Raw genomic sequence first — 576,716 nt, forward strand, 5'->3', positions numbered from 1 at the left:
CAAAACTAATTGAAATTTCATTCTTCCCATCTATTCTCTTTCTATAAGTTTTCCTGAAAGTGTTAAAGACATCATATTACAATAATACATACATATATGCATAAGTACCCATGTTTATAGCAGCACAGTTTATAATTGCTAAATTTTGAAGTGACCTATCTGTCCATCAACACGTGGAATCCATGCACAATGGAGTTCTACTCTGCCATAAAGAAGAATAAACGAGTTACTTATAGGAAAATGAATGTACCTTGAGATTATAGTTTTAAGTGAAATAATGCACATGAAGAATCTTAAGCTTTGTAGAATCTTCAAACTAAAAATATTAATAAAGAGCAAATAAAAGACAGATCATGAGATTAAAGAGACATGTTTTGCAAATGAGAAGGGGAGCAAGAGATAAGAGTGAAAGAGAGGAGTGGAGAAGAAGGTGAAAAAAGTATTAAGATGTGTCATGCATATATAGCACTTCTCACAAGGAATTATAATCATTATGTACTGCAAATTTGTATTAATAAAAAATAAAAGCTAACCAAAAACCTTGTATCAACCATCTGGAATAGCCAATGTCACTGTATTTCCTATTTTACAGATAATAAAGCTGAGACACTGAGATATGGAATAATTTGTCCAAGATCACACCACAAATAAAAAGCAGAGTCAGCAATGGAGCACATCCTCCTATAGTACTGTGCGCTAAAAAGGATATCTTCAGTTATCTACATACTGACAGAGAACCTCCTTGGGAAGGCTGAGAGAGTCCAAAAAGACCCAAAAATCTAGAAGACTGGTCTGTGCTGTTGTACTCTAAGAAGTAAGAATATTTATCATGAAACAGAACGCCAAATGATAAAATTGGGTATTCTTGGGCATACAATAGACAATAATATGGAAATTCATCTCTGTATTATATATCTAATATTGCATTACTAACTGCCCTTAAACTTAGCAGCTTGAAATAACAAACATTTATTATCAAATAGTATTTTTAAGTCAGGAATTTTCATGTAGCCTAGCTAAAAGCCTCTAGTTCAAGGTCTTTCATGAGTTTGTTGTCAAGATGTTAGCCAGGGTTACTGTCTCATCCATCCTGAGCCACGACTGAAGGAGGATCTGCAGCTGATCTCACTCATGTGGTTGTTCTCAGAATTCACTCCGTTTCAAGCTGTTGATCAGAGAGACTCTGGTCTTCAATGGTAGTCAATCTCAGTTCATTACTGACCCTCTCCATAAACTAATGCAAGCATTGCAGCTGGCTTCCTTAGAGTAAGTAAATGGTGGGGTGATTATGGAGAATAGAAGCACCCAAGTTGAGAAGACATCATCTTCTTGTAAGTTAGCCTAGGAAGTAGCATCCCACTTATTACTGACACACTCCATTTTACAAAATAGATAGCATGTTTGCTTATACTGAAAGGGAGAGGATTAGAGGACTTGAATACTAGGAAATGGGCACTTGAGGAAAAATATCTTTGAAATTGTCTAACACAGACCCTAAAATTATCCCAAGACAGACTGTTCTTCATCTGCTCGCCTAGTCAGTCATTAGTCTGATTTGCTTCCCTCAGGTGCCAGAACACCTGCACATTTGAATGCAGAAGAAACTCTTGTACTGAGAAACAGACACTAAGTCTAGTAATATAAGCCATTTCAAAATTTTACTTCAATTCCTATGGTTTTCATTAGTTTCATTTACTCCCTTATTTCTAGTTTTTACCAAGCAGGCTTTTCAATTTGCTAAAAGCTAGACTCTGTGTTCTATAATCCATCACCATTCTATCCCATCCTTTAGAAGCCACATTTTGACTTAACTGATCTTATCTGACCCAAAGGGATATTCTTGCCTGAGACCCAAGTCATTTCCTTTAACACACATATGGGCAACTCATAGCAGATTATGTGTGGAATTTGAAATAAATAGGGTTGATAGCACTTTTTTCCTGCCTTACAGAGAGTCAGAGTACCTATCACGGGCACTAAGTGTATGCTATATAATTAACACTCGTGAAAACAGAGCTACACTCTCCAGGAGGTGAAAAAAGGTGGACTGATTCTTCTTCAAGGCAAGTGATTATTTCAGTATTTTCTTCTCATTGCTGTCAATATTACTAAATTTATGAACTCTGTCCCTACCAGGATCTTTTTAACTCTTTCCTAGTCTAGCTGAGTTAGCAAGTATTGGCCTCTAAATGCTCAACTAATAGTGGTTTTCTTACACTACTTGCTGTATTTGATTAGCTAAGCTTAGCAATAGGCAAATTCATTTTGATTTTCTTAAACCATTTTGTTCCTCTAACCCATAATTCTTTGCTTCTTCCAGTTTGATTAAGCAAACCAGAAGTCCTCCTTCCTCTTGTCTATCCTCTACCCTGCTGCCATTTATTCCACATAATGAAAATTAACCTCTTTAACCTTAAGCAAATTTACTGCCTGTGTTGTGAAACCACTGCCTTTGGGCATAGATTCTTTGTTATAACTTTACCTAAGCCTATCCTGCTAGGCTTTGTATGAAACTTGAACATTTTCTTTAAAATTGTCTACATCTACCATCGAATTTAACTGTTTCCTATACAGTGCCGTGAGTGTTTTCTTCCTAGTAAACTAACTCACTCATGCTGAGCTGATTGCTTAAAATATCTTGATGTACTTAATAACAACATACTTTAATTTTAGTTACTGAGAACATGCCACAGCATAAATGTCAATAGTAAAAATGAAATTTCTGGTGCTTTGGCAGAATAGTGGAAATTTTACTTGAATATAATAGCCTTGCCCTTTAAATTACACTATCTGGGCCAGGCAAGGTAGTTCACATCTGTAATGCCAACACTTTGGGGGCTGAGGCAGGAGAATTGCTGTGAATTCAAGGGCAACCTGTGCTATAAAGTGAGTTCAAGGCCAGCTAAAACTGCGAGGCTTTGTTTCAAAAAGACAAAAAATAATTACACTATGGGCAAACTCCTGTTCCACTTATTCAAAGGGTGAGATCCTTTATAAAATAAGATGGAAAGAAATTGCTCTAGAAAAGAATCGTATCACATCAACACACTAAAGCTATTCTTACCAACACTCTCTAAATATTTGAGTATATTCTTAAAGGTTTTTACTTTTTCTTTTGAAATAAGTGTAGGACAGCATATTTCATAGAAAAGTGAATAACATTTCTTATTTCTCAGACTTAACATCTTCTGACGGTATTCTTTTGGACTTTTGAAAGTACAAATAATATCAAACGTCAAGTTCCTATGGAATTTACCATTACACAAAATAATCTTAAGTACTCCATAATATCCATGAAAAATAAAGAGAAAAATCAAGTACCACTTTCATATTGCATTTTCCTAGGACATCATGTGTTCTAATCCTAAATGAACTTTTCAAGGCCAACTGATTTGTAAGTTGGAACTATCTATGTTATGTTTGTGGCAGTTTTCCTGCTTTTTAAACATTATACTGGAGAAGATCTTGTAGTTCTTTATTAATAAGAAAAAAAATAAATCTTTTCTATGGTGTTAATTTTCCTCTTAGCAAATCATAAGAGAGATGTAAAGCTCATCACCTCCTAGAGTGTGTCTATGGAAACTTTGGCACATTACAGTAATCTCTTTGGGAGCACAAGCCATTTTGAGCCTTCCACCTTTTGCCTCCCACATGTACACACTTTCCCAAGTGATGCTTAAAGAAAAAATACACTGGAAACCTCAAACAAATTGAAATATAAATGGCATTCCCTTTCTAAGAAAATGGAAGAAATAAAACTGGTGTTTGAACTTAAGTTTTCATTAAAAACTGCTCATAAAGGTAAGATATGAATGCCACATGGATTGACCATCATTTTCTATCTTTAGCACCTGCACCTTAACCTGGCTTACACAGCCATTCACATTTGGCCCCAGGTAGCTTTCCAGGCCTTCCTCCCTTTTTCCTGTAGGTAAATCCTTCATAACAGTCAAATGTTTCCTTCATTCTTGCTTAAATATCAGTGTCCACGCCTGTGTGCCTTTTTTGCCATCATCTTACCTGCCTGATTTCGTCAGACTGCTTGTCTTCACTGATAGATGACAGCCTGATATGAAAGAAGACAGATTCCAGAGTTAGAAACACCCAGGGATCGGATTCTAGTTCTGTTCTTTAACAATCAGATACCTTTAGGCAATGTTCCTTAGTTTCTGTAAATTTCAGTTCCCTTAATTTAAACATAAGGATATTAATTTTGCCTACTATATAGAAATATCATACAGTTCAAATTAGATAATACATATAATAAGCACCTAGCCAACGTTAGGTTTCTAACAATTTGGAATTATTGTTGCTATTATTTTTTTTGTTTTTTTACATCATATACATGCTTTAATCTCCAGCCCAGCCATAGGCATATATCCACCTTCTCTGAATTCTAATAGCTTGTATGTCCTCAATATTTTACTATTAACAGTTTTACATGAATATTAACATTTTTATCTTCACAATTACACTGAAAACTCTTTTAGAGCTTTGTTAAACTTCTTTGTATTTTTCCAGACAATATTTTATTCAGAAAGGGAATATCGCCAAATATGTGTTGACTATGTGAGTTTATAGACACAGAATCAGTAATCACTAATTGAGATGACATAGGACTTGAAGGGAAATGAAATGAAATAATAAACAATGTTGCCTGAAGATGTCATTTTATTCAACATTTCCTATCATTAAAGATATTATATAATGAATGTTTACTATATAGCAGACATTCTGCCAAAGAATTGACATACAACATATCACTTTATTATGCTGACACTGTGCAATAGTTATTATTAGCTCCATTCTAAAGATGAGAAAACTGAGTCTCAGAGAGGTTATATAAAATTTTCAAGGTTACATAGTAAGTGGAAGAGCCAGAATCCAAATGTAAGTAATTTGAGTTATAAAACAATAGCTACATTACTTTACTAAGGGTCAGATACTGTCCTAAGAACTCTGCAAATTTTCAAAGGCCACTTCATGGTTGGTAACCAGACTTCACCTAGCTAAGGTGAAAAATTGCCAAATACTCTGTTACTATATTTAGAAGATATTGGTACCCATCGTTGAGAGACAGAGAGAAAGAGACAGAAACATAGAGACAGAGAGAGAGACAGCGAAAAGAGAGAGAGAGTTTTCCAGACCATCCCCACACTCTTCTACCACATATAATTCCTGATCATTCTTGAACTGAGGATCCAGTCTCTGTGAGAAGAGAAGGGAGGGTAATCCAGCGGAGGCAGATAGATGGACAGATGGTTGGGGGAGTGCATGGCCATGTGGGATAGTACAGAGTGTTGCCTGCTGTGTCCCAGGAAGGCTCAAAGTCCATCAAGGGAAGAATAACTGTCGGAAAACTCTTAGCAGTGCAACACACCAAATGCAGTAAAAGCCTATTCATCCTCTTGGAGTAAGAAAAAAGTAACGGTGCCCACTGCCTGTGTGGGTGTTCTTGGCCTTTTACAGAAAGGTGTACATTTTTAAAAAGATTAGTACAATAGGGCACAAACAGTCCTATTGAAAACAGCCGCCTGCATAGACTTGGCAGATTTGTACTGTGGAACAGTTCCGTCTGACATTTAAAATGTGGCAAAAGTACTTAAATTCAATTTAAAAATAAGTTTTCTATAGCCTCTTATTTTCTTCTTATAAGCATGAGTTCAATGAAGATGGCATCATGAGTTTTGCATGATGCCCTTCACAATGAATGCTTGCCAAAGACAAGATTATGTGGCACCAAGTGATGACAAGCTGATTAGGCCTCACTGATTCCCAGGCTTGTGCCCAAGAAAGCTGCTGCCGCAAGAAATAAATCTGGTGGGAGAAATTTTGGTTCAAGTTTGGAGCTAGGAAGTACATCCAAATACTGCAGCCAGGTTCACAAAAGAAGCATGTGATCCTCTCCCTGGTAAAGAGGAATTCATTGTAATCACCAAATGGAAAGGAGAAAAGGGATTAGGCCAGGACGTTTTCTGAAATGTCACAGGACTAGTGGCTTAAATCTGCATTTTTATTTGTGATTGAATCTGATGAAAATGGGTTGCAAAACTCTGGTTAAATCATAGTTTAACATTACAAATACTTTAATTTTTTTCAACAGTATAAACATTTGAAATAGTTTTGAGAACTTTGATAGACAGGCTTATATATCTTCAGTAGATATTGCCTCAAAAATATCTGGCCATGTCTTCTAAATTACTAACTTGCTTTCTGTCTCATGCTTCCTGCTAGAACCATGGCCAGGAGCTAGAGAACATATTGTCACCATATAATAAAAGCTTCCTCATTTTCAATATTTCAGAGGGAAATTCCACCCTTGTCTCCAAGTTCTGCCTCTGTCGGTCTCCCTGATGGTATATCTACAAGGCCAAAGAATTAGAAAGCTTGTTAATGAAAGCATGGATCTTGTCACATGCAAATAATAGGCATACTTATTGTCCCAGAATCATTCATGTTACTGTCTTGCCTGTACTTTTAGAAAGTCTGTATCAGTGTTTTACAGACTCAGTGATCCTATTCTTCTGTATTTTCTTCTCCTTGTTTCACACTCCAGGGACAATGCTGGCATTCCTTTTGTTTCTTCTGTGTGCCACTTATGTAGCTGTTTGGGTTATTAGATTCACATCTTTTCTTGAGAGGAGGCTTCTCCCTCTCGGTCTCTTACTCACTCTGCTTAATCCCTGACCCAAGCATTCATATCTAAGTACACATAGTTACTTAAAAGCCTTGTTTTATGGATTATTCGGTACTGAATCAGCTACTAATGAAAGAATAATTAGAGTCCTACTACATTATTGCTCTTTGCCATAGCATCTCTGATACAAAACCTTGCATGAAAGAAGTTACAAAGGCATCAGAAACAAAAGATTTTAGTCATGGGCTACACTACTCTTCTAAGACCATCAGACTAGTGGTAGAGCTTCTTTTCTGGAATTGAAAAGATATTTTTCCTAGTTTATTAAAATGATTGATTTATCCGTTTATCCTTAGTATTATTTTCAAGATTCTTATTAATATGGTGCTGGCCAAATCTAGGTGGTTCTCAAAATTTGGGTTAACGAGAATCATTTAGCATATTTTTCTTGCACTCAGATATGGATCGATTAAGTCCAAGGAGACTAGGATCTCCAGTGGAACAAATGTCTTATATTATTCTGACACACACAATGTGAGGACCACTCTTTGAGAAGCATTTCCTTGTGGTAATACAGACTGATTAACCTATGGTCCTATTTTTTTTCTGCTTCAGCTGACAGCCTCTACTCTTGCTAAAATATAATGCTCATAAGCATAAAATCTTGAGTTGGAATCATCTTAAAAATCACCTATGTTCCTCTAACACTATGTAGGCATGCTTTCCATATATTGTTTCAGAGTTAGATCACCAGGCTCCTTCTCTGTCTCCACAATTAAATGGCTCCAAAATACCCAGATTTTAGCTAATAAGAGAAATACTTAGGAAGGCAAAAAAGACACTAGATCTAGTCAAAAAGTAAATCCTAGCTGTGGTGGTTTAAATTTGTGATATTGGGTAAGACACTTGTGTTTGATACTTGGTTTCCTTCTCTACAGAAAGCCACTAACGTGAAAGGCAGTATGATGTGTAATTAAGAGTATGAACAAGGGGCTAGGGATTTAGCTCAGTGGCATAAGCACCTGCCTTGCAAGCAGGCGGTCGTGAGTTCGATCCCCAGTACTGATAAAAATGAAAAAGACAAAAAAAAAAAAAGAGTATGAACAAGACCATAAACTGATGGAAGCAAAACCTCCACATGGCTAGTTACTAGATGTATGATTTAGGGATATTACTTAATGCTTGAATGCTTCAGATTAGTAATCTGTAAGGTATACCTCATAAGAGTCATTAACTAAAGTGGTGACATATAAATACATTAATAGGCCTAGAGCCATAGCAGACACAATATAATTGCTAGCTGTTACTATTCTCTCTCAAACTGAGATAACATACCTGTCACAATCACCTCATACGTTTTGTATAGACATAAAAATCATAAGACATGATATACCATAATGTGTTTGACACACTATACAATTCCCAAATTTCATTGAAACTTGATAGCTCTTAATTTAACCTCAGAGTACAGATTAAATGTAACACTCAGTGGTTAAGATTTGAAAGCTACACATATTAAACATCATAAGATTGTCATTTTATCCCATATTTTTACTTTTTACTTATCTACAATATTGATGGGCATGCTGTTCACATTTTTGTCGGGTTGTCAATTGAAATGATAAATGCAGTACCATTAAAATCTTTCTTTTTGATTCACATCAGTCATCAATTATTGTGACTATATTGGAGTTATTCAACAAGTTATGAAACAGTCTAACAATTACCATCCAGTTTACAATCCAGGCACGCCAATAATAATCTACATTGAACAGTTACTAGATACTGCTTTAAAGTATTTGGTACACCCTTGATGGTTTTTCTGTGTAAATACTTTTTACTTTCACAAAATTATATAAAATAGATATTACTTCTATTTTGATTTTATAGATCAGAAAACTAAAATAGTGAGAGATGAGGTTAACTGCCTGAGATTCTACAACTAGTAAGTAGTAGAGTTATAACTTTGAAACCTACAACAATCATTAGGATATGCTTTTGTTATCAAAAAGCTAAATGGAATTAGTTTTTCACCACCTTTGCTCAAGTTATACTGACTGAGCCTGGTGACCACCACTATCATTTCTTCACGCTTTCCTCCTATTCCTTTATGAACAGTCTAAAAAATTCCACTAAAGATTTATGTCAAGATCACTGTCTCAGAATTTCTAGAATCTGACCCCTTCCTCTTTGAAAACTGAGATTATCAGTACTTTTGTAATTGCGTTCAGCCAGAAACTCCTCTTACTCTATTAATACGGCATTGAATGACCTCTGACTAAGCAAATTGCTTGCATATCATAATTAAAAGTCAACTTCCAGAATTCCCCTAAATATTTAATGAGTGTCCTTGGCAGAGAGGCAAAATACCTAACTAAAATCTCAAAACTGGCTCTTTAAACCCATTTACTGGAAAACAAAATAAAGCAGAAGGCAAGAAAATTTACATTCCAGACACTTGCAGTTATCACATGGGACTACACATTTGTCTAGTCATCTTCTGGACACAATATGAAATTAAAACTACTGGTATACTGATTTGTTATTCCTGTTAGCCGTCGTCCCTGCCCCCATGTCCTATAGGTAGGGATATTCTATCTTGCTGTTTCATTTCATTGACATTTTGAGAAATCCTAGTTCTGTTTTATTTGTTCTTAATAGGGTCTCTTACCAGAGCACCACTGGAGAGGGGAGGAATTTAGTGCCATATCTTTTTATTGAGTTGTTTTTTATCTTTTTGCCAATTCTTCATGGAGAAAGGTTTTGTCAGTCCTTGATTGGGCAAGAAATGAGAGAATGGAAAGAAAGAAAGTAAATAACTGACTTTAATTCTTGAATTTGAACCATGGTAGATTTTTAGTCAAAATATTTCAAGTTTCTATTAATTTTAAAGAAATTATTAACTCCACAAGTTAAGAATGTAAATCCTAGAAATAATTTACATCATCAAGTTCCAAGTTGTATACTACAGATTATAAATTCAGTGCTAAATTTACTAGTATCTGTTAGGGAAGGAAGGTATTCTCAAAGAAGTTTCAGGAATTTTTGTAGTATTTTCTATGTAAGTAAATATTTACAATCTCAATCAATTTAGTAAACATTTACAATCTCAATCAATTTTAGTAATTTCATATTTACTATTTCAATCACTTACAATTTCAATTTAAGTTAATGATTATGGAGTACTCACCGTATTCTGGGACTTACTGCAAAAACCTACAGATAGACTTATGAATAAGGCAGATATAATACCTGTGTTCATAGGCCTAACATACTACTTAGTTAAGGATACAGAAAATATGCAAGTCAATAAATAAGTAAATGTGATAATCCTAGGTAACAGTAAGTTCTTTGAACTAAATAAAACAGGATAGATGAGTTTGAGCATAGCAAGAGAATAACTTAGAAAATGCTTTAGGTAGGATTTTCAGAGAATAGCTTTTTAAAAGGCAAAACTTTAAGTGAAATTATAGGTTACTTCTTGAAGTAGCAAGAAGAGTAAAACATAGAAAACAAAGTGTATTAGAAAAATCTTGAGACAAAAAAAGATATCAGTATGCTCAAGGAATAGCAAGAGAGTCTGCATGGTGAGAGAATAAAAGGGAACAATGATACTAGATGATATTGAAGAGAAAGGCAGAGACCAGGACCGCTCATGTAGGGCCTTAAAACTCAGATAAATACGATGTGGTTTTTAACAGGAAAGTAGATTAATTCCATTTATATCAAGACTTTGAGAAGTCCTCCCTTAATGAAATCTTCTTAACATTTTTAATCCAGTAGTTCTGAGCACATTTGATCACTCAAGACTTTTATCCCTATAGAATACATTTTAACATCTCATATAATTGCTTTCCATAGCACATCCATTTAGGGAATAGTTGTTAAAATAAATTTCTGGGTAAGATACTTGGATTTTGCAGTAACATGAATTTTTTGAGGTTGTCCTGAAAATATTGATGTAAAGAAGCAGATAAACACAAAACTTTTTTGCTCTGGTTTCAAAAAGGACTCTGTGTAGATCATACAGATGGGGTGGGTTTGAATATGAGGGAAATATTATATTCTTATAAAATGACTACATTTTTTGTTCTCAAACACAGTCACTGTTGTCAAGAAAATCTGTGTTTTACCTAGTTGTCTTTCAAAAGTTTGCTTATAGATATATGTGAAGGAAAAACAGTTGGATCAAGACTTATTTGGGGGGTTCACTTTAAGAAATCAGTAATGCATTATTATTTCTTTCAATATATGTTTTTAAAATAGGAAAGGAAATATGAGGAAGTGAATAAGAAGAGATAACTGAGCAAAGGTTAGGGCAAAGAGATGTTTCTGTGGAATCCATGAATATCCCAATATGAAGAATGCCAGGATTTTTCCATAAACAATGTTATTTGTTCCTTATTGGATACCAAAAGGATGGGATTACCACGAACTTGAGAGCATAAATGAGGAGTTGATGAGATACAGTCTACTTAAATAGTTAAAAGCAAGGATTTTGAAATCATAATTACATTCCTGTCAAGCTCTACCAGTTTACTAGCTTTAGTTGGGTAGTATTACTCCAGTGCCTCAGAATCCTGAGACTCCTGGAGAAATAAAATGTTTTAAATGTCTCTGTAATTCAATGTCGGAGGAGAAGAGAGAGAAAATGTAAAGGAGAGACAAATAGAAAGAGTAAATCTTTCTAATAAAAAACTGAGATGAGAGGCTGGAGTATAATTCAGTGTTCATAGGTAGAGAGTTTGCCAAGTACGTGCAACACATTGAAATCAATCCCCAGGACTGAAGAGAAACAATTAGGATAAGAATATGTTAAATGTTGTTCTTGGTTGGTACTATCATTTGGAAAATAAATCCTTATAAGAGGATGAAGTAGTTCGCATCTAGTGAGGACTATATCAGAAATGTGTAAATAAAAGTTACATTGAGAGTCTACCTCATCATAGTCAGAATGGGTAATATCAAAAACATAAAAAATATTTGTGAAAATGTAGGGGAAAAGAAACATGTATACACTGTCAGTGGGATGTAAGCACATCACTATAGAAATCAGTGTAGAAGTTCCTCAGAAAGTAAAAAATAAAATTAACTGCAAGTCAGGTATACCACTCCTTGTATACCTGAAGGAGGCAGTCAGCATATTACAGGAAATACTAATATACTGACACTTATTGCAGAACATTTCATTTTAACCCAAATAAAAGACTCATAAGGACTCTTATCACTAGATTTCTTTAATATGTGATATCTGAAACAAACGACGTGAATGTAGAAGGGATACCATTATTAGACAAGAGGAAAGGAGTAAGGAGGAAGGGGGATTTAAGAGAATGTAACAGTGATGAAGGACATGATTAAAATATGTTATATACATGTATAAAAAGGGCATAAATATTTGTAAAATTAATAAATATTTGTAAAATTAGTATTCACTTATATACATTAAAATATTATTTGTAAAATTAGTATGCATTTATATATATGAAATAACATTTTATGTATGTGTATATATGAAAAATATTTGTAAAATTAATGTGCACTAATATATATATACTTACATTATTTTCATGTATGTATATATATGAAAAATGTGATTTGTCTTAGTGCATCAGCAAGGGCTCACTAGAGTAGCATATTTAATAAAATTATATGAACTTAAAATGAAGCTTACAATGATTGCATGTAGAGACAAATGTGGAAGGAAGCCAAAGTGCTACTTGCACACTGTATAGATGAATGATCCAGTCAAATTGGAAGGCGTGGAGTTCATTGCAGAGTCCTGTCAGAAGCTGAAGGCTAAATTCTGAAATGGAAGACGAAAATGGATATCCAAAGGCAATATTGAAGACTGGAGCTCCTCTGAAAAAACTGAATCACAATTTCTGAATGTTTCCACATTTTATTCCACTCAGACTACAAGCATATAGGTTGTTGCCACTCACATCCAGGTTAAATTGTCTGTCTTCTGTAAAGCTATTCAGATACATGCAGAACTATGCTAATCTGATCAGTTGGGTGTTGTTTACTCAGGTTGACACAACAAGAAACTATGATAGTCACTTTTCTCATTGCTGGGACAAAATGCCAAACACACATGAGTCAAAGAAGGAAAAGTTTATTTGACTCACAGTTTGTAAAGATTTCGGTCCATATTTGGCTGGCTCAAAGGCAGGATGGCATGGTACATGAACATTGCTGAGGAAAAGAAGCTCATGGCATGGAGTTAGGGAAGCAGAGATAAATCAAGGGAGGAGGGAGGAGGACCACTCCAAGCCACACTTCCAGTGACTTTCCCCCTCCAACCAACATCCTATGTAGTTATAAACTCATCCATGGATTAATCTATGGATAAGTATCACACTCCTATGATCCAGCCACCTTCTAAAAGCCACCTTTGAGTTCATGAGGCTTCTAGAGAGCATCTAGAAATACATCATAACATTCTACCCTGGACTGAAAAAGATTCATGTGTATACCCTTATGCAAAATGAATTTAGTCTACCTCTAAGAGTTGCCAAATTCCTAAAATTGCTGAAAAGTCAAATCCAAAGTCTCCTCTGAGATATAAAGCAAAATCTTAACTTCTCTTGTAAAAATAAAGTTAAACATTTCTAACATATAAAGGAGCAAGGTAAATAATCCCATTCCAAAAGACAGAAATATGGAGATACATAAACATGAGACCAAAATAAGACTGAAATAAAACAGGAAAAACATTCAATTCTGTAGTTTGATGTCCAGAATCCAGGGCAAGATTTGGGGAGATGTGGAGCTCCAACGCATTTGGACAGCCTCACCTCTGTAGTGCTCATGGTTGTGGACCTCATGGCTTCTCTTTTGAGCTGGCTTTGTTCACTGCTTACAGCTTTGCTCAGATGTTCCACATCACTAACTTCTCTTCTGGGATCTCCACTGCACTTTTGGCTTCACACCCATGATTTTACACACTGCCATCTCAGGAGCACAATGACAGGCTTCTGAGGCCTTCTGAAGTCTAGGTGGAAGCTTTACTGAACCCTCAACTCTTACATTTTCCACATACATAGAACCACAAGAATGTGAATGATGATGATTCCAAGGTCTACCACCAACTGCAGCAGTACTCAAAGTTCCTTCCACCATGGCTTTGAGGGTCTCTGAGTACCTGTATAGATGAGTGCTATGAACTAAATCCCCAGGAACAAATTTCCTAAGCATCAGTTATTCTGGAGCATGACGCATTAGAGCTGTCTTCTCAAAGCAATGTCTCACTTTTGTGAACTTGATCCTGTGATGGTCGGGCCTTCCTGGTTCCTCATGTACCCTCAAAGTGTCCTTTTTACTGTTGTGTTATAAAGTTCTTGGCTTTTTAAAATGTCAATATTTATAGCAACCAAGATCTCCTCGGTTCCATTTTCATGTTTCCACTTTATTAGAGTTACCTTTCTGGTCATATTCAAAACATTTTAAACCATTCTGCTGGGTCAATTGCTCTACTTACATAATAGAGACCTGGATAAAAGTCCAAACAGTTCCCAAGCCACTGAATGAATGTTTGGCTGCCATGATGCTTCCTCTACCTGATTAACTAGTTTGTTGCTCTTAATCTCGTTCTGCTACAAATTTTCAGGACATGAGCAAAACATAGACAAATTCTCTGCCAAAATGTTATGCATATGCAAATTGTGCATAAGATAACAGGCAGCTAGAGAGGCACTGAGACCAGTATAGAGTCAGAATAACCAGAACTTGGTCAGAAAAGCAGAAAACTGAGGTCAAGAGTTAGTAAGAACTAGATTGACATCAAATCCAGGAATATAACAAGTGAAGTAACATGCAAAATGATGGATGACTACTATGACATCTTTTGCTCCTACCTATCTGGAAAACATGTTTTTCCTTCTTGCTGTCTTTTAACAAATCACTTAGATAAGCTACAGGCCAATTGGCACCTGCAGACTTTCACTTACTATAGAACTCAACTCCTCATGAGTCCATTTCTAGTATAAGTAAGATGTTTTAGTCCTATAGGTTGACCTTAGTTTGACTTGGAGTGTTCTTAATGTAAAAACTTCTAGACAGAATCCCCATGATAACCCCTTTTTGTGCCCCCCAGTCCACTATTGGGACTTATTTCTTTCTTATCAATAAACATTCCTCCTGCTTACTTCTCTTTTTTTCAATTTGTTCTTTGACCTTAAAAGATACCGAGATGAATTATACTAGTACATTTTTGATTCCCAAAGCAAAGTTATGAGGATGTAAGATTCCATTTGACTTCTACTACAACATGTTCTTTTTTTACATATCTACTATCTTTGCTAACTGTGATTGCTTTAGACCAATGATGAATTTATTTTGAGGGCCACTTTTGCTCATTGTTTGTAGCAATTGTCAATATCGGAATGTCCTTTCTGCTGCCTTAGGATGGGGGCGAAATTAGGAAAAACTTGAATCAACCCCCTGCCATATTAGATCTGATAACAGATCTTAATCAAAACCAAACTTCTCTCTCCAACATGTATATAGTAAAGAAACATGATCACTGCATGGGGAAAAATAAAAGAGAGTAGAAAAATAGGATCCAGGGAAACACTACGGGAGAACAGGAAGGAGTGAACAGCCTGGTCTGCCATTTCTCCTGGAATTCTCGATTGTAGCTACTTGTCCTGACATTGTGAAGGCTTGTGGATGCCCTGGTAATCAATAGCTACAGAAGAGAGACTTATGTGGACTTCTTCTCATTCAGTGTTGTATTTCAGAATGTATTCACGCTGTTGGAATGTATTCATAAGATCTATGACTGTTTTAATTCCCAGAATTTAAAGAAGAATTTATTAATCTTTTCCTACACCCATGCATGGCTTGAGTCCTCACCAGAACTGAAGGTAAGTATTAATTAAAACACCATCGTTCAATTATATTTGTTTTGCAACATAGAGTGCATTTCTGTTTGTACAGGCATTCTTTGCATTGAGAATAATCTTGAACTATATTTGAAGTGTGGTTATAGCCCAGAGGAAAAACTGTCCTCTCAGAATATCAGCAAGAATGATACTCCATCAGATCTCATCTTTCCACCTTATTCTGAACTTTCAGCACCCGCTCTACCAACCATCCAAAGGCTTTATAAGTCCTCTGAGAAGTAGGAGGAGAATTTGGCCCTCCTCAAGTTCATGTGTCATTCTCCATAACTTATTTAAAGCACATTAAACAAGAATTAAGAAAGCTTTCTGATCACCCTGGTAAGTAAAAAGAAGTTTTTAGCGGTCTCACATCGCCTTTTGATTTGATGGGAAAGGATGTACCACTTCTCTTAAGTGAGATGCCATCCACCCGTGAGAGAAAAGCTTCGTGCAGTCTGATAAAATTTTTGAAGATGACCAACATCTTACCCACTAATGATCATCCCTCATTACACGTGATCAGGATAGTTTCAGGGAGGATTCACATTGGAATCCTGATAGCCAGGAAGGTGACCGAGCATGAAGATATTTCCAAGAATGCATTCTTAGGAATTCAAGAAGAGTGAGTTCCAAACATATCAATTACTCCAAGCTATCAACTATTAATTAGTATTTTTACTGTATTTTCAGAAAGTTCTAACTAAATATATCTCTCTATCTTGATGGTAGAAGAGCAAGTCATCCTTAAAGATAAATGTATTACTCTGATATTAGGCAAAAATTACAAAAATTACTGTTGCTTCTGACAGGTCATTAGATACTTTGGTAAAAGTAGCCACTTTTGTCATTCACCACAAAGACTGAGCAGAGATTAAGGATAGGAAAAGAAGATCAGGAAAAAGTAGCTCCAGTCAAGTCTGGCTTCTAAAATTCTAAGGACAACACATAATCCACTTCTTCCATTTGCTACTGCTGGAAGTCAGAGCACTCCAAGAGAGATTTTGACAGGGGTCACCATCACAGAAAAGACTTCATATTCTGTCTTTAATGAGAACTGCTGAAAATCAGATTTCCCTCAGAGATGAAGATCTCCAGAATCAAATCCTTCATACAAGCTGGTCCAGCAGTACTGCAGACTCATCTCTTCCCAGGAGTCTGGATAATCATGACTACTGAAGGAAAAAGTTCCTCTTCTGTTAGAAAATGGCACTAGATTTTCAATCCTCTTTTTTTTTATTCTGAACCCCCTCACCATCAAAGAAAAAAAATTAATGGGCATGACTTTAAATGCTGTAGTTAGGTATTTTGATAGCCTCTTATTTGCAGTTGTGATGGCTTTTTACTCCCACATGTCTTTTTTGATTATTTCTGAGAGTCTTATTCTCCTCCTAGGATGAGCTACTCTTTCCTGTTTAAACACAATCATTTACATACATCTTAACTGGGTACTTTGCCTACCCCTGCTGGCAGAGAGATACATCCTAAGGTATAAGCAGTACGGGAAAAAGTAGGAAAAGCAATAGAAGCAGGTGGTTTGCAGATCCACCTCAAGGTCCTCAAGTATCACTCTTATCAAAAGCAATACCTATTAAGAGACAAAAAAGGACCATAAACTATTACTGATAATTTAAAGCACAAGGTCTTCCTCAACTTTGTAATATTCTCTGAAACACTCCAATTCTTGGAGTTCAAAAACCCAGTGGAAAATAGATATTGTGTCAAGATATCTTACTGATCAATGAGGCAGTAATGCCTATACATCCAATGCTACCCAACCTACATACTCTCTTATCTCAGATTTCAGGGGATACAGAATGGTTTACAGTGACAGATTTAAAAGATATCTTTTATCCATATCCCTTTACATCCTGACTTTTAATTTCTTTTTGCCTTTGAAAACCCTCATGACCATAATTCTCAGATGTTGTGGAAAATGTTGCCCGAATTATTTGGAGATATATCTCATCTTTTTGGATAGGCATTTTCATTTGATTTGGCTTGTTTTTAACACTCCTATGTGATGGTCTTACAACAAAGAGGTATTTTGTTATGTGCTTCTTGAGAAGAACTGTCAAGTCATGTCGCTCAGACTTTATTAAACTTTATAGCAGATAGAGGTTACAAGGTCTCTCAGCACAAGGCACATTCTAGCCTTGAAGCAAAGTACTTGAGCCTAATTATATCCAGTATATTTAGAGGTCTCACACAGTCTTTTGGTTTTACAGGAAAGGATGTAATACTTCTCTTAAGAAAGATACTATCTACCAGTGAGAGAAAAGCTTCTGTGCTGTTTGTGAAGAAGACATTGTGGGAAAAACAAAGTACTTGTGGCCTAATTATATCCAGTGGAACTTGCAGTCTGGAAGAGGAAAGAAATAAGCAAATACTTTATTTCCTACTCAAAATAACCTTAATGAAATTAAGTGATTACTAGTTTTTTTCCCTACAAATTTCAGGATATGGTCAAGCAACTGTGAAAAGTAATTCTCCCTACCTTTGGTGCCATACAGAATTTATTAGCCAGTTTCCTCCTGCATTATTATTTGAAATTTTTGTGATTGCAGATCATACATGGAAGATGGAATCTGGCAGGCAGGTATGTTGTAGCAACTGTAGGAGATACTTGAAAGCTGCTCACTTGCCCCTGGAACAAATGGACCTAACAATAACTATATATTTCATTAGAAGGCAGAGAGTTAACATTTATACCTACTTGAAGTGTAATTTTTTTATTGTTATATATCTATATGGTCATATGGAAAGAAACTAACTGCCAGCGAGTCTCCTATATATTACATAGGGAAATAAATGAACCTATGTCATATGTCATTATGATTTCTATCTAGATATCTCCACAAAATCTCATGCACTCATAGGTGTGGCTTTTCAGGGATGGCTGGAGCTAGGGAGTATGAATGTGAATTAAGGTTTTGATCTTGGGATTAAGGATTGCGGCAGTAAATCAGTCCACTAATTGGACCCTAGTTCTGGGTGTGGCTGAGTGCACTTAATGATGACAGAAGCCTCTTCCTGGTTGCAGGTGGCACCACCTCAAACTCTTGTAGCTTGGACTGGATAAAAGGAAAAGGCAGGCATTCTACCTTTCTTCTTATCATGCTGTGAATTATTTCTCCTCTGCCATGATTTTTCTGTAATGTTACCCTGACTTGAAAACCAGAATGTGAATTGAAACCTTTACAAAATGTGAGCTGTATTTTGTCTCATCAATGAGAAAGATAACTGAGATAGATTTTGGTACCAGGAGTGGGGTCATTGCTGTGAATAAATGACAAGAGTATTTGCTCCAGGAGTGTTTGAAACTAGATTAGGGAAAGTGTTTGGAAAAGTTTGGTGATACCAACTAAAGAAGCAACTCTAGAATTTCCTAGACTAAACTTGATAGGAGATTCTTGTTAGATCTCAGAAGACATGAATACCAATAGAAATATAGCCAATAAAGACCAGATTCGGGATGTTTCAGTTAGAAAAATTGCATTATCTAATGGACTCCACACCATGGAGTTTTTGCCTCAGCAGAAAATTTGTCTCCACTTTTGTGTGTGTGTTTCATAAACTTTCTGAGACTGAGACAAATTAATTTTCAGAAAGAATTTTAGGGCATTCTAATGCTAAGGAAATGACATGACTACTGTTGGTAACTTTTAGTGAGGTTTAAATCAAGAATGAAGAGTAAAGGGTCCATCAGAATGATTTTTAGATGTGGCTCGATCTAAGGTGTGTTAATATATATTAGGATAAGATTAAGGGAGTGTGGCACTGGAATTAGTGGTGCATAACATTTAACAAGTACACAAATCAGAATTACCAAGCTGTCCACTGTCCTGTCATCCCATGAATGTTTTTGCTGCTTTGAAGCCCCTCTCCCATGCTGCTCTATTTTGGAACCAGCTAACTGTTGACTGAAATCTCTCCAATCTTTCAGGTGAAATAAACCTTTTTTGTTTTAACTTTGGTTGTTATAAATTTTGTTTCCGGAATAAGAAAAGTAACTAGCCATCTCTGGATTATATAGAGAATTCCTAACAAGACTCACTACCTTTATGGAACTAACTTAGAGCCTTGGCTGCAACCTGGATGGTCAGGAAGATATACTCTGGGATTTGTTTGGTTTATAGGGCAGATGGGTCAAAAACATCACCAATCAACCAATCTATCAACCAACATCAGTGTTCCAAAGTGTAGTTCTCTGGTATGATTATATACGCTCCATTTTTATCCCTGCCCTAGGAATAGAGGATGTCATTTCACATACAGAATCACTAGCTAACTGCATTAGTCAAACTATTAATGACACTCAATTAAGAGTATCTTTTTAAGTCTTGAAGTCAAGATAATGAGACAGGTGGTTCTTAAAATGGAAGGATTTAGATATTTTAACAGCTGCTCAGCATGGAATTTGTGCTATTTTAAAATTGAGTGTTATGTTTGTATTCCTGGTAACTCTGAAAATGTTTCATTGGCCTTTCAAGACTTTCCTCAACAAGCACATGATATGTCTAGTCCAGAGATTCCTTGGTCATTGTGGGAGGTTTTCACCACTTACCCTTTATCACATTCTTTTAGTGCTACCATTTGGATCATCTTATTTAATTGTGGGACATGCTGTGCCTCTTCCAGATTGAAAGCCATTGACCTACATATGATGATGCTTGACATCTATTTGTGCCCCCTTAGTTAGGCCCTCTGGAGAGTACTTCTGAATTCGGAAAACATTATTCCAATCTTCCTCAGCAGGAAGATGTTAGGTAGGTCATCATCAGTCATTCCTAACAGCAATTAGGGATACCTATTTGGCAAGGTAAAGAAGATATATTACAGAGAGCCAAGTTATTCAGAAGATAGCAGGAAGCTAGAGAGGCACTAGGCCCAATATGAAGTCAGGGTCACATTGCCTTGGTCAGATAAGCAGGAGCATGAAGTCAAAGAGCTATTAAATTCAGATGGAAACTATGTCCAGAGATATAGCAAGTGAAGTAACAAGCAAGTAGATAGTTGAGTCCTATAAAACTTTTGCTCCTACCTACCTGGAAAACATTTTCTTCTCATTTTGTTCTTTTAGTAAACCACTGAAACAAGCCACAGGCTAAGAGGTACCTGCAGATATACATTTTCAATGTGTTTTAACTCCTTATAGGGCCATTTCCAGTTTAAGTTTGTTTTTAGTCCTTTAGTTCGACCTTCATGTGACTTGATGTGCTCTAAGCCCTGGTCATTTCTTTGTATAAAAACTCCCAGGCAGGGCTGGGGATTTAACTCAGCGGCATAAGCACCTGCCTTGCAAGCAGGCAGTCATGAGTTCGATCCCCAGTACCGATAAAAAAAAAAAAAAAAAAAAAAAAAAACTCCCAGGTAGTGTGCATGGCACCCAATTTTAGGTCCCCTCACAACTACTGGGAGCTGTTTCATTCTTCTTAATAACCATTTCTTCTATCTACCCACTTTGTCCTCAATTTCATCCTTCAACTTTGTGAGACAGAGTCCTAGAATATGTTATTAGAAAACCGTAACAAACATTGCCTGGAGTCCAAATGTCAATTCAATTTTTGATTCCAACTGAAATCTCCCAAGTCTGATCTTTTTTGGTTGCATTCTATCAGCATTTTGGTCTTCTGAGATCCAAATATAATCTCCCATCAAGCTCAGATTATAGCAACCTGGGACTTCTCCTGCAACTGACATCTCTTAACCATTCCAAACTTCTGCCACAAGCCAGTTTCAAAGATTTATGAACCACATGGTCAGGTAACATCACACATACAACCATATTCTTGGTACCAAAATCTGTCTAAGATATTGATCATTGCTGGGACAAAATGTCCAACATCCACAAGTTAAAGTAATGAAAGATTTTTTTTTTGGTTCACAGTTTGTAGAAGTAGCAGTCTATAGTCAGCTAGCTCCAGGGAAGGATGGCATTGTAAAGGGGAAAGGCAGAGGAGAATTGACACATGATATGGAAGCAGGGAAGCACAGACGGAGACAGGCTTCTAGGCTATGCCTCCAGTGATCCACCTCCTCCACCTGGCTTCTCTACCTAACATTATATTCAGGTATAAATTCATCAGGGGAATAATTCATTGATGACTAACACCATAATCCAATCACCTCCCAGATGTCCCACACAAAGGAACATGTGGCTTTTTGGAGACTTCTAGGTACAAACCATAATACTATTTGAAATATTTCTAAAGGAAGAAAAACTATTGAAAGTTAAACCCATCATTTATGTACTGTTTCCTTTGATCTAGCATCAAAATTTCTCAGTTCTTTTTTACCCTTTTTCTATTTTCAGCCTGCGTGATTTTCTAAACGAATGTGTTCCACGTTTGCCACTTGCTAGATAAAGTGGTACTTTTATTTTATTGCTTTCAAGCTACTACCTCTAGTTCCAAGTTGTGATATTTCTCTTGGATGAGTTCTTTCTTTGATAAGCACTTTAAAGATATCCCCCCCCAGTAAAACCAATAAGTGAGTGCCAGTTTTTCTCTTGAGCATCTTGGATAACATAACTCTGGTCCTGAGAACTCAGCTTCAGATCGGACACTGTACATTCTCAGGTTTTGTTCCTTCAAACCTCTGTTAACACTTAGTGTTCCTTTGATTAAGATTTACTATTAGGTAAAAGGTTTGCTTTTAGAAACTCATGAAAATGCAAGCACATTGGTACCTAAAGCTGAAAACAATGACTTAAAAATGCAATTTAACTTTTTTTTTTCCATGTTAGATTCTGGGTATTTGGAATCACATCATCCTGGATTTGGAAAGAATATGTAGAAAAAGTCCTATTATGGATCATCACATAAGATTGAGTACAGTAATGGAAGTAAGAACAGGAGGAAGGGCACTGAACAACATCTATTTCAACAAAATTTAAATTTACATCCTCCACTACGGGACTAATTTTTATTGTCTCACTATGGCTGCTCTAAGGTACAGGTAAAGAACCACAAAGTGAAGCCATTTAACTTCTTGTGTTTTACTTTTTATTTTAAAGAGATTAAGAGAAAAAAGGACATAACAGAGCAGATCAGAACAGAACAATGTAAGCAATACAGTATTTCACTAGAAGACAACCCATAATTAACAGTAACTACCACAATGTCTCTTTCTTTGAAATAGTTGAGTATAACTTCATATACAATAGTATCAAACATAACAAAATAGTATAAAAGTATTCAAAGGAATGAGAGTATTACAGGGCTTTCAGAACCAAGTAACAGAAAACAAACAATGGCTACTATATTATCTCATTTTCCATAAGAAATTTGTTTATACTTTCACATGTAATACAATCCAATAAGGTACAACATGATAGAGCCAATGGAAACAGAAGAGCAAGAGCATGGTAAAACTTCAGAGTAAGATGATATTATATCAGTACTGGCTAGTATAATGACTTGTTTCCTCAATTTAGCTGTTCATACCATCACAGATAATAAAATCAAAAAATCAGGACAAACACATTACAACTGTGATCATTATAAGTCTTCAAAACAATGTAATGGGGAATCTTGATTATCCTAAACTCTTATGTACTCTTACTGTTTCTTACACTAGGGACACTATACGATATTTATACATGTGAGTTGGCCATTTAACTTCGGTAACAAAATAACTGATTGAAATTATTCACTGATGATATATAATAAAAATGATTGTTGCATTAGACTGATAATCATGAGAACTTTATTTGGCCTTTTGAGTGTTTTCCAGTCAATCTTCTTTATGTAGAGATTTTAATTGACTCCAGGAAACCTTCAATTTGGCCTCGTTGACTTTATTCTCCATGAATCTGTCAGAAAAATAGGAATGCATCATTTTGCCCCAGACCTACATCTTGTTAATGACACTAGTCCAGTACAAACTGAGTTCTAAGATAATCAGTATTCAAGTAATGACACTGTTAATAGGACAGTATGTTTTCCATTAAATTTAACAAACAGTTCTTGAGAATGCACTGTATAGGAATATAGGGAACATGATCATATATTTTAAAAGTCTTCCAGAAAAACATGCTAGGGAATATTGTACCCCTGCCCTATACATCATTCAATATTTATTTACTACCTTATCATTTATTATCTACTGTATCAGAAATTGTGCTAGGAATTGGGTAGATGATGGAGAGCAACCCAATTTTTGGTTTGTTTTTGTGATATTCAGTCCATTTTAGTTTGATAACTTGTCTTATGTCCACCTTAGGAAAGTCATTCATGGTGGAGACACAAGTTAACACAAAAGTTACAAATATTTCTTCACACAATCATGAAAAAATGACATTTGCATCAGAGAAAAATATTACTGATTAATGGATATGTCTGAAATATACAATTCATCAAGTTTGGAAGAATAATGAAACACACAAGGTTAATTAAAAAAGGAAAGCTGGAAAATTCAACAGGTAGTGTACCTGCTTTTGTTTAGATAGAAACTGTCTCTCAAATGTCCTTGTATTAAGCACTAGTCCTCAAGGTGGTGTTATTGGGAAGTAGCAGAACTTTGAAAGGCACAGCCCAGTGGGAAGTCCTTAAATCATTGGTGGAATACCCTTGAAGATGATTTTGGAATCTCAATCTCTTTCTGTTCTTATTTGCCTCATGGATGGGAAATAAGCTTGCTCTGTCATAGGCTTTTGCCGTGATATACTGGCTCACCACAGGCCTAAAGCAATGGAGCCAACCAAATATGTACTGAAATGTCCAAAGTTGTAAATCAAAATAAAATTTTTCTCTTTATTATTTAGCTATCTCAGATATTTTGTTTTAGTGCCAGAAACTAACACAATTAGTGCCAGTGACTAACACAATACCAGTGAAAATTACTAAAGCTAATATAAGAATTGTATATATAATTCAGAAAGGTGTAATCAATTACACAAGGCTATATATCTATATCTATGTCTATATCTGTATGATGTATAATAAAAATGAATGTTTCACTAGACTCATAATGAACCTACAAGAAGAATATTCCAGGCAGAGGTGAAAATCAATACCATGGTCTTCAGAAATTACAACAAACAACAAAAAATATGGCAAGTTCGAGGAACAGAGACAAAGACAGTGTGGATGCAAAAGAATAAGCAACAGAAAGGTAGGAAATAAGTATTGTGTGACATAGGCATGAATCCATGATAAAAAGTTTGCTTTTACCCCAAGCTTATCAAGGATTTAAAAGTAAATGTATAGAAATGTATAGATAGATAGACAGTTAGATAAAGGTATACATATATAGCTTGTGGATTTAGAGATTTTGAGCAAAGAAATGATATGATCAAATACTATCAATCTATATACTGAGCAGCTAGGGGATGAAAGAGAAAAATAAAACACCACAGAACAAGTGTCAGGGAGACACATTATAAGTTTCTGTAATACTCTAGAGAAAAAGCAAATAGAGAGTATCCTAGAAGAATGTCAGTAGGAATAGAAAGGAGTTGGTGGATCTAAAATTACAAACTTTCTGACTTAGGATGTGACTAATTTTAGGTAGGAGGAATCAAAAAGGGGGCCAAAGGTTGAATAAAGAAATAATCATATTTTACACATTAGTTAGAAATAAAATGCTTATAATCTGTTCTAATTTGTAGGAATTTCCTAGAGAGAATATCATTTCATAGATGGTTCAGAAATGAATGTTAAAAATTATGCAGAGGGGAAGAAAGGTTGAAGGGATGGGAAGAGAGTGGGAATAAATAACTGAAATATATTATGTGCAAGTACAAATTCCCTGTGATGAATATAATCATTATGCATGATGAATATGTACTAATAAAACGAAATAATAAAAAATCAAGAGACTGTGTGATCTACTTATTGAGTATGAATATATTTAATTCAACATATATATTGAGTAATTAGTATATCTTAAACAGCCTTCAAGACATTAACAATGAAACAACAAAGAAAAAAGCCATGATTCCTTCCATTAAACAGTTATACTTTTCTGAAGTACATACTTAGAAAATAATCAAATAGTTATTAACTAAATATATGTTTCATGGGAATGCACTCTATGTCAAAATTTTGCAAGTTTCAGAAATAAAATAAGGAGTAAAAGAGTTAAAAATTCCTACTCTCATAAAGGTTATATACTAGTTGAGGAGACTGACACCCCTCAAAAAGTAATGAGTATTTTTCATGTTGATAATTGCTGTGAAGAACAGAATAATTAAACAAGATAAAGAAACAAGTAAAATAGATTTTACTTTAGGTAGTGTGGTCAATGCTCTTGGAAGAGAAAGTCAGTTATACAAAATATCTACAGGAAGGATACTCCATGTAAAGGCAAGAACCAATACCATAGGCTTCAGAAATTAAAACAAACAAAAAGCATGAGAAGTTTGAGGGACAAAGTTAGTGTGGTTGCAAAAGAATAAGCAACAGAAAGAAAGGCATGAAATAAGTATTTTGCGAGACGGGCCTGGATTCATGGTAAAGAGCTTATTTTCACCCCAAGTATAGCAAGGCTTTAAAAAGTAAACAACATGATTTAATGTACATTCTCAAAATGATGCCTCTAGCCAATGTGCTAAGAATAGATTTTGGAAGAAAAAAGAAAACTCTAGGTTCCTCTTAAGAGGCTACAAATACACATGTATATCATTATACCCCTTGTATGACATGGAAAAAATATTTATGCTTTTCAAGGAACAGAGAGAAAAAAGTTTAAAAGGATTGTCCAGTCACTTGTCATTGATACTCCAATACACACCCAAAAATCAAATCATACTTCATAGTAGATAGTATGACATTAATCACATTTTTAACTATTTAGGCAACTCATTCCTTCAGCAAATATTTATCAAGTGACAAATAAAACCTGTTATGTGCATGGTTCAGCCTACAATTGCAGGCAGAAACAGCCCCTTCCACATAAGACTTTTGATCACATGTAGAAGACAGATAACTACGAAAATACACATATATAACCACAAACCATAAAAAATGTTATGAAGGTAAATACAGTGTTCTCACAGCCTTACATACTGTATGAACTTTTCTGAAATGAACCAAAGGAAGCATACATTGCCATTTAACTCTAGAATAATAGTGGACAGTAAAAACTCAGATAGGAAAGACATGTTCAAGCTTACATTCTGCCATTTTATGTTCATTGTTAAATGTTCATTATAACTATACTTCCACTGTCAGGGAAAAAGTGAATGGTAACTCACTGCATATAAATAAGTGAGAAATCACAAAAATTAAATGTAATGGTGTCATAGAAAACCTAGTACTTGGCACAGAGCTGGGTAGGTCCTGGAGTGGAACACAGATTGAGAAATTACTCTGACATAAAAAAATTTCCAGAGCATTTACCTCTAAAACATCTTTTTTTTTTTTGGTCTCACCTATCATTGTAAGTTTGAATAAACTACCCTCTCTGTAGCCCCATACAGAGTTCTAAATGATGTATGTATGCTTCTGTGTAGCAGTTGATATTTAGAACTCTTTGAATCTAGGCACTATGGCCATTGTTTTTTTGTAATCATTGATAAATTGTGTCAATTTTAGAAGTTTGTAAGCATACCTAAATAACTCAGCAGTTCTACAACCTGAGTGATAAAGAACATTTTCTAGGGCATCTATTTACAGTCCAGGATGTTGTAATCATCGTGTTAATTTGAGAAGTAGAAAAGTTTGACTAAGTGACTCAGCATGGGGCCAGGATACACATTATAAAAATCCTGACCCTGTGCTACAAGAGTGCATGGGGATAGCATGAGTGCTACCCTAGACCTAGGGCTAGTAACCTTCTTACAAAATAAGATAAGAGACTTGCTTCCCATCCCCATTTTTTGCTCTTTTTCTTTTGCTGTCATCCACCACCATGAATACTTGACCCTCATCCATGCCACCCTGTCTTCGAGCCAGCTGCTTATGTATTGAAACCACCACAAACTGTGAGCTAAATAAACCTTTATTTCCCTAACTTTGAGCATCAGGTATTTTGTCTCAGCAATTAGAAAAAAAAAGTAACTAAAATAGGATTTGGTACCAGGAGTGGGGTCATTGATCTGACAATACTTGACCACATGATACACAAGTGTTTAGGAATGGTTAGTGGGAAGAGATTGGAAAGTTTCTGAGGTGTTGTCTGAAACAGCAGAGCTGGAATGCATTAGGATGGTCTATATGGGAGACTATGGTCAGAGCACAGAAAACTAGAAGCTTGCTAGAAATCCTGCCAGAGAAGATCTGGTTCAGGAGGTTTCTGCTGGGAAGAAAGATTGCATTAACTGTTGGAGTCCAGATAATTTGTTTTATGAGTTGGCAGAAAGTTTGCCTGCATTTTTCTTGTGTCCAGAGATCTTGCCTGAGCCTGAGATTAAGTGCAACAGACTAACTAAACTGGCAGAAGAAATTTCCAGGCAGTCAAATGAAGGTGTTATTGGGGGCTTATTGCCAGATCTATGTTAAGAAATAAGAATAAAGAACACAGCAGAATGATTTAAAATGTTGTGCTTTTGGCCAGAAAGTAAGCTCCAGTAAAACTATGAACTGCAAAGACAGAACAGAAGAGATATTGATTACTGAGAAAAAACAGGACAAAAAAAGATGGCCTGAGGGCATGCATGAAGCAGCTAGTCTCCACCTTTTGCATCCTCAAAACTGCAAAAGGGAAAGACTGCAGGGGAGAAAGCTATAAGGCATTAAGTTCCAGAATAGGAGCAGTACAGAAAATCTGTCCCTCAGAATTGAATGCAGAGTATTCAGCAATCCAGACACTTGACCCCTACAGTCAAGAGTGAGAAAAGTCAGGCTACTGCTCCAGGTGGCAGCAGAACTTGGCAGTATCCATGTGGAAGTGGATGAATCCATGTGTATGAATGAAAGAGATATGGGATTAAGATGGTTTCTACCCAGATTTTGGAAGGCATGGGAGGCCAGGCAGTGTGCCCCTGAGAGATCAATGTGTGAAATTGTGAGAGTGAAAACTAAGGTGTAATGGAGACCCCAGAAATTTGGAAAATCCAGAAACACAGATCCCTTGTAAAGAGGGAGCAAAGTTAGCTCAACAAAGAAGCCATGAGGTCTATAACCACCAGAATTATCATAAGAATGGAGACACACAAGCTCTTTGGAGTGTACAACTTGTCACAAATTATCTCAGATGCTGCACATGGAACTGCAGGACTTACAGTTTTCTTGTTGGATTTTGGACTCCACTATTAGTAAATGAAATGTCTTGTTAGTAAATGAAATGTTTTGAAATGAAAATGTCATCTGTGCAATTGAACATTGGAAGCCTTTAACTTTGTTTTTATCTGTGCAAGGGCTAAAGGAAAAGGATTTGCCTTAAATCTCAGAAGAGACTTTGGATTTGGAATTTTCAGCAATCTGAAACTGTCAGGAGTTTGACAACTCTTAGAAATAGACTAAATGCCTTTTGCGTGAAGGGGTAGGCATGATTCTTTGGCTAACCAGGGCAGAAATTTATGGTTCTAATGTAGTATAATGTTGATAGACAATACTGGTTCTTAAAACTGTCTTATATTCAAGTTGTCAAATGATAATAATAAGCATGTCTTTGTATCTTGCAATTATCTTGTTGAAAATTTGTTTGGCTGACAAGTTGACAAGTGGTTGATATTGTGTCAACTTGAAAAATTTGAAAGCTTAACCAAGTAACTCATCAGCTCTGTAACCTATGGTATAGAGGATATGTCCTAAGATGACTGTTTACAGTCAGGGATGATTTAATGGTTGATTTATTGTGTCAAATTAAGAAGCTTTAACATTTAAGTAAGGGACTTAGGAGACCAGGGTCCATGCTTTATAAACATCCTGAGCCTGTGCAAGAGGAGTGTATGGAGATCATAAGAATGCTACACATGGGTAGCCTGTTTACAATATGAGGGAGGAAAACAGACTTGCCCTCTGCACTTTTTCTCTTGCTACTTCTGCTGCCTTCTACCACCATGAACAGTCACCCCTGAACCATGCCACCCTACCTTGAAGATAGCTGATTAAGAACTGAAACCTGCACAAACTGTGAGCAAAGTAATCCTTTTCTTCTTTATTTTTGGACATTGGGTATTTTGTCTCAGCAATGAGAAAAAAGCAACTAAGACATTTTTAACTTGTCTTTGTCTCCTAACTAAACAATGAGCCTCGTAAAGCGCTATTTCACTGAGAAATGATCACGTCACAATTAGGAATGGCATGCAATAGACACTCATTAAAAGTTTGATGAATCAACAATACAAAATAGAAAGTGTTACTCTCCTTGAGTAGTGATATAATTTTGTTTTGTTGTTGTTGTTATTTTTTCCTTTTAAATGAAAGTGTTGTTCTAGATAAATCATAGAAAGCTTAGTGATAGTCTACAAAATGCAAAGAAAACATACGGCAAGAGAAAAGACACACTAAATGAGATTAATAGTATGAGAAAAGGCATGACAATGGGAAAATGTGAGGCATGAATGTTAAAGAATCATAATCTGGTCAGATTAATTAAACACAAGAGGAAATTGTAGATGGTAAATTAGAAAGGCAGCGATAACTGAAGTGTTAGGCTTCAATCATCAGGTAGAGGGATTTGATCATCTGACATCTGGATCATTTTTTTTTGTCATTTTCATTTTTATCAGTACTGGGAATTTGAACTCACAACCGCCTGCTTGCAAGGCAGGTGCTTATGCTGCTGAGCTCACCAGATGATGAATGGCCCTCATCTGGACCATTTTAATATAATACACAGGATTTGGAATCAGAAGATCTGAATTCTAGTCCTAGCTCAGTCATTTATCAACTATTAAACTTAACAAGAACTATTAAACATGGATGGCATGCACATGTTAATTATTTATACAATAGATAATAATATGAATTATGTCAAGGGAAAAGGTGAAGATAGTGAGTTCACTTCTATATCTGTCAAATGTGAGGATCTTATTAGTTCATTTGTATGGCATAAATAGAGATATCTCATTGAATATTAGAGCTATTTGAATGATTTAAGAGTATAAGAAGGTTACAAATAGAACTATTGTAATTATTTTTAAAATCTGTTTCATAATAGTAAATATAGCTAGCAGTTGATTACAACGTATGTCAATATCATTGTGAGGGTTAACCTCAAAAATTCTCATACCAAATGATGTCAAATGCTTGAGGTTGATTGGTTTCGTGTAGTCATTCAAAATTGTACGGAAGTCTCAATTTCACAAACATTTGAGTTGTGAATTTTCACAGATAAAAATGGATATCACATTAGGAAAATTTGCAGATGAAAATTAATTGCAGAAATAGCTCCTGTGTTTACCTTACCATTTTATGATACCTGTAAAAGTAAACGTAATCTATTTAGAGTATTTTTGTGTGTGTACTTGGTTTTTTATTTTTTACATTATACATTTGTGTCAAAGGTGAATAAGACTCACTTTGTTGGATTTACAAACAAATTTGAATTATGAAATTTCTCCTGGAACAGAGCTCATTCATAAGTCAGGGATGTATTATATTCAAAAATCCTATTACATTATATCTTATAATATACAGTTATTATTTACCAATGTATAACAAAAAGAAATAGAGTGGGAGGCATAAACACAAGAAAGATAGTTGTACTCATAATTTTAAATAAAAAAACAGAATTTATCATCAATAACAGGAAAATATTTTTGTTCAAGAATACTTTTGATAACTATAGATCAAGTTGAAGAAGCATATTTGAAGAACAATAACCCTACTTTCATTATTAGCCTTCTGCTCCTGAACACTCTTGTAGCAACTCAAAACCAGTCACAGACATATAAAACACTTTGCATATACACCCAAATATATATTGCCTTTCGTCAAGAAGCCAAAAGTCTCTAATGAAATAAGTAATCAATTGGTATATACAATTTTATCATTATCATTATCATTATCATCTGAAATCCATTTATTATTTTCTATTCCATTATAAATTATTTGAATTTCAAAATTACTTCTTAAATATGTACATAAGAGTGTTCTCCAGTAACTCCATTTATATTAAGGAACTCATTTGATCAGATGTAGGTGAACAAAGTTGGACCTTAAAGACCCTCACTCTGCCCTATATGAACTAAACTTTTAGAAAGATTATGGCATATAAGTTTAAAATGTTTCTTTCAAGTCATCTGGTCTATTCTGCTTCTGGTTGTGAAGTACCTACTAGTCATAACTAATACTCTGCAGACATTGTATAAACATCATCCCCATTTGAGTGGGTCTTGATTCCTGCACATTGTTCTTAGGGACTGAATTTTGTATTTGTACTTTGAGCTATAGCCTGTAGATACACTTCAACCCTGAAAGATGTTTCCAATTGTGGCTCTGTCTCTTATATGATTCAGAGTATTACTAACTCTTGTTCTTTGGAAGCACCACCCAAACGATCACCCCTGAAATTTTGATTTTTTGATTAAAAATGAGCCAAATGTAATCAAACCAGATAACTTTGGACTTTTGGTCCCCTCCTACATGGTGGAGTATTTTTGGAGAAGCAGTCATTTTGAACGTTAGCACTGTGCCACTTTTTTCACCACTATTCTAAGCTGCTGCAGGATTGTGAATATCTAGTAGCTAAAACAATAAAAATTGGCAACAAATGTGGGAATGGCTCAGTATAAATTTATTCTTTACTTTGGGAATGACAGTTCAAAGTGTGTGCCACCTGTATTGTCCAAAGTGATGGGTCTAAGGCAAAATGTGACTTCATTGAATATTCAGTGGTAGCTCAATAACATCAAATTTATGTAGGGACATACAATAAAGTCTCCCAGCCTCTGTATACACACACAAGTACGTAGAAATCAGTGCAACCAGGTTGTCTTCAAAACTATTAAAAAATCAACACAGTAATCTTTGAGAAACTGAAATTTTGTAAAGCAGCAGAATTCGACTATAATCTGATTAACTATACCAATTTATTTAAAGAAAGAACTTGTTAATGAGAAGGGGAAGCTGGGAAAATAGACATAAAAAATTATCAACAATGAATGAATATTGAATTTTGGCAGTATCCCTCTAAACACTGACTAGGAACGGAGGCCCTAGGAAAAAATATTTTGCATTCTGATTCAATCGGAAAAAATATCCATGTCTATTATGATAGAGAATATAGGAAATTTGAGACATCAAGTGTATCATTTCCATTGCAGATACTTTACTTGAGATCTATTGATCTATCTTAGTTTTATGTCAGTATTTATTTCATCAGACTCACCTTCACCCAAGTCAAATCTCACCAAATTTCATGGTTGAGTGTCTTGCTTAAAGTTTTACAATGTTTACTTAGCTTCCTATATCTATCTCATTAGAAAGAAAGGATATGTTGTTTATATATTCTAATTCCTATAAAACTTATTTCAAACTTTGATGTAATACACTGGTACTCAGATTATTATTTGGATTCCATATAGTTTATCCTGAAGAGAAAAATTTCTGGTCTTACAAAAACAAGTATTTTGGTCTGTTAGTCAGAAACACTGAGATTCTACTTTTATACATTGCTATTGTGAGTAATTAGCATGCAACTGCCTCTTAGTCATATATCCACTCAGTGCACTGACAATACCCACATCTAAGTAAACAGGTTGAAGACTAAGCCTCAAACCAAAATACAAGATACAGCATACTAAATGTTGCTCTGTGAGGTATTTTGGGAGACAGTCAAATGGCCATTATATAGGTAGAGTACAAGCTACCTCTAGTATCATTTGTGATTACTACTAAATATTTAGTTAAGTCTCTGTAATTTAATTGTGTTATTTGCCACCTTTTAAGTGTGTATACTGAGCATAGTGTTAGAGATTTTACATAAATTATTTCTAATATTTTAGTGCCTGTGTTAAATGTATAAGTCTCCCAATTTACAAATGATGAAACTAAGACTTTTGCTTTGGTTCTCAAAGAAGATAATTTTTAAAATCTGTCTTAATCTTTATTGTTTAACTAAAAAATGCATAGTATTTTAAAACTATTATAATTGTTTCATGTCATCAATGCTTTAAATTTAGTCACATCTGTACTTGAATATTTTCTTTCACAGCTCATGGCTTCTTTCTCAGTTAAATTTCCACCTTCTTGAAGACATACCCTTTAGTAGTTCTGTCTGAGGGGGTATTGTTTATTGGCAAATTCATCTGTGATAGATAATAAGAAATAGGGAAACAGATGTTGTGAAAATGAAAATGAGATTTGGGGGTTGGGAGAAATAAAAGATAAAGGAGAAAAAAACATGAGAAGTAAAAAGGTCAAAATGCCATAAAACAGTTCTTCAAGATGAATGTATTATATATTGCACACATATACTAATACAAAAGAAAACTCCTTTGTTTTACTCATAGTTTTTGTATTATTACTGGTTAAATTTTATGTGACAAACTACTATTTTGTTTATAGTTTATAGCATATATTTTTTATTTTATTCCTCTAACTTCAGCATAGAATATCAAGGGCCACTATAGTGGCTCCATGATCATGGTGAATTCAGATTTCTGATCTATCTTTATGTTGTATAATTTCAAGTTCAGGTTTCAATATATTTACTGTGTTTGCAGCCATCACAAGGGTTTGACAGTTCCCTTTCCCTGATCCCATTGTCTGATATTTGGAGATGACAGACGTTCTCACACGGAACAACTGATAACAAATGCTAGATCTTTTATGATTTTTTTTAGCATTTACACTCTATACTATGAATGATTTAAAACCAAACACTAGAATCCCATGCAGGCAGGCCCGTGATTACAAATTCACAGGAAAAAATTTTCTACCAAAAACACAGGCTCAGACAACAAAATTATTCTTCTGTGACAGCAAAGGTTTTACAATGCATTCTTTTGTAGCATATAAAGCATTCTGAGAAGTCCAAATTTATATGGAGCTCATGATTTCAACTCCCATACTGTGTATGACAGTTAAAATTCAACCTTTGTTTAAAAAGATATGAACCGTTAACATAGCCTGGCAAACTGAAGTGCTAGCAGATGCGTACCACTCTGGATTACAGTATCTCTTTGTATTGAGCCCCAGGAAATGTCATTTCTGCTTTGAAAACTCAAATATGCTTTGAAATACTGAATATTGTACTTAAAGTCCATGTGTTCAGTCATTTTTGAGAATTTGGTTTACTTTCACAGGATCTAAGACACTATCACAGAGTAAAGGTGTTCAATTATATTCAGGGAGGGAATACATTAATTTTATCCAGAAGTTCTGGTTTTTGAACCTGGAAGTAGGGTGAGAGTTTTCAAATTACCCATCTTCAATGTTGCTAGAGTTGGAAATCAAATTCATGTTCATTCCACTATAGTAGCAAATTATTTATTTTACAGTTCAAAATGAGAATCCAGAATATATATATATTTTCAAAATTAGTCCATGGTAACCTTCCCGCAGTGAGGGCAGGGAGGGAAATAAAATTCAGAGAAAATATTCTCTCATTTTAAACAGCACATTCTAAAATTCTATTGAGAAATTGGATTTACCAGCTGCATAGGTGAAGTGAAACCAGATTAAGCATACAGGTAAGTTCTAACCTAATATCAGCTAAAAACTAAGATTGTCAGAAGCTTCCTTACAAAAAATCTCTAGACAATTCTCTTTCGTCAACAGATCTCCATAAATCACCCATGAATAATAGCAGTAACATTTATAGCATATTTTCTAGACATGCCATGTATGCTTGCACATGTTTTACATACACATGTATTTATGCAGAGAGAGACAGAGAAACAGAGAGAGACAGAAAGATTAAATAGTTTTGTTAGTTTTTGTAAGGCTCCAAAAGATAATGGTAGAGGCGGGATTATTTCAGACAGCCTGGCAGAGAAGTGCATAGGTTAAACAACTTTTAAACTATATCATATTTATCTATTTTATTTATTATTTTCCCTGGGTACTATCCTAACAACTTTTTTATGAAAAAAGGAAAAATACAATTTCATAAAAAGATAATAGGAGAATAACAATAGCTAACGCATTGCATATTATTATCTTTAAATAGTTACTCAGAGTACAAGATATGGACCTAAAAATTTCTCAGATAAATACTAGTATAAACCTTCCACTTCTATGAACTGAGACACTAATAGTATAACCATCTTGGATTTTTCTCCCTTTTTTTCTTTCCTTTTCCCTTTGCCCCCTCCTAGAGCCTTTTTCATTTTCAACAATTTATTCCCATCTCACATTATCTAATGTACGTTTTAGACCTTATTTACTTTTTTAATATCTCACACCAGGGAATCAATATGATGTTTACGCATGTGAGTCTGATTTATTTCACTTATGATTATGGTCTCAAGTTGTATCCATTTACCTATAAAAGTCAAGTTTATCCTTCTTGATGGATGAGTAGTACTCTGTTGAATAAAAATGCTACATTTTTAGCATTTTTTAGCATTAGCATTACAGCAGTGTCCATTCCTTGGTTGATGGGCATTTATGTTGTTCCCAGGATTTACCTGTTACAAATTGTATTACTATAAACATGGGTAAATATATATTGTTGTGGTATGTTTTTAATTCATCCAGAAAGATATTCAAATGGGAACTAGCTAAGTAGAATGAGACCTCTAATTCTTGCTTTTCTAGGAGTCTCCATACTGATTTCCAGCATTTGCACCCATCTTCTTTCCCACCCACAGTGAATAAGAGTTCCTTTTTACCCACGACCACTCCAGTATTTATTATTGGTTGATTTCTTGGTAATAGCCATTGTTTCTGGAGTGAGATGGAATTTCAGTGTTGTTTCACTTTGCATCTCTTGAATGCCCAATGATATTGAACATTTTTTCACGTATTTATTTGGCATTTGTATTTCTTCATCTGAGAATTTTGCATTCATCTCAAAAGACCATTTTTTAATTGAGTCTTTAGATTTGGGGTCTGAGACTTTAAAGACTTTTTATGACCAAGATAGAAGTCCTTTGTCTGACTATGATTGACTATAATTTGAGGAAATGACAGACAGATATATTTTAGTGCTGGTACTTGATCTTAATAAGACAGGATATACAGCATGCTTTCACTCAATTCTATGCTTCCTTCTCCTAGTAAAAAGGGTAAATATTACATGATAATTCAACAAATTTCTATTAAATATCTGTCCTGTGTCTACCAACGTAACAAGAAATGAAGGTATATAAAAGAAGTAGAGAGAAAGCCTTATAATTGTTTTCAGATATTTTGGAGAACATAGGCCTCCACAAAGACCTCAATATAATGATATTCTGATAAGATCACAGGAAAATTGGAAAAAGATATCTGCTGCATCAAAGTTAGCCATTCTTTGAATTTGTTTTCATGGCAAGGCTTCATCTTGATGTTTGTTAAGAAAATTTACAATGAATGCAGTCATAAAAAGATTCTGCACATGTTCCAAAATCTTTAAGGGTCACAAGAAAGTTCTCATGTTTAAGAATCATCTCTGACCATTGTATTCAAGAATGGTTATTTACATTTCATTTTCATGAACTCAGACCAACTTGTAATCACACAATAAAAAAAATATATATATATGAAAATATAGCATGTTATCAGGTATTATGGGGATATAATAATCTACAAGACACAATTTGTATCAATACAGAATCTACGATCCATTGAGTAGAAAAGGAACATCCAGAAAACAATTACTAGAAAAGTTAATAATCAAATACTTACATATGCAACACAAATAGTAAATACTTCAAAGAGTGCTATAAAAGAGAGAAACCAAGCTGAATGTTTCAGAGGTTTCAGGGTGATTTGAAATATCAACTAGACCTTAACAGTTGAAGAATTTGAAGTGATGGTTAAAAAGAATCAAAGGCATTCCTAGTAAGAAGGAATCTTATGGAGCAGTGGTGTGATGCAGATCCCTGTGCAAAATTATTTTCTGATCATGGTGTCTCATCAGCCAAAATGATCTAAGAAACAAACATTTTAATCACAGTCATAAATCAAATCAGGAATCCCAATTTTGGGAACTGGAAAGAGCCCAGAGTAACTTAGATCCAGATACAGTGTAAGTTTTTGTTTGTTCGTTGTTGTATCTGCCTTTGCATGTAACAACCTCCTAATTTTTGACAGAATCTTGCTAAATTGCTAGCTTTCCCGGGCTCAGTTTAAACTTTCAGTCTTCCTGTCTCAGCCTCCCAGATCACTGAGATTATAAACATGTTCCACCATGCCTGGCTCAAGGATTGAATTTTGTGCCTGAAATGACCTGGGTTTGAATTGTAATTTGCCACATATGCATTATGTGAACTTTAGCAAGTTATCTAATTTCTCTCATTCATTACCTTGTCAGTGGAATGGGGATAACACTGGCAACATGCCACATTATAGAGCATTAATGTAAACTGTTGCTAATTATGGTACAGGACCAAATTGTAGAAGGTCTTGCAGTCAGAAATTTTTATAATGATTTTCAATGAGATATAGGTAGTTGCCAGCGATAATGAAACTTGAATTTCAGTAAAGTATCTTGTACGATGTAGCTATTTGTTTAAAATGTATCCTTAAGTTATAACAAATTTCTTTCATTCATATATATCTAGATGACACTGATAAGTGGATTAGAATGTGCCGTGTCTCTGTTATTTGTTTGCTGAAGAAATGTAAATATCCCATTGATCTAGGAACTTATCTCAGTATTTGGAAAATGTGATGATGAACAGTATGCATAGAAATGGAGAGAAAGAAATAAATTTGAAAGATATTAAGAGACAGAATAAAATGAGGAAAGGAAACATTTTAAATTTTTACTCATTTAAATTATATTTAGAAGTATTTGACAGCAAAAAATTTATATATTTAAAGTATACAACATTTTCAATTTCACCATTAGCTATATTGTATTATTATTATCACAAGCAAGTTTATCATTACGTCCATCATCAATCCTGGTAAATCTTAGAACTCCAAAACTCATTAACTTTATATCAGAAAGTTTGTATACTTCAATTAATACCTCTGAGTACTAATCACTTGCTATTTTATGCATGAGGAAAAATGAATCAAGAAGGTGGAAATATAAAATCTGAACCTAGTTATGTTTATCACTAGATTTTCTCTCTGATTATTTGTAAAAACAGAGGGAAAGGTAGAGTAATTATAAGTTTTTGAACTAAAAATTTGAACTGAACAGAAATCCAGAAGCTACTCTGGGAATCTTAGCTAAATGAACATTGTAATAAGTTTCTGAATTATGTCATATCAAAAGTTTAGTAATTAAATTTCAGTTTATTTTTAATATTCTGAAACTATTCTCAAAACTATTCTCAAAATTTCTTCCCTAAATCACTCACCTTAATCATTAGTTTTTTCAGAGACTCCACTTAAACCATTTTAATTCTCAACAGTAATGTTTAGGGGAGACTTCTGGGATTATGGTACATAATCCTTACTATACCTTATTATACATTATGGTATAGTTAGCAGCAGAGAAAGAGCCTCTCTGAGATTTGCTGTCCAGATACTGAAATATAGCTATGTGAGGAAGGGAAGAAGGAGAGAAGTAGGTCCCTCAGACCCAGGAAGGATCTGAAATGAGAATTTAACCCCATGGGGACAGTAAAGAGAGAAACTTAAACAGAAAAGAGTATGGAGGATGACACCTTTTTTCTGAGTTACTGCTCACTGCTTGGAAGGAGTGGGTCAAACCAGCAGGCACATGATGACTGCTAGCAACTCCAGAGGCCTCCACAGAGACATGCAGCAATGTAATAGATGGATGGATGTGACAGATGGCCCTGAATGGTGAGTAGAGTGGATTTTACTATCCTGTGGGAGTAGGGGATGGCTTGGAGACAACTTTAATAGATACCAAATGAGCTGAGAACTCACAACTGCTTGTCCTACACAAGTTCAAGCTCATAGACGGTGCACTGACTGCTGCAAGCTGAATGGGTCTGGCCCCATCCTCAGGGCCAGAAACTACCTTGAACTTCAGGGGAAATAAAGGTAAAGGTTCACTGAAATTATCCACTCTCCTGCCATAAAGTTACTACTGGCTAGCTGTGATAAATCAACATGGATCTAAACTCAGTTTCCACATGTCTACCAGTAACAGCATAGACAAACCCTGAAGTGAATCTTTTGTTTTTCCTCTCTCTCTCTCTTTCCCTTTTCTTTTCTATTTTTTTTTTGCTTTTCTTTTTTTTCCTTAATTGTTGAATCTTGTTTTTATATAATTGTGGATATGGTTCCTAGGTTTTTGTGTTTGTTGTTTTGTTCTTTTCTTCCTTTTATTTTTTCCTTCTCTCTTTTCCTTCTGTCTTCTACACCACTTTCTCAAACTTTGTGTGACCTTTCTTTATCCTCCAGCCTCACTTCTAATCTCTTATTTTTCATCTATGTCTTTATTTTTCCCCTAATCTCTGTTAAATTTTCTCCCCTAAGGGTAAAATCAACATACCAAGGGCTTATTTGCAACATACAATTTTCTGATTCTTTTTGTTATATAACCACAAATCTAGTTCGTATGGTTAAAGGTAGCAAATGAATTGTTACCACAGTTTGTTATTACCTAGACTGTGTTTGATGCTATTCTTCTTGATGTTTGTACCACTTTAACCAAAGTGACGTGATTGTTCTCACCAGCTGCTCTTCCTAGTATACCAAGACTGAGATTGCCTAAGAGCCATAGAAAATAGTGTGAGCTAGTGCCAAAGAACCAGAATCTGGGCCAAATAAGTATCAACTTCTAATCCCTAATAAATGGAAGAGATAGTATATTGCAGCAGATTCAAACTTAATAACTAGCTACATCTGAAAGACACTGCTAAATCATTTCCTAAGAGTTCTAAACACTAGCAACAATGTTACTCACCATAGACAATTTAAAAATGTCAAACCAGGAATTAAACTTAAAAAAAGAAAATGAAAAGATATTTAAGATGCAACCCAACACATCCTGTTCACCAAAGTTGAGCCCAAAAAGCCACCAACCTGACCTCTCTGAAAAGGTTACAGCAAAGCAAATGAACAGGCTCCAGAAAAAAAATCAAATCATAAATAATTTCTCCTATAATGCAAAGATGATGATCATAATGAAAAACACGTTTAGTGGCTCTAGAGCTGATACAGACTTGCAAAAAAAAAAAAGTGGGGTTTAGTTAAATAATGAAACTATGAATGTCCAATGTAAGAAACAAATGTAATTTACAAAACAGATTCAAACAGATATCCAGGAAACTAAAAATTCTATTGAAATATCCACTGCATAATAAACCAATGTGAGAATACCATCTCAGATGCAGAAAACGGGTTTGACCATGGAAAGAAATACATCTTAAAAATACCATAGGACCACAAAAGAACAAAATCCATCAGCTCCTAAATCATTCAAAGAAGAATAACATAAGTTTAATGGAAGTCCATGAAAAAGCAAGACATAGCATATATATATATATATATATATATATATATATATATATATTTAAAGCCTGTTTGCAGATGTCATGGCGGAAAACTTCCATGCCAAGGAAAAAAGAATTTGGCATATGGATTGTGATGCATATTGAATTCCAAATAGCCATTATTCAAAAAAATCTACATCAAGACAAATAATAGGATTCCAGAAATTCACCAGAATATTGAAGCAAAATATTAAAAGCTTCTAGAGAAAATAAATAAATCACCTATAAAGAAAAGTGCATCAGAAACCCAAATGACTTTTAAACGCAAATGCTCACATCCAGGAGAGCTTGGAATTAATTATTTCAAACCCTAAAAGAAAACAGATTGATATAATTTACAAAACTGTCTTTCAACTATCTTTCAAAATTGTTGGAGAAATATGATACTTCCAGGACAAAGAAAACCTGAGGAGATGCATGAATACCAAACCAGCACACCAAAACATTCTGAAAGATATTCCAGAAAGAGATAAGAAAGTCAACAACTCCGTGAACCCCAACAGAATGAATTGACTAGCCAAGACAAACATGTAAACACAGGAAAAACAGGGAGCAAATAACAGAAAAATAACATGACAATAAGTCAATATGTATTAATTATAACCACTGGTGTTAATGGTCTCAACCAATCAAAAGAAACACATTGGCAGGATGGATAAAGAAGCAAGAGCTAACAATATGCTGCATACAAGAAACACATATAATTCAAAAATAAATTCATAGGTTGAAAGTCAAAGGATGGAAAATAATTGTCCATTCAATAGGAACCCAGAAAATATCAAGCGTAGCTATTATATTTGCAGGCAAAGTGAATTTCATGGTAAAACTTCATCTGTGATTAACACAGATGAAGAAAGTCACTGCATCCTTGCAAAGAGAACAATCCAAGAGGAAGAGATAACTGTCATAAATACATATGCAAGAAATATCACTGCACCCAACCAAAAAAATGAAATATTATTGGACATGAAAAATCAAATAAACACTATTACAATTGTATTGGGGGATCTCAATACCCCACTGTCACAAAACAACAGATCAACTAGATAAAAAAAACAATTAAACATCAGAACATAACCAAACTTTTGAACAAATGGTTTTAGTAGAAGTCTAGAGAATGCTCCACACCACAACATTAGAATACACATTCTTCTCATCAGCAAATGAGATATTCTCGCAAATAGACCAGACAATCTCATAGAAAATGCTTCATATTATCATACCATAGTGCAATGAAATTGGAAATCAATGGAAAAAGAAACCTCAAGAACTTTATAAGCACTTGGAAACTTAATAACATCATCCTGAGCAACCAATGGGTCCCAGATGAAATTAAAGAAGAAATTGGACAGTTTCTGCATTTGAATGATAATGCCAATACATTGTACTGGAACTTATGAGCTGAATGTAAGCAGTCCTACAAGAGAAATATACAGCACTGAATACTCATATCAGGAAAATAAACACAAATAAATAACTACTAGAAAGAGAGTAGGCCAATCCCAACGCTCATATGAGGGAAAAAATTATAAAGACCAGAGAAGAAATTAGTGCACTTGAGACTAAAAAAATACAAAGACTATGAATAAAAGAATTCTTTGAAAGACTAAATAAAGCCTACAAACACTTAGCTAATCTTATAAGAAAAAAAGAAAGAAAGAATCACAAATCCACATAATTAGAAATAAAAAGTATGAAATCACACTGGATCCTGAAGAAATCCATATCATTTACACCTTCTTCAAGCACTTGTATTCCAATAAAATGGAAAATACAGAAGAAATGGACAGTTATGAATTAACAAATGTGACTAAAGAAGATAAAAATCCTAAATAAGCCAATATTGATAATTGACATTAAAGAAGCAAATAAAAACCTCCCAGAAAAGAAAAGCCCAGACCCTAATGAATCCTACAAGAAATTTAGAGAAGACCTAATACCAATACTTGTCAAACTCATTAATGAAATTGAAAGGGAAGCAATATGCCCAAATTCATTCTTGGAAGCAATCATTACTCTGATACCAAAACCCGAGAACAATCCAAATAAGAAAGAGAACTACAGGCCAATCTTTATAGATATTATAAAAATTCTCAATAAGACACTGGCAAGCTGAACATAGCAAATTATTCCAGGTAAGTGGGGATGGTTCATCATATGTAAATCAATAAATGTAACACACCATACTAACAGAACCAAGGACAAAACCGTATGATTATTTCAGTAGATGCAGAAAAAGCCTTTGAAAAAGTGAAATATCCAATCACGATAAAAAACACTGCAGAAAATTATAATACATTGCTTTAACTCAATCTGATAAAAGGTGTCTGTAACAAACCAATAGTCAACATCATACAAAATTGACAAAATCCAAAAGTTTTCACTTTAATCCAAGCACAAGACAACAAATTCCACTGTTGGCATTGTTATTTGATATAGCTCTGGAAAATTTTTCCAGAACAATTAGACAAGAGAGAAAAATAAAAAGAATAGGGATATGAAAGAAGGTTGTTAAATTATCAGTATACATAAACGACATGATACTCTACATAAAAAACCCTAAACATTTCAACAAAAGACTTCCAGATTTAATAACCAAAGTAAGTTGTGTAGCTGGATACAAAATCAACTAAAAAATTAATAGCTTTTCTGTGTGCAAGTAACAAACTCACTGAGAGTGAAATTAGGACAACAACACTTTTTATAATAGTATACCAATATATTAAATGCATAGGAATCAATCTAATAAAAAGTAGCGAAAAAACTCTACATTGAGAACTACATTATTCTGAGAAAGATTGAAGAGGATATCAAAAATGGAATATGTCCCTTTATCTTTGGTAGGAAGAATGAATATAGTGAAAGTGGTGATACTTCTAAAATTTTATACAGTTTTAATGCAATCCCAATCAAAATTTCAACAGTATACCTCAAAATTAGAGCGAACAATCCTAAAATTAATTTGGAACCCGTAGAAACCTAGAATAGCAAAGCCAATTCTGGGCAAGAAAGATAGGGAACATCACAATCCCAGACTTAAAATTATACTATAAATCTTCTGTGATAAAAACAGCATTGTACTGACAAAAAATGACCAAAGATCAATCAAACAGATTAAAAGATGCTGAAACAACTCCAGACATATTTAGTCACCTTATCTTTTACAAAAGTGAAACACATTCACTGGGGTAGATGTAGCCTCTTTAATAAATGGTGCTGGAAAAACTGACTTTCCACATGCCAAAGATTAAAATTAGACCCATATCTTTCATCGTGTACTAAACTAAAGTCAAATTGGATCAAAAATGTAAATTTTAATACAGAAATATTAAATGTCCTGTAAGATAGAATGGGAGGACTCTTGAAGACATCAGTGAACAAATGGTATCTCATCTTATTGAAAAACTTTTTCACATCAAAACAAATCACCAATAGAGTGAAAAGACCACTGCCAGAGTGGGAAAAATTATAGCCAACTGTCCTTCAGACAAATGACTTCTATTTAAAACACAGAAAGGACTGAAAAAAGTAAGAACCACAAATTCAAAGACCCAATTAAGAAAAAGGATATCTGAGGTAAATATACAATTCTTAGATAAAGAAATTAAAATGTCAAATAAATATATTTAAAAATCTTCAAAATCACTTGTCATTTGAGAGATACAAATTAAATCAACACTGAGATTTCATCTCACTCCAGAAAGAATGGCTATTATAGAAATAAACCAAAAAGAAATGCTGGCTGAACTATGAGGATAAAAGACCCTTCTCTACTGTTTGTGGGTGCAGAAACTGGTGAAAACACTATGAAAATCAGTGTCGACATTCTTCAAAATCTAGGACTACAGGTTCCATCTGAGCCTTTCCTCTTCTTGGTATTTTTCTGAAAGTATTAATATCATTATAGCCAGTGATATTTACACATTCATGTTTATAGCAGCATAGTTCTTATAGTAGCCAAATCTTGGAAACAGCCCAAATGTTCATCAACTGATGAACAGATAAAGAATATGTGATTCTTTTATGCAATGAAGTACTCCTTTTCCATAAACAAGGATAAGTAGAGACTTATCTGGTTAAATGGATACACCTTGAGACCATACTGTGTAGTGAAATAAACTGGACGCACATGGTTAAATGCTGCATTGCTTCTCTGCTGTGAGAAATTAAAAGTACAAAGAGTGACCAAATTGTATAAGTATTGTGACATAGAAATAAAATTTCCAGGGGCTGGGGATTTAGCTCAGCGGCATAAGCGCCTGCCTTGCAAGCAGGCAGTCGTGAGTTCAATCCCTGGTACCGATAAAAAGGAAAAAGACAAAAAAATAAAAAATAAAAAATAAAAGAAATAAAATTTCCAAATGAGGAGGGGGAAATAAAAAGTTGAAAAGTAAAGAAATGAGAAACAAAAGAAAAATGCAAACAAAGTTTTTGTAAATGAGGAGGGGAGGAAAAGTTGAAGGGAGGGGAAACAAATAGGAAAAAAAAAAACAAGTTATACCACGTACAAGTACGAGTTCTCTACAATGAATGTGATTATTATGTATATTTAAAATTTACTAATAATATCTGATTGGAAGAAAAAATAGTGTTCTGGGTTGATTGTTTAAGGAGCAGGTTGCCTATGCTGAGTCAGACATGACATTTTTAACTGAGAGTAAACATTTAAGGGGACAGTTATAGGGAAAGAGTAGTATTAGTCACTTTGTCAACACTGGAACACAGCACCCAGAACCAAATGCTTAAAGGATACATTACTGTTAGTCATGATTTTAGTCCACAGTTGGCCAGGTCTTGCAACCAGCAGCCCACCTCTTTTGACCAGACTGCACCTCTTAACATCAATTCAGCTATAGCATCCATATAATCCAATCATCTTCAAAACATGAGTTTTGATACCATTGTAAATCTAAACTGTAATATTCCACCACTGGCTCCAGTAGACTCATCCATAGCTCTTTATGAAAAATGCATATAGTTCTTCTCTAAGACTCACCAAAGTCTCAACAGTTCCAGCATTCATGGTTTCTCTCTTGTGGGTTACAGATTTCAGAAGAAAGTTTGGAACACCAGGGAGTATGCTCCTGACAAGAAAATGTGTAAAGCTATGAGAATGAATGCGAAAACTGAAAAGCCAGGAAAATGGAACTTCTGATGAGCAACATCACAGTCAGTGAACAAAGCCACCCAAGTACATCCTGAAGTTTAGTATCCAAGCACTCAGAGGATGTTGATTTCACAGCTCAAGAGGGGCCAGACACTGTTCAAGCTGGCAACTGACCTTTGCATCATCCACTGGGGCTTGTTTTCCAGGTGTGCAGAATTCAAGTGTTAAGAAGCCATGGACACTTCCACCCAGATTTTCAAAGAAGGCCAAGTAGATCAGAAAAAAATGTGTGAAAGGGTCACAATCCCAGCCAGAGCCCATGAAAGTTATTGGAGCAAATCTGAAGGTTCATTGGAGACCCCCAAAAGTTAGAAATGCTAGTACTGTGGAATGTCTGCTGAGGAAAGCCTCAGGTAGTGAGCAAAGCCAGTCCAAATGGGAGGCCACACAGGCTACAACGTGCAGGGACTTAGAGCTAAGGCTACTCAAGTCCTTTGGAGTTCACTTTTAATCACAGCCTGCCCTGTGTGTTAACATGAAGTCACAGGTTTTAGTATTTTCCCTTCTGGGTTTTACTCTTGCTTTGGTCCAATTTCTATTTCCCTATTCTTTTTGGAATGGAATCTTTACCATGTGGTATCATACTATTAAAATGTTTAACATTCTTTGTAACTTTTACTAGGGTCCACAACTAAAAGTTTGCCTTTTGTTTCAGAGGGAAATTTGGACTTAAATTTTCAAAAGTGTAGGACTGTTACAACTTTGGTGACTTAGGTATGGACTAAATCCATTGTTCATAATAAGATGGGCATTTACCTTTTATGAGACCAGTAGTAGAATGTTAATGCTTAAATCTAAAATGCCTCCCAAGTCTTATGTTCAGAGGTGGCATGTATTGAGAAAGTGTGGCTTATTTGTGGCATGTCCTGGCACCTGCATTCTTCCCCCTGACGCTTCCCTTTTCTTTTTCCTGGCTGCCAACTAGTGAGAGGATTTTCTCTGCTATTCTACTCTGTCATGTTACTTATGGGTTGGAATTAGCTGACAATGGGCGAAGTTCATCGAAGCTATGAGCCAAAAAAAGGCTCTTCTTTTAGGTTTGTGGTGTCAAGCATTTTGTCCCAGACATAGGAAAGTGGCACTATGTAAATTAATGGGTTACTGAAATAATCTAGTTAAACATTTTGTTAGCCCTATAGCAATGAAGAGGAATGAGGAAGAGTCAGATTATGGATACAGTTTCATTATATAACTTAATGAATTTCTGTAAAATGAAAAAGTGATAAAATATAACTCCAAATATTCTACCATGTATAATTGGAATGATTGAACTAACTGATACATGGAAAATTGAGAGCAAATTTTGAGTGAAAGGACAATAGGATTAAGTTTGGGGTTTTTTTTCTAAAACACATTAACCACATCACTTTCCAGCTAAAATATTTCTTTGGCTCTATGAAAATAGTCAAATTCCTTACAATAGCAAAAAAACTATCATTACTGTGGGAAATACACTGAAATATATTCTACTCTAGAGACTGAAGAAAAAAGGTTTCTGCAAAATTCATTTCCCAATTCACTGATGTATTATGATCCACAGTTTGAAAATTGTTTCACTATAATATCGCACTAGTCAGGGTTTCCGTTTCTGGACAAAATACATGAACATCCCTAAGGTAAATGAAAGGTTTATTTGACTTGTGTCTTCAGAGGATTCAGTCCATGTTTGGCTTTTGAGGTAGAAACATCACAGCAGAAGGATATAATGAGGCAGAACTGCTTAGTTCACAAAGTCTGGGAAACAGAGCAGGGAAATGGTGCCAGAGGTGTTGAATCCAAGGTCCATGTCTTAGTTACTTGTTGCTGATACAAAATACTCAACTCCCAAAGTTAAAGTAGGGAATATTTATTCAGATCACAATTTGTAGAGATTTTAGTCCATAATCGGCTCTGAGGCACAATGTCATGGCAGACAGGCATCACGGAGGAGAAACAGTTCATGAAAGGCAGAGGTACCAAAGCAAGCAAGAAACAACAAAAGCCTCTTTCTGTCCCTTATACTCCATCCAATCAACTCAGATTAGGGTGATGCCAAATCAATAAACGGGCTGATTTAATAATCACCAACACTTAACCCTAGCGTTGCACCATGAATCACTCACACACTCTAGATTCAGTCACCTCTGAAAAAGTCCTACTCTATGACTACATGAGGCTCTTGGGGCACATCTAGACATAAGTCATAACAATTCAGATATATTGCACAAAGTTATACCTACATGACCCACCTAGACACATGCAGAAGTATACATTACTAATCCCTTGGGTCATTCAAGTCAGTGAACACAGTAATACAATTTATTGGTTACATATGTAGTATAGTATTCTCTTTTTCACACGGACCCAGTTGTAGGACAGAATACAGGATGATGGAGAGATGTTTGTCTGGATTTAAGCATTAACATGTGAATTCTAAAATTAGAAAACCACAGAATTGCCTTTACTTGAATTATGTTTCCCCAGTTATGCTACAAATAACTCCTTTTGCCCTTTCCAAAACCCTTGAAAAAAGTTTGTTTTTACTTTGATTTAATTTGCCCTGTTTTGTTTTGCAACTTACTAACAGTATTCAAGTAGTATTTTGACACCATTCTGGACTGAAGTGACACAGTTAGTTTTTGAAGGAGCAGTAAAAATCTTAATTTGCTTTTCTTTGAGGGAAAAAGTCTTTGAAATTTATTCAGAGCAGGAGCCAGGCAATGGGGAAAGAATTTATACTGTAATCCTCAAAAGACTAGAATATGAATTGAATTAATGTTTCTTCAGGATATGTGACTCTCTTCTTATGAATAAACTCTTTTGAGATCATTTGGAAGTTAGAATCATTTTTCTCTTTTATTAGTTTTTCTGATGCATTGCTTTGAATATTTGGTTTTGTACTGGCAGTGAGTGATAATCAACAAAGAGCCTGGCTATGTAATACCAACTTTCTTGGTAGACTACATTCAACAGACTTTTTCCAGTATGGATAGCTGCAGGAACCAGATGACACATGTCATGTCATTTAGTTCAGTAATCTAAACATCATTTAATTCAGTCATGAAATAATTTCTTTTGAACAAAATACTGGTTCATAGAATACTTTATGTATGTATTACCTGTCTCTAGATCCCTTGTGAAATGGAAGTTGAAAAATGCAACCCATTCTAAGTGTGTCCCTGCATAAAGCCCTGACATTAATTGACTAATCCACTAAAATAATAAGTAAAATAATTCAAAATTAATCAAAATGAAAGGTAGACTGCACTTATCCAGGGTTTGATAAAGTTTGAAGAGATTGAAAAAATACTTTAATTTGTTTGAATTAGTCAGTCATGCAGGTCAGAGTTTGTCCTTTGTTCTCCTTAATCAAGCTTTATTATGTATCTTCACTTAAATAGTCTATATATCTCCTTCCTAGCATAGATAATTCAAACCATTTCTTTGGCTGGTTTTGATTGTTTTGACCAGCTGGGGAACATTTTAGCTATTTAAAAATGACTAAGATGAATAGTTGTTTGATTAAAATGACTAGCTTTCCTGAACTCCTCTTGTTGCTACACCACTTCACCAATTTAAATGAGTCAATTAAATTGATCATCACTTCTAGCTAAGTTAAAATGAATATGGTAGTTTAAAAACTTAAAAAATATTTTATTGAATTCTTCCAGCCATAGAGTCATATCATTCAAAGCCAAAAGTGTGAACTGTGTGTATTAGCCACAGTTTCCAGAAAACAAAAACAGCATAAGTTTAGATCTAGCTGCATGTGTGTATATATCTGTATTTATCTCTGTTCTTTAATAATGTATACATAAGACAAAATGAGAAGGGGGAGAGAAACAGAAAGAAAGAAAGAGAATTAAGATTTTCAGACAGAAAGCTGAAGACTCAGGAAACCCAATATGGTGCTCCCGTTAGAATCTGAACCCCTGAGAATTAAAAGAACCAACGGTGCAAATTTCAATTTAAAAACTGGCAGGCTCAAAACTAAACAATAACCAATTTTTGAACCTGAGTCCAAAGGCTAGAAGAGATGAACATTTTAGTTCACAATATCAGGAATCAGATATTTCCTTTCACTGAACATTTTTTGTTTTATTCAGGTTTTTAATTCATTGCCTAAGAGTAATCCACATTAGAGTGTACAATATACTTTATACAGGGTACCCAGAGAAATGATAATCTTAGCCAGAAATACACTCACAGATATACCCAGATTAGTTCAGTACCTAAAGTCTGGCCAGTCCATGGCCCAGTCAGGTTGAAGCATAATATTAACCATCATATTCTTCCTAACTGATTTTTTTCTAACAAATTATGACAGCCTCATGATATTGTCTTCTTAAAAGTACTGTGTATATGATATAGGCTTGCTTCATTTATAAGTAGAATCTATAGAAACCTCAGTGCTGTGGTGTAATTGAATACCAGAATATCCTCTCAAACTAAGGAAAAAGATATTTCTCAAATCAAAGTCACAAGAGTGGTCAGGGATTTGGCTCAGTGGTGTAAGTGCCTGCCTGGCAAGCACAAGGTCGTGACTTTGATCCCTGGTACAAAGAACAAAAATCAAAGTCACAAGAGTTCCTAACATTGCTCTTTGAGAATTACTCTTCTGAGGTAAATTACTTTGGGTGACATGCAGTAAAAGGCAACTATCCATGTAATAGAAATACACTAAGTGCTCATCAGCAGTGGCACAAATTAGTTTGTGTAAGTTTTTCAGATAATTTAAACGTCCCTTTGTAAATATGAAACGAGAAAGGAAAGCTTCAGGTTGGGAGTACATCCACAAGGTGTGTGTGTGCGTGTGTGGGTGTGTGTGTGTGTGTGTGTGTGTGTGTGTGTACCAGCACTTGTGCTTGGGGGCTATATTAGAGGCAAGTATGGACACTTAGCAACAGGAAAGTACTATATGTATACTTGGAATACAGAATTGCACCCAAAGGACAAGTAGGGGGAAATTAAGGGCATGTATTATTTTATCCTGTTTTCCTCTCTTCTTTATTATACTATGAAGTAGATTTAAAAAACAACCAAGGAATTGAGTGAATAACAATTTTTGTAATTTGTTGAAAGATAAAGGTTGAAAAATACTACTTTCCTATTCAAGAGCTACAGTGAAATGTATCTGGCTGCTCACATGCAAATAAACTTCATTCTTAAAGAGTCTCTATCTTTCAGCAGTTCTGTCACCTCATTCATCTTCTGTCCACTGCTAAAGAACTACCTGAGACTCAATGAGAATTTTATATTTGTAAACATTTCAGCATTTGTGCACAAAATCCAGAAGAATTCTATGGTGAATACAGACTGAATCCTGGTTTTGAAAATCTCGTTCATAATGAGAGGGACACACAGAGATATTGCCCAATGCTTTCCAATCCACGAAACACCAAGAAAGCGAGAGGAGGTTGTTTCACTGGATATATTTTCTGTTCTCTTAATTAATCATTGTCTGAACAACCAACATTGTACAAGACCCTGCAAGTCTTGCCAAGAAGACCTACCACAAGTATAAATTAATTCTTCCTTCTGCCTCTTTACTGACCAACTGAGAAAGTTTGTGGGTGGTCAAGTGATATTAATTATCTACAACAAAGGTGAGGATGCTCCTAAATGAAGCAGACAGGTAGAATTTGGCCTAATATGTTACGCGGAATGAATTCCCCGTTAGTACTAATAGTCTTTGTAACTGCAGCAGAAGAGGCTGGATGGGTAAATATAGCAATTAGTTTATGCCCAATGAGGGGGATACCAGTGAACAGAATGGAGAATATTTATATGTTTTTATTCAGAATTGATTAAGAAGATCAGCAAAAATTAGAACTGAGAGTGCCACATTCTGTGAACTGACTTCAAAATCATTTCAGATGGGCTGAAGAATTAGCTCAGTGGTGGAAATGCCTGCCTCACAAGTGCCAAGCCATGAGTTCGCTCTCCAGTACAAAAAAAATCATTTCAGACCCCACAAATGGATTGACAAAATACATTGGTAGCAGCTGTTTCTATCCATTGCTCCCACGAAGAGAAAAATTTTAAAAATAAGATCAATGTCATATGTTGGCAAAATCATTTGCAGCACATTCTCTTTTCATTGAGTTGAGAGTCAGTGCCTGGTATGTGATTACTTTGTAGAAAAAATATTTCCATTAAAGTAGTCACCACCTGCGTCCATTCTTTTGCTACTAAAAAAGGAAAACACAGCCTTAATACCCAGGAATATATATGAGACTAAGCTTTGGTGTTAGAATTAACCTAGCACTCAGATCCAAGTTATATTATTTTCTCATTGTTTGTAAACAATCTCACAAAACTCCAATGGCAGACAAAGTCACTCTGAGCCTACTGTAAAGTGAGAAAATTCAGATGTTATGGCTTGGATCTAGAATGACCCCAAAATTCATATGTTGAAGGCTCGATTGCCAATATAACAATTTTGAGATGTGGGTTTCTTGTAAATGACTGGATCATGAGTGCTCTGACCTCTGACCTTATCAATAAATTAATCAGTTAGTGGGTTCATAATTTGATGGGCTATTGGAAGGTGATGAAAACTTATGAGATGGGATCTAGTTGATAAGACTGAATGTTTGTGGGTTTGGCTTTCAAGATTATATCTTGTTCCTAAGCCCATCCTCTCTTTTCTCTCCTCTGTCTGTCACTCCTCTTTGTATCATTGCCTCTCTCTCTCTCTCTCTGTCTCTCTCTCTCAATATCTCTGTCTCTGTCTCTCTCTCTCTCTCTCTCTCTCTCTCTCTCTCTCTCTCACACACACACACACACACACACACACACACATTTTCTGCTTCCTTCCTGTCATGAGCTGAGCATCTCAGGTCCCCATGGACTCCTGCTAAGATGTTCTGTCTCCTCACAGATTCAAAAACAACACAACCAAGTGACTATGAATTGAAATCTCTGAAGTCCTGAACCAAAATTAATTTTCCTCTTTTAAATGCTTTTTCTTCAGCATTTTATCACTGCAATGGAAAGTTGACCAAAACCTAAGTCCACTACTGAAAGCAAACAAAAACATGAATATTTCCCAATATCTCCTCCCCTACTCTGTTGGCCAATATGGTGATCAATAGGATCACTGCTTATTTGTCAATTATAGCTTTAGTCTCACCTTAGTATGCCCTGTATCTAGGCAATGCTTACTGAAGCACCCTACCATAGAATTGTCCTGACTTCCTGACAGCACCAAATGCAGAGCAAATCAATGCTTCCTTGGAACCAATACTTAAATCCTCTAATGAGTCTTTTGTACAGACATCCAACCATTCCCTGTGATTTGTGTTCCCATTTTATTGCAATGAATATTAAACCCAACTTATTCAACAATCAATGTATTCCCAGTGATCTTTGGCTAAAGTGTATAACACTGCTTTGAAAGAAGAAAGGAAATTTGAGAAACAAAGGTTGGTAATGGCTAATGGAACAAACTCTTATCCCACTGTCATTTGTTCTTCTTCCTATGAAATTCTTGATCAGTAAGAATCTATACAAAATTGAAATGAGCACCCGAAGTATAATAAATTATTTTGTTATTTTTCTTAGCCATTCTTAACGGGTAAGACTTTTAAGCAAATTTCATCATTGTAAGCATACAGACTATATATATCAGTGTCTACTTTCTGGAGGATTTTGTCTGTTTCAGCTCTTCTATTAATGCCCGTTGCTGAACTATATACAGCAAGTCTATTCTACTAAGTATCTTCTCAGTGAGCAGTTTTAAATTTATGATATATTAAAGAAAGAGAATTTATCATTTTATTTTTTTCTTTTTGTGGTACTGGGGATTGAACTCAGAGTCTTTGCATTAATTATATCCCAAGTCTTTTTCATTTTTATTTTTTTATTTAAGAGAAGGTCCTGCTGAGTTGCTAAGTTGCCCAGACTTGGTTTGAACTACTCACAGTCCTCCTGCCTCAGATACTCAGAATGCTGGTGTTCAACCATGTGCCATCACACCTGGTGGCTATTTTCTTTTAATGATTCTATTTGTGTTGACCCCCACTGTTTATTCAGCACAAATTTAAATTGTGATAACACAATTAAAAAACAAACAAAATGTGTTCTTTTTTGCTTTACATTCTACTGGGAGAAAAGAACCATATTGGTAAGCAAATTAACTGTTCAAGTACCACATCTCTATTTTTCTTGACAACCCATTCCAATTCATCATTTTTTCTTTCAATTTCTGTATTAGTCTCTATTTGTGCCATAAATATTTTATACTTAATTAAGTATTGCTTTGTAGGATAATTCTGGAAGGAACAAAATTCACATTTTTGAAAAATGAGAATAGCAAAAATATTATAAAAAGTTGCTATTTTCAGTATCATATAGAAGGAGGGAATACAATAAACAAACAAGTTCCATTTTAAGAGAACGTTCCTATATCAATTTGTAAGTTTGACAAACTGAGTCTTATTTGACACAAATATACAATGTATATTGCTTTGCGCTTCCCAATGGTCCCCTCCACATCTCTAGTGCTTTTCTCTTGCTACCAAATATTCTGGGCTTGGACTAAGCACTGTACACTGTCTCACTGTCTCACTGTCTCCCTGCCAAGTAAACACACACAGCAACAGCTCAAACTTTAACAGTGGTTAGCAGACACCTGGACTACCTCTGTGATTTGTTTGCCATCAATTAATGTTTGTAGTGCAAGGTCTCTTTGTATCTGTGAAAGTCCACAATTTGAGTGTTTGCAAGTTGAGGACTTACAGTTGCTTACATGTGATATAGGGCTAAAGGAAAACTTGTTGGTTGCTCCAGGAAAGCAGATTTCAGCCCTACATAATCAAATACATTCTTAAATCAGATGTCTAAATTCCTAATGCCTAACTTTGAGAATTAATAAGATTTATATTGCTATGTGTATTCAAATAAATACTCGGCAACCTCTTAACTAGTATAGACTGGAGATATTTTGCACCAGAATGCAGGTTTAAATATACTTTGATCTTTCAGGTTCTAAAAGTCAATGATACTTCTACACTGTTTTCTATTGTATTTACGTTTATGAGGCTCTCTCCCAACCCATTACAGCAGAAGCTCACTGTATGAAGAATCCTGTCTTTCTTAGTATTGTAGCTCTAAGATTCCTATTTTGTATAGCATAGTACTGGAACTACATTAAGAGCACAATAATTATTTCCTCACTTTAATATTTTCACTAGAAGAAATCCACTGGTAACTGGGCCACCACACTCTAGGATTTCCAGCAGTAGTGAGCAAGACCTGAGTTGAAAATACAGTGCTGAAGTCATTTTACCACATGCATTTTTCTCTTAAGATCATATTTTTAGGAACCTAATGTTCCATGATAGTAGGCCACGTGTGTTTTCTCCTTCATTCATTACCATATTCATACAAGTAGCCAACTCTCCAAGTATCCTGATTTTATCTACCAACTATAACCATGACCCCGGCAGTAATCAGCCTCATGCTTTTCTATACCTCCTTTCTCTCCAACTCACAGTCATACATTGTCATGTTCCCTCTTTATTCCATTGCAACAAATGCAGAAGCCTATGTGCATGATAGTTATACTGCTATTAACCCCAAATTCTATAAAGCTGCAGAGAAACTAAGCTAGATCTTTCTGTGGGCTTAGAAAACAAGCATCTACCTTCCTAGTTGATTGATGAAGTGCCCATTAATTAGCATCTTTAGGCTAACTCCAGAGAAAAACCACAGCCTGTGAACAAAGCTTGTGATTCATGATTCCCTTCTTTTAACTTTATTGCTATTATCTCAAAGGAGACCACTGTAGTGAGCCCATTAAACACTGAAATTCCATTTGAGGAGGCAGATTGAAGAGTCAGTTATGAAGTGAAACCTAAAGCTTGCCTGAGAAACAAATTATGATTAACTGAATGCAAACTTGAAGCCAAACACAACAGGAGCAACACAATTAAACACAGTCATGTTCCTTTACTTCCACCTCAGAACACAGGCTACGATAGCTTTCCTTCTCTTTAATTTATTGACCTGTAATAAAATGTTGTTGGATGGCCATAATGGAAATATTCTGAGTTGAAGGACTATATTGTATCTGGGTGTGCAGGTAATAATCATCTTTATTTATCTATGACCCTAAAGTCACACTAACCTCAAGATAACAACCAGACTATTAGCTTCTGTTCCATCTTGAAATATCAGTAGCAATAAAGAGAGCATTCTGACACTTGATCAGTCCTCAAAATGATCCTTTTGCACTGTGTTTTATTTAGTCTCATATTTTATTAGGGTTGATACTGTCTGAGAGTTCAGCTCTTGAGTTGAATGAACTAAAGAGAGATTTTTCATGTTTTTTATTGGCTTGTTGAGAGTGACTCAAGCAATTCAGTTGAAGTTGAGTAGCTTCAAATATTTTGTAAAAGATTATTTTTTTCAAAAACCAGAGGCTATGTTTACATGCACAAATCAGACTGACCAAAATCAGAACAATTACAGGTAGAATTCAATTAACAGAAGACAATGAGTGGAAAGGAATAGAAATAGTTTTAATATATGACAAAATTCCAATTAGATTGAATTTTTTTATTCCAATGAATACCTTTCTTGTTACTACAGAGGTAAAGCTAATATCTGCTTATCTGTTTTTCATAGGAAAAAAGTAGAGGGAAATAAATGGGAAGGATCCAATGTAGAATCATTCACAATAATAGACATATAAGGTGGACTCACAAATAATTTCTGGCTGATTGAATCTTACAGATCACTTCTCTTCTAAACAGTATCCTAATCCCTTTTATCCCAACCAACTCCCACCCTACCACTTTTTGGGGTAAGACTTGGTAATATTTCCAGGAATAGAGCTGAAGTAAAATGACCTTTGGATATTCTGCTTTGTTTTTCTAGAAACATTTCCCTATTACTACCTGATTTCTATCACAGTGCATATAAAATATGGCAGTAGTTTTTTGTTAGTGTGTCTATTAGACATCATGGAGAAGCAAATAAAAGGAAGAAGAATTTTCCTTGAAGGAAAAAAAGCACTACAGAACATAATACCAATATTTCATGTCTGCACAGCCATAATTTATTGGGTCTTTAATAATGTAACTTTTGCAGAATAAAGAAAGGTCAGACTTCTATCCCTAAATCACCTTTATGATAATGGCAATTTTTGTTCTTCCGCACTACTGCAAAATCAATACTAGCCATCCAGAGGTCAATGTTTTCATTATTTAGTACGTGGGTATGATTTAGATGCCTTTTTCCCCATTATCCAGTGCTTCCTCCCAAATATTTCTCAAAACTTCAAACAATATGATGGTGGAATAAAAGACATTTGGAGTGAACTTCTTCAGTCTTTCTTCCTTGTTTTTTATATGAAAAACAAGTATAGGGGGCTGGGGATTTAGCTCAGCGGCATAAGCACCTGCCTTGTAAGCAGGCGGTCATGAGTTCGATCCCTGGTACCGGTAAAAATGAAAAAGACAAAGAAAAAAGAAAAACAAGTATAGTCAGTATGCTATATATGCTCACAAGAGATATGATGAATGAAGTTTAAATGCACCAAAAGAAGAAAATTGAAAATAAAATGACTGCATTGACCTCATAACTAATTTGTACTCATAACTAATTTAAAGAAAAGTAAAAATGGGACTCAAAGATATGCCAATACTGTTAAGAGGCATCTACAACTTAAGTTGTCATATAATAGTTGCCAGCTTACACTCACTGTCTTTGGACTAAATAAATAAATCTGTAGTTAGAATGTCATATATGTTTAACATATTCTTCATTTATTATACCTTCAAACTAAACTAAATGGAAAAGTTAACTCATGACTTCATTAATTTATCAGTACTTCTCAAACCTGTGGATAAGTATCACCAGGTAGGTATGTTTAAAATTATTTTTTCCGAGTCTTGTTCTCAGACATTGTGAATTTGGTAATCTGAGAGAAAACCTGTAAACTCACATGTTTAAGGCAGTCTTTTGAGCTCAGTATAGCTCATCAATAGGCTACTCCTTGAGAAACACCAGCAAGCATAGTAGGTATATGTTTACAGAGGTTTCTGGCCTATCAATGATGCAAGAAATTTCTCATTTGACCATTAAAATGTAGGATTCTCTTAGAATACTAGAGCAGTCATTATGCCAAAATACAGAAAATGCTTTCCATTTCACAGAAGATTTGAGGGGGAAAGTAGCACTGGGGGAACTAGAAGTCAAACTACAAGTCTTCTAATGTGTTACTTCAAACTTCTGTTCTTTCCTATGGATCACATGCTTTCTGAAATCATGACCATATCTAAGAAATTTTCAAAGACAATGCTTCATATTGTGTTCACTAGGCAAACAATAGCATGTTAGAACTACAGAAGTCCTGCATTAATCATTTTTCCCGTGATTCTTACAAAATACTCATAATTTAAAGAGGTTTATTTTGGCTTATTTCAGAGGAATGAGTCCATGGTTGATAGGCTCCAAGGCAGAAACAACATAGCAGACAGGCATGGTAGAAGAAAAGTGGTCAAATCATGACCATCAGGAAACAGAGAGAAGAGAGGAGGTGGGGGCCAGAATATCCCCTGCTAAATCACACTCCCAGGGACTCACCTCCAACCAGGCTCAACTCCTAACAGAACATTCAGCCGGAAACTCAGCAATGGATTAATCCACTGATAAGTATAGAGAGCCCAGGATACAATCAACTTCTAAAAGTCTCACAATGAATACAGTGAGGGTTTGGGGAGACATTCAAGATTAAACTACAAGTATTCAGAGATCATGAAGTGTAATTTATTTTACCTTTATCCGCAACCTCCATTGAGGTGCTCACTGACCTTCATTTTTTTTCAAAGAATCTGTCTCTTTTTTTACCTTTTTATGCTCTCAATTTTTCATCATTGTCTTGATAACTTCCCTAGTCCTATACACTTTCCACTGTGGCTTGCAATACCATGATTCAACAAAAGTTGAGAAAATTTGATTCCTGATAACATATTTTAAAATCACTGGTATCTCACCCTTTTGCTTATTCTAATTCTGGAATGACATTTTTTCTAAATTAATGCCTTTTAGAATGTCCATTATGTTTAATTTCCCTTTCCAGATAAATTATAGAGAGCCAAGTTTCTCAATTCTTACAAAGAATAGAGTGTCATGGAGAAGGAAACCTACTCTTCCATCTTCAATTGCTTGATCTTATCTATGGCTTTTACAGATAGTTTCATGATATCTCATTAAGGAAACACATGGAATATCATGAGACTGTCTATAGAAGTACTCCAAAAACCATAGAATATCTATAGAATGCTCTGAACACTATTGGTCTTGGCTATAAAATTACTACTACCTTGAGTATGTATCCTCTGCAAAGACTAATAAATTTTTGAAGTTCCACAGATTTGCTCTTAGAATTTGAAATGGGTGATTACTCCTTCTTTCTTGAAACACTTTCTTTTCTTGACTTCTAACATAAAAATCTTATGCTTTTCTGGTGAAAATGAATTTCTCTAGTTGAAAAGGAAGTAGAGGTCCCTGGATCATGACTCCTGAATGTCCCACTTACCTTCCCTTACCCTTACTGAACTTATAATAGTTCAATATAATCTTCAAGGCCTCTAAAACTCTGAAGAGGGAATTATAAAAAATCATGTTCTAGGAAAAATTCTGAGTGGTACATGGGCTCTTTAAATAGTTTATGACTAAATTAAATTCCATTAAAATAATCAAACTTTAATCACTAATCAAAGTATTTAGGATGTTTTGTACAAAAACACATACATACAAATTTGTGCAGCAATGTATTAGGAACTGTGTATTTCCATTAGGAGAAGAGAATAATAACCACTAATATTTATTGAGTAAATACTATGCACCAGGCATCAATAACAGGTACTTTATTTTCATTTCATGAGTCTTTCATTGTTCATGGCAACAATGTGAGACAACTATGATTATTTTCATTTTACAGATGATAAAACTGCAGTCAAAGACATTCCATGGATTAGTTTGCCTATTTAAGTGACAAATTTGCACGTATTTCACTGACTCTAAACGCTTGCTTCTTTTCCCCATACAAATTCAGCACTGAAATATTGTCCTAAAACAATGCCTGAAAAGCCTTTCCTTGAAATTCTGTGTTTATCGCCAGTAGAGACAATATAGCAGTAAAGCACAGAAATTTGAAAATAAAAGCTGAGCCAAGGAGCAGCAGGAAAAAAATATGACAAGTTGAGTGTTTTGAAGCAAAAGAGTCCAGTATGCCACAAATCTTTTCAATATTGAACCACACAAATGTTCCTTAATCAGCAGTAGTGCAGACATTTTTGGTCTTACTTTTGATATGAATGTGAAAACTCTGTCTCTCGTATCTCAACACAGCTGTTTCAAGCCTCCTGGGGAAGGACATTAAGAGAGAAGATGGTGTGAGTGTACTGGAGGTTTTGTCAAATGGATCCTCTCCACATTAGATGCTTCTCATTTACTTAACCCTATCCTTTCTGGTGTCTTACAAGAAATTTTTATTCCAAAGACAATTTTTTCTTTAGAACCTGGTAGAACTTGACATTTCAAAAGGCACTATTATGTTTTCTGATTTCATAAACTATAGGTCAACTTTTCTATATTTTCACAGTCATTCAACAGTTTTTCCAGAAGCACTGTTCCTGTATTCTCTCCTTGATTTATTTATAAAAATACTCAGACTAAAGTCAGCACATTATCCTCTCTCTTCTAGGTTCTCTTTTCTCTTATTCTCCCTACTTTTTTCTATCTCAGGTTTAGTTGTCAGGGAATCTTCTGCCTTCTGAACTCATCTTTCTTTCCTTTCCACATGTCTATCCTCTCAGATTGTGTCTTAATCACTTTCCTCATCATTTGGACTCAAAACTCAAAACCCAGAAATTAAGGGACATATTGAGTTTGGCTCACATTTTTAGTCACTATTCTGTTAGCTCCAAAGCAAAACACTACAGCAGAGGTGCATGGCTGCTCGGGTCAGCCAAAAAGCAAAATGAGAGAAGGAGAACCAGGAAAGGACACATGCACATTCAAACCATGCCCCCAGGATTATCTCTTGTGGCCAGACCCCACCTCCTCATAGCAACTCAGATATAACATCTTCATAATCAAATCACCTTTTCAAAAGCTCTGCCTATGAATTCATGAGGCTCTTGGGGGATATACGTACATAAACAATAACGGTTTACCTGGTCCCTAATTATTGAAAGTACAACCTTCCTTAACACCTACTTCTGAGAAGATATGAATGAATTGTTGGCATGAGTGTGATTTCTAACCATGGCACTCACTTTCCCTCAATATTTGAGGAGTCTCAGAGTATTCTACTGCCATTATTTCTTCCCTAGCTCCATCCTTGACCATACATTTTGGAGCTCTACTTTAAGTACTCTGTGCTCTCATACTAATCTTACACTCCTGTGTTTTTCAAATGACTAGAGGTCTCAGAAGATCCAAAGAGTTGCTCAAAAATCAGTATGGAGTAAAACAGGTTCAGCTGTCATAGCTCAGGAAGCCTTACTAATTTAAGCTTCAACTAGAGGAAATTCCATTTTAAATTTTTGTTTTATGTTTCATTTGACACAGTATATCAGAAATACTTTGAAATCTATGGATCTACCTATTGCCAGTATCTTAGATTTAGTAATTATTCCTGTAACTTACAACTCAATTAATTCACAATCCTGTTGCTGACAGGCAATAAACTGCAAATTACTGTACTGAAAAAGGATATCAGCCAAAGCAAAAACCAAAAAACTGATTTGACTTCCATGCTATCTGCATTTGATAGTGTTGGATTTGGTTTCAGTTCAAAGGGAAAATGTGAGAAAAAATTTGAGAATTCAAATAAATTCCAATAATTTTTGAACAAAGGGTAAGCTTGGAGTAGTTCTACATGAACTAATATGAATGCAATAATGATATTAAATTTATACATGGAACAAGCTAAACCAGTATTGAACTTTGAAATATTACACAAAAGGAACTGTGAATGCCAAAAGTATCCTATGTATACCATAATTTTAATCTTCTTTGATAAGGATTTTCTGAAGTCTGGGAAATGGGAAATGGTGACATGGATACCAAACAAGTCACTCTGATTAAATAATTTGCTTCAGACTCAAATGAACTAAAGTAAAGTAAAGGAATACAGGAAAGAAAACTGTTGTAGTCTTTGCCAAAAACAATCTGAGAGGAGTGAATGTGACTACTTATAAATGTCTAATGCCTCCCTATGAGTATCTAACAGTGACCTTATACCATTGTGTCTAAAGTGAATTTCTTCTTAAGACTTCACTGAATACAGTAGTGCTATTGTGGTGTTGCTATAGGAGTTAGTTAATACTGATTCTTCTTTAAGAGAAACATATGAAAATTCAGGAATTTATCTAGTTCCAAAAGCACACATTCTTTCCATTTAGTTTGTAGTAAATGTTTTATGTACCCTCACATTTAGTTTTGATTAGTTTATCTATGTAGCATGGATGCTCATAGATTTGTCTGAACCTTCTCAAACTCCTTCTCAGAATTTGTTCTCACAGGCCTTAATAAGGCTGGACCTTCTCCCAAGCACACAATAATTAATTGTACCTAAGATACAATATTAAACACAAGCTGGGTTCAGGATCCAGGTTTACCTTTCACTTACTGTATGACATTCGGCAAGTTGCTAAAGCTCTCTGAACTTCACTTATCCCATCAATAAAATGATTACAATAATAATATTTACAATTAATGAACGGTGGTCTTGCCCTTTACAGAATTATGTAACACTGGGAAGAGAAGTTTTGTGTGACCTAGTACAGTAAAAAACATCAAACATTTTGAGTTTTGTATGTTACATTTGAGGCATTTTTAGGTTTTCAAATATAGGAGTTTTTTTTATCAGTACTGGGGATCAAATTCATGACTACCTGTTTGCAAGGCAGGTGCTTATGCTGCTGAGCTAAATCCCCAGCCCCTAAATAGGGGAGTTGTAGGTTGTAGTATAAATATGGGTGTCATATAAGACAGGATAAAGTTCCCTAAGTATATGTGTATGTATATAGAGAGAAGAAAATGGAAAGTGTAGCCCTAGAATATTCTAACTATTAGAGTCCAGAGAAAGAAACAGGATTTAACAATAAGTACTAAGAAGATGGAAAATAAACAGTGTGATATACAGGAAACTAAGAAAATTGTTCAAAAGAAAGAATAAATGAGGCTATAAAAATGTTTCAATGAGATTTCCCTTTGGGAGCATATAATTAACCAGAAACTCCAGCTTCTCTTTCTGGATACACTTCTGCATCCACCATTCTGTTTGTGTTGAAGCTACTCTTGGGTTCTACTGTTGGATGAGAGATTCCTCAAATGATGCTGTGGGTCACTGACTTCTCTGAGTATCTTCTTCCTTCATTCTCCTTCCTTCTTTTCATTCTCCTTCCTTCTTTCGCCCATCATCAGATTCTGATCTGTTTTGCAAATGGAGATTCTCCCTACCTTCTATTTCTTTCTCCTTTTCATCAAGCACTGTACTCAACAATCCTCTTATGCATCTAAGTTCATCTAGACATCTTTTCATTGGAAGGCACAAATTGACACAAAAGGATTAATTGTATCAATGGTATTAAGAGGGAAATGTGAATGAGGAGAGGAAGATACATGACCAAAGGATTGAACAAGATGATGGTTATTTATGGTCAACAGAAAGTATTTTAAATGACGAATTGACATCATTGTGAAGGGGAAATATTTGAATATATACCTAGAAAATAGAGCTCTGATGGAGTGATAGAAAAATAATAAGATATAGGTAAATGGATACAAAGCAGTAAATTAGTAGAATGAATGAATTGCATTATCTAATATGTGACATTGCCACTATTGTTATAATACATAGTACTCATGATTTGTACAAAATGAGTAGATTATAGCTGATTTTGCCACTGGAGGAAAAGTGAGTAGCCATGTGAAGTGATGGATATGTTTATTAGCTCCTTTATTGTAGCTGTTTTTGCTTTATATATATCTTGTAAAATCATGTCATACAACATATACATATGCACAATTCAATTTATTTTAAAAAATCAATTATTAACAATGGCAAAAATATGAGTCTGAATGGAATTTGGTCAAAAACAAAAGGATATATTGGAATTGAATGCAAATACATATTTTATGAGCGTTGCTGTTAAAGGATGCAGGGAAATGGGATGAAGGCTGGAGGAGGTCGGAGGATCAATGGTAGAATTTTTAAGATGAAACAAAGTGCAGTATGATAATAGGGTGGTAGTAATGATCCCTGAGATGGACAAATTTGATTTTCCAGGAGACTAAGGAGATAATTATCAGATCAAAATAGCTGTGAATGTTAAGAGTGTGAGAGACGATGAGATCCACGACATATGATGGCCTTAGAGGAAAACAGGGGCAGCTCATTTTTTGTAAGCCATCAGAAGTACGTTGTTAGATTTGATAGTGGGAGGATAAAGTATCTTCACTCTGATTGCTTCTATTTTCTCAGTGAAATAAGGTAATCAGTTCAGGGTAAGGAGTAAAGGGGATGCTGGAGGTTTCTGTGGCGAGCAGATGAAAGTAATTGTCTAGCAAATGGGAGTGCAACTTGACTTGAAAAGTAAGTTAAGACAGTACAAGCAGATTCTTTGAGATTTAAATTTGAAGCTATTCAAATCCATAAAACTGTATTTTTCTAGACAGTTTTGATCACTTACATGCAGACTCTGAGTTACTGGAGTGTTAGATTAAGACAGAATTGATGATTTCCGGGTAGGTATGATAGACGGGGAAAAGATGGTAGTAGTCCAGTACTTTGCAAAATGTGACAATAGACCATTCAGTATAAGCTTGATAAGGATGAACTGAGACTATAAATTGAGTCGTGAGTAATTAAGCACATTGAGGAGTCAAGGGATTGAAGGCCAAAATGACTCAAGAATTCCTGCAACAGAAAAGTTAGAGAGATAGAAGGATACCGCATACAGATAATCGAGGCACAAAGAATGATGAAGGGAGAAGAGATGGAGAGAAAGGAGCAATTCAAAAGCCAAACTTTTTAGCAACTTATGAGGAATTATCAAAAATTCAGAAGACTACTCTAACAAAGTGAATGGCTGGCCCAATTACTAGACTTTCAACCGAGATTAGATTTAGAAAACAGAAGGGATGACAAATCTGAGGAATGTGGAATGTATAAGAAAAGACTGTTACTACTTATAAGAATTACAGAACAAACCTTATAATCAAAGAAAATCAGGCTTCAGTTAGGATTAAAATGTAAAAGGTGTTCATAGAACCAGCTGAAGCCACTAGGGATTTTGTTGATGACAGATCATGAGTTGCACATTGCATTAAAATGGTTTGGGTTAGGAAAAAAGTGGGGTATTGACTCACTTTAAGAAAATCTATACATTGAGGTATTAGCTTGGATTTAAATATTTGGGAATTACTGAACTAAATATACAAAATAAATGTTTGAATCTCAAATTGGGTTTCTTAACGGAACATAGGTAACTACATCTAATTTATTTTATTTTGGAGGATGGTTTTCAGGGAAGTTTGTAGTGGTAAGAATGAGACTGACAGTGTTTGCATCAGTTGCCTTGTTTTGGGTTTTCTCTTTTCTTTTAGATTTTTCAGTTATTTGATACTGAGGATCAAACCGAGATCTCCCACTTTTTAGACAAGCATTCTACCACTGAGCTAAACCCCTAACCCCAAGACTGACAGTACTAAGGGATCTCATTATGTTAAACTCAGAAACAATATACAGTACACTATTCTTAATTCTGCAGTTCTTAGTATCGCATCTTGGGATCAGTGTGCTTCTCTTCTATACATGGAACTGGAGTCTCCCTTAAATCCAGTTCTGTGATTAAGAGGGAATGGTATTCTCAAGTGGATGTGGATTTCTGAAAGTCTAGTTTGAATCTGAATTATAGGACCTTTAAAAAGAAATTTTATTAACTTCAAAAAGACCTTCTTTATAGACCTTTGCTGAGAGCTCATCAGATCAGCATCTCTTGAATTCTTGTGGGGGTTCCTACTTATACTGGAAAAGAAAAGATATCCTGTGGTCAAACAAGTTAGGAATGTTAGATTTAAAAAACCTATAAAGGTTACTTTTCTACAGAATATAGAAGAATCTTTAACATGGAAATGTGAGATGTCTGAAAGAGTATATGCAGGCAAACAAGGATGTAAGGAATAGAGGGATTAGTCATACAGTATCTCTCAGTAGACACAGGTTTCAAGAAGAGAAAGGAAGAGCATTGGATTCAAAGCTTGTGCTCAAAAGAAAAGATAAAGATCTATGCATACAATGGCAATGTGCCATCACAAAAGCATAAATAAATGGGACATTTGTCAATTCTATCCTTGCTATACTCTGGGTCTTGAATTCCCTTAAGTGCTTATGTGTTAAAGGCTTTGTCTCCAAGGTAGTGATAACAGGAGGTGATGGGACCTTTAGGAGTTAGAGCCTAGTGAGTGGCCTTTAGGCACTGGGAACATACATTTAAAGAACACTGTGGAACCTTGGTACCCTTCTCATCCTCTTGCTCCCTGGCTATGAGTTTTGCAGTTTTTCTCTGCCATGTGCTCTCACCATGATAAATGACCTCACTACAGGCTCAGAGCAAGGGCCAACCAATCATGGACTGTAGGTTCCAAAACTTTGAGCCAAAACGAAACTTTTCTACTTATAAGGTGATTGATCTGGGTATTTTGTTATAGGAAAGCTGGTACGGAAACTTGACCTACACTACCCTGTTTCCTATGGGTCTGCACAATTATGTAGTCATTTTCACTTTAATGGAGAACTTTCAAAGGGTGGTAGTTCTTGAAAATTTAAGTTTTAGTTTTACTTCTATGGTGAATCACTGAATAAACAAATAAATCTGGAAAAATAAGGACATAGGAAATTTTTTGATGAATCATTTTGCAAAATGTATTTTTCAACTTGCAAATAACTTCCTCTAATTATGTACTCTGTTTGTAAAACCTTGTAACAGAAATTACTGGAATGGCAATTAGCTCTGATACAAAATTACAGTGAAGAAAAAGTACTGACTACCTATCATTGTCAACTTTATTCATTTATACATCCTACTAAGTTGACCTGTTCCATAAATTGAAGTCATCAAGAAAGGTTGATGGTTCCTGGTTATATAACATAACACAATGAGCCCATTATAATAAAAAATACCTAAAATCACAATCACCGCCAGATGGTCAGTTTCTTTAAGCCTCATTTTATGTTGTACTAAGAATCATGTTTGGAAAATATATTAAACATCACTTTAAGGTACCATTTTATATCTACCTTTTCTATAAAACAATGGAATAAAACACAGATTGCATGTTTTAATATACATTTCATAAAGACCGATGAAGTTCAGCCTCTTTAAAATGGCCTTTAATGTCCCTTAACTGGTGGGAAGAAATAAAAATTCAAAATATATGATGCTATTTGCTGGTTACTGCCCTATCTCCACTCCATCAGATGTTGACAGCCTTACAGTCACTGGAAGAGTGTAAAGCAGTGAAGAACACAGCATTGGCATAACTGAAGTTTTTGCTGTTCCTAGAAAAAGAAAAAAAATACCTTGGAAATCAACAGTTAGCGTAGATAATAATGACAAAACAAGACTATTTTAGATAAAATTCTGAGGAAATATCAATTCTTGTTTACTAGAATTTTTATGTTTTCAGAAAAGTAATCAACGAAAGCCTAGTTTGGATCTGTATCACTGATAAACATCTTTTAAAAATGCACAACCCATTTTCCTTCTTGAAGAAGTCCAACATACCTGTGAGTGATGACAGATTATTCTATAGAGACACAGGATCGCCAGTCTGCCAAAATAGAAACAAAGACTAAGAGAGTGAAAGGAATCATTGACATTTTGTTTATCAGGTTAGGCACTTTACACAATTTATCTCTTTGGATTTGCAAAGAAACCCTACAATTAGGAAAAAATTAAGGAACTTGTTAGTATAGATAAATCCAAGACACTACCCCCAGGTCTATTTCACACCAGTTATACTCGTTTCATAATATTTCCTATAAAGTTTTGTTTCTCTTTTACAAAAACCTAAGTACAGCTTTATCATCTAATTATTTATCTCCTTCTCTAAAAATGCAGAATATAGTACAGAAAAGGAAGAAAGAAAAAGATAGTTTGAGGTTCCTTGCTACCTGAATTTTGTTTAAACCAGATTCTATTGAAATTTAATTTTATAAATAAAATACAAATGAGAAAACAAAATACCTTGTCTTTAATGACAAATATTTATGTGGCTTCTACTATGCTAAGAACTGTGTTAAGCATTGTATTTGTAGTACCTGTCAGGATCCAAATAGCAAACAGATGGCACACTCAAGTGGGATAACTCAGAGTTTAATGAAGGAATGAGTCACAAAAGGTGCGCATGATTAAAGGATGGTGCAGAATGCCAGAGCTAGCACTAGCCAAAACCTCTTAACCTCTTTGGCTGAAGAAAGAAGGGTATGGGGCATTTAGTGATCTCCAAAATATATAGTAGCTGAAGCTGTCTCTATAGAGATGGCCATATAATAGGCGCTGTGACTTAGAGAGATAAATGAAGTCACTGTCAATTCATGACAGACTAGCAGAGAGGGGACTGAAGAATAAATACTCCCACTCTGCCCCTGACTCCTGACCTGATGGCTGAACCCAATCATAAGCTGGAAGGCAAGGGAGCTCCTTGATGTAAGTTATACATGGCAGTCTTCCTAACACACAGACCAGGCATAGTCAGGATCTGTTCTGAAAAATGGAGGCTGTCCTGCGTACTTTTGAAGCTCCACAACATCAGCACAAGTTATGGCTACTGTACTATGCCCCTGAGTTAAGCTGAGGTTTAGAGACTGTAATTTGTCCATGTTCACAATGCTAGTATCTGGAACCAAGACCCATGTCACAGTCTATCTGAGTCCACAGTTGGTGCTCTTAACCACCATCTTAACTGTACAGTAGAACCTCTCATAAAGTGTTTTAAAATTGTATCACACAGGGCCACACCAAAAACTGGACAAAAATCTCCTGGAAAACTCAGAAAATGTATATTTTAAAAGTTCTCCAGATAATAAGGATGTATAACAGAGTTGAGATACACTGTTTTTTGTTATATATTTTCCCAAAGGTGACGTTTTGTAACTTAATTTACTTCTTCAAGCCTCAGTTATATTGTCTAAAAACTATAAGGAAAATAATATCACTTTGGATCTTTTGCTACAGTTCAGTGGGGAGCTGTGCAATCACCTAGCATAGTTTCTGACATAGAAGCTGTTCCACAACGTTTGTTACCTTTTCTTTTCTGTCTCTATACTTTGCCATAAAAGTCTAACTTAGAGTAATTAGCACAAACATTCAGCATAGTGATATGGTTTTCCATTTTCTTACTGTTAAATCAGAATTCTGATTCTACCAAAACATAGTTTAGCTCTCATCCATCAAGGTATAGCGTAACTCTCCCAATACCAATGAATCATGAATCTTAATATTTAAACCAAAGTAATGAACATCTGAATAAATAGAAAAAAGTAACATTGAAAATATTAGTAATTGTATTTCATGCATGGTTTCCAAAATAATTTATTTATTTACCTATGGAAGTAATATATTTTCAGTGTTAGACAATTGTTCAATCCCTCCTCTGTCTCTGAATGTCAAAAAATTTGTGACTTTACTACTATTTGTCAGTGCATATCTTAATAAGTTTAGTCTTGAGCTTTCTTCTGTGATTCAGTCTCAAATACCTACTAGACATATCTACTAGCTACATGGTCTACTGCCACCTATACTTGTCCAAAACTGAACTTACAAGTGGCTACAACTTTTCTACCCCCTTTGTCAACTAATGGCTCTAGCACTCACCACTCAATCTAGAAATCTGGTACTCATACATTTCATTCAGATGGTAATCAAATCCCATCAATTCTTTAGTTCTCATTTAATGAAATTATCTTTTGGAATACTTCCAAAGTAAAAATCCTTTTATGTGTTTTTCTTTTTTAAAAAAGTCATGAACTGTGTGGTAGCACATGCCTGCAATCCTAGAATTCTGGGAGGCTGAATTAGAAGAATGGCCAGTTAGGTGCAAGCTTGGACAACTCAGCAAATTCACGAGATCTTTCCTTAAAATAAAAAATAAAAGAGTCTGGGAATGTAGCTCAGTGCAAAGGCCCTGGGATTGATCCCTAGTACCAAAAATCAAATCATAAAATCGTGATTTCAATTTTTAATTTAGTTTTTAAAAATAAGTAACATAATTTTGTAGCTCAAAAGTCCCTCTCACTCCATTTGTAATCCACCCATCTCCCCAGGTAATCATTCTTTAGTAATCACTTTACAGTAATCACTTTTTAGTAATCACTTTATAGTCATCACTTATGTATTCTTCCGGAGTGATTTATGCATTTAAAAAGAAGACAGATATACATTATTACATCTTCCTGTAGAAAAGGTTGTACACTTTCTGATGATAAAATTAATTTTTAAATTAAATAATATTTTCAAAATTTTGCATGACTCAACAGTGAGATCCTGGTGCCAGGAAATGGAAAACTTAGAAATGAGTTTTTAAATGTGATTGAAAAATAAATGACTGAACCAATTTCACTGACATTTTTTTGAGACAGGGTTCACTAAGTAGCCCAGACTTGTCTCAAACTCATGATGATCCTCCTGCCTCAGCCTCTCGAGTGCTGGGATTATAGGCTTGTGTCACCGTGCTCAGCATTTTGTTAGGTGATTTTTAATATCTTTCACCATACACATGTGAAAAGCCTTGCAGATCTTTTATGTGCAAATGAATTAATTGCCTTTGCATTTGGTAGAAATAAATACAAATTTTTATTCCATTAGCTCTTAAAGTTTATGACTGTAAAAGAAACACGAGTGATGCAGTTTCAGCCAAATAATTCCAGATTAAAGTATACACTACATACTGGCATGTGTTTATTGGCAGTATTTCTTAACTATTACAGTTTTTGGGGGAATGATAACCTAGAGAGACGAAAAACCAAAGACAACCTTCAGTTAATGTATGAGTCATTTTTTCTCAAAAACAGTGAAATATATTACAAGATAAAAGCAAATTGTAAAAACTTTTGAAGTAATTCATTTGGTAAGTACATCGAAAGTTTTTCAAATTATGTTCATATATTTTAACGTAATAACTTATTTCTCAAGGTACAAGTCAAAATTCAGAAAAAGTAACATAACTTATTTTATACAGTCACAATTTGAAACATCTAAGAATGGGGAAACTAATGCATTTTGATAGATCTCAAAAAGGAATATTATTGCCATTGAAAGTAGTGTCAACAAAAATAAATGTGGAACACCCATTAAAAACCATTTACTGAAAAAAACTAGGACTTCAAAAGAATTGTTTCTCATTGCTAATTTATGGAAAATTTTAGAATGTATATACTTAGGTTCCAACTTTTATGACAACATGAGAAAATTATTGGAAGGGACTACAATGAATGAGTTACTCGCTGAAGTTAGTATTACCAGGAATTTTAGTTTTCATTATTTATACTGTGAAAATGTTTCTGATGTTTTTAGTAACATGTATTGTTCCACAATCACATCAAATTAAGTACAAATGCAACAACTTGGCAATAGTTAAATCAAAATCAAAAGCTCTTCTGATATTATGAACTATTTTATAGCACATAAATACCTCATTTTTGAACAGTAGAAATCTACACATGTACATATGTACAAAAATGCACAAGAATGCTTAGCACATTACTATTAATAATAGACAAAAATTGCAAATAACTCAAAACACCATTGATAGTGCAGTGGATAAATATTGATGTTCTCACACTCTGTAATCAATGCAATAGCAAATTGAATGGACTGCTAATTACACGAAACAAGTATGCATTAATCTCACAAATTGAATGTTAAATGAAAACAGACACAAAAGGATATACAGCAGCTATATAAATTTCTAAAACAGGCAAAACTATTCAACTGTGATAAATGTGAAGGTAGCAGTTAGCTTTGAGGAGGCGTAGGGGAATGACTGAGGGGGAAATCCATAAAAGGCTTTGGAGAGCTGGAAATCTTGTTATTTGGGTAGTGGCTATGCAGATGGGCATAAACTTTTTGCAGAACTTCATTAAGCTATACATTTATGATTTTTGTAATTTTTAGTTTGCATGGTATGCTTCCATTAAGAACTTTATTTAAAACATCTAAAGTGGAATGACCTGTTACTAGAGAAGCATCAATGGTAAGCCTGTCTGTCATTCACAAGCAAGCAATTACTGCTACCTATCAAGCCCTGCCCAGCATTGCTTGGAGGGGTGGAAAAGTCACTGGAGTACAGTACAATAAAACTTTCTCTTTCCTTCCCACACCATTACCAGTGTCTAGTAGCTTTTAATTGCATTTTAAATCATGAGTTTGTATAAATGTTGCAAATCACTTTGCAATACATAAATTTACTTTTAAAACTTGGAGACAGAAACTCTGTCTTCAGAAATATGTATCCCAAGAGAAAACGCTTCTAAACAACTGTCCCACAAACTTAAGTTATGTCTAAGTTTTCAAATGAGTTGCTTTCTGCACATATTTCCCTAAGTATGACAGATGTCTCAGGAACAGAGTGGCTTTCTTTATTAACAAGTTAGCATAGAGACTGCTTGCTCTGTGAATCTGGCTAGAAATAACTGACAGTCATTAAATTATTTTATCAACATTCTTGCTTCTCTATCATCAAATGAACGAAAAATAATAAATGTGAATGAGGATCAAAGAAAGAGGAACTCCTATACACTGTTGGTGGAAACATAAAGTGATATAACCATTAGTGAAAACAGTTTAGAAATTCTATACCAAAAATACTAAAAATAGCATGACATTGTTGTGCAGCAACTCCACTCCTGCGTCTAGCTCCAAAGAAAATGAAATCATTGTATCAGAGAGATACCTGAGCTCTCATATTTACTGTCACTATTCATAGTAAGCAAGATACAGAATCAACCAACTTGTGCATTAGTGGTAGAACAGATAAAGAAAATGTGATATATATCTGTAAATATAAATATATATTTCAACCTTAAATGAAAACAAATCCTGCTATTTGTAGCAACGTGAATGCACATTTTATTGTGTGAATAAAGCCAGGCACAGAAAGACAACACATATAAAAGCTAAGAGAAGTTCATCTCTAGAAGTAGAATAAAAGACTAATTAGTATAGGCTGGAAAGAGTCAGAGAGTGGAGATACAGAAGGACTGGTTAACTGTACAAAAACATAGTCAGGAGGACTAAATTCTAGTATTTTCTATAGCATAGAAGGGTACCTATTGTTAAGTATAATTTGTAGTTTTAAAAATTAACTAGAAAAGAGAATTTTGGATGTTTCTAACACAAAGAAGTCATAAATGTTTGAGGTGATTATATGCTAATTACTCTGATTTGGTCACCACATATTGTATACATACATTAAAATATCATACTATACTCCATAAATATGTATACATAGTATATGCTGATAAAAAATGCTTGCTTCCAGAGACACAAACCATCACTGGAGAGAATCATCTATGTGTGTTAATTCATACTGCCTTTCCTCTTCTGGGTGATAATTCTGTTGCTTGACAAGGCTTTTAGTTATCTCTGTGAATTCCTTAGCTGACTCTGTACAACCTTTGTTCCAAATGTTGCTTTTCAATTCTTTAGTTCTGTATTTACTCAGCCTACGTTTCAGAAATTGAATTGGCCTGAGAAATTTGAAGCTATTAGGTTTGAGGTCTGTACTTTTCTCCCATACATCAACACTCCTGTGATCATCCCACATATCCTTTCTTCCTTTCCTCTTGTCTCAGGGAAACAGAAGTCCTTCCTAATCTACAAGGTTAAGCTTACCTACAATGAACTCATGCTTTCCTACTGATGTGAAATAATGCTATTTCTCCAGGGTAACTAGTCTGTTGGATATAATTTGAAGTCAATACAAATAAAAGCAAGGACTAATGTGTTGGCCACAGCTTAGTGTTCAGGCAGCCTCCTTTTCAAACTGCCCGTCAAAGAGCAAATCATATCTTTTGTGGAACTTTTCAGTCTCACGGTTCTCTAGGCCATGTTACAGTGTTGTTCCTTAGTTCAATCTCTATGACTCCAAATCTTTGACCTGTTACAATCAATGGCTTAAGGAAGATTGTAGCAACAAAGCCTCTATTATTTTTCCGTTCAAATTACTTAATCTCTTATTTCGTGAAATCTTGAGGTTCATAGGTCCATTCCTTTCTCTAAACTTTCCTGTTTTTCAGACTTTAGAAGTATTCAAGAATTTGACTATCTTATCCAGAAGAGTTCCTCTTCGCTTGAGCCAAAGTAAAATGGTTTAGCACTCTTCTGTAAATCAAGCTGCTATTAAATCTACTGAAAAAATCAGGTTTCCATAACCATGTCTTTATAATTACCTCTTTTTTCTATAGCTTCAATATCTTCTCTCCTACAACCACCTTTTCCTCACTCCCCATCTCAACTTCTCTTTCTCTTCTTCCCCCTCCTCCCTTCCTCCTCCTCTCTTGCTCCTCCTCTTTTCCTCCTCCTTCTTTTTCTGCATCTTCCTTTTTCTTTTTTCCTTCCCTTCCCTTTGTTATCCCCTTCCGTCTCTTTCATATCCCTCCTCCTCCTTTTCTTCTTCTGCCTCTTCTTTTTCCTCTTCTTCTCCTCCTTATTTTTCCTCTCTCTATCCCTCATTCTCTTCTTCCCTTTCTCTCCCTTTTTCTCTCCCTTAGTTAATCAGACTATCTCTAGACCGCCCTCCCCAAACCATTAGCAAGTGCCTACTTGTTTAATCTTACTAATAGCTGGATTCAAGTTATGCACCTCGATAACAAGTACAAATTAAAACCTACTTTACTTGACATTCAAGTTCCCAGAGATAATCTTGACCTACCTTTCCAGAATCATTTTCCCTTAGTCACCCACATTAATCACAAACGCCAACCAAAACTGCCTACTCACTGCTTACCCTAAGGCCTTGCCTGGATGATTGTAATCATGCTATTCTCTCAGCCTAGGTTTTTTTTTTCCTTTCCTAATTGCTGCCAGTTTCAACTCAAGTAGAAGATTTTATCTGATCATACCGTGCCAAAGTACTCAGGAATTTTTCCCTGATACATCATTTATATTTTTCATACACCATTTATGTTATATGAGCATTGCTTTGTATTTATGTAAGCATCAATGCTAAGCTATAATCTCCTTGATCTTATTATGAACTAGTAAAGAACCTGCGATTTCAAGACATATTTTTAAATAAGTGAAGCAATTTACTAAAAACCAGTAATATTTTTCCTCATGGAAAACAATATATTTTTATGTTAAGAATTTTCTAACCAAGAAAGCTATCAATCTAAGCCTTTTTAAAACATTAATATCATATAATCTTGATCCTCTAAGGTTTGGGCTGGCTCTCTCTCTCTCTCTCTCTCTCTCTCTCTCTCTCTCAATATTTTTCTCTCTGATGATTTTGGGTATGTCAAAGAAATAGTTACAACATTATTGAAATCTGCAACTTCTATGGATATTCTCTATGCATATTCAAATAACAATCTCATAAATTACATCAGAACTACAAACTTGAGTACTTCTTCATGCCTATCTTGTTCTTATAAACAATAATAACGTTGACTGTTGCTCAAAAATATTCCTATATTCTTGTGTGTATTCTATCCCTCTTTCATCCTGATAGACCTTCTTGAGAGCTTTCCTCCTAGAACTGAACACTCCTAGTGCTAAGTAACACATGTGGATTACTATCAGACTAAAGCTTTCATGACTTTCTGGAAAATCAGTGCCAATTAATATTTGATAATGTTATAAGCTCAAACTCATAAACAAACTTGCAAAGTATGTAAGACAAAATAACTTAGATAATTCTCAAAATGATGATTACAATAGTAATTCATGGAATATTTGATATGTAAATGTCATCTCCTTAGCCCACTACTATCCTTTCCTGTCTCCCAATGTGAAAGTCAAGGAGTCCCCCTCTAACTAGGAAGAAATAAAGATGGAAAGTATTTCACAACCAATAGTACCCCTTGGTGAGAAAAACTTGGAAATTAGAAAGCTAGCAAATGAGATTATTGTCAATTTTTTTAAAAATTGAGCAGTGAAAAAAGGTTGACTCACCACACTAAGCAGAATTTATTATTTGGTTGATTTGTTTGAAAGCCTCATGAGGAAATGATGCTGAATTTAATATTAACTATTAATACTGGAAAAAATTCAGATAAAGCATAAAGTGACACAAATGAAGAAATTTCTATATTTAAAAGTTCATAGAGGTGAAGTTATTTCCAGAATAGAAATGATTGATTACATATTGATATCATCACAAAACCCACCTACAATTCTAGTAAAACCTTTTTGAAAAAACCCAGAAACACACTCAGACAGAAAATAAAAAAGATAGTGCACTACAAAACTCAGTAAAATTTTAGAAGATTGAAAATAGAAACACAGGAACTATTTGAGCAGAGTGAAAGAAGTATACTCTACAGATGGAGATAATATTACTTAGACAAAAACGGGTTTCCCTGCAGTACAAAAAGCATACCAGGTCTTTGAGGAACAAGGCCTTAAAGATGACAGGGATGATGCAGAGTGCAGAAAACAGTGAGATTGGTTCCAAAACTTTTTTGTGTGCAATTGTACATCAATGTTCTCCACTACTCAGAAGCTGAGGTTCTACATTCTCACCAAAAGTAGACAAGAAGTTTTCTCTTTAATGCTACTAATCCTGAGAGGCTTTGGAACATGTTAACTCAAGGCATCATAGAGGATATGGTGAGACATAAGGCTGAAAGGGAAGAGATTAAAGTGCAAGTCCACCTGTCTGTTGAGTAGTAAAACCCAAGTACAGCAAAACGGAGGCTGACATTAATTCCCCAAGAGCGAGACAATTCCCTAAGGAATAAAGCAGGAGGAGGAGAAGGAGGAGAAGGAGGAGGAGGAGGAGGGGAGGGGGGGAGGAAGAGGAGGGAGGAGGAAGAGAAAAAGGAAGAGAAAAGAAAGGAAAGGAAAGGAAAGGTAAGGCAAGAGAAGAAAAGAAGCAAAAGACAATCTTATGATATCCAGCCAACGTTGTTTCCTATTCAGTGTCAGAATTATACATTAAGTAACCACTACTTGCCCAACTAGCACCTGGTAAGCCTTGCCATTAAGTTACCAATTTACAACTTTACTTCCATATCATTCTATAAATGGTATACGCAATCACTGAAACAGAATAAAGAAGTCATGAAGAAATTAATGGACTCTGCATTCAGCTAAAGTTTCTATTGCTGGTTGTACTTTAGTTTTTCTAATTATATGACAGAAGGCAACTTGTTAAACCTCAGCTTCCACCTGTAAAATAGGAATGATGATAGAAGTCCCAAGTTGATAACTTTGTCATGGAGAATAAAGAAGATAAAACACCACAATATCTAGGGTGGTCGTCAAGACTCACTAGTGATAACTGGATATTATCAGTGTATTTAAAGGTGTGATTGATTACTTAAGCATTTTATTTCAAGTTGTCCTATTGATCAACAAACGAAACTTGCAGTGTATTTTGCTATTCCTTCAATTTCCCCTCCAATTAGAAATATAAATCACCAGGGTTTTCTGGCTACAGTCCTGTAATACTTCCCTGAAACTCCACAAATTATGTGATATTATACTCTTTTCACCAGGAGGAGGAGGAGGATGGAAAAGAAAGGAAAGGAAGAAAGAAAGAAAGAAACAAAGAAACAAACAAACAAACAAAAGAGGAGAGAAGAGAAGAAGAGAAGAGAAGAGAAGAGAAGAGAAGAGAAGAGAAGAGAAAAAGACTTCTGATTCTCAGCTAGGTATCGTAAGCATAGATATTCAGACCAAGTACACACTGAACCTAAATCAGACCAATTCACTGTTTTTCCATAGAATAATCACAGTTTTTTTTCTAGGTCAAGAATTTGAACCAAAGATGTAAAAGCTTCACAGTAGTTGCCTATACTCTCAGACTTGATACTATCAAACAACAGATTCAGATAAAATCAGTCAAGACAAAACAGTGATCTAACCAAATTCAAATAAGATCAGTCATATTAATACAGTGTAAGTAATACAGGGCTTCAGATTAAGTTAACAAGAAATTAAGGATTGCTACCATAGTGTATCCTGCTATCTTTGGAATAGCTGTCTGTGCCCTCAAATCTAGTAGAAGTAGACAGACTGGAACAGAATATAAGCAAACTAAACAAAGTGATCAGAACAATGTCATGATACACGATTAACAATGTCCTCTGCCTTCCTTTTTTAGACAATTCCTCCCCTTTCACTTTCACAGAGTGCATTGATTGTACATTTTGGGTCCAACTAACTCATTTAGTTTTTAGATTAGATGTATGCAATTCTATTGAAGATAACAAGAGACATCATAGTAACCATTGTAGATCATCTTGTATTGTGATTTTAAACTTGTGCTATTCCCATTTTCTTTTTGTTTTGAATGACTGCGTTTTCTTTTATCATTTGGTTTTATTCTTTTCAAAATAATTTTTTTTTAAAAATTTAAAGCTGTAAAAGCTTTACTCAGTGATGTATACTGAGCCAGGAATAGTAGGTAAAGAAAGGACCAGTCATACATAATCTAGGGAGAAAAGAGAGGGAGAAACTAGAAAAAAGCAGAAGTGAGATGTAAAATTTTATCTTTCCATTATCTGTTTGCCACAATATTGTCACAATTAAAACTAACAAGAAAGCATTAATATTATACAATACTAAGCATCTGTTTCTGCTCTTGGGGCTATGTTGGTCTCACAGTTCTATTGAGGCACATGAACTGTGCTTCATGGGCTTGCTCATGTATCTGTGGCCAGTTATGCACTGGCTAGGCCAATTTGCTATCAGCTGAAATTCCTCAGCTCCAGCTCCAGCTGAGGAATCTGATCTGACTTGATTCTTCTCCATGAGTATTATTCACCCACCAGGTAATCCAGGCCTTTCCTCATAGCACTGTTCGAAGACTGAGAAAGGAACTGTACACATATTTTACAGGTTTCCGTTTACAATGTGTGTGATAATAGCCCATAGGTTAAAGGAAGTCAAATGGTCTAAGCTGATCAGAGAGGGGAAGGGCTTCAAAATGACAAGATTCAGGATGAAGATTCAAGAAGACCATTACTTAGAACTATAATGCCGTCAATCTCCTACAGTCCTTGACAAAGAGAAAATGGCATTAGTTTCCCAGTTCATTTCTGAAGAGTCGAGACTGTGCAGCAGTTTCTAGATTTGTTTCTTGGTTATAGTTTTCTTATATCAGATAGTTCCTCATCTCAGCTTTTTTGGATAGATTTCTCTTCTTTGTGATCATGAAATCCTTTATTAAGAATCTTAAATTTAGTAGAAATAATTTAGTGACAAATATACAGAGCAGTACAAAATGGAAAGCAGTCGGACTAAAACAGAAATTGCTATTTTTGTTTTTGTTCCTTTCTGGTTTTGTTTTTACCATGGTAAGCCTCAAACACAAGGCTCTGTGCTTGCTAAGTGAGTGTTCAATCACTAAACTACATCTCCAGCCCTAAAATGTCTTTTCGGTTGATCAACTTTACCAAATGTCTGCATGATCAAATTCAGTTACTTAAATATGTTGCTTTTTCATTTTACTCTTGTTTTCCTTGTTCTTTCTCTTTACCTGCTGACATTCAGAAGAATTCATTAATTTTATAGTAAATCAGGCAGACATGGCACATTTGACAATCCCTGTATGATTTTTTTAAAAAATATTATGGTGCCCCTACACAGACAAAGCCAGTACTGCTGGTTATCTATTTCCAAGCTCCCTGTTTCAGCTTTAAGAGATATCTCGGAATATTTCACTAGCTTCAGAACTTCTATAAATATTCATGAGACTGAGTGACCAGAATAGATCCGCGCATTTCTTCCCTTTGCAGAACATGTAAAGAGCAGAGAGATGTTGTGCTGATTTCCAGCTTTGATTCAGAAAAATCTTGGCTCTCAGAGCCCTGAGCATCTGTAGCTCCACACCCACCTGAGCTAATCTTGAATCAGCTGCTAAGACACCTACAAGGCTTTGAACGCTCGCATAGACTCAACTAAAACAACTCCATTGCTGTAAGATACTTAATCATGATGAAGCGAACCTTCCAAAGAGTATGGATCCAGGAAGTTTTACATTTATTACCTTTAATGATACAATCCTAAGTAATGAGTTTGGGTTGTGCCCCATCCCAAATTTTAGTAGCAGTGGCCATAATAAGCCAAAGTGAAATTAGCCTGGCTATCATACAATATTTTTCGTTTAGCCTGGATTTTCTCACAGCAGGGTTTCAGATTTGCTAATGGTTGTTTTGTTGCTGTTGTTGTTGCTGCTGCTGTTGTTGTCATTTTGAGACAGGGTCTCACTGTGTAGTTCAAGCTAGCTTTGAACTCATTATGTATCCCAAGCTGGCCTTGAACTCATGGCAATCCTCCTGCCTCAGCCTCCTAAGTGCTGGGATTACGGGTGTGTAACACCAAACCAGCCTCCATATTTGCTAAGAGCTTTGACTCTGATATCTGAAACTACAACATCATTCAATGCTATGATTAGGATTCCTGCATTTTCTACTTGGCAGACATCTCACTGATTTAGAGCTGGTTTACCCAAAGACTCAGAGACATATTTCTTAAGAGGAGGCAGTTCAAACCACACAGAACAGAGCAGAATAAATATTTTCATAAATGATTCACTGACACTTGTTTAAAGCATGTATGCAAACACAACCCTATCTTTTAATTCATAGACCATCGATTTCAGTTACTTCGATCAAAATGATAAGAAATGAAACAACTCCATTTACAATCATAAGACATTGGATGTATTCCTAATAGTATTAATCAAGTCCCTTTATCATATATAAAATCCTCTCTTGTTAAGATTAAAGGTTGCAAAGGAGAAGCGAAGCAAATCAAGGGAACAATGGAAATTTTTAATAGAATATTTGCTTTTTTATGGAGAGAGATGAGAATTTAAAAGCCAGGCTCTAAGGTTTTAACAATTCTAGGAAAACATTTCTGAACAGCCTTTTCCTTCTGCAACAATTGTGGAAGTGAGTGCCATGTAGCAAACATCTATGTCACATGCAACTACTAAAACTGTAACAAATCCTTTTACTTATGAAGAAATAGACAAAAACAGGTGCGGTGATGCATTCCAGTAATCCAAGTTCTAAGGAGGCTGAGGCAGAAGGATTACTGTGAGCTCGAGGCCAGCCTGGGATATATAGAGACACCCTGCATCAAAAACAAAAGTTTTATTTTAAAATGTACATGCCTGTTATGTCAGTAAATGGTACTAGTAACTTCATTATAACTTCTTTCAGAGAAAAATAGGTCCTCTGAGTAGTGGACACAGCTTAGTGCAGGAGTATGTATTTAGCATGCATGAGGCTTTGTGTTCAATTGCTAGCACCAAAAAAACCTAGTGTTTTTAGTGAGCGACTCCTAAAAGTCTTCCCAATACTGCCCTTCTTACCTGTGCAGACTCTAGTGCTGTCATTCTCCCTAACCCCATTGCAGATACATTACTCATATGTCCGAAACGCTTTCCAAACTTCAACATGCAAGGCATATTCAGGGGTCTCTGCCTTCACACCTGCTCTTCCCTCTATTTTTCCTTTCCTCTCTATTCATCATTTAAAGATCTATATTTTGGAAACTATCCCAGCAACACCAAATATAGTCAATCCCTTAATCCTGTCTACAAGCCTATTAAAGAAATTCCAACAGAGTAAAATACTCTGTTTATACACCACATACACTAATAAGCACACTGTGAGCTCAACTATGTATATATGTATTGAGACACAATATGTATATATGTATTGAGACTGAAACCTGTTTCATCTATACTACATATTTTAAGTGTCAATCAAAATACCTGTCAAGAGGTAAATATGCAAAAACATGGCAGTATTTGTGATATTTTTGAGTGGGTATGTAGGTGGCTCTTTGTATGTCCTTGTGAGTGAGAAATAACATATTTACTAGTTGTTATATTCATCTTAGAATCAGATTGTAGATAGAACAAGAAGAAATGCAAACTAGAGAAAAAAGAAGAGGAAGAAGAAGAGAGGAGGAGAAAGAGAAGGAAAGAGGGAAGGAACAAGGTAAGGAAAAGAAGGCTGTGGTGGAGGTGAAGTACCAGAAAGTGGAGGAGGAGAGGAGGAGAAAAAAGAGAAACAAGAAGGAAAGAGGTAGAGCTGACCAGCCCATTTAAGAAAGAAATCCATAGCCATATATTTAGTCTTATATATAATCAAGTAAGCGTATGCCAGGGACAAACTTTTTCAAATATGACAACCCACTCAAATGCAAGCAAACTCTCATTATTTCCTCTCCTCAGGCCTCCTTGTCCTTGGAATAAAAAGGAATGATTTTTTGTCCTTTTATAAACTCCTTAATTCATCTCTCCTTTGTACAGTTATATATGTCAATTTGGCAGATTCAAAGTTCTTTGCCATGACTCAATTGGCATTTTAAATAATTTTAATTTCAAGAAGTGGCACAGCTATTCTTAACCACTAGCTACTTAGAAACGTCCCTATTTGGGAAAATCTGCTCTGGCAGTACAATGGATTTCATGATATACTGAATCACAAAAGGCACATGTGAAACAGAAGAAACTTTATTTTCCATTCAATGGCACTGGTGTTTGGTAAAATTTAAGCATGTTTTTTTTTAAACCCGTCTACTCTTGAAGGAAAAACTATATTAAGTCAGTATTCAACCTGAAGGTGTTATAATGAGCTATAGTAGTGATGGCTTCTCCTCACTCAAAATTTCCCTTTCCTTAGAATCACTGAACATGGAGAACAGAAAGCAGCCTTGGGTTTGGTGAGACCTTATTTAACTTCAGCTTCAGACAAGTCTGAAGACAGCAAGAACTAACCATAAAATCTTAAAAACTGTAAGACAATTAAATATTGTAACCAAAGCTGAAGTGGAAACAACCTCCCCTCCCTACACTCACTTGCTGCAGACAACTTCACCAATGGACATATGTTTGGAAGATGTGGATAAAGCTGTCTTCTAAATTTTTATTAATCACGCATCCATCCAAAATGTGCCAGTGCACATGTAACACACACACACACACACACACACACACACACACACGCCTGACAAAAGGAAAAAACGTCAATCCAAAGCTACCTACAGAAACTAAAATCAAAATATAATCTGACAAATAAAAAAGACAGAACTCCTTCTCATTCCGTACTTGGAAATTTACTTAAATTACCATAGGAAATGAAAGCATCAGTTGGCAGCATTTAGTTTATAAATAGGGATGAGATTAGGAGAGGGGCTGACAGTGGACTTTTGCCTATCACTACATATATTTTTAGAATTTGATTAATTTTTACAGTATACATTAATATTATTTATATAATAAAAACAACAAAAATAGAGAGTCAGAGAGAGGGAGAGACAGACTAACAGACAGAGAGAGGAAGAAAGAGAGTAGGAGGGAGGATGGGGGAGAGAGAGACAGAGACAGAGAGAGAAAGAAGAGTGTGGGCTAAAGTATGGACACCTATGACACATATCAGGGATTATTTGACTCAATCCCTTTGATCAAAATGAATTACGCTTGTAACTGTGCTAGGACTCTTTATTTGGTAGAATATATTCCCTTTATCTGGTCCTGAGATATCCAGTAACATGGAGAAATGGGCAACAGCACTATATAGCATAGAGGTATATGTGCATTCATATCCCTACATACTCTTCCCCATTCAACATCACCTTCAAGCCACTTATCCAAAACTTTCCAGAAGAGCATGCCAGAACATTATAGAAAAATTACAGTCTCGTGAAATTCCAAGGTGATCACTATAATCAAACATCTTAAACAGACTGAGTTATTTCGAATGACTGAGTCTACATTTCAAAACCTAAGCCTCAGTGTGTTGTATATTTCTCTGTTTTAATACATTTTTCAAATTGAGGTCTTCCTACTTTCTTTGTAGATAAAATTTCTTTCTGTAACACATTGACAGGTACACAGGTAGATAGAGAATGCTAAAAAGTCTGAACTTTAACATTTTAGAATTTATCATAGATCAAAAGCACAATTTCCATCCACAAAGACTGGTCACAAAGTGGACACATCTAAAAGGTTATTTTTATCCCATCACTTGGGAGGCTGAGTCAGGAGGATCATTGCTAGTTTGAGACCAGTCTAAGCTACAAAGTAAGCCAGCCTGCAATGCATAGTGAGACTGTGTCTCAAAAAGACATAAAAAATTATTTTTATATTGAGAATTATTAAATAGCTGCATCTGATGTTACACATGCCTACCATACACAGCAGGATTCATATTTCAATTTTGCTTGTTCTCAATTTGAAAAAATTCACACTGGGAAAACTCTCCTGGGTTATAACAACATAATTCCTTCACAGAATACTGTTTCTTTCTTCAAACTGCATTAAAAAGAAACACCCACCACAAGAGCATTTCACCATGCACTTTGGATGGATAGTTAGGTAACGAGATCGCAATATTGCTAGAAATGATACAAAATAAACAAGGTCTAAGGAAGTACGTACAGTCTCATATATTCTAGCAGTCGTGAGAATTCTTTTATATGAATTTGATTGACTCTAATTCTAAATACAACATACGCAATGCATGCACCCACATACAGGTGTGTGTGTGCATACAAATGTGTTGGCATATTTACAGTCCACTGTATTCTTTTATTTGGAAATTAAAAGAGATAGGTATTACAACAAGTACCAAGAGACAACTAAATAATTAATGTTATGAGGGAATCAAGTCAAGAAGTAATTACTTTAGAGTCTTAGAAGGATTAGTAGTGGAAAAATAAATACAAAGGAATTTAATGATGATCCCTGCTATCAAGGATTTTCAATCTAGATTTAGAGGGAAGATTGATCCTCGTGGCAGCAGCTAGTTTCTCAAAATAATTTGGAAAAATTGAGATTCTGGGTCCACCACAACTTACAAATTGTTCTGTGCTAAGGAAGGGAAACCTATATTTTAACAAATTTTCTTTTAATTCTGATAATCTGGTTGGAGGACCACTGAAGGAAGAACACCAAAATATACATAAAGAAGCGCTAGATAATTTGGATGCTGAGAAAAGTCAAAATGTTCTGAGTAATTAGACAACAATAGGATCAATAAATCAGGAGTAATCTGGAAAGAGAAGGTGAGATCAGTACCTTACCATGAAAGATAAGATTTGGATTGATAAAAAAGAAAAGGGGTGGCTTTTCCAAAGGGACAATACAACAATGATGCCTGGAGTTCTTCCGAGTACCATTAACTTTGATAGTCCTTATAATCTAATATTCGTTTAATTGCAGAAAATACAAAGACACATGGAATGGAATGAGTAAAACATACAAAATGAGAAATGCAGTATCTTCTTTAGGGACATAAAGTAGATATAGCCTCCAAAATGGCTCTCCAATATTATCAAATGATAACTCTAAAGTAAATGTTGAAAATTCAGTGGTTGCTCATTTTCCATAGCTTAAGTCCAGACTTTAATATCCAGCTTACAAGTGCTTTTCAATCTGCCCTACTCACATCTTTTATCATGCCTCTTGCCTCTCCCTTCACTGCACTCTATGTCCCAGTCTTACTGACTAAGCATCTCTAAGACACTCTCCCCAAAGCCTAGGCATCTCTCCCTCCTTGCCTTTCTCCTGCCTGAAACACTACTCCCTCCTCTTTCAACTGGCTGAGCTAATCAATTTTTATACACACACATATTTATATCAGTCCAGTTTGTACTAGCTAAATCTTGGAAGCAACCCAACTATCCATTAACCAATGAATGGATGAAAAATATTTTTAATACAATGGAGTGTTAATTAATTTGTATTTATCTTCAAATTTCCCTTTAAATTTGTTCTTTTCCAGGGAGCTTTTTTCAAAACTGTATTCTGCATCCCTCTTTTTTAACAGAACACATTGCACTTCGTGATCACAGCTGCCACTATATTCTAATGCAGGTACCAGCTACTTCTATGTCTCTCAGGTTATATAGAGTCCTGATATCAATTAGAACACCATGTATGTTATTTACTAGTGTATATTCAGCACTTAATAGAGTGTGTAGCACATGTTATATGTCCACTAATAATTTATAAAGTGAACTGTATTTTAAATTATTTTTTTAATAATAAATGAACAAGTACCAGTAGAACAAATCAAAGCTCCCACCCGTGGCTCTCATGTTGGACCATACTGACAAAATCAACCTTTTAGTCACCCCAAAAGTAACAAAAGAAACCAAAGCAAACCAAAGCAAAAACTGGGTGCAATTACTCTTTTTCCCAGTGCTCCAAAACTTTCATTTTTCCCTTTTCAGTATCAGTAGTTCATGAAGTCATAGATAAAAAATAGAAAAATTCTTTCAGGAGCATACAGGCAATAAACGACGCCCAGTGCATGATTACCTGCTCTCCACGACACTGATTTGCCCCCTCAAATCATATTGATCAGTCACCACTGTTGTCACACCTTTTACACAGAAGGCTATGGCACATGTCTTTTTTGTGTAAAAGAAGCTGACAGTTTTGCAAGACTTAATAATTTTATACTCAGATGTTGTAACATTCTTCTGGGTATGGAATACAGCTTCAGTATTTGGCTGAATCAACCTCAGTTGCCTCTCACTTGATATATAATGGGATTGAGACAAACTGGAAGTAATACTGTTTCAAGTTTTAATTTCCTATTAAAAATTTAGTGTCCTCTAACATCAAATGAGGAACCATCTGATACCACAAATGTATCCTGATTAAATAAGACAATACAGAAAAAATCTCAATTCATTCCAAAGACCAATTTGAAAGTGAGTGTGTATTGATTCTCAAAAAATGTAAAAAAGGAAATGGAAGTATATTTTCAAAAACGTTCAAAATGTAATGCTGAGAATAAATATCCCTAGTGAACTACAAACAGCATTTTATTTACAACAGGCCCACTTAAATGTATGCTTTTGGGAATATTGTTAAGTATAGTAGAAAGAGCACAGTTTTTAAAATTTTTTATTTTATTAGTACATGTTTGCAATACATGAAGTTTATATTCATCTTGGGGAGTAGGTACATGTACATAACACAGTGCGTTTCTTTCAAGAGAATGGATTTAAATCTCCACTCATTCACTTTCCAGTCTGCCACTTCTTAGCTATATGCAAGCAAGTCTGTAGTTCAAAAGGCTCAGGGGCTGGGGATTTAGCTCAGCGGCATAAGCAACTGCCTTGCAAGCAGGCAGTCGTGAGTTCGATCCCTGGTACCGATAAAAACGAAAAAGACAAAAAAAAAAAAAGGTTCAGTAATTTGCCCAGTTTCTTCATATCTAAAAAGACAAAAATCACAACATCTATTGCATGGGCTACTGTGATGACTGAATAATAGCAGTAAAGTGCTTGGTAAGTGTGAGACTCTGTCACTTGTTACTGGGACCTTATATTAATTTTAATTTTATTCTTTTTTTCAGTGCCAAGAATGGAATATAGCACCTCACAAATGCAAATCAAGTGTTCTGACACTGAACTACATTCCCAGTCCCATCATTTTTTAAATTTCTTAATTATCTTCACTTCAGCATGGTATTGGAGTGTAAGTGGGCCTTGGCATCAGAAATATTTGGAATCAAATCCCAGTTCCATGTCTACATGAATCTATAACATTTAAACTAGTTATTCAATATCAATGAGCTTTCATTTCCTTATCTACAAAATGTATTTAATAAAACCTACCTCCTGGAGGCTGTTGGGAAGAATGAAGATAACGTTTAAAATACCTGTTTTGTCACAGTGCCTGACACATTGTAAATCTTCAACAAATGGTAGCTAGTATTATTTTTATAATTACTGTCATCAATTATTCCATAATGAGGTATACGTGTGTTGAGTTAATAAAGGAAATCTTAGCCAGGCCAAAACAACAACAAAAAATCTAAGGCTATTTAAACAGCTTAATTCAGTGATGTGGATATTTTTAAAGCTGATTTAGTAAAACAAGTATGAAACAAGACAGAATAAACACTAGTGATATTTGCTTATATTTAAGCTAATTGACCAAAACAGTTTTTCCAAAAAATTACTTCTGTATAGTGAAATGTCTTACCACATTGGTTATCCCACCTATTATTCCTCTATTATTGATGCAAACCAATTATTGATGTTCTTTGACTGAACTCTAAGTAAGAATCTACACATTCAATTTTATAGTTGTGTATGCCAATGAAACATAAGATCAGAAACATCTATAAGAAAGTGTACAGATTGACATGGAAGGAGTGTCTATATTAGGCTTGGATCATCTCCAAATTCTGACAATCTTAAATCTCTAGAACTTTTTCTGATGTGTGACCACGACCAAGCAACTTCACCTTTCTGAATCTGGGACTGTCCATCTAAAAAATGTAAGAGTTAACTCTTAACATATTATACCTCTCCTGTAATTATAATCCTTCCACTATAGCCATAGTCAGAGAAGCTTACACTTTGGCAATTATTGTTGTTAGCAAAATCAACTCCAAATAAAGTCATGGAAAAATACCACCATTCTTTACATTTTTTAATGGTCTTCTCATTTGTCCAGAAGCTAGGTGATTTGTTAAAAGAAATCACAATGAAGTTATTGTTAATTTTCTCAGCACATGCAGTGATGAACAGAATCAAATCAGAAGCTTCAAGAAATGTCCTTTTACATAGGAGTAGGTAGACAATTCCTGAACAGGAAGCAAACTGCATGGGAAATACTTTCCAGAATCAATAACTGGGATCACATCTTATTAAAAAGTTTCTGCACGTCAAAATAAATATCCAGCATAGTGAAAAGAAAACCCATAAACTGGGGAAAAAATCTTAATGAACTGTCCCTCAGACAAAGGACTTCTTTCTAGAACACATAAAGAATTTTTTAAAAATATCAGACCTCCAAAATTCAAAGATCCATTTCAAAAATGGACATCTGAGATGAATACACAATTCTCAGATAAAGAAATACAAATGACAAATAAATACATGAAGAAATGTTCATCATCATTAGTCATTAGAGAAATGCAAATTAAAACCTCACTGAGATTTCATCTCACTCCTGAAAGAATGGCCAACATCAAGAAAACCTCAAACAACAAATGCTGCAGAGGTTGTGGGGAAAAAGGAACTCTCCTACACTGTTGGTGGGAGTGCAGACGGGTGCAACCATTGTGGAGGTCAGTCTTTACATTTCTTAAAACGCTGGAATTGGAAGTCCCATTTGTTCCAGCTATTCCACTTCTAGGCATATTCCCAGAAGAACTGAAAGCATCATACCACAGTGATATATGTGCAACCATGTTTATAGCAGCACAATTTGTAATAGCCAGATCTTGGAAACAACCTAAGTGTCCATCAATTAAAGAATGCATAAAAAAAGTTGTGGTATTTTTATACAATGGAGTACTATTCAGCTATAAAGAATAATCACATTGAGATATTTATAAATAAATAGGCACAGCTTGAAACATTACTCATAAGTGAAATAAATCAAACTCACATTTAAATACTGAATAGTTTCCCTAGTGCAAGAAATGGTAAGAATATATAAAAATATGCAATAATCGTGATTCCCCATTATATTGCTTTGAAGCCTTGTAATATTCTCACTCGTTAATTGGAATGGTTTTATTTTGGGTTGTTTGATTTTATTATCTGTGATAGTATGAATAGCTATTTTGAAGAAAAAAAGACAGCATAGTAGCTAGTGCTGATTTAATATCATCTTGTTTTGAAGTCCCATCAAGCTGTTGTTCTTCTGTCTCCATTGGTTTTATCATGTTGTATCTTATTGGATTTTAATATGTGATAGTATAAACAAAAATTTTTATAGGCAAAGAGATAATATAGAAACCGTTGTTTGTTTTCTGTTATCTGGCTCTAAATACCCTATAATACTTTCATTCTCTTGAATGGTTTCACACTGTCTTGATATGTATGGTGCTATAGGACACAAAGTTATACTCAAATATTTCAAGGAAAGAGACAATATGGTAACTACTATTATGTCAGGTTATCTGGTGGTGAAACACTATGTTGCTTAAATTGTTCTGTTCTGACCTGTGTTGTTTTGTTGTTATGTCCTCTTTTATCTCAATCTCCCCTTTTTTCCCTTTTTTAAAATTAATTTATTTTATTATTATTTAATTAAACAAAAAATAAATTTAAAACTAACAGGATATATTATAGTAACTTTTTTGTTTTCCTATTAACTTGATTTGAACCCCTGTATTGCTCTCACCATCCTGTTTTGACTGATTTTACCCTATTCTGTTTTATTTGATAGTATCAAGTTTGAGGGTATAGGCAACTACTTTCAAGGCAATAAGATTCACTATGATGCCCATTTTTGTTTGATTATTATCTTCTTTGGAAGTCTTGTAAGGTCTCCAATGTATAGGTGTTATTGGTTTTGTTCTGTACTGTTTTGTTCAATTTTATTATACCTGAATATATACGCAACTCTTTTTAAGATAGCAAGAGGCATTATGGTAACCATTGTTGATCACCTGGTACTCTGTTTTTAAATCATGTACTATGTCCATCCTTTTGTTTTGACTGACTCTGTTTTGTTTTGTGACATTTGGCTTTACTCTCTTCAAAAAAATAATAAGAACTGGGGGTGTAATAAAACTCAAAATGTGTAATTGTTATTATAAAAAAAGAGGAAAATAAAGTGCTGTAAAGGATATAACTGCATGTATATTTAAGTGTGTAAGATAGAAAACCATATTACTAAGTTTTTGTTGGATCATTGAACAGAGCTGTTTGCAATCTCACTGTTTGAATGTCCACTTTGTATGCTTTAATTTTGTAATTTGAACTATTTCTAAGATGACAATATGTAATATATTAACTAGTGATTTCTTACTGTTTATTTTTTTGAAATTCTGTATTACTTGTACCCTTTTACTGTTTTGTTTTTTTCTCTTTAAATAAAAAAAGAAATGTCCTTTACTCCAATAATGGAGTTTAATTTAGTAAGAAACTATTTTCAAGTAACTTGCACCAAAATTATAGGTGAAAACAGTTACCTTTGGAAACATCGTCAAATATAATAGGATTCAAATTCTTCAATCAGGCCAGAAAAACACAAAGCCTACTTCACAGGTATGGTTTAGGATAGGAAAATATCTCTTGAAATTTTGATATTAAATGCGAACTGACTCTTTTGCACTACAGAAATATAAGATTCAAGTTGTTTTGGTGCTTTCAGTAATGCCCAGTAAAACCTAGATTAATCGTGAATCTATAAATGCAAAATTCCTCATATATTTTTGTTCTAATGATGGTTTTGTCTGAACTTTAGCCAAAGAAACTATATAAAAATACATACATAAGATTTATACCAGTTAGATGATATGTGCATTATATTTATATTGATATTTTATAAACATTTGTCGAGCACTAACTTTATTTCAGGTCCTGTGCTATGTATCTATTAAGCATGGTCTTAGACACTGGTAATGCAACCAGTTATAATCCAGGAAGGGTTCTTTAAATCCACCAAAGCTATCTTTGGGATAGTGGTGAAGCTGTGAGGTCTAGATGATCTGGCATAAAGTATTACAGAGTCCTTCAGACAGCTATCAGGACAACTATGGCCTTAGACCTGTCCTGGTTGCAAACATAACTATATAAGATGTTACAACAGCAACCCTTGAAGATCGCCTCCTACAAGTCTCTTATGGAGTTCCTGGACCTTCACTCAGCCATGAGGGCTCTTTCACAAAGTTTTCCAGGTTCATAGTATCCAGTACCAGCCTGCTTGTGCCTTCCATAGAGCATTCAACCTACTGTAACCAGGAATGGAGAACGGGTTGTGGAACAAGAAAAGAAACTGGGAGGCCAGAGGGGAGGCTACTACAATAGTCAACATAGATAGTTGTGGGGTGAGACAGAAATGAATAGACTGAACTGTGTGATGAGAGGAATATAGCACAATAAATTGATGTGTATTTCTGTGAGGTTTTATGTTCATGATGAATGCTTAATTGTTTTGTCCCATTTTTGTGCTTTCTTTGTCAAGCTAATATATTTGTTTCAACATGCCAACCAAAAATTTCTGCTTTGGGAACTGAAGTTCTCACTTTTGGTTATAATCTAAAGTTTAAAAATTCCAAAAATGACAAAGAAGGGAACATATAAGTGATAATTCAATCTAAAGGAATAAAAAGGCTACAGTGTGTATCTATCCAAAACCCGCTTTTCTAACGTATTAATATCCCCAAATGAAAAGATTACCTATTATGCATACTGAGTGCTGCTCAAATGGCAACTTGCCAAGAAAATAAATTTTTAGTATCAATATATTAAGCTCTCTGTAGAAATTTATTTACTGCTGAAACTTGTACATAAAAAATTAGAAACAGAATCGATGAAGCATATGCCTCAGCGTATCCTTCTAATCAGTCTCTTGCATATATTAATGTAACTTCTGTTATTGTAATTTCAAGTCTGCTAGAATGGTGTTTACTTTGCCTTGTTTCATCCCCAAAGTCAGATATCTAGAAATAATGTATCATGGCCTGGCCACAGCAGCCCACCATCTATTTTAATACCTAAAGTGTTACTCAAAGCCAAGGGCTATCAAGAAGAAAATTACAAAAAACAAGCAATTGTTTAGCTACTCAAAAAGTGGTAGTGCTTAAAACATTTGAATGCTTCATGACTTTCATTTTTATGTTTTAATCCATGTGTTTGCTGCTTCTACCACTGCTCTTAGATACTTGTTGTTTGAGCCCAACTTTGCTTCAAATTGCCTATTGCCCATCTAGAAATTTTATGGACACCTGACAGACCTTGAGGCGAATTCTGGCAAATGAATAAAAAAAACCAGTTCAGTAGCTTCCCACCAGATTTCCTATTATTCACTTTGATTATTTTTATCAGACATTTATTGGGCAGTCAATAATTTGGAAGGTAAAACATTTTTAGACTGAACTCTAAACTTGTTAGTTTAATCATACTGCTGTTTTGACACATGAGTTCTAACAAATTTCTCAGTCATTTTGTTGCCTGTCACAAAAAAGACCCCATAGTCATAGTCTGGTACAGTTATTATAACTAGGTGACATGATTATGCCTAAAGTTCTAGCTTTCAGGGAGACTTTATCAGCAGATTTTATTAAACTAGTGGAAAGAATCGCATCTTTTTATGTTCTAGTGTTCGCCTACAAACCCGTAGTTATAGTAACCAAGAGCAAATTCTCAGCCTCAAAGGATTATCATACTTGAAGTAATGAACTAGATTTTGGCAGCTTTTCTCTTATCCAAGATGCTTAAGGGACTCTGAGGCAAAATAGACTCTTAGCCTTTCTATTCCCTACTTTGAAATGATACTTAAAATGGCCACTTCCTTTCATGTATGTCCCCTCCTCAACATGCACACACCAGTAGGCAGCAGACAGAAAACTCATAATAGTTAAGTTTTGGACTTGGCCTGTGTGACCATCAAAGAATAAATGGGTAAAGAAAATGTGGTATTTAGACACCATGGAGAACTACTATGCCATAAAGATAAATTTGAGTCATCTGTGGGAAAATGGATGTATCTTCAGATCGTATGTTAAATGAAATAAATCAGACTCACAAGCTTAAATATCACATGGTTTCTTATATGAGAAATCCAAATCATAAATAAGGAGCAAAATAAAGGATGGATAATGGGAAACAAGGAGATAGGTCTTTCTCAAACGTAAGGAGACTGATCAAGAGATGGAGGGAGGAAAGAGAGAAAGGTGGGGAAGGGGATGATAAAAGGAATTGAACTGTGTTACATAAATGTACCAATTTTACAACATTATTATGTACTGCAAACATACAACAAAAGGAAGGGAATCAAGGATGGGTGGAGTGGGGAAAGAGGGAAGGAAAAATGCTTGAAAAAATGAATTAAGATGCATTATACACATGTACCAATTGCTCATGAAGAATGCAAATATAATGTATTACAAACACATACTGATAAATAAAACATTAAAATGGTATATTTAAATTATAAACAAATGAATTAAAGTTAGAAAAGAGAGATTAAAAAGAAAATTAAATATCAGATATGAAATACAGTGTTGATAGTAATAATATAGTGAATATTAAGGGAAGACTTCACATAGAGACTGGAGCTAGAACCAAAGCATAAAGGATAAATAAAATCTGAATGGGAGAAAGAAACATAGAGTGAATTCTAGGATAAAGCAAAGGCTTACAAGAGAGAATGAATACTGCGTGAATACAGTACCACACTAGGCAACACAAGTGATTCCCTGCTGTTTCATAGCTACAAATGATGGTAGTTATGATTTCTGAAGGACAAAAGCCACAATTTCAAACTGTTTTAGAGCTGGACCTGGATTTCCATTTCCATCTGATTTAGTCACTGAATTTGGGCTTTGACTGAATCAGTGTAGTAAAAAGAATAACTGCCACTAAAATTGCCAGGTCCTAAAACCCAGGTCCTGTGCATATGTTGTCTCACATGATGAAAGAGATTAAGTTGAGGAAATTATACTGGAGTATCTAATCAAAAAAGTCTTTATAAGTTAAAGAGGGGGCAGGAGAGTCAGAATCAAAGGAGACAGGATAATAGAAACAGAGATTGCAAAACTATGATTTCTGGCTTTGAAGAGAGAAGGTGGTCACAAGGCAAGAAGTGGAGGCAGCTTCTAGAAACTGGAAAAATCAGGGAAATGAATTCTGCTCTACAGCATCCAGAAGAAATACATCCCTGCTCACGCTTTTATTTTAGCACAGCAAGATTCATTTTTAAATTTCTGACCTCCAGAAGTGTGAGACAATAAACATTCTTGTTTCAAGCCTTGAAATTTGTAGTATTTGTTTTATCAGCAATAGGAAACTAATACAAGCAATCTAATGCTTAATATCCAAAGGGATATGGCCAATTCAGGTTTCATTTGGTCCAATACCCATCTCCTATACAGCCATGAGTGAAAAAATACAAAAATGGGCACAGAAAGTGACATTTTGAGACCAAATGATCAGTCTATTAGGAAACAAGTCTTCATTAAGTGACTGAAAAATAAAAGAACAAGTTTAAGTACTATTAACAATTGCAATACCAATGAAAGCAAGTATGATTTTTCAATAGGTACTTCACTGCTGGCATCATACAAATAATGATATCATTATCCCCATTTTACATAATCCTACTCTGCTCGATAAGAATACTAAGCACAAGGAAAGAGTCATAAGAACCAGAGAAAGAGGCAGGGGCTCAGGAAAGTAGGGTGAAATTCAGGGCAAGGCTTTAGTCCCATCAGCCTGCTATAGCACTAAGTGTAAAGCTAGAAAAAAGTCCAGTTGGAGCAGAGAAGGGCTGCCGTTCAGAGGACTCATGCCAAGAACGCTGCAGATATGTGGGGCCAAGTAAGTCCTGCCAGGCTTTGCTCCTTGGCAAATTGAAAATTCAAGGTAGGAGTAAATGCAGTTAGCTCAAGACAAGCCACTTCTAGCACTTACCTGTCTGGTAACCTTCAGACTATCTAGTCTTTTGGGCATATACAGAACATCAGTAAACTCAAAACAAATTTAGCAGTAAGTTCAGGATGTTCCAGCGGGTATCTCAGCTCCCTTCTTGTCAAAGTACCCCAAACAAAATAGAGTCTCCACTCCAGACAAACCACCTTTCTTTGTCGTCTTTAGGATTTTAGTCTAAACACAAGCAAAATATTCTGTAGTGAAAACAGTAATTTTGGAAGAAAATATCCACAAGATAATGATTAATTGTTCTTGTTGACCATTTCTACTGAGTTTTTGCTTCTCCCTCAAGTTTTTTCCTCTTTTAGTTTGTTCGTAGAATCAGACCGTGTCCCCAGGAGGCGCATGTCACCTCGTTTAAGAATTTATACTCAAAAAGAAAAACAAAAAAAAATCCAAATTAAGCCTTCTCCAAACCTGCCCCATGCACACGTGATTCTTCTCATAGTTTCTGTCTGCTCTAAATCCAAAATAACAAGGAAGTCTGCAGAGATTGGCAACCCTGAACCCAAAGGTTCTAGACTTTCTTCAAACGGTAAAGCACTACCATTCACCTCAGGGCTATTCTGCAATGGCCCATGCAATTGCTTCCTCCCTTGTGATACCACATGATCTTGTAAAAATTTGCCTTTTCTAGTTTGACAGTAGAACAATGCCATAGCCATAAAATTACCAAACATGCATAGAAAGAGAATTAGCATTAATTTCTATGAAACTCACAAAGGGGATCAAACGTCTTTCTTCAGTGCTCACGTATGCCTCATACAACTTGGACAACATGCAATCTCATATATATACAGCAGGACTAGAGAAGATAAAAGTTTAAGTAGGATCCTATCACCAGACTGCACTGCCTGTAGTATTCTATGAAATAATAAATTCTGTTATCAATTATATTTCATTAAATTCTTTATGTATATTAAAGGGATTCATTTATTAAATATGAATCAAAATTTTTATTCCTGTTCTGATATTTCTTCTTTTTTATAAAAGTACCTCAAAATGTGCAAGATGCTTAAGTCTCTCCCAGCCTCTCTCAGGCCATCGTACCATTTACTTCTCTGAATTGTAACTGTATGTATTTGTCTAACTGAATAAGCAGAATTTATCGATCCTGATTTCACATTAGAGTCACTTGGGAAACTTTATAAAGCACTGATACCTAGTCTTTATGTTCATCTACTGAAAGAAAAATGTGGTATCCTAATGTATGAAATGTCCTCCAGGAGATCTTGATGCACCTTGAGAACCAAGAATCACTAGTACAGAGCTCCTTTTAAGGACAGGACCTAGTCTGTCCCCTTCCCACCCCACTCAGTAAGCATTCAGGAATGCCTTCCTGGGTGAATGAATGGTGCATTTCCTTACGCCCATGGTTTTCTACAGCCTTCAGTGATCCACCCTGTCAGGAACTTTCTCCCCTTTCCCAAGTCAGTATTCTCCAACCTGACTGGTCTTCCAAATTACTTTGGGATTTTGTTTAAAAATATACACTCCCAGATTTTCCTCCAGACTACTGAATCATATACCCTTTGTAGTGGAACCAAGGAGTCTGTATCCTTTGCAAGTGTTCCTGATAATTCTGACTACAGCTTCCCTTGAAGCCACTGCTCTGCTGTGTCAACAGCACCAATAAAGGATACCTCTTTAGGGGAAGCCTTATGAATTGATCCTACTCTGCTCCAATTCATTGTGTAACCATTTTGTTGGGTTTTATAAACGGGTTTGGGAAGGAAAAAGGACAGAAAAATGTTTCTGTATAAATCATAGTATAATTGTCGGCAATAAACAGGTTTTTCCATAACTATTTTATGAACCATCCATATCCTTCAAAACCATCTAGTCCAATATGAGGCCCTCAAAACTGTGGACAAGTAATCAGAACTAACAATTCATCAGTAGTCCTCTTAAATGTCATTACTATCCTTCTGCATTATCAACTTCCATCAAAGCTTGGAAATGCATGCCTTTCTACTTGAGATTAAACTGAACTCTCCAGGCCTTTTTTCCCCTAAATCTCTGGCTTATTTTTAAACTAATTTTTCATCTCTTCTGTGCTAAAATTAAACACCTCTGATAAATTTGACTACCTTTCAAAAAGGAAGCAACAGACTGGGTGTAATTTTCCTTTAACTCCCGAACAAAATGCCTTTGGTCCTTTGCATTATGTTCACAGGTTTGTTTTATCTCCTAATCCATCTTTCTGTAAGGAAAAGGACTCCTATTTCAGAGACCGTTCTTCAGTTAGGCCCCCTCTGGGAGACTGTCAGATCATCAAGGCTAACGGGTACCCAATTTTTACACTTTTATATTTTCCAAGTTTTCACAACAAACATTTTTAGAAAAACAAGAACAGACTCAGGCCTTTGATACGTTGTGTGCCCAAAAGAATGGGATTTAGAATCCTACTGACTCAGAGTGGATGCCAGGCTAAGTCTTTTCCTTCAGAAACTTACTTTTCTGTACCTAACTGCTACTGAAATATCTTCTAGATGAGTTCCTTTGACTTATAGGTATTCTCAGTCTTTTATTATCTAAAGGAGTAATTATATAAGCAGGCACTTGTAATTTAGTAAGAATAAATTTATCATAAATTCTACTTTATACTTAAATAAATAAAATGAGAACTGCAGAATATGGGGGTTTCTGGTATCGGAGAGAGGAGAAACAGGATTAATGTTGGAGAAAAAGTACTTAAATAGAAAGATAAGTGTCCAAGAGACAAGTGCACTACCTTTCTCCTATTAAGCAATCTGGATTCCAAATAAAGTAAGATGCTTAGTCTAATTTTAACTGTATACATGGTAAGGTCTTATAAATAAGTGTATCTGATGCTGGAAAAATGAGATAGGGAGAAGGGAGAAAAAGGAATTCAAATGTGTTCTGTACAGAGACAGAGAGGGACAGAGACAGAGAGACAGAGACAGAGAAAGACAGAGACAGAGAGACAGAGACACAGAGAACCCTTTAATGAAATCAAATGTAAAATCCCGGTAAGAGAACCTTTTGTTTAAAGGAAGATACCTGTTCTAACTTGAATAAGAAAATCTAGGCTTCAGCCACTCAGCCATCCCTTCTCCTCCTTTGGCTTGTCCTAAGACAGAATGCTTCTGACAGAATCCTACGACTTCTCAGAACATTGCTGTAAAACTACTGATCCATTCCAAGTCTCTGATAAGAAATCGAAGGCAACAGTAGGGAGCATGAATTGTCCAAATTCATACAACAATTCAGGGATAGAAGTAAGAATGAAACATAGGTCACCTGGTGGCTAAGAAAATGAGTTATCCAAATTCCAACAAACATTTTTGATAATAGCACTTACTAAACTTTTTCAAATGATAATATATAACACTTGCTTATGCAAAATATTTGGACATTAAACAAGAGAAATAAAAGTATCGAAATATCTCATCATTCCACCAGACACAGGAAATCACTAGGATCTTTTTGTCATCATTTCATAAGTACAAAGCATATTTTATAAAATTATAGTCAATGTGTCTTTGTCCTTTATCATTTCACAATTATCAATAACATCATTAGTCTTCTTCAAATGCCTTTAAGGACTAAGTCATATCTTTTTATAATGGCATGTGAGTTGCTAATCGAGTTTATATTTTTAGTAAAGATTGGAAACAGAAGTGTCATACTTGCTTTAATGATTCATATGCTTAAATAAGGAGCTCATTATAATACATTTTAAGTGTGGTAATAAAAACCCATCAGATTTACCCATTAATAAGTATATTTCCCAATGAGATAACAATGCAAGTAGAAAAGAAGCTGAAATTGCCATATTTTTCAGTTTTAAGAACTGACTATCTATCAAGCACATTATTCAATCACTCTTTCCCCATGAATTTATCCTGACCTTTTGGAGAAGCCCAACTTCTTCAATAGTGGCTGTATAATCCTTATATTGATCACAGTCTTAGACAAGAATCTATTTTTGGTAGATTACTGACTCATTTTTATCTTCATTCTTTAACTTCAAAATGTTACATAGATACTTGAATGCGGACACAGGGAGAGTGTTAACTTGAGCATGACTGCAATTTTCACTCATTCCCAAAGTATCTGCCCAGATTTGGCCCAGGAAAAGTGTCACCTTAGCCTGTTTTGCAAATCAGAGCTAATAACTCCTAGTCCTTTTTTCCTTAATTCTCCCAGTTACACCCACTTGAAGGCTAATAGACTCAAGTTCTGAGTCTCATGAGTATCTGTGAGCAGAAGATATACAATTGGTTTAACCTAGCACTACCACACATGCCTTCTAGCTAGACTTAGAACCTTAACTTTGCATGGTCAGACTTTTGCTTAGGTCCTGCATACCTGATTCACTATTGCCCAGATCCTTTATCTAATACCTCTTCTACTGTTCATTATTTCCAGTATTCAGCTCAGCACTTAGGATCTGCTTAAATTTCCCAGAGTAGATGCTACTTTTGATAACTTCTTTGGTTGAATCTTAAATCTACCCATTTCTTTTTGCCTTTTATGATTTTTCCAGTTCTGCTTAGTTTGAGCTATCCTTCTTGTAAAACTGATCATTAACATCACTCAAGGTCCATATGATGTCTGTATATTTCCTTGTCCATCAGAAATCTCACTCTAGCCAGTCACATATGAATTTCACTCAAAGAGGCTCACTTTTAGAATTACCCCTAGCTTCTGGCTGGCTGGTGTCCTTCAGAAACTGTTTCCATATTTATATCTGTTCTTCTTGGACAAGAGTTTCTGCTACCACTCGCAACATGTTTGGAATTTCTCTTTGGGAATTTTCAATAGGATTGTAATAAATTTGCCTGAGAATCCTCATCAAAAGTCTGCCTTATAGAGTATGAATTTTATTGAGAAAGCAGCAAAAACAAAACTGAAGACAAGCCTGATGAATAAGCTAGAAAATTCATTTTCTTGACTGTTGGGAGCCGCGTCTGTGATAGCTCGCCTTGCGCGGCGGACGTGCGGCCTGTGGTAAAGAGCAAAGCCTGGGGTAGATTACCCCTCCCATCGAATATGTTAGTTTCCTGCTTACCGCGTAAACAACCCGCTCAACAATATAGTCTGCCTGGCAACTGATGATGTTAGCCAATCAGCTTGCCTTGCTTACTTTAACATGATTGGACACTGTACCCGTATATATACCGGTGCCACCCCTGGGCGGAAGAAAAAGCCAGGTAGAAGCCCGGAAGTAAAAGCCCAAAAGGAGCCGCGGAGAGCGGACCGGTAGAGGCTTTGGGGCAGACTGAAGCACAAAAGGAGCCGCGGGGAGCAGACCAGAGGAGGCTTCAGCGGGGAGAACCCAGGGCAGGCTGTACGGAGAAGGAAAATAAAAAGAAAAGGTTGTCCACTACCAGACTTTGTCGTGTGTCCTTCCTGCCGGCCGGGAGCGGACATCGACATTTGGAGGCCCGCCCGGGGACTGATCACCCCCGAGACGTGGAAGTGGACAACGCTCCAGTACAGAGCTGCGAGACAGGTGAGTTGGGGATAAGCCTGGGCTCTGGGTGGCGCGCACCTACAGGGCTTTTAGACTCCCCTCAGGCTCACGCGTAAGTGGCGGATTCCTTGGGCCTCACGCGGTGAGTAACATATTAAAAAATGGGAAACATGCTAGGTAGCAACACTAAGAGCGAGGGTGGTTGTGGAGAAAGCTCTCAAGAGCTTACAAAAGTACGCAGGGTATCTGAGCAGGCCCAGTCAGGGAGCTCCCGAGAGGGGTCCGTCAAGGGGAACAAGGATGCTAAGGAGGAGGACGGGGCTCTAGCCTCGGAGTCGTCTGACTCCGAGGACGAGGGAAAGTTGAATGGCAGGGAGGCCAAAGAGACCAGCTGTCAGGAGCCTAAGTCGCTCAATAAGGAGTCGCAGGGTTCTTTTCCAGCGTCACGCCGCGAATTGCGCTCTGCTCAACCTGGTCTGCGGAGGAGTAGAGAGCTCCTGAGTGCGCCCCGGCGCGAGAGGGAGGCGGTCCCTCGCCACGAGGCGGCCGCCTGGGAGCTCCCTCCCCTTTCGCCAGAACAGGAAGTGATGCATGGGCCCCCATTTTCCGCCCAATCACGGCCGCTGTCTTATGCTCCGCCGCCGGCGGGTCGGTATTTTTACAGGCGGCTTTGGCAGGGGGGACGCTTGTCTCATGAGGTACATCCACCTGGGATAGATAGTGGCCCCTACGAGATATTTCCTGTACAAGTAGCTATGGGCCAGGGACGCAATGTATGGGAGCCTTTTGAGATAAAGCAGATTAGAGAACTTAAAAATACAGTTACAACCTTTGGGCCGACTGCGCCTTACACCATTGCCATGCTGGAGAATCTGTCTTCTGGGCCCCTCACCCCCGCGGACTGGATTCAGCTGGCAAAGGCCTGTCTGCCCTCGGGCAGTTACCTGGATTGGCGAGCCTGGTATGCAGAGTTCTCTGCCGAGCAGGCTGAGAAAAACGCCAATCGAGGAAACCGGGGGTGGAACAAGGAAATGCTTATGGGAGAAGGTCGGCACGCTGATGACCAGACCCAGTTCCCCGGCGCTGTCTATGAGCAAATCAATGCCATAGGACTCCGCGCCTGGAAGCAAGTAAGTGGTGCTGGAACAGCCTCCTTGTGTCTTTCAAAAATAATTCAGGGTACCACAGAGCCATTTGTTGACTTTGTGGCCCGAATGCAAGATGCTGCCGATAAGATATTTTCTGATCCGGGAGTGGCTCGACCGCTGGTAAGGCAGCTGATTTTCAAACAGTGTACAAAGGAGTGCAAGGCAGCGATAGCTCCTCATAAGAACAAGGACCTCAATGCCTGGATTAGGATATGCAGAGAGATAGGGGGGCCGCTCTCCAACTCGGGAGTGGCTGCTCTCCTGGCCGCGGCTATACAGCAGAGGGGACCTCGCGGGTTAAAAGGGGAATGTAAGGCTAAAGGGTGTTTTGCCTGCGGGGAGCCAGGACACATTAAACGTCACTGCCCAAACAATGCAGATGCTAGGCCTCGCCCTAGGAATAAAAAACCATATGTTTGTGGGCGATGCAAGAAGAGATCACACAAAGCTGAGGAGTGTAGGTCGGTCTTTGATGCTCAGGGCAACCGTATTTGTGGACGAGATGCTAGAGGGCCAAAAAACGGCCAGAGGGGGCCCCCTTCACAGGCAGGCCCCCGCCCCAGAGACAGGACAGCTCAGGATGGCAGCCTTCAACAAGGGCCACCCCTGGGTCAGCAGGTGTGGACCTCAGTGTCGCCTCCAGACTTATACAGAAGATCACCATTAGGACGGATGGCGTTAGGACCCTAAATGACATGCAAAAGCTATTGGGAGACATTAATTAGATTAGGCCATATTTACATATACCAAATTCAGATCTCAAACCCCTGTTCGACCTTCTAAAGGGAGACCCAGATATAGCCTCCCACAGGAGGCTCACTCCTGAGGCAAGAGCTGCCTTACAGAGAGTGGAGGAAGCCTTAGGTGGGGCTACCTTACACAGAATTGAACCGGGGCGACCCTTTGATGTCTGTTTGCTACAGACTAGTCTACAGCCTACAGCGGTGATTTGGCAAAAAGGACCATTACTGTGGATACACCCTAAGGTCTCACCTGCAAAAGTCATAGAACATTACCCAGAGACAGTCGCTTCATTGGCCCTTAAAGCGCATGATAGAGCTGTCCAACATTTTGGCTCAGGACCACAAGCCATCCAAATACCCTATACCGCCAGCCAGATCAAGACCCTGGCTGCCTGCATAGATACCTGGGCCATTCTGAGATGTGTTTTCCATGGGGATATAAACAATCAATACCCTAAAGACCCTATCTTGTCATTTGTCACTCAGCACCCTATAATTTTTCCAAAGGTTACTGCCTCTGAGCCATTAGTCCTAGCAACTACAATATACACAGATGGCTCCAAGACGGGGATAGGCGCCTATGTGATCCTAGGCAAGCCCCCGGTTACCATACAATTTGAACCAGATCAGCCTCAGGTGGTGGAACTGCAGATCGTTAAAATGATTCTTGAACGGTTCTCAGAGGCCATTAACATTGTCTCCGATTCTAGGTATGTGGTCAATGCTATGCAAGTGCTTGAGACTGCCGGTTTAATTAGATCCACTTCCACAGTGGCTGGGCTGTTCCTGTCTATCCAGACATTGCTTCAGAACAGACACCATAAGGTCTTCACCACCCACATAAGAGCACATACATCCCTGCCAGGGCCTATGGCACAGGGGAATGCGGCTGCTGACACTGCCACTCGCCCGTTATGGATTTTTACCTTACTAACACCAATCGAGCGAGCCCGTGCCTTCCATGATAAGTTTCATGTCAATGCCAGGACACTAGCAAACCATTTCCATGTTTCTAGAGCAGATGCACGAGATATCGTGCGACTATGTGACTCCTGTGCCACATACAAACCTGCCATACCAATGGGAGTAAACCCTCGAGGTTTGATCCCTGGTGATGTTTGGCAGATGGACATCACACATATACAGGAGTTTGGGACTCTTAAATATGTTCATGTTTCCACAGACACCTGTTCTCGCGTCATATTTGCAACAGCAGAAACAGGTGAAAAAGTGTCTAATGTGATCAATCATTGCCTGGCAGCTTGGGCCGCATGGGGCAAACCAAAAATATTAAAAACTGATAATGGACCAGCCTATATAGGCAAAGCTTTCAATGAGTTCTGCAAAATGATGGAGGTTCAATTAAAACATGGTATCCCATACAATCCCCAAGGTCAAGGAATCATTGAGAGGGCTCATAGAAGCCTCAAAGAAATTTTACAAAAACAAAAAGGGGGAGTAGGCCAAGGCCTGGCCCCAAAGGCACGATTATCCATGGCACTATTCACACACAATTTTTTAAATTTAAATAATGATAATCGCTCCCCAGCTGTGGAGCACTGCAACCCTTCCCCCAACCATAAAGGGTGGGTGAAGTGGAAAGATGTCCTGACAGGACAATGGATGGGCCCGGATCCAGTGGTCAGCTGGAACCGAGGCGCGGTTTGTGTTTTCCCACAGGAACCGGGACGAGAACCACTGTGGATACCGGAGAGACTGACACGGGCAACAAAGCCCTCGACTGAAGATCAGACCTGCCCTACTGGAGATCCATCACAGACCAACCAATAAGATGAATAGAAATAGCGGTAGCCCGAAATGGACAAGAAGATCCTCAGGCATATGCATGGCTTGCTCAATTGGCCCACGACCGAGTCTAGATATGGCGGGCATCCCTCATTCTCCTCCATAAGGTGACAATACACAGCAGGGTAGGTGAGTCAATGACGGGTAAGAGCGTGCCTCCCCAGCACGACTCGACCTAAGCCAGGCCCTACCCCATCCTGCACGTAAGCCGCTGGACTGTTAGATGCTGCCCAGGTCTAAATTTCTCTCCGAGGGGATTTCTTTACGGAGAGGAAATGAGTGCAAGCTTGTGTGCATCCAGGTTCCGTCCAGTTTGTGCCTGGCCCTAGAAAAAGGACGAGGGCCTCAGGGCCTTGGCAGACCATGGCATGGCCAACCAGGGTCTAAGCCAAGGACCTACGGTGGGCCTACACATAGGGCATAAGCCTCTGCACCCAGTCCAGGAAGGGCTACGATGCGCACATTCATAAAAAATAAAATAGGGGGAGATGTTGGGAGCCGCGTCTGTGATAGCTCGCCTTGCGCGGCGGACGTGCGGCCTGTGGTAAAGAGCAAAGCCTGGGGTAGATTACCCCTCCCATCGAATATGTTAGTTTCCTGCTTACCGCGTAAACAACCCGCTCAACAATATAGTCTGCCTGGCAACTGATGATGTTAGCCAATCAGCTTGCCTTGCTTACTTTAACATGATTGGACACTGTACCCGTATATATACCGGTGCCACCCCTGGGCGGAAGAAAAAGCCAGGTAGAAGCCCGGAAGTAAAAGCCCAAAAGGAGCCGCGGAGAGCGGACCGGTAGAGGCTTTGGGGCAGACTGAAGCACAAAAGGAGCCGCGGGGAGCGGACCAGAGGAGGCTTCAGCGGGGAGAACCCAGGGCAGGCTGTACGGAGAAGGAAAATAAAAAGAAAAGGTTGTCCACTACCAGACTTTGTCGTGTGTCCTTCCTGCCGGCCGGGAGCGGACATCGACACTTGACAATACCTGCTAACAAGAAAAGATTATGTGCTAGATCATTACAGGGTTAAAAAAAAAAACCTACTCACACTGTGTAATCTTCCTTCCAAAATAACATATAGATATATATTGTCTTGATATAAAATAATGTATACTGATCTAACTGCTTTAAATAGTGTGTATGGATATATAAATGCGTAAAATATAGTGAAAATTCTTATTCATAACCTCACAACCCCAATAATAACTGTTTTCAACAACACCCTCCAAAAGAATATAATGAAAATTATGTGATTTTAAATTGTCTAATAAATGCACTGAAATGGTAAAAAAGAGAAAGGAGTAAATTAATGATAAATTTCATTTAGTCCAGTTCTAAAATGATGTCGTTTTGACATGTAATCAACATAAAGTTATTAATGAAATATCTTACATATTCTTTGTACCTAGTCTTCAAAGTCCAGCATATACTTTACACTTACAAAACAGCTTAATCCTAACAAGTCTTCAAATTGTTCAATATCCAAATGTAGTACTGGTTACCATATTAGATAGTTCAAGAATATATTCTTTCAAACTGTTGAATGTTTATGTAAATATTTCAAATATACTATTATCAAAGATTGCAGCAATATTTATACCTTAATAACCTGCTTTTCTCTCTTAACAATGTATCATGGGCACATTAAATCTATAACACTCTCTAATCCTAATCACTGTATTGTTAGTTATTGATGACACTAAACATCTTTCTTATTATCACTTGCTTGAATTTCTTGTTAGCTTGGTTGAGTGTTGTTCCATTATAATGCTCATTTTTATTCTTGTTAATTTCTATCACTTTTAAATGAAAATGTTCTACCTAATGCAATTTTCAGCAGTTCTTTAATGTACAAAGAATATTACCTTTACTCTATCACAAATGTTGCACATAGTTTTCCCAAATTGTTTCTCTCTTAAAAAATTTGTGTAGCACTTTGGTTCATGAAAGGTATGCAGAGGTGTGTGTGTGTGTGTGTGTGTGTGTGTGTGTGTGTGTGTGTATTTGTTTGCCTGTGTGTTAATAAATGATCAAAATAATTTCTTTCATAGTTTTCCCTGGCTTTTATGACATGTATAAAAAATCCTTAACTACCCCATACATCATGTAATTGCTCACTTATTTTTTCATCTAATACCTTTAAGTATTTATTTCTTCTGGAATATTCTTTGTGTAAGGTATAATCAGATGTGCAATTTTTTTCACATATTTCAATCTAATTTTTCCTAAATCCTTTGTAGAATAATGTAGTCTTTTAAGATCCATTAATGTAAAGCAAATTGATATGTTGTTAGCCAGACAGATAAATAAATATTTCAACTTCTGGATAGATATTCAATTGTGTTGATCTGTCTATTTCTTTCTATCCAGCTGTATCTATTAACTTATTCATTTTTACAGAATATTTTGACATCTGCCAGGACAATTCCCCTTTCACAATTATTGTTTTATGCCTTTCAGTTGCCTTAGCTACAATATCTATTTCATATATACATCAAAATATACGAGGATATAAATCTGTCAAATTTTCTCCCCAAAAATCTTTGAAATGTTTCACATGAAATTTATTTATAATTATAAGGATAATTTGCATTTTAAATATAGAGGATTTCCCTCCATTTATTCTTTGTGACCCAGTATACGATAAATCATTTTAAATTATCCATCCATGGCTATTCTAAAACACTGCAGATGGTACAAATTTATCTGAATGTTTAGCAAGATAAAACTGACCTTATTAATAATGCTACTCAGACTTTTATGTTATTCTTAATTTTTGCCTCCTTGACCTATCTCTACTTCACGTGATATATATTATAATATCCTAATGTTTATTTTTATGTAATCCTGACTTCACTGACTTAATCAATTATACATTGTGTATTTCTTTACTTATTTGGAAATGCCATAGTATAAGCACGCTCTACTAATAAATTATTTTACTGTGAATGTTACAGATTTTTTGACTGCAGAGAAATAAAAAGAAGAAAGCAAAATAAAATGAAAATATTATGAGACTCTTTCCCAGTTTAAAAACCCTTATTATAACTCATACAATGCCACATATGTTTTTATTAGTGCACATTAATTTGACAAAATATTGAGTTTCATTATAGCATCAGCATACACGCATATAACAGATTTTGACCACATCCATCTCTGTTTTCATATTATTTCTGAAACAAATGTAATACCCAGTAATGTTTTAAAATTCAAATAGTATTTAAGGCCACAAAATGTAAATTTAAAGGCTCCCTTACCCAATTCTGCCACTAGTAACTATGATTTCTTATTTCTTCAGAAAAAATTCTGTATGCTTAATATATTATATGAGAAGTAATACAAATCTTTCTTGTCTTTTTCAATTGGCAATTCATCTGAGAGCCCTTCCATATGTCACATCCAAAGCTACTCCATTCAGTAATACATGGCTGTCATTACAGAAATGCATCAATATTTATTTAACCAATTGCATAATGAGGTACATTTTGGCTATTTTGTTTTTGTTATTCTTTTAACACATGTGCATGCGTATAATACAATGAACATCTAAGCAAACATTTGTGAAATATTTCTTAGAGTAAGTTGATAAAAATAAATGTGTTGAATCAACATATAAATAGTTTATAGTCATTGATATTATAAATTGTTTTCCAGAGAGTTTGCATAAATTTACACTCCAATTAACAGCGCATGAATTGCTCATTTCCCAACAGCTTCAGCAACACTGGGTTTCATTCAAATTTGTTACTTTTATGATCTGATGAATGGTGAAATCTCAACTTTTTTCCTTCACTATTTATTAGATTATGAGTGTAACTGAGAATTGTTATTTATGCATTTATGAACATTGCATTGTTCATAAGTTATTTACCAATTCGTAAGAACATTTGTATGATTTTATCACATACAGAAGCTTTGATTTTTACATACTCATAATATCAATCTTTCTATTTATATTTCAAGGAATTCATTTTAACTTACATTTATTTTACAATATCAAAATTTATGTATAATCTGCTATAGGTATCACTCCACAAACATATAAACTGTTTAAAATTCATAATTTCCAACGATTCATTTTCTGTTCTGCTTTACCTACATACCATCTAAAGGAATATTGTTGAGTAGTTGTCTTCAGTAATATCCTTTCTTCTATTTTCCACCTCTGCTCAGGCATTGGGGATTGGGATAGGGGACTCATATTGAAACAGAAATTAAAATTTAAATAAAACATGCCAAGAATGTCTTCTAAAACCAGGCAGACAGGTCTGGACAGGCCTGATAACAAAATATTTCTTCCTTCGTGTAACCCTTGCTTCTACTGCCTTTGTATATCTGATGGCCTTGAAATGTAACTTAAAATATAGCAGGATAGCTCTTGCTTTGTACAACCTACAGTTTGTATAACTTATGGCCTTGCAATGTAACCTGCAATGTTTAAACTCCGTTAGCAAGCCCAGATGTCACCCAATCCTCCAATCATAATGCACCAAAACTACTTTTATATCTTTCTGCTTACTCTCCCCATGAGAGTCCTGAAACTTCATTGGACAGGGCTGACTCTGAGAGAGATCCCAATCAGGCCCACTGGTGTGATCAATTGCCTTCTAAACTCCCTCAGTACTGTTTCTTCTCAAATTTGATCTGTTTTCCCTAACAATATCAGTTATTAGGCTTTTAAATTCCAATTCTTTCAGCAAATATTTGTAGATTGCTTATACTGTATAAAGTACAGCACAATGTAACATTGAGGTCGGGATTAAAAACTTGAATAAAACTAATCTTACCAGAGTTTTCATGCAAGTGTATTTTTATATAATATGAATAAGAGGTGAAGAAATGGTAAGTCAAATAAATAAATAACATGCTTGTAAAATAAATGCTAAGAAGAATTCAAATAAGGTACTAAAACAAATTACAGTAAAGGACATGTAGAGGGCCAAGAAAAGGTAATTTTATTCTTCAGTTCCTTTTATCATGGCAGCTTGCTCTTATTTTATTGTTGCAATAATTTTTCAAATGTCACTACAAAGCTGAATTATAATTTTCTCAAAGCTATTTCTTGTTTCTTACATTAACTCTGTTTAATGTTGATTATTCAGCTTAATTACCCTACATAAAAATGCAGATTCTGTTCATATGTCTGGTGAATTTCTCACTTTCTGTTCATATTTAGGTAGCAAATCACAAAAGCTATAGATCAATGTGGATTCCGCATTGTTGTTCATATGGGTCACTAACTATCCTTGGTAAATCTCCCTATCTTGGAGCAGATCTTCCAGAAGGCTATGGTTTGCAGTGAATGCTCTAATTATGTGTTATAAGGAAGGCCTTTGGATAGAATTTTTGAAAGAAAAGAACATTTATTTATCTCCCTTATACTCTCTAACAAGTGTTCTTCTACTACTTCTAGTGTCTGCTGGTAAGAATTTTAGAGTTACCTCTGCTCTGCCAGCGTAGCAGCTGTCAACAGGGAAGGAAAAAGAAGTTACTGGGAAAACAAAACATGTTAAGGAATAGAGGAAGAACTTGCTCACATGCACTAATTTGGGGACATCAGAATATGGAGGAAAATATGATGGATATGTCTGCTACTTTAGGGATTCCCATCCTTATTGCCCTGAGCTCTGTTCACACCAATGGAAGCCTAGATAGCAATGTGTTCAGATGCAAAGAGTCAGACAGCTTAGGTCCAAGACTTTGTTCTGCCATTTACTGGTTGTGTTACTTGATCTACTTGAGTTTGTTTTCTCATTTTAAGGCAGCAACAATAGTAGCACTTTCTTCATTAGCTTGCTGTGTTCAAGTAGCTGAAATGAAAAAAAATACATATATTCATGGTATATTGCTATCTTTTGAACTCCTCCATTGTTCCATGTCTAACATGGAATTATCCAAACTGAATAATCAATGTTATAGGATTACTCTTTGTAGCAAAAGCACAGCAGCCCAGTTGTCATGCATTGTTTAGTGTTACTGGCCTTCATGGGACTTACAAACACTGGTTTGTGTTGACAGTCTTTCTAGGTCAGACTAAAAAGAATGAGTGTCATCCTGAGTTACTATGCTCAAAAGGATTTTATTTGGTTCAGTTTCCCTTGAATATATAAAAATGTCAAGTGTTTTGTGGTTTCTATTTATCAAATCAGAATGTATGACATAGTCTTCACAGAATCTTCTTTTATGTTCATATATTTTTCTGTGATAAATGTAATTGTTTTTATGTTTAAAGTGATCTTACTAAGCAATGTTCTCAAAGTTCATATTTGAAAGAAATAACATATTTGATCTCTTCAACACTGTGCCCCAATTTAAATATTGTAACACATTAACATTTTTTTTTTTTGGCTGCGGTTTTCCATGCTGGAAAATCTAGCACTTAGAAAGCCTGAGGCAAAAAAATCACAAGTTTGAGTCCTACCTGGGCAACATAGAAAGATCTTCTCTCAGAAAAAAAAAAAAAAAACACCTAAGGATATATCTCAGTAGTGTAGTGCCCCTGATTTTGATCTTCAATATTGAAAAAAAAAAAAGGTTTTGCAGGAAATATAAAATATATACACAAAAAAATTTAAAGCACAAATATATAAGCCTAATGATTGAGAAAGGAAATAATTTTCCATTCTTAGTGTCTCTTTCCATATGACTGTATCCACAAATCATAATATCCCCCAAATACAGCTGGTTTCCAATAAAATGTGACTTATGACATTTTTATATAAGACTGACATTTAAATATAATTTCACGAAAATAGGACAAGTTTCTAAGGAGTTAAAACTTCCTTTCTGAGAACACTGGTAAATTTTATTACACATATCAAATTTGTTATTACATACATCAGAACAGTAGATAAGTCACAGCTGGGTATGGTAACACAAACCTTTGATCCCAGCACTCTTGTTGCAAATAACTGAAAACTACATAAAATGCTCTGCCACACTTTTTGAAATTATCATAACAGCAGCACTAATTGATGTTTGGCTTTGACTTAACACATGTGAGAGAACTTTGCCTTAAAAGATAATTTTAAAATAATACCCTAAGCCTAGCATCATGCCTAATACATGAAAGACACTCATAAATCATTTTCAAATGAAAGCACCAGAAAACTGACACATCAAACTCAATAATAATGAATGCAAAAACTCTAAGTACTAAAGCATTTCAAAATATAGTAGAAATAGTGATAATACAAACTTTGCCTTTTCCCAAAAATTCATATGTAACTTAAAATTATATACTTTATATCAATAATCTATAATTTTAATTACATATAATAAATGTAGTAAGCTATCAGTAAATCAAAAAAGAAAAACATTTTATAAAAATTCAACATCTGTTACTAAATAAAATCAACTTTTATAAACTACTTTTATAAATTACTTTTATAGCAGACCTTAAAACTCTTGAAGTATTACCATAGCAGTAAAAACTGAAGGTAGATGGAAAACATCATCAATATCATTAATTTCTTCCAGAAATTCTAGGTTTTACAATGAGATAGGGAATAATATGTAAAAAGAATACACACAAGTTTTATTCATGACAAGCATTTCTGCTTACTTGGGAAGATAACTAAATTTTAGATAATTAATATTCACTAAGATAGATGGCTATGAAACAATTAGTCAAAAATCTTCCTTATATATAAACATTGGTCAGCTAAAAACTATTAAAATATATAATAACACTAGGAATAAACAGTGCAATGTTCAGGGGGAATGCTTTTAAAATCTTTAAAATATTAAGGAACTTTGAAAAGATTTTATTAAACTGAGAAACATATCATGCTCCTGAATGGAAAGACTCAACAATAGATATAGGTCAACTCCTCTTAAAATTAAGTCTACAAGTTTAAAGAAATCCCATTCAAATTTTCAAGATTCTTTTTGGAACTTGCAACAGAGTGATTATAATGTTTATGTGGACAACACATGTGTAGAAATGGCCAATTTATTTTAAAAAGAGAATGAATGCAATGCTCTCCTAGATAGAAACATGTTTTCATTCATTAATTTGGTCATTCAGTCACTCACTTAATCATTAATATAGTATCATTCAGAACAAAGCAAACAGAAATCCAGAACTCAGATTAAAAATAAATTCATCTCTAGAATGTATTCTTAGTTGACGAGACATTAATCCTACCTCTTAAAGCATTTTCCTTCTCTTCCTCCATGACCATCCCTATACAAGGATGCAAACCATTAATATATCCCCCATTTATAGATGAAAAAATCTAAAGAAGACTGAAGTAATTTGCCTAAGTGATGCATACTCAATAAAGGAAAACTCCAGGTTTGAACTCAAAATACTTGAACATCTATAATTTTTATCACTACAATATACTGTCTCTAGAAAAGTTCTCTAGAAGTAGAAACACAAATACCAGACTCCTTCAACACTCAACTTTGAACATACTCGTGAATCAGGATTTTGTCATATTAAGTTACATAATTCTGCAAATACATTAAGGTTTTATTATACACCAAACACTATATCTCGAATTGTCAAAAAAAGATTAATAAACAACTACATCTCTTTGAACTTAGAATTCAAGAGAGGTATTGAACATATAAACATATTGAACCAGTCTTGATGGTGTGTATCTCTAGAATTCCAGCACTCTGGGAAGCTGAGGCAGGAGGATCAAAAGTTCAAGTCCAGACTGAGAAATTTGGTGACTTTGGGAGACCTTGTCTAAAAATAAAAATAAAAATAAAAATAAAAATAAAAATAAAAATAAAGATAAAAAAGAACTGAGGATGTAGCTCAGTACAAAGATCCCTGGGTTCAATTTCTAGCAACTCAAAAAAAAAGTGTGTGTGTGTGTGTGTGTGTGTGTGTGTGTGTGTGTGTGTGTGTGTAACTATTTATTGAGATGACTCCCTGGAAGGGGAAAACAACAGGATGTTATTATGAGAAAGAAACATGGAGGTAGACAGATAATTCAAATCGGAACATTAAAGACAACCCTGCTGAAGGAAGGCTAAATAAGCTAAACCAAAGAATGAATATAATCAAGGCAGTAACTACATGATCTGAATGTTTAAATCCTCCCAGAACTTGTGTGTTGGAATCCTAACCCCCAAGGCAATAGTATAAGGGGATGGGGGCTTTATGACGCTGTTAGGTCATAAAGACTATGCTCTCACGAATGGCTTAGTGCAATAGTAAAAGAAACCCAGAGAGAACTTTGTCCATTCTGGTATGTGAGGACATGGCAAAAAGCCACCACTGATGAATCGGAAAGTAGACCCTCACCCAATATTCTGTCTGTCAGTGCCTAGGTCTTGGACAGCTCAGGCTTCAGAAATGTGAGGAATAAATTTCTGTTGTCTGTAACACTCAGCTTATGGCATTTTATTATAGCAGTTTAAACAAAGAAAGGAGTTGCATAAGGGAAATACATTTTCTGTATGCTGGTATAGAATAATCTGTCTCTTGTCAAGTGTGCCTTTGCTATGTATAATCCCTTGAGAGTCTTTCCTCATCTCAGGACACATAGAGATTTGCCTATATTTTCTTCCAGTAATAATAACAGGGCACGACATTTATATAGTGCTTACGTGCCAGATTCTCTTTTCATTGCTTTATATGCACTGATTCACTTACTCCTCATAATAGTCCTACAAGGACTGATATTATTATAATTTTACAGATAAAGAATCTAAATCATGGAAAGAGGTGACGTGATCAAAGTCACACAACCAACAGCTGAGAGATTCAGAGTTTGAATTCAGGTATTTTTTTTTTAATCTCAAGCATACTGTCTTTCAAAAGCTTCTCAGTTTTTACACTTAGATCTTTTTAAACATTTTATGGTTTTTAGTACATGTTTACAATACATAATGATTACATTCATCGTGGGGAGTTGGTGCATGTAGATAACATTTTTAATACTTTTTACTTAGATTGTAAATCCATCTGAAATTCCTTGGTGATACTATGTAAGGGTAGTTTCGGTTTGGTATTCTTTCTAAGTGGTTATTCAATTGTCCCAATATAACTTGCTAACAATTCACAAATTATGCTATATTGTATGTTAAATTCTTATAATTTTAAACTAATTTTCTCTTATTCTGTGTGATTAATCTAATTATTACTATATGGATATCACTATCTTTAAATTATTATATTGTTTTTCAAACAAAGCAAGATATCAACTGACATTCTTTAGCATCATTTAAAATATTTTACGTTTCTTTTCTTACTATAATGTACTTTCATTTTTAAATTAACATTGTGCTTCTATTTATGAATGTTTCGAGCCAATAGTTAGAGTTTTACTATGTAGTTACTGATACTTAAATTAAACATGAACTGAATATCTATTATGTTCCTGGTACCAGGTGTTAGGTGATATAAATACAAATAAATAAGATATGGTCTTTTCTTAAAAGGAGTTCATGTTCTAAAGAATGGGACAAAAAAGTATATGTCAAGCATAGTGATGCTATAGGCGGCGAGTAAATAATCCAGGATATGTCTACATCAGATGCAAGGAGGAATGCATTATTAAGATTTTCACAGAGAATGTCCAGCTAAAGCTGAATTTTATATGCCAATTGAGAGTTAACAGGATTTAAAAGGTGACAAAAGATCATTCCATGACACAGAAACAGTTATGTGAAAGCCAGAGAAGTTCAAGCAATTGTTAGTAGTTTTCCCTGGCTAAGGCATTGAGTTTGTTTGTTTTGGAAAATGACAATCTGTAAAGCTTCAAAAGTAAACAGATGCTTGTCTATGAAGACTTTACATGCAAAAGTAAGATGTTTGGATTCTGAAGGTAATGGTAGGGAATATTAAGTAGAAAAGTGGTATGACTTACTCCCACAAGTTACACTAATAAAATTTACTTATGAGCAAGTGCCCAAAATTGATAGTTAAATGCAAAACTATAAGAAATTAAAAGTGAAGAATGAAAAAGATTTACCCATGTATTTGACTGCAGAAGTCTACTAGAAATGATTGGAATCTGAGCTACACTTCTACCAAATTTTCATGTATATAAGCCATTCACCATCTCATCAACACCCAGGACTTGAAGTGAACTTTTGTTTAAACCTCTCTGTATGCGGGAAGACAGGTAGAGGGCCACTTTAGAGCTGGCACTGGTGAAGATTCATTGAAATGGCCATGACTTATGTGCCAAGATCAAGGAAAGAATGTGGTGGAGCTCAACTGTTGATCACTGCTGACAGACGCTCATCTTGTACAAAGCTCTGTTAAGCTACAAAGAAACAACAAATGATGTCATTACATAATATTGGATCTTAGATGTATTATCAATGGAAGGAAAATGATAATCTTAATAGGCTCTGATAGGATAGGTTGTCTGCCAGCCATTTTTCAAAACAATATTTTTTAACCCTTATAAATATTATAAGACCATGTACCAATTAACATTACTTTAATTTAAATGAATAAAAGAATCTAAAATTTACTTTTAAAAAGGGGAATTTTTAAGAGAGGGTGGGAGACTTGTTGCACGATACAAATGAAAACATCAAGGTTAGATATTACTAACTGAAAGCAGAGCTTAATGTGAAAACTCAGATGGTATCACAAAAGATACTCACTGTCTTGGTGTAGATCCATTTTATTCTAAGATATTCACCTTGTGATCATAAAATAGCCATATCAGCTCCAGATTTGTTCCATCTAAGGTTCTCATCCTAAGGAAAAATAGTTTCTCTTCCTTCAGATTCTTAAGGATGGTTCTGGTTAAGCTGATTATGTATCAATCACAGAACCTTTTGTGTAATTATGAATATGAATGGCTGAAACTCTCCTGACTATAAGTGGCAGGGAAGAAATTACATCTAGGGAAACTTGATGTTCTGTTTGGTTTTGGAATGTTTTAGCAGAGCACTGTTACAGAAGATGTACCTTCTTATTACAGAGAGTTCTTGGAGATTATAGCAAATGAACAAGAGAAAGAATCTTGGGCCATTTACTGAACAAAATTGGACTCCAAACTAAATGTATCCACATATTTACCCCTTACTCTAGTATATGTGCTGCTGAAGCAAGCACTGTCCCTTAACTCTATATATGTTAATTCTGAGTCTGAGAAATGCACACAAACAGGTATTTCCTAAATTAGAACTATCTGGATCATCGCGAAGAGTATGTGCCTTGAAGACAGAAATAAATTTTAATCCATGTCACCACTTACTTGTTGCCCAAGTCTGAGCAAGATCTGGTCTTTTCATCTCTGAAGATAGCTTATAATTAATAGAGGTGATGGAAGAATGGGATGACATAGTGTGTATAATGGGCCTGAAACATAGTAAGTGCTCAAGATATGGAAATTTAGTGACCTTCTGTTTTCCTTGTTGACATATATTCTAATTTCAGGTGAAAAAGATGACTCACACTAAAATATTTTTCCTACACTTTAACTTTCTGTTACTTTGTGGCCCCTGATGGTAAATTGACTAGTAATCTATCAATAAAGATGTCCATACCATAAGGAGTGCTTCCCATTTTGAGAATTTTGCAGTGTGTCCCTTTGTAAAATGAAAATTTCTCTTGTGACACAGTAAATCCACCACTATTTGCAAGCTTTCTATCTTCATATACTCCTATATTCAGATATGTTGTGCTTCCTCTGATTCCTGTGAAAAGTGTTCTTCTGAATAACAACTTACAGACTCCTCTTTCAGAGACCTTTTGAGCAAATTGGCTTCATTTTCTCAACCCTGTGACTTAAGGGAAATGTTCTAAATGCATTCTTACCACTACTTTAAACAAAAACACAGTCTGTGCTCAGGAAAGGCTGTACGTCAGAGATTGGGTCAGCCACTAATGTACTGAAGTCACAGAGACAACCCAGAAAAGCAAATAACTCAAGAAGCAAAAAATATTAGTAATTAGAGCATCCTAGCTTTATGATGTTCATAATAGTTAAGGGACACTTAGAATTACACACACAATTCAGTAGTCTAGTTAAGGAAGAGTACAGCATTTAATCATGAGAGGGAAGAGGACAAGGTCCTTTGATACATTACAGTTATGATTGCATAGCACAGGGCCAAAATACGTCTGAAAGTCATTTCTCTGCATTTCATTACAATTTACAAATTCCAAACCTAATTTTAAACATTAGCACTCCAGGGTAGATGTATAATAGCCTTTATCTAATCGTATGAGCCATTGCAGCATAGTTTACGGTACCATACACAAGAGCTTGGTGGAGCCACATTCTGGTTATGAAATAGAAGGCCATAAAACAGATAGGGGTCCAGGGAAGGCTGCTGAGAAGCTAAACTGAGAAAGCAGCCCCAAACATCAGTTTAGTTGAAAGTCCACATCAGTGAAGGCATTAATTTATATAATTGGGGCATTACCATGACCTTGGAGGAGGAAAGAACTAGAGGTGAATTTAAGAGTTTAGTAACCAAAGGAGAGATGGTGAAATGATATTTTTGTAATAGAACACAAGAAAACAGATCTTATTGTAAAAAAAACTGGATATTCATAACACTGAAGCTTCTAGGAGCCCTCAGCAGTTTCATTTTCTGATAGATATGTACTTTTAAAAATTTATACCATTGTGTCCTTTCAAAACCCCTTTGGAATATCAGAATAGTCCCTCTAAATAACTGAAACATTAACAATAGTAGTAAACTGGACAGGAAAAAAAATCAATTTGATGACCAATAAAAGAAAACAATGCACAGAGTACTGAAACAAATCTCCTTATTAAAAAAAAAACTTGCTAATGCTGAAAAATCATCATTGACTTGGAACACACTGTGTTGGAATTCTTGAAAATATGAGTAGAAATAAAATATGGATTGCTATTATACTAAAATTTTGAAACACCAGTGATCTAACAAAGGATGAAATATGACAAAATTGCATGTTTAAACTAACTATAAAAATTATATACCATAGCAGTGCTAACTGTAATCAAGTAATTGGCACTCTAATTGCAGGTAATTCTTATATTTATTAAACCAAGCTTAGCACGACCTCTCCTTGATGACATTGTAAAGTTGATGTTTGTTCTTGAAAGTAACACAATTTGTATTTTAAAGCAATTTTTCTTTCTCTTGAATGGCTTGCATAATAGTTTCTGATGTATCAAAGAGCAGAACAGAAGACATACAATACCACACAGAGAGAGAAACGTGTATCTGACTGCAACAGACACATTAAAATGTAAATAATGTATAAGGTGAGTGAAACTGCAAGTGATTTTTTTCTTTGTATTTCTCTTTATTATCTGGTGTTTCCATAATGAACTTGCATTACTAGTGCAGTTGGGGGAAAAGGTTTTATTAGCTATATTACACTGACTTTCCTTTTTAGTTCAACCTACACAAACTGTTAGATTATGGACCCTGCAAAATACATTTGATCATGTCACTCTCTGTTAAATAAATAAATGTTTTTAAAAGTTTTGACACCATCCCTACACTACCTACAGAATGAGCTACAAATTTTTCAGTTTGGCACTCAAAGCCTCCCCCCACATGATTCCAAATTCTCTCTCCAGCCTTATCTCCCACAATTTCATACAAGAACTCTGCATTGCAGACAAACATTCCCTGTATGTTTCCATCCCAGGTTTTTGCTTTTGCTCCTTGTGATTAGACAAGCCTTTTGTGTATCGCTGCTTACTAAATCATACCCATTCTCCAAAGCCCATCTCAAATATTCCCCTAAAAAAAAAACCTCTCTAGATGTAGCCTGTTACATATGATCGTATGATCTCTTTCTTCTTCAAATTTGCCATAGGACTTTGTTCATTTCTATTGTGGCACTTCTTAAATTCCAGTTTATTTTAATTACTTGCATAACTATTTCTCCCTAGCCAAAACTGAGAGAACTTGGAGAAAAGGACTGGGTCTGACCCATTGTTATATTGCCCACAGGGCCTAGCGAAGTGATTCTTTAAAATAATAATATTGGATGAATTAAATTAATTCTAAAGCTATTGCAACAAACATGTTGTGAGGTCAAAATATGATGAACCTGAGCCAAATATTTTGGGCCAATAAGGTAAACTGGAGCTGGAAAAAATAAGTAGAAGCTAATCTAATATAAGCTCAGAAAGATAAATGATTTGTCACGCTTCTGACTTTTAATGATTCATAGTGCTAGGATAAGAACATGCCTCATATTTATCGGTTTTCAAGACAAGCCGGTATCAAGATATTTTTAAAGTCAACAATCCTCCAAACTAACATTCTAAAATGAAAGTTTTCACAGATTTTGCTGATTTCAGGAAGAAACAAAACAAAAGAAAACAAAACAAAATGAAATTTAAAAAAAAAAAACAATGCAAAGATGAGAAGGGAGGGAAAGAGAAAGAAATAAAAATGGTTTCTGTGACCAATAAAATTGAATTTACAAGAAAGAAGAAAGAAGAGACAGCTAGTCCCTCATTCTATTTTCTCTAAATCCCCAGTACTGGACACAAAGCCTATCACATAAGTAATTAATTTATTGAACTAAACTGAACTCTTGCACTAACACCAGCATAAAGAGAAACAATTTCTTACATACTCCTGTTGGAATGAGTATTTGTCATTGTTTTTATTTAGCATTTACTAAATATTTAGTATCTGCTATTATTATTCCATAACAAATCCCCATCATTTCATAGATGGTTACCTGTTTATCTGTGTGAAACTAAAGAACAACTTTAAAACCCAGGAATGAGTCAGGTCCAAGACTCCATGTTTCAATTATATTTGCTCTGGGAAGGCTCTTCTGAAATCTACCAGTCTCAGAGCATGATTTCCCTTGTGCATTTCTTTGGTAAGTAACAGGATTTCAAAATCTAGTCCAGAGCCAAGACAAAAACCTGCAACCAAAGCCAGCAGGAGGATATTTATGCGGTTTGGAGGTTTGTGAGTATGTGGGGTGTGTGTGTGTGCGTGTGTGTGTGTGTGTGCGTGTGTGTGTGTGCGTGTGTGTGTGTGTGTGTGTGTGTGTGTGTGTGTGTGAGGCGGGAGGGAGAATAGTGGGATAAGGGTTTTAATAAATTCTTTGGATAAAGAAAACGTAACTTTTTAATGAAGAAAAAATATTATTTTCTATAGAAAGATGTGAAATGACTCACTCAAAATTATAATGTAGAGCATGAGAGAGTTGCATATCTCAGAATACGAATTCAGTTCTTTGAATGTAGAAAACTGAATATTGTAATCCAAAGTTTTCTCACATCTTTCTTCAGAAGCTAATATTTGCACTTCATCTTAAAAAAGAGGACTTAGTGGGCAACTGACTTAATTAGGGCAAGAATAGAGATGGTAATGGCGAAGTGGAGAATATCGAGTAAAAGCCAAGAACTTTGGAAATTAGAATTAAAATGATACACTTTCGCAAATGTGAAGGAAACCAAGAGGTGGAGGATGTGGGAAGGGAGGGGAAAGAAAGGGTAAATAAAGAGAATTAAGATGTGTTATGTACATGTACCAGCTCCCCACAAGGAATGTAATCATCATATACAGCAAGCATGTTCTAATACAAATAAAATTTTAAAAAAAGAAAAACTGTACTCTCATGTCATAAGTTAATGTGTTTTAAATCAGATAAGCAGCATTTTGGTTTATATGCCATACATATAGAACAAATTAGCTCGCTTGATTTCCGTGGGTGAAAAAAGTGATAGTTTTTGAAAACCAGACTCTGCTGAAAAATTGACCTTTCAGTCTACAAACATACCATTTAATTTATGAGAAGTAAACCCTTTTGAATTGTATTTACCCAGTTACTTTAATAAAGGTTAGGCCTTTCAAAAACAATTGTAAATGTGGCATTTAATTTCTCATATTTTCTGAAGCATTACTTGAATATTGGGATTTAAAAGAATCAACCAAGAAAATAACAACAAAGCAATGTTGGGGTTCTCCCCAGAGTGAAAAAAAATGCACAGCCCAAAGATGAAAATTGCAGATTTAAAATTTTACATTTAGAAGACTTACTAGCCTCAGTGAGTAACAGAAAATGTCATTAACATCTCCTTGGGGAAAAGATGGGCAATATATTCATTAATTCATCCATAAAGCAAAGCTTTATTACTGATACACACTGGTATTAGTTACTGAAAGCTGATGATTATTAAACACCATTGAATAATGAAAAGTACAGTAATTAACATCCAAGAGGTGAAATCTTACACTAAAATGCAAAAAGCTTTTATTTTGCTCATCTTTCTATACAAAAGAAATCATATGTGAGAGTAACAGTTAAGCCACTATATTTTAAAATATTCAGCTTGCTACTAATTTGACAAATATTTATTGGATTCTACAGTTTGCATGATGTCACTTTATAAAATGAGTTACACTTCCATTGTCATTGTATGGAATTAAAAATATTTGAATGCAAAATAAATCTATTAAAATGTACAGCCTATGACAGAAAGAATGTAGAATTTGGAGAGAGATACAGCCAATTTCCAATCCTGGCTCTCATTTTTTTCTAACTATGTGACTGTAAGCAAGCTAGTCAGCCCCTCTGAACCACCATTGCTTTATTTTTAAAATGAAGACAAAAATTCCTATCCAGCTAGATTATTGAGGCAGTAAAGTATGTAAAAGAGTACAATGCTGAGCCCTTTGTAAATACTGCTTTTGTAAACATTAGAGTTCCTTTTTCTAACGTGCAAAAGGCTTTAATAAACATTTTCCCAAAGAAGATATCCAATAGCCAATAAGCACATAAGAGGATGCTCAAAATCATTGCTTATTAGAGAGATGAAAATTATAACACAACGAGCTACCACTTCAAATAATACTACCTACAAACATTAATAGAAAAATGTTATGAGCATGTGTGGAAAGTGGAATCCATGTATACAACTAGTGGGAATATAAAATGTGCAATGTTTATGGATAACAGTGTGTTACTTTGGCAAAAAAATAAAAATAGAATTACCACATGATCCAGTCATTCCAATTTCTGGTATAAGTTTATTTTACTCCATTCTCTTTTACTATTACAACGTAACTGAGGTTGGTTAACTTATAAAGAAAGAAGGTTCGTTTTGGCTCTGGCTTCTAGAAGTCACCCTCTTCGCATCTAGGGATAGCTTCATTTTATGAGGAGAAATGTCCAGATGCAGAAGTATCCAAGGGCTGAAAGAGCTGCTGACCTGCTTTATAACAATCTCCTCTGGGAGAATGGTCTTAACCATTCTTCTTCAAAAAAGGTCTTAACCTATTCTTAAAGGCTTTGCCCCAAGACCTTAAATGCCTCTTAAAGGCCCCACCAGCTAGCTCTTGATGCCAAGTGTCAATATAAGTTATGCCTGGACAGTGGCATACACAAATGAAATCAGAGTTTCAAGGAGTTATTGATAAATCCATGTTCACAGTAGCATTTTTCACCATAGTCAGCAAGTGTCCAAGGATAGATGAATGATTAAATGACATGGCAAAGTCATACAATAGAATGTATTTGGCTTTCTAAAGGAAGACAATTCTAATATATATTCCAAAACATTTGGGCCTCTAGCGTCCTAGGTTAAGTGGAATAAACTAGTCCTTTACCGTCTTTTTTCAATACTGGAGGATTGAACTGAGGGCCTTCACACTGAGTAGCCCTGTTTTTATTTTTTTATGAGACAGGTTCTCACTGAGTCACTACGTTTCCCAGGATGGACCAGAAGTTGCAATCCTCTTGTCTAAACCTCTCAAAGTGTTAGGACTACAGGAATGTACTACAACTCCATACTTTCATGGAGTAATTAAAAAGTTGAATTTTGTGTGATTTAACTAAATGAAAAGTATTAAAATAGTTGAAATCCATAGACAAATAAAGCTTTAGTATTCATCTTAGTTATTTAATGTGTCCATTTATTTTTATCCCTCTGGAAATTTGTTTAAAATTATAAGAGTTTTCTATACCTGACATCCCTGCAGTACACAATGGCAGGAAGCCATGCATGCTGGATAGTTCTCAGGATTTATATTCTGGAATGCCTGGAAGAGGCTCACTCAAGGTCACTGCCTAAATTTTGTAAACTTCCTTCATTTCTGGGAAGACATTAGAATTATTCAATTTACATCTGCATATAAAACTGTCCTAGGCCCATTTGGGGATAATTTTCTTACAGTACAAATAGGCTATTTGAGGTTCAAACTTTCAGACTGGGTTTTCCAAGGTATTGCCTACGTCATGTATGGTAGAAAACTACACATGAGGATTACCTTATGACCCCAGTATCTCTATTTTCAGTCTATAGGTCTTTGACCACTGGAATAGCCCTGTGTATTAACAAATATCTTGAGATAGTAGAGTATCATAAGGCTTTTTTCTCAGGATTAGTGATATCAAAACCTCCGGGCCACATCCAGCCATTGGTACTGTTAAGACTCCCTTAGACTGCCTGTTTCCCCAAGGCATAAGTTGATCTTTCTGGACTTTATCCCATTTCTGCCTAGATTTATGGTGTCTGCCAGCCTCATCTATTTGGCTGTACTTAGCATTTATGTGTCTCCTGGCCAGGATCACTTCCAAGTTCTGACAATCCTATCTTAGTTTCTTCTATATTCATATTTTTTAAACTACTGCACTTCTAAAACACTTCCAAAGGTTTTCAGAATAGAAATGATTTAAGAAATGTATTGTGGAGGTGGTAGTGGGTTGGAAAGCCTACTTTCGGTTTTCAAAAAAAAGTATATTAAAGAAAGAGCTGGAGAATTTGTCCTACTAGAATTAACCAGAGAATTCACTGTCTCAGTATATTGCCATTAGATTAATGTTAATCTTATGATTTACTAATATAAAAGCAAGTAAGAAGAATAAATATTGTAGTAGGTTTTAAAGCAATGCAAATATCTAACTCACATATTTTATTCTCTAAAAATTTATATGAATTTTTAAAACATCAGTCATGAAAAATGATTTAAGTTATGTCCTGCTGTTTAGGCCTGATTCTACTCCTGTCTTTCCTATATGAGGGACAGTGAGAAAAGAATATATAGCTCATTAGGAAATTGTTCCCAGAAAAACTAACAGTAACCAAGATTCTACAGATGGCCTTAAGGCAGCATCAGAATCTCCTGATAATCTTCGTATGTGAAGATATTTCCCATAGTCTTTCCTTACAATAATAAGAACTCCTCTCCACCTATCCACAGTACAGTCATCTCTCCAGATTTTACCCATTCCTGACCTTAACCTCTATTCTCACAGTGATATGTCAAACAGAATTCAGTCATTACAAGATATGGACCTCAAAGTCAAACGCTTCTCTCAAACATGCTTTATTCGGCCTGCACTGCATTGGTCATAGATTCAATATTAAGTTTGGGCAAAGATTTTAGCAGTTATTTTATTGTCATGGTGATAGGAAGGAATCCAATCTGGCAGGAAGACCAGAAGATCGAGAGGATGAACAACAGGTAATGAGTAGTCCAGACAATATTGGTTTCATGGGTCCCATACAAAAGTGACTGCTGTCTCATGTTTCATACTTCATCTATTAACTCACTTATTCACTGATTTTTTTGTTCAGTTTCTCACCTATTGTGCACAGAAAAATCCTGGAGGTAGGTATTTGGGATATGGAGATAAATGAGATGTAGTTTCTGCCTTTAGATTATTTAGCAGTAAAATGGAAATCAAATATCCAAGAATTGGTATATTTAGATAATCTCTAAAGCTGACTATTGATATACTAGTAACTAGCAGAATGAAGACACAGGACTGGAATTCAGAGAGTATTCGTAGTATGGTGGAGAAGCAAGCAGTGTTGACAAAACCAAGATAGGGGCCAGTCCTAGGGGAATGAAGATATTGGGCAGGCTACCAAGATAAGGTCTCAAGCACAGGGAATAAGAGCCAAGACACAGAACGAGGACTGGCTTTCCGAATAAGACAATTGGACAATTATCAGAATGGAATGAAAAAGGTCAGGACCAGTCTGGCAACAAAGGGAATTGAGGATGAATAGGAGAATATTGGTCTAGAACTGCTGAAAACCGCTGGCTGGAATACATCCTAGACTCAAAATGAACTGCCACTACAGCTGATAGAAGAGTTAGAGGAGAGGGCCCTGGCAGATTAGAAAAAAGGGGATGCAAATGCTTACCAATTATTACAGGTCCCTTGGGGATGACTGCCTAGCTGGTAGCCCACCACTCAGAGTGAAGTAATAGATGAAATAAGTACAAAGTCTCTTGAAACACAGAACTTTGTAAGATCATAGATGTGTCATCAACTGAACAAACACAATTGAATATTCATACTCAACTAATCAGAGCATTTACAGAGTTAACACAATTTTTTAAATGTTCTTAGAAACTGTAAATTTTTCTTTTGAAAATCAAATCATTTTAAATCCACTGTGAAGACTTGATATTTAACTAAATCACAAAGTTAAACCTTTTGTAAAGTTGAGAAATCTCATGTTATGTGAATAATTTCCCTCTTGATTATGCTTATATATGTGTGCATTACATCCCCTTTCTATAAGAATCTTTCTGGATAAGGATTAATATTGGACTGAAGCATCACTCATGAGAGCTCAATATGTCCCACACCACCAGACTTAGGATTTGACATTTAAAGGATAGCAAATCAGGATTGCTTCCACTGCTTCTCAGTCCAAACAAGAATGGCACAACTTTGTAGGCAAATTTACAGAATTTCCAGAGCAAAGCAAAGTCTTCCAAACCCAGAACTATTCTGGAAAGCAGCATGACTGAGATCAAGGAGTGTGATGAGTGGGTGAGATATCACCAGAACATAAACAACAATATCCATTAAGCATGAGGCAAATAAAAGTGACATAGAGAGGTCAGGGCTAGCATTAGAAGGATGAACCAAACTCATTTGTGTCAAGCTGAATTGGTGCCTGAATTGGAAACTGGAAAACGAGTAATGAATTAGGAACACCAACAATAGATTTTAAAAAAGAATAACACTTATTTCTCTATAAAAGCAAAAGAGGTCTTTGGAGACAGATACCCCATAACCAAAACATAAAATGGGGAAATTTGATACATCTAGGATAAGCTGTTTCGATTTAATGAGACTGAGCAGTTTTATGGAAAGAAGGTATTTCATCGCCAAGAAAAGGTAAATTACTGTGGCTAGTGACCCCACATGCTCCTAGTCCTAATAGCTGACATGCCAGGTGGCATTAACAATATGGACGGCATTTACAAAAGTCATGCATAGAATCTATAAATACATTTTAATCACAACTTCTGCCATATTAACTTCTTATTGCTGCTGTAACAAAACACCACAGGTTTAGTGGCTTATGACAACAAAATATGTATTTAGATAGGATTCCAGAGGACAAAATTCAGAAATAGGTACCATCACCAGGCTAAAACCAAGATGTAGGCAAGGCTATAACTCCCTTGAGAAGCTCTACAGGGCAATCTGCCCCCTGGCCTTCTTGCAGCCTCTAGAATGGCATTCCTCAATTTTTGGTCTCTTCAATCCAACTTCCAAACCTGGTCTATAGCATTATCAAGTTTCCCTACTTTCATTTTTACATTGCCCTCTGTCTTGCTCTAGTTCCTTTTGTGCCTAGAGCACAAAACCTTTGTGGTTACATTCGATTTAGTTATATAATCCAAGATAACCTCCCCATCTAACTACCCTTAATTTGATCACATTTGCAAATCTCTTCTTTTCATAGGAGGTGGCATTTACAGTTTCTGGGAATCAAGACATGAACATAGTTGGGAAGGCCAGTTTCAAGGGTGGGAAAGGCGAATATGCCAGAGACATGGGAAGTTAGAGTAAATCAGTTCTATTTCATCCCCATCCAATCCTGTTGTTTTTTATATCAAAAATATTTATTTGTCTATTTTCATTCCCTCTATAGAAATCAATTAGGCTCCACTAGTTTTCATAAAAATAACCTCTAAAAATATTTTTTCTTCCTAGTAAAGGAAGAGGAATTTGGAATGAGACATTTAATTTGGAGAAATAGGTAGTTTTAAACAATTCAAAAGAGAAAAATGTTGAACTTAAGCAATAGAAATTCAAAAGCAGTTGTCTCACTGAATTCTTGTGTCACGTAAAAAACACTTTCTGTGAATAAATGAAAGCAAAGTTAAGCAGTGGGTCAGAAATAAAATGGATTAGTGAGATGTAAAGGTCCCCTGCTACTTCTGTGTTATTGCTTATTTGACTTTTCATGTCTGTTAATATTTGTCTTCTATAGTTGGGTGCGCCTCTGTTTGATGCATATATATTTATGATTATTTCTTCCTCATGAATTTCCTCCACTAACAAGTATGAAGTGACCTTCTTTATCTCTTAATAATTTTTGGTTTGAAGTTCACAGTGTCTGCGAGCAGGACAGCTACCCCTGCTTTATTCTGTGTTCCCATTGCATGGAGTATTGTATTCCATCTTTTGACTTTCAGTCTATGAGTTTCTTTTTGAGTTAAATGTGTTTCTTGTATACACTATATTTGGTAATCTAAGCAACAGTTTTGAAGATAGCAATGTGCAATATAAAAACCATTGTTAAATTCCTATCATCTTGTTTTGAAAGCCCATGTTGTTATTGGTTTGGGTTTTTTGTTGTTGTAGTTGTTGTTTGTCTCTTTTATTTTTTGTTTTTTTTTTCTGGGTTGTTTTCCTTAAAATAAAATAAAAATAAATAAGTCAAATGAACTATTTTAGTGAAATGAAAATGACCCCAAATATCAGCCAAGAATAGAATGTGGTACAGGTACCCTCTGGGGTTTTTCTCCAGGGCAAGGTCAGCCCTAGACACTCCCTTTCATTTTTAGTCAATCTTCTCCTAGTACTCCCTTCCCTAGGTCCTCAGTGCCTAGCTCCTCCACTACTACTCCTAGGGCAGTAGCATTTGGTAAGATTCAAACTGCCTGAAAGGCCAATCCTTTGTCCCCGACACACTGTTCAATGACAATGACTTAGTAGTAATCATTACTCAGCTAATATACTACTTAGTAGATTCTCGTTTAGCCTGAAGGGGTGTCACTAATGGAAAAATGTCAGAGACTGACTGTTTCAGAGTTAGTTTTCTACAATTCAGTTTGAATAGTGAGAGCCAATGACTAGCTAATTGAGAATTTCCACATTTGAATGGTTATACTACTGACAAGATTACTGCCTTTCAAAGCTTTACAAAAAAGCAGCACTTATGCTGAAAAAAGTGATGAGGCTTCTAACACTAGCTTCTTTGTTGCAAGAGGTTTCAAGGTCTTTAGATATTGAACTAGAGGGAAAGAAACTTTTACACCATCCTGAAAGTCCTAAGGCAGAGCAAGAAAGAGGAATTTGAAAAAATGAAAGCAAACAAATAAGACAAATTTTCTCTAGGCCTTCCAAGTCACTGGTAGGCTCATTCCCTTTCCTCTCTGAACTGAAGACCGCTATCAAATGAAAAATGCTTGAGAAAAGAATGGGACTAAGATATTTGATGGAATTTTTAAAAAAGGATTTCAGATCTCAAGTTAAATCGTGCTGCAGAGTCTTCTCTGAGGCCCAATGACTGATTATCACCATGAACAAATAGAAATCCTTATTTACTTCCTGAATAGAGACCTTTTAGGTCCCTAAGGTTGTGACAAGAAATTATGTAGGTGTAGGAGCTGTGAAAAAGCTGGTAAACAAGGTGGAGAGGAGGAAATAAAGAAGCATTGAAAGTGGAAGGAGTGTCCGAGAAAAGGGCATTGTATCTCCACCATCTTGGGTCTACTGCAGCCGTTCCAGCGGTAGAAACGAAAGATAACAAGCTCCCCAAGCACCACCACCACCCCCCTTAGGTTTGAGGGCTCTCTCTATTAGGGTATTACTAAAAATGGTATTTCAGTTGAGTTGTCTGCTTCCTGTTTATAGAAGACAACAATAAATCTCCAAACCAACTGAAAGAGGATTTGTGCTATATTTTAAAGCTAATTTCTTCTACATCATGTGTCAGCTGGAAAGAACGACAGCCTCTAATGTGAGACTAGCTGAATCCAGCTGAGCCAGGTATTGTAGCAACATATCAGTAAATCACTGTACCCCAACTCTCAGCTCCAAATAAAGCATCTTCTAATTACAAATAGAAAGCAAGCAAGGTGGCACTTGATATTCTGTGAATTTAGGAAAAAAAGACTGAACAAATTGAGCCAATCTGAATCACATTCCCAGAATAAAGGCTTAGGTGCCTTTCTTTTCATTTGCTCTGTACCAATAGAAAGTTCTTTTAAACAAAAGCTATCATTTATGCAAGGCAGTGTCTATTTACAAAATTGTCTCAATTCCATGAGAAAAAAATGAGACCATTTAATAAACAGAGAAAATTTACATGACGTTTTACCCTGTGACTATAATTTCCCATATTCTGAAATGAGTCCCAAAAAGCTTAACAAACAATGTCTTAACTCATTAAACCGTTTTCTCTCTTCCTTTCTTTCTTCCTTATGTCTTCTCTCCCTTTATGCTGTTGCCTTTTCTTTTATTGTCATCATTTTTTGTTTTCTTTTCTCCTCGCCTAATTTTGTCACTAACTTGAATGAAGGTCAGATCTAGACTGACAGTTTGACCTTGGGCACTTTCATCTTCTCAGAGATGCAGGTCTCGAAATTGTCCACTATAAAGCATTTAAGTAAAAGTATAACTGGGAAACATGGAAAGGAAAGACTTTCCAAAAGGTAGAATGGAATGACACTGAAAAATTAAGAAACCTACATACTTACATGTTCCCACTGAGCTATCAAAGGACTATCTATGTGATGAAAGACCCATTGAGACACCACTGTACAACATCAGTGCCTAGCTGGAAGATAATAGAACAAATTTTTCTTGATGTGTTTGCTACTAAGGTAGGGATGGGAATTACTAAGAAACTAGGAGGATGATTTAATTGATCAAATATTTAAAGATATTCTCTTCCTATAAATATTTTCAGAGAGAGAGGGAGAGAGAGAGAGAAAGAGAGAGAGAGAGAGAGAGCTTCAACCAAGAAAAAAAGCATAGTTTTTGGAGTTTTGAGTTCACCTGCCAGCCACATGATTTTGAGTAAATTCTTGGTTTATCTGTCAGGGCCCAGCCAGGAAACCAAACACCAGTTTCAATACAGGACTTCAAACAGACGATATCTAAAAGTAAAATACAGTATGACACAGTGGGGGGAAGAGCTAAGAAGCCAAATAGAGGAGAAGAAGAGAACCTAAACATTAGTGATAGCAGGAAGTCACTTAGACACCTAGAACTAGAGAAGCAGAGAGGAAGTGGTGCCGGAACTCTTGGGCAGAGTCACCCAGAAGTTAGACAGTGGTGCTGCCTGACAGAACTACATCTCCAAGAGAAAAGACAGCCACTATTGAATATACTGCTCCAGGCTTTGGGGGAGGGCAGCAGTAAGAAACACACCGCAGGCTTCCTTCCTCCGCCCACCCTCCAGTCCCCTAACAGATTCTCACAGTGGATGAGCAAAGCCCAAATCTAGTTATCTCTGGAGAGCCATAGAAATACAGCCTACAGAAATTATCACCCTTGAGCTACAAAGAAAGGTGAATGCAAACCAAGAAATGTATCTGAGGTCAAATAAGCCTACAATTGGCACATTCATTCTCCTTTTCTATAAGAGTAGGACAATACTACTTACTGCCCCAAGCCTACTTAACCAAAGATTATAGGTGAAGTGCCTATCACAGTGCCTGGTCTAAAGCAGCTTTCAATATATATCACTTCCTTTCACAGTTCCAAAGGCTCAAGAAATTCATATTTTTCAGAATGTCTGCATCTACTTAGAAGTAAATAGTATTTCTGTATTAAGAATTCTTAAGATGTAATTGCTTATGCTTTCATCTGTTCTAATTTTTAAACCCTCCCCTTCTTGAAAGGATTAAAATCATTGCTTTCTCAATGGTCATTTCAGACTTTTCACTTTCAGGACAGATTTGGTTCCTGTTTTGTCAAATAAGTTATATTACTGCCTTATTCTAATGTTCGATATGCCCCTATTAATTGATTTTTTAAGATAAAAGTTTATAATAAGCAATGGTCTCAATCCAAATGAGTTAATGAATTCTACTAGTGAATACTAAAAGGGGGCTTTTGTGAAGGAAGAAAGTCACTCAACAAAAGGCTAACTGAAGATAAATATCCCCACTGTCAAACACCAGCTGGGCCCAAAGCCTTCTGTTTATGTTAGAGAGACCTCTGTCTTATAAATGTGTCCTTCAGCCCCATAGACCAAGCATGAATATTTCAGCAAAGAAATTTCAGAAAACCTTTGCTAACCCTTTCAGAAGGTAAAAATGCAAAGATTGAGACAGAGAGAATATTTAAGCTTCATGTATTATTTGTAATTTGAAATGTTGATCATGAAAGGCAATTTGTGTTTCAATCACCTATACTGCCACTTAGGAAATTTAGACCTAAGGAAATCAAAAAACTGTGAGACTTTGATCTGCCATTGTCACTTAAGCTCAACATAGAGAAATGATGACTGCAGAAATGCTTTGTAAGGCAAATGTGATTTGTAGCAATAGAGGGCCTATTAAAACTATTTGCTTTTCCTTTCCGTCCACCCCAAGCCCCAGCTTCTGATTCTCCAGATTTAGAATGAATTCCTAGTGTTAGGAAAGTTATACTAAAAATCAAAGGTCACACACAATTAAAACCAGGTAATATTTCAAACCTAGTAGATAGTGAGTTATACATTAACATTTTTCTCTGATACATACCCCTACAGGAGTCCATTGGTGAAACTGTCTCCTGACACCCGAGTATTATATCCTTTAGATCAATCAGCTTGAGATTCTCTTTGTAGACTAGGCTTCCTTTCTTTTAACCATCCTTGCCCTGTGTTTCATTAACTTGGACCCATACAATATTAATGCTGGCTAATCTGATCAGCCAATCCAGTGAGCATGTAAAGCATAACACTAATATGAAAATGCAGTAAGCATTTTCTTTGTGGTCAAGAAGGTTAGCTCTAGATTACAAGTGCAATTTCTGATACCTTGCACAAATTATTTAACCCTAAGGAGATTTTGCTAGCTTCTGGTGCCTTCAATAAATGCAGAGTAAGTGGCTATTTAATGTTTTCTGACTTTTGGGAGAGTTTTCCAGAAATCTGTTATGAAACTAATCAGCATCTAAGAAACAGTAATAATAAGGAGCCATAAAGGGAGGGTCCAGAGTTTAGGTAAAGCCATTCGAGGACAAATTCATTCTTATTTTAGTGCTCAAGAAATATCTAGGTTGTTTTTCTGAGAATGATAATAACACATCTCCTATTTTTTCCTTCTTTTTCCTTGTATAAAGACCCTTACTCTTTCATAATAGCTGCTCCAAATATTTTCAATAAAACTCACCTAAACACATTTAAAGGACAGGAAATGAGAGAGTCAGATGTCAGCTCAAAAATATGCCTGTTCATCAGATCATTATTAGAACAGCTAAGTAAGTTGCTTTGGGAATTCATTCAAAAAACTAAAAATTATAATCTTTTGATGAAAGCTGAGAACTAGGCTATAGCTACAATTCTATTTTTTTAAACAGCCAGGAACTTACAACTGTCACTGTGCCATCATGGCATCACAAGAGGGGTCCATCTCAATAGGAAACATGAGAAAAATGGACAACATTTTTATGGCTCCTTATTAAAGACACAACAGATACATCCCAAAGTATAATGTTGAGCTTTTGTCCTTTAGAACATGATTTTGCAGATAAATTTGGTGCCCTGACAATTTCATGTGGCATCATGCCTGTTGTCAGTGTCACAGCTATTAAGACATAGAGATTGGATGCCAAATAAAACCTTATCAAAACTTATTTTAATAATAAATAAGACTGGGCCAGGGATTTAGCTCAGTGGTGTAAACACCTTCCTGGCAAGCATGAGTTTGTACGTTTGATCCCTGGTACCACCAAAAAAGATAAACAAATAAATATTAATAATAATAATAAACAAGAACCAGATGTGAGATTGTAGTGACATAATTTTACATTATTAATTTGAATGAAAGGAAGACTGCTTTTTATTAGTTTAAGTCCAAATTCCATACATGTAAATCTACAAAGCTTTAGGACACTGAAGCATGTTCAGGTTCCTAAGCAAGCAGTCTTTTAGTGCACCAATAAGTATTTTAAATTAGTTTTAAAGGCCCAGATACATTCCAGAGACAGGAAGTACTGTAGGAATTTTCTAATCCTGAAGAAGTAAAAAAGGAGATAGCAAGACAATTTATGGCAATAGTAAGACTTGGGCTGCATGGGATGAAAAGAATTCAGAAAAGCAAAGGGAAGGGGTATGACTTCCCACATTATGTTAGCTAGCCTCTTTAAATTCAAGGACCAAAAACAATCATATTTCTTGCGAAGAAAAGTAACCTTCCAGCGTAAGCTACTAGAAGTAAGAAACATAGAAAGTAGTCTCAGTAATTCCATAGTCAGATATTGCGTAGACTTTGAATATCTTTCAAGATGTAATGCTTTAGTATTTGAATATTAACTATAAGAATCCAACAAGTAATCAGACTAGTAGATATCTATTGCTTTCAATTCTATTACTTTACACCTTGAATTATTTTTTACGTTGTTTGTTATTCTCTCTTTTTATATGTTGTTATTCACCTAAAAATCATTGACAGACATTTTCCTTCCCAATAGACTCTCCTTCTATTCTGTTGTTTCTGCTTTTTTGTGGCTTCTGATTATTATAATAATCCTTTTTGTCTCTGAGTTCTTCCCCATTCTGTCACCTACTGATATTCTCAGTGTATTTTTTAAATATACACCACAAAAGACAGGATCTAAATGGAACTGCCAGCCACTATCAAATTTATAGTATTCATTTTAGCAGAGGTCTGCTACCATGTTACCCATAGATACTGACTTGCCTGAAGGCCCAGTCAACTATGGCTTGGGTGGTAGTGTCATTTGGCACAAACTGTAGTTCCCAGAAGAAGCAGTGCGAAATACTTTTCAACATACAATGATGTATCAACTTCACATTTTATGGTTTGTCCATTAAGAAGGATAAAAGGTGAACAGAAGAAAAAATCATCAATTCACACATTTATGAGAAATAATGTGAATTAGTCGGATTCTCCAGAAAGAAACAATAGAATAGAGAAAGAGATGAGACAGGAAGTTGTCTCACACAATTACGTATTCTGAGGAGTTCCAGATTTTCATGATAGGCCATCTGAAAGCTGAAGAACCAAAACATTTGATAGTGTTTGTCTTAGTCACTTTCCCATTGCCAAGACACAATACCTGACACAATTTAAAGGAGAAAACATTTGTTTGCGCTTGGACTCTAAGACAGAAGCAAGTGGCATGATAAAAGGGCCTGATTGGAGGAAAGCTGTTCATACCATGGTAGTCAAGAAGCCAGGTCATGCCTCCAGCAAACCACCAAACATTTGAGGTTTTTAGGAGTGACACAAGAGAACTAAACCTTAACAGTGATTCAATCTAACTGCAAAAGCCTTGGGACCAGAGAAGTCAATGATGTAATATTCAATCTGAGGTCAGAGGTCGAAGAGGATGAGGGGCTATTTGTAGAAGACCTAGAATCCCAAAAGCCAGAGACTTTACAGTTCTGACATTTCAGGAGAGAAGAAGGGCCTCTGAGCTCCAGAAACAAAGCAGACAGTGATTTCTCCTTCCTTCTGACTTTTTTCCATACTGAGGACTGATCTTCACTTCATTTACTAACTCATATGACATCTCCTTCAGAAACATGCCTGAAATGTCCATAAAATATGGACAAGATCACTTTATTAGTTTTCTGGTCCTGCCAGAACAAAATACTACAGTCTGGGATGTGAGGGGGCTTAAACAAAAAATTGCATTTTCTTACAGTTTTAGATGTTAAGGGCCCAAGACCAAGGCTTTGACAGCTTTGATTTCTCTTGAAATAGTTCTCCTTGGCGTAGACAACCAAATATTTAGTCTTTTGCTCTGCGCATGTAGATCCCTGATGTCTCCCTCTGTGTCCTCATTTTACAAGAACTACAGTCATGCTGGACTACAGTCTTCCTTAACAGCCTATTTTAACATAACTATCTTCTTAAAAGGCCCTTTCTCCAAAGAAAAATCACATTCTGAGGTACTGGGGACTGGAGGTTCAACACAGGAATGGGATGGGCATGATTCATACCATAGCAATCAGCCTGTCTGAAGAGCTGGTAAGGGAATGGGAGAAGAAAATGTGCACTGAACATATGTTGTAGAAGGTACTATGCTAAGTGCTTTTATAAAGATTTTCTTATTTAATTTTCAAAATAACACTCATGAGAATGGCACTTATTATCTCTATTCTGTAGACGAGTAAATTGAAGACTGAATGTACTATACAGTAACAGAGTGGAAATTCAATGCAAGACATATTCTTCCCAAGCCAATATTCTTAACATTACATACTTTCTCCTCTCCAGACCACATTGCTAGAGGAATTTGAAAATGTATGAATGGGCTACATATTGCTTTGAAAGTTCTAAATGGTTTGGTTAAGAATTGCTGCGAAATTTGAAGGGGAAGAGAGAATACTGATATGGGAAGTGAGGTTTTGAATAAATTAGGAAGAGCTAATTTCTATTGAGAGCTTATTATGTATCAGACACTGTAATATATACTTTACATAGGCTGAAATTTATTCAACACAATGCCCCTATGAGATAGATGTTACCCACTAAATCCGAGAACTAGGTTGAGTAACTTGCTCAATAGCCACACAGTTTGTAGGTGGCAGAGCTAGGATTGCAACACAAGCATTCTGGCTTAGAAATTAGTCTGACATGGCGTGAAAGACAAGCCCAGGAAAAAGTGTTTAGTCCAAACACTTGGAAGTAATTGCAAAAGTCTTGATTCAAAACGAAGGCTGGATCAAGGTGATAAAGACGGAAAAATGATGAAGAGATCAGTTTGAGAGATACCAGTGAAAGATCTCTGTCTCTCACTGTTAGCAGTAGATCTTCTGCAGGGAAACAGAAAGATAAATGGCTTCCAATTCTTTTTCTAAATGCGGCTATATTTCCTGCCTATTCATCCATGGTTAAAATAGAGGAAAAAAATGACAGTTCTGCAGGTGTTTCTCAAGTCTCATGTGATTTATTCTTTCCAATCAAAAGGTAGTAATTTTCTAATCTCAAAGTATACAGGCATTTGCTCCCACCAAATAAGAATCTAACTACCATCTATTGTATTTACTGGTAATTTATACACAGTAGTTTCCTTGGCAACGAGGAACTAACAACTTGGTTGTTTGGAGTTAAAGTGAAATCTCAAATTTCAGAAATTATATTCTGAAAGGATGCAGTATCTTGTGCAGATCACACATTTTGTCTAGTATTAAAAGAACAAAATGTGATGTACCTGAAAACATATTTAGAATGATCTTGTGCATATCAACAACCTTTGGCCTAACAAAAAATACATATTTCACAGAATTATAGACAAGATTCAGTGCTTAATAGTTCAGAAACTAAGTTGTTTGACTGAAAATCTACATTCACAGCAGAAAAAAAATATCTCTATGTTTTCCAAATCATCCTTTTTCACTAAAACATGAAAAAAATAAATGTTTAGTAAGTTGTTATTATGTAGGTGCTTCCATTTATATGATTTCTCGTTAATCTGAAAGAGACCTTATACATTCAAACTGTTCTTCTCCAGCCTCTAGTCTAGATGATTCCGAATGAATGTATTTTATTTTGGTGGGAAAAACTGGGACTCCAGTATATTGGGTACCAGTATATTGAATGACTATGTATGTATGTATATATATATATATATATATATATATATATATATATATATATTTGAATATATATATTCAAAGGTAGATGCAGATGTGACAGCAGCTTGAGCAGTAAATCTCCAGAGATCGAATGGCCAAAGTAGTTAGCATTGCAAGGTAAATTCATTTTGACCTCCATCACAGGCTGGAAAAATGTCACAGTGATAATGAATCAACCCACCATGCCAAAGCTTGGTGCTGTAATGATGATACCTTGATATAGAATGAATGAGAAGCAAAGAGCCTTTTACTGTATAAGGCTTCTGATGAAGGTTGATAGTAATCATTTTAAAACATCATGACAATTATAATACCCCATTTCTAAATTTTTTCAAATCTTTTGAATGATTTCATGAAATATGTGCCCTTTGGTTAGTCTATGAAGTTATAAAAAAAGAATCCTCTTTTTCTGCATATATTTTTTGGAATGAGTGACTATAACCAGTAAACTATGATTGACACGTACTTTATCTAGTATGCCATTACTAAATGCTGGAAATATATAGATATAGATATAGATAGATGTTAGGAGACATACATATATATATATATATATATACATATACATATACATATATATATATGGATATTAGGAGAGGTCTCTATACTAGTTGTGCTTTCTCTGATTATATATCTCCTTTATTTTCTTTACAAGAAAGTTATTTTCAGGAAAGCTCATTGCAAAACACTATTACTTTAAAGAGAAACCTTAGACATTACTACCCCAGGCCAAATTCAATAGGAATCAGTGCCATCATCTTTATTCTCTGTGAAGCCCTTGAAAGAGCATCCATCCAAAAGCAGCAAGGTGGCTCCTCTCTTAACTTTTTTCTGCCCAGTGTCCTGGGTACTCCCATGAAGTTTAACTGGTCCTTCAACACTTCCTTATATTCTCTCAGTCCTTATCAATGCTTTTTTTCTCTTACAAGCAAAATCATTGCTAGCAATGAATTTTAAAATGCTACCGTGCACTTAAGAAGCAATGTTTTGCCAAAATGAAATCAAATTCTTTGTCAGATTTTCTGGCTTTCAGCCATTTTATTCATTGTATGAACTTAAGCAACCTCAGTTTTTTTCCAACTGTAAAATAATATTTTTTCTTATTTGTTATTGTGAAGATTAAATTAAACAATTCATATAAAGACTTTTCCATGGCAATGAGTAAATATTCAATCTAATTTTAGTTACTAAAATACCACTAATATTAAATTTGTCCCATGGAAAATCTTTGTCATTTTTCTTTCTATTATGCCCTTCATAGTAGAGATCTAAAGTAAAAATGAGAACAATTGGCAAGTATCTACATTTCTTTTGTTCCACAAACAGCAAGGCAGACCTTTCCCTACCCCTTGAGACACTACAGATAACTGATTTTAACTTAGGTCCTGATATTTAAACATAAATACAAAAGATGGTCCTAGGTTTAATTACTCAGATATTTCAGGTGTACCCTAGGACATTCACAGGAAAAATACCACTATAGCAAGCAAGGGTTTCCTTGGTCAAGGTCCAGACATACTATTTTAAAGAGTGAAAGTAAAGGATCTTCCTCTGAGCCAGTATTCTAATATATAGTGAAGACAATTTAAGCAAGTTATGTCCAGATAAGTTTGGAAAATTCTCTGTCTATGTTGAATCCTTAGTCATAATCATGGCATTCTCCACTTTATTGTACTCCTTCCTTCCCCAGGATCAATGATCAGTTCTGAGTATTTTGGAGAACAAGGGATACAATGAAAAGGAATGGCACTGTGTTGGTCTTACTTTCTTACGTCTGATCTTAGGAATGCATATGATACAGTGTTCCTTTGAATAGTGCATCAGTTAAAATGTATTACTTAACAAATCATATCAAATACATAACATCCACTCACTTAGGACACAACTCTGTGAACAAGCAATTTTGACTGAGCTCAGTTTGAATTTTATTCAGGTATCCACAACCAGCTGGCCCTCAAGGACCTCAAAGATATGTCTGGAGTTTGGCTGGTTTTCAGATGGAAAACAGTAAATGGGCCATATGATTTTTATAATCCAGCAGGCTAATCACAAAATGTTCAACAGTCGCAACAGAAGCAAGGAAAGGCAAACCACAATGTGTCAACACTCTGAGTTTCTACTTGCCATCATATTTTTTTTATTTCCTGTTGGCCAAGTTAAGATACATGGCCAAGACTGTAGTCAAGGTGAAGAGTACCACCAGAATGTAGAAACAGGAAGACAGAAATAGATGATTAGAAACCAGTGACTTCATTGGAACAACCTGAAAAAAATGGAAGTTGGTTATTTTACAGGTATTTAGTTCTAGCCCAGTTCTTTTGTGTTAGTAGCTACAGAGAGATGTCACAGGCTTCAAACCATGTCAGAGAATACCGAAATCATATGTAAAATCCTCTTGCCCAAACCAAAGACATTTTAGAAACACATTGGCTTGCTTTCTCATTCTCTCAGGTAATTTTTGCCTACTCAGTTCAGAGGACCAAGCAGCATTTTCTTATGACCTTTTAGGTGCTTGGATGGTTCGTTAAATCAGGAGCACAGGGTTGACATTTGTATGACTAGGAGAGTCTTATCTATGTAACTTGCTTTATCTAGGCCTGACACACAGATCAACTCTACCCTAAGGTGGCTGCATTGGATGATAGAAAGTGAATTGTTCAACCAAAATTCTCAGCTCACTGGTCTTCACTTGGGATTTAAAATTTAATTCCTTCTTCCTTTGAGTTTCTTGACCTATGAATGAGTATTTTAATCATAATTCTTGATTTTTGGCCAATGGAGAGGGGACAGAATAAAGGGACTGCCAAGATCATGGACTACCTTTCAAAAATCCTGTACTCTTACTATTTTATTCACGTGTGTGTGCACACGCGTGGGTATATGTGCGTGTGCGTGTGTGTGTGTGTGTGTGCTTCTGGGTACTTTGCACATGTGATTGGGTGAGGACAATAGGAAAAGGCAGAAGAAAAATTGCTCAGACTAATTTTGTATTCTTTGTTTCTTAATTATACGTAAACTAGTTGCTTCTTTTTAAGCTCAGGTGCTAAAAATTTCCCACCTCCATTCTTGGAGCTCATGGTAATAAGTAATCCTATGAATTCTGAACTTTTGGAGATAGGAGTTATTATTCCAGATGCACAGATTCTGGTCAGATGTAGTTCCCCTCTGAATCATGCTATCAACCAAAGACAAAGGTCTTAGGTGAACCTTGTAATGGCCTTGTATAATTTATAGGGCGAGTGATGCCAGAACAATTGCACTGAAAAATCCAAATATAATGATCTACTAGGAAGATAAATATAGAAACATAATATTTTGAAGTATTAATAGATGGATTTTCATTCTCTTTTTACCCCACATTATCCCCTCAACATTTCCCATTAAAATTAGACCTTGAAGCTGAGACTTACTACCTTGGGCAAGGGCCCAGTACATAAAACAGAGTCACATTCTGAGGGTTTACTTTGGAATTATAGCTCTGAAACTGTTAGCAGAGCCACTGTTTCAAGAGATAAAGTTTGGGATTATAAAAAGCCAAGACTCTTGAGAGAGAAAAACGTTTTGAGATTTAAAACTTAAAGACTTGGGTCAAAGCCTGAAAATTATTCCATAAACAAGAAATTTATAAAGAACATACCATGAAAGTACCTACATTCCACATCCTTAGATGAGATAAAGTGAGACTGGCGAGAAGAAGAATTGACACTAACTGAGAGCAGAGTCCTGTCCTTCACCTCTGTACTGATGCTCAATAAGGCAGAAAGCGTTGTAAAACTGATGGCCAGAAGCATGTACAAAGAGAGGGTCAGAAAATGTTCCAAATTTCCCAAGACTCTAGAATGGGGATTGACATGCCAAAGTTGCATGTGCTTTTAAGGAGACTATGTTCAAATAACTAAGAAACGTAGTAATTTCAGTGAAGAAACACTGACAGTGAATTTCATGTTAACCACACAATACCCAAGTCTGGTGGGTCTATGGACATTAGGATTAATAGTCAGACAAAATACAGCTAGCTAAAATGCAACAAATGCTAGGTTCTCTTCATCAGATACCACCAAAGGACGATTACAGGCGTAGTATCTTTGCTCTCCTTTTGGTACTTAGATGTAATCCTGCAGAATGAGGCACAAGAGCAAAACAGTGATTCTATACCATGTTTTTACCTTAAAAGAATGCTTAGTCATCAATTTAACTAAGAGTACCTTGATTTAATATTAACGTTTCTAAAACTAAACAGAATATGTACTTTAAACAGTGAAGGGCAAGAAGTGTCACATTTACATACTCGAATTAGACTATATCAGGTTGTGTTGGTTTCCTGTTACTGCTGTAGAAAATAGGCACCAATTTAATGGCTTACCACAACAAAAAATATATTATACCTCTGGTAGTGAAGAGTTCCAAGGGTCAGCAGAGCTGTGGTACTGCAAAGGATCTAAAGGAGCATGTGTTTCCTTGTCTTCTCAGGTTCTAGAGACAAATTGCATTCCTTAGGTTATAGTCTCTTCCTCTGTCTTCCAGCAACACATCTTCACCTCACCTTCTCTCCTCCTGCTCATTGTTTTTTCCTTCCCTCAGTCTGTCTCAGCCTCTATTTCTTTCTCTCACTTCACAAATATACTTCCTCTGTTTCCAGTTCTTTATAAGAACATCCCACTTCCTCCTTGATGCAGATGCTCCTGCCTCCCTCTTTTGGGTAAGAATTCCCATGCTTGCTTACATTGGACCTACCCAGGGCGATTTCACAATTCAAGATCTCTAACCCAATCACAAATGTGAAGTTGCTACTGTCATTCAAAGTAAGATTCACAGGTTTCTGGGACTGGAATGTGAACATCTTTTTGGGCCCATTATTCTGCCTACCATACAGGGTAAGGCGGAATGTAACTAAGAAAAAATCACTGTTATACAGATCATTTCTTATACGAACCCAGTGAACCAAATGCCCTGAACAGAGTTCTATATGAGACTAATGATACCAACTGCTCTGTAGACATTAGGCACTAGGACAGTCCTACCAGTTGTTCACAGTCAGGGTTAATATGAAGTGGGTGGTGCTGTGCTTCATTCATTGTTAGATATTTTGAAAATACCCCTGGTGACAGTGACAAGTTGAGAAATACCACCCTGATGATGTAAACAGAGTAAATCCCTTGAGGAGAGCATCTCCAGAGCTAAGTGAGCTACCCAAGGCAAAGATTTATATGATTAGGTGTATGACTGAGGTGAATAAAAAACAATTATATCTTCTACACAGATGCCCTGGATAACATCCAAAACTGGATAGTGTTTCCAGTAACCAACCCTATGTAGTATATATGTCAATGTCCTCTTTCCTATAATTTCTCAAGAAGGTATAAATGACATTCTCACACCTTAAGGGACATTTTGATTCATTCATTCAACCTTCCTTATTGTCTGCTTGGTGTGAAAAGCTGTTCTAGATATCGAAAATGTGTTGGTAAACTGTAGAAGATAGTATGATGAAGAAGCTCTCAAACACTGTTGCTCATTTGTGAATATATTTATTGTCCAATGAAATGTAGAACACAAAGATGTGCTAAAACTATAGGTTCTTGAGCCTCTCAGACAGACTGATTTGGAGGATTTGAGAAAGCCTATAAATTGTAGGTAGCTAGAAGTGAGTGTTTATATAAATGTTAATATGTCTACTGTCCATGATTTCTATGTGGATACTTATTAATTGTATTGAACATCATAATTCTTGTATTACTATCTGCTTATTTATTTAAATAACTCTTAGAGGAGTCTAGATTAATAAGCGACTTGTCTCTAGGTTAGAAGATACCTCTCATGGTGTTGTTTGCAAGATGAGCTAATAATTTTCACTTTCAACTATTAAATTAAAGAAAACCTTGTACTTTGTTGTGCTAGAACTATCTTTTGTGTTGATAGGTAGCACACTTAGGAGTTTGCTATTTGTGATTAAAATGTGCTCCACTGGCACTTTCCAAGGGAAATTGGCCTCCACACAGCTGCTGTTTAGTTGACTGTAAACACACAATTCCACTTTCCTGACAGCCAAACTACGGTTGTCTATACCTGACTTTATAACTTCCCTGTGGCACTGCCGAGCAAAAATGAATTAACTCAGTCAGATTTCCTTTCTTGGTAGCTTAAACAAAGGATCACAGAGAGAAAACATAAGTTAGGTCTAGGAACTAAACTGAAGGCTCATTACTAAGACAGACTCAGGTTTTATACAACATAAAGCTTATATTGCTGGGGAAGGATGAACGAAATTTGAGAAAAAGAACATAAAATTTTAAATTAAGAACAAAGCCTTAGAAAAGGTCCAAGCAAGAACCATGAAACTTAAACTCATTAACTTGTACTATGATATAATCAGCCTGTATCAATTTATGAAAGCAAATGTTAAACTTTCAGAAAATTTTCAAGCTCCTCAATGCTATGTTTAGTGGCTTAATTCATCCATGTTGGGAATTCTGAAACCACAAGCAAATAAGTATGATGAATCTTGGCACTTTCCTTTCTCAAGAGCTTGTTACTAATCATTCACCAACACATGACTGCATTCACTTCTTGATAAGAAATTTACCTGTGATCATGGATAGATTTACTTGGTAGGACATTCATTAGGAGCCATGTGCAAGATAAATAAGCAGAAGATGACAGAAAAGAGAAAAAGGAGAAGATTCCTGGAAAGAAGATGAGAAATAATGAGAACATACCCCTGAGGAAGAATCCTCCATTTCAGATAGTATTTTAGTTTAGTTCTTGGTTCCAATAAAACCTGGTTGAATCACATTTTCTATATTTGTATTTGAATGGCACATTCTTTTATCCTTCAAGTTTCCTTCTCTTTACTTGAGTTAGCTTGAGTAGTTCTCTCTTCTTTGTAACCAAAAAAGCTTTATTTTGCAATATTCATGAGATTCTATGAAATAAATTCTTTGGTTACAGATTGAAGGACTTACTTAGGCCAAAAGTCTAAGTAAGTATCATTGGATGGAAAAGTGAGAATGACTCATAGCAAATCTACCACTTTCTTGAAAAATAACTATTTTGAACACTGTATGTAAAATTTGAGATCTCTATTGAATATTCAAGTAGATATTTCAAGTTAACATTAGCAAATCTTAAATTTAGAGAAATCAGGGTTGGTGGCACAAATTTGGGGGTAATAAGCACACAGGTATTATTCAAAGTTATGGAACTATATAAAATCACCTACATAAGGAGAGTATAGAGAAAGAAGAAAAGGTGGTCCAGAACTGAATTCTGAAATATTTCTTTTTTATTATTTAAAGAAAAATATAATTAAAAAATAAACAGTGAGAAATCACTAGTTGATAATTACATATTGTCCTACTACAATTAGTTATTCAAGTTACAAAAGTAAAGCATACAAAGTGGATATTCAAACAGTGAGACTGCAAACAGTTTTGTTCAACTATCCAACAAAAAATAATATGGTTATCAATCTTATACACTTAAACATACATGAAGTTATATCCTTTAGTACACTTTCTTTTCCTCCCTTTTTTATAATAGCAATTATACATCTTATTACTCCTACATTTGTTATTATTTTACACTGGAGACACAAAGTGATATTCATCAATATGATTCTTATTTATTTCACTAATGATGACAGCCTCAAGTTGCCTCCATTTACCTATGAAGGCCTCAACATCATCCTTACATCCTTACAAAGGAATATAGTTGAATAATATTCCTTTGTACAAAAATACCACATATTTTTCATCCACTGTGCGGTTGATGGGCATCTTAGTTGATTCCAAGAGTTAGTTATTACAAATTGTGGTGCTATGAACATGGATGCACATATATCACTGTGATATGACCTTTTCAGTTTTCCTGGGAAAATACCCAGGAGGGGAATAGCTGGATTGAATGGAACTTCCAATCCTAGTCTTCTGAGAATTCTCCATACTGATTTCCATAGTGGTTGCACCAGTCTATACTCCCACCAACAGTGGAGCAGTGTTCCTTTTTCCCCCGCAGCCTCGCCAACATTTATTATCAGTTGATTTCTTGATGTTAGATCTTACTTTCTGGAGTGAGATGAAATATCAGCGCTATTTTAATTTGCATTTTTCAAATGACCAGTGATGGTGAATATTTCTTCATGTATTTATTTTCCATTTGTATATCTTCATCTGAGAAATGTATGTTCATCTCAGATGCCCATTTTTTGAGAGGGTCTTTAAATTTGGGGGGCTTGATGTTTTTCAATTCTTTATATATTCTGGATATAAGTCCTTTGAGGGGTTGCTGGCGAACATTCTTTCCCATTCTGTGGGTTTTCCTTTCACTCTGTTGGTGATTTCTTTTGAAGTGCAGAAACTTTTCAATAATATGAGATCCCAGTTGTTGATTCTTTGAAGTCTTTCCCGTGCAGTTTGTGTTTTGTTCATGAATTCTCTGCCTATCTTATGTCTCCAAGATTTCTGCCTACCTTGTCTTCCAGTTGATTTAGTGTTTCTATTTTAATATTTAGATCTTTGATCCGTGTTGACTTTAGCTTAGTGCATGGTCATTTGCATGGGTCTGGTTTCATTCTCTGGCATGTTGAGAGCCAATTTTTCCAACACCATTTATTAAAGAGGCTATCCTCCTTCCAGTGAACATGTTTAGCCCCTTTGTCAAATATTAAGTGGTTGAGTGTCTTTGTAGTTGTGCTTGTATCTTCTAATCTGTTCCATTGATCCTCAGGTCTGTTTCTTTGCCAGCATCATGCTGATTTTATCACTGTGGCTTTGTAGTATAGTTTCAAGACAGGAATTGAGATGCCTCCTGTCTTTCCTTTGTTGGTCAGAAATGCTTTTGCTATTCTATGTTTCTTCTGTTTTCAAATGAATTTTAGGAGCGTTTTCTCTAGATCTGTGAGGTATATTAGTAGTATTTTGATTGGGATTGCATTAAATATGTATAACAATTTTGGGGGTATGGCCATTTTCACAATGTTGGTCCTTCCTAGCCAAGAGCAAGGAATATACTTCCATTTTCCAATATCCTCTTCAATCTCCTTTTTTAGTGTAGCATAATTTTCAGCATATAGGTCTTTTACATTCTTAATTAGGTTGATTCCTAAGTATTTCATTTTTTTCTGAAGCATTTCTACACTCAAAAATAGGATTGAGGCAATGAGCCAAAAAGCAGAATGAGCAGACACTAGTTATGCATAAAATATGGTGTCCCAGAAACCAACAGAAAATGTAGTTTCAATAGTAAGGTATAGGTTAGTTATATCATACGTTTATCAAAGCCCTATTAAAATTAAGATTAAAAACTAGTCCCTGGATTTTGAAAAGTTGTTGGAGTGGTATAAAGACAAGCCAGATTGTGGTAGGTTAAGACAAAAAAAAATGGGTCTTGAGAATATGAAGACCTTGACTACAAACAAGTCAGCTAAAGACTTTCTATAATGTTGGAGAACAGAAAAATGAGGTAGCATTTAAAAGAGAATGTGAGATAAAGGGAATTACAAAAATATCTTTACATAGTGAACTATTCCAAGATAAAAGGAGAAATAAATGATGGGGCAGACAGAGACAACAATGACAGGTGAAAGTCCTTGAGAAGTCAAGAGCAGAGCATAAATGGTGGAACCGAGCTTTGCTAGAGGCAAAGAATATACAGAAGTAGGTTTGACATATTTAATAGTAGAAAGATAAGGTATTGCTCCTGTGAAAATATGTTTTGTTTTGCTTTAGAATTTAGTGGAGTGGGAAGATTTTGGAAGTTTCATGAAGAGTAAAGTGACCAAAATGGCTATTCAAAGAGTAAAGAAGCAACTGTGCAGAAATAAGATAATCTATTCCCAGTCAGGATTTGGTGTGTCAGGGTGGGGGGAGGTTGTTCTGCTCTGCTTTGCTTTGTACCAAAGTCTTGATATATTGTCCAGCCTCACTATGTTGGAATTATAAGTGTATAGGACTTCTCCTGACTCTTCTGGGAAGTTTTATGTTGAAATGTAAGGATAGCATTTAAAGTTAGACCAGTCAATATATGGTTTATCTTTGATGTTATAACAAAGAAAACTTCTATCTTAGAGTTCTGAACATCAGAAATCCAACATGGGTCTCACTGGGCTAAAGCAAAGACATCAGCAAGCTACATTTCTTTCTGAAGGCTTTAGGAAATGATCAATTTGTTTGCCTTTTCCAGCACTCTTTGGACCTCCTGTATTCCTTGATATATGGCTTCTTCCTCCTCTTCAAATCCAGGAATGGTGGCAGTTCTTCTCATCTCACATCCCTGTATGCTCTTCCATTGTTGAATCTCTTGAACAACTAAAAAACATTTCCCTCTTTCATTAAAAATCCATGGAATTAAATTGGGCTCACTTGGATAATCCAAGATAACCTCTTCATTTCAAATTCTATAAACTTAATCACAACTACAAAGTCCATCGTGCTGTAAAGTTTTCATATTCAAGGTTCCTGAGATTAAAACATGGACATGGGGGGCTCTGATTAACACAATATTATCATATATTTTTCCCAGGAGTGCTCAGCTGCATATGTGCCAGCCTGGAAAAGTAGGGAATAGTACAGGGTTCAGCTTCCAAAAACAGGTACATCTGAGAGACAGACTACGAAATAGGCAAAAGCTGAAGAAGTATGCAAGAGAGTAGCTAAACTGATGACTAAAATCAACATTTTGGACATGGTTGATTCACTTTTTTATAATGATATATTAAGGATATGACCTTAAGAATGAATGAATCTTCGGAGATTTAAGATGAAAAAAGTCAGAGTACTATATTTATGTGAATGTTTAAGACCACAAGAATATTATTGGCATTAAGGAGAAAGAATGAAAAAGCGGGCCAAGTACTCTAAGTCTTCAATTACATGAAGCAACTGGTTTAGATGAGAATAAAGACAAGTAGTAAGCTGTAGGTTAGCATACTCTAGGTACAAATGTCTAGGGTAAATAAAGAAAAAGGAAAGAAATGGAAACCTACTCCACTGTCCTCTAAACTCCTGCCTTATAAAGGTCAGAAGCATGAAATAAGCTCACCATTTGAAACCTAGCATTTATTATACTTGCGATGAACTTGAGAATCAATATATTTGACATGTAAAAAAGGCAAGCTTCAACCTCAACATTCACACAAATCATATTTGGCTTGTGTTTGAGTCCCAGCCTTTATAAAGTCAAATGGCCAACTATATATACTTCAGCATGATATTTGGTATCTTAGACCTTGAATATGACCATTAACCAAGAGTCTCAAGTTGCTAGCACATCTGGTCAATACATCAGTGTTGGTATCAGTTATATAAATATATATAAACAAAACACCATTTAGATTTTCTAATATCTGAATACTCACTAGCAAAATAGGAAACAATACTTTGTGATGAAATCTGAAGTAAAAACATTGGGGTTAATATATTGAAAATTTCATTAATACATTAAAGTATAAACACATGTATTAAAGCAATGATAAAGCATTTTACTAATAGTGTTTGTTAAAACTATACAAATCTAAAACAATTATTATTAAAGTCTTCCAAATAGTTACATAATTAGGCAATCAATTTGACAATATAAATATTAATAGGGTGCATTAACCTGATAATTTTTGGAAGAATATTATAAAATTGTGAGCCACCAAATAAGGCAGATAATTATATAATTATAAAATCAAAATAATAAATTTTATTACAATTTTAATCTTTTTAAAATTAATCATCATCAAATATTTCAATTGGTGAGTAAATGTATGAAGTAAAATTACAATCATTTTATAAACTAGCTAAATCCCCTCTAATTTAAAATCATGTAACTCTATTCCAGAGAATGTCATAATTTGTGCATTATGTATATCTGATGAGAAAGAATTAAAAGACAAATGTCCATTTTACCATCTCAAAATTTTTGACGAGGAAAAAAATCTCTAAAATTACATGTAAAAGCCTCTATGGTATCTCATCTTTGATCCAAAAAGAGTAAAGAATACAGAGAATGAATAAGAAGAAAGCATTAGAAAAAGATGGGTCACCTTGTAACTATTTCTCCCAAACACCTCAGTTTGAACTTATCATCTGTTTAGAAGTCTCAACAAACAGTAGAATGGCTCCCAAACTAACTTAGCACCAGACGGTACTAAGAAATTATTCCTGCACCCTAATTTCAAACTGTTACTTGATGACTAAATGTATAAAGTAACATTGTAATAACTAATCCAGAGAAAAATTTCACATTTATGTCTTGTATGTCACAAATTATTCTCTTGTGAAGATATTTAATTTTTGTGAGCTGCTTTTTTAGTATGTTTTACCATTGCTTATTTTTAATGAGATATACCTATCATAGCATAACATTCATCATATTAAAGTCTACAAGGTATAACAACATATATGTTGAAAATTTACTTTTTAAAAATATTACAGGAAAAAAACACACTGCCATTAATCCTCCTCAAAACATTCCCCTCGTTTTCCACATTTATCTCATCAGACTTGCCACTTTTGGAAGCAATTCTGGAAGTCTCTTTCTTGAGTGTTTTTGTTTGAACTGTTGTGGCTACCTCGATGTCCTGAATCAAATTGAGCATTTATTTTCATGGTCATTTTGACTTTGTGTAAAAGCCAGAAGTTGTGTGGTGCCAGATCCTGTGAATAAGGTGTATGAAAACACACTGGGATGCTTTTGCAAGTCTGCCTTGCCGTGCAGTGGTACTTGGCAGCATCATTCATCTTATTGTTTCATCTTATTGTTTATCACATCTTGTAAAGCCACTCACAAAAGCAACTTCTGGAACGTTTTCAGAAAATGGCAAAATGATGGGATAAGTGTGTTTGAAGTGGGGGAGGGACTTTGAGAGGCACTAATGGCAATATACTTATTGCAGTAATATGTTTTTTAAATTTAAACATTAACTGTATATTTTGATTACCCCTTGTACACATCAGTGATTTATAGCACATTCACAATGTTGTGAAACCATTTCTGCAACCTAGTTCCACAACTTTATATCACCCCTGAAAGGACATCCCATTGCCATTAGCACTTACTCTCTAGTTCTTGTTACCCCACACCTTTGGCAACCACTAATCTACTTCCTGTATTATGAATTTGTCTATTCTGGCCATTTGTTTAAATGGAGCCATTCAAATGTAGCCTTATGTGCCTGGCTTCTTTCAACAAACATAACATCTCCAGAGTTGACATGGATTACAGGACACACCAGAACTTCATTGCTTTTTCTTGTCAAATAATATTTCACTGCATCTATACACTGTGCATTATTCATTCATCATTTGATGAACATTTGAGTTGTTTCCACTTTAAATCTATTAGGAACAATGCTGCTATATATTTTCCGTAAGTTTTTTAGTAGAGAAATGTTTTCATTTCTCTAAAATATATGCTTAGGAATAGAACTACTAAGTCATATGTTAACTCTGTTTAACCTCTTGAGGAACTGCTAAACTCTTCCAAAGAAGCTGCACAATTGTGTTTTTACAAGGCATTTATGAGGGCTCTAAATTCTCACACTGACCTCTTTGATACAGATGCCTACTGAGACTAAATAGGATTTCATTTTACCCTGAAATATCTGGACCAAAAGATTCTTTTCTTTGTTTAGGCCTATAAAGTTAAGCACTCACCATCCTACATGTAAGTCCTTACTGCTATCTTCCCCTGAAGACCTTCTACTGAGATTCTTCTATGTACTTCATGTCCAGACCCACATATTTAAGAAATGTTTTGGACAGTTTCATTATTCAGGTTCTGGAGACATTTATTACTTAATAGAAGCTCACATCAAGACCATTTACTCTTGAGCAGCTAAGTAATGTTAATGAGATATATTACATCATTTATTTCTTAAAATATGATGATATGATAGGTACCATTACTCTCATTTTAATGATAAGGAAACTACACTTCAAAGAAGTTAAGAAACTTGTTCATTATTACAGAGAACAGATTTCTGGGAAAATCAAGTCCCATGCTTTTATTCCTTTGAGTGTTATCCCAGTGCAGGTAAGCAGATGATTACCTAATATTGGCTCTCAATCATGAAATGATTTACATAGATTGTATTAAGACATAGTCCCAAAATATTTTGGCAGGTACCAAATTCTCCAAAAGCTTTAAAAGAATTATTCTAGCTTTTCTATGATTAGACATTATCTGGATCCACTGCTCATCATCAAATTCATTCAATTAATTGTTCTGAAATAATTAATTTTGTCTATACGTGGCAGAAAGCAATGGGGCAAAAGCCTGAAATGTGGCTAATGTCTAACTAATAATTGCATAGATTCTTCTAAAATACTTCAGTTCTTAATCATTTTATTCAGTGTTTCAATACATATGTTTATATCCCAATTGTTTTGAATCCAGGTGCTCATCTAGTATTAAAAATTTTCATGAAATACTTCACTGTACTCTTCAAATGAAACTTATTTTCCTGTATGAAATCTGCCCTCATTTCAACAAATCTCATTTGTATCCTCCTTCTGTGTTGTATTCATTATCACTTCAGCAAATTCGCTCATGTTTTTCCCTTCTCTGATAACATCCTTTCCATTTCCCTCACCAATAGAATATCTACATCTCCTTAAAGCCTAACTCAAATCTTACCTGGTTCAATAGGTTTTCCTCCTACAATTGAAGTACTCAACAGACTCTTTTCTTTGAATTCCAATTGTATCACTATAGACAAAAAAGGCAAGAAAAATAAGCACACCAGTGAGATCACAATCCTTGGTTAGAAAATAATGTATTTCTTAGGAGTCCAAGTTTTAGTACTTTCAATAAAGCTAGTATTTTTTGTTTGTTTGTCTTTTTGAGACTGGATCTCACTATACAGTTCAGGTTGGCCTGGAGCTCACTTTGTAGCCCAGGCTGCTCTTGAATTCACATCAATCCTCCTGCCTCATCCTCCAGTCTCTAGTATTCCTGATAACTTTAAAACATCAAGGTCATCTTGCTTTACCTTATGATAAACTTGAGCAACATATTCATTTTCAGTGAAGTCAGCCTAACAAAAATCATTAAGTAGAATTGTTTCTGTATACAACTTTTGAGATAATGAGACAAAACATAATTTGCTGATTTACTTTCATTTTCTCTGCTTTTACAGAGCTGGAGACTGAACTGAGGGCCTCATACATGTGAAGCATGCACTCTACTCTTGAACTACAATACTAATCTGCTTAGTTTATTTTTAATCCACTTTCCAGGGGCTGTCTTCAACTTGGTAGGCCTCTGTCTTATTTCCAGTATCTGTACTATCCATTCTTGAAAGAGCAAGCACTGAGTCTTAAAATAGTGAATCTATGAATCTGCAAAAGTAAAAATGTCCAATAAATTCTATTCATTGAGAAAAGAAAAGAGACTCAGAATGACAACCTTCTAAGAATGTGAGGTTAAAATAGGACTTCAACTGACCAAGATGATCAAGACTATTTAGAACAAAGTACAAGCTTCTCAAAGACAGGAACCGAGTATATATTATTTTGGCCTCTACTGACATCAATGAATAGAATTTTAGTGAAGAAAACCCCTATCCAATAGATTCACTTGGATGTTTAAAGTCACACTAGAGCCTGAAAATATCTGCCTTAAGTCTTCAATTTTAACACCATTACTAAAATCTATCACTTAACTCTCTTTGGAAATTTCTTTTTCCTCTTCTGCTCTTTTCTCATTGGCAGTCTTTTATTTTCTTTTTCAGAAGCCGATTGAGCACAGCACACTTTCATTAATTTTCTATTTTTTCTTCTTGTTTTTAAATCAACCTTGTGTGTTCCCTATTAAAAAGTGAGGCTCTGATCATTCTGGCTTCTGCCTTTAATGAAAGAGTTCTGTTATAAAGATAGAATAGAAATCTCACTCACAAATCCAGGTCTCGCCTGAGAATGGAGAATCTCTATGTTGGGATTTATTAGATGCAATATTTTTAAATGGAACATGTGAGCACTCTCTCCAAAATTTCACCATGCAAAAGCTCCAGTTTGGAATGTCTTTACATTAATCAGCTTTCCCAGCAGCATAATGATGCTGGAAATTAGGAAAGCAATGGAGGATTCTTAGTCAGATTTAATACGCTCAGGCACTTTGCTAACACACTGCAGTGGATCAATTGAAGTTAATTATTATACAAGATTAAACCCCAAGTAACTACAGTACATCAAACCAATGCAAAAAGCTCTGGTTCAGAAAGAAAAAAAAAACAAACATGAATTCTGGAGGCAAGACTTTTCTATCCAATCCTTAAATCACATTACATATAAACATAATGGACTAATACAATATGAAACTCAGTTTATTAAACTCTGAAAGTAAGATATAAACTTCACTTACTGTCTCTGTGGGATATTTAACCTGGAAACCTAAAGGAATCATTGTGAATTTTCTTAACATTTTTATTTACTTTTGCTTACTTTGTCTTCTATTGTTTGTCCAGATTTACATTTCCACCCACTAGGGGATTAACTTTTTATGATCATTGACCATGCTAAAAAAAAATAAGTGTCTGAGGAAACCACAGAAGTAAATAAATGGGGTCTCATATTTATTTCCTGCCTGAGTCAATTCAAGAGAACATGGGTAAGTCTAGAATAGGTGCTTAATAAATAACTGTTAACAAATTAAAAGAGTATTTAAAATTCTTTAGAGGCCTAACTATAAAAGAAAAAAGAACATACTAAAAGAGAGATAACAAAGACAGGGCGTATGTACACTAACTTTTTATTAAGTGATAGGGATGTACATTTTTGGCAAAATAATGTTTTTTTAAATACAACCATTTCTTTCTGAGAGTTCGTTTTCCTCCTTGCCCTTCCCTTTATTGAACAGCTAAACCATTCTGGGCTCATTTTGCTTTGGCAGACAGCAGACAGCAGAAACAGCATAAAGCAGTGGGGAACAAAAGACTTCTCATCTTGGTATTTAGGTTTCAAATGCTTAGCAAAGGGCCCACAACTTAGACAATATTTGTGAAAAAACAAACATTACCTCAACATTTGCCACACAAACTGAAAAGATTTCCCAGGCTGAGAAAACTAAAGAGAGTTAAAAGAGAAGCAATGAAAATATAAATGTCAAATGATCCCAGAGAGGAGACCAGAAATAAAAATCACACACGTTTTTTTAGTTCCAAGACATATGAAACTTAGGCTTCATTTTCAGGTATAGCCCTTGGGAGACAAAACTCTCTTGAATGTGTTTTAAGCAGACGTGGCTATAGACAGCACAGAAATTTACTATACCCATGATTCCCCAAAGTGGCATGGCAATAGAAGGGAGAAAAAATTAACCTTAAGGAGCCATAAGCATGACAGCAAGAAGCATCTCTCCTAATGATGTCTGTGTACACTTGATATAGGTTCCGATGGGAGCAGCACAGTAGATACCTATACGGACAGATACTTTTGAGGACATAGTAGATTATCTCCCAGTCTCTCAAACTTATATAACTTTTCTGCTTATCCCTCAGTAACTTATACACAAGATACCAGAAAGTGTAATATCCTCAAACTGAGCACAATTACTTTCTAGATCCTATTAGAATAAAGATCATAAATTTAAATTTATCATAGAATTGAAGTTTCATTTATTATACATGAGAATTTGTGGACTGGAATTCATGCCTGTCTACTCATATACATAAATGAAGCAAAATGCAAGGTAAAAATGTATAAAGTAAGGATAGGCGAGTCACTTAATCTAAAAAAATTATTCACTGGTCATTATGGTTTTGGTCAGGCTGGAGAGGGGAATACAGCGTCACATAGGGATGTCTGGTAGAAATTCTGAATCAACAGTTCAGATGTTTAAAGGAAGATCAACAAAACAGACAAGGAAACAGAAAGGAGACTCTGACATAGGGGAAAAAATGACATTCACTGAAATATTTAACTCTGTGTTAAGGTATTAGTTCTCCAACTGTATTGCAAATTAGGAACAGCTTTGATGTTGTTGCCATTGTTGACAATACATATACCCAGGCCCCACTACCAGAGATTTTGATTTCATGAGTACAGAACAAAGTCAGAAATCTTTTTCTGCAAAACTCAAAATAATGAGTGTTTGGATTTTTCCAGCCATGTGCACTCTTTTATTACTCAACTCTGTGATTTCAGAAAAAATAGTCACAGGCAACATATGAATGAAAGAATATGTCTGTGTTCGTGTTAAACCTTATTTACTACAAAAAGAGTCATCTTGGATTTAACCCACAGGCCACACAGTTCATTAACCCTTGGTTTCATGCAAGAGATGGACACCTGTAATGTTTTACAGTTCCATAAGCAATTCAAATTCACAGCAAAAACTGTTATAAACACACAAAATTAGAACATTACTTACCAGAGAGCTATAATTTGAATACAAATGTGTTACCTATGAGACAATAATACCTTAATCCTTTTTAAATTCTTATCAGTGCTTCAATTTTAAAAATAGGAAATTGTGGCAAGATACACGTGGATCTCATTTATGTGTAACAATGCAAAAATCTCAAATTAAAGATTAACTGTAGTACTACAACACATTAAAAGAATAAACTAAGAAAAAGAAAAAAAAACTATCATGACTTAGTGGAGCTAATTTCAGGAATGTAATGAGATGCCATACTATATGTCCCAACAATTTAATTATTAACAGGAGACTAATCACAGATATATGCTTTAATGTGGATAGAATGTCTCTGGAAGAATATACAAGAAACTGATACCAAATGATTGCCTCCAGGGAAAAGAACTGATTGACTGAGCAACAGAGTTATAAATGGGATTGCCATATATTGTATATTTTGAGGCTTTAGCATTTTATATCAATTGTAAATACTGTATATTCATATACTTAATTATTGTAATTTTATATTAAATTATCCCATACTGATTGATTTAGCAAAGCTTTTTTCGCTTATGCCTGAAACCACAACAGTGCACAGGATATCTGGTAGAGGAAACCATGGAGAAACAGTTCAGAAAGCACGGGCTGAGTGTACCTGCTCCCAGACAAAGAATTTTGATCCAGTTGGCCTGAAAGAAGGAAGGAGAGAGGCACATAGTCTAATGATTTTAAAAAGTCCCCGAGATGATTTTTATAACTGAATAGGTTTGAGAACTCCTTGACTTTAAATAAGTACGGTTCACTGGTGAAAAAGTCTAGAAAGAATCTTAATTGTATCTGACACATTCACTTCTTCAGAGTACATAACAGGTGCCTGGTGCTGTACTTTTTAACAATGAGACAGGAGGTCAAGAAGGCAGTGAATGTCACACACCTAATAGAAAGTCTGGTGACATATTTTAGATACAAAAAAATCTTACTGACATCCAGACAGAAAAAAAATAGATTATTTGTAAAGAAAAAAACAATTAGACTAGCTTTAAGGTCTTCTTCTTCAACGCTAAAAATTGGAGAACATTGGAACTATACATGCAAATTTTAATGAAAAAGTATTTAATCCAAGATTCATATGTGAGAGTAAAACAAAAATATTTATGGACATACCTTCAGAAATCATACCACTTGTGTATTCTTTGTAAGTAAATTATTCCAAGGCTTTTTCCAAATGAAATTTATAGCATAGCATAGCAAATAACTCAAGATAAAGGAAGCAAAATGTGCACAATTGAATGATACAGAAGGTTTCTTACAAAACGTGCTGAAATCTAAATGGATAATAATAATATTAAAATAACCTAAAATAAAAACTATACTGAGCTATAATTTAGATCAAGTAAAGTAAAATGTATTGGAAATAAACTTGTATATATGTCTCAAGCACAATGTAATGTGTGTGTATATATGTATATATATATATATATATATATATATATATATATATATATACATTGCAGAATGATTAAAAACAAACTAATATATCCATTACCTTACTTACTAATTTTTCATGGTGAAAACATGTAAAATTGTTTCTCTTAGCTATTTCAAAATACACAATATGTTTTTATTAACTATAGTCATCATTCTGTGCAGATCATCAGCATTTATTCCATTTATCTCACTGAAATTTTCACCATTTGGACACATCTCCCCATTCTTTATTCACTTCACTATTCTCTGGTACCCACTATTTTATTCTCTATTTCTGAGTTTGATACTTTCAGATTTTATAATGAGATGGTAAGTGTCATGGTTTTGATATAAAATGTTCCCCCAAACCCTTGTGTGTTCAGAGATGGGGCTTTTGGAAAGTGATTGGATCATAGGGCACTATGCTTACGCAGTGGATAAATCTTGTCCCTGGTTCCTCTGTTTCTGTCTCTCTATCTCTGTCTGTCTGTCTCTCTCTCCCCCGCTCTTCCTGGCCATCATGGGCCCAAAAACATTTCTGTCCATGGACACTTAGGTGTTTTCCATACTTTGGCTACTGTGAATGTGCTGCAATAAACATGGACATGCAGATGTCCCTTTGACATACTGCTTTCATTTTCTTTGAATATATATCTAATAATGGGATTACTGAATCACATGGTAATTGTACTTCTAAACTTTTGAGGAACCATCATACTATTTTCCATAATAACCATGCCAATTTATAGTCCTACCAACAATGTATAAGTATAAACTTTTGTCTTTCGGCCAGAACCAGCTATTTTAGGTCATTTTTTTTTACTTTTTTATCATTTCATTATTTATTTTAGTTTATTAATCAATGTATGTAATGTATAATATTTATATTTCTTGTGAGAAATTGATACATTTACATAACACATCTTAGTTCTTTTTTCATTCTCTTTCCCTTCTCTCCTCCCTCCTCTCTCCTCCATCCACCTATTTTTTTTTTATCAGTGCCAGGGATCAAACTCAGGACTGTGTGCTTGCAAGGCAGGCACTTATGCCGCTGAGGTAAATCCCCAGCCCCCCTCCACCTATTTTTTGATCCGCATCCTTTTTGGTGTTTTTTTTTTTTCTTTTCCTTTTGGTGCGTATTTGTAGTACATACTGTTTATATTCATTGTGTGGAATTGATATATGTACATGATACATTACAATTCCTTTTTTTATCCCTCGTCCCTTCCCTCTTTCCTTTCTCTCTTCATCTCTTGATCCCCTTTCTGCTAAGAATGATCTGTTTCCCAACTTCCATGCATGCTCATATTTATATCGTTGCAATTCAGAATTCAGCAAAATCTTGCAAATGGTCCATATGTACATCAATACATGAATGGATAAAGAAGATGTAGTATTTACACACTATAGAGTATTACTCTGCCTAAAGAATAGGCTTCAGTCATTTGTAGTAAAATTCATGTACCTTGAGACTATAACATTGAGTAAAATAAATCAGATATACAAGGTTAAATATCACATTGTTTTTCTATGAGAAACTCAGAGTAAAAATCAAGAACAAAATAAAATATCTTACTCTTCTTGATAAAAAGCATTCCAACAGGGGTGAGTGAAAACATATCACAATGTGCTTTTAATTTGCAATTTTCTGGTTACTAGTAAGAAGCATTTTTCATAGATCTGTTGGCTAGTCATACATTGTCTTCTTTTTTTCTTTATGCACAGCACTGGAAACTGAATCCAGAGCCTTTGCGGTGAGCCATATACCTAATCCTTTTTTTATTTTTATTTTGAAACATAGTATCTATAAGTTGCCCAGCCTGGTCTTTAAATTGCATTTATCCTGTCTTATCCACTCAGAGTGCTAGAATTATAAATGTATGCCACGTACAACTACATCTTCTTTTGATATGTCTGTTCGGTTCCTTTTGTCATTTTTAACTTGGTAACATGTGTTTTTGAATTTTGTATGTATTTTGGATGCTAGCTGCTTATCAGATGTAGTGTTCACAAATACTTTCTTTCGTTATATGAGCTGTCCCTTCACTTTCGTTGTTTCCTTTGCTGCAAAGAAACAAGTTAGCTTAATATGAAACCCCAGTTGTAAACTTTTGCTATAAATTTATACCTTATGCTTTTGGGCTCATATCTAAGAAATCGTTGCTCAGGCCAAGCTGATGAAGATTTTCTCCTATGTTTTCATCTAGTTCCTACACTTTCGCATTTTACATTTAAGTCTGTGATCTATTGAGTTGGTTTTATAAATGGTGTGAGGTAAGGTTCCAATTTTATTCATCTGCACATGGATACCCAGTTTTCTCAACACTATTTATACAAGAGACTGTCTTTATCATATTATTTGTTCTTAACATCTTTGTTAAAAGTCAGTTGACCATAATTAAGTGTGCTCAATTCTGGGTTCTCTATCTTTTTCAATAAGTATATGTTTCTGTTTTTATACCAGTACAATACTGTTTTGATTAATATAAGTTTGCAATATATCTTCAAATCAGGCAGTGTGATGCACTTAACTTCGTTCTCTTTGTTCAAGGTTGTTTTGTCTTTTATGGTTCAAAGAGAATTCCAAGATACAATGACTTTATAGAGAAATTCTACAAAACATTTAAGTAATAACTATTGCAAATCCTTCTCAAACTTTTTCAAATAGTTGAAGAAGACGAAACACTTCATAGCTTATTTTATAAGACAAGAAATAACCTACTACCAAGTCAGATAATATCACTAATGAAAACAGATGCAAAACCTCAATAAAATGTAGTGAACCAAATTCCATAGCACATTAAAAGGGTCAATCATCATGATCAAGTGGGATTAATCCCTCAAATGAAAGGATTGTTCAACATATTCAAGTTAATAAACATGATATATCATATTTTTTTAAATGAAGGGCAAAAACACATTATCATCTCAAGAGATGCATAAAAATTGACAATCCTATTTTTTCGTGATAAAAAGTCACAACACATTAAGCAAAGAAAGTATCCATCTCACCATAAGAAAGACCATATATAACAAGGCTATAGCTATGCCACATACAACTACAACTTCTTTGGTGATGAAAAGGTGAAAAGTTGAAAGTTTTTTCCTAAAATTAAGAAAAAAACAAAGACAATTTGTTTTCATTACTCTCACTTTTAACATAATACTGGAGGTCCTCACCAGGGTAATCATGCGAGAAAAAAGAAATAAAAAGCATTCAACTCACAAAAGGAAAAAATATAAAAAATTATCGCTGCTTGCAAATAATGAGTTTATGTGTAGAAAAAAAACTTTAATCCACAAAAATACTTTTAAAACTAATGAGTGAATTTAACAAAGCAGCAGGATACAAAATCAACATATAAAACTCAGCTGCATTTCTATGTACTAACAATGAATAGTCTGAAAAGGAAATGAGGAAAATAAATCATTTACAATAATATCAAAAGTAATAAAATATTTGCAAATATACTTAACCAAAGAAGTGAAAGACTTGTACCCATGAAAAATACAAAGTATTTCTGAATATTAAATACACAAAAAATAATCATGAAAGAAATATTTTTTTAAACTGCCTATCTTCTCGCAGTACTCAGATTCAATGTGGGAGTTTTTACTCTCACACCAAATCTCCAACTCTCTGCAGACAGCAATTGCATATCTATTGATCTCATTAAATTCTGACACTAGCTTCTGAGAGCTAATGTCAGACCCATGTTAGTCAAGGTTTCAGTCCTACTAGATTGTCCCTCACTTCCAAATCTAATTGTAAGTATTGTTTCCCCAGATTAATCACACTTTTCTGTCGGTATGCTATAATTCAGGAGTTTGCAGGACCTCTTCATCAGTTAGGTGTTTTGTTGTAACAGCTCACTGAACTTAGGGAAAAACTATACTATTTCCAGTTTATGAAAATCCTGTAAAGAATAAAATGAGTAGCCAAGGAAAGGGTCACATAGGATGAGGTAAAAAAGGAATCTCAAGTGTAGACAGGTGTCATTTTTTCACTGTGAAATTTGGAATACAGTAACTTCCTGATATTAATTAACCTAGTAGTTCTTCAAATTCTGTTTAAAGGTTTTATAATTTTAATCAACATTCTATTTTGTACGTATGAGAGTATGGTGGATTAAATCAATGCTGGTTGGTGGCTTACTGATTCTAACTGCTTTTCCCTTCCTTGGAGGTCTGGAGTGGGGCTAAAACTTAGAACCTTCACATGGTTGGTTCCACTATTCCCCTCCAGAAAGTACTTAAGGCCTTGCTATCAGTCATCTTATTAGCATACAAACAGGCAATTTCATCACTCTGAAGATTTCCATAAATTTTAGAAGCTTTCGTGTCAAGAGCCAGAAATTTAAAAAAAAACAAATATAATAAATGTTGTTCTTATCACCTTATTACTGATAAAATTACAAGAATTTTAGGATCTCTATTTTGGGAACACAAAGCAGAAAACAACGCATATTACATGAAACTGAAAGGATATTCCACACATTGAAATACAATATTGTTAAGATTTCAGTACTATCTAAAGTAACATACAAATTTGAAGCAATGCCAAACAAAATGTCAATAATATTTTTTGCAGAAGTAGAATGATCCATCTTAAAATTTATGTGGAATATCAAGCTACCCAAAATAATCAAAGCAATCTTTAAGAAACCAGAGAAAACAATTAGTAACTTCATTATTTTCAAACTGATTACAAATTTCCAATAATTAAAGCAGTATGCTACACACGTAAAGCCTGACATACAGAACAATGGAATAAAATTGAGAACCCAGAAGTAAATCCTAATTATGTAATCAATTGATAGCCAACAAGGATTCTAAAACCATCCAAAAGGGGAAAGACAAAACATGCTGAGAAACCTGTGTATCTACATGAAAAACAAATAAAGTCAGCCCGTTACCTAACACTATATGCAAAGCAATTTAAAACAGATCAAATGCTTACATACAGGGATTAAACCAATGAAACACAAAATAGATTAGTCAAAAGCTCCCAAACATTGGATGTGGCAATAATTTTCTTAGATATGATTTCAAAAGCACAGATTATAAAATTAAAGATTGACAAATTGGATTACATAGAAATTAAGGGCTATTGTATATCAAAGGCACTATCAACAGCTTGAAAAGGAAACCTATAGAATGGGAGAAAATACTTATGTATCATATATCTGCTAAGAAATTAATAATGAATCTATCAAGAACTCTTAAAATTGAACAACTATAAGAATCAAGTATAAAATTGAACTAATATTTATAAAAATTGGACAGAGGACCCATGTAGACATTTCTCCAAAGATGTATGAATAGCTGATAAGCATATAAAAATATACTCAACATCATTAATTACAAGGAAAACACTTGCAACCATAATGAGATACCATATCACACCCATCAGTATGGCTACTATTTAAAAACTAGTTTGGTGAGGATATGAAGAAACTGGAATCCTTGTGCACCATTGGTAGGAATGTAAAATGGCATGATCACTGTAGAAACTAGCATGATGTTCCTCAAAACCTTTAAAATAAAATTGTCGTATGGTCCACCATTTCTACTTCTAGGCTATATAACCCAAAAAATTGAAAGCAGAATCTCAAAAACTGCACTCATTCACTCAAATTTACAGTAGTATTATTCACACTAGACAAAACGAGGAACATAAAATGTCTGTTGGATAAACAAATGAATGGACAAACAAAATACAATATATCCACACAATGGAATACCATAGAGCCACAAAAGAGGCTGAAGTGGTTATACATGCTAAAATGTGGATGACCCTGAAAACCCATGCCACATGGAAAACTCCATGCAAGAAATCGTGGATGAAATGAATAATTTTCTCTTTTTAAAATTATTTGGGAATATAGAAGATAGAATATTTTTCAACTTGTCTGACAAGGTTTTCATAATACAAATATATTATAAAAATACACCAAGAAAAGTTCTGGGTGTGTTGATACATACTTATAATCCCAGCTCTCTGGGAGGCTGAGGCAGGAAGACTGCAAATTTGAGATCAACCTGGACCACATAGCAAGATCCTTTCTCAAAATATAAAAGGGCTAGAGATGTAGCATTTTATAAAGGCCCTGGGTTCCATCCCTAGGAGGGAGAGAGGGAAAGAGAGAGACAAAGTGAGACAGAAACAGAGAGAGAGAGAAAGAGAGAGAGAGAGAGAGAGAGAGAGAAAGAGAGAGAATAATTATCATACAAATGTAAAAAATGCCAAATAGAGCATCTTCTTAAAATCCCATAGCTTATGGTAGACATTAAGAAATCTAAGAACATAGATTACATTTTAAAAGTAAACTGAGAAAATTCACATAATTATATCAACAAGTAAAAACTAAAAGATTAAATTCTATAGCCACTCCACACAAAACTTCAAAGAATAAAATAGAAATGATATAGCATTTAAAAGAAAAACATACTACAAACCGGTACAAAGTACCAGGGTTTGAATCTCTGCTCCACTAATTGCTATCTGGTTGTAAAATAACCTTTTCATTCCTCAAGTTCCTCAAATTTAAAGTATGAACTACATTATTCTATGAGTAATATATTTAAGAGACTTAAATTAGTACCTAATTGCTGGAGGCTGAAGCAGGAGGACTACCACAAATTCGAGGCCAGCCTGGGCTTATATAGTGAGTTCAATGCCAGCCTGACTTATACAGCAAGACCCAGTTTCAAAAATAAATGAATAAAATCAATTAGCTTCCTTCCAGAAAGACACTGTGGTATATTAATCACCCGACTTAAAATCCAAGTTTACCACTGAAAACTGTGATTTGGGGAAAGTTACTTAGTCTCTGTGTTCCTTCATTTTCCCTCCTATTTACAAGAAGGGAATAATAATAAAACTATATCTGTAAAATAATAAAATAATAAAGCTACCTCTTATGATTATTGTAGGAGTTGAATTAGACTCAAAAGCACTTAGATCATTGTCCATTATATGATAAGAGGTAATATGACAACACATAGGCTTCCTTGTACTTCCGGTCTCTATACAACACGCTCACAACCTTCAGTATTCGCAAAGCTATGATCTCTGCCTGTTCTTTCCAGTAAGGCCACCATTCTCTGATTAACATCTGCCACTGAAGGTACTGTACCCAGGGAGGATATTTTTATAAATACTAGACTTTAAGTATATACCTCCTCTACGTCAAAATTGACAATCCAGATCTGAATGCTGGTCCCAAGCCTTAAATCATTGCATATATTGTGTCAAAGTTGTATAGTTACTCAAGGTAGGAAAATAAATCCGATTCTACCTACATTTTTGTTATAGAATTGAACATCATGGCAATATTTTCTTTAAAAATAATACACTCTTTATTGAGTTTGTGAGGAAATGGGTATTCTGCAACACTGTTGGTGGAACCATAAATATTGGATGTTTAAAATAATAAAAACAAACAATGCTTATAGTTTATCTCAGAATTTCTAAGTCCTTTATATAATGCATTGTCTCATTTAATATTCACAGCACACAAATGAAGTATTTCCTAATTAGAGAAGAGGAAACTGTGTAGCACAAAAGAGGTTAAATAACTTATCCTTGTTTACACAAGCTAGAAGTGGTGAAGTCAACATTTAAAACCTGACATTTATTCTGGAGCCCAAGTTCGCAACTACTGTACTGTGCTGATAATCTGGAAGTGTTTATTAAAATTAAAATGTGTGAAACTTTGGAACCAGTATTCTCACTTCTGAAAGTTTATCCATCAGACACAAAAGTACCAGTATATCGATATAAATGTAACTTGTTTATTGTAGCATTCGTGACAGTTTTTTAAAATGACCCAGAAACAACCTGAATGTTCATTGATAAGGGAATGGTTAAATAAATTGTAGTACGTTTTACACACCATTGAATGCTATTTCTGCACTAAATGAGAATACTCGATATGTATTATTGTTATGGATTAAAAACTGGTGGTCAACTTAACACCAGCTGAGTTAAATCAGTATGGTGCTAAGCACAGATGGCCCACCTGAGGACTGTTACCAGCATAAAAGGAGATGTGGCAAGGAAGAGTGAAGCATTGAGAGTTCTCCTAACTGTTGTTGGGAGCCATTGGTTCTTCCAGAGGAGCTTGTCATGATATGAACTCAGCCATTACTATCAGAGGAGCTCAGGACCTTGTCACTGACAGTGGTTGTGGTTCACTTTGGGCATCGCTTCCTGACTCCAGAGGGGAACATGTGTTCCAGGAGAAGCTTGTTACACTGGCTTCCTGACATGTACTCAACTCTTCTCATTGCTGAAGGAGCTCAGGACCTCACTGTTGCTGAGGTTGACTGTGGTACTTTTAAGGGGAGCCCTGGTCCTTATTTTGAGTGCCGCTTTTTGCTCCTCAACCTACTGGCGCAGATCCTTCACTCCACTGGCATAGACTTTCTGGCTTTTACCGCTGACCATGGGCCTTTCCAGGGCAGAACTGTACAACAGATTGCATGAATCAGTGTCATGTGCTCTAGGCCTCCAGTTGGACTTGTGGGAGGCATTGTTATGGGCTCTAGGTCTTCAACTGCACTCATGAAGGGCATTGCTGTGGAATCCAGGTCTGGATTGTCTAGGTCTTTAGTGTTGTGGACAGCTTTCTTGTACTTTATTGTATTTAACTTTGTGTGACCACCATAAAATAATATTATAAACTCTGTGTCCAACTACAACAATTGGATTGAGATTACATACAAAATTCTAAGGATAAAAGAAAATTATACAATGTTATATATAGTGAGTCATAAATGACTCACCTCATTTATGTATCTCCAGTATACATCTCTATCCTGCAATTCTGACTTCCTTCTCAACATTTCCTCTTGAAGTCTCAAAAGCACTACAAATCCAGTACAATCAAAACTGAACTTGAGATTTTCTATATCAAAACTCACTTGGTTCCAATGGCCCATTTCCTAGCTAATGGCACCATCAGATATCCATATGTGTAAGCCATAAGCACAGGACTCATCTTTGACATCTCCCTTTCCACGTCATTTACCACCAGTGATCATTCCCCACATTACATACATGTCCTACATTTCACAATTTAATAACCTTAAATATATCTCCAGTATACCTATTTCCATTATCTAGACCAAAGTACCAGTACCTCCCACTTGAATTGCTAAGATATCTAACCCAACTAGTTTCTTTATATCCACTCCAGCTCAACTTAAATCATCCCGCATAGTGAAAGTAAATGAAGTTGTCAGGACATGGACAGCTTTAGCAAATGAAAGTAAATGAAGTTGTCAGGACATGGACACTAATCACTCTTGATCAGAAAGAAAACAATGTAGTATTATCACAGTCACAGCCTAAAGGATTGAATTGTTTTTCTGTTTTATAAAGTAACAGCTTCCTATCTGGGAAACATCTTGCATGACTGTGGTGGACTAATGAATGGTCAACACAAGTGAAAATGCCCAGATGAACTGAGTCAGTGTGGTTCTAGGTACGGAAGATCCACCTGAGGATTGTTGCCAAATGGCGTAAAAAGAGAGCAGGAAGGGAAGATTGCATACTGTTGATTTTCCTGGAGAAGCTTGCCAGAGCTGGTTTTCCTGATGCAAAGTCACCTGTTTTCCTTCCCAGAGGAACCTGGATCCTTACTGTCACCAGAGATGACTGCTTTTCTTTTCTGGGGAACACTAGTCTTCACCTTGAGTGTTGTTTCCTGGCTCCAGTGTACATTACTCAACCTCTGGCACAGATCCTTCATCCAACCAGTGCAGAGCCTCTAGCTTCCACTACTGACCTTTGGGCATTTTTGGTGCAGATCTTGTATGAGACATTGCCATTGGCTCTAGGCCTCTGACTGGACTCCTACAGGACCCTGCTTTGGGATTCAGGCCCTCATCTGGATTCTTTAGGTCACTAGTGAAGACAAATATCTTGCACTCTTCTACATTTGACTTTTTGGATGAATATGAAAAAATAATCCTATAAATTATGCACCCTTTGTTAAATCTATTCCCTTGCAAACCATAACTACTATAGTCATAAATCCCCCTTCTCTAATATACTGTGTCTTGTTCCATACCATATGAGAAAAACAACAGTCAAATACATGATAAATCTTTCACCAAAATTTATTTTTGTGAGTAGATAAAGAGTTTCTTTCTAGGGACTTCTTCTAGCAGCCATGCTCCATTTATTCTGTTCCCCACTGGGCAACTGCTTCATACGCATTGCAAAATTTCTGCTTGCTTTCTACTCATCCTGTGTGATTAATCTTATAATCTGAAAGACTCTGAGACTCCAAAATTCTCCTGCTATTAGCTTAAGCCTTTGCATGCCATTTTCATTCTTATTCTTCTAATATTACTAGGTTCAAATCCTTGCTCTCAATCTTTACTTGTTGGTTAGAATCCTGTTACCAATAGACAGAGCTTTCAAATTAACTTCTGTTTGCTGATCCCTGAAGATCCACTGTCTTGCGGAGCCCTGGAAACCTCTAACATTACATTAACATACACTCTGGTGTTGAGTATTACTTGAATTTTACTGAGATATTTGTACCTTCGAGGCAAGCCTAGTCTCAAAATTCTGGACAAGTTTTTCATTAACTGCCCTTCCTCAAGAAGTGGGCTTTATGTCAGGTCTGGAAACTTGATCGTGGTTTTCAGATGTGAGGCACTCCCCAAGACTCTACAAAAGACAGGCAAGCTCTGAGAAAGAGGGCAGGAGACATAATGTCAACACCACTTCTCAAGCGTGCAGATCAATCTCTATAAAGCAGCCTCATTCAACTTTTAAGCAACCTCTGACTTTTTGACACACCAAATAAATTAAGGATAGTTCAATATGTGCAGTACTAATTTGCATCTTTGTGCTATTTTACTTCTCCCAAGTATCTTCACGCTGTCATTTTTATTTACACCTGCTATTTTATTATATCTCATAGGCTTCTATGAGGTATTAAAGGAATTAAAAATCTCTATTATTTGAATTCTCCCTAGCATCTGGCACAGTAAATTTGTACAAAGAAGGAGTTCAACATATAGCTGAGTTTTATGTTTATTGCACTTTGTAGACTCAGAAAATAAGGCTTAGTGGTATTAAGCAATACATGCCAGGATATGGTACCACAGAGAGCTAGGTATACTTCTCATTCCAGGCCCAGTGCCCATTTCATTAAAGCAATGCCTCTCAAATTGTAATACACTGAAATCTTTTTTTTGTTTGTTTTTGTTTTGTTTTTTATACTGGCCTCATTACATAATTCAAACTGACCTTGAACTCACTATAGAGCCCAGGCTGGCCTCAAACTCCTTATGATTCTCTAGCTTCAGTCTCTGGAATGCTGCGGTTACAGGGGTGCACCACCATTTTGGCCTGAAACCTCAAAGCTCTATAGAATGACACAGAGAATATGAGGGAAGGCAGAGTGAAGAACACACAACTGTTCCAATCACAGTATCTTTACATCCAACCATTTTATATCCAGTATTGGTGTTTTGTTTTATTTCAGATTTTGCTAGAATAACTGTTTGTTACTCATTATTTTTTTTCTGAATAACAAGCAGACATTTATTCATGCCAAGTTATAATATTCTTTGTGGTGAAGAAATATTGTTTACTTAATCTTTAGGATTGATGTGGGTGGGGGAAATGGAAAACAACAATACTAGAATCAGTTAGAGCTAGTAGCCATGATCTAGAGTCAGGTCCCTAGAAGTCTAGACTGTGGAAAGGGCAAACACAATGTGCAACTCCAGGTGGCACCACTTCCATAGACTGTAGCAGCCTTACCTTAAGGACAGTGACTCCACGTACCTAGAAATGCACTCATGAAAATAATCACCATATCCTGTAGACCAGAGATCGCAAACAGCCTGGTGAAGCATGTGTGCCATGGGTTCACTACCACTGGTATGGACATTCAGAATGTGCATTGCTGTATTTTTTAAACCATACTCAGTTGATAAAAGCTATTGTTGAGGGTTTCGTGATGACTACTGCTGCTATTTTGGAGTTCAACCACCTACAATGTTTTGTTGCCTTAGTTACGATTAGGCTTTTCAAGCTCAGAAGGAGAAGAAAGAAGAGAAGTATGACTGTGAGTGGGGGCTGAAAAGGAGTGAAGCTTTGAAATTAGTGTATCACTACAAAAACAAGTACAGAGGACACAAATCGGCAATTCACAAAATAAGAATGTCCACAAAGCATATAAAAATGTTCAATCTCACCATTAAACAATGACAAATACAAGAAAAATCAGCTTGACTATTACTGAGGAAATTAGCAAATGTTAAAAATAACTACAGTGGGCTGAGTTGGTGAGATACAGGGAAATGTGCACTCTCATAGATTGCTTGTAGGAACATAAATTGATTAAAAAGTGGAGGAAGATTTAATAATCAGCAGTAAGAGTCTAATATTTTGTATATATTTGGACTGTGCAATACTATTAACTAACAATTTAACCTGTAGAAATAATTACAAGAGAGAACAAAGATGTACACTAGTAGGTCTTCATTGCCACAATGAAATAGTGGAACCAGCTTAAGAATCAATACAAAGACAGTGATTAAATAAATTATTGTAGGACAAAGGCTGTCAGTTACTAGTAGAGCATTTTCCCCGTGTGTGGCATGCCCTGTGTTTATTCCCAAGCACCATAAAAAACATTTAATAAATAAATAAAAACCACATAGAAGTTTTAATGACATGGATAAGCTTTGAATACTCTGTTTTACACTGTTTTAGCAAGTTTAAAAGCAAGCTGCACAACAGTTTGTAGGGTGTGACATTACTTTTTAACAAGCATGTTTCTTGTAATCATTCAAACTATTCATGAATAGTGTCCTGCATTCCTTGAAGAGACAGGGTACATCTGCGAGTCTCCTTTGAAGGCAGATTCAGTCATGTACCATAACTGGGCAAATGAAGTGTGAATGGAACATTTAAGGGTCAGTGCTCCGCATGCCACATTCCCTTTTTCCCCTCTTTGACATCATGGAAGTATGTGTTAAGAAGGATCACTGCCACTATGGGCCCTTAAGTGACTATGATGAGCAGAGGCTCCCTGGCACATATGTTGCCTATGTAGCATGAGCAGAAAAAATAGCCTTTACAGTATGAAACCACTGAAATGCTCATACCATGTGTCTTTTTCTCTTGTTGCTCAGACAAAATACCAGGGGTCCAAAGTAAAAGGGAGAAAAGATGTATTTAGCTCACAGTTTGTAGAGGTTTCATTCCATAATTTGCTGGTTTTAAACCAGGGTGGCACCTGGCAGAGGAGCAACCGTTCATTGTGGCAGCAGAAAGCAAAAGCAACAAGGGAGTACAAAAGGGGGAAACAAGCTTATTACCACGACTTTTATTTTATCCAAACTGTTGGGATTAGAGCAGTGCCAATCCAATCAGTGGACAGATTCAGCGAACACAAGCCTCAATCTCAGCACCCTTAATTGTACTATGAATCCATTACAAGCTCTATACTCAGCTACCTCTGAAAGAGCTTGTTTCCCTTGACTGCATGAGCCTTTGATAGCACATCTAGACACAAACCATAATACCATGTGGTGTGTGTGTGTGTGTGTGTGTGTGTGTGTGTGTGTGTGTAAGAGAGAGAAAAAGAAGAGGAAGGGTTGTGTTACAGTTTGTGTCTAGGTCCAACCCCACCTGCCCAAAGCCTCATGCAGTTATGGAGGCATGCTTTTTGGAGACCAGCTTCTAGGCATTGTGATTGACTTATACCCCAGTGCTGGGAATGGCACTGTGAGTACTGCACCTGCTCTGGGTCAGGTAGCCTGCATACAATATAAGGGGAAAAAGAGACTTGCTCTTCCTTTTTGCCCCTTTTGCTCTTGTTGCTTTGGTATCAGTCACCACCATGAACTGTTGTCCCTCTGCCAGGCCACCTTGCCTGGAACCAGCTGATTATAGACTTAAACCTCTACAAACTGTGAGCTAAATAAAACTATCCTTCCTTTATTTTGAGTGTCAGGTATTTTGTCCCACAATAAGAGAAAAGTAACCAGCACAAGGTGGAAGAACAAGAAAACTTTTTTAAAAGATAACTGGTTAATTATTCTTAAGGATAATAACAAAGGGACTTTTGAGTAATGTTCATTTCCTTATTTTTAGATCTGTATGCAAATTTAATAATAAGCATGTAAAATTTTTAATAAGTAATATTTATTTTATAGAGAAGTTTTAGATTCTCAGCAAAATTAGCCAGAAAATTTGAAAGGTTACTCTATACTTCCTGCTTCACCACACTAAACCTGATTACCAACTGCCTGCACTGGAGAACAGTGCAGTGAACCAACAGTAATATTTATCCATCACTGTAGTAGCATACAATATTTCATTGCCCTGGAAATCATCTGTGCTCACACTCAAACCATTATAAACCACTGATATTTTTACTATCTCCACAGTTTTGCTTTTCCAGAATATATAATTTGTATTGTACAGTTGGTAGCCTTTTCAGATTAGCAGATTCTTTTTCCATTCAAATATTTACTTTTTATTAGTGTATGTGTGTTATATATACGATGCACATTCCTGGTGTGGAGTTGACACACTTACATAACACATCTTAATTTCTTTTTCATCCCCTTTCCCTTCCCTTCTTTTCCCTTCACTCATCTCTTGATCCCCTTCTTTTTTATTTTTATACATGTTTTCAGTATCTGATTGGCAAGTTCTATCAGTAATATGTATTTAAATTCTCTCCATTTGTTTTCACCATTTAACAGATTTTTTTTCTTTCTAGAGACTAAAACCAAGGGAAGTTTACTACTAAACTATATTCTCAGGTCTTTTTTATTTTTTTTTTAATTTGAAACAGAGCCTCACTATGTCGCTCAAGCTGGCTTTGAACTTGTGATCCTCTTGCCATGGCCTCTTAGGTAGCTGGGATTATGGGCATTGGTCACTACGCTAAGTAATAGCTTATCCTTCTTTAGTAATAAATGATACTCCATTGTCTGGATGTACCCACCTTATTTTTTCACCAACTGAAAGACATCTTGACTGTGTCCAAATCTGGATGAGTATTAATAAAATTGTTTTAAAACATCAGTAAGAACATTTTCTGATTTTTTGGCATAAATTGTCAATTCATTTGGACAGAGTACAATTGATACACCATATCATGTTTATGATTAGTTTAACAAGAAACTACCACACTATCTTCCAAAGTAACTGAACTATTTTGCATTCCCATCAGCAATGAATGAGCATTCTTTTACTCTATATCCTCATTAAAATTTGTTACTCTCAATGTTTTGGATTTTGGCTCCTCTATAAAGTGTATAGTGTTTGCTCATTTCTGTTTTAATTTGCATTTCCTCAAAGACATATGAAATTGAAAATATTTTTATATGCTCATTTGTCATCTAGATATCTTCTTGAATGGATGTCCAGTCAGCTTTTTGCCCATCTTTCTTGTGTGTTTGTTTTCTTATTGAGTTTCCAAGAGTTCTTTGTATACTTTTGAAAATGGCCCTTTATCAGATGTATCTGTTGCAAATATTTCCCCCAATTTATGGCATATATATTCAATTTCTTAAAATTAAAGAATTTTTCATCTTAATGAATTAAAGCTTATTAAATTATTTCTTTCACAAGTCATAGCTTTGATGTTATACCTAAAAGATAGTACAATACCCAATATCATCTAGGTTTCTTCTGTTATCTCTTAGGTTTTTTATACTTTGGCATATACATTAAAATCTACTATGCATTTTGAGTTAATTTTTATGAAGAATGTATCATCTGAGTTGAGGTTCATCTTTAGGTGTGTGAATGTCCTATTTTTTTCAGCATGATTAATTAAAAATACTATCATTGCCTTCATTGTATTGGGTTTGCGCTTTTGTCAATGATCAGTTTGCTGTATTGATGTGGGTCAATTTCTGGACTCTATTCAGGTATATTTATCTGTCCATTTTTTCACCAATAACACACTGTCTTGGTTACTGTGACTTTATAGTAAGTCTAGAATTCAGATAAAATCTCCTTGCTTTGGTTTCAGTTTTGCTTCTTGTGCTATCTTGTTAGGTTTTGGAATTAGGAGAATTCTGCCTCATAAAACAAAGCAAGATGTCTTTCTTCTGCTTCTATAATACTGTAGAGAACTGATATAATTGCTTCCTTAAACATTTGTTAGGACTCACCAGTGAACTCATTGGGACCATGTGCTTTCTGTTTGAGCAGGTTTTTCATGTTGATTCAATTTCTTCAGTTACATATAAGGTTATTCAGATTATCTTTTTCTTCTTGTGTGAATGTTGGCAGATTGAACCTTTCAAGTAGCTAGTCTGTTTCAGCAAGATTATCCAACTTATGTATTATTCATAACATTCTTTTATCATTTTGATGTGCATCTTCTGTAGCAATGCCTTTCTTATTTTTGATGTTTGTAATCTTTCTCTCTTTCTTTCTCTCTTTCTCTCTCTTCTGTCATTAATTTCCTTGGTTAGAGATGTACTGAGTTAATTGGTAGTTTAAAAAAAAACAGCTTTTGGTTCTACTACTTTTCTTTATCGGTCTCCAGCTTTCAATTTCAACAATTTCTGCTCTAATTTTTAGCGTTTCTTTTATTTATTTTTGATTTAAGTAATCATTTTTCTTCTTCTAGTTTCCTAAAGCAGAATCTTAAATTATTGGTTTCAGATCTTCTTTTCTAAAAATAAATGCATGCAGTGCTTTCTGAGCACTGCTTTCGCTATATCACACAAATTTTGATGTTATATTTTCTGTGCCTTTTAGTATGCTTAGTAACTTTTGATTGAAAGGTTAACACAATGTATTACATTAATATACCTGCCTAGATAGGCATTTAGTCATTTTGTGGTAAAAGAAGGGGAGCATTCCACAGTTCCATGATTAAATGTCACTCTTTTGGTTAGCCTGTAACTCTGGACTGTGTTTCTTATATTTTCCCTTGAGGTAGCATAAGACGGTTACAGGGGGAGAGAATTATGTGTTTCCTTCCCCTAAAACTTACAAAATCATAGGAGCACCCTATGCCTAAGTCTTCCTGAGGTTTTAAACTGCCATACTTATCTACACTAAGCCTCAAATGTTTTGCCAATTATTGTTGAGCTTTTCCTATCTCAGGCACTGTTTCCTACACAGCTTTTAGTACATGAGTATTGGCCCTTATATCTACCTGTCATTCCAATTATTGCAGCACTAATTTTCACAGAGACCTCATTTCTCTGATGTGTCTAGAAAGATTTGTTGACTTTTACATTTGATCAGCTTTTTGCTTGCTGTCACAATGTAACAATAGTGGTGATTTCTAAGTTGTTATATGCCAATCTAGAAAGTACTTTATTTAGATAGTGTTTACAGGGTATGAGATATATACTAAGAAATAAAATAGTTCATCCTTTGAATGTAACTTTTCAAAGAATCTTAGTGACTGGTGTTTTATTAATTATAAAGGGATGTAAGTGGGAGGCACTCTAAAATAGAGGGCTGAAAATTTTAAATCTAAGAGATCTTGTCCATCCTCCAAGCAATCAATGCTTCATTACCCCAAGGGGCCAAAAGGCAATTCTATTTCCACAGGAAGGCAATTGTTTCCAAGATTTTACCACTTTAAAATGAGTTCATTTTTCTGCCTGAACAGATCAGTCATAAATTTGTGTTATTTTAATTATTTTTTGCTCTTTTGTTAACTGCAATTGTTAAAAAACAGAATTTCTATTGCCTTATCACAAATTCAGGTAAATCTAAATTGACGGCATAATCTCAAAGAGCATGTCATCTAGAAGACAGCAGCAGTCATGGCTAAAGACATTATAGGTTATCCACCTTTAAACACAGAACCAATGTGGGATGAGGCTGGTTATACCGTCAGGCCATATATTGCTTCTAAAAGTACACCTCTAGTTTGTCAAGGTACTTGAATTCCCATCATGATCACTGCTTCCTTATACTAACACAGTTGTGTCTTCAGAAGTCCCTTCCCTAGATGTGAATATATGGCCTAGAAAAGCTAGTATGTTCGCTTGTCAGCATTCATTGTTTAACAGCAGGTAAGTTCCTAAAGGAAAAAATGCTGTAATAGGCAGGAAAGCTCTAATGGATGTGAGAAAAGTGGAAACTTTCTAGATATGGGAAGGAACATGAGCACAGAAAAGCTAGAAAAAGAGTTGGGAAAGATACCAAAAAGGAAAACTAACAAAGACTCCAAAATCCCCAGTTTGTCCTCTGGGAACCAAATGGCCGTAGTGCTAGCTGACTGCTCACTTCTGATGGACACTTGCACAGTGAAAACATCATTTAGTCTCTTGTTTCTTCATCTGTGAAATGGAAGCTGAAACAAAACAGAGTAACAGTGGTTGATAGTGACTGTATAAATAAAAAGTCAAATAAAGAAAAGGACTAATGGAGCAAAAAGACTAAAAAGGTACACATTTCAAATATCTAGACTCAGTAAGACTAGTTTGAAAACAAACCTGGGTTAAAGCATGACTGATTAGGCCAAAATTTTCTGGATTACAAGATTTGCCTGATGTCCTGGCTTAATGATTGACAATGCTCACTTCCACTCTTAAAAGTGTCCCAGGTTGAAAGATCAATTGTGTGTTCATCTTCAGGAAACATTGGCAGTGGTACCATGTGTGTAGATTAACGACATGCTGAGTTAGTAATTCCTGTCAGGCCTGAAGCCTTCAGAATTTGCAAACTTGTCAATTCTATTTCTGAGGAGCTGCCCGTGTGCTGTGATGCAGAAATATTGGGAAGCATGCATCAAATGTAGGCGGAGCCCCCATTTGAACAGAGGGCTTCGAAAGGAAGAGAGCAAATATGAGAATTTCAAAAGCATAAGGTTAAAGGTGAAGGTGGAAGTAGGTAAAGTGAATGCATTAAAAGCCCCTCAAATCACACTCAAAGGAAGCACTCATTCTGCCTCTGCATAGGGCTGAGTACGATCTGTGTATCTCAGCAGCTGTCATGCCTTCCATTCCCACCTAAAAAGACAACAGTGTTTTCTCTGAACAGGGGCACTCAGTCAAAAGTTTAGCTGACATTCATAGATAAGTATGACCACTTACTTTACCTTCAATTTCTTAGAAACATACCAGTCCTTTTACAATTGGAAACCCAGAGCAGTAACTATAATAACTAAAAAAAATTAATAGCCCATGCACAGAGAAAATGCAATATTAAAAACTGCTATGTTGATGTGTAAAAAAAGATTCATTTTATTATAAACGTTGGATTCCAGTTTTCATCTTATAGCACCAGAGAGGAAATTGTTCTAAAATTGATAACTTGTGTTTTTCCCTCCCAAATTTTGTGTTCTCATTCAAATTGCACTAAATCTTTAGAGACATTGCCTTCTGAGCCTAAAACCTATTTCCCCACCTAATTCTCATCTCTTGGTAAATACTTGTAATGTATCTAGGAAATCAAAGACATAATTTCCTTTCTAATATATGCAAAGACATTTGTCTCCCGTGGTTAAGGGGGTGAGTTAAATGCTACAAACATCAGCAGCAAAGTGGTGGGAGCTTTAGTGCAGTTTCTTGTCCCTCTGGCACTAGGTTTATTTCCCTGAAAACAGTAAGGTGTGTGTGTGTGTGTGTGTGTGTGTGTGTGTGTGTGTGTGTGCGTAAACGGATTCCAAGGTTCTGCCCTCTTGGCTGTTTCCAGAAACACTGTGTTATTTAATTGTACACTAAGGAGTAAATAAGGAGAGAAAAATTAAAAAGATATCATAACTCTCCCACAACCCTCTTGCCTCCAAAGTTTTAACCAAGAGCCCCAGATTCTGCTATTCTGTCCTCTGTTTTGTGCATAGAGAGCAGGTAATCAGCAAAGCTAATCAAAAATGCATTCATTACTGCAGAGCAGCAGTCGGTGAGCGCAATTGCAGCTTTCATTTGGCAGGTGGTTTCTGGACTGGCACAATCCAGTCTCCATAGCTCTTTGGCAAGCCTTTTGCATACCCCTGCCCTCCTTTCTCACTTCCCATTCCAGTAGTCTTCGCCATGCTTAACCCTGCTTCTCCATTAAACGCAATCTAATTCACACAGTTGACAGTGTTTCTCCTCAATCACTACATTCTTGCTCTGTAAAAGCTGTTTTCTGTCTATTAAGCAATCTGAGTATTTTATAAGCCTTTAAAGGTATTTCCTCACTTGAGAAAATGATTTTTCTTTGTTTTCAAAACAGGAAGCCCATTTCTTGCCAGGGCTAAACAAACTTAATTGCTGATAGATTCTGAAGATGCAAAATATCTCTTCTACTTCCTCTTGCTTAGCAAAAATGGACTCTCTCAGAGCTTTCAGAATCCAAATAACTGTGCTAAAAATGCTTATAACAGGCTAACTCAGTGCTAGAGCACTTACCTAGTATGTGAGGCCTTGAGATTCATCCCCAGTACCACAAAAATAATAATGAAGTAAAATATGATTGGCATTGCAGCTGATAATAATAGCTAACATTTCTAAGCATTTCTCAGAAGTCAAACATTATTTTCTGTATTTTATTCCATTCAACCCTTACAGTACCTTCATGAAGTATGTGTTACTATTGTCATCTCCATTGTACTGATGATGATGCTGAGACTTAAGTAGGTAAATGTGTTTAATGCTTGGTGTAATTGAAGGATTTTGAATGCTGACAGGGTGGCTCCTGATCAAAGCCATAATCTCATGGCTCCAACAGAACAAAATAAATGTAACATGTAAACATAGTTTCATTCCCTCTCAGACAGTAAATTTAACCCTTCCGTAGGATAAAATAGATATTTTCTAATATACATAAATAGTACTGTCTCCCTTGAAAATTAAATTGCTTTAGCACAGGTGGAGAAGGAATTTACAAATTAAAACAGAATACTTTTGAATGTCTTTGTCATAGTCTATAATGCTGGTAGGATGGCCAATGAGTTTGTGTGGTGGCATAGAGACAGCTAACTGTTTCCTGACCTTTGAGAACACACAAACTATTTGTAACATCAGAACACAAATACACACACACACACACACACACACACACACACACACACACACTATGCTTTGTATGCAGGGTGACAGACTACCTGAACTTGATTTCACTTCCACCACTTAGAACTATGTGACTTTCAGCAAATTCCTTAGTCTGTGTCTTAGTTTCCCTGGCTATAAAACAAATAATAATAGTACCTACCTCAAAGGGTGGGGAGACTAAGATTAAATGAGAAAATAGATTAAAGTATTTAGCATATGCGTGACACACAGAAAATGTTTGATAAGTAATAACTCATAATTCTTTTCCCTTGACACATAATTTTTTTACTTATGTTGTACAGCTAAGTCTTTAGTGAAGTAGTGAAAGGTGGCAATTTGAAGCAGGGGAAGGCAACATTATGTATGCTTCTTTAACAGTTCAATATTGGCCCAAATAAATCTACAAAAGTCTGAAACTACTGCAGAATATACTACTTAAGAATATCACATTGAAATATTGGGGATTTGGAAAAGTCAAATGATTCAATTAGAATTCACTAGAAGAACAGACTATATATATAATCTATATAGACATATAGTCTATATACCCACATATGTATACATACATTCATATATGTATACATATATACATGCATGTACTCATACATGTATGTATATGTGTGTATATATGCATACATATACAGTCATATATGTGGATGTCTATGGAATCAAGAGTGGGAATGGAAGAATGCAAAATGGTTGTCTGCATACTGGAAATTCTGAGGGTTTATTTGAAGGTCAAAAGTCTACAGCTCACTGCAGCTCTTGTAAGTCTGTGTCAGAAAGCTGAAAGGTCTGCAGTGCAAGGCTGAAGAGTCTGTCTATGCTTCAACCCTCATGGAACTGGTGACAAGTTCCAAAGCAATGGTGAAAATAGTACTCCTCCAAAGAAACAAAAGGGCAACTTCCCTCTTGTTTCCCTTTTTATTTCAACCAGAATGTAGGCCTATTGATTGAAGCCATTAACATTCAGGTTGAATCTTCTTCTCAGTTTAAGGCCTACATGTCAGTTATCCACAGACACACCCAGAACTGTGTCACTGGAACTAATTCACTAGGCATTTCTTAATCCATTCAACTTGGCATGTTACAATTAAACCACACTAGATACTTCCTTATTTAAGTGTTGGCAATAGAGAAGTTTTGAAAAATAAATATTCCAAAACCACATCTTTTTTATTCAAAATAATCCATTCTCTAAATTATACGGGGCTATGTTGTATTTTTAGTACAGCATGTAGAAAAACATTAGAATAGCAAAGTATTCAACTTTTACTTGAAAAAAAATGATTTCATTCAGATTTTCTTTAAATGACAGCACCTGTCCTAAACTGAAAATAAGATCCAGTTTACCTAAATTAACTTTCTACTCAAAATTTTAAATGCATATCCGTTGCATAAGATTTATCCATATTATAAGGTGTACAAGCAAATGGCTGATGTGTATTTCCACATTATCAGCATTTACAACCCAGCCTCTAATCATACTGTGGCCAACTATAGAAATAGTCAATCAATCTCTATATTCTTGGGGAATAGTTTCATTATACCGACTGAGACCTTCAATTCTTCACAGCTACTATCAGTCTTAATGGAAACACAGGGCCATCTTCCAACACATATATTGCAGATAATACCAAACACACATCTAATAGAGCCTAACAAAAAGAGGAGAGGTATGGGTAACTTCAGACAGTAAGGGAGCAAGAAGAGAAAAGTTATTTTCCTTTTCTCCTGTAGGTACACCTTCTATACTTCCCCACGATTCTCTGCATTTCGAGAGACATTTCCTAAGTATAATGTATGGCTACTCCTCTCTAAGAGTTTGCCATATTTAATCACCTAGACAGAAGGGCATTTGGCCTTTTCTTTTTTTTAGTCTTCCACAAAATCAGAAACATTTTGTCCTCTGTATTTTTCATGATGCAATTACCATAATGTTAAAAACATCACCATTGTGTCTTATTTTTAGTTAGTTCAAACACCTAACCTCACCGATTGATTTGAAAATGATTAGCATCTCTTATGCTCCAAGTATTGTCCTAGGTGCTGTGATCATAGCAGCCAACAAAATAGATAAATGAAATAAACACCTTCCATAGTAATCCCACAAACGTACAATTTTGTTCTTTCATCTCAATAGTATTTGAAAAGAACTTTTTGAAACACTAGTATTAACATAACCAACAACTATTTATTGAACTTATCAATTTTTTCTCACCATAACATGTTATAAACTTTATGCCACGTAATAAGTTATAGAAAAAATTGTTGCCCTTTTGGAGTTCATAATCTTACAGGTAAACAAAATCAGTTAATTCTCACAACAAAAATATAGAATTACAGTGAATCTCAATATCAAGAAGTTGGTCCCCTCGAATTTTAGTCTGGTTAGAAGCATTAAGTGTTGACAATGTTTTTAAACGTGGATTCTTTTGGAAATATAGACATCCCATTCATTCATATATTCATTGATAACACTACTCTTCTGTTTCCAAAAAAAAAAAAGATTTTGAAGTAACCCAAAACAAAAGGCACATATTATTGCTTTGGTTTCTTACTGATAAATCTCAAGAAAAAGTCAAATAATGTATTGAAGGAGAAAAGTAATTTTAAGTAGTCAAGAAATCACTGTGGCTTCCTGCTTCGGTAATTTGTCTGCAATTATTAGAAACTTCCACAAGGTGGTGGTCATAATGCCTTAGTTTGTAACTATATCAGTGCAGGCAGGTATCCTTAGTATAATTTACCTGAAACAAAGATGTAGTGTTCTACTCCAAACACAGCACTTCACTCCTCAAAACATTTGTGTCAGAATTCATAATGAAAGATCTTAGGGTGCTTTCATGAAAACTGAGAAAATTTAGAACTTCAGTGAACCCATGAAAACCCTCATTTATTAATTCAATCAGCACACCCTTATTGAGATGCCTCTAAGTACTAACGAACATACAACGCATTTAAAAATAAATTTTGTGTGCCCAAAAATTTAAATAAAGAAAGCATCCTCAATAAAGGGGAAAATCAATTCACATTTTAACTTGTTAATAATGGGGGATATGCAATTAGTTTCCATTTAATATCCTTTGGCAGACTCTTTTCAGGGTCACTCCCTTAAAGTTTGTATGAAACTCTTATAATTTTGATTTACAAAAATATTTTGATTTACATTAGATATGGGGATACTAGTAGTCCTCACTTAAAAGGATTGTAAGGATTAAATGAAACAGTATGTTTAAACCATTTAGAAGAATATCTGGCATGAAGTAAAAGTGAAAATGTCAGCTATCAGTATTGTCATAATCAACTAGATTATTTTCTTCAGTATCATTATTACAGTCATAATCATCATCAGGAAAAAGTAAGTTAATCTATAGATACCATAAATATAAATTAAAAATTCAAAACTGGGAAGAAGTCATTGCTTTTCCTTTGGTAGCAAAATATAACAGTGTTCTAGCTTCTGCATTACATCCTTTTTTTTTTTTTTTTTTGTCTTTTTCGTTTTTATCGGTACCAGGGATCAAACTCACGACTGCCTGCTTACAAGGCAGGCGCTTATGCCGCTGAGCTAAATCCCCAGCCCCTGCATTACATTCTTAAAGGATGAAAAGGCTTGTTCATTTTGTTTCATTGTGTTTTGTCTTTAAAAACACTGCCTCATGTGGACTTTTCCAGTGTAGTACCTCTGATTGTAGAATGATTTTTTCCCTGGGGAACCCAGAGTTTTGATATCAGGGCACATAAGATCAGTAAGGCCACCTTTGACTGGCCTCCTGCCAAGATACAGTGATTTCAAGTGAATTTTCTCTGGCTTTGTAACATGGAACTTCTCTTGGGACTCGATCTACCCAGGAGAATCAGTGAGGAACTCTTAGCAGTCCCCCTTGAGGAAGCTCCTTCGTGCCATTTGAAGTCCACAAGCACCTTGGTGAATAAGCTTCCTCCCTGGGGTCTGGCATCAAGACCCCATGGGACTGAAGAGGGATGTGCTCCATACTAGCAGCTTCTCCTCAAGGGTAAGAATTTGCTCATAAGCAATATCTGTGCAGTTTCCCATGCTAGAAGAGGCCGTGATTTGCTTAGCATTTTGCTATCTGTTTGACAAGGGACTCAGCATTTGTGTTTTGCTCTCAGCCTTACGAATGACCTAGCCAGTCCTTGCTAGCTGGGTGAGTTTCTAAACACTGGATGTGCCTTGCTCTTGTTCTCCATCTTTCTTGCTGCCTACCAGAGGCCATCTCATCTTCTATACTCAGGTCCAACTAAGTGTTGCATTTCAGTGAGAAGCAGTTTTCTGCTGATCTCTGAGCTCTGGTGATAGATATTTTCATAAATGCACCTTCTTGTCCACATTTTCTATAAACTAAAAAAAAATCACAAAAATAAAATTCCTAGAGCACTGATAACTAGTAACAGGCATTGTAAGTACATTAGGGAAGATTAAAGCAAAAGAGGCATCAGAGGGAGTCAGAAAGCTGGGGAGTTTTTGCATGAAATTTTGGAAAAGAGCAGATATCTGCCTTGCCTAAGTTGGTTACCAGAAAACTTGCTATGAAATGGCTAGAAAAGTGAAAGCGGTAAAAATATTCTCAGAAAGTTCACATTTCCTGATGATTCTGTAACTTCAGCTAGTCAACTTTACCAAGTTACAAGCCATGATACTAAATATATCTTTCTGTTTGCCTTTTGGCCTCCCTCCTTTCTCTCTCTCTGTCTCTGTCTCTCTGTCTCTGTCTCTGTCTCTGTCTCTCTCTCTCTCTCTCTCTCTCTCTCTTTCTCTCTGTGTGTGCGTGTCTCTCTGTCTCTCTCTGTCTCTCTCTGTCTCTCTCTCTCTCTCTCTCTCTCTCTCTCTCTCTCTCTCTCTGTCTCTCTCTCTCTCTGTCTCTCCCTGCCTTTTCCTTCTGTCTCTAATGCTTTGTAACTTACAGGGAAAGGTTAATAAGATGTATCCCCAATTCACAGATAAGAACAATGAGGCTCACAAATTTTAAATGATTGCCTGAGGTTACATTCATAATAATTTTGGCAGAATTGTAATTAAAATCTAAGTTTTCAGATTCCTGGCCCAATATTCATGTTTCTGAAGAGGTATGTATAAGCCATTTGTTTCCTTTAAATTCTATTCTGAATACATAAGAATTGATCTTCTCAAAAGAGGCACCACTGACATTCGAATCATTCTTTATTGATGAATGGGGGAGGGCTAATTGTCCTTTATAGGAGGTTTGGCCATATCCCTGACTATAACCCACTAAATACAGCCTCTTCTCCTCAAGTCTTGATGATCAAAAATGTCTCCAAACATTTCTTCTTGCTTTTTGTCAGCTGTGTGTAAAATTACATTTAGCTGATAACCATAGCACAAGAAACTTCTGGCAAATCTTGTAGTAAACTACAAACTCCCTCCAAATTTATATCTTCTCATACTAAATTTTCTTAAACTATGGCATATCTATATTCAAAAAGAGAATAACTACTGATTTTAACTTTGTGGATAACCATCCAGAAAAGTGCAAAGCAGTTAATACACTTTTCTTTTCCCTCAAAATGTTACTATGTTTATAAAATTGATGTCACAGAGATTCCACAGAATATGCCTTCAACACACAGATCACAACAGATTATACTTTTTGAAAAAAGGTCATTCCTTTTTAAGAATTACCCACAGGCAAGCATCTTAAAATTTATCTGTTTTCAGTTACCTTTCCACTTCTTTAAGTACTCTAATTTCTCTTTCCAAGCAAGAAATTGAGAATGAAAAGAATGATAAAAATATTTTATTCCTCAAAATAGCTAAAATCAAACACACACTGACATTGGGGGGCAGAAATTAACAAGTGGAAAGAGTGTACCACCAGATAGCAAGTGTTCACTCAGCCCTTGAAGCAACTGCATAAACCCCACATTGCCTCAGCCAGGTAGACCACATACAAAATCATCCAAGCTGAGCCACTTTTAAGAGAGAAAGAGAGCATTTCTAATAGTTGTTCCATGATAATATACATAAGCAGAATGCTACTGAGCAATCAAAGATGCACCATGGTCCTAGCCTTAGATGACTCTTAGAAACATACCACTGTCAGAGCCTGCTAGATAGCCAAGTGGACACATCCTATCTGCTGGTACATCATTTCTACCTGTTAATTTCTGTTCATCGATGTCAGTTGCATGTTTGACTTCAGCCACTTTGAGGAGCAAGATATTTTTTTTATCTCTTTTCATTCCCTATTTCCTGCTTTGAAAGAGAATTCAGAGTACTTAAGAGAACGAAAAGATAACAAAACAGGTAGGTAGGTATTGCTCTGCACACGACACTACAAACCACAGAGGATTAAAAGCACAGTGGCCTGTCATTTCTCACCCATGTTCAGCCTGGTTGAGGCACAAGTGATCTACACTGGGATTACTGGGCAGGTCTGCCACAATGCTAGCTGGTATGGCCCTACCTTTCACTTCAGGTCTGAATCTACTGGAATAACTCTGCTCCCCATCTCTCTCATTCCTTCTGGGCTACCAAATTAGATGGAAAATGTTCACATAATACTGACTGAAGTGAAGATGACAAGCAGAAATACACGAGATTTCTTAAGACACAACCTTGAATTGGTGCAGTGTCACAACTGCCCACATGCCACTAGCTAAAGGAAACCATGTGATCAAGTTTGAGGGCAGGGGAAAAGACTAAAAGCAGTGAGGCCATAATAAATCTATGGATTCAAGAAGAAGTAAACAATTAGAGTGCTTATTCAGCGCAGCACATGTGCTCCATGCATCCCAACCCCATTACAGCACACCTCTCAAACATGGGAGAGGAAAGTCTATTTGCCTCAGATATGCTATCTGCCACAAAACTAACTCCACTTTTAACACTTAGGCCTGCAAGTTTTAGGATATGGAACCAGTTTCTAATTTTTTTAAGTAGTACAAAAATGGAAAGCTTTCCAGTTAAATACAAAGTATAGTTCCTCAAACAATTGGTAACTGGAATTCATCAACATATCTGAAATACTTGTATCTATTCAAATTGCAACCCCTGTCCAAGTAGACTTGAGAGATGGTGTTAGCTTAAGTTGAGGGGTTAATTTCTCCCTGACTTGCTTATGGTGCTTCACAGTGATGATTTTTAATGTTCCCAGAGGAGCAAAAAGCTGTACATTAATAAAAACGTCAACAATATCATCTCTGGTAGATAACCTGGAATAATTCACAATAAATTAACACTTCCCATCAGAGAGATGCTTCAGCTTATAAGAATGTCACTTTGTGAGAAGTGGAAGTCCCGAAGCCATGTGATTTCTATCTGCAGTTTTCAAGCCCATTCAGAGCCCACAAGGGGATAATTACTCTCTAAAATGTACCCATCTTCGCTGTATATATTTGTTGTGATTCAATTCTCTCATATCCTTAGTCTCACAGCATGAAGGAGATTTGGGTCTGGTGGATAAAATCCTAGAGGGATAAGAAACTTCATTCACCACTTGGTTGAGTGACCTTGGGCTACTCACTTAACCTCTTTGATTATTCAGTTTCAGAGTCTATGGAATGACGCTTCAGACCCCTGAGAAAGGAGTCACTAGATCCTTACCTAAATATCTCTGGAAGCCTACTTGTCTCTAACCCTCAGAAAATGAATTATTTCTCTATTTGTTACTCTGAATAATATGATTTTCTCAAGAATAAAGCTAAATCTCAGGCAGATACACCTTGAAGTGAATTTAAGGAACCAAATTGTTAAAATAGAAGGATTTAACCACTGAGCATTGTAACTATAACAGAATAAAGACAAGACCATTTCCACATATCGTCAGGGTCCTATAGCTTGTTCAGGAAAGAAATTATTGCTTTCCATAATTCTCAAGGAGAAGGTCTACAGGAAAATAAGGGTTTGGGTGGTTATTTGGTTGTTTTCGAACCTTTGAATGTTTCTCCTTAACTATGTTTCAATCACATAATCTGTTGAGGGTGGGGAGGGCTGATCCTATGTTAACTCTATTGATGGAGCATAATATTGTCCCCCATGCCAGGGTGTGAGATTGACTCAGGCAGTTGAGGACTTGGCATGACACTATCTGGCCAATACTGGATGAATCATGGGTGCTCATATGATTTAATTTGATCCAATAAAAATATGATATAGATATGAAACCAAGAAATACTACATTTTACCATTATGAGTGAAATTGAAAGGATTGAGGAAAAATTAAATATTGAATAAAATGTCCAACTACTGAGTAAATTCTTAAGCCAGCCCTACCTCTTGTCCTTCTAAGTATATAAGCCTATGTATCTCTACTATCGTCTAGCTTTAGTGGGTGTATTCTTGCCTGCCACATGAAGCATAGTAACTGATATGAGTTGAAGGGGTTAAATCACAATCACTACTTCGGGTAGTGAAGGTGCTATGAAAGTTCCAAGGAATAAGGTAGTAAAAGAAATAAAAATTTGAAAGTAGACAATTACCTTCCAATAATAGTGCCTCCCGACATCTCCTAGAGGTATCTACAGGATGAAAATTGAGTTTTAAATGCTCTTACAATGTATTGAAAAATAAGCCAATCTAAAAGTAATTTGATAATCTTTTTCTCCCTTAGCTACTGCTCATTTGATGTGACTGTCTCCAAGTGATGTTGGAAGACAAGAAGTTGCTATAGATCCGTTTGTACACATATTAAATAAAAACTCCTAAGGCTTCCCCTCTGACTTATACCCATACTCCTACCAGAAGCATCTCCAACTAGGCCTGTGCTTAGAATTTCAACTTCTTGGGGCTATGGATTTCTTCAGCAATACCAAGCCTGACACCCACAAAGCAGATTTCTGAAGAAGTTTCTGGCGGTGTGGTATAATAAAGAAGATGAAAGGACACAGGCATAAGATGATGGAACCAGGGTTTCTTAGATCTCACACTCAGCTGGATGAATCTGCAGATATGGCTGAACTGTCTGTTCTAAAAGAATATAGGAATGGAAATGCAAGAGACAATCACAAAAATAAATTGCATCTAGCTTACTTTCTTAATTAAAGTATAGGCTAAAGATTGGGAGGTTTTTCTAATACAAAAATAATCCCATCTCATGGAATCTCTGGATGATATAACACAAATGCAGGAAAAAAAAGGTTTAAAAAATCACCATGTTCTGTCACTTCTGGTTAATTTTTTGGGATTAAATTTGGGATAAGCTAAGTACCTTGTTTCAGATATTTAAATATCCTTCTCTACATTCCCATGGAACTTGCTTTCAGATCACTTACCATATTGCTTTGTCATTGCCAGTGAATACATCTGCTCTTCTTCTGAATTTGAAATTCATTGAAAGCAAAAACTGTATCTTCCTTTCTTTGATTCTTGGTTCTTAGCTGAGTCTGTCATATAGCAGGTGGTCAATAAATGTTTGTTGACAAGGCCAAAGTTTCAAAGTCAAGGGATGAAAAAATTATTTTCCCACTAGGCAAATGATATATCTTTGTTTCATTAGCTTTAAAAGGTAAAGAAGTTACCTTCCAATGAATCAGGATAATTTCTGTTGCTATTTTACTTATTTGTAAGATATCAAGCTGGCAAGTATGAGGTTCAATGTATGATGTAAACTTCACTCTAAACCTCCAAACTGCACTGACCAATATTTGTTTCTGCTTATCCAAATATACCTATCATAAGTCTGAAAGAAGCAAAAATGTTATGAAAAGAGGTATTATTTTCAAATTTTAATAAAACGTAGAAGCAATTTTTTTACTGCTTAAACTGTTTCATTTAAAAATATGAACCATAGATTATAAGACTTAAAAAGTAATCTGAATCCAGTTGAGATACCTCTTAACCACAGACGGAAAGCTAGATTTGGGGCTTTGATGGCAAATTCTTGTGGCTATGATGCTACTCACATATTCTCTAGCCTCTCATTGGAAAATCAGAGAGGAAGTTCAAAAAAATATCTCACTGCTCTCTTAGGTAAGAGATCTATTGCTAAAGAATTTGCATGTATTATACAGGCTTTTCAACCTGCAGCAATATGCTTAGTCTACCACTGTGCCCCTGCTGGCTCAGTTGAGACTAGTCCAACTCTGCCAACAGCTGCTACTGACAGCTAAAAGTTGAAAGAGTGGCAGCAGATGAAAGAAAAGGAAAAAGGTAGTGGGCAGGGGAGGATGAAATCAGAAGGGATGGGTGGCATTTACATTGATGACTTCAATGGAGGAATTTTCAAGTGCTGAGGTACTGAAATGTTCTTCTTCCTCACATCTTTTGTTAATGGAAGAAGTAGTTTTCTTCAAGCCAAATGACTGAAGATCTGTCACATATCTCTTCTTCCACCTCTTTTCATGGCTGGCATAAGTAGGGACCTGGCTGACTTCAAGAGTCAAAGGAGGTGTGCTGAAAACCACCTCCCACCTGTACAAACTGTATCATTCACCCACCTGAAATCAAAAGTGAAACCTCCTCAGTACAGTCACTGCTTTGGGTCAATGCATTAAAAGCACCTTTTAAAATGCATCTACATTATCTAAAAGGAGGAACATATAGTACCTGGGACAGAAGACGGATTCTCAAAATGTGGCATATTTAATATGAAATTGTCACTGTCTGCTATCAGAACTTTAGGAAGGATCCATCAATCAGGTTCTCTCTTGTCCCCTGGGCCCTTGAGGAGTTACAATGGGAAGATCTCCAAGTAGAACACTGGCAGAAACTTGGTGGCAGAACCTGAGGACAATGGGGAGAAAGAGAGATGACAGCACAAGGAGCTTTTGGGACAAAGAGGAGAGGGCTTATGAAAGGTGAGACAAAGGGGAAGAAGTTGGGATGAGTTGATTCTTCTGGAGCCAGTCCCTAAATTAGATACCTTTGCAGCCATGATTTTATTTACTCCTCACAATCATGTTATAAACAAAGAATTATTAATATTCCCACTTTGAAGATGAGAAAATTGAGGAGTAGATTTAAAAAATTGTTTAACACACACTGCCTAAATTTGATGAGCTTTAAACCTGAATGCTGACCCATCTCCTAAGCCGGCTCTCCTGCATGATACTATCACTCTCTTCATTGTCAAGGGGTAATCAGCCTTGTCTTTGCCACCCTTTTGCCCCTGTTCCTTCTACAGCAAGAATGATTCTCCTCTGGCTCCTAGGTTTCTCCCTTACTCTTGGCCATGGACTATCAAAATGGAAACAAAAGATTTCTGTAGGTGACAGTGCAGAAAGAAATCATGCACTATCAGAATGGGCAGATAGTTAGAAAAGCCTAGAACCATTTTTCTGATTGCCAAAGGGTTTTGAACCCTTTAGTTTCAGGCTCCACCCTATGGTTTGTCAATCTGAAGGTTCTAGAGTAATCAAGATATTAGCTGGGTCCCTCAACTCTTGTTGCCTATTTCCTATGCCATGTATACCAATCTGCATGAAAGTTCACTAATCACTTAGACCAGGAGGAGCGGGTAGGAAAAGAATATCAGGTGTTGGGAGGATAAAATCTATGCTTTCAGAGTAGCTGTGGGGTAGGAGTTAAAGATTTGCTAGATAAAGAGCATTCTTCTTTTCTCACCACTAGAGAATTGAGCTAGAGAGAGGAATATAGCCCAGGAGGCTTATACACAAGGCAGTGTCTTGGAGAGATCATCATCCATCACTGAGATCCAGGCTGGACTCCATGACTTCATAGGTTCTTCCCTCCCGTAGATAGGAGAGAGAAAGAAACATTGGGCAGGATGCATAACCTCTGGGACCATTACCTGGGGGCTTAAGCTGTTACACACAGATGCAACAAAAGAGAGCACAGCAGCTAAGAACAGTTTCTTCCAACCTTAACTTTGATCCCCACCCCCATTCCAGCACATTAGCACACTCCTTTCCCGGTCGGTGGAACTGAGCGTCCTTTTCATTAACCTTTTAGTTACCATCTCCACGCACACACTTTATTCCTATTCTCCAAAGCAGTTGGCCCCGCACTGCCCCTCTCCACCCTTGCGCCTATCAAATCTACCTAACCGCTGAGGTGAGGGAGAGAGACACACCTCGCAAAGCTGCGGGGATGGGGGTGGGGGTTATTCACTTGCCCTCGGATCTCTGCTGTAAAAATTGAGCGGCAGAGACTGGGCATGCGCAGCATCTTCGGGCGCATTGTGCTGGGAACTGCTTTTGGAGTCTACAAAGACTCCGGAGTAATCACTAAGGGCCCTCCCAAGACCCCCCTTCTTTAAAACAGTCACACAAATGCAGAGGCAATGCAGCCTTTATTTTTAAAGTGGGGAGGTTGCTGGTTGCAGCTTAAAAGCCTGGTCCACGTGAGGACTGGTGTATTGATCCCATCTCTCGTGTTGACAAACGCCAGCGCCTAGGCTTTGCAGTCCGGGGCTGCAGTTTGCAGCCGAGCTAAGCGGTGTGCGGCTTTGATTCCACGTCAGATCAACTTTGATCAATATCCCCCTACTGGTCCAATTGGGAGAGTCCAATTCACGGGCGCTGAGCCTTTTAGCTCTTTTCCTTCTTTTCCCCCTCTTTAGACCCACCATCTTGGGGGGGGGGGCAAATCTCGGGCTTTCTTAAATTAATTTTATTTCTTATTTCTTTATCTCCCTCATTTGCTTGTGTTTGTTCTCTCTCTCTCTCTCTCTCTCTCTCTCTCTCTCTCTCTCTCTCTCTCTCTCTCTCTTTTCTGAGAGAAATCGCTCTGAGACAACCCAGCTCACAGCCAATGAGCCCTCCTTCCAGATTGGTGTGAAGACAGGAGTGAGGTGGGGGGCGGGGAGGGGGTGTGAGAGATCCTGGGAGAGAGAGAGCGCTCAAGAAACGGAAACAGGAGAGAGAGAGAGAGAGAGAGAGAGAGAGAGAGAGGAGAAGAGGAGGAGGCGGCGGCGGGCGGAGGAGGACTAGTGCGGGGTGGAAAGGAAGAGTGAGCCAGAGAGCAAGTTGAGGGGAGGGGGTGTAAGAGCTGGTGAATTCTTTTTCTTTTTCTATTATTATTTTGACGACTCCCGAGTTGCGCCCATGCTCTTGTCAGCTTCGTTTTAGGCGTAACATGGCCAGGCAGAAGAAAATGGGGCAAAGCGTGCTCCGGGCGGTCTTCTTTTTAGTACTGGGGCTTTTGGGTCATTCTCACGGAGGATTCCCCAACACCATCAGCATAGGTAAGCGCCAGAGAGCCAGCCAGTGGAGCAGGCTCCTCTGCATCTGAGACCACTGCCCCAGCGGGGCTACTGCGGTCGCGGGTCCCTGTGCCGGCATGATCTGGGGACGGTGGCTGGGCATGGGGACTGGGCAGAGATCTCGGGGATCTGAGTCCCATGGAGCTGGCTAGACTGGGGAGCATCGGAGACGAGAGAGGAGTCTCTTGGGGCTGACGCGGATGGACTACCGAATTTTCCCCAGCTGAGGAACAGGGGAGATGAGCACAAGATCGGGCTGCTGCAAGGGGGCGAGAGTCGCGGCTTTTAGCTCGCTGCTCTGGACTTTGCCATGGCTTGTGTGCAGCCGCTGGAAGTTGTCCCAGGGTGATGCTGCCTGTCTAGCCGCGCCAGGGCATGTAATCCGGGTCCGGGGCGCCCTGTCCCGAGTCTCTGCTCCTGGAAGACAGGATAGTTTTAGAGGAACCCACTTTGGATCCCCCAGACCTTGGCCGTGGCCAGGGTCGGTGGCGGATGAGGTAGGAGGAGGGGGTGAAACCAGGCTCTAAGCCGGCGAGCGGCTGAAGTCACGCAGACCGCGAATTCATGAATTGCCGCTGTGTCTGTCTGGAGCTGGGCTCCGGGAGCCGGAAGGGGTTCTCTGTTTCTGTCTGTATTTACAAGTCCAGAAGTTAGAATTGTTGCCATCACTGAACTAATATCCTGTATTGAGAGACTTGCGAGTGTGGCGGAATGGGATGGGGCAGCAAACGAAATGATTTTTCCCCCCAGCCTGTCCCTTTACCCCCGGGAAAAAAAGCTACGGCAATGGGGGTGGAGGTAGAACATAGAAGGGAGGGGAGACTACTGCCTAAGAAAGAACCGAGTCCCGCTCTGGGTTCCATCATCCTACCCCAAAGCGATCCCCACTTCCTTTTTTCCATGGTCTCCAACCTCCTCTGTTCAGTTTAGAGAAATCGGATTTCTGTTGACTGAAATCTAAGTTCACAAGTCTTGAGAAATATACAACTTGAAAATTAACCCTCAGTTGTACATCCGCATAACGTTGAGAGGTATCTGAAACCTAGTGTTCCCTGATTTCTAAGTCGTCCTAGGGTGAGGAGACAGAAAACAAATCTCGATTCGTTTTGCTTATAGGTGGACTTTTCATGAGGAACACGGTGCAGGAGCACAGCGCTTTCCGCTTTGCTGTGCAGTTATACAACACCAACCAGAACACCACTGAGAAGCCTTTCCATTTGAATTACCACGTAGATCACTTGGATTCTTCCAATAGTTTTTCTGTGACTAATGCTTGTAAGTAGACCTGCTTTACCTCCCTTTGAGACCTTGGGGACATTATCTGCATTTTGCGTGTAATGCCTGGGGTCTGTGTGTGCTGGGGAGCGATGGTCTCAATAGACATTTTAGGAGCTCTAGTCAATCCTCAATTTGTGTTGCATAAATCAACACGGAAGTATTCACCTGGAAAGTGAAGGAAGTGCGCAAAACTCAAAGCAGTGGGCAAAACTCTGTCATGAATGATGTTGGATATAAAACTTTCATTTCCCTCCAGGCACAATTGGCGTTCCCTCTCCTACACGTTGATTGTTTATTTATTTATTTACCTATTTATTTTTTGCTAGGAGAAAAGAGAGCAAGACAGAAAAAACTGCATGGTTATCCAGGGAAATTTCTTCTGATAGAATTTTAAAAAGCAGCAGCAATAGCTTCTTGATTGAGTTGCATTCAGGATGTACATTCCTTAAATGTTAGAACTAGTGCCTCACTGGTAAGAAAGAGCAGAATTTGACAATCACCTAATAAATAGGAGCCAGATACGAGAAATTCACAAACAAGTGACCTTGAGGGACAGACCAAGCTGGATTCCCTGGCCTCTTTCTGTCCTAGAATATCACCTTTCTTACCCAAATAGCTCTGATAGAAACTCGTAAGAATACAAACATTCCAAGTGATGAAGCCTGGCAAACTCTAAGGAAAGGAGAAGACAGTGCTCAGGTGACTATTTAAAAAAAAAGCTCTGTCTCTTTTAATGTTGCTCACGGCCCTTTCCACAGCATTAAAGACAACATGGTTCCTAATTTACAGCAAAAGCTTGGGCAGCAGAGAGAAGCTTGGAACAAGAAAAACTAAATAGCAATATGAGGAATTTGATATTTTGGGCTCCAACATTATTTATGAAATCCACAGTTGTGCCTGTGATTATTCCTATGGAGAGAGAACATTCAAAGAAGTAATGTTACAGGAACCCAAATGGCTTAAGAACTCCTTGGACACAAGACTTTAGTTGAATGGACTGTTTCATAAGAAAGCCCAAAAATTATTCATTCAATCTGATTTCACTAAAAGTTTCAGAACAGTGAGTCCAATGACAACATAAAGCATCTTTTGTTTCTATAATTGGTGGAGTTTGGGACTTTTGGGGGGGTTTGCTTTTCTTTCAAAGGAGAAATTGTATTCATGCTTGGTTAGGTGAAACTTTGTATATGAATTTTTTCATATCCTCTGTCTAAAAAGATAAGTTCCAAAAACTGTTGAAAGGGTTCCAAGGACACAGGTTCTTTAGATTCGAAGACTTAAATCAAAAGGATGGAAGTGAAAGACTTTGCAAAAAATATAACAGTTATCAGCTCTAAGAAAATGTTAGCTGAAGGTACACATCCTTTTATGAACATTTTCTGAGATACGCTGTATGTGACATTATTTGGCTCTCCAGCATTGACAAAAATAGAGATTTATTAATTCCAGCTAGGTGTGAAAGTTACAAAATGTCTCTCTATACTTTGCATTTTATTTTGGTAATCCTGGGCTGTTTCTATAGCATTTACAACACACATCTGACTATTAATTCTGCAGCACTGTATTCTCATTAAGAGGCTGAATCTCAAATGCAGCTTCTTAAATACCAAGCACAACAGATTTAAAACCAAATGTATAAAATTGCTAGAGATTATGATCATTAACAATGAATAATACTTACTTTGATTATCTTCAATGTCCTTTCTTAAAGGCTGGGGAAAAGCCATTTGGCTTCTCAGGGATGGTTGATTTCCAAGGTTTTTTGGTACAGTTTTATGATCAAACCAGATTGACACCCCCCAGCCTAGAGCCATTGAAACCCTCTCAAAGAAACAATTGAAAAATGATGCTGACTATGTGAAAATCTCAGGTTAAGAAGAAGTAATAAGTCATCTGTATTGATGTTGGGTTGCTTCTGTATCTTACTTCTTAGAGCAATAAAGGAACAACCATAGAAAGGAAAAGCAATTGAGAAAATCCTTCCTTCACCCTAAATCCACAGCATTTCTACTTCAAAGACTAGGCTATGGCTAGAGGCTTGAAAGTGAGGGGCAAAGGGTGTGGCTCACTGAACAATAAGAAAAACAAAATTAAAAAATGACCTTGCCCTTAGGTATGCCAAATACACATATATGTATACACAGATGCACAACATGTAGGAGAAATATCTAGAAACCAATGACATGTACTCAGCTGCCTGTTGCACTCTCAGACTATATAGCAAAGAAGAAAGCAGTCATCTTCTCTAGTCCCTGAAACAGTCATGTCTGAATGTCATAATTGAACGGGGTAGGGGGCAGATCTCAAAGTTGTCTCCTGGCAGATGTTGCCTGGTAGCTTAAAATGAGAAAGATGCAGATGCCATTTATTTCAAGAGGCCAGAGAAGCCGCGAATTTGTCTACTGTCTTCCACTGTGCTTAACTATACTTTCATTTGCAGAAGTAGAGATCAAATATTTCAGATACTGGCATACAATTCTAGTTAAATACTGAAACCTGACAGGTCAGCTCAGATTCCATTCCTCCAAGAGTGAATACCTAATTGTGCAGAGAAAAATGCCTGTATCCTCTAGCCTGCTCTTCCCTGGAAAACTAGGGAGAATCTGAGTAAGCCCCAGAGGAGTCTAAATCTGATCGCCTCTCCTCTCTGATTCAACATGAAATGGACTGGCAAAAATTAAAGAAAGGTTTCCCTGCTGTCAAGCAGAATTCCCAGTTTTAGCTTCTCCTAGCACAAGAATTGATCTCATCTCAAGATCTATTTTCCACACTCAATTTTGAGGCAGGCACATGCTTTCTAGGTATGAAAGTGAACAGATACATAAAGAATAAACAAATGGTAATGTTTTCCTGGTGGTGTTCCCCTGTATTTTCCCACTTAATCCCCACAATATATTCAGAGTCTCCCTTGCAGTGAATCCCAGGCATCAGTTATTTAAAGACTCTTCTTTACTAGCAACTAATCTTTTTGCACAAGCCGCAAGAGGTTTACTTAAGACAGACTCCAACTACATCCTGTGCCTTCAGAGGCCAATAAAAACCTCCCTGGCTTTGAAAGGTAGTTCATTCGGGATCCCAGCTCAGAAGTCAATCGAAGTTTATCAGAGATACTCATCTGATTTCCAATATATGTTCTCATTTCATAGGAATTAATAGAAATTTCTGCCTTGCTTTTCCTTTCAGCTAAACAAACTCAGAAAGGACAGTGTAAATATTCTGGATTCAGGGTACATGCATTTGAAAACACATATAGACATTCACACAGACATAATCACTATATATAAAAAGAATTATATACAATTCATAAGTTACATATTTGTTCCTTAAACAAACAGATTTGATCTTCAAGTTTTGGGAAAGGATGTGAAAACATCGGGACTACTGTGCTCCATTGGTGGCTTGGCTGCTTTGGTTCCCCAGGAAATGTCGTTGATTCCCTTCAAGTTCCCTCCTGTGTCTTGCTGCTGTGCACTTGTAGTGCACTCCACACTACACCGCCCCAGCCTCTGCAGTGTCAGCTCATTAGCACACAGATCTCATATTCCTTCTCCGCACTGTCATTGCAAAAATTGCTGTTGTACACCTTTACAGCCAACAAATGTGCTCACAGATTACGCACTGTTTGCAAAAAGCAGGGAAAAGGCAAATATAACCTTAAAGGTTATTCACCATGGAATTGTGCTCTAAATGCATGTTGTCTTAAATAAAAATCCATTGATGGAGAAGCAACGGCAATGGTAGGACTTAGCATGGGACTTAGAAGCACAAGCACTAATGGAGCCCCAGGCAAAATCCCTTTTGCTGGCTAAACCTCACCCATCAGCTGCAAATCTTTATTCTATCATTTTTTCAAGCCATTTGAAATATACCTGCTCACTGAGAATGCACTGCATTTATAACTGAGCACATTTGCCTACCAAGTGTACTTAGCCAACATAAGTTTCCCTCTCTTGCCTTCAGAGTCACAATCTAATTATCTAATTATTCTAATTGCCAGGATTCATTTAACCATTTAGGTCCATTTGGAAAGTAAATGTCTCCCTTGATGCCATGCTGTGCAGTTTGGTGGGTTTCTTTTGCTTTGGTTTGTTTTGGGTGCTTGTCTTTTCCATTTAAACGTGGAACCTGATGGAAGACCCTCGAGTCAAGGCTGCTGCCCTAGAACACTAACCCAGGTCAGTTCTGGCTCCACTTTCCTCCACCACCCTCCATGTTTGTCCCCTTGCTGCTTTTCCTCTCTCCTCTGTTTCCTGGCCAGTTTTCAGGAAGCTTACTGTCTTAGCTCACTTCTCAGCCCCTCTGGCCAGCTGGCTTAGCCCACTGAAGCATGAAGAGGTCGCATCGGTGGTGCCAGTCAGAGATTTAAGTCACCTCTCATAAGGTTTATTGTGTTTTTTTTTAATCTATTTTTTATAGGAGGAGGAGGGAGGGTGATGTTGCTGTTCATTTGGGCCATAAAAATAGATGGCAATCATCAGGCTATAAAGGTGGGCCTCCTGCAAAATGTATTACCTCCTGTGCAAGGCAGATTCCTATTGATTTACTAAATGGGAGAGGGGGCAAAGATGTGTTTGAAGGGAAAGAGCCAAGAGAATTATTTTGTTTTCGATCTGTGCTTACTGCAAAATAGGCCATGGTTTTTCTTCCTCTACAATTTTAACTTTTTTTCCCTAAGATACAACTGTTTTTTTATATCCCCCTACTTTTTCCTCTATAGAAACTGTTTTCATAATTCTGCATTTTCCTTCATTGTCCCTAAGATTTAGTGAGACTTGGTGGGGGTCCTTGAGGTTTTTTATTATGTTTTGGCTCCCGATATATCTTAAAATTTCATTGTTATGGGTAGTCAGAGGTGATTGGCTGTTTTCATTTTAACAAATTGAAAAATAAATGAAGCTGCCCAGGTGCTATATCTTCCTTTGCAGAAAAGAGATTTATCATTTTTATACAATTGGTTTAAGGATTAAAAGATAATATGGATTTTTAGGAGAGGGCTAGAATTTTAAAAGACAGAATTCATAACTTCAGGTGAGGGGGAATAGACATTCTTAATCAGATGACTCACTCATTTTGAATTTCTTAGATGGGGAATGTAGATGTATTTAAAAGACTTTTCAAAAAACTTTCTTTTATGAAGGTCAAGAAAATCATCCATATACTTTACCTGCTTTGTTTACAAACTCAAGTTTCAACTTTGTTCCTTTAGCTTTGATAGTTTGAGTCTAATTTGATGAAATGTGCACAGGAGGGTACAGTTAATACTCCAGGTGGAATGATGGGTATTCTCTAGGAGGACTGTGGGAGATGTACAAGCACAATAAAGAGCCCTCTTCACCTAAGAGCTGCTCAGGAGATGTCTAAACTGCAGACACAGAGCTGCAAATTCCCTGGGCCTGTGTAGGAGGTCAGCCCTGAATTAGGGCAGCTGTATCCAAATTAGTCAGTCCTTAGCAAAAGGTTAACATGGATGGAATTTGTACCCCTCATTTTTCCACCTCTGTTACAATCCTTACTTCCTCTTGCTCTGGGTGTTCCACTTATGTTCTTTTGCTGGTCCCTAACCACCTGCTTACTGATTTGCCCCTGCTTCTGTTATCCCATTCATACTAAAGGAACTACTTCCTTTTCTGGACATTTCCAAACCTAATTCTTTGCTTTCATTGGAATATCCTGCTCTTACTTCTTCCTTCTCAGAAACTATACTGTACTTTGAGGTTGATAATTTTTGAGCTAACACCAGGGATTATAGGAACCATAATGTTTCAATTTCAAGGAATGATACTTAAATGTGGATTTTTCTGAATATGATGCTCAGAGTGGCTGTTCACTGTACCCAAACCAAAGTCAGCTGACTTTGGCCATGGAAAAACTTTACAGGCCAAAGTAAAAAGCTAACTGCACACAGTAGATTGGATGCAAGTTCACAAAACACATAGACCAGTTCAACTCCTGTACTTCAGATGTGAAGCCATTGGGCTAATCTGGGAGGCAGCAGAAATTCATAGGTATATATTTTGTTACACAGGCCATTGTAGAGTCTGAAATTGCCCGTGTGGGTGCTGGCAAGAGATGCACTGCACAGGAGGAACATCACGGAAGAGGAAAGAGTGGTAGGGAAGCTGGATCTCAGTTGAAAGTTTCCATTCCCTGGGATGGCATATGGAGTGCCGTGTTTCATGAAGCAACATCCCTCTCACTGTCACTAACTCATAGCTCTGGATGTTCTTGGAAGCCTATCCAAGAAATGTCTCCACACTTCTATCCCTCCCTTGTGTTGGCTCAAACATATATTCTGGCCTCCCTCCCAGTGGAAGTAGCCAGCCTACTGTCTTCTGAATTTCCATTTACTCATTGATAAGTGAAGTGTTTTACATCCTTCAGTCAAGCAGTAATGACCTCCCTGCCTCTTAGTTCCCAACTGTTACTGGCTTCTTAAGAAATTGCCCTCAACACAACTGTCTAGGTAAACAGAGATAAGACTAAGAGGAAACACAACTGGCAATGATCCTTTAACCCTATGTGTACAATTGTGTGAAATAGCACTTCTTGACCTTTCGTATACATACCAATCACCTGGATGTCTTGTTAAAATGAAGACTTGTTCAGATTACTTGGGTCTTCTTTAGAACCCAAGGCTTTGAATTTCTAGCAAGCTACTGAATGATGTCAGTGCTGCTGATTCTTAACAACACTTTGAGCAAGAAGAGTCCAGAGCAAGGAAATTGATTACTATGGCAAGAGTCTTTCAGACAAACTTTTACTCATGTTTGTGCCCTCTTACCTTCCAAACATAGGTTCTATAAGAGACACATTTGGCTTCAACCCGCTAGTGTCTCTGCCATATTCCCAACAACCTTGCATCCATATCCACTTTAGCAGGGTAGGTGGCACAATTAAATGTCAGACAAGAACATTTGCTTAAAGTTGAATATTATAAGGATGTGGAGGGACTAGAAGGCAGGCTGAGAGTAGAGGTAACTCATGAGGCAGGATGACAGTGTCTTAGTTTCTTGCCACATCCCCCAAATGTCCCTTTAAAAAGCAACCTGCTCAGGAGATCTGAGGTTAGCTTGCAGTTCCAACTCCTTTCTCCTTTCCTTCTTTGAGTCAAAGCATGGCATATAATGATGTAGCATCCATAGGATTTCTGTTAAACAGAATTAAGACAAAAATACAACACAACTCAAATTCTACCTGGTAGCGTAGGAGCCTAAAAAAGACTCCATTTTCAGAGTTCATGTCAGGCACACAATGTTGGGATAGAAGAGAACTAATAGCACTGTCTAACATATTTGAGCTGAAGACTGCTCTAAGGGTGTCATTAAAAGATTACCCAGTGTAATGAGGACTGCAAAACCATGTCACATTATCCCCAAATGCTGCTCCGTAACAGTCTGTCATCAGTCTGAAATACCAGAAATTCACCTGTTTGAGTTACTTCACTGAAAACCTGTGATAAAATGCAAGCGTGCTGGCTAGAAGAGAATGAGTTAAATCCTTGTCAGCCATAATACTTCAACCAAAATTACTTGCTCAGATTACTACCTTTACCTCACAGAATACTCATAGGGGGCTGCTGAAGACAGGTAAGTGACCCAGAATGGCATATCTACCTAAGAAAGTGAGGCATTAAATGGATGGTGAGCTTTCGGGCCCCACGAGGAGAACCTTAAGGATGAGGAAGGATCCCTAAAATATACTTTATCTCTTTTTCAATATTTGACCTTCTCCATGGTAAATTCTGATACTGTATTCACTAATATTTTAGATGATTTAGGCTATTTTAGTTGCGTTTGACTCATCAAGTGACACTCTTTTGACTGTAGAGGGCCTGTTTCCTTTTCCATGCATGGTTGTTTGCTCCCAATTCATCTCAGCCTCAGGGTTCTCTACAGTTACTGTGGGAAATTTTCAGAAGTGAAATCAATTTGTGATGGAAGGTAGTAAAGATTTCTTCTTAACATTTAAAAATTGTTGCCATCAAAAATAGTATTTTTTTCAATTTTTTTATGATTGGCTTATCTACCTTGCCAATTTCTCACTGCAACTAGAGTTCCCAACTTTGTACCTGCCCAGTAAATGGTTTAGGCTACCAGCGATGGATTAGACAGGACAGTCTGTAGAAAGGTAAGTATATGGGTAGAGATTTTGGTATAGATCTCTGGGTGGGTGAATCGTCTTGTAAATTTATGATAGAAAAGTCACTAACATTCATCATCAACCACAATCTGTTACAGATCTTTAGATATCTAATTGCAATTTCCAAAGTTACTTGTTAATTGATTTGAAACAGTGTTTTTCAAATTGGGCCACTTGCATCAGAACTATAAGAGATGCTTATTAAATATGAATTCCTGGGTCATACCCCCAGATGTAATGAATCAGAAAATATAAGGATAAACCTTTTCAATAAGCTTGAGAGGTGTTACTAAATTGCACTCAATTTGGAAATCGCAAGTTTAATAAGCCCTGGTACTATAAACAGAAATATGCAGATCCAGATTGAATATTGATTACCTACTAAGTACCAAGTATTGTGCTTAAGTTTGTTGCTTTTCTGTGTAAGTATTGTACTGTTGGCAAATGTAAGCATTAGCAAGTTTGGGTTTCAGTTTAGAAATTCAAGACTTACAAAGTACCAACAGGCTAGCCTCAAGTCACAGTCTCTGAGGGAACAAGGCAGAAATGCTCCTTAGATGGTAAGTAGAGACAAGGGAACCATTTTTATTTTAACAGTGGTTCTTCTGTTCTTTGCTTGTAAGCTAATGACTGGCCCTTCTCCACCTTATAAACCAGATATATGGCAAATGTCAACCTATTTCTTAAAAATATATGTACTGCAATCAGTTCATAAAGCATTCTTTGTGCCCTCTTCCCCATCCTTGAAATCAACATATTTAAAACCAGAGTTGAAATATTCATTGAAGCACTAATGAGTGGAAGCTACTGTACTAAACATTTTATATGTCTTATCTCATGGAGTCATCACATTGCCAGTGGGATGGACTCTCATTTTGATTTTATGAAAGATGAACCAGAGATGATCCAAAATATATAAGTAACTTAGTTAAAGACACACCAGTTGGTTAAGTAGTAGAGAATCAAAATTCTAACTGACAATTTATTGTCTCTAGAGCCTGACTCAACTTCAAATAAAGTTGACATATCAAATGATTAGAGGAGCCCAACATATCATATAAATGTGGGAATTGGACCAGGTGTACAGTCAAAGCGGTAGTGGGTCCTATGGCCATCTCAGAGTCCCTACCTGAGGACATTCAAATGCAAATTTTAGACAAACAAGACATCCACAAAAGCACCTGATCTATCTGGGAGTTATGGATGCTACACTACATTACACTACACACCACTCTATACTGTACTACATTACACCACACTACACTACACTAGATTCCCTTTAGCAGTTTAAGTTACTGATTGAGGGGAGTTCTGTCAACTGGCAATTTCAACTACTTACAGTAGCAGAGAAAAAGCTTGAATTTCTCCTTAGAGTATGCCATCAGGGTTTCTCAATATAGTAGAATAATCTCTCTTTGGGCACACACTTGCAGTCCTGCATAAAAACACTCTTTATAGAGTTACCTTTCATGACTGAGTCCCGGCTTAACTCTAACTAACCTTCCTGAAGCAACACTCAGGCCTACAGAAAGATCACAAAGCTGGCTCAGTGTCATTAAAAAGTGCTCACCAGATCCAAAGAAATACTTTTGAAGGTCCTTATGATTTGCAAACCATAAGCCCAAACTTGGAAGCACTGGATCAAATAAAAATCCATCACCAATCACCCATGGTGGGAGCTTCTAATATACTGCAAGAAAGAGACTCATTAACTTTAGACTCATGTGCAAAACAGAAATGTATAGTTAGTTGTCAAGAATAGTAAACTGACCTAAGCCCATCTGGTCATTAACAATCATAAGGTATCCTTAGATTGGGTACTAATAGTGAATGCTATAGGTCTTCTCGCCATAACCTAATTGCCAAGTATAAAAGATACCCTCAGATGAAATTCTGTTTCTTATTAAAAACAAACTGACATAAAACAATTGGACAGCCTATTCTCCAAAACTCAGTCAAGTTCAGCTCCCTTTCTTTTTAGTTCTCCAACATTAAGTCTGCATAAAGGTTCACTTGAAGCAAATAAGGCAATCTTCTAGCAGTAGGCTTCACCTAACCAAGAACCGCATAAGTGGCTGTCCATAGGTGAATTTATAAATAGAGCCTAGAGTACATTTCTAAGTGATGGTACTACAGAGCTTATTAGATTCTTATATCTTCCTTCTACTAATTTGAGAATGCCTCTATCACAGTTCTAACCAATCCACAAATGTTAAGTACTACTAATTTGACCAATGAGAAATTTAATGTTAAATAACAAAACTTCACTGGAGATAAACTCCTAGTGTGCTTGTAAAACCACTTCATGATTAGGATTTTTAAATTACTAGATAAGCACTCCTGAGCTGTATGTTTTGCAGTGAGGTGATCTGACCATGCTGGTGGTATAAATTAAAACTAATACATATAAATTTTGTAATACCACATAATATGGACTTCAGAAGCAGAAAATGCTTTAAGAGAAACAAGGGTGAAGGTGAATGAGCAATGGTCTAGGAATTAAAAGATCTGAGTTCTAGTCTCAGCTCTGACATCAACTACCTGGCTGACCATGAATAATTCTCTCTGTCTCTAGTTCTAGCTTTTATCATTTGTAACGTAGGGAGGTTCTTCTGGATGATCTCTGAGACTCAATTTTGACATCCTTTTAGAATTCTTGTTCAATTCTTGTCATCTCACTGAGGAAAGATCATAAAAATTTCTCTTCTTTATAGGACTTTATAGGAAATATTCTCTTTCTTTATAGGACTATGATGACAGTATCAATTCCATGAAACAATTGGATAGTATTTCCAATGGTTATGGTTTATTGTTACTAATCTTAATTGTTCTACTACTGAACATGGTACCTTGGGCAAGTTACTTAAATTCATTGTGCATTATCCCCACACTGTCATATAACCTTACCTGATTGCATTGGTGAGTGTTTTAAATGAAATGAAGTAAATCCACATAAAACACATACAATAGTGTCTGAAATGTATTGAATATTATTATCCATATCACCACCAGTTTAAGATCTTTTGGGTTTTTTTATCTTAACAACAGAAACCCAATTTCATTTGAAAAATAGAATTCCTTGTTACCTTAGGGATTAGATTTTCTTCCTGAGCAGCTGTTTTCTAAGACTTTCTACAGCTCTCAGTTCTTCACCAAATTCAGGAAACCACTATAACATCGCCAGCCTACTGATCAGCAGCCTACCAGCCTAACCAGTAAAATTGTCTCATCTATGCATCCAGGTTTGCCCACCAGTTTGTCTCTTGGCATTGGTAGCTACTCAGATATTCTATGATTCAGAAATGGAGATACACAGTCTAAGAGCTAATATGTTCAAAAGAAGACCTAAAGTCCTCTTTCCCAATGAAACTATCTTTGTCTCTAATTCTATCTACTTCCAATAGCAAAAATGAGTCATATGTTCTTCTGTGACAGTTCATTATATAAACAGTGCACACTCTGACTTCCAAAAGGCCCAGGAGACATCCACTTGTCCACTGAAAATTGATTATAAAGAAAACACTTGGGCAAAACACCCACGGGACTGGCTTTGTAGAGTTTCTCTCAGAAATGGGCAAGGAAAAAACCCCAAAGGCACAGGAAAAACATCAAGAACTTGCCAGGCCTCCCTGGTGGAAGGCATTTCTTTTCCTTTCCTTGGGCAGTACAGGACTATTAATGTGTAAGTTTTCTTCCTAGACTCTGGAGTTAAAAGCCCTGAGGACTGAAAAGAGCAGTGCTCCATATAATCTATTCTCTGGCACATTGTATACATTGCTTGTCTTTTCCTGATTTGATTCACTTGTTATTAACACGTAATAATTGATGATTCTTTTAATCTCTTACCGTCTAGATAATTAAAGCTCAACCGAGACCCACTTTGGACTTGTCTTTGGGTCTAGTCAGTTTCTCAACTAAATACCATAGCCTCTTAAAAGAGTTTAGTCCACTTCATGCAAAAACAATTAATGGTGTCCTTTGTCCTTCTAGTTTCTACAAGACCCAACTCTTAGTGTCCCTAATTCTTCCTTCTACAACCTATAGTTCAATAAAATGGAAAAAAAAAGGAAAATAATGAGGAAAGTTGTTTCTCTCTGCATATAGAGTCCTTAAAATACTCTATACTCACTCCTGGCCCTTTGGTTTTACATCTCCTAGTCTTATGCAAAGGATTGATGTTTGACCCTTCCCTAGTGGAAATTTGTTTCTCCTTCTCAGTTTGGGAGCTGCTGAATGGCAAAGAATGGCTGTGAACTGGACTGCCTGCATTTCGGTCTTTGCCTTCTCACTGGCCATGTGACACTGGTCAGATTACTTTCTTTCTGAGTCTCACATTCTCATTGCCAAATTAAAATGAATATAATAGGAACTACCTTCTAAAGTTGTTGTGATGATTAAATGAGATCATCCGTGTAAAATATTTATGTTTTGTGGTAGATAGTAAATGTTGAATAAATGGTAGCTATTACAAACAGAGTAGTGAGGTGGCTGGTAAATGATAGAGGAATACAATTAGCCAATACCAAGCTGTAGAAGAAATTCTTCTTATCCTGACCATTCCAAAAGCCCTCTGTGAATCTGTAGCTGAAATACTCTGGAAGAAGTAATCTGAATGCTTACAATTTTTTCAGGATAAAAAATTGATTTGAGGCCAAAAAAATGGAGAAAGAAAAAAATTAATGGGAATAACTTTAAAAGGTATGTACATCACTAAGTCTTCTCATTCCACCACTAAATGGAATTGTCTACAAAGTTAGGATCTCTTCTGATTTTTTTCTCTGAACTAGATATGATTTTATCACTATCCATTCAGTGTGGACAGTAACATGATAACCATGCCACTTGTTAGCGTAAAACAAAACAAAAACAATACAATCTTCCAGTGTAAACAAATGTGTTCGTGTGTTTAAAGTAGGGCAAATGAAAAATTGAACCCTACAGTACTCAACCAGACATGGAAAACTGGATGCCAAGCGAGTTTTCCAGCCATGATTTTTCTGAGTTCTTTAATGGACAGCGATGTGTAGATGGAGTTTAGAGCATATCCATTTGAGTGGGTAGGTACTTGCCAAAGTCCTGCTGAAAATAGCAAAGAAAGGAGACGTGGAAAAGATTAAGAGAAATTTTGCTAATGAGATTTTCTAGCATTTCAGTCTGCATTCTCTGCAGAGCAAACTTTAACTAGCTGTTTCCACAAGCGAAGATTAAATAGAAAATATCCTGCTGGCGACCACCAGGCAATGCAGATATTTTTTCTCCCTTCACTTCTTCTGTATTATGGAGCTGGTCTAATGGCATGCTCTCTCCAGCAAGCCAAAACGTGGGTACCAAAAGCAAGATTCTTTTTTCTTTGGTATCCCAGGATATCCATGCTCTACCAGCATCACCTCCTCTTCTCAATCCTACCCACGCCTGCTGCTGTATTTTCTTATGGCTAATTCATAGATCTTTCTTAGATGAGGAAACTGAGGAACGGAGAGGATACTGTCTACCCAAGACAACAGAGCTAGCTGATAGCTAGCCTGGGATTACAATGTAAGTCTTCTAACATTTGGCACTTCTCTGAAGTGTCTTCCAAACATAATCTTTCTCTTAGCTTTCACTGCTATGCAACCCTGTCAATTTTAAACAGTGACCTTTCCAGTTTCAAACAGTGGAAGCAAGAATAAATCCACAGCAATTGGAAATGCAGGAAAACATGAGTTTTCAGGGGCCATGGTTAATGGTATCTTCCATTTAGTGCTCCAAATATTAGCCTGTCATCAATTTACCATCATCTGATTTGTAATTAGGAGTAAGCAAAAAACAAAGTCTCAAAGTCTAGTATAAGTTACAGATTTTTGGAACCAAATGAAATAGCTGTAGTGCAATTTCCTTTTTTGTAAATGAGCAAAATAAGAGATTTGTCCAAGATGGTGGAGCTACCTAGTGGCAGAAGGAAGATGATTTAGACTCTCACATTAGGGTCTTTTTGACCATACTTTGCAAACTTACCAGCAGAAAACTGTACTAAAGTAACAACAAAAATTTTATTACTTTACTAATTTCTAGAGTCTCTTTTCCTCTAATTGTTTCATATGCACAGATCATATTTACCCAACTTAACTTTAATATATAAAACATTTTGATGAATATAGAAGTCAAAATATAACAGTAACTCCTGCTCATTGTAACAAACACAAAACCAAAAGCTTCACAAATTGATCGAAAAATCACTCAGGCACAGTAAAATCAATGGGTTTTAACATATGTTCACATTTGTATCCCGCCTTTTTAACTTTAAATCATATTGGCAATATTTGCAGAATGTTCTTTAAAAATATTAAATACTTGTAAATTAGTGTATCACATGGTTATTATGACATACACAATAATATTATCCTATATTTGTATATTTTATATATTCATAAAATATACATAAAGCTATTACCAAATTTTATTCATTTTAATGGTTTCCCAGTTCACTGACGTTTAGAGTTAGCCTCAAATTCCTGTAATGTTTACATTGTTGGATAATTCTAAATACAGTAATACATCATAAATACTTTATCACCTTTGGTCACCTTGGTCTTTCTAAAATAATCATTATTCCTGCACCACATAGGGTAACAAAAGGGAAAATCTGATCTTCCATTCTCTATAAGGTACATGTTACATAACTCAAGACAAGGACTATAGAAGTGATGGCTGTACTCAAAAGTTATATTCTCTAGGTTCAATTCTTGGGTCCATCTCTTTCTAGATGAATAAGGGGTTGGGGAGGGTTGTTTGTTCATTTGTTTTTTGGTATCAAGGATCAAAATCAAGACCTCATGCTTGCCAGGCAGATGCTACGCCACCAAGCTAAATCCCCAACCCATGAATAAGGAATTTAACTCCTCCATACCTCAGTTCCTTCCTGATAAGTGGAGAAAATACTAATATCCACTTGGTAAGGCTGTGGTAAGAAAATGATAAAACATATAAAATGTACTCAGCATATAGTAAACTCTCAAGAAATGAGTTGTCAACTGTTTTATTTGCCAGAGGAAAAAGGTACCAGACCTGAAGAAATCCTGCATTCTCATCCCATCTCTGCTACTGTCCAGCCCTATGACCTTGCAGGATTTATTTTACTGGTTAAAGGGTCAAGTTCTTTTTCTATAAATTGGGGTTATAATGCCTGAGCTGTGTACCTTGCAGGGATGTTATGAGAAAATGAATGTGAAAGTGCTTTGAAAATCACAAAATATGACTGCTAAGCATATAGAGTTAGATATTATGTATTATTGTCCTATTGCAGGACTACAGGCAGATAGTATAGGAGATTAGGCTGAATATACTGAGTCTCAGAAGATGTTTTCAAAAGAAAATCTCCAGTGCTAGAAATATAGACTGTTACAGACATAAGGGACCTTAGAGACCATCTGGTCCAACATCTTAATGTGACAGACATATAAGAAAAGAGATTCAGAGAAGAGTCCAAAGTCACAAAGCCAGTCACAGAAGCAGAACTAGAAATCAGACATTACTCAAACACAGTCCTAAAACAATCACTACAGGATTTTATTAAGTAATCTTTGTTGAAAAGGGAGGAGAGAAAAAAATCTAGGTATTTGTGAAGTTCATATAGCGGGTATTGATTAATTTGAGTTTTATTGCAAAGATAAGCAAAATATAGCCATTGCTCTACTATATTTTAAAATGTCAGTTTAATTCCAGGTAAGGAAGAGTAAGAGAACAGAGAGGTGGTAGGGGAGAGGTCAGTCAGGTGCAGAGAATGCCCTCATTCTTGGCCAAACTCCCTAGAGACTGCTGTTGTCCCCAGCAATGGCCACTGCAGCAGATGGCATTTCTTTGATTATTAATATTTATCCTTGAAGCCAGTGCTCAGTTATATGTTTTTTGAAAACTTGGTAAAGCAGATGAAATTGCCAGTTGCTTGATAATACAACTGCCAATTGTTTGAGTGGAGTAAATTGATTACAGCCAGAGGACTATTCATTTTAGCCTGGCATGCATACAGCCTACATCGGGCCAGTGCTGCATCACCAATGGCAGCTGAGATATCACTGCATCTCCTGAATTATATCCCTTCAGGTACTCTGTAAATATATGTGTTAGATGCTTTCATCTTTACATTATTTTAGCTAAGATGAGAGCGCACAAACACTTCCATCTGACAACCTTTTCAAGTTCAGCAGCATAGAAGGTTATTTTAAAAAGAAACAAGAAAGGAGTTTTTTCAACAGCAGGCTCCAAAGGTGACTAAAAATGCCATTCCACACAGCAGCCCTTTAAGAAATATAGTATAAAATGTATTAATGCACTAAGCCCAAATGAGGTCTCACTATTCTTAGCTCCAGAGTTGGCTCCCTTCAGCTACCACTGGGGCTTGGACAGAGACAGTGTGCATCTAGGTTTCCCCCTCCTCCAAATCTGATGTGTCTCTTTCTATGCTTCAGATGAAGGGGACCCTATCCCCAGAGGCAATTCACATTTTCCTGGTTGTCCCCCACAACTCCTGCACAGAGGGACCCCCTGCCTTGGCCACAAAGCACTGGGCAAAACAGAGAGTGCTCTATCACGCCACAGAGATCACAGGCTGCTATGTCTAAAACCTTCACCAGGTGAGGATCAGGCGTGCTGTACTGGGATTAAGTGGTCAAAGTCTGAAATTAGTAAGGTGGAAGGAAAGGGAAAATGACCTTGTTCTCAAGCCCTGTTATGCTACAACAAGTGCCTGCTCCTCCCCTAGGAAGTTTAAAAGGAACAAATTTTAGGCAGCTGAATGTCAGGCCTACTTTACACTGTGAGAAGTAAATATACAGAACCTTTTATACCAGAGTTGGTGCCAACTGAAAATACAAATACTGTCAGAGAAGTTTCAATACATTCATGGATGGTAAAGCAATGATAGCTTATTAAGGGAAACAAGGCTATTTGGGGACACGTTTAATCTCTGAACTCAAAATCAGTGAAGACAACCCAATCCTCTGACAGCCTCAGTTAAATGAGTCCTGAAGACATACATGATCTCAGGATGGTGATTTTGCTTTCCAATTAAGCTAAGGGAGAAAAAGATTCAGCATTTAGGACTGATTCACTCGAACTGAAATGTTAAAATCTGGTTGGCTCAGAGTGAAATTCTTGCATACATAGAATAACAATATGTCATGGGAAAAAAGCCATAAGCCCCCCAACCCTGACCTTTCCTTGCTATTACAAAGTAAATACATGACTTCCCCCTTTCTAGACCTCTCCTTTTTCTATTTGAAAAATGAGGACGTTAGACTAGATGATCTCCAAGGTACTTTATAGCTTCAACTACATTTAATTACAGTGATATCACAGGGTTCCCTGGGAGGTTTGGAGGAAATCTGCTTTCCTTGTCATGCCTTGTTCAGGAACGTGGGGGCTTCAAGATGATTGGGAGATGATCCAGATTCCTCCTAGATGGTTGGCTTAAGTCTAGCTTCCACAGTAAAAGCACAGACTCTGGAATTTATAGCTCATGGCCTCTTCTTCCTTTCCCAAGACCGCAACTTTCTAGAAAGGAGATAGATGAGAGGGTTCCATTTTGTTCAGTGCAGTAGGCAGATTTGAACTCCAAACATTTAAGTTGGCACTGTGTAGATTTTGAAACTAGGGCTGACTCGGTTTAGAATTCTTGTCCTGCCACTTTCAGCTATGTGACATAAGTTACATAAGCACTTTGTGCTTTAATTTCCTCATTAGTATACTAATGGTCATAATACTGCCTCCCTCCTACCATGATTGTCAGGATTATATGAAGAAATTAGCAGCAGATCCCCAGAGTAATGTGTGGCACACAATAAATTCTGTCACCAGTGATCATCCTTCTCCATTCTGCACTTAGTAGATATTGACTTAAAATCAAAACCTGTAAATCAGTATCAAGACCATAACTTTTAAGCAGAGTCAAATTATTTGGCTTCTCAGGGACTTCATGTACTGGTACCAAGGCATGTTTAAGATTTACCAGGGACAGTTTGGAAAACTGCACGTGCCAAAAAGAGAACTGTTTCTGGTAAAGGAGGAATTTGTGTGACGCTTTAAATCACAGGATTTAAATGAATGCCATTTTCCTCTCCTGTAAAGTCAGTGCATTCTATGGGGATCCGGCCAGGTGGTTGCTAGACAGAGAAGTTTGCAAAACTGATTCCTCGATTTGACTTATCCACTCACAGTGCCAGAAAATATCTCACACCTTCTGTTCAAGGTGTAAAATTAAACTGAGATAATAACAAGGCCAGTAAGATTGCCTCCACTCCACCCTTCTTGGGTTCTTAATGAGTAAGCACCTTGTCAGGAAAGTAAACAGAGAAGTTCACGCTGGATGTGCAAATCTGAAAAATTTCAGGGTGAACCCAAACCCATTTTAGAGACAGAGAGAACTTTCATAGAGATAAAAAAGATGAAGCTGAAATAAGACAGAATCAAAATTGATGAAATTGTAAGACATGTGAATAAATGATCACTAACTTAACTCTCAAATCCTGCATTCTGCTATGTGAGTGTCTTTTTTGGGAACTGAGAAAGAGGTGGGAACATATATTATGAAGCATCAATTTCTCTTACTATACATCCACTTGGCTATTATCAAATGTCAAATTTGACCTAGGAACTCCATGCCTCATCTTACAGAGAACTCCTAAAGATAATTTCTCTTTTTTGGTATTTCTTTGTGAGAATTTCTCAGTGTTGGAGAGAAAGATCCCAGTAATTAATTGAGATACATTCATGAGCATGCATATGCTGTAAGAATTTAATGGATCAAGTAAAGGAGGTAAAGAGACAGAGCTCAGGTCCAGGGTCACAGAAGGCAGAGATGGATGATGTCCTGCACTAACTATTGGTATTATGCAAGTTGAGTTCCTGTGTTAAACAATTTTGCATTACTATAACCAAATGCCTGAGATAATCAACTTAGAAAGAAGAAAGATCTATGATGATTCATGGTTTCAGGGGTTTCAGTATATAGTCAACTGGCTCTGTTGCTCTTACGCCTGCACTGAAAAGCAACATCATGGCAGAGAAGATGTGGTAGAGCAAAGCTGCTCACCTCACAGTGGCTGGAACCAAAAGAAAGAAGAGTCCAGAGTCCAAATATTCCCTTCAAGGGGATGTCTCCAGTGGCCTAAATTCCTTCCATTAGGTTCCACCTCTGAAATGTTCCTCCACCTCCCAATAGTGTCACAGACTAGCAACCAAGCCTTCACCACAAATGCATTCGTGGGGAAGCATTTAAGATCCATAAATGAAGACAAGTCTAAAATCTACTACACAATAAGGTATTTGAAACGGATATCATTACTGTTCCCATCTGACAGTTAATGACATAGGCTAAGAGAATTTAGAGTACTACGCCCAGTAAGTGGCAGGAATGGGACCCAAACCTAAATCTAATCTTGTGCTCTTTCTGTTCCCTATGCACTTCAATTTAACTAGGGAATGAATGGCTCCATCTAAGCTAATTTTCCATATAGATAGAGCACATATCTTTCAGCAGTGCATGTGCTATTTTTATTTTTAAAAAGAGTTTAAAGGTATCACACATCTCCATACCTTAATATGCAGAAGATACAGATTAGGGTGCTTTTAATCTATTTTCGTATCCTATCACTTCACTCACTGATTGACAATGCTCAATATTTCCTAGGTTACTAAGATAGTATATTCGAAATGGTGGACTCCAAAAGGCAAATATACTAAAATGTGACAGTTAACAGTTGGGGAATGGCACACCGAATCATCAATTACAAAAAGTCCAGCAGTCCAAGGCTATTTAGTGAAGGGGCAAATAGATCTAAAAGGTCAAATAACTTCACAGACGACAAACTCAGCGGTGTAATTGTAATTCCCAGTAAAGACCCAGAACCATCAATAGAAAACTGAATTGTATTCATTCTACTGCACTGGTATATCACAAGAAAGGGAGATGAGAGAAGTCCATCCCAGCTGGGAGGAGTATTTTCACCTTCATAGTGTTTAGAAATGCCTGTACATAGTGATAATAGAAAATCAGACTTTTAGAGAATGTATTGCTGCCTTTAAATTCTCCACACACAATACACTCTCTTACTGTCTGCACCTGAGTGGACCACTACCTTCCACCCCGACCTTGATATGCAAGTGCTTTGCTGTGTTGACAAAGGTAGAGAAGTGAGTTTCTATTTTAGAAAGATTTCTATTGCATGTGCATGTCTAAAGAGATAAATCTTCACTGATCTGGAAAATGTATCCCATGTGAGACATGGCAAGTTACTGTGTGTTTAGTGTGTCACTTCCCTTCTCTGATCTCTTGTAATTTCACATGGTAAAAAAAGAACCTCTATAGGCAAAGCCTCTGTAGATTGCCAGCCCATTGGCCTGCTGCAAGCACTTGGATCTTTTCAAATTCCAATCAGAATGGGCTCTGCTTTGCCTTTTCCATCTCTGTCTCCTCTGACCCAGCAAAGTTTCCATCTTTCATCCTGTCACTTAGCTAATGGTGTGTGTCCCTCTTGCATACTCTCCATAGTCACCGGCTTCTTTCACTAGTGGAGTCATCAGTGAGATGCTCGGCAGATGGCTCACTGGCTGCCATTCTTGTCCCCTCACTGCAGCAATCTGTTGTTCTAAATCAAAATGTTAATGAAAAATAGAAGAAAGCAGTGCCAATGTCTGTCTGATTTAAATTAATATAGAGTCATACCTTTTAGGCAGGTTTTACTGGCACAAAGTTCGTACATGCTACCCATATTGTATGGTTTTTTTTTTTTCTCTCGCTAATTAAAATTAAGCAGTTTCATTTATCTGAGTCTCTTTGGTACCCCCAACCTGTTCTTTTTAATAATAACAAAGGCCTAACAAACAGTTGATTTCAGTGTTTTGGGGAATAGCATCTCACCTGGTAGCACATAATTTTGAGAGATATTATATGTGATGTCTAATTATAAACATGCTTTGATTAGATGCTGTTTTCAATACTGAAATGACACATTTACTAAATGCTTCAAGTGCAGCTCTAAGTTAGGCATGTACTTATTGAAATCTCTTTCAATCCATTTGTTTTAAAACTGCTGGCAAAATCGTTGCTAATTTGCTACTTTATTTACAAGGGCCCTTCACTTTCTATGTACTCAGCACAGTATTCATTTCTGCGGCAGCACAGGCCTGCTCCTCTCTTTGGGGAAAATGTATGTGTCTGCAAGATCATTTATGCAAGAGAAAATTTTAACTTCAGTTTAGGAAATGAAGGGCCACAGTGCTGTTAACACACCTGATAAGGGAAATCACCTCAATATTATTAATTTACAAAAAACTTGGTGTCTCCAATCAATTGCAGAAGGCCATATCTGTCATTGTTCCTGTGACTCCTTTGAGGATACTTTTAGCAATAGCTTCAGGACTAAGAAGAGCTAGTACAATGCTTCTTATAAACTATACGGCTTTCTAAATGATTTACATTTATTCTTTCAGTAACCACACAAATCCTATGGCTTGGATCTATTTCACAGATGAAGAGAATCTGAAGCATAAAGAAATTTAAGTCACTTGCCCAAGGTCACACAACTAGTGAGTTATAGAACTAGAGAGGAGCACAGCCATTTAAAGCTTTCTCTTTTAGTCACCACATACCAATTTGTACTATGTTCAAGGGACACAGATTCCAATCTATTGGGAACAAGGCTACTGTCCTGTTTCGGAACCACAGGAAGTTTTCTTTGCTCAAGCTGGCAAGTTAGAAGCAGGGGTGTATATCAGTGGAGTTTGTTTAAATGCATGTGGCACTGCCACTAAGACTGTTGTTCAAGCAAATGAAGCAGAAGCAGCAGGCAGGAGAGAAAACTGGCGCTGAGGGGTGGAAATAGGGTGCTAATCATTAGGTCAACCATCTCAGGGCTGCACACTGGTCCACCCAGCAGTACTGACAAGAAAAGGTCAAAAAGAGTAAGGTTTGCAGAGTCCATGTCAGAACCAGCCAACCAGGTAGGGAGCTTGCTAGGACACAGCAACCCAACTCCAGGCTCAGCACTTCTCCCTACTAGCAAACAGGGCTACCACACAAACCAAACACCACTGAAGTCCAGCCTTTCTCCTGCTGCTCAGAAACCAGCTCAATTGAGAAAGCAAACAATAGGAGATGATTCCAATTAAAAACATGTATCCTGGGCCTAGGGATTTACTGAGGTTTCAAATTGTTTAAAAGAAAAAAAAAAAAAACAGTGAGAAGCGATAGGCTGGAGGTGACTGTATTTTTCTAGTTTTACTAGGAACTAAATGAAAATAGGAATTTGGAAAAGCATTTGGACAGCAGGGTATGTAAAACATAACCCTGGGCTGAGAGCCAGGTAAACTGGGTTCCCGCCCCAGTTTGTCTGTATCACACCATGACCTCTCCATGTCATGCTTTCTCTGAAAAATGAAAAAGCCCTACAAAGGCCTTCACAACATTAACTGTATGATTTTAGCATCGTGAACTACTTCCTAGAAAAAGATGATTTTCCCTGTTGGAACAAGGAATCTCAGAGAATGATTTTGACCAAATGAAGCAAAGACTTGTTCTGTTTAGGGCGTTTCTGAGCAACCCACTCAGACTACTAGAGTTAGCATGTAGATTTCTTTTGGTCCTGATGTCTCCCCGTTGATACCACTAGATAATTGCTCACCCCTCTGAGTCATCAAATCATAAGCCTTTTGTATTTTGGAAATAAAAATTGCCTTAAAGGTTATCTTCTTCTCCACCTCTCCTCAGAGTTGGGCTCCCTTTTGTCTAAACATAGCCAGCCTTAATATTGGCACCGGTTCCAACAAGTAAAAAAGGTGCTACTTACTGGGATAGACATCACAGGGCTGGGATGTCCCCTAATGCCTGAAAATTCTCATTAGAGTTCTCCTCTTATTCTTAGTATGCACTGATGCCAGAACACATTTAACCAAGAATCTACACTTCCCTTTCTACATGGAAAACATATAATTGCCTTAAAAGAGATGGTATTAGTAAAGAGAAAAAGGCAGACACACTAAAAGTAATAAACAAATAGGTTGTGTAACAATGTAGTGTGAGACTTGGGTTTATACCTCAACTCTCCCACAATGACTAGACGTACTACCCTGTGCAAGTCTCTTATCATCCTTAAGTGAGTGCAATATGGAGATAATAATATCTATTACACAAGTCTTTTAAGAAATAAATAAGTAATCACTCAAAGACATTTTATATACTTAGTTTAAGTACGTTTTCATCTCCAAATCTACAATGTTTTCATCATTTGAAGGTTTCTGTTTTTCCTGGTACTGGGGATCCAACTCACGACCTCTCACTGACCAGGCAAGTGCTTGAGCCACTGAGCTAAATCCCCAGCCCCCATTTGATGGTTTCTTATGTGTGTACCCTTCCTTGTGCCTCTGCAGCTCTCATGGATATAAATGGTGATGCTGATGGCCAGGTTTGTAGTCACCAATATTACTTTTAACTATCTTAACTACCCATGGAGCTCACTGAATAACTAATTCAAGCACCAGCCGCAATATCAATTGTCAGACATCTGCAATGCCTACCTAGAGCTCAATCAAGATTCTCAATCCATTCTCATCATTTGAGGGAAGCCCATATTTTCAAGCTTGTCCCAATTTAGCTCAGTTAATAAGAGTTCAGGGTGGTTTACCTAATTAATTAACTCCAACAAAATGTGAATGATGACTTCCCTTAAAACCTTTCCAAAGCATATTTCAAACTAAAGAAGAAAGACAGCAAATGAAATGTTAAAGGATGTGTGTGTTTGTGTGTGTGTGCACGTGCACACGTGCATGTGCGTGCGTGCGGGTGTGTGTGTTTGGTTTTGGTTGATTTGTTTGGTTTTGGTTAGTTTATTTGAGACAGAATCTCTCTACGTAGTTCAGGCTGTCCTAGAAATCACTATGTAACTCAAGCTGGCTTTGAACTTGCAGTAATCCTCCTGCCTTAGCCTCTCATGTGCTAGGATTACAGGCATACCCCACCATCCCAAGCATGTTAACGTTTTTGTACGAATTTTAGGTTTAGGGAAAGGTATTGAGTCCATATTTTTGTCAATTACAGGACTGTTAGCTTTTGATCTTGCTGCTGGAGAGCCTTGTCTCTCTTGACTTTCGGCCAGTGCCCTTCCTTCTACACCATCATTAGCTTGGCTGTTGTCAGGTTTGGCACTGAATCTCCCCGAGTTTTATACCTTTGGGAGGGGAGTATTACTTTGGACTGGCTAATCAACTGTACAGTATTTTATTTTCAATGATAGAAACATGAAAATTTGGAGTTCAGGGCTCTTCTTCCTGTTAAAAACATGTTTGAAGCTCCTTTTTTTTTAAACAGTAGTGCTGCTTCTTCCTTTTTACAATTTCCATTTCCATGAGTCTATGAACTTAATTCTTTTGAGTTCACTGGTGATTTCTACCTCACCAAACCCAAGGTCTGTGTTTTTATGATCTTTCCCTTTCAATCTCTTTGAGTATTTTATGCCTGGTTTTATCTGTTCTTGAGGTTTTCTTTGACTCCTTTGCTGCTGGCACTGCATATTCTTGATTCTCCTCTAATTTTCCACCTCCTCTTTTTTTGCCTATGATGTCAAGCAAGTGATTTACTGCTTTTTAGGTTTGAATTTCTTCACGAGTAAAACAAATGGTTTAAAATAGGATAACAACTAAGGTCTTTTCCATATCAAACATTCTATGGTTCTGAGAGTCAATAAGAAGTACCTGAGTTTCATTATTTGACTACAATATATAATACTTTTAATGTTTTGTAGGTATTACTGTCTAATGTCTTAGTGGTTAATAAAAGTGTAGCAACTTTTAAGGCTGGGCTTCTGTTAATTTATACATAAACTGTATTTGTGTTCCTTCTTTACCTACTAGCATGCAAATATGAAATATCTGTGTCGTACATGATGCTTTTCTTTTATAATTAACTTTATTTATACAATTTAGACATGCACAGCAATCACAATCATAGTAAGAAATTTGTTCCTGTACATGATGTATCTTAGTTAATGGTGCCTTTTTTGAAAACAGATATAAGGCTGCTTAGGGTTAACAGGATTTGTTTCCTTTACAAATGTATATGGTAAGAAATAATTCACCTTTTCCCACTATTTTGGATATTTACAAAACAAAATTATACTCTTTTTATCCAAGTGAAAGCATTATGACCAACCACAAAAGCCAGATTTCACCGATGTTATTAGCAAAGAGTCACAAATAATATATTCAGCACCTTAGCACTAAATTCATATGGCTCCAAAATGTTAGTGAGCTCTTTTGTGTGTCCACTAACATCACTTTAACACATTCAAAATTATATATTTCTTTTGATATTTTGGTTCTGATAATATAGTTCTTTCTACTGATAATTTTATTCTTTCACCATCACTTTAGATGCTATACATGATACTTTCAAGGGTTGTTTGGACACTTACACCTTAACAGGTATCCCCAGAAATCCTCTAAAAACTTTTTCTTTTCCTTAATTAAAAGGCAATAATGCTATTCCTGAATCTAGATGGCATAGAAGAAATATATGTTGGTAATGAGATGAGAAAAAAGCAAGCTTTGAGTGCACAAATTCAAAGATGTTTGTTCCTGCTTAGAAAGCCAGTCAAGAGTGGAGCCACGTTCTTAAACTACTCTCAAAATATGTCACACAGAAAAACAACTGAGGGTTTGTTGGGATTTTGTTGTTATTACCAAAAAATTATATAAGAATTTGAAAGACCTCACACACAAATGAACTCTCTTGATCTATGGAACGTAAATATGTCAGTGCCTCAACAAACATAGAAGAAATTCAGTGACACCCAATGTGGTAAGTGTCAGTGGCTGGGTCAACAGGCTTGGCGTCAGGCTCAACAGTCATAGTCAATGGAAACAAATTTCTGTCAAAAATGTAAGAACTATTCAAAGCATGACCACCACTAGCTGCTGCTCTCAATCTTGCTCTCTCACTCCCCTTCTCATTCTCAAGCACACACACTCCCCATGCCACCTAAGTGCATCACAAAATCTGGTTGATAGACTGATTTTTACTGTCATTTAGTTCTTTTTTGAGCATTTTCAGTGACTGGAATATTCAAACTGATAGACTTGGACATTCAAGGAACTAGAGAATCAATAAATATGCCACATAAAGTTTATCAATTGTTAGGCTTAGAATAAACAAAATTTACTCGTGACTAAAAATAAACTGTGCAAAAAGTTATCTTTCATCGGAGATTCAGGAATACCCAAGTAAAAGGCATCATCTCTTTGGAATGACAAGACTATCACTATCTGTTTTAGGTAAAACAATTGACCCTAAGGTCTCTGGGAAAATAATAAGCCTAGATTATTTTTTTTCTTTTTCCTTTTTTATTGGTCCCGGGCGTCAAACTCACGACTGCCTGCTTGCAAGGCAGGTCTTTATGCCGCTGAGCTAAATCCCCAGCCCCCTAAACATAGATTATTATTAAAGCTAGTAAACATTATCAGAATTGTTGTATAAAATATTTTTAAAATCTTACCTTTGTAATGGTAAATTCAAATATTCTTGACACTGTCTTTTATTTTCAAATCAGAAATCTTAACTTTCTGTAGCATTTCATATGAAGATCAGACTTTCCTTCTCTGTAAACATCTTCATGTTTCAGGCTTTAAGAGTATTATTACCCTTACCAGTCAATTTTACTGTACTGCATTCTCAAAACCCCAAGTTTAAGTGAGTTCAACATAATTCCAATTTGCCTCTATAGAACTCCAGGTGTGATGGTGCCAGTAAAGGCTTTTGCTGTTGTTTGTGAAGTTATATTTGGGCTTCTGGCACAAACTAATAATTACTTTTAACATTTGTGAAAACAAGAAATTATCTCACTAGTCTTTCATCCAAAGCAGCACCATTTGTTCTACTAGTTTGGGGAATTTTTGCACTGCCAAGGGGAGAATAATGAGCAATAATAATAGCAGCCACAATGGCTACTAAATGGTGACCTCTTATGTGCCAGACATTTCTCAGATGCTTTTACATGTATTATGTCATTTCAATCCATATAATAAACCTAGGTACAATCATTATGGTTAGCATCATTTTATAAGGAGTGAACCTAGAGAAGTGGGCATTTCTAGTGTGTAGGATCTTTGCTCAGATCAAATGACCTGAGTATAGGTTGCATTGGTTATTTCCCATGAAACAACATTAATAGTTAGCTATTTAGTAAGCATCTACCATGTGCCAGGAATTGAGCCAAGCACTTTATAGAAATTGCTTCATTTAGCACTCTCATCAGCCTTATGAGGTGGTTATTTTTAAACACGGTTCATAGATGAAGGGACTAGGAGTACCTAGAAGTTAGAAGTTAATAAATTTTTTTCAAGGTCATGCTACTAGTGAGGGCAGAGCTGGGATGTTAATATAGATAAATTTGATCCTAAAGTTCTAACTCTTTTTACTATAAAGCAAAATCTAGAAAAAGGAAAGAAACTTACGTTAAAAATGAATTCCATCTTTTTGCTTGGAACTAAAGCCTTAACTACAAAAGCCAATACCAACAGCAAATTTCTGTTCATAAAGCTTCCATTCTAAGAAACACAAGATTACAACATTCTGATCACTTGGAACTTTCATAGTAAAGAATGGGAACAGATTAAAGCCATTCTTCAAAACTTTTCTGGAAAAATTTTAAAAGATGGATATTAACATAAAAATTTTCCAAATTTGTATAAATGCAGAATGACTTTATTTGAGACAGCTAATTAGCCCTCCTCTGCCATTAATCTTTCCCTTATTTTAAGATATGAGTCCCTCTATTCACCATGGCCTGAAAGCTTTCAAAAAGCCTCCACAAACAGAAACATTCCATCAGTACTTTTTTTTTTTTGGAATCTCTTGGAATGGTTGAATTTCCAGCTCAACTCCTGAGAGCAAGATTTATGAATCTTCATCCTGACAAATGCCCCTGACCATTTAAATAGATAGTACAGTTTGAGACTAATGCATACACAATGATAGAACCCTTAAGCCTAGTGCTGTGAATTTGGGACACCCAGACACAGATAAGCTGAATTTATTTTCACCCTACACAAGGAAAGAAACACTCGTTAGGGTTAATTAGCATTAATAAACAACTTAGCATAGGCTTCCAAGGTACTCTAGAAGCACTTGCTGGCAAATAGAAGGTTAATGTTAGTTCACATCTTTTACATCTATTCCTGCCAGCAGAATTTGCATTGTGCACCGCATCCATAAAAAATGTCTTAGCAATCCTCTTTTATCCTTTAAAGATCTCTAATTAAAATCAAATGTTCAGCTTAGAACATTCCATAACTCAGATTTCATCCTAATTTAGACTGATACTATGTCAATCTAGCCCTAAATAATGATGTTGAACCAAATTTCTGTTTTCACAATTGATATCAAATCTAAGGGAATACTAGCCTTCACAATTGCTATCACTTGAGTATTTACTGTGTACAAGCCACAATTACAGCATTAAAAGTTCCCATGAGTTGATTTTGCCTAGTGCCTCCTCCTGTTCAACTGGCACAATTCATATGAACCTATGGTATTAAGGGCACCAAGAATGCATAATTGAAACTCATGGTTACCAAAATCAATTGTATCACATACCCCATCAGTAAGGAAACCCTAATGCACACTTTCAGAATGTGCTTCTCTGCAACAGTGCTTCTCCAAATGTTGTCAGCATCAACATGCAAAGTCAGGGATCTTACCTCAGACATAACAATCCATATTTGTGGCACATTTAGGAATCTTCATTCTTAAGTACATTGCTCTAGGATATACAAAAGCCTCAGTGGTGGCTACAAAGGTGACAGCAGAGGAAAATCTACACTGGCAAGATTGAGAGAAAATTAAATAACTCACTCTATATATGAAATCTATGAAATGACTCTATTTTGATATTTGTGATTTCACCATCCTACTAGTCAAAAAAAAATATTTGTACAACCAGAAATGCTTCCCCTAAGTTACCTAGAAATGATACACAGAACAAGATCAACTAAATGTTCCCCCAAATTCTGCTTGTACCTCAGGATATAGTAGAAAACCACAGGTGCATAGATCTCCCTCACTCGCTGAGCTATAGGACCCTAGCAAAACCATGTCACCTCTCTGACTCTGTTTCCTCATTTGTAAGAGAGTGATTATCCTTACCTCAGAGAGTCACTACAAGAACTAAATGAAGCAGAGCACACAAATATTCTATTGCAAATGTTAAGTTCTAAAACCATTTCTTTCATTTCCCCCTTCTGTCCTTTCCCTCTCCCCTGATATAACACTGTGCTGTCAGCTTCATTAGTGCAGGAGGGGCAGGAAATTTGGTGTTAGGTTGAGAGCGGCTAGTCAGTTCCAAAGGTAGTTTCCTTTAATTAGCCCCCATGTCGGCAATACAAGGCCATGTGCAAGGTACTGCAGTAGCTATTCAATTCCACTAACTAGGCACCCCCATGCACTGGGCTGCACAGTGATGGAAAGACAAGTGCTGCCCTCAAGTTGTTCATGGCACAGTAGTGACAAGACTGAGTTTGCCTAGGGGAACAGAGAGATGCAGCTGGTCACATAACAAAGACAAACTGATGCAAACTGCATTATGGCTCAGTTAAATCAGAGAGTCCAAGGACACTCAATGTCATCTTTACCCAGAAAAACCAAGCATTGACCTAACCCAGGGCTGCAGTTCCAGGGCTCAGTTCCAGCAGCCAGTGCAAAGCCAGTCACAGGCTGCTTTGTGGTTTGTGCCTGGTGTTGTACTACACACAGGACAAAAGTAGGAAAGCAGAGGTGACCCCTGCCCTCTGGAAGGAAAAACACTGATGAAGGCAAACCTCTAGAGCACATGAAAATAATCGAACCGTTAGCACTGAGCAAACAGATAAATACCACGTTCGTTCACATCATTCTTTCTCAGGCTCTTGTTCATTTTTCTCTAAGATGAAAAAGCTTAGATGAGACAAAAATAAGTGAGCCTCAAGTCCCCAGGTACCCCTCCCTCAGCAACTTATGGAGAGAGCTGGAGATTCTTGCCGCTGTTATTTTTTCAAACACTGATTTCATTAGATTTGCATGACAATCAGTGGTGAAGCTAATTGGAATATAGCTTTCCTAACATTTTTTCTTCCTTTTAGCAATTCTTTGTGCTGTCTTTGGGGGTGGGGGAGTAACGCTAACATGGAACATTTCCTTCCTTTCCAGTGCTCCCATCTGGGTCTTAAGCTCCTTAAATCTCCAGGACAGACTCCAGGAAGCTGCAGCAGTTCCCTCTCCACTTATACCTCTTCCCATATGTAGCTGGGCTTTGAGAATTGACAAGGTTGGCACTTCTCAGAGGTGGAGGAGAGAGGACAGTGGCTGAGGGGCAATACTAGAGCACCAGGCATAGACTTAACCAACAATTACTTGTGTCTTCAGTTTAACCCCTTGCCAAGCCTCCACTATCATTATTGAGTAGAAGGCATAACATTTTTAAAGAAGGCTCTGTGGATAGCACAGATGATGTCTCTAAATAGGAAAAAGAGTTACAGTGGAAGGAAAATGTTAAACAAATAGTGTTTCTTCCTCATTTTCTTTTAGAAATGTTTGTAGGGACAAACTATAATGAAGAGCCATTTTGAATAAATACTTACACTATGTAAGCCATCGCAAACCATAAGTGGGGTTTAATGTATTTGTCTGACCCCAGACATTTGGCCTACAATCTGCTGTACAACTGTGCTTCATTCCTATCATCCAGTTTCTCAAATAGTCTTTTAGTACTAACTATGTGATGCTGCTAAAGGGCAAAAGGTGCTGACAGAATCATGTACTTTTGTGCGATGTCTTTTTCCCCCTAGCAGAACAAATAGTGTTCAGATCTTGCAAAACCAACAAAACTGCAGCATAGGTCAGCTGCAAACTCCCCTCATGAGAGACCTCCCTGAGCCAGCAAAGTCAAGGCCACGAGCTCAGGGCCTTCAGAAGGTCACTGGAGAGGACAGTGAGTCTGCAGGATGAGTCAGGAGAATTGAGAAAGCCCAGCCAGTCCCCAGAGCCAGGCCTCTCGTAAGGCAGCCAAAGAAAAAGCTCTGCAAGAACCTGGAACAGACTGATAATGGAGGAGAGGGTGGAGGAAAGAAGCAACAAAAAGACAAACTAACTGTCCTCAACACTGGCGAAAGAAAGAAACATAAGCATTTTATCTTTGGCATATGCTTAGCCCACTTTTAATACCCTCTCCCTCTTCAAATCCCCTAAGATGCCCACAGTGAATACCAACTGACCATGGCATTTGCTAGGTTGCCTCTGACCCCCAGATTTGCCTTTATCAGACATTCCTCAATATCCCACTGTCTTTCAAAGCAGTGTCTTGCTTAGCATTGCCCTGCTTCATCATTTCATAACTGATCTGAACCAACGTACCAATTCATGTCAGTGTAGTCCTCACCAGGGTCACATATTGGCAATTAAACAGCTGTCTCTTAGCAACAGTACATTTACTCCAAAGTGAGAGGATTTCTGATAAAGAGAGGATCTCAGGCAGAGAGATCCTGGAGGACACCATGTCCAATTCTCTATGTAGCCATACTTCCCCTCTCCTTGCTAGTCATAACCTAGCTTAGCCACTTGGCCCGAAGCCCAAAACCAATTTAAGGTCTGCACAGATTCCTTCTTATGTGGGCCTCGAAATACAGGAACATCACATGAACTATTTCCAGCAGATTGCAAACTGCAAATTTATGATATCATCACTTGGAGTTGGGAGAGTAAATATAGGACTTAAGAAAACCAGCCTTATTATGAAAACTTGAGATCAAAATTTTGAAAGTAACCTACATTATGATAAGAATCACATGGTAAAAACATGTTTGAAACCTTAAATGCTCCAAAGGTGCTAAATAAGAGAAGCTATAGCCTAGAAGACCTGTCCATGCCATCATCCTGTGTACCTGGTACCTGTGAGAGAGTTACAGGGGAACCAGGAGGGCTCTTCTGGAAGGAAGCAGGTAATGATTGGCTGCAAAGTCTTTTTAAAGTAACAAAATGAAATAAACAGTTGGCATCTAAGTTATCTATCTTATTAGATGCTATATACTATTGAGGAAGCTATTTGACTTGCAATGGATCTGATTTCTTTATATCCTGTTCTGAGTCACAACTGAGTTTTCAGAAGAGAAGCATCTAGTCTAGATTTCTGAGCTCCAGCTTAGATGCTAAGAAAGCATCCAGCAATGCTGATTCCTTATGGAAAATATTGTCATTTTAACGAGACTTTTCTGGATAAAGAATGCCGTGGCTTCAAGTTGCTTATGCAAGTGGTCTTGCCTGAGTATGCCTGGCAAATGGGCAACACTCGTCTTTCTTTGTTTCTCCTCCTCCTTCCTATTCTGTAGTTCAGTCTCCCTATACCCTTATCATTGGGCCCCCTTTCTTCCTGGAAGCTTAGGGCTCCCCATAACTCTACTCACTCCAGGTTGCTTATGAAGCCAACACTGTCTCCAGACTTTTGTCTCTCTGCTCCCTTCTCCCTGTTGTCCCACAGAAATAGTGGGGACTGATGAGATATTATCTGTTAAAGTGGACCGTGGCTGGTAATGAGTTAAATTGTTGCCACCAATTAGAGCAATTAGTTGGCAAGGAATGGGTTTCTGATAATAGCATTTTAGGCTTGTATTAGACTGATGGAAATGTTACTTTTGGAGAGGAAATTATTGCCACACCTTTCATCATAGAGTAGAAATAGTTGCCTGCTTTTTGCCAAACTACTACTCAGCTACTGTGGCTGGCTTAGGGGATGGAAGCAAACAGCTTACAAAATATGCTTAATTTACACATAACCTGTTATGGTTGCCCAGAATCCATTCACAGGCAGATGTCTCCCTTAAAAGGTTATGACTCTGACCTGTTATTTTTTACATTGACTTTTGCACTTGTGGCTTTCCCTAATGAGTTTACCCAAGGCAAACTGATGTTGCTAAATTAGTATTGCATGTTTCTTGGGTCATTGAAAATTTATGTTTCTTATTAGTGTCTTGAAATAAGCTTACTCCTAACCTCCATCCCTCATACCATTTTACATTTCAAGAAGTAGGCCTCACTTTACACAATAACTACACTACTGAAAAATGTGTATAGGGCAAGGGCAATACTATAGGCACACCTTATTAAGTGGATCTGCAATGTAATGAATTCCAAATCATGTGATCCATTCATTCAGTAAACAAGCACAAGGCTGAACTTCAGCAAAATTGAGCAGTAAGGCATACCTCTCTTCAGAATATTAAGTTCTCCTTTGCCAGTTGGTAAATACTACTGACCCTTATTCTGGCTGCTTTAGACCCAACGCTGAGATTCCCAGGTATCCATAAAATCCAACAACTGATAGGGCAACTCCTGGCACAGCAAATATCTCCAGGTCCTTGTTCTAGGGCTACACCTAGAACTTATTGTTTCCTATCACTGCTCACATGAACATCACCCACAGTATCAAGGCAACTAAGTAGCAGCTACCAATCATGTCCATGAGTGTGGGCCATAATCACTTTGCTTAAAGCTATTGTAGTGACACTGAGGTCTGTCTCAGTTCACTTGCCCCCATGCATTCTCATGGAGCAGAACATCCACGACCTTCAAACGCTGGACAACTTGATCCTGTTTCCAAAATAGCATTTGGCAGGCAGCCTAGATTCAGATAGGGACAGCAGACACAGACTGTGAGCCTAATGGGCCAGCTTCCCTGTCACATCACCTCAGGGGATCCTCAGTCCCCTGGGACTCACTAGTAAATCCTTCACATTCAAAAAGCAGAAATTATCTAGTTCATCTGAGTGCCCTGGGAGTGGGTCTGTACTCTTATCTTCATGCTTCAAGTGCTGAACAAAGCCTCTGCTCAAGGTCATCTAATGAGTCAGCTACTGAGTAAGGAGTGAGAAGAAAAACAGTGCACAGCGGGGTCAGTTTGAGCTGCCTCAAAACTACACTGAAGGCCTAGCCAGATCATTCATATTCTTCATCCATAGTTAGCTTGAGAAATTGCCTTGGAAGACTGTTAATGAACTTAGGTAAGGAGAAATAATGATAGTGGTAGATTGCTCCTTAATCAGCAATCCTAGAGGCCAAAACTTACGGTAGCTTTGTGATATGGGTGAATACACAGAGTTCCTGTCTGCAGTCCTCATTTGTGTTTCAAGAAAGAATTTATTCAATCGGCCTCATGGAGAATCTCATTTTTTTTCTCCCAGTGTACCTTAGTTGCAATTATGGATTTTCCATGTGGCAAAAGGAAGCAGAAAGAAGCTTATATATGAACTTGGAAGGTCTCAGTTCTGCTCTGTTCTTTTGGCAACATAAGGAAAGCACATTGTTTCATTCTGTTTTTTCATTTATAAAACAAGGATGACACTGCTACTTGCCTCATGGATTGGCATAGGAAGAAAATAATACACAGACATAACTACTTGAGCATTTCAGTGCAATCCAAATGTATAAGAAAATATAACTGTCTTCATAAATGCTCTAGGGATACATGGAAAACAATGTATATCATCTACCAAATGTGTACCCAATACTTCTCATATCTATTTAGTTGCATTAATCCTGACAACAATCCTATGAAGTAGAAATTAGTTGTTGCATATGAAATGATGAGACATATGAATGACAATAAAATATCATTCTGTTTAAATTCCAATTTTCTTTATAAAGTAAGTAGATTTAATCCTAAAAGAAAAGCTTGTACACACACAATAAAGTACAATTGATAATCACAAAACAGGTCAGTTTAACATTTATTTGAATTATAATATAAAGTTATAAAGAAAATGTGTTGATTTCTGTAACTCATGTCATAGAAGCATACTGATTATAATCCCAGAAAGAACACAGGTACTTAAAAGGTAGCCAATAAATCCAAAGAACTACCTATGTTGAAATGAATAGAATGAGGAAATAGGGCATATTTATATTTATCTTAAAGTAGCAACATTGTGTGGCCTGCCTGGAGAGAACACAAACTGCTTTGAGGGAGAAACTGGGTAGAAATTCAAGTAGAGATACAAGAGGGAACAAAGACAGGAGGATTGATCTGCATAAATGTAAAAATACAGGCACACATGTGTAATAATATGCAAGGTATTACAGACCTGTGATTTATTCCCTGGTCAATGAAAGGCTACTGTTGTAGCTGAACCATATTCCTGAAACTCCCTCAAGAGGAAAAGTTACAGAAAAGGCAGCTGTCAATATTTTTGCCTGTATTTTAGACAAAAAGAATGGAGCTCTGAAAGTTGTCTCTCCAAACACATAGCTGATAATGAGAAAAATTGGGATTCATACTGAAATATAAATGACCTTCCAATGTCCATGTTTCTTTTTCAAAAGAATGAACCCCTTTCCCAAACCACATTCCCTCTCTCAGAAATGGCAGTAACTCCTTGGGTCATAAGACTCTACTCTTTGTCTTTTCTTATATTGCCCTTATCTAAGAGATATACCTAAATATCCCTTATTATGACCACCCCACTGGTCATACATGACTAACTTCTGCAAGCATTCCTACAAAATATCTATGCTTCATTATTCAACAATAGTACATTTTGTGACCAAGAAATATAACTGTTCTCCATTAACAAAGTTAATTGTTAACTTTGACTATCCTAGAGGATTAAATTTATCCATGACTTTATCTTGTCTTCCTGGCACTGCCTCCCAAGCCCAGAGATCCTCAAAGGCCAAGACCTTGTCCGAAACACTCTAGGCAATAGTCTTATAGCATCCAGCACATAATTTAGTGATTGCAGACACATGAAATATGTGATGAATGAGTGGAGGCCATTCTCTCACCATATGCAATAAAAAAGTGTTTCTTTGATAGCTTAATGTTATTAGAATCCTTGAGAATTTTTTCCAGAGATTATACACACAAAAATGAAAAGAAAGAAATGAAGCTAATGAATAGCTCCCACTAAGAAACTATGCTCTTTCTTAATCACCAACCTAGTAACATTTGTTGTAGTCTCAATTCTAATACTAACAACCAGCGGAATTAAAAGGAGACATCTTCCCTTGTTAAGCTTCAGTTTCCCCATCTAAAATGTAACAGTGGTGTTATATCAGTGGTTTTCATCCTGACTTTACACTGGAATCGTCTAGGGGAGCTTTTTAAAATACTAATGCTAGATCCTGTCCCTAGGGATTCTGATTTAATTGGTGTAGACTGGTAAAGTTTGAGCATCAGTGATTTTTTTTAAAACTCCCTAGTGAGTCTGATATGCTACTGGAGTTGAGAACATTAAGCTAGATATCCTCAAGGTCCCTTCCTGCTCTGAAAATTAATATTCTGACTATAGCCAGATCTCTTATACGATCGGGGCTGCCCCTTTTCTTCTCCATTTTTCTCTCTAATACCACATGCCACAAGATTTATCAATTAAGTTGCTCAATGGCTTAACATCATGTTTTAGCTCATTTACCTATTGACTTAAAGCTCTGTTTACTCTTGGGGTTCATAAACAGTGCTACTTAGATCTACCTTTTAATGATAGGCGAGTCACTTTGCCATTGAAGGAGCTCCCCTGCTACCAGGATATATTCCCAGAGAACTAGCTAGCCTGCTCTATTGCAAGGCTGGGAAAGCCCATAACCAATTGTGAGCACCCTAAAAAGCTCCTACTGATCTGGAAGGAATCTATAAACACAACACACAGCTTTCCATTTCGTTGGACTCTCTCATGGCACTGAGCCTGCCTATTGCATTAGGCCCTTTGTCAAGAATGTCCTTGACACATAAGAAATTGATTTGTCCTTCCTTTGCTTTAAATAATAAGCCAACAGTTGTGCAGAAGTTTTATAAGATATTGATTTAACATACAAACTGCATTATGGCCTTGAATGCTACAGCAAAAGCCAATGCCTCATCAGCTGGGAAAACCAATACAGTGACATCTTAGTGTTTTCTTAACCTGTCAAAACATTCTTGAGCTCTGGTTTTGCTGAACAGACATGCCAAGGATTTAGAAATGTCAGACCAAAATATTCTGGGATATTCTCAAAAAGTGAGTCTTTTTAGCCATTAGCAGTCTATCAACAATGCATTTCAGAGCATAAGACTGCCAAAAGAATACTTTCTCGAAAGAAAAAGCGTGCACATTATACGGGAACAGGAAGTTTCTCAAGGTCAGAAGATACCTGTTTTCTAGAAGTACTCTGCCCCAAATATCACATGATTGCATAGATATGAGAAGGGCTGAAGGATGAGAATGCAAGCGAGCCTAGAGCAGGAACCTGGGTGAAAAATTCCCACACAATCAGGATCCTAAATTTCAGACTGAAAAATTAGAATCTGGCAGTCTTTCAGTTATACAGCATAGATGTCCTTTGAGGATAAGAAAGGGCAAAGGTGTTTTGTGGTAGATCCTTAGTCAAATTTCCAAACACACAGTGAGCTCCATCTTCCCTTCACTGCCAAATATCTTGGAAGAGTAGTCATCTATTCAGCTTGTCCACTCATTTTTTAAATTTCCCTCTTTTAGTTTCCATTCTACTGAAATTGTTCTAAGATATATGTGACACTGATGATCATTTTTTCTTTGCTTTTTTGTGACATGATCCACCTCCAGAATCTTTTCCTATTTCTCTACTTTTATTTTCAGTTGGCTCTAGAGCTAGTCTTCCTCTACCTATGTCTTAAATGATGGGCACTTTCCTTTCCTCAATTTTAAAAATGTCTCCATGCTATAACTCACATTAATACCATGTATTTAGCTCTTATTCCAATCATTCTCAGAAACTCTCAGCCCATATTATCAATTTCCTTTTGAACAACTTCCCCAGGATGTCCAGCAGACACTTAACCCCATTTTCGGGCTGCTTGTTCTCTTGCATTATTTTAGTTACTGCAATAATTTTTGTAGTCTCTTTCTCATTTTAATCTATCTTCCTCATCTTTCAAACTTTTCTCTTGGAAAAATGTCACATATATAATCTGACATACTATTTAAAAACTTTTCTCTTAGAAAAATGTCACATATATATGACATTCCTGCTTTTTAAAAACTTGTACTATGATTTCCTTCTACTTATGGAATAAATCTACTCTTTATCCCATGATATTTAAGTTATGTAACAAACAGACCCTGTTTGAGCTCACTGTTTTTACAATTGGTATATCCCCTATCATTCATACCACTCTTCAACCCTCCTTCCCACCAATCTTAAACTGTAGCACTCCTTATGTATGGCATGCTAGCTCTTGTCTCGGTGCTTTGTTTCATACTACTTTGTATCTCTGGAAGGAGCCTCCCACCCTCTTATTAACAAATCATATTTTAAAATATCACCTTTGCAGTACTATGCAGACAGAAAAATATATTAGTGGTACTTGTAGGAGAATGAGATCATAATGCTAAGTGAAATAAATCAGACATACAAGGTTAAATAATATATGCCTTCTCTTACATCAGAAACACAGAGTGTAGAGAATTTAAAGAGTAAAATAAAAGATTCTAGTATACAGGGAGCAGACTATCTAGATTCAAGGAGAGTGAGGGAAGAAGAGGAAGGGGAATCCAAAAGGATCAAGATGTGCTATGTATATATAACAATTCCCCACAATAAATGTATTTATTAGTAAACAAAGAAATAAAATATCACCTTATCAAGTTAAAATGTTACTCTCTGTGTGAAATTCCAGGCAGTATTATTTATGGTCTCTTATGATTTCTAAACTTTCTATAGATAATAATTCTAATATTAAAATACATTGTTTTGTGATTAGATTGTAAGAACTTTTAATTTAGATGTTAGAATTCAGCTTCAGCTTTAATATTTGAGATCTCAGACACTGAACTCAGATGGACACAGAATTCTGTAACAGTGTTCATGTTACTTGATATATGATCTTGGGCATGTTAACTACAGTCTTCAAGCTGGTGTTCTGCAAAAATGAGGTAACAATACAGGAAGAATAAATGAGATAATATATATGAAACAGTATATGACACATAATAAACATTTAGGAAATGTTAACTATGACTGTTTTTTCTGTGTCTGGCATATCTGATCTTATGCAGAGCAAGTGCTTAAAAATGATTGCTAAGTAGATTAATTACTGCATGGAAGCTCAAAAACACTTGCTAAATTGACAAGTTCTTCCTTTATTGGAACTTGGAATTCCTTCAAGAGGCATGAAAATTGGACTGTATAGTGAATTTCTTTCAGTGTAGTCAAGTCATTGCAGTAGCAATTGGTATAACCAAAACCTTTGTAAGTGTGCTTTGTGACTTGAACATGAACCTATTACATATTTCCTGAACTTGTAATATCTTTGTCCCCAGGAAATACATATTTTGAAGTATATATTTCAAACTATTCCCAGATAAACCCGAAGTCTTTACTTCTACTTTAGCATTTGACAAATGCTGTTATCCAATTCATGTTCTACTTATTTAGTCCAACAAGCAGAAACTTTTAAGATGTAATGGTAACTGAACCCAGAATACTTAAAAACACCAGTCTCCAAGTCAGGTTCAGCAACATGTCTTGAAATTGGGACCTTAGAGGTTTTAATCATTCCCAACTCCTCCACTAATAAAAATTTAAATTAATGGCATTTGTAATTTTGCTCCTTTTCACCTTTAATCCATCTTAATCTCTTGACCTCCATCTTAGTCATGAATTCCTGGAAAATTACCTTTCATATTCAAACTACAGTAATCTATTTAAAATCCCTTGATAGGGAATATTCTTTCAAAAAGCCAAATTCTAACATACTTCAAATACTTTCCTGTCCTTTGAGAAACAACAAGCACTAGTCTTTCCCTTTACTTATTCTATTTGTGAAGAAGTATGGCAATCCGACATTAAAGCATTAAATTGTTACTGTCATCATCATCACCACTGTCATCAAAATCAATATAACACCAGTTCAAGAAGTTGAAAATTAAGAGAGAGGCTTCATCCAAATACAATTAGAATTATTTAGCATATTTTCTCTCTCATTCATTTGCTTATATTTTTCAAAATTGCAAACCAAGCATCCCCAGTCAGGTATAGTAAGGAGATTTTACGAACTTCAGAAGAACTACTATTCAAAATATGTGACTAATTTGAAGGTTTCCCATGATTTCAGTTTTGCAGAGAAAGACACTGTGAGAGAGCACATACTATTTCCCTACTCTGTGGGAAATTTTATCTCTGTGCATACAAACTACTCATTCCAAAATAAAGTGTTAACAATCAGCCTATGAGCTGATCTTTGGTATCTGATAACCAACCATGATCATTACTAACTTGAACAAAGGCTGAGACCAGCATCTTTTACTTCATTTTAAACCCTGAAGAGACTAGGGATAAAGAGATATGGAGATTCCCTAATGGTAATAACTTTAATCTCCAAGATATTAAAAAATAAGAATTAAAAACCAACCAGAGAACATTGAAAATTCCATTGAGATCGTAAAAAGAACAATGCAATATGCAAATAATCATCCTTACAGTAGTTCATCATTGACTATCCATGAGAACAGAAAGGTGATGAAGCTTTGGGATATGTTAAATTATATTTTTCTGTAACTTTTACCTTCTTTCTCCTCCCCTATCTCTCCTTTCCTCCTGACACATGAGTATTTGTTTTAGATCATATTTTGTAGGTCTATGAAAATCTGATGTTGACAATAATGAAATCTTATGTTTATGGTCTTCGTACCTTTGTTTTTGAAATTTATTTTCCTTTATTATCTTGTCGACCACCTTAAATCTACAGATTCTTCATCCTTAGATTTCTATTTCTCACTTAAATATCTAGGCTAAGTGACTTAATGCTGATGTCATGCTATATTATGTTGTTCTTGAATCATTTAATATATTTAAAGATTGTTTTATCAATTATATCGTGAGTTCTTCAATAGTTCATACCTAGTAATTTCTTTCATCTGCTGTGGTGCTTGTTGTGTAGATCGTGAGATACTGCAGGCAAGGAACATGCCTTATTCAACTCTGTCATCTTCTGTGCGGTTCTCTTGACTCGGGCTGAGTTGAATGCTTTAAGTATTATGATGTATAGTCACTTCACTGATATCTTCCTTGCTCTGTCACCATCCCTTTCAACCAATGGGAAAAGGAGTTGAGAGATATTCTTAGGTTCTAATGAGTCGTTGAAGCAAATTAGCCAAAGACTAATAGGTAAAGATGTGAGGAAAGAGTTGTATTCAAAGCTGTTTGTAATTCTCTGTTAAAATTTTTGCTGACATTTTAAACACTGGAGCCTTCCAAATTCCCCTGCTGTCCCTCTGGCACCTTTTAGGAAAAATATGCTTCAATAACAATAACAGAGCACCAAAAAAATAGGAAGAAGAGAAATTATCATAATAGCATGGACTTGCCCCAATGTTGTCAGTCTCTCAGCAGCCAACCCCTTGGACCTGCCCTATGCTTGTCAATGAGAGGATAAAAAGGATATGGAGGAGCCGTTTTATGGTACCATTTCAGCTGCTCATTTTAAATATGCCCTCTATCAAATATAGTGATCTGGGACTTGGAGATCACAGACAGCTGGGCTGCTTGAAAAGGGAAAAGACATTATAGTAAATTGTATTATTGTATATTTGCTGGGTTCCAGGGTATCTAGGAGGACCTTAAAGATCCCAGGACCACTTCCAAATATTGGTTTGAAACACCACCATCCTGGAGGGTAAGCTCAAGGCTAGCTAATGGGTCCGGTGATATGGAATCATGACTTTGGTGGTTGGGAATTTGGTGATTAAGGGCTAGCATGGAGGTTTTTTAAGAGTAGAAGAACTGGGCAGGCAAGCCAAAAATCAATATTTTTATGCAAATGTTTAATAACACCATTGAGTCCACTGCCTGGTCTTGGCAATGCTGGATAGTAGTTAGGGTCCATTTAAAAGCAGATGTCTGATTTTGAGGTTTTATGTCAACAACTCACCACATTCAAAATCATTTACTCTCTTTATCCCTCAGCACTTATGAAAACACATATACATCTACCCCAAACACCTAAACTAAAAATAAAAGTGGTCCTAGTAAGGCTGAGGAAAGTGGATGGCTCCTTTGGATTGCCAGATACCTGAGAAATGACACTTGATCTTAGCCAAAAAGCTAAGAAGCAATATGACGTGAGAAAACCAGTTCAGCACAGAGGTCAGTAAAGTAGTTGATTTAATTATGTAACACTTGTTTACAAAATGGGGCACATGCTTTATTGAAGCCTGATTGCCACGGGTGACATACTTGCTTAATTCAAAAGGAGAAATATGTCACTGGGAATGAAATGCTAGAAACTGTGTTTAACCCACCAGGAATTTGCTGGGTTAGTGAGAATTTGCAGTGGAAAAATTTGTGAGCTTGAAGACTCTTTGGGGATTAGAGACTAACCTCTCCTCCTTGTAGATGGAGAATCTGAGGCCCAGAGGTATACCCAAGGTTACATTGCTAGGACTATAACTAAGGTCCACTGGCACCCCTGATGAATACATTTTCCATTCCGCCATGTATGCAGTATACTGTTTGTAACAGATTTATCATTCTGACCAGGAGCTCTAAAAGCTCCTGAAATACCATATGTAATTATTTAAAAATAATATATTTTGTCCTTCTATGGCCAGTGTGCCATAAGTTTTGTTGCATTTACTTCTCTGTACGTTTAAATTCAGAAGAACTCCCTATTAAACAAAACCTTAAGTTAATCTGAACAGCCTATTCCCTAACCTAGTGAGATAGCATATTGCATTAGGAAATGGAATGTATATTTTTCCCTTGGAATCTACTCCCTTTCCTAAATAGAAGATCTATGTCTCTCTAAGAAGTACAGAAGGGAAATTAAGAGTAAAGGCAGAAGCCAGTTTTCAAAATGAGGCTCTGGTCTAGGACTATATTTTCTCTTTCTGTTTCCTCTATCACACCTGGTACAATGTGGGGCATGTGGTCACTTCTATATCTACTCACTGGTTGATCACAGAGGTCCTCAGTGTATGGTGCTCTACTAGACATGGAAGAGAGGGCTGGGCTTGGTGAGTCATTCAGTGTAGCTTAGCAGGAAGATCGTGCACTTTGCACTTAGCTGGATGTAAGTTGTGGTATTTAGGTACATAGCATGATGTTTAGTAAATATTGAGTGCATATCAAATGACATCTGACATAATAATTATTATGAAGCAAAAATACACATCATAAGGCATATAGCTCCCCAAGGTTCTGGATCATTAGTCAGATGAGAAGAAGGAAGTAGGCATGCTGAAAGCAGGAATCTTTGCTAACTGTATGAATTGGGAGGGTCTGAGGAAACCTAAATGAATTCTCAGTGCTACACTTAAGGATAATTTTTCAACATTTTCATCTGAAGTGTGAAAGACCTTGCTCCTGAGGAGTAGTCCCAGGAGGGTTTCAGTGCCCCCATTGGACATCTGGTGATATCTCCAAGTAGAAGAGGTCAGAGGCCTCATGTTGAACACTAGCTACTTGGGGGAAGGAAGTTTATTGTGACACTCCATAATCTCCTGAACAGCACCTCGTGTTCTACAGTTTTTCTAATTCAGCCCTAAAGGAGTAATCAAAACTAGCACATCCTATATCCTATGCCTTCAGGACTCTGAACTTTAATAATACAAACAGTATTTCGTTCTGAGGCATTAATGATAGCTAATACTTCATTTATCCTAGGGACTCAAGATGTAATGTTTTTACTTTAATGAGCACTCTGTGGCAACCTTAAGCAATTTGTTAGAAATTTCTGGAACCTGAGTAGGCTGACATGGGAGCTATTCATGGCCACTGAGGAACATTTTAGTAGTCCTCAAACTGTACCATGTGGGCAGCTCTGCTTCAGAGCATTCCAGCAAGTTAGCTGACTATAAGTTATAAAAATAACAAAAATATGAGAAAATTGCCTACTCAACCTATGTGTAGGGCCTCCCAGCTGTCACTTTAATTATGTAGACAGTTTGAACACCTACTCTGAACTTGGAACTGTGCTGGCTGCTGTGAATACAAAGATGGCTACAGCACATCCTGGAGCTTCTGATTCCATGGTCCAACTGGACTCAAACAAAACGTAGAACTATTTATTTGATTGACAAAGAAAATAAAATAGGACAAAAAGGCTGACAGCTGTTTGTTTATAGCCATTTTGAATCAGAGACTTCTCTCCCTTTTTTAAATACTTCTTTTTGTTTCAGACACAAAGAAGCTACAGATCTTCATGTGAAAGTATCCGATTTGAGAGGTAAACGCTAAAGACTAAGTAATCAGAGAAGTGAACTTTAAGGAAAGCAAAGTGCTTGTGGGTATCCAAACAACCTATACTGTCTGATCCCAGGCAATACCTTTTCAATAGGAATTCACTAATTAAATCTGCTTTGACCATCACTATTCTAAACATTTTACCCACACTGGCAATCCTTGGGAAAAAAGGAGATAGTAAATCCCAGGTAGTTTAACTGGAATGTTTTCTCCTGCTGGTAAGAATCATAAACCTAATTTCAATGGAATTGTAAAATATTCAAGCTAGATACAACTTTACAGATTATTTTATCCCCATTTTTCAGATGAAATAAACAAACTTGAAGAGGTCAAGTGACTTAGTTTTGGCCACACATCAAGAAAATGAGCTGGGCCAGAATTCAGAGCTCTTAAATGCTACTGCTTTTTTTTAAAGACAGATTCTCACTCTGTAGGCCAGGCTGAGCTTGAACTCACAATGTAACCCAGGTTGGCCTTGACCCCACAGCAATTCTCCTGCCTCAGCCTCCTGAGTGCTGGGATTACAGGTGTGCACCACTGTACCCAGCCTAGATGCTATTTATTAATTCCTTAGTCAATCAACTAAACTTCTTGAGCACCTACTCCCTGCAGGCATTGAACTAAGTTCAAGGAGTAGGGGGTATACAACTGGTCTTTATCCCTTTCTTTATAAAACTGGGGAGACAGACATTAAACAAATAATGCATAGATTGTTTATAAGTATGATCCATGTAAGGAAGACAAATATAAGAAATGATGAGAGAAATGTGACCTTGCTGAGGGACTAAGGGAAGTTACTATTGAAGCTAAGAAATAAAAGATGAGAATGAGTTCCTAGCTTGATCAAAATTGTCCATATCCTCAGTGTGAGAGGTAGAGAACATTATAAATAGCTTAAGAAAAGGTACAGCCAGTCCAGAACTATCCCAGATTTTCCGTGCAGCTCTTTTCAGAATCTAGATGTCCTGCTCTTTTTATATAGCAGGAAGCTATCCAGTACATTTTATTTTTTTCAAAAGCATGGGTGTATACTGAGAAGAAAGACATCATAGTCATCAGAACTTATTATAATTTTATTAAATCATTTTTCCAATGAGTTATTTTTACTTACCAATGTCATACACCAAAGCAAGTAATCCGTGTTTCAAGCTTCTGAAAAGGTTACATCCTCATGCTTTTGCCTGATGTCTGAAAATAAAATAAACCTACACACAAATCAGTTGATTTTAATTGATACTTACTCCAAGTAAGTCCAAGTAAGGCAGAAATAATGATACACTTTTTTACATATATATGTAGAAAGAATATGTATAATCATATGTCAGCAGGCAGGAACCACATTTTAACCCCTTCCAGCTTTCAAAAATGCTCTGACTACAAGAGTAATCAAAACTATGGAGTAGGTGCCAGCTTCACTGAGAATTTGAAATCCTGCATCACCCATACAAAAGGTAATTCTAAAGCCCTCAAAATTTCCCAACTTTTACTACATTGTCCTAAATATTTCTATAATCCTGCTCCCTAGTTTAATCTCAGGTTAAGATTGTTCATAAAAATGTAAAAAGTTAGTTGCTGGAGGTATGGAAAGATGAGTGATTGTTTAATGGTGCATCTCAGTTTTAAAGGTTGAAACAATTATGGAGATAGATGGTGGTAAAGGTTGCAAATTAGGAATATATGCTTAATACCATGGAACTGAACAATTAAAAGTGGTTTAAATGACTGGATATGGTGGCATGTATCTGTCTGTTATTCCAGCACTCTGTGACCCTGATGCAGGAGGATCATAAGTTCAAGTCAAGCTCAGGAAACTTAGTGATTTAGCAAGTCCCTGTCTCATAATAATAAATGAATGAATAAGGGCTAGAGACGTAGCTTGATGTGAAGAAACTAGTTTCACTACCCAGAACCACAAAAAGGTTAAAATGATAAATTTTGTGTTATATGAATCTTATCACAATAAAACATTGTTAATATTAAACCGTATAATCTTCAACATGTAGTATAAACAATAAAAGCAGGTCTGTTAGAGACATTATTTGTTTTATATGAAGTATGTCATTTATTTTTCACAACAGGATCTATCTCCACAGAACATAAGCTCCATGAAGGCAAGGACTTGTGTCTGCTTTGCCCACTGTCATATTCTCCACATAGAGAAGAGTGATTGGTAAAGCAGGCCCGTATTCAGTAGATTTGGAGCCAACCAAAGCAGTCCCTAGGGTTTGCTTAGCTGCTGGACAAAATGCCTCCAAGGTCTTTATCTCTAGACCCCATCTATTTAGGTCCTTATTATCTCCTCCCTGGAAGCCACAGAATGCTTCTAATTGCTCTTCTACACTGCCATCCTGAGGCTTCTCAAGTTTTGTAACTCTTCCTGATATAAACACTCAAGCTTAGGGGCACTCTTTACTGCCGGCTTCCCAAATGTCATAGACTCTGTTTAGATATCATAGTGGCATTTTCAACAATTCCAGGTTCACACAGTAGCTTTAATATTTTATCTATGTGTGGTATTGGTCATTAGGTTACCTCTCTGAGTCCCAATTTTCTTATCTGCGAAATGGGAAATCACTTGAGAAATTGCTAGACTTTCAGTTACTAGGAAATCTGCATATATTTACCAAATATGTAGAATTTAATTATTTCTCAACTCTTTTGAAGAGCCATTCCTACTATCTCTACCTTTATCTCTACTTAAATCTTTTTATGCTTAAGATACAGAAATAAAAGAAGACTAGGATGTTTTCTGCTACAGAGTTTGATGACCAGAGGTTAAAGCCATGAGTAGTAAATATTCAAGAAGTATTAGCTATATAAAGCCATAAGCTGGTTGATACGCTTTAGAAGGTCTCCTATGAATAATTCTTGCATACTTAACCTTTTTTCTCATGTTTTTTTTTCTTCCTGAAAGGAAATACTACACTAAAATCCCTGTTTTACAGCCAAAATTATTCTACTCACCTTTTTTTTATTTCTTTCACTTTCATAATTAACACCTTGGGGTCTTAGAAAAATAGTGCTATCTTTGTAGACAAAACTGATATTGTTATTCCAGGTCTGCCTGCGGGCTATTCCCTTCTGTGGTTCCTCCTTCAATGAGCTATCACTCCCACGTGCTACTTTCTGGATGCCGTGAACGGTCCAGTAGTAGAAATCTGGCCCCCTTACAAATTGGCCTGTGACTTGGGCCTCTGCAGGGCAGAGAATTTCCAGCCACTTCCCTCATTATCTCTGTGTCCATCATTGCTCGCACAACAGAGTTGTCACCGTGACAAACACCCTCCTGGTCCTCATGCCATTCCCCAAGGCTTCTATCTTGAGAGGATTTGTATTTTCTCCCCTGGAATCCAATTCACAAATGTTTCTGACTCTGGAATACTGATGATATTATAAGTAGAGTGGCAAAATGATATGTGGTGACAATAAGAATCCATTGGATGGGAAGTTAAGGGTGAGCTTCTTAGGGGAAATTATATTCCAAGCAGGCAGCAAGCAGTGCCATCCTTGCTTTCAGAAATTGATTGGGTGACAATCCAATTACAACATGTATCTGTTCATTTCATACATTGCGAAAACATATTGAGATCAGGAAATCCTTCATTTCAAAGCAGAATATTCCCCTCAGCAACTGGCCCACTCCTCTTAGGAGCTTAGCACATAAATAAAGCAATAGCACCTGATGCAATAGTAACTGTTCGTTAAAAGCTAAAGTGTCTACTGGTAAAAGCGTTATGTCATAGCAACAGTATGCCAGGGAAAAGGGCAAGTGGGTCCTAATGGCAAAATCTCTTCTAAAGACACATAATTAGATTGTAAGCTCAAATAGCAAATATTCGTAGAGGCCTAAGATAATTGGTCCTTTATCTTCTCCTTATAAAAACAAAGGTTTATTTGCCCTTTAAATGGTCCAATAAAATTAAATTGGCATCCTGTGGTGTGTGCTGAATACATAATCAGAAATAAGAAGCAATAAAAAAGAAAAATCTAAAATTTGGAACAGTATAGAAAAACAATACAGGAATATAACACAATTGCCAATAATACCTCCTCATCATGTAGCAGATCCCAGAGCAGTCATTTCTCCTGATAGCATGTGATTACCAAATGGATTCATGGTACTTCAAAGGCAGAGGCTGTATGACTTTGGAGCACTCCCAGAGGAAGCAAGAAGCAGGACTGGGAGAGCCTGAAAGGAAGTGACTCTCCATCAAGGAGAAATTCATGAGTCTTTCAAATTAAATGCACTACTCATAAAAAAGAAATGCTTTCTGGTACCCAAAATGTCTTTTATAGTATAGTTCCTATAACCCCTCCAAAGCTACTCTTGTGAAGACCTTCGGAGAAAAGACACAACAAAAATCTCATAGTACATAAGTGTAAAGCAATCTAACCTCCAGAAAAGAAAATCAGTGCTTCCTAACTAATGAACATGAAACACAGTAAAGAATAAAAATCCAATTTCCTCCTGATTTCTAACTTTGATGACCAGACAACAAATATTTATCTAATGAGTGATGGCACGTTGGTAACACGTTTCTATATTAACTGGATAGATGAAGGAGAAGGGAAATTGTGTTACCAGTCAATTATTTTGCATCAAATATATTTACATACTCTACTCAGCGATTATTAATCATGTACACAAAGATTTGACTTAGAAATTTCAGATGGCTTTATAAAAATTCCTGGAGTACAATGATTCAGGTGGTCAGGTAAATATGGAACAGGAAGAACACAGAATGAGTCTTAAAGATTATTTCCTCTAAAGCATCTTAGAGGTGCTTAATGAAGGTGAAACTATCTAAAGGTCATCTCCCTCTCCCCAAACAGAAGTTCATGGAAGTTAACTGGAATAAATTAAATGTATCTGCTTCTTGACAGGAGGTTTTCTAACTCTTCTAGAGGCCTCTTCTAGTGTTTCTCAGCCTCAAAGCAGCTTTTATAACTAAAACAATACGTGGTTTTTTGTTTCCTCTATGTCTATCCTTGGTGCATTCACCAAAGGCCTCTGTACTTGCTGCATCCTCAAATGCCATTGCTGCCTGACTGACTCTTCTGTTCAGTATTATTCACATCACTCTGGAACACAGACTACTTCTTAGAGACAAATAAACACCAGCATGGAAAGGAGCACTGGCCATAGCAGAAGTCTCAGGGTGAAAGACGGCAAAACGTAATCATAGAGTCACGGGGTCTGTAGCATCATTTTGCAGAGCCTAAGCTCCATAAAGATTGATAATTAACCAACTTCACAAGGGATTGCATTTGAAAAGCAAAGAGGCAATGCGACCCCAGTTGTGCAAAACAAAAATCATGAGCAATAAAATAAAACTAAATACTCATAATTGACTAATTGCTGGTACAGTTGGCTGCTTTTCCCTCTGGGGAAGGCATGGTCTGTATGATTTCTGGAGCATTTAACAAAGTACAGTTATAATTATTATTCCTGTAATAATAGGGTTCCAATATATCTTCATATTCTACATGTTTTATACTCATTATTGCTAATCTCAAAACAACTCTTTGGGTGTATAAACACTATCCTTGCCAGTGTGCTGGAGAGGAGCTAGAGCTCAGAAAAAGGTAAAATGAAGGTCACAAATTGAATCAGCAGGGACTTAGGCAATAGAACTGGGGAATTTTGCTTCTCAGTATCAATTTGTATCATAGGATCTTACATGCTTATAGTATGAACCAAATTATAGTGAGCCAGTCAAAAAACTAACAACACATACTTCCTGGCTTTCCAACACTGTCTTGGCCGTTGATAGAAGCTTCTCTTTATGTATATAAGGCAAGCAGACCACAACTGAGTCCAGGCATGCTATGATTAAGTACTAGAACAGGGGCTTCAGGCCAACTGCTTCTGGCCTCAGGAAAAGAGTAGGTCTCATAGGAGCTGAAACAGCCACTAAAAGCTGCATGGAAGAGGTAGCTTCAGCCAGGATTTGAAGGGTAGACAAGAATCAGAATGGTCATACAGCATGAGCAAATGCTCAGCAATTGAAATAGGTAGGATGGCATAGAAGTATCACCTAGGCTGAAATAAAAGTCATTATTGAAGAACTGTAAGAGATAATTTGGGATAAGTTATAGGTTTTAATGATGGAAAGCCATAGCATAGAAAATAAATATCAAATATTTATTGAGCACCTACCATGTATAACTCTTTCATTCTTGTTTTTTTTTTTTTTTTAATGTGAATTCCAAGCTGAAAGTTTTGGACTACATCTGACTAACACTATGGATCATAGGCCCAGTCAGTGGGTCCCAATACCTAAAATGAGGCACAGTATGCTGATTGTCTTACTTGTATATCCTTGCACAACTTCTGTGGACTTATTTGAGTGTTTGTATGAGAGAGTACACAGCTTCTCTCAGGCAAAAACATTGTTATCTGAAAAGAGAAAACCTTTAATTTTGCATGTAATTCACAAGAGTATTACCGAGGCCTAATTCCTCTTCATCTTGGAGCAAATGGAAAATTCTTATGTGGTTAGATGTATTCATCAGTAACACATAAAAGTTACAAGTTCATGCATGACTGAGCAGCAAAGCTCTAAAGGGGGTTACTTATTTTGTTTGTAGATGAAACTACATCCTGCAAGTTTCATGCGTTTACTTAATCCTAGCTATTTCTAGCTATTTTTAGTCTGATGCTTTTCAATGAGCAGAGTTAAGAACTTTAGGACACAGTCTTACTTTCAAGGCACAGAAGGAACATGTGCAGTGTCCACAGAACAGAACTCAGCTGAGAGAGGTTAAGGTAGAATTACATTTAAATGATGTTCTGCCCCAGGGCTTCTCTTCTCACCTCTTCTCACCTCATCCTCATCTTCTCACCTAGCATCCTCATATGGCAATTGAGTATAACTACAGCTGGGGGTCAGAGTGAATTCTAAAATACTGGCCAGCATGCAGGTAACTTGAACAGCAGAACTGCTTATTAAAGTGTGTAGGATGTAGGTTGGAACTGAATAGTTGTACAATACTGAACTGAACCTAACCCTATTGCATGCTGATGCTTCTTTGGGAAGGTGCATTCACCTTTCCAATTTAAAAGTTCAGTAATACATGGTCCTTGATCACTCTTATCTGAGTCAGTGGGAGTAGAAACTCCTCCTCCAGCTCGCATCCTCATATGACAATTCAGTATAACTACAGTTGGGGGTCAGAGTGAGTTCAGATGGAGTTCAGAGTGTCTGGGGAGGAAAGATGCATTAGGAGAATAGGAAAAGGAATAAATTGAACCTCAGCAGGAGGCACTAAGTAGTGAGCACACCAATGTTGTAGACCAAATCAGTGCTTGGCTTGGGACAGAGCACAAAGCTGGAATGGTATAAGATGGTAAAGAAATGTGTTTTTTTCATCGCCCATAAAACATCTACAAATATTTGATAACCACAACATTAGTTTCTTAAAACAATATTTACCCTTACTCCATGGATGCATTTTGGCATTCTTCTCTTATCATGCTAAATCATGATTCACTAAATGATTTCATAAGGCACTGTTATGAATTAAAAACTGGGAGTCAACTTAACACAAAATGAATTAAATCAGCATGGTGCTGAGCATAGATGATCCACCTGAGGAAAATTGCCAGTATAAATAGAGATGTGGAGAAGATGAGGGAGGCACTGTGGGTTTCTCTAAGTGTTGCTGTTTTGAGCCATTAGTTCTCCTGGAGGAGCTCATCATGACTAGCTTCCCCAGTGTAAGTTCGACCATTGTCATCAGAGGAGCTCAGAACCTTGTTGGTGAGAACAGTTGTCATTCACTTTGGGGGAGCTCTGGTCTTTACATCAAGCATCACTTCCTGGCTCCAGAGGAGAAGACCTGTACCGTTTACTCTCCAGGAGAAACTTGTCATGCTGGCTTTCTGCCATGTACTTGACTGTTCTTATCATTGAAGAATCTTGGGACCTCCATGTCACTGAGGATGGCTGTGGTATTTTCAGGGCAGCCCTGGTTCTCATTTTGAGCATGACTTCTCGGCTCCAGTGTAGAATGCTCAACCTACCAGCACAGCTCCTTTACCCTGCTGGCATAGACTTTCTAGTTTCTACCACTGACCTTTGAGCCTTCCCAGCATGGATCTGTAAAACACACTGGTGTGAGTCCTTCTCATGTGCTCTAGACTTCCAGTTGGACTCATGAGAGGCACTGTCATGGGCTCTAGGTTTTCATTTGGACTCATGCAGGACATAGCTGTGGAATCCAAGCCTTTGGCTGAATATTCTGTGTCTTTAGTGTCATAGACAGATTTCTTGCACTTTCTCATGTTAAATTCTGGGTGACCATCATAAAACAATACTATAAATTCTGTGTCCTGATTCTAATTGTTCCCCTCACAACTCCTGACTACAATAGCAACCAATACGTTGCATCCTGCAATCTGCAAAACAGTACTATAGGAAAAAGAAGGGGAATCAGTTTTCTTTCATTCTTTGTTATCTCTCTTATTTATCATATACTTTGGTGTGGGACAAATCAGAAATGAGATTGGGAAAACAGAGACTAAGAGAAGGTAGGTTCCAGGTCACACACAGTGAAAAACTTGGAGAGGAAAGGTGAGCTCATGCCATCCCCATGAGTTCCCTCATAAAAGGTCATGTGAAACGGAACTTGGGCAGAAAACCCTGTCTCCAGCATCTGGCACAGTATATGGCATTGTAGACACCGTATTTGAAAAGTCTGTAGAATTGACACACAAAAGTCATACGCTGCTTGAGCATACATATCAGATCAAAACCCACAAAAGATCAAGCCCTACCCTGGGACCCTCATGCAACACCATAAGGCCAGTAACTGCCTGATTAATTGGCAGTGGCCATTAAGCATTAGAGAATGTTTTTTTCTCTGACAAAAAATATGAAAATTGCTGGGACAGTGTTTAGAATACAAGGAGCACCAAGTAAACATTGGTTGAATTAGAATCAGAAGCATTAAATGAGTTGATGAAGGAAACAACTTTAGTAGGACATTCTAGGCTAGCACTGTCTGTGATGAAAATGTTGCATGTTGCATTATCCAGTATGATAGCCACTAGCCACATGTGGCTATGGAGAATTTAAATGTGCCTGGCTAGTGTGTCTTAGAAATCGAATTTTAAATTTATTTTACTTTAATTAATTTAATTTAAAATAGCCACATGTGGCTAATGGCTACCAGATTAAATAAAACATGCCTAGATATTCACTAGATAAAAGAAACACATTTTAGCATATGGCTCTCACTGTTACCTTAAAAAATCAGTGTGTTTTTCTAAACTATATCCAAGACCTGAGATGTCTTTCTTCAAAGGATGTTCTTCCTCTGAAGGACAAGGGAGTGTAGAGGGATTAGTAGAAGCCAGTTTAGAGGGCTTTGTTCTCAGATGCAAGTTAGGATACCTGTTCCAATCAAAGCAACTTTCAAATAGAAAATAGGACCATGAAATGTCCTACAAGAGCCACTGAGGCTTGCTTGAATATAGGCCCTATGGTGACAGACAAATGTGTTTGCCTGAACTTCCATAACACAAAGTTCTACACAGACTCAGACATTCCTCCCAAGTGAAGATTGGGGAATTATTTTCAAAACTCTGACCAGTTGACTCCAAGGTAAAAGAAATCTCTTTAATTCAAATTTGCTGGGCTGCAGAGGTAGCTTAGTAGTAAAGCACTTACCTTGTAAATATGATGTCCTGCCAGTACTGTCTGATATCTAGATAGATTATATCGACCTTTAGTGCAGCAATAAAGCAAACAGTTCTGTATATTCACCAGTCTTGGGTCTTGTGAAGGTGGCTCTCCTGTTAGGGATTTTATAAAGTTGCTTACTGTTTCTTCAGAGTCTCCTAGCAGGAATGAAAGTTGAGAATCACAGAACATAGGAGGTGATCAGACAGCAATTACTCAACATGTAAAATAGGTAGACAATTGCTTACGGAAAACAAAGATCAACTTTTGATCTTAGGTAATGACACATTGTGTAGACAGGTAGAAAGGAAGAGTTTCATTTATTCTTCAATAAAGGATACTTTCCTGTCTCATTAACCTTTCCTATCAGCATCCTCTTCTTTCTCACTTCCTCCTCTGAAAACTCAATGATAAAGATACAGAAGTGTGATGATAAAACAGAGAAAAAAACATCCCAGCTATTTTTTTCTGAGATTCATGCTGGTAAATATGTCTAAAAACCAAAGTCATCATATTTCCATTAATCATTCATATTGTCTAAACTACAAATGTAGTAAAGATACATCTGGAGCAAAGTAAGTAACTCTAACCAAAATATGTATATTACCTAATTATTCTGGAAAGTGTAAGGGTAAAGGAAAAAGTAGTCTGCCAAGCAGTTCTGTCTTTGATCCTGTCCTCTTTGTCATTTTTGTCAATAATTTACATAATACTACTCAAAGGTACATGATCAAATTTGCATAACTGGGAGCACTAGCTAATAAAATTGTTAACCAAATGAAGACTTAAAATGAACCCAAAAGACTGGTCAAAATCATGAGAATATTTTAAAAGAGTAAAAATATTTATTTAGATAAAGAATTCAAAAAGAATGTGAAAGGAAAATATATATTCCTTACTGATGATAGATCTAGACATTTTATCGTGTCTATATATTTTTAATTATAAAATATTTCAGCCTACAGAAAATAACATGAAGCAAGTATTAGTCAGCTTGAAAACAATTTTCTATTTGGGGGCCTAGGTGACCCTCTCCCTACATCATGGGCTACAAAATGAAACAAAAATTTACAGATACTGTATGGCATGATATCAAACTTAAAACTCGTATCTGTGCATAACAAACCTTAGGCCTGATTCAGTGGCATTTATAAGAGTATCACCCACCTGCACAGCTTTAGAAATTGTTTCATTGTGATTGGATTACTGGATCAATTCGTTTTTCAATTAAGGTTCCTGCTAAATCTCATGCAAAATGAGTTGCAAATCAAGAAAGGCCCCTGACTATTAGATGATTAATGAAGATATACGGGTGACTGAGACTGAGAAGAATGACAACACTTTTGAGTTTTTATTCTGTGGATGGTGATTACTGAGAGCCAAGTACCAGTGCTTCTTACTCACTGACACCTAGATAGTAGGTTTTTTGGTTTTTTTTTTTTTTTTTCATTTTTCATAGGGAATGCTCAGTTTTTGCTTCCATTATTTCTCTGCATATTCCTGTGAGGTGAAGTGAGCTGCTTATTTCAGCAGCCTTTGAAGTGTCCAAAATGTCAACGCTTCCAAAGTTTCCACCATTAAAATGATTCACTTTCTTAGTATACTGGTTAGAGTCCAGAAGCCCATGAAGGTAACTCGCTGACAGCATCAGCATCACACTAAGAACTCAAGATTTATTTAATGAATGAACAAGAAAACAATTTAAAATCACCTCTGACTACTGGGCTGCAATGTTTAACCACTGTATCTTGGTACAAAAAGTCTCAAATGCACCCATTTATCCTGACCCTTTCTAGCACCTCTTCTACTATTTCTAACACTGTTATGGAAAGGTTCTTTATACTTACAGACTTAAAATAAAATTTCATATATATATATATATATATATATATATATATATATGTAATGCCTGCATTTGTAAGCAGTTCTATTCAAGTAGAATCAAATGTTAATAATGAGTGTTTTCTTTGCCGCATTCAGATACATGACATGTAATTGCAAAAATAGCTAGTTAGACTGTCAATAGGCAGTGCACCCTTGGAGCAGAACAAACTGTTCCAGAGAATTAACCCCAAGATGGTAATTAAACCATGGAATCATCAACTAGAGAATGGAACTGACACCCTACTCTGACTTTGGAATCTAAAAACATCCATTGTGGTTACTAGGACCCAAATCAAAGGGAATTCAGGATGAGTCGGGGATAATCTGTTTGAATCCAAGGAAGGTATGAGCTCACCACTACTTCACACTCACCCTACCACATCCACCCTCTGTTTAATTCTCCATTGTCTACCTCCCAATTTAAACATAAATGGCCAATCACAAGGCATGGGCAGAAAATTACAGCAGCTGCTTATTCAGTGGCCTTTGAAGAGTTCAAAATACTAATCCTTCCAAAGTTTCCACCATTAAAAGGTTTTAAGACCACCATTTGAGGTTGTCTAGGTATGTATGAACTTTCTTTGGATTAAGGCTTTGTTCTATTCAAACAGGAAGTCATAAGGTAAACCCATGGTTCTCAATGGACAACTAATGAGGTTTTGAAGAATTTTGATAGTTGATGAGGTTTCTGAGGCATCTGTAGCTGTCACACCTGGAAGTGGGGTAGTGCTCCTGGACTCTAATACATAGAACCCAGAAATGCTGCTAAACATCTTGCAGTGCACAGGACAACTCTCACAATAAATGTACAGGTGAAAATGTTAATAGTACTGAGGCTGATAAAAATCTGAACTGCCTCATTTTTAAAGCTTCATTTGTTAGTCCATTAACAACTCATATACAGAATAGGTCCTTGTATATATAGGGATTAGGGTGGTTATATTATAATCGATAAGCTGAAACAACAAAAAAGGGAAAATTAATCTGATAGAAGTAACAATAGACTAGGAAAATTTAGAAGCAGATGACCAGTTAAGAGTCTATTCTCATATCCTAAGATAGAAGGAATGAGAACCTAAATTGAAAATGAACATGAGATAGATAATCCATATGCTTTAAGCCAGAGTGGATCAAGCATTTCAAAAGAATGGTATAAATTTAAGAACTCAAATTTTTTGAGTTCTTTATATATATATTAGATTTTAGACCTTTGTCTAATAAGTAGCTGGCAAAATTTTTATGGGTTGCCTCTTCACTCTCTTGGTGGTTTCCTTTACTATTCCTTTTTAATTTGATATGATCAAATTTGTTGATTCTTGTTATTTCTTGTGCAACAGGAGTCCTGTTCAGAAAGCCTTTGCCCATGCCCATGTCTTCAAGTATTTTACCACTTTGTCTTTCAACACATTAAGTGTTTGTGTTTTAATATTTAGATCTTTGATCGATTTGTTCTAGTTTAGTGTATGGTGAGAGATACAGATCTAAATCCAATCTTTAGCATGTGAATAGCCAATTTTACCACCACCATTTGTTAAAGAGACTATCTTTTCTCTCGTGAAAGTATTTGTTTTCTTTCGTAAGGCAGTTAGTTGAGTGTGTCTAGAGTTGTTTCTGCATCCTCCATTTCCCTTGATCCACAAGTCTATTTTCTGCCTTTTTGTTTTGTTTTGCTTTTACCTATGCCATGCTGTCTCTATCATTGTAACTTTGTAGTATAACTTGAAGTCTGGCATTGTGATACCTCCTGCCTTTCTCTTATTGCCTGGAATAGTTTTTACTATTATTTCTCATTCTTGTGGCTCTCTGTAAATTTCAGGATAGTTTTCTCTAATTCTATGAACATTACTGGTATTTTGATTGGACTGTATTAAATCTACATAACAGTTTTGAGAGTATGGCAATTTGACTATATTGGTTCTGCCTACCCGGCAACAGAGACTATCTTTGCATTTTCTGATATACTCCTTATTCTCCTTTTTAGAATACTGTAGTTTTCACTGTAGAGGTCTTTCACTTCCTTGGTTAAGTTGACTTATAAGTATTTAATTTTACTGGATGCTATTTTGAATGATGGGCATCTGTAATAAATAGACAATCCTCAGATGAATAAATACAAATGGCCAACAAATACATGAAAAATGTTCAGTATCATTGGCCATTCAAGAAATGCAAATTAAAACAACACTAACATTTCACCTCACCAGAAAGAATGGCTATATTCAAGAAATCAGTTAAAAAAATGCTGGAGAAGCTGCTGAAAAAGAACATGTCTTATTGTTGATGGGATGTAAACATATAACCACTACGGAAATCAGTATGGGAATTCCTCAAAAACCTAAAAATAGAAATTTCATTTGACCCGGATATTCCTCCACTAGATATCTTATCAGAAGAGTTAAAGACATAATATTACAGTGATACATGCATATCCATCTTTATTGCAGCATAATTCATAATGAAATCTTGAGAACAGCCTAAATGTCCATCAACAAGTGACTGGATTAATTAAATGTGGTATTTAACTTAATAGAGTACTACCCTTCCATAAAGAAGTATAAATTTGAGTCATCTGTAGAAAAAATAGGTGCACTTTGGGACCATAATGTCAAACGGAGCAAATCACACACACAAATTGAAATACCCTCATGGTTTCTCCCACATGAGAATCCCAATATATAAATATGTTCAAAATAAAGAACAAATACTAGACAGTATCAAGATGGATAATTGGCTCATATATGAGAAGTAGTCTAAGAGGTACAGTGGTGAGGAAATGGGAGAGGATTAAGAAAGGAATTGAGAAATAACAGGTAACTCTCCCTACTCCCTATGATGAATGTAATCATAGTGTACTACTAGCATGTACAAAAAAATAATGATATTAGTAATAATAAATAAAAGAGTATGTTAGTTAGCTTTCCCATCCCTGAGACACAATACTCAGCACCCACAATTCAAATGCGAAGAAATTTCATTTGGCTCATTTTTTAAGAGGATTCAGTCCATAACTGACCATCTCCATGGCAAGAATGTCATGGTGGACAGGCAAAGTAGAGTAAAACTGCTTGGTTCATGGCAGCTGAGAATCAGAGCAAGAGGAGAACACCGGAGATGAAAGGGGAAAGAGACCCTTTTTACTAACCAAGGCACGCTTCCACGACCCACCAGACACCCCCAAAGGTGTATTTTACTAATCTGCTAAGCATTTCTTAATTTGTTCAAGTTGTCATATCAGGACTAGTAGGTACAAGGAATGAGAGAGAGAGAGAGAGAGAGAGAGAGAGAGAGAGAGAGAGAGAGAGAGAGAAAGTAAAAATGATTCTTAATACTCTAGCTTGGGCAATGCTAAAAGAAAAAGAACAAAAGACAGACCCCAGAGTAGAGGAAGAAAGTAGAGAAACCATGTGCTGAGTCTGTGCTGTCCTGAAGGCCTATAAGTGAGGCTATTCCATAAGTAGTTAGAAATGTGGCTCTAACTGAGAGTGTGGCTGAAGCTATACAAGTGTCTAGCTGAAATTCATCCAAATGGAAAGCGTGAGGTAAGATGCCACTGCCTGGCCGGTGGCAGGACCTATCTGTACAAACAATATGTACTAGTTAAAACTAAAGATATAAAGAAAACAATTAAAAACACTTAGTGTACGAAAAGGGCCAGGGCCAAAATCTGAAAATGTCTTCATTGAAAGCTGAGACTAAGATTAAACTGATAGCAGCAAAGACAGTGAAGTCCACAAAATTTAGTGCTGTGGAAATAAGAAAGGGGAGTTGTCATGACAAATTGGCCAATAATATCAAATACTACTCAGCAGTCAGTTCCAGTGATGTCTGTGAATAGAGTTGGATTTGGTAGTGAGGGCAGTATCATCCAGCTTGAGAAAGCAGTTCCAGTAGAGTGATGGGAGTGGACCCTAGGCTGCAAAAGGTGAGGACTGCAAGGTCGCCATCATCTCATCATTAGAGGCAATGGTAGAAAAGTTAGAATGATATTTTCTGGAGGTAGCAGGGACTTTGGAGGAAATGGAGTTATTTAGCAGATGGTTAGCCTGACAGGAAAAAGGCAGCACAAGAAACTACAGATACAAATTTGAATAGCTAATAGCTATTATGTGTCTCTTGAGTACATTCATTGCATTATTGAGCTTCCTGTAAAACTAAGGTGAGGACATGTGTAATTGGAATTAGATGTATCATATGGTACCCAAGAAGCCCAGTGGGTAAAGTTGAACTCAATTTAAGGAAGAGCTCTCTAGTTGTCAGAGCTCTCCCACAAAGGAAAAAATGAGATCCCTTGATACTGGAAGGATTCAAGGAGAGGCAATATGACCTCAGGAGAAGTGGCTTCTGTATTGAATAGGTTACACTAGATTATTCATTTTTATCTTTTGGGCTTCTCAATACAGTAATAATTTAAGGCATAAAGGTGGATAGAGAGTAAATTGATCCAGATTAATATACCATAATTAGTGTATAAGTTTACTAATATAACTTAGTATATTAGTTTTCTACTTATTGCTACCACAAGTTTAGTAGTTTAGTGGCTTAAAACAATACATGGTTTTATCTTCTTGTTCTGTAAATCAGACTTCTGGTATGGATCTGATCATACTAGAATTAAAGTGTCAGCATAGCTGTATTCCTGTGTGGAGTCCACTATAAAGGAGAGCCTGTTTGCTTGCCTTTCCAACTTCTAGAGGTCCTCATATCCCTTGGCCCGTGGCCCCCCTCCAACTTCAAAATTACCCAACAGCCAGTGAAAACTTCGCATATCTTGTGACTCTGATACTGCCTCTTTCTTTTTCTCTGCCACTTTTAAAGAGCCTTGTGATGACACTGGGCCACACTGCTAATATAGAATAATCTATTTTAGGGTCTATAAATTAGCAGCCTTATTTCCATCTGAGACCTTAACTCCCTTTGACCTTATAACCTAATTCACAGATTTGGAACACTAACAAATGAATGTTTTGGGGGGATGTGATTTTGCCTACTTATTAGAAGCGATAGGTATGGATATAGATATTAATCTAATCTCTTTTTTTGAAGACACTCTTATGGTTTATTATCAACTTCATCATTATACCAGAAGAAAAAAGACTCAGCATGCAACAGTAGAAGTAGAAATGACATAGAAAAAAGAACAGTCCTTCCTAAGAAAGAACAATTGCTGACCTTATTATAATCTAGAACACACACACACATACACTTGTTTCACTAAATTGAAAATCCACCATAGACCAAAACCACAGCTTTAGAAATCACTGGACTATATGATCTCTTAAGGCCTCTCTCGCTGCTAAGGTTGTTTGATTCACTGTACCCTGGTATTATATAGAGAAATTTCTTTTGATATATCACTATCAACTTCTTCATAACTGTATTTTCCTACTTCCTGCTTGCTCTAAATGTGATCATTAAGACAGCAAGAAACTTCACTTTCCTTTATCTCCCCTTTATTCAAAAGGGTGTGAAAGGTGTTCTGTAAATGATATGAAATATTGTTATTCTGAATGTTGAGATAATCAACTTGTTTGACATTTTTGCTGTGAGGCCTTTTGGACTATAGGTAGCATAATTAGCTACCACACTGCAAGTTAACAGTACCTGTCCCAAACCTACAGACTTGGGGACTATAAATAAAAGCGTGAATGCTGGCTCCAGCCTTGCTTGTCACTCACCATTGAAGGGAATGCAGTTGGGGAGCTACACTAGAGTCCCCAGGAATCCAGGATGTAGTAAAAAACAACATCTTCAACAAGAGAATTTTGGTGTTTTGCTAATGCGAAGAGGTGACAACAAGCACTTTTTGGAAACAGACAACCAAGCTATTTTACACTGAGGAGGCACAGAGGTCTCCAGGTGGGAACAACATTTTCTTAGCAAAAAAGCATTGTATAGGGAGCGGAATACAGGACAATGTCACATTCTGGAGCCAAATTAGTGAGGTTTCTTTCTTAACTGAGTATTACTCAGAAATGAGAGCAGGAAATAGCACTGAAGGAAGGACAGAGAAAAGTAAAGAAAAGCTTTGTGACGTGGTGATTCATTGTAAGATTTAAGGCAGTGGTTACTGTGGTGAGCATAATGTGGTGGAACTAACTGAGGGCAAAGAATGCTAAGAAAAAAAAGGAAAAAAGCTGGCCACATGAACCAACATTTGTTATATTTTACTTATTTATCTCACTTACTGTATTTTCCCCTCCCTGATATATAAGTTCCAAAAGAACAAGATTATTTTTTTAACTTCTTCATCTTCCAATGCCTATATCAGTGCCTACTCTACAGCAGGTGTTGAGTAAATGTATGTTGAATGAAAAATACCTAACTTTAACTATTTGTTATATTCTTGGCACTGTTACAGATGTTTACCATGAATGAACTCATTTTAACTTCAGCAGTAATGCCAAGAAAGTCACTATTATTGCCCCAATATTATATAGACACGGAGATAGTAACTTGCCTAACAAGAGATAGATGCATGATGTAACCTATGCAGCCTAACATCAGAATCAGCCTGTATAATAACATCCTATACTGAAGCTCAGACAGGTTCAGAAACATGCTCAAAGTCACACAACTAATGGTTAGGGCCAAAGCCTGCTTGTGTCAGAAGGCATTACCCTTCCCACTACACTTCAAAAACTCATAGGATTGCCAAGGCAAATATTTGTTCCACCAGCATTTTTAAAAGGACAGATTTCTCAGAAAAAAAATCATTAGGTGTGGTTCAGGAAAGACTCAGAAAAAAAAAGAAAAAGAGACATCACTCCAAAGAATAATGAACCCCAAAGGTCACCAGTCTTCCACTAGCTGTCATGATCAGTCCAGGAGCTGCGCGGAACTGGGAAAAGCAGTCAAAAGATAACCCATAGAATAGCCCTGGTGACTTTATACTTACTCCCTTGCCTGAGGGGTAAGCCTTGGGGGTAAGTCACTTTCGTTCCAGGTACATTCTGACTCATGCTGCTCTAGCTAGCTCTGGAGCAGAGATGGTACAGAGGTGCTGGTAAAGCACTTCTAAGAGACTGGTTCATAATTCATTGTGTAACCTTGTACAAGACACTTCCTTTCCTGTGTCATAGTTCCTTCTTGATAGGAAGGCATAAGACCAGAAGAGCTCTACTTTACTTCTTTTAAATATTGAACTTTTTCCCAGAAAATTGCATTTGGAGAAAGGATTCCTCTACTAGTTAATATGCTTTAAAAACAATGATTAAAATATTAAGTAACTTCTAGCACATTGTAAGAGTCGGAAGACATAAAGACTGTCCCAGATATCAGCTCAGTGCTCTCTTTGGCCCTAATTTATGCAGCCAGAAATTGGTCCAAGAATCTGATGTGAAAGAACATGCCCAAGTCTCCTGCATTCCAGTGTCTTTCAGATTTTAACCCTGTCCTCCTAAGGCATTTTTCTTTTCCACAGAGATACTCCTCACAGAGTCTTCATTTATGTTGCCTGTATTTGTTGACATGAGTAACTCCACAAGGGTCAGTATTTGCAGGACAGCTGTACTTCCATTCTTTATAAAAGAGAGTAGACTGTTTATTGATTTTTCTGTTAACATTGTTCTTGTTGTCCACTGTGGTATACCTGCCTTTTGGACTATCGTAGCATACTATTCCCTGAGGATTGCTGCTGATCTACAAAGACCCTTGCCTGAGTCACAACCAATGTTCTGTGCTTCATTTGAAATTCTTTTATTTTCAGTAGGTTCCCTCACACCTGCTCCTCACACAGTTTATAAGATTTTCCTTTATTATGTTTGGCTCATTTTCTACGCAGACCTTAAAATGTCACTGGGAACACCTTTCTGGAGATAATTTATAAAGTTTTACTGAAGTCTGGGATTCACATGTACAATATAATTCCTTTGCTACAAAGCTTTTAAAGAGCAAAACAACAATCTGTCATTAGGTGTATGTGCTTGTACATTTTTAAAATTCCAGCATAATGTAAATATAAAATCTAAGATAAGGGTTAGAAGACTGACAGGGATATGAAACAGAGAAAGAACATATAGGTGAAAACATTATTGGTAACTAAAACTTCTCAGTTTGAGTAATAAGTTCATGGGTGTTCATCACAGCCTACATATGTAGATAAATAAAAGCAATAATAAAGTATGAGAGTTCCACATATGAACTACTAATGATTTCAAACCCTGGGGTTAGAAGAGTAATATGAGTCTGTTCTTGTATTAAGCAAAATCTCACCACTGTAACATACTTACTTTTTTTTGTCTTTTTCCTTTTTATCGGTACCAGGGATCGAACTCACGACTGCCTGCTTGCAAGGCAGGCACTTATGCTGCTGAGCTAAATCCCCAGCCCCAACATACTTTTATGTTCTATTTCCTTCCAGTGTATCAGGGACTTTTTGAAATTTGAAGTAGATTATAGTTATAGGTTTCCTATATTGTTAGTTTTTTCCCCTCAGTTGTCACCCATAAAATGATAAAGTTTAGGTTTTTCTTGTTGAAAATGCATTGTATTTCCCAGAAACCTATTTTTATATAGAGTTTATGGAGCTTTGACATTCTTTTTTGCTAGTTGATATGGACTGCAGAATTAGCAGCTATCCTTTAAGTAATTTGGTTAAAAGGGTCATGATTACCTACTTCAGCGTTCCTATCTCATTACCATTAGTGTCTTACCTACTTTCTCATCATTGAAGCACAATACCCAAAACCTACATGTTAAAGAAGGAAATACTTATTTTGGTTCACAGTCTGTAGTGGTCTCAGTCCATAGCTGAGTGACTCAAAGACATGGCACAGGGCATCACAGAGGAGAAATAGCTCATAGCATGGCATGCAGGAAGCAGAAAAAGGGATCAAGGTAGGAGAAACAGAGATAAACCCTTGCAGGCCACACTTCCAAAAACCCATCTCATCTCACCAGGTTTCACTGCCCAACATCACATTTATCTATCAACTCACCAGTGCACTAATCCACTAATCAGTATCATGCCCCCATGATCCAATTGCCTCCTCAAAGCTTCACCTATGATCACATGAGGCTTTGGGGAACATCTAGGCATTAACTGTAACATGTAGTTAAGACAAGTTTTTTTTTCATTGCTGTTGGTTTTTTTGTAGAGTTACCAAATAAAACCAAGATACTCCATTGAATTTGATTTTTTAGAAAAACAACAAATCATTTTAATATGCATAGGAATTTGAGGATATTCTAATACTAAAAAATTGTTGTATGAAATTCAAATTTAATTGGTTATCTTCCATTATTATTTGCTCAATCTGGAAATGTTATGTTACATGGACCAACAATTACTTTTTAATGACATTGTCAGATTTGGGTTCCTAGCAATAACTGGAATCAGACAGACTCAAGAACAAATCCCAAATCATCTGATTAACAGTGGTATTTTTTGGCCTCAGAATTGTAACCTATTAGTTGTGGAAGCAACATTTCATAAGGTTTGTGGGCATATTAATTGTGATAATAGATGCATAATACTCAACACAGTTCCTGGCTAAGTATTGTTATCAATATAATTGGTTATTAGTAATTATTATTAGTATTAATGGCTGTTATTATTGTCAGCTGTCATTATTATAGTTGTTAACATTATTAGTGACATTTTTACAAAATGTATATACTGGCCAAGATTTGACCTAGTGATATGAAATTTTCCGTTTATGGGATTAATTTGAGAATAGAATTTTTATTTCTTTTACTATCTCCTTTGGTGATGACTACAGCATCCTTTCTGTTTCTGAGTGCATCTTTTGATTCATTCTCTAATTGGCTTTCTCTTTCTAAAATAAGGGACTTTTATGTGCATATGTTTTGAGAATTCCTAAGAATTCGTCAAGTTGAAGGCTATTGTGTCTCACTTGGAGATGTTCAAGTGACTGATAATCTTCAAAATGACTAATGGGTTTGACTAATAAAAGAGAACATCTGCATATATATTTAAGTGGATAAGACAGATAACCGTATTACTGAGTTTTGTTGGATCATTGAACAAAACTGTTTCCAGTCTCACTGTTTGAAAGTTCACTTTATATGCTTTAATTTTGTAACTTGAACAACTATTTCTAAGATAACAATATGTAATCTATTAACTAGTGATTTCCTACTGTTTATGTTATCTGAAATTCTATATAACTTGCACCCTTTTTCTATTTTTTTTTCTTTTTCTCCTTGAATAAAAAAAGAAAAAAAGAGAACTTCCTTAGTCAACATATTTAATTAGATATTTGGAAAGCAAGATATCATAGTGAGAACTCTCCATTTTTTACAACAGGATTAAGAAATTAGTCAAAATTGCTTTTCCACTGGACTTCATTTTACTTTCTTTTTTATTTTTTAATTTTATTTTAAAGAGAATAAAACGAAACAAAGTGAAATGGAATAAAGCCAATCAAAATGAAACAATGAGAGTGATACAGGTCTTCAAAACAAGATAATAGAAAATCAACAATGGTTACCATAATGCTTCGTGTTACCTTCAAAATAGCTACCCATACCATAACACATAATAAAATTAAACCAAACAGAACAGAATAAAATCCATAAAAGCAAAATAATGATAGTAATTCAAAACTTCAAAACAAGATAGGAGGAAATCGGTGTTGGCCACCATAGTATATCTTGTTATTGTCAAAAGCCTTCATCTTACTTTCAATGCTCACTTTACTTTTGTTGTCTAATGCCTTTATTATTTCTCCTTTCATAAAGAACTCCAACACCTAAAATTCTCTTTTTCCATCTACTCATTTCCATCAAAACTATTCCTTCTGCTTTCCTACCCATCCTAGCATCTCATTGTATGCATTAATTCATTTTACAATTATAAGGATAAAAAGGGATTGTATTTAAATCCCCTCCCAAGGCATAAACTTTTTATCAACACTCTATAGCTAAAGAAGCAAGCCTAAAAGTGGCATTTAGAGTTTCTTAGCAGAGAAAGGAGACCATGCAAGACCCCTTAAATTACATGCCATTATGCCTGTTATGTCAGCTTCGCATGAATGGAAAGGAGCAGTGGTGCAGATAATTTAAAGATCATTTCCACTTGGTTTGGGAATGCACCAAATGGTGTTGTTGTAGCTGATTTGCTTTGCTAATTATGTTCCACTGAAGCTAATATTGAAATTGGTTCACATTTTTTAATCTCATCTGGGTCAGAAGAAGGCAGAGATAGTAGCAGGGCCCACTTTGCAATGAAGGAAAATGGACAACTGTGAGGGAAATCCAAAAGTTCCACATGTGGATCAGTGAGTGTGTAAGACAAGCTCAAAAAGGATCAAGACAGAATGATGCCAATTACACATGAGACAGAACAGGCAGGCACCTACCTGTGTGACTCAAAGGACGCAGAAAAACCAATCACTCTTGCAGCCTGCTCAAAATCTTAAATCCTCTGAATCAGTAGCCTATACAATAGCTGATGCCATAATTGTGATCAAAGCATTATATAACATAAGAAGAGTAATATAGTGGACACATTTCACAGTGGACACGTTAACATTAGTCTGACCAAATTTTCAGTCATCACTGTCGCCTAGGAGAAAAAACACTGAGAAGAATGGAATGAGAGTTGTACTTTGTTGGGAACATGGCTACATTAAGAGGCTTCTGTGCCACTCTGGTGGGAGGACAAGAATCCCTTGTGCCTCAGAAGTGAGCTTGTGAGGTTACTAAAAAGGTAAAACAACCTTAATCTCTTTCCTTCCCACATTTTCTTAGTTTCTTTCTCAATGTACACACAGAAAATGTGTAACTATTTCAAATAGGTCCTTCCCTTTCTTATCTCCTGTGTTGAGCAACTAGGCTTTCAAGGGCTCCTAGAGATTTTCTGAGGTCTTGGTTTCTTTTGAGGCATGTAATTCACAGCCTAACTGTACACTGAATTTCCAACCCTACAAGCTGCAACAAGGGACAATGGACCTATTGAAATTGCTTTCTTTTTTTCTCATTGCAGTCTGCTCCCAGTTCTCAAGAGGGGTTTATGCGATCTTTGGATTCTATGACCAGATGTCAATGAACACCCTGACCTCCTTCTGTGGAGCCCTGCACACATCCTTTGTCACGCCCAGCTTCCCCACTGATGCAGATGTGCAGTTTGTCATCCAGATGCGCCCAGCCTTGAAGGGTGCTATTCTGAGTCTCCTTGGTCACTACAAGTGGGAGAAGTTTGTGTACCTCTATGACACAGAACGAGGTAAGAAGATGCATGTGTTCTCTTCTTTAGATAGACATGTAATAGTGGTATTCAATCTTCCTTAATCATGTGCCCTGTTCTTCCAACAAACAAAATCTAATTTTCTTAAATTGTATTTAATATTAGATATAAATCAAGGATTAAGATAAAAATCAAGGCAATGGTAATTTTGGAATCTACTTTTACAAGCTCTATATAAAAACCTATTTGGGATACACTCTTGGATGAGACATTGTTTTGAAAAAGAGAACATGTCCACAAAGAAAACCTTTATATGGGCTAAAATGCACAGAGTAAAGAAGTCCAGTCTGAAGCAGAGAGATGCCTAAACTGAAAGGTTTGAGAAAATTAATTCTGTCAGAGACCTTAATTATCTTCCCTTCACAGATGAGAAAACTGAAGCCCAAAGAGGAAGTGTACTTTTTCACACAACAGTTAAACCACAGATGTGGAACTGGTGGCAATGTCTCATGCCTCGAGGGCTTGTTCCATCAGATCCTCAGCTTACAGGGCTTCCACAACTCCTTGGTAGAAATCATGAGTGGAGACTGACTCAACAGGCTTTTGAGCATGGATGGTTTCTCTAACAGCAAGATAATATACTGAAGACAAAGTTTATTGAAATGGTCTCAGAAATTAAGTTTGACCTAAAACAGTATACAGAACAATATATTAATCAACTAGCTAAAGTACTTATATCATAATTCACCCTACTGGACTCTAAATCTCAGTTAATTTTGAGGTGTTCCTCAGTAAAATCAAGGAATCAGAATGATATTCCAAAATCATTTATCTTTAACTCTGGTTATAGAGTAAGGATAACTTTCTGATTCAGGGTTTTCAGAATCACGGGGAGAAGGAACAAATGAAATGTCTGTCTTCATGAGGGATTCTTGGGGAAGGGGGTCATTCTCAGTAATTTAACTTGAAAGCTCCATTTTGCTTTTGGCAAACCAGAGTAATATTTATTTTACTGTAATTTTACTGCATCATCAAATCTTATCAGGAAATATTTAAGCTGGTTTTTGCTTATGGTGCTTGCCTCCAAAATACTATCAATTTTCATGAACCTGTTCCAGGAGATCGGCATTGTAGTCCAAGATCTATCATTAGCTAGCTCTCTGACATTGATCACCTTACTGGAATCTCTCTTGCTCCGTCTCCTCACCTACAGTGTGTCCCTTTTTAATGTAAGATTATTTGATTCTGTGATTTCTTAGTTATTATGTCAGACTCAAGATGCTTTGTATCTTGCTGCTAACTCTAACTTATATATTATCAGTTAATTAATTAATTGATTCTATAAGCAAATCCTCTCATAGATGCAAACATGTATAATATGGGTCCAACAGAAGTGGATTGAAAAGGATATTTATGAAACTATTCTTGAACAACACAGAAAAATATCAAATTGAATGCTACACCATAGATTCTGCTTGCTCTAAGAATTATGAAAAGATGGCATTTCAGTACAATAAAGTTTTCTGAGAAACCTGGCCAGAGGAGCTATCCCTAAGGGATAAGTATGTAGCAGACTGCAAAAGAGAAGAGGGAGGTGAAGTTGAAGAAGAGGAACAGAGCAGTAATCAGGAAGAGCAGAACCAGGAAGAAGCTCCACATGTTCAAACAAAGACTTGTTTGACTAGGATACCCAAGTGGTCTGGATGTTCTAATTCTTAATTTGCCAAATTTTAATGCATTTCATTTTGTGCAAACACTGAAAATGAATTAGCCTATTTCCATATAATGTATATAATGGAGTCCAATGCACAGCAATCTAGATTTCAGAATCAAAGTTTGAAAATCAGCAGCTTCTCACTTAAAACTTTTTAATAAATTATTATCAGTTCTACTAATACTCTGTTTTAGTTATATTTTCGTTGCTGATGCAAAATACCCGACACCCAAAGTTAAAGGGGAAAGATTTATTTGGCTCACAGTTTGTAGAGGTTTCAGTTCATAATCGACTGGCTCTAAGGAAGGGTGGAATGGCAGACAGGCCTCACAGAGGAGAAGCATTCATGGAAGACAGAAGATAGCAAGGCAACAGGAATTTTAGCAGCTTTTTTTTCTGCCTCTTTTATACTCAACCTAGGCTACAGGGATTAGGGTGGTGCGAAACCAATCAGTGGACTGATTTAGTAATCATACACTCTTAATCCCAGTGCTATTAATCCCAGCATTTCACCATGAATCAGTCTTACACTCTAGATCTAGCTACCTCTGAAAGCTCTAGCCTATGACCATATGAGGCTTTGGGTGGACACAAGCTATCACATCTGTAACTCCTATTTATTTAATTGAAAACTACTCAATTAAAGTACTCTCATTTCTTGTGATCCACCTCTGTTCACTAGCTCTCTCTTAGACAAAATGAAGTCAATGTCATCTATGCCTGTTTCTTATTCATACATCTTTTTCGCATTGTGTCACTAAATAAGTTAGACAATCCTATCATCTTTGAGGCAAAAGAAACCTTTTTGATTGGTGTAAATTTGCATTTCTTTCCTGTGTATCCATCTAGCTGGTAAGATTAATCTCTGCCAGAGCTGGAGGTTTAGCTCAGCAGCATGAGCGCCTGCCTTGCAAGCAGGCAGTCGTGAGTTTGATCCCCAGAACCATAAAAAGGAAAAAGACAAAAAAAGTAATCTCTGCCTTTGATAATAACTTTTCACAAAATTTTGCACTAATTTACCTCTTGAAAAGTCCTCTGAAAACACTATACAAAGAACCTATTCCAAAAATTTGAATGAAGCTTCCATTACCCTCATTGGAAAAAGCAGTCTATTCTTCAAGATTCAATATGATTATTCTTCAACCAACTAACAAACAGTCTCCCTATGCTACCTCATGAGTTCATTCCACTTCAGGCAGCTCCTATTTTCTACTGTTGACCAAATGTCCCAGGACCGTGCTTCCCTTGGCAATTTCACTTCTGTTACTGCTACCAAAAATTATCTCCTTAGTTTGATTCTGAAAAATCATACCCATTGTTCCATTTGTTGAAAACTCACATTAAACTCTGTTTTCCCTATTCTTTATTTACCTAGCAGTTCTTACTATGTTGCACATTCATAATGCACTCCTTGGTAAGAATAAAACCTCAACATGTCTGTCTTTATCTGTCTCTGTATTTTCTTCCCTGACAACTCCTATGCAAAATGATTCATTCAATAGATCATAAGGTTACAATGGCAAGCAAGGTACATGTGCTTCCTACTGAGAAAGATATACACAGATCAAGTAAAGTAACAAACAAAGTGATGTCATATTTAGATAAGGTGGTATGGAAGAAAGAGAAAAATAATCATGGAAAGGACATAGTTTTAAGTCTGCTTAGTGACAGAATCATTAACAATGAATAAGCCAAGAACCAAGAAAATTGTAAGGAGGCAGCCATATGATGAGTAAAGTTTCAAGCAGTGAAACTAACATACACAAAGGCCCAGTGATATATTTAAAGAACTGAAAAATACGAGTGTGGCTAAAGAGTAATGAATAGGCAGGAAAGACCTAAAAAGAGAATACAGAATTAGATAGGAGTTAGATCACATCCTTGGAGTATGAACAGGAGCCCTGAGAAGGAATGTGAATTTCATTCTAACTACTGTGAGAAGTCACTGGAGGCTTCTGAGCAAGGGAGCCACATGACTTCATTTGAGTGTCTGTAGAAAATGGAGTGTGATGAAAGATAAAAATCAATTGAGGCTCTGATGGTCATCCAAGTGAGAATGTTGGCAGCTTAAACTAGGTTGGAAAAGAAGAACGATGTATGAAGTGGAAATACAGCTTGAAAACTAAAGCCACAGAAACAATTGATTATGGACAGACTGATTATGGAAAGTAAAGGAAGAATTTAAGGGCAACTATGAAGCCTTTGGATTAAAAGACTGGGTAAACTGGTGATGCTGTTTACTGAGATGGTTGGGCAGAAAAAGAACAACTTTTGAGGAGCAAAGATCTTGCCAACCTCTAAGCAAATAGATTCCATTCACTCAGCACTTAAGATAACTGTTTTCCATTGTTATTTCACTAGGTCTGCTGTATACCTTCTTTCCTGAGTGATAAAAATTGGCTAACCTTTAGATTCATACTTTGTGCTTCTGCTGATACATAGCACAGGCCTGATTTCAGCCTCCATTATCAATTCATCGAGAATAAGGCCATATCTCCTTTCAAGCACTGAGGTGAAAGAAAAAGGGACAGAAAAAGGAAAAGGAGAAGGAAGATCATGGGAGAAAGAGAGGATCAAAGAAAGAAGATAAGAAATGGTAGAGAAAAAAGGAAGGAGAGAGAATGAAGTAAAGAAAAAGGGGAGGAATGGAGAGAATGAAAAAAACAAGTCCAATTCATAAACCATTTAGTGAAATTCATTTACTATTCAGTAAAATATTGATTCTGTATTATTTTCTACAGTGATTATCTATTGCTTTAATAATAAAAATCATGGTGCAAAGTATAGCATCAAAGTATGATGTCAGACTATTGTAAATTACATGAGAGATGAGAGACACATCTGAGCACCTTTATAGCTACATTTGGATAAACTAAACAGATAAATGATGTGGCTCTACTGTAGCAGAGCCAAAGATGGATGAGGATCTGAGAAATGGGTCCCATTTGAGGTCACTTGGAAGATATGTAGCACAAATAGGATATTTTTTCTCCCTGAAATTATAAAACACTGAGTGTATTTCCAAGAATTCGCTTTAATTTCTATTGGCAGAAAAAGGTCTCACTTAGGATTTTCAGGTCATCATTTCACTGAATTATTAAAGTACCACCTTAGCTAATTAGTACACAGTTGAAAATTACACTCCTGACACTATATACATAAAACGGAAGTTGTTGGAAAAATCATGAGGTTACCATGCTATCTCCCATCTCCATATTCTGTCTGCTTTTTGACCCTCCTATTCTTTATTTACTAAGTACTTCTCACTGTGTCACACATCAACATTGCCCTCCTTGGCAGGAGCAAAACCTTAACATCTCTTCGCCTGCCTCTACTTCCATAAAAATTTCCCTGCCCTGAATTTTGTTCCCACTGATCAACAGTCTTTCTCTGCTAATGACAAACTCAGCTCACCAATTTATTCATGCCAATTTTCTGTAGCTACTAATGACTTGTGCATCCAGAGCAGGAGAAATTTCTATTCAGGCAAGAGATTTCTGTGGAAGTAGAATCTTAATACAAAATGTTGCTTTCTTTTTATTATTATCATTTTTAATTAACACAGTAATTGCATGTATTTATAAGATGCAATGTGAAGTTTTGATATATGCATATATTGTGTAGTGATCAAATCAGGGTAATTGTGATATCCATCACTTTGTACATTTATCATTCCTTTGCTGTGAGAGCAAGCAAAAACCTCTCTTCTAGTTATTTTCAAACATATAATACACTATCATTATCTATAATCACCCTACTATATAATAGAACACCAGCGTTTATTCCTCCTATCTAACTATAATTGTGTACCTGTTGGTCAATTGTTCCCCAAGCTTCTTTGCTATTCTCTGGAAAACACTATTCTACTCCCTGTTCCTATGAGATCAACTTTAATTCTGAGACACCAGCTGCTATGAGTCCAGCTTGGGGAGTTCTTTGCCCATGTGTTTTCCCACAGAAAATCCTCAAATTGTCACAGGAAGATGACCACTTCTTTCAGTTATTAGGCTTTTGAGTACAAATGTTCTAGTTCTGCATAGTATTAACATTTCCTCCACAATAGTCACATGCTTGAGAACTGCAGCCAGACTCACCCGTGCACCTGACAACTCTCCTTGGCTTCAATGGGTACAGCCCACAGAGATGAAAGACGCCAGCCAAGCAGTGACTCTCAGTTTAGATAATGAGATAATAGCTCTGAGTGCCCTTTGAGGCAACTAGTCCCTACCTTCTTGCCAGTGTTCAATAAACTCCTGCTGTCTCCCATTCTCAACCTGAAACTCCCTACTCAGTTCCCAAGTAACTCTCCTGAAATCAACAGCCTTATAAGGGACCTTTCTATTTTCTTTAGAAGGCTGTGGCAGGAACCTGGGCAGCTGTAACAATTATCTCATCAGTCAACAAGCAATTATTGGGCCAGGGATGTAGTCCAGCTGCACAGTGCCTGCCTGGCAAGCGGAAGGCCCTGAGTTTGATTCCTGGTACAAAAAAAAAATAAGCAGTTGTTGAGCTCTCTGTAGTACTAGCTTATCCTATCTGACTGGTGGTGATTTAAAGTAGCCGAATTAGTTCTGGCCACTGAGGAGTCAACCATCCTGTTGCAGAAACAGTGACTTATCTCCATGGCTGCAAAAAAATTAATTTTTAAACCAGCTATTCCCAAAACCAACAATAACATTTTCATTCATTATAGTGGTACCTTGGGAAAAGAGTAAATGCTGTCAAGTAGCTAGGAAGGTGAGAACATTTTGGAAGGTTCAGAAGGATTTCAGTGGTAAAAGGACTCCCCAAGACAAGGAGAAAAGGGTCCTCCCTCAGAACACTATATATGTTCTCAGGGTGAATGGATTTGAACTCTACTGAGAGACAGGCAAAGCTTCAGTTCTGTACACCTTCCTGCGTGTCGTCACGCACAACTACTTATATAACCAACATTACCCCTTCCACTTGGTTCTACTCTGCAAACTAAAACACCAAATCTTTCTTCTCACTCCCTCTTGCTGTTATATGGTACTGTCTTCCTCCTCCCTTTCCCTCTCCCTGTTGTGTTCCTGCTTTTTCCCCCTGTTCTCTTTCTTTCTCCTCACAAACACATGCACAGGTATGCACACTCTAATACCAATTGCTGGAACAAATAAGCAAATCTAGTCATCTTATTGCCTTATTTTAATAAAAAGCAGCTGTGATTTCTTAAACATTTATTGTTGGCTAAGGCCTAAGCTTTTTTCATTATCACATTTAATCCTCATGGCATCCCTGCATCTTTACAACCGATGAAACCAAGGTATAAAACTACACATAATACATGATGGTTCTTTGGGTTACATAGCTCCAATGTAGTGAAACTAGGTTTTAAGAAAGATCTGCCATATTCCATTGGCATATATTTTTCACATATTCACATAGTGCCTCGCACACTCTCATCATTTAGAAACACTTCTTGCCTCTTCCCTTAGTTTTCTCTTTAGCCAGTCCTCAAACGGAGCTGGTACTTAGGCTCTCTCTATCCCGTTTTTCCCCTGGGGATGCAGTCTAGTTATCAGTTTCCTTCTTTAACTATGATGTGCACAAATTAATATAGTTTCTTGTGGCACTGGGAGGTTCAGATAGGAAGGAAGTCAAAAATTCAGGTTAAGGGGCACATGAGTTGCAAAGGTGAAAGCAGAGAAAGAGCAGAGTGCTAAATGCAAGTAGAAGACAGGATTGCTTATGTTCCACACCAGCAGAGTGCTTTGTTAAGGACCTGTTTCTGGTTAGAAGAAAACTCATCTACCCTTCTCTTGGACAGAGATAGTTAGTTGCCAGAACACAGAAGGATATGATCTCACAAGTCCTCACTGTTAAAAAGCTGCTTCTCACTGGAGAAGAAAGCAAGAACAGCAATGATGGGTCACCATCATGAACTTCTTTGCAGTTCCTGCAGAGTAATATGGGTAGCATTTATTTACATTTAAAAAAAAAAACATGTCCATGATTTCTTTCTCCTACAATTTTAAGAGCTAATTAAAGAATGTGCAAAGGTAACCGAAGGCTTCAATTCTAGTCATGTCCATTTGCCTTCTGGGAAATGTGGAGTCAAGAGAGTTTTTATTGAAATTCAAGCTACTTTGTACATCTGAATAAATTAGAAAGACCCAGAGAGTCCATTATCCTGTGAGAGACAGATACTAAATTCCCCTGTTTGAGCAGCAATAATCAGGGTTGACAGTACCTGAGACATTTGGCAGTTTCTGCAGCCTTCCTAATTTATTGTGATGAGTCTTCAACTATGAAAACATCTTGAAAGCCTGCACAATAATAATAGTGAATGACTATTGGGGGGGAGGGGTTGTGAATAAAAGACCATACATATGTCTGTAATGAGAGTTTCATTGAAAATGAAAATACTGGAGCTGTCATATTTTTTAATACTTCGATTTGCACATCCTTGACTGCTTTGGGGCATAAAAAGAGAAAGTGTGGAGCAATTTGTTGTCAGTTCTTGAAATAAATTATCATTTAAACACTTCCTCTTCACAAAGGTTATTAGCTTAGTAGCACATTTCTAGGGTTGGACCATCGGTAGGGGGAAAACCCCACAAGACATTAAACTATCTTTCCAAAAACTGAATATTAGTTACTGTGGAAATTGCTCTCTCAGTAGCTTAACATATTTTGCTGTAGCTCTCCAATACTGCAGATTAGACTGCAGCAACTATTAATAAATACTGTCATATTTTACAGCTGTCATACAAAGCTGAAAAAAGGCTTCACTGTGATTAGATCCTGTTTACAGTAATATTTCCAGCTAAGACTCAGAAAGGCAGTTTTCCTATAAAGGTATTTTCCATAAATAGAATATTTCTCCATCAAATGACATGACTAATTTTAATGTATTGTTAACTCCTTGGTGGCAGTGAATTTGAGGTTGATTTCCCAACCAGAGCTACTTTTCTCTACAAAGACACTTAAGTGAAAATGTCAAATTTTCTCTCCTGGGTTGTCCTTCATATGCAGAGATGGCACTACTGTCAGAAGACGTGCTTTGAGTAGTCCCCCTCCCCCACCAGAAGGACAAATCTGAGCTGCTTTATCCACCTGCTTTTACCCTGTCTCTCTCGTGACTGATTGAATTATTAGCAAGTCAGCTGGTCAGGATTTAGAGTAGGAATGCTCCTTCAGTAGGATAGCTAGAAATTCTGCTTCCTGAGCTAAAATGTTATCATGAGAAAAAAATAGTTCTCTAGCCCCCCTACCATGCAGTAGCTGTTTGGCACAGTAGTCACATCTCTGAGAAAAAGGTGACAGCTGGCAGGGTTGCTTTTGCTTTGACCTTCCATTGCTTTTCATGAAGTTCATTGTGAAATTAACCCTCAGTGAGCTGAAAACCTAGCTTTCAATGAATGGGTAGTCCTTACAAAATTAAGAATCAACAGAAGTACACTCTAAATCTGGGCTTGGGTCTGAGAAGTCTTTCTAAAAGAACTTGAAATGATGTTTTCAAATATTTCTTTGGAAAAGGAAAGATTGCATTGTAATCTGCAACTATGACTTTGAGGTTTTTCCCTTGGAGTTCTTCAGACGACAAAGCTAAAGCAGCATTGTTATGAAAGTAAAACAAAAAAATGCAGATAAAGACTTTAACACCAAACTGAACATAGATATATGCTCAATGAAATTTCACTCTTATTTTATCACAATCATAAGATAGTGCTGCTCATTAGGGAGAGAAAATAATTTTATTCCCTCAGGGAACATTTCACCATGTCTAAGGATATATTAGTGCTAAGTAGAGGCCAGGAATGAGGCTATGTACTGAACAATGCACAAAATAGTATCCTCCTTCCCAACAAAGAATTATTCTCCCTCAAACGTCCATAGTGACAGGGAAGCATCAGGTCAAGAAAATGGTTGCAGGAACTTTTCAAGGGGATGTCATTAACCAATCTAGCAATTTCCAAATGTCTATTACTGTTCCTACATCAATATTAACAGCTATTTTCTATAAGAGGTAGTCCTTGAGTCTGAAGAACTAACATCACTGCCAGAGAGACTGGTTAATATTAAAGCACATGAAGCAAAGATTAGTACAGCAAACAGCAAAGGGAAAAATTAGATTGTGTGCCCCAGATTTCATATGTTGTAAGAGACCAAAGAAGGAGAAGTTCCTGAGTGGCAAAATGGATTAGTTAAGGAGGGTTTCATGGAAGAACTTACGTTTCTGGCCCCATTGCAGAGCTGCCTCCTCTAGCAGTGGCTAAGGCCAAGTTAGTATCTAGAACCAAAACAATATGGCATTCCCATCAGTGCTCTGCAATGTCAGAACTCAGGCCAAGAAACACAATTAAAAGAAATACCAAAAAAAGGAACAATGCTCCGTTTACTAAATGGAAAGCAATTATAGGGCTGTTGAAAATAGGCAGTAAACAAAGAGAGAGAAATACTGGCAAAATTCCATTTTCCCAACTAATCCTGTAGCAAAAGTGCAATCTGCAACCAAATCAACAGTGTGCTGTCCCTCTCACACATGGAGTCAGTTTGGCATTAGCATCGCTACACGCACTGCCTTAGCCAAAAAATGGATGACAGGAAAACAGACCATGCACTGGAGAGGAGGGAGGCTGAGAGGTACAGGTGGAATGCAGCTCACTCTACCCCACCCCCAGGACTCTGTAGAGCGCCTTCACTTAGGGGATGGGGAAAGTCACACAGACTACTTCACTCTCTGACTTCCTGGATCCTTTCCAATCAGTGAGTTGCCAGTGTTGTATGCTGTCCTGCTTTGTGGACTCCACAAACGATCTGATTAATTCTTGGGCGCTAACTGCCTCAGCGGGCTTTCTCAGCAGTAGAACAGAGGCTAATTAAGATCATGTCAGGCAAAAGGCAGACAGGTTATGTTCCTGGGCCACAATGAACTTTTAGAGGGTACTTCAACCTCACTGCAGGCAAGCGGCACTTGACTAGGCACTAATTTCATTGCAGAACCCTATTTATTTCTACAGGTTCCTGCATCAAGGGGCTCTGTTTTGTCAAGGATTTACATGCTTCTCCTTGGGGTAATTAACTGCCTCTGTATTCACTTTCTATTGCATTACTCAAGCTCCCTTTCATTTGAATTTTTAATATGCTTGTAAACAAAGAAAACAATTAATACTGGGGTCATTTTTCCTTACTGAATCGTGTGTGTGTGTGTGTGTGTGTGTGTGTGTGTGTGTGTGTGTGTATCTTATCGACATTCAGCCTACAGAGGTGAGTTTAGGACAAATAAAGGAAGCTCTACTTTTCACAGCAGGTAGAAAATGGAAGAAACATATGGAACTCATTACACCAAGTGGTGGATTAGACTGAAAATATAAATAGATTTTCCCTTCCTCCAAATAAAGGCTTAGATGAATTCATGGAAGACAGACCAATAGTGAGTTATTAAGGGCAATGGAAGTGTTAGATTTCTCTATACTGAAGTTGACAAATTGCACAGTAGATTTTTGAGGCCATATTTATCTTCTCATAGACAAATAGTCATACAGAGGACTGGTACTCTTATCTTCCAAATATTAAAAGCTAGTCTGGAGTCCACCATGCATCTAAGAGGTAGGGAGAACTGCTCAGAAGTAAAGTTTTCCAGAACATTCTGTCTAGTATCATACCATCAATCTCCAACTACTGTCAATAAGAAAAAAATAACGTTGCAATAGGAAAGAGTTTAGCATAAACTGCACTCATTTTCAATTTGTACAGAAGTGACTGGGCATTTTAGAGATAAAATAAACAAACATGGGAGGAATGTATGTGACCTCAGAAGGATCATGGAAGTGAAAAGTTACAAAAACAAGAACAAGGGGCTGGGCCACGTGAAATTCATTTGGTTTTGTTAACTAGTATTTTTTTTTTAGTACATGTGTGCAGTATACAATGTTTACATTCCTTGTGGGGAGATGGTTCAGGTACATAACAGATCTTAATTTCTTTTTCATTCCCTTTTTCTTTCCTCCCTTGCTCCCCTACCAATCTTTTTGATCCCCAAAAACGTCATATTACAGTGCTATAGTGATGTTAACTGGTGTTATTCAAAGTCAGGCTCCTGTGTTTCCATGGAGTCTGAAAGACTGGGCTACTCTTCAGATGTTGTCTGGCACAGACACTAAATTCTTTTGACAACCCTGAGATTTCCTAGACTGGTACTTTAGGATATGCTATGGTTATGCTAGGGACACAGCCTTGAAGTGTTGGAAACTCTAATGCTTTGTTCAAATCTTTATAGGCCAAGGTTGAAACCTAGTCAAGAAGAGGGGTCAGAGGAGGCTGTTAAGAGTTAAGAAAGCAGTTAACAGGAGGCTGTTAAGAAGGCAGAACCTTTTTCGATATGCATCACAAACACCGAGATATGAAAGATGAGTGAGCCAGTTAAGAGAGTTGAAGAAAAGCATCATCGAACTAGAACCTCAGTTCCAGCCTCACTAATCAACTGTGTGATCTTGTCGAGTCACATAGCCTTTCCAGCAAAGTGAGAGAGTGAACTCTATCATTCTGTAATTAACAATTCTTGGGTATAAGAATCATTCATGATGGGTGTTATTGGGTTTACAGAAGTGAATGAAACAGTGCCTCCCCTTAATAAATTTATAGTTTATAAAAGCATCATAGATACATAAATAAATATAATTTTCATCGATTCTTTAGGGTTCTAAAATTCTGTGAGTTTTTATAGTACTTCTCTTTATGACAAAATTGTAGCTCCTTTTCAAATGACTACTCTTAGAAAAGGTTTTGATACATAAATAGCCACCTAAAATGACTATGACAGTTAGCCGTAGACCCTCAGAACATTCATGTTTCCTTATTATCTCTAGTACCAGCCCTTAATCTTTCTAGGATCTTTGAGTGAGGAAAAACAAACAAACAATGACTGGTGCATAGATTAGGATGCCCTAGTAGATCTTAAAGTTCTTCTGTGCAGATTTCCACACCAGCAGCTGCAGCAGCATACTACTAACAAGATTCATTCTAAGGTTTGCTGGGATTTTCTACAATGGCATCTCTTCCACTTAAAAGCTCTACTCCCAGCACCCATTAGGTGATTAAAACATGGCCCCACGTAGTCATATGCCATCTCCAGGCTTCCCAAGAACAAAAGCAATGTCTCCTACCAAGAATTACATGAGTTTCTCCGGTAAAAGGGAAAGTATTATTGCTTCTTAAATATATCCAATTTCTCTAAAAATACAACATTCATCATCACACAAAGTAAATACAGTTTTTCATGGGCTTTCCAGAAGCCCTGATCCCTTTTCCCAGTTCCAAATCTGTAGGTTTATTTTTCCACCTAAAACCTTTACCTTGATACCCTGTCTGGAGCTCAAACTTAGCATTCTAAACTCTGACTTTATTCACTGTCCCAAGGAAAATTTCTCCTTCCCCTGAGTCCCCAAACTGAAGGAATGGCACTATGCTACTACTTGAAACAGAAAACTCATCCTTAAGTATTCCCTCTTCATTATCTCTTATATCCCATCACCATGACCTTCATCTACAGTCCCACTACTTCTGTCTGAAATTTGGGCTCCCCTTATCGTTTGCACCACACTGCTACTTCCCTGATCTTGATTCCTCCACTGCTGCCAAATAAAAATCATTCCATCACTCCCTTGTCTCAAAACTCTTGTAGCATCCCATCAGTCTGAGCATCAACTCCTTACTTTGTAATATGGCTCAGAAGACCCTTCACAATCCAACTAAACTCTAATCCACATGCTTTCAATATATTCTTTAATTTTAATTCTTTTTGACTTTTGTGGCAGAGTGTCATTATATAGTTCAGGCCACACTTAAACTTGCTAAGTTGTGCAGCCTGAGTTCAGACTCATCATCTCTGTCTTATCATCAGTGCTGTGCTAAGTATAACACAGTTGCAAGTCATTATTACCATATATTGGGCAAATAAATGAGTGAATGAGAGTTTAGATAGCCATCTATCTCTTATGCACTGGGCTAAACTTGATTTTGAGTCCTTCTTTGACCCAATTGCGATACTAAGGCTGTCATTTTCCTGGTCCAGCTGACTTGGAAGCAAAACAGGTATTTTAGTGCTAGGAAACTTAGTCATGAATTTCTGGCTAAAGGACAAACCTGCAATGCACTAGATGATTCCTGAATCTCAGCCAATATGTCATTAATATTTCAGGATTCTCAAAAGCTAAGATATAGATGTTGCACTATTTTATCCAAATCACAAGAATTCTCTTAAGTGGTAGGGTAGCATGATACTAATTTACAGAACTCCCAGTGAAAACTAAAGGGGAGAAATTATTTCACAATATCTGTGTGGTCAGTGCAAGAAAATGAAAAGCAATTTGAGAGCAAATTTAGTCAGTTTTCAATTATCTGAACGAGAACAGGCAAGCCAGGCACAGATAATCCAAGGGGCATTTATGTGGTCAAGACATAATGCTCTCTCATACCAGAGTTTTCTTTGTGATTCTAGCCCACTAAATTTGTCTGAGCATGGAAAATAACAGAAGTATTCCCAAGAAAGAGATGTTCTTTCAATTACAAATTCCCCATAGGCAAGAAGAACCCTTTTGAGACACTAGCAATAATACAGGGTAATCAAATAATTGTATAGAGAAAATGAAGTACATCAGGGAGTAGACACAGAAGAGAGGAAAGAACCTTGAATCTGGGTAAAAAGCAGGCATCATCAAGATTCCCAAGACAAATTCTATTAATCTTATAATGACCTAAAATCATAGAGATTATAATACAAAGAAGAAAGAAAAAATTGACAATAAACAATGGCAAGGGTGGGAGTTCTACTAAATTATTGGGTGTGAGGTTTATCTTATCTAAGAAACTCAAAAGAATTGCATCAACTATTAAATTTCTAGGATTCAACAAGCAAACCGAACAATTATTTATCAGAAGCATTTCATACCTCTGAGAGGCTTAGGGAAGGCTTTCAAAGATTAGTCAGGTCACTTTCTCTCTTGACAAAACTGTGCTCTGAAAATCCTGGAAAAGGAATTAGTGATTTCTACATGGCATAGAGTAGAAGGAAGCAGGACAATATTATTTACCAAAACAATACACTGTCTTCCATTTTGTAACAACTTCAGTATTATAAATGTATATAATGACTCATCAGTAAAGTGGAAATTTTCAAAAGCAAGGACTAATGCTTTAATAAGTGATTTTTTTAATCCCACCACTTTTATCCACCTAGTATATTGCTCAATATTAGCTTTAAAAATGATATTAGAAACATCAAGCTGGAAAGATATTTTAAAATTCTTAAGTCTGCATTTTCAGGTTTGAAAAATGAATGGGTCCCACATTTTGTCAAGTTGGTAAGTCTCTTCTTAATCTGTAATTCTACTTTAAAACTGGGATTCCAAAAATCTAAATGCTAGCCCCAGATTTGTTATATTAAGCCTATTCTACCACCTCAATTCTTTTATCTGAATAGTGATGGTAATAGACTTTGCACCGTAACTCAAAGGAGTAAAGAAGAATGACACAGTGATGTAAACTAAAATCGAATGCTGACTATGACTGGGCAATTGCCTAAAGCTAAAGGCTGCTCTGTAGATATGCAGCTAAAATGTGGGAGGAAGAGCTCATGCTTTTGTGCTCACAGAGTCACACTCTTTTATGTAAGACTCTACTCTTCTGAATTGAAAGTCAGTATATGTTCCCATGTTCGTCATGTATTCACCCACCTGGAGGACCCAGCCACTTCTATCATTCCCTTCATTAATTGACAAGTCAAAAGCCACTCCATTAAAAGGCAATAATCTACAAATGCTTATCCAATCAGTAGCTCCTGTGGTATACTCCTGAGACATATTATGATTGGCAAGAATGAGTATTAGGCCCTATGGCACATGTCTGATATGTCACCCTTAAAATGAATATAATAATCATCCCTAACTCATAGGATTGTTGTATAGATTGCACCTGTAAATAGTTCCCCCTGCTCATTGTTCCAAATGTTCTCCTCTATCAGAATTAGAACCTCTTCCCAGGAAAGTATCTGGCTAACTCAATTACATTACATGAAGGCAGAAATGGCAGAGACAGAAAGCCTTGAGCACCCCTCCCCCACCAAAAAAAAAGAAAAAGAGAAAGAAGTTTCACTTTTAGAACTGCAATACTAGTAATCAAGAAATTGTGCTATTTGTTGCTATCATGCTAAATTCACAACCAGCCCCCCAACTATGCACATGTTATAGAATCTAGACCCATTACCAAAGAGAAAAATGTGATTGGAGAAGCTAGACCATTTTTTTGTGGTTTTACTGGGCATACATTTTGGAGAAAAATAGCACAGAAAATGTCATTCTCTTCATTTATAGCAAATGGAGGTGGCTAAAGGAAATTTAACCTGAACATACAACATATTTATAAAGTCTTGATGTCAATGACTCCACCAAGAACATAGCCACATTTTCATCTGTAATAACCTGACGAAAATCAGATCAGATGTCTTTTCTGACACATTTTTAGGATCCCCTAGATTCATAGTACATAATTAGAATTAGGAAGCAAAGCTAAGATTATGATCTTACGTTTGCTTGGCTTAAGCTGGTGAATATTAGGGATTAAAAGGTATGGCCCCATCTCCAGGCCCAAGTTCTCTTCCAATTTCTTTCCCTTCATCACCTGAAGTTTCGCCTACCACCCCATTACCTGAAGCCATTGCCAAACAGCTAAATGGGCCTAGTCATTTTTGTGCATCATTTATGAGAAAAACTATAAAAATAAAGGATAACCATCAGAAAGCATGGGGATGTTGGTCATTTTGTGGGAAATCACGAGACAGGTCCTCCAGTGGCCTTAAAAACGAGCGAATAAAAAGATATGCTATCAACTATCTTGCTGGCAGCAATCAAAAATATAGTCAGTGTCTTCCAGACTCCAGCTTCCCTCATAACTTTATCTTAAGGGCTGTTCTCATCAAGCGAATGTTCAGAACTCTGTGTTACAGTGTCCATATTATCTCAACACAGAGAAAAGACATATGGCCTGAAAAGTGTTTTCTTTGTGGTCTTTCCAAGGCAGGCATGAAGATGTATTCTCTGCTCTGATATAGATCAGCTGTGTGACTCTGAAAAACAGCCTCTCTAAACATCTATAAAATAGCAATGATTATAATATTTATCTCAATAAGATGTTATACAAATTAAATGAGACTATTAAAATGCTTAACACAATATCTAATAAACTGAAATATACTCAATGAATTGTAGGTATTATTACTTAGAATAAAGATGAAAATTTTACAAAACTATAAGATGAAACTATATTTAGTTACAAAATTCTGGAACCATCTTTATAAGAAATAGAAAGGTATATGAAATTTGTACTGTTCTAGAAAATTCTAGTTATCTTATGATTGTATCTATAGAACCTGTTTCCTCTTCCCCTCTTCAGTTTAATAAACCATCTTGAAGAAGAAATGGAAAAAAAATACAAAAAAAGAGGCAAAGCTAACCTCACTCACCCTGTAATTCTTAGTAGCTACTGATAAGCTATTTGAAGCTCTGTGGATCTGATTTCTATTCCTAGCACCCATCCATTTGGCTCTCAGAATGTTCCAGCTCAAAATTAGAGAAATATTTCCATAAACTATTTGCTTTCATGATCTCATTCAATATGTAACTGTGAGCTCAAAATTACTGCTTAACTGGAACTCATTGAAATGGAAGAACATTCAATTATTCTAATTAATATTGTTCAAAAGAAAACCTACCACTTTATACATCCAGGCACTTTTCCCATGTCTTTTATCATCATTCATACCCAATCAGGAGATCAGGTCATATGTATCATTCTTGGTTTACAGCTGAAAGAAATCTGTATCTTCAAAGACAGGAATGATTTGTCCAAAGTCACACAGTTCATAATCAGTAAAAGCAGGACTGAAGTCCAAGTTCTTAACACCTTGTTCGAAACTTGCCCCTCAACCAAACTACAGGACACCTTTAGAACAAGTGCTTATTTCCTCACAGAACAAGAAAGATTAAGCTTTGGGAGAATATTTGGGTGCTAATTAATAACCAGCTCCCCAGTCTATTATTCACTCTTGACTGACCACTTGTTGTGTGCCAGGCTTTGTGCTAAGCCTCTTAAATGCATCATCTTCTTTAATCTTCACAATAGTTTTACCAGGGAGGTATTATCACGATCCTCATTTTACAGATGAGAAAGTGAAGGCATGGAAAGGATTTGCTTAACGTCATATTCCTAGTGCAGCTAATACTAAACACCTAGTTTCCTAGTTTCCAGTTCTGTATTCTTCCTTTTGCCCCAGACTGACAGCCATCCTCAGCTTTTCTATAAACAAGGAAAAGATGGCACTTTTAAAGATGCTTTAGGGAAAATGATAAGCTTCATCAAATTCTCATACTGATAGAGATGAGAAATACAGAAAGAAGGATATTGTGCTTCATCCCAAACCTTTTATGTGCAGCTGTGAAAGGACAGTCAGGGGTGTAGAGTTCTAGAAGAGACAACTCAGGACTAGGAGTGTGTTCTCTTTTACCCACTCGCATCCCAGGCTTCAGTCTCAGCTAGTTCTCAGCCAAATGGAAAGGCAAAGTCACAGTTGTCAATCCATAGCATCTTCCTGCTATGGGAGTATGGAGCCTTTACCACAATCCTGACCTCTCCCCACCACCACCAACAACAACAACATCCTTCATCAAAACTGTCCAGTTTCTTTTTCCCAAAGAACTTTATTAGATGTCTGCATCCAAGTCCAAGTGCTCGTGACTGGATAAAACAGTGGTTGCCCATCTCTTACACTGGCTTTCTTGAAAAGTGCCTTTTAGCCTTTCCTCACCTTTGAGCATCTGGACAAGATACAAAGGACCAGACCTATTCTCACCAAGTTAAGAGCCCCAGGGCACGATTGCCATGGCTAACTTGCTCACTACACACCAAAAGTTGACCATTATCATTTTTTTCTTGCCTCAAGAAATCCTCTCTTGATGATATAAATGTGTGCAAATCACCCTAAAAACAGGAAAGGTGAAGTTCCAAGTGCACATTTAGACTGGGAAAGGAAAAAATTGGTTCATTATTTTAAGACCTCTTGAAATGCTGTAAATACACAGTCAACACAAAACAAAGATCCCTTTTTCCCCCTTACATTATTTATGTGCCATCTAAAAATTACATGCCCGTTCTTTTTCCAGTGCTAAGACAGAGAAACATGCATATTCATGATCTGATAAATATTTAAGTGGGATTTATTTAAATGAGAGAGTCCATTTACAAACATTCCCTGGCTCTGAGATCTTATCCTGGGTACACAGAGGGAGGATAATTTCCTCTGGTATATTCAAAACCTCCGCTGGCCACCTGTCCCCCTAAACTTGGAGCTCTTCCTTGCGAGCTGGTGAATGCCACTCGCAGTATTTCAAGGGAGTCTTCCGTGCCTCCTCCCTCTAGTCCTGCCTTCCTGCGCTGAGATCATGCCATGGGATTAGTCACTGGCAAAGCACTAGAGTTGGCATTTTATTTGGGGGCAGGAGGTCTGGTCATAGCTTTCTTTTCCTGGGCCCTTACTGCTGTCACACTAGTGCCACAACAGAGCAGCACTCACTACTTACATACTTCAGCTTCTTGTGGGTCTATCGCTCTTGCCTCAGCAAGAACAATTATGTGATAGACCAGGTTATCAGAACTAGTTGACTGTGCAACCCTTCATTGGAAGAAATACATTTTGATCTTTTTTCCTACTGTCTTTTACTGTGCTCTTGATTTGTATTTTAGGTTTTAATATAAGAGAAATTATAACATTTAAGCTTATGTGTCTGAATTATCTCATTAAAATTATGGTCTCAAGATGCATCCATGTTTTACAAATCACTCAGGTTTATGCAATTTTATGGCAGGGTACTTTTCCATTGAGCATGAATGCCACACTTTCTTTATCCATTCATCTGTTGATGGGCATATATGCTGATTACTCTGAATTGTGCTACGATAAAGATGCATGTATCACTGGAATATGTTTTCTCTAACTCTTTCTGGATGATACCTAGAAGGGACATACGTGGGTTGAAAAGAATTTCTAGTTTTAGAGAACAGTATAATGATTTTGATAATTATAGTTTTCGCTTTTACAGACAATGAGGAAGGGTACCTTTTATTCTACAGCTTCACCAACATCTGTTGTTATTAGATTTCTTGATGATAACTTTTCTTTCCAGAGTAATATGGAGTCTCAATGTTTTTTAATTGGAATTTTGTGAATGAATGGAGGTGATACATACACATGTTTTCATGTATTTTTTCATGTATTTTTTGACTTGTTATGAGAAGTATCTATTCAATTCAGATGCCCAGTTTTTTTTTAATTTTATTTAAGAGGAAAAAGAGAAAAAACAAAACAAAACAAAGTGGTGTAAGGGTACAAGTAATACAGAACTACAAAAAAAAACACAGTAAGAAATCACCAGTTAATAGATTACACATTAGCGTCTTAGAGATAGTTGCTCAAGTTACAGTATCAAAGCATACAAAGTGGACATTAAAACAGCAAGACTGCAAACAGCTGTGTTCAATGATCCAACCAAAAACATTAAGATCATGGTTGTAACTACTACAGTGTATTGAATCTAGAGTGTATAAAAGAAAAATGTCTTTCAAATAACTCTCATACTATTGGTTACCAAATATTAACTTGGGTAAGAAATCTGTTCTATGAATACAATTGTTTTATTAAAGTAGGACTTACTAGAGAACATACTCATAAGTTATCATTGGTAATTTGTGAAGTGTTCTCTGGTTAGGAACTGTTGGTTAGGTCCAGAAAACCTCCCAGGGTCATATTGACTTTTATACCTATACCTAGAGGACCGATACATCTCTTTTAAAGATTGTGTACAGAAAATAGGCTACTTTTTTTTGGGGGGGGGTATTTAAAAGGAAAAAGAGAAAAAAACAGAACAAAACAAAACAGTGCAAGGGTACAAGTAATACAGAACTACAAAAAGAAAAAAAAAACAGTAAGATATCACCAGTTAATAGATTACACACTATCATCTTTGAAACGGTGATTCAGGTCACAGGATCAAAGCATACAAAGTGAACATTCAAATAGTGAGACTGCAAATAGTTGTGTTCAATGATCCAATCAAAAATATTAATATGGTCATCTATTTAACACACCTAAACACACTTGCTGTTGTATCCTTTTGCAGATGCCCAGTTTTTGATTGGGTCTTTTAATTTGGGAGTCTAACATTTTTAGTTCTTTATACATTCTTGATATTTGTCCTTTGTCTGAGGAATAACTGGCAAATTACTTTTCCCATTCTGTAGGTTGTCTTTTCATTCTGTTGGTTGTTTCCTTTGCTGTGCAGAAGCTTTAATTTGATATGACTCCCATTTGTTTATTCTTGGTATTATTGGTTGGTATTTGTTGGTTCTTGGTTGATTCTTGTGCAACTGGGGTTCTGTTCAGAAAGTTCTTATCTATGCTATGTCTTCAAAAGTTTTGCCTATTTTGTCTTCCAGCAGATTGTTTCTGTTATAATATTTAGATATTTGAACTATTTTGATTTTTAGTTTAGTATATGATGAGAGATACAGTCTAGATTCAGTTTTCAGCATGTGGATAGCCAGTTTTATCACCATTTCTTAAAGGGGGTATCTTTCCTCCAGTGTGTGTTTTAGGCCTGTTTGTTGAAGATATCCGCTATTCTGTTTGGATCCACATGTCTGTTTTTGTGCCAGGACCATGATGTTTTTAATCACTGTAGCTTTTATAACTTCAAATTTGGGATTCTAATTCCTCCTATTTTAGTCTTGCTACCCAGGATTGTTTTTTCTATTCTGGATCACTTCTAGTTCCATATTAATCTCAGGATTATTTTTTCTGGTTCTGTGAGGAAGACTGCTGGTATTTTGATTAGGATTGCATTAAATCGGTATGTCAGTTTTGGAAGTATGGCTATTTTGACCATATTGGTTCTACCTATGCAGGAACAGGGGATATCTTTCCACATTCTGATATCTTTTTCGATCTCCTTTTTCAGAGTACTGAGGTTTACATCGTAGAGGTGTTTTGCTTCCTTGTTGGCTTAATTCCGAAGTAATTTTTCTTGATGCAATTGTGATGATATTATTTGTTTCTTTAATTTTTTTCTTGGTATGTGATTACTGGTGTGCAGGATTGCCACTAATTTTTGTGTGTTGACTTTATAGTCTTCTCTATTACTAAATTTTGTTATTAATCCTAGGAGAGTTTTGTTCAGTTTTTTGGTCTTCCATATAAAGAATTGTGTCATCTGCAAATAACGGTAATTTAACTGCTTTCTTCCCTACACATACCCCTTTTGTTTCTTTCTCTTCTCTGATTGCTCTGGCTATTGTTTCAAGAACTATATTGAGCAGGAGTGGTGACAGTGGACATGCTTGTCTTTCTTATTCCTAATTTTAGAAGAAATGCTTTGAACTGTTCTCCATTTAATATGATGTTGACTACTGGTTGTCATAGATGGATTTTAAAAGATTGTGATAAGGTCCGTCTATGTCTATTTTCTCCATGGTTTTTATCATGAAAAGATGTTGACTTTTGTCAAAGGCTTTTTCTGGGTCTATTAAGGAGGTCATGTCATTTTTGTTGTTGCTTCTGTTTATGTGGTTTATTGGATTTATTGATTTGCATGTGTTGAATTATCCCTACATCCCTGGAATGAATCTCATTTGGTGATGTATGATATTTTTGATGATTTGTTGAGTTCTGTCTACTAACATTTTATTATGGATTTTTGTTTATACGTTTATTAGAGAGATTGGTCCATACTTATGTTTAGTTTCATTTTGTTTGTTTTTTTATTGGATCTTTTTCTGATTTTGAAGTTAGAGTAATGGTATCTTCCTTTCAATTTTATTAAATAGTTTGAACAGTATGGACATAAGATCTTCTATAAAGTACTTGTAGAATTTGGCAGTGAATCTGCCAAGACATGGGCTTTTCTTAGTTGGTAATGTTATAACTACTTTAATTTTATTACCTAATATTAGATTATTCAGAATCTTTATATCTTCTTGATTCAACCTTGGTAGCTCGTATGTATGTAGTAATCTATCCATTTCATTTAAATTTTCCATTTTATTAGAGTACAATTTTTCAACATAGTTACCAATGATCTTAGGTATTTCAACAGAATCACTTGCCATTTCACCTTTTTACATTCCTTTTCAAAATTCTATTTTAGTAGTACATGTTTGTAATTAACGAAGTATGCATTCATCTTGTGGTGCAGGTACATGTGCATAACATACTTATTCTTTTTTATTTCCTTTTCCCCTCCTGACTCACCTCCTTTCCTTTACAATTGCTTGTTTCAGATCTTTCCTTTTTTTGGTAAGACTGGCTGAAGGTTTGTCAAATATTTTTTGTTCTTTCAAAGAGCCAACTCTTTAATTCATTGATCCTCTGTATTGTATTTTATTATCAATTTCATTAATCTTTGCTCTGATCTTTATGAGTTCTTTTCTTATACTAGATTTGAATTTGGATTATTCTTACCTTTGAAGGACATTGAAGTACATCATTAGTTTATTTCACCTCATTGTGTTTTTATGATGTGAACATTCACAGCAATATACTTCCTTCTTAGGACAGTTGTCATTGCATTCCATAGGTTCCAATACATTTTAGTGGCATTATTGCTTGATTCTAGGGATGATTTAATTTTCTCCTCAATTTCTTCTTTGACTCATTGATTATTCAAAAAGATGTTATTTAATTTCCATATGTTTGCATAATTTTTGTTATTTCTTTTGCCATCAATTTCAAGTTTTATTGCACTGTGATCTAACAATACATAAGGGGTAATGCTGATTATTTTGCACTCAAGCATGTTGTATGGGTTAGCATTGGTCTATTTTGGAGAAAGTCTCATGTGCTACTGAGAAAAATGTAAGCTCTATTGTTTGGGATAGAACGCTCGCTCTGTAATATCTATTAAATCCATTTGATCAGAGGTTTGTTTCAGGTCTGCTATTTCTTTGTTGAATTTTTTTTTGTCTAGTCAATCTATTTGTGACATTCAGGTACTAAGGTCCCTCATTATAACTGGGTTGGTGTTTACCTGATTTTTTTATGTCCATTAGTGATTCTTTTATGAAGCTGAGCTAGCCAGGGTTTGATACATAGCTGTTTACAATTGTTATCTGTCCTGTTGAATTATTATCTTAACGAGTATATAATGATCTTCTTTGTCTCTTCTGATTAATTTTGATCTGAAATTAACTTTTTAAAAAATTAAGATAGCTACTTCTGGTTTATTCTGCATTCTGCTGCATGAAGTACTGTTTTATACCCTTAAAATTTCAATCTGTGAATTTTATTTCTATTTAAATGTACTTATTACTGTATATCTGTGGTTTTATTTCTTTATCCATTCTGTCAATGCATGTCTTTTGATTGGTGAATTGAGACCATTTACATTGAGTGTTTTTACTGAAAAGTATGTTTATTCTTGCTGTTGCATTATTTTTACTGATATTTATTTGCTTATTTTTTTCCTTCATCTTCACTGCTCACCCTGCCTGTTATATTGATTGTATTTGACTTATTGGTGTTGTTAGCTTCATTGTCTTTTCTTATTCTTCAGAATTTTTGTAATGCTGGTTTTGTGACCGTAAACTTATTGAGGTGCTCTTTATCATGGAAATACTTTATTTTTGAATAAATTTTTGAAGGAATGCCACCAGTTTTGAAGGAATGTTTTGCAGAAGATGTAAGTCTGAGTTGAAATTTGTCATCTTTTATGTTTTGAAACACTTCACTCTTCTCTCTCTTGTTTCTTAATATTTGTATTGAGAAATCTGTTGTAATTCTAATGAGTACATTTGTATAAGTGATTCAACAGTTTTTAAGATTTTGTCTCTATGCTGGACTTCTGGTATTTTAACTATAATATGACATACAAAGACCCTATTACAAACATGGCTTTTTGGAGCTCTATGTGTCTCAATTATTTGAATATTTCTTTCTTTCTCCATATTAGGGAGGTCTTCTGCTATTTCTGTAAACAGATGTTTGGGCTATTTGTGCTGTCTTCTGAATTTGCACTTATTCCAGTTAATCTTAGATTAGTCTTTGAAACCTCTAGCAGTTGTTGGATACAGTTTTCTTATATTCTTGTTTATTTTAAGGCACTTTTGAGTAGTTATCTTTGAAAGCATCCCTATCTTCTAATTCTGAAATTCTGTCCTCATATTGGTCACTTCTGCTGCCCACATTTTCAATATAATTTTTAATTTTCTGGATTTCTAATTGAGATCCTTTGATAGACTCTAATTCTTTGCTAAATTGATCATTAATGCTTTGTTTAATCCAGTTAGCTTTTATTAACATCTTCTAAAATATTTCAGTTTATTTTTTATTAATTCCATTATCTGTTTCATTATATCCTTTGTGATCCCACTAAGTACCATTTTCATATATTTTTTAATCTTTTCTGTTGTTCTTGTGAATGATTTGGGTGTGTGGTTTTTGTTATTCTCCTCCTTGATGTTTCCTGGATCAGCTTTGGAATACTGAGTGTTTTGGAAGGCATTTTGTTGGCATGTTTTTTCATGTTTCTGTTTCTTTTGTTTTGTTTTGTGCTGAGGTTTTCAGACCTTTATTGTAGAAGATTTTATGGCTAGTATGGAAATATTTTTAGTAAGTCCACTTTTTAGTGATGTACTTTGGGCACAGCTATAGTCCTTTACCTCTGTCCCCAAACTGAGCCACCTCTGTTAATTTGGGAGGAGAAAATAGAATGCAATTGGCCCAACATCCAATTCTCTGGGTATTGTTAATATCACAAAGGTAAACTGGCTGTTAGCATACAGAGAAAACCTACTAATAGCAACAATTTTGTCACTCAGGCAATATCACGAAAATCAGCTATAGAAATACCATCCAAGATAAATTGGGTATTGATATACCATAAAAATCAACAATGTACCACCCTTAACCATAGTACAGAAATCTACAATCATGTTACAAACATGAAGACAACCCAGATATTGACATTCACTTAATATGTACAAAATACAACATCTATAACTCCAGTGTTAGAAAAAAAATCAACATTTATTATATAGAGCTTTCTCTAACTATAAAGATTCATAAAGCTTAAAGGTTCTATTATTAAAGACATAGAGGGATGGTAATGGGGGAATGCTAGAATAATACGTTGTAAACAAACTATAGGAGATAGGAAGGAAGAGAGAAAAAATCATACTAAGGTCTTACTAAGGAATAGAAGTATTTTGTAGAATTAGGTAAGGGTAATAGCAAATATCAATGAGAACTAGAATATAATAAAGGAACAAAAAATTTAATGCACAAATTAAAAGCAATGAAATAAAAGGAAAAAGAGAGAAGAAAATACATCAAGTAAAAAGGACAAAGGAAAATTTTCTAAGCTACAATAAATCAGTGACAAAGAAAAAAGAGAAAACAAGAGTTCAAAAAAGTCTCTGTGTTTTTGAATAGATGACTTTTTTCTGGGGTCCCCAATTTTAGAGTGTTGCAATCCCCAGTTTTCTCTGCCTACCCATAAAGGCTATGATTATTTTGAGTGTCCCAGTTATTCCAGTGGCCCTTCTGTATTACCCAGGCTGTTGTGATATCCAATCCAAGATGTGTACTCGCTCCCACTGGTAGATAAAGAAGGCAGTCAGATCCTAAACCCATGCCAGATATAGTCATAAGCATCAGGACTTGAGCACTCAATCACATTTCAGTGTTTTTAAAGCATTTTGTTAGTACTTCTTTTCTAAGAATTTACACAGACAGCATTTCTATTCATTTCTCACAATAATCCCACAAGAATTCTGCGTCAAACTCTTACATTTTCTCAGCCTTGGAGATAAATAAATAAAAGATATTTGCTTGCCCAATATAAATCATGCAGGTAGTTTTTGGTAGACTAAGACCTAGTATTCCAGTCTGATTCTAAGCTCTAGGCTCTTTTCATCATACAAGCCTGCTTCTAATCTAGGAAAATACTTGAAGAGAATGAAATCATGAGCAGAATGGAAAACTAATGGAGTACTTGCAGTAATATGTCTAGAGAATTGTTAGCATGAACAAGACTTTTTTTAAATTTTATTTAAAAGGAAAAAGAGAAAAAACAAAACAAAATAAAGTGATGTATGGGTACAAGTAATACAGAAGTAAAAAAAAACAGTAAGAAATCACCAGTTAATAGATTACACATTATCATCTTAGAGATAGTTGCTCAGGTCACAGTATCAAAGCATACAAAGTGAACATTCAAACAGAGAGACTGCAAACAGTTGTGTTCAGTGATCCAACCAAAAACATTAATATGGTCATCTATTTAATACCCCTAAACACAGTTGCAGTTGTATCCTTTAGAGCACTTTTTCCCTCTCTTTTTTACAACAAAATTTACACATTTTGGATTTTATTACTCCTTAGTTCTTATTACTTTTTTTGGAAGAGAATAAAGTCAAATATGACAAAACAAAGCTGTCAAGAATTGTCTATCTCATCAGGTATTATAAAGTTGAACAAAACAGTAGAGAACAAGACCAGTAAAATTTAAACATTGTGAACATTACAGGACTTCCAAAGGAGATAATAGTCAAACCAGAATGGGCATCTTAGTGAATCTTATTGCCTTCAAAGTAGTTCCCTATCCCCTCAAACTTGATACTATCATACAGAACGGAACAGAGTCTAATCAGTCAAAACAAGATAGTGGGAGTATTGCAGGACTTCAAAACAAGTTAATAGGAAATCAAAAAAGTTACTATAATATATCCTGCTAATTTTCCCCTTAATTAAAAAAAACCATAAAAAATAACTAAATAATTTTTTAGTGAATAAGGGAGAGATTGAGATAAAAGAGGACATAACAACATAACAATACAGGTCAAAGCATAACTGTTTCAGCAACCTAGTGCTTCACCACCAAATAATCCGACTTAATAGTAGTTACCATAGTGTCTGTCTTTTTCCTTGAAATATTTGAATATAACTTCATACACTATTTTTTAATACTATCTAATAAGTGACTGTATATACAGTTCCCTTCAGGTTCTTCATTCTGGTATCCAACTATAATGTTTGGTACATTGTGTCAACTTGAGCTTGTGGAAAAGGAAAGCACCAAGATGGTGTGGGCAGATAGCTTGCTTGCAGTATAAAGGAGAAAAAGAGGTGTGTTCTCTCACCTTTGCTCTTGTTACTTTTTCTGTCTTCTGCCACCTTGAAGTGTTGCCCCTGTGCTACACCACCCTGCCTTGGAGTCAGCTGATTAAGGACTGAAGTTTCCACAAACTGTGAACTAAATAATCCTTTCTTTCCTTAATTTTGGGTGTCAGGCATTTTGTCTCAGCAATGAGAGAAATGTAATTAAGACAGAATTTGGTACCAGGAAAGTGGGGTCACTGCTGTGACTGTACTTGACCATGTGGTTCAAGAGCCTTTGGGGATAGCTTATGGAAAGAATTTGGAAAGATTTGGAGATGTTGCCTTTAAAGAGTAGAGTTGGAATGCCTTAGGCTGTTCTGCATGGGAGATTCTGGTCAGAGCTCAGAAGACCAGAAGTTTGATAGAAGTCCTGGAAGTAAAGACTAGGCTCAGGATGTTGCTACTGTGAAGGACTATAGGTGGTGCTGGACTCCAGATGATTTGTGTTATGGTTTGGCAGAAAGTTTGTCTGCATTTTGCTTATGCCCAGAGGCTTTGCCTGAGACTGAGATTAATGTTGGTGAACTAATTAAACTGAAAGAAAAAAATTCAAGGCAATAGAATGTTGAGGCTGTGGCATGGCTCCTTTGATGTGCTTTTAGCCAGGTCTGTTTTGATAATCAAGAGCAAAGAGTCCAGCAGGATGTTTTTCAATGTTTGGCCAAAAGGAATCTCCAATAAAGCTGTGGACTGAAAAGATAGAGCAGAAGAGATTTTGATTGCTGAGAAAGAACAGAAAAATATAAAAGATGGCTTGAGAGCATCACAAGAAGCAGCAAGTCTCCACTCTTTATAGCCTCAAATCTATAAAAGTGACAGACTTTGTTTGAGGAGAAAGTCACAGAGCACCATGCTCCAGAATGGTGGTGGCTGTACTGTGTTCCAGAATGACAGAAGCATGGAGAATTTTTTTTCCTCAGAATTGAATTCAGAGTGCTCAGTGATCCAGGAACTCAATCCCTACAGCCAAGGCAGAGGAAAGGTTGGTTACTGCTTCAGCTGGCAACAGACCATGACATCATCCACATGGTGCTGGTTTTAGGTGCATACAGAATGCAAGCACTTTGGAGTTAAGAAGTCTTCCACTCCAATTTCAGAAGGTCTTGGAGGTCAGGCAGTGTGTCCCTGAGAGGGCAATGTGTGAAGCTGTGAGAGTGAAGCCGAAGGTGCAGTGAACACCCCAGAAGTTTGGAGAAGACAGGAATGTGGATCATTTGAGGAAACCTGTAAGGAACAGGCCTAAGACAGAAGCCATGGGAGTTACAATCACTAGACATGCCATAGAGGTGGAAGCACTCAGGCCCTTTGGATGTCACAATTTACCAGATTTGAACATGGAACTACAGAACTTAATGTTTACCCTAGATTTTGGGCTTGCTTTGGTCCCATTCCTTTGTATCTCCATTTGTAGCTTTTGGAATGAAAATGGTTATCTTGTACCACTGAATGTTGGAAGTGTTTAACTTTTCATTTGTACAGGAACTTGCAGCAAAGAGTTTGCCTTACATCTCAGAGAAGACTTGGGATTTGGATTTTTCAGCAATACTGAAACTGTTAGTTCTTTGGCAAATCTTAGAGACAAACTAAATGTCTTTTGCATAAAAAGATGTACATGAGTCTTTGGGGGGACAGGGGCACAATGTTATAGTTCGAATGTAATATAATGTCAATAGAGTTAATACTGAGTGTTAAGGATTACAAATCTGTGTTATAATGTTCAAGTTGTGAAATGACAAGAATAAGCATGCCTTTATATCTGGAGACCAATTTATAGAAATGTGTCTGGTTGCCAAATTGACAAGGAGTGATTTGTAATGGTTGATATGTTGTGTCAACATGAGAAATGAGGAGTTTATAAACTTAACTAAGTGACTCACCAGGGAGCCAGGGTCCTCACTTTGTAAACATCCTGAACCTTTGCAAGAGGAGAGCGCAGATATGGCATGGGCAGGTAGCTTGCTTACAGTATAAGGGAGGAAAAGAGGCCTGATCCCTTGCCTTTGCTCTTTCTGGTTTTGCTGCTTCTGTCACCATGAACTGTTGCCCCTGTGCCATGCCACCCTGCCTTCGAGCCATCTGATTATGGACTCCACACAGACTGTGAGCTAAGTAAACCTTTCCTTCCTTAACTTTTGGTATTGGATATTTTGTCTCAGCAACAAGAGAAAAATAACTAAGACACTATCCTTGAATACCACCTAGATCTAGTCTTAGCCTAGTTTTCTCTTTCCGAAATTAAATTCCACTGTTTTGTGTCTCATTTATTTTGTTCATGAGATAATCAAGAAACTTACCTAAATACTGATTAATGGTTCAACGTACAACTCCTCCCCAATCATATACATGCTTTGATGGAAGGTTTTAATAACTTACTTCAAGAACACTGTATATGGCAAGGATTATAAGCAATGAGCCAGACATTTGAGAGCTATATCATTGAGTAAATTGGTTTCTCAATTTTCTAATTTATGCTACCTGAGTGACCACTTATTCTGTCTGATAAAAAATTACCAGACAAAAAAATAAGGATCCAGTGAATTTTTGTTTTCAGATAAACAGCATAGACCTTGTTAATACTAACATGTCACAAATTACAAGGAACAGATTTACACTAAAAATTATTTGTTGTTTATCAGAAGCTCAAATTTACTTGGTTTTCTTTCTATTTACTAAATCTTGCAACTCAATCCTATTTCTAGGACCCATCCCACTGAGAATAAGCATCTCAAAATGTCTATTTGGCATCTGCTTGTTCATGACATTTGGTTGTTACTGGTCCTGTAGCACTGTGATAGAGGTGTAGAAGTAGTAGAGAGAGAGAAGACATGTTAAAGAGAAAAGTGTCCCATACTGAGACTCATCTGAGCCACTTGTACTCAGATATAAAAGTAGTGCCAAAGAACTTTTCAGAAAGTAGAATTGGTCCTGTTTGCTTCTCATCATTACAACCACCACAAACTGGTACTCTGTTCTCTTCTACTCTTTGACAAATGGAAAAGGAATATATTTTGGCAAATAGATGGCCCTGTGCTTTCCTAGAGTGATCTGGACCTCCAATAGCATGTTTCAAGCAAACAGCAAGGCAGGCTGGAGGGTGCAGCCAAGCCACTGTAAAGCTGGCCAAATGTAATGAAGCAAAAAGAAGACCCCAGTAGTAACAGGGAAAAGAGCTTCAAAACCAAAAAAAAAAAAAAAATGGGAAAGTGAAGTAAAGAATGTTTACAAGCCTAATTAGCAATATTCACAACTTCAGAATCAAAATTTTGCCAGTTTTAGACAACTTTATGGACTGACACTGTGGAAGACAAATTGCACCCAAAGGAACAGGTAGCACTAAACTCATGCAAGTCAGCCAAGTTTAGTGGCTACGGCATGCATATTCAAGTTGAAAAATTGACCAAATTAGGGCACCAACAGTGGGCTGACTGACTTACTAAGGAATAGGAACTCTAGAAATGAAGCAATTGAATAGAAATAACTACGGTGATAATGATACAAATAGAAAACCTTATGGAAAACTGTATTTGTGCTAGGCACTGTTGTATGTACTTTATGTAAATTAACACTTAATCCTATCAACAACCCAATGAGGATTTTTGTCCAGATTTGAGGAGGCACAAAGAGATTTCATGACTTGTCCAGATGCACACAGCTACTGAGTGATAAATCAGAAAATCAAATACAGGCAATTCAATCCAAAGCACATGTGTTTAACATGCAGAGTACATCACTGCTCCAATTTGTTCTTGAAGAGAATTTCCCAACATGAGAATGGATTTACTGAGCCTTTCATTAACACCTTTTCCTAAGTATTGCTGGTATAAGGGATATTCATTTGCCAAACAGGTGGAAAAGTTAAAAGTCTATGACAGGATCCCTAGTGAGCTTCTCAGCATCACTATGTACTAATTAAATGAACTAAATACTTTTTGGCTTCTGAATATCCCGGAATTAAAACTAGAGTTTTTCTTATGTTCTTATAGTTGGGACTAGAGAGATTACACATATCTGATGGATGGTGCTTTGGAACTTAGAAGGGATCTTAGAACTCATTTAAATCTGCTGTAGCAGTTTATGCTTTGAGGCTCACCTTAAATAATATATTCTCTCTGAAGCTCTCCCTTTTTCTCCAGACAGACATTTGTTCCTTTGGGCTCTAATGGCTTTTTTTCTTCATTACGTCAATGGACGTCTGTCTGTCCTGAAAGAACATAAGATTTTTGAGGCCAAAGCCTGTTTTATTCCTACTTATGTCTGTGGCGTACATTTCCCCCAAACACACACACCCAGAGACAATATTTATCACAAAAATAAAGCTAGTCTATCCCAACACTTGACACATAAGACAAACACCTGAAGAGAGCAGTGGGTTATTTAGAATCACACAGCAGGTTAGTGGTTGTCTTCTGACTCCAACACAACACTCCACTCTCTATCCAACGATGAATTTCTGGAGATTCTAAATGGATTCAGCTCTTTCTCTTTATATTCTTGTTCTTCTACTGCATATTGTTTTATTCCCAGAACCTGCTGTTTCAAACTTTCAAACTTCACTTACAAAACAGTTTCTCTGATTTCTTTGCTTGTTTCCTACTTCCTTACATTCAGATTGTTTTTTCCATCCCTTCCATAGACTCCAACATCTAGATAATGATTTTCAGAATATTATATTTTTAATTAAAAACACAGTAGTAACTGAATAACTAAAGACGATTTCCTCTCCTCTCCCATCTGATGGTGCACCTACTCTATGTCAAGCACTGTATTTAAAAAAAAACGATGCATGATTTTTATCTCATCTCATCCTCATAATAACCTATGGTATGGGCAATATTATTGGTCTCATTTTTCAAGTGAGGATACTAAGGTTTAGAGTGCGTCAATGATGCTTCTAAGGTAGTGAGCTAATAAGAGACCCAACTGGCATTTCTACCTCAGTAATATAGCTTTAGTATCTGCGCTCTTAGTCTTTACTTGATGTTTTAAGGAACATCAGACACACTGCTGCCAGAATACTTTTCCTAAAGTAGTCAATATTGTGGCACTTCTTCTATCCTAAGAGCTGTGCTCACAGATACAGTAGTGACTACATGCAGGTGGTCATTTACATATGACATTAATTATAATTAAATTAAATTTTAAATGTAGCCCCCCCCTACCCAGTTTCACTAGCCACATTGCAAATACTCAAATGCTACATGAAAGTAATGGCTAAAATATAGCACAGTGTAAGTGGAGAACACCTCTGTCATTGTAGAGAGTTCTATTATACAACACTACACTAGAGACTAAAAATTTAAACTCTTCTGTCTGGTATTTCCAGTGTTCTGCAAGCTTGTTCCTTCCAACTTTCCATCTGAAAAGCAGAAAACAAGGAGTAAGAAATAAAGCTGGAGAAAGGAACAGTAGTCTGAAAATGGGTTAGGTGTGGTGGTGCATTTCTATAATCTCAGCTCTCAGGAGGATGAGGCAGGAGGATCACAGTGAGTTCAAGGCCGACCTGAGGTATAAAGTTAATTCAAGACAAGCCTAGACTGCTATAGAGAGAGCCTGTCTCAAAAAAACAAGAAAGAAAGAAAGAAAGAAAGAAAGAAAGAAAGAAAGAAAGAAAAACACTGAATCTGAAAATGGAGGAACTGATAAGCTAATCAAGTCAGTGAAGCACCTCATTTCAGAGGATATGATGGATTTCCTCCCTAACAATAGCAACCAGTGCATGTTGAGACTTAAACTCCTCTCCTTTAACAGTGCTAGGAAGGATTCTAATGCTTTTACAAAAGTCTCACATTCAAAATGTAGTCAAAGGACTTGTGCTCAATTCACAGGTCGGCTAATTATTAGCTGTTGTGTTAGCACTGACACTCAGCATCTTGGAGCTTGTTTGCCTATATATAAAATAGGATCACTCTTCAGATTTTGTGATAAAATAATAAAGAAAGTAAAAGAGTTTGGGTTAAGTCCTAGACTTTAACCACTCTCATATGATCCTAGAGCAGCTAGGATTGAAATTCACTGCACTGAGTGATATTTGAAGTGTCATCAAGCTTGAAAATTTGAAGTTTGACCCACAGTAAGAAAGACAGCAGTTTGGACAAAATTCTTACCAAGGTCCCTGTTGCCAGCTTCAGGTTTCACAAGCATTCATTGTTTTAGCCACCATCATAGATCGCCCAGATTTCCAAGTAAAGCTTCTTTGAGAAAGTCCAAAGCCCACGTTGGATTTCTAGCAGAGTCCCTTTCCACACGTGATAGATACACCCAGAATTCTCAGTCCAAGACTACTCAATCATCAGTTTTTAGTGGACTCAAAATGAGTCACTTAAAAGAGACAATGATTTAGAGTTTGGATATTGGATAAAAGACTTTTCTTGTAGAATTAAATTCAAGTCACCCTGATTCAACTTCATATTTTCTACTTCCTTACCTTGGAATTATTTTTTCCAAGGAAATGGAATATTACAAATAGCAGCAGGCAGATGGAAGTACAGAGGTATATAAGGTGAGAAGAACTGAGATAAACTGGAAGAGAGGAGAGAAAGGGAGAGAGAGAGAGAGACAGAGAGACAGAGAGAGATTTTCTAAAATTCAGTTAACATCTTCCAAGCTCCATTAGAATGATACAGCAAACTGCTATTTCCCAGCTCTTTAAACCATCACAGATTTCTCTGTGACTGAGGCTTTCTTCCTTGTAACAATGTGTGGATACTTGGCTTTCCGCCTCATGGCTCAAGACTCCTTCAAAACCTTAAAATTGCCCAAAAAAGATAAACTTATGCTCAAGATGATGCAATATTATTACTTATTTTATTTTAAATTGACTTCATGAAAATCACAAATCCCCACAAGGTGCAGAGAAAAGCTCTTAAATTAAACTGATAAATCAACACACCCTATTCTCAACTATACATAAAACTGAATGTTTGCGAAGTTGCTGGTGTTCATACCTCTATCTTGCATCTGGAGAAAAAGAATCAAATGGAAGTCAGGAACTCTCATTTCACAAATGATTATCATAGCTCTGAAAAAGTCTCCCAGGGCAAATCAGTCATCACTGCCTTGATTCTCATCATAGAACACTCCTGAGTTCCTCTTGAAAAGACAAGCCAGAGTTTTCAACATCATAACCAAACCAGATCAAGTAGGTGTTTCTTCTTTCCACTATATTCTCACTTTATTTCTTATTCTACTGTTGCCTCTAAACTGTATAGAGAATGGTTTAACTTTTTTGTAGTGTTTTTGAGTTTGGCTATTGAACTTGTTCCATAGTACAAGCCAGATTAAACATAATCACGCTTTTATTATTAAAAATAAGGCAGGTGAGGATTATTCAATGAAAATTCTCAGGAAATCAACTGTTCCAGTTAACAGACACTGCTGACTTTTAGCTTAAGCTGAACGACTGTTTAAAAAATTGACATCATTTGGTCTAATTTTGTCAAATGTTTTGAAGTGTCTGGTTTATTATTGAACCTTTGTTTTTCTTTGAGGCTCACAGCAGATCTTTGAGATACCCTTTTGAATATTCTTAATTTCCAGAATTATAAATGACAGTGGATAAGGCTATAACATGAACTGAGTTCAAGATACAGCTTTGGTGAAATCTCCAGTCACAGAGGGTTTTTATTTGTTGCCTCTTTAAATCAGTGATAAGGGATGAGGAAATCTTATTCACTGAATGTTCCAGTTACACAAAACTTAACATTGTACTGCTTTCTACTTAGCCATACATCTTTACACCTGAACTCTTGAACCTCAGGCCTAGCAATACTAAAGGACTTGTGGCAAGTTGATATTAGGTAATCAAATTTATATATATATATATATATATATATATATATATATATATATATACACACATAATATATGTATATATGTATATGTATAAACACTTCCATGTAGACCACATTGGAGTCAGCTTCATCTCGCCACAGTACAAATAATATCTGAATATGTACTCAATTTTGTGGCACTCAGAGGAGATTAGGTAAAATTCATGGTTAGGACAATAGCAGTTGCCATAATAATGTCCTTAAGCACCTCAATTGAGAGCCATTATTTTGCATAATATGATCTTAGCATACTAAATGCCCATTTGCATCTTTGTGTTGAGAATACTTGTCTGTGATATCACTGTCTGTGGGGATAAATTTCCTTTGGAAAGGTTTTGGTGTCTCCAAAAATACACTGTTGAACTTCTGAGTGGCTAAAGAATGCTAATATGTGAAAAGAAGGGGATTTGTGCATTCTGAAATTGTGTCCTTTGAGTAATAAAAAGTAATCATCTCTCCTGATCTTTATAATGGTCTTAAATCATTGATAGAGTCATGACCTCTCTTTACAGAAATAGGTCCTGAAATTCAGCTAGGTTGTCATGGTACCCTAAAACTGGCTACACATTCCTTTTCCCTATGTTGCTTACCAAAGCTTATTTATCATCAGAGTGCTCCTCATACTTTTTATAAATACAGTTTGCCTAGCTTTACATAAGACATGCTGAAAATTGCCTACTTTACCAACTCTATGTGATTATTAGTGACTGATAAAATTTTATTACTAAAATTGAAGGAATTAAGATACTAGAGAAGAGCAGCTTCTTAGAGCTGCTGTTTCACAATCACCTATTCTATATTCAGCACAACATCCCACCTTGGAGGTTGAGTGGGAATAGTGACAAGAAGATGCAGAGGACTAAGACTTGGTCATTGGAGAGTTTATCAGGTAGTTGGGTGCATAGGCTGGTGGCTCTCTAACTCTAATGTGCCTGAAAACCATCAGGAGGATTTATTAAAACTTTGATTACCGAGCCTGAGGCCCAGAGTTTCTCCTTCAATAGGAGAAGCCCCAAGAATCTACATTTTAACAAGATTTCAAGTAGCATCACTGATCCTAGTTCAAGAAACATACTTAGGACCAGTAGCCTAGGCATCCTAAGATTCTATAGCTATCTTAAGGTTAAAAGAGACATTTCAAATATTCATGTGAAAGAAATTTGAAACAAAGGAAGCAACACTCTATAGGGTTCTGTTGCTTCCTCTGCCTCCCTTTCTCTTCACTGCCACCCAGGGTCATGTGTCCATGCACCTCAGTCACAGAAAGAAATCTTCCTGACATCTGAAAAATGACCCCATTTTCTTGCTACAAATGCACTGGCTGGCACCATTTCCAGAGAACACATTTGCTTCCTTCACTTCCTGCTTTTGCTAAAACTAGCAAAACCCCTCTTCTTTCAAGTCCAGAATGAGGCAGCAAAGGGGACATCTCTCTATTCCTGATATAGAAGGCACTGCTTCCCAAAGTCTAATCCCCAGACAAATAGTAGCAAAATTATTCACCATGTTTATTAAGAATGGAAATTATGCGGATCCATTACAGACTAGGTAAAGCCACATTTCCAGGAGTCCTCAGAGTCTGAAGCCTTAAGTGTCATCAGGCATTTCTCAGACTCACTAAAATTAGAGAAGTGCTCATAAAGAGACTTGATGTTAGATTTTTACAAACACTGTAAGAAAGGTCTCATTTATTGTACCTGGTCATCATTCCCCTTTCCTGAGTTTGTGAATTCCATTAAAACCTTGTGGCTCAAGGGGAAACACACACCAGGGTCCTCCTCCTTCACCTTTCCTCATGATACCTCACTCCATCCCACCCCATGTGAATCTATCTGCTTGGGACATATCTTAGGTTACTAAAGTATGCATAGTTTAGTCTTTAACAAATCTCACCCAGCAAGGGAGTGATTCTTTTATTGTTTAAGATACTTTTTATTTTATTTTATATTCTCTTTGTGTTTTAAAAACTTTTATCTCTGCTTCTTCTTTTATGACATGTTCTGGAGATAGTTCAAAGTCGTTTATATTCCATACTGATTTTGGCTTTTCTTAATGTTCTAAGAAATGCCATAGCTCATATTAAAATGATACTTTAAGTTTTGAGAGAAAAGAGACATTAAGAAAGAGGAAGAAAAAGTAGTTGGGAAAATAACTGAGAGTAGCAATGATTAGAAAGATTGTCAGGCTCAGGGATGGAGTTCTCCTGCTGCAGCACTAAAGTGTTGTCAGTTCATTGCTTGATATGCACCTCTTCCTAGCTTTCTAGAGTGGGGAACACTTTGGAAGTTTAAGGATGAAATGCAGTCCTTTCATTTGATTTGGCAGCTCAGTCTGCCAGTGTTTCTCTCTTTTGATTTGTTGTCAAGTTACAGAAAATATATATTTTTTTGTCTCTTGCAATAGTCACTGTATGCCTTGAATTTTCTTGTTATGGTCTTCTCAATATGATTCTACATAAAGTAGATTAACTAAGAAAGATCAGAAAATACTACACATACACTGTTAGAACACAGAACCAAACATGTGGGTCCTTTGAGAGGGGGCATCCACCACATACAATTTATCAATATTTAGCTTTAAATTATTTCTAAATTTCATCTCTCTTATTTCTTCTCCAGGAGTGTGTGTGTGTGTGTGTGTGTGTGTGTGTGTGTGTGTGTGTTCATGTGTGTTTGCACATGCACATGTCACAAATGCATGCATATGTAAGTGTATATACCTAAAATACATTTGCATTAGAAGTCATAATCATGCATTCAACTTATATATCATAATAATTTTTACAGTTCTGCAGAATGTCATATCTAGTGTTATTTTATGCATTACTTTTAGTATCATGCAAATGTTACTGACAATTTGAATAAAATCTGTGAAAATAATAGAAAATCATCCCTCATAGTTCCAAAATGGAACCAGAAATTTTGAAGGCAGCCCACTTCCCAGATGGGATTGATGAGGACCCAAAATCTTTCTCTGACCAAAAATGCATAGTGTGATCTGCCTGCCACAGTTACCAAAACATGACTGTCACAATAAAAGAAGTCTTTCTTTGAGTCTAACATACTAGAGAACTCTGCTGTAAGTTAAAGCTTTAATAGATAGGTATTTGTTCCATTTGTTTCTATCACTTTTCAAATACCCTAAAGAAATTAAACATAAAGTGTTTGCTTTTATTGGTGATAATGAATAGAGGTCTGGAAAGACCTGAAGCTGGGCACACTGGCACACCAAGACAATGTGCACAAAGTACTCTCTAAGAGCATTAAATAGCCAGGAATTAACTGGAAGTTCTGAGAATCCTGGTAGTAGTGAGATTTATATCTGTGAAGGTCATATGAGGCTGCAAGTAACAAAAACTTGACTATCTGTGGTTTAAACAAACAGGAAATATTTTACACATGAAAAGACTCCAAGTTAGCTGGAAGCATTGTTTCTGCTGCTCATAAATACTGCTAAACACTTAAGCTCTTCTGCTTCCCTATCTAAGCACACTGGCTTTTACCTGCAGCTTGTTACCTCATGGTCACAAGATGGCTATGACATCTGTACTCTTTAGGCAGGAAAATGATGAAAAGGCAATACTAATCACATCTGTCTTCTTTTATGAAGCAAAGAATAATGTTTCCAGCTCTCTCAACAAACTTTCATTTACATGTCGTTGGTCAGAACTATATTGGAAAGGACTCTAGGAAAGGGAATATTTAGCTGGACACATTGTCACCTACAAGAAAATCAGGATTGTTCTAGCAAAAAAGAAGGAAACTGACATGAAGTAGGCGAGAAACAATGCCTGCCAAATAACAAGAGAGCGCATTAGCTGTTTTTATTCAACTCAACAAATATTCACTGGGCACCTGCTATGTGCTAAGCAATGTGTCACATGCTTGGACTTCTAGCTTTTGCTTTATACTAACCAGAATGCAAAGAATGAAGCATCTCATGAGAGGTTAATTACAAAAACAAATATCAATGTATGTGTCTAGTTTTATTTTGTTCCTAGCCACTAAGCCACACTGAATTTTGAAAATGTAATTTTTTAGGACACTTTGAGGCAGAGACTCAAACATCAGGTACCATGCTTCATATATGGACCCTCACAAAGGAAGGTTTTAAATTTAACTAATAGAGTCATATTTTTTAAATTGTGCATCAGAGTTACTTTATACATGCAAATCTGTTCTGCATTTTAACTGGACTTTTACCTGGATGTACTGCAAATTGCATTTAAAGATGGACTACAGAATACATTCCTCTTATGGACAGCAATACAATGACACACGGGCTTTAGGTTCCAGTTTATCGCCACACGTATTTCCACAGTTTCCAGACTCATTTTAACTGCTGGCTAATCAATACAAAGGACTTTTTATAACCCCTCAAATCAGGAGTAAAATGATTAAAAACTCTACAATGATTTATGTTAAAGTTTGGCTCCTGGGGACTCTCGCCCTAAGATCAATAAATGGCTCTCAGGAAGAGTGATTGCTGCTTTGATGTCAATGGGACCAACTAGGAAATCCTTACAGTGTGAAACCCAGAATCAGTAACACTTTAAATATGAATGGAAAAAGACTTTGGGAGAGTCAGGAAGTAATCAGTAATATCACACTGTATAGGCTCTTCAAAATCAAACTTTCTGAAGCCTGGCATGAATGGCTTACAGAATGTGATATGAGAAGGAATTTAGTACCCAAAAATTTCACTTTCCATGATCTATTGTGGTAAAAGTCTCATGAACATTGTTTCTTAAGGACTTTCTGGTGATAGATGTATGCCATTCCCAAGAAAGATAATACGTTAACTAAGATTTTTTAAAATCTGGTTGGCGAATTGTTATCCAGAAGACATCAGGATGCAAAGACTATCATAACCTTTGGTACTGTGTTGTTGGTATCGTTGTTGTTGTTGTTGTTGTTAATCATAATGATGATGATGATGATGCTGGTGCTGTTGCTGCCGCTATTGATGAAATTTTGGGTAGTAGGAACAGGGTGTTTTGTAGTTTAGGAAACAGGTAAAATTAAATGAGATGTTCCAAGAGGAAGTAAAGCATAAGCAAAAAAGAACAGATACTCAGTAGACTCTTGAAAAGAAAGTGTATTAAAGATGAGAAAGAAAATTGCAGGGTGCCAGAATGCATCAGACAATCCTGACATTTGTCTTTTTTAAAATTTTATTTAAAGAAAAATAGAAAAAAATGAGAAAAAAGTAGAATACAGAATTTTAAAAACGATTAACATCATAAAATCTCTAGTTGATACATTATATAGTGTCATCTTAACAATAGTTGTTAAAGTTACAAAATCAAAGCGTAAAAAGTGGCCAGATGCTCAAACACTGTCTTTGACAAGCTCCTGTTTGAATCAGTAGAGGATACTTGTACTGGAGTATTTAGACCCCAGTTCTTAAACAAAACAGAGTATCATAAAGTGCCAGTACAGTGTCTTACACACGCTCCTAGATAATATGTAAATGATTTGATTAGTTTCATTCTGTTTTGATTTTGGTTTGATTTTGCTATACCTGATGGAATGCACAACTATTGTGAAGAAAACAAGATATACTGTGGTAGCTGTTGTTTACCTAGCATCCTGCTTTGAAGTTCTGTACCAATTTTTCTGCATTGTTTTGATTAGCTTTGTTCTGTTTTGTTTTGTTGGATTTTACTATTTTTAAAATTTAAAAAAATATAACCATGAAAGATTGTTTAAAGAAGTTTGAGAAGGAGAATAATATTGGTGAAAGAGCAAATCTTCAGTGTAATAAAAATGTTCATTTATACAGTTTTTGCTGTTCATACCTGATATGAAACCCCACCCAGTATAACATTTTCATAGATAAGCGTTATTAGGTTACTTTCTTCTTCCTGGGACCAAATACCTAACACCCACAACTTAAAAGAAGAGAGGTTTATTTTGACTCACAGTTTTAGTCCATAGTTGTCAGGCTCTAAGATAGAATTAGGATATACAAGGGTATACAAAAAGGTCCCCATCCATGACAGTAAGGAAATGAGAGATGGTGTAAGGAGAAAGAGGATAGAGAGACAGAAAGAAGAAAAGAACTGGGAAGAGTGATATACCCTCCCAAGAGCCAGAGGCAGTCACAGGCCAGGAGACAAGAAGAGTGCTAACCACTACTCCCACTCTGCCATGCAACCTGCTGATTCAGAAGAACACAGGTTGAGATTATAGCAACCTGAATTTAAAAACAGCTCTATGTTTGTATTGTTTGATTGACCTTGCAGGTCTAAAGCTGATAGTCTGAGCTTATATTTGAAGGATAATAATATGCAATATAGCAATTATGGCGAATTGCCTTCTGAATTTTTTTTGATCTAATATTGTATCCACTATTTTATTTTGTTCTGTTTCATTTCCTTTAAAAAATAAAATATTTAATAATAACAAAAATAGCAATAATAGTAGCTAACACTTATATAAGAATCTGTGTCAAGCCTTGTTGAAAACATTTTGGGTTTTATTACTTCCACGGTTCTTATTACCTTTTTTGAAGAGAATAAAACCAAATGTGACAAAACAAAATGGAGTCAGTCAAAACAAAAGAATGGACATAGTACATGATGTAAAAACAGAATACAAGGTGATCAACAGTGGTTACCATAATGCCTCTTGTTACCGTAAAAAGAATTGCCTATATCATTAGCTATAATAAATTGAACAAAAGAGTACAGAACAAGACCAATGAAACCTAAACAATGGAAACATTACAGGACTTCAAAAGAAGATAATAGTCAAACCTGACTCAATTTTGTTGTCACATTTGGTTTTATTCTCTTCAAAAAAAGTAATAAGAACTGTGGGAGTAATAAAACCCAAAATGTGTAATTGTTATTGTAAAAAAGAGAGGAAAAGAAAGTGCTCTAAAGGATATAACTGCATGTATATTTAAGTGTGCAAGATAGATAACTATATTACTAAGTTTTTGTTGGATCATTGAACAGAACTGTGCAGTCTCACTGTTTGAATGTCCACTTTTTATGCTTTAATTTTGTAACTTGAACAACTATTTCTAAGAGGACAATGTGTAATCTATTAAGTAGTGATTTCTTACTGCTTATTTTTTTGAAATTCTGTATTACTTGTACCCTTTTACTGTTTTGTTTTTGTTTTTTTTTCTCTTTAAATTAAAAACAAAAGAAAGTAACTCACATGCACTAACATTCAACAATCCTATTTAGAACATTTATTGTTTTGCCTTGGTTTACAGACTAAGACATTGAAGGCACATAGATTTATGTCAAAATTTTATATTAGTAAAGCAGACGGATGAAGAAGGAGACAGCCTTGACACCAAATAGTCTCTAACTTTTCAATTACTTACACCAATATCTTTTCTTTCAATCCAGTTAAGTCAGGTTTCTGTCACCCACAACTGAAAGAGCCCTTACTAATAAATATTACATTGCCTGTTTATCATGAGCAATGACTGGATTAAGTTTTGTGTACACATGAGTTTAATCCTGACAGCTCAATGAGTTAGGCACTATTATTATTAAACCATTTTGAAAATAAAGAAACTGAGGCATAGAGTGTTTATATAACTTATTCTGAGTCATGCAGCTAAAAGTTAGCAGAACTAAGAGGTAAACTTATTCAATCTGATTCAAGACTGTGCTTCTAGCAATCTTGGTGGACAAGTAGACAGAAAAACAGAACGTTACCTTTCAACAATGAATACTGAAATCTAAAGGCAGCTTAATTCCAAGACCTCTCTTTCATCAGTTACTTGGTAAATTCACAGCTACCTTTAGGATTTAAGCAAATCAATTGTTAAACATATGAGCATCTGTCTGGACTTGCCACACTGCTTGGAAATCAGTTTTCTAATGTCATACAGATTTAACTCTCCAGTGAGATGTCACCTAAAACTAATATAAGCTGACTCTAGCATTTCCTGTACCCAAAGAGACTTGTTTCCAAACAGGAAAAGGAAGAAGGGATAATGAAGGCATTTCTGTCACTACTGCTGGGAATACTTCTTAGAACAGGAATCAGTAGCATCACACCCTGGGAAGCACCATACTAAGAAGCATGAAGCTACCATCAATTGAGCAAAACCTACTCCTCAATCTGTTTTGTATGCAGTCTCTTCCTGAAGAGTCTGAGCAGCATCTTGGCGGGGGGGGGGGAGTTGCAGTCGATCCCTATAAGCATGCTTCTTTAATAAGTGTCATATAAGCGATAAATTTCTGTGGCTTTACTGGAGAACAAAGAACTGTGTGTGTTTTTAATTTTTTTTAATTTTATTATTAGTGTGCGCAAAAGCCTATCTGCTGGGGATAACTATCCACTGAGGAAACTAAAATGATACTCTATTTTATCAGAATGCAAACAGTTAAAGGTTACAAATGACCTTCATTGTTTTTAGAAACATTAGGTTCCTCTGACAATTCTCAGTTGATTTATATCTTTCTCTTTGTTTCTGCACAGACACTATGAGAACTTTTATGTTAAATAATTTCATATTAAAAGCAAAAACAGGACTTAATCTTCATTTAACAAATTTTGTATGACTTTGTGAAAGGGCCTTATTTCCCATTCATTAAATGTTTATAAATGTTTGCCAGTTCTTAGAAGCTGAATGATTAAAAGGATGGGACAGATGTAAAATTCAAATAATCAGTCGCTGTTTGTAGCTCCAATCCAAAATTTATCTTGCATGGCATGGTAGGTCTTCTCCATGAGACTAGTTAATAACACACACCCTGCATATTTTGTAATTATGTACATTGTCAGCAGAATGCAGTTGGATGTATTGTACACGTGACCCTCTAGAATCAGAATTGTGCCTCACAGCACCTATTGTAATAAATTGCATGGAGAAGTTCTTTATGTTGCATAATACTGAGCTGGATAAATACCTTATCCTGGAAGTGTTCTGAGTTAATGGTCACCCTGCAAGAAGAGCACCACCGAAAGTACACTGTGACTGAAATGTTTTGGCCAATCGCTAGAGCTAGCAGCTCACTGACTCAGAATTGGAATCTACAAAACTGAGAATAAATAATTGTTTCCATAAAACCCTAGTTGAGTAGAAGCAAATTGAAAAGAAACATTCATTGGTTCTGATTGGGGTTTTGACACAGTCCAATTTTTTGATATAGAAAGCAAATCATGCACACACGGTTCATACGGTTGTTTTTTTAATCAATGACAAAATTGATGGAATTTAGGGAAAAAGATGGATTTCTTGAGTCTCTCTTCTATCTGCAGCCCTTCTAATGTTGACATGTGTCCACTAAGATAAGCAATTTGTGAATAGAATAAAAAAGTATTGTTTCGGGCATAAAAGATATTCTTCACATGGAACGCAATTTCTCCTCACACTCACCTTGGAATGAAGGGAGAATGACATTTGCTTTTCCTCTATATATGCAAAGAGATTGAATGCGTGCCAAATAATTAGTAGTGCTACCTTGACTTTTCATGCCATGTTTGCTTGTCAACATATTATGCCAAATAGTATTTTTGGATCTGATTGCTAAAACTGGTATGATTAAATCTACTTCCGAATGCTTAGAGGGATGTGGCAACTTTCCCAAGGTCTTATAACCAGATCAATAAAGGGCACAGTGTAGATTGCAGGTCTTCTGACTTCTGACCCAGTCTTCTTACTACTAAGCTTCTTTGTCTATAGAACATGCTGCCCCTGATACATTTGCTTTGAGAGAAGTATTTAAACAAGTAGGATGCTGTACTCTTACTTTATGCCCATGAGTCAAATTTGCTCTATTTCCCCTTCATTTAACTAGTACCCTCCCCTGCCACCCAAACTCCCTATACCATTTAGATGCCTGTGTTTCCTGCTACTATTAAGGAGGCAAAACATTGAGACTATCTAAATGAGACTTGAGATAAATTATGCTATGTTCCCTCAGAAATTACTTTGACACAACGATTACTCCAGTAATACAGTGGAAAATACAGTATTAAGTAAATCAGCAAATTTAAATTGCCTTAATTGGCATTACTAATTCTTGCACACAAATAAATTGCACATAAATAAATAATTATACTAGTTTCCTTCCAAATTTCAATTTGGACATGAAACATCCATTTAGTTTACTGGAGCAAAAGCAGAAGCCTTTACTGAAGTTGACAGTCCATTATGTGGTATGTAGCCTGTACCTTAAACTTGTCTTACAGTATTCACAGTAACTGTTAGCACAAGATCTTGTATGCAATAGAGTTTTTAAATCAATAGTACTTAAATGACTCATTGTTCATGACCAGAACTTAATTTCCATCTTATTGTCTCATGAGAATAAAATGCTTGATTTCAGCATATGCTGTGATATATACCTTATTTCTTATCCAGAAAAATATAGAATCTAGTCTAAATTTGTGATTTACATTGCTAGAGTACAATCATAGGAAAGATGAGGTAGGTTGAGTTACTGGAAGTTTTGAGAAATGAAATAAATTGCAAGTTGCTATTTATATTTGGGGAAGTAGAGAGAAATGGCAACAATATCTAATGTTTATCATGTACAGTAGTTACTGCAAAGGCCAGAGATTACACTAGGGCCTCCCACTTACCTTCTTATTAAATCCTTATAGGAATTCAGTGAGGTAGATATAGTGTAAAAGCCACATGTGCCAATTCTAAAGTTTGGTGATCTGAATTTGAACCCCACCTCAACGATTTACTTACTTTCGCATTGTCTTGGGCAAGATGTTTAAACTCCTTGTACCTTAGTTTCGTCATCTATAAAATGGAGTTAACTGTAGTGCTTACCTCATATATATGTGTATGAGGAAAGTTAATATGTATAAAAAGCACAACACAATGCTCAGCACATAGTAATCATCCAGTGTCAGATATTAATATTTTTCATTTTATAACTGAAAAAATATTATACACAGAGAAATTGGACAACTTTCCCAAAGTCAAACAGCTAGTAAAAGTTACAGTTACAACTTGAACATGGCTTTGTTTGATAAAGAACTCAAACTTTTTAAATGCACCTGAAGAAGAAAATAATTCTAAATCTAAACTTTTCAAATTATTGTGCATCAAATCCTACTGTGGATGCTAATCTGATGCAAGAATTAGACAATTAGCTGAAAATATTTTGGTTTTGTGTCTTCATACAAGATTGCAAGCAGATTCACTAACTGAAAACTGAATTTTCTCTAACAGTGGCTATGACTTTGCTCAATGATTCAGGTTTTTCAGCCTAGATAACTTTATGACCAGTGATAGGTCCTTCCTTGTGCTCAAAGTCTACGAGAAAGTTGTCTGAGTCTCATCATTTAATAAATGGGGTTTCTGGGAGAGCCACACCTCTAAAGGACAGATTAAACATTTTTATAACAGCTTACAATCAATTTTAGTCAAGAATGCTGATGTCCTGGACTAAAAAATCTTTGGTTCTTACTCAATGCTAGCTTCTGTTCAAATGAGATGGATGCTCTGTTAAAATGTTTGTTATTTGCTATGTAACCATGAGTTAATAAGTATCATTTTCTATGTGACCATGAGTTAATAAGTATCCTTCTCTGAGCCTCTGTTTCCTCCTAGAGAGTACAATATTCCCAGGTCCCAGGAGTTGTAACTGCTTTGAGCCATTCTTGTATGTGAAGATATGTCAAGGGAAAAATGGTCCCGTGCACTCTCTTAATTCTGAAATCTTTCCTTACAAGCCAGAAGGTTCCATTTAGGGATTTTAATCTCTTGATAAGGTCAAAGAAAGGCCACAAAAGTAGTTATTGCAAAGGTTATGACTTTCCCCTGGGCAATTCCATCTTCTGTCTAAGCCTTAAAGGACAAATGTTCAATATTGCACACCCACAAAAGGATCTCTTTTCTATGAACTGAGCTCCCAAGAACTATTTCAAATCCAAGTTTTGAAGCATAAAATTTCCACTGCCAACATCTTCCTCATTTCCTCAGCCAAGAAGTGTTCCTGATTACTTTCAACAACTGAAACATTTCTTTAAAAATCAAATCAATTTTAATATATTTAGATTTTATTCAGATATGTTCTGTGGCACTTTGAGGAAGAGGTGTACTGCAGAATCTAGCAAGGTTGTGTTCAAGCTACTGATCAATCACATAAAAAATTAGAATTACTTAGTAGCAGAAAAGATCTTGATTTATTATTGAATAAAACAAGTCATAAAGTCATCCGCCTGTTTTCAGAGCAGTGTTGTGGGCCAGGTAATTTATGTAATACCAGTCAAGAACCACACAGAGAAATGAAAGTACATGTCCAAGGAATATTTTCACCTTGGTTTTGATGACAGTGATATGTATGTAGGAAAAGATTCAAGGTAAATTGAAATACAGTCTGCCAAAAAATGTATACATACTTCAAGAAAAGAAAAATTTGCATACATATTTTAATACTAAATTTATTGAGACATTGCAAGATTAATACAAATTACCTTTGACCTCTACAATTACAAGAGGTGCTCAGAATAGTGGTCATTAGCTGTCAGACACTTACTTTTACAGCAAACTCCTGCTTGAGTAATCTTAGTTATTTAGACTGGTGCACATATGTTTTGAAATTTTCCTATAAAGGCCAGCAGTGTGGTGGATTTTCTGCAATATATGACATCCTCTAGAGTCCCCCATATGAGAGTGGCATCATCTGTTGAAAAACATCAAACTATTTTTCTCTTCCTGGAGTGTGTATACATTTTTGGGAGACTCTGAGTATAATATACTCATAAAACATCTACTGCTGGGAATTGTTTGTCATCCACTGATAAGATCCCTTGATTTACCTTTAAACGTTTTAAGGAAAAATGTATCTGGTAAGGGACTGTGTTTAAAAGGTTCATTCTTTTCTCTGACGTCCCCTCAAGTTTATGCTTTGCGTTGTTGCTGATTTCAGGAAGATTCAGTACTATACAGTGTCACTCTGAAAAATGAACTTATTCTTTGGCCCCATAGTCTGAACCACTGTACCCCAACATCTGACTTCCATGCCGTAGGAGCATACTAGATCACTTCAAACATTTCTTGTTTAAGGAGGCTCTGTCATCAGCCCGAAAAGACCCAGTTTTACTGCTAAGCGCAAAAAGAATCCAATGAAGGCATACCACGTGTCTGTCCCAATTTCAAGTTCCAAAATAACATTCAGCTTTCTTTTTATAGTAAAATCTCAATCAACCAGTCTAATGGGTCAGAATCTTCAAATAGCCAGAATTCCAGGCCAAAGACCCTAGGAAGAAATAAGTGGCTACAAAAACATCAGGTGATATTAGGAATTTAGTAAAAGTGATAATTTCCTTGGGCTATTCCAGGATCAGTACACATTTGACCCATTCCCTCAACTTTTGACTTCTACAGTTCTGCACATTGAATACCTATATTCAGAAAGCATTCTCTGCAAGATACTGTGGCACCAAAAAAGGTCCTTCAATATTAATTTGATTATATTAAATTAAGGAAAGGAAGTAGACTTGCATGACTTACAGACACAGTAGATTTTCAGTAGAAACAATGAAAAATGTCTGTTTAAGATTCAAATGCTCATCAAATTCCACATATGTTACTAGAAGACATTTTTCCTCTCCCCTTCTTTCACTGTACTCTGAGCATGTCATATTCTTCTCTGGTCTTTGGTGTGTATACCTGTAAAATAAAAAAAAAAGATCAAATTATCTCTAAGGTCCTGTTTGATTCTTAAGTTCTATGATTATGCCATACATATGATTTATTATATGGTTACTTTGTTTTTAGACATTACATATAATTCTAATAGAGTCTGCTACAAGGGAGTATAGGTTCACCAGGCTCTTTCTCTCATTCAGTGTTTTTAAAGTATCAAAGACCAAGGAAGAGTCTCAGGACTACTAACTCAAGTTAATTAAGGACAAGGGCTTTATTAATCCCATTTGTGATAGGCTACCAGAGCCCCTTTGATGACTACCTTCAAGAAGACTGGTAAGACAATTCACATGTAAGCAAAACTAGAAGCCTATCTGACAAGCACAGGGTGGTTAAAGAATTAAAGGACAGTTTGGCTATTGCTTCCGAAAAGCTGTAGAGGCCTGAAGCTACACTGAAATTAAGTTTGTATTACTAAATGAAAGTCAAAAAGAGAGGTTTAGAATAAATGAGATAAAAAATAAGAGGTGATTTGATTTACTGTCAGTAATACTACAGGCAGTCTAGGAATTGGTGGCAGTCTTAAACACCTTAAGATATTCTTTGTCATGTTTCAACAGATTCTTTCTCCCTCCATCATGTATAAAGCTCAGATGACCAAAGGCAACAAAAAATCTACAAGGTTCTGTAATGTTACATATTTCTGAGAACATAATTAACCCCCCCCCCAATAGCGATAGGATCTTCTTCCTATCGCTATGCTACTTCCACCAGCAATAATTGCTCTAGCTGCTTCCCTGGGCCAAATGCATTAGACATGGGCTTGTAGGAGTCTAAGAAAAACTTACTTTCAAATCAAGCTTGTGCCAGCTGACCTGATTTTGAACTCACAAATACTCAAGCACAGTAAAATTCTGCTGCCAATTCTGACTGCTGGAGAGTAACCTGTTCTACTTAAGGGAAAATGCAATGCCAAGATTTTAGAACTAACAAAGCAAAGCAAAACAAAATAAAACACTAAGAAACTGGGCATGGTAAGTCATGTCTGTATTTCCATAACTCTGGGAGGCAGAGAAAGCATGATCAAAATTGAAGTCCAGTCTGAGCAATTTAACAACTTAAGGAGACCCTATCTCAAAATAAAATGTAAAAAGGGCTGGAGATGTAGCTCAGTGTGAAGGTCCTAGATTCAATCACTAGTACTGAAAAAAAGAGAGAGAGAGAAAACAAGAAATTAGAAAAATGACCTCACAAGCCCTGTATTGCCTGTATAAATTCTATATCCTAATGTATGAATGTTCTCTACGGATCCAAAAGTTATGTCTTATGCCAAAAATGAACATCCAGACCTTGGAAAATTTATATCTTATCCTTGTTCAATTACAAAGGATAAGTATCTACAATGCCACTACCACTTTTGAATTTAACCAGTAGCATCTATTTTTAAATAAATTTTTGATATCCCAGTCTTCTGCTTACTTTCTATTAATCTTTTAAAGCTGGTAGCCACCCTCTTTTTACAAGAGAGGACATGAAGATGGGCAGTTGTACATGGGTGATTACTTTGAATAAGTCTAAGAAATTAAGATGGAGAAAACTGAGAGCTGAGGGTATACAAGACCTAAAACATAAGTGTAAGAAATAGGAATGATTTCCCATTTTCTGTAGCACTGTGGATTTATTCAAGAATATATAAATATGAAATATAAAAAATTAAATATACTTAAGTTCAAGTGTATGCACTACTTGATACTATCCACACTTTAAATTTCCCATTTACACTGTAAGTAATCAAGAGTAAACTTTAAAGAGAAAGTAAACAGGATGGCTGAGGATGGGAGGCAGCAAGAAGTAGTCCGGTTGGTTTGTCTGCATGTCTATTGGAACCTCCACTCTCTCTAGCATTCTATTGGAAGTCATTGATGTTAAAGTTCACAGACTATTTTGCATGAATAAATCAAATTGTAATAGACCCAGAGATTGATCATTCAACAATCTGAGGCCTGTTTTGAAAGGTCACTCTTCAATTCTTTTCTTATTCATCCCTTGTGTATATGGATTATTCAAAAGCAAGTACTAGACATATCTGATGGGCCTGTCTGACTAATTGGCTAGTTTGATCTTTAATATTATACAGTCTCTACTTTATCTATGGGCATATGTTTCCCATATATGCCACCAGATCACAAGTTGATCAGGTGTCATGCATGCAAACACAAAGGAAAGATCAAAACAGGTGATTATTGTGACTGTGTCCCAGATACACTATTCTCTAGTAGAAAGAAAGAGAGTAACAATCGTTTAGAAAGCACCTATCATGTACCACACACTGTGATAAGAACTTCTATATATGTCCTGTAAACCATATTCTATATTGGGAGGTGGGTTGATCTAGTCAGAGAATGGATGACACATGGTAGAGGAAGAGAAAACAGAGCTATTGCTTCTCAGAATCAATAAATCTAACAACATATCGATCCAAGAAATACCAGGATCCTCTGTCCAGAGGAGTTTATCTTTCAAAAAGATATCATCATAGCTTCAGCCAGCTAAAGATAAGAATGTCAGGAGACTCAGAAAAGGATGAATATCTTTTGAAATGATTGCAACAGCAATGTTTCTCCAAGCTACACTGAGCTTTCTTGACATCACAGACACAGAAGGAAAGCCTAAGGCTGGACCAACACACTTACATCCCTCCAGCTGTGCCCCATATCTGCCACTTCCAGATAACCTTCTATCAGCCCTGGGTCTTAGGCTGATTACACATCATTTCCTGAAAAGAATCCTCCTCTGTCTTGCTCTGAGAACTTTGGCAGAGAATTGGAGAGGATGTTTTGTGTATCCTCTGGCATTCAAGAAACTATGTAATGCCCAAAGCTTGGAGTCAGGGGAAGCTTGTCCAAATGCCTGACCTAAAAGGGCCGTGGCTTCACTTCTTTTCTAATTAGGATAATTAACCTCCCCTGCTCGTTCATACTATTCCAATCCAAAAAACTCAAATTAATATAACACAAGGGACTTTCGAGCTCTAGGGACAGGAAACAATTTACAAGCCTTTCACCTTCATGAAGCAATCATCAAGGCAGCAAGAACAAAATTGTCACAGCAACTTCACCCTTGAAACAACCTTATAGTACCTTGAAGGCTACTTTCAGGATTTCCATCAATGTAAATATTGCTGTAGGTAAAAAATGTTGCACAGCTCCATCTCACTTGCTAACTATGCTGGAGCTGGAGTGGGGAGAAAGGAGAATGCTCATAAAAGATATTTCTGTTTGTATTATCACATGAGTTTTTTAGTTGGGTCAAGGAGAATAAAACCTGGATGGCTTTGAGTAAGTATGGTTTGATATGAGATGTACAGATCTCTGAAACCCAAACTTCAGGACTATTTCAAAACCTAGAATTGAACCACATCACTTCCTGTAAGACAGAGAAACAACTGAAGAGTTGATACAGCAGTCTTTCACCAGGTGGCTTTGCCTTGCCATTTCTCACCTCTGGTTTGAGTGTCCCCAGCCTCCATGCTTCCTGGAGAGATAACACTGAGTACTACCTTCTAGAGTTTTTTTCTCTTTTCCGTACCACATCCATAGACTTCTTTCCACGCAGTCCTTTTTCCTGTATGGGGAGCCAATACACATCATAGTCTCTATGCTAGTAATGTTTGGCTACAGACTTTCATTAGCCTTCATGGCTGACAGGGAAAGTGAGACAACACAATATGGATGAGATCGAGATGCCCAAATGCATGGAGTGCTAAAGAGTTACTACAGCACAATAATGCTAGGATTTTTCCTGGTCCACCTTGATTGAATCTTTGGAATAAACCCAGCAGAGACAAGCACACTGGCTTGCTCTCCAAATCACCATAAATTTCTCACCATAAATTTCTCAACCTGCTAATAATAGGTCTGACTAGGGCATAGTTTGAGCAAGTTAGTCATTCTCCAAACATTTCTGATTCATGCTCTGGTCCCCTGCAAACTTTTAACTGTTCATGTTCCATCTACAATCTCTGCGGCATCCTGGGCTTTCTCTTTCTTAGCATCCATTTTTTCACTCAGTCAAAATATGGTACTCAATAGTTATACAATAATGCTAGACCAATTCTTTTCAAGTTCTGATGTGCTAATGAATCACCTGGAGAGCATGTTAAAATTCATATTCTTGTTCATTAAGTTTGAGGTGGGATGCATGAACCTGGATTTCTAGCAGTCAGCCTTGATGGTGTTAAAGTTGCTGGTACATGACTATCTTAGTTACTTTTCTTATTGCTGAGACAAAATATCCAACACTAAAAATTAAAAGAGGAAAGATTTATTTTGGTTCACATTTTGTAGTAGTTTCGGTACATAGTTGGCTGGTTCCAAAGTAGGGTAACATGGCTAAGGGGCATTGTAGAGGAGAAAAATTTGATGGCAGACAGAAGGCAGAAAAGCAAAGAGGTAGTGGTGAAGAAGAAGAAAAAGAAGAAGAAGAAGAAGAGGAGGAGGAGGAGGAGGAGAAGGAGGAAGGGAGGAGTGGGAGGAAGAAGAAGGAGGAGGAAGAGGAGGAGCGGGAGGAAGAAGAAGGAGGAGGAGGGGGAGGAGGAAGAAGAGAAGAAGAAAAAGGAGGAGGAGAAGAACATCACTTTCTGTCCCTTATATTTCATCCAAACTAGCCCTTCTTACGGAAGGTACTACTCACACCCAGGATGGGGCACCCTTAACTCCAGAATCACAGAGTTTAATCCAAAGATTACCCACCATACAAACAGCCACCTCTGAAAAGTGCCATCTATAACTGCATGAGACTTTGGTAGGGGGACATCTAGACACAAGCCATAACAATGACAACACTTTAAGTTACAAAGATATATCATTTTTAGGATCTTCTGTATATTAAGTATACAGGGGCTATACTTTAAGTAGAAAGAATATATGCCCCCTTTCAGAGATACTTAAATCAAGCTGGGAAACTTGTAATAAGACAGAGAGTCACATCAACATCTTGTAGCAGCTAACAACACTCTCTTTTCCTGTTGAGGCTAAAAAAAATTAATGTGTATAGCCAGAGCTATGCAGAGGTGTGGCAAAGTGGGCCTTGGGATAAACTATCTTTCCTGGGACCTAGGCTACTAGAATAAGCCTTTCTGGGTGCCTACCTTGCTTCCTAAAGCCAATCATGCAGGTCAAACTCGTTTTGCATCCAGCCACTCCAAACATTGCATCCACTTTCATAGAGGCTCTGGATGGCTGGTGCTACCGTATCACTCATGCTATGCTCTGCATCAGTTGTTAAGCTAAAGGAAGCACCTCTGTCACCTAAGGCACATGGAACAACCCATTTATTTCATACTGGGAAAAAAATTTTCTACCCAAGTAAAGCCCTTAAGCTAGGCAGGTACCACAGTTTTAGACTTTTCAGGAATATGCCTTGTACACTAATTAGCTCCTCAGTAAGGAGCAATGTATTCCTTGAAGAGGTCCAAGATATCAGGAGTGCATTGGTGCCACATTGGACAGAACAAGCCCATTTATCCTCTGAGTTATGAATTATAAAACCCCTGGAGTTGTTAAAACATAAATTTTCTTCAGAAATCAACTGCTTCTTCAACACTGTTGTTGATTTTATTCTTTGCTCAAAATACCTAATAAATCTTAGAGAACATTTGCATTTAATTTTTAATTTATTTTTCATTGGCATCAGTATATGTGTTTACCATGCTATGATGCTATGAAGCCCTGTGCATTGAGAAATGGTTAAATGCAGCTAACTAATGAACTTGTTACCTGAAATAGTACTCAGTTTCATGGTGATAGCATAAAAATCCACTCTCCACATATATTTGAAGAATTTACCATTAACTGTAGTCATTCTGCTGTACAATAACCTTTTTAAATTTACTCCTATTTAACTGTAACTAGGCATCCTGTGACCAACCTCACCTTCCCCCTCCCTCCCTCTAACCATTCCAGCCTCTAGTAAACACCATTCTCTTCTCTAATTCCATGATATCAATTTTTCTATGATTCTGTATATGAAAGAGATCAGATGATATTTGTCTTTTGGCACCTGGCTCACTGCACTTAAGATAATGTCCTCTTGATTCAATCCAGGCTGTTGCAAATGACAAGATACTCACTTACATTGATATTTGCCAAGTTAAACACTGCAGATGGAAAGGCTCCTCTAAGAAGATTCGAGAGCATTATGATTATGTGGATTCAATCCAAAATATAAACATGTTTTATGGCCTAAGGGAGTTGTCAAATAGTGTTTTAAAACACACAGGAAAATTTAAAACAGCTTTAAAAGTAGGCCAACTTGAAGAGCTGGAATGGCCCCACATCTACCCTTCTCAGTGGCTGCTTGGATCAAGTCTTGCTGGACTGGACCATTGCTGGCTCTGGGAGGAGCTCCAAGACACAGAAATATTTATCATTAACCATTTCCTTCCTACCCTGTAGCCTGTAGGAACTTAGCTCCCTGAGCTCTTGGCCTGAATAAACACAAAAGCTTTTGGAGCATGGCTAACTAGTCCCTACACTAATCCAATCGTTGCAATGACTAGCTATGTGATTCCTAATTATATTCATTTATTCAAATAAATTCCTAAACAGTGCAGTTTCATAGCAATCCATTACCAGATTTAACATTTTAGTGCCAAGTGACTCAGGGACTTCCTTCTGTAAATTCCTCAGATTTTACTTTGATAAAGGTCTCTAAATTCAATAACAGTATGTGGTTGTTTATACTTTGCAAATAGTTGTTCTAGAGATCTTCAGTTAGATGAAGCCAGAGCCACTATACTGATGGCAGCTATATCAGTAAGCTTCCTTTTGGTTCAGGGTCTAGAGCTTTGCCTCCATTCTTCTTAGATCAACTGGTGGCAGAAGAAATTGGGCCACATATGGGTTGAAACACTAACTGGTGACAGTGAGGGTAAGCGAGCAAAAATAGTTTTGAAGTTATTCTATCTTACCCCTTTGGATCATCTTTCCTATTTCTACAAGTTCTAGCTTGCCTTCATTCCTTAAGAAGATTGAACTCTCACAAGCCACCCTGCAAATTCTGTCTAATGGCAATTATTTATACAATTCTTATAAGCAACTACAAATACATCATTTTATATAAGAAGAAAATGAGTTCTACAATGAGAAAGGAACAAACACAAATTTATTCAGTTTAATGAACCCCTAGAACTTTCCTAGAAAGTAAATACTAGATAACAAACAACTTGAAACATATGTAATACCTGCTCTGAACTACATCCTATAGACAAAGAAAAAGTTTGCATGTTTTTAAGAATGAGCATTCTTATTATATAATCAAAAGAATGAGGAAGTTAAAAGTGGCCTTAGTAAGCAGCTTGACTGGAACCAGAAACATTATTGCAGTAGCTCTAGCATGTACCACTGATCACTTTGAAATAACTGATAGAATTTGAAATGTAAAGAAAGAGGCAGAGACATCAAAGATGAATTAATTACTTCACATATGTTTAGAGTAGTGAAAGACCTAGGTTAATGCTCAGATTTCATAACTTGGAAATTTGACAGAAGTAGGAAAGTCAGAAGAAACAGCTGCTTTGGAGGCAGAGAGCATCTGAGACAGTGTGAGAAGCAAATAAGCTCAAGCAATGATAAAACCCACCCAGACTAGTAACTCTACCTCAGTTCTAAAAGTGGTAATAAACTGTGGGAGAGAATGCCATTAGGCAGAGAACCCTCGAGATGTTTCTCTTAAACATTTACTTCCAGTTGATTGCATAGTATGTGTCCTAGTAGGCCCCCCAAACCCTGGGGTGTTTTCAGACAGTTATACCAGTGTGTTTCAGGGCTCTCCCATGGAGAAACACAGAGAAAGATATATGATCCCCTCTTTTCTGGGCAACTGCATGTGTCAGCGTAATGTTCAGTCCGCTCTCCCATGGAGAAACACAGAGAAAGATATATGATCCCCTCTTTTCTGGGCAACTGCATGTGTCAGCGTAATGTTCAGTCACAGATGAAGGGAAAGGAGAAGAACATGACCTAGTTGAAAATTTCATCTCCAAAACTGAGAAGTCATGTGCTTTTATTCTGAACATGTATCTCTCTAATGCTCGATTTGCTAATCTGTTAATTGAGAATATCTACTAAGTAGGGTTGTTGGGAGGATTAAATGTGATAATGTGTATAAATATCACAGATGACCGCGCAAAGTACTTACCTAGTTTCTACTCCTCCTCCAACACTGAAAGTAAAAGGAAAAGCAGTTTAACTCAAAATCTGAAAAGTAAGACTGAAAATTTTAATCATGGTATAAAAAAACAAGTCTCATTCAAAAAAAATATTTTAAACTTGAAATTGACTCCTAATCCCTTATAGGTGGTGGTCACCTATAACTTAAGATTCTCAGTTTAATGGAGGAGAGATGTGAGCTCAGAATCTCATTCCCTATTGTAGCGGTCAGGTAATCTATTTATTGATAGGTATTTTGAGTTGAGTCTTAACAAGTGAGTTTATGGGGTGGAAGTGAGACTTTTCTAAGTGTAGAGGGCAGCCAGAGGAAATAATTAGAGATTACAGATGCTAGAGAAGATTGTGCCCTGCACAAGAAATTGTGCAATAAAAAAACTGAGCCAAACTATGTGTGTAGCCAAGATGTATGTAGAAACCAATGGAATCCAGTATCAAATGAGATTCTCAATGAAATTTGAAAAGAAAACTGTGCTTTCGTGCACAAACTTGCTGTTTGGCTCTCTGGCTCCACCATGCAAAGGAATTAAGAGAAAGAAGAATGGTTCTCTTAAAAGGAAGTACCAAAATCTCGTAAGGAAAGTTGCAAGGGATATATCTGTCATGACGTTTCTGTTGAACTTAGACTTGGATCCTGCATCAAAATGAAATGTTATATATTTATTTGCCATTTATATCTCTTCATCTGACAATTCTGGTCATTCAAGAAATGCAAATTAAAACAACACTGAGATATCACTGCAGAAAAAATGGCTAACATCAAGAAATTAATGAATAACAAATGTTAGAGGGGCTGTGGGGAAAAAGGAACACTTCTCAACTGTTGTTGGGATCGTAGACTGGTACAATCAGTGTAGAAATCAGTGTGGAGATGCCTCGAAAAGCGAGCATTAGAGGTTCCTTTCAACCCAGCTATTCCATTTCTGGATATTTCCCCAGAAGAACTGAAAACATCATACAACAGCAATGTATGTGCACCCATGTTTATAGCAGCACAATTTGTAATAGTCAGATCTTGGAAACAACCCAAATGCCCATCAGCTGAGGAATAGATAAAAAAGATGTGTTATTTTTATACAAAAAGTACTATTCAGCTATAAAAAGGATAAACTAGAAACTTTTATACATGGATGCAGCTAGAGATACACTCACATGTGAAATAAATAAGACTCACGTGTGTAAACACGGTATTGTCTCACTAGTATAAGAAACTGAAAGTAAATAGACCCAAAAGTTACAATATATATAGTGAAATGTAAAGCCACTGCTTAAAGAGAAATCATATTGTTTGAACAATTTTGCATGCCTGTTTCTGGCAATCTGAGCAACTATTTTGAAGATAACACTATGCAATATAACAATCATTGTTAATTTCCTATCATCTTGCTTTAAAATCCTATATTGCTGTTATTTTGTTGTTGTTGTTTGACTTTTGTTGTTGCTGCTTTGTTTGAATGATTGCTTTTTTGATTCTTCTGTGCTTTTTTCTCTTTAAAGTAAAAACTGAAACTTTATTCAAAAAACATAGCAGATTAAATTCCCACCAACGATGTAGGAGAGTTCCTTTTTCACTGCAGCCATGCCAGCATTTGTTATTATTTGATTTCTTGATGATTGCCATTCTTTCTTGTATGAGATGGCATTATTTTAACTTTCATTTCTCTAGTGGCCAGGCACGTTGAAGAATTTTTAATATATTTGTTGGCTATTTGTATTTCTTCCTCTGAGAAATATCTATCCACTTGCCCATTTCTTAATTTGATTCTTTTTTTTAGGTACGTCAGTTTTTGTTTTAGATTTTTATGTATTCTAAATATTAGTCTTCTGCCTGAGGAAGAGGAACCAAGAAATTTCCCCATCCTGTATGTTGCCTTTTCTCTATACTAACTGATTCCTTTGCTGTGCTAAAGGTTTTTAACCTGGTGTGATCCCATTTATTGACTTTTGGTGTTATTTCTTGTGCAATTATGACTCTGTTTAGGAAATTCTTTTCTATATCTATGGTTTCAAGAGTTTTGCCTATTGTATCTTCAAGTAGATTCAATGTTCCTAGTTAAATGGTTGGGTATTTGATGAATTTTTATTTTAATTTGGTACTTGGTGAGACATATGGGTCCAGTTTTAGTCTTCTGCAAATAATTATCCAGATTTTCCAGCACCCTTTGTTGGATAGGGTATCTTTCCTTGAGCATATTCTTTTGGCTCCTTTCTCAAAGATCACATAGCTAAATGCATCTGGGTGTGTTTCTTTTTTCTCTGTTCTGTTCCATTAATTCACATGTCAGTTTTTGTTGTAATACTGTACCATTTTTATTACTGTTGCATTGTATTATAGCTTGAGGTCAGGTAACATAATGCCTTCCACTTTGGTGTTGCTGTCCAAGATTGCTATTCCAGGTCTCTCTATATACATTTCATAATTGTTTTTTCTAAGTCTATAAAGTAGGTTGTTGGTATGGTGATTGGGACTTCATTGACTTTGCATAACAGTTTTGGGAATATGGACATTTTGACAACCTCAATTTTCCTATGCAAATGCAACATTATGGAAATCATTGTGGAATTTCCTCAAAGAAGTAAAATTAAAAATTTCGTATGACGCAGCTATTCTCCTTCTAGTATCTTCATACTATAGTGACACATATATACCAGTGTTTATAGCAGCACAATTCATAATAGCTAAATGCTGGGAGCAGCCTGCATATCAATCAACAAATGATTGGATAACGAAAATGTGATATCTACACATAATGTAATACTACTTGACTATAAGGACAACTTTGAGACATTTGTAGGAAAATGTATGCACCTGGCAAATATAATTTTGAGTGAAATAAATAAGACACACAAGCATAAATATGATATTGTTACGGTTGATACATTGTATCAACTTGAGAACTTTAGAAGTTTTACTAAATGACTCAGCAGGAGTTAGGGTCCTTACTTTGTAAATTGCCTCATCCTGTGAAAGAGCAGGGCAAGGAGAGTTTGTAAGTGCTATACCTGCCCTGGAGGCAGGGTGCCTTGTGTACAATATAAGGGAAAAAATGAGGCTTGCACTTTTCCCCTTTTGCTCTTCTTGTTGTGCTAACTTCTGCCATCTTGAAGTATTGCCCTTGTGCCATGCTACCTTGCCTTGGAGCCAGCTGATTATGGACTGAAACCTCCATGAACTTTGAGCTAAATAAATCTTTCATTCCTTAATTTTGAGTGTTAGGGATTCTGTCTCAGTAACAATAGAAAAGTAACCAATACACATATAGTGTCTCTCACTCAAGGAAGGCAACGTGCAAACAAAGAGCACAATAAAGCATAGATAGAAAGAGACAAGAGGATAGATCTCTTGCAAATGGGAAGTCGTCTAAGAGAACATTGGTGAGAGAAGAGAGGCAGAGGAAAGAGAAATAAGTAGAAGAAATATACATCATGTACAGGAACTTAATAACCTCACTGATTATAAACATTATATGTCATAAACATTACATAAGACTAATAATATCAACAAGAACAAAAATGGGGAAAGGAGATCCAGAGGAGGAGGGAGGGAGGCAGGAGAGAAGGAGAAGATTTAAAAGAAAAGAACTAAGCTGTATTATGCACATGTACCCACTCCCCAAGATGACTGCAATCTACATGAAGTGCAAATATGTATTAACAAAAAAAGAAAACAGCAGAAACATACTTTTATATTAATATCAAAAGTTAAAACAAGACAAGCAATGTGGTTATTGCCAAGTTTAGGATCTGTCCTTAAGTAAACTGCTTTCCTTCTCTTTGCTTCAGTTTCTCAATTGTATAAAGATATGATTGGAATCACCACTAATTCTAGTTCTCATATTTGAGAGTTCTGAGACACTGGAAGTACTATAGCTTTTCAGCCAACCTGACTTCTATGTAGCTCAGGCAAGTTTCAACCATTTTTTTCTGATTCTCAAAATTTGAACAAAATGTGATAGCATTCCTCCATAATGCTAAATATACTATCTTATCGGCAATTGAAAAAAAAAACAACTAACTACATGAGGTGATCTTGGGAATTGTTATCTTGTGGGTTTCCCACATTCCACTTCGGTTATTTTTCCAAGTAAGATTTGGACCACAGTATTAAGCTAACAGGGAATATTTTTTTCTTCAAGGAAAAGGTGTGTTCCTTCTTGTCCTTTGGCCTTTTATCTTTGGCCCTTCTGTATCCTCTAGGCAAAAGCTTGCCCGTAGTATTGCCTTTGACAGCCCTCCAATAATATTAGGATCAAGAAGTCTCAGGATTCTTGGTAGAAACAACAGGCAAAATAAATCACAGTTCTCTGTAATCAGATCCAGACTCTTTTCATCTTTAGTATAAATTCACCCCACTTTTCACTCCTTCTTGTTGATAGCCATTATCCATCCCTCATGCCAAATGCCCAGAAATGTTTCAAGTTTCATCTGGCCTTGTTTTCTAAACAGTATTGAGAATACCGTAGAATATTCCCAAGTAAATGACTTTTCCAATGAGAAGTATTTTACTTAAGGGAAGCGAAGAGCATATTTTCTAAGTTAAAGTCCCACCTCCATCAATTGACTACACTACTACATAGCACAGTCCCTGTCTTAGTTACTTTCTCTCATGCTGAGACAAAATACCTGAAACTCAAAGTTAAAAGAGGAAAAGTTTATTTAACTCACAGTTTGTAGAGATTTCAGTCCATCATTGCTGGCTCAATGACAGAATGGCTTCACAGAGGAGAGCAATTCATAGGCAGAAGACAGCAAAAGCAACAAGGTGGGGACAGACAAGCCTCTCTCTATGCCTTAGATTTTATGCAGGCTACCTGCCCTAGGGTAGGTGTAGCACTCCCCTCTTAATCCTACCCAGAATTATGCCAAACCAATCAGTGGACTGACTTGCTAATCACATATCCTTAATTCTAGCATACACACTCTATATTTAGTCACCTCTCAAAAAGCCCTATGATTTCATGAGGCTTTGTGGGGGACATCCAGACATAAATCGTTGGCTCCATTGTGAACTTACAAAACAGAGGGAGCCCAAGATGTGGATGCTTAATGCAAAATACTTTCATTTCTGGGAACCTCATTAAAGTTCAGCCCATAGTGGATAAGTTGTCACAGAGTAGACAGTCATCTTCTTATTTGTATTCACTAGGTTTCATATGGAATAAATTAGACCTGTAAGGAACATTACTGGGCCTGATTGTTATCACTCCTTCTTATCTGTCTGTGGGTCACTGTTTTAGTGTATGACCTTCCCTCCCCTGTCACTAACTAGAATTGGCTATGGTATTCTCTGGTTGAGGTCTGTCATCAGTTTTTTCCGCCAGTACACATAAAATACCAACTAACACCCAGACCACTGGCCACTTACTTGGCTAGGCAACTCAGTCATGAGATTCATGCTGAAAATTATTGGTCTAAAGAGGATTAAGAATCTAAGTGAGAAAATATTAAATAACTTTACATCTATAAATGCTCAATCCACAGAGCAGCTTTGAGATGACTCCTGCACTTTTTAAGTCTACATTGTAGATAATTTTAGGACAATTGTCTGGATATACAGCAAAACTAGAAAGCAGTAGTCCACAAACATTGAAGGAAACCCACTAATCCAAATCCCGGTTGTTGGGTTTATTTTTTTTATTTTGTTTTGTGTTTTGTTTTTATATCGGATCTTGTATAGTTGAAGATCAGAGGCTTGCCTATTCTGCTTTTCTCAGATGTTAAACACATCCAGATGGTCTTCTAAATTTCCTTTCAGCTGACAATGCAAAGTAAGTTTGCTTTCACTCAGTGAAACTGCCATATCTATTTGGGCATATTTTCTCAGCTTATGGCAAGGAGAATGGAAGTATATAAGTCACCAGCAGGAAGACAACAGTTCCTAATGAAGAACAGGATGAGAAAGAACAATGGAAACGCCAGGATTATATGCACCACCAGCTTCAAAGTCAATCTTAAACTTGACAAGTAGCAGTTGCCTCCTCCACTGAGATACTGGGGTGAAAGGGATACTGCAAATTGCCAAACAATACCCTGTCATTTAACGTTGTCTAAATTTTCCTCATTAGAATTTATTGCTTTAAGATTTTCATTCTAACTATTAATACACCAATCCTTCACAGAGAAGGCCACACTTGAAGCTATCATAAGTGATGGACAGTCAAGCACAAGAAAAGTTTGGTTTGAAGTGAAGGAGGGTTTTTATTAAGGAAAAAGGATACCAACCTGAGAAATAAAGGAGCACCTTCTGTTCACTATTCCACGAATTAGCTAACGATGCATCTTAATACTACTGCAAGGAAGATAACATTTGTAAAGGGTCAGCCTTAATTAAAGAAAAACATAAACAAACACAATTATAAAGAATGAAGCCCTCAGGGAGATCTTAATTTGCCATGGGTAAATTGGGCTGGGTGTGGGTGAGTATTTGTTTTCATTCTGTTCCATAAAATTCACAGATTGACATCCATATGCAAACACAGAGGGGTTTTTGATCTTCCCATTTCAAAATGCTCATATACAGAACTGTTAATGCATTAGCATCTCAAATTTAGGCAATAACTGTATTGATTTTGATGGAAACTAAAAGTGTTTAAATCAAGTTAAAATGAAAACAAGCAACAGCGAAACAACAAATTATGGATTCAAATGTGCTATGGAAATCCTTTCATGAGCTATTTTTAAAGGGAAGTACACGTTGTACTATGAATAAGTATACCCTAAAGTACTTGCTTTGAGTTCATATTTGTATGTACAAGTTTTCTTAGATATGGTAAAACGTAAGAGAGAAGAACTGATCTGGGCTCATCACCTCTCTCGTCTGTCTGCTCCTATTTTTCCACTTTTCACTTCTGTCTCTGAAACAACTATCAATAAAAAGCACAACAAAAGGTAGGTAATAGGAAATAGGGAGGGGGAGAGAAGAGAGGGGAAAGGGACACAAAAGAAATTGAGATGTGTTATATAAATGTACCATAGCCCCATGATAAATGTAATCATGCACTGAAAACATGTACTAATAAACATATTAAACAAAAAATACCTTTACATGCCCTTATTTTGCCACAATATGTCAGAGAAATTTATTTCAAAGTCCAAAGAGACCAAAGAAGTTGCAAGAATTAGACAATAGTTCATGTAATATTTAGGTTTAAATTCCAAGTTGAGCACTAGAGTAAGAACAGCAGTTTTTATTTGAGTTAGGTTTATCAAATGTACTACTAACACTAAAAGTCAAATAAGCTGAATGAAAATATGTATCACATATATTACACATACTTTATATCAATAAATGACTCAAATGAATAGCAAACATATTAACAGCAGAACTGCAAACTACAGAAATAAATAAGCAATACTGAAAGCATAAAATTAAATGAAAATATATTTTAAAAAGGTAATATTTCTTTCAGCTGAATTCATTTGAGTAAGACAAGCAGGATGAACACTGACCCTCTGGGCAACTGCTCCACCAGTGTCTTCTCACTCCACTGACTCATTAAATGCCCACAAGCTACAAGCTGTTCATTTGTTAAATGCTATAAGGTCATAAAATACATGACCACCTTTCACAACCATCATCATAATGACCAGACCCCAAAGTACTGGTCACCATCCCCTTTTTCTTTCCTTCCAAACTCAACCATGTTAAGGTCACTGCTAAAATGCAACTATGTTAGGCGGAGGTTAACACATTAAACTATTTGCCATACTTTTTTTCAATTTTTATATTTTATTGCTATGTGAGTGTAGTACATAATAATTACGTTCCTCATGGGGAATTAGTTCATGTACATAGCACATCATAATTCTTTTTTCATCTCTTTCCTCTCCCTTTTCTCTCTCTCCCTCCATGTCTTAGTCCCCTTCCCATTTGAAGATTTATCTCCCTATTTCCTATTATCTATCTTTAATTTTGTTCCTTATATATTTGGAGTTTTCACATAAGAGAAATAACATAACATTTAAGCATGTATGTCTATTTCATTGAATATTACAGTTTGAAGTTACCTCCTCTGTCCTATGACAGAGTAGTACTCTGTTGTGTATCAGTACCACATTTAATTCATCCATTAATCTTCTGATTGGCAGAGGCCATTTCCAAGACTTCACTATTATGAATTGTGTTGCTATAACCATGGGTAAGTATTTATCACTGTAGTATGATCTCTTTAACTCTTTTGGAAAGATACAAGGGGGAGAGCTGGATGGAATTCAATTTCTACTTTCAACTTTTTGGAGGAATTTCCACACTGATTTCCACAGTGGTTGTACTACTTTACACTCCCACTAACAATGTAAAAAGATTGCGTTTTCCACACAGCCTCACTAGCATTTGTTATTTCATTTCTTGATGATAGCCATATTTACTGGGATAAGATGGAATCTCACTCATTTCAATTTGTATTTCTCTAATGCTCAGAGATGTTGAACATTTTTTCATATATTTATTGGCTATTTGTACCTCTTATTCTGAGAAGTATCTATTCATCTCAGTTATCAGCTTTTATTAGGTTTTTTTATTTTGGAAGCTTAAGTTTTTTAGTTCTTTGTGTCCTCTAGATATTAGTCATTCTTATACTGGCAACTGGAAAAGATAAGGGCACTGAGACGATTGAGCATATAGGACTGGGAAGTTTGGATGTGAGGAGGAGAAAAGGAAAAGCTAGAAATGGTAGTATTGGCCTACGTGGAGTACTTGGTAGACAGGGGATATCATGATCTCATGTGGCATCATGAATAGACAAGGTATACCAAAAGACAAGCTCTGTCTATGCCACAAAGATGCAAAGGGTCATTTTGACACAAGACTTATTACATAGGCTAAACAGCACGATGTCTTGAAAGAACACTAAATTGGAGGTTACAGGACTTGCTTACATGACCATGGCAAGGGTGAGACAAATGAGGCTGCATTTGAGAAAATGCCTTTTTAAATTTTCTAAGTTGTTCACCTGCTCTAGATTTGTTGCTTAGATTCAAGGCTAGTTTTTGACTCTAAATGAACTATCTGACCTTGAGAAAGTCACTTCTTTCCCTCCCTTTATAACTACTACTCTCTAAACCAGAGCTTCCATTGAAATTTCATTTGAAATGGGAGATACGCAGCTTTAACAATTGAATCCTACTTCTTTGTAGTCATCTGTAAGAGCCCTTGTCACCTATAATGGTGTAATGGTAACTACGATAATTGCAGGCCACAAGAGTATTCTGGTTTGAAATTCTCTTTTTTCAACCTGAAAATATTTAAAGGCAGTCATTAGCATAGGTCACTAGACAAATATCAAATTTCTCTCCTGGTAAAGATCAAATTGTCTCTCCACAACTTTTTCAGAGAGTTAGTAACCCTTTCAGTGTTTGTGACAGACCTTCTGCTAATCTGTGCCAGACACAAATTGCTATAAATGTCAGCACTCTGGGAAGCCAATTTATCAATAGCTGAGACCCATAATTTGGGAAACTGCATAGACTATATAAAAAACACAGACAGGAAAACTCTAAAAGATCTGGTACAGATTTATGAGCAATGGGCAGTGATAGCCCATACTGGCAGATGTGAAGTAGAAAGAAGAAAATTACCTTTAGCTATATTTTCTTGGATCTTGTTGCTTTTCTATGTTTTCAGATCAAAGAGTAAATTTGCTCAGCAGGTATTTGGACCTAATTTTATTTGTACATTGAAAAAACTCCTGGCCATTTTCCTCCTGGAAAAATCATTTTGCAACTTGTGGATATGAGAGCTTCTTGTATCTGTTGACCTCCTTTTCATGAGTTCAACCTGGTAGTCATTCATTGAATGCCCTAAGGGCAGACTGAAATAGTGATTAATATGTAGGAAGCTGATTGGGAGTATACTTATTATTGACACTTGTGAAGGGAAAATAAGGATGCAGATTAGAGCAGAAAGAGAAAACGGGTTGTGGCATAGTCATGACAAGGCCTCAGTCTTATCTTTCAAGGATCTCTGCAGCTGGAATGGGTCTTTGCAGTTACCCTGTGGGGGTAAGGGAATTGTGCCTTGATACTCTCTCATTATGAGTCATTGAGTACAAGCTGTCCTGGAAAGAAAGCATGACTTTAAGTCAGGCATGTCTCTTTCACCAGCAAATTTCCAAGCTGTTGAACGAATAAGGTCTGTAGTGCTAAAGGAGGATCTAGCTATACAGTATTCACTAGTCTATCCTTTACCAAGATGGTCGGGTGGTTGCCAAGAGTAGCCCAACAGTAAGCTCAGTAGAATTAAACTGGTCATAGCAGCAGTGCAGTTCTTCATCTGTTGTTGCCTTAATATTCCTTTATTGTCATATATTTTTGTTATCTTGGATGAATGCAGATGAAAATGTAGCTTTTGCTCAGTTACCTAGACGGTAACTCCATTCTAAAAGAAGGAATAAAAAGATGAACAACATCAGTGGTTTAAAACCAGAATGAGAGAATTTGATGCTCAAATAAAAAGAATTTTTAACGTTGCAAATTTGGGTATGTTTAATGTTTACTCACTGTGGATAACTGAACCTATTAAAACAGCAAAGTGGCTTCATTACAAACCTAAGCTACTATTTTCCTTTTATTCTCTTCTTTTCTTTTTTTTTCTTTTCTTTTTTTTTTTTTTTTTTGTCTTTCAAGTCCGAATTTACTTTGTGTTCTGCTGCAACATGGAGAAGTCCAACAACAATAAATTAGTTATGAAAACAAATAAAAGCTCTGCTTAGATTGCTTATTGACAAGCTCTGAACTAAGTGATGATTTCGCCCAGGGCTCCAGATTTCAACAGTCACATGCTCAAGCAGACACAGAGAAACTCTTCATGTTAAAGACACTGCAGTACTAAGCCATAGTTGTGACTTGCAAATAAAAATGTGAGCAAGGCTCATAGCTCAGCAGGCCCTAGACATACACTCACTAAAAATTTCAGTGTATTTTTGTCTACTTAATTTTTGAATGGGTCTTACATTCATATGGCTCCAAAAAATAGAAATACGGAAAATTTACAAAACCACTGATTATTAAAAGAGAGTTCACAGTTGTGGCAAGAGGCAGCGTACAGAAGACTGCTCACCTGTCACACTTGTCTTATGCTCTGCAAGGATAGTATGAGTCGTACTTTTTGATCTTTATTGTTTCTACAGAAAATAATACGTGCATCTTATAAAGTACTTAAACATTACATAAATAAAAGACACTGGAAATAGAAGTTCTTGCTAATCCTATATCTCAGAAAGAATTCCTGTCAACCTCTTTAGATTTTTCTATGCATATATAAATATATAGTTTGTTGACTGAAAAATGAAATTACAACGTAAATACTAATTTGTAGCTTATTTTTTCTACTCTTACGTATTGCATAATAAGTTACATAATTGAGGGAATCTTTCTTTGTTAGTATAAATACATTAAGTTCTCTTTCTAAAAAGCACCACAATATGGTTCCACAATGCATTTATCCAGCTTTATTTTGCATTTTAAAAAGTCGGTGATACAGTTCTTTACCAGATTTCTCCATTTCTTTTAAGTGATTAACCTTGAATTTAAATATAGTCATCTCCAGAGAAATTAACGAGAAGCTAGTAAAAGCATGTTCATAAAGGGGACCCACAAAAGTCTATAAGAAGCAGAATATGCTGGTAAAGGAACAAGCCTATTGTTGACCAGGTAACAGTGAAAACAGTGAATAGGTGGAGACACCATTTTCCAGATTTCAAAGAGCATAAAACAAAGAGGAAGCAGGAAGTAAAATAAAGTGAGGGACTGTAATGAAGAAAAGGAGATAGACGGTTCAAATAAAATGAATCGACACAAGACTCTGGAGTTGCAACAGAGCAAAGAATGAATAAAAATGACACATATTGGGCTGGGGATTTAGCTCAGCAGCATGAGCCCCTGCCTTGCAAGCAGGCGGTCATGAGTTCGATCCCTGGTACCGATAAAAAGGAAGAAGACAAAAAAAAAAAAAAAATGACACATATTCATTGAATCCAAGTTTGATACTAATTAACAATGTAGTTCTGCTATTTATAAATATTAGCAATCCTAGACTGCTAAAATAACAACTTACATCAAAGCAAGTAATAGTTCCATTGCCATCCATACTTGCTGGTCGTATCACTTCTGATTTATGAGGATCAATAAAATATTGACAGATATTCATAGAAGAGAAATAGAACAGTGAGGAATTTTATCATCATGTCATAAAAGTAACTGTTGGAGGGATGGGAGATCTTTAACTTGAGGAGACATGCTGAATACTTTCAAAAAACGTGAAAGGCTGCCACATGGAAAAAGGGATTAAAATGTTTTGTGTCATCCCAAATGGTGAACCACTGAGTAGAGATTATGAGAATGTGGGTTCTCACTCAATATATAAACAGCTGTATTTTGCTAAAGAGCCTTTGGAAAAGTTTGCTTTAAATAAATCGAAAACTCCCTGTGTAATTTCATTTACTATTCAGTCAATACTTCCTTCATAAATAGTTCAGAAGTAAAATTCAGCACAGTCCTTGCTAGATTTTCATAAATTCTTAATTACTAAGATTCAGAATAATGAGGCCTTATTGTACATTGCTTAAGAAAGATTTTCAAATGCTTTAATTTCTTTCTTCCTGGTTTTGCCTCTTAATCCCATGCCTTGGCCCACAGTGAGCCCTCAACTCCCACCGAAGCAGAGAGCACCTCAAAAATCCACATGAAAATGTAAATCTGAGACATAAATATGCGTGGTTGGATTTAAAAGAGTAAGAATTAACATTCAAAGCGATGGTAATTTACACTGATCTGTAATTTTGAGCTTCTGTGCTGAAGTGGTTCATTTGGAAAATACCAAGTGCTTGGGTCTCATTTGTGATCTTCTTCCTGCATATGCCCAGCACACAAAGGAGTTGTAACGACCAGCTGAGTCACTGCTGCCATCTCCCTGAAGCATGCTCTCTAAATGCCAATACCATTTTCTATGGTACAGTGAGGACTATTCCAAACTGTAGCTTGCTTACACTACAGGGTGAGTGCGACACAGCACAGAATGTGGACTGTGTTCAAAGGGCAGCGCCATCTTCCTCCATTCTCTGTTACTCCAACGGTCGAATTATAATAACAGAGATTATTATTTTGACTTTGCAAATTATCCTTATCGACTACTACCGTTAGTCATCACCTGACTTAAAATGAAAAACCATCTAAATTTATTGAAAAAGGGAGGTGCTTTTGACAATGTCCCAATAAAATGATGTCTATCCTTGATGAAATTACACTTAGATTGTGAATTCATACCAGAAGCAAAACTACACATACATACAGTATTAGACATATGACTACTCTAAAAGACCAGTACATACAAAACCCACGTGCTACTCTTTAGGTTCATACTTCAGGCATTCCATTCATTTCAATTTCTCAAACAGTAACTCCAAATAGGTTGCCCCAGACATCATATCTTCTCTGTGTTTTCCCATTCAACATAGATACAGAGTGTTACTTGTTAATAGCTGTTTGATATAAGTTAACTAAAAAATAACAAGAAATTTTTGGCAAATTTAGTGGAGAAAGGGAAAAAATTCACAAAGCCTTAATATGATTGAAATTTTTCATAATGCTGTGATAAAAGGGTAAGAGTTATATCTTTATTATACTGTCTTTGGTAGGTTTCCATACAATTACTTTTTGGGGAGACACAATTTACCTTGCTGAATAATCATATCTATATAAGAATGAGTTGTGTTTTATTTTATTTTTTAAGTTTATTTTTGAGACAAAGTCTTGCAATGTAGTTCAGGCTGGCCTTGAACTCAGTGTAGTTCAGGCCTTGAACTCATGACGATCTTCCTGCTTCAGCTTCTCCAATGCTAGAATGATTGGGCATATGTCACTGCACCTGGCAAATGAGCTATGTTTTACCAGGGTTCTATCTTTACTAACCTTATTTCTAATTCTGAAGAATGCTTATGTGAAAGATGAAATGAACTTCAACTGCAATAGGAAAAATTTCAGCCAGATATAAGGAAAAAGATCTTGACATTCAAGTCTTAGATATTTTGGATAATGCACGTCAATAAAACAATTAGGTACTACAGTTCAGTCATGACTTTTGGATAGAAACTGGATATACACCTAGCCCTATGCTCCCAAGTTGTAGAATCTTCTTTTTTTAAGACAAAATGGAGATGCCAACTGTCTGGAGGGTTAAGACTGAGTTGTGAGTAAGCCTGCTGTCTCCAGCTGATAAAGTTCAAAGGAACCCAAAGGAACCCAAAGGACTGTAAATAGAAAGTCAGTAGAAGTTTTAACACCTACTGAAAGATTTTTAAAAGAAAAAACAAATCATCGTAGCTGTTATTTTTTCCTTTCTCTAGGATTTTCTATCCTACAAGCGATTATGGAAGCAGCAGTGCAAAACAACTGGCAAGTGACAGCAAGGTCTGTGGGAAGCATAAAGGATGTCCAAGAATTCAGGCGCATCATTGAAGAAATGGACAGAAGGCAAGAAAAGCGATACTTGATTGACTGTGAAGTTGAAAGGATTAACACGATTTTGGAACAGGTACGGTTAAGATTTATTCCAGCCTCTAGCCAATATGTTAAACCTGAGGCACTGCCCATATCTGCTAATAAAGTAAGTAGCCAGCAATCTAAACATGACAAACATTTTTGCAGTCCCTCTAATCCTTTTTTCCTCCTCAGTAACTGCTGAAACAGAAACAGAAAGAGAGAGAGAGAGAGAGAGAGAGAGAGAGAGAGAGCATCTAAACTGTTGAAAATTACATACTATGATTAATGTGAAAGTCTCTATAATCTAATGTTATCTACCAGATAAACAAACATCTCTGTTCAATAGATACGATAGGTGACTATTTGAAAGCCAAAGCAATTCCTTACCTTCTCCCCATGAATGAACAAATAAAGGATTACATAGGGCTGAAAGGCAGGCTTTTTTGTTTCTTATTGCTGGAGCATGTAGTATTTCCAGATCCTTCCAGAAATCACCAATCATTCTTCAACCAACCAATATGTGTAAGCAAACTGCCAGGGCAGTATATTAGAGAGAGAGAGAGAGAGAGAGAGAGAGAGAGAGAGAGAGAGAGAGAGAGAGGGAGGGAGAGAGAGAGACAGAGAGAGAGAGAGAGAGAGAGAGAGAGAATATGTTAAGATCTTATATAAAACATAAGATGGCATACGAGAAAAATGTTTATGGTTTACAAGTGCTACCAAAGTACAAAAAAACAGACTCTAGAGAAAAATATGATTTAGTGGGCCAAAAGCTATTCATTATTACCTTACATATTTAAATTTAAGACTACAAAATGTTAGAAGAAATCTTTTACCCTAAACTAGATAGATGCTGGATCTGAGGTAAAGAATCAAGTTGAAACATAGTAGAGTTTATTATTTTCCACAGAAGTTTCAATTTCTCAGTTAATAACAAAGTGTCCATGCTGCCATAAACGAAACTGTAAGAGAAACATTTCCATTTTAACTCAATCCCAGTGTACAAGGGGGCTAAAATTGCTTCAGGTATCACAATTATACTGAAGAGCCATTGCCTGGGAGAACTGCTTTATAGCAAATTCAATATTAATCTTTTCTTAGTTATGCCCCCATAAGAAGAAAATGCAAAAATAACAGGGAATGAGGAAAGGGAAGAGAGGAAGGAGGGAAGAGAGGAACAGAAGAAAATGAGGAAGGAAGGGAGGGAAGGAAAGAGGGGAGACAAATTGCTAAGTCTGCATGGTAGAAATACAAAACTGCCCCTTGTTTATAACAGCACCACCTCTGATGAATCGAACACAGCTCACAGAAAATCTAGAGCACTAGCCTGGTTAAACCAAGTTTCCCAACAAACATTCTCTTGAGCTATCCAAATGATCCAACCTCCGTTGGCCTCTCCCTCCCCGCAAAAAACTGCCTTTGGTTTCCTCAGATCTTGAAAGTGAAGAAATCAGGTCAGTGATGCTGCTGTATGCACTGCATGCCCTCTAAAATTCTACACCAAAATAGCTTTTTAGTGGATGGCCGATTTAATAGCCCAGAGCGGAGGGATTCCTCCTCATGGTCCTTGTTTTCCTTCCTTTGTATTAGACTTGGATTCTTGAATAACTTATATTCTGTTAAGTATTTGTGGTTGTATAGGACATTACACTGGAGCGTTGGATTTTTTTCAATTGTTTGTAAGACAAAAAGTGGTAGGAAGAGTTCTAAGTTCTATAGAGCTGTGAGACCTTGGCCTTAAATATTTATGACTCTTTTCTCATCTACATAACAGAGAAAATAAAATTCACTGTACTTCACATGGTTTGCATAACTCCTGTAAATGATATAAAACTATATAGACAGTATAATGATTATTACTATATACTTTCAAAAAATTAAACAGGCATTATTCAAATATTTTCTCTTCTCATGTCTCATTCCTCAATCTTCCTTCCTTCTATATGAATAATCACAATATCCCTCAAAATACTTTATGCATAATTTTATTCTTTTTAAAAAATATTACAATAAAACTATCAGCTCATTGTTGTTTTCTCTCTCATTTAAGGAACTTTTCCCAGGCAATAAGTTTTTTTTTAATTTAATTTAAAGAGGGTAAAATTAAAACAGAACAAAACAGATCTTAAGAAAACAATATAAGAGACACAGATTTCAAAGCAAGACAACCAGAGATCTTCACTCTCTATCATATTGTCTCTTGTTTTCTTTCAAATAGTTGTCCATATTTTCACATACAGTGAATTCATACAAACCAAACAGTATAAAACTGATCAGAACAGGATGACGAAGGCATTTCAGGTCTTCAAGACCAGACAATAAGGAAGTCAACAATGGCTGCCATAGTGTCTCTCATTCTCTTCAAAATAGCTGTTCATACCTTCACGTATGTTGAAATTAAACAAAATAGACTAAAATCACTCTGAACAAAGAATAGTAGTATTGATGGATTTCACATCATGATGCTATGGAATCAGCACTGGGTACCTTAGTGTCTCTTCTTCAAAGTAGCTGTTCATTTCATTGTGCATTATGGAATCAATTCTTATAAACTGTTTAGAAGTTCTATGCATGCATGAGTCTCTACATGTGTACATATCCTTTCTTAATTAGAGGGTAAAACAAAATAAAACAAATTCCTAGAAAAACACAAAATGAAAAAGACATATAAAACCAGGCAATAAGTTTTATGAGCTAGAGTTCAGTTTAATCTTGTTCATCATTATAACACTATGCATTTGGAGCATAGAGATGGATGGATGGGTGGATGGATGGATGAATACTGAACAAGCACATTTCAGCAAGTTCCAATCAAATTGTTGTTTCCATAAAAAGGCCAAAGGACAGCCTGAAGCCACATGATATGGTTGTTAAAGTGTATTTGCAGTTGCTGAAAATAGTAGCGCTCTGGTTAAACCTAGTACCATGATATCATGAATTTGTCATATTTATATTCTATCTATAGAATTAGCATTTATAATTATGTAAGGTAATAATTTCACCATGTCATCTCATTAGAGGAAACTTTTTAAAATTAATTAAATGCTAAGATTCAAAGACATCACATTTCTCATAGGTTTTTTTGAGAGAGGTACCAGGGATCGAACTCACAACCTCATACTTTCCAGGCTGGCATTTGTGCCACTGAGCTATATCCCCAGACCTTCTCATAGTTTTTTAATCATTATTTGGACAAACTCATAATTCACAATGCAGATTTTGGTTAGAATGGTAACACTAAAAACTCAGTCACTGTCAAAGCTTCCCAAGAGATACCTGCAGTCTCCAAATCTTTTCAACTTCATTTGATGTTATTTTCATGGAAGAAAGCCTGTGAAGTTCCCCCACAAAATGGTGCTTCCTACCACTATCTGAGGAAAAAGAGCCTGTTACACCTTTGTGAAATTATAGTTGACCCTTGGGTTATGACCAGCTTCACAGACTTCGGTTACAACCAGAATTTTAGGTTTCACTTAAGACCAAAGTCTTGAATTACTTGACTTATAAGCCAAATCCTGATCATTTGTTCAGCTGTAAACAAAGACTCAGGTTACCAGAAAAGGATATGTAAGCATATATAAGCATCAGTCTGAGACCAGAAATGCATGTTTGTGGACATGATTTCAGTCATTGCTTTGTGTAATTGCTATGATTACTGCTATCAAAATGGTCCCCCAAAAACTAAGGAAGTAAAGGAAGATGAAGATAAAGAAAGGAATCACAATCAAAAAGAAGAAAAGTGTGGAGAAAAAGAGAGTGGGTTTTGAGTAACCGATTTTGCTAATATGTACAGCCTGTCAAAATCCACCATCTCAACAATCTTACAGAAGAAAGATTTTTATAAGGAAGCTAGTGTTGCCAAAGTTATTACTCAAATTAGTAAGTCCAAAGTAGAAAGGCTATTATTATTGTGGTTAAATGAAAGGCAGGTGGCCTGAGTCTATAATTTATGAAAAAGCTAGGGCTGTAAGTGCAGATCTCATAAAGAATAATCCACCAACAAGTGATAATGGTGAAATCTTTTGTGTCAGTAAGGGGTGGCTTCACAATTTTAAGGCAAGAACTGGGGCTCTTAACATAACTAGGCATGGTGAAGCAGCCAGTGCTGATAAAATTACATACACCACTTTGAAACAATAACACAGACAAATGGCTTTTGCTCTCATCAAGTTTCCAACTGTGATGAAATTGGCTTTTTCCAGAAGAAAATATCCAGGATAATATACATTACTTAGGAATAGAAGAAAATGCTGGGCCACAAGCCTATGAAAAATAGGCTAACCTTATTGCCATGTGCCAATGCAAGTGGTGGCCTCAAGATAAATCCTCTCTTAGCTTATCACTTTGAGAGTTCAGAAAACATATAGTCATGAAGAATAGGCTAAGGTCAGGTGGAACTCTAACACAAAAGCTTGGGTAATGAGAGTACTTTTTCTTGAGTGAATCAGGGTGGCTTTCTGTTCTATTGTTAAGAAATATCTAGGAGACAAAGGTTTATCCCTCAGAGCTCGCCTCATCATGGACAACGCTCCTGCTCATCCATGAGATTTGGAAGAATTGGCTGAGGATTCCCATGGCTATCACAACTGCTCTTCTGCAGCCTCTGGACCACCCTGTTATAGCTAACTTTAAGAAGCTATACACCAACGAACTGTTCCTGAAGTGCTTCCAGATGGTCTCAGATACAGACCTAACCCTTAAACAGTTCTGGAAGGAACATTACAACACCCTTTCCTGTGTGGAGTTAATGAGGGAGTCCTAGACCAATGACCCTCTAAGGACACTAAGACGTCCCTGGAAGAAAGTGTGGCTTAAAATTACACAGGAGATAAATTTTGAAGGCTATGTAGAGGAGCTGAGCCTTCAGTTTACCCCGTGGTTAATGACACTGTCACTATAGCAGAGTCCATAGGCTTGCAGGTAGACAGTGGCAAAGTTGAGGAACTGGTGGCGAAAAATAGAGGAATTGTTTATAGAGGAACTTCAGCAACTTCTGGCTGAGCAACAGAGAATGGAAACTGAGGAGCTTTGAAAAGAGGAAGGAAAGTATCAACAATCAGTGCAGCAAAGTTCTTCTTCGAAAATAAAGGAAACCCTGAAAAATGGGCAAAGCTACAAACATGAGTATAAAAGACCTGCCCGGACAGAGACAATGTCATATCATGCTACAGAATAGGTTAAAGAAAAGACAGAAACAGACAACCTTAGAGCAGATTTTAGTTTGAAAAGGTTGAGACCTAGTGAGCCAGAAGCAGAGTCCAGTGGTCTACAGACTCTCTCAAGGAGAGAAAGGGCACCAGAAATCCAGATTCCTAATGTTTGTGTGGAAGGGGACTCTCCTTCCAAAGAACAGTCACCTTCCATTCCCCCCTCCCTTCCTGAAAGCCAAAGATGTCAGCTTGAATGATGAGTACAGAATGAAATTGTTGTTTCTAATAAACTGGACACATTTTCTAACTTTTTGGAGAATATACTAGGGAAATTATTGGTACTTCTGGTAAATTACACATATTATATAACCCCTTTTCTCAAAGAAAATCCTCCTTTGAGAGATTTGGAATGCATTATGGGTATTTCCATTATTTCTTATGGAAAATATAGTTTTGACTTACAACCAATTTGAGTTATAACCAGCCCTCATGGACAAATTGAGTTCATAAATCAAGGGTCCATCGTGTTCTCAATAGATCAGATTTTGGCATGAAGCTTATATTGTATTTCATATCCAATGAGTGTTAATGAAAATAGCTTAGCTGAGTGCAATTTTTCAAATATAATCTGGTCTCCAATACAGTATAATATAGCATGATCTTCATATTTTGTCACATGTTATTTTCTCCAGTGAATGTTTAAACACTTTTTAAACAAATCAAAGTTCTAACATTTCCTCCAAAGCTTTTTTAACCTGAGCCTTTTATCAAACAGTAGATCAGACTCAGTTAGGTACTGTTATGTCTTTAAAATCTCTCTTTAACAGTTAACCTATAAGGGAGGAATTCCTAACTACAGTGATAAGAATTAACACAGAAAAAGACAGGGCCCGAGATGAAATCATAAGGTGTTGTTGAGGCTCAGAGAATATTTAGAAATTATAGATCCTGAATCTAAAAGTTAAGAGCATGTTGTAAGTTTAAGCATACTGGGGTGAGTGTTGATCTGACTCACCATAGCTTTGCTGTTAATGTATTGTGTTTGTGCCGAGCTCCTCATTGGTGACCAGCTGCCTTAACTCAATGACCAACTTAAACATTACCTTTAGAAAAACTTCTTTATCAGATAGTTACCTACTCATACCTAGATAGATTCTGCCCTCAGTAATAAACACCTGTGGACAATTTTTAAAGATTAGAGTTAATAAAAATGATATAGCTTTGTTGGGCTCTGATGTGTATTTGGCAAGGCAGCATAGAAGAAGATTTCAGAGCAAGGGTTCTGAAGTCAGTTCGCATGGATTGTCATTTACTAGCTGTGTGACCTGGTGCAAGTTACATAGTTTTCTGTGCCTCCATTTCCTTGTAGTAAAATGGGAATGAAAGTACCTAAATAAATTAATTCAGAAAATTTCAGACACATTGTGTTGTATAGTGCTTTGATGCTAAAACAAAGTATTTTCATGTAAACTGTCTCATTTAAACTATGGGAGGCAGGTAGGCCAGATGTTTTTTTATTGAATTTACATGTAATGAATGAATTGAGAATTGAAGACATTTAGATGGCGATCAAATGTGAATATCTTCTCGATCCTACTCAGCAGCATAGCAAAGATGAAACTCATCTTTGAACTCTTAATTCAGTGCTATTGATGCTACCCTGTACCACCCTCCTTCATGTCTAAGTTACTAGTTACATAAATGTTCAACCAATGCTAAACCCTGGATTTGGCATGCTCATGAGGTTATATCTTAAAACAGTTGCAACGCAATTAGAGATGATCCAAAGAAGAACAGCAAAAAATGTTTAAAACATAAGAAAATAGGGTTTGTGAGGAAAGGCTAAATGATTTAGGATTGTTTATCCTAGAGAAAGAGAGCCAAGAGACAGTTTAATCACCGTCCTCAAGTACAAAGAATTATCATAAAGAGGTCACTGACAAACTGTTCTGTATGTCTAAGGACAGTACCAGAGAAAATAAGTTAACTGCACTAGAGAAATAGTCAGCATTACATTGGACTCATTGTAAAGGGGAGAGGAAACTGAAAGAAAGGGAAATCTCAGCAATTCAGGGTCTACGCAAGTGAGGCCGTATTGGACTAGTGAAAAATCAGATCTAGAAGAACTTTCAGATTGTTTCAAGAATATGCAAAAATTCTAGGTTCATTCTGTGTGTTGACAAGTAAAGATCCTTACAGAAGGTTTACTTTAGTGAATAGATAAAGAAGTTATCATTGAGGAATTGGCACTAGGAACTTTCAGAGATATAAAAATCTGTGAATGCTAAAGTCCCTTTCACAAAACTGTAGAATTTGCCTACAACCTATGAACATGATTTCATATAGTTCAAATCATTCCTGGATGAGTTATAATATCGAATGCAATGTAAATGTTACATATATAGTTATTATAATGCATGTTTAGGGAACAATGACAAAACAGTCTGCATGTGTTTCTCAGATGCAACTTCTAAAATGCTTTTAATCTCTAGTTAATTGAACCCATGGATGTAGAACTAGAAGATACAGAGGACCAACTATATTTCCAATTTTGTCTAACCATTACATATCCAAAAGATTGCCTCTTTAAAGAGATTTATGTGTATGTGTGTGTGCATATAATGAAATTTTGTGTTAGACCAAATAAGATATGTGGAATAGAAATATCTCCATTTTAGAGATGGAAAATTAACACTTAGAGTTCAAATAGCTAATGTATGATAAAGCTGGTGTTTGAACTCAGGGACTCTGGCAGGTTAATCATTGCACTAATCAGCCTTGCATTTGACAGTTTTTCAGTTGGGGTTGATTCAACCAGAAATTATAATATATAAACACCCTGATGAGTCCTAGAGGGTCTTTGTTTACGCAACATTTCATAGATATTTCTTCCACTTAACAAGGAGCTATGGCAGAATTGAAATATGCCCTGTAAGCATACCATTTTGTGAAGAGCTCATCTGTGACAAAAGGTTTCTTTTTTCACTTTTGGTGCCAAACAATCTTACTATGGAAATGGACTCCATAAGAATAGGACTAAATTGTGAGGGGGGACTTGCTCTGAGTGATCTGCATGACAATTAGGTTGTTCTTCTGTGTGTTTTTCTCTTCAATTTGGGAAGCACAACCTCCAGTGTTTTATCAAAAACTTCCTTGGGTTTGCTGATTTCCTCTTGCCCTTGCTAGAGAGTAAACTGAATGTAACTGGTAATGTCTGGCAGGTACAGCTCCCATTTACCCCATTAGCCCTCAAAACCAAGTATAAAATAAAAATTGGCTGTGGAGGAGCATAAATGTTGATGGGATAAGTATTTTGGGTGAGGCTTATCTTTTTTCGGTTTTTTCCTCCCATCTAGTACCACTCCAGGGCAAAGAATACATGCATAAGAAGTCTGGCCCAGTGAAACATGGGGCAGGATAAGGCAGTGAAGGAGAAAATAACAATGTCTCCTATACAAAAGGGGTAAATATGATTAATTTTGCTTAAATCTGGCAGCCTCAAAAAAACAAAGGGTTTGGGCAGTTAAGTTCCTCCAAATACCTGCATTTCTTTCTTTGTGCTATTTGAATGATGTAGTTTTGGAAGGCGTGAGGAGTTGCCCAGGAAATGCAAGTCATAAGAGTGAGCATTGGGTAAGAGGAACTTACTGGCTTCTTGGGGAACTTGATAGATTCACTGCATTTCAGCTTTATGTGTATAGAGTCTCGAACAGATCTGAGCCATGGGTCTATCTTCCATTCCTCCCTTACTTGCCCCAACAGATTTATGTACCACACTGATGGAAGGGCTGGCTTTGTAGGGAACCTGCTTTCTATTACTTTCTAAATTTATTTTGGGGGAATGAGCTGAAAGACATAGGCCAGGTCACAGCATACTCTTCAGTAGGGTTTTAAACACTTAGAGATGGTAAGTAGTCCTCCATTTCCACTCTTTCTATAGGCCACAAAAATATTAGGGTGAAGTTACTTCTACTCATTCCTGTCTTTTATGGCCTAAAAACATAAATATCCCTTTAAATGGGTCCAGTTTCTTCCTGAGAAGTAGGATTTCCCAAAGTTTTAGCCACATTCAGTGTACATGTCCCTTCCATTCAACTCTCATAGTATTTGTGATTGAGGTAGAGTTGAAGTAGATGTTTTCACAGTAATAAAATCTTTTCCCAACTCATTTAAATGCTATAGAGAATCAAAGAAGCACCTGTTAAAATTGAGGTACAGAGTGATGTTCCCCATACCCCTTTGGAAGCTTTTATCAGGACTGCTCTAAATCTCAGGAGTAGGTTCAGGCTACTCTAGGGAACCTTTCTGATATCTTCATATCTTTTGCTTTATCTTATAGACATTCCCTTTCAATCCATAAAGAATTTGAAGAAAAAGATAGTTGGGGGCATAATCAGAATAAAGTATAAATCTGGAAGAATGTGAATAAGGAAGCAAGTTACTCACGTGTCTCCTTCCACCACTACCTCAGCCACACCTTCCATTGGAGCATTATGTCTAGTCAGACTCTTTTCAATGCTACAGTTGAGCCAGAAAGATTATTCTTAGAACTCCAATGTGCTGCTAAGGGCCTGCTTTCAGAGACATGGTTATAAGCTGAGAATTTAATATTCTTCTACCTCCACATAGTAATGGTTCTGTGTCTTTCATGACATTCAAATTGTGCAGTGAGATGGAGACTAGAAGACATAGCACAGAAGTGCTCTTGAATCAAAGTAGGATGCCATTTCTTTATTCTTTCACATCTCCTGGTGAACTGGTTGAAAGGTGTTTGCAAATCCAGAAAAAACAAAGACAAGTAGAAGATTTGACAGAGGTTACTTGGATTTCAAGGGCCAATTGCAAGTAACCATCCTGGGAGAGACATAAGAGCAATACAAAATGAGATTTCTTGGAGTGAATGAGTACTTTCTTAGGTATTATAGAAATCTCTGTGTATTTTAAAAAGTAACTAATGAAGAAGAAAGGCAGATGAGATCAGAGCTCTGGAACTGACATTGTAATTTCCATGGAAAACGTCCCAGACAAGGACCAGCCAATTCTTCTGAGGTTAAGTTTTATGCGAGAACTTAAATTCAGAATTCTCTTTTGGGAGAAACAAAAATTAGGGTTTTTTTCTAATTTGTAATAGCCCATATCAACATTAATCACATTGGAAAGCGACTTCTTAACAAACACAAAATAGTGTAATAAAGAGTAGGCACATATGCATAGTAGAATAAAACAAATTAGAAAACCCCACAGCTTATTTTTGCATATGATTAGTCACGTAATGTAAGGTTAAAGTGTTTCTACTCCCTCTAAAGTCTCTTCATCTTCTCGCAGGCCCATATGTAAGAGACCTCATTCCCCATTTTTTCCCTGCTTTCTAATCCCTTGTGGACAAGCTTATAGTCACAGATCAATACATAGTGAAACATACTGATCTTCTTTCATAGTTTAGTATCTTACTAGGTTGTTCCTTTCCTTTCCCCAACTCCAATTATTCCAGGTTTCTCTCTATAAATCGGCTGCCTCATTCATCTTTTTCAAGGACCCTTATTGTTACCTAACCAATCACAATACCCAATGGTATGTATTAAATAACCTAAAGATAATGATGGTTTGTTGCTATTACTTAACATTATTGACTAAAAGGTTGTGATAAAAATTATCAAGTTTAATTTTTTAAAAATTATTAGAATAGAAAATACATTGCCATTAATCAGCATCAAATTACTACCCCTCATTTCAAACACATATATACCATTTTTCTTCCCATTTATTGAAGAAGTTCTGGAAGCTCATTTTTATGACTGTCTTTACATGTTCTTTTGTGGTTACCTTAATATCCTGAATTAATTCAACACATTTACCTTTCATGGTCATTTTGGCTTTGGAGAAAAGCCTGAAATAGCATTGTGCCAGATCCAATGAAGAAGGTGAATGAAAACACACTACAGAGCTTTTATGAGCCTTCCTTTCTGTTGGATGACACTTGATAGCAGCATTCAAGTATTTTTGATCACACTTCTTAAAGACCTGAGAGAGAGCTTCCAAAACTGCTTCATAAAGGGGCCAAAATGATGGAATAAGTATGTTTAAAGCCAGGGAGAGTATTTTGAAGGGGACTAATGGCAGCGGGTATTTTATGGTAATAACAATTTTTCTTTAACATTCACCATATATTTTGATCATCGCTTGTGTCTGCCTAAATATTTTAAGGTAAAAATATATGTCAGACTACAGAACAGTATCACCAATGCAATACCTATGGTTGTATTTGTTAAAGATGCACAGTATAGCATGCCTTCTCTAAAATCCAATCTAATGTCCTCCTGGCACTAAACAAGTGGAACTCTGCATTTGCACTGAAAATATTTAACATCTTAAGAGACCTGAATGTTCATGGGAACCATAAACCCATCTCTAAAATTCAAAGATATTTGTCCTAGGAGTTAGAAGCAGACATCAGTGTTCTATATTTAGGGATTTTATCTTTGATTTATTGAAAATAATGACCTTATTCTATGGACATACTTCACACTAGACTGACTAGACTGACTTTGTGAATATTTAGAAGCAAATCCCCTCTGGTAAAATAAAGAGAAAAAACTCATTCAAAACCATTACTTTGAAACAGCATGACTCTTGTTTATTTCAGATGATAGAAGCTTTAGTCTCCAAAAGGAAATGTTCCTACTCACCCAACAGTTCCCTCTTCTCATTTTTTAAAAATCTAATAGCTCATTATTTGTTTGACTGCTTCCTGTGATATTTGGGGGTTTTGTTATAAAATCAACACAAATTCAAATTAACTTTCATTAGGGAACTTGAGAGTTCCCTAGGAAAACTCTTAAGGACTGAGATTGCTTGAGATGACTGGATGTACCCTGGGGTTTTATAAAGTAGAATACAGAAGACTCAAGGCAGGAGAACTGAATTTTAGCTCCAAGCTATATGATTTCCAGAAGTTAAATTCTCTTCATCATCTCCCTTAATACATCCTGAATAAACGTGTCGAACACAATTGTCCCTTCCAGTTACAACAGACTGATTCCCAAAGCTATGAAAAACAAGGTAGAAAAATACAATCAAGAAATACGATAGAGGGGCTGGGATAGAGCTTTTGCTTAGTGTGCATGAGACAACAGGTTTAATACCCATCATAGGAAGAAAAGGAGAGGGGGAGAAAAAAAGGAAGGGATGGATGAAGGAAAGGAGGGAAGGAGGGGAAAAGAAAAAATACAAAGAAAAAAGAAAGAGAAAGAAAGAAACAAAGAAAACTGATCCATTTTGTCATAACCAGTGTTAGCAGGATATGGCAGGGGGAAAATAAGATGTCTTCCCTACTAAAAAAGCTTACAGTGTAGGAGGAGGATAAAGCTACACAATAATTCTGGAAGGTAGAATATGATAAATATCTTTAAAAGTGTGATTAAGTTTTCTGCTTTCTTAGATTGCCAAACTAGTGACCAACATGAAATGTATTTCTGCTGAATAAGACTCCTAAAAGCTCAACATCAATGAGCTTTGCTGAGATTTGGAGACAAAAATGATGAAGAGGTTGAGATAATGTGCCCAAGGCCAGGATACAGTCAAGAAGTTTATCATTTACTTCTATCCTTAGAGCACAGAACATGAAATGTCCCCATTAATGGGCATTTCTGGTTGTTCAAAGTTTGGAAAATGCCTACAGAAAATTCCTATTAATTAAGAGCTCCTAGTAGTTGGATTCTGATGAACTGAAATTTGTTTATCGCAGGCCTAATCTACATTTCTAATTATATCCCCATCCATTATTACACTCCTGCTTAGATGCTCTTTGCATACAGCAACGTAAAATAGACTAAGTAAAAAAAAAATTAAATCAAAGTCTTCTTCCCCTACCATTAACATGAAAATTTTATGACTAATGGTGATACTTTATTCCAAAATCATAAAGATATGAATTGATTCAAGTAGAATAATAAGACTGATATATATTTTCTTTTGCTTCAAATTAATCATATCACTTAAATCAAGTGGGATCTCAGAGATCATCCCTTTAAAATCAGAAAGAAACACATTAACTAAACATAGCTATTTTAGCCCTCTATGAGCAATGTGTATATTTTCATTTGGCGTGAAAGTAAAACATCCTGATATGCCTTATTTGTATGGCTTACAAATTGTAAGCACCTCTGTTAAGCCTTTGCATGCACTGAGAGACTGGCAAAGTCCTATGGGCTAGAATTACTGGATTTTAAATATTGAAAAGCCTTTAAAAATCTTCACCAGCTTTAGAAGAAAGTTTACCAAGATTAGAAGCAACAAAAATTTAGTAATTAAGTTTGCCATATAGCCGCATGACTGGAAAAGATACTGTAACCAACAGTTTTGTAAGGGTTACAAGAACCACAGTTTAGAACAGCAGCAAAAAAGCTAGTTACTGTTCAAGTTTGCACTTACCCTTAGTATAAAATAAGTTAGAACTCTGAATCCCTTCCAGAAATGCACGATACAAATGCAAAATAAGAGCAGTAACAAAAATGAAATGTGTGGCTCAACTTCTTTACCAGACTAACACTGAAGAATAAAGGCCATTAAAAAATTCAGGTGAAGATCTGGACTTTGCTGAGACTAAATGTGGGGACCAGTCCTGGATCATTCTAATGATGTTATCAACCAACTACTTGTCCCTTACAGTCAAATTAATCCCATTCTTGTTAGGAGAACTTTCTTTCAGTCCAGATTTGGTAGCTCTTTTCTCAAAGATCATGACAAACTGACAAGTGAGGAGCACCATTCCAGGAACTAGGGATTTGAGACTGGTGATAATTAGTGACATGTCACTAGTGGTGGAACTAAATTAGATTAGTAGCAAGGCAACACTATTCTATGTTGAACCTATTTTGCAATATAGAGAGATAGATGAGATAGAGATAGTTTTTAAATATATTATTTTTAAAGATAGATACTCAATAGCCTCCCAAATATCACACAGTTATATCCTGAAAAATAATATCAGTGACCAAGTAGCTTATGAAAGAATCCACTGCCACACCAAAGACAGGGATCTGCATAAATTGTTTTCCAGGTTCACTTGTATAACTTTGTGTAGTTGGATCTTAACAACTTCAGCTACAAAAGACAAAAATCATACCCTGAATGGATGACATTAGGATGAATCAGAAAATTTTTCCAAAGCATTCTAAGTCCCTCAGACAGAGCAAGTCTACAAATACAAGGGGTTATAATTAGAGTCACTGCACCTGATTTGTTTAGGAGGAAAAAATTAATGAGGAAAAGAATATGTGGTTACCGGGACTGAGAATTTGAAAAGCATTTAAACTCCTTCTAGAATCTGAGGCAGGTGTCAAGAAAGGAAGGCAGACTAGGCAGAGTCAGAGAAAGGTTCAGTGAAGCATCTTCACCCAAGCCTGTGGCAATGGCCAGGAATGCTCCTAGCATATTAGATGCCTTCCTGTTTGTCATTGACAGTATGATACTCCTTTACCATGATCATCATAAAGGCTTAGATTTTCTAATGCCACCAAATGAGTGGGAAACACCTTGATTTGATTTGAGTGTGGTTTTGTTTGCAAACAGGTCTTGGCTACCATAGTAAGATCAGCTGGTCTTAAAAGGGGTGAAGGGTGGTGTATTAACTGATTTAACTTCAGTTGTTTCCCTGCCTTTGATTCTCTCCTTAGTAGAAACTCTGAGTGGTATACCTGGCAGACATTGGATTACTCTTGAGAAATGGAGCAGGAAAAAAGAGAAGTCCCTCTCAGAGTTCAGCATTAGCAAAAAATGTGCCAGCCAATTTTAAGAATGGGGACATAGAAAAAGAAAACCAGATGAACTGATGTGCAAATCAGAACTTGGAGATGATGCTAGTGCACACATACTCTTTCAGAGGCAAATAAGAGAAAAGGATCAAAATAGTGTCTGACCTCAGCTGCACCAAGTGTTAGATTAGAAAATGACATCCAAGGACACTGAAGCAATGGAGTAGGCAGTTGAGAAGGGGTACAATAGAAGGATTCTTAATGGCCACTCATAAGTGCCTTGCCATCACTGCTGTCTCTTCAACAACTCTGAGAGTCCTTTGCACTTCTCTTGACCTGTTTCACACTATTGCTTGTATTGAACTTGAAAACCTCCTACTCAATAAATTGCTCCTCCTCCCTCTTCCCTGACCAATATAAAATAAATTGCTGCTTGGCAGACTGCTTTGTTGCAGTTTTCTCAAAGGCACAAAGGGAAGAAACATACATTACTTTTGTACACATTAACTTAATTTCAGTCTCATCCACTCAAGCACATCACAATCTTTGAAACTCTGACCTGAACCCTTCCACTTTGTGTCTATGGCAACCACCACCAAGCCACTCAGAGAGAGCTGCAAAGAGTGGCAGGAAAGCACACTTTCCAATAGAGCCATTATCTCCTCTGTATTAGCCACATCTGTAACAGGTGGCAGCAGGCCCATCCATGGATCCTCAGGCATTCTCTTTCCTCAAAGAGGAGGAATGCTATTGTTTCCCCACAGTGACTGAGAGCAAGGTGTGGCTACTTCTCACAACCAATCTATTAAAGATAAAGCACTCAGTGTTCATTATTAGAATCAACAATGACAGATGTGGTTTGAGAAAACTTCCCAATGATGTGCTTCCTCAGTGACTCTATCAACTACAGCCTGCACCACATTACTCTGCTAAACAATAGTCAGTGATGATATGCATGACATCCTATATACTTTCTCTTCTGGTCCTTACTACTCAGTGACATGCAACTCATACTCTTAAATTTCTTAACTAGTGTCAAGAAGCATGCATGACAATCTTGTGCTACTTTATTATAAAAAGAAAAGGCATAGTATTACTAATGGTCCTGACACTGAAGTATTTGCAAGCCAATAAAAGGTGATACGGATTTTCCAGATACAGAGAAAGCTGTTCAGCCTGCAAACTGTCTTTGAGTTCTATATTATCTGCTTTGCTTAGAGCTTAGCTGAAAAGTTTGTCAGATGGCAATGAATTTCTTGTTACTGTGTTCCAGAGAAAGATAGAATAGGTTCTTGGGAATGGTTTTGCCTACCACCTTATTACAACAAACTCCAACATAGCTCACAGAGACTGCATAAAAAGGATCAGCTGACACCAAGTTCTTTGTGGTAACTGAAAAGTACCCCTTACTCAAGTGTCCTCTTCATAGAATCTCATAAACAGGAGTAAATATGAAGTGGGAGAAAGAAACAAATGGCTTTATCTTATTAACTTCATAAGAAAAAGAAGCAGAAGGCCATTATGCACAATCTTTACCAGCAGATCTGCTGAAATGTAAGGAGATGATTTCAAGCTCCTCTTGAAAACAAGACAGCATTCCTATTCATGCTGCCCAGATAAGAATTTGTCATAAGTTTAAAGAAGAAGTGAGGAATAAGTAAAGCATGGTTTCAGCCCTCAAGGAGCTTCTGTAGGGAAGCATCCTAATAAATACATGTTCATGATCTAGTGTGGTAATGAAACAGCTATCATCATACAAACCAAGTCTGCTGTCTCACAAAGTAAAAAGAAAGAAAGAAAGAAAAAGAAAGAAAGAAAGAAAGAAAGAAAGAAAGAAAGAAAGAAAGAAATTGCAGACAGAAAGGAGACTAAACAAGAAGTGTATCTTGGCAAAATAAGAATAAACATTGCTCCTGGTAGATGTACAGGATGGGTCCTAGAAAGTGAATTATCACATAACCTCCCAGTCCAGAGCTTTTTATGGACAAGCAAAGCAGTGGGACTGCTCAATTGTTTAGTGATCACCCGTCACAAGTAGCTCTTTGGGTTTAAAATGGCATGCTGGAACTCATGTTCTTTAAACTAGTTACTCAACATGCAGAGTTTAAAAGAAACCAGTTATTCTGCATTTTTAAGTTCCTTAAACCTCACGAACTTAATCAGGAGGATCTGTAACTTCCTTAGTAAGGAGGGGTTACATTTCAGGTTGCCTAAATACCTCATTGGTCAAAACCCTAGATTTATTGCCTGTTCTTATTTTAGTTTTTGTTGATGTGTCTCTTTACCCTGTTCTAGCTCAATTCCTTTCCCTGAGATAGAATAAGCTCAATAACTGTACTGCCTGTCACAGTAAGTGCAGTCACAAAGAGGTGCATGGATCTTAACAGAAGTGCAGAAGGAACATCCCTAACCTAACTTAGCCTAATTTAGAGCCAGGATAGCAGGACTGAGACTTCCAGAATCCACTGAAATTTATCCAGCTTGGAGGAGGAGGGTGGAAATTTACATTTGCCTAGCTTCGACAATCTCTACTTTCTTAAGGTGAATGAAAGTTAAGCAGCATCAAGTGAGAAATTGAGACTGATTCAGATGTCATAAAACAGAACACAATTCAGCCTTTTATCATGGCCTTTGCATCCTCAAAAAAACACACTTTCTTCACCAGACAACACAGTAATGTGGTATCTGAAATGAGAGAATTCTGCTTAGGAGTTCACCTATTCCTTTATTTTTATGAGACAACTGAGGCACTAAGAATGGGATAGGCATACATAATGCCCATAGCTAGTGAGTAAATGAGCAAGGACTTAAACCCAGACCTGACTCCAATGCCACGCCACCTATGCCACTATGTGGACTAAACACTCACGTATGCGCAGGTTCTCCTGAGTAGGCCACCAGCCATCTCAGCCCCACACTTGCCATCCAAACACATGGGACTAGCATTTCAAATGATTTCAGATGAAAGATCTGTTCAGATGAAAAGATACCACATGAGCAGTAAAGCATTTGAAATAAATACCAAGTCCCATCCTTTCTCCATTTTTAAAATCATTTCCTTTGCATTCTCTTGTGCACCCTGCCAAGAATGGGTATTTCCCATGATGAAGGGGAATGTGGATTAAGGGCTTTTTGTTTGTTTATTCATTGTGACATCAAGTTCTTTTCAGCAAGGGATGCATCCTTTAGATAGCAACACCATTCTAGGAAATATAACTCCCATTATTTGTATATCTCATCTAACAAGGTAGAATGTGGATTGTAATTTAAAATTAAGTTCCGTTAATGAGCTTTAGTTAGGGTTGAAGGATAAACAGTTGTGATTATTGTTGGTAGGCAAAGGTATAAATGTCTGTTTTACATGTTTATATTCCATGCAGGGGGGCTCATTTGGGCATCAAAATACAATTCTGCTTTTAAAAAATGGGATAGAGAAAGAAAACCCGTTTTCAAATACTGTCATTTTGTGCATCCCCCAAATGGTCAATTATTAGTTTTCCAGAAGTTATGATTTTTTCCTCCTTATTTTCCCAGTCTACATCTTCTTTGTTACTACTTTTGGTTTCCAAGATTTGGGAAGATATGGGCAAGTAGAACATATTTGAATACTAAAAGGCAAACCAAGCATTCATATAAAAAAAAAGAAATGAAGATAAAAATCCCACTATGACCTACTCTTTCTTCATGTTAACACAGTCCAGTGTCAGTACATAATTTCATATAAAAGATTTATATTGACATGAATGAGAAGAATTTGGTTTCATAAGAAAAAATGCTAAATTCTTGTGCTCTCTAATGTCTTCCCAAAGCCTCCAAGGCCAAAATAATTTTCATTCCTATGGCTGAACCTCCTAAGAAATTAGAATGTCACACACCACCACAAGGAAATGGTGCTGAATATTGTCTGCTTGCCCTGATTCTCTCACATTTTGAGAGGTGCCTAGTTTATGGAAATTTTAAGGAAAAAAACTGAAAAGGCCATACACAGTAGAATCAAAAACACTTGATTAGAAAGCTCTCCCATAAAGCAAGAATAAATACTGCCTTATAGAGCTTTCCATGTTTTTTCAAAGCTTTTTCACAAAATATTTCCTTTGTCTAAGGTGGATACCACTAATTGTTATTTTTCCCCATTACACAGATGAGAAACATATGTAAAGAGTTTAACTAACTTTCCTAAGATCACATGCTTAAAACTGTTGAATTCTACTCCTAATTGTCTAAAGATCTAGACACATTTTATGTACCACATGGAAAAGGATGGATTTTGGAGATACAGTAAATGAACTGTTACACACATTAGCTATGCGTTGCCCCAGTCAGCTTTCCAAAGGTATGGCTAATAACATTACTTACATTCCTCTTTCCCTTTCCCACTGTTTCCTGAAAGAACAATTAGGATCCATGTGGGATTAATTATAGCAATTCTTGAATTTGAACTTGCAGCCATTACCCAATTGAGGTCACTTATTTTAAATTAACTTGCCTGGTCAGAACATAGGTTTGGTTATCTTCAGAGCCCAGTGCAGAGAGGTGCCAACTCATTCAGACTTTTAATTAACTATCTAAATAACCTGCACTGTGACAAGCTGCCTCTGATTTTATGAAATCATTCATTTGCATTCAGACAAGGATCAAAATACATTGTCAGAACTTCAGGGACTGAGTCCTGGAAATGTTCTTATGGTCTCTATTAAGACTGTGAGCCACTTCCCTTTGGTTTCCTCTAATTATTTTTCCATGCTTTGTTCTGATTATCCAACATTTATCACAAGTGCAGCTTGTGATTAAACAATTACAACTCATGTCATATGCTGATAGAAAATCAAAAATTGGAGCCCAAATCACATGAACCAAGCACAACAGTTTGTCAAATAATCAGAGGACACCAAAAGGAGATTCCCAGGATGCCCTGTGACAAAGGAGACTTTCCAAAGACGCAGGACACAACTGGTCCCCATTTGGATAATAATACATAACAACAGTAGGTACTATGTCAGTGATCAATTGAATTCATGGTGGGAGCCAATCATCCCACAATAATGACAGTTATCACTTATTGCTATTATTATTATTATTATTATTATTGGTGCTACTAACACTTAGTGACTGGGCTTTTGAGTCAGTCAAATCTGATTTTGACATCAGGCTCCTTCACTTTCTGTTCATGAAGCCTGAGGCAGATTACCACTCATCACTGTGCTACAAATTCTTAATGTGGCAGATAAAATTAATAATACATTTTATATCATAAAGAGTGGTATTGAGGCTTCAGTGAAATCAAGTATGATTATAAAATCATTTATCACAGTACCTTGTACACAAGTAGTTGATAAATTTTATTTTATGTGTGTATCTATCATATCCCAACACCTGGCCTTTGTCCATGGAATCTTTCCACAAGGAACCCTCTTTCTGTCCCCCCAGCAATAACAGTTCCATCTTAGTTAACTCTAGTCTAAAAGTCCTTTCTTCTTCTCTAGAGAAAACCCTTCGATAGTTCTGTCCCCTACATCTGAATATAGTCAGTGCCCAACACTTCAGTATAATTTCTTTACATTTTATATTATTACAGAAGGCACCATCAACTGCAGTTTCATAAAAAAGCTAAACTTTTCTCCAGTACATACTATTTTTTAAAATCACCAGATTAAAAATATTTATCGAGCATTTCTCCAGTGTCACCCACTGGAGCTGTAGGCTGTGAGGTACACAAAATAAGTACAAACATCAAGAATCAGAGGGGAAAGAAAAGAAATGATGACTAAATCCCTTAGATCGCAGGTGCTTGACTATAAATTTTAAATGCATTTCCTCCTTTAGGCCTTACAGATAGACTTAAAAGTGTGTGTCATAGAAACCTCTGTTTTACAGATTTGGGAATTGAGGTTGGAGAGGTAAAATGGCTTCTCCAAGGTCACTTCAGCTACAAAGGGAAAGGACTGATCTGTCTGACCCCAGAGCCCTCTGTCATCACCCTTGTGCTTGATTTCATGACTTGTCATTTACTTTTGTCAGTTACAACGATGTGTGCCAAGGCAACATGTAAGCTGCAAAGTGCTACATATATGATACAAACATAACTAGTACAGCAAATACTGTTGATTCATCACCATGTGCCCTCAACACTAGTCTTTCCTATACAGGCCAATAGTGTCTTATTGTAAGCCTCTGCTGGTCCCCGCAGGCCTTCTCTTATACTGAGAGTAAGATAACACAGAAATATTAGGGAGGAAAAAATACTGCTGACAGCAGCTACAGGCCAATGATGAATGGAAACTGAGTCAGATTTTCTGACTTTTCAGTGAGTGTGTCTCAGAGGCAAATCTACTCATAATACACCTGTGTTGGCTCCCTTCCCCTCCCTCAATTTTCTCACTCCCCTACCAGTGCTTTCTGAAATGACCTTCAATTATACTACACAGCATCAAATTTTTGTCTCAGGAACTGCCTTTGGGAGAGTCCTGCTTAAAACAAAAAACCTTCCAGAAATTCCTCCTTTGGCTCCTTTCCCGGAAGTCTGAATGGGTGTCCTAACGCTGCCTCCTAGCTGCTCCAGGATTCTTATGGAAGCTCCCCAAGGGATCACCATTTATGCTTAACATGTCTCTAACTCTTTTCATGAAGAGCCCATTGTTGAGGGTCCTGCTTTTAGATTTTCAAAGTACATATATAGTGAGATGCAAAGGTGGTTCTTAAATTCCAGTTTGCTTCACAAAACCTTAAAATAAGATACTAAAACGTAGACTCTCTGGCCAGAACCCAGACTTGTGAGTCACACTCTGGAGAAAAGCTCAAATGCCAGCATTTTCACAGATTCCCCAAATAATCCATATAGCATGCATTTTGAGAAATACTGTCCTAAAATATTATTGTACCCTGGGACTCCAGGGAATGTAGATTGTGTTCCTTAGTGTTCTCTCTACCTTTGAGGCCTCTGTGGATTCAAGTAAGAAAGCCTGGAAAACTGTGCCTCCCTATTCCAGAAATAGAATGCGCACAAAGCCAAGGGCCAATCATTGTCAGAGTAGGGCAGCCTAAGACACTGCAGCAGTGTTCCACAGTGCAAAGGAGACATCCATCTTCCTGACACTGCCAAGTTCCTGCTCTCGCTTCTCTCTATCCACCCTCAGACCCGGATCTCTGCTATTGTGAAAAAATTTAAATGTAAATTTAAAAAAAGATTGTACCTACCCAGTCAGATTATGGTCTGTGCTCCTTTGTCTCTAGATTGGAACCTTCCCTTCACAACACACACACACACTTCTTCCCAACCATGAATGCAGTGTGATTTGAATTTAGTTTTGATCACTGCTGGGGCCAGAAGGGGAAGGGACAATAGGAGCCAATATGGGTTCCTTTGTTGTTGATTTATCCCCCCAAATCTGTTCATTTTGCATCCTCAACTCAAATACCCATATTTCAAGTACAGACCTCACCTCCTTCTCCTAACCCTGAACTCAGTGAAGTGTGTCCTAACAAGTAGCCCTAATACTCCTCTGTAGCCCAGGGCTGATACCTCTCCATTTCCCTCACCGCCTAGCAATAAGAAATCTCTGTGTTTTGGGAGTGAGGACACGACATCAGGGAAGCTTGATGCAGGGGACTGCATAGGATCTGGAATTTGAAAGGTAAATATGATTTCTATAGAGAGCAGAAAAATAGGAGTCTTTGCAATGAGGAAATAAGGAAAGAGAACAGAAAGTTTGCATTAACTGCCCCAAATTGCAGGCAAAATAGAGACTTTATCGCAGCCACCCTAGACTGCACTATTGACAGCCATACTCTACTGCCTCTTGACACCCATAGTCTACTGCAACTATTATGTCCCCTATTTCACAGAAGGGACAGTGAGGCTGAGCTCTTAAGTACCTTGCCTAAGGTTACAGAGCTTATCACTGGCAAATCTCATTCTATTTACTGCCTGGCTATTTATAAACTCTCTCTCTCTCTAACTGAGCTGCTTCTACCAGCTACTTCAGTCACAGTTCCTCATCAAGTCAGTCCTGGCTATGATCATGCCAAGTGCATGGGGTTGCTCCAAATAAAAATCTCTCTTCTAGTGTGTAAGCCCTGTAAAACAGCAAGACTCTCCTGAAACCAAGAGGAATAGCCCTCTGAAATACTTCTCTCTTCATTGTCAAAATAGCATTCCATTTAAGTTACCTGTTTGTCAGGTTCCCTCTCACAAAACCACAGAAAACCATTTTTTAGATCTTTGGTTGGAGACAAAGTACTTTCTATCTATAGCAGGCGATCAGTTAATCATTTTCTCCTTAGTTGTACTTTGTACATATTTCTGTTCTCATACTTCTCTCACAGGGTTATAACTGTCTCTTAACGTGGCTGTCTTTCCCATTTGAGTATGAGGTCCTCCAGGCTAGGAACCAGGTTTTTATGACCTCTCTCCCCAGGACCTAGCCTCAGAATTGGCACAGAAAGGGCACTGAATAAATATTCATTAAAAGAAGACAAGAATTATACGTGATTAATGGAAGCAACCCTTCAATCCACTAGGAACTTCATATTGTGAGTCCTGTGGTATGTTGGAAAACTGGCTCTTGGCAAAAAAAAAGCCTTGATTTTTAGTATTGACTGATTTCTGTGAGGTTAATACTCCCACCATTGCTGATTTCAAGCTACTGATGGCTTAATAACTGGCTTGCATACATGTTAGACATTTAACAATGACTTTTAGTCACCTCCACATGCCCTTTGTTGGCCTGAATGTCAACAATTCTGCCTGGAGTGTTCGAACTGGTTACACGTCACTCCATATGATCACAAAGATATGTGAGCTGGCAAACTGAGGAAAACAATGCCAAGTCTGAACAGCAAGAGCAAGGGACTAAACCAAATATCTGTGAATTAGAATTCTATGTTTTATAGCCGGTAACCTTAGCCTCTGTCATTTATCATCCATTTGCAAACTGAAATTCACTTTCAGTAGATTAAATGACATGGCTCCCAGAAGAGAAAGAAACTTACCAAGTAAGAACTTTCCTGAAAATCAGTCCCTTCCACAAAAATCACATTGTGCTTTCCAGAGATATTTACTTTTATTTAAAAATATGAATATGATCTCTTACTTCAGCAATTAAAGAGTTTCAAAGACTTGGTTGTCAAATGCAGGAAATACTGCACATACATAAAATATATTCACCATGGAGGCATAATAAGTTTTCAAAGAGAGAGAGCATCCTGACCTATGTATCCTTATGTGTCTCTTTCTCTTTCCTCCCTGCTTGGAGGTACCGTCATTCAGCAGTGGACCTAGTCTCTAATATTCAACCTTATCATTCATGTTTCAATTTTACACACAATAATGAAACCAAGAAATAAATGGATTAATAAATTAATCCAAAACCATCTAGCTTTAAGGTTCATGTGCTTTTGCAGTAATGAACAATGTTCATGTTCTTTAATAAATACCTATATGTTTGAAAATTCAAGGGTAACTCAGATCACATCTATAAAGAATTTTAGTTTGAGTACATTAGAAGGTGCCTATAATTACAGAACCCTATGAGCATGAGGTAAGGGAACTGCAAGCTCAAGATCAGCCTGGGCAATTTAGCAACTTAAGGAGACCCTGTTTCAAATAATAATTTTTTAAAAGGCTTGGGATGTAGCTCAAAAATAGGCCCTGGGCTCGGTGCCTAGTAATGCCAAAAGTTTATAAACTGTAAATTGTCATTTACAGTGAGATTCCTCCAAAAACTAAAACTAAAAATTTCATTCTTCTTCTAAGTATTTTCACAAAAGCATTAAAGACATCATATTACAGTAACACACTCATATTTATAGTATCACATCTCATAATAGCAAAGTCTTGGAAGTCCATCAGTAGATTACTGGATAAAGAGTGCAATATATATGCAATGGAATATTACTCTGCCATAAAGAAGAAAAAACAAGTTATTTGTAGAGAAATAGATACATCTTGAGATTTTAATTTTAAGTGAAATAAATCAGGTACATAAGCTTAAATATCACATGGTTTATCGTATATAAGAAAGCCAATGTCTAAATAAATTAAAGAACAAAATAAATGATAATAGGAATCTGAGAGCTTTTTTCCTAAAATGAAGGGGACAAAAAGATGGAGGAGGAAGGGAAAAGGACAAAAAATAATTAAGATGTGTTATGTGCATGTACCACCTCTCCACAGTAAATATAACCTTTTTGTACTGCAAACATATATTAATAAAAATTAAAATTTAAAAACACTGTCATTTTAAGTGCATTGTCTAAAATAATTTTATCAATAACTTGAGAGTACAGCCAATTCAAAATGCAAGAGTATGAAAATCATATCAAGGACATGTTGAAGAGAAACTAACTTCCTTTTGCTGTATCATTCTAGATTGATCATACTTAAAACCATTTCCCCCATCTACCCTTTGAAAAACTGAGACTATTTCCAAATATAAATAGGGTGTTATGAAAGGACATGCAAATGAAGTATTCCAGTGATAGGGACAATATTGGAAATAGCTGAACATCATTTTATAGGAAGGTGGCTGTTAAGAAGGTTTGGATTTCTTAGGTATTTGCAATTGGCTCCATGAACAAGAACTCTAGCTGATCAAAGCCTACAGGGTCTCCTGGGTGGAGTAGCATGGGTAAGTTGCCTTAGGAAACAGATTTGTACATCTCTAAAATATAATATTTGTACTCAGTTCCAATCATTGTTTGCTATCTTACAAACTCTCTCAATCATTTTGTTACCCTATGAAGCTCAAGAACCTTTCAATGTAGGCGGGAGATACACTTAAAGTATGAACCATAAGCTAAGGCAAACCAACCTTTTATCAGGACAGTTGTTTAATCTGCCTTTCCTCCCTAAAAACACAATGGCCTTAAGGAACTGTTTCCCATGACTCAGATGACATACAAAAGGATTTTCAGTGACACTTGGATGAAAATGATTTGTTTTTGTACAGCTATATTTGTTTTCTTGTAAGTGGTTTAATGGCTATTGTCACTTTGGATATGGCTAAATTTAAGTAAAGAAATGAATAACTGTAATGAAAATATTTAGTAATTAATAGTATCATGCTATGTAGATAAGACACAAATTATTAAGTCTATGAAGTGAAATACTTATGTAGGATTAAGGCAATAAGATGTACTCACAAAGACCAACATGTATTTAAATGATCTTTTAGCTCTAAGCACAAGAATAATATGCTGTTCCTTTAACTTACTTGTGGCTACTAACTGCCATATTTGTGCGGGCCCTTTGCTTCTCCTGCAATTTGCTAAATCCCCTACACATTCTATTCAGTCATGGGAAATGCAATGTTAAAGTCTTGGAATTGGAACTTCCCCAAAAACATGTCCTTTGGTAAAACCTTTGTCCTCTAATCCTCAAATGTTAGCATATTATTTAATGCCTTTTGAGTTGCTTTCTCTCTGCATAAGCTTCCCTGTAGACAGCATAAGCTTGATGAAATTCCTCTGTTACACCTTCATTTCCCTCCTTTATGCAAAGCTTCAGCCTTTCTTTCTCTGTTTGCACGCCTCGCCTCCCGCCCCTACCACCATTGACCTGACTTTAGGATGGGTGACCTGCTCTTCTCTGCCTCATTAATTCAGTGCATTCACCCCAAGCAGATGGCTACGATCTGAAGCACTGGAACTCACTCCTAGGGGAACATATGTGTATAGATCGAGATTATTCGAAAATAATTTTAATGTAATTTACTTCTAATAAATATGTACTAAGACTCAAGCAATTAAATAGCTTGGGATCTTCATCCAAGAAAATAAATGCATTTTATCACATCAAAAACTGCTTTTAGGAGAAATGTAATGTAAGGCTGATTTCTGTAGTGTGCCACTCACTCAGTTCCCCACAAAGTTAAAATCAGATAGGATGCCATAGAACAACAGCATCTTTTTAATCCCTCCAACTAAGATAACAAGAAAGGGACAGGGGACCCTATCTTTGAACTTAAAGAATGTGGTCTAATAACTTTTTTAGGGAAAAAATATCCGTACAGTGAAAGAGAAAATCTTGGTGATTTAAAACCAGAAATCTCACATACCCGCCATTCTCTCCAAGCCCCTCACACATTCACAGGGCATTCACGTCAAAGAGAAACAAATTGAGGTGAACATCACGGCATGTTCTGTACTCAAAGCAAGATCAGTCTTTATACATAGATCCTCTTTTTGGCACTGATATAGAAAATCCAAACATGGAGAAACTTAGGTCTGCAAATAACCTAATCTGCATACCAGATGGATCTAAGGGGGGGAAAACATACACACTTCTTCACACACATCTTTTTTTTCTGAAATGTGAGCATAGAAAAACAGATGCTTCTGCCTCCCAAAGGATCTGTGGGCCTCTCTCAAGTAGTCTTGTGGAGCAATTTCATTTCAACTTTCTAAAATTATGAAAATGTCTAGATTAAACATTAAATTGAGGAAAGAAGGCCCTCTTACATAGAAAACCAAATGAATAACTTATAAATTATTTTTATCTGCTCAGTAATACTCAGCTCTCAATTTCACAGGATAAGGAGGGGTCAGGATGAGAAAGTCTCCCCCAAATGGGTAGATTATAATTCACTGACTTCTTGTACTCATAATTTGATGCTACCTGCATGCCTCAGTGTGTTAGTATGTAAGATTTCTTCCTTCTGCAGAGGAAACTGCTGTTTAACTTTCAGTCAGTGATGATAGGGGCATTTCTGGCTTTTATTCTTTCAGATGCTCTATGTGAAGTTAAAAATAAATTCCCTTAAAACCCTGAATTTTATCTGCATTTCAGATATTACCTCTTATTACACTTATCATATCTGCCCTCACATCAAGCTGTCTGTCATCTCCAACAAATCTTACAAAGGCAAAGTGAATAGTACATAGATTTGCAAACTTGGTATTTTTTCTTTAAATTTCACAGTCGACTGTAAAAACAGCTTTTAAACTCGAAGTGCTGAAACTAATTCAGAAAGAGTTATTATAATTAGTGTAAAAGCAAAGTTGAATATTGTCATGATTACCAAAGTCATTAAATAACTGAGGGTACAATTTTATGCCTTGTTCAACTGTAACAGATGGAAAGAATAAAGATTTAGGCCGAACTGAACAAGAACCACTCTTATTAACTAAATAGTTCTTTTGTACACCATACTGTATACAACCTTCCTATTTCATCCTATTTCCATAAGCCTTGTAGCAAGAATTTTATAAAGGGAAAGACCAAGAGCAAAACATGGCATTTTTAACAGTGAGCTCACATCAGTAGGATTATGGCTGCCCAACATAAGTAAGGTTTCAAGATAACTGAAATCCACCCTATTAAGTACTGGGGGAGCATTTCTGGTGGAAACTATCCCTAAAACATTATACAGATCCTTGGATTTTTCAGTAGAGACCACTGAAAACAACCACAGCTTGATGACTCAACCATTCACAACAAACATCCACGTTCATCCAGTGCATGGTACTATGTTGTCTGCTTTATTTTGTCCCTCCTTTCTCCTGTCAGTCATTCTATCACTTCCTCTGATATTAATGTATTTCTTTCTAATATCACTCCCTGCCTCCCTGTATACCCCTTCTAGTTTTCAGCTTTAATTACTGTGAACTAAAAAAAACCAAGATTGGTAAGAATTGTATGTTAAATAAGAATAAAGACAACACTGACAGAAAGGATGAGGAATTAATGACCGGCTCCGATGCAACAGTTTTGTGACATCTAAATGTTGTTATCTTTAGATGACTTTGCCATCGCTTCCCCTTTAAGGCTACATTTTGAAAGGATGAAATGTGACACAATTACCTTTAAATAAGGCATTTTGTTGCAAGCATTTTGGGACATAGGTAGAAGCAGGTATTCTAATGCCTTGACATTTTTCTGAACCAGAAAAAAAACGTCTTGATGAATGATCCCTTCAGCAGAGAAATAACAGTATCATACACATAATGAAACACTTCTGTAGTAGATAAGGAAATGGAGGCTCAGGAAAGAGGAGATATTTGCCATCAGAAAACTGTGTCAAAGCCGGGCTCCTGGGTTCTCTTCCGGGCTCTTTTCACAGCACACCTGTTCTCTATTGCTCCCTCTTGCATTTTCTGTGCTCCCAGGACACTAAGCTCTGCCGCTGGTTAGAAAGACTTGCTGGTTCCCTTTGGGCTTCCTTCCTCAGTTCTCTCTAATCTTGTCACATGTCCTCAGGAATACTGCTCATTTTTTTCTAGCAGAACTCAAAACCCTTTTGGTTTTATTATGTTGAGGGTTGTCAGTGAATTAAAACTTCGACAAATATATGGTCCCAACTTGCCACCAAAAGTTAACAAATGTCATCAGCAAGGATGTTTCTCACAAGCAGACACTGAAGAATACATCCCAGAAGATACCTAACAGCTCATTTTGTGTCATGGCAGCATGAGAAATCGCCTCCTCAAGACATTCATTAACCTTTTATTTCCTTCATAAATAATCAGTCAGAAATGTGGCTCATATTTTAAATTAATCAAAAACAGTTCAATCATGTTCTCTATCTTCATGTCTCTCTTTGTCTCTCTCTCTCTCTCCCTCTCTCTCTCTCTCTCTCTCTCACATCCTTATAATACGCATGATAAACATGATATTCAAATCTATTGTTCCACTTCTCTAAGCCAGCTTAATCCAGGAGGCCTTCCCTGTCCATCTCAGACCTTAAGCATCTCTTTTACCTCTCCTCCAAGAACTTAGAGCAGTTGTTCACATTTGGCATTTAGTACATACAGACGCTTCTCTACTATGATGAAGTTACATCCTAACACATACATTGTCAGCAGAAAATATCATAAATCAAAATTATGTTCAATATGGCTAAACTACTGAAGATCGTAGCTGAGCCTAAAGGAGCTCACAACACTTAACTGGCATATAGCTGGGCAAAATTACCAAGCATAAAGCTATATTATAAGAAAGTATTAAATACCTCATGCAGTTTATTGGGTTCTATATTAAAAGTGGAAAATTTTTCTGAGCTTACATTCCTTTATTGTTAAACTATAGTTAATGTCCATTAAGGGACAGTTTCTACTAAATGTTTATTGCTTTCACAACATCAAAAGTTGAAATATCACAAGCCAAACCATCATGAGCTGAGGACTGCATCTGTATTTAGAAACCATGCAGAACAATGATTCAAGGATGTCTCTTATTGTGTAATTACCAAAATCTTCAGATGCTTGAGTCCCTCATGTAAAATAGCATGGTATTTGCATATGACCTACACAAATCCTTCTGTCCCTTTTAAATCATCTCTTGATTATTTATCATATCTAACACAATGTAAACATTATGTAAATAGCTATTTTATTGTGTTGCTTGGGGAAATAATTACAAGAAAAAAATATGTACATAGGGTTGGGGTTTTAGCTCAGTGGCATAAGTGCCTGCCTGTCAAGCATGAGGTCATGAGTTCAATCCTCAGCACACACAAAAAGTATATACATGCTCACTGCACACACAATTTTTCTAATATTTTCAATCTGTTTTTGATTGAATTGATGGAAGCAGAACCCACAAGTGAGATTTTTATGGTACTGTTCAAAGTATCAGTTACAGAGGACAGAAAGACTTAAGCTCTAATTCGAGCTGTAGTACTTCCTAGGCCTTGGGCAAATTATTCACTCTTTGGGCTAAGATTTCTTTTCTAAAATGAACTTAAGACTGGACTATTTGACCTCATTAGCCACATTAAAACCTATACAACTTTATTTTGGTAATATTTTATTGTGGTGCTAAGAATTGAATCGAGGGCCTTGTGCATACTAGGCAAGCATTCTACCACTAAGACATATCCCCAGGCCCTTAGGATTCTCTATATGTTAAATGAGGCTATTAAATTTTACTAAGGGTTAAATATACATTTAGAACCTAGTACATTGCCTGGAATATACTAGGTGCTCACATTTGGGAAGTTGCATTTATTCTTATTATAGCCTTTCTTTTATAATTCTGGTTTGCTATGTGTAATGTCTAATGTTTTTCCAAATTGTTTTTAAATCCTTTATCAGCTGCATCCAGTGCACCCAGTGAGGAATTTATCATGATAGGGACTAATGACGCCTTACTTTCATGACTTCTTCTCAATGCCTTATTTCAAATACTATATTCATAATTTTGTCTTATTTTTCTTAAAGAAAGACATTAAATTTTTATTAGCTTCAAGTCAGCATAAAACATGGTTCATGGTCCTTTTAACCCCTATCATATTCCCCTCTTTGTTTCTACCACCTGCAGCCAGAATAGTACTTTGCATATAGTTAATATCTATACTAACTCAATCAATCAAATATTTTATGAAATCTTTAATTAACCAGAGTTCATACTATACTTTGTTACAAGTCAAGAGCCTATCTCAGCTACTCAGTTGAAAACTTTCAACCAATGCATTTGGTTGCAAAATACTCAGCCCATGTACCTATTTTAAGATGATATGAATGCACTTTGAAAACTGTAAGTCTTAGTAATAATGCAGTGATACGCATGAAAATTATGACAAGAATGGTGAACCTGAGGAATGGTTTCTGAGTCTTGCCACCAGTGACATTTGGCTAGATCATTCGAGTTGGAGAAACTATTCTGAACATTGGAGGAGATCTAACAGCATCCCTGGCTTCTACCCATTAGACACTAGTAACACTCATCTCTGTTGTGACTACCAAGCATCCTCAAATGTCCCCTGAGGGAAACCCCCCTGACTGCCTAAAGGCATTGTTCAAAAGATGTGCAGATGATCATGTCTTTCATATTAAGGCAGGAAAAGGAAGACAAGCATTTTAGAAAAGTTTTCAATAAGAAAAAGCAACCTCAGTTAACCTAAAAATCCCATTAACCCCATTCTTTGAGTGTCCTATTCCCTAAGCATTTCAGATAACAAAAAAGGTACTGTATATTCTATTTTCTGACTTGTATGCAAAGTTCAGCTCATTTTCCATCTCAACAGATGAGTACAGAAATCCAGTTCATGGGCGGGGGATCATCAGCTTCATTGCATTTGCCATCTATTTTAAGTGACAGCAATGCTACTGACCTGGAAGTGTAGAGATCCCCCTTCTCTGTTTTGACATTCTAACTTTGATATTAGCAATTCTTCCTGTTTTATCTAGCTGAAAGCAAAATACAACAAAAGAGACATGGTCCAATTAACTGTGATTTTACTGCATATGAAAGACCACATACTCGGCTGATCCTTTAAAAGCATTTGTTCTAGTCATCCTGCTGATTGTGCAATTGAAAATGCCCTTCTTGAATAAGCAATATTTCTCATTTCTTTCTCTAGGTTGTGATCCTGGGGAAACATTCAAGAGGTTATCACTACATGCTTGCTAACCTGGTAAGAACAAGCAGTTTACTGTCCCTAGGCAATATACAATATATTTTGTTTTGGTTTTGTTGCCTGTAATCATCCAAAAAAGGAAATACATGAAGTACTTAATATTTTGTTCTGGAAGCCTGGAAAAATGAGTTTAGTAAATATCAAAACCTGTATGTAATAGCCTTATCTTCAATTATGTTGCCTTTGTTTTAGCTGTGAAACTATGCTCATTCCTTTCCTTAAAATAATTTGATATGATTCCTCATTTTATTATTGTTAGATTCAATTTGCATTTGAAATTTAAACTGTTTTAATTGGGTCTGAAATATGAACCAAGGAACAAACAACACAGAAAACGGATTCCTGCTCAACTGATACAAGTGGATGTGCACATCATTGCCTGGTTTGTCCTTTTAGAAGGAGATCACTGCCAAATCTTTCCAAAACCAGATGCCAGAATGTGTTTCAACAAGGTACATTAAGTGACCTTGTCAAGGTGTAAAAGTGCGTTCCTACCTACATAAAACCCAACTTGGATATTTACTTTGAAATTCCTTGTGTCTTTAAAATTTGTGATGTTCTAAAAGCTAATGTTTCATTAAAGTTATTTTCTACCTCTTCTTTATCTGAAAGAATAATTTGTTTAGGAATTAACAAAATGGCTTCCAAATTAGTAATATCTATTTGGCAGAGGTCCTAAATAATACTGACTTCATAGAATGAAAGGGAAATAATAAATTTTCACTGTAATTCTAAGAATCTATTATATTCTTACATAATATGAGTTCTAACCTCAATTTTGTTTCATTAGCACAACAGAATCATGTTCATTATAATGCTCTTAAGCCAAAAGAATAGCAACAAAGGTGAAAGATTACTGTAATTATAGCCTTAGTTTTTTTTAAATTAAAGAAAATACCTTATTTTGTTCTAATAATGAAAAATTTAAATGAGAAAGGAAATGTTACTTAAATCTCTTTCTTAGAAAGTATGTATATTCAAACACTATAAGATGAGAATTAGAGCCACTGCTTTCAAATTATTTCTCCAACAATTTATTCAAAGTGGAGCACTTCAGTCCATTTCGGGGATAAATGAATGAATTCCTTTTGCAGGAGAAATCTTGATTCTTAATTCACATCTGAATATATTCAGTTTGGTTTTAGGCAGCTGATAAAGGATATTTTTGAGTCAGTGGAGGCTAGACCAGGGCTGGGCAGGAAATATGAATGTCATAACAAAGGCACCCGAGGCTGTTATTTATGACTTTTTGTTATTCTTTCCTCACCAATACATAGGCTCTCTTCACTTTTTCTTCCTCCATCTTCCTTCCCCTTTATGTATCCTAGAAAGCAGCAAAGTATGTATAGCATAGTCACAGGGTTTCAAAATGTGTGGTTGACCTATTATAGACAGTACATGAGGTGACATTAAGTAATATCCCCACAAACTTATTCCAATTGTAATATATTTCTTTAACATATATTCAAAAGCTATTAAACTAATATATCAAAGTCAAAAGTTTATAGATATTATTACCTCATACACAGCTAGAGATTCAACAATAATGAAACATATTTTAATGAAGTAAACAATAGTGTGAGTGATGAAAAGATATACCCAAACCTGTTTTTCTGCATACTTCTGCAAAACGTGGTAGTGATTGTATGTAATTAACTGGAGTTTGGGAAAGAACACTGAACTGGATGTTGGAATGTTTCAGTTATTTTACTAAACTTGATGCTAGCTAGAAATGGTATCTTGAATAAGTAACAACCTCCATGGACACTATGGATGTAGACGTGGGAATAGTAAAGATTATTGATGAGTTGTGTAGGTCCTTTAGAAGTATGTGCCAAGACAGAAATAGCTGTTCGAGACATTTATTAGGAGTAATACTTATGAAAGACAAGTGAGAGAGACATGAGCACAATACACATCTGATCCTACAGAACAAGAGGGAAAGGAAAGAAGTTGGGTAGAAAGATCTTCAGACTGTTGTGTAGATCTCAGAAAGGCTTTGTCTTCACAGTTGGGAGTTCCAATGTAAAGACAGTACATAAAGGACCCCTATGCTGTCTCCAGTGGCAAACCATTACATATCCACTTTTCTCAGCTGCTCAGGAAGTACATCTTTCTTTTTGAAAGTTGAGATAGATCCTGAAGAATCTGGAGGTTGTCAGCTATCTTAACTTCTCGAGGTATCTGAAAGAGAGGTCTCAGTCACGCATATCAATGATTGTCTCAGCTGGCTTAAAAACGACCAGACAATCTACAAAGACTTTTCTCATTCTGGAATTTCAACTTGGCCTCCATATTCCAGAGAAAATCCCTCAGCTGAGCTTCAATTTCAATTTTGAGATCCAGAACTGACAGAAAAGACAGTCTGCAGAGTGATGGAATTGCAAAGGAGAATTGCTAGGAAAAAGGTTGGGGGAAAGAGTGGCAATCTGAATCCAGAACACATAATTCAGAATGATGAGACCTTAGGGGAATGCGTACTAACATGAACAAGTAGAATCTGCTCCTTCAAAAAGAAAGTAAATGTATAGCATCATGTCAGCCTGAGGAGTGAAAACATAAACTCATTTATCATGCTTCTCTTCCTTTAGTGACCTTCTTTTCATCTGAACTCAGCCATGTGTTTCCATAAGTCCCTGTATACTGTATCAAACTGCATTTGGGCAACAGAGATAGGAACCACTGCTCATCTCTGATAATAATAATGGGATAGACTATCCTTGTCACGGTTTCCAGACTTTTGTAAGTAGATAAAAATACTCCCAAACACCTCCAGCAAAGACATACAAATTCAGAGTAAACTAAAACTATTTAAAAGTCATTCGGATGGTCAAAAAAGGGATGTGAAGCTAAGACGATGAGCCATCTGGCCTTTCAAGATGAGCCAGCTGGGTAAAAACTGAGGATATACATATATATATGTATTCTAATGTGAATCTTGGTGTTACAACACTACATAACCACTCCTTTCTTCCACAAATGAAATTCAAGAACATTCACTCTGCCTAACTAAACTTCCTGGAATCACCTGCACAAAAACTCCAAGTGTGGTCTTTAATGTTGAGCTCCACCTATCTGGCAAAGACTTCTATGTGCATTTAAAAGCCTTTTCTAGTAGTCACCTTAAAGCAAGAGTGGAATGTTACATGAATGCTTCAATAAAAGTTTTTCACAGGTCAGAGTGTACATATCAGAATGGACAATAAACTGCAGAAAACTTTAATTTGCTAAAATTCCTAGAAAAAAAAACAAAGATTCTACCAGAAACACAGGTCAGAGATATGATCTGCTCAGGTCAGAAGAGGACAACCCATAAGAGCAAGTGAGTGTCTTACAAATTCTGTATCTGATGATGATGTCGTTTTTAGGGAGTTGTTCCATTATTAAGTGTTGTTTTCTGTTCTAGGACTCCAAGGCAGTTTTTCTACTGCAGTCTAAGAAGTAACCATTGTGTTCTCCTTCTCCCCAAATGCCTCCATTGCAAAAACCCCCCTAGACTAAAATTAAGAATAGATGGAAAACGAGGGAGGTAGTGTGATGCAATGAAAAAACACCAAGACTAGAAGCTAGGACACAGCTTTGAACCACAAAACTTAATTTAACTAGCCTTCTGGGAAGCCAAACCTCTATGGACCTGTTTCCTAATTTGTAAAATGGAAAGTTAGATCAGATCACTCCTTCCCAAAATGTTCTATTTTTGCATCAGTTGATGGTAGGTAGTACACAGAAAAGTTTTCTAACTTGTCAGTTTTAAATTTACATTAAATATGTACTAGAATGTATATCCCACCGATTCTGTGACTTTATAGATATCATTCAATAGATAAGTTTATAGATACCAATATTTACAATGAAGCTAAAGTACGATTTAAAGAGTCTATGTAAAGATTAATATTAATTACAATTCAGATAGCCCACTTAAATACCAAATTAAAACTGGAAAGGTGGGCCAAGCATAGTGGTCCACTCCTCCTGTAGTCCCAATACTTAGGAGGCTGAGGTAGGAGGATTGTCATGTGTTCAAGGGCAGCCTGGGCTACATAGCAAGTTCAAAGCCAGCTTGAACCACATAGAGAGATCTTGTCTCAAAAAAGTAAAAATAAAATGAAATAGAATAAACATTCAAAGGTGGCATACTAGTGACTAAAATTTGGAAAACCCTCTAAGGGCACTTGTAGCTCTATATGTCTTCCTTCTTGGAAATCATTTTGGACAAGGATAGCCCAGGAGTGATAGTGTAAAATATAGCAGCTAAGTGAATGCTGAGGGCCCAAATCGGGCAGTGAAACCAGAGTCCTGTTATCCTTCATGGATTGAAAGTCATGAGGCAAACTAAAGCTCTAAAATCAGTCCAAATAGGCAAAACGTAAGAAGAATGTGAATGCTCTTAGCCAAGTTCTAAAGAGAAATGAGAATCTGAAAGCTCAAAGTAATCTAGTGGTTGACAAAGGTGAATTGTATCTGGGTTAAGGTGTTTCAACAACAGGTATTTGGTAGCCCTTCCCACAAAAGAAAAAGACATAGAAAATGAAGCAGATGAGGTGCCTGGGTGATAGCAGGGCTTATTTTGTACTGTACCAAGTAACCCCTGCTTTAGAAGACCTGACAGTTTACCTGCCTACATGGAGTCTGGTCTCACAGTTAGGATACTTATTGGTCCTGCCAATAGAAGTTATGTTGGCTGCTAGCTGCAAAGAGCACAGAAGCAGACAATGAAACAGGTCCTTGTGCTTCAGGGGAAAAGTGAAAGAAGTTAATGTATATCAGACTCTTCCATGCTGGACTAGCTGTTTTCTTTATGTTTCTCATTTGAACTACCACCTCTCCAAGCCACACACAGATCAAGACGTGGGCTCTGAAAAGGTGCCTAACTTGCCCAAAGTGTCAGAGAATCCACTGCCGAGCTGTGGATAGTTAGCGTTCGTATAGCACTTTGCTCTGTCTCCTTTTGTACCAGAGCATCTCAGTGAGACTGAAGGATGGCCCCACAAAGGTTACATATGATCATGTGCAAAGACACAAATGCAAATGAATGAAACACAAGCTATAAATCTATGAGAGCAATCAGAGATAAAAGGATTTTAAAAACAAGGATAGCTTTGTGAATCTGGAATTGAAACCTTCACCTGAGTGAAACCTGACCAATATGAAATGTACTGAATCTTTCCAGGCACACGTTACATTTCCATCATTTTTTTCTTTTCTATTGCTACCATCTCTTCTCTCCTCTCCTCCCCTCTCCTCTCCTCTCCTCTCCTCGCATCTCCTCCCCTCCAGTCTCCCCTTCCCTTCCCTTCCTTTCCCCTCCTTTTCCTTCCCTTTCCTCCTCTTCTCTCCTCTCCTCTGCTGTCCTCTCCTCTCTCCTACTATCCTCTCTCTGTTTTTGTGTGTGTGTACCTCTGTCTCTGTCTCTAACACATACATACACACACACCTACCTTCTTTTTCTTGCTCTCTTTTCTTTTTCTCTCCTTGCTCACCTCATTCCTATTGTTAGTGTGGCAGGAAATAATTAAGAAGTACAAGATGGCACCTATTTTTTTATTTTAGTAAGACAAAATATTGCTCATAAAGTAAAACCCAAAGAGGCAGCCTTGAGTAGCCCGAGCTTGAAGAAATGAACTCAGCAGTTTACCTGCATCCCAGAATGTACCTGAAACCAAGAAGGGCTGCTTTGTTTAGAGAGAAAGCAAATTCAAATGAGGTTGAGTCATGCTGCTTCACTTGCCAATAACAATTATCCCCTTCTGCTCCCTTCTTCTTGCAGGTCTTCCTTTCCCTTCCTTTGTTCTCACATTTTCAGTGTTCTAAATAAAAATTCTAATGCTCAAAGCCACATGTTGTGATCACTGACACGTCAGCAGATGGCATGTAAAACACAGACCTCCTTGTGCTGGAGCCTGGCATTGCAAGCAAGGGAGGTGGGCTTGGATGGAAGAAGTCCCACTGGGCCAAAGAACCATGGAGCCCAATCAACCCCCTGGGTACAGGATCTCTCTGGTGGCTCAGCATTCAGTTTTGTCTTCAAATGGAGATTGGGTACCTCAAAATACCAAGGGGCTGAGGAGTAGGGATTGGGCTGGAGGCCAGCTTCTCACCATACATTTAAATTGCCACAGCATTTGTCAGCTTAAGGCAGCCAGTTGTGAGACACTCATTCTCCCTTTCCTCAAATGCCTGCAGTATAGCAGAATGTTGCTTTCCTCTTCTCTCCCTCCATGTCTTCTCTCTCTCTCTCTCTCTCTCTCTCTCTCTCTCTCTCTCTCTCCCTCCCTCCCTGCCTCCCTCTCTTCCTCCTTTCCTGGAATTAACAAGGAAAGATCACCTCCTACCCAATGTTTTAACAAGATTAGTTGAAAGAATTCAGTCTTCTCCCTCAGGCTCGTATATCATGTCCTCTAAAATATTGCTGAAAAGTATTTGTGATGATTAATCACTTTCTTTTCCCCAAATCTTCATGGACCAATAAAAATGCAATGAAAATAAATTACTTAAAAATGAAATAAACAAAATAAGACACATAAAATATAAGTCCAATCCTTTAGGATTACATCCAACAGCTTTAATATTACCTTGCCAAGCTGCTATTCAAGTTGATAAAGACTCTCAATTTCCTTCTTTATCTCATCTCAGACTGGTAACAGTGAACCCACAGCAGTCTGCACTTATTTGAATGGCACTGGTCTAAAGATATTTAGAGTTTTTCACTTCTATTTCATTTGGTTGCCCAAAATCTTATTCACTCCAATGCAACGAAGACAAAGGATAGTGTCCTTGAGGAATTGACAATCATATTGACAAAACCAGGCTTGCAAAATGTCTGATAGTTGGCAAGGAGATAAACAAGGAACAAAAAAAAGGCAGAGTGTGGGGAGACAACAGTTTGAATAATTTGGCCACAGTAGGTCTTTTGGAAAAAGGTGACTTCCAAACAATGATCAAAAAGATAAAATACAGGAAGGATCAGGGAAGCTTCACACATTGAGAAAAATATATGCCTTGACGCTTGAGGCAGAAAAAAAACTTGATATTTTGTAGAATAAAATGAGAGATAGGAGTTTTAGTTTTTCAACAGAAGAGTTTCAAGAAAAATAGCAACATGATCTAACTGATACTTTTAAAGGAGCAATGTCAAACTAATGAATTTTATAGTATATAAATTGTATCTCAATAAAGCTGCTAGTTAAAAAGAAAGGCATGAATATGACCCCACTAATAGCACTTATATTAGATTGTAGTTATTTACTTGTTCATACAAACGACTTCCAATAGACTAAAGTGGCAAGGCAGTGACAAAGTCTGATATAGCTCACATTGTACCAATAGATTTAGAATATTTCCAAGTATATGTGTTGATTAGATTGGGAACACAACAGTTAGTGAAAAAGCAAATAGTAATCCAGTGCAAATTTATATGGTATAATCTTCTACTCTTTATATTAAAACTTCCCTGGAAGATGGACCTGCTTTCTAGGAAAAGAGTTATATCTTTCATTAACAACTTGGTCACTTGAATCACCACAATTACTGTGCATTTCTGTATTGAAGCATCACCAGATGAGCAATTCAAGTATTACCAAAAGCAAGGCGAACCTTCATCCAAACTGTATGATAGACAGTTTCCTGGCAGCCTTTCAACCCTCATTCGACTGCTTTTATCTTCCCTGTAGGCAGACCACCTTTTCCATTTTTCCCTCAGTGTCTATCATAAATTCAATAAAAATCCAACTTATTTTGTCTCAGCTTTCCAATATGTATAAAATGTACCCTAAAAATAGTACTGTATGAAAGAAATCTTCACATAATATCTTGAAAATAAGTGCTCCAAAAGTGACCCCTGAATAAATTTATTTCAAACTCTCAACTATCCATGGTGTCTGTAGGAAAATGAATTACAGTGAGATAATAACAAAGTCATTTGAATCTTTTGAAGGCTGTCTGGCTAGTCTCAGAACAGAAATGGTCTGTTTGAAGGCCAGTTTAATCACCAGCTGAGTGAAAGATGACCTTGGAGAATTAACTAAAGGAAACCTCACAAGGCCCTGCAGAAAGTGGTCAGGCACAAAGGTCATGGTTGATTTTATACCACTGTGTTCAGAGGTAGGAAACAGCGTGCTGTCACAAACAGATGTAATGTGATTAGGAAGTGATACAATTGATGAAATACAGCAGAACTTACAAATACAAATGAGTAATTTCCCTCTCAAGGGAAGCACCATCAAATTATACTGATATTTCTAAAAAAATACTACTGTGTCAATTCACAAATAAAATCATTACTTTCAACAAAGGAAAACTGGTGAAATTCAAATAGCATTACAATTTGATAACTTTATACTTAGCACTAAAAAGTCGTTGAGTATCTAATTATCACTTCTGATTATTAACATCCCTGTGAAACAATAAAATGGACTTAACAGAAATTCCACTTAGCACCACAGGGAGCTTGGGAACTTAGAGTCACTTAAAAATGACATTGTAGAGTATACACGTATATTTATTGCATATAAGGCATGTAAAGGCATGAATGAATATCTGTAATCCACATTCATTGTATCCTTATTCATAATCAACAAATATGGAGTTGATCTAAATGTTCATCCATTGTCAAATAGATAAAGAAAGTGTGGTGCATGAATATTCAGCCTTTAAAAGGTGGAAAATTCTATCATTTGTGATAGTGTAGAAGAATCTGGAAGGCATTATGTGAAGTGTTAAAAGCCAGGGACAGAACAAAAAATACTGTGTGATTTTACTTAAAGATGGAATCCAAAAAAGTAGAACTAATAGAAGTGAAGAGTAGGATGATGATGAGCAGAGGCTCGGGAAGGTGAGAAGGGAGGGATTGGGAAGCTGTTGACTAAAGGGTACAACTTTTCAGATAAAAAACAAAAGTAGATTTTGAGATCCACTGAACAACAAAGTGACCATAGTCAATAATAACATATTGTATATTTGAAAGAAAGTAAATTACAAATGGCTTACCATAGAAATGATGATTTTATAGATATTTTAATTCACTTGATTTAGTCTTGCTACATTGCATACATTATCAAAACATCACAGAGTACCTCATAAAAGCATAAAATTATGCTTTGTCAACATTAGTATTAACAATAAAGAAAAAGCAAAAGTGCTTGAAGAATTAAATTTCAATACAAATGTCTAGACTAGGTGATAAAATTGGGGTCCTTTCTAGGTGATGAGAACAGATGAAAACAAAATTTAAAATGATATGATGTGGTGAGGGGCATGATGTCTGCTGAAGGAAATGAAGATGGGGCCAGAAGAGCAGAAAATAACAGATCACGGAAACCTGAGAGGCAATAGTTGGAGTATGTCCGAGATGAGGTTGCCTCATAGGAATGGCAATAGCTGATTGGATGAGGGAGTAATGCCCTACTCACGGTTTTTTCTATCCAGGGGTACAGGATGAGAATGCGACATTCTGAAAAGGTTGCACTATAAAGAGGCACCAGTGAGCAGTTTCAAATGTGTAATCTAAAGTAGCTGTCTATGGAAAATAATTTGACAGCTAGCACACAGACAGGTAGAATGTCGCCTCTTCGATTGTTCTTTACCATTTGCAATTCCATCACTTTCCTCTTTTACATGCTGGGAGCTAGAACTGAAAGCCTAACCTTGCTTCATTAGAGTTTTACACATGTTTGACGAAAGGACTCTAAATTCCCCACATAGAGGATTATGGATGGTCATCACTAATTGCTGGTGACCCTCGGAAAGAAGAAAATGGTAACTCAGGAGCCAAGAAGCACGATACCATGAAGGTCAAGGATCAGATTGATCAGAATCTCTCTCCTAAAATATGTCTCTATATCTCACTATAGGGTCCTGACCTAGATCCCCAATCTCCCAAACGAATGTACGGTGGAGGTTAAATAAAAAGAGACAAATTGTATGATTTTTAGGGCTCCAGGAGGGTCAAACCCTTTAATTAAGCTCGCAACTCCGAAGGCTAAGACAAAAGCTTCTCTGGACATCCTACTTTATTTATGAAGTCCAACAACAAGGGGCGGGGAAACTGAGGAAAGCACAGGCAATTATCAGGACCTTGGAAGTCACTTCAAGGATGCCTCCAAGTAATGACTCATGTCGTTTTAGGAGAACCATGTTATCATGAAGACATGGCAGAAGTGACACTGTGAGAGTAATTTCTGCAGCCTCAGTCTGCTATCTTGTTAATTGGGGTTGGAGCCAGAGTGTCCACAGCTGTGGCCTCATCTTGCCCTTTGCGGTATCTCTGGCCTCACAAGCCACTAAAGGCCTTCCCCAGGACCAGTGATTCATAGAGGTTCACTTACTATGAATCAGCTCCCATCGCCAGGCAAGGGGCCTAGGCCTAGGACAGACTCACAGATAAACACAGAAAGCCAATTAGTAAAATTTAAATCCTGCTCAGAGCTCTTCATAGTGGTCTCCAACATCTCACCCCACCCTTTTCCCTTTTCCATTCTTATCCAATGATTTGGGAACGATGAAAATCTATGTGGGCAATTTTATAAAGGCTTCAGGGCAGTGAAAGATTTCGATTTCTCAAAAGAGAAGAATTGTAGTTACACTTTTCGAAGATATATGAGAGAGAAAAACATTGGCCAGGGGCTATGAAGTTCTTACCAATTAACCAGAGATTTTTTTTTATGCTAGCCATCTCCAGGCTCTTTAACCTTGTCCTGCTAGAAATTGGTGCTGATTTGATAATTTGGTTACTTAACTTTTTGTAGGCTTTAGAAAAGATGGGATCAAAATTCCCAAAAGTGAACACTTTGGGTGGCAAACTTCAAAAGTAAAGATCAAAAGTAAAGGAAAAATGGGCCAAGAACCACTAACTTACAATAGTCCCCGTCCCACTACGCTCTCTCGTTCCCCCTTCCCCTTCTCTACTTACTAGATGTATGATGTTCAGATCTTTGGCTTAATACCATAATGCTGATTTTATAGGATCTGTCCTCAGTTTTCAAAATGCCAGGACTGTAGATGAAAAACTTGAAAAAGGAAATCTACCAAGAGGTTGTAAACAAAAAAATGAGTTAAAATAAAAGGAAAGGAGGAAAGCCAAGAACAGGCTACTTCTGTGAAAAAGTCTCTCTTTTAATACAGCTATGACTTCCATTCACTAGTCCTCCCCCAACTATCTCGTGTCATCACTGCCTATTGAAAGTGTGGCAGTAGTTTTGTTGAATTAGCAGTTTAGTTGAGGCTTTGGGAGTAGTCAGGCTTCAAGAACCTTTTTCTTCTTGTTTTTCAACTTGTATTAGTTTTTGCAACACACTATAGTTATATTAGTTTGGGAAATTGGTAATTTCAAAATGTCATAGGCTGTGCTTGTCCGTGATCACAATAGTATCTAGCTAATCAGTGAAAGACACAAAACATATTTTAAAATAGTGGAATAAAGATAGACTTCCTTCCAGAAGATTAACAGCCTGGTAGTTTCTGCCCTTCAACTAGCAACTTTCTCCTGAGTTCCTCCTAGATTTTTCTCTACTCATCTATTTACCTAAATTATATGTTTGGTGGCTATTTGTGTTAGACTAGGTTTTTTGTAGCTTTTTAGAGATACTTGGTACTTATCCAAATTTGATGTTGATGTGTTGTCAATTCAAAAAGAAAAATTTAACAAGAATTATGAGTAAAGTAAATGTCTTAATATAATGAGGGTTATAAGTGAATAGGAATCAGGAACAGGTCAATTGCTACTCATAGTAAGATCCCTATCACTGGTCTTAACACTTTTATTTTCCTTTATATTCTGCATATGTTCCATGGACATTTCTACTGCATTATTGTCTTTACAGAAGGTTAAGTGAGATTTGGGTGGAAAACACTAATATAGCCCCCATTCACAACATGAAGAGAGCAGAACTGAGGTGGTATTTGGGAGATGAAAGGAGACAATTTGCTGCTAAAAGAAAAGAGCTTCTAGCCTTCTGATCCTACTTCTACCTCTATCTCTTAGTGTACAGTTTTCATGTTCACAGTCTTGTGTCAGTGCCCAAATTTCCTGATAAGCTTTCAAGTTACTCTGTAAAAGCTGGTGGTGTGAAGGTCTTGCTAGCCAGCAAATCAGGTTGAAGGGATCTATCTGTTGTGTGGATGTGGGCACATATCATACTGTAAGCACCTCCAAGTTTCTTCTGGCCTCAGATGTGTTGGCACTCATTGGTAAGAATATCATAGAACACAAAATGACTGAGAAACTTCTAGATTCTCAGTGTTACGGTTGACGTGTGATGGAGCGATAAGTATGACTACAAAAGTGTTTCAAGTACAATATGTTTACTGTTAATTGAAGAAGAAAAAACCAAGTAGGAATATGTCATGTTGATATAATGGGGAGAAGCTTCCTGGAAGACAGTGAAGATGACTGAGGGAAAATCTGGCTCCTAGGTCTTATGGTTGAAGTGAGAGTTCTGAAAGCCATTCTCCTGCTTTCCTTTTCATCAGTTCTATTTTCATTTGAACTTATTAGGAGTTGTAAGCAAACAGAAGTGTGATTCTTAGCAAAGTGAGAAATACTGCTAATGTAGTGCCTCTTGTCATCATTGACCTCAGGGACCAAGATAGTGACAGAAGCATTTTTCAGACCTTCTTCCTTAAGGAACAAAGTTCTGGTTTTCGTTTTTCATCCCAGATTTTTATAGTCAGGTCAAGCACCAGAAAACCTACCTTTCACCCATAACATCAGACAAAAAGGAACTGATTAATTTTCTTGTGTAATATTTGTTTACCACCAAATATGTTTTGATACAGTAAATGAATTAACGAATTAAAATTCAATTTTTATTTGTTTTTATGCCTGTAGAGTGAGTACCTGAGTAACAGGGTTAAGATCCAGTATTTCTGTCTACTAGACTTTTATTTACATAAACTACCTTCTCAGCATATTTTAGGGCAGTGGTAGCTAATGGGAGAAATAAACTGGGTCTTAGTTTCTCTTATGAAGTAGTCATTGAAAGAAAACTAGTTATAACAAATTAACACTTACTTTTTAAACACTTTGTAGTTATCAGATAAAGGAGTGATTTTCAGTGGTGCAAATCAAACTATTTTGCTCCTTGATCAATCTCCTTTGAGTCATAAGCTATTTATGAGAGGAAGAGGTGTTATAAATAATAACTGAAAAATCTGTTTTCTTGAAATATTTTCTAAGACTGTCTTCTTATTCATATTAATGAAATGTGAAGTTAAACATGCAGCGGGAGGTGGTTACGGGAGAGACACAAAAGAATTCTGATAATTGTGTATACCTGTATTTTCCAAATCTCTATCAATTGTTTAAATTTTTTGTATTCTAAAATATGTTATTGAAGCACAATGATCATACAAAAGACTGTGAATATCTGTAAGTGAATAATTTTACATTCACCTGTGCAGTTTGTAAATAATCGTAAAATTATTCACTTACAGATATTCACAGTCTTTTGTATGATCATTGTGCTTCAATAACATATTTTAGAATACAAAAAATTTAAACAATTGATAGAGATTTGGAAAATACAGGTATACACAATTATCAGAATTCTTGGAGTGGTTGATTTAAAATGTTTGTGTTTCATTGGATATAAATTTTACTTCAAAAAGAAAAAAAAGAACCACACAAACATTAAACTATAGTTAGTGGTACACATGTTGAAGTTGTTTGGGATAAAGTATACTTCTGTGTGCTTCAAAATCAAAATTGTATGGTGGATTGCTAGCAAAATCTTATAGCAGAATCTGAGTAATGACTATGCAGGTGTTTCTCTTAGTTACTTTTCTCACTGCCGAAGCAAAACACCTGACACCCAAAGCTAATGGAGGAAAATTCTTTTGAAACTCAAGAGTTTGCCGAGGGTGCAGTGCATAGCTGGCTGGCTCCGAGGCCGGGTGGCATGACAGGGGGCATCACAGAGGAGAAACAGCCCATGGCAGGCAGAGGGCAGCAAAGCGGCAAAGTAGCATCAGCAGCCACAAGCAACACCAGTGGCCCTCTTCCAGTCTCTAGGATTCTGCCCAGACTGCTAGCCCTGAGGGTGGGCAGCACTCACCCCTAAGGTGAGGCACCTTAATCCTAGCATCACACCATGAATCAATCCCAGCGTCACATCCTTAATCCCACAGTTACACACTGTAGATCCAGCCACCTCCAAAAAGCCCATCTATGACCACATGGAGCTGTGCAGGAACATCTAGATACAAGCCATAACAGTGTTTGTCAGTGGCCACCACAGCTAATGGGGGGGGGGGGCAGACAAGAGGATGAAGAAAACAAAGTTAGAGGCAGAAATCTGGGGTCAGATGGAGCCCGTCTCCAGATGGGAGGAAGAGACTGCTCAGCCCCCGCAAAGCATTTATTTATACACATGTCATATCATGCCCCTTGGTTTAACTAGCTCACTTCTGACCACCACCCCACCCCACCCAGTGCACCCCTACCCATACCCCCATCCCCCCCCCCGCCGTGTTCCCTGGGCTGCAACACCTGCTCACCTCCAGCACTCCATACCCTTAAGGCATTTCTCAGGTGCTCCGTGCCCTTGGGGAACTCTTGTTCTATTACTTGTGCTTTCAGCTCACATGTGTGAACAATCACTAGCTCACTGACTCCCAACATGTGTTCATGCACATTTCTTTCCAATTTTACTTATATTTGAAGTTTTTATATAAAAATAGTAAGGGGAATCTAAAATCTAAACAAAGGAGGAAGAATTCTCATTTCTGTATAAACAGAAATCGGGCTTCAAGGCTGAGCATGGTGGCACACACCTGTAATCCCTGCACTCAGGAGGCTAAGGCAAGAGGATTTTTACAAATTTGAGACCAGCCTGGGTTACAAAGTGAGCTCAAGGCCAGGCTGAACTGCATAGCAAGATCTTGTCTCAGACAAAGGTAGAAAGAGAAGAAAGAAAGAAAGAAAGAAAGAAAGAAAGAAAGAAAGAAAGAAAGCAAGCAAGCAAGCAAGCAAGCTGGCTTCAGCCCATTGAGGATTCTAATACATTTGCAGCAATGAGAAAGAGACAAATATCCAACCAAAGTAGCAGCAATTCCTGGATTAGGTGTCCCAGGAGACAGCAATACCCACTGGAGCCAGTGGTACCCAGGTGGAGATGGCTTAGGTGTGAACACTGGGGAGACTACTTCAAGAGACTTAGGTGGCCAAGACACCAGATGGTAACCAGAACAAGTTAAGAAGAAAATAGGAGATGTTATGCAGATGTCAAGACTCATTTATGGACACATGTGAGACATTCCCTGGGGTTTGTACCATTATATACAACCAAGCTGTCAGTTTTGCTCATTGGCATTGTTCTGAGGCACAAGCGTCTAAAGTTTTCATCACTGTAATATGATGTGATCTGCTGTGTTTGGTATGTTAAGCTGAAGAGATTTTTATAGCCTTCATTAGGGTCAAATTGTTCAACATTTTCAGTTACACAAAGCATTACACTTGTATGCAATGAGGACTGAATATATAAGTAAATGAAACAAAAATATTTGCTTGAAGTAGACACTTAACGTTTGACCATGCAGTAGCTACACTAAATAAAGCCCCAAGCACTAAAATGGAAGAATGCATATTTATTCCATCCCCAAGGCTTTTTTGATTGCTAATAAATGATTCTCAGAAATGAACTTTTGTCTCATCCTTAGCACTTTAACAAGTACAGTGCATAACAATACGTGATCTCCTACAGCCATAATTCCCTTTCAATCTCTTTCCAGGGTTTTACCGACATTTTGCTGGAAAGAGTCATGCATGGGGGAGCCAACATTACAGGTTTCCAGATTGTCAACAACGAAAACCCTATGGTTCAGCAGTTCATACAGCGCTGGGTGAGGCTGGATGAAAGAGAATTCCCTGAAGCCAAGAATGCACCACTGAAGGTAATGGTCCATGGCATGTAGAAGCCTCAAACAGGCTTTTCCAAGCATTTAGTATAGCCTGTATATACTAATGGTCATCCTGTGATCATAAGATTTTCCCCAGAAGCGATTTAAAGATGCTAAATGAAAATGACTGCAGATGATGCTATTGGATTTGACAACTGAACACCCCAGGATGATTCAGTGTTTAGAAATAAGTTAACTTAAAATTTGTAATGAATTTCATTTATAATATATTCATAATAATCTACAGTATTAAAGAACCTGAGCCAGGCAAAGGGTGGAGGCAGTGGGAATAGGTAAGGAAGATTGATAGTCTGAAAAAGAAAATTAGATTTTAAATTATTTATGTGATTGCTTTGTGTTAATAAGTTCCATGAATCTCAGAACACCCAAGTGAATTAAGCTCTAATACAGAATATGTGATATATATAAATATAAATATATATGTATCAGAAATGCTTTCCTGCCTGCTGCAAAATATCTTTAAAATAATTAGATTACCTAAGTTGCTCATTTTCACAAAATCAAGATAAGAATATTAAAAACAGAAAGTCATGTTTACAGGGCACATTTTTCATGCATGCTTCCCTATGGCTAGAAATTCTATTATTTAAAACTTAAGAATTAAAACAGATAAATTAGAGAGAAATTATTCATGTTACACAAAGGATCCTTCAAATGTATTTTTAAGTAACTTGTTCCCTCAGTGCATCGATTCAAGCGTGAAACAATTGACTTTAAATTCTTCCTTCTTGCTACAATAAAAGTATGAACCATGGCTATTATACAAGATGAAGGATCAAATAGAGTCAAACTCTCTCCTAAGAAAGGAAAGTTCCCTTTTCTCATGGTTTCAAGATACTTGACTTCACATCCTTCCTTCCTGGCAAGAATAGAAAAGATAAAAAATGTAGGGAACACAGACCACAAAGGAGATACATTCTATACTATCTATGCAGGTCTACCCTAAATGAGTCACATTGTGAGACTGTACTTTAAACAATTGGCCTAGAAAAATTGTGAGTTAAGCATAATTTTTAAATTCAGTTATATCACTTACTAATTAAATGGTACCCTATGGTTGCAGTGGATTATACATGCCAGATTTATCCAGGATAGACCTTTTTTAAAGCTTGCTGCCCTGTGATTAGATCAGGTGTCCTATTTTGGTTCAATAAATGTGGTCCCAATTCCAGTGAAGAATTCTTTCTAATTATTTTTAATACACTAAACTGATATTTATCCTCTCACTAAATTTAGATTTTCATAAAACTGCCTGTCTAAACTGCATTGTGATTCTCAGATTTAGCAGTTAATAAATAGAAGAAATTCATGTATTCAATATTTTAGTACAATGCACCAGAAACTGTGCTAGGCACAAAAAAGGTGAACAAGTATAAAAACCATAAAATGGATACTGCAGAATAATTTATTCCTCTTTCAACCTTGTAGAACTTGTTGAAATGAAATAGAAGACTATCTCAGCTCTGAATTTTCCATTGATCCTTAACAGCTGATTTATGTGATGCAAAATTCTAGAACCTGCTAAGAAAAAGATGTTCAGGTTTTTAAATAACTTAAGAAAACTTAAGTTTTATACAAATAATTGCAGCTTGCAGGTTACTTTTCCTTAGTGCTAGTTATTACACAACTGAATTATTTCCTAAATCAGACAAAAAGCCCAAGTTAAAAACATACGCAAGGGGAATGATGAGAGCAGTGAAAATGATCAGAGTGTGTTAAGTGCAGGTATGAATTTGCCAGAATGAAGCCAATTAATAAAAAAAATTTTAAAACTTATGTATAATATTTTCATTAGGAAATAAAATTATCTAGAAATTAAAATGGCAATGCTTCATTTACTCAGTATTTTACAAGCTTTCTTCTTCGGACTTTTTCTAGAGGGGGGATTCTCATGCATGGGTAAGTAGACTCTAAATAAAGTATAAAATTAGCTAGCTACTTTGGAATGGCTTAGGAAGGACTACAGTCAGATTGCTGACAATTGATGCATTTGGCCATAAAGAAAATCACCACTATCCTGGCTTTATGCAATGCTAGAAGAGACACAGATATTTTTCTTCATGAAAGAACTTTCTATAGTCATACTTGATGATCTGTTTCTCAAAGAAAAATACCATTAGAAAAGTCAGAAAATCAAATTGATATTTGTATAAACAGCAACATATTCACTCCCAACTGTATATTGAGATACTGCAGAGAGAACTCTCCCTTGTGTATTTTGCTCCATTAAAACAATTCAGCAGAATCTATATCTTACCAGTATTTGTCACCTTTACAAAATAGGCCCAAACCTACTTTAATCATTGCTTTGTTGATTAGTGGGATAAAAAAGCATTCACCATTTCAAATTGCAGATAATCACATCTCCCATATTAAGTGACTTGGCCTCATTCCTAGCAGAGCATATGAATATACCCAAGAAAGGAAATATGTGTTTTGGCATGAAAAATGTAGCATCATGAAGCTTTGCCTACAAATTGTCAGTGTTATCAGATTTAAAACTTAATAACAATTGCAATTTTCTACAATTGAAAACCAGCTTCGGTTTTTGCTACCCCCCTCCCTCCAGGAAACAAAAACTGATTTATTGCTGGCCAGAGGTCCTAGCTCAGTAGAAACATGGTCCAAACAGAAATGATTAATGTTTCCCTCCAAATTAATTTCAAGCTGTCTAACTTAGCTATTTCCATTTTCCCCTAAGTAAATATCAGATCTGAATTTTTCTATTACAAACAGCAATAACTCAGTCTTGCTTTAGGATACGCTATTTCCTCTTCAATCTATAGGTGCCACCCTTAAACTTCACATGCATCTGTCTACCTATATGCATCTGCCTGCCTGTAAAGGATGCAGGCTTTTCACTTAATGTGAAACACGATATTGAGAGCCAGAGAGACATTCCCTTGAGCCATTCCATCTTAGTAACACATGCACATATGAGGTAAGAGGCATCATTCTAGAATGAATCAAAGTCAGGCTTACCCAGAGAGATCTCTTGACTCAAATAGGTTGGTAACCTCACAGAACAAGACATAGAAATGAGTGAAAATTATAAGGAACAAGGCAAGTTTTGAGAATGTCATTTGTCATGATATCTTTTTTTCCATGCATCTGTTTTAGTATACATCTGCATTGACGCACGATGCAATACTGGTCATAGCAGAAGCTTTCCGCTACCTGAGGAGACAGCGAGTGGATGTGTCTCGAAGAGGTAGTGCTGGAGACTGCTTAGCAAATCCTGCTGTGCCCTGGAGTCAAGGAATTGATATTGAGAGAGCTCTGAAAATGGTAAAGACTCCAAATGAGATATTGGTCTGAAAAGGTCTAATAAAGGCACACAAAAAATGAGACTTCAGAACTGAAAGAAGACATACTCAAAAGAATAGAATCATAATTTATAGAATCTTAGAATAAAGAAAAATGAACATGAATATTTACTCATCCAAATCTAGAAGTTGAAACATAGGGGATTCTATCTTGAGATTGAAAAAATAGTAAATTTAGGGTAAATCTTTGGTTCTGGATTGTAGTACACATCACAAACGGAATTCAGAAGTCCTGAAAGTTATGGCTTCAATATGTAAAGAGCTTCAAAAAATTCAAGTGTCCCACAAATATAACATCCCTTAGTGAGATCGTGATTATTTTATAAGATGCTCCTAACCAAGACAGACACTACAAAAGACAACAGCATCCTTGGGCTCATCAGACAAATTACCCTGAATAGACTGTGGAACCGAGCCACTGTGATAGTATTTCTGTTGTCAGAAAGAACAATTACACTATTCTGCGTGGTGGAATGAGGGAACATGATACATTTCTAGGCCTACCTAAAGGCTTTTGCCCAATGCTACAAAGAAAAGGCCTAAATAAAAGTACAAAGAATCAATGGCTAGACCATCAAATAGGTCTCTTGTTTTTAGTATTTACTGGGTAGAAGATCATTTAAGGCTTCAAGCAGTGCCCTTTGAACAGATTCCATTATTTACACTAGAAGCAGCATCATCCATTCATTGAAGATTTCCAAGCAAGAGCTCTTTCCTGAATATTTTGCTTTATGCCTGCCACATGTGCCTGCATACATTAAAATGAGCCTTCAAGAGTACAAGAATCTCTTATTTCTACTTAATTATCATGATGTTTGGAACATCCAAATGAATAAAGAGATAGGCAAAGATAAGATAATCCTCACAACCCTGTACTGAAGAATTTGTAATGGCCTCATAACGTACATCATTTTGTAGAGTTGGCTCTCTTACTGCTGCCTTAAATTTGCCAAGTTGGAAGCATTCAATCAAAAAGGGTTAGTAGCCCCTGTGTCTCTCTCCAAGAAAGAGATATGACTCATTCTCTCATCATGCAGATTTTTATGTCATTATGTCAGTCCCCTAACAAATGCCCTAAGTGTAGTTTTATGGAGGTAGCAAGCACTGCACAATTTTGAAGAGTAGTTAATTAAATCCAACCTTCAGAGCAGTTACAAGATTTGTATTGTCAGGTGAAATATAATGGTGAGTGAAATATAAGACTCACTCAGAATGAATTGAAAGGATTTTTCATCAACAAAACCTCAAGGGGCAGGAGCCAGCATCTCCAATTGATTATCCTTTCATGGCACAAAAACTACCTTCCCCAAATAAAAAACTGGCCACTAGAATCAAGAATGAGAAATTAATTTGGCTAGAAAAACATGAGATTGATCACACTATTGCACATGAAAGTTCCATTCCTGTATGTCTAGCTCACTGATAAAGCTCAAGTTATAAGTTATGTAAGTAACTTTCCTGCCCAGACCTTAATGATTCCAATTCTCAATCAGATAGTATCTTTCACCGCTTCCTACAGGCCAGTCTTTTTCTATTGTTCCCGAGGATCTAAAAAGCATCAGTTGTTTCCAAAAGTGTCCAAGTAAAACCACGCTATTCAAAAAGACTACAAGTTAAGCTGCTCTAAGTACTAAATGTTTTACTACATTAAAATAAGTCTATGCTCACTTGAATTAATAAAAGTGAGATTGCATGATGTAGCAGCATCTCTCATGTGACTAGCACATAGTTTTTTCTCAATAAATCATTCTTTCTTCAAAGAAATCTAGCAAACAAACTTGTTGCCTGATAGAGTCACCTAAAGGGACTGTTTTAGTGAATATATAACCACATCATTCAGTAAACATGTATTGAGCACCTATGGCTATGTATCACTCTCCACATTGGTAACAATCATAAAATAATATGAGTGCACATTTAAATTGTTAACCAAATTCCTTAAAATATCTTAAAGCCTCTTGCAATTTGCTAATTATTCTCCTCAAAATCTGCAAATAGTTCAAGACAAGCCTGAGCATATTCTGCTGAGATATCTGGGACAGATTCTAAATCATTGAGGTTGGTTCAATAAGAATGTATTGAACACCTGCTATATCCCAAACATTCAGAGAGTGTTTCAGAGAGCACAAAAGAAGAGTATCTATCATTCTGAGATGCTCCCAATCTAGTTATGGAGCCACAAATACATAGGAAATTAATAATGATACACAGGGTGCTGTGAATTAAAGAAGGGATTGTAGATAGGTTTCTGGAAAACTGTCAGTGACATTCAATACCATAATAATAGATTTCTCTTTGAGTGGTCATCCAATTCTACTTCTGCACGCTAAACATTTGGATGTCAAAAGCAGATTACACATATTTCACAATCATGAAGTTTGAATCATGAAGTTTGAAATCTCTTGGACACATGACTTTCTAGTTCATAAATCATGCTCAAATAAGCCAACTCTTTAGAAATATGTAATTCTTATTGAAGACTTATTGAGACTTGACACTTTTAGTATTTTCAACAGTAGAGGGTGTCCTTAATAATCTCCCATGTCATTGTCTCTGTCCTGCCTAACTCCTGTCCTGGATTTCAGTGCTCAAGGTAGAATATGAAGAGCTTTTCATGCATCAGTCCCATCCTACTGGTTAAGCAACTCCTATCTCACCAAAGCATTTTTCTTTAGCTAGAAATCTGATTTCATCTTCCGCAAGCCTATTCTGATAATACCACTTAAGTGTGTTTAATCAGATGGGCTTGGTTTTAGTTAGTCATAGTCTTCACCATGAATTCCACAGTCTTCTGTTGGTGGTGAGCAAACCCTCTTTCCTGTAGAAAATGTTCCCTAACATTTTGCATCAATTTTCCTTTCTGCAGTACAAGCCCATTACCATACCACCTCTGACTTCTTCACAGCTTGTTGTTTTCTACCAGGAAAGAAGCAAACATTATCTCTTTCATACTACAGAAAAAGGCATATTCTTTTTTTTAAGCAAAGCCCTTGGCCCTGACTCACTAGATGAGTAATGCAAGCAGTTAACAATAATGACTTAGTGGTAGAGGGTCTTTCATCCAGTAAGACGCATGAGGAAATGTCTCCACTCAGCAGAGATGGCCCCTTTAAGTTCCTAGTAGTGAGCCCAGACTCAGGGAACACATATCGTGAAATATGTGTAATCTGCTTTTGACATCCAAAACAGGTCTTTAGTATTTCACTACCTCTGTCTTGTTTAGTGCAAGATATTTCTCAGCCAATACGTTAACAAATTAGGCTAGTCTTTGGATTCTCCCTCCATGGTTTATCTCTCTGATTCCCTACCCTGGCATATGTACCTCTGAGTGGAAAAACTCCTTCAGTCACTGAAGTAGCTGATAAACATATAATCCACTCAAGAAACAATAAAATCCCTTTTGGTTAATAATAATAATTAATGTAGATAGCTGGAAGGCACTACAATGCTTAGTATACTCCAGACACTGTTTTCTACATTACATATGTGTAACTCATTTAATCATCTCAACTGCTCTGAAGGATAAAACAGATTACAGCACTGAGATTTTTAAAAAGCACTAAGGAATATACCCAAAGTCAACCAGTTAGTAACTGATAAAGCTAGGACATATATCCAGGAGCTCCAGAGCTCATGTTATTGAAATGAGATTATGTTGAAATATTGGAAATACTAAGGTAAGACACAGCCATGGCCCCCAGGGAACTTGTAATTTAGAAGAATGTATTAACCTAGTTCAGAGAATAGCCTGAAGGGTATTCTTAAGAAGGAGCTAATAGAAATTTCAGGACTTTGGAAAAGTGATGGTAGGGCTCTCACTGTATCACACAGGCAACTGACTCTCACATCCACTCGAAGCTTCATAATAAAAGGTATCCTGAGAAAATACTGTAAAGGAAACGAAGAGATGTATAGCATTGATCTGGTAGATAGAGTTCAATGATCTTAAATAAAAATTATATAAGATATAAAGATTTGTCAGTGGACTTCAACCCAGTGACATACAAGACAATAATTCAGTGCTATTTTAACATTTTATATTTCTCCTTTTTATAGGTCCAAGTACAAGGAATGACTGGAAACATTCAGTTTGACACTTATGGACGCAGGACAAATTATACCATAGATGTGTATGAAATGAAGGTCACTGGCTCTCGGAAAGTGAGTAACCAAAACAAACGTTCAAAGAAAAGGTCTTTCAGAAGGTGACACTACTCAGATGCAAGAAAATGGGTGCTGAGATTCATCGATATCATTTTTGCCTGTTTGACTCATGGGGAGCACAGATAAGATGCACAGAATTGTTTTGTCATTGGAAGATTCAATCCACTTGTTTTAAAAGATAGAATGCCAGAAGGCCAGGGATTTAGCTCAGTGGCATAAATGTCTGCCTGGCAAGCATGAGGTCATAAGTTCAGTACCAAAAAAAAAAAGATAGACTGCAAGAATGGACAAAAATGATCAACTTGTGGGTTCATTAACAGCTTCTGCTAGTAAAGAAAAGGAATCATGAATTTTATATCACGCTAGTATTTAAACAGAAGCCTCCAAAGTACATAGATTTTCAATCAAAAATTACTTAAAAAATAGAATTCCTCCCATTTTACCAGTTCACCCACAAAAAGACTCTGGAAAATACCTCTCTTTGTGTAGCTGAGTTTTCTTATATGACTAGTTTATTTATATCTTAGTAGAAGTTGTATTTGGCTTGAAGTAGGAATTTAGTAGTCATTTGATAAAACCTCAAAACATAAAATATCTTGTGTCATATCTACAGGATAATCACTGGCTTCTTACCCCTACCTCCCTGATATCCTACAGTTCAAAACAATTTATTTTTCTGCTGCAAGTGTTTAAAATGGGGGAAGGCCAATCATCAAAAAAGGGGATACACTATTTTACATATCAGTAAGAGTTAGGTGGGGATGGGAACCCCAGAATGAAGGAATAGCAGAACTGTGTGTTGATGTTGGGGTCCTTGTAGGAGTAGCAAGACAAAGGAAAACAGGACATCAGTCCTTGCAAAGCTCAACTACTTGGGAACAAAGTTTCATTTGCACAATAGCAGCTGAATTTCTGTGTGAAACATAGGCATGCAGGTCAAATGTCTGCTCTCTCTAGGCTGGCTACTGGAACGAGTATGAGAGGTTTGTACCTTTCTCCGATCAGCAAATCAGCAATGACAGTGCATCTTCAGAGAACCGGACCATAGTAGTGACTACCATTCTGGTAAGTGTGGCAGCGAATAAGTGGATTTTCTGTGTAGCAAGACTTCTATTTTCTGAAAAGCATTGTTCAGCCAGTAGAAAATATCTCAAGTTCAAGTAGTAAAAACTTTCAACAGGACAACACAGGGACTGTTCAAATTATCTTGCCATGAATACAACGTTGTTTTTAAAAGAAAGGAAAAGAATAGGAATCTGAATTGCTTCAAGTATCATTCCCCTCTTTATTCCTGCCATGTTCCCATAAGATTGATGTTTCATCTCAGCCTGAAATGAAATTCCTCATTGTTGGCGAGGCAGCACAGTGAAGAGAAAAGAGCATATTGAGGTTCTAATATTAGATAGATATACTATAGTATATAGTATACCTACCTCTGTAACTGTGAAAGTGAAAGTCATAACTTCTCTGAGCCTCAGTTTTTGCTTTTAAATTTGTGGAATGGGCATAACATTGTCCTGCCTATGGAATAAGACCATTTCAAGGCACAATGCTCCATATAAAGTTTTCAAATAAAATTCAAAGCACAGTTAAAATGTGAGATAGTATTTTTAATTAGTTTTTAATTATTTTTCTAAATGCTATTTTTTATCGAATGAGGTTAAAAGCAAGTCTGAAACTTGGCCTGTATTAGATGTGAAATTGATTAACTCAGTGGAGTCTTGACTGAGGTTGACCTTTCACTTGAACATATGTATCAAATATTTACTTTGTGCTAAGTACTCTACTAGGTCCTGGAGATAGAAAAATAAATATGCTACAGACCTGACCTCACCAAAACCACAGTATTTCCCTATGGCTTGCCTCAGCTGACTGGTTCTTATCTAGCAAATCCTGAGAAGTCAAAGGTAGTTTGCATTCATGTAACTAACAGATATATCTGTGCCAAATTTGACTAAATCAAACACTTTACAGCTGAAAACTAGTCCGTCTTTCAAACTCTCAAAAAGAAGTCAAATTTTCTCTACTTCCCAAGCCATCATGTAAGGACTTCAAGGAGTATGTGTCCTACTGAATAGTCAATGGATGTTTCTCTACTTATTAAGGAAAAATTTGTAAATATGTGTTACACACATCAAACTCAATAGCCACCAAGAAAAAGATTTGATTATTTATAACATCTCTTAGTAAAGTACATAATAGTAATACTTTGAATTCACTTCTGGTCTCAAAGGAATCACCATATGTAATGTATAAGAAAAACCATGAGCAACTGGAAGGAAATGAACGATATGAAGGCTATTGTGTAGATTTAGCCTATGAAATTGCCAAGCATGTAAGGATCAAATACAAATTGTCCATTGTTGGTGATGGGAAATACGGTGCAAGGGATCCTGAGACTAAAATATGGAATGGCATGGTTGGAGAGCTTGTCTATGGGGTAAGTGATTTTTTAACTCTGTTTTCATTTATCTTTGTGCCTTACAATTAGAAAAGAAGATAGGAATTTGATTTTCAAATGCAGCACTTATCCAATTGTATAGTGTTCATATGGTCTATAAAGAAAAAGATTTTCTTCTGTAGTTGGAATTTTAAAAAGTAGGTTGCTAATAGCATCTTCGGGCAACACAATTATTTCACTAAATGGAACATAGAACTGGAGGATTTTTTTTGCAACATTAAGCACAGTCTTCCCTCTGCTGAAGATCTATTCCTTCTGTGTTCCTTGTCTCATGCAGTAGAATCATCCACCCACATAGCTCCCTATGCAACTCTGCCTAAGCAATCCCACCAACTTTTCTTATTGTTCTTTCATACCTAGTCAGTCACCACATTCTATGAATGCTATTAAGTCTCAAATCTAGACATACTCTTCATCCCCATAACCATAGTTAAGATTTTCATCATTGTCAATCATTTAATTCGTTTCCTTGCTTTGTTTTTACCTTGGTGAATCAGATATCCATATTACTGAAATTTCCTACTTTAAAAAGTCACATTCTTTAGCATGGCAAGTAAAAGTATTCATATTCTAACATCTGCCTATCTCCCTAGCTCCAGCCATGTATCACCACCCACTTATACTCCAGAACTCAAAAGATAATATCTCTTTCAGGAAGCCTTCCCTGATCCACAATATCTGCCTGCACCCTGAGTATACCAACATGCTCCTGTATTTTGCTTCTTTGCAATACTTTCTATATTCGTGTAGTATTTCTAAATCTATATTGTTAATCCTCCCTACAAAAGTATTTAAAAGTTAATCCTCCCTATAAAACTATGAATTTCTCAAGGGCAGAAAACATGTCTGATTCATCTCAATATTTCAGAAGCCAGAATATAGTAAAAATTTATGGTACATGAATGAATGAATGACAAAAGGGCTCTACCAAATGTTTGGTCACTGACCAAAAGCAAAAGTACTAATAATTAGGGCTTTAAAACAGGCCACAGTGGTATTTTCAGAAAACTTTGATGAGTTAGTTTTAAATGGGATAGGCCTGTAATTAGGAAAATCAGATCTCCAGATCTGGACATAAGAACTGACCATTAGGTGAACCTCTCGCGAGCAAACTAGTATAAATACAGCAGAGGTTTAGTGCTAACAGATAAGGATTATTTGCAGTGATTGGATCCAAAGATTAGCACAGGGAGTGACATGATTGGGGAACTTGTCGATAGGCTAGAAACGTTTTTAGCTGGTAAGAAGCAAACACCCAGGTTATCACTTGAATTGAGGTTCAGGAAAAGGACTCTAGTGCTCGAGACAAGAACCAGCAAATATAGCATATAGCTCTCCAGTAATAAGAGAACACTGGGGTCACTAAATAAGTTTTTGGAAGAGACTTTTTGGAAGAAGCACAAAGTCAAAAACTCATTTCTAAAAATAAGGAAACAGAAAGGGAACTATGGCATAAAATGAGGCTGGGCCTCAGGTATCAAAACTAGGGCACTGTCCTCCAGCCAGATAAGCAGCAAGGCAATTTGAACCCTCAGCCTGTCTCTATGGGGCTGAAACTAGTCATCTCTTGTCTTCTGTCAGGCTGGACCTGGGAACTGGAGTAGGGCTGCGATGTACATGAGGTTCAAGTACACCCAGCAGTGAAAAAGAGAAGACTCTAATTCCAGAGAGGGTCGAACAAGAGATAAAGCACCTGACACAATTTTTGAGGCTCCTGAGAAACTCTGATAACCTCTCACTTTACAAGTTACTGATAAGAACTTTTTTTGTCTTTTACTTGATCTTTTTCTCCCCAGCACTCAGGTTTCAAAGGGAATTATTTTGCTTACAGTTCTCCCTCGAACTTAGTAAATTATCTGATACGTAGTAAAGGCTCACTTTTTAATGTCTGGAATATAGTACTGCCAACCAAATATGCATTGAATTGAGTTTTTGTAATAATAGAGGTCTTGAAATAATCATGCAATATTTTGCTATTATTATTATAATTATCACTTATTGTACAGTCATTAGTTGCCAGATACTGTGCTAAGTGCTCTGCGTGTATCACATAACATAAGATGCTGTAAATAACTTCATCATACATGTGAGACCATTGAGGCTGAGAGGTGAAGTCACATGCCAAAGACTAAAAGAGCCTAAGTGGCTATCTTGCTTGTTTGGGCCACTGTAACAAAATAGCTTATACTGGTAACTTATAAATCAGTAGTTTATTTCTCACAGTTCGGGAAGCTGCAAAGATCAAGGCAAATTTCATCACCAGCTATGGGTCTACTTTCTTCCTTATAATTGATAGAAAAGTTGAACATACTCTTGAGTCTATTTTAGAAGGGCACTAATCACATTCATGAGAGCAGTGTGCTACAACTGAATCACCTCTTAAAGACTTCCATTTCCTAATACTGTCACTCTGGGGGTTAGATTAAATGTGCATGAGGAGGTACACAGACTTCTAACCACAGCAATGGCACAGATCTTTGAACCTAGGTCATTGACTATGATGTCCATGTACTTCACCATGTACACTATACCTCCAACAGCCAAAGTGTTGTTTCAGGTTCACCTCATCTGCAAAGATAGTTTGAAATTTATTAGAAAAGAACATAGTGCTTTAGCTGCTCTGGAGAGAATTTTTTGTTGTTTTTGTTTTTGGCTATGGTACTACAAGCAAGAAATTTAAACCAGGTATGATGATGCACATCTGTAATTCCAGCACTCTAGGAGACTGAAGCAGGAATTTCAAGTTCAAGCATCACCTGGGCAACTTAATGATTTAATGGGGCCTTGCATCACGATTTACAAAAGATTAAAAGTAAAGGACAGGTAATGTGACTTAGTGCAAAGGCCGTGGATTCAATCTCTAGTAAGAGAGAGAGAGAGAGAGAGAGAGAGAGAGAGAGAGAGAGACAGAGAGAGAGACAGAGAGAGAGACAGAGAGAGAGAGAATTTAGGTTGTCAGTTCCTACTGACTCAGGGTACCCAAGCTATTCATGGTTTTTTACTAGCCCATCTAAATTGAATGACCAGAGCTCTTTAGCCAAAAGAAACATGTCATTCTGTAAATAGATCAGTATCATCCTCTCACTGAGCAAGACGTGAGACCCAGTGGTACAGAGCAATGCAGATTTCCTGACATTGTCCAGAAGGAGGTCAGCTTTTTCACTGGCCTTTGGATTTTCCCCTGGAAAAACCTTTGTACTGTAGCTATTTAATCTCTGCATGCCTACATCTATTTCTAATTCATATATTTGTGAGGGAAAGAGTTTAAAAATTAGAGTCATTTTGATTATTAATTCATATAATTTCTGTCCACTTCTAAAAAGGTAAAAATTCTGGAGGAAGCTTTCACCTTTCCCCTGCAGTTCTTTCTACTAAAGACAATAGTAATAGCCGATTAAGGTTCCTACAGAAATATCCTCCTCCCTCTCCTGACCTAGAACAAGTCTCTGATGCTTTCTGCCTTTATAGCACAAGGTGATTCCAGAGTACTGACAGCAAACCAAACCCTTGAAGCAGACTGCCAAAATCCACCTAACTCTAAAACTTGTGGCTATGAAAATGAGACATTTCTATCATGTTTGGAGTAAGAGATTTCTGTTAGAGATGATGATCCCATAAGCTAAATGTATCTTTATCACCTTTTAAATCCTTTGACATTGAGAAGTTTTCAAGTTCTCTCTCAGTGATAGACATGGAGAAAATGAAAGTTCAGGCTTTTGTTTCTGACAGGTCTGACCTCTTGTGGTTTGCAAGTTGTTTAAGGGAAAAAAAGAGCAGAAAAGCCTTAAGATTTCTTAATGTTTAATTAGCAAAAAGGTAAGAAATAGGAAACTATTTCTTTCAGTGAACATGAAAACCACATAGATAAGCATTGCTTTATATTAGACTATATCCTCATGCGTTTAGTATGTAAAATAGATCAGAGCAGGAAAAGATGAAGGCAGAGATGAAGAAAGCTTTGCAAAAGAGATTTCAGTATCTGCCATACAGTCTCAATAAAGAGTCAAAATGAATTAAATTTGTTAGAGAACAAAAAAACCAATCAGTCTTTTTCTAAATGATTCCTAAGTGAGTTTTTTTTCTCTAAAGAAATTCAAATCAAAGTGGATGTTGGGGCACTGTGTCTGTCGAAGAATGCTATTTTTGAAACAAATGTCAGTAAGACACAATGTGCCCCCATTATGTAAGCACTTCAGAACATTATGGACTTGAAACTATCCACCTGTTCTCAACAGTTTTGATTTTGAGCTGGGTATCTATAACACTGCCACATGGTAATTGTTTCAGCTCAAATGGCTTATAGACCAAGAATGTTTATGGCTTCCAAATAGCAAGAGTTTTAAAAGAGCATTTTTAAAAAGCACTTTGCTGCTAGCAGAGCCCTTAAACATCCTTTAGCCTATTTTTTCATTCATTTTACCGAGATCTATGGAGACTAGCCAAGATTGGACATTAGAACTGCCTATGGAGTAAACAAGTAAACTAGTGCCTGATGGAAGACAGGGGTGACAGGAATTATAGTATTGTGTCGAGGTCACACAGTTTGGCAACTCAAGTTTCATGACTCTTGCTCTACTGCTGTGCCCACTGGGTTCCAGTGGCTCAGTTTACTAAGCTTGTCAGATTATAGGAAGACTGGTGTTGTTTGAATTAGTGTAGTATCCTTGCCTGGCCTCAACAGGCTGAAAATCTACTTGGATTATGAACTTTTTGATCAAAGATACTCATCCTACTTATCTATGGTCTCTAGAAGAATGTAGTATGAAAGTCTAGTTCTCACTTAAAATATTTGCAAACCCGATCCAGGCAAGTGAGGGCTTCTACCGTTAGAGAGGATATTTGACCTAACTAAAAGAGAGGCAAAAAAAAAAAAGCTTAGAAAGATGTCAGGTCCCTAATCAAAAAGAAACCTCCCAGTGGGCAACTGCCACGTTCCTTATGTTCTTTGCACTTAGAACTAAGAATAGAGAGTAGGGGACTGCTTTGGAAAAGGCCCGACAAGCTACTGTCCAGATTGGTTCCTCTGCCTTAGAAATCAGCAAAGAGCTTTGAGATGGTGTTGATTTGGGGAGTATGACTGATTCAAAGTCACATTCCCTGGCTGTCACCAGATAACCACGCCTAAGACAAATGACAGTTCTACAGATGCTATGTGCACTGAAACTTCCTATTACTATATGAAATTATTGCTTAGATTGTCACCATTTGAGGACAGATTCATTTTCCATGAAGAAAGGCAAAAAGTCGATCTGTCCTTCTGGCTAAAAGGTGGAAGAGCAAGGGTCTGGTAACAGATGCCATGCATTCTCTTCTATTCTTCAGATAGTTACTCTGGGCTTTGACAAAAGAGTTGATGATTTGAAAAAAAATACCATCTCCTTCAAATCATGGCTAGCAAGTCCAGGAAGGAACATTAATGATGCATGGAAATTTGCCATTATGAGCAGAGATGATGGAGAGATATTTCCAACCAAGTTCAGTTTCACAAGGGCTTCATCCAGCTCCAGAATAATGGAGCTCCCCCAACTCCATTTCTTCACTTTGGCATAACTCTCTGTTCCCCAAGGATAAGATATTTTGATCAGTAGATCCGGACTAGGATATCTGCTCTTGATAAAGAAATGAGGAAAACCCATTGTGATGTTGCCGGTCATTGCATAGATTTAAATAGGCCTCACCCCTTTCCCCAGAGCTTAACAACTGCAGACACTAAACATGTCATAAATTACAACAAATAAAACACTTTAAATCCTGCCCCCCAACACAGCAATTATATTCCTATCATCTAGCTTGATTCTGCCTTACTCCTTTACTCCACATTTAAATTTTCCAAAGGAAATGTCCACCAAAGGCCACTAGTCTTGTGGTTGATAATGAGAGGAGGTCGGGTCACATTTGCTGCTTTTCTCCGATAGCGTACCTTATGCATGGCATGGCAATATTCTGACTTTTTCCCTTGCTTGCAGAGAGCACAAAATAATGGTGGCTGACGGGCGTCTGCTTATGCATAGTCTCCAGATGGGTTACGAATTTTATATCAGATAATCAGACTAAAATACCTAAAGATATAATAAGACTTCTGGCTCAAAGAATTTTTTAATTATATTTAAACTAAGTGTCATCTCTGCCTAAAACCTGTCAGACTCTTAAGTGCATCATCCCTATACATATGAGTTTGTTTGTTTTTAAATTTTGTGAAATTTACAACTTTGGCAACCCACCTATGAAAAGGATTATAAATTCCTTTGAGCTAAATCCCCTCAATAATGCTCTGGGTTTACGGCTGCTAATAGAAAAATCAAACCTAATTTAGTGTGTTTACTGAGCCCACACAGCCACTCTTAAGCCTTTGATTAAAATCCTTTAAGTAGCCAAGATGCAAGCAAAAAACAAAACAAAACAACAACAACAAAAAAAAAAAAAAACGCTAGCAAACCCTTACCCTTGGCTCTTAGCATTTTCTGATACTTGTTTGTCAACTGGAGAACCCTCTACCACCTGTGTACACACTGAGGTTTATGACAATGACTTATCTACTGCTGTTACCAGCATAGGCAAAAGCCTGAGTGTAAAAGGCCCCTGGAGTGGTTCAGGACACCATATGAAAAGCACTTCATTATTTTGTCAGAATTTCACCCACTTCTTACCCCCTCCACTCATATCCTATTTGTAATTCTTCATACTCTCCCCCAATCACCGCTGACTTTCCTAAGAATAAAAATCAGCAAAGGAATTCCATGATGGTCAATTTGATTGGATTGACAAACACACACCTGGGAAATTAGTAAAGCACACTTCTGGATGTATAGAAGAGGATGTTTCCAGAGACAGTTGGCCTGTGGAAGAGCAAAATGATAGGGGAGAGTTACCCTGAAGGTGGGCAGCACCATCCAACAGGGCAGGGCTTGGGTGGAACAAAGGCAAAAGGACAGGGATACATCTTTTGACCCTTTCCCTATATTGTAACTCTGGCTGCCTTGAGCTGACCAGCTTTCCTCTACTGTTTCCTTATTATATGATGTTTCTGCCTCACTACAGGCTTAGCAGGACAAGTGACCATGAACTGAAACCTCTGAACCATGAACCACAATAAACCTTTCCTTCTTCAAATTTACTTTCCCAGGTACTTTGTCAGAGCAACAGGAGGCTAAAACAAATTCCATTTGGAGAATTGCTTTTTTTCAATTAGTGTTTCATCAGTGTTTGCCATCTAAATTTTTAACTTGCTTTAAAAATGACCTCCCTCATTTCATGCTATGGCAGACCCAAGAGAGATGAATGACTATTTTGGGACGCTTGTTAGCTATCTGCTCTTCTTACAGTTTATTTAATAATCAAGTTGATTGCTCCACATATATCAGAGCAGACAGATTTCTAAACCCTGATACAACTAATCATAACAATGGCATTTTAATATGGAAAAGGGGATATTGATGATAGAAGACAAGAAATTCGCCAAGGCCATCTCTGAGCTGATTCTGAGTCATACTAGCATGCTGCTTTGGTCTCTCACCAAGCACACAAGAGATGGAGGAGTTGTGAAGTCTCTTGTCCAGATCGCTGTCCCTGGGACTGCATCAGTAGTTTCTTTCCTTTCTATTGGTTAAGGTTTTAATCTTCTATCATTTGTCTTTATCCCTTTGTCTTTTTCCGTCAATAGGTCTTCTTTAAGGGTCAGCATGAGAATTCTCATTTTGGAATCAGGTGCACATTAATAAGGCTTCACTGAGCACAGATTTCTTTATTTTAAAAAGAATAAAACCAAACAAAATATACATAATCAAGCCAATCAAAACAAAACAGTGAAAGTGATACAGAACTTCAAAACAAGACAATAGGAAATAAACAATGGCTACCATAACATATCTTATTATCGTTGAAGCAGCTGCCCTGAGCCGAGATTTAATACCACTCTCATTAGAGGAGTATCTTCCCAAAAAATAGAACTTTGAAAAAGAAGGTATAAAAAGCAGAAATTCAGAAAAGGTGGAAATACCTAGCTAAAGGAAAACGGCAGGTGCCTGAGGGGAGAAGATTCTCTCTTTTGTGATTTTAAAAGAACATCAAACTAGGAATGATCTCCTTTGGGAATCTACTCTTTCACTGAATGTTCCTGGGGATCAGACAACAGAAGTCATGCTTTGTCTGTCTCTCCCCCCCTTATTAGTATTTATTTGTGCTTACTATGCAGCGGGTCTTCCAGTTACTTAGTTTTTTTAAGAGGTCAAGACTCTCAAAGTCTTTTCTGTACCTTATTGAAAAGAATTCAATTCCCTTACATTCAATCCAAAGTGATTTTCTCACACAAATGCCCCCTTACATCTTTCTTGCAAGACAAAAATGGCAATGTCTCCTAGAATTCTCTTTTACACTTACAAGATTAAAACGCTAGTTGAATTAGGTAATTAAATTCAAATGAGATCAAATGAAATGTTACAAGATGGGTATTTGCATGCTCTGAGCAGGAGGCAGAAACATGTTGACAAGTAGAGCAAGTGGCTATATCTATGAATTCTCTTGGCATGACATGACTCTTTCTGGCTGATTCAGTCTATCTTTGCCAAAAAGCCCTGCTAGCTTTCTGGCCAATTCCATTCTTCTCAGCAGCCTTTGTTCTGCAACCAGGTCGAGCCCCAGGCAAAAGGGTATAATAGGTAAAATTTGTCTTTGGCTCCCATTCAGTCAGCAGTGTGGGAATGGAGATTTGGGAGAGAGCTCCAATGAAAGTTGAAGCCATAGATGATAACAGTGAGGAGAAAAAGTAAAAGATAAACCTTAAAGGATTTTTCCTCTTCCACAAATTTTTGCAATTATCTTCTAAACCAGGTCTCATGAATAGACCCTGAGAGTACAGAGTACACCTTGACTGAGAGAATGGACCTAGGAAGAAAAGACAAGAAATGGGATATTCACAGGAGGAGAACCTGTAGTCTTTAGTATCAGAGAGCAAAAGAAAGCAGCCAAATGGTGCAAAATACCAATGGTATCACATGAACAGTTGATGTCTAAAGGAAGATCCTTGAATTTCATAACCAAATATATAGTTAAAGAAATAAATTTAGTAAAGTGGAAGGGTTAGAACTTAGATTTCAAGCATATAAGGAAAAAGCGATGTTGAAATTCAGAGGCAGTAATGTGCCTTTTAAAGAGCATTGATGGTAATAGACAGAAATAATATTGTCACTGTGGTAGCAGGATCAAAAGTTAGAAGGAATAGGTTTTGCTTGTCAGTAAATAGAAATACACGACTATGATTTTAATCGAATAAGATAAATCAATGGTTTTTAAAACTACAACAAGCATTGTAGAAGGCCACCTGAGCTCCAGGACCCTTAAACACAGCCTTAGTTCCACTCTGAGAGTTTCTGATTCTATACATCTAGGATGTGACCTGAGAACTGATACATCTAACAAGTTCCCAGGTGACATTTTTGCTTCTAGTCCAAGAACTATACTTTCAAAATCACTGAGATAAATTAATGGAAAAGGAAAAGATATAAGGCATAAAAGAGAAAATAGATGGAGCTGTGTTTTAAGACAGCAGAATATGGAATGCATGAATAAGTAGATTAAATCCTAGAAATAGTATCCTAGAATAGGTGGAAATTCATAGAAAGAAAGGATAAAAAACACATGAAAGAGAGGAAGGACAGAGAGGCGACAGAATTTAGATCAAATGCCTTCCAATCTTCTCAGTAAAGAAAGAGGCAAGATTATCTGTAGAGGCATTAAGACTGCAAACAAGAACTGGAGAAAGTTTGAAATAAGCATCATTCATAGTTTATAGAGAAAACCCTACTTTGGGAGTGATAGATGGTGTGGTTAATTTTAGAAAGGGTGAGTTTGAGATGGTAGTGAGTGATCAATGTAGATTTGGTCAGTAGGCTGTTGGCTTCAATAAACACATGTTTTTTACAAGTTCTCCTTGGAAGGATATAGTGTGTCCTCCAGGCAGGTAAGTAGTTTTGTCTGTTTTGTTTACCTTGTTCACTGGTTCATTCTTAACATCTGGAATAGTGCTTGGTACATAATAGACATTACAACATGCTTCGGAAAAAAAAAACCCTAGAGAGATTGGCCAACTGAATAATTGCAAATAAAATAGTCTGCCACAGAAACCTCCGAGTGTCAATGGAGACCATTTTTCTGGTTTAAAACCTGAGTTCTGGAATCTAAATACTAAGCTTCTAATACTCCATCTAATATAATACTAAGGTTCTAATCGTTAATGTAATCTAAGTAAGATTATCTCAGTGCTTCACTTTTTTCATCTCTAGCATGGGTATAATAATTGTACCAACCACAACATTGCTATGAAAATGGAAAGAGATAATATATATGAAGTGCTTAGCACACTGTCTCATGCAAAGTAAACATGAGCTAGCTTCTTATCATCTGCATGCCCCCTTAAACTACAGAGAAATTTTTTAAATGGTTCAAGTTACCCTGTGTAATTCAAGACAGTAAAATTCCATTTCTTTGACAACATACTCTATCTTCCCACTAAAAAGTGTACTGAGACAAAATTCAGTATTTAACAGAGGAAAAATTGGCCAATGTTAGTATTTTTACTTCATACCTAATATATCATCTTTATACCTTTTCTTACTTATAAGTATTTTTCTATAGGTGCATTTTAAGAGCTGGATCCAGACTAAAATCTACTGTTGTAAAGGAATGATTACAGAAAAAAAAAAGATATAAATGCAGAAATTCTTCATGCCAACTTTCACAAAATTAATATAAAAATGTGACCTGACTTGGCCTTAGTTAATAATGCAATGCACTGTTTCTATTTATTGATATGATATACGTGAGTGCTATACTGACTCTCATCACTAGATAACATGGCTTACTATATAAGCTAATATGAAGCCGGGCATAGTGACACATGCCTGTAATCCCAGTACTTCAGAGGCTGAGGCAGGAGTATCGCTGTGAGTTCAAGGCCAACCTGGGCTATGAAACAAATTCAAACTAGTCTAGACTGCATAGTGAAACCCTATCTCAAAAAGACCCAAAAAACCCACTAATGTGTATTCTAATAATTATTTTACCCTTGCCATTACCCATGCAGAGTTCTTTCATGTTTTCATATATCACATTCAAAAACCAGCAAATTTTAAACACATCTACTGTTTTATTTAAAGTCTATTGCAATGACATGTACAAAATAGAAGATTCGGTCCCATCCTTTGAATTATCTGTTTAATAAACAATCTCAAGAATAACACAAGATGGCAACCATCCAAGTATGTGAGCTGAACACATGATGGGAGGGAAACAAATGTAAGCATAGGCTATTGTGCTTCTCACAAAGCTCTCTGGTCAAGTGAGAGAGGTAAGATATAAGAGGATGAAAATAAAAAATTAGAAAACTAAAGTTAAGACAGGATATGCCATAAGGAGTACAAAGTGAGTTTCAAGGTTAAAAAAAATGGAACCTGTTGCCTTAATGCAGTATGTCTCAGAAGACATCTCTCCAAAGAAAGCAATGCTTTTCCTTTGATTTACGATCAAGTTAAAGTGCTTTAGAACCTATTGAATGGTACTACTTTTTAAACATGAGAATTGATGCATTGATTCGTTGTAGTGATTTTAGATTGTAGATTTCCACTAACGAAGCATATTAGGTGGCAAATGACTAACATCTTTAAAAGTCACATATGCATTTGTTTTTCAGAGAGCTGATATAGCTGTTGCTCCACTTACCATAACATTGGTCCGTGAAGAAGTCATAGATTTTTCAAAGCCATTTATGAGCCTGGGCATCTCCATCATGATAAAGAAGCCTCAGAAATCAAAACCAGGCGTATTCTCATTTCTGGATCCCTTGGCTTACGAAATCTGGATGTGCATTGTCTTCGCTTATATTGGAGTCAGCGTAGTTCTTTTTCTAGTCAGTAGATTCAGCCCTTATGAATGGCACTTAGAAGACAACAATGAAGAACCTCGTGACCCACAAAGCCCTCCTGACCCTCCAAATGAATTTGGAATATTTAACAGTCTTTGGTTTTCCTTGGGTGCCTTTATGCAGCAAGGATGTGATATTTCTCCAAGGTTTGTTTCTGTGTGATACCCGACAACTCCTTGCATTTTATGGCCATACTCCATCCATGTAATTGCCTTTCATGGCCACATTTCACTCATGTGTGTCTGGTGTTCATTCATTTCCCCTCCAGAGTTGTTTTTTTTTAACACTCCATCTGGTAACAAACTATCATCAAGTCATTTTGTTTCATGCATTTCTATGGTTTTGTGTATTTACACAAATTGTAGAAAATATTTGTACTCTTGATAAGGGCAACATTGAATCAGTATTAAATTATTCTGATAAAGCAAAAAATAAATCTTAGATCAAACAGGCATGATTTCTTCACTAACTGGGCTAAAAATTTTTTTCATTTGTCAAGAGATTGATTCTAGACAAAAATGTTAAAAAAGAACTATTCTTTAAAACTCTCCTACCTTCCACTTTCAGGATACACACTTTTTCACTTTGTTCTGACTGAGTAGAACTACCTATAGTATTGTTGTGTTCCACCAAAGTCTGTCAGGTAAATCAGTGTGAGTTTGGACTGGGCAGACTTCTCACATATAGCACAAGAAAATCACAATCCATGAATATTTTGAAGAACTCAACTTCACCAAAATCCAAAACCTTGCATTTCAAGAGACACTTTTAATAAAATGAAAATTCAAGCCATAAATTGGGAGAAAATATTAGCAACTCATATACCTGATAAAACAACTCTATCTGGAGCATACTTGTTAGCACTCCATAAAAAAAACCCAAACTTAAGCTCAATTTTAAAAATGGACAAAAGGTTGGAATAGACCTGTGACAAAATAAGACATACAAATGTCTAATGTTGAGCATTGTTATTCATTAGGAAAATGCAAATTAAAACCACAGTGAGATACCTCTACACATCTTGTATGATGGCTAAAATTAAAGAGGCAGAAAATACCAAGTAGTTTTGAGAATGAAATATAATTCTCAACCCATAATCGTAACAATGCAAAATGCTATAGCTACACTGCAAAATAGTTTGGCAGTTTCCTGCAAAGTTAAACATATGCTTAAAAGATGACACAGGTATTCCACTGAGTTATTTACATGAGAAAAATGGAAACATAGACCAATCTAAAATCTTATACATAAATGTTTACAGTAGCTTCATTTTTAGTAATCAAAAAGTAGAAACAACTTTTCTACTTTTCCACATGTTCATCAACTAGTGAATGGGTAAACAAACATTGACATGTCTATACAGTAGAAAATTACTCAGCAATTCAGACTGCTAACACATGCTACAACACAGGTGAACCTTATAAACATTATGCCAAGTGAAATAAGCCAGACCTAAAAGACCATGTGTTATACACGTATTTGTTGAACATATCATAGGGTATCATTCCTTTTGTCCAAGACTGATAAATCCATACAGACAGAAAGTACCTCAGAGGTTGTCAATCTTTCCAGGGAGCAGAAGGAAGATAATAATAAGGCCAGGATAAGGATGAGACAAGCGAGGCTAAGCAGAGTAATTGCAAGCATAAAATGTAGTCTTTAAGTAAAATTTTGTAATTTGTTCATCGTGGGTGTGTGTGCCTTCATTTTTAGTTTTTCGGACGTTGCAGTACAATGCTATTTATCTCAGTTAATGAGATTTCAACACCCCCTTCAATATTATATGTGGGATAAATGCTTCATTTGTCCTCCTCTAGCCCCAGGCCTGCCAGGATTAAGTGCAAATGGGCACATGGAAGCCTACTGGGGTAATAAAAATGCCCCAAATCTGGATTGTGATGAGAATTCTAGAGCTCCAAACTTACTAAAACCATTATTGTACACTTGTTGGTGAAATTTACGGAATACAAATTTCATCTCAGTAAAGCTATAAAAACTAATTATCTTTGACCTCATGGATTTACTGTGTTAACTCACATAAGTAAAACTGGTGGTGAACTTTCAGTCATAAAATGTTGTATGTGAACAACTTGACAATCATAAAAAATACTTATGAAACAAATAATTATAGGTTTTGGTGAAGTTTAATGTTAATCCAAATACTGACAAGAGTCAATTTTATGAAGTATGATCAAATAATATGATATTTATAAATTTTTAAATATTTTATTACATTAATAGGTACATTACAATTAATCTCTTTGAAAATACTCTTCCTTGCTTCCATCATTCTATCATTGCTTCCTTATCCTATCATTCTTGTCACTTTCTGAAGAAGTTCTGGAAGACACATTTTGTGTCTTTAGTGATGCTGTTGTGGATGACTTGATGTCCTAAATCAATTCAAAATGTTTCTCTTGCGTGGTTATTTTGACTGTGGAGAAGAGTCAGAAGTTGCATAGTGTCAGACCCAGTGAATGAGGTATATATGGACTACGAAGGTTCCTACCCTGTTTTTACAGCATAGTTCTTCTTGTGGTCATCCACTGGGAGACATGCCATTTAAAATGAAGTTTCGCAGTGCATCTCAATGATCACCATCTTCAACAGCATTTTAGAACAGTCTGTGAAGGGCAAGCCTCATTTATCCAAATCAGATTTTTTTTGTCACTTTTAGTCTGCTTGGTCAGGTCCTCCAAATTATTTCACTTCTGTTCCTTTTGTGCTCAGAATGTGTCATTTTGTGATATCATCTGGGAGTTCATTTGCTTTTTCTAGTTTCTTTCTTTTTTATTTTCTGAAATGTTCACTTCAAGGCACTATTGTTTCTGAATGATTGTGTAATTGGAAGATTTTTAACATGCTGGTAATCTGTGTTGAGACAATGCTAAAGAGTCATTACGATTGATTTCTGTAAGTGAATTTTCAAAACCAAATTTGAGATATCCCCAGTGGACTACTGCATACTATCCTGCATACTCAAACAGGTCTCTTAAAAATCCGTTTGCTTGTAAAAATATTTATACATATCTCTTTGTTAAGTAATAACTTAAAAGTGGTAACCTAAAAATGACAAGTTGGACCAATTTCTAAAAAATATTTTGCAGCAGAATTTAAGTTATGGTTCTTCTGTGACACTGAAATATATCAAATGCTTTTTTCAAAGTACAGATTTTATTATGCTGCTCTAGATACTGTCACATAAAGCAATAGCTTTCAAAATTTTTGACCATGACCCACAGTAAGAAATAAATTTCCATCATGACTCAGTACACATATGTGTATATAATAAAAGTTCTACCAAATATTATCCTTACAGTGCGACAGCCACTCTGCTATTTTCCATTCTGATTTCTTTAAGTGCTAGTCATACATAACTCACCCCAGTAATGGTGCACACTGCCTACAGAATAACACTTATATGCAGTAACAAAGACTATTCTTATTGTGCTTTTGAGGAGTAAATTAATACCTCTGTGAGTTCCACATTTTTGACCATATGAGTGATCTCTCCTCTGATACTGTCTATTGTGTCCTTGAAAAAATTACATTTTAAACCTTCTAATAAAATGTTAGCCTTCTTAGCATATTTATTATATACCAGTAAGAAACATATTTCTCTTTGCCTTGAGAGCTCTATTGATTATATATCTGTGCCCAATTGCATAATGCCAAAACCCATGTAATGTGTTGCTCTATTAACAGACTTAGAAATGCCTGATAATAATATAGTAATGTTCTGAGATTTGTGGTTGCCTTGACTGCAAACATCAGCCTTATACTTTATTCCTGTTTAATGGCCCCATTTAGAGTGCAGACTCTCCAGAAAGCCCAGGATGTGAGCATGCATTGTACATTCTGACTTTTCTCAAAATTGAGGCAATTCAAGGAATTATGAAATTATATATTTAAGGCAGAATTGGCAAGTACTAGAACAGGAGGAGATGTCAGAGAAAAATTAGTCCAACTCCTGCCATTTACTAGGGAGAGAACACAACAGGCTTCATTGAGCTCCCACTGTTTAGGGGCATTTTACCTGCCTTTTCACAGTGATCCTAGTCCCCCAAACACTGACATAAGATAAGCATTGCAACTATTTTTAAATTAAAGAATGGGACACATTAAATAATCCGCCCAGTCGTACAGCTAATAGCAGAGTCAGAATTCAAAGCTAGGTCCAACTCCAAAACCCTTGCTCTTTCCTCTTCATACTGTTTTGTTCTATCATAGACAAAAGAGTAGTATCCAGAGAGGTGACAGAATAGAACCCAAAGATACAAAGGTTTTTTCAAGCCAGCAGCACACTGCCTTGCACTAGGGACCTAAATGTGTACAGTTCATCCCATGTCTTCCTTCTTGCTCAGGAATAAGAGCTCTTTTCCTGTATCCCTACCCTTGAAGAAACTCTGTCTTTGCCCACATTGTTAATGAAAGTGGGCAGTGAGCATTCAAAATGCTGTTGATTATGTGTTCACTCTGAGTAAAAGACTGCAAAATCAGCAGTAAGATATCATGAGGAAAACTGCTGGCATCATTCCATTTCCATCAAATAAAGTTATTGACACTTACCTAGCAGCTTAAAGAGTCTGCGTCAATATTAGGTTTGATATTTGAACTACTCTAATTGTTCAGACTGAATTACTTTGTTCTACATGAAGCTGGAGGCTGAGTCAACCTTAGAGAGGGTAATCAATGTAATAAGCTGAGATCATATCTATATACCAACTGATTTGTTGAAAAAATTCAGGAGGAATTATAAAGAGATTTAATTTAACCCTTCTCTCCTCGAGTAGATGTGGGGGAACAGACTGTCAGTGCAACCAGAAGGGAGAAGAGTGGTTGGGCTGTGGGCACTAAAGATAAATTCACTATATCCACAATCTGCTTAATGGTTGTATTTCCTGGGACAAAATACTAAACTTTGCTAAGTCTCAGTTCTTGTTCTATAAAATGTAAAGTACAATGCTGGGCATCTAAGAGCTCAGTAAATATCAGAAATCATTATTATTCAATTGGCTTCCTCTAACCATCCTAGTTTCACAAATACAATTAATATTATATTTCATTTGAGTTACTAAAACTTTTTAGAAATATGGCTGAAATACGTCAGTAACACACTGCAGAACGGTAATAAGAATAACCAGCAACATTCTTTCTTGGTCTTGTTTACTGCCTTCATTAAAGGATTATACTTTTGCAAATATTGTCATTGTATTAACTGTAATACTGAGATTGCTGGCAGGTTGCAACTCTTTTGAAATCTGAAATTTATTTACTTTGTAAAACTTTGACAGGGCCACTGAAGCAGCCCAGAGTCCAAGTACAGACAAATGCTCCCCCTGCTGACTTTCCGTGAAGCTGCAGGGATGTTCAAAGGCTACCCAAGTTGAAGCCCATGATGATGGGGGAATTATTCCAGTAAAAAATAAAATAAAAAGAACAGATTAATGCTGGGGATGTAGCTCAGTGGCACAGCACTTGCCTGCCAAGCATGAAATCCTGAGTTCTATTCCCAGTACCAAAGAAAAGAAGAACAGACTAACACTGTACATATTTTTCCAAAGGTATTACTTTCCTAATAAGTTTTAGGATATCAAGTAATTTGGAGAACTAGACAAAGATCTAGGTTAGGTGTAGATATTTGTCCCTTATATTTTTCCTTTGAAATAGAAAATATTTCAGAATAGTAAAAGATTAAGGATGTAAAAATGAATGGAATCAAAAACAAGGGTTTTTTTGTTTTTTTGTTTTTTTTTTTTTTTTTTGGCTCTGCTTTAAGCAATATCCTTTCCTCTGGTGATGTATTACTACTGTCTTCACCCTACTGAAAGTTCATTTCAAAGCAGTAGTGATGTGACAATAAATTAATGATAAAATAGCAGAATTCTTATTACAACTATTGCATGATTTTTCTGGATGAAAGCTATAGCTTGCAGTCTTTGAGACATAGATTCTTGTTTCCATCAGAGAAGACTCTAAAAGCCAAGAATTCATCCTGCACATTCTTTAACAAAAAATTCTGTCACAGGTACAGCATTAAATAGCATATAGAAATGATACACGCTTTAGAAAAAGAAGTGCAAAGGAATGATAAGGAGTTTGTACAAAGAAATAAACAGTTTTTCGTTCCACCTCTTTATCTCATAAAGCTAGTAAAATGCAGGTTACAAAATTTACTTACAAGATAGAGGGTACAATGGATAGCTCACTTTCATTGTCCTGTCAAATATCATAAATACATTTTATTATTAACTTAAGAACTTCAGTTTCTTATGATTACAGATAACAAGAACAGTGAATATTACTTGGTATACGTACCTTGCAATATTTCATATGTCTGTTTTTCTTTTGTTATAATTTATTTTCATTAACTTTATGCCTCCTCTTACATTTTTTTTCAAAAGGTATGACACACTCCTTAAAATGTGTTCTTAGAATCACTAAATGTGAAGCATTTTATAGCCATTTCATTATGCCAACCTTGAAATCTGTCTTGTGCAACAAAAGTATTTGAAATGAATGTTAAACATTTTGCAGCTGCATTAATGGAATGAAAGGTACTGGAAAATGACAGGTCTTTTTAACTCAACTATAAAGTCTTGTCTTGTTTTAATAGATCCTTTATAAAATGTGATGGGGTTGACCTATCAGTCACTTTTTCTATAGCCTCCATGTGGAATGTGGGTTTAAGTGGCTATAGCTTCACTAATGATGAAAAGGCAATGTAAAAGTGCTTGAAGTGCTTCTTCCCTGTGGGTTCCATGCACCTTTTCTCAGTGAAAAGATTAAGCATTCCTCTCAAATGAAAGAAAACAGTAGAAACTTCACCAGCTCTTTTGTCCAAGCAACTGCTGTCTTAGGGGTACAACGTTGAATGAAATCTTGTACATTACACATTGATTCCTCAGAGCCTCTTTCCTGAGGTTTGTAAAATTATTATACAAATTTCTATGTGATTACCCTCCCAAATTGTCTATGCGCATTGGCACAACTGTCCCTTGGTATCAGAAAGGGTTGACTGCAGGACCCCCAAAGATACCACCACTCATGAATGCTCAAGTCCCTTATTTAAATAGCATAGTATTTGAATATATACTGTGCACATCCTCCCATATACTTTAAATCATCTGTAGATTACTTATTATATTATATATGTAAATGCTACATAAGTACAGTAGCTATTATATTGTGTTGCTTAGGGAATAACGACAAGAGAAACATCTGTACATTCAGTCCAGATGCAGTTTTTTGTTGCATATTTTCTATTCTCTGGTAGTTGACTACCAATGTGAAGCCTGAGAATATACCGGGTTAACTGTATGCCATTATACTAACCATGTGACTGCCAAGTCAATAAGCAGGTAGACATGAGGCCATGAAAATGACCATTTTGCATTTAAGTTGATTTTCAGTCATGAAAACCAATCTCAGCTGAGTCATTCGGATCAACTACATGATGATTGGAGTCTGTATTAAGGTGGCCAAAATAACCAGATTATGATGTGCAGGCTTGATTTTAGATCAGACAGACACAGACACAGTCCATTAGCCTCAGTAAATGTCACAATGTAATTTCCATAAATTACTGTATTTTTCTTCACATTTCACGTAAACAATGCATAAACTACCATTAGTAGTCACAGCAGCAGAATTACGTTTTTCTTTTGTACCAAACTTTGATTTTAGAATTATGCCAGTGTTTTTTTTTTTTTCTCCTCGTGGTCGCAACAAAACCCTATTCTCCCACATAAGGATGACATTTGCAGTTTCATTCCAAGTGAACAACAGATAACAAACAATATCCAAACACATTTGGTTTTCCTATGCAGTGTTTGTAAGAAAATTGTACTTTCTATAATTTATATGCCATTCTGAATTTTCCTATTCGAATTTCACGTATTTTGCACTATAGAAATCTGGGTATTTCTTTCCTAGTATGTAAGTACAGATATTATATTTTCTATTTCTGCTTTCTATGCCTCTGTATTTTAAAACTGTAAATGTCTCTGATTATCTGTAAATAATCCTTATCATTTTTAACTGAAGTAATGGAGGGCTTTTAAAGCTGGTATTGTATGCATAAAGCAATTAGAACAGAATATGACACATAGGAAGTCCTCAACAAGTGTTAGCTATTATTACCATTTTTATTACCCTGTTACCATGATACTACTTGAAGCATTAATCTTTTTTATTTTGCAGTATTTGGATTTTTATTAGTACATCTTTGCAGCACATAATGGTTACATTTATCATAGGAAGTTGGTACATGTACACAGCACTGTCTACCTTTTTTTAATCTTTCATACACTGACATTATTTACAGAGTCAGACTAGTCCAGATTGAGTAAATGTGTATGGCTACAATGAAGAAAAGCTATGAAAAGTCTAAATTCATAGTTGAAACACTGTATACTTTTAGCATTGGGAAATGGGATACATTCTTTTCTCAGACTCATTCAGATGTTTTTACCTTTTTCTGATTAAAAGAGAAATGTTCCTAGATAAAATCCTGAGAGAGTATAACTATTAGTTTGAAAAATCTGTTGCACAACAGATTTTCACATTTGAGAAAATAAAAGTGATTATGTTTAAGAAATAAATATACAATGGGTTTTTTAGGCATCCAGGGACCAACAAGTATTGCAGACTTTAAAAAATAAGTAGGTTTGTTATCACTAACCAATAAGGAATACTATTTATATAAAACACCTGCCAAAATTATTTGATCTGAAGGCAACTTCTAAAATTGCTGAATTTTTCAGAGACTGAAAGAAAGGTTATCTAGGAATACAGGAATTTGAATTTGCTTCAAAGTGGTACAATGCTTGTATAAGCAAAGAAGAACTTGGTTTTGTCAGCTCTTAGCCAAGAACTACCCTCTTCCCACAGAGCCTCGAGATGTGCCAGGGTCCTATGCATATTCTTGACTTTATGACACAGTGAGTTCTTCCCTGTGAGCTTTCCCAGGCATGGGAGATCAGCCTAACCAGGATGGAGCTCTGCCACACAGTAGCAGTATGCTGGGGATGATGTGGCAATATTCTATAAAACCTAGTGAGCAGATTTTCATTTCTGCAAACTGAGCCTGTCTTCAGCAACACTGTAAAGGAGATGACATTTCCTACATAAAAGTCATTACCCATCACTGAGCATTCATCGCCCTCATGTGGGCCCCCTAACTTCCCATAGTCCCCGTCCATGAGCAGCACTCGTGATACACACTTATAACCATGCCTGCCCCTTAAAAGTTTTATAAAACACTGTCACTTAGCCCCATATCCCAGAATTCCAAATTAATTGATGTGGGATGGAGGTTAGGCAAAGGTGCTTTTTGCTTTTTGGGATTTTTCTTTTTCTTTTTTTCTTTTTACTTTTTTTTTTTTTTTTGCTTCTTTGTTTATTTTAATCAAAGCTTCTCTAAAAGTATTGAGAACTGACTGACAATCACTGAAGAACATGTTTGTTTCTCAGTTTGGTCTGCAAACCACTTGCAGTAGAATCATTTGTGATTCTTAGGCACTTGATATTCTGAAAATATCTTTAACAAAATACCCTGAAATATCAGTGCATAGTAACACTGAAGAACAAAATGTTCCTTTTATTAAAACTTACCCATCTCCTGTCCCACTTCCTACTAATTGAATAAAAATGGTTATCTTTGAACATGTTGATCAACAGCTTTGAAGACAACCTGGAGACAGTGAATCTACTAGTAAGAATTTCTAAGGTGTGCTAGGAGACTACTGTTCTTTGTTTTGGGGTTTTTGTTGTTTTCATAGTTTGAGGACTGTTTTGGGGGAACAACTGTTCTGCTGCCTGACAAACCACATTGTACTAAGAGAATAGTATTGTTTGTTTTGGAGTTGTCAGTGTCTTCCTAGTTGGGGATTGTTGGGGGGCGCAACACTTTTGGTACCAGACAAACCACATTATACAGGTAGTTTCCTACTATATTTGGAACTTCCCCTCAATGGTTTAGACATAGTTTTTAAAAGGGAGGAGTTTTGATCTCGTTATCCTGAAGAACCACTTATATGAGGATAAGAGTAAATATTATCATATAGCTTCTTGCCTCATGGGTAGCCAACTCCAAAATGACAATATCTTTATTGACTATATTAAGCTCAAAGTGAATAATGTCCATTTACCAGTATCTACCCATTTGTCATCAAATACAGAATGGTGTTTTACTGTGTCTCTCCCATCAGCGCACCTTACATCAGTAATTGTCTCTCTTGGCTGCACACTGCAATCACCTGAAGAGCTTTACAAAATGCAAGTGTCTAGGTCCCACCTTCCAGATCCTCCTTTAATTGATTTTGGAACCTGAACACATTTTCAAGGGTCTCAGGTAATTCTGATGTGCAAGGAAGACCAAGAACCACTTGCTTTAAAGGAACCGTAGCTTTTTCTACCAGTGTGCCTACCAAAACACACAGAACAATACCTCAGTGTATTAAATTCTGACATACAAACAGAAAGATTCTATTTGTGATTTAAAAAATCTTGCTTTTAAACCTGTGTTAGTGAGCTTTCCATCACTATGACAAATACCCGAGGTAAACAGTTTATGAGGAGGGCAGATTTATTTTGGCTCATTGTCTCCAAGATTTCTGTTCATAGTCACTTGGCCCTGTTGCTTTGGGCCTGTGACAAGGCAGTATATCATGACAGGGGTGTGTAGAACAGGAGGCCTGTTCACCTCAGTGCAGCTAAGAAACAATGAGAAAGGGAGAAAAGGAGGAAGAAGAAGAGAAAGAGAGAAAGATGGAGACAAAGAGACAAACAGAGATATAGGGGCCAGGATCTGGATGTCTCCTTCTCAAACACGTCCCCAGTGATCTAACTCCCTTCCACTATCCCCCATCTATTAAAGAATCCACCACCTCCCAAAAGCACCACAGACTGACAACCAAGCCTTTGACACATGGTCCTTTAGAGGACATTCAAGACCCAAACTAGAGCAAAACCTGCATAGCAACACACATGTACCATCATCATTGCAACCATGATATGGAATGTTATTGTTAATAAGTGATTTTTTTGTCTGATGTTTTAATTACTTCACATCATGTACTTCTGGCCTTCATCACTTGTACTGAAAACACTTCTCTTCTTGAAATTAAGATAAGAATTTTTTTTTTTAAATTGAGGTCTGGCCCTTTTGGATCTGAATTTGTTTTTATTTTATTTTGTAGATCACTCTCTGGGCGCATTGTTGGAGGGGTTTGGTGGTTCTTCACCCTGATCATAATTTCTTCATATACTGCCAATCTTGCTGCTTTCCTGACTGTGGAAAGGATGGTTTCTCCAATAGAGAGTGCTGAAGACTTAGCTAAGCAGACTGAAATTGCATATGGGACCCTGGACTCTGGTTCAACAAAAGAATTTTTCAGAGTAAGTACTTTAAAGTTAATTGAGCCTGTTGGTTTTTATTTTATTATCTTTTCACAAAGGCAAATTCACAGTGCTTTGAAGGGAGGGTTGGTTGGGTAAAGTTGGGAGTAATATCAAAGCAGTGTCTTAAATTCTATTCTGCTTCTTTGGTGAACCAATTCATTTTCCTTTAGAACTAAGACTGACTCAAGTGAGACACAATAGCTGAGACACAATAGGCGACATGTCAAAAGCACTGAGTTGGAATTGCTCAGTTTGAAGCCCAACACTGCCACAAAATTATTGTCCTTGGGCAAGTCATTTAACTTCTGTTGGCTTTGGTCTCCTTTTTTGAACAATGTAGGGAATGAACTATACAACGTCCCTTTCCTCTAGATTTTACTAAAGCAGTAATTTTGTCTCAAATAACTGACTCTATAACACTCTGACAAGTGATGAGCTAAAAGATATTGTATTTTCTGTTTTAGACATTGGCTTTCTGTGGAAATATATTCCAGTTGTTTCAAGTATAAATATATATGATGACAATTCAATCTCAGGATATTTCATAAATATTTTAATTTTTAAGCAGACCTATTCTCCCAGCCACCATAAGTCAAGCCTTACTGAGAAAACAGCAAATTATTCACTAGAAAAATTAGTGTAAAGCTATGTAAACTTCACTGGCATTTTTAAGAACTCAAATGTTTTTCAGTTATTCCAACAAGGAAAATTTGCTGATTTAGATTAGAAAATGAACCCATTCAATACATTGCCACTGCCTGCTATAGTAGACATTTATAACAGGTTGTAGCAATGATACTGAAGCCATTTGAGCAGTACATAGAGAAAAACATTTAGTCAGTCTGACCAAACAATAATCAAGTTATTAGATGACAGACATAATTAATGAATTCTTCTCAAAGATCCAGAATAAAGATATGCTGTTTTTAAGCAAGCTTATTTTAATAAACTAGAAGCCAATAAATTTCTATGTGTAGTACCATGAGATTTGTCCAATTGTTTATTGGAAAGTCAAGAGGAATGTGTTTATTGACATAAAAATTAACTAAAAGCTTTTCATTCCTAGAAGGAAAAAAGATTGATTCTGAGACCCTTTCACTAATTCTCAGTGGCTCAGGATATCTATGTCTCACCTCTACCATCTATTTACTAAGCAGATTATAATTCCCAGCTGGGGGAAAGACCCAGTGCAAGAAGCATCAAAATAACATGAACGTCCTCAGAAACTAATCTGGCATTGACTTTGTCTATTATGGCAGTCCCAGAAGCCTATTTGAGAACAACCTCTTCCCCTGATGAAATGACTTACGTATGTCAGAAGTAGAAGCCAGGTATTTCCATCTACTGAATAGCCAGTACATAGTGAGCTCCACGGAAATCTGTTTGATATCAACCTTCAGCCAAGCTTATGTTCATCATCCCAACAGGCATCAAAGAGTTACATGAATTAATTGACTTCTTAGGATATTAAGACACTAGACTTGGGCCCTCTGATAAGTGATACTTGTTGTACTGGAAAGCATTTTTTCTTCAACAATGATTAGAGATTAGGAAGATGTGTTCTAAATGGTAATCGATACGTGACATCAATTCCTATTAAGCTTTCCAAGTCCATTCATCCACATTGTAGGCAAAATGGTTCTCTGGGAAGATTTAGTAGCACAGAGACTTGAGAATATGACCAAGTAGTCATTGTCCTAATACCCATACTCCACCCTCCAACTTGTTTTGTGTCTTTTCATGATGGTTCCACTGAAGAGCATCACATTACTAGAGCCAATTTGAATCAATATTCAGTTCAGTACAAGTCTATTGCTACATTCTAATGGGTTTGTGACCTTTACAGCCAATGAGTAATTCTTATGGAAATGGAGCTGTTTTGAAAATCTGATTAGAGAAGGCGCTGGATATTTCTAGGTGTAAAGGGAATACAAATCATTTTCTAATTCCAAAAATGCCACCTTTCCTAATTCTCCAAATCGCAGCTAGTGACAGTGTTAAGTACTCGGTGGAGTGGATAGTCCTTCAGGGCATCACACAATGATGGGTGATCTAAGAATGAAACTGACCAGCCTAGCTTGTTGGTACTGAAAATGCTATATAAACCTATCAAGAGTATGCTTGTTATTCATAAAATACAGGGTCCCAGCCCATTGTTCTCAAAGCCACTTTTCCTCACTATGTGCTCCACCTCACTGTTCCAATTGGGCAGAGAAAAAAGCCTCGAAGAGGACATTGTCTTGCACTCTGGGACTTGACAGCCATTTATGTCCTTCCTTCAATCCTCAGTGATCTCAAGGCATAGAAGTGATTTTAAGAATAATGACTCCTCCATACATAAACAAATTGGGTAGCTCTCACAGCTACTATCAGCTCTGATGGTGTATGCCTTCTGAATTTTAAAGAATGAAACAAGACCACATGCAACATTTATAAACATAATTTGAGTTCATTTCTTCCTGTTCTCACTCCATACTATAAAACCACTGGGACAAAACAGCAATAGCATAAACCAGCCTAGGGCTAGCCCTCTAGTTCCTCCACTAAGAGAGATAAATAAACAAAATAAAATTCTTTTCTGATTGCCCTGCAGACATTTTTATTCATCCTGGGTAAGGCTGCCATTAAAATGATGGTACTTTAAAATGATTCCTTTATTTCTCACATTTTCTAAGCTTTCTCTTGCTGTTATCTTACAATCACATAAAATCATTGGAAGAGAGGGACCTGTTCCATAAGGAAAGGCAGAGAATAAGCAAAATGCATGCAGCTGGAAAAAACATGTGGAATATTATCATCAACCCTCTTGACTTGAAAACTGATTTCCTTAGACAGCATTTCCAAAACCAAATATCCCTGCTAGAGGTAGAGACACACGTGCTAAAAATCAAGTCAGCAGCTTTTTTGTCATTGCCCAGAGAAATGCCACTATGATTTGGAAAGCTGCACCAAAAGAAATGATCATTCTCTAGTAGATTTTCGAAATTAAACTGACCCAGATAGATTTTCACAAGTAGTAATAAGAGAAATAGCAATTCCAAAATTATCTCTGCCTATAGAACCCTACTTGTCTAGAAGGTAACTAGGATGCCTGCTTCCTTTTCCAAAATTTGGCCAACTCTCCACTGAAGATAGGTTCTAGGATAAAAGGAGTTTTTTTAAATGAAATGTTTACAATAATTTTAATCCATTTTAAACAGTAAATTTAAAAGAAGGGAAGTGAGGAGAGTAGGGATTTGTCTTAGTGACTTCAGGATGACAGAAGAATTAATCTCTATCAGGAGACCCCTGAGGGAACTGTCTTGTCTTTTGAGTTGTAGACATTGTAAGTCCCATGAAGCATAGTTGCATTATTCATGAATAAGATTTCTGTCTCAATACAGCTCCCTTTAGTTGTTGTTTATTCACCTAAAACTTTTTAAATAAGGCAGTGAGAAGATTCCTGCAAAGTGTTTAGACTTCAATTTCACATTTAGAATCATACACACACACACACACACACACACACACACACACACACAGCATTTACATTTGAAGTCCACATTTCTTTAACATTTGTTGGCTACTTACAAAAGAACTTTTGAAGTATAAGGGGAGAAGAGAAAAATCTTTCCACGACTGCACCTATGCAAAGTATGTCAACATTTTGACAGCATCATGAAAAGCAATCATTAATCTTTAAGCTGTGTTATAACTGAGCTATGTACTCAGCAAACCTCTCTGATCCCTTTCATCATCCCCTAATCTTACAAGACACGTGAAACTGTAAATATCCTCTTGTTAAACCTTTTCTCCAACTATTTTGCTGAATTTGGAATGGTAACCAACAATATTCCCGGCCAACTGCAACCAAATTATATTAATTTGAAGACAAATCTTACAACATTTAGAGAAAGAGCCAATCCACACACTAGGGAACACATAACAGCAAAAGATATGAATTGACAGTAAGGAATGACATGCTAGACATCTCTGTTCATACAACTCAGTGATTTTGGAGGGAAAAAACTATCTTTCAATTTTGATGTGGCTGTTTTGATGCTGTCTTATTTTCTATGTTAAATGAGAACCGCAGGCATTATAGGTCAATACTGGAGATGGAGTGACAGCCATAGGTGAAGCTATTGATCACCACACAGACTTCTGGATAGGGGAACAATACAATGAGATAGCTGTTGGCTTTTTCAGCCCTTCAGTAGCCAGCGATCTATAGTTCCATGGAATAGGCTGGGTGAGGACAACCTCCTAGGAAGTAGAGACTGACCCAACTACTTGTGCACATAACTGAAAATACATCTAATACTTGCCTCAAGAAAAAGAATCATTTAGCTCAGTGGTGTAAGTGCCTACCTGGCAAGCGTGAGGTCGTGAGTTCAAACTCTGGTACCAAAAAAAAAAAAAAAATCAGATGTGGCAAAATGGGCTAATAATAATGCTTTAAATTCCATTATTTATTCATCACTCTTTTAATAACTCTCTTTTGAACACATTCTTTGTGCCAAATTCTGTACTAAGCACAAGAATCCATACATCTCTCTAAACAAAATTATATTGTCAAATTATCTGAAACTACCTAGACAGGCTTCTTTTGCATATTTGGATGTTATTTCCGGGATGTATATCTTTCCAGTGCAGCTGATTAGTATGTTTTCCCATTGTGCTCCTTTCCAGCATGGACCAATCTATGATTATGCCACACAGTGACTAACAGCAGGGTTAATGATTCTCCACAGGAAATAAAAGGCCTTTATAGGAGCTTATAATTTAGCGGACTATGCTCTTCCAATGCACATTCACATCCATTACCATGTTCAGCCCATACAACAATCCTACAATCCAGCCAGAGCAGGCATTATTATACCTATTTCATAGAAAAGACAGTTGAGCCAAGATGACACTGTGACTTGTCAAACATCACTCAGCTCAGTGAAAAAGAGCTGGAACTACAAACTTCATGCTGTGAAATCCCAGTGGGATCCTTTTCCACTAGACTTTGATGCCATTTTCATATGAGTATTCATAGAAGTATGGGGTGTTCACATAAATCAAACTTCTAATTCAGTACTTGTTAAGGCACATGAATGAATTTTGCTTTTATTCCGTATGATAGAATCAACTAGGAAAGAAACATGTCTACTTTTTAAGGACATCCTCTCATGCTCTTCACAACATTAGATGGATCTAAATAACAACGCTGAGAAACAGATAACAGTCATGAAACTAGAGTGAATATCATCAAGGTAGAAAATCCCTATGATTTCATAGTTTGTCATGCTTTCTGATATGCTAAGGATTACATTATGCACATGGAGAAAACTGGTAAGAACAAGAGTAATGTGAAAGTTACTTCTGATTCCACATCCATCACTGACTTTTTCTTTCAGTAATGAATACTTGGTCTTAGTTTCCTCATTTGTCAAAGAAAATATTCTCTGATCTACTATCCTTAAAGCATAAACAAGAGAGTGTTATTACCAAAAATTCTGTAAAAGTACAAAGGATTCTACAAATCCCAAGAGAATTTCAGAAAAGGGCCCAGATATAGAGCAATTAAAATATGAAGGCTCTCCATTTATGACTCTATCTGCAGAGATTTGAGGGATATTTCTCAAAAATAAAATTAGAAAACCTCTGCTTTCTCAGTAGAAGAGACATCCCTCCCAAGGGGAGGGGCTTTGGGAATAAAAAGGAAGCTCATTTTTCCTTTCTCTACTTTCCTGGATCCCACTCCTACTTCTAATTATAAAATATTACTACTGAATTCATCTCCTCGTCAGTCTGTCTTTAGTGATTCCTTTGTGACCTGCGGATTCAATAACTTCAGCATGCACAATTTAAAGCTGCCCTTGAAGACCACCTAGAAACTTCAGGTGCTTTCAAAGTGGCACCCAGGCCATCTGCCCAAAGTAACCACCATATGGATATTATTAGCTTCTCTCTTTTTGTCCTCCCAGGTAACCTACTTGCTTATGAGAGCATTTCACAGCCCAGAAAGCCTAAGGGGGCTTAAGTCTCAGCTCTCCTTGAGGCTGCCAACTCTTTCAGACAACATCAGGATAATTAACATCACAGAGGACTCCCACACCTTTCTGAAAATTCAGAAACTCTCCTCCCTAGAACTCACTTTAAGATCTCACTTTCTTATCTGACAAAGTCAAATCATCTGACAGCCTCCCAGTTAAAAAGGAGGAGGCCCATCTGTTCAATCAGACTTTCCTTGAGTTCACCTGGCAAGCCTGCACAGGTTAATTATTTACAATTCTTCACCATTGTGTGAAGACCTAAAAACTTAACTGTAAAGATCAAGCAAAATTTCTACCTACTGAGGTTTAAGCAAGAATGAACTAGAATGCTTCGTTGCAGTCCACTTTTGAAAGGAAAAGGAAGCTAACACAAACATAAGGGTTTTTTTTTTTTTAAGATACTTGATGATAGTCTCTGGTCATATTTCTTCCCGTCTTCAAAGTCTTCTATGATTTTGGCATACTAAATAAATATTAAGTTCTGCCGCAGCAATTTACATACCAGGGATATAGTGCAGGAAACATCATAGATCCCTACCTTTAAGGAACTTGCATTCTATTGGAAAGACATGAGTAATAAACATGTGATTGAATAGATATATAAAATAATATTAATTATAGATATGTGCTTTAGGGCATTATGATAGAAAATGACTTAGTGTCCAGGAGAACTATTTTAACTTTGAGGTTGTTCTGATAACTCGGACCCCGGTATAAAATCCAAGAAAGCAAGAAATTAAAATTTGAGAAGCAAAGGCTTTATTAGGTAAAATCCAGGCCTGGTGACGAGTCTCTGGGAGCCAATTTGGAGACTGCGCGCCTCACAGCTAAAAGTCAGGACTTTTTATCTTGTAAATCCACAAACAGCTGCTGGTCACACAATGTAAGGAGGGGGATGGGGTGTGACGCACTACAAAGCAGAAATGGCAATTGCAAGTCTCCCTGCATACTAGCAAGTTTAGATAAGAAGAAATCTTGTTTTTCTTAGCAAAGAATAGAAAAGTCTAACAGCAATTAACAACCTTAGTTACCTTACTTTAGCACCACAACTGTTCTAATTGTAGAGGGCAACAATGGTTAACATATCAATTAGTAAGATTTTACAATTCTTTACAGAGGAGAGCATTGATTAACATATCAATCTTTTACCCAGAGGGAAAGGAAAACACACATTTACAGTAAGGCCAAGTTACAGGTATTACTGTGATATAAACGAAGCTATTTTTGTGAAGAATGTACAATCTAATATAATCTAATGCAATTAACACAATTTGTGACGGGCTACCGGGTAGGGAAGAGGAGCTATTACTTCAGGCCTTTGTTTTATGGCCTTTAGGAAGTTAAAACTTAACCTAGTTAAATTTGAAGGGAGAAGGGGAGAGGAAGCAGCAGGTGGGCTTATACCTTAGAACAGACCTTAGGATAGTTAGGGGGGCTTAGGTTATAACAGTTGTGAGTGGAGAAAAAACTCAGGGAATGTTTCTTCAGGAGACAGAATTTGATTAGAGATCTCAGTGATAATAACAGGTAGCCATGTGAAAATCTGATGGAAGAATATTACAAACAGAAAAAAATGAGAAATGCAAAGATTCTGAAGCAGAAACAACCCTGAAATATTTAAGGGACAATAAGAAAACCAATATGGCTAAAGAATGGAAGCCCACATTAGACTTAGTGAGAGTGTATAAAGTTATATATAGGATATATCTGGGAAGTATATATATATATATATATATATATATATATATATATATGATATATTTGGGGAAGAGGTTTACATAATTTGCTAATGGGTTAGATGATATCTGTAAGTAAAAAGGAAGAGCCAAATATGACTCCCATATTTTTTATCAGCATCTCATTTCAGGGATGAAGTCTGTAAATTTTACATTCCTTAAATGATCCAGTTACACTTGGTAAACTGTAGTAACAAGGGATGAAAAGGTGTAGCATATAGTATATGGTTAGGAAGCTTTCCAGAGCACTGAAGCATGTTATCAGTCTGAAGGAAAGGTTGTCTCTGTATAATTTTTGCTATGTTCAACAGGCTTATTATTTTTAATTGACTTATAGTATTTGCACTTACTTATAGGGTGGAGTGCTATAATTAGATAAATACATACAATGTATAATGATCAAGTCAGAGTAACTTGCATTTTCATCTCCTGAAATGTTTTCCTTTATACGTTTTGAGAACTTAGAAGCTCTTCTCCTATAGATACTCTGAAATATACAATTGTTTTAGAGTACAGTTGCTCTATTACACTACGGAGTATTAGAACTGCTTCCTCCCAAATCCACTTTCTCATTATTGTCCCATGCTCTACCCTTCCTAGTTTCTAGTGACCTCTATTCTCTCTCTTCTGTGTGATCAGCTTCTTTAGCTTCCCTAAAAACACACAGTATGTGTCTTTCTATTCCTGCCTTATTTCACTTAACATAATGTCTCCCAGTTCCATCCATGTTACCACAATTAACAGAATTTCATTCTTTCAATGCCTGAATAATATCTCACTGTGTATATGTCACACATTTTTATCCATTCATCCACCAATAGACATCTTGGTTGATCTCATATTTGGCTACTGTTAGTAGTGTTGCAAGAATCATGGGGGTGCATATATGTCTCTGGTATGCTGATTTGATTTCCTATGGATATATAAACAGAAGTAGGATATCTGGGTCATGTGGTAATTACACTTTTAGTTATTTGAGAAATTCCCATATTGTTTCCCATAATGATTTTACTAATTTATGTTCCCACTGATGGTATATGAAAGTTTCCCTTTCTCTGCATCTTCACTAGCATTTGTTATCTTTTGTTTTGTTTTGTTTTTTGGTAATAACCATTCTAACTAGTATGATACAGTATCCTATTGTGATTTTGATTTTTATTTCGTTGATGGTTAGTAACAATGAGCATTTTAAAGTATATTTGCTAGGAATTTATGTTGCTATAACTTTAAGTAGTTCTACTGACATATAATTCACATAATATACAATTCACCCATTTAAGGTGTGTAATATAATGGGTTTTGATATATCACATTATTAATTTATAAACTTATGATAAAATACACATATAACATAATATTTTCCATTGTAACTATTTTAATTACATCATTCAGTGATATTAGCTACATTCTTAATTCTGTTTGGAAAACAGAACCTTGTGCTTGCCAGGCAGGTACTTATGCTACTATCTGTTTCCGAAACATTTTCATCACTTCAAATAGAAAACTTTATAAACATTATTCAGTGGCTTCCCATTCTCTCTCCCTCAAGTCCCTGGTAATGTCAAATCTACTTCTTGGCCCTATATCTTCCTAAATTGGCAGCTCATATAAATGAAAAAATATAATATGTCCTTTAGTTTCTGGCATTTTCACTTAATGCAATGCTTTCATCTGTGTTATAACATTTGTCAGAACTTCATTTTTTTATGGTTGAACAGTATTCTATCAGTACATAACTCATTTTGTTCATCTATTCATTTAATCATAAGCACTTGGATTGTTTGTGTTGACTACATGTAAATATTGCTACAGTGAATACTGTTCAAATTCTTCTGGATATATACATGGGATGAAATATATGGATCCTGTGGAGATTCCATATTTATCTGCTTTAACTTTTTAAAAGTCTATTTTGAAATAAAACAGATGAGAGTGTCTTCTCTTTTCCTCCAATTCCTACTTAAACAAATACACTCTAAGATAAAATTGCTACTACTTCAATCAAAGGGAGTTTTCTAGCTGGAGGTTTAGCTCAGTAGCATAAGTACCTGCCTGGCAAGCACAAGGTTGTAAGTTTGATCCATGGTACAAAAAAAAAGTAAAAAGGAGGTTTCTAGGTAATTTGTATGGGGGATAGGTAGCACATTTTCATCTTGACAATGATTGAAGTTGAAGAAGTGTGCATGCATGTGCACATGTGTGTGCATGCATACATGTGTGAGGAAGAGTCCTGAAGTCTTGCCTGTGGCACATGTTTGTATAAAGAGTTCTGGATATTTTATGTAATGATACCAATCTGTAGCAAAACTTAGGGAAACATGACTCTGCCTATGTTTGAACTGAAATTCTGGTGCCCTACTTTGCAAGGAGAGGATGATAAAATGAATGCCCTGTCCTCCTCCTGTTTTAAATAGTTTATACTATTATCTAGTAGAAGAGGAGCTTGGATAAAGATTGTCTATTACATTTCTTTCTAGTTCCAATTACAAGCATCCTCTGTAAGCTACATTCATAATTGTCATCCTATTTGTATGTTCCTTGATGCCCCAGTGAATAGATTTCTAAGGGCAGTTAGCCTCTAGAGAAATATGAATTCCAGAACTGACTCTTCCTTCCAAATTTTATCAAAATTCTTACGTGTTCAGAGCATACTTTATTTGACTCAATTTTATTTCTTTTGTGTTTCTGATCTGCATTACAAACTAGTTTTTTCTTCCATCAGCCAATAACATTGATTTTCCAACTCACTGGATAAAAAAGCCTGTCCTAGATACTATCTGGGAATAAATAGAATATTGTGCATGTGTGCCTGTGTGTGTGTGTGTGTGTGTGTGTGTGTGTGTGTGTGTGTGTATGCATGTGTCCATTATGCAGACGATAAAAGAGTCAGTTGAGTTCATCATGAATAGTTTCTAAATAAAAGAGCATTTTAAAAACATTTGTAGGTAAAGGAGAACCCAAATTGGTTCAAGAGATATGTGAAAATGTATTTGTGGCCAAAACCTGTGGTTTGGTAATGTAGTTCAGTGATAACATTTCTACTTAGCAGGTGCAAAGACCTAGGTTTCATCCCTAGCACCACCAGAAACAAACACAATAAAAAGACAATAACTTTATATTGCATTAAATTGTGGCCCCTGTTGCTTATAGTATTGTTAGTTCTAAGATTGATACTAAATGTATTAACATGAAATAGCATATATATATATATATATATATATATATATGAGAAAGAGGGTTTAGAAGAGACAAAAACAGTTTCTGAAAAGAATCATTGCTTTGAAATAATTGTAAATAGAAGAAAATATATAGACTATCAAGAGTAAAATAAAAATCATTGCTCAAAACAAAGGTACTCTAAATACTGTCTTATTTCTAATTTTATACTTCATATTTTTCACAAGAAGATGATGTTTATTAAAAAGACACCCAACTTGGCATGGTGGTACATGCCTGTGATCCCAGCACTAAGGAGACTGAGGCAGGAGGAACTTTGCAAGTTCAAGATCAGCCTGGGCTACAAAATGAGCTCAAAACCAGCCTGAACTGTATAGTGAGAGCCTGTCTCAAAAACAAAAACAAAAAAACTGAAAAAGATACACTCCAAAGAATAATCTGTTTTCTTTTAAATGAATTTGAGGAACCAACATTGAAAAACAAAATCCATCTATGCTTTAGCAAATAATGTCAAATGAAGGATAATTCCGTAGCAAACTTTTCATATTTTAAAAAAATCCCATTTAATCAGGCATTGTTTGAGTCTAACTAAAGAGCCCCTTTTCTTAATATGGTGGTAGTGTGAGGGGAACAATCTTAAAGAGAATCAATTAAAGCCCCACTGTACAAAAGTTTGAACTTTGAAGTCCAAATGTTTGTATCTTGTTCCTTCAGAAGAGATAGGCAGAAACATACTCAAACATATAATTTGGCCATGAATGATTATATATTATTGAACTTTATTATATATGAAAGTAGAAAGATCCACCAGCTAAATACTGAAAAGCATTTTTGTTCCATTTTCTTGGCCTGAGATTTTCATCAAGTGTACAAACCAGAAAGTTGAGAATTGCATAGACAGTAATTGAGAAGCTTGAGAGCATAGGTTAGTGGTAGAGCACTTGCTGAGCATGCACAAGGCCCTGGGTTCAAGGCCAAGAACTGCCAAAAAGGCAGAAAGGGCTAAAAAGCAAAAAATTGAAGAGAAATCTAAGCAAATTCAAAGAAGCTTGGATAAATTCATGCAGTGCAGATTCATGGAAAATTGTTGAAACTAGCTAAGCTTTAGAGTTGAAATCCAGAGGACAACCATGGTTTTTCATAGTTCACTGTTGGTCTTGTCTTAAAACATTTCCATATGGACCTGACCAAAGACTGGACCAACAGGAACTGATCTACAACTTTTCACAAGATTGTTTCCCAATGTCACGAGAATTGATAATATTTAACCTGATGAAAACATGCAGCAACAAAATACATTAAAATTTTCCTCAAATATTTGAAAAGTAGACATTTTAAAGATAGACAACTTATTCTGTGGCTCTCTAAAGGACAGAACAAAAATCAAAGAGTGGATATTACAGGGGTTGAGATGTTAGATCAATATAAAAAGAACATTCCAATAGAGCAAAGCAAAGGGAGAAGTGCTCTTCCCACATATAGCGAGCTGTTCATTATCGATGAGCCTCAAGGGTAGGTTAATGGCCACTTATCAGAGATGTTGAATAGAGAACTCAATACTCTGATGGAGTACTGCACATTACCAGTGTTTTCCAATACCGATTGCATATGAAATCACAGAGGGAACTATTATTTTATTTTATTATTTTATTTTGAGAGAGTCTTGCTACACTTCCCCAGGTGGTCTAGAACTCTTGGACTCAAGCAATCCTCTTGCCTCAGCCTCATAAGTAATTGAGACTACAGACACACATCACCATCCTCAGTGGGACAATATTTTGAAACATACATTACTTGGTCTCATGCTGATTCTGTCATACTCCTCTAATCTGTTGTTTAAAGCCAGCACCATAAGTGATTTCAACATAAAAGACCCAGAGCCACTCTTTGAGAAATATTCCACTATACAACATACTAGGGATTTTCTGTTTTGGTGATTTAGGTTTGCTTTCTTTCCAATGCAAAGAGTGCAGGGAGGAGATCACAGGTTGGGGCTTTTCCATTATCAATTATCTGGGTGTCTTAGTTACTTTTCTCTCATTGCTGGGACAAAATAACTAATGCCAAGAATTAAGGAAGGAAAGGTTTATTTAACCCACAGTTTGTAGAGGTCTGAGTCTGTAATCAGCTAGCTCCAAGGCAGGGTGGCACATGGCGTAAGGCAACAGTTCATGGTAGTGGAAGACAGCAAAAGCAACAAGAGTCAAAAGGGCAAAAGGACAAAAGGGAGGAGCAAGCCTCTTTCCCTCTCTTATATTGTATGCAACCTACTCACCCTAGGGTAGGTGCACCACTCACACCATCACTTCAAGCACTAGACAGTGAACCAATCACAAATTATAGATTCAGCCACCTCAAAAAAGTCTTGCCCCACAGACTACATGAGGCTTTGGGGAGACATCCAGGCATAAACCATAACACTGGGTGAACCTTAGTTGACTAAAACTCTTGTATTATCATCTTTATGGACCCTGTAGGGAGCCTTATAGTTCAAACTGCCTATCCTGAATGACTCTAGGTGCCCAGATACAATTGCTGGTTATCTGTGGAGATTAGAAGGTAATGGCATAGATAAGAGGCATTTCTCAGGTAAATGTGGGACAAAAGTTGGAGACTGACCAGGAGCCTGGAAATTCCTATCCATGAGGGAGAAGCTCTATCTTACTTTCCTTTAACTGACCCTTCTTTCCCTCCTCTTTCCTTGCTCTGCCTGCTGAGTCTTGGATGGTCAGGGCTGTTAGGTTAGTGCTTTGCAGAGACTCCATGGGAACACTTACCATAGCTTTCCCTAACTGGAAGAATTTAGGTGAATATCCCAAGATGCAAGTCAGCATGAGAAAACAAAAGGCATAAATCCTGGGAAGAAGTGAAGGCACAAGAAATTTCATAAAAATAAAGAATAAAATAGGATGTAAAGAGTAGATTGATTAAGAGCTTAGAAACTTGAGCCAATGTGAAGATGCTGGCCTATAAGCCTTTCCTGCACTTTCCCCATCTCACCTGAAGGGTCAGAAATTCTCTGATAATATTCAGAGACTAAAGGGAGAACCAACTTTCAAAATCTCAATCTGGAAGACACTAGCCAGACGAAAGACCTAGACTTTGCATGAGGAAACCGAGTATTAAAATATAAGTGGAAACTGTGGGCAAGAGAAATGAAATGGACAGAATGAAAAATTACCTCAAGGGCTCTGAACTTAGCCACTAGTCAAACCTCTCTCTACTACCGTGTTACCCCCGCTCCCTTCTTCTCTGTCCCTTCACGTGCCTTCTCTGATGAGGCAGCTCTACTATGTTGCTGCCTCAGGGAACCTCACCCCTCAAAGTTCCCAACCTACAGGGCTGTAACTGGGTGGATATGAACCTGGACATCAGAAGGAACTCAAAATTAAGGAGCTGTGAATCTGGAAGAGGAACAGATGCTAAAACTGGTGCAGAAGGAAAAGATGGGATGAGGAGCCTAAAAAGTCCTGTCCTACAGCCAGAAGCACTTTCTTAATGTTGTACTCCTGATTCCTTACTCTTTTTAATTTGCCTAGTTGACCTGGTGATCTGGACATGGCAGCCAAAGCAGCTGTATTTATTTCTTAAAAGCAGCAGAGAGACTAGGGATCTAACCCACTCCACATAGAAAATATGAAGATAGATAGCCCCAAGTACCCATAGGAGGCCACCTGGGAGTAAGTGGAGGTGACTGATGAGGGGAATGTGAGCTGGATCTCATCCCTTTGGAATTGCTAACAAGGAGGGTTAATGAGGGACCATGTTTCATGAAAATGGTCATATTTTCCAGATGGAAACCAAATTAAAGGCTAGCTTTTAGCCATTAAAGGAAGAAAAAGATTTCTGTGATCTTTCTTCCTCCATTTTGTTAGTTTTACATTGTCATTGTCATTTTAACATGCTGTGGATACTAAGGAAAAATGTAATGATTATCAAAGACTCCGATCCATGGAGCTTTTTCTACTAAATATGGGCACCACAGTAGTAAAAGGAACTCTCTGATTCTCAAGCAGAAGAAAACATCTGGGGTAGAGGCCAGATCACCCAGTGCTCGTCCATATTAGCAGTTGGGGGTAACTGACCAATTTCTAATCTGTGTAGCCTTTACTGATTCAGACTGAGTGAGGGCATTGCTAAGATTCAGACAAGGTTAAACTGGAACTTATAACAGGTAGATAAAATATTCCCACCACAAATTATTTGTGTCTCTGGTGGGTACTTAAAAGTACCCATTCCTTCTTTCTAACTTCTTTTTGGAAGCCGTCATGTCTCAAACAAGCATACAGTCCCCAACTACTGCAGAAAAGAGGCCACTACCCATCCCCTTTCTGGAGAACAATTTTACTCTCTGATTTGTGGAGACCAGATTTGTCATTGTAAAGCCGGGTCCAATTGTTTTCCATTCAATTTCTATTTCACTGAGACCCTTACTGTTACCATGGATACCTTTTTCTGGCCCTGGGAGCTTTGGGGATGCAACAGAGTATCTATTGTATCAGGACCTCCCACCTCAAATCACTCTGTACTAGCTTCTTTCCTTTTTTTTTTTTTTTTTTTCTTCCAGGCAAATTCTTGCCTTGCCCTTCTGCTGGCCCAAAGATTAATGGGGATTTGTCGAAAACATGTGTTATCTTTAAAGATTCTTCTAAAGTCACTATATAACACAGCTGGATCCTACCTTAAGTAATCCACATATCAGAAAATTCACAACTAATAAAGCAATTAATAGCAATAATTATTCACATGGAAATATTCTTCCCTAGACAACAGAAATCCCTTAGTACATTTTGGTGTTTACAGAGATCATTAACTATTTATCAGAGAAACCTAGAAGGAAGATTTTCAGAAATAAACATGAAACAGCTCATGCACTGATAGAAAAACAAAAGTTGATTTTCAAAAACGGATCTAATTTATGGCACAACTTTTTCTAGGAATTCAACTGTACTTAATGTAAGGAATGTTGGCAAAGCAGTCAACCAGGCAAAGGAAAAGCAGCAAAATCAGGGAAAGGAAAGCTCAAAGATGTAAGGAACCTACTTTCTGAGATTGAACCAATATACACAAGCATGTTTTACATCATTTCCGTAGTCTTATAGTTCATCTTGGAGTCTCCTTTACACAAGCAAATCATTTTTCCAATACATTTGGAACCATGTCTTTCTAATACTGTTTTATATATGGAGTACGTGCTATGTTAAGACTGAAACACTAAGAAACTTACAGGTTCTGCATTCCTTTACTTTGTTTAAATTTGTGACCTGAATGTTGCATTGATGGCCTACTTCGCATGTCTGTTTGTACCATTTTAAGGATTCATATAAACCTATGGAAGACAGCGTGACTCCTACTTCCCTCCACTAATAACATACTTTCAGCAAGTAGATAATGAATGACTTAGATATAAATCAGCAGAAATGCAGACTGCTACAGGGGAGGGGGACACTTTCCCCAATACTGACAAGCAATTTTGAGACTCAGGGTAGAGAAATGAAATCTCAGAGAGAGACAACTATATAGAAAAGCCCTTAATTAAATGCTCTGTTGTCTTTTACATGTCAGACTGTGACAGAAAAGTCATCCTAATGGAAATTAGATTTTGTAAGTGACTTTAAAAATCTTGGGCTAATAGCAAAAGGTCATTTAATTATGGAGAAGAAAACCACGTAACTCAGCCACAGATTATCCTAGTATCTATAACCAATCTGTATAAGCATTCTTTAGTTTGTTAACTACTATCAAGGGCACACTTGGTGGAATGTGAGAGGGAATGGGCTGCAATTAGTTGATCAGAGTTAGAATGGAAGATAAAGAAAATCTTAAAGGAAAAATACATAAAAGTTTTATTGACCTACTCCAGTTTTCTGGAATAACAACAGATAATAGTACTTTTTCTTAAGACATGGCTTCTTTCAAGTTGCTGTATTCCTTTGGTGATAAATTAGTGGTACAGAAATGAAGATTTAAAGGAAATACTTTGCAAACCAATGACTGTTGACAAATTATCTCACAAACCATGGGTTTCACAGGCACTAGAATATACTGCACATGTGATTAGGAAACGCAACCCAAGCAATTAGTTTTACTTTACTCTTCTAAACGTTAGGATTCAACATGGCTTCCTTTCACAGTTCAAATATTGCTTTTTGCTGTCAGTTAGAAACTCAAGTCTAGGAAATGGTGGTGTGCTTGAGTTTATTTTGGAAGATTTGCAGATTTTGGTTTTATTTCTGTTCAGGAAGTACACAGACCTCAATATAAAACAACCTTATTTTCTCATTTATTCTTTTAAAAGATTGCTTCAGCTCATAAATCTTTCCCAATTTTGTTACCTAATGGAATTTGACTTACAAATCTGCAACTTGGCTATATTTTCTTTGGTCTGATGTTTTTGATATATCTTGGTTCTAGTCTTTGATTACTGTAGGACAGCAACCGAGGTTAACAGCTGTAACATTAAAACTGCTAAACTCCCAGGGTCTTATTTACATATGGAATATTGTTGTCATCCTCCCTTTGATGACTCAGATTAGGTAAATTAAATGTAACTATAACAGAATTGAAAAATGTTAGACAAAGGCATTCGTAAGAGAAATATTCATTTGAAATTCTTAGAAGAAAGCATCTATGAAGGTTCTACAACTTTCAAATTTGATTACATTCTCAAATTAGATTACACTCAACTTTTCCACCCATCAGAGCTGATAAGGGAAGAAGTCTTTTATAAAAATGGAGGAATTATAAGTGTTATCACCTGACTACTCACTCTTGTTGGAATTCTTCCCTTGAGAAGAAGAGTTGAAGAGAGATGATCCAAAGAACTTAATGTAGAAAGTTACAGAACTAGAAAAAGAAAATTAGCCTGGCTGGAAATTTAACTACCATACTCGACTTTTTGCAAATATTTTCTTCTATAATTCTTTTCAAGAAAATTATAGCTCTCAGAAAAGAGTAAACATAATATTCTCTCACTGTATACCTAGACCCAGGAGTTCATTTACTTTCAATTTTACACAAATAGTACAAATATAAAGGAAACAATCCCGGCATGTGTCTAAGGAATTTTAGCCAATGCAAATAATATAGTTTAGCTTTCTCAAGAGGAGTCTTCCATAAACACGAGCTGTATAAGCTATGCCACAGCTACAGATGGGAACAGGAGTTATGCCTCTTCCTTCTGTGTTCTTCAACTGAAGCTATTACTATGCCTCCATCGGATATAGACAACACTTCTATTTGATACCCTCATCACCTGAATCATCAGGGTAAACCAGAAAATATGAAACAGGTAAAGAAGTTCTTGATACCTTTTTGCTGACTTTTACTACTTTTCTGTTTTTCCATTACTAAGCTATACTACTTGTGCTATTCAATATAGTATCCATCAATTACATGCAGCTATTTAAATTTAAGTTAATCAAAATTAAAATAAAATTTAAAATTCAGTTCTTCAGTAGCACCAACCATATTTCAAGTGGCTCAGTAGACATGGTTACTAGAAAGCAGCATATTGGACAGCATAGGTATAGAATATTACAGAAAGTTCTTTAGATAACTTTCTTGTTAGCTCCCTTAACTTTTGAGGTATAAGGACTACATTTTACACATCTCTTTTCCCTACAGTACCCCTATGGTACCTGATACAGATATCAAGTGGAGGAAAACGTTAGTGTTCACTATGTCATCATGAGCTATGCTAAATTCATTGTAAGAAATCTTTCTCTTCATCATATCAAGATGAATACTGAAAGACAGTACTTGTGACAGTTCTCATTTTTCAGATGAGAAAACTTAGGTTCAGTGAGATAAAATAATTTGTCCAAAGACATTTAGCTAATAAGTGCCAAAACTAGATCATTTCAAACCTTGATTTTAACAACTGCCAAGAAATGTCAAGAAAACATTAGGTAACTGCAAGTTGTGCTGTGGACAAGCAGGACTCTTCCAGAGCTTTGGTGATGAGGTGGTTTCTCCACAGCACTCATGTTGGCCAAGGCAAAATAAAGAGAGTTTGAGATCATGGCAAGAATCTGAAGAATGGGGTATAAAGTATGAATTATGTTTAAGCGTAGGATCAGATTATGTGGCTATTTATTTGACAATTTCTCTAAATTAACTAATAGTAAATTAGCAGGTTTTAATCTGTTATTTTGTATTTAGAAACTATTCCTTTGACCCAAATGGTGATGAGTAGTGAAACCTAATCACTTCTTGAAATCACTCTCACTGCACTTACCAGAAGGTTCTGCAACTTGAGCACCCATCCAGCATATTTCACATCAGAACACGCAAATGCCAGAAAATCAGTTTTCCTGCAGCTTTCACAGTCAGTATGTTTGCCAGACAAAACCCCAGCCAGTCACTTTTTTAAATTAGCATAGCACCTTTAGAAATAATACTTACTGGAACACCTCTAACACAGCAAAGAGAAAAAGACTTAAATCTAAGCCCAAAATTGAGAGCCACAGGAGAAGATAAACTGTGACTATATTGAAACTGAACAGTTTAGTGGCTCCATGTGGCTTTCTAAGGTATTCTCTGCCAAGTATCTAGGGTATTAACTTTGATTAATCTGTGTCTCAGTAGAACAGACAGCACTTGACCTGACATCACTCTTATTGCCACTTACATGTATACATCTTCATGTGCCCCAGTTTCTTAGATTCCAGTCTATACTGTCTTTCCGCCCCAAGACCCACTGAGATTCCCTTTACCTCTGGTATTCTTCTGGGACAAATTCTGTAATCATATCATGCAAAAGTAGTAGATATACTTTATATTGCCATGAAGACATAATTTAATTTACTAAGAACTTACTATGTGGCAGGCATTATCCTGAAGCTTCATACAAATTATTTCATTTAACATTCTATCTTCATTTTAGAACAAATTAGCAGAGTCTTGGAGAAATTTAAGTAACTTGCCCAAGGCAAGCAGAAGGCATTTTCTCTAATGGTAGGATTTAAGACCTTGTGACAGGCCAGTGAGTCATTTTATTGGTGCTTTTTAACCTTAGAGCATGTTGTGCCGGCTTCAAAGCCGAACCAATGAAGAAGATTAAGGCTTTATAAAATCATGTCAAAACAGTAGGTCAAAGTAAAGTTCAATCAATTCACTGTCATTTCGGTCAACGGCGTCACTAGCAATTTCTCCACTGGGAGGCAGTGTGGAGCAATAGGAAAACCAAGGTTCTGGAAGCCAACCAACCTAGATTTGAACACTAATTGTTATTTTTCATCTATGCAAGCTTGGAGTTATAACTTAAATTCTCTAAGCTTAGAAAGGGAGGAGAGAGAGAGAAAGAGAGAGAGAGAGAGAGGTTTTAAAATATCTGAGTTTGAATCTCACCTATTCATTTATTCATTCAGTTAGAATTGAGTACATGCATGGGGTGGAGAGAAAGGTTCTCTAAACAGAACACTGCAAGCAAAGGCTCTGACATGGGAATGTGTCTGGTTGCTTTATAGAAAAGTTTCTGTGTAGGTGGAGAGAACTGAGAGAGGGAAAGAGCCCAAGAGCACAGCAATGAAGACAAGCTCTAGCCTGTTATTCTGGGATCTGCAAGCTTTGGGAAAGATGTTGGACTTTATTCCATTATTTACTAAAAATTTTAGATCAATCATTGTCTGGGGGTTTTTGATTCTCATTTTTTTTTTACTTTTAATTATTTTTATTGGTACATTTGGAGGGACTGACATCAAGTTCAAGTGAGAAAGTTTCTCTCAGATTGCTACAAAAGGGCATAACTTGAAGGTCAGGGAAACAATAATCACAGTATTTCAAATGAGCAATGATTGGCTTGGATTAGGGTGGAGATATCAAGAAGTGGCTGCTCTTCTAATATATTTGGAAGAATGAGATGACAAGGTGTGGTATATGAAACCAGAGAGGAGTTGAGGATGAATAAAAGGCTTTTTTGGCCACACGCCACTGGAATAATTGGATGGTGGTGCCATTATCTCTGTGGGAGAAGACTGGCAGAAGATCAAGCAAGGATGAAGAGAATCAGAAGTTTCAATTTTGGCATGTGAAGTTGGAGATACCCAGGAGATATTCTAGTAGAGATTTCAGGTATGCAGCTGCATAAATGAGTCTGAAGTTTTTTGAGGTCAAGGCTAAAAATTTAACCATCATTATCATCTTGAGCATGTAAATTAACTTTTCTAAATCTTACTTTCACAACATGATGGAGATAAAATTGGTTTCACAAGGTCATGCTAAGGATTAGAAACAGTGTATATAATTGGTGACACACCATTTCCAGTGTGTGTACATGCTCAGTAAATGGTAATTCTATCACTGTCAGTATTTACCGTAATAAGTGAAGTTAGTGGTTGGTATTGTAGGTTCAGTGTTGATTGTTCTAAATGCAGTTTGAAGAGTAAAAACACCTAAGAAGCACTTTTTAAATGTTGGCCCCACTTTGAGTCAATTAAATCAGAATCACAGGAGCAGCAATCAGTTGCTACCCAGGTATATCTTACCTACCAGTAGAAAACAAATAAGCTGGCTTAAACAGGAATGCTTTTCAAATTAGTTCCAGCTCAACTTTTGGAAACACTACTAACAAAATCCTACGTGGAAGACTTCAGTTTTTCTGGATATCCCTGAGCAAAATCGCTTCTTATTTCATTGAGGTTTTCTCTTAATATAAAAATAATTCTTGCTCAGGGGACCTGTAGGGAAATAGCCACTGTGGAAACTCACAGTATTGCAATTCCAGGATAGATTTTTCTCATTAACAAAAAGAACATAGCTTCATCTCACTTCCTAAGGTGTGCACTGTCAGGTTTGGCCTCTGCATTGCAATTAATTGATTTGAGAATAATATGAGTGTTGAATGTTTCTTCTCAAATGCTTTAGTTATAGAAAAAAATACAACTGAGTGAAATCCAAATGGGCAAGGGCAATAGGCCTTGGAATGCTGAAGATGAAATTTAATTGAAAAATAAACTCTAGCAGACTGAAGGAAATGACTTGAAATGTTCAATAGTGATAGCAGATATGGAAACAATCGCCTGGAACTTGGAGAATTTGAGAAGTTGGAAACAATCGCCTGTCCAATGTGGTGGACATGCTTTCTATGTGGCCCATTTTCTGTTCCAAAAATAAATTCTCCAATCAAAGGCAAGGTTAGTTAGTTTTCAGCACATGCACGCACACACACACACACACACACACACACACACACACACACCATTTTTGCACAACAGATTTGTCCAGTTTTATACTATCTTTTCTAAATACAAGTTTACCTGCAAGGGAATCCTTCTACGCTATTGGCTATCTTTTATACATCATCATGAATGCTTTCCAAAATTTTCTATGATCAGGGTGGAACAGGGGAGTGTAGCTAGAAAGGTAAATTTGGAATAGAGATAAGCTATGGCACCACCCAGGTTTTGGAGTTAAAATTAAATAGTATTTGCAACAAGAAAAATCTGGCTCACAGTCTTGCTTGAAAATAGCCCTACATTTGTTTTGTTCCCCCAAAAGAAGAAAAATAATTTTTCAGTCTCTGGTTCTTAAAGTGGAGTTTCCAGCCATTTGCAGACTGCAGGGGAAGAGAACAAGAAGTCAGCAAGAAGCAAGCCCTCCCTGTGAGTCAGTCATGCACTAGGGGAACAGCCAGATGCAAGTCTTTTGCTTCTCCCCTGAGTCAGTGCCATTCTCAGACTATGAAGGGAAGAGAACAAGAAATTCTAAAGAACCATGCTTTGTGAATCGGCGCTATGCATGGGCTGAAAGCCAGATGCCAGCCCCTTCCAGCACATAGGCTGAGAAACAAGAAGAGCCAACTGCCTCCACCACCTCCCCACTGTAAGTGACCAGCTGATAGGGAGAAACACAGGCTGCAATGAGAGCTAATGAGGTAAAATACAATTTAATGCTTGCAGTGGTTTACTGTTTCACTTACTTTGCAGGTCTAAGTGGTAGTCTGATCATCTATTCAGAGGATAACAATACACAGTGTAGCATCTATGAGGGATCTCCTTCTGAAGGAGCCACTGTTAATTCCTTATTATTTTGTTTTGAAGTCTTGCATCATTTTCATTATTTTGTTGGGTTGGGTTTTATTCTGTTTTGTTTTGTTTGATTTTATTATATCCGATAGCATGCACAGCTATTTCAAAAATAACAAAGTGTATTATAGTAGCCATTTTGGATTTACTATTATCTTGTTTTGAAGTCCTTTATTGTGATCATTGTTTAGTTTTTATTTTTCTGTTTGTTTTGTTTGAATTTTACTATGTCTGAAGGTATGAGCAGCTATATTGAAAACAACAAAAAGCATTATAGTAACCATTGTTCATTTCCTATTGTTTTAAACTCTTCTGTCACACTGGTTTGTTTTGATTGACTTTATTCTGTTTTATTTTGCTTGGTTTTATTCTCTTTAAAATAAAAAAGTACACTGGGGTTTCCATGTGCATTAAGGACTTGGCCCCTTGATACTTAATCTCAAATTTCAAGGTGATAATAATAGAAATAACTTATCCCCTTGAAGTTAATGTAGAGTCTAGGCATCATTTGAAGAAGAATCTGGGTGGAGCTAGCCTAGCTCTAGCATTTGACTGACAGTCATCCATTAGTTTATCTCAGAAGAATGTAATATGCTGCTTGAGGATGAAGAGACTGAAGGCTGTGTGAATTCCCAGTTCCACAATGGAAGAACTGATTACCCTTGTGCAAGCCACTTAACTTCTCTGTGTCTCTGTTTCTGCATTTTAAAAATTGGTTTAAAATATAATCTATTTAATAAAGTTATTCTGAGAACTACATAAGTTAACATATATAAGACACTTAAAATAGAGCCTACCTCAAATGTTAGTCATGATGATTTTCCCCACTTGATGGTGGCTCCATTAAAACTCATAAATCAAGGGTTTTCAACCTTGATTCTATTGACATTTAGGACCAGGTAATCCTTGGTTGTGGGGACTGCTCTGAGTATAATAGAATGTTTAAAGGCATCTCTGGCTTCTCTCCACTAGATACCAGCAGCACTCTTTCTGTCAAACTTGTGACAATTTCAAAATGCTTCCAAATGTTGTCAGATGTCTTCTTGGAAGCCAAATCTTGACTGACTGAGAGGTGTGGGAGTAGAGGTCACAGTGTCCCTTCCTCTATCTCCCCAAATAAGGCAACAGAACCTTTAGAAATGTTTTATCCAAGAATTTGTTGACTCTGGCTCTCAAAGTCATGCAGTTTCTGGTGCTATGTTCAACCCAGGAGTACACATAGCTTCATGTGGCAAGAGAAGCAGAAGATGAATCAAAATAGGAATCTGACTTTGCATGCCAGGAAGGGACACTGGAAAGGTCACTGGAAACTTAGCTGAGTTGTTACCTTTAGAAAGGAGTCATTGGACATAGCACTCCTCGAAGTAGAAGGAAACATGTCCCTGAACTTCAGAGCATGGTTTCAAAATGTTACACAAAGGCATTTGGAATGAGTATTTGATACATGAGGGAAAAACTCAGTGTCTAGGCAAAAGGTGACTTCAAACTCCACTAACATTTTCTAAAAACTCTATCTTCAGAATAGCCAGAATCATAACACACCAACGGAAAAATCTAAGAATAGAAACTATAATTTCTTCCTTCCTGCTTATACCCTCCATTTTCACTGATACACAGTCATAAGGCAGTTGCTGATTGAAGCAAAAGAGAACTGACAGGCAATACCTGTCTGAATGTTTAAAACTGTGAACCTTACTGAAGGAAAGACAGTGAAATCGGTGTTTGGGTCATGCTTTAGAAATGAAATCATTTCCTGCATGCCTTGCTCCAAATCTAAATGGAAACTATTTCCTTTGCTTTAAGTGGAAAAAAACTATAAAATTCAATGATTCTTTTTTCAAATACACCTCATCAGAGATACTGATTTGTTCCAAGAATATGAGGAAGGAAAACATGTATCAGATGCATTTAGCAAGCCAGATGTTCTCTTTCTCTTCACCCTCAAGTTTCTCTGAGTCTTTCACACAGTGAAGCGTGGATCCTAGGGCCTTGGAGCAGGGCCACAGTAAGTGACAAGAACATTCACTTATTCTGATGCCTTAGTGGGAAAGGATTAGTGTTACATTTCAACTTAACCCAATTTTAGAAAACATCTTGAATAAAAAACCAAAATTCTTTTTGAAGGTGAGTTTCTTTTGTCAAAAAGAACATCGTCAGAAATGAATAAAAAAACTGAGGCAGTAAGGGAAAGATCTGTCTGTAATTACAATGTGACAGATTTAGTGGTGTGTCAGCATTATTCCTCATTAACTACGTGATCTTGGACTAGCTAACAAGTTAGTGGCAAATCACCGATTTTCCACATAACAGATCCTTCAAGGTGGCATTATGGGTGGGACTTATCTGTACTGCTCACCTGCTAACATAGTTTTTCCCAGGCTTGTGTTGATTTGGGGATAGATAAATGAAAGTGAGTGGATAGGCAAAAGCCCAATCTGGCATCGATTTGCATTGTCATTGTGATTACCTTCTCTTTCTCTTAGTTCCCTCATTTATAAAACGAGAATTCATTCTCTCATTCGACACGTCTTGATGAAACTCTAGTGAGCTCAGACTCCTCTTAGTGCTGGGGACTAAGCAATGAGCAAACAGTAGCTGCCAGACTTGCTTCACAGGGCTTCTGTGGGGGCTGAAATGAGACAGAATGTGTCAAATCACCTTAGTAATCAGAAAGGTCTAGGCAACTTTAATGTTTAAAGATATTCAGCTGTCTCCTCTCTCTAGTAATGACAAACCTAAGACCTCTCTGAATAAAAAGGTGGAATACCTAAAAGGTTATATGAGAGGCCACAGAAAACTCCCCTCTTCCTGGATCTATACCAAGTATTTGAAATATCCATTGTCAGAGTCAAAAGGAAGAGTTTCTCTGAAGGTGAGACTTAACAATTGTATTTAAGAATTTGAGAACTCATCTATGTCTTTCTCCATCTTTCTACTCTGCTCACCCACAAGGACACTCAAACACATTGTTCTCCTCCAATCCCATCAAACATTAGAAAAGGAAAAAAGTAGGGGTGGAAATGGGGGGGCATAGGTGCTCCCCAGGGCAGTTTCATCATCAGCTGCCTCTCCTTGTAGGGCCTTGCCTCATGAGAATCACCAGTCATTATCCCAATATTTGATAAACTCTATGAGGCTACGTTTGCTCCTAAATGTTAAAGAGGGTACATGAGATGTGCAGGGGTTCTGTACGTATTCAGCTCAGGCCAACTGAATCCCAAATCCACCCTTTTAAATTTATTCCATTTACCAATTCTACCTGAGTCTTTATTTTTAAAATTTTAGAAAAAGGTAAAAGACTTAGAGAATTATATTGTCTTACAGGCACAGTCTAGAGAAGAAATGATCAAACTGTCAAGCAATAAGCAGTCTGTAATAAACAGCAAAGGCACAATGAGTAAGGGAATGTGAGTTCTGCTTGAAATTCTTGCCATATTTCCCTTTCTTAGTATCACATACATAGGGATGGCCTTCAGTTACTAAAAGGCACCTATCAAAACACCAAAAATTCGATTCTCTGTCCAGGAACATGAATTCCCTATTCTAATAAAAAGCCATCTGTTTGGCCTTATAGTATCACTGAATATCTCCATGAGGAACAGTTCTGCTACTGCCAGAAAATGGGTACAGGATGAATGACTGAGGGAGGCAGTAGCAATGGTTAGAGACTGAGCAACTAAAGCCAGAAGTGGCCTCTTTTTGGCATATTTGAACAACACTAGTCCTGTACATTCAGCAGTGGAGATGGAAATGCAGGCAGGTGGCAACAGGTGACAATAGTTGAAGTTACAGCTTTTTAAATATGAGCCCAAAATACTTGATAGTGCTATTTAAATAAATTCTACCACTAACACAATTATGCTTTATTTGTGATAAAAATAAGTTGTTTCAACATTCCTGAGTTTTAGGTACTGTTACAAGAATGTATTAACTCATTTAATTTCTCCCAACAAAGCTTTGACATACACTTTTTAAATTATTTTATTTTATCTTTATTACTACATATTTGCATTACAAATGTTTACAGTCCTTGTATGGAATTGGCACATGTACACAGCACATTATCATTCCTTTATTCATCCCCTTTCCCTCCCCTTCCTGCTGCTTCATCCATCTCTTGATCCCCTTTCCATTTAAGAAAGACCTATCTCTCTATTTCCTGATATCTATCTGCTATTCCACTCTTTGTTTATAATTTGAGTTTCTTATATAAGAGAAGCCATGCAATATTTGAATTGCATGGAAACAGGTAAATAATGAGACACTCAGGCCACCATTTGGACCTTGTATCTCTTTAGAGTGATGTTGGGCACTCTTAGTGATTATGCATATGGTAACTCTCTAGGGATAAAGACTTATTACTCTAAAAAATCATCCCAATTTACAAATGAGGAAACTGAGACGTATGGAGGCTAGACATTGAATGCACCTAACATGGATTTCAAATACAAGTACTCTAACTCCACACATTTAAACACAGCACTGCAGTTACCTTGTACTTACATGGGTCTACAGAAGAAGACTTTTATCCCTAGGGACTCATCGTGTGCATAATCACTAAGAGTGACCAACACCACTCCAAAAAGATACAAGGTCCAAATGGTGGCCTGAGTGACTCGCTATGTACCTGTTTCCATACACTCAACTTGACAAGGCCCAAGATTCAAATATTCACCACCAGGAAGAGAACCAGTCAGCATCCCCTGTGATCCAGCCATGGTGGAACTGAGGTGGCTGAGCAAGAAAGCAATTCACCGACTTTCTTGGTAAGCAGCCTGGGTGTGAGCCAGGAAGAGAACCAGCCAGCATCTCCTGTGAGCCTACAGGTGCGCAGGCTAAGAATCAAACATCCCATCCCTCCCCACCCCCTGTTAGCAACTGGGGGTAGAAGTCTAAGCATCTCTTGGGAGGATGACCCTATGCAATATAGCAAATATGGGGGATTTCCTTCTATCTTCTGTTTGAAGGCAATGCTCTTTTCACTGTTTTGCTTTGTTCTGATTGTTTTGCTCTATTCAATATTCCCTTTCAATTGGTTTTATATTGTTCTGGTTTTGGTTTGATTTCGCTCTTCCTGATTGAATGGACAACTATTGTTAAGATAACGTGATATACTATGGTATCTATTACTGTTATCCCAGTATCCTGCGGTGAAATTCTGTACCAGTTTCACTGCATTGTCTCCACTGGCTTTGTTTTGCCTTGTTCTGTTGTATTTTACTACCTTCAAAATAAAATTTAAAAAATATTCACCACCATAAAATTATTTCTACCTTAGAATTTAACAATTTTTTTTACTACAAATACTTTGAATCTGTGACTTTGGATCCATTAGTGCAAGAGTTCTACCTTACCTGTTCTTTTGGGGTGATCTGTTCCACCTTCATTCATGTATTTCTCCTTTGGGATTCATTTGCTAATTATCTACCAGTGTATGAGGATTTTTCAGGATCTGTCTGCATAACTATTGGTCTGTACCTTCTTTGTTATAAAGTGGTGCTCTGCGATACGAAACAAACAAATCATCGCAGGTTAGAGACAAAATGAATTTGTTATTATATATCCAGCCCATAATTTTTTAAACCTCCCCCCAATGACTAAGACTCAATCCTTTTTATTGCCTTTGGTATTCCAGGCAAAAGGAGACAGACAGGAAAAAGAGAAAATTCTAGTGACCTTTTCCTGCTTTTTGGTCTGAATGTTATACTGTCACTTAAATACTAGTTAGGAAGATAAATGTTTCAGCTTAAATTTTCTCATTTATGAGCCATTTACTTTTCACATTCTAACCTCCTCTAGAATCCATCATCAACCAGAGCCCAATCATTTCTGCCACTAACTAGCTTGTCATTTACCATATTCATTAATGCCTGCTGCTTTACACCACATACCTCTAAATTGCCCACTTCAAGAACTGTCATTTATTCTCCTAGAAATGCATCATTATCTAAAGGAATAAACCTTTTAACGTGTATCAGCAATCAAAAAGCTTGAGGAAATGATGAAATAAATGAGTCAAAATTACAGTGCATATGGATGAGAATTCATAGACCCTTTAGCCCTTAGCTTATGAATTTATGTTTGGAAGTAATGGCCTGTTTATAAATTGTATAAGAGACAAATTGGTCTGAAACCTCCTTCTCTCCACCCAGCCTTGCACTCAGGTCCAACGGGGTTCAGATAAAGAATATAAAACGCCTCTTTATAAATATACATGCAAAAACATATACCTACTATAGTGCTTTCCGTAATAATGAAAATATACAACTAATTTGAGTCTTTCAAAAGGGAATTGAGTAAGTAAAGAATAATACATTCATGTACTAAATTGCTGCACACACCTATTATGAAGAAGATATATTTGTTCTGGTTAAGGTATGAAGTAAGCTGTGCAAGGGAAAAATAAAGACCAAATTAGAATTGTGGTTGCTTTTGGTGAGTAAAAAGAGCTATGCAACTAGGGAAGAGCAGATAGGCAGAATTCAAGTAGCTTCATAAAGTTTAACTTATTAAGCTTTCTGGCAAGAACACAGATATTCTTACATTATTTTTAACTCTTTCTATGTATCTCAATTATTTAATTTTTCTCAATTATTTGACCAACTTCCTAGGAAATTCGTATTGAAATATAATAAAGTCACTGACAGTGTGTTTCATTATAGTGATTAGAAATTATTTTATGTGTCACATGAGAATGATATATGATATGAGCTCAAATGTCTATGGATAAGATCTCAATGTTAAAGAATATTAATATTTTGAATTAATAAAAGGAAGTTACTTGTTTTGGCATTAGAATCAGGCTAAGTAACATTTAAAAGTGAAAATTGCAAAATATGTATCCTGTTTGGTTCAGCTGGTGACTTAACCTAATGATCATCAGGAAAAATTCACTTCTAGGATTCTACAATGCTATAAAGCTAATGCTAATAACCATTTTTATCCAAGCTTATGATATCTCTGATCAGCAATTTGGTCATTACTCTAATCAGGCCAAACTATGATTATTAATCAAACATATCATTAGTAGCTTCCGTATATCAGGGAATGTGTTGGCTACCAAGAGTGCTACCAAAATCAGTACATTATGGACTTTGTCCTCAAGAAAGGTTCAGCTACCAAGAGAAAGACTGAAATGTAGCCTACAATTCACCTCAGTGCAACACAGTAAGCTCTATAGCAAAGGTTATTAGCAAAGTCCTCTGAGAGAATAACAAAGGCAGCACTTCTGTGGGAGCAAGAGAGACTTTAAAAAATTCACAGAAGACTTGAAATTTGCTCTAATCTTATAGAACAAAAAAAGTAATCAGGCAGAAGCAAAAGTATGACTGAAGGCATATGAAATGAAATAATAAGGCTTACTTTTAGTGACTATTCCAAGGGAACTGGAACATAAGAGTTTAGCCAAGATCATGAGCATTCTCGATTATCATGCATGAGAGTTTGCATTTTGTCCTACAAGTATTAAAGAATTATCAGAGGATTTGAAAGAATAGAGTAGTATGATCAGATTTACACTTTGGAGGGATTGTTGAAGGATAAATAAAAGAAATTAAGCAAGGAGGCAGAAGTCAATAGAATCCAGGCAAAAGCTCAAAAGAGTTTGACTAGGGGGCTGGGCATTTAGCTCAGCGGCATAAGCGCCTGCCTTGCAAATGTGTGGTTGTGAGTTCGATCCCCGGTACCGATAAAAAGAAAAGAAGTGTTTGACTGAGTAAGGGCTGTGATAGTGAGAATGGAAAGACAAAAGGTTAAATTCTATATGTATTTCTATATTACAGTAAACAGCATAATGAGGCAACAAATGAGGAGTAATACTAAACCTTCCAGTTTGGCTGGTCAGAGGTTTTACTGGTAGAACGTAGGAAAGCCATGCTTTAAAAGATAGTAAGTTTGATTAAAAGTGTTAGAAAATATCTATAGGTCCATTCATTGGAAATGTCCATCATCAAGGCTTGTTTGTTGTTTCTCAAAGTGTATCTTGAATCAAATCTCTTCTCTCTGCCTCCAGTTCTCAAACCCTAACCCAAGTCACAATCATCTGTCCCCTATTGGAACAGCCTCCAGACTAATCTTGCTTCCACTCTGGTCCACTTTACACTATATTCTCCATACAGCCTCAGAATAATGTTTTAAAATTATAAATCAGACCTTATCATATTCCTCAAAATCTTTCAATAATTTCTTATGACCTATAGACCAACATTTAGCCATCACATACAGGGCCTTACAGATGTGGTCTCTAAATTGTCTTTCTAAGCTTAGTTCCTACTCCTCTTCCTTTTATTCATTCAGTTTGAACCATGATGGCTTCTTTTTGCTGTACTTTATGCAAAAGAGTGTATTTCCATCTCAGTAAACAGCTTCAGTGACTTAGTGAGTGACTCAGAGAATGGTTGATTGCCACGAACAAAATACTTAATTTCCACGGTGATAGCTCTGGAAGTTCCATTCCCTTGGAGTAATTTGAACAGACCAAAGAAGACCTCAAGAAAGAAGCAATGCAGCAAAGTCCAGAAAAGAGCAACTTAATAATTAATCAAACAAGCTTGGGTGGGTGACAGGAAATATCAGACAAGGACATTAGAAAGCACAGTATATGATTGTGATTCTTACTACTCCATCTCACCTGTAATCAAATGTCATTTTAGAATTTTTCATTAGAGTTTTAATTGTTAGGACCTACTTTCTAACTCAACTGGAAGTTCTGGGGTCATTGTAACTATTCTTCCTTTATGTTCTCCAGAATGACTAGCATAGAACGAGGGACCCAAGCATTTAGTACATGTTCTAAAGACCATGTGAACCGAGATTAAATACAATGAAATAAAATTCAAGAAGGTAAAGATGAAGAAGATCTGGCTTAGTAGAGATAGCAAAAAAAAATTTTTGGTCTGGCCTCAACCTGAGTTGAAAAATTACAGAGTGGTGAAAATATATGGTGAATATTTAAATTTTAAAAAAACACTATTTTAGTAAAAAATATATTGCCACTAATATACTTCAAAATACCCCTCCTCTTTTTTAACATAATGCATTATTTTTGCCACTTTCAAACAGTTCTAAAAAGTTCTCACAAAGCTCTGGAAGTCCTCTTCTGTGAGCATTTATACAAACTGTGATTTAAAAAATACAGTGACTACTGGCAAATGCTGGCAAATGCCATTCAACAGAAAGGCAGGATCATGAAAGCATTACAGTATATCCTTATCCACCTCGTTCACCAGATTTGGCATCATATCACTTCTGGATCTTCCACAAAGCCAAAATGATCATGAAAAATAAACATCTTGAATCAATTTGGGATGTTGAAGCAGCCACAACAATACAGCTAAAAGCCATGTGGGGTCTGAGAGGAGAAACAAGAAGCTAATTCACCCTCCTATGAGCCAGCCAGGGTGTGGTCTGGGAGGCAAGAACACCACCACCACCACCACTGTAAGCAATCAGGTGATTTGGAGAAACACAGGCTGAGTTGATAACTACTGAGAAGTTTTATATATTGTCAAAAGCAGTGTATATGGCATGCTGAATTTTCATAAATGAAAGGAATATGCTGTGTAAAGAGGATCCAGAGCAAGAAAAGGAACATCATCTACTCCAGAGGCCTCTTCACAGCTCAGCTAGTCATTGCCTGGGCTACGGAAACTTCATAGACCAGGTTTTTCTGGTTTTGTACTTCAGATAAATGGAATCATAAAGAGCAAAAAATGCAACTACAGACACTCATGAAAGAGAGCTCTCAGAATTTGCTTTAGAAAGTGGCAAGAATAATCATGTAAGTGTGTTCAAAACAAGAGAGACTATTTTGCAGAAGCTTAATGGCAATGTATCTTTTGGTTTAATAAATGTTAATTTAAATATTCACTAGTTTTCAATCATACTTCATATACATATAGGCTTTATACTTTCACTAGAGTGCTTTATCTATGTCAGGTGCTCAGTAAATGTTTGTTGAAGCAATGGATAAATGACTAACTACAAAAGTCAAAATCAAGCAACACTGATAGAAAGTAATGCTCCAATAACAAGAAGTAGTTTTATTTTGTCTCTGTTGTGGTCATATATCTAAGAGCGCCATGTTACGTTTAGACATTCCAATTTAAGAGAGATATCGCAAATTAGAATAAGTCCATGAACAAAAGATTAAAGTTGTGAGAATTCTAGAAAAATTATCAATCAGTGGAGTTCGACATAATGAAAAGGTGGAGACATATTAAAAACTTTGCAGTGTTTTAAGGATCACTATACAGAAGAAACCATAGAATTTCTTTGTATAACTCTAGCATATAGTGCTACAGGATGGGAGTTATGGACAAGAATCAGCTCAGGATAAGGGAGTACTTTATTACAATAATTTATGTGCTATGCTAGTAGGACTGACTAAAATGATTGTACAACCTTTTTGTTGTTTATTTAGGGGTTTGAGGCTGTTTGTTTTGAGACAAGGTCTCACTATGTAGTGCAGGCTGGCCTTCAACTTGTTTATGTAGCCCAGGCTGGCTCTAACTTACATCAATCCTCCTGCCTCAGCTTCTCAAATGCCTGGATAACAGGTGTGTCCCACCATGCCTGGCTTGATCATACATTTTTATAATGATTTTTTTCAGGCAAATACAGGAAAATCACTAGCAGGATATTGTACGGAGACATTTCTTCATCAAGAGGAAGATTAACATAAAGTGTTTTTCATACTGAATTTTAACCAATTAGTGAGTCCATAAAATAAATTCAGTGGGTAATAACCAGCTTTCTTTCTGTGATAGAGGAGATTGAGCCCAAGGTTTTGTCATTAAGCTACACCCCCAACTCTCTTTTATTTTTTTATTTTGGGAAAGGGTCTCACTAGGTTGCTAAATTCCTTGGGCAGGGTTCAAACTTGTGATCCCTCTGCCTCCGCCTCCCAAGTACTGGGATTACAGTAGTGTGCCACCATGGCCAACTATGAGCAACCTTTTTTTAAAGTGAATTAAAATAGACAATATCCAAGAGCATCACAGAGCAAGAACGTATGTGGCTTTAAGAAGCTTGCTTTAGAAACATGTTGACACGTCTGAATGCATCTCCTCAGTTGCAGCGTAACATGTTTTTCTTCCCACAGCTTGCAATCAAAAATGTTTGAAAACTACTGCACTAGGTCCTCTTTCAGTTTTCAATTTTGGCAGTTCAAAGAACTCTTATCTCTTTGTTGCAGAGATCCAAAATTGCTGTGTACGAGAAAATGTGGTCTTACATGAAATCGGCAGAGCCATCTGTGTTTACCAAAACAACAGCAGATGGGGTGGCCCGAGTGCGGAAGTCCAAGGGAAAGTTTGCCTTCCTGCTGGAATCGACCATGAATGAGTACATTGAGCAGAGAAAACCGTGTGATACGATGAAAGTTGGTGGAAATCTGGATTCCAAAGGCTATGGTGTGGCAACCCCTAAAGGCTCAGCATTAAGGTGGGTGGAATAATATAACAATATCCGTGTTGTTATAGTATTCCACCTACCCTGATGCATTTTGTTGTCATTTTCTTTCTTGTGGATTTTGAGGTAACTTTTAAAAGTTTAAAATCTACAATATTCCATGGAGTTAAATAAGACGGTAAATTATGGTCTCATCTATTTAATGCATCCATTTTTTTAATGTTCTCTCTCTGTGTTGTCCTCTCTGACTGTTTGTTGCTGTTTTAATTTTACAGTTCAACGGCTTTTTCAATTTAAATGGTAAAAGCCAAGTTATGGTGCCATATGTGACGAATGTTAATTGCATGGATGTGGTGTTCTTGTTACTTTTTTTCTCAAAGACAATTTCCCCATCCCGCACACTTCAGTTTTGAGCAAATGTTATCCTCCATGCCACCTTCCAATATTTAACCCTGTATTTGCTGTACAGACATTTTTATAGCTCCACGTTCTGTGAAATTTAGCCAATTTGTCCTCTTGTGCTCCTTTTTATACGTTAACGATTTCCTAAGCATTTGTGCATTTTCTTACAAGTTATGTTTTATCGTTTCAAGAAATGCTGTTAACCTGGCAGTATTAAAACTGAATGAGCAAGGCCTCTTGGACAAATTGAAAAACAAATGGTGGTACGACAAAGGAGAGTGCGGCAGCGGGGGCGGTGACTCCAAGGTCAGCCTCAATGTCACCACAACCGGGTACCCTTAGTGACGAGTAATCGGCAAGACTGTTATCTTATTATTGAGGAGAGAGCACAAGACTCACACATAAAGTGGGATGACCAGGTTATTCCCCTGTTTGGCAGCTTTGGGAACCAGAAAGACTTTAGGCCCACATTTTTGATCTAACTTGGGTCCCTTCTTAAACTCCCAGACAGAGCCCCCCCCTCCATTAACACCTTTCCCTTCCCTGGCACACCACACAGGTTACCTTACAAAGGCCATGATATGGGTTTCAATGCTCTAGGCTTTCAAGAGCCTAAGGCTTTACTGTGAAACTGGCCCCATCTCCCTCAGTTGAGTGATGTATGAAACTAGATCCATCTAGTGAAAAGTCAGGTTACAGTTTCTTTTTTTCTAGAATGTGATGGTCGTTCATAGAAGTTGGTTGATTGAGTAGGGATTGATTTGCTCAATTATGTGTATGAATGTCGAGATGTTGTTCTCTGTATGTGGTGGCCCATTTAGGCTGGCCCCACTTAACTTGAAAACCAAAGAACAAATTGGCTTTCAAGTTAAATGGGGTCTTTCTTCAATAGGTCATCACATATAGAGAATTTTCAATGATATTTTGTGTATTTAAACAAGTGCGCCACCTGTGATATTTTGTGTGTGAATGCTTGATTTGGCTTTTCCTTAGCCATGTTCTTGGCTCAAATAAGTCTAACAGTAATCTAGGCTGCCATCATGAGAAAACTCATCTTACTTGGCATTCCTTTGGTTCTTAACACTCTTTGGGTCTAGAATGAATGAGTAAGCATCATACAAGCAACAAGAAATAAGGGATCATTCAGAAGCCAAGACACCAAGTCATGGAAAGACACACTGGGTAAGTATAGGAGAGGACCTGAAAACAGAATTCTCCATGGCCCGAAGGGTACGAGAATGGTACTGAAGCATGTGAGACCAGCCCTCGTATGATCAAGATATGATGGGCATCTTAAGGTGAACAACAGTGTTTCCCAACCACAGAGCAACAGACAGGCAAGCCAAAACTTTTCTCCTCTACTCTTCTCTTTCCCTCTTCATTCCTCAGGATCCTGATGCAAAAGTTAGTTTGCCAGTCTGCTATATAATATGGGTTTGGAAACACTGATTCAGAGCACTTTCAAATAAATAAATTTAAAAACAACTGACTTCAGCTTATAATCTTACCAGTTATTAGCAAGACCCTTTTATTGTAAAACCTTGATTAAAGAGAACTCACATAACCAGTACCCCAACTAACTGAATTATCCCCCTCAGAACTTCACATTAATGAGAAAGCATCAATAATATCCAAAAAAAGAAGATCTCAAGGAAATGATATTTTTATCGCTTGCCAAGATATAACCTGTGGTTAGATCACATCCAGCTCTTTCTCCTATAACTTCTCTCCATCTGGATTGAGCCACAGACATTAGAGGCTGCTTCACTGAGGCAAGAAACTGGACACAAGCATTTTAAGAAAACATGGCATAGCCAAGAATGAAACAGAAGGGGCATTCTTACTGAAAATTCCATCACTCCTTATGGATTCCAATTAATCAAGGTTTTACTATGTGTCAAAAAGCAGTAACTTCCTACCAGTGTGAACTGATGACACTGACGATTTATCCAAGTTTTCAGTTCATTTGATTTACAGTGGCTAACGTGATACTCAAAGTATTTAGTACTTTCTTTCCAGTCTTTTTCTTGTGCTATTAGCAGGCCACCAAGAGGCTAATTATATCACTGAAGTGAATTGCAGAATGAAAATTAAGCTGGATTGGATGGATACATTGCTCTCATGAACTCACCCTTCATACTCGGCATAGTAAAAAGAAACTGTGGATTGTATCAAGATGGCTCAATGATGTCAAGTGCCCAGAAGTTTCAAATAACCAGATGTTTGATATTATATAAACAAAAAAACTGCACATATTTGGCTTAAAATGTCCTTTTCACCCAGTTATTTTGGTATCATGAAGACCACAAAATTTTAGGCCACCTATTTGCTAATTACAACCAACAAGGGAACATTTTTCTCCTCAGCTAGCACTGCTGCAAAATTATATCAAGTAACTTGATTTCCAGGTCACAATTTCCAGATTATCTGAATTCTGATATGCAAATAGAGGATATTTCAGTAGACCCTAAATATTTGCCACTTTTTTTTTCCATATTGCTACCTGCCAGTCATTTTTCATATTACATTTCTTGGTAATTTCTTCAGTCAATCTTTGAAATAAATCAAACCTTTTCTCAAATATGGATAATAGTATGATCAGTGATGTGCACCCAACAATTGCTAATTCCTTTTCTGGATTACCAAGGAGCTTGCCTTTGTCTTCTCCCTTCTCGTAACCTGCTGTTTTCTGCAAGTAAGCATGAAAATGGGGCAAGAGAGGAATTTGACTCTGTTCTACCACTGGTTGAGAATGATGCTAAATACAAATCAATGGAGAGGGAAGTAGAAATGACAGTGAAAACTTGTGGATTTGGAGCCCTTTAAATAATAAGTTGTGATAAGCTAAACAGGGACCAATCTATGAGTTGATTTTGTATTATTACAGATGGAGACAAGAGAGGTTTGTTAAGTAAATGAAGAATTTAGACTAGACTAGACTATTAATGGGACTTTTCCTTAAGAGAACAAACCCCTTTTCAAATACTGGAAACATTTTATTAGATATTATATTCATTAAAAATTTATCTGCTGAAATAGTTCTCACAAGGACCTCCACGAAGGCAATGTTTTATAGTCAGTTTGAATTATAAAACAGACTTAAATTAATAAGCTGTCATTTTTCAGACCCATTCTGCAATTCACAACTTGCTTTATTCATTCAGACAATCCTTCCCCTCAGTGCAAATCAGTGAAGTTTTACTGTATTAGCAAAATGATTTGAGAATTTAACTTTTTCATTGTACTCTGTCCCCAGTTAATATGATAGTTGACTGTTGAATATACCATCATTTCACAGAGAAAGTGAGACTCAGAGATATTGGTGACTTTGAGAAGGTCACACAGCTAATGCTGCCAAAATCTCTGCTGACTTTCAGGGTCACCTCTTGTGATAATAATGCAGACAGCTATTTATTGCATGTATCCATCCAATGAGTAATGTCAGTCTGGTTGCATGTGGTATGTTTCCATAAGAATCAAGTCCAATTTCAATTACCTTGGTAACTAGGCAAATGGCATATTTAAGCCATTTCAGGCTTCAGTCCTGATTACTAAAAATGACAATAATCACAAAGTCTGACATTTGTAAGTGCTTTTACTTTTTCAGAAATACCTCTGTACCTATTATCTCTGAAACCACAAGAGGAAGAAATACTTGCTCTACTTATCTCTCTGTCTCAATCTAACAACCTTTAAATAATGAAAAATGGATAATTATGTTAAATTGTTGACTTTTTCCTCTATGGATTGAGCCATTATACATTCTGAGCCTATTTTAGAAAAATCACTGTATCGTGGAAAATATCAGCAATTTTTCAGGCTCTTGTAAATGTATACATGCTTAAACTAATGTAACGGATATTTTATTAATTTTTTTTTGAATACAAGAAATTTAGGACAAAATCAATAACTGTAATTGGATCTACAGGCCAGAACCAAAATATTGCTTGGCTTTACCAGTTTCTCAACCTGAACTAATAAGGCCTAAGCAAAGTACACTTGCTTCCCTTGATGGACTATAAATGCAGAGACAAAGATCACAGAAATTAGAATTGTAGTTCAGAAATTTTTAACCTGAAAATCACCCTTTTATGTTAGTGCTTTCTTATAGTATGTGTGCAAATGTAGTAAGAGCCAGCAGGTTGTGTCAAGGATAAAGCCAGATCACCAGAGGTTTGTGACACAGCCAGTGAAAGTCTGTCACTATGAATCACAGTAGAATGGGGATTTAGCTGCTGAATTACCATAAAGATATGTCAGCTGCTTTCTACAGCTGCTTGTTGCTTCAAGTTTTTATAGTCTTCTAGTTCTTCCACCCACACAGTTTTATTTCCTTAATCTCAGGTAAAGGGTGCAAGCTTGACTTTCCCATCTAGCTTTAATTTGCTGGAGAAAGTGGGGTCAGTAACACAACGTATTTGGAGAGGATGAGAAGTTACTATAACCTATACCAACCTCATCCAAGATTTGTATTTGGCTTTAGTTCTACCCAGGTATTTAAGTAGACTTCGGTTATCCATATCTTCTAAATTGAAAAACAGCAGGTATTGTGCACTTTGGTGAACAATGGAACAGTATATTAAATGGAACCATTCTGACCCTCCTTGACTTCAATGAAAATTGAAGGACAGGTGATTACTTTACTGGTAAAGCATTTAAAGTGAAAAAAGGAACAAAGGAGGATCATGTGGTTAAATCTTCATTATTTTCAATAAATGGTAAAGGGGCCAGGGGATTTAGCTTAGTGGCACAAGGGCCTGCTTGGCAAGTGCGAGGTTGTGAGTTTGACTCCTGGCACCCCCCAAAAAACAAATAAGTAAGTAAATATATGGTAAGATCATTGTTATGACTTAGTATTGATATAGAAGTGCAGTTCAGATATAGAAAGACTGTAAGAAACTGACTTATGTGCATCATACATGTTGGGAGAAAAAAGGAAATTTTTTGATAGATTCAAAAACTGTATGCAATTAAAATTGTGATTACTTTCATGTGGATGCTTTTATGGTAACTAAACATGTTTGTTCTCTTAAGAAATTCAAACAGGTTCCTCTCTTTTCTGAGCTACCTTTTGTTTAAAATTCCATGCATTTGCTTAGCAAATCTCTTCTATTCAAAGATAACAAAACGTGACACTTGAGACAGCCTACTTCCAAATTCCTCAGCACCCTAGTTGGTGGAGCTTAGACAAATGACATTGTAACTGTATTTCCCATTGTATAAATGAGAGCTTCAGTTTGTTATGTATTTATTCTTCTGTGTATGTCTAAAATTGTCCTCTCCTATGCTACCATCTCTTAATTACTTCTCTTCCACACCCAGAATTCTTTGACATTCTTAGGCCTTGGGTAATGGATATGAATCTGAATCTGCTTTTACCTGCAACAAAATGGACTTTTTACTGGCAGGAGCCATCGCTAAAGGTAGAAATTTTGGATACCCAAAAGGGTTAACATGGATCCCAATGACTCTTTATTGACACTGTTATGTGTGTAGGCAAGAATCATTACAGATCGATGGCTCTTCCTGGGTCTTAGCAGAAGTTCCTGTGAATCCCCAAGACTGGTTTGAGATCAAGGAGTAGGGTGAGTATGTTATGATCTTCGTTGGTTTGCATGTTTCTGTGCTGGTACTGCCTCCTGGAAATATGAAGAACCTGACAGTTTTCTTCCCTGGTAGTGACTAAATTTGCTCCTTGAACTTACTCACTCAGGTCTTCTTGCCAACAGCAAATCCTCAAAATTCTTTTTTTTCTCAAATGGCTGCTTCAAGCAAGGAACCTATTGCCTTAAGAACTGTGGCTGCCAAAGCATTGAGTTTTCCAAATGATGCTAAAGAATAAATTCTACTACGAGAAAACAATGTAAAATCCAGAAAGAAAATCTTTTTAGAATACTCCATCTGTGACTTTTCAAAACTGACTATGTGGTCTTAACATGGGTTCTATGATTAGGGCATGACTGTTTGTCTTTGGTGTTATCCTGATAACATGAATGTGTTTCTTATTGACAAATAACGACCAAATATCCAACATCATAGCTACAGAAAGAGCAGCACGAGTGAAAAATTTGAAGGTAAGAATGATGTCATCCACTTGCCAAGAGGAAAGACACCATTGCAGAGGCAAAGATTGAAGTGGTGCATATCTGTGCTCTGTCTTCCCCTTGAAGACGAAATCATTTGGTTTGTTTTTATTTTGAGAGGTTGCAGAACCACTCAGACTGAAAGGTAGGACAGCCATGGAAAAGAAACATGAAGAATTTGATGCAACTGAAAAACATTTATTTAGGGTGGGAGCTGGGGCTGGTAAAGTAGGGTGGGTGCAAATTTCTTTTTTGGAGAACAACTAAAATTCTTTTGGCTTCTAGAGAGCGGTATAGCATTTGGCCCTCGGCACATGAGGCTGATATCTATTGGTCAGAGGTGGCAAAAATGGGATCCAAGTGCTGGATTCAACTTTTTGCTTAATTACATCTGGCACTGATATGAAAACATTTCAAAATGTAGACCCAAGGCAATAGCATACTTTTAAATATATGTACACTATGTATATATAAAAATGTATACACATACATACACACACTATTACATATGCACGTGTTTATATGTATTACATATATAGTAAGACTACTAGTGTGTCCTGTTAACATCACTACTGCAAATTCAGATGAGATATGTATATGCTACAATGTGTGTTAGAGGAGAATGATAGATACTGTTGGCATGGCAACCAGTAGCCAGCTTTCAGATCTGATATCTAGACACCATTTTTGGAATCTATATTTAGATATATGCTAGGACTGATTATTTTTCAATGGCTATTAGAGAAAAAGAGGAGGTAGCACCCATAAAATCAAATTCTCAATGCATATTTTGCTTCAAGTCAGGGGAATGTGCTAGATGCCTTCAGAAACACTTACCCTTTGTTTTTCTGGTAAACTCAAATGATGCAAGCATATAACAGGAGTTTAAAGTTGTGACCCAGTGACATAGATGTCTTCAGAAGCACTCATAATTTGAGCTTCTGACCTCTGTTGGTGCCATGAAAATGAACTCAAGAAAACACGCATACACAGTAAAACCCAACCAGATTTGGTAGTTTGAATTTTTAATTTGTGTTAACATAGAATTTTCAAGTGATTCATACCTATCATGTGCTTAGGAAAATATCTGTGATCATATCATAACTAAAATTGCCTTTGCCAGCTTAGTAGCCTCCCTGATCCTCTTTCCTTTATCAGGGATATATTGGTTATGCTCTTCTTAGAGAACTTCAGCTGTGTGCAATAGTCCACAACCAGTGATTTTGGATTCTGATTCTACAAAAGGAAGCTGGACAGAAGTCTAGCTTAACAGAAATTCATCAGTGAAATTCACAACTTGTAAAATCATAGACTGTGTTGTTTTAAGTACCACTGGCTTTCGCCACATACCTTCAAGTTGCTTCTGGGTCTGCTGTGTTAGCACAGATGTTCCTCAATAGGTTTCAGTCACCAGCATTGTTAGGCTCTTAATACAATGACTTAAATGACTTACAGGTTTGAACTCCTAATGTTATATGCATGCATTACTGAATTTGCTCTTTGCAGTTATATTAAATTATGATTTCATAAATAAGGAGTGAAATAGATTTGAGCTGCATTTGTGAACTATATGATTATAAATATACTCTCAGAGAGAGAGAGTTTCTAACAGCTAAATACTGCATAACTCTGCAAATCACTGCATATGCTCCTGAGGAATGAGGGTCACCTAGATAGTCTGAGTTCAGTAATGCCAGCAGTCACATGTGTAAATACTCCCATACTGGAGAAAGTTTAGGGTGACCCAAGGAGAGAAGGACTGAATGTGAAAAGAATCAAATAACGATTTTTAAAGGGCTCCAGGTATGAGTGTATTCTAGAGAATGGTTTGAACTGCCGTGGCCTCCAAACACTGCTACATGGAGAGATCAATACATTCACTACAGGGGCTGGGGATTTAGCTCAGCGGCATAAGCGCCTGCCTTGCAAGCAGGCAGTCATGAGTTTGATCTCGGGTACCAATAAAAAGACAAAAAAAAAAAAAAGACATTCACTACACATATCCCAAGTTATTCCACAGAAAAGAATATAAAGGACTACATAGCAAACCCTATTATTAAAAAAAATCTTTTCTTGCTTGATCATCAATTGGCTTCAGCTAAATTGAGATAGACCAACCTGGACAAAGATGGCTGTGCCTATCTATAAATGCCTTTTAAGTGCTGAGTAAAGCTAGGTTTTCACCAGACAAGACTGGAGTAAGCAATTGGGAAGAGTGGCTTGTCAGCATGAAAATCTGAAGTGACATCAGGGAAAATGACCAAAAAAAGCTGGCAAGTTGGCATAAATCTGTAACACCACCCAGCTACTCAGGAAGCTATAGTAGAAGGATCACAAGCTAGTCTAGCTTTGACAATTTAATGAGACCTTTTCTCCAGAAGCAAAGCTTTTTAAATTTCTAAATAAAGGGTGGGAAAACAGGTTGGGGCTGTAGCTCAATGCTTCCCAAGTTCAATCCCCTTTACTGTATTTCTTGAAAAATCAGAAAAAGGAAAGATCACTGTTCTTCCTCCACTAGGCCAGATACTGGTAATACTGAAGAATTCAAAACATCACTAGATACCAAGAAACAAGTTTTAGTAACTAGTGCAAATGTTTGCATCAGGGATACGGTGAAGTAAGGTCTTCCAGCTCAGATTGTGATCAGTTTCCATTTTCATCATCCACATACTGTGTTGTCAGACCAGTTTCTAATTCAGTATGCAAATGTACTGTCCTTGCTCATCTATTTCTTTTATGTCTTGTGATCTTGTCTTCCTCTGTAACCTACATATTTACACATATATCTATCCCTTCTAAGGGCACCATTAAAGGTCTTCTGCTAGCATTAATTAAACAGGCATTTGCACTTTTAGGTGTCCCTGGTGAAAAAGAAACAAAGCCATTTAGAGCAGAATGTGTCCCACAGTCTCTTGTGTGGATAAATCATACTATAACCTGGGTTCCTGTATTTTTCAGGCCCAGACTCATATCATAGCCCAAAAATCCTCTCCCAACAGTTTTTGATCACCAGATTATTTGGAGGAATCGGTTTGGTAATTAATTCACAAGACTATCCAATTTTTGTCACTTTCCCCTTTGTTTCTTGTAAGGAATTCAGCATGGCTCCTGGCTACTTTATTTGCTATTTTTAGTATTTCTGGAAATAAACATTCTGAATTGGGCAGTTCTTTTTAAGTATATCAAAAGTCATATTTATTTTGATCTTTTACATAAACAGTATATACTTTCACAGAAGTAAAAATACCACTGTATTCTTACATTAATACTGTTTCCAAAATACATTATTTACCATTACAAGATAGCACTGATGATTTGAAGTGGGTGCTTGGTATATCCCAGAACTGCTTTAGAATTGAGACACCTACCACCTATGAACACACTGTTTTTTAACTGCCTTATTGCCAGATGTAAATGGAAGAGACAGAAATTTATATCATCCGATCTTTGCTTCAAAAACAGAACTCATTATCAAGGTACTAGGAGTTACCCTATATAAAAATAAGCATATGTACCTGCATAATTATTTCCCACAATCAGGAATCAACATCCTGACACAGCTCAGCATTCCCTCCACATATTTTTAAATGGCTATCCAATTTGCATTTTCTCATGCTCTCTCCATATGAGCCACATGCACTTTTATGGCTTAGATTCCATAGAATATTTGCTTTTGGAGAAATTTGCATTTTTACCTACATCCAAACAGTTTTTAAATATAACAGAATCAAGAGTTTTTATTTGTAAATAGTTACCCTCTGCTTCATTTCCTATTTTTCAAAAAGACTTATGTTTCAACAAAACATGTTTCTCAAACTTACAGATGTGAAAATCTCGTGGTAGAATCTCAGTTATGAATCAGAAAAACAACTTTGGAAGGGGGGATTTTTCCCAGACCCCTACAATTAATTCACAAAGTCCTCTTGTTTTTTTCCTAAGCTTGCTGAACCATGACTTTGCCTTAGGAGGGCTCTAGTCAGCAAAAAATTCATAGCAAGCCCTTGAGGGGGAGAATGCTTGACTAATTTCCGTGATAGCCATCTGACCTACTTTGTTTAATTCTCTTTTTTCTCCATTAAGGTGAATACAATAAATATTTCTGACTCATAATTCTCTCAGGTACCAGATAAGGGCCTGTAGTAATTGCTTGAAACACTACCCTGAAAACATATCACTTCATCACAGTAAAAGGCCCCAGCTGCAAAATATGCCCTTGCTCATTTGATAGTGATTTGGAGAATCATGATCCCTAAAGAAAAAAAAAATCATTGTGAACATCTAAGCCTGAAGAACAAAAACAAGGGCAGCTGCTACCCTGTTTTGTGTTCCACTGGAAAAAGCACAGAGAGCAATGTGTATTAATTTGCCTTCTGGCCTGCCCCATAATTTGCTGTAGTGGTTTGAGCACATTGATTAACCTATCTGCGTCTCAGTTTCTTTATTCATTAAATGCAGGGATACCACAGCTTTACCTTCTTAGGGTAATCATTAAACTTGAACAATAATTATTAAAGGTAATAGGCTGACAAAGTTTAAAAAATCCCTAAAAGATAGTTATCAATTTAGCTCTTGAGAAAAGTATAATTGTAAATGTAGGTGCATAAGCCAAGGTCCCTGCCTTTGAAAAGCAAACAGTCCAGTGGGGATCACAGACATTGACATAAATGATAAAGCATGATAGAGCGTGATGGCGGGGAGAGAAAATATTGGAAGAACAAAAATGTTTTCATGAAGCAAGTGACGTTTAAAATGACCAAATGCCCACCTAATTTCCTTTTCTTCAAAGTACCATCATATGTGTTTGTGTTTGTGAGTGTGAATGTGTGTTTATGTGCATGGATGTGTGTGTGTGTTTGTGTATTGGTGGAGAATATATCAAAACACTTAGTTGATTTGGTTTGGGCTAGGCAATATGCCTAATAAACTGCAATAAGAAAAATCAGTGTGTAGATAAAAGCAGTTTGCCTCTGCCATCTTGGAAATGTAGTCTATACCACAGCAAGATGGAGTTCTAGGAACTTTAGCATTTAAGGTATTTTATTTACTTGGCAGCTATCCTAACCTCACTGAGTGGTATTATCTGTGATTTCTGATTACAGCTCTTATATGCTCTTTGGCAGTGCTGCTACTTGAATTATTTGTTTTCTTCTCTCATTTTTATTTAGACATTCCCAAATGCACATTGGTACTCTGCCAGATTTCATAAACCTTGTAATTTATTTTCCAATCAGAGACTAAATTTTTAGCAGAATGTTATTTGTCCAAATTCTCTAATACCTTCCAGTATCCCAGAGGAGATCTGGATGCTCTGATGCCTGCTTTGTCAACCTCGGTATTATTGTGAAGTTCTCTGCTACATTTTAGGGTGTGTAGCAGCATCCCTGGCCTCTACTCACTGAATGTCTACGGCATACCCCCCCCCCACAGTCATAATAACAAACAATAATACCAAGCACTACCAAATGTCTCCTGGAGTAAAAAATGCCCCCCAGTTGAGGACCATTGCTCTAAAGTAACCTCCACCATTACTGCATATGTCATGGGAGTGAAGAGCAGCTACAGCCATTCTGTGAAAGCCACTGGATGGAAAAACAAGGATGGGCCAGAAGTCAGATACCAAGTTGCTTACTGATGTGCTAACCCTGGGTTTTGGCAAAAGTGTATATAGTGGCATCCCAGGATACACCCCTAGTAGATGAAAAGATTTTCCTCCTCTAAAATTAGTGCTTCCTAAACTTTATGTCCCAGGACCTTTTTATATTCCCCCAAAAAATGAGAACCCCAAAGGATTACATTTATGTGTTATAGCTATTAATGTTTACCACATCAGAAATGAAAACTGAAAAATGTTAAAGGACTTATTCATTCATCTAAAAATAATATGCCAGCATGTTAACATGAATATACTTTTGGTGGAAACAATTATAGTTTTCCCAAACAAAAGTAATATTGATAAGAGTGCTATTGGCCTGCATTTCTGCAAATATCTTTTACATCTGGCTTAATATAAGAGAATGAGATTCTCATTTTTGTCTTCTCATTCAATCTGTTGTGATGTCACATATCATGTAGTCTCCAGGAAATTTCACTGTACATCATGGGGGAATAATAGAGAGAAGAGCAGGTAATATCTTAATATTATTATTAAAAGTTTTGACTTCTCAGACCCTCTGATTAAAGAGTTTCAAGTGTCCCCCAGAGGTTCCTGGAACACATGTTGAAAATCACTGTTTAAAACTGACATGCTATACTTTTATCAAATGAGCTCACTTAAGGATTAACAGTGTCTTTAAAAATCAAGCTCTCTAAAGAATAATAACCCTTCCCTCATGCCCTAGTATGAGTACCTTAATCTGACTGCTCTATACCTAAAACATAGTGAAAGTAGCAGTAAAAGAAACTTAATGGAATCTTGAATGATGGGGCCTGGTAAGGACTCAGCAAAAAGCTGAGTGATGACACAGGGCCCTTTGCAATAAAGGAAGAAGCAAAGGAAGGAGGAAGAAAATATTTTGTACTTTTTGCTGTGGTTCTGATGAGTTCAGTTCACCTCTATGTCACTGGAAATCACATTTGCCCTGCATCCTGAATCAACTTGCACATTGCTGAGCTTCATGCTAATGTCTGGTTTAGGAGATAGCATTGGGAGGGAAGCGATACAAACAATAGAGGAAGGAAGGGATAGAATGGAGGGAGGAAGATGGTGTGAGCAGAGTGGAGGGCAGCTCCAGCATTATCTCAGGGCCATAGGTGGCCTCTCCTGCCTTTACAAATCCTAAGATTTCACTTTCACTGCCAAAATACATATTAGAGGCTCAGTTTTGAACTTCAGTTTTATTGCTTTGTATTCCAAGCTATTCTGATATGCCTTTGAGAAGGCAGGATTTTGAACATTTATTGAAGTAACTTGTATAAATAAAAAGGGACTCCAATTTCACCTGCTAACCTCTGCACTAGCCAAGGAAGTATCACCTGCCCCTACGCTAAAGACTTATATAGTTTGTCCAATCTCAAGAATTGTGAAATTGCATATTATTTTTAAGTGATGATACATATTTCAGATACCTTCAGATGAGATGACCCTTCTGCTCTCAATGGCAAATGAAGGAAGAAAAGAAATAGGTATTAGAACTTGCTATGGTAGAAGGTCATATCTTTGTGGCTGTAGCAATTCTTGTCAGTTAATGGGTCCAACTTACTCAAAATAAGCTAGCAAATTTTATGGAATGTTCATGGTTGCAAGATTTGTCTGATAAGTTCTTTTAAGTCAATGACATTCAGACCACCAGGTACTAGTATTGACAATATTGTTCACATGAATCTGAACACATTTTATTGTTTCATAATGGTGGTTTATGCCACCCTTTCTATAATGGAGTTTTTACTCAAAACTATTTGAGATTCTCCATTTAAAATTCAATAGTTTTAGGAAGAAGACAGGGTAAAAGTCAGTATAACTATGTATAGCTAAAAAAATCTCTGAGAGAGAAAAATCTTTATCCTAGGGCCAGTAAGTTTCACACAGTTGCCCCGCGGCTCCAATTATGGTCCTTATACTTTAATCAGTGAAGGACAAAGGAGCAGTGTCATGGCATCCAGGGATTGCATTAGCCTCTCAATTGAGCGTGTCTCATCTTACTAGAACTTACATAAACTGAGATACCCGACAGTGGCACAGTTAGTTTGGCATTCTATATTAATATTTTGTTTTGAAACAATCTGGTCCACTGTCTGGTGACCTTAGTTAACAATAAACATATGATCATATCAGAAAGTCAGTGACTCAAAAAACAATGCATAGACCAGTTTTTCCACTTTAAAAAATACTCAAGCAAAACTCAGAAGTTCACATTATACCTTTAACACTAAGATCATAAGGTCCTTATGTACATAAGAATTGAGAAGACATTTTTGTGAAATGAGGATATACATGTCATATAGTTCTGAGATCACCTCCAGGCAATAGATTTGTATAAATAACAAGGGACAAGTGATCAGAAGGTATGTTATTTTAAGTAGAATCTATCTTCTGTTCAGATTCATCCATTTGTCCTTTTCTGGCACCATCCCCTTCCTGATTCCCCCATAAAAGTTGTTTTCTGTCTGGAAGTACAACAAGACACCCAGTTAGATCAAAGCTATTGTGCCTCCATCACTAAACTACTTTAAGCTGCCGCCGACGATTGTCACTTGAGGGGAGACCCTCCTCACCACACACAGCCTATCTGAGGAGTGCCTTTTTTCTATCCTCATTATTTAACAGTGTGTGCCGATTACTCAAAGCGATATGGGCAGGCCCTGGTAAATATAGCGTTGCTGTAGTGTTAACTTTTTATAAGGTAATGCTCAGGTTGCCTGCAGTGTCTAAAATTACTCTGTGGCCAGGGCCCCCTGCTTTATCGCTTTCTATAGTTTTAAAGTAGTTTAAAGCTTGAATAACATAAAATAACATAATATAATGTTATTTATGTTATTTCCCACGTGAAGAACGCCTGTAAACCTTGCAGTATTGAAACTCAGTGAACAAGGCATCTTAGACAAGCTGAAAAACAAATGGTGGTACGATAAGGGGGAATGTGGAGCCAAGGACTCCGGGAGTAAGGTCAGTCGCTGAAGGTCTTTTTGTACTGATTAGCAATCACATTTTGACCCACTGTTTATTTTCTACCCCAAAATGGCTTTCCTTCCCAACACACAGTCCCTGACACAGTGGGACCCTTTTATAACACCAGCGCCAAAGGGATAAGGCAAACGTCAGCCCCAGAGGCTTGCCTGTGCCATCGACCATAGATTCTGCAGCGCTGTGATAATGATAAGGGAACTCAGTGTGGCCCAGTGCATTCCAAAGCTGTAAAATTATAAGCTGTGTTATAAGGGGGTTTTACTGTATTTCACATTTCGAAAGTGCAAAGAGAAAACATAACAGTAACAACCAAGAGGAAAAAAATGATCCAGTTGTGACAGTACTTTTTAAAAAAAGAACTCTTACAATGTCAGAGACTTTGTAGTTGTAAATATCTTTGGTTATTAATATTAATATATTACAGCTATCCCACCTGAAAACAAATAAAGACTGGTCTCTGTAAGCAGAGTGATTAGTTCCCTCCCAGCTGCTGTCTTATTGAATTCAGCATCTATTTGGATCTCAAAGTTCATTAAATCTGTCACACTTCTCTTGCCAAAGGTGTCATTTAAATCTCTGTACTTAACACTTTTAAAATTTAGTCGCATGCTCCTTAAGGGTATACCCTGTCAGGATTACATCACATTGATAAGCATGAAACACTCTTCCCCGCCTCCTTCCTGCCCCCCTTCACTCCCGTAAGAAAGTTCTTTTTACTTTCAATGTTTGCCTTTTCCTTTTTTTGAACTAATATTGTGGTATCAGTTAATTCATTTCATGAAATGCCACTCATTTTCCCTGTGCAGTGAACCATTTTGCTACTGGTTTTCTATACCCCACATGAGGGAATTTTATAACTGCTATGAAACAAACACATGCAACTTGAAACTTTTGTTATTGCTATAGTTTTCATGGGTGATGCTAAAGGACCTCTCCCCTACCTTTTAAATACCATCTACATATATACATATGATGGCAGTGGGAGGGTTACCAGAAATTAATCCATTTCCTAATAGACTGTGGAACATCCTTGCAGATAGTCTCATCAACCTCTTTAAAGCGATAATTCATTGTTTCTTAAGTGACAACAATTTACCACCCACTTTACTGTCATTCATCTTAGAGTGTCTATTTGCAAGGTTGTTGTAGACATGCAGCATCCCGACACCCCCCTTACTGAATGTGATCCAGTTTCAATTAGCCTTTATTTTTTAGGCAAATAAGTACAGGGCTATCTCCTTAGAAAATAAGATCAAAAGGACATGGTCATATTCCCTTTCCATTTGATGCCTTAAATACACCAGGATTAGCTAAGCCACAATATTAAGGGTCAGCAATGGCTATCATCTGCTTATTCTAATATCATTTAAATAAGATGCTCAAAATTCACTGGCTTGAAAAATCTGAGTATTCCGTTCAGTTACACTCAGCAGCAAAATGGTTACATTTCCTCTAAAAAGACTACAAAATGCTACTTTTTTTCTTTTCAAAGAAAGACTCCTGGCCCTTGGTGTGTCCTACCTCAAGGTAGGGCTCAAGACACCACTTTTTTCTTTCCATTGTTCAGCAGTTCAGCTTTTGCTTTTTCACACAGGTAGATAGCTTAGTCAGATTTGTTGTTTGACCTGAAAGTCACTGACCTGCTTCCTTGATTTTCCCCCATGTTAAATAGAAAGAAGTTAGGAGTAGTTTTCTTTCTTTTGTTTTTAACTAATCTCTACACTCCCTGGAGTAAAAATTGAAAATGAGCTGGATTTTTTTTTAATCATCAGCCTCCTGGAAAAACTTTCTAATTTGTATGGAGCCAAACCAGGACCCAAAGGGTCCTCCTGACTGACACCTTAAACTTTCAGGAAGATTGGAACAGAGCCAATTCTTTGTGCTACCCTTTGTTCTAGCAGTACAAAGACTTGCTGCCCTGATTTTGACTAGGATGAAAACCTAGCAACCAATTTCCAAAGGAAGCAATTTCTCAGTCACTGGGGGAAAGAGGAGAGTTAACCCTTTTTAAACAAACCCTCGTGAAGTAACTTTCCAGAAAAGAATATCAGAAACTTTTACTATTCTCACCCGGTATCTTAAAGACTAGTTATCAAAGTTGGTCAACGGGAGAACAAGAGAGAAAGGGGTGTTGCGGGGCAGAGAGAGGAAAGAGTGCTTCAAGTCCCCAAATGAAAAGACTGTTAACATTTGTAGAGCTTATGCCACAGCTCAACTCTGGAAAATGGTGTTTGTTGAGACCAGCAGAGGAATAAATTATGCTTGTGTTTACTGTTTTGCTCCCATGACCAAGTGCTGCCTTATGTAGTTGTTGAACACCATTTTTAAGTACTAAAGGAGCATAAGGACTGAAAATTAAAGGGCTATTTAGGTAAGGATCAAAACTGTCAACAGATGCACAATATATCATTTTGCTGGTCGTTGTGAAACATTAGCCAGTTACCAGAGTTGAGTCAAAACACTTTACATCAATATTTAGTTATTTTACAATTTAGAACTGTCCTGTACTGTTGAACTGTATTATAATGTTCCATTGCCTTTGTTTTTGCCCAAGAACTAACCATGTTGTTCATTTTTCTTAGGACAAGACCAGCGCTCTGAGCTTGAGCAATGTGGCAGGCGTTTTCTATATACTTGTCGGAGGTCTGGGGCTGGCCATGATGGTGGCTTTGATAGAATTCTGTTACAAATCTCGGGCAGAGTCCAAACGCATGAAACTCACAAAGAACACCCAAAACTTTAAGCCTGCTCCTGCCACCAACACTCAGAATTATGCTACATACAGAGAAGGCTACAACGTGTATGGAACAGAAAGTGTTAAGATCTAGGGGTACGGTTAAGGTCTAGTAAACTAATCAGCCTTATATGACTGTATTCTAATCTCTTCGTTTTTTTCTTTTTTTTTTAAGTTTGGCTTCTTATTTTAAGCATTGACCCTTCTTTGCAACCATTCAGTTCTTTGAAACAATGACTGACCTTTCTTGTCAGGCAGTGATACTTTTCTAATTCCATAGGTATAATTAAAATGTGATCTGTGGCCTAAAAGAAAAGAGAATTCTCTAGAGCAATGTCATTAAATAAAAATATATGCAAACCACATATAAAAACCACATGTATACTTTTAAACGGTCTAGCAATCACATTTGAAAAACAAGAGAAATTAATTTTAATGATACATTTCATTTAAACCAATATCTCCATTATCATTTCAGCATGTTATCAATTAAATGAGAATATTAAAAATGAATGAGGTATTCGGCATTCTTTTATTCCTATTGATCTTAGATATCTGGAGTATATTTTATACTTTGGGTACTTCTCACCTCATACTAGCCACATATGAGATATTGAATAGTTGCATGTGCTCAGTGGCTCCTCTAGTGGGCACTAAGGAAAGGAGCTGCTCCAGCACTGACATTACAATTAGAACTCCATATAAGGCCCTGTCACCTCAGGTAGTGCAGCATTCCCATTAGGGAGCTATTGTTCTTCCAAGTAAATAGTCATGGTTGAGATCATTTATCTTTGAGCTCTGCGTTTGTCCCTTCCTTAGAACTGTGTCTCTCAAAAGATGTACTCGAGTCACTGATGCTGGTCAAACCCAAATTAATATTTGAGTGAGCCTGACTGATGTTGCCTTGACTCTATCAGCTATAGCCAAACCCCACCAATAACTGAGATATATTCAAAGACGGGCTTGTGTTAGGATAATGTCTCCTTTCTGGAAGTGTTTAAAAGAAATAGTCTAACTACCTGCGAGTGCATCTGTCATTCCTAACATGCTTAAAAGTGGAACAGAATTAGCAACTTCATGCCCATTTATTTTAGGTTAGTGATTTGGACCTTGTCAATGTGCTAGAATTTCTACTAATGCATTTGTGTTTTGAACTTCTTGTTCAAACATGAGTCTAAATTCAGCCAATTTTTAAACATTTCACTCAAATAAGTCTTCTTTATCCCCACGGAAGTGACCTTATTTAATGAAGTTACTGGTTGTCCTGTCCTCCTGCAAGTTGTAGCCATTTCCCACAGCGTATTCAATGCACTGAACTAACCTTTTGATAAAGTGTTCCCCTTGCAGAATATTTGACACAAAGCATTTAATGTTCAGTGTTCTTAAAATGTTTTCCTCTTCAGTAAATGATGTAAGCCTCCAGACTATTTGTAAGCTATTCCATCTGAGAATCTATGCCCTTGCTTACCAATTACTATAACCTGACTATCTTGTTAAAGCCCATGAGTTGTGCTCTTCAAACATCAGCAAACACACAAATCATGTGATGATTTATAAACCTAAAGATCCTGATTCAGTGGATCTATATTAAGGCCTAAAATTCTACACTTTTTACAAGGTACAGGACATGAAAATGCTATTCTCTGGGAAGGAGGAAGGAAAATGGGGAGAGGGAGGAAGGAAAAAAGGAAGGAAGGAAAGAAGGAATGAGAGATGGAAAGGGAGGGAATAAAAGAAAGAGAAAAATAAAAGTAAGAAAATAGAAATAAAAAATAAAAGAAAAAAATTTAGAAAGAAAGTCAAGTTGAATCAGAAATCAATTTTTTGAACAGAACATTGAGATCCTAAATTTGAGGCCTGGAACATCAAACTGGAAAAAAAAACAGCCTCAGAAATTAACTTGCCACACTTTTGACTTTGGATTGTTTTAAGTCTTTTCAGTTGATCCACTTTTATGAAACAAACTTTAGGCTAACTTAGACAAAAGTCACATATAATAGACACTGGTGTCCTTATGATTAGAGTCTAGCTAGCTAGCACCGTGGCAGCCATCTATGACATGCTAAGAAAACCTGGGAAGAACTTCCATAAACAAATGTGCCCTCCAAGCTTGTGTAAAGCCCCAAGATAAGAAGAAAAAGCCTCAGAAGATGTCAAGAAAACCTCACATGTGTCAGTCAAGTGGTACAAAGCTGACTAAGCAAGAAATAGAAACCTCCTTGCTGCCCTCAGACAATTTGTTGATGTGCTGCTAAAGGAGCATTGGGTAAATGAAGAGTGAGCTCTTTACCCATTCATCTTTTATTTCCAAGAGAATTCTAAAATATCTCCTAGAAACTTGTAGTTTATTATCTAGATATTAGGCTTTCCATTTCTGAGTTGGCCTAGATCTGTCAGGGCCTATATTCAGGGGAACACAGATGGAGAGGCATCCTGAGATTTTACTTTTATTGATAATTGTCAGAGCTCACCTGGGAGACTTATAGTGCTAGTAATTGTTCAGGAACAATGACTCAGCATAACTCACCTGCAAGAATATGACACAGTGAAATCTGGGTAATGAAAGGGAATCCTTGAAAAACAATGAATTTGTCTCTTCTATCACTGATGGTGCGATCAGGATTATTAGACAGGCACATGTGTCCCGGGCTCAGATCATGTTTAGCAGTCACTAGAGAGACAACTTCTTGACTCCCTGATAACTCTCTGGATTCCTGACCAGTCACTGGAAATCTTCCTGCTGCACCACATGCTTTGGCAACTGACCTACCATCAAGTGTTCCAGATTTGCTATACTGTAGGTTTGACTATCCTAGTTATTTTAAGAAACTTTTCCAGTTTCCTCATTGGTGTTCAGAACTACTTCTAGCTTTTTTCTGGTTTCTTCAACAATATTTTTGAAATCCCTCTCATATGCAAAACTACAATATGCCTGAAGTTTGGGTAAAACATTTTCATTTTTCTTCTGAGACAACTATTGTGTTTAGGAAACATTAACTTTTTTGTGTGTGGCTTATTTTCAAAGGGATCAATTTTCCTTTTGCACCCTATGCATATGCATTCTTCCTGGAGAAATTTTCCTTCTTCAGCTTATGTCTAGTGGAAACAAAATTCTGCATAACTGGGGTGATGATGTTCTTCCTCTCAAAAGAACTTTTACCTTAGTGATAACACTTCATTTATCCCCATTTAAAAGAAGGAAACAGGGGGCATATAGCTCAGCAGTACAATGCCTGCCTGGCAAGCACAAGGTCCTGAGTCTGATTCCCAGTTCCAACAGAAAAGAGAAAAGAAAAGAAACAGAGACCTTGAAGGATTGGGTTACTTTCCTAAAATCACCCACATAGATAGTGACACCCAATAGCCTAGGCAGGGAAGGGCTTCGATCTTTCTGCAGTAGATATAAAACTTCTCCAAGCTCTGAGAGATATGACTCAGGACTAGCGAATCCAAGGAAGAGTTGGGCCCACATCCATATTAATTTTGTTTTGCTATCCTTGGCCTTCAGGTATATGTCTGACATTCTTCTTACAGACATTTTATTATAGAGCCAGTTGTAGATAATTATTATGTTCTTCCTTTGGGATAAATTCAGTGTTCACTCTGGAGAAAAAGAAGTGTTCAATTGGCCTACAGGGAAATGATGAATAGGAGAGTGTGAGCTTGAAGAAGAAGCAAGGCATTGATCTCCTATGCTCAGAGTAAGCGATAAATGATCCCCTACACTAGTTATGACCTCCAAACAAGGGTGGCACCAGCAGCATCTTAATCAGACCCTTAGTGTTGAGGCAAGGACTCCATGGCTGTAGTTCTTCAATACCATTGCTCTAGCCTCTTCCTAGAAAGTGCTCTTTTGCTATTTTCAGATTTTAAGAACATTGTATAAATTAAGAGAATTCACCTGTCAACGAGCAGAGTTTCCTCTCACAGTTAAAATAGATTTCAATTAGTAAGCGCTAAAATACTGCTCACCTGTGGTCTTAGGTTTAAGTGCTTTGTCACAGACTCTGTAATAAGTGTATACTCTTCAATGTAGTTCTTCTGTGTATCTCCACATAAATGCCACTAAAATTTCTAGTAGATCTATGTCCTAAGTGAATGAAGTCGAGTCTGACTTCATGCAAGGCCTGCATGTTTCTCAGTACAACAAACACACATAGTAGAAGATGATCCTAACTTAACCTATTGCAAAGCATTTGCATCAAAACTGACAAATTTAACCAGGTGTGTTGCCTAAGGCCAGTCAAATAAGACACATCCCAGGTAGTGCCAATTTGAGAAAGCAGCCACAGGTTTTGCCCAAGATAGACTGAGCCATCATGAGACTCAATTTGCAATAGAAAGCTCTCTTCAAATTTAAATTTCCCCTTGCCTTTGCAGATCCTTTCCCACTGGAGGCATACAATGAGAGGAAATCACTGAAAACTTGGCTGCTTCAAGGATCCTGAGCCAGATTTCACTCTCCTTGGTGTCGGGCATGACACGAATATTGCTGATGGTGCAATGACCTTTCAATAGGAAAAACTGATTTTTTTTTCCTTCAGTGCCTTATGGAACACTCTGAGACTTGCAACAATGCAAACCATCACTGAAATCTTTTTGCTTTGCTTGAAAAAAATTAAAATAAAAACAAACAAAAAACGGACATGCAAGATTCCAGTATGCGGAAAAAAAAATCTTACTGAAAAAAGTCAATTCAACAAAAGCCATTCTTTGATACCACTGCACAGTATATAAACAACATGTTCTTTAATATACACACACATACAAATATACACACATACACACACACACACACACGCACACACACACATTTAAAATCCCAGTTTAGCAAATAGGCCCACTCATCTTAGCTAAAAGAATTAATTCCTCCTGATTAAAATAATAAATATTATATATATATACATATATACATATATATATATATCTGTCTCCCGGTATTTGGGAAGACAGACTGGCATTTCTTCTAGGATCTGCAGACCAGATGTTTTTGGTATTTCCTGTTGGTGGTGATATTCTGTATACCCTATTTCCTTTCAATGTTGCTGAAATGTGTGTATCTTTAGAATGTAAGTGCGACACTTATGAAAATTCAAATGCTTTGAAAAAGGGACTAAACGGTGACTTCTCTGTGTTCTTGAAATGGTTTTGTGAAAATGCTTTGAAAACTTCCCACTTGGTAAAGGGATTAAGAGAGCTTTTGAAATCAATGTATGTGTAGCAAGAGATGGGGCACTATCAGGCAAACCTCTCGGTGCTTTCCTACAATGGATCCCCGGGGCTTTCCAAGAAGCCTGGAATTTCAGCTCACAGATCTGTTTTTCTTGCTTCAGTGTGCATTTTAAGTCAATATAGCTGAGTATTTAGCATTGAGGTAAGGGAAATGCTGCCTATACTCCCAGATGTGTTTAGAGTATCTTTCTCAGAAACAACACTGTGTTTAGCTCTGCTTTCTCTGCTAAGTATACCTTTAAAGTGTACACCACCAAGACAGGACCGTGTTGCAAGGTGGGCCAGTGGGTTCAGACCACAGTTCTCAATCTGACTTTACTCGCGCTAGGTCTGTTTTACCAGCTGTTGCCTGTTACTGCCCGCGGCTCTCCGTCAAACTGCATGTGTCCTTTTCTAGTTTGCAAAGACTAAAATGCATTCCCAAACCTACTGCTAATCTGAGGGCCTAAGCATCATTCCCAGGTCCTTGCTTGGAGCAAATTCTCTGCTGACTCTCAGAAGATCAATCTACTGCTCCACAGGCTATCAAGTAACTAATTGCATACCTGCCACTGACATCATCTGAACAGCCTGAGGAAATAGTCTCCGCTCACTAATTACCTCCTATATAACAACGTAAGCTTGCTGTAGTAGAGTAGTTTGCTCTCATCGGTAATGTGCATTGGGAAGTTTGCAGACTGTAAAAACTAGGAGCTCACCTTCATTTCCCAAGTGTGACCCTTAGATGCTTAGTTGACTTACTGGATATTTGCTCCTGTCTTCAGAAAAGAAAGGAAGAAGTCTCGTTCCCACGAAACATTTTCAGAAAAGTGTAATATAAACTTTCATTCCAAAAATTGTGTCATAAGCAAATAATTCACCTGTCAGATTTTAAATGGTATTCAACAAAAAAGGAAAGCTGTTGTATTTTTGTTTTGTTTTGTTTTGTTTTGTTTTCATGAAACTGTGATTTTTCAACTTATGAATGCTATAATGTCCCAGTGTGGGAAGCTAATGCTGTGTGAATACAAAGTTGTTTAAAACAAACCAACCAACCTACACACAAATATTTTCATAGGCACTGTATAAGAGAAATGTATGTTTATTGATTCAAATCAGTTTTTCAGAGCGGAAACTTCACTGGGATAAAGAAGTGAGTAAATTGGTTTATTATTTTTAAAACTTGCATGTTTAAAAAGCTGATTGCTTCAAATTTCTGCTACTAACTTCAAGTTATGGGAGTTTGGCAGTACTCACTTGAGGATATTTTTTCCAATTCTTTTCTTTTTGTTGTTAAAGCTGTACTTCAGTGAACAGAAAAATTGCCAAGCAAACTAATGGCCATAAAAGCATAAATTGCATGTGTGGGCATAATTACAGAGCCTCATTGCCATGAGGTATTGTACAAAGTTTTAATACATTTTGTAAATAAAATTGTAAAGAAAGAGTTTTGCTTCTATGCTTTGTCTAGTTCTTTAAAATTTAGTTGGATGCAATGCCAAGAAGTCATTTACTAACTGATTTCCCACCTGAAGCTTTACCAATGAAATGATCATCACCTTACTGGTGATTTTCATGAAGGATCGTAACCACAGTCAGGCTCACATCCCTCAGCCCAAGCTGTACCACAAGTCAAGACGTTAGATTAGTGTGATTCAAGGCCTTCCATTCTCATTCTTTACTTTCTCTACCCTTTGTCACCCTCCCCACTCCACTAGGCAACTTTTATTCTCCCAAGGGTCACTGATTTAGAATGGGGGAAAAAATAATGAACTGAGGACTCAATGGATTTTAGGATATTTCTGGAGAAGAAATAAAAGGTTTTTCCTGCTTGATTTTTAGATTCTGAATAGGGAATTCCACTTTATCCAATAGGCTAACTAAGTGTGTAAGTGCATATCAGTTTTATAGAATGACCAAAAAAATAAAAATAGAAGAAAGAGGACATAATTTGCAATGGAGCTGGGAAACTGTAAAATACAGTTGAGAGTCTAGAGAGATAAAAGGAAATATGTCTGGAGTTAGGGAATTATGGAGAAAGTAGCATAAGACTTTTGAGAAGAAAAAATATAAATTGAAAAAGCAAACTCTCAGAAAATTCTGATATAATCACACTGCAGTCAACTTGGCCCACAGGCTCTAGCATAGTATAACTGTTGCCATTTCCTTCATGTTCTGAAATGCTCACTAAGTGTTGAAACACTTATATTTTATAATGATTCTTCAACTGCTTTTCTTTTTTAAAAATTAAGACATATGTAACAGACCTATCAAAAGAAAATTAATTCTCTAGGGAGCAGATTCAGTTGACTAGATTAGACTAGACTGATAGTTCTCTTGGGGGCTGATGAAATCAGCTCAAGTACCAAATGATGTCCCCAAATCTTCCAAAATAATAAATTCTATTTTACCTCTAATTCCTTACCCCAGAGGAGAGATTAGTCTCAGTTGTTGTCACAGATGAGAATGAAGTAGTATTTTGGTTTAGATGGTATCCGGTATTTTTCTCCTTGAAGGAAAAGAGAATCAAAGGGGAGTACTTTCAATGTTTCTTAAATTGGACTCTAGGTATCTATATATTTTGCTTACACATAAGGTCAGCCTTGCCAGCCAAATCTTCAAACAGACCTTGAACTTCAAATGATTTTCTCCTCCCACCATCCCCGTGCACAAAAGAATGACTCTTGAGCTATGCTTTGGTTTTCCTGCCCTGTTAAGACTCACCTCTAATCACACCCTTTCAAAAGAACAATCTTTAAACAAGAAAGGCAAATATATTTAAAAGAATCTTTGGTACAATCATGGAAGAAAGAATGCTGCTCTCTTCCTACTGGTGAATAAGAGAAAGGGTTGACTGTGTCTTGGACACATGAACATAGAGAGTAACAAGCTGAGAAGAAATAAAACCACTATTCTTCAGAATCCAGAGTCAACCAAGCAAAATAGACATTAATACACCGCTTCACAAGGTCAGAACCCAGTTACAGAACAAACAACAACAAAACCTATTTGTTGGAGAATTACTTTCAAAAACTGAAATGAACTTTTCTGCTGCTCAGGGGTATATCTATCCCTTTTTTACTCACCCTGTTGGCACCAGTTTATTATCAGTCACGTGGTAAACAAAAACGCAGCAGCAATACATCTGCGTGCAACTATGAGAGGACACAAAACTTAGAACCAAATAGGAAAATCTCTCTTACATCTAAGGGCACTATAAGAACTTAGAATTTCACCTCTATCATTCTGGAGTGAAGGAGGGGTATATTTTGGGAAGAGAGTACTGGAAGACACTAAGAATTAATGAAAAATGCCTTCTGAACTAAGAGTGAAGGAATGAAGAGATAGAAAACATCCTGAACATCTAAAATGACAAGTCATGGGCTAGCCACTTACATTTGTTGACTCATGATGCCCTAGCTATAAGAGTGTAAACAAATTTGCAATGACAGCCTAGGAAATAACCCTTTCCTTATGATGGCAGTTTTAACATTACCTATATAGTGGTTTCAGTGAGCTACAATCTTATAGCAAAAGTTGATTTATAACTTTTAAAAAAGTCAATTAAGTTTTGGCAGTAGCTCACAAGAACTTTAAATATAGGTAGATAGGGAAACAACTTCTGCAAGTATTCCCAAACAACACTGCAGTCTTCCCCTAAGAGATTCTTTCAGTTTCCCTGAGAGACTGTAAATCCTACCTGAACCAGGTGAAGCCCTCTCATCCCTTAACTGCATTTTTTTATTGTAAAAACAAAACAAAAAGGGATATAAACAGTACATAATTTCAAAAAAATAGTAGGAAACTAACATTAGTTAATATATTGCATAGTATTATCTTAGAAGTAGTTGTTCAGATTAGATTTAGGCATGAAAAAAGTGATGATCTTCCCCCATTTTTAACAAGAAACTATGGTGGCCAATTTTTTTAATTTTAATTTTAATTTTAAAGAGGATAAAATTCAACACAACAAAACTTAACAAAATAGGACATAAAAAAGCAATGTAAGAGATAAAAATTTCAAACCTAGATGACCTGAGATCTTCACTGTATATCACATTGTCTCTTGTTTTCTTCCAAATAGTTGTCCATGTCTTCACATACAGAGAACTCATATTATAACTCATTTTATAAAACTGATCTGAACAGAATGAGAAAGGTGATTCAGGTCTTCAAAACCAGACAATAGGGAAGTCAGTAATGGCTGTCTTAGAGTCTCTCGTTCTCTTCAAAATATCTGCCATAGCCTGCCATGCTTACAGCTGCTCACCAGGATGGGGAGGGGTTGCTTAGTTTCTCAGCACTCTGAGTCCTGGCATGGCACCAGTCCAAGTAAACACCAGTGGCTCCCTTCCTGGGTACTCCAGAGCCTGCCACGCTCACAGCGGCTCACTGGAGGGAGGGGGTTGCTTGGTTTCCTGGGGCTCCAGGTCCCAGCATGGCACAGGTCCCAGTAAATGTCGATGGCTCCCATCCTGGGCCACCACAGCTTACCATGCTCACAGCCGCTCAATTTTGTTCTCACACTAGTGCTATCAGAGATCTTTCTAAAAATGTTTATCTTGGTTTAAAAGCCAATAGATAGGAGATAAAATAAAATACAAGAATAATTTTAATGACCCTTAAAATTAACAGATGTCATAATTGGAGAAAAACAGGCTCACACTAAAAAACAGAACTCACACACAATACAATAACAATACAATACACACAATACAATATAATACAATCACACACAATACAATAACAGTGAAAATGATGATTCAGTTTGACATCAATTTGTATTACTTACTATAAGATGCAGTAAATTGTAATCATATAGTTATTTGTATCTTTTGGACCTCAGAATGAGGAATGGGCTGCACACAGATGGAGGAAAACCAAGCAGGGCTATCAAAGAAAGAATGTACAAGCCCTAAGTCTGCTAACCAGGGACCTAAAATTGCCCCATCAAACAGTAATACAATGAAATAACTTCTGCTCTTCCAAGGATTATATTAGATGAAATGTGAGTGGACTCATAGAGCACAAAAACAACATTGAGTGGTTGTACATTCAGTTTGTATGTACTCAAGCATGCACGTTTGCATAAGTGTTCAGTGTATTCCTGAGATTTCTTTCCTTTCTCTTTGCTATGGAGTGAATTGTGTCCCCTCTAAATTTTGTATGTAGAATGCTAGGCCCTAATACTAGTGAATTTGAAATAAGGATTTTAGAAAATAATTAAAGTTAAATAAGGTCATATAGATGTAGTCTTAATTGGAAAGAATTGGTAGCCTTATAAGAAGGGGAGGAGAGGGAGACCTTTCACTTGTCATATTCATGTACAGCAGAAAGATCATGCGAGCACACAGCTAGATAACCATCTGCAAGCCAGGAAGAAAGACTGGAACTTGAACATCCTGGAAACCTAACATCTGACTTCTGGCCTCGAGTACTGTGAGAAAATAAATTTCTGTAGTTTAAGGGACCTCATCTGTGACATATTGTTAAGCAGCCCCAGCTTTGCTGAGCCTTTCATTGGAAGATCTTGGGCTTCCTATACCTGAAATTCTTGCCTTTGTAATATTAGAGGTCCTGGTTCACAATGAGATGTACCTTAACCAGCAGGCACAGCAATGTGTTGACCAACAAGTATTGGTTGACAGCAGGACACTTTGGCTGTTTGTATCTAATGACCAGAAGCCCAGAAGAAAATTCACCATTCTATTAGGCATAGTTGAGCCTGTTTTCAGGTAGAGAGAAGAATACATGGAACTCTGATGGCCCACCTAAGGCCCCCCCCCAGTAATTATCTAAGTGTAACTGTGAATGAACGTATCCATCAAATTCAGTCTTAGAAGGGAATGTTATCAGGGGCTCTGACCTATAAAGAATGAGGGTTTGGGTCAAACCACAAAACAAGCCACCAAAATTTGCCAAGGTCATAGATGAGGCCAATTGCATTTAGGATAGAGAATAGAAGAAGAAAACAGTGAATGTCATTTGCAACTCAAAAGCTGCTGAGGTGGGGTTGACTGGCTATAATTTATACTATTAACCTGCCTCTTTTAAAAAAGACAAACAATTGCTCTAGATTATATTCTTCCAGAACATATATGTCAGTTTGGGCTACATAGTGAGTTCAGGGGCAGCTTGAACTACACAGTGAGAACCTGACTCAAAAACAAAAAGACAATACATATGCATAAGTAGAGCAGTATGATACAAGAGGTAAATTGTGGCAGAAATAGAGAATCCCTAGGTGTCTCCGGAAATATCTATTTCTTTCCTTTTTTGGTCATTCAACAAAGGACTCACTGCCCACATGCAAAAAGATCAACTGCTTGAAAGTCATTTACTGTTAGCACCATCAGTGCTGGCATCAGATCTTGAGCCAAACTCATGTTCTTCTGAGTAAAATAAAGCAGTGGTACAAGACAATAGCCATTTCTTCCCAGTGTGAGACTCCTCTAGGATGAATCTGCTCCAAAATTGCCCACTAAATTGAACTGCCAGAAATTTGTCATGTATTCATCAAGTCTGAAGTCTTCTCATGCCCACTCTTGTTCACTTCTCTGTCACAAGAATCCCTCTCAAATAAATTTCAATATCTGCTTTCCAGGCACTCATCTTTTCTACAATAGTCTCTTTTAAAATAAAGTTCTTCATATTTAGAAATTATGCTTCCTCTTCTGTGAAGATCGTAGAATGGTGTGGAGCAGAAAAAAAGTCTTTCCAATATTTTGAATCCAGATTCTAAAATATAGGAACATGAGGAAGAGAAAGGGGATGGAAGTGGGTCACCAAGAACCACCAAGGATCTGGATCAGGAAGGTGAGAGTGAAGAGAAGGATCACAATACAGAGGAGGGATGTGGCAAGTGGTACCTACTCTCTGAACTCTAGCTTATGGCATAGGAGGTACAGGTCAAACCTGCAGAGGCATAGTGACTACTGGCAACCTTAAAGGCCTCCACAGAGAAACAGCAGTGGAACGGAGCAGTGGATGCTGTAAGACTGCAGTGGCTGATGAGCTACTCAGGTTCAGATGGCTCCCAGAAGAAGGTGATTGGCTGGTAGCCATTTTGTAAAAGGGTCAATAGAAGTCAAAATTCATCTGGAAAATACAAAAGTCTGGATGAGGTGCCTCAGAGTTCAAGCCAGCAGGAGGTCGGGGAGCCAAATTCAGACTGTCATGGAGCCAAGTTCAAGGTGGTAGGAGTTACTTGGAGTTCTGCAGGCTGAAAAGTTTGGATCTCAGTACCACAACCAGAAGCCAAAAGCAGCCTGAACTTCAGAAACTAAAGGCCCAGGTTTACTGGGATTATCCACCACCATCATAATTCTACTGCTGATTTTCTGGGTTGAATCAACACAAATCCGGCCTGTCTGCGCCTTGTGCCAAACTGTGACAGAAGAGACATACCCTGAAGTGCACATTTGTTCTCCTTTTCTTCCTTTCTTTACTTTTTTAATTTTCAAATTTATTTCTATTATTTTCTCTTTTTTTTGAATGTGTCTATTTTTAGACAAATGAGATAAAACATGCCAGAACTTACGGAACACAATGGAATCAGTCCTATGAGAAAATTTTTAGTGGTAAATTACCACATCAGAAAAACACAACAAGCTCAAATAACCTAATATTGAACCTCAAGCTTCTAGAAAAACAAGAACAAGTCTCACTCAAAGCTCATATGGTGGGGGAGAATTATAAGGACTACAGCAGCGCTGTGTGCAAAGGGCCTTGCTAAACCCAGGCCCCTCCTGTGACTCCTGCCTTGATTGCAGATGACACTGCGGGATCCAGGAAATCCAGTCAGCAGTGTGCAGTGGGGCTGGGATAGACCTGGGCCCCTCTCAGGACTCCTGCCTTCCCCACAGACAACCTCGTGGGACCTGGGAACTCCAGCCAGGGGCATGAAAGGGACCTTGCTAGACCCAGGCCTCTCCCATCACTCCCGTTTCCCCTTCAGATGACCTTGCGGGACCCAGGAACTCCAGCCAGCCATGCACAGGGGCTGGGCTGAACCTAGGCCCTCCTGCAAATCCCGCTGTCCTAGCAGACAACCTCGCAGGACCCAGGAACTCCAGCCAGAGGCATGCACAGGGCCGCACTAGACCTGGACCTATTTTGAAGAAAACAAAGATCAACTAGACAAAAAGTCAGCGAAGAAAAAATAAAAGTGAATCACACCTGTGAGCAACTGGACTTAGTAGATGTTTGCAGAGTGTTCCACCCAACCACATCAGAATATACATTTTTCTCAACTATGCATGGGACATTCTCCAAAATAGACCATATATTACCCCATAAAACATTCTTAAGTAAATGCAAAGGTATTGAAATTATCCCATGCATAATATCTGATCCTAGCACACTGAAATTGGAAATTAATGGCAAAAGAAATTGCAAAAACTGCATAAATACATGGAAATTAAAAAACTTTCTGAACAACCAGTGGGCTACAGATGAAATTAAAGAAGAAATAAAGAAATACCTACAAGTCAATAAAAATGTAGAAACAACATACTGTAATCTGGGGAATGCAATGAAAGTGGTCTTAAGAGACAAATATATAGCAATAAATTGCCCTATCAAGAAAACGTAACGAGCACAAATAACCTAATGCTTCATCTCAGCCTTCTAGAAAAAGAAGAGCAAGTTAAACCCAAAGCTCATAGAAGAGAGGAAATTGTAAAGATTAGACCACAAATCATTGCAATTGAAACTAAGAAAACAAGACAAAGAATTAATGAATCAAAAAGCCATTTTTTTGAGAGAATAAACAAAATTGACAAACCTCTAGCTAATCTTAGGGAAAAAGAAAGAAAAAAACCCAAATTCACACAATAAGGACTGAAAAGAGGGAAATTACTACAGATGCCATGGAAATTCAAACGATCATGAATACCTACTTTGAAAATCTCTACTCACAGAAAGTGGGAAACAGAGAAGAAATGGACAGATTTCAAAAAACATATTAACTACAAAGCTCAACCAAGAAGACATAGCAATTTTGAATAACCCAATATAAGCTATTGAAATTGAAAATGTGATTAAAAACTTACCAACAAAGAAAAACCCAGGTCCTGATGGATTCACAGCTGAATTCTACAAGAAATTTAGATAAGATTTGATGCAAATATTCCTTAAACTCTTCAATGAAATTGAAAAGGAAGCAATCCTCCCTAAATCATTCCTGGAGGCAAGTATTACTCTGATACCAGAACCAGAGAAAGACCCTACCAAAAAGGAGAACTATAGGCCAATCTCACTAATGAACATTGATAAAAAGATTCTCAATAAAATACCGGCAAATAGAATGCAGTAAATCATCAAGAACATTATATATCATGACCAAATAGGATTTATTCCAGGAATGCAGAGATGGATTAATATACACAAATAAATAAATGTAATACATCACTTCAACAGAACCAAAAACAAAAACCACATGCTAATCTCAATAGATGCAGAAAAGCTTTTGATAAAGTCCAACACATGTTCATGATAAAAAAAAAAAACCTACAGAAACTTGGAATACATGGTGACTACCTCAATCTCATAAAAGCCATCTATGACAAACCCACAGCCAACATGATACTAAATGGACAAAAGCTGAAAGTTTTCACTCTAAAATCAGGAACATGACAAGGATGTCCACTATCACCACTCCTATTCAATATAGTTCTGGAAATGCTAGCCAGGGCAATCAGACAAGAAAGAGAAATAAAAGGAATAAAGATAGGAAAGGAAGCAGTTAAGTTATCACTATTTGCAGATGACATGATACTCTACATAAAAGACCAAAAAAGTCCATTAAAAGACTACTACAGTTAATAAACAAATTCAGCAGTATAGCTGGATACAAAGTCAGTGCTCAAAAATCAATAGCAGTCCTGTACACAAACAAAAAACTCACCAAAAGAGACATTATGGAAATATCACCTTCACAATAGCATCTGCAAAAATGAAATAGTTAGGACTCAACATAACTAAGAAAGTAAAACACCTATATGCTGAAAATTATGCTATGCTAAAAAGGATATTGAAGAGGATATTAGAAAATGGAAAGATATCCCTTGCTCTTGGCTAGGAAGAACCAACACTATGAAAACGGCCATACTCCCAAAACTGTTATAAATATTTAATGCAACCCAATCAAAATAACATTAACATACCTTACTGGTCTAGAGAAAACACTCCTAAAATTCATTTGAAAACAGAAGAAACCTAGAATAGCAAAGGGAATTCTGGGCAACAAAGGCAAGACAGGAGGCATCTCAATTCCTGACTTGATACTATACCACAAAGCCACAGTGATAAATCAGCATGGTACTGGCAAACAAATAGACCTGGGGATCAATGGAACAGATTAGAAGATGCAAACACAACTAGAAAGACACTAAGCTACTTGATATTATACAGAAGTGCTAAACATGTTCACTGGAAGGATAGTCTCTTTTTAATAAACAGTGTTGGAAATATTGGCTCTCCACATGCTGAAGACTGAAAATAGACCCATGCATATCACCATGCACAAAACTAACGTCTAAGTGGATCAAAGCCCTAAATATTAAAACAGAAATACTAAATCTACTGGAAGGCAAGGTAGGTAAAAATGTTGGAGACATAAAAGTAGGCAGAAAATTCATGAACAAAACACAGACTGCATGGGAAAGACTTCAAAGAATCAACAACTGGGATCTCATATTATTGAAAAGTTTCTGCACTTAATAACAAATTACCAACTGAGTAAAAAGAAAACCCACAGAATGATAAAGAATTTTATCCAGCAACTATTCAAAGGACTTAACTCCAGAACGTATAAAGAATTGAAAAACATCAAGCCCCCAAATTCAAAGACTCTCTCCAAAAATGGGCATCTGAGATGAACACCCATTTCTCAGATGAAGATACACAAATGGCAAATAAATACATGCAGAAATATTCACCATCACTGATCATTCAAGAAATGCAAATTAAAACAGCACTGAGTTTGCATCTCACTCCTGAAACAGTATCTGCCATCAAGAAAACAACTGATAACAAATGTTGATGAGGCTGAGGGGAAAAAGGAACACTGCTCCACTGTTGGTGGGAGTGTAGACTGGTGAAGCTACTATGGAAATCAGTATGGAGATTTCTCAGAAGACTAGGCTGGGAAGTTTCATTCAATCCAGCTATTCACCTCTTGGGTATTTTCCCAGAAAAACTGAAAAGGTCATGTCACAGTGATATATGCACATCCATGTTCATAGAAGCACAAATTGCAATATCTAAGTCTTAGAAACAACCAAAATGTCCATCAACTGCAGAGTGGATGAAAATATGTGGGTTTTTTGTACAATGGAATACTACTCAGATATAAAAAAGGATGATCTTGAATCCTTCATAGGTAAATGTAGGCAACTTGAGACTATCCTCATAAGTGAAATAAATAAGAATCGTATTTATAAATATCACTTTCTATCTCTAGTGTAAAAAGTACTAAGAACTGTAGGAGTAATATAACTCAAAATATGTAATTGGTATTGTAAAGAAGAGAGGAAAAGAAAGTATTTTAAAGAATATAACTACATGTATGTTTAAGTATGTAAGATAGATAACCATATTACTGAGTTTTTGTTGGATTGTTGAGCAGAACTGTATGCAGTCTCACTGTTTGAATGCACACATTGTATGCTTTAATTTTGTAACTTGAGCAACTATTTTAAAAATGACAGTGTGTAATTTATCAACTAGTGATTTCTTTTTAAATTTCTGTATTATTTCTACCCTTTTTCTGTTTTGCTTTTTTCTCTCTTTAAAGAAAATTTTTAAACAAGATTACAGCAGAAATTAATGCAATTGAGACTAAAAACAAAAAGAATCAATGGATCAAAGAGATAATTCTTTTTTAATTTTTTAAAATTTTATTTAAGGAGAAACATAAAAGGGTACAAGTTACACAGAATTTCAAAAAATAAACAATAGGAAATCACTAGTTAATATATTACATATTGTCCTCTTAGAAATCGTTGTTCAAGTTACAATATTAAAGCATATAAAGTAGACATTCAAACAGTAAGTCTGCAAACAATTCTGTACAATGATCCAACAAATACTCAGTAATATGGCTATCTATCTTATATACTTAAATATACATGCAGTTATATCCTTTAGAGCACTTTCTTTTCCTCTCTTTTGTACAATGACAATTACATATTTTGGGTTTTATTACTCCCACAGTTCTTATTACTTTTTTTGAAGAGAATAAAATCAAATGTGACATAGCAAAACAGAGTCAGTCAAATCAAAAGGATGGAAATAGTACATAATGTAAAAACAGAATACAAGGCGATAAACAATGGTTACCATAATGCCTCTTGCTACCTTAAAAAGAATTACCTATACCATCAGTTATAATAAAATTGAACAAAACAGTAAAGAAGAAAACCAATAAAACCAAAACATTGGAGACATTACAGGACTTCAAAAGAAGGTAATAGTCAAACCAGAATGGGTATCATAGTGAATCTTATAGTCTTCCCAGTTGTTGCTTATACTCTCGAACTTGGTACTATCAAGCAAAACAGAATAGAGTAAAATCAGCCAAAACAAGATGGTGAGAGCAATACAGAGTTTCAAATCAAGTTAATAGGAAATCAAAGTGTGTTACAATAATATATTCTGCTATTTTTGTTTATTTTTCCCTTAATTAAAAAGATAAAATAATAAAAAAGGAGATTGAGATAAAAGAGGACATAACAAAACAGCACAGATCAGAACATAACCATTTAAGCAAAATAGTGTTTCACCACAAGATATCCCAACATAAAAGTAGTTAGCATAGTTAGTGTCTCTTTCCTTGAAATCTTTGAGTATAAATTTATATGCTGTAGCATCAAACATATCAAGACAATGTAAAACCACTCAAGAAAATGACAGTATTACAGGGTATTTAGAACCAACTAACAAAAAATGAACAATGGTTTTTGTATCATCTCTTGTCTATAAAAATTTTTGTTTATATTATCACATATATTAAAATCCAATAAGATACATGTTAAGACTGACAGAGACAAAAGAAAAAAAGCTTGATAGGACTTCAAAACAAGATGATACTAAATCAGACTAGCTATTATGATGTCTTGTTTTCTCCAAAATGGCTGTTCCTACCATCCAACCTTCTCTGTCTCATTTATGTTGAGCTCTTTTTCTGTCATTAGTTGTCAGCTTGTCTTCTTCATTTCACTTTCTGCTCCATTTCTGCTCATTGTGGCCTGTCTGCCACTTTATCTGGAATCTTGGTATTTTTCTCTTTTAGAATGTCCTGCAGTATTCTCTGTAGAGCTAATTCATGGTTGCAGATTCCCCTAGTTCCTCTTTATCATGGAAGCACCTTGTTTCTTCATTAATTTCTAGGGAGAGTTATGCAGGATATATCAATCTTGGCTGGAGATTATTGTCTTTCAAAGCTTGAATTATTTTGCCCCACACTCTTCGTGATTTGATGGTTTGTGCCGAGAAGTCTGCTGTAATTCTGATGGGTGTTCCCTTGTAAGTGATCTGTTTCTTGTCTCTGACATCTTTTAACATTCTGTTCTTATATTGGATTTCTGGAATTTTGATTATTATGTGCCTGGGTGTAGTTCTGTTTGGTTTGTAGGTGGCTGGGGTCCTGTATGCCTCTGAGTATCTTTACCTTTTCCCATATTAGGGAAGTTCTCCTTGATTATTTCTGTGAATAGCCTTTGCAGTTCATTTGTTTGTATCCCTGCTTCTTCCTTTACATTCTTAATTCTTAAGTTATAGATCCTTTATCTAAGTCTTCTAGCATTTGTATTGTTACTGCTTGTTTCCTTCTTACTTTAAGAAGTTTTTCCTTTCATGCTCCCACATTACAAATCTGTCCTCCACTTCACATAATCTACCCTTAGTTTCTTTCAATCTGTTATGCCAGCTTTCAATAGAGTTTTTAGTTTCCTGGTAATCTCTTTGAACCTGCTTCATGTATTCTACGTTTTCTTTATTTTCTCTATCAAACATTTCTCCCCTTTTATTCTGTTCTTCCATTCCACCATCTGCTTTTTCTTGGGATATGTTTAGCATTTCTTTAACCATTCTACTTATATCTTGCTTTACTTGGTTAAATACTTCACTTTTGAACTTGTCTATGAGGTCCCAGAGATATCGCTTTATGTCTATTGGTGACATGCCTGACATTGCATGTTTTCTGTCCTCATTCTCCTTTGCATTTACCTTTCCTGCATCAGTGTTCTCAGGATTGGGGACTGAAGGCCCTTTCTTGTTGCTACCTCTTCCCATATTTTTGTTCTTTCCATACATTCATACAGGAGGCCCAGTTTCTTTCTTTGGTTGGTTACAGTTTGTTTGATTCACGCCAGCTAGGTGTTCCCACCCACTGCAGTGTACTAGGGAGACACAGACCTGTGCAGCCTATGCTGGGCCTGTCCCTCAAATCAGTCAACCTGCTGAAGGCTTCACTGCATTAGGATGCACTGCCAGGCACAGGGACCTGGTTTGAGCTATCATACTGGGTCTTAGTCCACAGCGTCACCAAGGTCAAGCACTCCCCACCAATCCTGCTTGATAAGGGAATATGTGACTGAAGTCACTGCAGCATCCTGTTCTAGCTAGTCTGCCCAGTCCCAGAATGTCCTCTGTTGGAGCCTCCTAGTCTATGGAAGGGTCTCCACTCCTCTCACTCACCACAGGTCAATGCGGGGCTCTCCACCAGCTCTGCTCTCAATTCCGTTCACTGATTCCCACTCTCAGGGCTTTGGCATCTCTATCCCTGCTGTGCCAATTCATATGCAGCAGCAGAGGCAGGAAATTCAAGCCACGGTTTCCAGAGGCGCAGGTTCCTGTGGTAGCAGTGAGACTTTAGCTATTCCAGTCATAGCACCGGGATTGTATTTCCAGTTGGTTTCTCTCAGCTTAGTTCATTCCTGGGTCGGCAGGGTATGTCTCTCCCTGCTTAGGACTCGCCACACCGCACCATTCCTGGAATCTAAGCTGGCTTTCTCAGAGACCCTCTGTAGCTGCTGTTATCTGTTCACCATGTTCTCCCAGAAGTTCTCCAAAGAGATAATTCTTTAAAAGATTAAATAAAGTTGATACACCCCTAGCTGACTTTATCCAAAAGTGGAAAGAAAAGACTCAAATCCATGTAATTTAGAATGAAAGAAAAAAAATCTGGCAGAAATCCAAAAGATCACTAATACCTACTTTGAGAAAATATATTCTAATTAGGTGGAAAACAAAAGAACTGACAGAATCCTAGATACATATAAATTACCAAATCTTAATAAATTAAGATATAATGATTCTTTAGTAATTGAATATACAATTAGAAAACTACCAACAAAAAAAAAAATCTGGGTCCTGATGGATTCCCTGCTGAATTTGACAAGAAATTTAGAGAATTCTTTAACGAAATGGAAAGGGATGCAATACTCCCAAACTCATTCTTGGAAACAAGCATTGCACTGATACTAAAACCAGAGAATTATCCAACAAAAAAAGAGAACTACAGACCAATTGCTTTCATGTACAGGGATATATAATTCCTCAATAAAGTACTAGCAAAGAGAATACAGCAAATCATCAAGAAGACTATACACCATCACCAAGTGGAATTTATCCCAGGAATGCAAGGATGGTTTAATATATGCAGATAAATAAATGTCATACATGATGTTAACAGAGCCAAGGACAAAAACCATATAAACACCTCAGTAGATGCAGGAAAAGCATTTGACAAAATCCAGCACCCATTTGTGATAACAACACTACAGAAAAATCGGAATTAGATAGCCTTTATCTCAACTGGATAAAAGCCATCTATTACAAACCAACAACAACACACTAAATGTTCAAAAACACAAAACTTTCACATGAATATCAGTAACAGGGCAATCATGTCCATTATTACCACTTTTATTCAGCATAGTTCTGGAGGCATTAGCCAGAGCAATTGGACAAGAGAAAGAAATGAAAGGTATAAGGACAGGAAAAGAGGTAGCTAAATTATTATTATTTGCAGATGACATGGTACACTACATAGAAGACCACAAATACTCCACCAAAACACTTGTAAATTTAATGATCAAATTCAATAGTATAGCTGGATACAAAGTCAACACTCAAAAATCAATAGCACTCCTATGCATAAATAACAAACTCATTGAGAGAAAAATTAGAAAAACAACATCTTTCACAATAACATCCAAAAATGAAATACTTAGGAGTCTAACAAGTGTTGTAAAGATCTATATATTGAAAACTATAGTACTTTAAAAAAGAAGGGAATATCAGAAAAATGAAAGGATATCAGTTGCTCTTGTGTAGAAAAAACCAAAATAGTGAAAATGGCCATGTGCCCAAAATTATCATACAGATTGTTATACTTCACAAAATTAGAGAAAACAGCTGAGTTTGGTGGCATATGCCTGTAATCCTAGCACTCAGAAAGGTTGAGGCAGGAAGATCATGTGAATTCGAGGCTAGCCTGGACCTCATACTGAGACAGTTTTATATGTATATATATATATATATATATATATATATATATATATATAGAGAGAGAGAGAGAGAGAGAGAGAGAGAGAGAGGAGAGAGAGAGAGAGAGAGAGAGAGAGAGAGAGAGAGAGAGAGAGGAGAGAGAGAGAGAGAGAGAGAGAGAGAGAGAGAGAGAGAGAGAGAGAGAGAGAGAGAGAGAGAGAGAGAGAGAGAGAGAGAGAGAGAGAAATAATCCTAAAATTCATCTGACATCAGAACAGACCTAGAATAGCAATACAATTCTGGGCAACAAAGACAAGGCAAAGCCGATCACAATCCCTGACTTGAAATCATGAATGAAGTTACTGTGGTAAAAACAGCATATTACTTTAAAAAAAGACCCAAGGATCAATAGAACAGAGTAGAAGATTCAGAAACAACTCCAAATACACTCACCCAATTATGTTTGACAAGGGTGCAAAACACCTACACTGAAAGATAACCTCTTGAACAAGTGATGCTGGAAAAATTGGCTCTTCACATGCCAAAGACTATATCCACTGTGCATTAAACTAAAACACTAAATCTGCTGGAAGACAGAATAGGTAGAACTCTTCAAGATATAGGTGTATGTAAAGACTATGAACAGAGCCCCACTTGCACAGGAAATATCCCAAAGAATCAGCAACTATGAACTCATTTTATTAAAAAGTTTTGCACAGCAAAGAAACCTCTAACAGAACGAAGAAACAACACACAGAGTGGGAAATGATTTTTGCCAGTTATTCCTCAGACAAATCTATATATCTAGAATATATAAGGGATTCTGAAAAATAAGACTGACCTGAAACTTAAAGACCCAATCCAAAAATTGGCATTGGAAATGAACAGATTTCTCTTACAAAGAAATAGAAATGGCAAATAAATATATAAAAAAAGTTTGACATAGTCATTTGAGGAATGCAAATTAGGACAATGCTGTGATTCCATCTCACACCAAAAAGAATGGCTATTGTCAAGAAATCAACCAACAAAAAAAGCTGGTGGGGCTATGAGGGAAAAGGAACCCCTCTCCACTGTTGAGAAAACTGTAAACTGGTACAACCATTGTGAGAATCGATGTGGAGATTCCTCAAAAACTAAAAGTGGAGGTTCAATTTGACCCAGCTACTTCTATTCTTGATATGCTCTCAAAAGAATTAAAACATCATACCACAGAGATATATGCACAGCCATGTTTACAGCAACATGACTTGTAACAGCCAAATCTTGGAAACAACTAATGCTCATCAACTGATGAATGTATAAAGATGTGGAATTTTTACACAGTGGAGTACTGATCTGCCATAAAGAAGGATATTCTTCAGACATTTCCAGATAATTGGATATACTTTGAGTCCATACTCATAAATGATAAATTGGACACACGTATGTAAATATAACATCATTTATATGGTGTGAGAAACCAAAAGTGTAAATAAGGACCAGAATGTATGATAAACACTGTGAAATAGAAGAAAATGTTCAAATGGGAAAAGAAACTAGGGAAGGGAGAAGGGAAAAGGAAGAGAAAGAGAATAGAAGAAAATATCTAAACAAAGCTTTTGTAAATAAGAAGGAGAAGAAAGTTTGAAAAGAGAGGAAATAAAGAATGAAGGCATATCATGTACAGGTACCATTTCCATGTGATGAATATTACCATTATGTATATATCAATAAAATTAATTTTAAAAAAGAAAGCATGCTTCCTGCCCATGCCCAAGGCCTTGGGGCAGTATGTGGCAATAAGTGACCTCATGACAGCAGAGAATAGACAAGATTGACAAGATCCAGTGTGTCCTTGGGCTTTTAACTTCTATGTTTTGCTCAGAAACAGGGATAGTCTGGGTACTGGTCCCCAAGGCACAATGTTCCCACTTATGGGCATCCTATTGGTATTTTTAAATGAAGCCTACAGCTGCAATCACTTGTGCAACATTTGTACTTCTCAGCTTGCTCATGACCTAGACAATTTCCATCTTGATTCAGTCACATTCAACTTTTATAGGTTCTCTGAATCTCCTTTCTAGACATCTGCCTGTAGCATGCCTCTGGTCTTGCCCCAGGTACAGGGCTACTTTGTCCCTGCCATGTTGACTGACTAATGCAAGTTCAGCAGCCATAACCTCTGCTACATTGGGAGTATGAAAGGACTTCAAATTCTGACTCCACACTGCTGAAATCAAGAGCAGCTCCAAAGAACTCAACTTTAGACCTCTCTCTGCAGGACCATTCTTGTTCACCAAGTTTATTTTGCAACTTTTGTATTCACCTCTCTCTAGATTCCTAAACTGGAAAAAATGGGTAGATACCACTTTACTCTAGAACTTTGACCTAACAAGTGAAGATGGCTACATCCCTGGTCATATTTCTTTTTTTTTGTTTGTCTTTCTCTACCTGCCTTCTGCAGTCCAGAGGAATTCAGAGAAATAAGCTTCATAATCCTTCTATCTCTTGGCTGACCTAAAGGTCTCTTAGGAGAAACTTTATGATTAGCTTGGCTAAGGTCTTTTTTATAATATAAAGAGGAGGATAAAGGAATTTAGAAAATCCTTTTCCCTCTTAATAATGTCTGGCTCTCAAAGCAATGTTTTTGCTTTGAACCTGAAAATCCTATTTTGCAAACCAGAAATGGAATACTATTTTTTATCTTTGAATCCTTGCTATATGTTTTTCTCTCATGCAAATTTTAATTCTACTCTCCTCCTAGCACCCCAGCCCTTAAGTCAACTATAAGGAAGGTCCTATATCTGAAAGAAGAAGGGGAAAGCATATTAAATATCTTCGAAAGAAAAAAATGACTATGTCTATTTAGAACCTACCTCCTTCTAAACATGCTAGGTCCCTACACCTAGTTTTTTAAATGTTCTAAAAGAGAGATTTGATTATATGATAAATCAATGATACCTTGAAGTGAAAGGCAATTTGCATATTTAATCATTGTAAAAGCCTATGTTGTAGATACTCTTACAAATAAGAAAACTGACACAAAAATGGGCTACAAAATTTGCTAAATGGGGGCCAGGGATATAACTCACTGGCATAAGTACCTGCATGGCAAGCACAAGGTCCTAAGTTCAATTGCTAGTCAAAAAATATTTACTAAATGCAACTTGCAACTGGCAAGGATGCATGTCTGGTAGAAAAATTTCTAAACATACTGGCTGGCTAATTTCCACAGATGACAGAGCGTACAGTATCACACTCATCCTTCTTTGAACATTATTTCTTAAAATAATCATCATTTCAAGATCTTCCAAGACTGGTTAGAAACGGCTTCTCTGATATGGTTCAAGCAATGAATGTCACACCATGGGTATTCCCTTGGTCATAACTCACAGCCTCTACTGGATCCTGATTCAGGACCATGTCTTGATACTAATCATTTCATTGTGAAAATCTATAGCCCTAACTCTTTTCAAGATAGCAAAAAGCATAATGGCAGTCATTTTTGATCACCTGGTATTCTATTTTTGCATCATATACTATGTCCATCCTTCTGTTCTAACTGACTCTGTTTTGTCACATTTGGTTTTATTCTCTTCAAAAAAGCAATAAGAACTATGGGAGTAATAAAAACCCAAAAAGTGTAATTGTTATTGCAAAAAAGAGAGGAAAAGAAAGTGGCCTAAAGGATATAACTGCATGTATATTTAAGTGTGCAGGATAGAAAACCATATTACTGAGTTTTTTGTTGGATCATTGAACCGAACTGTCTGCAATCTCACTGTATGAATGTCCACTTTGTATGCTTTAATTTTGTAATTTGGACAACTGTTTCTAAGATGACAATATGTAATCTATTAACTAGTGATTTCTTACTGTATGTTTTTTTCTTGAAATTCTGTACTTCTTGTACCCTTTTACTGCTTTGTTTTCTTTCTCTTTTTTCTCTTTAAATAAAAAAATTTAGAAAAAGAAAAATGAGAATATATAGCCCTAAAACTATCAAAGAGAAACAGTTTGCAAGTCTTAATGTGCCTTTTCTCTATTCTATTTTCTCTGCTGAGATTCATTTAAAGACGTAATCATGAAAAATACATGTCACATATGATTTATAATCATTAAAATTAAATAAGAGAAAATCTTTACATCCACATTAATTTTCTTATTTGGAAAAGTTGTCCCATTCTACTGGTTGCAATATAAATAAGTTTGGAATGATGATTGTGATATTCCATTAAATTAATGGATTCAATCTCATAAGTCATTTTTATGGATAAAATTTAAAATACTATATTAATTTCAAGCAGAATACATTTGCTGTTTGTTCTGGGAAAACAGATTACTGCATGTAATGCTAATAGTCATTATTTTGGGGAATTATTTACCTGCTCCCAATTTCCTAGTTTAATACCACCATGTGTGCAGTGGATAATATACTGTCTGAAATGTATACCATGCAAAAACACATTTTATATACAGTGCAGTTATTCATATGTATTTCACCTAATAAGATAATTTATATTTTCTCTGCCACCCACTCTTTTCTCATTATTTTAATCAAATATATACCTGGAGGAAGTATTTCAGAGGCAAAGGGTCAAAGGTCTGAAATGAATAGCTTTTTTCCTTTTTTTAATTATAGCAATGTAAATGAACATACAAATAATCACCATGCAAATCATGATACAGAAACTTTCATCACCCCTAGAAAGTTTCTTGTCTATACCCAGAAGGTAATCCCTATTGTTATACAGTGTTAAAGTAAGCAACCACTTAAAAATGTAGATTTGGGGATTAGAAATCTCCTAAAGTGAAAACTGAAGCAATTTGTTACAAAAACAGCTCAATAAATTGGAGGATAGACATTAGAAGTAGGATGGACATGTCCAAGTGGAAAAAGGAGCAAGGGAAGTGGGAGGGAAGGATGAGAAAAGAGATTAAAAAACAAAGTAAATGGGAAGGGGAATAAGGGTTGAGGGAGTGGAGGAGAAGAAAGAAAATAAGAATTAAGGTGTGTTTTGTACACATACAAATTCCCTATGATGAATATGGGCATTATGTGTGCCAAATATATACTAATAAAAATTTTTGAAAACTCAATTCCAATGATGAGATGTACTCTCAAACACATTTAGACTACGCCAATAATGAAATGAAAGGGTTTATGCTCACTTTAACCACTTAACAGTTTACTCCCAACCCAGTTTACTTGGGGCACATATTTGTTCGTGTACTCACAACCCCTAGAGTCACTTGGGCAGGTGTCATTTCAACAAGTCAATTTTGTATTGAATAAAGTTGATGAAATTATCATTTTTTATATTTCATATTATATTCTCTTATAAAAATTATGCAATTTTTGTCCATTCTGTGTTTAAATAGTTGGAACTGATAAATGGTTAGAAAAATAAAAGTCTCTGATGGTTTAGCTCAGTCACATAAGCGCCTGCCTGGCAAGCTCAAGATTGTGAGTTTGATCCCTGGTACCAAAAATAAAGAAATAAAACTCAAAGGTCCAGCAATCTTATGGATAAAGCTTAATCATAATAACTTTTGATTTTTCAGGAGGCTAATTATGTCATTCAAAACTATCTAAGCTGTTGGGAGCCGCGGCCGAGCCCGGTCGCCTTACTTGGCGGACGTGAGGCCTGTAGGAAAGAGCAAAGCCTGAGCTAGATTACCCCTCCCATCGAGTGTGCTAAGATGGCGCTTATCTCCTGCTTCCTGCTTGGTAAACAACCCGCCCTGTAAGATCTCCTGCTTCCTGCTTGGTAAACAACCCGCCCTGTAAGATCTCCTGCTTCACAACCCGCCCTGTAAGATAGTCTGCCTAGCAACAACTGAACCCTATAAAAGTGAGTGCCTCTCCCGCCAAGAAAAGAAGAAGAAGCAAAAGAAGCAGAAGAAGCACGCAAGGAGCCGCGGAGAGCGGACCGGTAGAGGCTTCGGGACAGACTGTAGGAAGAAGCACGCAAGGAGCCGCGGAGAGCGGACCAGTAGAGGCTTCGGGACAGACTGTAGGGAGAAGCACGCAAGGAGCCGCGGGGAGCGGACCAACAGAGGCTTCGGCCGGGAGGATTCCCGGGGCAGGCTGTACGGAGAAGGAAAATAAAAGAAAAGGTTGTCCACTGCCAGACTTTGTTGTGTGTCCTTCCTGCCGGCCGGGAGTGACACCGACACTAAGCCTCTGATCCTGCATCCTCTTTTAAGATTTAAAAACTGTTCTTTTGCCTTTTCTCTCTCCAATTCCTGTCTTTCCTCATTCTATGAAACTCCTGCTAACCTCCTATGCCAAGTCATGCACTGGAGTTTGTTTGCAAGGTTTTAAAAGCTCATTGTATATATCCTCTCCTAAACTCACATTCAATGATGTTCAATTCAATTTCACCAAGTGGAAGTTCCAGAAATCAGCAAATGCTACAAATCGGAGTTCTACGGGCCACAGTGGTGATTATTAAACATTTTGCATCCCACCACTGACCAGTGCAACACACACAATATACATATTCAAGTCATGTCTAATTTCTTTAAAGAGCTTTGGGGACTGAATATTGCTTTCTAGTCCTACAAAGCAAAATCAACCATAGATAATCTTGTATAAGCAATTTCAACTCAGCCAGTCTTTTCAGATTTACACCAGCTTGTCATTCATTCTGGTTTAGTTTGTACAACTGCCATTTTGTGAATTGGCCCCCTATTGTCATAGCAAATTTTTACTTGAGGTAAACAGTTGCTAACTTTGTGTGAAATTTTTCACAAAATCCTTAGGACACAAAACAGCATATTTTAGAAATAGTTGAAAAGTCACTGTGTGGAACAGGATCCTAGTAAATCAAGTCTGTACTACAAACTCTGTGTGTTTTATGTGACTTCATGTGTGTGATGCTATATCTCCAAACCACTTGGGTCAATAATAGTGTTGAATTCTTCTATAAATTCCTTACTGCATCTAGCACAATGGTAGGTTTAGAGACGATGTCAGGTAACAATACATTTAACTCTACTGTTTTGGCCCTTATTCTTTCCTCTATACCACACTCTTAATCAGTTACCCTGTACTTTCACAGAGCTACTCCTTACCATCTCCACAACTCTTTCAGTCACAGAAAACAAACCTTACTAAAAAAAGTTAAGATGAATATTATAGGTTTACTGTATTTCAGGAACAGAGTATATTCATTTGACAAACATTTGAGCATGAACATGAAGAACAGTGCTCTAAATTTCATAGATGCATAGAAAAGATGATTTAGACACAGATTCTGACTTGAAGGAGTTTCTAGGGAAAGAGTAGGGTATATATATATATATATATATATATATATATAGGATATATGTATATAGTAGGATATATATATACACACACACACACACACACACATATATATATATATATATATATATATATATTCACTCTAATACAAGTAGAAAAATGATCCAGAAGAAATGCTATAAGAGTTTAAGGAGGGAGATGTGGCATCCAGTTATTAGGTCACTGTCCTATCTGAAAAACTTTCCCTAAGCTTGTCTATCTCTCCAAAATAGAAAAAAGAAGAGTAGTTGGAAGACACAGTGCAAAGCAAGCATATTCAAGGGAAGGGAGAGGAATGAAAAAAATTAAAATATATTACGTGCAAGTACAAATTCCCTGTCATGAATGTGATCAAGTATGTAAAAAATGTACCAATAAAATTAACTTTTTAAAAAGGAAGCAGTACAAAGCCACTTTTTCTATAAATTCTTTACTGAATTTATAGAAAGAAACAGGGAGTCCAGAGCAGAGGCTGCAGTCCTATTTTATAGGGTAAGGGCCAGTCTCTATCCCCTTAAGGGTTGAAAGTTGATTGATTAGATGTTGGACTGTTTCTAGGGGTTTGGGTTTTGAGGGCCAGCAGGGGAACTTGAGTCAGCATGGCAACCTGCAGAAGGAGGAAGTAGGATAAATACTGTTGCTTGGAAAACAGAGGGTGTTAAATCACAATCTATCAGCCCTCACTGCTTACAGCCCCCATAGCATCCCAGAGGTTGTTCTTTCCCTGTTTCTTAAAGGGATTGGCTTCCTAGTTCTAGTCTTAGCTAATGGTCCCAATTTTCTCTACAGAAAGACTACTAAAAGATAGGATAGTTTTGAGGCATGCTAGGTTAGCAACAGAGGTGAAAGGACAAATAAGCAAAGCAGTAAAGCAAATAGTATATATTAGGAGCAGCAGCTTGTCTGGAATGTAAGATATAGAATGAGGAATCATTTTAAATAAAATTGGAAGGCATAGGTAACATTACAGAGTTATCAATAATTTGTCAAGGAATTTGAGTTTTACATTCATCTTTATATTACTCAAATTGTGTCAGATTACTCTACATTAAATATGTGAAATAAATGACTCTAAACAATGAGATTTATTTCTTACTCATGCTATATTTCCATTGTGGGAGTCTAGGTGGGGGGAGACCCTCAGTCTTAGACCCAGGCTAGGTGGGGTGTTACACAACTGTTATCCCAGCATGTGGGAGGCAGAGGCAAGAGGAGTGCCACAAAGTCAAGGCCAGCCTGGGCTACAACATAGTGAGTTCAAGTCCAGTCTGGAGTACATATCAAGATCTTGTCTCAAAAAACAAACAAAATATCTTAGACCCTAGGCAACAAAGCAGTCTTCATTTAGAGAAAGGGACAAATAATTGAGCAAATTACACACTAGCCTTAAAGTTTCTATCTCAAGATACTTCTACTTGCATTTCTTTGGATATGGCTATTTGCATGGCCACCAAAGGAAGAGGAAGTATGATCTTACCATGTGCCCAGAAGAGTAGATAGTCAGATATACTTTGTAGTATTATTGGCTACTTGTCTTTAATAAGGAAGGCAATGAATACGCTTATATATAGATTTCAGAAAGATAATTTTTGCAGGGTAAACTGGGTGAATTGGAGGCAGGCTTACTTGTAAGCAGGATGCCTAGTCAAGAGACTGGTACAGTATTCTAGGGGAGAGATGGTAGTGGGCTGACCTAGAACAGCATAAGAGAGTGAGAAAAAAAGGGAATCATTACATGAGCTGTTTAATGAGATACCAATAAAAATCAACAGTATTAAGCCAAGGAGTGATAAAAGAAGAAGAGAGAATAAAGAAATCATGTTTGTGCCTGGTAGTCAGAGATTGTGGTGGTAGCCAAAGCTGTTGAAGTAGGATTGGTGATGGAAAGGAACTGACAAACACAACCATTGTTAAACCTTAATTAAACTTCCACAGAGATGAGGGAGCAGTAAACAGCAGAGAAAACAGCCTCTCTGAGAGTTATCATCCAGATGCTGGAATATAGCATCATGAGGGAGACAAGAATGAAGGAAGTGAGTCCTCTGGACCCAGAAAGAATCTGAAGTGTGAATTGAAGCCCACAGAGATAAAACTTCAAGGAAGAAGAAGGCAATAGCTGGTGGTGCCTCCAACCTGAGACGTGACTCACTGGTGTTGGCAGAGTTATTCGAACCTGGGGACACAGTCATGGTGATGGTGAAGGCCTCTACAGAGAGACACAGCAGTAGAGGGAAGCAGTGGACATGCAGGACTAGGACTGGACTGATTGGTGGCATTATTACACTTAAGCATGACCACAGGAACACCAAGTCTAACTACCAGAAACTTCCTTTGTGGATTGACTTCAAAATCTGACTTTAGTAAGAAAACCAGGTTCAGATAAATAAGAGACCATTTTGATGGCTGATGTGCAGATGTCTGAGAAGTCAGCACAAGTTCAGCAAAATGGGCTGAAACAATGGGGAGTGGACATCTCAGATCTGAAGTTACCATTATGATGAAGAAATTCAAATACATCCAAGATTTATATCCAGCAAGCTTCACTGACCTTTAAAGCTCAGAAGTTTGATCAAAAATATCAAAAAACATAGGAATAAAATGAAAATGGATCACAGAAATATTCATATTTAGTAGAGTTCAACAACCACATTGTGGACAAGTGGCAAGCCATATTTTTGTAGGCATTGAAGCAAATTGAAATATGTTGAAAGATGTTCACATGCTGCATTAACATCTTTAGAGCAATTTATACAGCAAAAGTTTTTAAACCTACTTCTGTCAATGAAATATTTAGAAATAAATCAGAAGGTTTTCAATATGGAACTCTTAATATTGTACAAATTAGTATGAGGTGGAAAAAGAAATCAGCCTGACATGATGACGCATGATTATAAACCCAGCACTCAGGAGGCTGAGGCAAAAGGATCACTATGAGTTCAAGGCCAGCCTGGGCTACATAGCAAGACCCTGTCTCAAAAACAAACCAAAAAAACCCTGAAAAAATAAAAGAAAAAAGAAAAACATTTAGATAGTAAAGAACTATTTAACATAGGCAAGGTGGATGCATTTTTTACCACTGAGTTAATTTTATTAATTTTTAATTTTTATTAGTACATTTGCAGGATGCTATTTTTACATTTCTTGTAGGGAATCAGTGCATGTTACATAACCCATCTCAATTCTATTTTTTCTTATTTCCACCTCCTTTTATTTTCCCAGCATCAGATTAATTTATTTATTTTAAAAATTCTTGTAAGGTTAGTGAATCAAGGTAGAGATCTTTTACTTCCCAGGCAAGCTAGGAACATTTAAAGTGACTACTTATATATGCATTTATACTCAGAAATACACATAGCAGTACTACTTTTTGGATGCTTGCTATGTACCAGGTACCACAGCATGCAGCTTGCACACATTGTCTCATTAATCTTTTCAACTTCCTTTATGATAGGTGCTTGTGTCATTTCTCATCTGTGGATGCTTAGGTCTATACCCGACCTTCTCTAGTCTCTCCTGTACTGCTGAGCATGAGGGCCAGAAAATCTGCATCTTCAAGACTCTTCTACCAGATACAATCTGGTTAGTTTTTGCAAGTGAAAAACTTCTTCCTTAAATAATGAAATAAGTGAGAAGGGGAAAGGCATTGTGTGCTTGCCTCTACAGTGACAGCATCAGGTAACTGCAGGTACTTCTGTGATCCAGCATTATCAATAAAGTTGTAGGAGCTTCAGAAACACTATGTACTAGCTGGAAGGGGCTGGAATTGAGTGCCAGACCCATTGCATGCATGGCTTGAAACCCAGCACACAGGGAAACCTTGGAACTTCACTCCCAGCGGGTAAGACCAAGCTCCACATCTGAAATCACCCAAGGACACACAGGAGGTCCAAACAAGCCTAAATGGGCCACACCAGGAAAACTCCAAGCAGCTGACAAGGGCTCAAATTGAGTCCTGGGCCCACAGCACATGTGGGTCAAAAACCAGAACACAGGGAACTCTTGGAACTTCACTCCTAGGCCGTAAGACCACATTCCATTCCTGAAATCACAAGAGGTTGCATGGGAGTTCCCATGGGCCTAACTGGCCCATGCCCAGGGAACCCCAAGCAGCTAGATGTTGCCTGCTGTCTGCTGTGGGAGCCAAAAATGGACCAGGTGATTCTCAGTGCATGGGGGAAGCCTTGAAACATTGCTCAAAACCCAGAAATATAGGAAACTGACAAAACAAAAGAGCAATCTCAAACTTCCAGCCCAACCCAAGCAATCCTAGGAGACATGGACACAGAAGAAAATATGAGCCATACACCTGAAATGGTATCAACTGAAGTAAAGAAACAACTCCAGGAAGCTATAAAAGAACTCAAATCAGAAATAGTCTCCCAGATAAAAGAAGAAATGATAAATGTAATGAAAGAAATGCTGAATGAAAGGATTTTGCCCTAGATAGAACTCTACAGCAGTGAGAGGTGGGACCAAGCAACTATTACCTTGAGGTCATTTTCCCCACTCCTAGGCAATTTAGCAGTGGAGTGAAAAGAATTCCAATCAGATGCTTGCTCATCAGTGATGCCTTCTTTAGGCACCTACCCAGACCAAAGGTATATGTATGCCTCCCACACCATGTATGCAGCAGGGAAAGCCAGGGCACCAATGGTCATGGGATTCTCTCCATGTTCTTAGAATAAAGGCCACTTTTACTTTATATTCTCTCTTCTAACTGCACTGAAAATGCTATCACTGGATATACCTAAATAAGACAAATTTTTAAAAATTAGAAGAACAATGCAAACAAATGCAGACTCTGAAGGCATTAAGAAACAAACAATGCATGAAGCAGACTCAAAAAGATACACAGGAAACCAAAAATTCTATTGAAAGTTGGCAAAACCATCTCAATGAAAGTGAAGATAGAATTTCAGACCTCAAAGACAAGATGGAACAGGGAAGGAACAGGAGAGGAAACAGGAAAGGAAAGAACTTTTAAAAATAGCAAGGAACCAGGAAATAACAACTCAACAGTTGCAAGACGATGCAAAGAAAAACAATGTAAGATTGATAGGGATAAATGAAAAAGAAGGGGACAACTCAAATGATATCAAGAGGCTATTTACAGAAGTAATAGCTGAAAATTTCCCAAACATGAGAATGGAAACTGACATACTGATCAGTGAGGCAAACAGAACTCCAAATAACCATAACCAAAATAAAACTAGACCCAACTATATAATAATCAACATTCCAGAAATCCAACATAAGAACACAATATTAAAAGCTGCTAGAGAGATGAGACAGATCACCTATAAAGGAAAACCTTTCAGAATTACAGCAGTCTTCTCAACACAATTAATGAAGTCAAGAAGAGCATGGAGTGAAGTATTTCAAATAATAAAGGTAAATGATTTCCAACCCAGATTGATGTACCCTGCAAAACTGTCCTTCAAAATGGATAGAAAAATAAGATATTTCCATGAAAAAGAACAGCTGAAGAACTTCATGAACACCAAACCAACCCTGCAAAGAATTCTGAAAGACATTCTAGATAGATATAGGAAAAAACCACTAAGCAAGGCAAACAATGAAACAGAGTGGAAAGATTAAAAAATCAAAAGCTGAAAGATAACAAGTCAAAAATAAACCAATATATATTGGTTATAACCATTAATATAAATGGCATCAACTCACCAATTAAAGGAAACAAACTGACAGAATGAATCAGAAACAATATCCAACCATATGCTGCATACAGGAAACCAATTGAACCCAAAAAGAAGCTCATAGACTGAAAGTCAAAAGATGGAAAATAATACTCTATGAAACAGGATCCCCCCCCAAAAAAAGCAGGAGGAGCTATTCTGTTTGCAGATAATGTGAATTTCAAACCAACAATGATCCAAAGAGATAAAGAAGGCCACTACATACTAGTTATGGGAAAACTTCACGAGTAAGAGATAACAACCTTAAATATATATATATGTACCAAATTTGGGAGCACCCAGTTATAAAAAACAAATATTAACAGAAATGAAAAATCAAATAAGCAACAACACAATTATAACAGAAGACCTTAACACACCACTGACACAAAGGGACAGATTAACCAGACAGAAAATCAGCAAAGAATTAACAGAACTGAATCACACCTGTGAACAAATGGACATAGTATATGTGTACAGAGTGTTCCACCCAACAACATCAGAATATACATTCTTCTCTGCAACACATGGAATATTCTCTAAAATAGACCATGTACTAGTCCAGAGAACATGCTTAAGTAAATTCAAAAGAACTGAAATTGTCTCATGTATGTTATCAGATCATAGCACCATAAAACTAGAAATTAATGACAAAAGAAAATTAATGACAAAAGAAAATTAATGACAAAAGAAATTAATGACAAAAGAAAAACCATACAAACTCATGGAAATTGAATAATACGTTCCTGAGAAACCAGTGGGTTACATAAGAAATTAAAGAAGAAATTAAACAGTATTTTCAAACAAAAATACAAATACATCTTACTGAAACCTGTGGGATGCAATGAAAGCAGTCTTCAGGGGAAAATTTACTGCAGTGAACTCCCACATCAGAAAAAAATGAACACAAATAAACACTAATGCTATACCTCAAATATCTAGAAAAAGAAAAGAAAGTCAAACCCATAGCCAAAAGAAGGGAGGAAGTTTTAAAGGTCAGAGTAGAAATCAATGCAATAGAGACTAAGAAAACAATACAAAGAATCAATGAAATAAAAAGTTGATTCTTTGAAAGAATAAATAAAATTGACAAGCCTCTAGCCAACTTTATTTTAAAAAGGAAATAAAAAACTCAAATTCATGCAATAAGGAATGAGAAAGGTAAAATCACTACAGACCCTGTGGAAATAACGAAGATAATCAATACCTATTTTGAAAAACTCTACTCTCATAGGCTTGATAACACAGAAGAAATGGACAGATTCCTAGAAACATATGTATTACCAAAGATGGGTCAAGAAGATGTAAAGCTGCTGAATAACTCAATTTCAATTAATGAAATTGAAAATGTAATTAAATCCCTATCAACAAAGAAAAGCCAGGTCCAGATGGATTCACTGCGGAATTCTACAAGAAATTCAAAGTAGATTTAATGCCAACACTCCTCAAGCTCTTCAATGAAATTGAAAGGGAAACAAACCTCCCTAACCCATTCCTGGAAGCAAACACTACTCTAATATCAAAACCTGAGAAAGACCCAATCAAAAAAGATAATTATAGGCCAATCTCCCTAATGAATATAGATGCAAAAAGTCTCAATAAAATTTTGGCTAATAGAATGCAGCAAATCATCAAGAACATTATACACCATGAATAAGTGGGATTCATCCAAGGAATTCAGGGATGATTCAACATATGCAAATCAATAAATGTAATCTACCATATCAACACAGCCAAAAATAAGAACCACATGATCATTTCTATAGATGCAGATAAAGCTTTTGATAAGGTCCAACAATCATTCATGATAAGAACCTTACAGAAAATGGAATAGATGGTCTTTACCTCAATATGATAAAAGCCATCTATGACAAACCAAGAGCCAGAATTATATTAAATGGCCAAAATCAGAAAGCCTTTACCCTAAAATCAAGAACAAGAGAAGGATGTCCACTATAATCATGCCCATTCAACATAGTGCTGGAAATACTAGCCAGAGCAATTAGACAAGAGAGAGAAATAAAAGGAATAAGGACTAGAAAAGTTATTATTTGCAGATGACATGATACTCTACATAGAAGACCCCCAAAACTCCATTGAATCTCCTAGGTATAATAAATAAATTCAGTAACGTAGCTAGATACAAAATCAACACTCAAAGTCAACAACATTCTTACACACTAACTACAAAAGCAATGACAGAGAAATAAAAGAAGCTACACGCTTTACAACAGCATCCAAAAACATGAAATACTTAGGAATTAATCTAACAAAAGAAACAAAAGATTTATTCAGGGACAGTTATAATACCCTGAACAAAGAAATCAAAGAGTACCTCAGAAAATGGAAAGACATCCCTTGTTCATGGATAGGAAGAACAAATATTGTGAAAATGGTCATTCTCCCAAAAAATTTTATACAGATTTAATGCAATCCCAATCAAAATACCATTAGCATACCTCATAGATCTAGAGACAAAAAGCTCACTGAGAGAGAAATGAGGCTTTGGGAGAATATCCACACTCAACACATAACACCTTCATTCTTTCTTCACACACTACAATGTGCACTACCACTTTGAAAAGCTACCCCCAGTATTTCTGGAAATCTTTAAAGAGGGATCTTATATGTTTATAAAATTATTCAAGGTTCTAAATTGCATGGGAAAGAGACGTGCCTCAAATTAGCTTAAGAAAAAAGCATAATTTGAATGACTCACATGGCTAGGAACTATACTGGGTTAAGCCAGAGAATTGAGGGAAGACATGCAGAATCAGTGTCTTGGAGAATAATACCTAGTGGCACTGAGAATTTCTCCCATTCATCTTGTATGTAAGCCTTTTTCTAATTGGCATCATGCTTCCTACTGCAGATGGTTCTCTACATGATAAGAAAAATAGCCAGTGGCCACTCCAACATCACACCCTTAAAGTATGGCCAGGAGGCTGACCTGAGATGCTAAACTACATTTCCACCAATCACAAGTGAAGGGACAAGACCAAGCACAGACCACTACAAAAGGCATCACCACCCAGCTATTTCCCTATTCCAGTGCTGCTTTGACACCTACCTGTCACTGCCCACTTCCTGAAAGACCAGTAGATTTTCAAACCTCCATTAAACTTCAGGAAGCCTGTATTTTCACAAGAGTTGGAGAACTGACAAATATGTGATTTTTTTCTCTAAGTCATCTATGTACTTTACCCTTAGAATAAGGTCCATTTAGCCTGGGATTTTTATCTCCTTCCTTTTTTAAATTTTATTTTAAAAAAAGTCAGAAAAGAAAAACAAAAAGCAAAAGGCATAAACAACAGCAAATTCAAAACAATAACAATACAGGTCTTCAAAACAGAATGAAAGAAATTTATCAATGGTTGTTATATTGCATATTGTTCATTTTTTTCAAATAAAGAGAAGAATATTAAATAGAAAAACAGAAAAGGTAGAACAATATTGAATTCAAAAAAAATTATCATCGTAGAATTGATAGTTGTTACATTTCTCATTGTCTTAAAAATAGTTTCAAAAGTCACAAAATTAAAGCAACATAGTGGCTAGACACTCAAACATTGACAGTGCAAATCCTTCTGTTCAATGCTCCAGCAGAGATTCAGTAATATGGCCATCTATCTTACACACAATACATGCCTTTATACTCTTTAGAGCACTTTCCTTCCTTTTCACTTTCACAGTATCTATTATACTATTCAGATCCCATTATTCTGTCAATTTTTATTGTTTCTTACACTAGAAATACAATGTGATATTTACTCATGTGAGCCATGTTTATTTCACTAATGAGAATATTTTCAATTTGCCTTCATTTACCTATAAAGGCCTCAAGATCATCCTTTTTATAGCTGAGTAGTACTCCATTATATAAAAATACATCTTTTTCATCCACTCTGCAGTTGATGGGATTTTGTTTCCAAGATTTAGCTACCACAAATTATGCCGTTATGCTTGCATGCACATATATCTCTGTGACATGACCTTCAATTTTTCTGGAAAAATACCCAGGAGGGGAATAGCTGACTGAATGGAACTTCCAATCCTAGTTTTTTGAGGAATCTCCATACTGATTTCCACAGTGGTTGCACCAGTTTGCACTCCCACCAACAGTGGAGCAATGTTCCTTTTTCCCTGCATCCTTGCCAACATTTGTTAGCTGTTGTTTTCTTAATGGCAGCCATTCTTTCCAAGTGAGATGAAATCTCAGTGTTATTTTAATCTGCATTTCTCGAATGACCACTGATGGTGAACATTTCTTCATGTATTTGTTTGTTATTTGTGTATCTTCATCTGAGAACTGTGTGTTCATCTCTGATGCCCATCATTGGAGAGGGCTTTGAATTTGGGAGGCTTGATATTTCTCAGTTCTTTATATGTTCTGGATATAAGTCCTTTGTCTGAGGAATTGTTGGCTAACATTCTTTCCCATTCTGTGGGTTTTCTCTTCACTTTGCTGCTGATTTCTTTTGAAGTGCAAAAACTTTCTAGTAATATGAGATCCCAATTGTTGATACTTTGAAGTATTTCCTGTGCAGTTTCTGTTTTTTTTTTTTCATGAATTCTCTACCTACCCCTATGTCTTCAAGGTTTTTACCTACTTTATTTAGTGTTTCTGTTTTAACATTTAGATCTTTGGACCCATTTTGACTTTAGTTTATGATGATAAGCATGGGTTGATTTTCAGTCTTCAGCATGTGGAATGCCAGTTTTTCCAACACAATTTATTAAAGAGGCTATCCTTCTTCCAGTGAGCATGTTTAGACTCTGTCAAATATCAGGTGGATGAGTGTCTTTGTACTTGTGTTTGCATCTTCTAATCTGTTTCATTCATCCTCAGGTCTATTTCTTGGCTAGTACCATGCTGATTTTATTACTGTGGCTTTGTAGTATAGTTTCAAGTCAGGAATTGAGATGCCTCCTATCTTGCCTTTGTTGCCCAGAATCACCTTTGCTATTATAGGTTTCTTCTGTTTCCAAATGAATTTTAGGAGTGTTTTCTCTAGACCTGTGAGGTATGTTAATGGTATTTTGATTGGGGTTGCATTGAATATGTATAACAGTTCTGGGAATATGGCCATTTTCACAATGTTGGTTCTTCCTAACCAAGAGCAAGCAATATCCTTCCATTTTATAGTATCCTCTACAATCTTATTTTTTTAGACTACTATCATTTTCAGCACACAGATCTCTTACATTCTTGTTTAGGTAGATTCCTAAGTATCTGAATTTTTTAGATGCTATTATGAAAGGTGATCTTTCCAAAATTTCTCTCTCAGTGAGCTTTTTGTTTGTGTATGAGAATGTTATTGATTTTTGAGTTTTAACTTTGTATCCAGCTACACTGCTGAATTTGTTTATTACCTCTAGTAGTCTTTATTTAATGGAGTTTTCTGTGTCTTCTATGTAGGGTACCATGTCATCTGCAAATAGTGATAATTTAACTTCTTTTCCTATTCCTATTACTTTTTTTCTCCCTCTTTTCTGACTGCTCTGGCTAATATTTCTAGAACTATATTGAATAGGAGTGGTGATAGTGGACATCCTTGTCTTGTTCCTAATTTTAGAGTGAAGGCTTTCAGTTTTTGTCCATTTAATATAATGTTGGATTGTCATAGACTGCCTTTATGAGATTGGGGTACACACTGTCTATTCTGAGTTTCTGTAGGGTTTTTATCCTCAACGGGGTTGGACTTCATCAAAAGGTTTTTCTGCATCTATTGAGATGATCATGTGATTTTCAATTTTGGCTCTGTTGATGTGGCGTATTACATTTATTGATTTGAATATGTTGAACCATCCCTGCATTCCTGGGATGAATCCCACTTGATCATGGTGCATTATCATCTTGATGATTTGCTGCATTGTACTTGACAGTATTTTATTGAGTATCTTTGCATCAATGTTCATTAGTGTCTTAGTTACTTTTAACTCATCACTGAGACAAAATACCTGATACAAGTTTTATTTCTTACAGGTTTTGGAGGTTTCAGTCCATAATCAGTTGGCACCAAGGCAGGATGGCATGGTGGGCCGCAGTTCATGGTGGTTGCAAACAGCAAGGCAGAAACTGGCAAGAGAGCAAGACAAGCCTTCTTCCTGCCATTACATCACATCCTGGCTCCACCCCTAGGCCAGTGTAGCACTCACTCCCCCAATCCAAGCATTAGACAACAAACCAATCACAAATGCATAATGCAAATACATGAGGCCTGGGGCCCACTGACATACACCATGACATTCTACCCCTGGGTCCCAGGACTCATGCACATCCTTTATACAAAAGACATTTAGTCCATCTCCAAGAATTGCCAAAGTCCTAACAGTTTCAGCATTGCTGAGAAGTCCAAGTCCCAAGTCTCCTCCAAGATCTATGGCAAACTCTTAACTATAACCCTCTGTACAAATGAAACAAGTTTAAGCATTTCTGAAATGCAAAGGCATTTCAGAACATTACCATTCCAAAAGTTACATACAGGGGAATATAAAGCATTGGAAACAAAGCAAGTCCGACATCCAACAGGATGAACATTAAGTCCTAGAATCCCATGCTCAGCATTTGAAGTAATCTGGTTGCAAACTCCAAAAGGCTTGGATGATTCCACCCCCACAGCACTTCCAGGGATATCAGCTCCTGCAGCTTCTCTCTTAAACCCTCTCTGCTCACTTTTTGCAGCTTTCCTTGGATGATCCACGTTCCTGGCTTTTCCAAACTTCTGGGATCTCCACTGCACCTTTGGCTTCACCTTTACATCTTTACAAATTGCCCTCCCAGGGGCACACTGCTTGGCCTCCCAGGCCCTTTGCAATTGAGGTGGAAGCTGTCTTAACCACAGAATTTGTTCATTTTTCTTGCACCTAAAATCAGCACCATGTGAATGCTGCCATGGTTTGCTGCCAGCTGGAGCACTAGCCAGGCTTTTCTCTCTCTTGACTGTAGGGGTCGATTGCCTGGATTGCTGGGCTCTGTGAACCTGATTGTGAAAAAAGGCTTCTCTATGTTGCCACCATTCTAGAACCTCATGTGGCTGTCACCACTCTGGAACCTCATGTGGCCTCTGACACGATTCTGGAGCATGGTGCTCTACAGCTTTTTCCTCTGAACAAATTCTTTCACTTTTGCAGTTTTGAGGCTGTAAAAGGTGGTGACCCGCTGCTTCCTGGGATGCCCCAGGGCCATCTTTCTTATCTCTGTTTCTTCTCAGGAATCAAAGTCTCAGTTCGAACTTTACAATCCACAGTTTTACTGAAATTTTCCTTCTGGCCAAATTCACAGAGTTGTAAGTTATCCTGCTAGGCTCTTTGCTCTTGATTTGCAACATGAAGCTGGCTAAAAGCCCCCAACAATAGCCATGCTACAGCCTCAACATTTGACTGCCTTGAAATTTCCTTTTCCAGATTAATCAGTCCATTGCTCTTTGTCTCAGTCTCAGGCAAAGTCTCTGGGCATGAGCAAAATGCCAACAAACTTTCTGCCAAGCCATAACACACATCGTGGGGAGTTCAACAACCAATACAGTCCTTCCTCCCAGCAGAAACCTCCCAAACCTGGTCTTTACTGTCAGGCTTTCTATCAGCCTTCTGGTATTAAGGAGATTGGTCTGTAGTTCTTCTTTTTGGTTGAGTCTTTCTCTGGTTTTGGTATCAGGGTAATACTTGCCTCAAAGAATGATTTAGGGAGGATTTATTTTCTTTCAATTTCATTGAAGAGTTTAAGGACTGTTAGCATTAAAACTTCTCTAAATTTCTTGTAGAATTCAGCTGTGAATACATCAGCTGGCTTTTCTTTGTTGGTAAATTTTAATCATGTTCAATTTTAGTAGCTGACATTGGGTTATTCAAGACTGTTATATCTTCTTGATTGAGCTTTGGTAGTTCATATATTTCTAGAAATCTGTCCATTTCCTCTGTGTTTTCTACCCTATGTGAGTAGAGATTTTCAAAGTAGGTGTTCATGATCTTTTGAATTTCCATGGGATCTGTAGTAATTTACCTCATTTCAGTTGTTATTGCATGAATTTAAGTTTTTACTTTCTTTTTCTTGATAAAGTTGGCTAGAAATGTATCAGTTTCATTTATCCTCTCAAAAGAACAGCTCTTTGATTTGTTAATTCTTTGTATTGTTCTTATTTTCAATTGCATTAATTTTTGCTCTAATCTTTACCATTTCCACTCTTCTATGAGTTTGAGTTTGACTTGCTCTTTCTTTTCTAGAAGCTTGAGATGTACCACTAGGTTATTTATTTGTTATTGTTCCATTTCCTTGATGTGACTATTTATTACTATATATTTTCCTCTTAAGACTGCTTTCATTGCATCCCATAGGTTACAGTATTTGTGTCTGCATTTTCATTGTATTATGGTATTGTTTTATTGCTTCTTTCATTCCATCTGTAACCTACTGGTTGTTCAGAAGGTTGTTATTTAATTTCCATGTATTTATGCAGGTTTTGTAGGGTTTTTTTGCTATTGATTTCCAATTTTAGTGCACTATGATCAGATATTATGCATGTGATAATTTCCCTCCCTTTGCATTTACTTAAGAACATTTTATGAATTAATATATGTCAATTTTGGATAATGTCCCATGTGCAGCTGAGAAGAATGTATATTCTGATGTGGTTGGGTGGAACGCTCTGCAAACATCGTGAGGTCCTGTTTCTTGATCCATTCTATCAACTTGATTCTTTTGACAGGTGAATTGAGCCCATTTACATTTATAGATATCTCAGATATGTACTGGCTTGACTTTGTCATGTTATTTTCCAGTTGTTGGTTTCCTGCTTTACTCTCTGTTCTTCTCCAGCCTGGTGGTTTCCTTCTGTTGTTGTTCTGGAGATTGTGGTCCTTTTTATCCCTTTCTAGTATGTCTTTCAATACTCTTTGTAGGGTTGGTTAGGTATATATGAATTTCTCCAGTTGTTCTTGGCCATGGAAGTATCTTGTTTCTCCATTAAATTTGAAAGATAGTTTTTCTGGATATATCAGTTTGAATTGAAAGTTGTTTTCTTTTAGGGCTTGAAATACTTCACTCCAAGATCTTCTTGACTAGAGGATTTGTACTTAAAAGTCTGCCATGATTCTAATGGGTTTTCCTTGGTAGGTGAGTTGTGTCTTTTATCTAACAGCTTTTAGTATTCTGTTTGTATGATGTATGTCTGGAATTTTAATTGTTATGTGTCTGAATGTAGCTCTACGTTGGTTATGACTGTTTTGCATTCTTTATGCCACACTTATTTGTATGTCAGATTTTTCCCAGTGTTTGGGAAATTTTCTATTACTTCTGTGAACAGTTTAGTTATTTCCTTTGTACTGTCTCCTGCATCCTCACTGATGCCTATTAGTCTGATATTGTTTCTCTTGTCATCATCTTGAAGCTGCTGTATTGTCATTTCATGATGCTTTGTTGTGTTTGTAAGTTCTGTCTTCACATGGTCACTATCTGCAATCCTGTGTTCAAGGTTTGAAACTCTCCTCAGCTTCATTTAAATGGTTTTGCAAGCTTTCAATAGAATTTTTTGTTTCTTGGATATCTCTTTGAATTTGTTTCATGGATTCTGCTTGTTTTCTACATTGTTCAAAGTTTCAATCAATTTCCCATGTTCCTGTACTTTTTATTTATTTCTTCCCTAGCTATGTTGAGCAACTCCTTTACTAAAATTGTTATTTCTGTCTTTATGTAAGACATTACTTCCAATTTGATTTCCTCTATAGCCTCTCAGTTTTCTTTCTTTACTTCATTTGCTATCTTTTCAGAGATTTCTGGTGTATGACTTTTAAAGTCTTCCATTTCACTGTTGCCTGTTCTTGCACCTGATGGACTAGATGTTTGAGACTGCATTTTGGTTTTTTGGTTTTTTGGGTTTTTTTGTCATTTTTACTGTCTGGGTCAATATCTGGTTATTTAATCCCAGTAGTCACAACTGTGGACAGTGTATGTCCCAGGGTCCTACTGTGTGGTTGATGTCAGCCAAATTGTTGGGTACATATTGACCAGTACTTACCAGGATCTTCTGTCTGGGCAAGGGGTCACTGAGTCTCCTGTCAAACCAGCACTGTCAGTTCACCACAGTTCAAGGTTCTGAGAGGGTGAGTGGGAGCCAAACGTTCACAGTAGTGCTTGGTCTAAGAGATGGAGAGGGTAGCCAACGGCAATGGGTTGAGCCAGGATGGGTGTGGTGGTTCTATGGGTCAGCACATGGAAGGAGCATGCTGGGTCAATGGCATGGCTCAGTGGCCTGAGCCAGGAAGGAGTATGGCAGTTGTCCTCTGTGTGGTGGCAGAGGGAGGGTGCTGATGCAAGCAAGTCTGGCACAGCTGTCTGAGCTGGGATAGAGCTCATTGTTTTTCCTCCACGTGGCAGGAAACTGAGGCACACAGGCAGGCCCAGCAGTTTGAGCTGGTGTGGAGCTTGGCGGCCTCCTCAGGGCAGTGCCTTTCACCATGGAGCAGCAGCAGTGGGGTGCACTGAGGTGTGCCAGCAAGCCCAGTAGCCAAGGAGGGGCAAAGCTTGGTGTTCTTCTTCCATGCAGAGGGGTGGGTGGCAGCAGCCAGGAGCACTGAGGCACTCAGGCATGCCCAGAGGCATGAGCTGGTGTGGAGCTTGGTGGCCTCCCTAGCACGGTACCTTTCGCCACTCAGCAGTGGCAGTGGAGGTGTGCCAAGAGACGCTGGCAAGTCTTTATCTCCTTACTTATTACTATCTTTAAAGTTTACTGATTGACTTTGATGTGGTGAAATATGCTGAAGACATGCCATTTTAAATGTACAACTCGGACATTAAATATTTTTATATTGCTGTATATCATCATTCATCCTCAGAACTTTTTCATCTTTCCTAACTGAAACTCTATACAGTTTACATAATTCTCCATTCATTCTCCCCCAGTCCCTGGAAACCAGCATTGTACTTTCTGTTTCTATGAACTTGACTTCTCTAGCTACATTGTATAAGTAGAATCATATAATATGTGTCATTTTTTGGCTAGCTAAAGTCATGTAGCATAATGTCTTCAAGGTTTATTTATGTCATAGCACTGAGAGAATTTCCTTCTTTTTAAAGGTTGAATGATATTGCACTGCATAACTGTACCACATATTACCTGTTCTTGTCAATGACCATTTGGATTGCTTCCACATGTTAGCTATTGGGAAAAATGCTGCTGTGTCCATAAGTGTACACATAATCTTTTTAAGAGTCTGCTTTCAATATTTGTGGATATGTACACAAAGGTGGAATTGTTGGGTCATGTGGTAATCCTCTTTAATTTTTTGAGAAATCCCCATACTTATTTGTAGAGTGGCTATGCTATTTTACATCCCACTAAACAATGCACAAAACTTCCAATTTGCCCACATCATCACCAACATTTGTTATTTCTGGGGTTTTTTCATAACATATATCCAATTAGTATCTCATTATGGGTTTTATTTGCATTTCCCTAGTGTTTAGTGATGTGGAGTATCATTTCATGTACTGATTGACCATTTATGTATCTTATTTGGAGAAATGCCTCATCAAATTCTTGTCCTTTTTTAAGAAAAAGAAAACAATTTATTTGAACATAAGAAAGGAGAAAAAGAGATGATAGACAGCTACTCAAAACAAGTAGAATTCAAAAGTGAATTGCTCATGGGCTCTGGCTACCAACTGTTTCTATAAGGTTTCTTCCTCCCATCTAGGCTTTCTATGTAGGCCTATGTCAGGGCAGGTTACTTAGGCTTAGGATTAAGTAAAGGGAAAGTGCATGTTTCTTATGTTAATCATGCTACTAAGGAACTTCCCAAACCTAGTTTCTTCCCTTTGGTCTTCCTAATTGCTTGAGTATAGCTGCCTTTATATTTCTAATTCCTCAGAGTCCATCTGATTTTGCCCTTTTGAGTCTGGCTGCAGAGTTCAAAATTGTCTATTAATTTTTAATAAAGCTTAAAGAAGCCTTTGCCCTACATTTCCCCTTCCTACATGAAAGGAAACATTGCCCACTTTGAGACAACCATCCAACTGCTGTAGGGAAAAGATGGCTTCTTCAAGCTGAAGGTGTCACTCTTGAGAAACAGAAGATAGAAGCCTTTAGCAGGGAGGTTCATTTGGTGGGCCTCAGTGGAAGAGGTTTCACAGCTTTAGTTCAGTTTCATCCATATATGATGGCAGCATTTAAGCAAAGGGAAAAAATAAGCTTTACTGAAAGTTCAAAGCATGTATGACCAAAGCATGAGCAATAGTATGCAAAAGCAGAATGAGGAAGGAGCCATGTTAGAGACTATTTTTAAAGGACTAAATAACAATTGCACTGTCAGCAGGGGTCAATGATTGGAGACCCTTCTGTATATATATCTAACCCATATTGTTATTACTCATACATATCTCTGGCTATGTCTTCTTATTGGATATTCATCACCCAGTTAAGGTAAGAACTTTTTCAACCATAATTTACCTCCTGATACATATCTAAGTCAGTTAAGTCTCAAGCATATCTTCTGGGGCTATGGTCAGAGCCTCTTAGATTTTTTGGTTCTTCCTCTGTCAAGTGTGTCACCTACCAGAATCAGTTATAGTCTATGATAGGCTACACGGCTCTCCTTGGAAGCATGGGAACATTTTCCCTTTAGTGACCTCCCTTGTAGCATGATGCACCCTGGTTAACTCCTGTCCTCTGGAGAACAAAAATCTCCTTGCTCAGGAAGTTGGGTGACTAACCAAAGTTATTGGATCCTGTAAAAATGTTCCCACACATCTTGGGTTCTTGTTTACTTTGGAGGGTCAGGGTCAAAATATTGGTTATCCTTTTAATTCAGTTATCTTTTAAGTTTTGGTCTCTCACACCCTAGTTTTTGAACACCAGTAAGAGAAGGTGGGTTACATCAGCAGTATACTGAGAGCAGTTAATTCCATGACTTTGTCTAGATGTTCAGCCTTCTCTGAAGAGTTTCTCATAACTATGTGAGGTACCAAGGGCCTTTTCCATCTTTAAAATCAGACTGCTGCATGCCATTGCTAAATTGTAGGAGTTATTCATATATTCTAGATATCAAGCCCTTATCAGATAAATGACTTGCAAATATCTTCTCCATTCTGCAGGTTGTCTTTTCACTCTATTTGATAGTGTCCTTTGATACACAAAAGATTTTAATTTTGATAAGATCCAGCTTACCTAGTTTTTATTTTGTTGCCTATGTTTTTGACAGCATATCGAAGACACTATCACCAAATGTAAGATCATGAAGTTCTATTTAAAATATTTTATACTTTCACTTTTCATGTTTATGTTGATCCATATTAATTGTCATATATGATGTAATGTAAGAGTTCAACTTTCTTTTCTTCAACATGGATGTCCAGTTTAACCAAAAGCATGTCTTGAAAAGCCTGTGCATTTCCCTGAATGAATGGTCTTTGTATCCTTATCAAAACTAATTATGCAAAGGTTTTTTTCTAGACTCTGCATTATATGCCACTTTCTGAATGTCTGTCATTATGTCATAAATATTTTGATTACCATAACATAATAATACAACTTGAAATCAGAAAATATGAGAACCTCAACCTGTACTCCTTTTTAAAGATTCTTTTGGTTATTCAAGAATCCTTGAGATTATACAAGAATTTTAGGATGGATTTTCTTTCTGAAAAAGAAAAAAATGAGATTTTGGTAGGGATTATGTTGAAGCTATTGATCACTTTGGATAATATTGACATTTTACCAATATGAAATGTTCTAATCTGCTCCAGGGATCTTGGGCCTGCCTGGACCCTAAATTCTGGGAACTGGGCGGCCAGAGGGGAGTGTCCCTGCACCATCCCCAGGCCTGGGAGTTTAAGATCACTGCTCCCACTGGCAAAGGAACTTCACAACTTCCTGCCACATTGAAAAGCTCCACAGGTCTTGAGCCTGCCTGCCCCACCCCAGTGACCCTCTCTCAACCCTGGGAACTGGGCAGCAAGAGTCCCAGGAGCTGAGGGCATAGAGGAGGATCTCCAACAGGCCCAGGGGAAGCCTTGGAGTAACACTTGAAACATGGAAAAATAGGAAAATGACAAAATGAAAGACCAAAGTACAATCTCAAACCTCCAGCCCATCCCAAGAGATCTCAGGAGCTATGCACATAGAAGAAAATATAAGCCATATATCTGAAATACCTGAAATAACAGCAACTACAATAAAGAAGCAACTCTGGGAAGCTTTAAAGGAGTTCAAACTAGAAGTGATCTCCCAGGTAAAAAAAAGAAATGAAAGAGATGTTGAACATATCTAAAGAAGACACAGTTAAAAAATTAGAGGAACAAAACAAAAAGATAGAATCTCTGGATGAACAATATAAGAAACAAACAGAATACATGAAGCAGATTCAAAGAGATATACAGGAAATCAAAAATTCCATTGAAAGTTGGCAAAACCACCTCAGCAAAAGTGAAAATAGAATTTCAGACCTCGAAGACAAGATTGCATCTAGTGAACAGGGAAGGAAAGATCTTTTAAAAATGACAAGGGATCAGTAAATAGCAATTCAACAGCTGTAAGATGCTGCCAAGAAAAACAACATAAGATTGATAGGGATTAATGAAAAAGAAGGGGACAGCATAAAGGATGTCAAGAGGATATTTAGAGAAGTAATAGCTGAAAATTTCCCAAACATGAGAATGGAAACTGACATCAGGATCAGAGAAGCATATAGAACTCCAAATAGCCATAAACAAAATAAAACTACACCCAGACATATAATAATCACCATCCCAGAAATCCAACATAAGAATATAATATTAAAAGCTGTCAGAGAGAAAATACAGATCACCTATAAAGGAAAACCTTTCAGAATCACAGAAGACTTCTCAGCATAAACAATAAAGTCAAGAACAGCTTGGAGTGAATTATTTCAAATCCTAAAGGAAAATGATTTCCAACCTAGACTGATGTACCCTGCAAAACTGCCCTTCAAAATGGATGGAGAAATAAGACATTTCCATCACAAAGAACAGTTGAAGAACTTTATGATCACCAAGCCAACCCTGCAAAGAATACTGAAAGACAGTTTAGATGCACTTAGGAAAAAACCACTAAGCAAAGCAGACAATTAAACTGAATGGAAAGATAAAGATGCATCAGCAGAAAGATAACATGTCAACAATATACCAATATATAACAGCTATAACCATTAATATAAATGGTCTCAAGTCATCGATTAAAAGAAACAGACTGGCAGAATGGATCAAGAAACAACATCCAACCATATGCTGTCTACAAGAAACCCATCTAACCCAAAAGGATACTCACAGACTGAAAGCCAAAGGATGGGAAACAATACTTCATGCAACAGGAACCCCCAAAAGATGAGGGGTAGCTCTTCTGTTTGCAGACAATGTGAACTTCAAACCAAGAATGATCACAAGATTTAAGAAAGTCATTGCACACTGGTTAGGGGAAAACTTCAAGAGGAAGAGATAACAATCTTAAATATATATGCACCAAATTCCAGAACACCCAGTTATACAAAGCAAATACTAATACAAATAAAAAACCAAATTGACAATAACACAATTATAACAGGAGACCTTAACACACAATTGGCACAAAGGGACAGATCAACCAGACAGAAAATCAGCAAAGAAATAACAGAACTGAATCACACCTGTAAACAAATGAACTTGATAGATATATAGAGTGTTCCATCCAAAAACATCAGAATACACATTCTCAGCAGTACACGGGACATTCTCTAAATAGACCATATACTAGCCCACACAACATATTTAAATATATGCAAAAGAGTTGAAATTATCCCTTGCAGGTTATCGGACTATAGTGCCATGAAACCGGAAATTAATAAAAAAGAAACTGCAAAAATCCAACAGACACATGGAAATTGAATAACACACTCTTGAGCAATCAGTGGGTCACAGGGGAAATTAAAGAAGAAATTAAACAATACCTACACAGAAACAAAAATAAAAAAACAACTTACCGGAATCTGTGGGATGCAATGAAAGCTGTCCTCAAAGGAAAATTTATTGCACCGAGTTCCCACATCAGGAAAACAGAATGAATGCAAATAAATAACCTTATGCTATACCTCAAACATCTAGAAAAAGAAGAGCAAGTCAAGCCCAAAGCCAAAAGAAGGGAGGAAATTATAAAAATCAGAGAAGAATGCAATAGAGACTAAGAAAGCAATCCAAAGAATCAATGAATCAAAAAGTTGGTTCTTTGAAAGAATAAGTAAAATTGATGAGGCCCAAGCCAACCTTATTTTAAAAAGGGAAGAAAAAGCTCAAATTCGTGCAATAAGGAATGAAAAAGCAAAATCAACACACACTCTGTAGAAATACAAAAGATCATCAACACCTATTGGAAAACCTCTATTCTCAAAGTTTTCTAACATACAAGAAATAGATTCCTAGAAACATACGAAGTACCAAAGGTAGGTCAAGAAGATGTAAGACTGCTGAATAAGCCAATTTCTATTAATGAAATTGAAAATGTAATTAAATCCTTACTTACAAAGAAGAGCCCAGGCCCTGATGGATTCACTAGGGAAATATAAAAGACATACAAAGTAGACTTAATGCCAACACTCCTCTTCAATGAAACTCTTCATTGAAATCAAACTCTTCAATGAAATCAAAGGGAAGCAATCGTTCCTCAGTCATTCCTGGAATCAAATATTATTCTAGTACCAAAACCTGAGAAAGACCCAACTAAAAAAGAGAACTATAGACCAATCTCCCTAATGAACACAGATGCAAAAATCCTCAATAAAATATTAGCAAATAGGATGTAGCAAATCATCAAGAAGATTATACACCATGACCAAGTGGGATTCATCCCAGGCATGCAGGGATGGTTCAACATACATAAATCAATAAATATAATCCACCATATCAATAAAGCCAAAAGTAATTATCACATGATCATTTGTATAGATGCAGAAAAAGCTTTTGATAAGATCCAACATTCATTCGTGATAAGAACCCTTACATAAAATTGGAATAGATGGTCTCAATATACTAAAGGCCATCTATGACAAAACAACATTCAGCATCGTACTAAATGGCCAAAATGTGAAGGCCTTTATCTTAAAATCAGGCACAAGACAAGGATGTCTCTTATTACCACTGCTATTATAGTACTGGAAGTATTAGGCAGAGCAATAAGACAAGAGAGAGAAATAAAGGGGTAAAGATAGGAAAAGAAGAAGTTAAATTATCATTATTTGTGGATGACATGATACTCTGCATATATCTCCAAAATTTCATTGAAACACTCCTAGATACAATAAATATATTCAGCAATGTAGCTGGATACAAAATCAATACTCAAAAATCAATAGCATTCTTATACACTGTCTTAGTTACTTTTTACTCATCGCTGAGACAAAATACCTGAAGCCCAAAGCTGGGAAAGGAAAAGTTTATTTCTTACAGATTTTGGAGGTTTCAGTACACACTCAGTTGGCGCCAAGGCAGGCAGGCATGGCTGGGCTGCAGTTCATGGCAGCTGCAAACAGCAAGCAGGAACCAGCAAAGAGCAAGACATACCTTCTTCCTGCAATTATATCACATCCTGGCTCCACCCCTAGGTGGATCTAGCACTAACACCATCAATCCGAGCACTAGACCATGCAAATGCACAAATGCACAATGCAAACTCATGAGGCCTGGGGGACACAGACATAAACCATGACATACACTAACAACAAAATCACAGAGAGAGAAATAAGAGAAGCCACATCCTTCACACTAACTGCCAAAAAAAATGAAATATTTAGGAATCATTCTCATGAAAGAAGTAAAAGATCTATATAGGGAAAATTATAATACACTGAAAAAAGAAATTGAAGATCTCAGAAAATGGAAAGACATCCCTTGCTCATGGATAGGAAGAATAAATATTGTGAAAATGGCCATTCTCCCAAAACTATTATACACATTCCATGCAATCCCAATAAAAATGTCATCAACATACCTTATAGATCTAGACAAATCACTCCTAAAATTCATCTGGAACCAGAAGAGACCTAGAATATCAAAGACATTTCTAAGCAACAAAGGCAAGGCAGGAGGCATCACAATCCCTGACTTGAAGTTATACAACAAATCAACTGTAGTAAAATCAACATGGTACTGGAATCCAAACAGAGCCGATGATCAATGAAATAGATTAGAAGATACAACCACAATTATAAACACACTCAACCACCTTGTCTTTCATAAAGGGGCCAAATATGTTCATGGGAAGAAGTACAGTCTCTTTAATAAATGGTATTGGAAAAACTGGCTCGCCATATGCCGAAAACTAAAACTAGACCCATGCCTATCATCATGTACTAAATTAAAATCTAAATGGATCAAAGATCTGAGTATTAAAACAGAAACTCTAAATATGTTGGAAGACAAAGTGGGTAAAAACCTTGAAGACATAGGGGTAGTTAGAGAATTCATGAATAGAAATCAAACCACATGGGAAATACTTCCCAGAATCAATAACTGGGGTCACCTCTTATTTAAAAGTTTCTGCACATCAAAAGAAATCTCCAGCATAGTGATAAGAAAACCCACAAACTGGGACAAAAGATGTTAGTGAACTGTCCCTCAGACAAAGGACTTCTGTCTAAAACATATAAAGAGTTAAAAAAAATCAGACGCCCAAAATTCAAAGATCCAATCCAAAAATAGGCATCTGTGATGAATACACAATTCTCTGAAAATGAAATACAAATGGCAACATGAAAAAATGTACATCATCATTACTCATTAGAGAAATGCAAATTAAAACCATACTGAGATTCTATCTCACACTTGAAAGAATGGCCAGGATCAAGAAAACTACCATCAACAAATGCTGGAGAGTCTGTGGGGAAAAAGCAACTCTCCTGCACTGTTGGTGGGAGTGTAGACTGGTGCAACCATTGTGGAGGTCAATCTGGAGATTTCTCAAAAAGCTGGGATTGAAAGTCCCATTTGTTCCAGCTATTCGACTTCTAGGCATATTCCCAGAAGAACTGAAAGCATCATACCACAGTGATATATGTGCACCCATGTTATAGTAGCACAATTTGTAATAGCCAGATCTTGGAAACAACCTAAGTGTCCATCAACTGAGGAATGGATTAAAAACAATGTGGTATTTTTATACAATGGAGTACTACTCAGCTATAAATAATGATCACATTGAGATATTTATAAATAAATGGACACTTGAGACCATACTCATAAGTGAAATAAATCAAACTTACATGTGTAAATACTAAATAGTTTCCGTAGTGTAAGAAATGGTAAGAATACATAAAATTATGTGGTAATCATGATTTCCCCATTATATTCCTTTGAAGCCTTATAATGTTTTCATTCATTAGTTGGAATGGTTTTATTCTGGGTTGTTTGATTTTATTGTCAGTGATGAACAGCTATTTTGAAGTAAACAAGACACTATAATAGCTAGTGATGATTTAATATCATCTTGTTTTGAAGTTCCACCAAGCTTTTGTTCTTCTGTCTCCATCGGTTTTATCATGTTGTATTTTAATGGATTTTATTATATGTGATAGCATAAACAAAAATTTTTATGAACAAGGAGATCATATAGTAACCATTGTTCATTTTCTGTTAGTTGGTTCTGAATATCCGGTAATACTTTCATTCTCTTGAATGATTTTACACTATCTTATTATGTTTGATACTATAGTGTATGAAGGTATACTCAAATATTTCAAGGAAAGAGACACCATGGTAGCTACTGTTATGTTGAGTTGTCTTGTGGTGAAACACTATGTTGCTTAAATTGTTCTGTTCTGACCTGTTTTGTTATGTCGTCTTTTAGCTTAATTTTTTTTAATAAAAGAAGAGATATTCTAATCCATTAACATATGATGTCCTGCTATTTATTTGTGCCTTCTTTAATTTCTTTCAGCAACAACTTTCAAGTGTAAGGAAGTTTTTCATCTCTCTGGTTAAGTTTTGCCCAAATATTTAACTTTGTTGATGCTGTTATAAATGTCATTGTTTTCTTAATTTTCTTTTAAGATTGTTCATTGTAATTGTATAGAAACAGAACTGACTTTGCATGTTGATTTTGTATCCTGGAAATATGATACTGATTTTGTGTGTTGATTTTGTTCAATTAGTGCCTGTTTCTTAACAGCTGCACTCTTAATGTTTACCACTTCTAATAGTAAGTGCTCAATAAATGTCTATTGAACAAGGAAAATATCCCTTGAAAGAACCTCCCTCTTGCTGCTTCAAATGGTGCTTCTAATGATGTTCATTGCAAAGGTGTTGGTTTGCAAAAAAGAAAGATCTTTTCCTTGATATTGTATTATTCTTTGTCATTGGGATCTCAAACCTTTAGCATTAGCTCCATTCATGGAGAAAGCAAAGTCTCAGACAGGTTTTAAATGCATCTGATATGCCCTAGTATTTGTGCCTGTTATTTAACAACATGTCTATTGTTAAAACACCAAATTCATTGTTAAATCCAAATTCATTGATAAAAATATTGAGTTTCTTGAGTATCTAGAGTGCCTCTGCCACTAGGTTTAATGTCTATGATAGATCATAGATACCATCAATGATGGTATAATGTACCACACCCTTCTATATCATCTGTCTTGTGTGGTTACATCCCAAATTAACTCTGGGCTTGATCATATGAGTTGCTTCAGCCAGTGGGACATTAGCAAATTTGGTACAAGTACAAGCTAGAAAATGGTGCATGGGACCTCTTGATATAGGAAACTTGCTGCCATGTGAAGCAGCTTAGCTTATCCTGCCTAATACAAATGGCCCAGGTAATAGATAAGTTGTGTTATGCTAAACAGCCACAGCCAAGTCACTAGAGATTCCAGGCACATAAGAGATCTTAAATGAAATAAGCTTTAGCCCAAATCATTTACCTATAGAATAGACAGCAAATAATGTGATTACAGCTTTAATCCACTAAGCTTTGGTTTGGTTGATTATGAAGCCATGTTAACAGAGACATGAATGGACAAAACTATTTTCTCATGCTCAAAAAATATGGAAGAACAGAAAATGCATGTTATACAAATACTGAGATAGTGTACCAGCAAGAGCAGCATTCACTTTTGAGAAAAATATACACAAGTGGTCCCAAACTAACTCAAAATTCATTTTGTTTATTTGAAAACTTTTAACCAACTACTAATACCACCTGGTGCTAACCAAGTAGTAGATTTACTTCTCCTTGAAAGAGATAAGAATTTTTTCAAAGGCATTTACATTATGATTTATTGCTTCGATTTCTTTGAAGGCAAATAAATATTTAATTCTTACATAAACTTAATTATTTGTGCACTTTCACTTCCTATCCACCCAATTATAAAAAGGAGTAAATCTTCCTTGCTAAAGAATTGCATCCCACTCTTTAAACTTTCAGATAAATTAATTTAACTCTACTTCTTTTGTGTTTTAAGGGTGCACAGTTCTTAGTGTCTTCGAGAAGGTCACACAGCTGGTGTTTCCTCATCTTACAATTTTGCTTTCATAGAATCAACAAAGGCCTTCTGTTGCCTTCTAAGAAGACAAAGATTCATTTCTAGTCACTAAAGAAAGGATAGCTTTTCTGTGCCATCAAGATACAAAATTCCTTGAATCAAGTGTCTGGGATTTGGTAACTCTTGGACAATTCTACTTTTCTTTGCTCAAGAAAATCTGAGGCTCTAATAAACCAGTCAAGTGAAATTTCCCACAGAATACAATCTTTAGAAAGCATAGAATCAAGTTGGAATGAAAAAATGTGATTTCTTTGTTCTGTGACTAGGATCTTTTATTAAATTGAAATGGTTTAGCTTCACTATTTAATTTTTCAATAAAACATATTGTTACACAATCAGGCTTTCTTTGCCCAGAATCATTAACTCAATTGATTTGTGCTTGTTAATGATATTCTGGTCTTGATGGATTCCATCTCAATTCAGGCTGGTTTTCTTTCTAGGGACATGGATGTCAACTTTCATCCAGTGCCAATCTCACACTTGACTTTGGCCCCAAGAACAATAGAGATTATGGAATTATTTGGGCAAATATTTCCATTGTGAAAAGAACACAATCTCTATTTGCAGGTATAATGCAATTTGCTATCACTTAACTGGAGGAAAAAAGATCATAACTTGAATTTGAGGCTCTTGTATAAGTCCATACAGAATTGGTATACAGTATATTTGGGCAAAATGATGAACAACAATAACAAATATTCACACTGATACAATGATTTTATTTTCCTTAGGATGCAATTTTTTACAAAATCACTTTACTGTAATACAATTGACAAGTAAAATGCTGTACTTATTTAGTGTATACAATTCAGTAAGTCTGGGGATAAGTATACACCAATGAGATGACCACAACCACCATAGACATCACAGACACATCCATCATCTTCTGTGATAATTGATTGTGGACTCAATTTGAATAAGAAACATTTAGCAGATTGTTTGTGGGTGTGTCGGGATGATGGACTTACCAAAGAGGGAAGAGCCACTTTGTACAAGAATGGAACCAACCCATATAGGATTGTATTCTGGGTAGAATAAAAAGGGAAAAAATAAGGAAGTCTGCTTTTCCTTCTTCAGAGGAGTTCCAGTCCTCGTCATCTGTAAATATCCATCTTATTACACAGTTCCTTAAGCTTCGCAATATAGCTTCAAGGGGAGTTCTGCAGTGAGCTTCAGGCTTTCTCTCCAGCATGCAGAAGGTTCTTTTGCATTCTTTTACCCTTAACTCTGCAGGTGAGCACTGTAAGTCTATTTTGTAAATCTCTTCATTAGTTCTTCTAGTGAACCCTACTTTGATATACATCTGTTACATTTTACATCTAAATTGTCCACCAAAACTTCATAAATTAAACAGTGGGGCTTTTGGAAGGTGACTGGCTCATAAGGACACTATACTTACCAGTGGATTGATCAACTGATAGCTAAATATGCTATTAGGAGGTAGGATGTAGTTAAAACAAAGTGTGTCATGCCAAGTGTTGTGGTGCATACCTGTAATCCCAGCTCTTGGGAAGCTGAGGCAGAAGGATCACTATGAGATCAAGGCCAGTATGGGTTACATAGTAAGTTCAAGGCCAGTCTGAACTGCATAGTATAACCCTGTCTCAAAATAACATATGTATGTCACTGAGAGTATGCCATTGGAGGTTATATCTCACTCCAATGTTCATCTCTTCTATTTCTGCTTCCTGTCTCTCATGGACTGAACATCTTTCTTCTGCCATGCATTTACACCATGCCATTTCTGCCTTAAAGCAAACCAACCATGGAATAAATCCTCTAAAAACTATAAAGCTAATACAGACCATTGGTACCAGGAGTGTGGTTATTATTGTGACTATACCTAACCATGTATTTCTGAAGCCTTGGGAATTTGTTTGTGGAGGGAATTCAGAAATTTTTGTAGAAGCCCTAGATTGCTTCAAGCCAAGCTTAAAGGGTGTTTTTTTTAAAGAAAAAAAAAAGGCACAGAAAAGAAAAACAAAGGCAAAAGAAAGAAACAATCAACAACTAACTCAAAACAATAAAAATGTTTACAAAACAAAATGGTTGCAATATTACATATTGTTACCTTCAAAAGGGTTGTTTAGATTACCAGATATAGACAGGTGAAATGGTACTAAACATGTTAATATTAACTGTTCTTTTCCAAGAACTAATAAAATTAGTAATATAGCCAGTTTAGCTATGTTATGTATATATATATATACAAGTTTATGTCTTTTTCTTTTTCCATTCCTTATTTCCTCTTTTCCCCTATCCCAGTAACTTTTCCTCTTTGAACAGATTCTTACCCTTACACAAATTTTAATGTAGATTTTGGATCATATTTACACTTTCAATTTCTTACCCCAGGGAGACAATATGATATAACACATATGAGTTTGATTTATTTCACTTATGAGTATGATCTCAAATCACATCCATTTACTTATAAAAGCCTCAGTGCAATCTTTCTTTATAGCTAAGTAGTACTCCATTATACAAAATTACCACAGCTTTTTTTTTTTTATCAAATTCTTGATTGATGGGCACGGTTGTTTCCAAAATTTGACTATTACAAATTGTGCTGCTATAAACACGGAGGAACGTACATCACTGTGGTATGATGTTGCCAATTTTTCTGGAAAAACACCCAGAAGCAGGATAGCTTAGTTAAATGGAATCTCTAATTGTAACTTTTTTGAGGACCTTCCACACTGACTCCCACAGTGGTGGCATCAGGCTACACTCCCACCAACAGTGGAGAAGTCTTTCTGGAGTGAAATGGAATCTCAGTGTTGTGTTAAATTGCATCTCTCTAATGACCAATGATACCAAACATTTTTAAAATATTTACTTGCAATTTTTATTTCTTCAGCTGAGAAGTGTGTGTTCATCTCAGATGCCCATTTTTGTATTGTGTCTTTGAATTTTGGAGGCCTGATTTTTTTTTTTTTTTTTTGCTTTATAGGAGAGATTTATTTAAAGAAATATTACAACATATAAAAACTACATAAAGTCTTAATTTCCACTGGGCAGTGGAGGATTTAATATAATGCATAATAAAAACTTTAAAACCCAGGATGCACAGTCTGATCACTAAGTCCTTAGTCGGTAAGCAAATCCCATGGACAGCGTCACATCAGCCAAGGCCACAGATGCCGTGCACGACACTGGAACCGACAACCACACGGTACACGGGACACATCAGTGCCTGTGAGGTCTCCGAATGGCAGCGAAGGGGGACAGACGCGATCTAGGGCTCCTTGGCGACCATCGTCTCCTGCTTTGCTTTCGCTGGGGTGTCTTCCCGTGCTTTGGGAGGCCTGATTTTTTAAAAATTCATTGTGTGTTCTAGACAGAAGAAAAGGCAGAATTACAGATTCCATTTAACTAAGCTATCCTGCTTTTGGGGGACAGTTGGCCAAGGTATTTTCCCAATTCATGGGTGTCCTTTTCACTCTGTTGGAGATTTCTTCTTACATGCAAAACCCTTTTAACAAGACCTTTTTAACATAACCTTTTATGCAGTTGTTGGTTCTGGGAAGTATTTCCCATGTAGTTTGACTTTTGTTCATGAATTATCTGCCTACATCTACGGCTTCAAGATTTCTACCTACTTTGTCTTCCAGCAGATTTAGTGTTTTGGATTTAATTTAGATCTTTCATCCACTTTGACTTTAGCTTAGTGCATTTAGCATTTTGCAAATATCATCCTTATATCTATTCCCTCAATTACACACCCATATATTCCCTCACTTTCCCCTAATTCCTTTCCTCTTGTCTAATTGTAGCCTTCTTTTTACATTCTTGTCATCTATTTTGAATTCCACAATTAGCCATTTGTGGACTGGGAGGAGAGAGAATAAGGCCACACCAAGAAACAAGCCCAGTCTGGGAACCAGCGCCAAGTGTGAGCCATTGCTGAACTAGGAACATCCAGACCCCAGCCCCTTCCGGCACAATGGTTGGCAGACAAGAAGTACCAATTCCCTCCTCCTACCCCCACAAGCAATTGACTAATCTGGAGAAACACAGGCTGTGATGATAGCTACGGAGGTGAAAAGCAATTGGATGTCTATGCTGCTTTGGTTTTTCCCTAACATTGCAGGTCTAGGGCTAGTGGTCTGATCATAGATTCAGAGGATAGCGATATGCAGTGTGGCATCTAGGGGGATCTCCTGAGGGTTGTAGCCATTGCTGGCTCCTTATGGTCTTGTTTTGGAAGTCCTATATCATTTATTTTGTTGTTGTTGCATTGGGTTTTTTCTCTTTTGTTTTTTGTTTTATTACATTAAATCCCATAGCAGGAGCAGCTATTTCAAAGATAGCAAGTTATATTATGATAGCAATTTTGGACTTATGCTTGGCTTGTTTTGAAGTCCATATTGTACTCATTGTTTTGTGTTTATTGTTTCTATTCCATTATGTTCTGTTTGATTTTTCTATTCTATTATGTTCTGTTTGATTTTCACTATGTCTGAGGTAATCTGCAGCTATTTTGAAGACATCAAAAGGAATTATGGTAACTATTGTTGATTTTGTAATTTTTTTGAAGTCCTGTATCTCTTACACTTGTTTGCTTTGATTGGTTTTATCTTATTTAATCCTCTTTAAAATAAAACAACAAAACTAAAAATAAATAAATAAATTCCACAATTAGAGAGAGCATTCAACATTTTTCTTAGTTTGGCTTATTTTACTCAATATGATGATCTCCAGATCCATCCATGTTTCTGTAAATGACAAAATTTTGTTCTTCTTTATGGTTGAATAATATGCCATTATGTATATAATAACACCATATTTATTTTGTGTGTGTGTGTGTTTCAAAAACATCGTCTGCTCCCCTTTTATTTTTTATTATCATTTAAAGAAAGATAAAACAAAATAGAAAATGGGCAGAAATAGTACATACTTACAAAGAAAAGAAATAAACAGTAATAAATCACTAGTTGATGTATACATATTGTCCCCCCACAAATAGTTGTTCAAGATACACAAGTGGAACATATAAATGGGAATTCAACCACGAGACTGCAAACAGTTCTGTTCAACTATCCAACAAAAACTAAGTAATATGGATATCAATCCTATACACTTAGACATGTAAGCATTTATCCATATCTTCATTTATGTTGAAACCTAACAAAACTTATTAGATTAATATCCTTCTTAACAAAGATTAATAATATTGCTAGATTTCACATCATAACACTCTGGAATCAGCACTGGGTACTGCAGTGCCCCTTTCTTTCCTTCAAAGTATTTGTTCATTGCATCATGTGTCATAAGATCAGTTCTCATAAACTGTTTTTAGGTTTTACGCAAGCATGAGTCTTAACATGTATTTCTATCCTTTCTACATTAGAGGGAGAAATAGAACAAGGTTGCAGGACAGAACTAAACATATTCCTATAGCACATAAAACTAAAAAGACATAAAACTGCCGTATAAGGAGTTCTACCATGGTCACCATGCTGTTTCTTGTTATCATCAACAGAATTGGCTATATCATCAGATAAAGTATAATTGAATGTATCAGTACATAACAGAATTAATAGAAATACAACTTTGTAGATAGTATAGAGCTACAAAACAGGTAGTAATCAAATCAGAATGGAAATCGTGGTGAATCATTGTCATTTTCAGTATAGTGTCTATACCCCTCAACTTGATACCAGCAGCCTAACAGTCTTGAATAAAATCTGTCAATAATAAGCAGCAATCAAACAAATCAGATTTAACTAAGATCAGTCATGATACAACAGTATAAGTTATACAGAGATCCTGATTGAGTTAATAGGAAATTAAAGATGACCACTGTGCTATGTCCTGTTATCTTCAATACAGCTGTCTATGCCCTCAGATCCAGTGCTTGTATACAAACTAGGACAGAACAAGTTCCATCCAAGCAGAGTGGTACGAGTCATAAGGGTTTTAATTCCTGATACACTATTAGCTATATCTCCTGCTGGGTTTTTTTTGAAGGCTGCTCCTCTCTTTTACTCCCCTAGAATGAGCTGTGTAGTTTTGGGTCTCCCCAACACTCACATTTTATATTGGGGGGCAACCTGCTATTTACCTAAGTATTTCCAAACTTTATCACTCCTGGACTGGATTTCTAGTTATATTTCTTCATTTATTAAAGCCTGTCTGTTCAACCTATCCATAAATACTGGTCCAGTTACCCCTACTACTCTCTAGTTCCCTATTACATTGAGTTCCATTTTCTCGTATTTGATTTTGGTCCATATAACCTTCTTCAAGCTAATTATACTCCCTATAAAGAGCATCTCAGTGGACCCTACCTCTTGATCTACTCTGCCTGTAATTCTCTCTTTTTTTCCCTTAAGTTATTATATCTAGGCCATCTATATTAGAAATTATATCCAACCTTCTTTGCCTCATTTCTGCTGTACTCTTTTTCTGTCATTAGTTGTCTGTTTGTCTTTTTCCTTTCTCTTTCTGCTCCATTCATTGTGGCCTCTCTGCCACTGTTTCTGGAATCTTGGTATTTCTCTCTCTTTAGAATGTCCTGTAGTATCCTCTGTACAGTTGGACTGGTGGTTGCAAATTCCACCAGTTCCTCTTTATCTTGGAAGCACCTTGTTTCTCCATTAATTTCTAGGGACAATTGTGCAGGATATATCAATCTTGGCTGGAGGTTATTGTCTTTCAAGGCTTGGATTATTTTGCCCCACACTCTTCGAGATTTGATGGTTGGTGCTAAGAAGTCTGCTGTAATTCTTATGGGTTTTCCCTTGTAAGTGATATATTGCTTGTCTCTGACAGCTTTTAACATTGTTCTTATATTGGATTTCTGGAATCTTGATTATTATATGCCTGGGTGTAGTTCTGTTTTGATTATAGGTGACTAGAGTTCTCTATGCCTCATACATCAGAGCATCTTTTCCTTTTCTTATGTTTGGGATGTTTTCCTGAATTATTTCTGTGAATAGAATATTAAAAGCTGTTAGAGACAAAAAACAGATAACTTACAGAGGAAGGCCCATCAGAATAATGGCAGACTTCCCAACACAAACCATCAAGTCAAGAAGAGCCTGGAGCAAAATATTCCAAGCCCTGAAAGAAAATAACCTTCATCCCAGATTGATATACCCTGCTAAACTGTCTCTAGAAATTAATGGAGAAACAAGATCCTTCCAAGACTAAGAGGAACTTGGGAATTTTGGAACCACCAGTCCAACTCTACAGAGAATACTCCAGGGCATTCTACAGAGAGAGAGAAGTACTAGGATTCCAGGAACAGTGGCAGAGAGGCCTCAATGAATGGAGCTGAGAACAGAATGAAGAAGATAAGCAGACAACTGATGGCAAAAAAAGTGCATAACAGAAATGAGGCAGAGAAGATTTTATTCAAAACTGATATGATTGATAGTATCAAGTCTGAGAGTATAGGCAACTATACTGAAGATGACAAGACTCTATGATGCACATTCTGGTTTGATAACTGCCAGTTTTTGAAGTTCTATACTACATACAAAGTTGTGTTTTTATTAATACTGTTATGTACTGACATATTCAATTATTCTATGTCTGATGATATAGCCAGTTCTATTGGAGATAACAAGAGACAACACAGAAACCATGATACAATGATTTGTACAATGGTCTTATACATTTATTTCATTTCATATGTTTATAGGAATATGTTTTGTTTTGCCTTGCTTCATTTTGTTTCTCCCTCTAATATAGAAAGAATAGAAATACATGTTAAGGCTCATGCATGTGTAGAATCTATAAACAGTTTATGATGACTGATCATATGATACATGATGAAATGAACAGATAGTTTGAAGAAAAAGATACACTAAAATACCCAGTGCTGATCCTGGAGTGTCATAATGTGAAACCCAGCAATAGTATTATTCTTTATTCAGAGTGATATTAGCCTACTTGGGTTTATTCAATCTCAACATAATTAAAGAGATGGATAACTGCATGCATGTTTAAGTGTATAGGATTGATAACCATATTTCTAAGTTTTTGTTGGACAGTTGAACAGAACTGTTTGCAGTCTCACTGAATTCCCACTTTACACGTTCCATTTTTGTATTTGTAAAATGACAATATGTAAACATCAACCAGTGATTTCTTACTGTTTATTTTTTTCTCTGAACATATGTGTTATTTCTACCTCTTTTCTATTTTGTTTAGTCTTTCTTTAAATAAAATTTTTAAAAATTATTTCTGTTTATAGCCTTTGCAGTTCATTTGTTTGTATCCCTGCTTCTTCATTCACATTCTTTATTCTTAAATTATAGATCCTGTCATCTTCTAGCCTTTGCATTGTTACTGCTTGTTTCCTTGTTATTTTTTAACAAGTTTTTCCTTTCATGTTCCCACATTACAAACCTGTCCTCCAGTTCACATAATCTATCCTTAGTTTCTTTCAAGCTGTTATGCCAGCTTTTAATAGAGTTTTTAGTTTCCTGGTAATCTCTTTGGACCTGCTTCATGTATTCTATGTTTTCTCTATTTTCTCCATCAAACAATTCTCCCCTTTTATTTGTTCTTCCATCCTACCATCTGTTTTTTCTTTGGAGGTGTTTAGTGTTTCTTTAATTGTTCTACTTATATCTTGCTTCACCTGGTTAAATACTTCACTTTTGAACTCATCTATGAGGTTCCGAAGATATTGCTTTATGTCTATTGGTGCCATGCCTGATACTGCATGTTTTCTGTCCTCATTCTCCTTTGCATTTACCTTTCCTGGATCAGTGTTCTCAGGATTGGGGAGCGAGGATCCTTTCTTGTTGTCTCCTCTTCTCATATTTTTTGTTCTTTCCATACAGGAGTATATAGGAGGCCCAGTTTCTTTCTTTGTCTGTTTCAGTTTGTCTGAAGCACACTGACTAGGTGGTCCTATCCACTGCAGTATACTAGGAGGTACAGACCCAGGCAGCCTATGATGGGCCCACCCATTCAGGTCAACCTACTGAAGGCTTCACTGTGTTAGGGTGCACTGCCAGGTTCAGGGACCTGGTTTGGGCTAGCCTATTGGGCCTCAGTCTGTGGCATCACCCAGGTCAAGCGCTCCCCACCAATCCTGCTTGAGAAGGGAATATGTGACTGAAGTCCCTGCAGTGCCTTGTTCTGGCCAGTCTACCCATTCCCAGAATGTCCTCTGTTGGAGCATCTTTGTCTATGGAAGGGTTTTATTCCTCTCACTCACCACAGGTCGATGCAGGGTTCCCTGCCAGCTCTGCTCTCAATTTGGTTTGCCAGTTCCCACAGTAAGTTGAAACTAGTGGGCTATCCTGGCTGTGCCAATTCAAGTGCAACAGGGCAGCAAGTTCAATCCGTGAGTTCAAGCAGTGGCACCGAGACTTTAGCTGTTCCAGTCATAGCACCAGGACTGCATTTCCAACTGGTTTCTCTCAGCTTAGTTCATTCCTGAGTCGGCAGGTTGTAACTCCCTTGGTGTAGGACTCCCCACATTGTATTATTTTTGTAATCTAAGTTGGCTATCTCAGAGAGCCTCTGTAACTGCTGCTATCTTCCAACTTTTCTCAATCTCTCAATAACACCATATTTATTTTATCCACTCCTCTACTGTAGGTGCACACCATAGTTTATTCTATATCTTGGTTATTGTGAGTTGTGCCACAATAAATTTAGTATGCAGGTATCTCTATGATATGCTGACACTAATCACTTCAGGTACATACCAAGAAATGGTATAGTTGAATCAAATGGTACCCCTATTTTTAGTATTTTGAGGAATCTCCATAATGATTTCCGTAATGGCTGTACTAATTTACATACTCATCAGGAGTGTAGAGGATTCCTTTTCCACTCAAATCTTGCTAGTATTTATTGTTTTGTGTACAATTGATTATAGCTATTGTGACTGGAGTGAAATAGGATCTCAAAGTAGTTTTGATTTGCATTTCTCTAATGGCTCAATGTGTTCACTATTTTTCCATATACTTATTGGCCATTTGTACTTCCTTTAATATGTGTTTAATTCTTTTGCTCATTTATTTATTTATTTATTTTGTCTTTTTCATTTTTATCGGTACTGGGAATCAAACTCACGACCGTCTGCTTGCAAGGCAGTTGCTTATACTGCTGAGCTAAATCCCCAGCCCCTTTAGTGCTCATTTATTGATTGGCCTATTTAATTTCTCAGGATTACATTTTCTAAGTTCTTTAATATATTTGAGATATTATTTTTAGCAAACATTTTTCCTATTCTGTAAGCTCTCTCTTCACTCTGTTAGTTATTTCTCTTGCTGTGCAGAAATTTTTAATTTGATGTAGACTCCTTTGCTGATTCCTTGCTATTGGAGTCCTATCAGGAAATTTTTCCTTGTATCTACAATTTCTTGTGTTTCCCTTCTTTTTTCTTTGAGTTGTTTCAAATATTTAGGTCTTATATCAAAGTCTGTGATCCATTTTAAATTAATTTTTTCACAGGGTAAATGAGTGATAATGATCTAATTTTAATTTTAAGGATGTAATCTTTTAACTTATCTTCTATAAGTACTCAGTTTTCCCAGTATTGTTTGGTAGAGAAGCTTTTCACCAACATACATTTTTTATATTTTATTCATATTTTATTATAACTTGAAATCACATATTTTGATATCTTCAGCCTTATTCTTTTTGCTTAAGATTTCTTTGGCTATTCTCTTATTTTGTGTTTTCATACGAATTTTAGGATTCCTCTTTCTAATTCTATTAAGATTGTCATTGGAGGGGCTGGGGATTTAGCTCAGTGGCATAAGCGCCTGCCTTGCAAGCAGGCAGTTATGAGTTTGATCCCCGGTACCGATACAAAACAAAAAGACAAAAAAATATATATATCATTGGTATTTTGATGAGCCTTTCATTGAATCTGTACATCATTTTGATAATATAGCCATTTTAGTAATTCTGGCAACCCATGAGCATGGAAAGTCTTTCTATAGTCTAGTACCTTCTTCAATTTCTTCCTTCAGTGCTCTGAAATCTTAAGTGTATAGGTCATTCACCTTGTTGATTAGACTGATCTATAGTTTTTTTTCATTTTTTTATTTTAAAGAGGGTAAAACAAAATATAACAAAACAAAACAAAGCAGATCAGAAGAAAATAATGTAAGTGACACAGATTTCAAAGCAAGAAAACAGAAGGTCTACAGTGGCTACCATAGTGTCTCTCATTTTCTTCTAAATAATTGTCTATGTCTTCATACACAATGAATTTGTACAAAACAAAATAGTATAAAACTGATCAAAGCACAGTAATGAAGGCATTACAGGCCTTCAAAACCAGACAATAGGCTACTGTAATGTCTCTGGTTCTCTTCAAAATAGCTGTCCAAACATTAATGTATGCTGAAATTAAACAGTACAAAACACTAAAACCACTCTGGACAAAGAATAAAAACCTTACTGGATTTCACAGCATGATGATAGGATATCAGCAATGGATACCATAATGTCTCTTTTTCATCAAAGTAGCTGTTCATTTTATCACGCATAATATCGTCAATTCTCATAAACTGTTTAGAAGTTCTAGGCATGTATAAGCCTCTATATGTATACCTATCCTTTCTGTATTAGAGGGAAAAGCAAAACAAATTGTGAGAGAAACAAGAAAAAAACACAAATAGATAACAATAACAAAGTGCCCAAAACAATGATGATATAGGCCTTCAAAACAAGGTGGTAGGAACACAACTAAGGTTAGTTTGCATAGCAATCTTCGAAATAGTTCCTCAGATTACCAGCTATAAACTTGCAAAATTGATCCAATTCTATGAATGTTAACTGTTCTGTTCCAAAAAATAATACAATTTGTAGCACAATCATCTTAGCTATTCTAAGTGTTCATAAAAATTTAGGTACTTTTTATTTTCCTTTCCTTTTTTCCCTCCTTTTCCCTGCGATATTATTTTTCCCCTTTGAACAGATTCTTACCCTTTTACTGTATTTATTGAGGATTTTATATCTTATGTACTTTTACCATTTCTTATACTAGGGAGATAATATGGTATTTACACATGTGAGTTTGATTTATTTCACTTATAGTACAGCCTCAAGTTGCATCTATTATACCTATAGAAGTCTCAAGTCTATCCTTCCTTAGAGTTGAAGAGTGCTCCCCTGTATAAAAGCACCTCATCATTTTTATCCATTTGTCTGTTGATTGGCATTTAGGTTGTCTCCAAGATCTGGCTATTATAAATTGTGCTCCTAAAAACATGGGTGCACATATATCACTGTAGTATGATGTTTTCAGTTCTTCTGGGAATATGCCCAGAAGTGGAATACCTGATGACCCATAGATATTTATTTTGAGGATACTGAAAATGGAACTGTCTTCTTGATCTTTCTCAGCTAGTCATTTATATGTGTAAAGAAAAGATGTTTTTAATATTGATTTGATATATGGCTATTTTGCTAAATTCATTTATCAGCTCTAAAAGTTTCTTGGTAGAGTCTTTAAAGTCTTCCAAGTACATGATCATCTTGAAACAAATATAATTCTACTCCTTTCTTTTCTATTCATATCCCTTTTTCTCTTACCTAATTAGTCTAGCTAAGATTTCAAGTACTATACTAAATAGGAGTGATATTAGTGGACATCTTTGTTTTATTGAGAAGAAATGCTTTCACTTTTTCCCCATTCAGAATGATGTTGGCTGTGCATTTATTGTATATGGCCTTTATTATACTTTGTTTTTTATTTGTACATGTTTATAACACATAATGATCCAATTCATCGTGTGGAATTTGTACATTTTCATAACACATCTTTTTATCATTAAGTTTATTGGTAGAGTTTAGATATATATGATGATTGCACTCATCATAAAAATTTGTACTTGTACATCATATATCTTGATTCTTAATTTTCCCCCATTCTCCTCTCCTCCTTCCTACCTCTGTTCCCCTTCTTATTTTCAGAAGCTTGGCTTCAAATTTCTTTTTAATTTTTTCATTTCCCTTTCTTCCTTTTTCCCACCTACCTTGATTGTGCCTCTTCTCATTTGAACATTTGTTTTTTAATTTTAATTAATGAAATGTATCGGTAATTTTATTTCTTAAATTGTATTTTAAAGAGGGTAAAACTGAACATAACAAACAGAACAAAGAAGATCAGAATAAAACAATGTAAAAGACACAGATTTTAAAGAAAGACAACAGGAGATCATCTCTGTCTATCACATTGTCTCTTTTTTTCTTCTAAATAGTTGTCCATGTCTTCACATACAATGATTTCATACAAAGCAAAATAGTAATAATCTGATCATAACAGGATGATGAAGGCATTTTAGGTCTTCAAAACCAGACAATAGGGGAATCAACAGTGGGTGCCATAAAGTCTCTCATTCTCTTCCAAATAGCTATCCATACCTTCATGTACGTTGAAATTAAACAATACAAATAGACTAAAATCATTCTGAACAAAGAACAATTGCATTGCTGGATTTCACAGCATGATGCTACAGAATCAGCACTGGGTATAGTGTTTCTTTTTCTTCAAAGTAGCCATTCACTTCATCATGCATTATATAATCAGTTCTCATAAACAGTTTAGAAGTTCTATGCATGTATGAGTCTCTACATGTATACCTATCTTTTCTATATTAGACGGAAAAACAAAACACATTCTTAGAAAAACACAAAACAAAAAAGACAAATAAATAACAATAGCAAAGAGCTCAAATACTGACAGTATAGGCATTCAAGACAAGATGGTAGGAGCATGACTGGGGTTGTTATTTTACATAATGAGTTTCAAAAGTTCTTCAAATCACCACACAATAATATGCACAATTGTTCCAATCCTATGAATGTTAACTATTTTGTTCCAAGAATTTATACAATTTGTAGTACAATCATCTTAGATATCCTAAGTGTGTTTATATAGTTTTAGATTTTTTTTTCTTTTCCCTTCCTTTTTCTTTTTCCTCATTTTCCCTGAGATATTATTTTTCCCCTTTGAGCAGATTCTTACCCTTTCACTGTATTTACTGATTTTTGTACCTTATTTGTTTTTACCATTTTGTACACTAGGGAGACAACATGGTATTTGCACATGTGAGTTTGATTTGTTTCACTTATGAGTATTGTCTCGAGTTGCATCCATTTATTTATAAATAGCTCAATGTGATCATTTTTATAGCTGAGTAGTACTCCATTGTATAAAAATACATCTTTTTTATCCATTCCTCATTTTATGGGCATTTAGGTTGTTTCCAAGATCTGGCTATTACAAATTGTGCTCCTAAAAACATGGGTGCACATATATCACTGTGGTATGATGCTTTCAGTTCTTCTGGGAATATGCCTAGCAGTGGAATAGTCAAATGAGACTTCCAATCGAGCTTTGTGAGGAAACTCCAGACTGACCTCCACAATGGTTTCACCAGTTTGAACTCCCATCAAGAGTGAATAAGAGTTCCTTTTTCCTCCAAACCCTGTCCAGCATTTGTTGCTGGTAGTTTTCTTCAGCCTGGCCATTCTTTATGGAGTGAGATGGAACCTCAGTGTTGTTTTAATTTGCATTTCTCTAATGACCAATGATGCAAAACATTTTTTCATGTATCTATTTGCCATTTGTATTTCTTCATCTGAAAACTGTGTATTCATCTCAGATGCACATTTTTGTAATAGATCTTTGAATTTTGAGAATCCGATTTTTTTTTAATTCTTTGTATGTTCCAGACCAAAGTCCTTTATCTGAGGGACAGTTCACTAAGGGTTTTTCCCAATTTATGGGTTTTCTTCTCACTATGCTTGAGATTTCTTTCAACATGCAAAAACTCATTAATAGGATGTGATCCCAGTTATTGATTCTGTGAAGTATTTCACATGTGATTTGATTCTGGTTCATGAATTCTCTACCCACCCTATGTCTTCAAAATTTCTACCTACTTTATCTTCCAACAGATTTAGTGTTTCTGTTTTAATATTTAGATCATTTATCCATTTAGATTTTACGTTAGTACATGGTGATAGGCATGTATCTAGTTTTAGTTTTCAGCATATGGAGAGCCAATTTTTCCAACACCATTTATTAAAGAGACTATCTTTCTTCCAGTAGATGTGTTTGGCCCCTTTATGAAAGATAAAGTCATTGAATGCGTAGGTGGTTGTGGTTGTATCTTCTAATCTATTCTGTTGATCTTCAGATCTGTTTTTATTCCAGTACCATGTTGATTTTACTACAGTTGCTTTGTAGTGTAACTTCAAGTCAGGGATTGTGATGCCTCCTGCCTTGCCTTTGTTGCTTAGAATTGCCCTTATTTCTAAGTCTCTTCTGGTCCAGATGAATTTTAGGAGTTATTTCTCTAGATTTCTGTGGTATGCTAGTGGTATTTTGATTGGGATTGCATTAAATTTCTACAACAATTTCGGGAGAATAGCCATTTTCACAATATTTGTTCTTCCTATCCATGAGCAAGGTCATCTTCAATTTCTTTTTTAGGGTATTATAATTTTCCCTGTATAGATCTTATACTTCTTTTGTTAGATTGATTCCTAAGTATTTCTTTTTTTATTGTTTGGATGTTATTGTGAAGGATGTGGCTTCTCTTATTTCACTCTCAGGGATTTTGTTCTTAGTATATAGGAATACCATTGATTTTTGAGTGTTGATTTTGTATCCAGCTATGTTACCAAATTTATTTATTATACCTAGAAGTCTTCAATGGACTTTTGAGGGTCTTCTATTGGAGTATCATGTCATCTGCAAATAATGATAATTTAACTTCTTATTTTCCCATTCTTACTCCTTTTATTTCTCTCTTTTGTCTAATTCCTCTGGCTAGTATTTCCAGCACTATATTGAATAGGAGTGGTGATAATGAACATCCTTGTCTTGTTCCTGATTTTAGGGTAAAGTCTTTCAGTTTTTGACCATTTATATAATGCCGGCTGTTGGTTTGTCATAGATGGATTTGTCATATTGAAGTAAAGACAATCTATTCCAATTTTCTGTAAGGTTCTTATCATGAATAAGTGTTGGACCTTACCAAAAGCTTTTTATTCATCTAGAGAAATGATCATGTGGTTCTTGCTTTAACTCTATTGATATGGTGAATTACATTTATTGATTTGAGTATGTAGAACTATCCCTGCATTCCTAGAATGAATCCCACTTGGTTATGGTATATAATGTTCTTGATGATTTGCTGCATCCTGTTTATCACTATTTTAATGAAACATTTTGCATCTTTGTTCATTAGGGAGATTGATCTGTAGATCTCTTTTTTGATTGGGTCTTTCTCAGGTTTTGGTACTAGTGTAATGTTTACTTCCAGGAATGAGTTAGGGAGAATTGTTTCCCTTTCAATTTCATTGAAGAGTTTTAGGAGTATTGGCATTAAATCTTCTTTGAATTTCTTGTAGAATTCTGCAGTGAACCCATCTGGACCTTGCTTTTCTTTGTTGATAGAGATTTAATTATATTTTCAATTTCATTAATTGATATTGGATTATTCAGCAGCTTTATATCTTCTTGACCCAGCTTTGGTAATACATGTGTTTCTAGGAATCTATCCATTTCTTCTGTGTTATCAAGCCTGTGAGAGTAGAGGTTTTCAAAATATGTATTGATGATATTCTGTTAGTTCCACAGGGTCTGTAGTGTTTTCATTCCTTTTTGCATGAGTTTGAGTTTTTCTTTCCTTTTTTAAATACAATTGGCTAGAGGTTTATCAATTTTATTTATTCTTTCAAAGAACCAACTCTTTAATTCATTGGTTCTTTGTATGGTTTGCTTAGTCTCTATTGCATTGATTTATACTCTGACATTTATAATTTCCTCCCTTCTTTTGGCTTTGGGCTTAACTTGTTCTTCTTTTTCTAGATGTTTGAGGTATAGCATTAGGTTGTTTATTTGGGTTTATTCTGCTTTGCTGATGTGGGAATTCACCGCAATAAATTTTCCTCTGAGGACCACTTTTGTTGACTTCCACAGGTTTAAGTAAGATGTATTTGTATTTTTTTTTTGCTTGTAGATATTGTTTAATTTCTTCTCTAATTTCCTCTGTGAGTTATGCTTGCTCAGGAGTATATTATTCAATTTCCATGTGTTTGGGGGGTTTTTCCAGGTTCTTTTGTCATTAATTTCTAGTTTCATTGTGCTATGATCTGATAACATGCATGGGATAATTTCAATTCTTTTACATTTAGTTAAGCATGTTTTGTGGGCTAGTATATGGTCTATTTTAGAGAATATTCCATGTGCTGCTGAGAAGAATGTATATTCTGATGTTGTTGGGTGGAACACTCTATATATGTACACCAAGTCCATTTGTTCACAGGTGTGATTCAGTTATGTTATTTCTTTACTAATTTTCTGTCTGGTTGATCTGTCCCTTTGTGTCAATGGCATGCTAAGATCTCCTATAATTGTGTTATTGCTTATTTGATTTTTCATTTCTGTAAATATTTGTTTTGTATAACTGGGTGCTCCAAAATTTGGTACATATATATTTAAGATTGTTACCTCTTCCTCTTGAAATTTTCCCCTAATATGTAGAGACCCTCTTTATCTCTTTGGATCTTTGTTGGTTTGAGGTTCACATTGTCTGCAAACAGAATACCCACCCCTGCCTTTTGGGGGGATCCTGTTGCATGGAGTATTGTTTTCCATCCTTTGACTTCCAGTCCATAAGTTTCTTTTTCGATTAGATTGGTATCCTGTATGCAGCATATGGTTGCATGTTGTTTCTTGATCCTTTCTGCCAGTCTGTTTCTTTTGATTCGTGAATTGAGACCATTTACATTAATGGTTATAACTGCTATATACTGGCTTACTTTTGACATGTTATATTTCTGCTGTTGATTCTTTACCTTTCCACTGTGTTTAATTGTTGGCCTTGCTTAGTGGTTTTTTCCTATGTCTATCTAGAATGTCTTTCAGTATTCTTTACAGGGTTGGTTTGGTGTTCATGAAGTTCTTCAGCTGTTCTTTGTCATGGAAGTATCTTATTTCTACATCCATTTTGAAGGACAGTTTTGCAGGGTACATCAGTCTGGGTTGGAAGTCATTTTCCTTTATGATCTGAAATACTTCACTCCATACTCTTCTTGACTTCATTGTGTTGAGAAGTCTGCTGTGATTCTGAAAGGTTTTCCTTTATAGGTGATCTGTCTTTTCTCTTTAACAGCTTTTAACATTCTATTCTTATGTTGGATTTCTGGTATGGTTTGATTTTGGTTATGGCTATTTAGAATTCTATATGATTCACTGATCTGTATGTCAGTTTCCATGCTCATGTTTGGGAAATCTTCAGCTATTACTTCTGTAAATAGCCTCTTGATATCATTTGTGTTGTCCCTTGTTTTTCCTTTATCACTATCAATCTTATGTTGTTTTTCTTTGCATCATCTTGCAACTGTTGAGTTGTAATGTCCTGATCTCTTGTTATTTTTTAAGATCTTTCCCTTCTTGTTCCCTAGCTGCCATCTTGTCTTCAAGGAAAGAGACATTGACACATATCAGTAGTTGCTTACACACTGGTATGAATCAATCAACCAAGGCTGTCTAGCCTCAGAGACTAGGTTCTTAAGCCCTGTACATTGCTTTTTAAGCATTCATTCACTCAACAAAGCTTTGATTAGCAAACAGTATGTGCTCACACTGGCTCTAGATGTTATTATGAACACAACAGAGACTAAAACTATGTTCTTCCTGTCATAATTTACATTCTAGTGGAGGATTCAGGCAAGAACCTAGCAACTGAGTGCCATGAAGAAAATTAAAGTAGGGGAAAGAATAGAGGATTTATTAGAATACTCTTGTACAACATTTCAAAATCCCTTGGAATTGCTCCTTATTCCAGACAGAATTGTGGTGATGGGTGCAATTCATCAGTTGGCTCAGAATGACACTGCCTTGTAACAGGTATGTAACCTTGCTTCCTGAAACCAGGATTTTATAATAATTTTTTAGATAAAAGAGCTTTTATTTTCATTTTTCACTGAGTCTCACAATTTATGTAGCCATTCCTGCATGAGAAATAGGCAGCTGATGAGAAAATGCTTCCCCCTTTTTTGACCACCAGGCGATGTTAGATAGCCATCAGAACTGAATAAACAGTTGCCCATAGCCCTGGTTAACTCTGTAAGTAATCCTTATACTGGATTTGCTTCCCTCCCTGCTGTGGTTCCCTTGTATTTTATGTCTCCTACTTGAGATAATATTCTCAAAGAAACAACTTGCACAAAAGCTATTGTGTTCAGAATTTAAGCAAAGATCATTGAATAGTGCTCTTGGCAGGTATTTGTGTGAAGATCATTGCAGCCAGTGGGCAATATTCAATGCAACTGCCCTGAATTAGGGGCATTCCTAAAGTGTTTGAGGAGCAGTAAATGAGCCACTATGCCTAGAGTGCAGTGAGCAATAATAAATGACAGCATTAAGAAATGAAGCTTATGAGGTCACGAAGGGGATTCATGATCACCATAAGCATGGTGTTTTTAATCTGAGAGAAATGAGGATTTATTGGAGGTGCATACTATCAGAGAAGTGTTATAATTTGAGTTAAGTTTTTAACAGGTCATCTGGCTGCTATGTTGAGAAAAGATTGTAGAAAATTAAGGTCAAAGCAGAGAGATTATTTAGAAGCCTACAGAAACAATCCAAGTGATACCAGATTGGTAGCAGTAAAAATGGTAAGAAAAGGTTGGGTTCTGGATTATTTTGAAGTAGAGCCCAAGAAATTTCTGAAGAACTGGATGAAAAGTGTAAGACATAGATTGCAGCCAAGAATATCCACATAATCCTCACAATTAGGACAAAATTGTCCATTAATTGAAAAGTAGATGTTAAGGGAATCAAGTTTTCAGGAAAATGTGGAATGTGAGTTTTGAATATGTTAAATGTACATGGCTGTTAAATATTCAAATGAAGATGTTAAATAGAACCTTAACTACATATACCTGAAGTCCAGGAAAAGACGTGACTTAGAGACATAATAGAAGTGAACAGATCCCAGAGGGACTAGGGAACAAAAGACATTACTTAGAGACCTAATATTTTTGTTTTTGTTTTTGGTACCAGGGATTGAACTCATGACCTAGCACTTGTCAGGTGAATGCTTACATCACTGAGCTAAATCCCCAGCCCCTCTTGAGGCATAATGGAAGTGAGCATAATATCCCAGAGGGACTCGGGGACAGAACAGAGTAGGAGTGATTCAGGTAGGACACAAGATAATTGGAGAACTCACAAGGGAGCATTGGAGAAAAGGGAAAATGATATTCACAATGCAGAGTAAATTTATGTCTAGCTATCCATTTTTCCTTATACAATGAGAAATGATTAATCAGATAATTATAATGGCTAGCAACAGAGAGAGGGGTAATTACTACAGAAGTAACTACTCGTACTATGATCATTTGGGATTGACTTTATCCAGAGTCACATTTCCATATAAGGAGCTCTCAGATATGAATATAACCAGTTATGGCAGAACTATGTAAACAAGACAAAGGAATCCATCTAAAAAGGGCACAGAATTGAGACACATATACTAGGCTACAGCAACCCATAAATTAGTTATCCCCAAGGACAGCATCTGGTTTTGCTTAGTAACATTGACTCTTCTTCACACACACACAGAAGGAAATCTACTGACAAAGTACTAAAGACTTCAGAGAAGAGATAGAGGAAATATTTACATTGCTTGTAATCTTTAATTCCCAACCCAATCTTCCCTCTAGTCTGAGTCCCTCTCTTCAGCTATCCCACAAATTGAATATTATTTTTCTTTTCCCATTTCAAGCTGCCTGGCCTCACTAACCTTCCCTACTCTACTCACTCCTGCCCCTAACCCAACCCAACTCTAGCTCCTCCAAATTGTTACTTGACCTATTTTGACACAAAAGATAAAGGATCTCTGGTTACTACGATTCCTTGTGTAGATGGTGGAAAGGGAGGACTGGGGAAAATTATTAAGCTTATTTTTTTTCTTTTTGTATTAAGTATTGAGGACTGTATTAAAAGATGCAATCTCTACTTTCTTACATCCAACCAATATAAAAATGGCCTTTGTAACTAAGTGCCATAAGGGTTATGACAGAAATGACCACAAATACTATGCTTATGGCACCACAAAGTAAGAGCATACAATCCAGAAGGAGTAGTTGGGGAAGTCATAACATATATCCTGGGCAGTTACTGTGTGCCAGATGCTGTACTGCACAACAGTGGTATGGTAATGAATCCTATAAGCCATGCTCTCCAAGAAGGGCATCACTATCTGGCATGTTTGCTTTGTTGGCACTCTAAGCAGGTATTTAGTCTGCCTATTTGGCAAGCCCTTCATGCTCTCTGAGGTTGTCTTCCAACCTTAAACATAATGGACTCAATCTGTCGACTGAAGGCATCTGACCAGAGTTTGGCAAAACCAAGACCACATCCTGGAGCTTTTGGTTCTTATTACATGAGACTTAGAAATTCTAAGGGGCAAACAAGTGTTGACTCAAACACCTTGTTCTCACTACTCATTTATCAGCACAACAGTATTGTTAACAGAAATAGGAGACTATAGACATTGCACAGGCCTCTACAGAATTCTAAGGCCTATCTGCCTGTTTATTTTCACCTGCCACAGTCTTTGCTGAGACCAAAGAAGTCTTACCTTCATTGCAATTCCTTGGAACCACAGTGATAGTCTGTATCTACTGGAGGTGGAAACCAAGTGTCAGAAAAAATACTAATTTTATGCTGCAGAAGTAAATAAGGTAACTTTCCCAGAAATGTGTCATTTAAACTACCATGTTGTGACTTGCTCCTACTAACTGTTTATGGAACTCAAGCACTAGGAAATAAGTTACAGGCTGACTCAACTCAAGACTTCTGCCTAACAGACTATTTGTCCTAATTCCAATTCCTTTACAGAAAAATTGGAAGCCAAAAGAATTTTCATATTAATAGTGATTTTATCTTTTTCTTATATAATGCTTCCTTAGTGAAAAAGAATTGCAAATAAAAACTCCAACATCAGATCCCAGTCTTTTCCTGTGAGTCACCAATATTCACAGATTGCAGGGAAGGAGAACAAGAAGTCACCAAGAAGCAAGCCCTCACTGTGAGCCAGCGTCATTGGGCTGCCACAGGGGCAACAGCCAGACCCCAGCCTTTTCCCATGAGTCAGCTCCATTCATGGACTGTGGGAGAAGAAAAAAAGCCCTCCCTGGGAATCAGTGGCATGCACAGGCCACTGCTACTAGGAGGACAGCCAGACCACAGCTCCTTTAATGTATAGGCTGAGAAACAAGAAGACCCAACCTCCCAACCTCCCCAGCCACTGTAAGCAACTGGCTTATCCCGAGAAACACAGGCTTCAGTGATAGCTATTGAGATAAAAATACAATTTAATGTTTGTAGACCTGACTTTGCAGATCTAAAGCTGGTAGTCTGATCATCTATTTGGAGGATAACAATACACAATGTAGCATCTATGGGGGATCGCCCTTGAGGTAGTAGCCATTGTTAATTCCCTATTATTTTGTTTTAAAGTCCTGTATTATTTTCATTATTTTGTTGGGTTGGGTTTTATTCTGTTTTGTTTTGTTTGATTTTATTATATTCAATGTCATGGGAAGTTATTTCAAAGATAACAAGATATATTACAGTGGCCATTTGGGATTTATTATTATCTTGTTTTGAAGTCCTTTACTGAAATCATAGTTTTGTTTTTATTGATTCTGTTCCATTCCATTTTGTTTGTCATTATGTCTGAAGGTATAGGCAGCTATTTTGAAGACAAGAGGCATTATGGTAACTATGGTTGATTTCATAATGTTTGAAGTCCTGTATCTCCTACACTGGTTTTTTGGGCAGCCAGCACAGGCAGAGAGAACCAGCAGACCTACCTCCACCTACTGGATACTGCCACCAGAAGACTCCTTGCAAGCAGCCAGCATGGCCAGAGAGAGCCAGCAGACCCACCTCTACCTGCTGGCCCCTACCACCAAAAGGCCCCTTCCTGTGGGCAGCAAGTACAGGCAGAGAGAACCAAAAATCCACCTCTGCTTGCCAGCTGCCAAAACTAAAAGGCTTGTTTCCTGTGGGCATCCAGTGGGAATAAGAACATGCAGCCAGGTAAGCCCTGTGCAGCCTACCCACAGGCCACCATTGGAGGCCCTTGCTTCCATAAGGCAGCCATCACCCACCAGGAGAATGAGACAAATACACCCCGGTATGCCTGCCACCATCACAGGAGTCCCAGTGTAGTCATGCAGGCTGAGAGAAGTAGCCCCACCACCGTGCAGCCCTGGCCATCAGGAAAACCCCAATGTAGCTTCACAGGTCTGGAGAAGCTGACTCCACACTCTGCTACCTCCCTGTAAACCTAGGGTCAGAGGAACACAGGTGCCAGTCCTATTTCCCTACTCTGCAGAGGGGCAGCCAATGTGAGAAATGCCTGGGACTCCACAATCAAGCTTGTTGGGAGAAATCTAGGAGAATGTTATGACAAAGGAACAAAAGGCAACTGCAGACCTCCAGCTCACACAGAAAAAGTCTGGAAATGCAGTCATAGAAGAAAATGGAAGTCACACACCTGAAACCTCTGAGAAGATAACAACTGAAGTAAAGAAATTCATGAGACTTCAAATGTAATCAAATCATAAATAATGTCTCAAGTAAAAGAAAAAAATCAAAAACTTAATGAAAGAATTGCTCACCATATCTAAAGAAAACATAGATGAAAAAAAGAGGCGCATAAGAAAATGATAGAAATCTTGAATGAACAATATAAAAAGGCATTATAATGCCCAAAACAGATTCAAAAAGATCTCCAGGAAATTAAAAAATTGATCAAAAGCTGGTAAAACTGCTTGAAAGAGACTGAAGATAGACTGTCAGACCTTGAAGACAGGATTGCAGCTAGCAGTTGTGAAAGGAAAGATCTTTTAAAATTAACAAGGAATCGGGAAATAACAATTCAATTGCTACAAGGTGATGCAAAGAGAAATCATTTCAGAGTGATAGGTAACAGTGAAGAAGCAGAGGTCAACACAAATGAAATAAAAAGGCTATTTACAAAAATAGTAGCAGAAAACTTCCCAAACATGGGAAAAGAATCTGGTGTACAGATAAATGAGGCATATAGAATTGCAACTAGTCATATCAAAGTAAATCTACACCCAGACATATAACAATCAAGATCCCAGAAATTCAACACAAGAATAGAATATTAAAAGCTGTTAGAAAAAAGAAACAGATCACCTATAAAGGAAAACCAATCAGAATCATGGCAGACTTGTCAACACAAACCATCAAGTCAAGAAATGTTTGGAGTGATGTGCTTCAAATCCTGAAAAAAACCAACTTCCAACCCAGATTGATGTACCCTGCAAAGCTATCTTTCAAAATTGATGGAAAAAAAAGATTCTCCCATGAAAAGAACAACTGAAGGAATCCATGACTACCAATCCAACCCTACAGAGAGTGCTTAAGGATATTCTAGAGGGAGATAAAGATTATCATGTTTCCAGGAACAGCAACAGAGGAGGATTGCCAAACAAGATAGGCAATTGAATGAAGGGGAAAAGTGGAGGACCAACAGCAGGAGAATAGCATGGCAGCGACAAACCAATGTAAGCTGATTATAGCCAAATATGTAGATGGTCTCAATTCAGCAATAAAAAGAAACCTAAGGAAGTAGATTAAGAAACAAGATCCATCAACATACTGTATACAAGAAACACATTTAACTTGAAAGGAAATTTAAAGACTGAAAATCAAAGGGGAGAAAATAATTGTTCCATGCAACAGGAGCCCAGAAAAAAGCAAGAGTAACTTGCCTATCAACCACAGAATGGATAAGAAACATATGGTATTTTTATACAATGGAAAGATACCCAGCTATAAAGTGGGATAATCTTGAGGCTTTTGTAGGTAAATGGATGCAACTGGAGGTCATGTTCATGGGTGAAACAGTTTGAGCGCATACAGATGAACACTAGCATAAAAACAGGAGTTAGTGGGATCCAAAAACATAGTAGATATTATAAAAGTGATAGGGGAGGAAACACCTAGGAGGGGAAAGTGGTAACCAATATTAATTTCTTATTGTCTTTTCTTGAACTCTTGTAAAGTGTTTATAATTTTGTTAGGTTTGGTTCTGTTCTATCTTGTTCCGTTAGGTTTTACTATGCCTGATGGTATGAGCAGCTATTGTTTTGAAGTCCTATAATGTTTTCATTCTTTTGTTTAATTGGTTTTATTCTGTTTTGCTTTGTTTGATTTATTTAATTACATGTGATGGTATGGGCACCTACTTTGAAGAAAAAGACACATTACAGCAATCATTTTTCATTTCACGTTATCTGGTTTTTGAAGTGAGTTTGTGGACAATACAGGAATCCAAGCAGCCAAACTGATAAATTTGGAATTTTATTAGTTGAGCTCAGCGATCACCTGTAGATTTCTGTTTCAGAGTCCAAATGAGTGGTTCTGAACTAGAAAGTTACAAAGCTTTAAAACAGAAAACCACAAAAAAGACATCCTGTTGGAAACAATTTGGCTAGAATCTTACATTAATTTTTGGTTGACACTTGTGTCCTGCTTCTTTGTTGAGCTAATTTTTCTCTTGTGGATACAGCTCATTCTGCTTTTCTCATGGAATTTGTACCCTGAGAAATTTTTCACTCTTCTGGGTCAAACACAGGGCACAAGATGGCATTAGTTACGCCAAGTTACAACATTCCCCTCTGGGCTTAGTACATGAATCAAATCCTTGGTTCCTGTTCATCTTTTTTATCTAAAAGTTATCTTTCTCAGGTAAGTTTTGCAAATTCTCTTATAACCATTAATTTAATAGGTTGAGCTCAGTCTTCGATATAACACATTATACAGTTTATCATGCAGGGGCCAATAGTAATGGCCAGCAGAAAGAAAACCAGGGGTCCTGCCAGAGCCAGGAATAGGGTGGTCGGCCATGGGGTGGTAGAGAACAAATTCTCAAAATAACTCTGTTGATGATGTCTCTCATTTTTCCTATCATCTAGACACTTTCTGAGCTGATTAAAACTGTCTTTAATAACTCCGGAATGGTTGGTGTAAAAACAACAAGGTTCACCAAGTGCAGAAGGGGCTGTAGAGCCTGCAACTGCATAGACCACCCTATTTTAAGAATAGGAGGTCTGGACCTCACCGGTGCTGAAGGACCATCCCTGCCAGGGAGTTTAGAGACTCCTCCAGGTGATGAACATTTTGTTCAAGTGTGCCTAAATCATGGTCTATTTCTTTACTTAGTATCTGGTAATATTGATCTCCCACTGTGAAGGCTGTCACTCCTAGTGCTGTGGAACTGGCTATTCTTAATCCCAAAAGGACAGGAATTAGGACTGGGGCCCTCTTTTTTCTTGTAAGGTTGGGTAACCCCATATGTTCCCTACCTCCTCCAGAATACCAGTACACTTGGGGAAGAACATGAATTAAAATACAGAGTTCAGGGTTTGGTCCAGTGAAGACAGCCAGATGAGTGCATGGGGTGAGGCTGTTTGTACAGGCAAACCAAGTTCCTGGGTGAGGGGAGACCAAATGTTGGTTGAGAGGGTAGGAGACATTTTGTACATATGCAGCTGAATTACAGTTGATTTTAAATGGAGAGTGCTTCAAGGGGAAATTTACCGACTGAATACAAAGTCCAGAGCTGTGAATATTTTCCAAAGTGAAGGACTTAGGTCCCTCTCCTCACCATGAAGAGCCACAATCAGGGTTTGAGGTGTTTACCATCTGGATTTGATTATTAGTTCCAATAGTAACCCACATATAAGCTATACATATAAACAGACTTAGGACCCACATCTTTGGAGCTTGACTTTTAAACGGTCAGAAGACTTTTTGAAAGTCCACTTAGCTGGAGCCTCTGGTACTGCAGACTTGAACTGGGAGTGATTGAATCCAATGGATCTTTCTAGCAACCTTGAAGGATGTGGGATAGGGTCCTTTCTGTTGACATAGATTTGATTGCCAGGTTGGACTGCTAGAGGGTCATCAGTCTTTGGGGAACAGTCTGGTGCAAATTCTCTTATAACTGAACAAACAGTGGGTCAAGTGCATAAGGGGCTGTAGAGCCTGCAAAGGCCTAACAATTTCCCCATTAGTGACATCAGCCAACTTATCATCTTGGACATGGGGAAACAAAGGGGGTGATCAGCCATACATGGCCTCAAAAGGAGTAATGCCCTGGAGGTATCGGGTACTTCATGCATGCAGAAAGGCAAAAGGAAGGAGACTTACTCAATTTTTGCTAGTCTCCAGAGCCAGTTTTTATTTATTTATTTTTTTATTTTATTTAAGGAGAAAAAGAAAAAAAAGCAGAGAAAGGGTACAAGTTATACAGATTTACGGAAAAAAATTAACAGTAGGAAATCACTAGTTAATGGATTACATATTGTCATCTTAGAAATAATTGTTCAAGTTACAAAATTAAAGCATATAAAGTGGACATTCCAACAATGATACTGCAAACAGTTCTGTTCAATGATCCAACAAAACTCAGTAATATCATTATCTATCTTATATACTTAAATATACATGCAGTTATATCGTTTAGAGCACTTTCTTTTCCTCTCTTTTATACAATGACGATTACACATTTTGGGTTTTGTTGCTCCAACAGTTCTTATTACTTTGTTGGAAGAGAGTAGAACCAAATGTGACATAACAGAAGAGAGTCAGTCAGATCAAAAGGGTGGACATAATAGATAATGTAAAAGCATAATACAAGGTGATCAACAATGGTTACCATAATGCCTCCTGCTATCTCTAATAGAATTGCCTATATCATCAGTTATAATAAAATTGAACAAAACAGTAAAGAACAAAACCAACAAAACCAAAACATTGGAGAAATTACAGGTCTTCAAAAGTAGATAATAGTCAATCAGAATGGGCATCATAATGAATCCCAATATCTTCACAGCTGTTGTGCCTAACCTTTTGAACCTGGTACTATCAAGCAATACAGAATAGAGGAACATCAGTCAAAACAAGATGGTGAGAGCAATACAGGGCTTTAAATCAAGATAATGGAAAGTCAAAGTGGGTTACTATAATATATCCTGCTATTTTTAAATTTATTTTCCCTTAATTAAAAGGATAAAAATAAAAAAGTAAATAATAAAATGGAGATTGAGATAAAAGAGGGCATAACAGCAAAACAACACAGATCAAAACATAACCATTTAAGCAAAATAGTGTTTCACCACAAGATATTCCCGACATAAAAGTAGTTACCATAGTGTCTCTTTCCTTGAAATCTTTGAGTATAACTTCGTGTACTGTAGCATCAAATATATCAGAACAATGTAAAACCATTTAAGAGAATGACCATATTACAGGGTATTTAGAATCAACTAACAGAAAATGAACAATGGTTTCAGTATAATCTCCTTGTCTATAAAAGTTTTCTGCATATACTATCATATATAATAAAATCAATTAAGACACAACCTGTTTAGACCAAGGGAGACAGAAGAAAAAAAGCTTGATGTCACTTCAAAACAAGATGATACTAAATCAGTATTACCACTTAAGGCATCATTTTCTCCAAAATAGCTGTTCCTATCATCCAATCTTCTCTGCCTCATTTCTTTTGAGCTCTTTTTCTGTCATTAGTTGTCAGTTTGTCTTCTTCATTTTGTTTTCTGCTCCATTCATTGTGGCCTCTCTGCCACTATTTCTGGATTCTTCATATTTTTCTTTTTTAGAATATCCTGCAGTATTCTCTGTAGAGTTGAATTGGTGGTTGCATATTCCCCTAGTTCCTCTTTATCCTGGAAGCACCTTGTATTTCCATCAATTTCCAGGGATAGTTGTGCAGGATATATCAATCTTGGCTGGAAATTATTATCTTTCAAAGCTTGAATTATTTGCCCCCACCCTCTTCATGATTTGATGGTTTGTGCCGAGAAGTCTGCTGTAATTCTGATGGGTGTTCCCTTGTAAGTGATCTTTTTCTTGTATCTGATGGCTTTTAATATTCTGTTCTTGTATTGGATCTGGAATTTTAATTATTATATGTCTGGGTGTTGCTCTGTTTGGGTTGTAGGTTTTTGTTTATATTATCACATATAATAAAATCCAATAAGATACAACATGTTAAGACCAATGGAGACAGAAGAACAAAAGCTTGATGGGACTTCAAAACAAGATGATATTAAATCAGCACTAGCTATTATGATGTCTTGTTTTCTCCAAAATAGCTGTTCCTACCATCCAACCTTCTCTGCCTCATTTCTGTTGAGCTCTTTTTCTGTCATTAGTTGTCATTTTGTCTTCTTCATTTCGCTTTCTGCTCCATTCATTGTGGCCTCTTTGCCACTGTTTCTGGAATCTTGGTATTTTTTTTTAGAATGTCCTGCAGTATACTCTGTAGAGTTGAATTGGTGGTTGCAAATTCCCCTAGTTCCTCTTTATTCTGGAAGCACCTGGTTTTTCCATCAATTTCTAGGGACAGTTGTGCAGGATATCAATCTTGGCTGGAGGTTATTATTTTTCAAAGCTTGAATTATTTCCCCCCATGCTCTTTGTGATTTGATGGTTTGTGCTGAGAAGTTTGGTGTAATTCTGATGGGTGTTCCCTTGTCAGTGAACTGTTTGTTGTCTCTGACAGCTTTTAATATTCTGTTCTTATACTGGATTTCTGGAATTTTGATTATTATATGCCTGGGTGTAGTTCTGTTTGGGTTGTAGATGGCTGGAGTCCTGTATGCCTCGTACATCTGAGTATCTTTACCATTTGCTAAATTAGGAAAATTCTCCTGGATTATTTGTGTGAGTAGCTTTTGTAGTTCATTTGTTTGTGTCTCTACTTCTTTTTTGCTCTTAATTCTTAAGTTATAGATTCTCTTATCATCTTCTAGTCTTTGTATTATTGTTGTTTGTTTCTTTGTTATTTTTAAGAAGTTTTTCATTTCATGCTCCCATATTACAAGTCTGCCCTCCAGTTCAGATAATCTCTCCTTAGTATCTTTCAAGCTGTTATGCCAGTTTTCGATAGAGTTTTTAGTTTCCTGGCAATCTCTTTGAACCTGCTTCACATATTCTATGCTTTCTCTATTTTCTCCATTAAACAATTCTCCCCTCTTTTTCTGTTCTTCCATTCCACCATCTGTTTTTTCTTGGGTGGCACTTAGCATTTCTCTAACTATTCTGCTTATGTCTAGCTTCAGGTCATTAATAACTTCATTCCTGAACTTGTCTATGAGGCTCTGGAGATAGTGCTTTACATCTATTGGTGCTGCATCTGCTATTGCCTTTTTCTCAGGATTGGGGGCCGAGGAGCCTTTTTTGTTGCTCCCTCTTCCCATATTCTTTGTTCCTTATATATGCAAGCATATATAGGAGGCTCAGCTTCCTTCCCTGTCAGCCACAGTCTGATTCAATTGCGCCAGCTAGGTGTTCCCGCCCACCGCCCACTGCAGCACACCAGGAAGTTGCAGACCAGGCAGCCTATGTGGGGCCCGCCCCTCCAGGTCAACCTACCTTCAGGTGCTGGGACCTGGCTTGTGCTAGCCTACTGGGTCTCAGCCAGCAGTGTCACGTAGGCTAGGCACTGCTCACCAATCCCACTTAAGAAGGGGATACGTGACTGAAGTCACTGCAGAGCCCTGTTCCCGCAAGTCTGCCGGTCCCAGAATGTCCTCTGTTGGAGTTTCCTAGACCGTGGAAGAGTCCCAGTTTCTCTCACTCACCGCAGGTCAATGCACAGCTCCCCGCCCGTTCTGCTTTCAACTCTGTTCACCGATTCCTGTTCTCAGAGCTTCTGTGCATCTCTCTCCCTGCCGAGCCAATGTAGACGCAGCAGCAGTGGCGGGAAACCCAAATCGTGGCTTCCAATGGCTCTGGTTTCAGCTTCCACACTGAGGCTTTTCTGTTCCTGTTATAGCACCAGGATTGCATTCCCAGTTGGTTTCTGTCATCCCAGTTCATTCTTGGGTCAGCGGGGTGTATCTCCTCTTGCTTATGATTCCTTACTCCGCACTGTTCCTGAATTCTAAGCTGAGTCTTTCAGAGAGCCTCCGTAGCTGCTGCTATCTGTCCACCATGTTCTCCCGGAATTGAGAGAGCCAGTTTTTAAATAGGTTCTTTTACAGTCTTGTTTATTTTTTTCTACTTGGCTTGAATTTTGAGGCCAGTAGGCACAATGTAATATCCAATTGATTTCTAAAGCTGCAGCTAAATTTTGAGTGATCTGAGTTGGGCCATTGTCAGACCCCAGGGAGATGGGCAAACCAAATCAAGGCACTATCTGGTACAAGAGTTTTTTTTTTATTTAAAGAAAGATGAAACAAAATAGAAAATGGGCAGAAATAGTACATACTTTCAAAGAAAAAAGTAAACAGTAATAAATCACTAGTTAATGTTTGCATATTATCCCCCCACAAATTATTGTTCAAGATACAAAAGCGGAGCATATAAATGAGAATTCAACCACAGAGACTGCAAACAGTTCTGTTCAATTATCCAACAAGAACTAAATAATATGGATATCAATCCTATACACTTAGACATGTACTCATTTATCCATACCTTCATTTATGTTGACACCAAACAAAACATAGCAGATTAAAATCATTCTGAACAAAGCTTAATACTATTACTGGATTTCACATTATGACACTCCAGAATCAGTACTGGGTACTTCAGTGCTCGTTTTTTTCCTTCAAAGTATTTGTTCATTTCATTATGTAATATCAGCTCTCATAAACTGTTTGTTCCTCCCATACAAGCATGAGAGGCCCAGTTTCTTTCTTTGTTGGTTACAGTTTGTTTGAATTGCACTGGGTAGGTGTTCCTGCCCACTGCAGTGTACTAGCGAGATACAGATTGGAGCAGCCTATGCTGGGCCCACCCCTCCAGGTCAGTCAACCTGCTGAAGGCTTCACTGCATTACAGTGCACTGCCAGGCATAGGGTCTTGATTTGGTCTAGCCAATTGGGTCTTAGTCCGTGGCATTACCCAGGTCCAATGCACCCCACCAATCACGCTTGAGAAAGGAGTAGCCAGCTGAAGTCACCACTGCCCCTTGTTCTATCCTCTCATTCACTGGAGATTCTCTTCAAAGCTCCCCCAGACCAATGGCTGCCTAATTCCTGAATCAGGCATTATTAGGCATTACTTCTGGATCCGACTACCATAAGTTTCAGAGAGACAATGGCTTTAAACCCAGCTTTAAACTCTGCTGCCTGATGATGACCCCTCCTTGCCCCCTGAACATCTCATGGGGCTTCAACCAGACATGACAGATGAGCCACTGTCCGGAGTTCCATCGTATTTCTCCGATGGAAGCAGTCACATCTATCAAGGTAAGTGGGTTGTGGGAGCCGCCGTCACAGACTCTCAGATTCTATGGGAATAAACCTTGGAGCCAGGAACATTGGCCCAAAAGGCTGAACTCATTGCCTTCACTGAGGCCCTCAGATTGTCAGACTGATAACAGATATGCATTTGCTACTGCCCATGTTCATGGGGCCATTTATCAAGAATGAGGTTTATTGACTTAAGGGGGCCAAAATATCAAAAATGCTCCCCAAATTTTGGATTTGCTAGCTGTCATTTGGATGCCAAGGAAGGTGGCTATTAAATAATCTAGCAGACACCACTGCCCAAAAAGCAGCCACAAAATCAATGGGGATTCGGGGCTGGGGATTTAGCTCAGTGGCATAAGCACCTGCCTTGCAAGCAGGCAGTCATGAGTTCGATCCCTGGTACCGATAAAAATGAAAAAGACAAAAAGAAATCAGTGGGGATTGGAAGGAGGAGCAAAGATGGTGGATAAATAACAACTGGCTACAGAAGCTCCCTGAGATAATCAACTTAGAATTCAACATAATACAGAGTGGAAGCCCCAAACAGAGGGAGATGAATTCTCTCAACCCAAGAAGAAATTAAGGTGACTGTCCCACCATCTGAGGTCCCGCTGCAACTGGCAGATGCCATGACTTGCTGGGGTCCCACCATGACTGGTTAGGTCCTGCCAAGACTTGCCAGGGTCCTGCAATGACTGGCCAGCATCCCACTGTGACTGCCTAGGGTCCCACTGCGACTGCCCAGAGTCCTGACGAATCTTGCTGGGGTCCTGCTGTGACCTTGCTGGGGTCGCGTTGTGACTTGCCCTCCTGTCTGAGGTCCCCCTGCTTTGACTCACTGGAGGCACAGTTACATTGAGTTCGAGGGTCAAAGAGCCAAATGGAGAGCTGAGTTGGTGGGGAGCCTACATCGACTTGTGGTGATGGGAATGGAACCATTCCATAAATAGGGGGGCTCTGACAGATGACATTCTGGGACTGGGCAGGACTGGCAAGTACAAGGGGCAGCAATGACTTCAGTCAATTGTTCCCTTCCCAAACAGGATTGGTGGAGTGAACTAGGCCTGGGTCATCTGACCTGGCTGAGATCCAATAGGTGATCCAAGGTTAAGTCCCTGCAGCAGTGGCGTACACTAACCACACTCGCCCAGTGGGGCCTCCGAGGTTTGGTTGGTCCAGAGGAGAGGCTGCACAAAATAATACAGTAGTGCAGGCCACAGCAGCTTGACTGATCTGGAGGGGAGGGGACGGCATACACTGCCCCTATTTGCAACTCACTAGCACACTGCAGTGCAAAGGGTCATCTAGACAGGCCACTTTGGAAGAATTGTAACCAACAAAGAAAGAAACTGGGGCCTCCTAGAAGAAGTAAAAAAGATGGGAAGAGGAAGCAACAACAAAAAGTCCCCCAGGCCCCAACCCTGAGAACATTGACCCAGGACAGGTAAATACAAAGGAGAATGAGAACAGCAAACATGCAATATCAGACACAGCACCAGTGGACATAAAGAGATATATTTGGGACCTCATAGACGAGTTCAAAAGGGAAATATTTAGCCAAATAAAGCAAGATATAAGAAGATTAATAAAAGAGATACTAAGCACCCCTCAAGCAGACACAGACGGACGAAGGGAGGAACTCAAACACAGGAGAGAGCCATTTGGTGAAGAATATAAAAAATATAGAATATATAGAGCAGATTCACAGAGATCATCAGGAAATTAAAAACTCTATGGAAAGATGGCAAATCAGCTTGAAAGAAACTAAGGATAGATTATCCAAACTGGAGGGCAATTTTGCAATGTGGGAGTATGAAAGGGAAAAGTTTTAAAAAATAACAAGGAAACAAGCAGTAACCATACAAAGGCTAGAAGATGACAAAAGGATCTATAACTTGAGAATAAAGAATGTAAATGATGAAGGAGCTGCAAAGGTTATTCACAGAAATAATTAAGGAAAACTTCCCAAACATAGGAAAAGGAAATGATATTCTGATATATGAGGAATACAGAGCCATCTACAACCAAAACAGAGCTACATCCAGGCATATAATAATCCAGATCCCAGAAATTCAATATAAGAACAGAATACTGTTAGAGACAAGAAACTGATAACCTACAGAGGAAGGCCCATCAGAATAATGGCAGACTTCTCAACACAAACCATCAAGTCAAGAAGAGCCTGGAGCAAAATATTCCAAGCCCTGAAAGAAAATAACCTCCAGCCCACATTGATATACCCTGATAAACTGTCTCTAGAAATTAATGGAGAAACAAGATGCTTCCAAGACGAAGAGGAACTTGGGAAATTTGCCACCACCAGTCCAACTCTACAGAGAATACTCCAGGGCATTCTGCAGAGAGAGAGAGAAGTACTAGGATTCCAGGAACAGTGGCAGAGAGGCCTTAATGCATGGAGCAGAAAACAGAATGAAGAAGATAAGCAGACAACTGATGGCAAAAAAAAGCATAACAGAAATGAGGCAGAGAAGATTTTATTCAAAACTGATATGATTGATAGTATCAAGTCTGAGAGTATAGGCGGCTACACTGAAGATGACAAGACTACAATACACATTCTGGTTTGATAACTGCCAGTTTTTGAAGTTCTATACTATATACAAAGTTGTGCTTTTATTATTGTTATGTACTTACATATTCAATTATACTATGTCTAATGATATAGCCAATTCTATTGGAGATAACAAGAGACAACACAGGAACTATGGTAGAACGATTGGTACAATGGTCTTATATGTTTATTTCATTTCATGTGTTTATAGGAATATGTTTTGTTTTGCCTTGCTTTGTTTTGTTTCACCCTCTAATATAGAAAGGATAATATAGAAAGGATAGAAATACATATTAAGACTCATGCATGTTGGGGCTGGGGATTTAGCTCAGTGGCATAAGCGCCTGCCTTGCAAGTGTGTGGTCATGAGTTTGATCCCTGGTACTGGTAAAAATAAAAAAAAAAGACTCATGCATGTGTAGAGTCTATAAAGAGTTTATGAGAACTGATCGTATGATGCATGATGAAATGAACAGACACTGTGAAGAAAAAGAGACACTAAAATACCCAGTGCTTATCCTGGAGTGTCATAATGTGAAACCCAGTAATAGTATTATTATTTGTTCAGAGTGATATTAGCCTGCTTGGGCTTATTCAATCTCAACATAATTGAAGAGATGCATGTATCTTTAAGTGTATAGGCTTGATAACCATATTTCTAAGTTTTTGTTAGATAGTTGAACAGAATTTGTTGCAATCTCACTGTTTGAATCTCCACTTTATAAGCTCCACTTTAGTATCTTGAATAACTATTTGTAAGAGGACAATCTGTAATCTTCAACTAGTGATTTTTAACTGTTTATTATTTTCTTTGAAATTATGTATTATTTCTACCCATTTTCTGTTTTGTTTAGACTTTTTTAAATTAAATTTTTAATAAAAGACAGTACAGTACCCAGTGCTGATCATGGAGTGTCATGATGTGAAATCCAGCAATACTATTATTTTCTGTTCAGTGTGATTTTAATCTGCTTTAATTTGTTTAATCTAAACAAAAATGAAGATATGGCTAACTGCATGTATCTTTAAGTGTATAGGATTGACAACCATGTTACTAAGTTTTTGTTGAACAGTTGAACAGAACTGTTTGCACTCTCACTGTTTGAATTCCCACTTTACACATTCCATCTTTGTACCTTGAACAACTATTTGTAAAACGACAATATTTAAACATCAATTAGTGATTTCTTACTGTTTATTTTTTTCTCTGAACATATGTATTATTTCTACCTATTTTCCGTTTTGTTTAGTCTTTCTTTAAATAAAATTTTTTAAAAATCATTGGGGATTGAGACAGCCCCAGCATTGCTACTGATTCCACCTACTGTTTCAGAGCCCTTTTGCATTCAAATCACTTGCATTTGGCAGCCCAACTCTGAACAAAGCCTGATATCCTCAGGGGCTGGTACCAACTGCCTGATAAGTGAGTCCTCCTTCCCAAGGCCTTGGGATGAAAACTCATCCAACAAAATCAGTCCACTCCATGGGAGGCTCAAAACTTGCTGCTCTTTTTTGAGATTGTTTTTTTATCCCTCAGTTATCAAAGCTTACTCAGTCTGTGAGCCTTAGATGCCCTCAGTGCCAGTTGGTAAACCCAAAGCAACCACAACAAATGGAAACTACTCGTTATGTGGGACTATGCCTAGAAAACATTGGGAAATAGATTTCACAGAAATGGGAATGCCTAGACTTCAAGGGAATAAGTACTTATTAGTAATGAGATACTTTCACTGGATGGGTCGAAGCTTTTCCTACTGAGTCAGCCTTGATAGCAGTTTCCCAATTTGGCTTCCCTTTATCCATGGAGTCCAACAATGGCCTGCTTTTATAGCCCAGATAACTCAAAAACTAACCCAACCCTTACAGACCGATTGGAAACTCCATTGTGCTTACCAGCTTTCAAGTTCAGGATAAGTAGAAAGGATGAACCAGACTTTAAAAATGGTAATAACTAAGACGGCCTTGGAAACTGTTGAGAACTGTGTGAGTCTCCTCCCTTTTGCCCTCTTGCACACATGATGTACTCCCCTATGTTGCAGATGTTTCCCCTTTTGAAGCTCTGTATGGGAGACCTCCTCTTCTTATTCCTAAGATTTCTGAGGAAAAATTAGCTGATCTGGCTAATCAAGATCTTTTTAAGTCCCTTCAGGCCCTTCAGCTAGCTCTGACTTCCATCCACCTGTTATTCCAAGAACAACAACCTCTGCCTGCAGCCCATCCTGAGGATGAACATCCTGCAGTGAAACCTAGGACACTAGTCCTCATCAAGAGACATCACTGTGGATTCCTTGAACCATGGTGGGAAGGCCCCTACACCGTGGTCCTCAGCACTCCAACCACTGTCAAAGTTGCTGGAAAGCCTGCCTGGATTCATCATTCCCACTGCAAGCCAGTTCTGGCCTCCGATAGCAAACAACCTACAGATAAGTGGACTGTTGTTCCCTCCAAGGATTCTTTAAAACTTAAAATTGCCAAATGTATCCAATAATCTTGTTCTTACGTGTTCTTCCTTATGGAGATCCCAAGGAGATACCTCGTAATCCACTGTTTGGAACTTGGAAAAGTACTATTTCACTGGTGAATTATTAGTAGCCAACATTACTGTCCATGGGATAATTAAAATAGATTTATGTGCCCTATTATATAACATTCCAGCAAAAATTAGACAGAAGAGAATATTGTTCGGTGCACATGCCATGCTGCATGATTGGTTGCTAATAGAGACTTGCAGGGACCTATGTAGTCAAAAGAAATTACAGTCCACTGGCTGGTATCTTTGCCCCCAAAAGCAACAGCTAACCTCTGTGATCACAGGTGCTCACAGTCCATAGAGACAAAATATTTTTGTAGACATTGGGGTTGTAAATCTTTATCTCCTTGGCAGGGAAATACAGGGGACCATTACCTTTTCCTCACTCGGGAGACCCCATCTTCCATTCTTCTCCACTAGACTTCCTGCTCCAGAGCCCTTTTTGCTCTCTGCAATTTCTGCACCATCTCTAGACCCCTTCTTGCCTCTGGACATTGTTTATGGCAAGTCAACTTTTAAATTCCTGTGCAGATGACACCACTTGTTGGTGGGATGGTAGGCCCCTGCTCACACTGGACAATGTACAGGGTACTCCAGGAACCTGTGTTTACTCTGCCTCCTACTCCTTGTGCACTTCCCCTTATGCTGCACTCTGTAATCTTATCTCTTCAGCTTTGATTCATAATTTTTCCTATCCTGCTAATCAGCACCTTGATGCTCCCAATGGAGCCTGGTTTGCCTGTACTTCTGGTATAACTACTTGTTCCATACATCACCTGTTCACCCAGTACCCTGAGCTTTGCATATTAGTCCATATCTTTCACCAACTATATTGGTACTCTAGAGATAATGCTAAGAGTCACTTGTTCTCTAGCTTTGACTTAAAGAGTCCAGTCTGAGTGAAGAGAAATCCTGTACTCTTACCTGTATTACTGGGAATTGGGATGGCAGAGTCAATAGATCTAAGAGTGTCCAGTCTAATAATTGGAGACCAAAATTAGAGACACTTAAGTACACTCACTGACCAAGATCTAACAGCCCTTAGTGACTCTGTCTCCAAATTAGATGATTCTTTAAGTTCACTGGCTGAGACAGTTTTACAAAATCGGCAGGGTCTAGATCTCCTGTTCCTAAAGAAAAGAGGCCTCTGTCTGGCATTAGGAAAAAAATTGTTGCTTGTATGCCAATTATTCTGAGATTATCCAACAAAGTATGGCCAGCTTTAAATAGGAATGAGAACAAGCCAGACAAGCTGAACAGAACTGATTTAAATGATGGTTTTCTCTATATCCCTGGTTGACTATATTAATCACAGCAGCCTCTGGATCTCTGTTAATCTTACTTACTTGTTTAACAATTGAACCTTGCATTATAAACAAATTGGTAACATGTCAAAGATTGGGTTCAAACTATAAAACTCATGATTTTAAGGACACAAGTTTATGAACAGATACCTCTGCTTGAAAACTCCATGAGCCAATGATTGGATCACTGACAAAAATTAACAGGGAATGTCATGTTCTATGCTTATCGCCCTAGTAGCATGTACCTGGAGCACCGACCACATTGTTATAAATTAGTTATAAATTAACTGAGGCATCGCCATGCTGTTCTGTATGTGTCATCACCTTAGTAACCTGTTTGCTGTGTCAACTTTTGTTCCCCTTGTAAGAGACAAATGATGCTTTGTCAACTATTGTTCCCTTTATGAGAGACAAATATTCCTGGAATTGGCAGACCAAGGGCTATGAATTGGCTAACCACCCACTGTGAAATGCCTTTGACCTCAAGCAAAGGGGAATTAAGGCTCACCTTGTTTCTGTTTCTCATCACTATGTACTTAATGATCAATGAGCTAATCATAAATGAACTATAAAAATCAGTCAAAATTCTAACTCAGTTGCACAGCTTTGCAAATTCCATCTGTTCTGTGTTGCTGGACCAGCTAAAATAAAAGCACTTCTTTTAAAAAGATGTCATCTTAGCCTATTTTTCATCTTGGGGATATTGCCTCATTTTTCATCTCATGAGTCCTTGTTTTTTGGGGGGGGGAGGTTACAACAGTAGCCACTATTGATTTCCTGCTGTCATGTTTTGAAGTCCTGTGTTGCTTGCATTGTTCTGTTCTGATTTGCTTTGTTCTGTTTTATTTCATTTTGTTTTATTCTTTTTAAAAATAAATGCAACATTCAGTGATTAAGCACTGATATATGATGACACCTGTTTCTAGGCTTCTTATTCTATTCCACTGGTCCTTCTCTTGTCTCATTTTGGGCAGTTAGACAATTCATAAGAGAGGGCACATGCTCCACAAAAGAGAGAAGCAGACACACACAGAGAGAGAGAGAGAGAGAGAGACTACATGTTTCCCATAAAAAGAGACAGAGAGGGCACACGTGCTGCCTGACACAGTAAGTGCATACACCCACATGTTTAAATGTTCACATGTGTAGGTATAGGAGTGAGAGAAGTGAGCCTTACCAAAGATCCAAAGATGCAACTTTGGAGCTAAGGAGAAGAATGAGTCCCTCCAGTGTTGTATCACTTGCATGAGTTCCAGTCAAACAGTGGCTACCATCAAACCTCTGCTGAATGTCTCCCATTTGCCCTCAATACTCCCAGAATATTCGCCATTGTGGAATAATCAATAGGCTCCCTTGCTTTATGCTTGTGCTTCAGTTTGGAAAATAGGTACCAATAAAAGTTCAGAGGAAAGCAGAGGGGTATTTATTCTCCCAAATCTTTCTTCCTTTTGGACTTAATGAAAGCCACTATTCCTACTGAGAGGGCTTTCCCAAAGAGCGGCCTTCCTCATGTTCTGGTAATCATTGGATGCTTCCTCTACTTGTTCCTCTGGATATCAGAAGTAACAACTTCACTGTTCATAGTCCTAAATATTTTGTACTATTCTTTTCTGGTTTCTCTAATCTTGCCCACATCTGTACTAAACTCTTCTCAACTACTCAGATTATACCAATATTTATAGCTAAGACCTTCACTGATACATTTCCTCCTTTAAGGGAGCACTGTATTCTTAAAGATGTGAGCATCTACTATCACCTTGACAAGGAAAAGGATCATAAATTCAGGTAAAATAATGTCTATCCCTACCCCTTCCCTTAAGTAGCCTAACAGTGGTTTCTCAAACACCAGCCTATTCCAGACTTCTATGAGGAAAATAAAACCAAGAACCAAATATGAAATATTTTTGTCAACAAAAGAACAAGTAAGGTTCCAAATCTTTATTCACAGGAAACTAGTATTAAAGAATTGCAAAATTATGAGAACCACAATTTAATTGATCTCTACTATCTTAAAAAGCACAAAACTAAAGATCTGGTAAACTTACTGTATCCAGGATGCTATAGTCTCTATCTGGACTATTCCCTGAAGGTTCATGTGTTAAGGACTTGGTCCTGGTGTGCTGCTACTGGGATGCTGTGGAGCCATGAAGAGATGGGGCCTAGTGGGATGTCCTTAGGATATTAACAGGATTATTCCAAGTGGAATATAGGGCTCAAATCTCTCTTCTCTCTATTTTCTGGCTGATGACATCAGCAGTTTGCTCTGCTGTGTGCTCCTGTCATGATGTACTACCTTTCTAGAGGCCCCAAGAGCACAAATGGGCTCCCCTTTCTGGTAAGCAGCCGTGGCCTGAGCAAGTGGTGGGCTCCCCAAGGGGAGAACCACCCAACATCTCCCAAGATCCACGTCATGTTGGAACTTAGGGTACTGGGAAACAAAGCAACTCACTCACCTCCCTGGTAAGCAGCCATGGCTCAAACAAGCAGCAGGTGCCCCAGGGAGAGAACCAGCCAGTGTCTCCCAAGATTCACACCATGTTGGAACTTGGGGCACTGGGAAACCAAGCAACCTGCTTGCCTCCCTGGTAAGCATCAATGAGCCTACTGACTCACAGGCTGAAAACCAAACATCCCATCCCCCCATTAGCAAATGAGAGCCAGAGGTCTGAGTATCTCTTAGGAGGTTGACCATGTGCAACATAGCAAATAGGAGGGATTTCCTTCTACCACCTCTTTGAAGGCAAATATTGTTATCATTATTTTGCTTTGTTCTGACTAATTGTATTGATTTATTCAATATTTTGTTTTGATAAGTTGTATAATATTCTATATTTCATTTGATTTTCTATACCTGATTGAAAGGACAATTCTATACCTGATTGAAAGGACTATTGTGAAGATAACAAGATATACTATGATATCTATTACTATTATCCCAGTAACCACCGTGACATTCTGCACCAATTTCACTGCATTGTCTTAATTGAATTTGTTCTGTCTTGTTGCATTGTATTTTACTACCTTCAAAATAATAAAAATAAATAAATAAATGAAAAACAAAATACCATAAAGGAGACTTTCTGAGCCATTAACCAAAACAAACTTTTCTTTATGAATCAATTCTTTCAGATATTTCATTATAGTGACAGAAATCTGGCTAATACAGAGGAAAGTTTATGCTGAACTGATCAATGCTCAGTTGATCACTAGATTGTCATTCCTAACCCCATCCCTTAACTACTCTACTGCTAACCCTGAAGAAAATAAAGGACATTAGCCTGTCTCTATTTAAGAACCAAAGATGAGTAAATAACAGATAAGAAACAAATCTTTTTTTAAGAATTATCATTATTATGATGTTTTAACTATAGTTTCAAATTTAGGTCATATCTGGAGGCATACAAGAGGATGTTGTGAGTCTTTACTGATAAATATTATAAATTAGGATTGCATCTTAGTTTGAGATTCTTTTTTTCATTTTTTTTAAATTTTGTTTAAGGAGAAAAAGAAAAAAACAGAAAAAGGGTACAAGTTATGCAGAATTTCAAAAATAAACAGTAGGAAATCACTAGTAAATAGATTACATATTGTCATCTTAGAAATAGTTGTTCAAGTTACAAAATTAAAGCATATAAAGTGGACATTCAAACGGTGAGACAACAAACAATTCTGTTCAATGATCCAACAAAAACTCAGTAATATCATTATCTATCTTATACACTTAAAGATACATGCAGTTATATATTTAGAGCACTTTCTTTTCCTCTCTTTTTTTACAATGACAATTACACATTTTGGGTTTTATTACTCCCACAGTTCTTATTACTTTTTTTTGAAAAGAATAAAACCAAATGTGGCATAACAAAACAGAGTCAGTCAAATCAAAAGGATGGACATAGTACATGATGTAAAAACCGAATTCAAGGTGATCAACAGTGGTTACCATAATGCCTCTTGCTATCTTAAAAAGAATTGCCTATATCATCAGTTATAATAAAATTGAACAAAACAGTAAAGAACAAAACCAAAAAAACCAAAACATTGAAGACATTACAGGACTTCAAAAGAAGATAGTAGTCAAACCAGAATGGGCATCATGGTGAATCTTATTGTTCTCAAAGTTGTTGCCTATACTCTTCAAATGATACTATCAAGCAAAAGAGAATAGAGCAAAATCAGTCAAAACAAAATGATGAGAGCAATACAGGGTTTCAAAATAAGTTAATAGGAAATCAAAGTAGGTTATTATAATATATCCTGATATTTTTATTTATTTTTCCCTTAATTAGAAAGATAAAAGTAAAAAGATTAATAAAAAAGGAGGTTGAGATAAAAGACATAACAACAAAACAGCACAGGTCCGAACAGAATAATTTAAGCAACATAGTGTTTCACCACAAGATATTCCGACCTAAAAGTAGTTACCATAGTGTCTCTTTCCTTGAAATCTTTGAGTATAACTTCATATACTGTAGCATCAAATATATCAAGACAATGTAAAACCATTCAAGAGAATTACAGTATTACAGGGTATTTAGAATCAACTAACAGAAAACAAACAATGCTTTCTATATTATCTCCTTTTCTATAAAAGTTTTTGTCTATGTTATCACATGTAATAAAATCCAGTAATATACAACATGCTAAGACCAATGGAGACAGAAGAACAAAAGCTTGATGGGACTTCAAAACAACATGATATTAAATCATCACTAGCTATTATGATGTCTTATTTTCTCTAAAATAGCTGTTCATACCATCACAGACAATAAACTCAAAGAGCCCAGAATAAAAACTACAATTAATGAATGACATTATAAGGCTTCAAAGCAATATAATGGAGAATCATGATTACCACATACTTTTATGTATTGTTATCATTTCTTACACTAGGAAAACTATTCATATTTATACATGTGGGTTTGATTTATTTCACTTATGAGTATGGTCTCAAGCTGTGCCCATTTATTTATAAATATCTCAATGTGATCCCTATTTACAGCTGAGTAGAACTCCATTGTACAAAAATACCATAACTTTTTTATCCATTCCTCAGTTGATGGACACTTAGGTTGTTTCCAAGATCTGGCTATAACAAATTGTGCTGCTATAAACATGGGTGTACATATATCACTGTGGTATGATGCTTTCAGTTCTTCTGGAATATGCCTAGAAGTGGAATAGCTAGAATAATTGGGACATCCAATCCCAGCTTTTTGAGAAATCTCCAGACTGACTCCCACAATAGTTGCACCAGTCTACACTCCCACCAACAGTGCAGGAGAGTTCCTTTTACCTCACAGCCTCTCCAGCATTTGTTGTTGTTGGTTTTCTTGATCCTGGCCATTCTTTCTGAAGTGACATGGAATCTCAGTGTGGTTTTAATTTGCATTTCTCTGTGGAGTAATGATGATAAACATTTTTTCATGTATCTATTTGCCATTTGTATTTCTTCATCTGAGAAGTGTGTAATCATCTCAGATGCCCATTTTTGGATTGCATCTTTGAATTATGGGAGTCTGATTTTTTAATGCTTTATATGTTTTAGACAGAAGTCCTTTGCCTGAGGGAGAGTTCACTAAGATTTTTTCCCAATTTGTGGGTTTTCTTTTCACTATGCTGGAGATTTCTGACATGCAGAAACTTTTTAATAAGATGTGATCCCTGTTTTTGATTCTGGGAAGTATTTCCCGTGCCGTTTGAGTCCTGTTCATGAATTGTCTACCTACCCCTATGTCTTCAAGGTTTTTACCCACTTTGTCTTCCAATACATTTAGTTTTTCTGTTTTAATATTCAGAGCTTTTATCTTTTATCAGAGATTTTAATTTAGTACATGGTGATAGGCATGGGTCTAGTTTTAGTTTTCGACATATGGAGAGCCAGTTTTTCCAACACCATTTATTAGAGACTGTCGTTCTTCCAGTGAACATGCTTAGCCCCTTTATCAAAGCTAAGGTGGTTGAGTGTGTTTGTAGTTGTGGTTGAATCTTTAAATCTATTCCATTGATCTTCAGCTCTGTTTGATACCAGTACCATGCTGATTTTACCACAGTTGCTTTGTAGTATAACTTCAAGTCAGGGATTGTGATGCCTCCTGCCTTGCCTTCACTGCTTAGAACTGTCTTTGGTATTCTAGGTCTCCTCTTGCTCCAGATGAATTTTAGGAGTGATCTGTCCACATCTATGAGGTATGTTGATGGCATTTTTATTGGGATTGCATTGAATCTGTATAACAGTTTGGGAGAATGGCCATTTTCACAATATTTATTCTTCCTATCCATGAGCAAGGGATGTCTTTCCACTTTCTGAGATCCTCTTCAATATCTTTTTTCAGTGTATTATAATTTTCCTTGTATAGGTCTTTCATTTCTTTCATGAGAGTAATTCATAAATATTTCATTTTTTTGGTTGCTAGTGTGAAGGGTGTTGCTTCTCTTACTTCTCTCTCTATGATCTTGTTGTTAGTGTAAAGGAATGCTATTGATTTTGTATCCAGCTACCTTTCTGAATTTATTTATTTATTATATCTAAGAGTCTTTCAATATAGTTTTCAGGGTCTTCTATGTAGAGTATCGTATCATCTGCAAATAATGATAATTTAACTTCTTTTTTTCCTACCATTACCCATTTTATATCTCTCTCTTGTCTAATTTCTCTTGCTAGTATTTCCAGTACTATATTAAATAGAAGTGCTGATAAGGGACATCCTTGTCTTGTGCCTGATTTTAAAGTAAAGACCTTCAATTTTTGGCCATTTAGTATGATACTGGCTGTTGGTTTGTCATAGATAGCCTTTAGTATATTGAGGTAAAGACCATCTATTCCCATTTTCTGTAAGGTTCTTATCATAAATGAATGTTGGATCTTATCAAAAGCTTTTTCTGCATCTATAGAAATGATCATGTGATTATTTTGGTTTTATTAATATGGTGAATTACATTTATTGATATACATATGTTGAACCATCCCTGCATGCCTGGGATGAATCCCACTTGGTTATGATGTATAATCTTCTTAATGATTTAGCATTCTATTTGACAATATTTTATTGAGGATTTTTGCATCTGTGTTCATTAGGATATTGGCCTGTAGTTCTCTTTTTTAGTTGGGTCTTTCTCAGGTTTTGGTACTAGAGTAATATTTGCTTCCAGGAATGACTTAGGAAGGATTGCTTCCCTTTCAATTTCATTGAAGACTTTGAGGAGTGTCGGCATTAAGCCTTCTTTGTCCTTCTTGTAGAATTCTGCAGTGAATCCGTCTGGGCCTGGGCTCTTCTTCATAGGTAAGGACTTAATTACGTTTTTAATTTCATTAATAGAAATTGGGTTACTCAGCAGTTTTACATCTTCTTGACCTAGCTTTGGTACTTCATATGTTTCTAAGAATCTGTCTATTTCTTCTGTGTTATCAAACTTTTGAGAGTAGAGGTTTTCGAAATAGGTGTTGATGATCTTCTGTATTTCTATTGGGTCTGTAGTGATTTCACCTTTTTCATTTCTTATTGCATGAATTTGAGCTTTTTCTTCCTTTTTTTAAAATAAGGTTGGCTAGGGGCTTATCGATTTTATTTATTCTTTCAAAGAACCAACTCTTTGATTCGTTGATTCTTTGGATTGTTTTCTTAGTCTCTATTGCATTGATTTCTGCTCTGATTTTTATAATTTCCTCTCTTCTTTTGGCTTTGGGCTTGACTTGCTCTTCTTTTTCTAGCTGTTTGAGCTGTAGCATGAGGTTATTTATTTGTATTCATTCTGTTTTCCTGATGTGGGAACTCAGTGCAATAAATTTTCCTCTCAGGACGGCTTTCATTGCATCCCACAGATTCCAGTAAGTTGTATTTCTATTTTCATTTGCTTGTAGGTATTGTTTAATTTCCTCTTTAATTTCCGCTGTGGCACACTGATTACTCAAGAGTGTGTTATTCAGTTTCCATGTGTTTATGGGATTTTTGCAGTATCTTTTATCATTAATTTCTAATTTCATGGCACTATGATCTGATAGCATGCAAGGGATAATTTTAACTCTTTTGCATTTGTTTAAATATGCTCTGTGAGCTAATATATGGTCTATTTTTGAGAACGACCCATGTACTGCTGAGAAGAATGTATATTCTGATGTTGGGTGGAACACTCTGTATATGTCTATCAAGTCCATTTGTTTACAGGTGTGATTCAGTTCTGTTATTTCTTTGCTGATTTTCTGTTTGGTTGATCTGTCCCTTGGTGTCAATGGTGTGTTAAGGTCTCCTGTTATAATTGTGTTACTGCTAATTTGGTTTTTCATTTCTGTTAATACTTGTTTTACATAACTGGGAGCTCTGGAATTTGGTGAATATATATTTAAGATATATATTCTTCCTCTTGAAGTTTTCCCCTAACCAGTGTGCAATGACCTTCTTTATCTCTTGTGATCATTCTTGGTTTGAAGTTCACATTGTCTGCGAACAGAATAGCTACCCCTGCTTTTTTGGGGGGCTCCTGTTGCATGATATATTGTTTTCCATCCTTTGACTTTCAGTCTGTGAGTATCCTTTTGGATTAGATGAGTTTCTTGTAGACAGCATAAGGTTGGATTTTGTTTCTTGATCCATTCTACCAGTCTGCTTCTTGTAATTGGTGCATTGAGTCCACTTACATTAATGGTTATAACTGTTATGTGTTGGCTTATTGTTGACATGTTACCTTTCTGCTGTTGCATCTTTATCTTTCTGTTCTGTCTAATTGTCTGCTTCACTTAGTAGTTTTTTCCTAAATGTATCTAAACTGTCTTTCAGTGTTCTTTGCAGGGTTGACTTGGTGATCATGAAGTTCTTCAGCTGTTCTTTGTCAAGGAAGTATCTTATTTCTCCATCCATTTTTTTCTATATTTTTTAAAATTTTATTTAAGGAGAAAAAAAAAACAGAAAAAAGGGTACAAGTTATACACAATTGTAGAAAAATAAATAGTAGGAAATCACTAGTTAATATAATACATATTGTCATCTTATCTCCATCCATTTTGAAGGACAGTTTTTCAGGGTACCTCAGTCTAAGTTGAAAATCATTTTTCTTTCGGATCTGAAATATTTCACTCCATGCTCTTCTTGACGTTATTGTTTGTGCTGAGAAGTCTGCTCTGATTCTGATAGGTTTTCCTTTATAGGTGATCTGTCTTTTCTCTCTGACAGCTTTTAGTATTCTATTCTTATGTTGGATTTCTGGGATGGTGATTATTATATGCCTGGGTGTAGTTTTATTTTGGTTATGGCTATTTGGAGTTCTATATGCTTCATTAATCCTAATGTCAGTTTCCATTCTCATGTTTGGGAAATTTACAGCTATTACCTCTGTGAATAGCCTTTTTTTATCATTTGTGCTGTTCCCTTCTTTTTCATTTATCCCTATTAATCTTATGTTGTTTTTCTTTATGCAGCTGTTGAATTGTTATTTCCTGATTCCTTTTTTTTTTTTTAATCTTTCCTTTCCTGTGCACTAGCTGCAATCTTGTCTTCGAGGTCTGAAATTCTATCTTCACTTTCATTGATCGGTTTTGACAACTTTCAATGGAATTTTTGATTTCCTGTATATCTCTTTGAATGTTTCATGCATTCTGTTTGTTTCTTAAATTGTTCATCCAGGGATTCTATCTTTTTGTTTTATTCCTCTAATTTTTTCATTGTGTGTTCTTTACATGTGTTCAGCATCTCTTTTATTACTTTTATCATTTCTTCTTTTACCTGGGAGATGATTTCCAGTTTGAATTCCTTTAAAGCTTCCTAGAGTTTCTTCTTCATTTCAGTTGCTATTCTTACAGGTATTTCAGGTGTATGGTATATATTTTCTTCTATGTACATGGCTCCTAGGGTTTCTTGGGATGGGCTTGAGGTTTGAGATTGCATTTTGGTTTTTCATTTTGTCATTTTCCTATATTTCTGTGTTTCAAGTGTTGTTCTAAGGCTTTCCCTGTATGTGTTTGAAATTGTCTCCTATGCCATAGGCTCCTGGGACTGAATGGAGGTTGCTGAGCATGGTCTAGTCAGGCCCTCAGGCCCTTCTGTGCTACCTTCAGTGTTCCAGGTAGCTGGGCAGGCTCCTACCCACTGTGGATGTTGGGCTAAAGCTCTTCCTGGGCAAAGACCAGTGCCCTGAACCTCACTTCACCTGCTCTCCACTCCTGTAATTGAAGAAAGTAGCAGGGGTAATCTTCTCAGACTGCAAAACCTCCCAAGACAAGTCTAGAATGGCTGGGCTCTGGGCAGCTCCTTGAGCTCTGGGAGCCATGATCTTAACACAATGTCCCAGGCTCCAGATGGCACGTGGACTCACCCCAGCTGCCAGCTGAGTTTCCCAGGTCCCAGTTCCAGAGAAGGTCACTGGGCATGTCCTGGGCAGGCCTGAAACCTGCCAGGCAAGTGCAGCCTAGTGTAGCTGGGCTCTGGGTTGGCTCTTCAGCTCTGGGTGCTATGATCTTAATGCAGTCTCCTGGTGACTGGGTGGGGAGCAGACTCACCCCAGCTGCCACCTGAGTTTCTGGGTTCCCAATTCCAGAAAAGGTTGCTTGATGTGTCGTAGGCAGGCCTGAAACCTGCCAGGTGAGTGCAGCCTAGTGTGGCTGGGCTCTGGGCGGGCTCTTGAGCTCTGGGAGCAATGATCTTAACACAGTCTCCTGGGTTCTGGATAGTGAGCTGACTCACTCCAGCCACCAGCTGAATTTCCTGCTTCCCATTTCCAGAGAAGGTTGTTGGGCATGTCCTGGGCAGGCCTGAAACCTGCCAGACAAGCACAGCCTGGTGTGACTGTGCTCTGGGCGGGTCCTTGAGCTCTGGGAGCAATGATCTTAATACAGTCTCCCAGGGGCTCTGAATGGGGAGAAGACTCACCCCAGCTGCCAGCTGAGTTTCTGGGTTCCTGGTTCCAGAGAGGGTCACTGGACATGTCCTGGGAAGGCCTGAAACCTGCCAGGTGAGTACAGCCTAGTGTGGCTGGGCTCTGGGCGGGCCCTTGAGCTCTGGGAGCAATGATCTTAACACTGATCCTGGCTCTGGATCATAGTTTGAGATTCTCTAAGGAAATCTTATAGCCTGAGTAACTTAATGAACAATTGTTGATTTTACACAGTCTAGAGATGAAGCAGTCCAAATCAAGTCACTGGCAAGTAACATGCCTAGTAGGCCCTGCTTCTTGCTTCACAGAGGGCTATCTGAACATTACATCATTATATGATAGAAAAAAAATGTACCAGTTCTCATACCTCTCATAGGGGTACTCATTTCATTTATGAGACCTCCACCCCATGGCCTAATCATCTCCGAAAGCTCCCACCTCCAAATACCATCACATTCATTAGAGGTCAGCACAGGAATTCTAGTGGACACAAACACTCACAGCAGACAGTACAGTAGATTCGGTGGATTCGTTCACTTGACTTTGTTCTCATTTCTTTCTCATGTCCCTTCTGTGCTGCAAAGATTAAGAAACTGAAAACTCCCTTTCACAGATTCTTTGCAGCTAGAATTCTGTATATGGAATAGCTTCCACCAGGTAAGTGCCCTCAGGTAAGTACTGCAAGGCAAAAATGAAGCCAAGGTCTTTCTGGCCTTCTAGAGTCTTTTAGCCTAGACATCGAGCTCATTCTACACTTATGTTTTGGTGCCTAGTCTCCAGCTTCTGGAGTATTAAGCAGCAGTAATATTTCCTGGTTCTAGCTTCTGTTTTGGGGCCATAATCATGGTGCTGTGTTCTAGGACTCAAGTATTTCAGTGGTGATCTCCGACCTAATACCCAGGTGGTCTACCAGTATTATAAGACTCTGGCTGCTAATCCTTAAACCCAATCTTAGAGCCGACTCCTCTAACTCTTCCAAGGACTTTTAAAAATTCTTCATTAATCTCCCTCATTAAATTCCTTTTTTATTGTCACTGAAATCTAAGTATTCATCTGAAGAGCTTTTAATTAAGTTTCTTAGTGCATTTTAAATATACATAATTATCACATTCATCATAGGGAATTTGTACCCATACAGGATTTTGATTCTTTTTTCCCATTCTCTTCTCCTCCCTTCATCCTTTCTTCCCCTTGCTGTTTACAAAGTTTGTCTCCACTTTATCCTATTTTAATCTTTTTTTAATTTTTCTTTTCTTCCTTTCCCACTTCCCCCAACCTAGTTCCTCTTTCCTTTTGAAAACGTCTTCCCATTTCACAGTATCCATTGTATATTTTGGTCCTTATTTACTCTTTCAGTTTCTCATACCAGGAAGACAATACAGTGTTTACACATGTGAGTCCCATTTATTTCACGTAAGCAATATGATCTCAAATTGCTTTAGTAAACCCTTTTCTAATCAAAATACTTAGTGATCCCTTCCACTTTCCTATACTGAATCCAGATAGATAGAGGTGGCCAGAGTCAGATCTAGAATTTTTTATCATTTCCTCTCAAGACCTGAATTTCCTATGAGTTATAGACAGGAGCATTTCATGTAATACCTGATTAGTAGACAGGAGAAAAAACTCTTTTTCCATCATTGGCTTAAATCATAGGTCATAAATACTGGCATTTTGTCCTTGGTTGAGGCCCCTACATGTCAGGTACTGACTTGGGCACTTGCACATGTTCTCATTTAATTAACACAGCTCTGGAAAGTAGATACAATTATCCTCAATTAACTCAGCCATGTGCACAAACATTTCTAAATATAATCTGCACATTTCCCTTGAGTTTGCATCACTGCCTCTTATCTTACATGGAAACCCAGATAGTAAGTGAGACTTGAGTCTAAGATACTCTGAGGACTTCAGTTGTGGCCGTATGTGGTCTGTTGAGTGCTCTGTGATCCATATGATTTGGCACCACCAGTCTTTGTGTCTACTTCTTCCTGTCTTACTTCTAGCTGACAAATTTCCCTTTTATCATGAATCAAACTTTCTGAAGAACAATCTTTCCTGTTCACTGTAAATTGAGTTGTGAGAGTCAGTTGCCAACCTATGGATAAACAGCATTCCCTCAAGTCAAGCTCTGGTCCAAACAGCTGTGACTGAGAGGAGAATTCCAAGTCTTGGTGACTATTTTAACAGGAGGATAGAAAGGGAAAGCCAGATATGAGCATCACTTGAAAAGTCAGAATATTTGGAAACACTGAGTTCATATTTCCACAGGAAACAGAAAGTAGACCCCTTTCATTACAGTTTGCTGCCTGTCATTCACATACATTAATTTTAGACTCCTAAATTCCTTCCAATTCTAAAAATCTTGAATTTTAAGATTCTACACTCTTCTGGATTTCTTTACACTGAAAAATTGTGGATTGATATGGGCCCCATTGAACAGATAATTTGGAAACAAGAGAGAAATGCATTTCATTTATCCACTGATTTGATTTTCTAAATAAAGGCTCTACATCTCCACACTATAAAGCCATTATTTTCCTCTACTGCAATTGCAGTAATTCTCAGTGTGCCATGAGCTATCATCATCCTGTCAAAATGAAAATCTTGCACAGAGCCTGTGAATCAAATCAAGTGGAAGTGATCAAGGACAGTAAAAAAAAGAACAATTATACATACACTATTAAATAATGCAAACGATAAGAATACAACTAATCTTCAGATTTTGAGGTTTTCAATTTTGTATTTTGTTGACTCAATAGCAAATTTTTGATTCATTAAATGATTAAAGCATTTATCAAAACTGTGAATGACAAGGCAATCAGTGACAGGATAATCAGTCTCAGAGTCTGTTCTTTGTGTAAAATTCAAATGCACAAACACAATACAATTTTGTACTTAATGTCATTCTTGTAATCAGCATATTTCTGCTCCAGTGTGAGATCTTTATTTAAACATGAGATGCAACTGATATGAAAATACAAAAACCTCATTTATATAATCATAACAAGCATGTTATCATGGTTGTCAAAATTAATTAAACCTAATTTGTTCTATTTTCTAAACTTAACCTTGACACAAAATTTTTTTGTGAAAGGCAAAAATGCTAAAGAATCACAGAAATAAGCGTAAACTGATTTTTAGTGCCTGCATTGTGTTTAGGTCAGAGAGGAACCTAATATTGATTAACACTCAAAATCATAAAAGATCAGTTGAATGTGAACTTTGTCTCTGTTACCATTTTAACTTTTGGCTTCTTTTGAGTGAAATGAGTCTCACTGGCAAAATGACAATAAAAATGATAAACGCAAATTTAGAAAACTATGATTAACACACAAATTCTCAGAAAGTTACTCTTCCTAGGCCAAGGGATACCTCTATTTCAGATTACACTGTCATCCTGATCATTCTCAAGTAATTGCCAGAGTTCTGGCTACAACACAGTGCCTCTCAAACATCAGTGTATATCAGAAACACTGTTAAGCACATTTGGAGGCTTCACCCTGATCTTTATTCAAAGATATCAGCAACACCTGAAAAGTCTGCATTTTGAACAAGAATACTAGATAGCTCTGTTGCAGATGCTCCAAGGAGTACATAGTGAGAAACATTGGCCTGCATAATGTTTGTATTGTCTTGTTTTTCATTTTATTGTTTTGAATCCTTTTTTTACAAATTTTCCCAGTATCTCTTTGGAATGCTTTGTCTATGTACTAGTTAACCACTAATATTTCTTAGGCCCTGCTGCATCTTATTAACCTGAACTGGAAAATGTTATGATTGCCACCTTTTCTTTTTCTAGGTTCATACCACTTCACACATGCATTCTCAATAAGCTGCACCCTTCCAGACATCTTCTCACCTTCTTTAAACCAATCAGATTCCCATGTATTTGGGGGCAAGCGCCCTTTAAGTAAGTATATAGCCTCTGTTTATTTCAAGTAAATCTCCCTGTTGCCAAGGAGAAGCATTCATTGTCACAAATACTTCTCAAAGAACAGAAAAACCAAAGAAAAAGTATCGCATGGTTATCCATTTAGCATTTTATTAGCAGCTCAAGTAAAAATGTTGTCGGTGAAGAGAATCATCTTTTCTTTAAAATTGTCTGTTAAAATGAATTACCCCAGTTACCACTGAGCCTTCTACCAGAAAGAGGGCAAACAGTATAGGGATTCAGCCATCTTGCCCTTCATTTATATTTTGAGCTTCACATATAAGATAACTACATATTATTTAAACTTGCAAGCCTGATTTATTTCACTTAATATTAGTCTCATGGAGCACCCATTTTCCTACAAATGACTCAAGCTTATTCTTCTTCATAGTAGAGTAATACCCTTGTGTGTATAAATACCACATTTTCTT

The 576,716-nt window shown here is 36.6% G+C and overlaps 1 protein-coding gene across 3 annotated transcripts; it reads left to right on the forward strand.

The window, feature by feature from the left end:
• Positions 1-191,226: 191,226 nt before the first annotated feature.
• On the forward strand, positions 191,227-473,249 carry Gria3 (glutamate ionotropic receptor AMPA type subunit 3). 3 transcript variants are annotated; one of them, XR_010046642.1, is made up of 16 exons: positions 191,227-191,500; positions 192,635-192,793; positions 260,691-260,930; positions 332,810-332,997; positions 365,142-365,195; positions 380,922-381,083; positions 384,231-384,398; positions 388,493-388,597; positions 389,558-389,665; positions 390,834-391,040; positions 402,745-403,121; positions 414,177-414,375; positions 448,535-448,782; positions 449,343-449,457; positions 463,722-463,836; positions 466,440-466,594. XR_010046642.1 is itself a non-coding variant. In XM_003465594.5 (16 exons), exons 1-15 carry the CDS (start codon positions 191,392-191,394, stop codon positions 466,683-466,685), a joined length of 2,685 nt encoding a protein of 894 aa, XP_003465642.2. In that variant the 5' UTR covers positions 191,229-191,391; the 3' UTR covers positions 466,686-466,687; positions 470,972-473,249. The 3 variants fall into 3 exon arrangements, 2 of the variants coding, with proteins under 2 accessions (XP_003465642.2, XP_063102424.1); XM_003465594.5 differs by lacking the exon at positions 463,722-463,836 and adding an exon at positions 470,972-473,249 and having other exon boundaries at positions 191,229-191,500; positions 466,440-466,687; XM_063246354.1 differs by lacking the exon at positions 449,343-449,457 and adding an exon at positions 470,972-473,249 and having other exon boundaries at positions 191,231-191,500; positions 466,440-466,687.
• Positions 473,250-576,716: the final 103,467 nt, after the last annotated feature.

Source organism: Cavia porcellus, unplaced genomic scaffold, assembly GCF_034190915.1.
Source record: "Cavia porcellus strain 051 isolate PalLab524CR breed Dunkin Hartley unplaced genomic scaffold, mCavPor4.1 scaffold_3, whole genome shotgun sequence".
Classification (NCBI taxonomy): domain Eukaryota; kingdom Metazoa; phylum Chordata; class Mammalia; order Rodentia; family Caviidae; genus Cavia; species Cavia porcellus.

Bases quoted from the DNA above. Each gene is read 5' to 3' on its own strand.
- Gria3 (XM_003465594.5), top strand. From the start codon at position 191,392: ATGGCCAGGCAGAAGAAAATGGGGCAAAGCGTGCTCCGGGCGGTCTTC. The intron at 365,196-380,921 runs GTAAGAACAAGC...ATCTCTTTCCAG, and splicing joins ACTACATGCTTGCTAACCTG to GGTTTTACCGACATTTTGCT. The intron at 388,598-389,557 runs GTGAGTAACCAA...TGCTCTCTCTAG, and splicing joins AGGTCACTGGCTCTCGGAAA to GCTGGCTACTGGAACGAGTA.